The sequence below is a fragment of the Tribolium castaneum genome, chromosome 7, assembly GCF_031307605.1.
Source record: "Tribolium castaneum strain GA2 chromosome 7, icTriCast1.1, whole genome shotgun sequence".
NCBI lineage: Eukaryota > Metazoa > Arthropoda > Insecta > Coleoptera > Tenebrionidae > Tribolium > Tribolium castaneum.
The window spans coordinates 9,606,899-10,183,614 of record NC_087400.1 but is presented as its reverse complement, the minus strand read 5'-3'; the positions used below and the strand labels follow the sequence as shown (position 1 = coordinate 10,183,614).

Genomic DNA, 576,716 nt, shown 5'->3' with positions numbered 1-576,716 from the left:
TGATAACATTAAGTTTCACGAAATTTTTTTACTTTCTTGTTTAGTTTATTAAAAAAGCGAATTCAAATTCGGAAAGTAATTGTTACCTACCTGATCCAACACTTGCAACAAGAACTCCGCATTACTACATGCATCATCTAACGAATCCATTTTCGCCGGATTTAATTCCGCACTTTGCTTACTATCCAACAGCCTCAAAACGGTTTCGAGAACAGCAGCGTGCAGAAAACCTCTACATTCCGCCCTCATATACAAGTCCATCAAAGTAGTACTGAGCGAAGCGGCACGGAATAGCGTCGATGTTTCAGTTTCACGTTCGATCTAAAAATGATAAATTCTAAAAACAGTTTCACAGTAATTGTTAATACATTACTTCAGCCGAATTCAACTCGATCAAAAGTTCAGTCTCACGACCCTCTGCCCTAAAAACCCTTAAAAGGGCTGTAGCTAGAGGCGCCCTATCTGCGTGAGATATCTCAGCAAGGGTCTTGACCGACGCCAGGCCCCCTTGTAGGAGTAACTGCTGCAAGGGGCTGTATTCTTCAGCCGGCATCACCAAGTCGTGTAAATATCTAGCGAAATAAAAAATATTTTTTATTATACGGGGTGACCCTGGGATGCGTGCAAACTCCATAATTTTTTTTCTATGTAAGCTATCAATTTGATTTTTTTTAAAACGATAATTCTGACAATAAGACGCATTTTAAAAATGTTTCAATTTGTATACTGGGTGTTTCAAAATAAAATACCGAACTAAGTTCTGTTTTTTTAAGAAATCGCGACCAAGTTGTGGATTTAACGCACCCGGGTTGCTATCACAGTTTTTAACTTATGTCAATTTATGTGTGAAAATAGAGAAGAATTATAACTTCACAACTATTCAAAATAATTTAACAAATTTTTTAGTTGATTCGTTACGCTTTAACGCATCTTTTACAATGAAGGCAAACTTGGAATTGATATTGCATCGCCTACTACGATTTTTTGAAAATGACAAATTACAAATTGCAATAAGTTGATTATCTCAAATGCAACACCAAATATTTTATTGTATCATTGCATGACATTTTTATGAGCGTTTTATCGATGTATGCTTTGTGAGGTCTACTTTGTAAAATTTGTGATTTTTACAAACTAAAAAAATGGTGGTTTTTTTGGAAAAAACGATCGAGTAGGCCGTACAATTTAACACTGCCATACCATGCTGAAAAGAATATCTTTCAATTTTTTTTTCAGTTTAACAGAAACAGGAATTTTTTATAAAGACTATTAAAATTGTTTCCTTTATGACACTCCTGTTTTTATTACAATTTACATTCTTTTCAGAATGATATGTAAATTTAAATAAACGGCCTACTCGATTATGTATTTTTTTATTTTACAGAAATCTTACAAATTCTACAGAGTAAATACCACAATGACAAAAGTTCATAAAAATGCCATGGAATGATGCACTTAATAAATATAGGATGTCTCATTAAAAAAATCGAGTAATGACAGATAAGTCTAAGAAACGCGAGTGCATTATATTGACAATTTAGTTGCGATTTCAAAAATTTGGGCTTTTCAAAAAACAGAACTAAGTTGCTTTTTTTTGAACCTCTGTATACAAATCAAAATATTTTTAGAATATGCCTTATTGTAAAACCTATCGTTTAAAGAAAAATCAAACCTACAGCTTGCATAGAAAAAAGTTATGGAGCTTGCACGCACCTCTGGCTTACTCTGTATGTGAGATTATGATTTTGTAATAATTGTAACCTTAGACACATTTTTGTACGAGCGCCCTCTACTGGGCAACACATCAAAATAGCGTAAAAATGCGTCCAGAAATTTGTTTAAATCAATTTTTTTCCTTTACCTTGTCCTTAACCTAAGCGACCCCCATTCCCCCATTGGCGTCAACCCTGATAAAGTATACCATTCCTCCTTCTCCTCGCCGTTCCCTAACGTGGCCAAATCTACATGAAGTTCAGCCACTTCCGTGTCCTTCCCCCGCTTCCCTTTATTATGTACAGTCAAAGTAAACGAAACTACATCACATGGCACATCACTGAAAAACACAATCACAAAAAATCCACTAAATTTTTTTAAACATACTCAAAAACAAACTCCTCGTCCCATACTGGGTCAGGCCCGGACTTGGCCCTCGTCCGAGCGATTCTCACTTGATTATTGAATTGTATGGTAACGTATGGTTGTGGCACTAGTTTATATGGCAGCCTGTGAGCGTCCAAAATGTGTAAAGTCAAACATCGTAATTCACGAAGTCGTGGGACTTTACATGTGGCCCGACTTAATTGGGGAACACAGAGAGGCTTTAAGGCGTTCACCCAGCCTTGGCACTCCTCGGTAGAGGGCGCTGCGAGATGGGTGACCGTCGCTAGACAGGGAAGAGCGCGTTCCACAATTTGTAAGCAATGGGGGCGCTCCCAGAGGCTATCATGGACCTAAAGAAAATATACAATTTGGAGATTTATCGTTTACAATTTATTTTTGTCGATAAAGTAAATTTCTTTGGGGTCGTTTTCACCAAACCCAGTTAAATAATTATTATAATTAATGTGTAACAAGAATATTTTAAATTAATTTATTCTATTAAGCATAGATAAAATATTAACTTTATTTTTGCTAAAAAAACACTTGTTTAATTGTATATTATTATACGAGTTTTATAAGACATTCTATGTAGCATGAATGGTTTTGGAGCACGACGAAAGAGTGCTCCAATAGAATGAGTGCCACAATTAAGTCTTGTAAAACGAGTATAATATACTATTTTACCTACTTTTTATTTTTGATGTTTGTTTTTGTTTAGTTCAACTTATTAAAATCTGTTCAAACTATTTCCTCTTAATTTTGTTAATTATTCGGGCTTTATCAATAAACAACTCGACGCTGTTGGCAGATCTCACACTAAATTACAGTGATGACTGATGATACATAGCCCAGCACTGCCAATACAACTCCTTAAAATTTATTAAAAAGAGTTGCACAAAAGTTCTCTCTGCGAAACTACTTTCAGTCAAATTTCATAATAGCTGTTTCAAAACTATAAAACGCTAACATCGCATTTTACCGAATTATTTTTTTAAATAATATCAAATAAAAATTATTAAATGAAATACAAACATTGTTAAATAGTTATTAATGATTAGATTTCTCATTGAAAACAACAGCTAATTTTGAAAGAAAATGCGACGTTGGCGTTTTTATAGTTTAGAAACAGAAATCGTCAATTAGTGACATGATAACTAAGGCCAAAAAATTTATAAAATTAAAAAATTGCGTTATTTTTGGGCATTGAAACCTCAGTTTTCTTAACGAGATGGTAAACCGTACTAAAAGTCACTAAATAAGTTCGAAAATAATGTAATAAAATTTGCATTTTTCGAGCTTACATATAGGTTTTGCCCAGAAACTATTATTTCAAAAGTTTCCTCTAAAATAAGTGAAACTAAGCAAAATTTTTAAATAATATGTAAATGTTTTGTTACGAGATTTCACTAAACCTCGACTATACCAGACCAAAAAAGCATTAAATTGGGACAATAATGACACTTTTGTGTTTTGGCTCCTTGGTCAGCTAGAAATACCATTATTCAACAAAAACAAGTCGAAAATTGAGCAAATTAGTTCGAAAATTTTGTTACTTCTGCATTTTTCGAAGCTTCGAATCTAAGTACGTTTTTAAGATAAAAAATTATCAAATTAGATAAAAATGAATGTTATTTTAGCTTGTTTCATTCGTTCTATTTCATTTTTGAAGCAGGAACTCATTTATTTTACAAGATTTTGTCAAAATATGCAAAAAAGAGCATAAAAACTAAGGGAAATCGCCTGTTTCACTCGAATTCGTAGAAAATTGTATTTTTTTTTACAAGTTTTTGCTAAATAGCCATTCCATTCTAACGGACTTTGCACAAATTTTTAGATTTTATTTTCAGTTTTTAGGAACAGTATCAGCAGAAGTAAATGATTTTTTCTTAATAGCAACTTAGTACCACATTTGTAAAATTTCAATACGAGCAGGAAAAAGAAATACAAATTGATGATGGACGGGACACAAAAAAGACCATTTTTATTGTTGGACAATCGCTATAAAATTCTTTTAATTTAAAAGGAACTAATTTCAACAATTATTTTTGAAGTAAAAGGGGGAACCTGTTTGAACTTTTGAAACCACGAAACCAAGGCAATAACGACTTCTGATTAATTTGCTTCTTGTTTATACATGACGTATGGGACATAAAAATCTTATGTCTGATAATAACTCCAAAAATTTTATTCAAACAGGTTTTAATTATTAAAAACTTTAACAATATCAAAATTAGATAGTGGAAGTTGGATTTTATTGGTCATGTTTAACGACGTAAGAAATGAGAACAGCAAAATTTACAAAGATAAAAAAGTAATATAACTAATCAACATACTTACCGATTTCCATTTTCTAAATTAATAGAAACTAGAAAAACACTTTTCAAAAATTGTTCAACAATTGTAGTACGACAGCTGTCAACAGTATATTATATATTTTATCGTCCACAAAGCAATGTATATAAATTTTAGATCTCAATGAATTACTTCAATTTAAATAATTATCCTCTCCCACAATAAAAAAATATCTTTTGTCGAAAGTACATTAAATACAGGGTTATACTTTTAGGGCCTACATTAGGAACTGTTTAACTTCTAATATAGCTAGAGCTTCAAAATTTTGTATAAGATTCATATTGACCATTCTGAGTTCAACAAAATTATTTTCAAAAATTGGCGCCAACTTTGAAATTTTAATTGCATTTGAATTCGCTGCTTGAAACTGAGTAAAATGTAACTAAGTTATTGGTACTTATCTGTCATAGTTTTTGACTTATGTCAATTTTTTTAAACAATTAATTTCTCAATTGTAGGGTTTCATTTAAAATATCACAGCCCATAAATTCTTTAAAATAAGTGAATAATTCTTTTTGCATTTGATAACCAAAGGTTCTAAAGGTCTCTTTAAATCTTCAAGATTGTCAACTGTCAAATTGCAAGGCTACTATGTTTTTTCAAATGAATTGGCCCTATTTTTTTAATGGCAATCAAAAGAACATCAATTTTTATGCAGACTTTTATTAACATCTTCTACATCTATCTCTTACAGTTTTTGAAATAATCCCACAAAAACAGAATTTTAGCTCATTATTTTCAATTTTAATCAAGTAAACTTTCAAAAACTACGATAAAATTGCGCTATTAATTAATTTATTATTTATTCACCATTTTTATTCAAGAAGTTCAAAATTCGATGGCAGACTGACGAGTTATTTACATAATTCACAAGCTATAATAAATCATAATTAATTATTGCTATTTTACTGCTTATTCGATAATGAAGCAGTTAAAAACTAAATAAAATATTGAAGTTTGACAATTGCTGACAATTTTGCAATCAAGTAGACCTTCTTGATTAACTATGAAAATTACGAAGTAAAATCCGTTTTTCGTGATTTTTTTCAAAAACTGTAAGAGATCGGTATAGGACATATTGATATAAGTCATCATAATTATCGATCGAATGCAATAAAATTATTCACTTACTGCAACGGGTTCAAGGGCTGTGATATCTTAAATAAACCCTTGCAAATGAAAATTTTATCAGAAAAATTAACATGTTAAAAACTATAACAAACAAGTACCAACAACTTAGGTAAATTTTACTCAGCTTGAGAAAGTGAATTCAAATTTGCAATAAAAATGTGTGGTTACTCTTTAATATTTCAAACTTGGCTCCAATTTTTTGTAGTTCCGGAAGCTCAGCCATTTTGAAAATAATGTAGTTAAGCTCAGAATGATCGACTTGGAAAATATACAAAATATTAAAACTCTAACTATATTAGAAGTTAAAAAGTTTCTAATGTAGGCCCTAAAAGAATCATCCTGTATAATATAAACCGAATCGTTTTACACACTAGAATTATTTTGAAAATTTCAGTGCCAGGTTGCATTATTCCTGGAATGGCTGTAAAACAGAAAAATCACCGAATGGAATCGATTCATTCAGACAAGCAGGATCTGTGTTAAAAGTTTATTTTCATTGTATTTTAAGAAATAATAAGAATCACACAGCATTCAGCGTTTGATCTTAAATATTTTTATATTTTTCTCGATTCATGTGAATTTTTTCAGAACTTTCTTACAATTACATTATAATTAAAATTAAACTGAAAATATTAAAAGATTATTTAATATATTTTTTTATTTGCAAAACTTTTTTTCTTAACATGTGTAAATTTCTGGAACAAATTTATATTTTTATATTATATTTTTGTCTTTTTTTTAACTTTTAAACGTAAAATAGTCTTGCTAACTTATGAGTAAAATCACAGTGATTAAAATTGGATTTTTCTCTTCTCACCTGGTAGAGATACGCACAGGACAGGTCGATGAGCCCCTTCGGCTTCGTCCTTTTGGGATTTTCGTACAAATACAGATGCGTATCGGTCCCATCGACAACCAACGCAAAGTACAAAAGTTTCCATTTTTTGGCAGCTTTGTCCGATTTTCGATGTAGAAAACCCTGATGTTTGATCCCTCGCATTTTTTTCAAGCCCGCTTGATCGCGACATTCACGCAAAGTGGCGTAGATTTTCTCAGCTTCGGATTTAACTTTTGGATTATCTGGCACCCAATCGACTTGTTTGCTTCCGTCAACGACCAACTAATCGCAAAAATTGACTCATTTTCTTTATTTTTTTTAAACTACTTACGGGATGTTGTAAAGTATATCCTTCAACGATTTGCTCCTTGCGATAACGGTTGATAACAGCATCGAGACATTCGAAAATACGGCCCCCCATAAGATAACGCACTCCTTTTTTCTCGATTCGAAATCGTTGGATTTGATTATTTATGTGGAAAAATAACGAATAATCGCCGGGAGAATTGTCGCTGGGACGCACGAGGAAACTTCCAGGGCCGGCTGTAAAAATAAGTGTTCCCAACTCAGAGGAGAGAAAATGAATGATAATTGAACCAGCATCCAGTTCATAACATGGCCCAAAAGTTTTTTTTTAGTATAGAAATATAAATTAATGTTAAGTAAGCAGGTGTCAGCTAGGTCGTAATTTGCTGATTAACATTTTAAAAATAGAATTTTGTGAACACTACAGGTGGTTGCTCTGTCACATTTTGCAAAAAAAGAAACGACGAAAAATGTAAAACAGAAAAAACAATACAAAATACATTATTCACAAATAACATACAAATACATAATAAATTATCAACAAAAAAACACCTAAAATAATTTATATTGCGATTTCGTCATTATTTTTTACCTGGAAATAGTTTATTTTTTTCCCTTTTTGGTCTCATTTTGATACTTGACTTAGTTCTTTGTTCTTCAGCAATTTAAGCAATTTCGTCGGCATTTGTTTCCCATGCTCGACTGTGTCATGTTTTTTGTTACGAAATTATCGTCCTCTGATATACATCTGAATTGTGGGAACTAGGGTAAAATGTAAAATGTTCGCAATTACAACAACCCGAAACAAATTAATTGAATGGTAATTAAGTTTGAGAAATTTTCATAATTGTTAGTGTTGTACAACCGAAAAACTAATTTTCTATGCTCTATTTTGAATCAATTAGAATCAGCATTAATAAATTAACACAAAAAGTCGTCATAAGGAATTGCCATGAAACTGTTTTTTGAAAAAGAAGAATCAAAAGTTCTAACTTCTAACTTTTCCATTTTTTAACTAAATTTATGTAACTTATGCATAATTTCTTTAGAACGTTTGGAACTTCTGGAAAGTAAAAGATGTCGTAAAAGGTAGACAAAATCTGCTTTCTGCAACTTAAAATTTTTTAAACCTGCAATTGTAGGTATTTGTATTTAACACTCAACAAATTTTAGAAGCAGATTTATAAGATAAACTCCATCTGTAGACAACTGCTCTTTTAATTTGGGTTGAATTTTAGAGGACTGTCGTCAAAAGTGAACCAAAATCTGTTTTCTGAATAACTTCCCTAAAAATAGTACTTTCCGCTACTTGAAAAAAAGTTTTTTTAACCGAAGTCTTAAAAGAGGATTTAGAAAAGTAGTAGAAGGCATACGGAGGATTTTTTTTTAGAAGTACTTCTAAATATTTAAAGCTTTTTTGATATTCCCGTAAATCTCGCCCTCATGTATTTGTGGTCAATACCTAATTAATTTTCTATTATGAAATCAGATTCTGGTCGCAAACAATTTAAAAAAGGTTTATTTTAACTCAGAACCTGGATTAACGTTAACATTAGATCACGAGCTTTCCAAATCTACATTTCAGTGGAAGAACCTGTCCTATATTTTGACGAGTTTCAAATCCAGAACTTACGTCTGTGGACAATTTTTTTTTTCAAATTTTTGATTAAATTTTCTTGTTTTTCAGGTAAAAACAGTTATAATAGATAATTTATGCCAAAAATTAATTTTCGTGTTCTATTCTAAAGGAATTTGAATTATCATTATTAAAATTAACCTATAAAGTCACCGAATTTACGAGATCTGGAACTTACTCTTGCATAAAGCTTCTGATATTCCTTATCTTTTAATTATAAAGTTTTTGAATTAAACTATGGAACAAAATATGTATAGCTTCTACACAATTTAAGTAGAAGTAAATTAAAATTTTCTAAACCTGCAAGATATTTCTTATTTTCGTCTCTATTCAACAAATATTCAGTTTAAAAAAAACATTTGAAGTAGATTGACTTTCTCCTATATTGTCTGTCTGTACATAACTGACGTTATAATTTTCGTTAAAATTTAGAGAATTAATCACAATTTATGACGTCATAAAAGGTGAAGTAAAGTATGCTTTTTGAACAACTTTCCTTAGTTATTACTAAGTATAAGTATATACTAGAACTTCCAAATCACTCGAATTTTTCTTACTTTCCGCTGCATTAAACATTAAACGTTCTCAAAAAGTGAAACAAAAAAATCCAAAGATATAGTTTAGACCTTCCAGAAGTCGTAGACCTCGTTAAAGGTGGAACAAAATCTGCTGTTTGCAACTTAAAATTTCTTTCTGCAAGTTTTTTCTAGTTTGTAGGTATTTGTACTAATTCTGTATTTAACATTGTAACAAATTTTAGAAGCATATTTATAAGACAAACTCCCATATTCCATGTGTATAGATAACTGCTCTTCTAAATTGGGTTGAAGTTTAAGGGTATTACAATGGAGTGTTATACTCGAAAGTAAAAGTTTTTGGAAATTGCAGATTCTGAAAGTAGACAGAAAATGATGTCTAGTAATATCGGTCTGAGCTTTTTTAAATCGGTACTTTTTTAGTAATAATAGAAAATTTGCGCTGTGACGTAAGCAATGTCTCGACTAATGATTGGTCAGTCTTTCGCTGCATACAATTAACGCTACGACCTACGTTTGGGCTGGTAAACGTTAAATACAAATGTCAAAACTGTGAATTGTCGATTGTGACTGTGTTGTGTGCTAATATTTTGCAGGAGCTTGTGTTTTGGTAAAATGACTGCTCCTGCAGCACATCTGAAGTCGCATGTAAAACAGCAGAGGCAAAAATTAAGAAAAAACGTACGTCTTTCAAGCTATCTTTGTTGGCAAGTTTTCTATCTCAAGTTCTGTGACTGGCTGATTCAAAAAGGAACATTGCTGACGTCAGGCCAGGAATTTTCACCTTTTCAATAATTTTTCTCAAAAACGGTAGAGCTTTGGTTAAGATAAAAAAATATGGGTCGCCTATTTTGTTGTTGGCTATCCATATAAAAAAATTTCATTTTTTAGTGTAACACTCCATTATTGTAAAATGTCGTAAAAAGTGTTTTCTGAATAACTTCCTTAGAAATAGTATTAGAAACTTTTCAACTCTTCTTACTTTTGCTACATTGGAAAAAGTTCTTTTATTCGAAGTCTTAAAAGAGGATTTAGAAAAGTAGCAGAAGGCATAAGGAGGATTTTTTTAGAAGTACTTCTAAATATCCAAAACCTCTTTTTGATTTTTTTTAAATTTCTGCCCTCCCATTTGTGGGCAATACATAATTATTTTTCTGTTTTGTAATCAGATTTTGGTGCTTACAATTTAAAAAATGTTTAACTCAGAACCTGAGCTAACATTAGGTCAACAGCTTTCCAAATCTACATTTCAGTGGTAGAATTTATAAAATTCCCTATATTTTGATAAATGATGAGTTTCAAATCCAGAACTTACATCTGTAGGTGTTTTTTTCGCATTGTTGATTAAATTTTTTTGTTTTTCAAGTAAACAATTAAAATGGATAACTTATGCAATGGAAAAACTAATATTCGTGTTCTACGTTATTGTAAAGATATTTGAATTATCATTAACAAAATTGACGTATAAAATAAACATAGAATATTTCCTTTAGTATTCTTTTTTAATTTTTAAATTTTTGAACTAAAATACAGAACAAAATTTAGCTTTCCCAAACGTATAACATATTTCTAAATTTAATCAATCTAATTAATGATCGTAAATCAATTTCGTGATTTTCGACTATAAATCGCTCAAAATAACAAAACAAAACGACATGGTTGCATAGACAACCAAAATGATGGGTCACTAGACCCCTCTTGCCATTTAAATTTTTTTAAGAGGTAGCTCTGGGCTCAAGAGGGATGCACAAATAACTTTAAAACTAAGATAAAATTTGGTCACCCTGTAAACTAAAATTGACCTGTTTCCGCATTTTTTCAAAACTTGTACAAGATTGGAGATTTCAGGGAGTGCAAATTTTAGTTAGGACATCCTGTATAGAAGTCATCGAAGTTGTAACAAAATAATTTGAAAAATCTGTAGTAGAACTTTTTTAATTTTCTCCAAAATGAAACACAAAATAAATTTATAAGTCTCAAAAATTGTTTTTCTACTTTTTGATCAATTTTTGTGCCACACAAATCAAAAACGGTTCAATTTATTTCAGAATGAAATCAATCAATTCCAGAAAATAGGTAAATTACGTATTGATTTGTTGTTTCTAAAGTCGACACAGGTAAAATGTATAACTTACACTCATGCAAACATTAAAAAAATAGTGTATTAAAACTCGTTCAAATGTGTTATTTATCGATGTGGGAGTTCTATTATCCCTCTAAACGCTCAAAAATCGTTTATTGTAAAATGGATAAAGCCACGTAGGTGTATAAAAATTTTCATGCACTAATTCTACGCTTCCACGTAATGTAATTATTATTTATCAATTAATCGTGCACAAAATAGGAACAGATTCGCTGTTTACAAAACATTCCGTGGGTTGTAGAATTTTCCATACAACGTAATACAAAAAAAATTAATCGTTCAGGAACGATGAAGAGTGAACTGTAATTGACTTATACGAGTCGCGCTGCTGGAAGGTTTTACCGGAAAAAAAAGACGGAATGTTGGCAGGATAAAAAAAATAATATGCAGCAGGAGAAACGAGAAAATGATTTTTATGTTTTTTGTCCGCCGGATATGCATATTTTTCGCTGTAACTGGGATGAAAGAACGAGTGTTTGCATTCTACAGGGGGTTCCGCCTAAACCCCACATTAGTAATATTGGTAATAATGATGGTCATCTGAAAATTTGTATGCAATCATAATATCTTAGGTCCTGCTCAAAATATTTTAAAGATGGTGACACTTTCGGCTATACCGGAAGTCGCTACAACTTCCTTATTTTAAAGGGAAAGCTATATTTTTTAATACGTTTTTGGATTACTAGAGTTATTTTAAGGTAGTTTTCATAAGCTCTCCCTATACCTAAATTTAGCCGTTTACGAAATATTTGAAATATTTAGGGTTTTTAATTTTTTTTTAATTTGCACCTACCAGTTCAAAAATCGATAACTATGCCATTTTTAAAAATTTGGAAATATTTGTTAGCTCATTTAAAAGGGGAAGTCTAGATCTTTCCTTTGGTGTTTTCAAATTTCTAAAAAATTATAACAAACCCCAAATGTTTAAAGTTAAATTTTCAGAACGTTAAGCACCGATAACTCAATTTTTTCAAATGAAATGCAACAAGTTATATTTCATTAAATCCTAGAGAACTTAATTCTGTATCGATCTGTATTAGCATTCCCTATACTTATGTTTAATAGTATTCAAGTTACAATAACTTTTTGTTGGGATTGAGAAATTCATTGTCCATAGGCTTTTTCCTATAGCTGGAAACAAGAGAAAAAATATGAGAAATTAAAAAATTTTAAACCAACATTTAATGAATTTATTTTCTTTTCAAAAAGCGGACAACACAATTTTGAACAGAGTTTGTCGTTTGTTTAATCAAAAATATTTTATGGTAAACTATGCAAAAATAGCTGTGGTTAGTAAGAAATTTTCTGCAATGTCAAAAAACCAACATAACTTGAAAATTATCACAAATATATATAGGGAATGCTAATACAGATCGATGCAGAAAAAATTCTCCTCCATCCAGTAAAACAAAAACTGGGACATCCTATTTGAAAAAATTAAGTTATGGGTACATCAAGTTGTTCAAAATTAACCTTAAAATTTTTTGGTTTATTAACTTCTTTTCCAATTGTGAACACGCTGGAGAACAGAGATAGGCTTTCTCTTTTAATTCTCTAAATATGATTTCGAAATCTCTAAAACTAAGAGAGTTACCGTTTTTTAAAGTGACAGGTACAAATCCAAAAATTTTCAAAAAAAATTAAATATCTCGAAAACCGTTAAACTTAGGCATGGTCAACTTACATCAAATGTCGTTGCGCTCCATTAAGGCCGTAACAAAAAAAACATTTCCATTGTTGTATATTTGATTCTACTAACCAAAAAAATTCTCCTTACGTAGCGCCATCTTTTTGTACATTGACGGACCAATCACTAGATTGATTTCAGAAATCGTTCCGCTATTTTCTTTAAACAAGCAATTTTTCGCATTGTTTTAACTAAATCGTTAATAGTTATATTCTTATTCAAAATATCGTCATAAGACGATTAGTAATATGTTCAATAATGCTCAAAAACCATCGCAAGTTATACCAATAGTCTAAGGACAGATTGCAAGAATAGTTTTAACTCAGAAAAAATCTAATATAAACTGATTTCTGTTACAAAATACAAGAACAATTCAAAAGTAGGCTAAACCATAGTTAAACTTTGTTGAAAATAACTTTCGTGTAAATGCAATTGTCTTTTTACAATAATAAAACGCAAATCAACATTCCACCACATGCAAGTACTTCGATTTGTATCAACAGGACCACCGAGAAGACAACTCGTGTTCCATTTTCTTGAATACGCTAGTGAGTTTTCTGGTAGCTTCAAATTAGGTCAGATTTCTACAAAAGCCTAAAAATGGCCTAAAATTTGATCTTAATATTAAAAAAATCTCTTACTATTTATACAGTTTTTCTAAGCTTCCATAACTTCTTCATTGTTGTAATTTATACACTTTTGCCTTAATGTAAGAAAACACAAACATTCAACCAATGAGTATTTATTGTTGGTCCATTTTTACCATTTTCTGCAAACCATTGATAGTTTTGGAATAATTTTCCCAAAATTATTGTTCAAATCGTTTTGTTTATCTAAGGGTTTAGAAATTGTTGTTTTTGATAGTGTTTCATTACTAAAAACCACGTTCCAAGTTTCCAGCCAAGTGCTCAATTAATTCGAAAATTATATTAAAATAACGTTCCACATAGGTGCAAATTTTCAAAATCCATTTTTGAGAGAATGAAAACTAGGCCAAAATAATTTCATTCTGATAATTAACGATCAAAATCCATTTAAGTTATTATCTAGAAGCAATGTGCATCTAAAAATACCAAATAATTATTGTTTGCCCTCCTTACGTTTTTCGATTTTTGTGTTCCTACCACGCTTTCTACTTTAAATGCTTCTTCCCTTTTATAGTTCAGATAGGTATTCACTTTAATAAATTATCAAATTATACTGCCTTTTCACTTCTGTTCGTAATTTTTCTGACAAAGTTTGATTGTCAGAATAAAATGTCAATTAAAAATTAAATTTGTTACGGATTGTGATTGGTCACATATTTTTTAAATTTTGTTTTCCTTTGCATTTTCCCCAGCAGATAGAGCTAGCTAAGTAGAAATTTTTTAGGTTAGGAGAATCAGTCAAGGGAGACTTTGGTTACGGCCTTAATGGAGCGCTGCGACATTTGATGTAAATTGGCGATGAGTTAGGTATAGGGAAAGCTGATAAATACGGCCTTAAAAGTACTCAATTAATCCAAAAATGCAGTGAAAAACATAGCTTTCCATTTAAAATAAAAAAGTTGATAGCGATATCCGGTATAACCGGAAGTGCCGCCATCTTGAAATTATTTTCATTGAGTAGAACCAACGTATTATGGCTGAGTACCAACTTTCAAATAATTTTTTTTTTATTAGAAATTTCAATACTTCTTTAGACGGAACAGCTGTATGGCATGATATTGATTCATCATTTTTTATCAATGAAATTATTAACTGATTGAACCAACCGTTACGTTATTCAATTTTACATAATAGCAAAACCGCTATTACTCGCTACGTCACGATATTACCATTCATAAAACCCGACCCTAACTTCCGTAATTAATTTCCAATCGAGTTGATTTTTAATAATTCTGAAAATAAAATATTGCGAGAAATTCCGTTGTCCGGGTCAACTATTTAATGAATACAGTTACAAGAAGCTAATTAGTGAATCAGTTATATTTTATTAGTCAGCGAAAAAATTCGGTTACCTTTGACGAGTAAATCCACCGCTTCGTTTTTCGTACAATTTGGATGAAACCATGGAAAAACCGTATTGGGATCAATGCTATCATCCAGATCTTCCACCAATTCCCGGAAAATCATCCCTTGTTCGCCCGTTCGATGGGCCGTGACCCATAACCACCCATTGCCCATGTCGTTGTGGACAAAGAAAATGTCGCCTTTTTTGAATGTTAGTTCGTCGGTGTCCGGCATTTTCGTGTATGGCAAAATTGCCACCACCCTCTATAATAAAAAAATGGTTCAAAAGAAATTATTCTAAATCATTATTCTAAAGACAAACAGTATCAAGTTGAGTTGACTCAAAACAAATAGACTTATTGCTGTAATATGTATCTAACCATCATAAAAAAAACAATCAAAATGTGTGCACTTTGTCAGTTATCAGCACTTACCGCAATTGCAAAATAAACACAATAAATTTAAAAAAATTCGTGGTTTCTACATAGTTTTTGGTTCGTATTTGATTTGATTTCATAAAAATTAATGATTCTGATTCCGGACACATCTCCACTTTTCGATCGCTTATTGATTCATTGTCTGTACAGTTGGATTACGTGTACAGTTTGTAAAGTTAGATATAATTGGAATCTAGATGGAGTATTATATTTTAACACAAATCAATCCAATACTAGATTCCGTTTCATTAAATTATAGCGTTTCAAGCAAACACGATACAATAATAATAGAAAATGGTTGACTAGAATGCAATATTTGTTACACGTCAAGAAAATTTCATGAAATATCTAAATCACATCAAAGTCTGGACGTGTGTGTGCCAGAGCATGTAGCTGTCCTGACGTTCCATTTTGAAAAATGGGCACCCATAATTAATCAGAAGCAAAGCGGTAATTCAGGGTAACAAATTAATAAAAAAAAACATAAAAACAAAAATGTTATTTTTTTTCAACAAAAACGAGTTTTGTTTTCAATCACGGAATAAAAAACTGCATCGTATCGTCACAACTTTTATTTACAACACCGACACAGCATTACTTCATCGTGTCTGCAAACACAAATAAGAAGATAACAATTTCAGAGTGTATAACATTAAATCCATGTTTTCTGTAAAATAAATTTAAAAAAAGTTGACAATCAACAATCACACTTATTTCAATACAAATTTACTTTGTTTTTAGAACATCTTTCTTTGTAAACAACCGTACTATATTGAAAATAAATTACTAAAATCTCTCTTGCTATGATCAAATTTGGTAAATGTACCTAATGTGGCTTTTCGGCTTATTATCTTCTTATACATAGACCCTAATACTGTAAAGGCTATACTTATAAAAGTATAAGTATAAAAAAAGTATAATAAAAGACAGTTACATAATTCTATTTAATTGCAATCAAATTTTTATTTTTATTTAATTTGACGTTTAAGCAAATATACTATCTAAGAAAATATAAAAAAATTAACATAATTTTAATTGTTGAAAAAGAAAAATGAAAAACACTTATTGACATTAATCAACTACGATATGGAGTAAAAAAGATTTTTTATTTCTCAATGTTTTATTATTAGAGAGGTTTATCATTATCATCCATGAGGTGAAATAATAAATACAACATTTTATTCTTCGAGTTAGAATTAACAAGTCTTAAAATTGCTTAAAATCTGTTAAAATTAATTCGACGTAGCGTATTGAGAAATAGCAAAAGGTTGTCAAAACTTCCGTATACAGGAAAAAAAACATAATTTTTACAGTGTCGAAGAATAAAGTATATAAAGTGTATTCGACACTGTCAAAATTTACGCTTTTTTTTCTATGTAAGGAAGTTTGACAACTGTTTGGCGTTTCTCATACGAAACGTCAAATTATTTTTAACACATATTAGCTACTTCAAAACTATAAAAACGCCAACGACGCATTTTACCAAATTATTTTTTTTAAGTACGGTTGATTAGATCTCTTATTGAAAGTATAAACTACATTAGGTATTATTTATTTGAAGTGCATGAATAATTTATAACAGCTAATTTTGAGAGAAAATGTGACGTTGGAGCTTTTATACTTTTGAAACAGCTAATAAATACTTTTTGTAATTTGCCGTCATTTTGATGCTTTAATAGGAATCTTAAAACAGTCAACGTCATCAAGTGCGATGTCATAATAGTCATTATTTTGACGGATCATTTTAGGAAAATTTTTTAGTATATTTGCGAATTTCACAAAATTCGTTCGGCGTTCATGCAAGATTACCTCCATTGTAATCCAATGGATTTTGGACAAAACTTTGATAAAACAAAAATTTTAAATCTATTTTTCACTTTCAAAATTGAGATATTACCAACTGTCACAAAAATCTCTAGATTGACAAAAATAACAATTTTTGTTTAAAAACGGCAAAAAGGGGGCAACTACAAAAAATAGTATAAAAAACTCAATTCATAAGACTTTGAAGCAATCATTCTTTCAAAAAACTCATGACTGAGGCCACTGGTTGAATTCGTGCTTTAAGACTGCTCTTATGAAATTTGTTTATTAATATACTATTACTTCCCAAAAGTGGTATTCACTATAATATCCAAAATTTTCTTAATTCTCTAAAGCATTTTTAACCAATGAACTGTCGTCTATGGTGCAGTTAGTGCATTTAATATCGTCTTCGGTTTTCCATGAGTCCTTAACTTTCTTTTTTTTAATTTAAAAATAACATTTTATTTTTAAATTAAATTAAAAAACATACTCAGTTGGTCATAATCATAACACGAAATAATATATTTAATGTCTTTCTCTATTAAAAAATTATGATAACAACAATGAATTATGAAAATGACAAGTCTCATCTAAGTATTCAATGTTGCCAAATTAATTTCAAAATCACAGTCCAACGTGTAAAGCTTAAAAACTTTGGGTAAAGCTCAAATACTCGTACATTTTTGTCCTAATAACATCGCTATTCTCTCTTATCGTCGCAGTTTGTCTTGCACCCAAGATAAACTATACAGGGTGTCTCAACATTGGCGAATTCCAAGTTCAGAGCATTGTAGAGAATCATTTCAGTAGTCCAAATATAGAAAAAAAAGATTCAGGGCTTCCCACAAAGATACATTGGTGTGAAGATCACTTTTGTATCGCTTTTTCTTCAAATGCAAGCTAAAAGTTTCAGAGTTTATTATTATTTAAGAATATGATTTCAATTTATTATTTATGTTGATTGTGGAGAATAATAATGTAAAACAACTCAAAAAATTTGCTTTTTTCAAAGTAAAAAAATTTTAAATTTTTGTAATCTGCGGTTTCACTTTTAAGAAAAATTACAAAATTTTTTACTTCATTTTTACTTTTTACTTCAAAATAAAGCTAATTTTTCAAGAAATTGTTTTACATTATTATTTTTCACAATCATCTACACCATAAATAAGAATAAACACTGAAATTTTTAGCCTGCTGTAGAAGAAAACGCTATTTAAAGGGCACTTGAAGTGAAACTTTAAATAATTGTATCCTTGTAGGGAAACCCCGAATCTGTATTTTGTAATTTATACTTTCAATGAGAGATCTAATTATTAATAACTATTTTACAACTTTATCAATCTTTTTTCAAAAAATAATTTGGTAAAATGCGATGTTGGCGTTTTTATAGTTTTGAAACAGCTGATATATTTGGACTACTAAAGTGATTCTCTACAACACTGAAGTTGAATTCTCTTAACTTAACTTAACAAAAGAAAGATAAAAAAAAGCTTAATTAAAGTGTAAGTAAAACACAGTGTTTAAAGTTGAATAACTTGAAAAAATTACATTGAATAAAGAAACATTTTTGTTTATTAGTTGAAGACAATGGAAAAATGGTTCAAAATATTTTCTCAAAAAATGAATCTTCAATGTTAGAGCTGAGCCACCCTGTACAGGGTGATGCATTTTGGATATCCAAATAGGAGATCTCCGAAACTGAAAGGTTTTGGAGAAAAACGAGTGACACATTCTCAGATCCGTTGTTTGACAAAATAATTTTTGTCAAACCCGCATCCCGCTACCGTCTTTTGTTTGCAACAAAAGTTGACATTTTAGCGAAATCTTAAAAAATTCATATCTTCCTTATTATAAAAAATACACATTTGAAACAAAGATATAATAATTATAATAATCATAAATAATTAATCATTAATAATAAATAATTATTAATAATAAATACTAATTAATTCAAAAACAGCAAAATAAATTATTATTTGAATTTTTGCGATGAATAAAAATTATTTGTTTTTAGATTTAAAATGGCAACCTTACATTGTCATTCTATTTTCTAATTAAACATGAAATGTCGGAAAAAGAAAAATCTTATTAATTGTATGATTGCTTGACAATAAAATTTTATTTTACAAAAAATGTCAATCCAAACACCAAAATCAAATCCTATCTGCGTCACCTCCATTGCACTTCACTAAATTATAATCAAGTGTCATCAAATGGTAGTGACACATCGTTTTAAATTTTCTGCACATTTTTTATGTAATTAAAATCTGCGACGATATTTGTTCAATTGAAAATAATTTTAACATAGCTTATTTTGATAATTTTACATTTATTACTTTAATAACCGTTCACAAAATTTCTAGATTATTCACACCTTTTCTGTGAAATAACTTTTCCATGGCCAACTACGTTCAAATATTTTGATTACATTTTTTAGCAAAAGTATATAAAAATATAAAACTGTATTTATATTGTTCAGAAAAAATAAGCTTTTCGAAAATGTCATAGCCAACTATGATTCCTATTTAAAAAAAATACAACTTTATGTAATTATAGCTAAACGAATGAAAAAAATCTACTGATAACATTATTATATTATCTGTAAAAAATGCTTGTATAATGTCTTTGTTTCAAATATGTATCTTTTGTAATAAGGAATTCGTTTATAAGTAGAAAACAAAAGACGATAGGAGAATGCGGTTTTGACCAAAATTATTTTCTCAAAAAAATGGACCCAAGGACGTATCACTCGTTTTTCTCTAAACCTTTTAGTTTTGGACATCCCCTATTTGGACATCCAAAATGCAGCACCCTGTATAATAATGATTAATGAATCAATTACTTCCAGGTCACCTATTGTCTCAAATGTCAACACAATAATAACCAGCAATTAAAAATAATTGTTCGTTTGCGATTTCGCCAAATTGCTCAATTTCCATCCATCTATTATCATTTTCCACACACTCTTATCACAACCAACTGACCTTTTTATCATTGACTGGCTCCGGAGGTGGCACCGGATGCACCAACCGTTCCCTCTTCAACAAATCACTCCTCTCCGTATAATACCCAACCAGATCATTCAAAGACACAAACTGTCTTCCCCCAATGTAAAAATCGCCACAAACGGCCGTAATCCGAAAATGGTTCATTCCCGTGCGCCCCAAAAACGACAACACATACGAGCCCGGCTTCCGGTCACTCTCCCGCACCAGATAGCTCCCCAATTTGTTCGAAATCCAGAGGCGCTCCTCGGCCTGGTACCGGTCCAGCCGTCCGTGGTACCACAGCGTCTCCGAGGGGGCGAACGGCGCCGAGTCCCCCAGGTCGGTCTCGTCGGGCTCTGCCTTGGGGGCCCCCTGCGTGTCCTGCTCGTTGCCATCCTCGCTTCCGGTGCTCGGCGAACCCAGCTTATCTTTCATCACAGCCCCATGTCCGCTTCCTGCACGTATCAAATCGGCCATTTCGACACTTTAAACCATAACCACGCTCGGAAATGACGCGCTGCACCACCTAACCTGTGGCCGATCTCATGAATGGTTTATTGATGTCTCGCGAACCGTTTATTTGATTCTGTGAGGGGAACGAACACACGAAATTATTTTGACAAATTCCGATGAGTGACTCAGGAAGGCGGCGCTGCCAAGTGGGGACACAACCTGACAATGGATGGAAATTGGCCATTGAAGTAACAAATATAGAGCTTTCCAATCATAGAATAAGAGAGAGGAAGAAGCGAATTTCTCTGTCTATCCCTCGTTTTTACCGAAAGCGCTACCTAACATGTAGTAAACGAACTAACTCGACAATAGCAGAAAATTCAGGACATTTTATTCATGTTCCATATTTAAGAGAATATTAATGTTAAATTAATGTTTTTGTACCCATGGACTGTTATGAGACATTTTAATAATAATAATAATAATAATAATAATAATAATAATAATAATAATAATAATAATAATAATAATAATAATAATAATAATAATAATAATAATAATAATAATAATAATAATAATAATAATAATAATAATAATAATAATAATAATAATAATAATAATAATAATAATAATAATAATAATAATAATAATAATAATAATAATAATAATAATAATAATAATAATAATAATAATAATAATAATAATAATAATAATAATAATAATAATAATAATAATAATAATAATAATAATAATAATAATAATAATAATAATAATAATAATAATAATAATAATAATAATAATAATAATAATAATAATAATAATAATAATAATAATAATAATAATAATAATAATAATAATAATAATAATAATAATAATAATAATAATAATAATAATAATAATAATAATAATAATAATAATAATAATAATAATAATAATAATAATAATAATAATAATAATAATAATAATAATAATAATAATAATAATAATAATAATAATAATAATAATAATAATAATAATAATAATAATAATAATAATAATAATAATAATAATAATAATAATAATAATAATAATAATAATAATAATAATAATAATAATAATAATAATAATAATAATAATAATAATAATAATAATAATAATAATAATAATAATAATAATAATAATAATAATAATAATAATAATAATAATAATAATAATAATAATAATAATAATAATAATAATAATAATAATAATAATAATAATAATAATAATAATAATAATAATAATAATAATAATAATAATAATAATAATAATAATAATAATAATAATAATAATAATAATAATAATAATAATAATAATAATAATAATAATAATAATAATAATAATAATAATAATAATAATAATAATAATAATAATAATAATAATAATAATAATAATAATAATAATAATAATAATAATAATAATAATAATAATAATAATAATAATAATAATATAATAATAATAATAATAATAATAATAATAATAATAATAATAATAATAATAATAATAATAATAATAATAATAATAATAATAATAATAATAATAATAATAATAATAATAATAATAATAATAATAATAATAATAATAATAATAATAATAATAATAATAATAATAATAATAATAATAATAATAATAATAATAAATAATAATAATAATAATAATAATAATAATAATAATAATAATAATAATAATAATAATAATAATAATAATAATAATAATATCTGCAACAGTTACAATAGCACAAAAACATTTAATATCGCTTAATAAAATGTAACAGTCATTCCCATCAAAAATAACGGCCTGGAATGTATAGGCAAAGTTAATTCAATTCGAATGGTTCTTAACATATTCATACAGCCTGTTCCGTCTAAACTCCATATTAGAATTTTCAAAAGTCTAATAAAGATATTTATTTGAAAGTTGCAACTCAGCCATAGTCCGTTGTGTTACGCTTAATGAAAATATTTTCAAGATGGCGGCACTTCCGGCTATACTGGAAAACGCTATTAACTTTCTTATTTCAAATGGAAAGCTATGTTTTTCATTGCGTTTTTGGATTAGTTGAGTTATTTTAAGGGGGTTTTTATCAAATTTCCCTATACCTAAGGTTAACCGTTTTCGAGATATTTAAGATTTTTTGAAAGATTTTGCATTTGCACCTGTCACTTAAAAAAATCGGTGACTGTCCATAGAGATTTTGACTCATATTTGGAGAATTAAAAGAGAAAGCCTGTATCTGTTCTCCAGTGTGCGCAAAATTGGAAAAAGCGCTAACAAACACAAACATTTGAATGTTCAGTTTGGACAATTTGAAGTATCCATAACCTAATTTTTTCAAATGGGATGTCCAAATTTTTATTTTACTAGATGGAGGAGAATTTTTTTCTGCATCGATCTGTGTTAGCATTCCTTATAACTATCAGTGATAATTTTCAAGTTATGTTGTTTTCTTTTTGTGACTGTAAAATATTTCTTACTAACCACAACTATTTTTGCATAATTTGCCATAAAACATTTCTAATTAAACAAACGACAAACTCTGTTCAAAACTGTGTTCTCCGTGCTGTGAAAACAAAATAAATTCGTTGAATGTTGGTTTAAAAATCATTAATTTTTTACATTTTTCCCTCGTTTCTATGGCAGCCTATGAGGAAAGGCCTATGACTAATGAACTTTTCAATTCCAACAAAAACTATTAAGCATAAGTGTAGGGAATGCAGATACAGATCGATGCAGAATTAAATTCTCAACGATTTAATGAAATAAAACTTGTGACATTTTATTTAAAAAAAAGAAATTTAAAAACAGTGAAAAAAGATCTTGGTTTCCTTTTTAAAGTGATTTAAAAATTATTTTCAAATTTTTAGGCTTTCAAAACTTTCACAATTTTTCTACAATTTCTTATAAGCAATAAATATTAATAACAAGAAATATCTACTATATTAATAAAATAGAATTTTATTTTAAAAAATTAAAAATATTAGGTTATGGAAATTTTTATGATTTCTAGTATCATTCTAAAACAAGCGATGCTACAAAAATATTTTGTGCAAAAAATATGTAAAAAAATAAGTGTTTTACAAACGACTTCTTATTAAAGATCTCGACACTTGCATAAACAGAAATACAATGAGGAAATTTCCAATTTTTCAAATTGAATACATTTTTTCGCTCAATTTCTAATAGTTTAGCAATCACAAAGAAGAAAAACCTCCTACTCTAATTATTATATTTATTTATTTCAAGTTTTAAAAAATATACAATAATTTGACAATTGACACAATTGTCGCTAAATTACATTAGTGGGCATATTTTTGGTCACCACTACATTGATTGCTAAATATTTATTATAATTGAGATTAAAATAGGGAAGTAATTGTAGAAGTCCGGACTTCTAAATAAATTTTTATTATTTTAATTAGACGTTTCGAGTTTATCTTAACTCTTAATCATGACTAGAAAGGTATTAAACTAGTTACTAAAAACAATTGTTATATAAGCTTTACCTCAAAAATTTTTTACTAAATTAAAATTGGTAGACATGAATGTGATTATGAAATTTTTATACAGAATGTCTCGCGAGGTAGTGCACATATTTTAACTATAGATTAACCATTAAAAAATAAGGACCCGTTTATAGAACGTCACTAATTTAATTCGCAATTAATTACGTGATTCAGCCACGCGACTAAACTGAACAAACATGATTGGTTCATTCGCGTTGTTAACTTTTAACAACGAATTAAATTTTAACAAAGCTTTCTGTAAACCGGCCCTAAGTGACCCATATTATTCATTTTGTTCTAAACACGTTTTATTATGGAATTATTGGTCTCAAAAAATTACCTAAAAGTACAGATTATATTTTTTATCTTTTAAACTACTTATCTAATTTTTATGAAATTTGGTATGCAGTTGTTGTCATAGGTTGTCCATGACAGCATCCAATACCTTAGTTTTTATACTTCTGTGGTAAGAACCAATTTCTATTACTAGCGTCTGGCCCGTGCCGGTCTACAAATGTTCGATCAGTCGAAATGTTGCGAGCGAGGTCGGAACAGTACGAACGGAGACCATAACGGACTTCTCATTTCAGCTGGGCATATTGGAATAGTGGTTTTTATGGAAATATGTTGCGCGTGGCTGGGGCTTCGCCCCAGTTAACTAAAAGGAAACAAACCCCACGACCAATTAAACTCGAAAACGTGGAACTCGAAACGTGGAATAGTGTTTTTTTATGGAGCTAGGGTGGCGTACAGTTCATAAACATAAACACTATTCCACGTTTCGAGTTCCACGTTTTCGAGTTTAATTGGTCGTGGGGTTTGTTTCCTTTTAGTTAACTGGGGCGAAGCCCCAGCCACGCGCAACATATTTCCATAAAAACCACTATTCCAATATGCCCATCAATGCCGATTGTTAATGTAATTATTTTTAAAATACTCAGAAAACTCTTTAGACTTAACCAGCCCAGCTGAAATGAGAAGTCCGTTATGGTCTCCGTTCGTACTGTTCCGACCTCGCTCGCAACATTTCGACTGATCGAACATTTGTAGACCGGCACGGGCCAGACGCTAGTTTTCTATTTGGCAACGCCGGCCCGCCATCACTTCTGATTTTGACAGGTGACATTCAAATGACGTTTCACTAACCTCTCAAAAGTCCAATCTTATTTTTTTTATTTTCCAAAATATGGGCAATGACCACTCACATTTAAGCGGCGTTGAAATAGAAGAAAAATCAGTCGAAGTTTCAGACTTCTGGTCACACCATTCCGCTACTATTATCAATTCAGAAAACACAACAAACCTCTCAGTACTTACAGGCGAGTTATTCGTCGATGGCCCATTATGGAAAACGCAGACACCTTTAGAGAAAAATAGCAAGGTTTGCTCAAGCGTTTTCTACACGCTGACACCACAAAATTGGTGTTTTATTTCAGCATTTAATGATCTATCGTCACCCCTGCATTTTACGATACATATCATCGTGGCAAAAAAGTTCCAAGTATTATTTAGCCGTGGAGGAGGTTGTGCCCTTAAGCCATGTCCTGGCGACGCAAAATGCGCTGCAGATTTGTATTGGGTTACATTCCATACTGAAAGCTTTGTGTTTTTTGCATGAGAAGGCTTCAATCTCGCATAATAATATCTGTACTGCGGCGATTTACGCAAGTAAGGAGGGTAGCTGGAAGCTGGGAGGCATGGAATACGTGTGTAAATTTAACGAGTTAAGTTCCGATTTTCTCAAAAAAACGAGAAACAGTCGGTATAACAAAGCCATCGATCCCAATGAAGACAAACACATACAGGGCCCTAGACGGGACTTTATTGATATTTTTGCATTCGGAGTTTTAGTTTGTGAAGTTTTAAAGTCAAAAGATGGTAATTGACCGAATTTTCAATTCCAGCAGTGCGCCCTCTAGTGGCAACGCCAGAACTGTCAAATTGACAATTGAAATGTCACTTTAACAAATTTTATTCAGAATTGGTCACTAGAGGGCGCAATCTTTGCTTGAATTGTATAGAAATTTTCTAACAAAAGATTATTTTAGAGGAGATTCCTGGCCTCACAAGTTTTAAAGAATTGTGCAAGAACGATTTGCAAAATATTGACGTGGCGTTGAGGCCAAAGCTGAGTTCTCTGCTCGACCACGAATTTTTTAATCATGAGTTTATTGTTATACATTCGTTCCTCGCTGAGCTACCGTTGAAATCAGATGAGGAAAAAATGCAATTTTTCCATAGTTTAGCTGAGAGGCTTAAAGCCTTCCCTGAAGTTATCGTAGCCAAACAATTGGGTAACTTGTTACTCTCTAGGTTAGTTCTTTTGAATAAAACGGCACAAGAGGAGTTGTTACCATTTATTTTACGCCTCAGAGTTGGTAATATCTGTAACGCTGTGACATTATTTTTTGTTTTCATTTACGATTTTTCAGAAAGTGAAGATAATACCGGAAATATTTTCACAGAAGATGTATTTAGGAAATTTTTGACCCCAAAATTGTTGGAAATTTTTGGCGTTCGAGACGCCCAAATTCGTCTCTTGTTATTAAACAATTTCAAGCATTTTGTTCACACTTTTACAAAGGAAGAACTCCAATCTTGTATTTTACCAGAGGTATGTAGAGATTTTTTTTAAACAATCTGTATAAAAATTGTGAATAATTGATTTTGTAAAATCTACTAATTTCATGTTTTTAAAGTTGTTTAATACAAGGATGAGTTATGGACTTAAAAGTTTGTACAGAATGTAATTGCTTTGACTGTATTATTTAAACAGAAGTTTAAATTTTCTTTTTTAACTATTGCAACACTGCATGTGGATTCGGTTTAAATAAAATTAAAATTCAGTTGTCAACTGCTAATTATTCGGAATCATTCAACTTTTTGTGATAAAAAGACCAACTTTTGAGAGAAGTTTACTTTGAATATTATTCGACAGATTTGCAACCGAAAAACTTAGAATACTTTGTATTTAGTTTTAGCAATTAGCCGATTTTTAGTTGAATCACGCGGATGATATACAGAGTGTGTCAAAACGCATAAAGTTGAATAACCCATTTTTTTCAAATCTAACAAAATGTGTTATATTACACGGTGGTGGTAATAGGATGGTGCATTAACTCCCATGATTTTGATTTAGTCAACTGGAATGAGTTGACATAGTGGCCGTTAGATGGATCAGTGTTTGGAGTTTTGAACTTTGAAATTTGTCATCAAAACTTTTGACTTTAAAAATGTTGGGTTATCAACAGTTAAATGACAGTAGTCATAATGTCATAAACATCGACTAATAAAAAGTAATCGTTTTCTTAAAATTTAAAATATTTTTTAAAGTTAAAAGTTTATTTATTTATTTATTATTATTTATTTATTTATTTTATTATTAAATTTTGATGAGTGAAATTCATTTATGTGTCAAGTAACAATTTGATTTCTAGTGTAATTAGTGTAATTAGATAGTACATGTCAAAAAATATGTAACTTATTAAATTCTAAGCTAACAAATATTCTTGTAATAAAATACATTTTTTGGAAAACCTCGAAAATACTTGAAATACTCCATACTATTAGAAAGCTTGTCAAAAATGCTTTCGATATGTAAAAACAAATATATGGTGTTTCATTAAAAACATTAGTTATTCAACTTTTTGCGTTTTAACACATTTTCTATATTATCTGCGTGCTTTTTCTAAAAGGCGATTAATTGTTAAAACTACAAGGTATTCTAAGTTTTTCTGTTGCAAGGTTTAAATAATTCCGAAACGGAAAAAGATAGACCTATAATAATTTATACAAGGTTCTATTGTTTTTTCACACAGAATCTAATTAGTTATGCAAGAATATATAGGGTGTTCCATTAATACAACACCCTATGTATAATAAAAATATTTTTAGTTGTGGAGTTTAAAGATTTATGGGATTATGAAAACGGCATGGCAATATTTTAGATATCAAAAAAGTTATAGAACAATTGCATACCTCTGGGTCCTCCTGTATATTTTTTATTGACATGTTTTTGCGTTGGTGTCTGTTTTTATAATAAAATTTGTATTTAAATACCAAAGCTTAACAAAAATTAAAGATCAGTCAATTTTTTACGAGTTTTCACAGTTTTAAAATCGTTTGTTTCACACTTCATACCAATATTTTTAATTTTTTAAGTTGTTTTAAAAAAATTACAGCTAATGGATACCTAAATGTAGTGTGCATTAATTACATTCAACTGTTGTTTAAATTAGGTGGGCAATATTGAAACATATTTATGCAGTGTCGCCAACATAATTTTGGGGGCTAATGTAAAATTGTAAATTTCAGCTTTTGGTGGGCGTTAAGGACACCAACGACCACTTGGTCTCAGTAACCCTGCGCACGCTCGCCGACTTGGTCCCCATTTTGGGGGCCGCGACCGTGATAGGGGGCCGCAGGGGCAAACTTTTTACCGATGGCCGCCCCGTATCGCACCCAAATCGGCGCACCTCTCGCCGCAATTCGAAAAAAATCGAACCGGTGATTCCCCCAGACACCAATCCGATAATTCAAACCAATCAAGTGATTATGGACCTCCCTGAACGGCCAAGGCCTGACGGGGAAGAAGGGGAGACCTCCACAGAGGAGGCGGAACAATCCGTGGAGGAGGATTTGGATAACTGGGAGGACTGGGGGGAGTCAAACCCTCAGGAAATTGTCGAATCAGTTGAATCGAATTCTAGTGAGTCTGTGACGTCGGTTTTTGAACGCGAAAATGTGGCACAGAAAAAATTGCCCGATATTTTGGAACTGGATATTAAGAATCAGACGAGTTCGGGGGGCAACGACGATTTTGATTTCTTCCAAGACATGGAACCTGTGATTGAGACTTCGGCGAAGTTTGTGATTGAGGAGGAGAGTGCGAGTAAATTAAAGTTGGGGGTGAAGGAGGATGGGAATGAGGACGGTTGGGTCGATGAAGACTGGTAGTGGGGTTGATTTATTGCAATTATATCTATGTTATGTAAATATACGTACTTTTAATTTGTTTTCGCGTGTTTTATTCTGTTTGAATCAAATCTGGCGCTCCTTGGTCAGTCAAAATGGTGGCGTTTCCGCACATGCGCAGCCTTCTTTCTTACGCGGACCGCGGTGGCTGACGAGCGCCTCGTAGTGTCCTTTGTGCTTAATTTTTCAATTAATTACCCAAAATGGTAAGTAAATCGGCCAAAATATCCATCTGGAGTGCCTCTAGAGATGGTATCCCAACCCCCAGTCAAGTTTTTTCCCAAAAAAATCCAACCTGTTTTTCGATGATCGCAGATTTGTTTCGTTGTAACCTCACTTGTGGATATAATACGGCTTTTACCCCAGTTTTTGTAACTTACAATGCTAAACTAACTAATTTATCACTTATTCTGCAAGTTTTTTAATCCCCTGTGAGAAATTTTGACCAAATCCGCGAAAAGTGAGGTTATGTTTGTGTTAACTTGCGACACGTTTTGGTGTTTTTGTGGCCGGTTTTATTGTAAGCGATCCGAACCTAATAAATTGTGTAAGTGTGGGGGCTATTTTCTAATTTTGTGGTCAAATACGCTCATAAGTGAGGTGTATGTTGTGGTTCACATGTCACTTGAATTTCAGGGTTTCGTGAAAGTGGTGAAAAACAAGCAATACTTCAAGCGTTTCCAAGTTAAGTTTAAGAGGCGCAGGCAGGGAAAGACCGATTACTATGCGCGTAAGCGTCTCATTGTTCAAGATAAGAACAAGTACAACACCCCCAAGTACCGCCTGATTGTCCGTTTGTCCAACCGCGATATTACTTGTCAGGTGGCTTATTCGCGTATCGAGGGCGATAAAATTGTGTGCGCTGCGTACTCTCATGAGTTGCCCAAGTACGGGATTAAGGCTGGACTTACCAATTATGCTGCTGCTTATTGCACTGGATTGCTTTTGGCCAGGCGTTTGCTGAAGCAATTGGGGTTGGATAAGTTGTATGCTGGCACCACCGAAGTCACTGGGGATGAGTACAATGTGGAAGGTGTTGAGAACGGACCTGGCGCTTTCAGGTATTTACCTATCTTTCTATTATCACTTTAATTGTAGAGCGATTTTACGAGCACTTTAATAAACCGATTGCCAGCTTATTTTATGATTTAACGTAAATTTAAGTAATCGTATTTGTTTTTTAATTTTCTGTTCCGTGAATCGGCTTGGATGAGATAACTTCGTATATTCAAATACAAACACTTCAAATGTTACAACTTAATAATATGTATTAAATAAATGCCCAGTTTTATTCCCCTATTTATTTGAGCTGTGATTTGAAAATATTTTACTTTTTTTGTAAGTTTTCCGAATTCACTACTAGGATGCCTCAACCATTTTGAATCTGCTACCAATTGTGATTGTACTTAGAACCCTATTACGCTAGTATCACTTTTCAATTAATATCAATTGGAAACTTCACAGACCTCAAACATAAGTAAATTGTAGTCTAATTGTAGACAATGTTAGTTTTTTTAATTGTATTAACTGTTTCAAAACTATAAAAACGCCAACGTCGCAAGATCTGGAAATTTGTAAAAAAGTTATTATTTATTAATGATCTCATTGAAAGTACAATGTGATTCTCATATAGTCACCTGTGAATTTTCCCTGTAAAATCAAAAAGTTAATTAATTGACAATTTGTGAATTTCACAACTGACAGTTTTGACGACAACTTATTGACAAGGAATTCAATTGAGCGCTATGCACAAATTTTTGGTGGATTAAACTTTTTTGAAATTTGTTTTTTTTTTTTTTTGTATTCAATCCTGTTACATATTGTCCTCATTTGATAATGATAATTGGGTTACAGAGTATTTTTTTTTAGCATTTCAATTAATTTCAAAACATTTGCAATAAATTTTTACAACTTGTAATTAAAGATGTGTTATAGTCGCGAGTATCTGAAGAATTGAATAATATGTAAAATATAAAGTCTGTTCAGTAATTTGAAACTCAATTTTTAAGAAAAATAATAAACATTTTTTTTTACATTTGGATGTTGTTTCTAGGTTAACTTATTACCTCACAGACCAGTTTTTACCTCAATTTAAATATTTATAACCAAGTTATAACAGGGTAAACGGGTAAACAGCGTAATAAATAATAATTTTAATGCTTTATAGAAAAAAAGATCAAATGGCATGAAAAAAATACACAATTACAAGTCATATACAAGACCCATAAATAATTATCAAAAGACAAAAGTACCATTTTTTAATAAAAACACTAATTGACTAGTAACATTAATAACGGAGTTTTTATTTTATTTTTAAATGACACTCACAAGCTAATGCAGATACTCACTCGTATGTGTTTCTACAATAAAAATAAAATAGATAACCGTAATTTTGAAAGATTCATTCTTATTGTGATTTGTTGTTAATTTTTTAATCGATACATACGTTTTAATAGAAAAAAAATTATTCGTTGGTTCGGAGAATTCATGGCAATTATTAGTTATTAGTAGACCTAGGATGTTTGTGTCCCGAAGCACAGTCAAGCAGTGCAACTGTGCACTAATTACCGCAACGTATCTCGTACCTATTGAGTCATCAAACAAATATTCAAAACGTGGATTTGTCGCGAAAACTGAACGATAAAAGGTTTAATGAGTTTTATACTTTAGGTACAGCTATAGAGCAATCAAGATCGTAAACATTTGAGACTTTTAGGTGCTCAATCGCCATTTCTATTTTCACGTTTATGCACTGCACTGGTACGGGAACTAAACATCCTAAGTCTAGTTATTAGTTTATTACGTTTGGATTTATTGATGTCTACAAGTTGAAAAAAAAATACGCAGACTTTTTTTTTGTCCTTATGCTGTTTACGTTCCATAGTTTTTGGTTTGAATGAATGAAACTATATCAAAACTAGGCGGAGACGGGTTTTCAGCCTCAACTTATTTTTAATTTTAATTCAGAAATGACATGTTTTCGGCAAAAATTAGAGAGAGAAAAGTTGTTTCTTTTGAGGAGGTTTAGTAGTGGTTCAAATTTGTGAGCTCAATTCACAAACAGCCTGTATAACTATGTTATTTTTTGTCGCAGTTGGAGATTGTTTTCTAAATTGCCAGTGGATAGTGGTTACGTTTGATCAATTTTTGGAATTTTAAGTGATGAATTTTAGACACATGCGCGTCATCTGACCGGTGTTTTGTGACTCACTGAAGACCTGTCGGTGTGTTCTATACCGTCAGTGTTCCAAGGTTTGTTAACGAACATCGGGTTGTGATTATAACGTGTCTCTGATATTTTTTTCTTGTTTTAATTTTTAATTATTGTTCTTTATAAATTATGTATATTTTTTTTATTTAATTTAGGTGCTACTTGGATGTGGGTCTCCAGCGTACCACAACCGGTGCTCGTGTTTTCGCTGCAATGAAAGGTGCAGTCGATGGAGGTCTAAACATTCCTCACTCTACGAAACGATTCCCTGGTTATGACGCTGAATCTAAATCATTCAATGCTGACGTACACCGTTCTCATATTTTCGGCCAACATGTAGCTGATTACATGCGTTCGTTGGAGGAGGAAGACCCTGAGGCCTTCAAGAGACAGTTTAGTCAATACATCAAGTTGGGCATTAACGCTGACCAGGTAAAAATCTCAATAATCGAACTCTACGTCCAACATAAATTACGACAATGTGCTTTTCATACATTGTCGTGTCGCATTTGGACAACATTAAATCATAATTAGGTGTTTCTTGCTGATAATCTCGGTCAAGACGAAATAATTATGATACACATATTGTTTTTTTTTTTGTAATTTGACTTATTTGTATTTTCCCTTGCTAGATTGAAGGAATTTACAAGAACGCCCACGCCGCTATTCGAGCCAATCCAACAGCTGAAAAGAAACCAGAAAAGGCTCCATCAGCTACCAAGAAGAGGTGGAACCGCAAGAAGCTCACTCTGGCCGAACGCAAGAACCGTGTCGCCCAAAAGAAAAAATCTTTCATTGCAAAGATCCAAGAAGGACAGGCTGAGCCTTAGATTTTTATTTCTTTGTATTATATAAAAGATTGAGTGTGATCAATAAATGTTGGTGCACGGAGGGAGTGTTTTTATTACACCATCCAAAGTATTTTAAGCCACAGTAAAATAGTCCAACGTGAAATAACATCCGTAAAATTGTCCAGCGCATAAACGTCCAATATTGTAGCAACTTTGACGGGCGGAATGGATATCGTAAGTATTTTTTTAGAAAAAATATATAGTCCATTTATGCTTTTTTACTTTAGATAATATTTACATATTGCAACATAAAAAATGGTATATAGGATGATTCTCTTAAGGCCTTCATTAGAAACTTCTAATATAACTAGAGCTTTAAAATTTTGTATACGATCCAAATCGACCATTTTGAATTTAACTAAATTATTTTCAAAGTGGCTGACCTTCCGGAACTACAAAAAATTGGCGCCAAGTTTGAAATTTTAAATAGTAACCACACATTTTTATTGCATATTTCAATTCACTTTCTCAAGCTGAGTAAAATTTACCCAAGATGTTAATTATCTGTCATAAAAAGGAAGCTGTGAGTTTAAATATGATAGTTCAAAATCGTTCACTACAGGGCACTTTCCATTATAAAAGTCAACCGCATCCTTGAGATGTTTTAAAAGTTGAAATGGAGTTTAAGTGCAAAGTTTTTGTTAATTCAAATCCGGGTACACTATCACATCTTACGACCGAAAACAGTTTTTATATTGTCCATAACATTCAAAAATAATTATTGTGGCCTGAGATAGCCATTAAACTGCTGATTTTAATTAAAATCAAATTTTTTAAAGGGTTGAAATATCATTTATACAATTAGTAACCAACCATGAGTGAACAAAATCACCAAAAACACGTGTGTTAGTCAACATAACCTCAACTTTAAATAACCACAAAACCGTAATTTTTTAAAATATTTAGCCATGGCCACGGTCCCCGGGTTCGCAAACCCGGACCAAACCGTCGAAATCAATGACTCGACTGAAGAAAAAGTAAAAAAGAAGGGCTCGAAAAAAGGGGGTGGTTTCCAATGCATGGGGCTCAGTTACAACGTCCTGAAGGGCATAACGAAGCGAGGCTACCAACAGCCGACCCCAATCCAACGCAAAGTAACCCCCTTAACAGTTTAAACGTAAGTTAATTTTGTCTTCTAGACAATTCCTCTCGTGCTAGAAGGGCGAGACGTGGTGGCAATGGCACGCACCGGCAGTGGCAAAACTGCCTGTTTCCTGATCCCAATGTTTGAGAAACTGAAAATACGGAGCGCTAAGGCGGGGGCCAGAGCTTTGATTTTGTCCCCAACGCGCGAGTTGGCCTTACAAACTTTAAAGTTTATTAAAGAGCTGGGGCGCTTTACTGGCTTGAAATCGGCGGTGATTTTGGGTGGGGACTCTATGGATGACCAATTTTCGGCTATTCACGGTAATCCTGATATAATTGTGGCGACACCAGGCAGGTTTTTGCACGTCTGTATTGAGATGGAGCTCAAGTTGAACAGTGTTGAATACGTTGTTTTTGACGAAGCTGATCGGTTGTTTGAGATGGGGCTTGGGGAACAGTTGACTGAGATTGTAAACCGGCTGCCGGACGCAAGACAAACCGTTTTGTTTTCGGCAACTTTGCCCAAAGTTTTGGTCGAGTTTGCCAAAGCTGGATTGAATGATCCCGTTTTGTTGCGTTTGGATGTTGAGTCGAAAATTCCGGAAGAGTTGCAATTGTGGTACATTATTGTGAGACCTGAGGAACGTCTCGCAGCTTTGCTCGTGCTTTTAAAGACACATATTGATAATAAACAACAAACTGTGGTTTTTGCGGCCACGAGACACCACGTCGAGTACATTCATATGGTAATTATTTTTTTATTAAATGCATTTGGGAAATAGCATATTAAAGTATAAGTGAATCTTGAGGTATTTAAAACACGCGTGATTTTTTGAGCACGACGGCATAGCCGGAGTGCTCGAAACAGACCAAGTGTTTTAAAGACCAGTTATCTACGAATACTTTATTATTTTTTATTATTATTTTATCTTTATTTATCACATTAACATTAATATACCATTGGTTGACATGGAATTGATTGTCATTTATTTTCACGTTTCTTGTGTTATTGATGTTATCATGGACAAAAAAACGCGCGTTTTTGAATAAGCAAAATAGATCACCAATAGAAAAATGTTTAAACATTTCAGATTTTGGATCGTGTCGGTGTTAGTAACACTTATATTTACTCAAATTTGGATCCTTCAGCTCGTAAAATAAATGCGGCGAAATTTTCCACTGGGAAAGTTAAGGTTTTAGTGGTAACTGATGTGGCAGCTCGTGGTATTGATATTCCGCAGTTGGATAATGTGATAAACTACAATTTTCCGGCCAAGTCAAAATTGTTTGTCCATAGGGTTGGTAAGTATTGTAAATTAATTGTTTGATTCGATTGAAATTAGGTGTATACCGTCTCTTCAATTAATCGATCAAAGTTAGCCGTGATTGAATAGAAGATATGAAAACTGACAAGTCTCTCTCTGTTTTCGAATGTTGCCAACTTAATTTCAAAATTACAAGTCATTTGCATAGGAAATTTAATTCAAAATATCCTCTTATGTTTGTTTTTGTATTTTGAGGTCTGCAAAGCTTGCGTATAAATAAAATTACAAAATTATTTCTAACGCTGAGATAATAATTAACTAATAATAATAATAATTAACTGAAAGTTCAAATCCATTACTTACACTTTATCGTAAAAGACTTTATGGTAAGTCTGCTAAAAGTATTTAGTATTTTTTATTGTATCTCAAAAATTAATAGTCACACAGAACTCAGCGTTTCTTATATTTATTTTTTCTCTACTTATGTAACTTTTTTTAGATTTTTTCTGTAATTCTTTATAATAAATGTTAATTAAATTTATTTATTACCTAATAGTATTAAAAATTAAAAATATTAATAAATTAATAAGTCGAAGTTTTATCATTTTTATTGTCATTCTAAAATAAACTACGATGTTGTGTTTGTGTAAACAAATAGTTCGTAGCCCCAAAATTTCGTCAATTTGAATTTTTAATTTTTGTTTAATTAATTAACATTTTAAGTATTGCTTGTTTTAGAATGATATAAGAAATATTTTTTGCAGAAACTTAATAATAATTAACGTGTTGATTAATTAATTTTAATTATAAGGGTTTGTTGAAAAAATCACAAGCATAAAGAAAAATATAAATTACTTAATAACAAATTTTTTGTAGCCTTCTATAAAAAAATGTACTTAAATATGCCATTTGTTTCAGCTACTATTTTCGTTCTATCTTCATACAAGAACAAATCTACTGAAAATAAAAAAACATAGTTTGTGCAATGTGTCATTAATAGTTAAAGTTTAAGGGCTGTGATTTAAAAAAAAATCAAAATCATTTGATTTGATCCGGATTCTTGAAACACAATTATTTTTTCTATTTATATCCAACATAAATGGCCAAAAATTAAAACTTTATGTTTTTAATAAGTGATAGACTGAAAAACCTAACTCATTTTTTATAGTCATATATTAGCTGTTTCAAAACTATAAAAACGCCAACGTCGCATTTTCTCTCAAAATTAGCTGTTATAAATTATTCACGCACTTCAAAAAAATAATAGCTATGGGAATTTAAACTTTCAATGAAAGATCTAATCATTAATAACTATTTGATAATTTTATCAATCTTATTTAAAAAAATTATTCGGTAAAATGCGACGTTGGCGTTTTTGTAGTTTTGAAACAGCTAATAATTCTATTGTCGATAAAATGAAAAAAATAATAAAATAAAAAAAGTATTGAAGACAATTTTTTCATACGCCCTTTTGTAGCAAAGTTAATCTTTTCTATTTCTCCCCATAGGTACAAAAAATAAAAAATACAGGGTGCGTTGATCTGTACTTTTTATTTTTTATTAGCCTCCAAAAATTATCCCAAAAGTTCAGATTATATATTTTTATATTTATATACAGGGTGTCACTGCACATCAACTGGCACTGCAAATGGGAAGTCAAAGTGCACACATACAGAGTGTTCCATTTTTACAGTGCAGTCTTTAACATAGTTTTTTTAAATGGCACCCTCTGTATATTTGTCAATATTTAAATGTGCACTTTTTTTAGGCTTTATAAATCAGTTTAGTTTTTGTAATTTGCTTTAACCGTTCAGAAGTTCTTTAATTTTTTTACAATTTTGTGCGTCTGCAGGCAAATTATTAAAAAACCGCAGTGCGCTTGGTTTTCGAAATATTGAGTTGGAATTTGTGTGTGTGTAAACAACTGTCGAGGGTATCTTTCAATTGTTTGAATCTCAACAATTATTTATTTTACTTTACATATATTAGAAAAAAATACAGTAGATAGTTATAATATTTATGTAATCAGTTATGAAGAGAGCGATTTTCTTTAACAAGCATAATGTTTGCCAAAACGATTGAGCGAAAAAATTACAAAACTGCTAATTATTTATTTTAGGTCGATGTGCACGTGCCGGTCGCTCAGGCACAGCCTACTCCCTGGTCACCCCTGACGAATACCCCTACCTACTCGATTTGCATTTATTTTTGGGGCGCCCTCTATCCATCAAAACTCGAACCGAAAACGAGGGTTCGGTTGGAAAAATCCCACAAGCGTTACTTGAAGAACAACATAGTGCCCTTTTAACACTACACGAAAACAACATAGATTTGGTACCTTTTTCAAACACTTTTTGTCACAAATAATGAATGTATGATCCAGGTAAGCATGAAAAAAGTGACCGAAAATGCGTATTTGCAATACGTGCGGTCACGGCCAGCTGCGTCCTCAGACAGTAACCGAAGAGTCAAAGAATTGGCGTTTGCGAGTTGTGGAATTCATCCGATTTTTGGCGATTATAAGGAATATGTGGAGGAAGAACGGGAGAATTTACTGGAAAAAATGAAAAGTTATAGGCCACAAGGGGTACACAATTTGTTTTTTTTTTCATGGCCAATTTGGGAAATAAATTTTTTAGACAATATTCGAGATCTGTGGGAAAAACAAGTCGCAGGAATATCAAATTATGAAGCAGAAAAGGTCGTTTCATAAAGAAAAAATCACAAGTTTTCACCAAAATCAGGAACAGAAGGAAAATGAAAAACAATTATTGAACCACAAGGACGAAACAACTTTGGCTAAAAGTAGTTCAGAAGATATTGACGATGCATTTGACCGAGTCATAACACCTAAGAAGCGCAAATTGGAGAATTTGTACAAAAGGAATAAAAAACAGAAAACGAAAGATGAAAATTTTATTCCCTATTTACCTGCCGATCGACACACTGAGGAAGGGTGAGTGTTACAATTCGGTGGTCGCGTTGGCAATGAAAAATTTCAGCTTGGCTATTAATAATTTCCACAATGAGGCAAGTAAAGTCGCGTTAGATTTAACCGGAGATTCGGCAGAAACGATGCGGAAAAGTGTACAAGCGAAGAAGTGGGACCGGAAAAAGAAGAAAATGGTGGCAGTTCCGGTAAGTAAATTAAATTTTTGTGTTTTTTTTTTTGGTATTGAGGCCTGTTTTAGGACAAACGGAGTGGTAAAATTAAGACAGAGTCAGGTGTTTGGATACCAGCAACTTACAAAAGCAATCGCTACGCGCAATGGAAGGAAAAATCAAAGATTGGCCAAAGCAACAGTGATGATGAAAATGACGAAACAGGTCCTTCAGGTAATATATAGTAGTGTAGTTACGTGTTTACAAGGTACTTGAATGTTTTTCAACTTAAATGAGCGAAAAAAATTTGATTAATGCATTCATTTTCCGGTTTGTTTTTATGAAAATTTTGAAACTAACTAAAAGAGTCTAAACAAGCAAAAATTTTGAATTTTCGACAAAATTTAGTGATTTTTCGGTAGAAAAACTGAATTTAATTTAAGACAAAACTTGCTTACATGTATGGAAAAGAACACTTTCATCCAAATTTTGTTGTTTTTTTTTGTTTAATTTGACGAAATTTCACTTAAAAACACACCAGATTGAGGAAAACGTGAATTTGAATTTCCATAATTTTTTGGTTTTTAGACGTAGTTTGAGAACATCTTGCAAAGTAAATAATGACTTTAGTTTTAAGTGAGATTTTTTGTAAAAATATAATTTTTAGTCTAATTGTATGAATTTTCGGATTGTTTTTGACATTTTAACTTTAAACAAAAGTTAATAACGTTTTTAACTAAATATATTAAACTACTATGTACTTGTGAAAGAAATTTAGCGGTAATTTTTAGTTTTATCTCAAAAACTTGCTTGACCTTTGCAAAAAAGATAAAAGTAATGCCATTTTCGACTTAATATATTGATATTCACCGTGATACTTTAGTAAAATGGCACAAAAACAGAATCTATTGTTCTGATTCTTTGAACTGAATTGCGCGAAATAATGTAAAATAAAACATCCAGTTTTCGTTCAAAAACATGATTAAACGGCTTAATTTTTGTTTTTATTTTGGTCTTATTTGATGAATTTTTGTATGGTTTGTAACAAAATTTTGTAAGTAAAAATGTGAAAGTATTATGTACTTGTGAAAAAAATTTAGTAGTAATTTTTAATTTTAGCACAAAAACAAGCTCTAACTTCGCAAAAAAAGACAAATTAATGTAATATTATTTTCATCTTAATTTGGTGATATCCTGCCGTGATTCCTTGTGAAATAGCACCAAGAACAGACTGTTTTCATCTTTTAAGTTTAAAAATGTGCTTAAGAACGGATAAAGTTTAATCTAATTTTGTGATTCACCTAAGCTTAGTCTTTGCTTAAAAAACTTTATTAAACGGCCGAAAAAAGCAAAATTGACACAATTTTCAGCTTAATTTGTGTAATGGTTCGGCTTAAACAAATTTTCCGAATTACTCAAAATTTTTATATTTGCTTGGGTAATTTTTTCAGTTTGCTTTAATACAGGATGTCCCGTCTAAACCCCACATTAGAAGTATTGGTATATTTTCAAGATGGCGACACTTCTGGTTATACCGGAAGTCGTTATCAGCAATTTTTTTTTGGATTGCACCTCCCAGTAAAAAACTTCGTCATTTTTAAATATTTAGAAATATTTTTTAGCTCATTTGAAAGATGAAGTCTAGATCTTTCCTTTGGTGTTTTCAAATTTCAAAAAAAGAATAACAAACCCCAAATGTTTAAAGTTAAGTTTTTAAAACTTTAAGCAACCATAACTCATTTTTTTCAAACGAGATGCCACAAGTTTTATTTCATTAGTTCGTAGAGAATTTAATTCTGCATCGATCTGTATTAATATTCCCTATACTTATGTTTAATAGTTTTCAAGTTACAATAACTTTTTGTTGAGATTGAGAAATTCATTAGTTGTAGGCCTTTTCTCATAGGTTGCTATGGAAACGAGATAAAAAATGTGGGAAATTAAAGTTTTTTAAACCAACATTCAATGAATTTATTTTGTTTTCACAGGACAGACAACACAATTTTGAACAGTGTTTGTTGTTTGTTTAAGCAGAAATGTTTTTTATAGCAAACTATGCAAAAATAGCTGTGGTTAGTAAGAAATTTTCTACAATGTCCAAAAACCAACATAACTTGAAAATTGTCACAGATAGGTAGGTATAGGGAATGCTTATGCAGATCGATGATCGATGCTGAAAAAAATTCTGCTCCATCTAGTAAAATAAAAATTGGGACATCCCATTTGAAAAAAATAAGTTACGGGTACTTGAAGTTGTCCAAACTTAACCTTAAAATTTTTGGGTTTATTAACAACTTTTCCAATTTTGAACACACTAGAGAACAGATATAGGCTTTCTTTTTTAATTCCCCAAATATGATTTCGAAATCTCTAAAACTAAGAGAGTTACCGATTTTTTAAGTGACAGATGCATATCCAAAAATTTTCAAAAAATCTTAAATACCTCGAAAACCGTAAAAATTAGGTATAGCGAAAGCTGATAAAAACGGACTTAAAATAACCCAACTAATCCAAAAACGCAGTGAAAATCATAGCTTTTTATTTATAATAAGAAAGTAACGTGTTGAAACTTTCGAAAAATGCAAAAATCGAAGCAAAAATAAATGCCATGAGGTACCATTTTCTTACTAACGTTGGTGATTATGGCCTGTTTCCTGAAATTTTGCGAAAAAAATTAGTTTCTGGTTGAAGAACGTGACTATTTCCAAAAAAATAATTTTTATCGGCCAAATTTTTTAGGTCCCAAATTGCACACCGAAGCCAAGACGCATTGGGCCCGCCACAACAAAAAACTACAACAGAAGCAAAGAAAATCCGAATTGAAAACAACCGATCAAATCCTGAAGGCGCGAAAAATCGCCGAAAAGAAAAAGAACCGACAGAAGAAAAAAGGCAAGAAAGTGAAACGAAACAAATAAATTTATTTTTTCGCTCTGAGCTTCAACATATTAATCCAAGAAGCACTCCGTACTTCCACTTTTCCTCCACATTCCACTTTGACCTCCTTGTAATTATCGACAGCCGGTGTCAGGTACAAAGCATCCTCGTTCTTGCTAGGTATTAGGCGAACACTTGGATCCAAATTGTGACTTTTTGAAACAATTTCGAAAAAAGTGCCGTTTTGGCATTCGTCTGATAATAGCAGTTTCAAGTCGCCTTTTTCCCGCATCACAATTTGCGAGTTGTTGAGAATTCGTGAAATTTGGATTTCGGCCTCGCTGTTGTGAAGCTCCGCCTCCAAGTCACCGTCCAAGCCGCCTTGAATTTTTTTTTTTAAATTAGTTTTTAACATGGCCAACTGTGACTTACTCAAGTTGAGTTTTCCGTCTTTGAGCACAATGTGGGCACTCTTATGCACATTTTGCAAGTCAAGAGTGCCATAATCCGATTGGAAGTTGCTTTTGTCACAATAGGCGCAGTCGACTTGGATGTTGCCTTGCTTGGTTTGGAGCTGGGCGTTTAAGCCTTGTAAACGCTTGGTTTTAATCGACTTAAAAATGATTGAGTCATATTTAGTGCGGATATGTAAAGGTTAGGACACGAAACGACGTACAAATAGAACGTTCCCATTAGAGAGCACTCTTATTCCATTACTGTCTAAGTTTTCAGAGCAATATTTAAAAAAATTGTATTAGTATAATGGTTAGCACGAGGCAAACAAAAAATACAGGCAGATAAAGCATTAAATTCTCAGTAGTATGAGATAAACATAATGCAAAAATTTTATTGTCAACTAAATTTAAAAAAATTTCAAACTTTTATCAAAACTCTGGGAATACGGTTAAAGATACAAAAAAAAATGTAAAGAACAAAGTTGTAGAGAATTAAATTTGATATAAAAAAGTCCACACGCATATTCCTATCTTCAACAGATTAGATAAAAATTAATAATAATAATCCGCCTTTATTCGAACTTAACCCAGCTAAGAAGTAAATACACAGAAAAATAAATACAGGGTGTTTCACACAACTTCACGAAGCTTGCGCCTAATGTACGCTCCCAAATATACAAAAGTTACAAAACAACAGATACAAAAAATCCACATTTAATTTTTGGCAACACCCATGACAGTAGTTGTCAAACTAATCATTGTCTCATTAATAGTCATGAATTCCTATATTTCAAAAAAAATAGTTATGTGTTCTATCAAGAGGCAGAATGAATATGATTCTAATATACCTATCTTACTTAACAATTAACTGTCCAAAAACGTTGTAAATCTTTGAAGGGGTGATCAGACTAGAAAAGATTCTAATTTTGTAAAATTTGTGATCAAGTTTGTTTAGGAATATATGTATTCTTGGTGGCATTTTATAGGCACAGACCTCGTAAATTAAGTGAAACACCCTTAGATAAATAAATAAATAAACGCGATGCAATTTACAAAAATTTACATTACTAAAACTAAAAAACCTGAAGTAGAATAATAGAAAATAAAGCCAGAAGAAAATAACAAAAGGAATCCTGGAAAAAAGAGATAGGAAAATATGCGAAAATTGTTCACCGAGAGTTTTTCTTTATGCAAATGATAGGAACTGTATAACTTTATCGTATTGTAAGAAAGTGATCTTTGAAATATTGCTGTTTTAAACTTGGGTAATGAAATGACAGATCACCATGACCATGGCATATAAAATTTACTGTTAATAATCTTTGTACGCCTAATCGAGTTCGAAGGTCAAATATTTTTTTTCTTTTGATTGCCATTGAAAAAACAGGGTCATTCCATTTGAAAAAACTGTTTTACATCCCATTTCAGTTCATAGTAGAATTTTGCAACAGCGCACTTGCATTTTTTTGAGTGAAATGGGGCACAAATTCACAGTTTCTGGTGGGTTTTCTTAGTCAAAACGTGGCGCTGGAATTTAGTTTTACACAGAATTTTTTTCTTTTGCAGAAACTCTCAATTTGTGCTTTATTTTTCACTCCGAAAAATTCAAATGCGCTGTTGTAATTCACTATGAACTGAAATGAGATTTCAAATACATTTTACTTAATGCAATAAAAATATGTGGTTACTATTTAAAATTTCAAAGTTTTGAAAATTTCTCCATTTTCAAATAATTTAGTTGAATTCAGAAGGTCGATTTAGATCGTATACAAAATTTTAAAGCTTTAGGTATATTAGAAGTTAAAAAGTTTCTAATGTAGGCCCTAACTGAATCAGCCTGTATACTTAACTATAAAGTACTTTGAAAGTAACAATAGGTGTAATAAATTTTGTCAATATGGATGAACATAATTTCAACATCTTTGATGAAATACTAACAACAACAAAAACATTTTAAATTTCAAATTATCAATTATTTGTTGAAATAAACTTTCCGTTACTTAACAACTTGACCACCGGTAAAATGAAACGAATCCGTTCCTTCAGGGTCTTTGGTGCCTAAACCGTTGATAAGAGATACGGTTTCGAGAACCTTTTTAAAGAAACTTTAATTCTCTACAAATTTCTTCCAAACATTTTTCTTGTATCTTCTTTAACCGTATTCGCAGCATTTTGAAATATTTTTTTTCTCATGTTTCTCGCAAAAATTTTAGGCGTACGTTTTTCTCAATCTGTTTAGAACGCAAAGCTCAACATTTCTGCAATTTTTCGAAGTAATTAATGAATTGGTTGAATTTAGATTAATTTAATACGATTTGGCGCCGAGACGGTATAACCACAGATGAGGGTAATCTGTGGTATAACGCTCGAAGCGCCCTCATTTTTATTCTGCCGTACTATTTCTTTGGTCATAACATCCTGCGATTTTGTATCTCGTTTCGTCTCCTATGTCATAGTAATATTTAAACAAACAAATTCAATAACACGTACTCCATTTTCACTTATTGTGGCTTTGATTTGGGCCGCGACCACAGCCCCCTTTAAAATAATGTCTCCAATGTGGGTACTCAACTCGATTTTCTCGCCTTGATATTTCTCAACAAAAATGCTTCCTTTTGTTGATTTTAAAATTAATTTCGAACCGCCGAAAACACCAGTACTTATATTCCCTTGCGCTTCAATATGCAAGTCTGGCACAATTTAATTAAGTAAAAAAAAAAGAATTAAAAATGATAAACAGACTTGCTTTAACAGGTGCGAAAATATTGCAGACCGTATCCCCATCGTACGACTCAGTCGTGGCGAATATTTTTATATTATTTCCATCTTTCAAGTGTCTGAGTGTTTTGCGAGCATTTGGGAGGTCTTGCAGTTCGATTTGTAGACGGTCGCAATTTTGGTACTTGTGTACGTCCAAAGGTTTGATATTGACGGTGTAAGGAACGTTAATGTGGATGTCTGAGAACGTTTCAACCTTTATTTCGTCGCGAATTACATTGCAGAAGGTGCGAACCAGTTTGGGGACAGTTGAAGTTTTCAACACTTGGGCTAGTAACCTCCTGGAATGGAATTAGCATAAAAACAAAAAACTTGTCTTTTCTTACATTTCGGAGTCCAAAAGTTAGGTAAAACAACTGCAAAATGCGATTTTTGAGCACCGGTAACCTTAGAATTCAAATTTGGTTGACAGGTAAGTGACATTCAGGGTTTTAGTAACTACATCTAAAACTAAAATCCCTGCTGCGTTTTGAATGCTTTTATCAAGAATTCATTTTTTTTAATTAAAAATTTAAAAATTTTGTAAAATTTTGATTTTTGATAATTATGGTTGAGATATTCTTTCGTCCATTTCCACGGGTGATTTGTGAAATTTATCCAAACTTGGAAGTGAGAGTAGTTTGACTCCGTACTCCTAGAGGGACCTCAAAGCGTTTGTTTTTTTCTAGGATTCTTAGCTTCTTAGTAATGTTTATATTAAACTCATTTCAAAACAATTTTTTAGTGTTTTAAACAATTCTACTAAGTTAAGAAGAAATTTAATCGTTTAGTGTATTTTCTTTTCATAATCACTTCGTATTTTAGGTGTGAAACATTCTCAAACTTGTACGGAATGATCCAGAGCGGATATTTTGGTTGGTGACAGGTTTGAATATTTTTTCTTACAATTTGTATGTACATATTTTTATTAGACATTTAACTAAGCAAAATATTTTTGGACTATTCTGTAACATGTTAAAAACAAGCGTCTAGCGGCAGCAAGGTGCATTTATCCCCGCATGTGCATTGACTTGCATTTTAAAATTCAGTCATGTAGGGAAAGGAGTCGTATGAATTTTGAATTTTTATATTTTATTCCTCACTACAGTGGTAGTAGTAATGAGACTGGATTTTTTAAATTATTTGTTGGGACACCCTGTACAGGGTGCATTTTGGATGTTAAAATACGGGATCTCCGAAATTAATAGGATTAGAGAAAAACGAATCACAAATCGCTGATAACATTATTAAATTTTCTGTAAAAAAGGGCCTGTATAATGTCTTTGTTTTAAATGTGTATCTTTTATAATAAGGAAGGTACGAATTTTTTAAGATTACACTAAAATGTCAACTTTTGTTTATAAGTCGAAAACAAAAGACGATAGCAAGATGCGGTTTTGACCAAAATTATTCTCCCAAAAAACGGACCCGAGAATATGTCACTTATTTTTCTCTAAACCTCTTAGTTTTGGAGATCGCCTATTCGAACATCCAAAATGCAGCACCTTGTAGTCTGTTCACTAGTTTTATAAAATATTTTCCATAATTTCCTCTGAATTCCTCTGATTTTCCATGATTTTCTCTAGATTTCCCCAGATTTCCTCAAGATTTACCTTAATTTTTGAAAATTATTTCCTGTGTTCACCACAGATTTTTCTTCATTCTTACACAATTTAATTATCATAATATGTATTTTTTAATTTGTAACAAATATTAAATCATTGGAGACGAAATTAAATCTTTTTCACTTTTTATCCATAACAAAAAACACTTTATAATTACGAAAAACCGCATAACCAACGGCAAAGCTAGAATTTACTAGCACATACTGTTAAACTAATGTAAGAAATTAACAGTATACACGCAAAATTGCTAAATAATTCATTAAATGCGGAATTACGAAAATTTCGTTACTGCTTTTGCATAGTACGAAATGTCGTCACCAGAGGACGGCTAGTTAGTTTTGCTTCCGAATAGTATGTCAGGCAACCAGCAATACATATTACATACAGATTGCTTTAATTAGTCAAATTAATAACTAAATAAAAAATTATTGATTTGTGAAATAAACTTCAACACTTGGCGATAAATAAGAAATCTTTACATAAGACCCTTTTGACATCTTCTGCTACAATTTCTTGTCACTTCCATCGCATCATCTTCCTAATTGAATAATAATAGACACCAATGCAGTTGGTGCCATTAAATTAGTTGAAAATATTACAGATTTAATGTATTTTTTTCTGAAAAGAAAGTATTTCACACTAACCTTTTAATCCGGTATCACTCCCCTTTTTATCGGTGAAAATTTAATCCACCAGCATGTAGGACCAGCATACACTACTTTTGAATTTTGATTAACCTTTAAAACTTTCAAAGCGCAAAATTTTATTTTATTTTTGTGGCGGCACTAATATGATGGAAAACGTCACCAAAAAAATATATAATCTGTGAAGTATTTAATTGTTATAAGGTGGGAAACAAAGAGGTTTGTCTGATTCATAGATTTTTCTTATGACTTGGTTACTACCTGGAAAATAAACAGGTCACTTATGCGAAAACGCTTAAAGTTCTCTGGTGTCTAGGTATGCCACTCGCATACGCTCGTTGCATAACGACAGCCCTCGAGCTTTAAGCTTGTGTTTTCGCACTCATATATTAATAACTATAATTATTTTTGCTATGAGTATTATTGAATTTACGTCGTTTTTACACATATTTGTCTCATACGATTTAATTTATTAAAAAATATTGATTGTTACAATTTCCACCTTAATACATTATACCTACTTAAATTATGTAATTAGTTTAAAACTTGTGGGCCCCTCGACAATAGGCTTGCCTTCAAGCACAAATAACTAATCAAAAATTTCACACAACAGTTTGATAAAGCCAACAAGATGGTTGTTCTAAATATACCGGAAGTCCCAAAAAGTGAGCATACCGAAAACTACTTTTCGGAATTTTCCAACAATACGACAATTCACGGTTTCAAATATTTCGTCGACCGTGGCATTTCCGTGTTTGAAAAGTAATTAAAACAATAATTGAACAATAAAACAATTAATAATTTCAGGATTTGGTGGGTTTTGGCCTTTTGTTTGTGTGCTTATGTTTGCACTTCTATGGTCATGTCGAATTGGGTGAAATGGGACGAAAATCCAGTTTTTTTGAGCGTGAGTACCAAACCGATGAAGCATTGGGAAGTTCCATTTCCTGCCATTACCATTTGTCCCGAAAATAAAATCTGGAAAACGAAATATAATTACACATACTATAAAGAAAAATTCAAAAACAGAACTTTGACACTTGCCGAGTAATTAAATATGATAAGTAGGATCAGAGAATTTATAATTGAAAACGTTTTTTGCAGAAAGCAACAGTTTGCAGATGTTAAAATGTTTTGTCATGATAATCCCAAACAATATGTAACACGTCGATATAACATAAGTATTGAAGCGTTAAAAGTTCTAATTTATGTAAAACGAAATTTCAGTGTGAAAATTGAATCATGAAATTATTTTCAGGATTTTTATCAAATTCCCTTGCTGATATCTTACTGTATGTGGCGTGGACGCATTGTCGAAATGTGTAAATTTTTATTTTCGCCAACTCTCACAAATGAGGGGCTCTGTATCTCGTTCAATATGGTAAACAAATATAATTTGTTTACGAACAAAACGTATTAGCAACAATATTTCGAAAACTAGGTCAAAGCTTTGTTTTCAGTTACACGTTCAATGGTCATTTCAGCCATAAAAACGTCCTGAACTGGGATTATGACAATAATTATGCCAAAGTTAACAAAATCGGGTACCCATTTCGAACCACAAAAATCACCGACTCTCTCACAGTTCAACTGAACTTGGACTTAAACAATATTGATAAAAATTGCGACTCTTCTCAGGGTTACAAAGTTTATGCCCACCATCCGGCGGAAATGCCCTCAAAATACGTCAAAATCAACAACGAGAAAAAATACAGATTTGAGATCAAACCTGAGGCCATAATAAGCGATTCCAGTTTAATTGATTACAATCCACAGAGACGCAAGTGTTTCTATTCCTACGAACGGCCTTTGAAATTTTACAAAATTTACACGCGTCGGAATTGCGAGACCGAATGTCTTGCCAATTTCACGCTGAAGTCTTGCGGGTGTATTCCTTATTACATGCCATGTGAGTTAATTTTCTAAAAAGTGTAAAAATAATTCGAAATTATAGTCTAAAATTCGACCCCAATTTGCGGGCCTTCAATGTTCGTTTGCATTGAAAGGTCTCAAGGTGAGTTTAATGTACAGGGTGCTACATTTTGGTTGTCTGAATGGGGCTCTCCAAAACTAAAAGGTTTAGAGAAAAACGAGTGATACATTTTTGGGTCCGTTTTTTGGGAAAATAATTTTGGTCAGAGTCACATCCCGCTATCGTCTTTTGTTTTCAACTTATAAACAAAAATTGACATTTTAGCGAAATTTAAAAAATTCATATCATATAAAAGATAAACATTTGAAACAAAGACATTATAAGACACATTTTACAGCAAATTTAATAATGTTATCAGCGGTTTTGATAACATAAAGATGTATTTTTTAAATAGGAATATCATAGTTGGCTATGACATTTTCGAAAAGCTTATTTTTTCTGAACTGAAAACAATATAAATACAGTTTGTTTTTTTATATATTTGATAAAAATACTGCGTTCTCAAAAACTGGCGCACCAATTCAATGGTGTGTGGTAAAAATAATAAAAAAAAACTTTGTATTAAAGTTATTGATAAATAACAAATTTTATATAAATGATATGTGGCAACGTTGTCTAACAGACGTGATCGCAATAGAATTTGATCAACAATAAAAATAAATTATTTTTGAAACGATTTCCTAGGAAATAATTCCCAGTGTTGGCACATCTACACATTGTGATTTTGTGATGAATTTTATTTTTTTTTAAATTAAAAAAAACTGCTAAAGCCTAATAGAAAAATTTAAAAATAATTATTCATTGTTTTGTTGATTAGATTTTGTTAGATTTTGTTAGACATTAAAAAATAATGAAAACCAAAGAAGTTAACACAATAAGTTTGTAGCTCCAGATTTTTTAAAATATGACTTAGGGAATTTTTTCAACATTTTTACCGTAATCTGCACTTGCTTCTCAATAACATACCACTAGTTGGTGTGCCAGTTTTTGAGCACTCTGTATATTTAAAATATTTGAAAGTAGTTGGCCATGGAAAAAATATTTCACGTAAAAGGTGTGAATAATCTAGAAATTCTGTGAAATGTTATTAAAGTAAAACTATGTTAAACTATGTTAAAGTAATGTTTAATTGAATACGATCATCGGAGATTTTAATTACATAAAAAATGTGCAGAAAATTGAAAACGATGTGTCACTACCATTTAATGCCACTTTTTTATGATTTAGTGAAGTGCAGTGAAGGTGACGTTGATAATGTTATGTATTTTTTTACCGCAGATGGGGTTTGATTTTGGTGTTAAAATTGGCATTTTTTTGTAAAATAAAATTTTATTGACAGACAATCATACAATTAATAGGATTTTTTTCCGACATTTTATACTTAATTAGAAAATAAAATGACAATATAAGCTTGCCATTTTAAATCTAAAAACAAATAATTTTTTTAATCGCAAAAATTTGATCTAATAATATAATTAGATATAATAATTATATTATTTATTAAATAGTATATAATAATTTGTTTTGCTGTTTTTAAATTAATTAGTATTTAAAAAATTATTAAATTATAAATACTTGTTGGATAATATATTTTTCATAGTTTTAATTAAAAATCCAAAAATTTTTCATGGCCTACTATAAAGAAAAAGCGAAATGTTATGTTTTTTTTAATATTTAAAAATAATGAATTACACAAATCGACATATCAAATCAGAAAAAATAAGCTTTTCAAACATATCACAGCCGCCTATGATTCCTATTTAAAAAGTAAAACTTATTGTTATTATTATATCTAAACGAATGGTTAAAAAATTGCTGATAACATTATTAAATTCTCTGTAAAAAAGTGCATGTAAAATGTCTGTTTCAAATGTATGTCTTTTATAATAAGGAAGATATGAATTTTTTTTAATTCCGCTTAAATGTCAATATTTGTTCATAAGTCCATAACAAAAGACGATAGCGGGATGCGATTTTGACCAAAATTATTTTCTCAAAAAACGGACCCAAGAATGTGTCACACGTTTTTCTTAAAACCTCTTAGTTTCGGAGATCCCTTATTCGGACATGCAAAATGCAGCACACTGTACATTACAATTTCAGAAAATTTGTTGAATTTGGCGATGTTGTCGGAAGTTAAAGAAAAGTCGGACTTGTCTGAATGTAACTGCCTGCCGTCTTGCACCTCGATTAAGTACGATATGGACGTAAGTACTGAAGAGTCTGGGACTGAAATTCGGCAAATGAGTAATGTTATGACCGACTTAACGTTCGTATTTAACGATGTAGAGTTTATTCCAATGACTAGGAATGAATTATTTGGAAATGCGGACTTTTTGGCCAATTTGGGCGGACTTTTAGGGCTTTTTTGTGGATTTTCTGCTCTGTCGTTTTTTGAAATTGTTTATTACTTGACGCTGCGTTGGATATGTCGCATTTGCGGTCTCTGGACGCGAATACTTGCAAGTTTGGGAAATATTTCTTATTAAATAATACCGTGTTTGGAGTGGTTTTGGAATTCAGTTGGGAACACTTAATAATCAAATTAAGAAGCCTCTCTGATTGGGTATAGTACTACATATTTTAGTGTTAGTTTTCGTCTTTTTATTGTACAGGGTGTCCGTTTTTCGAGCTCCGCCATGGGGATCTCAGTTATTATAAGAGATACGAGGTCGGTTAAATCAGGGCAAAGTTGCACATTTTTATGCTGAAAGAAAGAAATTTTGATGTGTCATTTTTAGTTTTAGAATTATCGGGAAAAAAGTTTTTTTTATTTTTTAAGCAAAAACCAAAAGAATTAGACGTTTACAACTAGGACGTTTTTCAGGCACTTTTATACAAGGAATCTAAATCTGTCATCGTATTTCCAAAGCGTTCTTGATGTCAGAGTTACAACACTCAACTTTGTTTTTTCTTACGGAAGCCATATTCGCTTTTTGCATTTTTGTAAAGTGTTTTTATTCCTAATTACAACGATGTATCATATGATGTGATCGAATCTTACATGCTGATTAAAATGGAGAAAAAAGCATTTTTGTGAAGAGTGCTTTGTAAAAACGCCAACAATTTTGTTTTTAAACAAACTAGATTTTGGAGGTTTAATTGAATTAAGAACATGATAAGGTAGAAGTTTATTCTTCGCAAAACAAAACAAGACACAGTTATAAAAATTCTGATCGCATATCTAATAGAACTGTCAAAATTTTTGGCGGTTTTTTCCAAAGGGCTCTTCGCAAAAACAGTTTTGTGTTAATTTTATTCAGCATGAAAGATTTGATCATAGCATCGTTGTAATCTAGTACAAAAAGACTTTTTAAAAATACAAGTATCAAATATGTCCATAAGAAAAACCAAAGATGAGTGTTGTAACTCTGAGATCAAGAACGCCTTGGAAAATACGATGACAAATTTAGATTTCGTGTAAAAAAGTGCCTGAAGAATGTCGTACTTGCAAACGTTTAGTTATTTTGGTTTTTACGTAAAAAAATAAAAACAAAAATTACTTTTATTTTTCTCAATAATTCAATAACTAAAGCTTCCCATGATGAAAGTTGAAAAATGGACACCCTGTATTTGATGTATAAGTAATAATAATAATTGCGTCCGCGCGAGCAAAGAATAGACCAATATTGTACAATTATTCATATTTTTTCTATTCACTTTTTGTAAACTTAATGATAATGATAGTTTTCAATAAATAATGTGGCAACAATGTCTAACAACTAATGTTTGATCAATAAAAATTAATTGTTTCTGTCTTTTAAAAACAATTGTTACAGAGAAATTGTCAAATTTTAGGCACTAAATTTTTGATCGTCTTATCGTTGTTACGAAAGATTATATTTAGGTTTTATTCTCGTTATAATAATTAGTAAAAAACTGAATTAAATAATTTTAAGTAGAAATACTCGTAATTTACTTCCCCTACCTTAGATGCGTTCAAATTGGTTCAATCGTTTTTAAGTAAAGGTAAGAAAAAAAGATATTTAAACGAAATTTAATCACCTAAGCACTTCTCCTCTATTTAGCTTTTTTGTTTCTAGAATTTACCGATGAACACAATATGATTTAAAAAAATATTGATTTTTAGAGGTTCCAGCTTTTAATAACGTTAAAACTAATTCTTTTGCGTGTAATTTAAATTTGAAAAGTCCCTGGATAATAGGCTTGACTGTACAAGTAATAAAAATTTTCACAGAGCAATGTGTTTTCTACACCCAACAAGATATTAATTATAAGTAAATTAGAAGTTAGAAAAAAAGAAAAAAAAAACGGAAACAACATACCTTCTGGAATTTTGAAAAAAATACAATACGGGGTGAATTTGATAGTTTGTAATATATTTTTTGTAATTTTAGCTTTTAGATAGCTAAACGGACTTTCCCGCACTTCAGTGTCCCTAACAATGGTTAGGGACATTTAATGCTACCACTGAGATGAAAATGATTATTTTTTTACGATACATGACAGTTCATGTCACTTTTTTGATTGTTTGACCTGCTACCAAACCATTAGCAAAAAAAACTGAATTATAAAAAATATTAATTTTAATTTTTTTTTTGAGAGATTCGTTTCAAAAAATATTGTACGTAACTTGTTTGGAAAGCAATTTTCCACATTTGCACTTCATGCGACTCTCGCTACGCCCGTGCCCCAAACAAAGTGTTTATGTGGGAAATTGCTCTTTCCACACTCGTTAGGTAAATAACTATTAAGAGATGATAGTAGAATTCAAAAGAAGTCAAAATAACTAAACTTGCTTTATCTGAATGTTTATAGTTTCCAAGATATAGAGCGTTTTAGTCAGCGCATAAATTTCAATTTACGGGGCAGCCTTTTAAACATTATCAACAAAAATTTAAAAAAATATGATCTTTGAGGTTAGTTCTTTAACACCTATTGCTTTCCTTTAATGAAATTTTGTTCAAATTTGCAAAAAAAGCCACAGAAAAAACTGTTTTCTCGCTAAAAAAAAAATCAAAAAATGTAGAAATTTTGCATCTTTTGTCGAAGATACCACCTTTCTCAGAAAAGCACATTCCCGCAAAATTAAAAAATGCTTATCAACAAAAATTGAATATTTTTCTAAGTTTTGTAAGTTCTGCTCAACGAAAATATTTTGAAGATGGCGGCACTTTTGGTTTAGTTAGTTAGTTAGTTAATTCGGTTTTCAATGTTTCGGTTGAAGTCGAAAATGCAGCATATAAGGACGAGTCTGAAGACTTCATTGCCTCTCCTCTTCTCCTCTAATGAAAGGTTAGACCCAATAATTCAATTTTTGTCAGATTTTCAAATCACAAAACATTCTGTTTTAAAGCACATTTTTTAAATGATTATTTCTTTCCAGCAGACCTTTAACCGCTTAAGGTTGGTTAGTCAACAGAAATGTAAAGACTATTTTGTAGGAAATTTTATCAGCTTTAACTTTGGTAAATAGACAAAAATTGATAGGAGTGACCGTTTCCGAGATATAAGCAAAAAACCAAAAAAAGACAGTTTTAACCCCATCCTCCTGCTCGAGCTCGCCCCCCACCCTCGGGGACTTTGGATATGTACTCAAGTGTATAGGAAGCGTTTAAAAAAATTGCAACTTTCTACGAATTTTTTCCACCGATTTGTCTAATTTGACTGGGCTAGTAAGTTAATTTGCGAAACTTTTATTTAAAAATTACATATACAGGGTACAGGCTGCTCAAAAACTGGCGCACCAACTCAGTGGTACGTTGTTGAGAAAGAAGCATGTGTAGATCACGGGAAAAATCTTGAAAAAATTCCTAAAATCATATTTTAAAAAATCTGGAGCTACAAACTTATTTTGTTAACTTCTTCAGTTTTCATTATTTTTTAATGTTTTTATGTTTCAGACTGACTAATCGTTTCCTTACACAACGATGATTAACTATTTTTAAATTTCTCATCAGACTTTAGCAGTTCTTTTAATTAAAAAAAAATAAAATTCATCAAAAAAATCACAGTTTGTAGATGTGCCAACGCTGGGAATTATTGCCTAGGAAACCGTTTCAAAAATGATTTATTTTTATTGTTGGGCAAATTCTATTGCAATCACGACTGTTAGACAACGTTGCCACATATCATTTATTTAAAATTCGTTATTTATCAATAACTTTAATACAAAGAATTTTTTTACTATTTTTACCATTATATATAAGCAATTCTTTACCACACTCCATTGAGTTGGTGCGCCGGTTTTTGAGCACCCGGTATAAAAAATGTTTTATTTGTTCTGCTTAGCTTTGTTACTTGTAAACATTAACACGTATTGCTGATACTCCCTGTATAATTACTGTTTCTTTAATTTTCGTAAAAGCTTACTCTCTCCCAGTTTTCCTTCACATGTATATTTTGTTATGCAGGGCCCAAATATATTAGGTCGGCCCTGGGGAATGCTAATACAGATCGATGCAGAAATACATTTTCTACGATCTAATGATATAAACTTGTAGCACTTCAATTAAAAAAAATTTAGTTATGGGTGCTTAAAGTTCTGGAAACTTAACTTTAAACATTTGGGGTTTGTTATTCTTTTTTAGAAATATGAAAACACTAAAGGAAAAATTTCGGCTTCCTCTTTTTAATGAGCTAAAAAATATTTCCAAATTTTGAAAAATGGCAGAGTTATCGATTTTTGAACTGGAAGGTGCAAATTAAAAAAATATAAAAACCCTAAATATTGCGTAAACGGCTAAATTTAGGTATAGGGAAAACTTATAAAAGCTACCTTAAAATAACTCTTGTAATCCAAAAACGTATTAAAAAATATAATAGCTTTTCATTTAAAATAAGGAAGTTGTTTGCGATTTCTGGTACAACCAGAAGTGTTACCATCTTGAAAATATTTTCATTGAGCAGAACCTAAGAGATTATGGTTGTATACAAATTTCCAGGATTGACTGTCATTATTAGAACTACCAATACTTCTAATGTGGGGTTTAGACGGAACACCCTGGATAATCATTCGGATAATTTATTAAAATATATTCGAAACTATCAAATTCAGCCTGTAATTCGCGATTTGAAAATATTTTTATTATTTAGAAATTGGTGGTTTCTGTTTGTGTGTTTACATTATAGTTCTGTGTTTTTCTAAAATTGAAAAACGTGGAACGAAATCCGACTTTTCTTAATGTGAAAAACATGGTTTAACCGTGTTTATATTTTTAACTCATAAAATAAGACACGAAAATAAAAATGTAAAATACAGTGAGCGACAAAGTTATTGGATAAGTTTGTTTAAACTTAAGGTATTTTGTTTGGAGAAAAATGCTGGGACTGAGAAGCCAAATAATTTTAAAATGTTTCACTTTTTGGTTTTTAGGTTATGATTATGACTTTTAATTTTTCTTAGCCTTTGGCATATTTCACCAAACAATCATGGAAGTAAATTTTGGACATTTTTTAAAAACAATATTGACCTGGTCGAGCATTTTTGCCGATACAAAATGTTTCTGGTTTTAATATCAGATTCACTGTATAATAAGAAGTTAAGAGAATCAAATATTTTGTTTGAATTTATTACATTTATTAGTCAATTTAACAGTTTTAAACAGTGGCGGAACTAGCTCCTAATTTTTTCGTGGGCACATAGGTAGGCCAACAAAATTTTTGTTGGACACATAACACCTAATATCAGTAATAAATAATTTAATATTTTTCTATTAACGACACTGTCCAGATTTCAGTTAATTTTGCATGTTGCCAAACTAATAAACTGATCAAAAAATGATATACTAAATTTAAAAAAAATCTGCAGCCGCATGAAAAGTAATATCAAATGCGTTTTCCATGAAAGTTTTTATTTTGTCGTTTATGGTTGTACCAGTTTTGTATATTCCAGCAAAAATTTTCTCGCTTAGAAACGTTTAATCTCAAAATGCGTACTTACATCCCTAAATTTTTTTGAGCAGTTTAGTTTTTGACTCAACATTTTATTATACTTGTACATATGGATTGAATCCTCATTCGCTTATAATACTGTTAATTTGTATCTGTTTGTAGTAGATGTATTTAAAACTAGTAAACTGTGAATAAATATAAAATAATAAAATAGATTAGATTATAATTACTCACAATGTAACAAAATTCCTCTATTTTGATTAGATGAATTAAATTAAACGTTCTCAGCGTTTATAAAAACTTCCCTATTTTTGATTCGATTCTATACTCTAGTTAGAGCCAAACCAAAAATTAAGTTTTTTGTATGTCACTGAGTTACAAAAAAATGTAGATGGTCTTCGTAATTTAATTCGAATCTAAATCTGATTCAAAATCCTTTTTATTGGTTTCAATAGACACCAATAAGTTTTCTGAATCAGAGGGCTTTTTTTCAAAAATCAAAGAAAACGAAAACGTTTTTTTAACATAATTTTTTTACCTTTTTTTACAAAAAAAAACATGAACCAATCTTTTAACGGTTACTTATTTTTATAAATGTAATTTATGTTTATACAAAGTTACAAAGGTTCAAAATATCGTAGGTATTGCTCGTGACGTCCAAAATAAAACTGAAAAAAAAATTACTCTGCAATAAGTGTAAGGATATTTATTTTTTAAACATGTACCTGCAGACAAAGAATACCAGAGTTATAGTGTAGACGATAATAGTGCTTATATATACAATCAACCTAAAATTCCAGCATCCTCAACTTATTAACGACAAATTAAGATTATTTTGAATAATATATCCTATATCATTTCGTGTCTTGGTACTGATTATGTTGTCGCGAGCTGAATAAGCTTTTGGTGTCAATAATAAAGAACTTGATTTACTAATTAGTAAAAAAAGGGTGGGTCAGAAATTTTTTTAGGTGGGCATTGGGCCACCCTAGTTCCGCCACTGGTTTTAAAATTTTGAGGAAACAAAAAATCAAATTTTGCTATGTACGGTATTATTGTTGTATCCAAACCTGAAGGCAATGATACAGAATCGTATGAAGCTTGTTTGAAGAGAAAACAACAACAAAAAAGCATTGTTTAGTATTATTTGCTTTGCTTGCAGGAGGGAGGACAGTAAAAAATGACGCAATTGCGTTTGTTGGCTGATATTTATTTTCCAACTACACTTTCCAATTACAGTATAAAAATATAAAATATAAATATATACATTTACAACAGGTCGTTAGCATTACATGCGATTCGTAACTCGAAAGCTCAGATTTAAATGAGATCATTGCAAAAATACAACTTTTAGTTTTACGTCTATGATACTGTATAACTTTTAGTTACACTTAAAAATCCTACACTATTTACAATCTTCCATTCTGTCCAATCATTTAGTCCTAAATCAGTCTTTTCCTTACATCTCATTTTACTTCTTTTAGAATAAGGCAACGAAAGCAATTATTTAATAAATAAGGAACTTTGAATTTTGTGCTTTTAAATTACTAATAAATTATATACTAAGTGATGGTCTTTTCTTGCGGTCGCCTTTCGAATTTTTCCCAAATATGTTGCCTAAGACTTTGGAGACGCTGTTCACGCCTAGTTTTCGCCTGATTGGGAGCGCTTTGAGGAGCTGGACTGATCTCGCCTCCCGAAGGAGCGACTGGAATGCGAGGGAAACTCCGGCGAAGTTTTCGGCGGCACTGACTTCATAAAACTGGCAGCCGTATTGGAGGGAGAGCTCCTGCCCATCGTCCACACATATTTGCCTGAAAAAATAAAAAATAATAATTAATTGCACCCTTATTATTAAGTTAGTTGGTCTAAACATTTCCAAGATATGTAAAAATAAATAAGTAAAAAAATACACAGATATTTTTATTAAGTATACGGGTCCCGCGCCTAACATACGTATGCACCCAAATATACAAAAGTCACAACACACTAGATACAAAAAATTCACGTTTGGTATTTAATTTTTGAAAACCCATGATAGTAGGTAGTTGTAAAATTAATTACTATAGTCATAAACTGCTGTTTTTCAAAAACAATATCATGCGTTCAATTAAGAGACGGAATGAACATGATTCTAACCTATTAACTTAATCATTAACTAACTAAAAACCATGCAATTTTTGAAGGGGTGAACAAACTAGAGAAAACTATCCAATTTTTGAAATTTGTAATCGAGTTCGTATATAATATAATATAATAATTTGGTTCTTTTTGTTACTACGATTATTTTGTACTATTGCATTAATGTTATTAATTAATGGTTATTTAAGTTTGTCATCTCTTTTTTATTTTCTTTTGATTCAACTCATCCCAGTTATTTTGTTCACATTGTTTGACTTGTTACTTTTTTCCCTTTTTTTAGTTTGTTAATTTATATTTTATTGTAGGTTTTTTCTTTTTTTACCACTGATTTCGTTAAATTTTTCATTCGTGCTGGCGTATAGGTTTTTGTATCTGTTTCTTATTTGTGCTTATGTTTTCTTTTTCATTTGTATGTTAAGTTGTGTTAATCTAAATTTACATCTTTTCATCAGTTTTGTTGTTTTCCTTAAACTTTTGTTGTTTTTGTTTGTCCTAATTCTTATTCTGGATCTCATATCTTTTACTACGTACTTATTTCAGTCCTTTCTATTTTTACCAAGTTCCTGTTCCTTCTTCCTTCTCTCTTTTTGTCACCAACGACCTTTTTCTTCTGTTCATTTTTTCTTTTCTTTATTTAAATTTAGTTCTTTTGCCATTTTTGTTTTTTATGTTTTTTTTCTCATTAAAATTTTTCTTTCATTTACTTTATTCTTATTCTTGATATCGTTCTAAATTTGGGTTTTATTTGGTCTTAGCCTCCGTCTTAACCATCATCTTTTGGACTGGGTACTTGAAGTTGTTTAAACTTAACCTTAAAAATTTTGGGTTTATTAACTTCTTTTCCAATTTTGAACACACAACAGATATAGGCTTTCTTTTTTAATTCTCCAAATATAATTTCAAAAGCTTTAAAGCTAAGAAAATTACCGGTTTTTTAAGTGACAGGTACAAATTAAAAAATTTTCAAAAAATCTTAAATATCTCAAAAATGGTTAAACTTAGATATAGGGAAAGCTAGCTGATAAAAACTCCCTTAAAATAACTCAGCTCATCCAAAAACGCAGTCAGAAACATAGCTTTACATTTAAAATAAGAAAGTTGATAGCGACTTTCGGGTATAACCGAAAGTGTAGCCATCTTGAAAATATTTTCCTTGAGCAAAACTCAACGGATTATGGCTGAGTACCAACTTTCAAATAAATATCTTTCAATAGTTCAAATGTGGGATTTGGACGGAACAGCCTGTACATGGGATTATGGCTGTGGACAAATTTTCAGATTACTTAATAACTCTATCGGAACTTTTGGAATATTAATTAAGTTTATTAAAACTGAAAATATGTAGTTTTAAAAAAACGCTGGACCCGGTTCTTGCTGTACACTATTCTCAATTAAATTTAAATTTCTTTATCTTTGGGTTTTGAGTAATGACATAATTGACGTATTTTTTAAATGAGACCCTTATTTTTGCCAATGCCAATACCTAAGTAATTAATTAATTAATTATTATTAAAAGTTATTTTCCAATAACCAAACCTTACTTCAAACTAAAATTTTCGAGACAATATCACAAGATAGGGAGAATAAATCGAAAATTATTTGATAAAACTGTTCCCTGAAAATTGCGTGTTAAAAAAATCTGCCCCTTGATAATAGGCCCGGCTTTACGCACAAACAAATAAAATAAATTCACACACAGTTTCGGGTGTCAGTTCGGTAAAAATGGTTAATGAAACGCCACCAGAAGTGAAAAAAAGTGAAAAAGCCGAAAACTACTTTTCGGAGTTTTCACAAAATACAACAATTCACGGGTTCAGATATTTCGGAGGTCCTAACTTTTCCATATTTGACAAGTAATTGAAACATTTATTGAATAGTTAAATACTTAATAAAAAATTGTAGAATTTGGTGGTTTGTGGCGTTCTGTTTGTGTGCTTACATTTGTGCTTCTTTGATTTTGTCAAATTGGAAAAAATGGGACGAAAATCCCGTTTTCCTCAGCGTGAGTCCAAAACCAATGAAACAGTGGGAAATTCCATTTCCTGCCATAACAATTTGTCCCGAAAATAAAATTTGGAAAACGAAATATAATTACACACACTATAAAGAAAAATTTGAAACTGGGAATATGACAGCTGAAGAGTAAGTCTTTGAAACTTGAACAACAACATTTTGAATATTGTTTTTTGTGTTAGATTGCAACATTATGCAGATGTTACAATGTTTTGTCTAGCGACACCAGAAAGTTACATGTTTGATGGTCACAATATGAGTATTGATTCTTTAAACGTGTTAATTAATGTAAAAATCATGCATAGATACAGAGTGACCCAAAAGTGCGTATTTGGTCTATAATTTTTTTTTGTTACATCAAGTATTGCCATGCCGTTTTTATTATCCGATAGATCGACTTAAAGTCCACAAACTGAAAATATTTTTAATATACACAGGGTGTTGTATACACGGTGGTGAACCAATGTTATATTATTTTAAATTGAACATCCTATATATTTTTGCGTAATTAGATTCTACGCAAAAAATAATGTAACTCTATATAAACTTTTAAGGGTCTTTCTGTTTTAGTTTAGGAATTATTCAGCTTTTTGTTATAAAAAAGACCAATCTTTGAAAAATCACTGCAAAGTCGCCTATGAATATTTTCCGATAAATTTGCAACAGAAAAACTCAAAATATCTTGTAGTTTTAACAATAGTCGACTTTTACTTGACACACGCAGTTAATGTACAGATTCTAGCAGAACAAATTTTCTTGTAATAATTTTTTTTTAATCTCAAAAAATGTTTAAAATTCGTTATACAAAACCCCTTTAGAAAGACTATGAAAAATGGTATCGATAATGTAAAAAATAGATGGTGTTTCATTTGAAAAAAATGAGTTATTCAACTTTTCGCATTTTGGCACACCCTGTACATTATGTGCGTGTTTCGAGTAAAAGTCGAGAATTTTCCAAAACTGCAAGGTATTCAGAGTTTTCGGTGGCAAAGTTGTCGAAAAATGTTAATTGGCAACTTTATAGTGATTTTTCAAAAATTGGTCTGTTCTATAACAAAAAAAATAATAATAATTTCAAATCGAAAAGACATAGACTTATAATAATTTATACAAAGTTTATACATTTTATAAATTTTTTTAAATCTAATTATGCAAATATATAGGGTGTTCCATTTAAAAAATATATAACTTTGGTTCACCACGCAGTTATACAACACCCTGTGTATAATAAAAATATTTTTAGTTTGTGTACTTTAAGTCGATCTATCGTATAATGAAAATGGAATGGGAATATTTTAAATAGAAATAAGTTATAGACCGATTACACACCCTTGGGTCACCCCGTATAAAAACTTCAATAATGAAATGTCTTTCAGGAATTTTATGAAACTCGATCGTTGATCGTTTTATGTATGTGGCTTGGACGCACTGTACAAATGTGTAATTTTAAATTTTCGCCCATTCTTACAAAAAATGGACTCTGTATATCGTTCAATATGTTAAATAGGCATGATTTATTTACGGATAAAACGTACATTTTTGAGGGCCATTTCCAGCATGACAATGTTTCAAACTGGGATTTTGACAATAATTATGCCAAAGTTAACGAAATTGGTTTCCCGCTCCGATCTTCAAAAATCACCGATTCTCTCACAGTTCGACTGAACTTGGACACAAAAAATATTGATAAAAATTGCGACTCTTACCAAGGCTACAAGATTTATGCCCACCATCCGACAGAATTACCCTCAAAATACGTCAAAATCGACAATGAGAAAATATACAAATTTGAGATCAAACCAGAGGCCACAATAACCGATTCCAGTTTGAAAAATTACGAGCCACATCGACGCAAGTGCTTTTATTCCGACGAAAGACGTTTGAAGTTTTTCAAAATTTATACGAAGCAAAATTGCGATATCGAATGCCTGGCAAATTTTACTTTGAAGTCTTGTGGGTGTGTTCCTTATTACATGCCATGTGAGTTGATTTCCCTATAAGTGTAAAAATAATCTGAAATTTTAGTCGAAAAATCGACCCCAATTTGCGGATATTCGAGGTTCGTGTGCCAGAGCAGGGCTCGAGGTGAGATTTTTTGATGGCTCACAATAAATAATTATAATTATTTAATTATTATTATATGATTGTATTTTTATTACTAAAATGAACTTCGATGTTACTCAGACATTTTATAATATTACTGGTTTTTAAAAGGAGTATTTTTTTAATTTTAGCAATTAATTTTTTTAACGCCATTCCTGGTAGTACGATTTTTTCAAAATTGTAATATCAATTATAAATGCACGTTTTTTTGCTCTGAATTAAACCCGAATTAAAAGCTAACACAGAATATGTTATTTTGACCACATTATCATGTCTATCTAATAAGTTGCAGTGATACAGGTTTTTAAAAATATCATATCATTACAGTAAAGCCTCTCAACAACGGACACCGAAAGAGAATTTTTAATTGTCCGTTGTGGAGAGGTGTCCCCTAATGGGAGGTGGAAATTTTAATATAGGTTTTGTTACGTTCCTACAAAAATGTCCCTTGTGAAGAGGTGTCCGTTATTCGGAAGATTCACTGTAGATACATTTGGATGACGTTTTCTAAAATGAATAAATATTCGCAGTGTTCCAGTTTTAATACTAATATTATTTTATATCAGTTTTGTTCATCTAATAATCCCAAATGAATAAACTAAAACTGGAGGACCAAAAGTTGGCTTCAAGACAATCTTTGAAGTAAATTTTGTTTTATTTTATCATAAAACTCTCAGCTAGTCTCTCTCTAATAAACATGTAAACATATTTCCTTTGATTGTTTAAATTAAATATTAAATATTTATACAAATTGCCTTATCAAGGCTTTCAATGTTTTCTTCATGTTTTGTTACAAATTTTAAATTTAATTTGATGATGCTATTTATTTACATTCAATAAATTCGAAGATTTTTTATTTACATTGACTTTGATGGTAAATTAAATATTTTTATGGAAAAATTGAAAATAGTTAAGCGCCCTACAGTTCTGAATTTACAATGTCATAAAAAACCATTTTGAAATCTGCTCATTTAGATCGAAAATAAAGTCTAAAACTAAATCTAAAACCAGTGTTTTTTAATGACTTCGTAATACATTTCTCTTTTTTAATGAAAACTGATTCAAAATTCGAGGAACATCTCTTGAATAGTGAAAGCTGACATAAAACTGAGTTAAAAGTACCTGTGACAAAAAATTGTTTGAGCTTTTTTCACGTGATATAGCTTGTCAAAGTTGGATCTTTATGTTAAGATATTAGCTTTTCAGGTTATATTTTCCTGCATTTAGTTATCGAAAATGGCAGACCTTGCAACCTTAAAAAGATACCTAGTGAAAGAAATGTATAAAACATTTACCAAATCAGCAAAGGCAATGATAAATGAAATCTGACAACATTAGAAGAAAAGAGCAAAACATATATACTGTTGCTAAGAAAAAAATTTTTTTTTTAAATTTGCGTGACACAAAAATCTCATTTCATTTTTATGCTTAGCTGAACTCTTTTATTAACATGCGACACTTTTGAATCACACTGTATAACACATAAACGAAAAAAATGTTTAAGGCAAAAAAGTTTACAAAACCGCTTTTTAACAGCCTGCTAGAATTTTGCATTAGTCTACTCCAAGGACATACCACTATCTGAACAAAATTCTTTGTTAATTTAAGCCATAAAATAAATTAGTTGACATTCAGTTGCAACCTACGGGATAAGTTTGTTAAGTGTCTTTCACTATGTCTCAAAAACTAATAGTTGCTACGAATTCAGACTTTGCTATTGAATACTTATTGTTTTTCTCTCTGTATGTGAATTTTTTCAAAAATTTTCTACCCTTTCTTATTATTAAGTAATTTATAGTATTAAATAAAAATAATAATATCAATAAAATTAAACATATGGAAATTTGTATTAACTAATCGAAATTTTATCATTTCTAGTATTATTCTAAAACAACGATGATGTTTTCGAGCTTTAAATTCTTATAAAAATTACGTTTACTTGAATTCCTATTTTTGTACTTGATTATTTTCTTTTTTTAATGATTTTTATCAGCAAACAACATATAAGACATTTAAGACACATGAAATAGGTAACAATTTTTTGCATCTACTTAACAGTAATAAATTAATTAAGTTCTGAAATTCGCAGACATAGAGAAAAATACATTTTAAGATAAATTAAACATATATTTAGTAGACTCACCCTGTTTAATTTAAAATCCATAAGATTGAAGTTATAGTTATAATTTATATTAACTGTTTTACTGTTTTTTATAATTCAGAATATCAGAAAGTGGATTTACAACGAAATAAAATCACAAGGGGTTTAATGAATCCCATGAAAAATGCCCTTTTTATTTGAATTAATTTTGTCTTTGGAGTTAACTTTAAATTTGTTTTCCAAAAGTTCATAATACATGTAGTATTTCAAAAAGAGATTAATTTTGGATGTAGGTGCATATTTTATATTTAATTATATTCATAAGATCAATTAACCGAGATAATGAGAAAAAAAGTATACGCTGATAACGACTTTTGGATTTTTAGATCTAAATCTCATATTATAAACGATATTAAAATTTATTAAAATGTTATGATTCCAGGAGCAATTATGTGATTTATTTTGTATTTTAATTAAAGCATTATGGTTTAGATAGTATCTTTTTTTCTAAAAATTTGAATTGTGATTTTTTTGTATTATTTATTGGTCAATTTTGTGCCTTTTAGAACAGCTTCTAGACATGGAGATGTTATCCGAAGTTGAAAAAAACTCAGATTTGGCTGTTTGTGATTGCTTGCCTTCTTGCACAACAATCAAATACAATCTAGATGTGAATACTGAAGAATCTGGCACCGAAATTGGCATCATGGGCAATATTTTCACATCCTTAAAGTTCGCATTTAATGACATAGAATTTGTTCCACTGACTCGCAACGAACTGTTTGGAAGTGTGGACTTTTGGGCCAATTTGGGAGGACTTTTAGGGCTTTTTTGCGGATTTTCCGCAATGTCCTTCTGTGAAATTATTTACTACTTAACGCTGCGTTGGATGGGCCCTTGTTGTTCTTTTTGCAAGCGAAAAATAAGGGGCTCAAAGTAGAAAAAACATTTTTTTCAAATAAAGTTTATTGTTCTTCACTTTGTCACTTTTAATTTATTAAAATTGATCTAAATCTTTGCATCCAATTAATTGAGACAACTGTTTGTAAACTTTGTAAAATGAATTAACCTTTACTGCACTTTGATACAAAAATAAATTAAAAACCAGTTTTCATGGTAATTCTATTTATAGTAACAAAACATGATAACCATTCTAACAGCACTTGCACATCAGTGACAACTCAACTTTACACAATTTAAGTGTTTTATTAAAATGGACTTACTTCGAGTGACGCCAGACGAAAGGGCCCAAATTTTGGACGTCTACAAAATTGGTGAATCACAAATTAAGCAAGACATTGAAATTATCCAAACATGGAAGTCTAAACGGCCACATTTAGTGGCACCGTTAAGTGGTAAGTATTCAATGTGAAATTTTGTTGTCACAACCTGTTTTTCAGACGATTTTATTGAAAAACTGTTAATAAAAAATAAATTCAGTGTTGAGCGGTGTAAAGAAAAGATTGAAAATTACTACACACTGCGTGGCGCAAATTTAGATTTGGTCGCAGATTGGGAAAAAATTGTTCCATCCAAACTGGCGTTGTAAGTAAAAAAGTGGAAAAAATTGTATATTAAAGTATCTTTAAAACACGCGCGATCAAGAGCAAGTTGTTTTAGAGACCATTTCTCCACGAATACTTAGATATACTGATCTCACATTACATTATTTCAATTTAACGCTTTTTGGGTTATTGATGTTGCCATGGGCATTTGAAAAAACGCGCGTTTTTCAAAGTTGGATTTATATACAGCGTTTTTTAAATAAGCAAAATATACTAGGTTACCAATAAAAAAAAACAGTTTTAATCTCTTTTAGGACATGTTTGCCGCTTCCCCATGTAACCAAAGACTGTGAACGTATTGTCATAATGCAGTTAATAAACCCTGACCCTAAAGCCTATGATGCAGTAAAAACTTTGAAACTAACACTGGCCATAAGCGAATTAATGTTACGATATGATGGTAGTTTGGGAATTCGATTTTTGATCGACTTCAAAGGCTTCACGTTAGCTCACTTGGCCACATTGAATCCGATGGTTATGTTACGGTACAATAACATGGTTGAGGTAATTTTCCACGAGAAAATAATTTTGAAATTTTTTTTGCAATTAATTTAGAAAGGGTACTCGCTCCGAATTTTGGGCTTGGAATTTGTCAACTGTCCCTCGTATGTGAATAAAATTTCGGCACTGTTTAAAATGTTTCTACGCCCGAAAATATACCAAAGGGTATTGGTTTCAGTTCTGGGTGTTTTTAACTAACTAAAATAATTCTAGATCAAATTGCATGAAAATTTGGATTCGCTTCATGAATCAATCCCGAAAGAGTATTTGCCGATTGAATATGAGGGTACCAGGGGAAATATTTCTGATTTGTTGGGTAAAACTACATACTTATTTGTGTTTTTTTTTTTTAGTTTGATTGGAAATATTTTTAGGCAAATGGGATTCCGAGATGGAAAAACAACGAGACTTTTTATCTCAGTGTTTAAAAATTGTGTCAAATGAAGAACTGCGACCACCTGAAATGCAGGAAAATGACATGTTTGGGATGGGAGGAACTTTCAAGACACTTTCGGTTGATTAGTTGTTTTATTTATTTGTTTTGCACAAAAAATAAACATTTGTTTTCTATCCAGTTTATTTTTTCACAGATCACATATGGAATGTACATTAAAATATTCATACAAATACATTTTTTGAATGATTTTGTGTTTTATTTTTGAAAAAGCAAAGAATTTTACTTGTAGGAGCCAATCAGTTTATTTTAATATACCGGTGTTCCGTCTAAACCTCACATTTAGAAGTAATGAAAGTTCTAATAAAGATTTTTATCTGAAAGTTGGTACTCAGCCATAATACGTTAGTTTTTCTTAATGAAAATATTTTCAAGACGGCGGCACTTCCGTTTATACCGGAAGTCGTCATCAACTTTCTTATTTTAAATGAAAAGCTATGATTTCATTGCGTTTGTAGATTAGCCGCGTTATTTTAAGGCCGTTTTTATCAGCTTTCCCTATACCTAAGTTTAACCGTTTTGGAGATATTTAAGACTTTTTGAAAATTTTTGGATTTGCACCTGTCACTTAAAAAATCGGTAACTCTCATAGTTTTAGAGATTTCAAAATCATATTTGGCGAATTAAAAGAGAAAGACTATATCCGTTCTTCAGTGTGTTCAAAATTGAAAAAGAAGTTAATAAACCCAGAAATTTTAAGTTTGAACAACTTCAAGTACCCATAACTTAATTTTTTCAAATGGGATGTCCAAATTTTTATTTTACTAGATGGAGGAGAATTTTTTTATACAGCGATCTGTGTTAGCATTTCCTATACCTATCTGCGATAATTTTTAAGTTATGTTGGTTTCTTGACATTGTAGAAAATTTCTTACTAACCACAGCTATTTTTACATATTTGCCATAAAAAAATCTGATTAAACAAAGGACAAACTCTGTTCAAAATTGTGTTATCCGTCCTGTAAAAACAAAATAAATTCATTGAATGTTGGTTTAAAAAAGTTTAATTTCTCACATTTTTTCTGTCGTTTCCATGGCAACGTATGTACTTCTCAATTACAACAAAGAGTAACTTGAAAACTATTAAACAAAAGTATAGAGAATGTTAATACAGATAAATGCAGAATTAAATTCTCTACCACTTAGTCAAATAAAAATTGTGGCAATTGTTTTGAAGAAATTGAGTTATGGGTGCTTAAAGTTCTGAAAACTTAACTTTAAACATTTGGAGTTTGTTATTCTTTTTTAGAAATTGTAAACACCAGAGGAAATATCTAGGCTTCTTTTAAATGAGCAGAAAAATATTTCCAAATTTTAAAAAATAGCAGAGTTATCGATTTTTGAACTGGAAGGTGCAAAAATTAAAAACCCAAAATATTTCGTAAACGGCTGAATTTCGGTAAAGGAAAAGCTTATAAAAACTACCTTAAAATAACTCAAGTAATCCAAAAACCATTAAAAATATAGCTTTCTATTTAAAACAAGGAAGTAAATAGCGACTTCCGGTATAACCGAAAGTGTCGCCATCTTGAAAATATTTTTATTTGGCAAGACCTAAGAGATTATGGTTGAATACAAATTTTCAGATGACTAGCATTTTTAGAAGTTCTAATACTTCTAATGTGGGGTTTAGACGATTTTAAATAATTAATATTTTTTTCAAAACTTCGTTTTTTCATCGAAATTCGATTTTTTTAAGGCAAGCTATCCTAAAGGCATTTTTGAAGAAAATCTGCCGTTTTGCAATGACAAATGTTTAAACAAAACTGTTGTAAACCAAACTCAAAAAATTAACTAAAATAGTGGCCTCAACTCGCAACGAAGGTTGTTCCGAAAAAAAGACAAAGATCCAAAAAGAAATATTCATTTAATTTAGAAATTATTTAGTTATACAAATTTTAATGTTTTTTTGTTATTTATTTTAATTATTTTGTGTACTTATTAGCTGTTTCAAAATTAGTTGTTATAAAGTATTTATGCACATCAAAAAAATAATAGCTAATGTAATTTTTGTAATAACTATTTTACATTTTTATCAACCTTATTTAAATAATAATTTAGTAAAATGCTAAAATGTTGGCGTTTACATAGTTTTGAAACAGAAAATATTCACTTATTAATATTACAAATAAAGATGATAAAACATTAGAGCAAAACGAACAACAAGGAATAATAATAATAATAGAGCTAAATTAAAATCGGCTAATAAAAGATAAAAATTGATTTGACATTCTTTTGAAACTTGAAAAATAAATAAAAAAAAACACTTCCAGTGTTTGGGAAATAGTTTTTTGAAAAAACTGAAAATTTTGACAGTGTTGAAAAATAAAAAATTGTAAGTTAATTTTTATAGACGAAAAAACGCTAGGATCCGTACAACTATTTTTTTATTTGCTATAGGTAACTTTATTTCTTCAAATTACACGAAAACTTCGCTTCATGTCTTGCACAATAAGCCACGATGACATTCCTCTGCGTACAAGAGACCGCCCCTTGGAAGCATTTCGTCCAAAAGTAATTATCTAATGAAGCGCGAAGCATTCCGCCCAGTTTTCAGGCTTGGAAAGTGAAATTCATTGGATTTTGTCGGGCCGATACATCATGACATTTTAAATTTTCAGACAGATAATTAACGATTAAGTGAAAAATCGGAACCGAAGGAATTGTCACGATTAAAAAGACGGGAGAGATAGTAGCGATTCGAGCCGGGTAATTAATTGCATTTTAATTCACTCATTTATCAGATGGAGGTTTCAATACGGGAAAAATATTGCACAACTGTCAGCGGCACATGGACAGTTTAGATAAACTTTACAGCGGACAAAGATGGATTTTTATTTAAATTTGTACAGGTGCCGGAGCGTGATTGTATAGATTAACAAGATACCTCTTTGAAAATTAAATTTTAATTGATTTAATAAGTGAATAGTGAAATAAGTGTGTCTTATGCCCTTGACAAAAACTGTTTTACACTTATTATTCCTCTAAGCTACGTTTTTGACAATTTGATGAATCTCCTCATAATTATTTTAAAACTGTCTCTATTTGTTAATATTTTCCAGTCAACGTTATTTAACCTAACGTAAAGATTTTTTCCTAAACATAAATATTTAACTGGAACACAGAATTTACAGGTATTTGCTGCATGATATTTATTTATCGAAATTTTGTTTTGGGTTTTTGTTTTTCTTAAAAAATAATAATTGTACAGAAATCATCGTTTTGTGATTTATATCCCTTGTATTTTTCCTTTTGCGTATAATTATTTTCAAAATTTTTGTACAATACTTTTAGTCAAATTGAATTAATTAATTGATAGATAAAAAATTATTATTACTTATGTAATTTTCTAACAAAAGTGCTTAAATGTTGTCTTGCGCAAAAGTGGGTAAAAAAATTGGTACAACTCCTTTAAAAAACACATTTAAGAAATATTGAAAATTCAAGAATTTTGAGCAAAATTACTATTATGAAAAATAATATTATTTAGACTTGATTGTTTTGAGTGACACTAGAACTCATGAAATTTCGATTAATGAGTATTTTTAATAATAGTAATAATAATACAAGATGTTCCGTCTAAACCCCACATTAGAAGTATTGAAAGTTCTAATAAAAAAATTAACGTTAAGTTTGCACAATTTCAAGTACTCATAACTTCATTTTCGGAAAAGGAATGTCCCAATTTATATTTTACTAGTTGGAGAAGAATTTTGTTCTGCATTGATTTGTATTAGTATTCCCTATACCTATCTGTGACAATTTTCAAGTTATATTGTTTTTTTTTGTCATTGTAGGAAATTTCTTACTAACCATAGCTATTTTTGCATAGTTTGCCATAAAACTATTTCTGATTAAACTGACGACAAACTCTGTTCAAAATTGTGTTGTCTGTCCTATGATAATAAAATAAATTCATTGAATGTTGGTTTAAAAAACTTTAATTTCTCACATTTTTTCATTCGTTTCTATTGCAACCTATGAGAAAAGCCCTATTGCTAATGAATTTCTCAATCCAAACAGAAAGTTATTGTAACTTGAAAACTATTACATAAGTATAGGGAAAATTAATACAGATCGATGAAGAATTAAATTCTCTACCATTTAATGAAATAAAAATTTGAAAATACTAAAGGAAAGATTTAGGCTTCCTCTTTTAAATGAGCTGAAAAATATTTACAAATTTTTAAAAATGGCAGAGTTACCGATTTTTGAACTGGAAGGTGCAAATCCAAAAAAAAATTATAGACCGTAAATATTTCGTAAACGGCTAAATTTAGGTATAGGGAAAGCTTATGAAAACTACCTTAAAATAACTCTAGTATTTAAAAAACGCATTAAAAATATAGCACCGGAAGTGCTGCCATCTTGAAAATATTTTCATTGAACAGAACTTATAAGATTATTGTTGTACACAAATTTTCAGATGACTATCGTCTAACTCCCAATACTTCTAATGTGGGCTTTAGACGGAACAACCTGTATAATAACCTTTATTAACGGTACAAAACCTTTACATTTACATTTACAACAAAAGAATTAACGATCTAGGTAATAGTAATTAATATTTTTAATTTTAGAAGGAACTGCAGAAAAAATGTGAAAAGTTTTTGAGATGCAGTAAAAAATATTGAAAAAGATTTTGCCAAATAAAAGTTTTGTTTTGTTTTGCCAGGTTGGCAGCGGGGTCATTGACCGCCAAACGTCAAAATCACCGAACTTAACCTCACTAAATGACCTGTCCAGGGCAATTTCCAATTTGCTTTGCTCCAAATGCTATACAAAGCGATTGTTATCGATCCGATCGATCGCAGTTCCTTGACTCATTTCATTACAAAATATTCTGGCGGAATTTTAGATTGTAAAAAATGATAGGTATTGTGGTTGACAACCGGAGTGAACGTGATATCGTGTTGAGAATATCAATATACGATACTTTGTCTGCCTACGCAAAAGTAATGAAGCCATGGCGTTATTGGTAAAACATAATTCTTTAAAAACCAGTTGGAGCTTTTCGTTTTTTTGACGATTTATTAAAGGTTGAGTTGGTGTCCGAGAAAGGCGCAACGAGCTGGAATTTTACAAAAAATTGGATTAGAGTACGATTATTATCGATTGCATAAAATCAAACGCTTAATAAGGATTGCAAGTAGTTGTAAATACCTCAACTCAACCTATCACGAAAAGATAACAAGTGACTGGTACACGTATTTTTTGAAAAAATTCTATTCTCTTTTTTGACATTCAAAATAAAATGAAAAATAAACTTTCGACCTGATTAATAATAACAGTTCGTTTTACAAACTCATTGTTAACCTGCTAACCCATTTTCAATTCGAACAAAATACTTTTGTCTGCAATTATATTAAAATATCCTCCACAATAGCGTCAATAAACTGTTGGAAAACACGCAAATGACATCAACACGCTGCTAATTGTCCCAAAATGAGTACACGTTTGGTGTAAACAATTAGTTTAATGGATTCAACATTACTCCAGGCCGTGTCGGCTTTTTTAAAATAAATTTTAACTTTATTTAATCGGTTGTAATACTTTTGTCCCCAAAATATTCGGCCAAGGTACAAAAAAGAAATTATGTATAATGTATACTATACAGATTGAGACAATTTAAATACAAGCATTCTTGAAAAGATTGTATTTTTAAAGTAATGAATTAAAATAAAAAAAATATGATAGAGTGATTTCAATGGAAATAAATACGAATTGTAAAGAAAGAATTTGAGGATCGTCATTAAAAGAAAATTTAATGGAACGTAAAATAAACGATCGAAGAATTAAAATATAGTAGATAATATGAACAAAGAGTAAGAAACCAGATTTATAAAGAAAATGTGATGAAAAATAATGATAACGACAAAAACAAAAACTCACAGACAACAAAAATAGGAAATAATAACAATTGGAAAATAATGTAAAAAGAATAAGATAAATTAATCAAAAAAAATCTTATGTAAAATGATATAAAAAATAAGAATGAGGTAAGCGAAAGTAAAATTAAATAAAAAAAGTGTATAGGCCCAAAAACGGCAAAATTAAAAAAAAAACTAAATAAACAGTGAAAAAATAACGATGTAAAAACAGTAATACAGCAATACCGACGAAAGAACTAATATAAGAAACAAAACAGAAAAAACTCATTGAAAACCAATGTTTTGAAGAAACACTAATTTATTAAGAATAAAAAGGAATAGATACAGCGAAAACACGATGTAAAATAAGCAAATCTGCCAACAACAAAAAATCAACAAAACAGAAGAAAAAAATGTAAATTTAAATAAACACTAAAATGAAAACAGAATTAAATGAAACACAAACAGAAATGTAAACAACAGCACGAATGTAAAATACAACTAAAATAGTGCTAAAAGAAAAGTAAAACCATAGCAAAAGACAAGAAATTTAAACAAATATAAGCACGAAAAAAATGACAAGAAAAAGAATTAAACGAAAACAAAAAAGAAGGAATAGAAAATAACAAATAATATAAAGAAACTCATTTAAAACTAATGTTTTAAAGAAACAGGAAATGCATGAGAAAAAAAGGGACTTAAACAGAAAAGTAATAACTTAAAAAAATAGAAACACCAAAAACACGATCCAGAATAAGATAAACTGACGACGAAAAAATCAAAAGAACGGAAGAAAAAACGTAAATTAAGATAAACACAATAATAAAAACAAAATAAGATGAAACATAAACACAATTCAGAGATAGAAACAAAAATTATACGATTGTATGAATGTAAAACACAACGAAAACAATGCTAAAAAAGGGAGTATAACCATAGCAAGAAGAAGGAAATTCAAATTAAAAGACTGAAAATTAAGTAAGAAGAGACGTTTAAACAGGTCAAAACAAGTGAATTTTAAAAATAACTGGAACAAAACAAAATAAAAAACAGCGATTATTATGCACAAAAAATGATAGGAAAGAGAATTAAACGAAAACAAAAAAAGCAAACAAGTGAGATGATACTGTTGATGATTGCAAAGGTTTTATTCAGGTGGATTTCTTTTAATTTTAAATAAACCTTTTTTATGTTAAATTTTTCTAGTTCGAATTTTTTGTGTTTAATTTTTTTGCATTTGTTTATTTGGTTACGGTTAGGTTACGAAATGTAAAATAAATGAACGCAAGAGTTAAAATATAGGTAAAACAATACAAGTAATAGAATCAATCAAAAAATTGAATTCAATAAATGCGACGAAAAAATATTGGAAACGATAAAAGCAGGAATCAATAACTAAATGGTAAAACAAAACAGCAAAAGTTAAAATTACAAAAAACAACGAAGATGAATAGTAAAAGGATTACAAACCCAAAAACTACAAAATAAACAAGAAATTCAGTAATAAGTCGAAGATGGCCAAAGAAATAGAAGATAACAAACAGAAAAACGCCAACACAAATGTAAAATACAACAAAATATTTAAAGCCCTTTTTAATTGTAAATAAAAGTTTTTTTCATAAATAATCTAAAAATTGGGCTAATTTATTCGAATCTTGTAGGTTTGAGCTCATTTTTACCTATCTTATTTTCAGAAAAGAAAAACCTGATTTTGTTCTATAAAATGTCAAAAATTTAATGATATATATTTTTTTGTGCAATTCATAAATTGTTTAAAAACGTTGGAATACTCTAATTTGTATTATAACTTGGTAGAAAATTTAATTATTTTATTTAAATTTTTTATGAATACAAACCTCGAATGGTCCAAATCCCTCTTGTTGCCCAACAACAGACTGGTGTAATACGAGGGCAGTTTCAACTTGGCCAACTGACTCAAAATTTCCTGAGCTTCATGAAAACTGTGCCGATCACTGACCGAATAGACTATAACGAAGGCCTCACCCCATCGAATATGTTCGTACAAACAGCCATTCTTCTGAAACAAAACCAAAACGAAAATTAGGTTCAACTCAAGCATTCACTTTCGTCCACAACATAATAAATTACCAATGACAAGTGACAAGAGTATTCGGACTTTCATCCAGACAACAACTCCGGAAGAGGATTCTTCGAATATGTTTGTTGGGATGTGTGTGGGTGGGGTTTAACAAATTTAATTGGTGTTATCCGAACGGTAAAAGTTTTATGGACTTTCGTTAAGTGAACATGGATCCCGATTATTGGGTTTTGAATGGGGGCGCGACCCACTCGGCCCATTATTGCAAGGAACAATTGGGATAAGGCGCTGTGAAGTGTGCCAGGACGGAAATAAATCATTATTTTATGGGAGGTTTCTGACAGCGGTGAAAACAGTCACAAAAAGTGCATTGTCTGCACAAAAAACAATTTTGGGGCAGTCGGCTTGGCTCCTATAAATTGACAATCTACATTTACTGTAATCTTCGGAGCTAAAGTTACCGTTGGGGGCGCTACTGAGCTAGGTCGAAAACAGTAACCATAAATGGCGGGAAATTGTTTATTCGGATATTTTGAGCGTTGTACGAATTTTGAGCCTTCATAATTATTGTATTGCCTATGCGGAATGACTATTGTATCTTTGATGGAAGAAACGAATGTTGACAAATTAGAGATGACGAGGAAAACACGAATAACGAATGACTGTTTGGTTCACTTTCTTTATTGGAAAATTATTACAAAGACATTGAAAAGCCTACCTTTTGGCATAATTTACGTTTAAGTGTATTAGGAGTTGTTAATCTTAATTGTAGTTTTGTTGATTTATCGAAGTATTTCATGATTTTATCAGTGGAAAAATTCTAACCTAAAATCCACAAACTTCACTAATTTATTGGTTTCTTGAGCCCAAGTTTATGTTCGCTGTGATCCATTACTTATAGTCTTTAATCAGACAACTGTTTGATAACACTTTGTAATGAAAATTTAAATCTTTTTCACTTTTTATCCACTTTCAAATTCCAACAATAAACACTTTATACCACTTAAAACCACAGAACCAAAGTCAACGCTAGTATTTACCACCACGTACCTTTAAAGTAATTCTTTCTATTGTAAGTAATTAACACTATACACGCAAAATTGTTGAACAATTCATTAAATGTCAGTTAAATGTGGCATTACGAAAATTTCTTTACTGTTTTCGACATAGTTCAAAAGTCATCACCAGAGGGCGTCTAGTTAATTTTATTTCCGACTTAAAGAATAGAAAATATTAACTCAAATTTATAAAAACTGCAAAAAACAATAACATGGAAGAGTACAAGTTGAAGGAGTAAGAAATATGGACTTACGATAAAAGATTAAGATGAATGAAACAACGATAAATACAAAAGTTGAATTAAAAAAACATCGAAAAAGAAGAAAAAAATAAAAATGCGTAGGTTGAAACTGATCAAAATGAATAAAAGAATAAAAATAAAGCAAAAAAAATATTGATGAATATAACAAAGAAAAAGTAAAAATGTAGTTAACAAAATAAAGAACAAAAAACTGAAACGTATATTCGAAAGGAAAAGAACAATAAAAAATTTCCAAAATCAATTAAATAATAAAGAGATTAACAAAAGTAAGAAATAAATTAATTAAAAATAGAGTGAGAATAGAAAAAAATTAAAATGTAAGTAAAGTAATAATAACATGGTAACAAATTATAAATAAATTTGAACTTTAAATAATAAAAAACAATGAAAACAGGTCTGCAGAAAAAAAAACGAAAAAGCGAATTAAAATAAAAAAATAATAAAAAGGTGAACAAAAAACAATGAGAATAAGAAAAGAAGAACCTATCAAAAACTAAGAAAGAAAGATATTAAAACAAAAATAAATTAAATGGGCAAAATGAAAACCAAAGCACAAAACAAGAAATGATGACTGCTAAAAGTATCTTTAATAAAAGGAATCTTCTTTCTAAATTTGATAATCGCGTAAAAACGAGCATATATCAAGCATATGATTTTTTTTGGAATTGTGCAACAGTTCGTAGTAATAAATATTAATTAATAATAATATGGATAGCAATACAATAATTAATAATATTTAAATAATAATTACCCAAAATCTGATGTGAAACAAGAAATTATTATAAAGTAAGCAAAATTAAAAAAAAGAGAAGACAGAGTAAAACAGAAATAAATAAACACCAGAAAATTTAAATCGAAACAACGATAGATACAAAAGTTGAATTTAAGAGAAAAAGGAAAATATAAATAAATTGAAAAAGCGTAGGTTGAAAATAAGAAAAGTAAGAGACCAAAGTTCAAAATCGAGAAAGAAAATAAAGCAACGAAAAATTATTGAAGAATATAACAAAAAAGAAGTATAAATGTAGTTAATAAAATTAAGTCAAGCGAGAAAAAACACAATAAAAATAAAAAAAAACTGAAACAAATATTCGAAAGAAAAGGAACAATAAAAAATGACCAAAATTAATTAACTAATAAAAGGATTAACAAAAGTAAGAATCAAATGAATTAAAAATAGAGACAGAATAGAGAAAAATTAAAATGTAAGTAAAGTAACAATAACATATGGTGACAAAATTATAAACAAAGTTGAACTCCAAAGGAAATGGCGCTAAATAATAAAAAAAAACAATGAAAACAGGTCTAAAAAAAGCGAAAAACTAAATGAAACAGAAGACCAATTTTGAAATATAAAAATAAGAAAGATCTTAAAAATTAAAAATTAAAAGTAGTATTTGAATACAAAAAACGGAATTGGAATAAAAAATAATAAAAAGAACAAAGTAAAAAGAACAGAATCAAATACTAAAAAATGAAAGAAGTTAAAACAAAAATAAACCAAATGGGGAAAATGAAAACCAAAGCACAAAACAAGAAATGATGACTAAAAATTATACAACGTGAGTCTGCTGAAAGTATTTTTGATAAAAGATAACAATACAATAACTAATAACATTAATTATCAATAAATATTATTATTTTTATTATTAAACAGTAATAATTAAACACTAGAAAATTTAAATGGAAACAACGATATATACAAATGTTGAATTTAAGAGAAAAAAGAAAACATAAAAATAGACAAAATAAATTGGAAAAGCGTACGTTGAAACAGGGAATAGTAAGAGACAAAAGATCAAAATCGTGAAAGAAAATAATGCAACGAAATATTATTGGAGAATATAATAGAGAAAATATTGTTAATAAAATTAAGTTAATTAAAATTAATTAAAATAAAACGGAAATTAATATAGTGACTAAAACGAATATTTGAAACAAAAGGAACAACAAAAAATCCCCAAAATAAATTAAAATAATAAAGGCATGAAGAAAGGGAAGAAATAAATCAATTAAAAATAGAGAGAGAATAGAGAAATACAAAAATGTAAGTAAAGTAATAATAACATGGTAACAAAATTACAAATAAAGTTTGAGTTCAAGAAAAAGGCGCTAAATAATAATAAAAAACAATTAAAAGTGGTCTAAAGAAAAGACGAGATTAGGATGAACAGAACTGAAGCAAAACATAAAATTTATAAAAAAAAAATTTAAAAGGAAAAACACAAAATGAATCAGAAGACGGATTTCGAAATATAAAAATAAGAAAGAGTTTAAGAATCTAAAATTAAAAGAAGTAATTCAATAGGTAATTAAAATCAGAATAAAAAAGAATAATAAATAATAAAAAGGGGAACAAAAAGGACAATGTGGGCAACAATGAGAACAAGAAATTAACCAAAAGAAAACTAAACCAAATAGAAAAAATAAAAACCAAAACAAAAACAAGAAATGATGACTAAAAATTATAGATACAAAGTGAGTCTGTTAAAAGTATTTTTAATAAAAAACTAGTATATCAAAAATTGATAATCACGCAGAGAGGAATTTTGCAATATTCATTGGGAGAAATATTAATTAATTATTACTATGAATAAGAAGACAATTATTAAAAACATATTAAAATATAAATTACTTAAAATTTGATGATTTGTAGTAATTGTTTAAAATAAACGATGCTTAATCGTGTTAAAATGCTGTTGTCTGCAAACAAATAATTAAAAAGTTTGTTGCTTGCCCCATATATTTTTATTTGTATTTTCATATTTATTTAACTAATTATTTCTTGAGTATTGCAACAGTTATGTAATTAATTAATTTTAATAAGGAGTTGTAGAAAAATTTAAAATAGAATTCACATGAATAAAATTTTTAATAGCAAATGCTTATTATTGTACGATTATTAGTTTTTAGCACTCACTTCGAACAAGCTAACAACAGGTAAAAATATGAAAGAAGAAATTATAAAGTAAATGAAAATTAAAAAGACAAAAAGTGAAAGCAAAACAATAAAAACAAAAAGAAGAAAAACAAAAATAAAACATGAAATAAAAGAGAGATTTGGAACACTACTGATAATTTAAAAAAATTAAATAAATGGTACTGGAAATTCGATAGAACATTTTTTACTTATTTTTAGTTTCAAAAAGCTGTTGTGTAGCGCAAACTACAAAAACTTAGATTAGAAGCTTCACAAAGTGAATAGGGTAGGAATTGAAGGTTGCATAATCCGCATATCCGGATTAAATCAAATTTTTTGCCACCAGACGAACATCTAGATAAACGTCGGTAATTCCCATAGAACACGATCTCAAACAACGCTTTTATTATGTTACTGCAAGTACCTGCTATTAAACCATGACAAATAAATAATGACTGCATTAAAGTTCACACAGTGATCACATTTACTGCCATTATTAAACATTCTTAGCACTAAATCAATCCAAACCCTTTTCATAATCTCAAATCCTTACACTCCTTAACTTTCTCGACCAATTCTTGCCAGGATTACGATCGAAGCCAATGACTTTATTTGCGATTGAAAACGCGTAAAATTGATCCAATTTTACGTCGTAATCCCATTTGCATTTATTTGTTCCTTTCTCTTGACCATTGTTGGTTTTTGGACGAAGAGATTTCACTGAACGATTAGGTTCCTGCAGGTGTCCAATTCTTTCCGCAGGAAACCCGGATCGTTTAAGGGTAATTACAGCACGCACATCCCAATTAAACGTTATCGCTTATTAATGTTGGATTTTTCTCGGGGCAATCGAGGAAACTTAATTACATCCCGAGATTTCCAATTCCAATGATGGCAACTATGTATTATTCAAAGAATGAATCAAAGCTCACGTTTTAATGAAACTGTAACGTTTCTTGAATCAAAGGACGCGGTAATATGAACTTCAATTAGCTAATTGCTAGGTGGAAATGTACTATCTGACATCGTGTGCACTTGGAATCAAGTAATGGAAACAGATGAAGGTACTTACTTCTCGTGCAATTAATAATTCGACGATTGCTGAATTTATTACCACGATAATAACTTTTCTGGAGTTTTTCGGTTTTGATTAGCTTGTCTATTGGCTTCAAGGACGAGGAGCTAATGTGCACTGGGGCTATAAAGTGCAGATTCCTCATTTTGCAACGAACACAGCAATATAGACAAAAGTGTTTACTTTCTTCTTTAAGGTAAAGAAAATTTTATTTCTGCTTTTTACAAAATAATTTTCTCAAAACAGTTCATTGCCAGCAAACTCAAAATGTTTCAATAATTATACAAAATATAAAGTGGTCAAATTTCGTTGAAAACTCGCAGACCCCTTGATTTTTTTTAATAATGTTTTTCGGGACTTTCCAAATTTAGAGGTTGTACGTGCAATGATTGTCAAGTTGGTTATTTTATTTATATTAGGAAAGTGCTTAAGGGCTCTGACATATCCCGTGACACTCACTTCGTATAGTTTTACAGTTATTAAATCACTCCTTGGAGACTGAGCATAACAAACACTATTCCAAAATGTAAAAAATATTAGTGTATGTCCACAAGAAGAAATAAAAATGAAGACAGACTTAGAGAATAAATTACTTAAAAATCGAAATAAATTAATTAAAATTAAGATAATAGTTTGTATAAAATAAATGCGAGCAAAATTGAGAAGGCAAAAATGGTAGAAAAAAAATGAATTATAGAAGAAAAATCAGAAATCAAAAAAAGTAATAAAAATTAACTGAAAAAAAAATTATAAAGACTAAACCAAAAGTAACGCACAAAATTCATATCTTTCTTATTTTTCAAAAAAATCCTTGAACAGATCCATTTTATGTTTTTAAATGCTACATTTTGACACCATTATGACATTTTTAACGTCATTCTTTTTTGAGTTGTAACATCATCCTTAATTTTTTTAACAACCTGTTTAAAATAGTATTATCTGTTTCAAAACTATAATTTTATTTTTTTAAATAAGATTAACAAAATTGTAGAAGAGTTATTAATGATTAGAATGCAACGTAGGCGTTTTTATAATTTTGAAACAGCTAATACATGTCTTTATCCTTTTGGTAATAATAGAAAATAAATAAAAAAATTATAAAGTAGAAACAATATTTACAATCATTAAACATAATGTTTTTGTTCTTGTTCTTTATTAGCATAAGAACACTTAATGTAATACCTAATCACAATAAAATAAACAAAAAACAATCACGTCTAATAAAATAAAGCAAAAACGAAAAGATGAAGCTCTTTGTATAACTTTTAAATTTTGTTATTTTATTTTCCTCTTGTTTTCATTTTTTGAGCATTACTTTTGGTCAAATTTGTATAATAAGAAAAAAGCAGATAATATTATACAATAATGACACCGGTAATAATAACGTTCGTAAGTACAGAATAAATAAGAACAAAAAACGAAAACAAAAATGTATACAAGACGAACTAGATGATAATCTAGAATAAAAGGATGAAGCAGGTCGCAAATACAATAAAAAAAGAAGAAGAAAATTGGGAATAACGCAAAATACCAGTAACTGTAAAAGGACTTTGGAAATATCAACAAATTATTACAAAGTTGAACTATAAAGAAAAATAAATTAAGAACTAACTTACGTAAAATAGTAAAATTTATTGTGAGAGAAAAATTAAATATAATAAGGACAAGCAATACCGGGTGCTTAAAAACTGGCGCACCAACCCAATGGTGTGTGTTGGAAATGATGAAAAAGTCAACAAAATAAGTTTGGAACTTCATATTTTTAAAAATATCAATTTTGGAATATTTACAAGATTCTCGTAATCTACATAAAGTTCTCAATATCGTGCCACTGAGTTGGTGCGACAGTTTTTGAGCAGCCTGTATTAGCGAAAAACACCTAGCGTGACAAACTCAGAAGAATGAATAAAAAAATAATAAGGACACATATAAAGAGAACAGATTAAAAAAAAACAATAAAGAGCAAAATAAAAATAGTAAATAAAATGGGAAGCAAATATTATTAGAATTAAATACTTTTTAAAATTAAAAGTGATTATCTTAAGTTTATGTTGGTTCCAATCTATGTACAGGCTGAGTCCATAGTGGGTTATTTTTGTTTTTTTTTTAATATGCAATCAATAATCGGTAACCATTAAAAAAATTGAAAATTAATCAACGATTACATTGTTTTAGCTGTTCCCAAATTTGTCTTTACAGTTTTGCTAAAATTTCATTATGGACTATTATTATTTAAAAGATAAAAAAACAATGTTGATTGAATTAATGTTTTTAAGAATTAAACAAAGTTACAAGTGATAAGTGCAATTAGTCTTTTTGGTTGTATATTAGGTGATGTCAGAAATAACCCACTATTGACTCACCCTGTATTAAAACAAATGCCGTGATCTAAAATAAATTTTGCATCTCCTGATTCTTGATTTTTAAGAAACACAATTTTAATGGTACGTTTTGTCGGTGATATTAAATTATTCAAGAAACTAAACAAATTTGCTAAAACATTTTACGTACTCTCAACTTCTAAAATATTAGGCAATTGTCCACAAATCTGCACAACAGATATTTGAATTTGATCGTTTATTTCGCAAGTGAATTGCTGGTTGCCTGTCACCGTCCATAGACAGTGTGTATTTTCAAAGTAATTTGCTACTCCAGTCGTGATAAATATCAACTTGTCGATTTCTATTAGCTCGATGACATTTCTCGATTTCTTTATTTGCAAATAAACCGTGTGATTTAGGTGCGCTATTATCTAAACGATCTGGAATTCCTTAATTAATTTGAAGTTAATCCTCTCAATTAGAATAATTTTTCAAGCGTTTGAAGAATGTTGCTGAAGTCGAATCGATCCTGTTATTAGAAGTAATTAATTCAATACGAACTGAAAACAATTCCATCCTGCAAAAATAATAGGATAGTAAAACTCCGGGATAACTTTAAACGAAGCTTACTTTCATCGTTTATAGTCCTATTTGCGTTTAAAAATAAATATAATTTTATTAACCGTCGTTAATAAATAATTCACGTTGTAATCCTGCTGGTGCAATGATCTTGACAAGTTTCATTAGAACGATGTGTTTTGTAAAAGACGTCGTTTTATTATTCAAAGTTATGGCCTGAAAGGCCTTTTAATGGTTAATGGCACTGAAATCAAACGATGGGAATGTGTCATTTAAATGAAATAAAACCTATGAAAAAATCAAACTGATAAAAATTATTTTGGGCCAACTTTCGTTAGGTTTTCCTCGAGTGAAATTTGTTTTCGGATGTTGGCGAATGTTATTATTGCTAATTATCTCAAAAAGTAGGTGACACGATACAAATTGAAACTAGTGAACACATTTTGACTCCAATGAGCCAAAAATGCAGTTTAAAAAAACGTTCCTCAAATATTTTAACAAGGCTCATAAACCTATCAATTTTTTCTTCACCTAGTAATTAAGCAAATTCTTCGACGACTCGGAGAGATTTGCCAGTGTGTACTAGTAATAATTATTATTATTATTATCGTAAAAGTATTCCGTGAAGGCCAAAGTAGGTTGTTCAAACGCTAGTCTTTTGTAAATAAAAGAAACGTGATTTATACCGGTCTAATTCGAGGGCCAGACTGGGAAAATTTATGTTAGCTCTTGTATAATTTAAAAACAATCACTTGCATAAATTAGTCCAGACACCGGAGTTATTTCTTCGGATTCAGCGATGCATATCTAGGTTTTATTAGAGAAATGATTTATTGTGGAAAAATCGATGATTAAAGATAGGAGATGAAAAGTGCCACTTGACCAGACAGGATATTCATCAGGCTTTGTTCAAGATTTTAGTTTTGTCAAGTTGAAAGTGAAATTGTTTCGGTGAAATTTATGTAAAAAAATAGCTACAAGTAGGTTTTCCATAAAAGGGAGTAGAAAAATATAATATCTTTCCTATGATATTAACATGCTTTCATTCCAGTTTAATCGTTTTGTAGTCATTAACAAATTTAATGATAGTCATAAAATACAGATTAATAAATAAAAATTAGTGGAGTGTTGCCAAAAGGGGATAAATTAATTGCACAATAAATCTTCCAATTTTCAGCACCTCATAACGAAAAATGAAAGTGCAAGTGGGAATAATAAATTACGGAAGTGATTTATTATAATAATTAAAGCAATCCAAATGTAGCTTTGGAACATCAAAAAAATAATATAATGTAAAGATGCAAAATAAAAGCGTCATCGAAATAAATTAGAAAAAATAACCTATCAATATAATATATTTATTTATTAAACTAACTAGACAATAACACTTTATTTTATCTTCGAGATGTTGGGAAGCTAATGGTGAATTTTATAGTTGTATTTAATACAAAATTTTATTCCATCTTCCAATATTTTGATTGAATTAGTAAGTTAAAAAATTTAGCAATGAAAAACATCGTCAAAAACAGAAAAACAACAATGGTTGTGAATACGGATATCTAAAGGTTAGGATATGAAAGATCGTACAAATAAAACGTCCCCGTTCTCAATAGTTCCGTTAATGTCGCCAGAGAGCGCAGTTGTTCCATTACCATCTGAACTTTCAGAGCAATAAATTAAAAAAAAAGGACAGGCAGATAGAGCATTAAATTCTCAATAGTAAGACTTGAACATAATGCAAAAATTTAATCAAAAACTACAGAAAAAACCCAGTGTCTTAAACTTTTTTATTACTTGAAATATTGCCATGCCGTTTTCATTATCCGATAGATCAACTTAAAGTCTACAAACTAAAAATATTGTTATTATAGACAGGGTGTTGTATACAGAATGGTAAATCAAGGTTATATTTTATTAAATAGAACAATTAGATTCTACGCAAAAAATAATTTAACTTTAAATAAATTAATATGGGTCTCTCACTTTTCGTTTCGGAATCATTCAACTTTTCGTTAAAAAAGATCAATTTTTGAAAAATCACTGCGAAGTCGGCTATGAATATTTTCCGATAAATTTGCAACAGAAAGACTCACAATACCTTGCAGTTTTAGCAAATAGTCGACTTTTCTTGAAACACACAGATAATGTACAGGGTGTGCCAAAACGCAAAAAATTGAATAAATAATTTTTTTCAAATGGAACACGTTGTATTTCTTTACACATATCGATAACATGTTTCATAAGCTTTCTAATAATATGCGGTTTGTTTAGCAATTTAGAAATATCTCTTAAAGTGTTCTAAAGTTTTTTTATTTATTTTATTATTAATTCTTGAGTAAAATTCATTTATGTATCAAGTAATAATTAAATTACTATTACTATTACTAATAATAAATTACTAAGTAAGTAAATAAATTACTATTTGACTTATCAGATTCTAGGATAATAAATTTTCTTGTAATAAAATGCTTTTTTTAAATCTCGAAAAATGTTTTAAATTTACTATGCAAATTCTATACCATTAAAAAGGTTATGCAAAATGTTATCGAAACGTATAAAAAATACATGAGGTTCCATTTGAAAAAAATTACTAATTCAACTTTTTGCGTTTTGGCGCACCCTATACATCTGTGTGTCTTAAGTAAAAGTAAAAATTTCGTAAGACTGTAAGGTATTCTGGGTTTTTCGTTGGCAAATTTGTCAAAAAATATTCATTGGCGACTTCGTATTAATTTTAAAAAATTTGTCTTTTTATAACGAAAAGTTAAATAATTCCGATACAAAAAAGACAGTCCTATAATAATTTATACAAAGTTACATTATTTTTTTGTGTAAAATCTAATTATGCAAAAATATATATGATGTTCCATTTAAAAAAATATAACTTTGATTCACCACCCTGTATACAACACCTTGTGTATAATAAAAATATTTTTAGTTTGTAGACTTTAAGTCGATCTATCGGATAATCAAAACAACATCGCAATATTTCAAATAGCAACAAATTTATAGATCGATTACATACCCCTGGGTCACCCTGTATATTTAAAAAAAAATCAAGTTTTTACCCACATTTTTCAAAACGCTGTAAATACGGTTACAAATGCAAAAAAATATTAGAAAGGAAGTTGTAGAGAATTAAATTTCCGTATTCGCAGCGTACGCAAATAAGAGATAATTCTTCGCGTATCGGCGCATATTTACCAAAACGCTGGAAATACGGTGAAAGATACAAAAAAGTGTAAGGAACAAAGTTGTAGCAAATTAAATTTTCTACAAAAAAGTCTGTGACACCAAATTTCTATCTTCTACAGTTTAGTTATAAATTAACTTTCAGCGGTAAAATCCATCGCTTCAGCGTCTTTTAACGTCTTTAGGGCCTAAACCTTTGATGACATGGTCTCACGGACTTTATTAATGAAAATTTGATTCTGTGCAAATTTCTTCTCAACATTTTTCTTTTATTTCTAACCGTATTAGAAGCATTTTGAAAAATAGGAGACAAAGCGTAAATTTTAAATTTTAAAAAGCTTTTTCACATGTTTCTTATGAAAATTCTAGTCGTCAGTTTGTTCTTAGTGTATTAAGAATGCAAAGTTCTACATTTCTGCATTTCTTCCATAGTAATTAGTGGATTGGATGGATTTAAATTAATTTAAAACGATTTGGCGCTGAGACGGTATAACGCCCAAAGCGGCACTATTTTTTGTGGTTCAGTGAATACTGCAATTTTGTGTCTCCTAACTTGTAGTCCTCCGTAGTTGTGAACCATATTTCTCATATAAACAGTAAACAGTGGATAAAATATAATTTTGCACATTAATAGATACAGGTTGTTAAATAAAGCTTTAACATGTGAACATATAGTCCGGGACATTTCTATATGAGTTACGTCACAGCGCATACCTTGACGCGAGACTATATAGAGCACAAAAAGTAGATAAGAGCTCAAATTTAGGGAACTTGGTTGTTTGATGTGTTTGACAGATGACAAATGTAAACAATAATAAAAATTTAAATATTTCTTTATTGTAGTAAAGTACAGCAAAATGTACCAATTGGAACACTTAAAAACAAATGGAGAAACTTTCAAATGCTTTGAAGTACCGTTGCTGGATTACTGTTGAGGTTATGTTTGACCTTGGTTTAAAGTTGAAATTTGCATTAAAAAGGCCATGAAAGCCTCGAAGTGCCTTTTAGGGTAGTCATCGTCATGTTCCAATTGCATGCCCCCTCTCTGCCACATCAGTAAAATTTGCCACAAAAGTTTAAAAAAACGACTTTAAACAACAAAAAAGGCCCTATTTTCATTAACAATGAGACATATCTCGCTGCATGCGGCACGACATAGGCCTCATAGACCAATCTCATTGTGAATGGTTTTTGCTGAGGTCACTTTGAGAGGGTTTCACTGAGACTGACGTTGGCGGAAGGCTGAAACCTGCCTCGCAACAAGTCTTTGCACCAACATTCGAAAACGCTGTCAATGGCTTAAAATGATAAACTGTGTCAGTTTTTTTGTGTCTTTTGGGATTAGTCTTTGAGTCCTGTCGCGCCGCATGTAGAGAAGCAGATCTCATTGTGAATGGGTTCTTTAAGAAACAGTTTCAATGTACACCACAAGACATACACTGAGACGGCCTCATGTCTCATATCATGGCTTGTAATTGACAGTGTTTTATAGAATGATTTGGAATCATAATGCAGAGATTGTTGCGAGACAGGCAGGCAGGTCTCAAGCCTACTGCAGAAGTAGCTCTCAGTGAGTCCATGTCTTAGAGATGCAAGACCAATTTAGACCATTTACAGTGAGATTGGTGTCCGAGACCTATGTCATGCAGGAACCCAAACTTCATCGTGAATGGACCCTTTTCAATGGGGATGTGCTTTTTGAATAAATGTGAAATGGCCTTTTTGAAAAAAGCAGTTGTCTCCCTTTTATTCATCTATTCAACATGTTTGTATTCGATGGACTTACACCAATTTCATTATCAGTTTCTTGATTATCAGGCAAGGGCAAAGTGGAATTGGGGGCAACCCAGAAATAAAAACACTTTAATTTCCTTTATTAGTAGGCTATATTTTTTATACAAGACGACTATTCTCAGATGGAGACGTACACAAATGTAAACAAGAGTAAAAGTTGGTTTTTCGCAATATTTCACACTATTCTTCCACACGTCCACAGAAAAATCAGAAAGCGCTTCTTGTTATAAAGCCCTTATTATGTTTTTCAACGATGGCTGTTTTCAAATACCCCATGCCAGTGCAAAGGAGTTATATGAACAATTTTATGGGATTATTTTTAACTTTACACCCATTCTGCTTGAAACAAGAGTGGCTACCAGGAAATAACAACAAAGAAAGTGGACCCAAAAGGCTTCAGCTGCAAATTATAAATATTATAAAATAAATTTTTTAATAATTAATAAAAAACATGACAATATTAAGCTTTTCGATTTCGTTTGGTTTGAATTTTATATGAAAATAGAAAGGTTAACCCTCTACACCAGAAAAGACAAAAACATAAAGAAAGTATCTGTAAATGTCATGAACTTACTTTGAAGTAAACATTGGGCTCCATCTATAACTCATAATTACTTGAACCGCAATTCCCATCATCAAAATGTGCAAAACTGCGATAAGTGAGGTTATGCAGTTATGCACTTTGTTTTCCAGTTTTTCACACAAAATATATCACAAATTGCGCAAATCATACAACCAGCGACAGTCAGTACTGTCAGTACGTCACAGCAGCTTTCTCCAGCACAATCACTGACTGCAATTCTGTGTTGTGCCATTCCCGTCTCATCATATAATCTATAATTGTTATATGACAAGTAATGTTTCTACCTTCAAAAATACTTGCGTAAATATTTTATTATCCCGTTAGTACACACTTTTAAAGCAGCCACTGGTTATATAGATTAAAATTATAACATTTCCTTTGTTATTGTGTTATTGTTTACATCAGTCAGCTGTTTACTGTCATTTTCTAATGCTACCAATTTAAAAAATGTCCCTGTTATTAAAACTCAAGGACCATAGAATGAGAGAGAGAACATTTTTTGTTCACATAAACGCTGAATACACGTATAAATGTCAGAAAATTCAAATTTTTTATGTCCAAATAGAAATGTCCCGGACTGTATGAAGGTTTACTAATAGACATGTGGTTATTTTTTTTACGTTAAATAAAACAAGAAAAAATAAAAATGTTTGTTGCAACTTTAATTTATTCGAAATATGAGCTATTTGAGTCGCTTTTTCAGGCCAAATAGTTTCGCAACTTGACCACAGGTTGTACATGGTATGTTGTTATTGAATAACAATGGTACCACGGGTGGTATAATCAGCATGGTGGGTGCAAATGGTAACAATACCAACAGAAAGATCTATTAGTGAAAGTAAAGCATAATTTTCATTATGTTCGAAATTTAATTAACTCGTGTTGAGGAATATTTCAAGCACTATTATTTACAAAGAATTTGCAGTCACACCTTTCTTATTTATTTATGTTAGTCTTCCCGTTTGTCTCGTTCCCGTGCAAACCGAGGAAATAAATAAGAATATCCGCTTTAAGACAATGGATTTCGCGTTGGTTTTTTTAATTGGTTTGAGCGTCCAGCATGCGCTTAACTGCCCACACTCGAACACAATTTTACATTTTTCCGATTTAATAGCGTCGAGTGTTTTTTGTTAGCGATCTTATCTGGCGCACATCCGAGTCAATTAAGCTTTAACAAGATAATGCTGTTTACACATGTGAAAAAGACAATATCGCTTACACGAACACATTCGAACTTTTGTGCGCACTCAAAATAGAACAACGGAAAAGTGGAACTGGCGGACGTGGTTTTTTACAAAAGCTCCGCTTAATGAGCTTTATTCATGGCAGAGAGTAGGCTTCTATGGTAAATGGGCATGCAGGAAGGCGGCAAGGTGATTTTATTCAATAAACAGGAAATGAACACGAGGAAAAAATGTTTAAAAAATTCTTGGGGCTTTACTAAAAAAGTTGTTTTTTTACTTTATCACTTGATGCAACTTTTACTCGCTTCTGCCAAACAAAATTTTTTATACAGGGTGACCCAGGGGTGTGTAATCGATCTATAATTTTTCTGTTATTTAAAATGTTGCTATGCCATTTCCATTATACGATAGATCGACCCTGTATTAGATAAAGGCTGATTCTTTTAAAGCCTACATTAAACACCTTTTAATTTCGAATAAAACATAGCTTTAAAACTTTGTATACAATCCAAATCGACCATTTCGAGTTCAACTAAATTCTTTTCAAAATGGCTGAGCTTCCGGAACAGAGAAATTGGCGCCAAGTTTGAAATTTTAAATAGTAACCACACATTTTTATTGCATATTTGATTTCACTTTCTTAAGCTGAGTAATATTTTCTCAAGTTGTTAGTACTTATCTGTTATAGTTTTTGAGGAAATTATGTCAATTTTTTTGTTAAAATTTTTATTTGCAAGGCTTTATTTAAAATATCACAGCTCCTGAACCGTTTGCGATAAGTGATTATTTTTTCTTGCATTCGATAACCGAAGTTTCGGAAAGCCTTCTAGATCTTTACAAAATTTTCAACTATCAAAATTCAAGGCTAGTATGATTTTTTTTAAATGGTTAACAAAAATCGGCTATAACTCAGTTTTTTCAAATAGATCCACCCTATTTTCTTAACGGCAATCGAAAGAATAATAATATTTATGTTGATTTTTATCAAAAAGTCCTATACCTATCTCTCACAGTTTTTGAAAAAAAATCACAAAAAAACGGATTTTACTTCGTAATTTTTATAGTTAATCAAGTAGACCTTGCAAAATTGTCAACAATTGTCAAACTTCAACATTTTATTTAGTTTTTAGCTAGTTCATTATCAAATAAGCAGCAAAACAATAATATGTAATTATGGTAATTGCTAACTTAGTGAATTATGTAAAGTAAATCAGTTTGTCTGCCATCGAATTTTGAACTTCTTGAGTAAAAATGGTGGACAATTCTAACACTTTTTTTAATTAATGGCACAATATTATCGTATTTTTCGAAAGTTTACTCGACTAAAAATAAAAATAATGTTTTTGTGTTTATTTCAAAAACTGTAAGAGATAGATATAGAGGTTGTTAATAAAGGTCTGCATAAAAAGTGATTGCCATTGAAAAAACAGGGTCATTCCATTTGAAAAGACTGTGATATAATAATTTTTTAATCATCATTTTCAAAATATCATAGTAGCCTTGCAATTTGACAGGTGACACTCCAAAGATTTCAGAAGACCCTTTCAGCCTTTTGTTATCAAACGTAAAAAGAATTATTCACTTATCTTAAAGAGTTCAAGGGCTATGATATTTTAAATAAAACCCAGCAAATGAAAACTGTAACAAAAAAATTGACATTCTTCAAAAACTGTGACAAAGTTTAGAATGGTCGTTTTGGATTGCATACAAAAACGTAAAGTTCTAGCTGCATTAGAAGTTCAAATGTTTGTAATGTAGGCCTTAAAAAAAGATAATGCTCTTTGTGAAGATAAAACTGAATTTGTTCGTTCTTTCTTTTGGTTCAAGTTATTGTTTCCATTTTTTGCAAAACTGCCGTCACGATCTTCAGTCACTCCTTCCTCCTTGTCCATAAATCTCTTTGGAAATCAGCAATCCAGCCCTCTGTTAAAAATCTAAACAGTAAATAAAGAATCGCGAAAAGAGGGAGGTGCCAGCTCGAGGCGCCTCGTGATGATTTTTCTGCGAAATCCGATGGACTCTTTATTTAACGCTAAAGAGAGGCAGTCGGGGATTTAACTGATCCACGCACTCGCAAATTATCTTGGCAGCCTTGAGGGATCGAAATTCTTGGGCTTGTAGCAGCCGTAACGAACTGTGACACCTCCCAAAACACCTCACAAAGGTGGAAACTTTAAAATTACTTCATCAACAAATCCAATCGTTGGCAGTTTCAGTTTTTGAAGTCATTATGTCATTAAACAAAACAGGGACCGCTAACAGTTTTTGTAAATTCTAAGGGTAAAAAGGAATTCATAAAAAAGCCACCGTTCTTAAATCTTATCAAGAAAGCGAGCAAGAAGGACAATTTTAACCAAAAACTGAACTACTTCAGTTAAAAATATGTATTAACTTTAAGCTACTTTCAAATTTTTGGAGCGACAAGCTTATTTTGCCTATGACATTATAAATGCTTCCCCATTCCTGGTTTTTCTCAATGTATAATAACAAATCTCAAAAATATTTCAAACACACTGAATCTAATATAATTATAATAAAGTATAAATTATACCTAAAAATCTATAAAGCCGAAAAAAAACAATTTAAAAGGATGAACAACCAAAACAAAATTAATTTTTAAAAAATTCGAAGTATATCCGAAAATTGTAAAAAAATATTCTAGAAAACACTTAACATTAACAATATGCCTACTCAAAAACTTAAAACCCGAACATTATAATTCTAAAAACTCAAAAAAGTAATCGATGCCAAGCTAAAACCTACAAAAAATTTCAGTTTTAAATACGGATTTATCTAGAACTTCTATTTCATTAGAAATTTTTATAATGTATTTGTAATTTGTGGTTAAAGTACGATTTTAAGATTTTTAATTAGAAAGATTGCCGGTCAAAATACAGGTTACTTTGAGATTTTAATGTGCTTACGTTTTTCCATGGTTCGTTAATAAAAATAATAATATTTATTAACGGTACACAACTTTAACATTGAGATTAAAAAAAAATACAAACAAAACTAAAACAAGACAATGAAGAAAATTTACAAGGAGTCTGGTTATGATACATTTTTATTTAATTTCAAACAATTTAATAACAATAATAATAACAAATTGTCTTTATTTAAACAGTAAATACGAGTACAACTCGAGAGGCGAAGTCTAGCAGTGGCTATTCGAGCTTAACCCCCTTAACAACTAAGAAAAAAAAATGAACAGAAAAATAAAGAAATAAATAAATGAATTCGAATTCAAAAAAATATACTGAATCTAAAAAAATGAAAACCTAAAGAAAAATAATAGACAACAAGAAAACAAAAATAAAATAAAAAAGCAAATGAAATTTTGGAAAAAACTAGAGATTGGAAAATATGCTTTTATTTTAATTGCGAAAATTTGTCTTAAAAAATATGACATTTTTCCTTAAAAATATGACAGGAATTGTATAACTTTATTGTATCGTAAAAAAGTGATCTTTCAAATATTGTTGTTTTAAACTTGAGATCAGCAACATTTCGCACAGAGACCTAATGGCAATTTTTTCTTGAATGAATAGTTCACGGTAGAGAAGCAGTAACACTTCGAAAAAATAATTATATATTTGGTCTACCGGCAATCAACCAAGTTTTTTTGTTTTTTGGGACACATGGTTAGGTCAGGTCAGGTCAAAAGTTTTTTTTTCAAGTTAAATATGAGATAAAAATTTGCATGAATTTTTCAGAATTTTCACTTTCATTCAAGCTCAAGCTGATTTAACATAAATTGGCAGAAGGGTAGTGTACAGACCTTAAAATATATAAATTGACCTTAAATAAAATCACTCTAGATTTAATCTTTATGTAGTAATGAATGTTTTTCTATCTTCTTTCTGTTTATTAAACGTAAACTACGAGTATTTTGTGAATTTGTCACCGTCCATAGATTTGAGCTTCGCAAAAAGGAGCGTCGTTTATTTATTCAAGGATTTAATAAAAAAACTTTAAACTCAAAGTTCCCAACAAAAATTTACATATCCTGAGCCTGAGCCATCAATTATGCCAATTGCTTGATTTTTTATTTTTTCTTCAAAATTTTTGTCCTGCTATTGTAAGATCCAAAATTTAACGAGCTTGTTTATAAATAAATTTAAAGTAGCTAATATTATGAAAAACACTTGGATTCAAATAAAAAACTTGAGAAGACTTAGTCAAACCGTAAAACCTTAACAGATACCTAACTAAAACTCAGAAAAACTTCAATAAATCTGAACCTACAAAATTTGAACAAATGAACAACTGCAAAAACAATAAAAAAGGCGAAATTTGAAAAAAAAATATTGCCGCTAAAAACTAAGATGTTGGTAATTTTGACATTTATTAATGCTAGAGAAATGTCATCAAATTTTGATTTACATTTTTTGATTTTGGTAGAAATACTGTCATTACAGGTACGATCTTCGAATAATTCACAATTTTGAAGTAAAGGGTTCACACTTTTTCAGTGTGTACAGATTTCTTAATTTTATTTTATTACTTTTTTCATTTTAATTTTATTATTCGTTTCGCATTTCAATTTAACACAAATACATTGTACTTTCGTCTTTAACAAAACAGAATAAAAAAAATCAATGCAATTTCCACGTCAGACAAATCAGGAAAAGGTATTTAAAATTCTAAAAACTGAAAAAGAATTCGATCTGAAAAACTTATTACAGTCAACTACTATTTAATTGGAAATCCGAAAGATTCGACCTTGAATTTAAAGTTCTACACATACGAATTTCAAGAAAAACTTCTCTCTACTTTTTCTATCAAATCAAACAAATGCAAAATAAGATAAATTTTGTTAAATATTGTAGGCACCATAAACAATTTCCATGGTGTTCATCCCAAGTAACATGGTTGGTCTTTGAACTTAAAAATTTGAATTTAAATTCGTTGTAAAATGTTTTCTTAATCGTTCTTAATCTGAATAGTAACTAATTGTAATACTACACTGGGTAGAAAGGGCAAAGCCTTTTTCGGTGGAAGGCCTGGCGACTTCGTAATACCATCTGGTGGTGAAAACCACTTGTGAAAAAATCAGCAACCTGCAGCTCTCTCTAATAAAGCATTAGTGTTGCATAAGTGCAGGTATGTCAAGATCTGAAGGCAACACAGTCCTTAATAATTCCTTTGAGCTAGTTACATAATATCAGCGTCCATAAAGCACCCAACAATGATAATAGGAAAGCCACCTTCGATGTAATTCTATCATTGTGATTTTTCTCGGTTTACCACCTGTCACTCCGTTAGGAAGGCTTTTACACTGGCGCCTATATTATCGCATAGGTAATTGTACGTTAAGTTATGAATATTTACAGAGCTCAAGTTTCATCCGGATCTAGTGGTACAGCTGGTGTCGGATTTCTAATTAACATACCGCTTCTACAGAGTTACATGCCGGTGTCTTGGTACATTTTATCGTGACTAATAAATTTTGAACGCAAAATAACCACAGGCCAATAAATCGAAGCTCAACTCAAAAATGCAACTTGCTCTGTTGTTTGTCTGTCTGTTTCATATTTTTGGAGCCAAATTTGAAAGGATTCCCGTTGTCCCAATGAATTGAAATTTTGCATACTTACTTAATCTGCGTGACAATGTAATCCTATGTGGTTAAATACTCCCTAATGGGGTTAAATGGGGTTTTGAAGTTTTAGGTTATGTTTACAAATGGGTTTTCGATGCGTACATACCGTAACTTATACCATCATTAACGGTATGTTGGTTATTGGGAAATATATTAATACCTAATCATTGTCATTACGTTTCGTTACAAACAAATGTCTCTATTTTTTTTAATTTATTTGTCTTGGAAGATAGAGTATAGACACAGAACAGAGGTTAGGATGTGCTTTCACATACCACTAGACAAGTTTGCACAAATCAGCAAAATAATGGTGTTACAATAATACGGCGAAGCTTAATCTCAGAGAAAATGACGTTTAGAATACGTAAAGACTAAAAAGCAATAAATAAAAAAGTTAAAAAAAATGTTTTTTTTTGGAAAAAGCTTTTATTTAAAAGATGCACTAAAAAGTAAAAAATAGTGTTTTTCTATCAGTGGAGAATATTTTTGCTTATAAATTAAGATTTTAAAATTTATAAAAGCTTTGGAAACGGTCATAATCATAACAATACGGCATTCCAGAATTACTTTCTTAAATTGAGCACTGTTCTCAAAGCTTTTATAAATTTAAAAATCCTAATTTGTAAGCAAAAATATTCTCCTCTGATAGAAAAACATTATTTTTTACTTTTTATTTATATAAATTTGAAACTCCTAATTTGTAAGCAAAAATACTCTCTTCTGATAGAAAAACATTGTTTTTTACTTTTTAGTGCATCTTTTAAATAAAAAAGTTTTTCTAAAAAATTTTTTTTTATTTTTTTTATTCCCACAAATATCTCAAACGCTGTGCTTTATCGTGTCAAATTAATTAAGCAACATCTCGTTGCGAGCTTTCTTCCATCAATCTTCTTCTGGTCGAAGTGAAAGAAACAAAAGGAGTGACATAATCTTTAATCACCTCATCAATTATTAATCTCGCTGTTTCAAATATGTAAATGTATCTGCTGCTACCGTGTTAGTTCATTTATTAAAGTGGCCGTTTGGTCTTTGTGTAGTGTCAGTACGTGACCGCACTTCTTGTTCTTTGTGTCCAACTATTTATGGTAATGATATATAAGTACGAATGTTTGCCTTATCACCAAATGCAAAATTACTAACAACTTATAACGTATTGAATTGCTAATATTAATACTTACTATGCGGCTCGAAAGTGCGAAGATCACGACGCGATTTTATCGCCTTGCGGTCGCGCATGCATTTAAATGTTAAACTTTGTCATTCAACATTGCGCTAATCCCTATTCCGTGATATTAGTTATTTACTGGCCTGGATTGTACGAATGATGAAGGAGGCATCGAGCGACGATATTCTAATACATGGAAATGCACACAAATCTAACGCAATTTTTCAACATTCCACAAACATCTTCCCGTATATACAGGCTGTCCCACCGATCCGAAAAGGCCCCAGAACTTGTTCCTTATTAGAGAAATTCACTTTTCTTTTTTTAGAATATAGCTGCGTATTTGCTGCATGTTTTTAAAATATTGCGGTATATCCAGCCTGTTCCGTCTAAACCCTATATTAGTTTTTCACTGCGTTTTTAGATTAGTTGAGTTATATTAAGGCCGTTTTTATTAGCTTTCCCTGTACCTAAGTTTAACTTTTTTCGAGATATTTAAGATTTTTTTAAAATTATTGGATTTGCACCTGTCAAAAAAACTCGGTGAAAAAAAATCGGTAACTCTTCGTTTTAAAGATTTCGAAATTATATTTGGAGAGTTAAAAGAGGAAGCCTATCTCTATTCTTTGGTTTGTTCAAAATTGGAAAAGAAATTAATAAACCCAAAAATTTTAAGGTTAAATTTGGACAATTTCAAATATCCATAACTTAATTTTTTCAAATGAGATGTCCCAAGTTTTATTTTACCAGATGAAGGAGATTTTTTTTCTGCATCGATCTGGATTAGTGTTCCCTGTACCTATCTGTGATAATTTTCAAGTTATGTTAGTTTTTTTGACATTGTAGAAAATTTCTTACTAACCACAGCTATTTTTGCATAGTTTGCCATAAAAACATTTTTGATAAAACAAACGACAAACTCTGTTCAAAATTGTCTTGTGAAAACAAAATGAATTCATTGAATGTTGGTTTAAAAAACTTTAATTAATCACATTTTGTCTCTAGTTTCCATGGCAATCTATGAGAAAAGGCCTATGACTAATGAATTTCCCAATCGCAACAAAAAGTTATTGTAACATGAAAACTTTAAACATAAGTATAGGGAATGCTATAACTAGGACAGAACATGTGATGAAAAATAATGATAACAACATAAACGAAAACACACAGACAACAAAAATAGGAAAAATAACCTATTAAAAAGTAAAGTAAAAAGAATGAGAAAAATTAAATAAAAAAAAGTGTGATTTAAAATTAAATAAAAAATGTAAATGAGGTAGGTGAAAGTAAAATTAAAATAAAAAAGGAGTATGGCAAAATAATCAAGAAACTAAATAAACAGTGGAAAAATAACGAAATAAAAACCGCTGTAATACAGCAACAATGACGAAAGAACTAAAATAAGACAGATATGAATTTATTAAGAATACAAAGGAATAGATACAGCGAAAACATGATTTAGAATAAGCAAAATAGAATATAATGAAACACAAACAGAATTAAGAGATAGAAACAGAAATGTATACGACAGCACGAGTGTAAAATACAGCAAAAATACTGCTAAAAGAGGGAGTAAAACCATAGCAAGAAACAAGAAATATGTAAATGAAAATATTGAAAACTAATAAATAAGAAAAACAGAAACAAGTAAATTTAAACAATAACTGGAGCAAAAGCAATACAAAAAGATGAATTTTAACAACACTATTGTAAAAACAGCAATTATGCACAAAAAATAACAGGAAAGAGAATTAAACGAAAACAAAAAAAGCAAGCGAGACAATCCTGTTGATGGAAAAGATTTTTTTCAGGTGAATTTCTTTTAATTGTAAACAAACATTCTTCCATATTAAATAATATTAAATTTTTTCTAATTAATTCATATTTTCTGTGTTGAAAATACAGGGTGTCTGTTTTTCTAGCTTCACCATGGGGATCTAAGTTATTATAAGAGATACAAGGTCAGTTAATTTAGACCAAAGTTGCACATTTCTATGCTGAACAATTATCTGAATGTGATGTTATTTTTAGTATTTCAATTACTAGAAAAAAAAAGGAATTTTATAATTTTCGTTTTTATTTTGTCAAGCGAAAACCTAAAGAACTAGACATTTTTAACTAAGACATTGTTCAGACAGTATTTTAAAAGAAATCTGAATCTGTCATTATATTTTCCAAGGCTTTCTTGATGTCATAATTACAACACTGAATTTTGGTTTTCCTTATGCAAGCCATATTCGCTTTTTGTATTTTTGAAAAGTATTTTTATTCCTGATTACAACGATGTATCACATGATACGATCGAATCTTACATGCTGATCATCAAAATGGAGAAAAAAGCATTTTTGCGAAGAGTGCTTTGGAAAATTCGCCAAGAATTTTGTTTTTAAACAAACTAGGTTTTGGAGGTTTAATTGAATTTGGATCTAGAATGTTCACATTTCCGCCAAGCTTCCTTATTTAAAAACTAAACGACATGGCAAGCTAGAAGTTTGTTTTTCGCAAAACAAAACAAGACAAAGTAAAAAAATTCTACTCGCATATTCGATAGAACTGACAAAATCTAGTTTGTTAAGCAAAATTTTTGGCGACTTTTTCTAAAGCACTCTTTGCAAAAACGCTTTCTTCTTAAAGTTGTGTGTTGTAACTCTGCCATCAAGAACGCCTTGGAAAAGGCGATGACACTGATGACAGAGCAAAATTTCTTGTAAAAAAGTGCCAGAAATGTCCTTCTTAAAAATGTCTACTTCTTTAGGTTTTCGCTTAAAAAATATAAGCAAAAAATACAAATTTTTGATTTTTTTCCATAATTAAAACTAAAAATGACACCAAATTTCCTGTCAGATATTTTAACCGACCTCGTCCCCATGGTAGAGCCTAAAAAAATGGACACGCTGTATTATCCAGTCGCAATATTAAAAAAACACTGTAAAAAATAAATAAAATAATATTGAAATTTCAAAATTAAATTTTAAATTAAATTTAAAAATTAAATAAAAAAAACACTTTAAAAAACTATGATTTTTGAAATGGAACGCCTTAAATTTTATTGCATTTTTGGACGTAGGTTTTAATTCTCATGGTTTTAATCTAAACTTGTATTGGTCGATTTTGTTTATTTTATGAAATAATTTGATTTTTTTTAAACAAGTTTTATTTAAAAATTTATTACACAAAAACGAAGAACCATACGGTGTTGAATGTCCTACCTTTTTACGTAAAAAGGTAGGACATTCACCACTTTAAAAGGAAAAGTTCAAACTTAAATTTGTTCCAATTGTTTAGCGTATTACAATTATAAACATAGAAAAATTAAAAAGTGTGTTCAAAGGTTGAATAACTTGAAATATAAGTTGTTCTATTTTAAAAAACTTAACTTTGTGTTGCAGCAATTTTTGGAAACACCCTGTATACTTGGGTTAGTGTGTACGGCTTTCGGAAAAAAAGATTAATTTCCTAACATTTAAAGGTCAATAATAGAACACTGTACTTCAAATAAATTCAGTCAATTTTTCAATTGGCTAGCCTTGCTCATAAACTAAAAATGGTCCGTAACATGATTTCACACTGTGTAACCCCACAACTATGTTAATTTTCCTTAAACAGAGGCAAAATAAATCATCATCTAAAAACGCTGCACTATTGCCAAGTGGATCCGAAGTTGAAATCAATCTTGGAGAAAAACCCCAAGATGGGTGATTTATGGTTATTGTCTTTTCCTCAGACAATACTTTACGTAATCAAACTATCACTACGGTCTATTCTTTATTGCCCAGACCCCTGCGGAGCACCGAACATTGATAGATTCAAATTGAAATTACTTTTAAGTTGTGGAATAACTTAACTTTTAACACTCGGAAGGTAGGTATTTAACCTAGATAGAAGCCGATGCTGGTTAATTAGCATGCGAATTGACGTTAATTACATGAAGAAGAAGAATAACGTCAACGGGAACCTCTAGAAATAAAGAAGTTAGACGCTACTGGTATTTTTTCGCGATAAACAAGCAATTGCTTCTTATTCAAACAAATATCATCTGTAATTTCATATAATAGATGATTGAGTGGAGTGTAGTGATTGCGCCGTTTGAGTAATGGTATCCATTGTTTAACCAATCAAGCTACAATAAAATACAAAGAGATAAGGAGAAAGTTTATAATAAGGCGGTTGTCTATTCACATGCCTGATGGTCCTTGCCTCAGAATTCCGCGCGTTTCATGCTAAATTTATCCACTTTGGAATTCGAAAAATTCCAACTTGGACTAAACACCTGACAAAGCTAGAATTTTTACATCAAAAAAATTTGAAACATTATTTTTCAATTTGACATTTGAAAAGACCAAAATTTGACCTTTGTTACTCTCTTGTCTGTTTCTAACGTTTGGCAAAAACTGTAAATATTTTGATGTAACTTTGAAAAATTTGCTGTACGAGTATAAAACAGATTTTTTTTCATTCAAACATGTTCCTGTTTTAAGTGAAAAAAATGCTAAAAGAGAATAGAAAAAAATTCCATTGTATTAGAGATATCAAAGGGGAACAGACACAATTAGAAAATGTAAGAAAAGTTACTTATGTTTTGTGATTTATAAAAAATAATTAAACAAATACAAAATTTGCAAAAATCAATGTATAAGATAAAGCAAGAAAGCAAGTTTACGTGTTAAGAAGAATATTGTTTTAGATTATGCAACTTAATATGTAATACCATCAATAGTTTTTTTGGTATGTTTCATCCTTCAAAAAATTGTATACAAATTTTTTTATTTAGCTAGGTACATTTTCCGGTAACGTAAAAAAAATATTTCTGTTAATACAAGTTTTTTCTATTTTATTTTCAAAATGAAGGAAATAAGCTCAGAGATTCCTTCTAATGTTTATAAATTAAAGTAAAAATCCAAAAGGTAAACAAAATATTTTTAGGATTAATTGTTTTTTATAAGGGATGTGAGTGAGTGTTTTATTTATTATTTCAATAGAGGTTATACAACTCATTTTTAAGGTTTTAATTATTACTGTTTAACTAATTGTTTTCAAGCCCAAAATATTTTCTCTTTATTCATTCTATCTTATAGATTTTCAATATTCTATCGAGTTTGTATACTCCATTCTTTGCAGTTTTTTTTTGTTTTTTTTATTAATTTTATTTATTTATTCTCCTTGATTGCTCTTCTCGCTTTCACTCTCTATTTCACACCCAATTCTGGTTATTTTGGTAAATTTTTTGTTATGATATTTTTTCTCGATTCTGTCCTTCTTTCTACTTTTTCTTCTATTATCTAATCTATCTTCTGTGCTATTTCTCAATGCATCCTCAATTTTATCTATTCGATTTTCAGGTTTCCACCTTGTTATTCGCCCCCTTTTGCATCCTTGACTCCGTTATGTCTTTTCTTTATTTATATGCTATTTTTCTGATTTTTATTCCATTTCCTTTATATTTTCTCAGTTTTTTCCTTCATATAGAGTACGTTTAACTGATCTTGTGATCGAAATCGAGAGCAAACGAAAAATTTGAAAACATTCTATAAGCTGTTTCAAAACTATAAAAACGTCGCATTTTCTTTCAAAGTTAGCAGTTATAAATTATTCATACGCATTAAAAAAATAATTGCTAATGTAGTTTATACTTTATTTTATTCAATTAGAGATCTAATCTTTAATAGTTATTTTACAATTTTATCAATTCTATTAAAAAAATAATTCGGTAAAATGCGACGCTGGCGTTTTTGTAGTTTTGAAACAGGTAACACAATGATCAAAAAGTCAAAAATAATGTAATATTCGATTTTTGGTTTATAATAAGCAAAATTTCGCAAGGAAAGTGAGTTTCCTGATAATTGGCAAAATTTCGCTCAAAATACATAGTTTCTAACAAGCTAAAAAAAATCTACCAAAAATAAATAAATAAATAAATATAGCTTTATTTTTTAGGAACTCACAACAGTTGTAGAAACATCAGTACGCAAAAAAACAAATAAAAATACAATTAATAAATTTTAATATCTCCAATATTAGAAAAACTAAAAGAGAAATAGTCCTGTATTATGTAAAAAGAATTTTAATAATAATATTTTTTAAGACTTGTTTCAAAACGTTTGCACAGGCAGATTACTGAAGGTTTTAATAAACTTTTTAAACATAAAAATTCAAAATAAAAAAAAAGAAGAGCAAAAAATGGCTAATTATTCGTGTGTAAGAATCGCATTAAAAACTAATCCAAAAAATCATATTGAATTTCATATCAAATATTAAGAAACTAAGATGCACAAAAAAGTAAAAAATAATGTTTTTCTATCAGAGGAGAACATTTTTGCTTACAAATTATGATTTTACAATTTATAAAAGGTTTGGGAATAGTGCACAATTTATATGACCTAATTTAAATCTCCTCTAATAAAAAAACATTATTTTTTACTTTTTAGTGCATCTTTACCATAAAAGCTTTTTTCTAAAAACATTTTTTTTAATTTCATTATTTATTGCGTTTTAGTCTTTACTTATTGTAAACGTCTTTTTCTCTGAGATTTAGTTTCGCCATATTATTGTAACACCATTATTTTCCTGATTTGCGCAAACTTATTTAATGGTATGTAATAGAAATCAGATGTTTGCAATAAAAGAACATCCTAACCTCTGTTCTGTGTCTGTACTCTGTCGTCCAAGATAAATGAATTTAAAAAAAATCGCGACATTTGTTTGTAACGAAATGAAATGACAATGATTTCCCAAAGACCAACATAGCGTTAATGTTGGTATAAGTTACGGTATGTACGCATCGAAAACCCATTTGTAAACATAACCTAAAACTTCAAAACCCCCTTTAATCCCTTTAGAGGGTATTTAACCACATAGGATTGCATTGTCACGCAGATTAAGTAAGTATGCAAAATTTCAATTCGTTGGGACAACGGGAACCCTTTCAAATTTGGCTCCAAAAATGTGAAACAGACAGACAGACAACAAAGCAAGTTAAATAAAAGTTTTTAATAAAAAACAAAATCTATTGTAGTTTTTTTATATTGATAAGAAATTCTTTAGTTCAAATCCTCAAAACAGTAATGATTTCAGACTATTTTTCATCACTGTGTCGTGAACATAGACTGACTAGTCTAGACAAATCTGGTGCATCTAAAATGTCTTTAACTGAAAATAATGCTGCACAACTGCATTTCTCGCACAAACTCGTATTTGAAAATCGGCGTCATTAGTAAAGTTTTTCTCGTTTCTATAAATCACAGACATGCAACACAATTTACCATTTCTTCTCCATTTACTTGTTTTGTGGTATTATTTATTTAGTTTACATACTATTATCCTTATTGCTGTTTTTTCCACATAGAGATTTAGATATTGCAAGTCGGCACATCTCTCACAAAGAATCACCGTGATTCATTTTAGGAGAGACCTCAGATACCAAGACGTTCAAGTTTACTTATAAGTCCTTGCTGCTGTTCTTGACTGAATGCCTTCGAAATATGCGACAGTGGACTGTGGCGTCTGGAATACACATTTCGAGCCTCTTTTCACAATTTTTATTCGAATTTACTAAATTTACAGTTAGTGCACAGTAGTAGGTGCCTGTCAAACGACTCGAATTGGAATATTTATGTTCCCGAACACCACACAATGCTTTATTATTTCACGTTTTCCCATAAGTGTACCAAGAAACTATAAATAAGCCATTTGATTATGTTAAGACCGACTTCAAAGAAGCGCAGCGACTGCAGCAGTTGACTTGCAAATATTTTCTTTGAGGCTCTTGTCGAGGCTTTATTACTAAATAAATTCATAAATGTTTTATCTTCCTGCACGCGGTAGAAAAGCAAATACTCTAGTTTTCACTGTTGGGGAGTCGGTAATTTTTTTATATACTTATAAGTATACAGACTGATTTTAAAAACGATAGGCTCGGTTGAATTTTTATTTATAGCCTGATTTCGAAAATTAAAAACTTAAATAAAATCTGTTTTGACGTAGTATAAGTTAATGGTTTTAATTTTTTTCTGAATAACATAGCTTTTTTAGCCTAAATTCATTTAACTTTTATTTTAAATTGGAACACAAATTTTTCTCTTCATAGTCTGAAATGTTTTAGTTTTTTAAGTGCAAACATGTGCAATTTGTTATTTTACTAGAAAATTTAGTTTAAAAGAATTAAGTTGGAAAAAATTTAATAAAGGTCAATAAAGTCTTGTCAATTAGTATAAGTACACACCTGGGCAAAGCCTAATTGCGCATGAGGGAACGCGGAGCAGTAGCGTGCATTTTTTTTTCAAATTTCTTAATTTTTTAAACAATATTTTTGTTAAAAATAAAATATCTTGCACATGTTTGTGTCAAAAAAATTAATATCTTTTAAATTATAGAATAAAAAACATACTTTCGAACAGTTAAATATAGCCCAAAATATACTATGACATTTAAAAAAATTTCAAAAGCCTCGGCTTATATTAAGAGTCATTTGATTATTTTTTTTATTTTTTGAAATCGTGCCATAAACAAAAATTCTATAGCACTATCTGTTTTTAAAATCACTCTGTATGAGATGTACATTAGCGAGTAAAACATTTCGGACATCTTTGACAATACTCTGACATAAACTTGTGTAATTTCCTATCCTTTTTGACAATAAAATGGCAAAATGCTCGAAATTTTTGGCTCGTACTATTATTAAACCTAAATTTCACACATTATACAGACTGAACCAAAAGTGACGCACAAAATTCTTATCTTTGTTAATGACCATTGATCACTTTTTAAACAAATGGAGTGTTATACTCGAAAGTAAAAGTTTTTGGAAATTGCAGATTCTGAAAGTAGACACAAAATGATGTCTAGTAATAGCGGTCTGAGTTTTTTTAAATCGGTACTTTTTTAGTAATAATAGAAAATTCGCGCTGTGACGTAAGCAATGTCTCGACTAATGATTTGTCAGTCTTTTCGCTGCACACAGTTAACGCTACGACCTACGTTTGGTCTGGTAAACGTCAAATACAAACGTCAAAACCGTGCGTTGTCGATTGTGACTGTGTTGTGTGCTAATATTTTGCAGGAGTTTGTGTTTTGGTAAAATGACTGCTCCTGCAGCACATCTGAAGTCGTATGTAAAACAACAGAGGCAGAAATTAAGAAAAAACGTACGTTTTTCAAGCTATCTTTGTTGGCCCAGTTTTCTATTTCAAGTTCTGTGACTGGCTGATTCAAAAAGGAACATTGCTGACGTCAGGCCAGGAATTTTTACCGTTTCAATTATTTTTCTCAAAAACGGTAGAGCTTTGGTTAAGATAAAAAAATATGGGTCGCCTATTTTGTTGTTGGCTATCCGTATAAAAATTTTCATTTTTTAATATAACACTCCATTCAATTCAACAGGTCAATTTTTATTTTTGAAATGATTTTACATCATAGTGACATTTGTAATGTTGTGAGTTTTTGAGTAGTAACATCATGACAACCGATATTTTTGTTTACTGTTTTAAATACTTTATGTTCATCAAAAAAAAAAATTTCAAATAAAATTTAAAACAAAAAAATTAATAAAATAAAAACAATTTTGACAATTAAACAGAGAAGGTTGTATCCTTTAGTTTTTACTTTATTTTATAAAAAACAATTGTTTTGTATATGTTTTTTAATAATTAAAAACACTTAATACGAAACCTAAACACAAAAAAATATACCAAGAATTATCACTCCCAATAAAATAAAGCAAGAATAAAGAGATAAGGATCTTATTAGTATAAAACTTTCAATAATTTTTTAAATGTATTTATTATTTTCTTTTTTTTTTGTGATTTTCGCTCTATTTTTAGATATTTTTTATACTTACCAGAAAGGTAACGATGTGTACTCTCCAAAACAGTAATCAGAAATGTCGGTTGACATTTCAAAAATTAAAAATGACGTCATAAGTCAGAAACAAATGGCGTCATAAATATCAATATGGTGTTAAAATGTAGCAATAAAAAAATAAAATCGACCTGTTCAAGGATTTTTTTGAAAAATGATTAATAACAATGATATGAATTTTGTGCGTTACTTTTGGTTCAGTCTGTATTTAGTTTATAATTGACTGACATTAATACGTTTTTATGCAACATTTATCTCAGTTAAACACAAAAATAAGTTAGATTGTATCACTGTACTGATTATACCAAGTTATACGTAGATGTGCATTTTATTTTAGACTAAAATGTTTAGAAGAAAAAAAGTCTTAAAGTCCTGAGTTTATTTCTTGAGAAAATTTAGTAGGTAATGAATAATGATTATACAATTATACAATTGATTACGAAAAAATTGTTTCATAAAAGCTGTACCTATTCAAAAAAAAAATGAAAATAAGCTGAAGGTGGCGTTGATATTGTTAATTTTTTATGTCATAGATATTTGGTGAAAGGCAATGACAATTTTGCCAACACTTCATGTTTACTAGAAATTAATTGCAAAAAAGTTCAACTAATATTTATTTCAGTGTTATTGGTACTAAATTAGAAATTCAGACGTGTTTCATGCCTAACTACAAAAATAAAAATCCTAAAGATTAAAGTAAATGAAAATGCATCACTCAAAAATTATTTCATTTCATTTCACTTCATTTTTTCATTATAAGAAATAATCAACTTAAATTAAAAACAAGATAATTTTTTTTAATATATCTGTAATTGATCAAAAAACAAAAAGCGATAACGGGTCTTGGATTTGATCAATAGATAGAAAAAATCTAATTTTTCGAAAGGTATTATCTTATTATGCAGAATGTTCCGTCTAAACTCCACAATGAAAGTATTGGTAGTTCTAGTAATGATACTCATCTGAAAATTTGTATACAACCATAATCTCTTAGGTCCTGCTTAATGAAAATATTTTCACGATGGTGACACTTCCGGTTATACTGGAAGTCGCGATGTACTTCCATATTTTAAATAGAAAGCTATATTTTTTAATGCGTTTTTGGTTTACTTGAGTTATTTTAAAGAAGTTTTCAAAAGCTTCTCCTATATCTAAATTCTGCTGTTTACGAAATATTTTGTGTTTGTATTTTTTTTTGGATTTGCACCTTCCAGTTTAAAAATATTTTTTAGTTCACTTGAAAGAGGAAGCCTAGATCTTTTTGGTGCTTTCAAATTTTTAAAATAGAATAACAAACCCCAAAGGTTTATAGTTAAGTTAAAATAGCTGTGGTTAGTACGAAAATTATCACAGCTGGGTGTAAGAAATGCTAATACAGATTGATGTGGAATAGTAAAATAACAGTTGAGACATCCCATTTGAAAAACTTAAGTTATGGGTACTTGAAGTTGTCCAAATTGAATCTTAAAAGTTTGAGTGTATTTAACTTTCTCTCCAATTTTGAACGCAGTAGAGAACAGATATTGGCACTCTCTTTTAATTCTTCAAACATTGTTTCGATATTTCTAAAACTAAGGGTTACCAATTTTTTAAGTGACAGATACAAATCCAAAAATTTTCAAAAAATCTTAAATATCTCGAAAACGGTTAAACTTAGGTATAGGAAAAAATCTGATAAAAACGGCTTTTAAATAACTCAACTATACAAAAACGCAATAAAAAACATAAATTTGATAGCGACTTCCGGTATAACCGGATGTGCCGCCATCTTGAAAATATTAAAACTATCACTACTTCTAATATGAGGTTTAGAAGGAACATCCTGTATAACAAAATAACGTCACCATAACTTCTCTCTTCATTAGCCTAGAGTTGGTTTAATGTTCCAGGAAGATTTACTATTTCGTACCATCATAAAGCATGTATCTGCACCTAATAGAGCCATTAATGTGCTGCAATTACTCTTCCAAGAACATTGTTCTCTTTCTTGCAATACAAAATAGCCGTCTTTTGATAAACTAGGGGCGGACATGTCCATTACGAAATGACAATGATCAAATGTCTCGTTTATTAGGCCCTAATGGAGCAAGAAACGCAATAATATTAGGATTTTTCGCTCAAATGTTTACTGTTGCACCTGTAATTTAAAAAATGACAGTGTTCATGCCAAGACTTGTCATTATCTTATTCAAACAAGGCCAACAACTGGCACGATAATGACAACGATTACCACCTGTGCGGCTTCATTTTCCCAAATAAAAAAAGCGTGATCTAATAGATTCGATCAAGTGATGATCATTTCAATCGAAGAAGAAGTCGGAAATTGGTGCAATTCCAGCAGAGCTTTCACTTTCAGGTCAAGCGGAATAAGAACCAGTAGCAAAGTCTGGTGTCACATTTATTTTTCGAAAAATGAATGGTAAGAGGAAATTAACTGGGATTTTTGCCCACATTTTGCCAAACACCAAGCCGTAAGCGGTTTCCTACAAATTATCACCGAGGATTTTTCCAGAGATGTGGCAAAAACAAATTGCCTATGTAATAGGATATTCAGACGGTTGTTGCTTTGAAGAATTTATTAGATGGGACAGTCGGAGAAATAAAACGGCTGTGCGATTTATTTTATGTGCCATGTGTGTGAAATGTACAAATACTAAAATTGGAATTCTAAAATAATGACAAAAAGTACAAAAGTTTTCAACTTGGTCCTTATCAAACAACGCAATTGTAAATGATAATTTATGTTCATTTTAAGTGAGAGTTGTCACGTTATCTGCAATTAATTAACACAATTGATCACTTTCAAAGATTTATGGCTGTTTTCTTTGTTGCTTTATTATTTTTTATTGTGGCCGGACATTTATTTAATTAGCTGCCACTGGAAAAAAGAGATTGGAGATGTTATCACATCAGCCTGGTTTTCAATTTTAAATTTAAATCACAAAGCCGTTGTGAAAATATCACCACTCTTTGAATTTTGTCTTTGATAGCAATTTTTTCTATATTTTAATAGGAATAGAGTGAAAATAGATAAATAAAAATAAAGTTAAAAAAAACAAATCCTACATTCCTGAAGTTCTAGAAGATTTTCTTTGAAAGCAAACGGGCGATTTCGTCATAAAATGTGTGATACAATTTTTTTTTATTTTAAAATTTTTAAATACGTAGTATCTTTTATCGTATCTTTTATAGTATCATTTCATTAGCTGATAATTGAGTTATTTTCCTCTTTGTTTCACTTTCCTCAGTTAAGAGAAATGTTATATTTTCATCCAACATTCTAATAATCACAATAGTAAGAGCTTTAAATCGGATTTAAATTAAAAAAAAAGAAAAAAACAGTTAGGTATTTGTTAAAAAAACAAAAAAATTCAAAATCTTTTTCCTGATATTTGACTCACTTTCAATTATCCGTTTCAAGTTGTTTTAGAATTAGCATTATTTGTTTCACATATTTTATGTTTATTATTTTATTAATTATTTTAACTACTTTTTTCTTTGCTTTTTCTCATTTCTTCTAATTCTCCCATTTGCAGGCTCTAATTTATTGACACAAGGTGAGACAAAAAAAGTAGTTTTAGCAATCTTCGAAAACTAGAATTCATTGAAAATATCTGTCATAAATTAAACAGTTTCTATAACAATAGTTCGGAATCTACTTTCATAAAACAAAACGATAAACAATGAAACTTTTATCTTTCGAAAATCTACATAAATTAAGTCATAAATAAAGATTAAATTTAAATTAGACAGACAGCAAAAACAAACGTTATCGAAATAAAATATTAAGGTACCTAATTTGTTATTGAGTTTGCCCATAAAGGGAACGGATAATCGAGGTTCCACTGTATGATTTTTTGTACAAATACAAATCTAGTTTTTCTAATATTCATTTTATTAATTGTTTAACTTTATTTTTTTCTTCTATTCTTCTCTTGTCTTCTAATTCTCCCACCTGCAGGTTGTAATTTATTGACATAAAGTGACATAAAAAAGGTTGTTTTAACAAGTTTAGAAAATTAAAATTTATTAAAAACAAATTCTGAATCTGCATTCACACAAAAAAACGATATACAATTAAACCTTTTTCTCGAAAAACCGTAGAAATTAAGTCATGAAGATTGAATTTAAATTAGATAGACAGTAAAGACAAAATTTTTCAAAACAAAATCCTAATATTTTTTTGCGTTTTAAACATTCTTTCAATAAGTAAGTATATCAATGTCATACACGTACCTATAAACAATTCAGAGCTAAAATAGTTCATTAATCATTCATTATAATTATTCGACTTGGGTTTGCCAATGGAGGGTCCCGATAATCGAAGTTCCACTGTATGATTTTTTGTACAAATACAAATCTACTTTTTCTAATATTTTTTTATTATATTTATTTTAACTTCATTTCTTCGTCTGTTTTTCTGTTATTTTCTAATTCTCCCACTTGCAGGTTTTAGTTTATTGACACAAAATGACACAAAAAGGTAGTTTAACAGTCTTAGAAAACTAAAATTTATTAAATACAAATTCAGTATCTGCATCCACAAAAAAAACAATAAACAATTAAACCTTTATCTTTCGAAAAACCGCAGACATTAAGTCATAAATAAAGATTGAATTTAAATTAGATAAAGAGTAAAAACAAAATTTATAAAAATAAAATCCTAACAATTTTTTTGCGATTTTAACTTACTTTTAATAAGTATATCAAATATATCAATGTTATACACGTTTACCTATAAACAATTCAGAGCTAAAATAGTTCACTTATCATTCACGAAAAGACCGGATAATAAAGGTTCCACTGTATGATTGTTTGTACAAATCTTGTTTATTTTAATACCTATATTTTTAGTAATTTTTTTAACCTCATTTTTTCTTCTGTTCTCTTTTCTTCTAGTCTCGCATTTGCAGGCTCTGATTTATTGACACAAAATAACACAAAAAAGCTAGTTTAAACAATCTTAGAACACTAGAACTCATTGAGAAAACCTGTAATTAAATTAAACAGTTTCTATAACAAAATTCAGAATCTACTTTCACACAGAAAAACGAGAAACAATGAAACATTTATCTTTCGAAAACACCACATAAATTAAGTCATAAATAAAGATTGCATTTAAATTAGATAGACAGTAAAAACAAACTTTATCAAAATAAAATACTAACGTACCCTTTTTTAAGTTTTTGCATTTTAATTTTTTTTCCAATAAATATATCAAGTATATCAATGTCATATATGCACCTATAATCAATTCTGAGCTAAAATAGTTCATTTACTATTCATTTCAATTATGCGGTTTGGCTTTGCCCATGAAGGATAATGACCGGATAATTGAATTTCCACTGTATGGTTGTATAAATATAATTTTTCTAATATACTTTTTCTCTTTCTCTAATATGATCTCTTCTAATTCTCCCATTTGCAGGCTCTAATTTAAAATTGACACAAAATGACAAAAAAAATCTTGAACACTAATAACACTCATTGAAAAAATCTCTAATTAAATCAAACGGTTTCTACAACAAAAATTAGAAATCTACTACTAAAAAAAATAATAAATAATGTAACTTTTATTCATTGAAAAACTACAAAAGTTAAGTTATAAATAAAGATTGCATTTAAATTAGCAAAATTTTGCAAAATAAATTACAAACATACCTAATTTTTGTTTAAATATTTTTGCCTTTTTAACTTTCTTCTAAAAAGTATACCTATCAAGTATAGGTCATTTTAATTATCGGACTTGGCTTTGTCCATAAAGGGGCTGGATAATTGAGGTTTTACTGTATGATTATCTACATTTAGTTTTTGTATATTCGTGTGTTTCTTTTTATAACTTTTTTTAATTATGTATTTTTTAATCTAAGTATTATTAACCATTTTGTAAGTTCCTAATTATTTAAGAAAATACTTCTGCATAGACCATTCAGGACGAAAGGGTTAGATACAAAATTAAAAAATTAAAAATATCAAGATATTTGTAGCTGACAACATTAGAAACACAACAGCAACGATTATTAAGACGATTGTTAAAAAGATGTTTGAAAAAATCTAAACTCATTTTTATTGTTGCCTGAACTATTTTTATCAGTTTATGAGCATGAGTCCGCTATTGGTTCAGCACTTGTGAACAAACCTGCATGTTTGCATTTACTTTCTAAATACTATTACTGCAATTATGTAAAAAATATACCACGTGCTAAATATTTATACGTAAACGTGTAAAAATAAAAAACGATTAATTACTTGTAATTACGCACAAAAAAACTGGAAGTCCGGTATAGCAATTTTTAAAATAATTAAAAATGATTTAATAAACAATTTTTGAATGATATGCGTTTGAAATAGCAGTGCACAGTAAAAATTAAATACGCTAAATTTGTTGCTCAGTCAGTTAATTACTTTTACAAAAAAATTAGAGGTTACATTTACCGTTGAAGTTAATTCTCGTAAGATGATTACCTGCTTTAAGACGGCTGCGTGCAAATTGTTAATTTTTCTCCCATAAAAAATATTCACTACATACTTTAGAGTTCTGCTGAAATAGTGATTAAGATTTTAAACAGATGTTGACTAAGTAGAGACTATACAGGGTGATTCTTTTAGGGTCTACATTAGAAACTTTTTAACTTCAAAAATAGCTAGAGCTTTAAAATTTTGTATACGATCCAAATCTACCATTCTTACCTTGAACCCTTTGCGATAGGTAAATAATTTTTTCGGCATTCGATAACTGAAGATTTGAAAAGATTTCTAGAATTTTTGAAATTGTCAACTGTCAAAATTCATGGCTAGTATGATTTTTTCAAAATGGTTTTCAAAAACTGGCATTTCAGATAGAACGACCTCATTTTCTTAACGGTAATCAAAAGAACAATAATATTTATGGTGACTTTTATCAACACATCCTATCTTTTATAGTTTTTGAAAAAAATTACAAAAAACGGATTTTACTTTGTAATTTTCATAGTTAGTCAACTAGACCTTGCAAATAGTCAACAATTGTTAAACTTCAAAATTTTACTCAGTTTTTAGCTGGTTCATTATCGAATAAGCAATAAAACAATAATATTTAATTATTGTTTATTATAACTTAATGAATTAGAACAAATAAGACATTTCTTATAATTTATAGCCCAATTTTATTGTATTTTCCAAAATTTTACGTGATTAAATATAAAAATAATGAGCTAAAATTCAGTTTTTTGCGATTATTTCAAATATTGTCAAATCAAACATAGAAAATGTTAAAAAAAGTCTGCATAAAAATGTTCTTTTTCTTTTTTGCATTTGAAAAAACTGTATTATAATAATCATCATTTTCAAAAAATTATTGTAGCCTTGCAATTTGACATTTGTAATCCTAAAAACTTGAGAAGACTCTTTAAACCTTTGGCTATCAAATGCAAAAAAAATAATTTAATTATTGTAAAGGGTTTACAAGCTGTAATATTTTAAATAAACCCCTGCAAATGAAAATTAGTATAAAAAATTAACATACGTCAAAAACTATAATAGATAAGTACTAACAACTACGGTATATTTTACTCAGTTTCAAGAGGCAAATTCAAAAATACAATAAAAATAGATGGTTACTACTTAATATTTCAAAGTTACCGCCAATTTCTCGTAGTTCGGGAAATTCAGCCATTTTGGAAAAAAAAATTTCTTGGTAACAATATAAGCCTTCTTTTTAATATCTAATCCTAGATTATAAACACTGTTTTAAAACATGTTTCCGATAGCAACGTGTTTTCACTATTTTAAAACACGCTTCCCATAGCAACGTGTTTTAAATTAATGTTTTCGCGATTTTGAAACCGGCTTCCTATAGCAATGAGTTTTAAATTAAAATTTTCTAACAAAAAAATTTGGAATAATACTTATGCGAAAACGCTTAAAGTTCTCTGGTGTCTAGGTATGCAACTCGCATACGCTCGTTGTATAATGACAGCCCTCGAACTTTGCGCTTGTTTTTTCGCAATCGTATTATTAATAACTATAGGTGACCTCAGAATGGTTACAAGTTCAAAAATTTCTAATGTGGGTCCTAAAAGAATCAGCCTGTAGTCGTAATTGAGTGATTTTTCGAATCAGTTTGTGTAAAAAGCGCCATAAATAATGATTCCCGGGATTATAGAAATAATTAGTTGCGCGGCTCGTGCTCGTAATTAATTACCTCGAATTTCATTACATCGAAATTAATTACAGCCGATCCATTCTCTTCTCTCAAGTTGTCTAGCATTTCGCCACAAATGGAAGCCCGTGCCTTGAAGGTGCAATAAGTCCTTTTGGTATAAAATTACGGAAATAAATCCGTTTCGTTTGAAAGCAGCATAAATCCGGAGCAATCTTTATCGTGACAGTGAGAATTCTTAATGGCAACGGTCGTCCCTTCCGAAGTGCCTCATTAATTTCCTCCGGTGATTCACAGCAACAAATCTCAACTTCTGCCACTGTCTTAGTTACCTGATCATTAACCCTTGCACTCGGAATTTCATCTGTGACAAGCAGCAAAGACCGGAGGATTATTAATTCGCTGTGTCGACGATGACGACGAGGAAAGAGGAAGTTATTTGTAAGAAAGAACAAATTCTCTACAAGGGTTTAGCGTTTATTAATAAATGCCGGAGTTGGACAATTTAATAGCTGCGGGTAAGTGATAAACTCCGGTGATATCGTTAGTAATTACTGACGGCTTGACGTTTTAATACGCTGTACTGATAAGTTAATTATAATTACGAATTCGTAAAGATTGCGAGGTGTTTTCCAACATTTCCAAGCTAAAACGGGATAAATATTATTAATTGTAAGGATAAAATTCGATTTGTATTGGACTTAAGCCGTGGGACTGACGACTTTGTAGGAAATTAAAGAGGTTTATGTTGTAAATTACTGATAAACCTCTTTGCTTAATTGGAGACGTCGGGAATTATTCATATTTACTAACAAGTGCACAGTCTCGCTCAAACAACAGTAATTTGAATTTATTAAGGCGGCAATAAATAATCAATACCGACACAAAAAATGCAACTTTTAGAGCAGAAACTCATTTACAACTGTTTTTATCAGCTTCGGCTTCTACTTTTGGAATTATTTTTCTACAATTCTCACGCAAACCTTCCTATTTCATTTTTATTCAAAATATCAAAGTTAACAGTTTTTTCTGCTATCGAAGAAATTCAAAGAAAATACTAGTATTCCTTAGAATAGCATTTTTCACTTTCCACATTATTTGGTCCCGATAATGGCAGATCTAAATCCTATTGATTTATTGTAGAGTCAATACGATCTATATTTCCATAAAGAGCTCGTAGAGATATTTTTGTAGATTTTTTGAAAAATTAACTCTTTTGTAGTTTTTGTAGACTTTTGTATGTAGTTGTTGTAATAAAGTAGTACTAATACATGCTGGTCCAGCTCAGCTCCCGTCTTCTATTGCTTAGTTATGATTAAAGTTAAACTTTTGATATTTTGTAGATGATATTTCAGAAAATTCGGCGCAGAAATTACTGTTAAAAAAAATAAAAACAAAAAAAAAACGGTTTTACACCTTTAGATTTAAAAATTAAAATAAAATAGAAACAGTGCTTGTTTGAAGACATTTTTACTACGTAAGTGTTAAACAAGGTCTAACAGACTTATTAATTATTAAGTGAGTTTGATTTGAATTACTACAGGGTGATTACAATTTATTTCCAAACTATTTAATTTTTAGAGCCTTTTGTTTTGCTTATTTTTAATGACAACCCTTATTTGTTTTTATATTATTCGATGCTGAATTAAAAAACGATAAATGTTAATTACAACCATAACCTAAATCCTAATACATTCGGAGTTATTTGATAAATAGTTGTTAACTTTGTTAATTGGTCAACTGTGAGTCTAAATTTGTAAATAAAACACTATCTTTTTCTTCAAATATTTACTGATCTGCGTCCTGCATGAAAATAAATAGCACATTTGTTACAAACTTTAGTATTTTGGGCACTTTTGGGACCGCTTTCGTTAATGCTGAGTATAAATCATCAATAATAAGGAAAAGGTCCAATAATTTTCTTCACTATTTTCTCGTCCAATTACTTTGCAATTTGCTTACTTTTATATTACTTGTGTCAAACATTTCGTTTATTATTTTTTTGGTAAAAAATTGCGTTACAAAATGAAATGGCAGCTTTGGACGATTTTATTAATTTCTATTTCGAAAATAATATCGTTTTTACTTTAACGTTTAGGGACAATTTCAACAAAACACTTTTTTACTATACGGGGTAAGTCTACTAAAAGTATTTTTAACTATGTATATTTAAAAAACCTAATAGTCACACCGAATTCAGCGTTTTTTATTTTTTTTTTCAATTTCTTTATAATTTTTCTACCTTCACATATACAACATGCTTCTAATCCCATTAATGTGTAACTAAAATTGATTAATCAAGAAAATATTATTACTTATCAACAAAATGAAAAATAAAAAAAAAATATTAATCGAATTATTATTCTTATTTATTAATTATTATTCTAAAACAACGAAGCTTAAAACTTGATTTCAAGCAAAAAGTTGCTATAAAAATCTTGCTAGCATCAGAGTTACGCATGCGTATTTAAATTTTTAATTTTAACTTAAGTAGTTATTTTTTAGAACTAGCGATACTTTTGTACAAATTTTATCACAAAACAATATTTAAACGTCGCTTGTTCTCAGATGACACATCAAATAACAATTTTTTGTAGCAATTAAGTAGTAATTAATTAATTAAATGATTTTAATTAGAGGGTCTTGCAGAAAAATAAACAAATCACATCAGGCATAGAGAAAAATGAAAAGTATTTAATAGCAAACGCTGAATTCTGTGTGATTATTAGTTTTTCATTTATTGACTTATTACAGTAAAAATATACTTTTAGTAAACTCATCCTGTATTCGTTAAAAGACATTCATAAAAAAAACTAATTTTTTATTAAAACTGCGTTTTAGTAACATATTATAGTATTTTTTTATTTAACATATTATTACCTGCACAGTTATCTGTACCGGGTGCTCAAAAATTGGCGCACCAACCCAATGGAGTGTGGAAGAGAATTGCTTACATATAAAGGTAAAAATAGTAAAAAAATTCTTTGTATTAAAGTTATTGATAAATAAAGAATTTTAAATAAATAATATGTGGCAACGTTGTCTAACAGTCGTAATCGCAATAGAACTTGATCAACAATAAAAAATAATAATTTTGATACGGTTTCCTAGGAAATAATTTCCAGTGTTGGCACATCTACAAACTGTGATTTTTTTATGAATTTCATTTTTTTTAATTCAAAAAACTGACAAAGTCTGATAGGAAATTAAAAAATAACTATTCATCGTTTTGTTAGGAAACTATTACTTAGTGCGAAACATAAAAACAATAAAAAAATCATGAAAACTGAAGAAGTTACCAAAATAAGTTTGTAGCTCCAGATTTTTTAAAATATGACTTTAGGAATTTTTTCAAGAATTTTCCCGCGACCTACACATGCTTCTCAACAATGTACCACTGAGTTGGTGCGCCAGTTTTTGAGCAGCCTGTATAATAAATTGTATAAAAAATTGTACTTTTAAATACTATTTGAATACTGGACACTAGACACGCTATACATTAAAAAAATAAAAAAATACATTATAAAAGTTATTGAGAGTATTATAATCAAGAGCATAATCTTTTCTGTCTTCCTTTTTTTATAAGAGGTGTTTTTTGTTTATTTTTTTGTTTCGGTGTCATATTTTCATGTTGATTATACAAAAAAATACAAAAAACAATTGCCGCTTCCACAATAAGTCAAAAATAAAAAAGATAAAGCTCAGTGTGTTTAATTGCGAATATTTTTTATTTTAACAAATTATTTTTTTTTATTTTTAATTTTACTTTTTTATTAATATTTTCTCATTTCCAGAAAGATAAAGAAGTGTATCTAAAATTGTAAACAAAAATATCGGTTGCCATAAAAAATTAAGAATAACGTTACAAGGTGGAATTTAAAAAAATTAAATCTACCTGTTCGAGAATTTTTTTGAAAAATTATAAGTAACAGTTACTTTTAATTACTGACTTGGCAATTGAGCGAAACTTTCGTCTGTACATTTCCAGAATATGAACAATACTAAAAAATAATTTTTGAATTAATTTATTACAAAAATTCAGTATACAAAAGTGGGTCGCAGTAAATCAGGATCGAGTAAATTTATTGCAATTTTTCATGCTCACTCTGCATACAATCAGCGAATAAATCAGTTATAAAAATCGACCAAAACTCGTTTTGTGCAAATATTTTCGGTAAACAAGGAAGTCATTTACCGTTCATGATAACTTAATTACCAAACTGCCAAAAGTGCAATATCAAAATTAGCAACGCTTACAGAACCTTGATGAAACTTTCACGCTTTCAGACGTTTCAGTAATGAACACATCTGTTTTGTTAGTCGTTTCATTATTTCATTGTCGTCGGCTTATTTATGCACATCAAAAAAACATTTCTCATGTGGGTACACTGCTTTATGTACACACATCAAAAGATATGAAATATTTTTCTCCACTTGCTGAATAACGGGACTCGAAACAAATAAAATAAATCAGGATTTAACACACGCTAGGAAATTTCAAAAACCAAAATGTAATTGACTAAACGATGTCGAACGCTTTAATTATACAGGCTGATTCTTTTAGGACCTACATTAGAAACTTTTCAACTTCTAATACAGCTAAAGCTTTAAGATTTTGTATACAAACTAAATCGACTATTCTGAGTTCAACTAAATTATTTTCAAAATGGCTGATTTTCCGAAACAACGAGAAATTGGCGCCAACTTTGAAATTTTAAATAGTAACCACCTACATTTATTGAATTTTTAAACTCGCCTCCTGAAACTGAGTAAAGTGTATTCTAGTTGTTACTGTTGTTAGTACTTATCTGTCATAGTTTTAAAATTATGTCTATTTTTTATACAAACTTTCATTAGTAGGGGTTCATTTAAAATATCACAGCATGTGAACCCTTTATAATATGTGAATAATTCCTTTTGCATTTGATGCCAAACATTCGAAGGGTCTTCTCAAATCTTCAGGACTGTCAACTGTCAAATTGCAAGGTTACTATGATTTTTTGAAAATGACGATTAAAAAATAAAAAAAACAGTTTTTTGAAATAGAGTGGCAATTTTTTTTCAACGACAATCAAAAGAACATCAATTTTTATGCAGACTTTTGTTAACATCCTCTATATCTATCTCCTACAGTTTTTGAAATAATCGCAAAAAAACAAAATTTTAGCTCATTATTTTCATTTTTAATCAAGTAAACTTTCGAAAAATAAAATAAAATTGTGTTATCAATTAAAATGAATTTTCGGTTTGTGCACCATTTTCATTCAAGAACTTCAAAATTCAATGAGTTACTTTACTGACTGAGTTACTTTACATAATTCACTAAGTTATACTAAACCATAACTAAATATTATTGTTTTACTGTTTATTCGATAATGACCCAGCTAAAAACTTAATAACATATTGAAGTTTGACAATTGTTGACCATTTTGCAAGGTCGACTTGATTAACTTTGAAAATTACGAAGTAAAATCCGATTTTTGTGATTTTTTTCAAAAACTGTAAGAGATAGGTAAATGACATATTGATAAAAGTCACCATAAATATCGATGTTCTTTCGATTGCCGTTAAGAAAATAGAGTCGTTTTATTTGTAAAAACTGAGTTATAACAGTTTTTTGATAACCATTTTGAAAAAATCACACTAGCCATGAATTTTGACAGTTGACAGTTCTAAAAGACTCTTTAAACCTTCGGTTATCGAATGCAAAAAAAAAATATTCATATATCGCAAAGGGTTTAAGGGCTGTGATGTCTTAGATAAACTCTTGCAAATGAAAATTTTAACAAAAAATTGACATATGTCAAAAACTATGACAGATAAGTACCAATAACTTGGGTAAATTTTACTCAGTTTGAGATGGTGAATTCAAATATGCAACAAAAATTTGTGGTTATTATTTAAAATTTCAAACTTGGCGCAAATTTTTTGTACCGAAAGCTTAGACATTTTGAAAATAATTTAATTGAACTCAACTCAAAATGATTGATTTGGATCGTATACAAAATTTTAAAGCTATAGCTGTATTAGATGTTAAAAAGTTTCTCATGTAGGCCCTAAAATAATCACCCTGTAGTTTTGTGTTTCCAATGTGTTCAAACTGTGCTACTTCGATAGTAAACACGTGTAAAATTTCTCCTAACAAAAATCGAGTACAATGTATCTTAAATCAAACACGAGTATCAGGGAGGTAAGTCAGCTTTACGTTACCTCTGCTCTAAATATGCAGATTCGGTCGTTCCTCTATTGTCTAGAGACTTATTACACGTCGGTTCTGCTCGTAGCTGTGCACAGGCATCGTTAATTAAATCGGAACTTTATCAAATTAGGGCAGAATGCAATATTTACATTGAATGAAAAACCTTTCCTGTAACGGCACATCCCTACAAAGATATAGTTTTTTGCGACATAAATGTCACCTTTGAGAATATTGGAGCAGGTCAGAGGAAAATATATGTATGTAAGGCGAGCGTCGTGATTTTTCGAAATTTTACGACGATTTTAACGATTCGATGTTTAATTGTTGCCTAATTAGGGCAATAAAGATTTTTTAACCTCGCCGATTGCGTATCCAGTTTTATGTAGGTAGGCGTAGTAAATAGTAAACGCTTGAGTTGTAATGGGTAGAAAAATGCAATAAAGTAGGTTATCAAATTGTCGAAAGAAGGAAAACGGATGATATAAGTGAAGAAGTGGCTACAAATTGCTGGGATTGCCTTTTTCTTGATATTAATGGACCGCAGAGGGAATTCATTATCTAAAACAAGTTATTGTATAATAAATTACGGTAACTGGTCGTTATTTTCTTGATAAATTGTGATTTGCCATAGGTTTTTTTCCTAATAATGTTATTGGCAAATAAATTATAGAGGACTTGTTTGTAACTTACCGCACACTTTGATGTGTCGAGGATCTCGACTTCCGTTGTCACGTTGTCGAAAGTCACGTTGTGGCGGTACAGAAAATCTGAAACGAAACAGAAAATAATGCACTTTGATTAAAAGTAACGAAAAATTATTCCAAATATATTTTATAAATAAAGTAACGTGTTTTATTTAAATAGTGGAAGTTAATAGCACTATTATAGAATAGTTGTCCTTGTTTCTAGTAACAAAAAAATTTTTCAATCATTCGCAATAAAAACTTGACAGACCGATAAAGTCATGATTGCTGAAATGTATTATAGAAGTTGATATGCAACGTTGTAAGAAAAAATTAGGTACATACTAGAAACCTACTTTAGATATATTTTTGTCCATATTAGATTAGTTTTTCTCTAGTTGACAAATTATTATATTATTAATTTGACTGTATAATATACCTCCTATTAAAACAATTATATTATAATTTTCACTACATACCTACTAGACACTAGACACGCTACATTAAAGACAGAAATACCAACTATCAAAAATAAAAACTATATCTTTTTAGTTTTATTTTATATTAAGCGACAAGAAAGTTTTATAAAAAAAATACATTCGAAATTCTTCATAAAAACTTTCCTGTATGATGATTGATAAAATATTTTATGTCAACTTTATTACGATTTTTTTGAAACCTGTCATCACCTAGTTTTTTAAATTTTTATGTGTTAATTACTTTTTTATTAGTTATTTAACTTGAGGAAAATTTTTATTTGGACAGTTTCAGGGAGAAAATCTAGCGGGGCGATCGTTTCAAAAGTTGATTGAAAACTTATTTTGTTAAAAAAAATATCATGGCTTCGAAATTAATTTAAAAAACTGCACTTAGCTAATGAAATAAGATGTATAGAGCTGTTCTTATGACAGAAATAAGTTTTCAAATACTATTTTACCTAGTATTAATTGTTTATTTCAAAACTTAAAAAATGAAATAATAAGAATCCTATCAATTTTATAATCTTTTTTTGGTGTTAGACTATTTTTTTGGCCAGATGTCGGGTCAAATGTGAATAACCCTGTATGAATGGTATATTTTATATCAAGATTAATGTTACTTCCGACATAACATAAAAGTTGTACATAACGGAAACTTATTTTAGATGTATTTTTGTATTGTTTAACTTAAACTTGCTTGATTTTTTTGTTTTTGTCTATCCACAGTCTGCACAGAGTACCTAACTGTGGAGTCGTTTAGTGTATTTTTATAATTTATAAAATAATTTATAATTTATAAAATATAATTTATAATTTATTTTATAATTGCGAAACATTAAAGAATTTCACTGTTTTTTATTTTTTATTTTTTAATTTGAATTTCACAAAAAAGTTGTATCTTTTCGTGCTTGCTTTATTGTATAAGGGGTAATGCTTTTGGTTCATTTTCTGGGGTTTAGGTGTCGCATTAAGTGTGTTTATCCTAATTATACAAAAAAATATAAAAAATTATTGCCGCTTATAAAATAAGTCAAGAACAAAAAAGATAAAACCTATTATGTTTTATTGTCAATACATTTTTTGTATTTATATTATTTTATTACTTTAATTTATTTTATTTTATTATTTTTTGCATTTATTTTTTTTATTCATTTTCGTTTTTATATTCGTTTTTATTAATTATGTTTTTATATTTCTTTCTAATTTTTATCAGGAAGATAATAATGTGCAAAAATGTAGGTTGTCATTTATAAAAACTCAGAATGACGTCATAATTGTCAAAATATGTTTTGTTATTTATTGTTTTTTATTTTCAATTATTTTAATATTCTTTTCCAATTTTTATCGAAAGATGTGTGTTATTTAAAACAGTTAACAGTTGACAGTTGACGTTATAATTCAAAAACAAAGGACAACATAAATGTCACTATAATGTCAAAATGTAGAAAAATGACTTATAACAAAGATATGAATTTTGTGCTTTACTTTTAGTTCAGTCTGAATACATACACATTATTTCTTTTTACGACAGAAATGCGTCGTTTTATTGAAAACTTACAAAGTAAATAATGAATTAATAAATGTGGCAAACTATTTTCTCTCCGACAGTACATTAATTTAAATGTGAATATTAGGTATGTTTCTAGTTTCTATTCGAAATCAATAAACTTACATATAATTTAATGGCTATTTTGAACAGTTAGCTGAATACTATATTTTTTCTTTTTAACTTTATTGACTAAAATAAGTATATTTTTTGCTATTTTTGAAAAAGATAATCTTAAATAAGTATCATTTATAATTCATAAACAATACAATCTTATTATAAAAGTAAATATCTATTATAAACAGCATATTCTTTCGTTTTAATCAAAGGAGATAAAAATTTAAATTTTTTTAATGAGTGTTTGATAAAAAGTCAAAAGATTATAAAAATTTTCACTGACAATCGAAACTTATGAAGAGTTTCAAATTAAAATTTAAGTGTGCTCTGTTTCTTATTAAAGCAAAATTCAGAAATAATAATAAGCCTTTATTTACTACAGGCATCCCATTTACAGTAAATATATACAAAAACTTAGAACTACACTAATACTATACTAATGATAAAGACGAAACAATCTTCCGCCACGAATCATAGTTGATATCACCGTCTTTACATACATTATTAAATAGGGTAGTCATTAATACGATAGGAGACTTATCAGCTACATTGGTCCTTCTCGCTATAGGATAAAATGTCATGGCTTGTCTGGAGTTTAAACGTGGAACAGCAAAATTTAACATATTTAATAGCCAAGAACAGTCGATGTTATTATTAATTAAATTATACAGAAATTTAATTATAATACAAATACGGCGAAACTGTAAAGATTGGAGACCGAATCTATTCAAAAGCAAGTTCTGGTCATAGCCCCTTATAGGATAATTTCCATCTATTATAAAAACTAGGAATTTTAGGAATCGTCGCTGTATGTTTTCGAGTTGATCTATATGGATTTTATAAATCGGGTGCCAAATAAGTGCGCCGTATTCCAGTTTGCTTCTAACTAACGAGAAGAATAGGGTCTTCATAACTGATAAGTTCTTAAAATCTCGACAATTTCTATAGATGAATCCATATGACTTAATCGCTCTAGCCGTAACATCCCTAATATGCTCACTGAATGCGAGTTCAGTATCGAAAATAACTCCCAAATCTTTAATAATAAAGGTACGATGCAGTGTTACGGACGAAATATCATATACAAATTCAAGGAATTCGCGCTTTTTAGTGTAAGACATAACGTTACATTTGGATGGGTTTAGATAAAGGCGATTTTCATTACACCATTTCACTACTGCGTTAATATTGTTCTGTAAAGTGAGGCAGTCCTCTATAGATTTTATTTCTGTGTAAATTTTAAGATCATCGGCAAAGAGAAGTTTAGCGCATGTTGATAAAGAACCACATATATCATTAATGAAAAGCAAAAATAATAAGGGTCCAAGATTGGAACCTTGCGGCACACCCGAAGTTGCAACGTAACTATCCGAAATGTAGTTACGATATTTAACCCTTTGCTCTCGATTAGCAAGATAAGATTTTATTAGAGATAGCAAAGAACCGGAGAAACCATACTGATCAAGTTTTAACAATAACAGTTGATGATCAATTTGATCAAATGCTTTTTTGAAGTCCATATAAATGACATCAACCTGACCTTTTCTGTCCAAAGCGTCAGATATGAACTGAGTAAAACAGGCTAGATTTGTAACAGTTGATCTTTTTTCAACAAATCCATGCTGCGAAGGTGATATAAATCTTTTTACAGAAGAGTAGATGCGGTCGTAAATAATTGACTCAAAAACTTTCGAGAAATTACACAAGATTGAAATTGGCCTGTAGTTTTGAATTTGTGTTATATCACCCGTTTTGAAGACAGGACAAACGTGTGCTATTTTCCATATGTTAGGAAACGTCGAAGTTTGCAATATTAAATTAAAAATGTATACGAGTGGTTTAGAAAAAATATGTGCACAATCCCTTAATAAAAAGCTGGGGATACCATCACAACCAGCAGTAAGTGTGTCTTTAGATCGCTTTAATACCCGGATTATTTCATGCTCATTAATCTCGTTTACAGTAATAAAACTATTTAGATTCGTCATCATCGAGGGACTATCTGAAGTCAATGTCATGTCAGAAAAAACACTTTTGAAGAATTTAGCGAAACTATTTACTATATCATTAGGATTTGATATTGCATTACCATTATGATACAACACACCCGGAATTCTAGAGTTACGCTTTTTAGCTTGAACAAAAGACCAGAATTTCTTTGGATCTTTGGAGATAGTGTTTTCCATGTGGCCGATGTATTGAGAATAGGCAGTAGTTATTAGGGATTTTGAAAGAGATCGAAGTTTCTTAAACTCCTCATAGAAATGCATATTTTTAGTTCGACGATATTTCTTTAAAATGTTAGATTTACGACGTAGACAATTGATAATGTCAGTGTTGAACCAAGTAGGAAATGTGCGGTAGTTTTTACGACAACATAGTTTTGGAACAGATAACTCAAAACAATTGTAGAGGGTTTCATAAAAAACTCGACATGCCTCATTCACATCGCTAAACTTCTCCAGTTCGGACCAATCAACTACCTGTAAAGTAGTGTATAGACAATCAAAATTTGCTTTTTTAAAAAATGATAGCTTATTTGCTGATTAACTTAACTTAGTGATTAACGTGATAGTTTATCGACATTTTTGCTTGTACACTACGTTGAAAATCGCTGAGGACAAAAATACGTAATAGTAAATTTGAATTAAAAAATTATAAAATAAACGAAAGTTTAATTAAATGTCTAATAAACTGTTTCAGTATAAATGGACGTATTCTAGAATCCTAAAACCATGTCCCAATAATAAATTGATTACTAAATCATTTTTAAAAACTAGGAAGCAAAAAGTGAAAACGTAAAAATTACGACCCACCATTGCGCAGAAAGCCATTTTTCCGGGTTAATAAAAATAAATTGTTAATAAATTTGTCTCATTGCAAGTGATACTTTTGCAAATGACTAAAAACCATTCCGTACTCAGTCATCCTTGACCAAATTCTCCGGTTTGTTTACTTAACTAATTAGGCAGTTTAAAATAAATCGGAATTTAGTTAAAAGCGTGCCTAGCTATGCTTGGTTACCCATCAGTGATTTTCCCACTGTGTTTAAGTTTCAAGAAAATTCGTCATCCAAAATATTGCACATCTGCCGATTGAATCCAAAAATAACTCCAGTGGTTGTAAATTAATTAATTCTGCCTAATAGGCACAGAGGTCAAAATACCATCTGTGGTGCTTTTTGTTACTATATTTAAACTTGTCTGGCTGTACCATGACCTACACATAAAATATCCTTTATAATGGTCAGACTGTGCAATCATACATTAGTAAGCAATTTCTGATAAATGCACCATTATTTATTAACACACCATTTAGATATAAATTAATAAAGTGGCGTCTATTACCGATACACCTAAGAAGGCTAGAATAAATCACTCCAAGAACAACAATTTATATTACAAAATATTATTAAATGGTCGCTATTATTTACAACACGGACGTGTAAGAATGGCAGTATTGTCACTTTGTCAGCCGATAGTGAAAATAAATAACAATTTTGACCCAGTTATTATTAATGCAATGTCTCACAGATAATGAATGGTGAGGTACTCAACACTTACCCAACTTCTGACTAATAACACAACGGAAAAAATTAACATATTTGATAGAAGGGTTTTATTGACCCCGTCCTGCTATTAAAATAAAAGCTTTCGAACCCTAAAATGATAAAAAACTATCTTAATTGTCGGATTCCTGGAGGCTATAGGAAAGTCGCTTTTTACGCATTTTGAGATGATTGACTCGAAATGGGGTCGGATTTATGTGAATTTTTCCCGAGATATTAAGAGTCACTTTAAAATTCATTGCTACAGGGAGATTAATTGGATCGTAAAGATAACGAAAGTCGGATAAAGCCGGCGATTAACATTTTGGAAGAATTTTCCCTGATAAAAAATTGGGAACAAGACCGAGGAATTCGACTTTAACGAGCAAATTTGAATCACAATTTGCTGATTAGGCAGAATTAGTCACCGCATTGACTTAATTTTTTATTTGAAATTATAAAAATAGAGATAAAAATGTACAGAAATTTTTAGAATCGATTGCTTTGTTGAATATTAAATTTTCATAAATATTACAAAATAATGTTTTATTTGTTAAAATATAGATAATACAAAGTTATTCAGTGGCCGCAGTATAAAAGCAATTTTTACATGTTATCTGTTCATTTTGTTGTTCACAATGGCCCAAGTCGTAAAAGTGAGTATTTTCCAGCGTTTCCTTAATTTTCAGTTACAGAAAAAATATATGTATAGGTTGTAATTCTTCTTGTCTTGCTGATGACAGTCATCGACACCAGCGAAGGTATAAATAACTTTTCCCTGATTTTGCGAAAACTTTGTTGTCTTTTCTTGTAGGAGCTCCATTTTTCATTGGAAAACTAATTGTTAAGAAAGCGCTAAAAAAGATGGGTTTAACAAAAAAAGCAAAACATGGCAAATTTGGACTGTTGAAAAGTTCATACTTTGGTAGACGTCTTGTTTTATTATTTTATTTATATTAATGATTGTTTTGTAGGTGAGGATGGACAGTTTCAATCGCTGCAGCATTGAAACTCCAGCTTAAAGTCTTAGTTTACGTTTTGAGGGCTCTGTGTATGTAGGTTTATTAGGTGTTTGCAAAATAACTGTTTAAAAAACCTTTAAAATAAATCGATATCACAAAAATTTTGTTTACTTTTTATGAGAAGTTAAATTTTGAAAAATAAATTAAGTATTTACTAAAAAATAAAAATGATGTTTATACATTGTACTGGGTGCTGCATTTTGGATGTCCTAATAGAGAATTTCCGAAACTAAGAGGTTTAGAGAAAGACGAGAGACACATTCTCGGGTCAATTTTTTGAGAAAATAATTTTGGTCAAAACCAAATTATCGTCTTTTGTTTTCGACTTATAAACAAAAGTTGACATTTTAGCAAAATTAAAAAAAAATCATGTCTTCCTTATTATAATATTATATAATAATATATACAGGCACTTGTTTACAGAGAATTTAATAATGTTATCAACGTTTTTTAATTATTCGTTTAGCTGTAATAACATAAAGTTGTAATTTTTTAAATAGGAAGCATAGTTGGCTATGACAATTTCAAAAAACATTTGTTTTTGTTGATTGATGTTTTTATATAATTTTGATAAAAAATATATCTAAAATATTTAAAAGGAGTTGGCCATGGAAAAATTATTTCACATAAAAGGTGCGAATACTCTATACATTTTGTGAACGGTTATTGAAGTAAAAAATGTGAAATTATAAAAATAAGCTAAGTTAAAGTTATTTTCAGTTGAACAAATATACGATGGTCGCAAATTTTATTTACATAAAAAATGTGCAGAAAATTGAAAACGATGTGTCACTACCATTTGATGACACTTTTGTATGATTTAGTGAAGTGCAATTGAGTTGACATTGATAATGTATTGTTTTGATAATATATTGTTTTTTCGCAGATGGTATTTGATTTTGGTGTTTGAATCGATATTTTTTTGTAAAATAAACAGGCACTCATACAGTTAATAAGATTTTTCTTTTTCCGAGGTCTCATGTTTAATTTGCAAATAAAATGAGAATGTAAATTAAATGTAATAATTTATAATTTTTATTAAGCGCCAAAATTTGACCAAATAATAATAATTTACTATGCTGTTTTTGAATTAATTAGTGTTTATAAAAATCATTAAATTATAAATATTTGTTGGATAATACAATGTGTTTTTAAATGATTTAACTAGTTAACTTTGAAATTGGTTTACATGTCAAAAAATTTGTGCCGCTCTAATTAATTCAATCCTCTGTCAATAAATGTCAAATCTGTCAGTTGTTAAATTCACTTATATTTTTTAAAAAAATTCGTTAAGATCCAACTAAATTGTGCAAGAAAACATTGTTATTGTCAAAGCGTATTTTTGAATTGGAGGCTTAATAAATAGAGAATGGTAGTATTCGATGTCTAAATGCCTTTCATTAGTTATATGAAGCGGCATTTTCTAATTTTGCATGAGATATTGTATATTTTTCATAGTTTTAATTGAAAATACAAAATGTTGCGAAATGTTTTTTTAATATTTAAAAATAATGTATTACACAAATAGACATATCAAATGAAAAAAATAGGTTTTCAAAAATATCACAACCGCCTATAATTCCTGTTAAAAAAATTAAACTTTATTAATATAAAGTTAATTAACTTTATTAATATAAAGTAATAATTACAGCTAAACAAATGGTTAAAAAACCGCTGATAAAATTATTAAATTCTCAGCAAAAAAAGTGCCTTATAATGTCTTTTTTCAAATATGAACCTTTTTTAATAAGAAATAAATAATTTTTTTTAATTTCGCTAAAATTTCAACCTTTGTTTATAAATCAAAAACTATAAAGATGATGGTGGAATGCAGTATTATTTTCTCAAAAAACAGACCTAAGTTTTTCTAAACCTCTTAGTTTCAGAGATCCAAAATGCAACACCCTGTACATAATAAAAGGTATATTATAGAACAGAGAATATGTTGACTAAATCACCTTGTACAATTTAAAAAAAAATTTCATCTTGCAGGACAGTTCTTAAAGTTCTTAATATTACATCAAAGTTATTAAAGTTATATAACATATAACAATTCTGAAATTGTATGTTGTTAATATATAAATATTTAACATATATTTAATAAATAAAAACTCTGTACAAAATTTAGTTTTGTTATTTTTACAATACATTGTTTTAAAAAATTGTGTTTGCCATTAAAAATTATAAAAATGAAAGAAAAAAAATTGAAGCACAATAAAATTATAACTTTTGCAATGACTATTATACTTTGATGCAAAAAATAGTCAGATATAATAAGTAAATCCAGAGCGAGTCATTTGTTGTGGTGTATTTTTGGAATTTTCTTAGATGTGACCAAGTGATAATTTCAGCTATGGACCTATAATAATTTGTAAAAAATTAAATTTGTAAATGAATGAATTTTAATTTAAATATAACAGTATCACGTGGCAATTCTAATTAGTATTTTTACTTGCATCTTAAAATTTCAGGTACACCACACTTTGTGAAACCTATTAAATAAAAAAAATCGACAGGGTGATATTTATTACTAAGTTCAAGTTTAAAAGTCATATAAAAAAGATAAAAACGCAAAAATGCATGCCATGAATAACCATTTGTGCTTTAAACAGATAATAAAACGTATCGTCACGTAAGACTGTTTTATAGCTAAATTTTGGAAATTTTTGCGAATAGATAACACAAAATTATTCAAACCAACTTGTATATAAGTTCCTCTCCATAGTGAAACAGCAGCTTATTTCTAACAAAACCACAATGGCTCACATTGTAAAAGTAAGTAGTTTTTCAAAACCCGAAAATTCGTAGTGATAAAAAACCCTCTTACAGGCTGTCGTATTAGTTGCTTTGTTGATGACAGTCATCGACACAAGTGAAGGTAATATCAAACAATTTTTTACGAATTAAGTTTTACACACTTTTTTGTACAAATAGGTGCTCCGTTTTTACTCACCAAACTACTTATTAAGAAAGCTTTAAAAAAGTTAGATTTTCTTAACCCAGAGAAATTAATGGAAATGATGCAAGGCGGTGGACAAATGGGTGGTGCAGGTTTGGGTCTTATTGTAACATTTTCTTTTTATAATTTTTTTCGTAGCAGGAGGTGGTGGCAGCGGTAGCGCTCAAATGTCAGGCCAAAAACCCCCACAATCAGGAGGAGGACAAAAGCACTGAATCAGCTTCGAATTTTAGGAATAACAAAATTTTGTTACAATTTTGGGGGTTATTGGTTTTTAGTTGTTTATAACTTCAAAGTTAAAACCTGGAAATTTCAAATATGTTATAAATAAATAATTTATTTGCAAATTCAGTAGTTTGTTTTTTACCTACTCTAATCACTTTTTTATTATAATTTTTGTCAATGGTCGTAAATTTTATTATACCGGGTGACCCAGGGGTGTGCAATAGGTCTATAACTTTTTTTTACTAGAAATATTACCATGTCGTTTTTATTATCCGATAGGTCGACTTCAAGTTTAAAAACTAAAAACACTTTTACTATACACAGGGAATTGTATACAGGGTGGTGAAACAAAGTTACATTTTTTTAATGGAACACCCTATATATTTTTGCATAATTAGATTCTACGCAAAAAAAATATGTAACTTTATGTAAATTATTATGGGTCTATCACTTTTCATTGCATTTCATTTCGACTTTTCGTTATAAAAAAAAAACAATTTTTGAAAAATCACTGCAAAGTCGCCTATAAATATTTTCCGGTAAATTTGTGAAAGAAAAACATTTTTATACATTGTGTAGCAAATTTGAAGTATTTCTTAGTGGTCAGAGATTTTGTTTCTTTTTTATTTATTTTATTATTAATTCTTGATAATTAAATTCCTTTTATGTATCAAGTAATAATTAAATTAGTAATGGAATTAGTCGCATTAGTACATATCAAAAAATAAATTACCATTTAATTACCACCAGATTCTATGATAAAAAATTTCATTGTAATAAAATATTTTTTTTATATCTCGAAAAATACTTTAAATTTGGTGTGCAAACCCTATACCATTAGAAAGCTTATGCAAAATGCTTTCGACACGTGTAAAAAATACATGGTGTTCCACTTGAAAAAAATTAGTTATTCAACTTTTTGTGTTTTGGCATACCCTGTATATTATCTGCGTGACTATTTGCTAAAACTGCAAGGTATTCTAAATTTTTCTGTGGCAAATTTGTCGGAATATATTCATTGCCGACTTCGTAATAATTTTTCAAAAATTAGTCTTTTTTATAACGAAAAGTTGAATAATTTCGAAACGAAAAGTGATAGACCTATAATAATTTATACAAAGTTACATTATTTTTTGTGTAAAATCAAATTATGTAAAAATCTATAAGCTGTTCCACTTAAAAAACATAACTTTGGTTCACCACCCTGTACCTTATACAACACCCTGTGTATAATAAAAATATTTTTAGTTTGTAAACTTTAAGTCGATTTATCGTATAATGACAACAACGTGGTAATATTTTAAATAGCAAAAAAGTTATAGACCGATTACACACCCCTAAGACACCCTGTATTTCCCTTTGTTAATAAAATTGGAAAAAGATTATTCTAGTTTTCTTTATTTTGACGGTGTATGAGCGTGAAAGAGAGCTCGGTTTTATCCGTGATGTGTCATTCCGTTGCCATTTTGCCCATTATCTTGTGAAAGAAGCTTTTACTCAGGCGCACAGTAGGTGGTCCAATCTTTATCGGACGTTTAGCGACATCCAGCAAGCTCGCGACAACTTCTTGACTCATAGATTTTTAAGACTGACACCAATTAACGAATAAATGGAAAGCAGAATTTATTAATGAGCGAAACAAATCACTGTGGATTCTTTTGTGGTGCAGCCATTTATTTCTGGTTCCCGTGTAAAGAAATGACACAATTTTATGTGTTTCCATTATTCCAGCCACTCACTAATTTTTTATTTTTCATTTTTAATAGAATTTTTTTTCAAAATTATTATTATAACTAGAAAAAATAACAATATAACAATATATCCCTTTCTAACGTTTTTACATTTATGCTAGTTGTATACGAGTCAAATTAGGTGAGGTGAGCGAGGCACCAATTTACTAAACTAAAATAAAACTAATAAAAAGAAAAAAGTAAAGGTAAAACACCATTTTGAAAATACTCATTTCTCATTTGGAGCCACTTCTTAAAAACAACACCATTTAGAAGTGAATTTTAGGTTTGTTTTTTACAAAATGTTTCAAAAAATTGACTTTTTAACTTGGAATTAACAAGTTGAGGTTTGGTTGAAAAAAGTGCTTAAACCTTCCAAAAAGCACGATTTTAGCAACATTTGAACCCAGACTGTTCATATTGTGTTTATTTGAGACCAAATTTTGCCAAAAAATTGTCTTTCATGTTGTTAATCCCTTTCTTCGTGGATGTAATTAATATTTTGTATATAACTTAACTTGTGTTTCTTGCTGAAAAAATGTGTTAAAACGTTTAAAAGGCAACATAATGTAAAAGTTGCGACACAATTTTGTGATTGTTTGGTCCGATTTACCAAAACCAGACGAAGAAATAAAGTTTTAGGCTTAAAAACGAGTTAAAATTATCAGAAAATACACCGCTGTTGAGATGATTTAGTGATTCTTGTAAATTTCTGAAAAATTTTGTCTCTGCTAAAAAATGTGTTAAAACTCATCACAATGCATTAAATAAACAAAGCAGAAAATCCTTAGGAAATGCCTTTTACATTTCATTGAAATTTGTGTTAAGTTTATGTCTGGGTAAAGAAATAGGTCGAAAAAAGAAGTTTTTGTTACGCTCTACTGAAATCGAAATTAGATTTATTTACTAGTAGACAGTCAACGCAAACTTTTGTTGCAATCTAAATATTGCTTAGTACATATTTCGTATTGCAGAAGCTACTTTTTATCTACCTTTGAGACATGGCATAATAATATAAGATAAAAATAAAAAATACTTTTACTCCCCCTTTTTCATATAAGCCCATGAAAGTACAGTCACGATCAAAAGAAATGACACCTCTCAAACCGCAGCCACTAATTATGTCGGTATGTTACAGTTAATGGTTATTATGTTAAATTAATACAAATTTACGCACTTTTATGCTGAATAATTATCTCAAAAAAATTTGATAAGTTATTTTCAGTTCTTGAATTATTGAGAAAAATCAAAATTTCGTAATTTTCGTTTTTATTATTTTAAGCGATAATTAAAAGAACTAGACGTTTTTTAAGTCGGATATTCTTAAAGCACTTTTTACAACAAATCTAAATCTGTCATTACCTTTTCAAAAGGGTTCTTGATGTCAGGGTTACAACACTCAACTTTAGTTTTTCTTATGGACGCCATATTCGATACTTTTATCTTTGAAAAGTCTTTTTGATCCTGATTACAATGATGTATCATCACATGATATGATGGAATCTTACATGCTAATTAAAGTTAAGAAAAGAGCATTTCTGCTTTGGAAAAAACGTCAAAAATGTTGTTTAACAACTAAGTTTTGACATTTCAAATAAATATGCGAACAGAATTTTTATAACTTTGTCTTGTTTTGTTTTGCGAGGAATAAAATTCTAACTTATAAGGTAGTTTAGTTTTTAAATAACTAAGTTTGGAGGAACCAAGAACCAAATTCAATTAAATCTCTAAAATCTAGTTTGTTTAAAAACACAACTGTTAACGTTTTTTCCAAATCAATCTTCGCAAAAATGCTTTTTTCTCCATTTTGATCAGCATGTCAAATTCGATCATATCATATGATACATCACTGTAATCAGAAAGAAAAACACTTTTCAAAAATACAAGTATCAAATATGGCGTCCATAAGAAAAGTCAAAGTTAAGTATCTCTGACATCAAGAACGCCTTGGAAAATTTGATGACAGATATAGATGCCTTGTAGAAAAGTGCCTGAAAAACGTCTTAGTTAAAAACTTCTAGTTCTTTTGGTTGTTGCTTAAAAAAATAAAAACGAAAATTACAAACTTCCGTTTTTTTCCAATAATTCAAAAACTAAACATGACACATCAAATTTTCTTTTAGATAATTGTTCAGCAAAAAATGCGTAACTTTGCCCTAATCTAACCGACCTCCTATCTCGGATAATTACTGAGATCCCCATGGTGGAGCTCGAAAAACGGAATCCTATATTTGGGTACTTTATAAACTAGCTCAATATTTTGTAAGCTAACTGGACAGTTTGTAAGCTTTGTTGAAATTTTGACCCAAAACATTTTAGTCATGCATATCCGGCCCAGTTGAAAGGCGTGTCATTCTTGTTGATCATGACTGTACATAAGTTATTGCTTTCCTAATTTTCCACCATCAGGAAAAAATGACGTACTTTCCACTCTCATTTTTCGCTCTAGTAGGTAAATAAAATTCTTTTTAAGGAATATTTGGAAGGAGAAATTTTTTATTTTTCTACCGTCATAAATAGCTATAGACACAATTTTGCAACAATCTCGAAAAAAACTTATGTTTTACCTATTTTAAAAATCTGTAGTTCTTGTTTATCAAAATTTCTCAAAAAACTAAGTTTTTAAACCAAAAGAAGGCTTTGGAAACCCAATTCGGTGTTTTTTAGTACTTTTTGAAAAAACTGTGCCAAGTTAAAACGGGGCAAAACATAAAACTATCAACATTTTTTGGTTGATTTTAAACGAAATATCGCCCAAAAATTGCGTTTCATGTGTGTCATGTGACAAATGTGCGAATGTTCAAAAAAGCGAAAAAACTGTTTCAAACATAAAAACTTGTATACAGACTAAAAAACTAAAATTTTGGTAATAATCCTTGAAATATTTTGCGAAATAAAAACGTGGGAAGAAGAAAAAAATTCGTGCACCAGTTCCTTGCTATAAAATTGTACGTCCATTTCAAAACCCCACTCCAGTTTCTAATTATTCTTATGCAAGCACCGCTTTATTTATTAGAATCACAAATTAAAAACCAGGCATTTCTGTGTTAAACAAGAGCTCTATTTAGTCTTAATTGCTGTTAAGGAAAAAAACTCACCACTGGTAGAACTGTATTCTCCAATATAACGCTTGGTTAGGTAGCGAACGGTGACAGCTGAAACAAGCAAAGAAAGGAATAATTAATACGATTAGGAAGCTGTAACACAGTAAATTTTTTCTCCTCCCGTTGTTTATATACTCGTTTCGAAAAGATGGGATTGCGAACACGATTTTCCTGCAAGTAGTGAGTGATGTAACGACGTTAAAAGAGCTTCGATATTGAGTTGTCACTCAGTTCGTTGGCAAAAACTGGTTCTATCGTGCTGCCACAGATTCCTGAAGGACATCAATATTCACTCTCGTGTACCATCATTTTGCTTTTTTTACAATCCAATCAATTCTGATCATTTCTCACGGACCGAAATCAATGTCTAACATGCTGCATGGTGACAGGACAAGACGTGCAAGATGTCACCGCTGGATAACTAATGGGGGCTTTTGCCACGCCGCTGACAAATAATTAGACATTTGCCACGAAAAATTACGACATAGTCCGCGGAATGGAGACGTTAATGTCAAAGTTATTGCACTTCTAACCCCGTCTGAGAGCTCTTTATTATTTAAGATATTGGCTGTCCCAGCAAGCTGAAAAAGTCCACTATTATTTATCCTGTTAGCCAGCTCTTGTCTGCAGAAAAGCAGATTATTTTTATAGAAGGGCCATGTGAATTTGTAGTTATTAATAATACGAGAGCGAAAACAGAAGCTTAAAATCCGAGGGCTGTCGGATACGTATACGCTCGTTGCATACCTAGACACCTGAGAACTTTAAACGTTTTCGCATAAATTCAAATTTTTAAACATATTAATTTAAAACACGTTGCTATGGGAAGCGTGTTTTAAAATAGTGAAAACACTTGGCTATGGGAAACGTGTTTTAAAATAGTGTTTATAATTTAGGATTCAGATATTAAAAAGAAGGCTTAAAATGTTATCAACAAAAAAAAGTTTATAATGAACAACAACATATACAGACTAAACCAAAAGTTACGCACAAAATCCATGTCTGTTATGTCATTTTTCAAAAAAATCCTCGAACACGTTAATTTTATTTTTTTAATTGTTACATTTTAACACCATACTGACATTTATGACATCATTTGTTTTTGAGTAATGACGTCATTTTTTTTTAATGTCAACTGACATTTTTGATTACATCGTTATTTTTCTGGCAAGAATTAAAAAGTTTCAAAAAATTAAGCAGACAATTCTAAAAAGAAGAATATAAAATAAATATATTAAAAAAAAATATTGAAAGTTTTATACAAAATGCCATTTCTTTTTATTCTTGCTTTATTTTATAAGGGGTAATTGCATTTTGTTCATTTTTTTTTGTATTTAGGTTTTCAAGTGTTTTCGTTCTAATTATTAAAAGAAAAACAGACGAAAAAACAAATGCCTTTTGTGTTTATTCTTTATTTTATTAATTTTTTTACTTTAAATTTAATTTATATTTTAATTTTTCTTATTATTAGATAGTACCTATTAAAACAGAAAACAAAAATGTCGCTTGTCATTTAAAAACATTTAAAATCACGTTACAACTCAAAATCGCATGAGATTACAAATGTCAAAATGTGCCATTCAAAAAGATGTTTAAGAATTTTATTGAAAAAAGAACACTTTTTGGCGCAGTCTGTATACACCAGACATATTTTAACCAATGAAAAAAAAAACATAAGTATAAATGAAAAACAAAAAAGTATAAGTAACAAAAAAGCTGAAATTTCTCTCTCGTTTGTTATTCAGTTCTGATAAAAATAAGTCAAAATCAATTTCCTGTATGCCTTTTTATTTCTCGACAGCCAAGTGTAATAATGATAATGCCGAATTTATATTCCGTGAAAAAAAGTGCTCTCATTAAAAACAGGCTAAAGACAAATGCCTTTTATACAATAAAACAAGAAAGAAAATGAAAAGCCTTTTGTGTCTAATTGTCAATATTATTCTTTATTATACAACATTTTTTATGTTAAATTTCATTTTTCTTATTATCAGAAAGATAGTATTTAAAACAGTAAACAAAAATGTGGGATGTCATTCAAAAAATAATTAAAATTTATTAAGAATAAACCAGAAACAAAAAAGTATAAGTAACCAACAAAGCTGGAATTTCTTTCTCGTTTGTTATTTAATTCTGATAAAAATTATGTCAAAATCAATTTCCGGTGAGTTTTAGTAATAATAATTGCCAAATTTATTTTTCGTAGAAAAAAGTGTTCTTATTAAAATCTTAAACGTTCCATGGCACTTTGCCGCATTGACTTAGCCCGAAAAATAAAAATGCATACATGTTTATGGTGCTTTTGAAATATTTAAGATTGTTGTTTATTAATTAATAAATAATACCTAACTTTGATGACAACAAAAAAATGCAGACAACGCGGATTCACAATTTTATAATACATAGGTAATTAGTATAAATTGTCCCGTTCATATTTTGCATTTTTAGATATACTACAGCGTGTCTCTCCTAAGATTTTCGAGTTTAATATCTCACTTATTTGTTAACAAATTGTTATGAAATTTAAATATGGTAAATATAAAAAAATATTTTTTACGCCCCTTTCAAATATGTCGATGAAAGTACAGTCACGATCAAAATAAATGACAAACCGCAGCCAAACATTATGTCGATATGTTACAGTTAATGTATATATTTGGGTACTCTATAAACCAGCTCGATATTTTGTAAGCTAACTGGACAGTTTGTAAACCAATCGGTTTGTTGAAATTTTCATCTAAAAGTTATTGCACATCGAACTCTGGATGTTTTAAATTAATGTTTTCACTATTTTAAAATACGCCTCCCATAGCAACGTGTTTTAAATTAAAATATTCCAACAAAAAAATTTTGAATTACACTTATGCAAAAGCGCTTAAAGTTCTCGGTTCGACAGCCCTCGAACTTTAAGCTTGTGTTTTCGCACTCGTATTATTAATAACTATAGTTGAATTCAGAATGGTCGATTTAGATTCTAAACAAAATCTTAAAACTTAGATTGTTATGGCATTTAGAAAGCACATATTTTAAGTTAAAAAATGTAATTTTAGAAAGTTTCTTTTATTTAAAATTAAGCCAAATTACCATTGAATCATTAATTTATTAAACACCGCAAAATAGATGGCCACACAAAAAATTAACCAAATCGCTTGGTTAATCCAAGGAAAAAAAATATTTTGTTGTTAAAAATTTGATCCAAATTTTGAAAGTATTCGAGCAGTCACCTTTTGAAACAGTTGCTAAGCAGCATTTTGCGCACCACTGAAAAAGCTGTCTTAAATGATTTCACATTTTAAAAAGACATGTAAAATTACGTTCTGAAGACTTGAGTTTTGCATTAATTAGATTTTAATCTCTACCTTCTAAAATATCTGCATTTTAAATTTCATAAAAATTCGTTGACGAATATTTGAGATATCAGACCCGGAAGTTTTAGGTGAGACACCCTGTATAAAAAAAAACGTAAGTTTGCATTGTAATAATTTGTAATCAATTTTTATAATCGTTTTTTTTGTAGAGCTTTTGAGCTTGTGGATCTTAAAAAAAAATGATATAATTTTTGCCGGCGCCAGACGCTATTAATTAGCCATATCCTGTGGCAATAGTTCAGACAAGAAGTTGCATATTTCGTAACTGTAGGTGAAGTCGGTCGTACTATGCAGCAGCGGCAGCAGGAAACGAACCAGAATCAGAACAAATACAAATAAATCTTTAATATTATCTCGGTATCCGCCTCGACTACAATAATGTTGCCTTTTGTCCTAAAATAAAAGTGTGATGTGAATGGAAAAAATGGGCGAGTTGTGTGCAATTGCACGAGCTTCTACTTTTATTTTCTTCATATGTACTTATACCAGTATATAGCCCTGAGGAATTTTAATGAAGCTAAAGTGCATCGTAATAAAACAACTAATGTATAGGTTAAAAATGATACCTGTTAAGTAGTAGAGAGTGGAGGGGCTTACGTAATTTTAACCGACAGATGCCTTAAACACTGGATATTTGAAATTACTTCCAGATCGTGGGTGTAAACGCTTGGGAGGAAATTATAGGAAGATAAGGTTAAGATTGATTAAAAATTGCAGACTGACCGATTTTTTATTTTAGTAAAAATTTTGCCATTGGTAATGCCACATAAGAATCTGAACAAATTATCATCAATGTCTGAAAATAAGGAAACATCTAAATTTCGAATTAAAAATTATACTAGAAAAAATAATTACTCTAGATGGTTTTTTATGATTAATCTTCCTTATTTGTTTTCAGTCTCTTCTCCGATTTAGTCCAGTTTGTTGTCTCAAGACATATTAGAAAAACCAGATGATAGGAGGTTAAATATAAACTTTCTTTATTTTTATACTTATATTAATGAGAATTTTTATTTTGACTATAGATTAAAAATAAAAAAACGCGTGTTGAAGATTTCTTAGAAATTCCATCTTCAAGGGGGTTAAATGTAAAAATCTTTCATTGAAGTAACGTATCGTTCCGGGTTTTTAGAACTTCCACTCCCATGTGGGTTAAATACAAAAATCCGACTTTTCTGAAGTTATAGTCATGAGAAATGGTATTTGGGCTTTATTTAAAAAATAAAAAAATATTTGTTTTTCGAATTTTTGGTTAAATGAGGTGTCAAAATTTTTATTACAAATGTGTTAGAATTTACGTTAGGGTTGTAATAAAAAATATTGTTTTTTAATTTTTCATAAGACGATATAAAAAAACATAGGGATTGCCATTTTAAATGAGCAAAATGAAAAGTTTTAAGTTTTAAAAAGTTTGGAAACAAATTGTAAACAACCTGTTCTAATTCAAATCAATCAAACTCACTTAATAAACACTTCAACACTTACGTAGTACTAAAGCCGTCAAAAAAGCACTGTTTCTATTTTTTAATGATTCTTAAAACTAAAGGTGTAAAATCGATTTTTTTTGTTTTTATTTTTTTTAACAGTAATCCCTGAACCGATCTAAAAAGGTACAATGAGCACAAAAAATAAATAATAGCACACCATTCAAAAAATTGATTATTACGGCGTTATACCTTACGGCGTTTTGAGCCTGTCTGTTTAATCAAAAATATTTTGCTAAAATGTGTCCTAGAGTATAAACAACATCTTCAAAATATCAAAACTCCTACTTTAATAATAACTGAACTACAGAAGACGGGAGCTGGGCTAGACCAGCATGTATAAGAAGTATAGATTATTTAACTTGATGGGTTACATTACTAATTCGAGCGTTTTACTCAAAAATAGAGTAAATTAAGTGATTACAGTAAACAAAAAATAAAATAACATTTTAAGAGAAGTTCTTGGTTTCAATCAAAACTACGATTTCGAAGTCCTAACAAACTTAGAGTATAGGAGACGGAGATGCGCAAGACCTGAAACAAAAATGAAATGAAAAATCATAAGTTTTTGTGTAATACTCACAGACACAGCCAGTGTATAATCTACATAAATCCCGGTCAAAACTATACTCTCGTTTTTGGTACAATTCATTATAAACATCAAAAGAATTTTCATATTATTAAGATTCCAAAAGTAAAACGGAGCTCCGACTAGGGTGAAAAAAATACTATTTGTCTAGAACAAAACGAAATTATGGAAGGTAACTAAACAATAAATGTTACAAACCACATTTATCACTTGTTGGCCATACCAACACATCAGTAAAGTCATGCTAAGGATAGCTCCAACATAAAAAAGTAATCGTATTTTTAAAATGATGGTCATGGTGTCCCCAAACTATTTTTTTTTTCATTTCATTTAAGTATTTCTAGTTACACACTTACATTTATGAAGAATAGGAAGCAACTAACGAAAAGAAGAATCACAAAAGGCAGAAAAAACGGAATTGCAGTGAGCGTAACATTCATAATCGAGTGGATTAATCTACAAATATTTTATTTAATGATATTGCTTCCATCAACTTGAGCAATCGACTTTTTCAAAGCAGTGTGGTGTTCAATACAAAGTTGCAACGACTTCCCGATTTCTTGTTGATATCGAGGGTCTTGTAAGTACTTCCAATTCAAGTCATCCATCTGATATACTTCAAACAAATATTCTTCAATGAGGGAGAATTGTAACTGTGTCTCTAAAATGGCGTAAACAAACGAGAAAACGATTCTAAAGTAAGAGTAACATAAAATTGGAAATAGTGTGAAGTAAATGTAGTTAGGAATGGATGACCATTGACCAAAGTATTCCTCAAAAATTTTTATGCAAAGGAAAAAGTCATCCTGCTTTCCAAAACACGGAAAATTGCTAAACACTGCAACGGAAAGAAGCAGCAAAATGCAGGATATACTAATATTTGTGGCTCGACATTTTCGCTCGAGCTTTATTCGAGCTTCTTTTCTTATCGTATCAAGAGACCAACAAGTCTTATCAATAAATGTGGCTATTCTGAGAAGTTTGGTTTCCGAAACCACAGAAAAAACTGGTATGATATTTAGCTCAAAAAAGTCATTAATTATTAGTATGACACTTGAAGACAACAATTTTGTATTACTTACAAATAGGGTACCTGTTGTCATTGGGGCGTATCTAATTAAAAGGTTTACATCGAAATTTTTGTACAGATAACGAGAGAATGAAATGCGAATATAGGAAGAAAAACTTGAGAAAATTTTGTCATTTCTTTGACATTAAGGAGAAATATAGTTTTCAACATGATAAAAGGGTCTGAAAATTGAGAGTTAGTTAATTGTTAATAATTTTATTAGACTTGTTACCCTTGAATTCGACCATAATGCTGTTGAAGAAGAAGAAGAAGAATTTATTAATTAAATAGGAAACCTAGTTACAATAGTTAAAAAAAATAAAAATTACATTAGTGGATAAAAGTCACACTTATTGCACATTTATCTTCACATAATCTTTGATTTTTGATTTAAATATAGATAGAGTACCTGCATTTCTAATATTGCTTGGTAACTTATTATATTCATTAATACCCTTAAAAAATAAAGATAACATTGTTTGTCGGTAATTTACACTTTGAACATTAATTTTGGAAGAATCCCTAGTCTGGTAATTGTGTACACTATTTCTGCAAATTAGATATTCACTGAAATACTCTGGTACTCCAAGCTTAATTATTTTATATACAAAAATCATGGTAGAATAATACAGTCGTTGCGTCACATCTTAAAATTATACGCATTCCTCTATTCTGAAGCTTTTGCAGTTGTACAACATGACAAGGCCGTAGCAGGTATATAAGTGTGGCACAATAATCAAAATGTGGTTGGACAATACAATTGTAAATTAAAATTCTTGTTTGCATTGACACATGCGTAGATATTCTTAAGAAAAAAAACAATTTCGTCCTAATTTTTTTACAAACATAATCGAGATGACTCTCAAAATCGAGCAAGCTATCTAGATAAAATCCTAAATACTTACATTTATTAACAAACTCTACAGTTATGTTATATATGCTTAAATTAATGTTGGCAAAATCAATTTGGTTGTATTTATATTTAGTTGTAAAAATTATAGCTTTAGTTTTGGACACGTTTACTTTAAGTTTATTTTTGTTAAAATATTTTTCAAGTATTTCGAGAGCCTTGTTCATTTTTTGAATACATTTATCAAGATCAGTGTCATAGCATGCTACCAATGTGTCATCGGCAAACAAATTAACAAAATCACAATCACAATAGTTTACAATGTCATTAAGATAAATTAAAAATAAAAGAGGGCCAAGAACGCTACCTTGTGGTACACCAAATTCACTAGACACTTCATCAGACAAAACGTTATTATATTTAACTTTTTGTTTCCTGTCTGTTAGAAAACTTTCAAACCATTTAATGACATTACCCCCAATACCATAGCACCGCAATTTAGTTAATAAAATATTTCTATCGATAGTTTCGAATGTTCTTTTAAGATCTAAAAAAACTGCTACTACATATCTACCACCGTCAATTTCTCTTTTTGGTTGAAAACCACCACTATTGTACAACTTACGCAAAATAGAATAGTCATTAAATAACGCTTAATGAATAAAATATTGGATTTCAAATGACGCGCATTATAACATAAATATTCAGAAGAACTGAATAATCTTGTTTTGGAATTTCTATGTAATTAACGAATTAAATATTATGTTTATAAAATTTATTTCTGTACAAGTTTTACCCCAGTGTATAGAAATACAATGAAATTATTTAATTTTTTTCATTAAACTAAATGGAAAAAGTGGCGCATGGGCGTTTTTTTTTCAAAATCGTGACCAACATGTTCATTTGTCTGGAAGATTCGAATCCCGGTCCTGGCAAAAAAATGTTTTTTTTTGTAAAATTTATTAAAAAAACACAAATTGAAATAGAAGAATAACGTAGTGGGCGATTACCTCTGCTGTTTTGTCAATAATATTTAAATTTACGCTAATTTTTATACTTCTAGGTCAGCTGTTCTCAAAACTTGGGACTTTAATTGCAAAATGTTTTTTTGGAAAAACTATGCATTTTTGATTTACTTAAATTTTGCTTAATCGATTTGTCTTGCCATTCTTTACCTAGCTTTAAATTTTTGCTAAACCATTCCCTAACACGCTGTATATGTACGTTGTGTTACCATTTGTTACATTAAAACTGTTAGTTTTCATTACTAAACTAAGACCAGACATAAACAAAAATCAAAATACTTTTCCTTCTATAATTGCAGCATAGAAAAATTGAACTTGTTAAGTTTTTGTAATTACAGTTTCAATGCATATTTTAAAACTTTTTTACCTATTCTAAATAATTGTAAACAACGATTTTTACATATAACCACTAAAAAGAGCAATTTTTTACCTAGAGATAACTTTATCAATATATCAAAACGTTTTCAATAAACCGTTTAATCGGATATTAATACAATTTTTGATTTTACAATTAAAGATTTTTTTCACCTTGCAAATTAACATTCCACCATTACAAAATGCAAAGTCAAATTGAAAAGTAAAAAATGAAAAGTTTTTTCATTTTTTTACGTTTTCGTTTTACCAATTCTCATCTTTGAAAAATAAAATGCATTCTTTTAATTGTCAGACGTTTTATAAAGCATAATAAGCATAGTGACTCAACAAATTATACACCCTCATGATGAAAAAATTTAAGCAAACAAGCCGCAAGAAACATTAATGAACAAGAAACAAATTTTGCTATTACTAGGCTAATAATTTTGAAAGTCGCTATGGAGACAAAAATAAAGTACAAATTTAAGTTATTCCTTAAGGTTGAACTGTACTGAATGAAAAAAATATTCGTAGTGCAAAAATTATGAAAAAAATACAGTAACCTTATGATGGCCTTAGCAACAACATATATAAATTTTGAAACAATTGATAGCGTCGTTTAAAAATAAAATTAAAGTTCTAAAACACTTCCATCTACATATTTTTAAAACGATTTATTAGGGGGTGGAAATTCTAAAATCCATAAAACACTTGTTTCTTACTTTTTCATCAAAAGCTCAAATTCAAATCCTCATACATACTCATATATGCTCGTAAGTTAAAAATGATAGATTTTTTATATTTAATTTTTTATATTTATATTTATATGAAACACGCGTTTTTATTTTTAGTCTATAGCCCAAATAAAAATTCTAATATATATAAGTTCAAAAATAAATAAAGTTTATATTACCCTTAGGGGTGGAATCGCCAAGACTTTTTAACATGCGTTTTTCATCTTCAAGCGAAATAGGTACCAATTTGCACGGATATAATTTTTAAAATTACGGATTTTCAAATAAAGTTTAACACCCCATTTAGAGGTTGATTTTTTCAAAAATTCTGAAACAAGTGTTTCTTCGTTTTCAACGTATGGCCTAAATACCAATTGTCATAAATACAACTTTAATATTTCTTTTAAAATTACGGATTTTTTTTCAAATTTTAACACCCCATTTCACCCATTTCGAAAAGCATTTTCGAAAAATCCCTTCTTAACGGAACTCTACACCCTCTAAGGAACGTATCTTCCAAATTTCATGATTCTAGGGTCAGTGGTTTAGGCTGTGCGTTGCCTATCGGTCAATCACGGTACTGTTTTATATACAGAGTTTTCCGACTATACCTCACATTAGAAGTATTAGTAGTTCTAATAATGACAGTCATCTGAAAATTTGTATACAACCGTAGTCTTTTTACATCCTGCTCAATGAAAGTATTTTCAAGATGGCGACACTTCCGATTATACCGAAAGTCGCTATCAACTTCCTTATTTTAAATGGAAAGCTATATTCTTTATTACGTTTTTGGATTACTAAAGATTTTTAAAGTAGTTCTCAAAAGTTTACGAAATATTTAGGGTTTTTAAATTTTTTTGAATTTGCATCTTCCTGTTCAAAAATCGGTGTCTGACATTTTTACAAATTGGAAATATTTTTTAGCTTCTAAATAAGAATAACAAACTCCAAATGTTTAAAGTTAAGTTTTCAGAACTTTAAACACCCATAACTCCATTCAGCATCGATCTACATTATATGTATATTATATGTACATATACATATGTACATTATATGTATATTATACATTATTATATATTCTCTATACTTATGTTTAAAAGTTTTCAAATTACAATAACTTTTTGTTGGAATTGAGAAATTCATTAGCCATAGGCCTTTTCTCATGGGTTGCTATGAAAACGAAAAAAAAATGTGGAAAATCAAAGTTTTTCAAACCAACATTCAGTGAATTTATTTTGTTTTCACAGGACGGACAACACAATTTTGAACAGAGTTTGTCGTCTGTTTAATCAGAAATGTTTTTATGGTAAACTATGCAAAAACAGCTGTGGTTAGTAAGAAATTTGAAACACATTTGAAAGTATTTGTACTTATAATTTGTAACATTGCAACCGAATTCAATTTTTCTTGACAATTATTTGACGTACAACCCCACAAGAATGTTAAATTGTTGTTAACTGGAAGCGTATTCTATTAGTATCCTTAAAAATTTAAGTCCAGTGTTGCCAACAGACTCAGTATTTCTGGATCAGTCTGTATCTCGAAAACTGCTAAACCTAGGAGTATGTAAAAATGATAAAAACCGCCTTAAATGTGCCGCTGTCTTGAAAATATTTTCATAGAGCAGAACTCAACGAATTATGACTGAGTACCAACTTTCAGGTAAATATTTATATTAGAACTTTCAATACTTCTAATGTCGGGATTAGGCGGAACAGTAACGCAGGATATCCCTTGGTGTCAGTTGGAAAAACTCCAGCATATCAACAGTTTAATACTTTTTAGCATTTTTTAACACACGTGGAAATATTCCACTTGAGTGGCTAAAAAATATTAACCAATCCTTTGTCATATGAGAGGCCTCATTTGTGCAGCTTTCATTCGCCATTTAAGAGACTTATCAGACGAATACTTCAGTTTCTTATTTGACTATTATTACACATAACTTCTATAAATTGGTGTAAAGCTTCCACAAATGATAATGTTTCGCTTTTTTATTTAACAAAGAAAGATGCCAGTTCAATTATTTTAAATAATTATGTCATAATGCGCGTCACTTAAAATCCAATATTTAATTCATTAAGCGTTATTTAATGACTGTTCTATTTTGCGTAAGTTGTACAATAGTGGTGGTTTTCAACCAACAGCATTATGGTCGAATTCAAGGGTAACAAGTCCAATTAAATTATTAACAATTAACTAACTCTCAATTTTCAGACCCTGTTATCATGTTGAAAACTATATTTCTCGTTAATGTCAAAGAAATGACAAAGTTTTCTCAAGTTTTTCTTGCAATATTCACATTTTATTCTCTCGTTCACTGTGTACAGATGTACTATCTGTACAAAAACTTCGATGTAAACCTTTTAATTAAATACGCCCCAGCAACAACAGCTACCCTATTTGTAAGTAATACAAAACTGTTGTCTTCAAGTGTCATACCAATAATTAATGACTTTTTTGAGCTGAATATCATGCCAATTTTTTCTGTGGTTTCGGAAACCAAACTTCTCAGAATAACCACATTTATTGATAAGACTTTTTGGCCTCTTGATTCGATAAGAAAAGAGGCTCGAATAAAGCTCGAGCGAAAATGTCGAGCCATAAATATCAGTATATATTGCATTTTGCTGCTTCTTTCCGTTGCAGTGTTTAGCAATTTTCCGTGTTTTGGAAGGCAGGATGACTTTTTCCTTTGCATAAAAATTTTTAAGGAATACTTTGGTCAATGGTCATCCATTCCTAACTACATTTACTTCACACTATTTCCGATTTTTTGTTACCCTTACTTTAGAATCGCTTTCTCGTTTGTTTACGCTATTTTAGAGACACAGTTACAATTCTCCCTCATTGAAGAATATTTGTTTGAAGTATATCAGATGGTTGACTTGAATTGGAAGTATTTACAAGACCCTCGATATCAGCAAGAAATCGGGAAGTCGTTGCAACTTTGTATTGAACACCACACTGCTTTGAAAAAGTCGATTGCTCAAGTTGGTGGAAGCGAATTAATTAAATAAATTATTTGTAGATTGATCCACTCGATTGTGAATATTACGCTCACTGGAATGCCGATTTTTCTGCTTTTTGGAATTGGTCTTTTCGTTAGTTGCTTCGTGTTTATCATAAATGTAAGTGTGTAACTAGAAATACTTAAGTAATTTGAAAAAAAATAGTTTGGAGATACCATGACCATGATTTTAAAATTAAAAACACCATTACTTTTGTATGTTGCAACTATGCTTAGCATGACTTTACTGATGTGCTGGAATGGCCAACAAGTGATTGACGTGGTTCGTACCAATTATTATTTGCATTACTTTCAGTGACTTCGTTTTGTTATAGACAAGTAGAATTTTTTATACTTTAGTTCGAGCTCCGTTTTACTTTTGGAATCTTTATAATATGAAAGTTCTTCTGATGTTTATAACAAATTGTACCAGAAACGAGAACATTGTTTTGGCCGGAATTTGTTTAGATTACACATTGTCTGTTTCTGTGAGTAGGCATATCATGAAAACTTGGGATTTGTTAATTTAATTTTTATTTCAGATCTTACGAATTTCCGTCTTTTATACTCTGGGTTTGTTAGAACTTCGAAATCATAGTTTCGATTGAAACAATCAACTTCTCTTATACTACAAGAATTATCTTAATTTTTGTTTGTTATAATCTATCAGTTTATCTATGAGTGAAAAGGTTTAAGAATGAAGAAATCATTCGAGTAGGTAAACAATACTTAGCGTCGTGTATATTTTTTTTTCTGTGGCCAGACATCAAGTTTAAGAGAAAAAGATATTGTTAATCTGTTAATCCTACAAATTTATATGTTGGAAGTTGGAATTTTGATTGAATAAAATAAATTTAACATATTTTGCCTACTCCTATGGTTAAGTGCTACTTTATCTACTCATTCAAGAGAGTTGATAAAGAATTAGTTTAACATCAGCTATTGTAATTTTATTTGCGAGCATTTTGCCGTCTTTTAGCACTCGTAATCAGTTAGAAAACAAATAGTTTAAAATAAAAGTAAACCTTCTCATTATGAATAGATCCAGTAAGCACAGTAATGTAAAAATAACGTAAAGAAAGAAACATTACTTATGTTGCAAAAACGTTGCTTGTAAGATGTAACGTTAAATCAACGCAAAAATGTCCATGAAAATAACGTTATTTGTAACGTGAAATATTAACGTTTTTTTTACCAAGAATTTAACCGATTTTGTGACAAAAGAATATGACATAAAATTATAGAAAATATAGAACCTGTAATCAACGTCAACAAGCAACGTTCTAAAAAGCGTGATTCTAGTCAAATAATTTTATTCTTTTATAAAATATGCAGTGAAACACTATTGGTAACTAAGCGCCACGTAAGCGAAATATGAATGGAATTAATTTACGTAATTGTTTTATACACTTTAAAAAAATCTAACTTTTTTTATTTATCGTGAAACCTTACCATGAAACGAGACATTATTTCTGGGTCTAATTTTATTTAAATAATAATCTTACACCCAAGATTCCAAATACAATTTTAAATAACTTGTTTTTCTCACAATTATTAAATATTTAAAAACACGTTACCTTTTAAATAAGACTTCAAATGTGGTATTGTATAATAACCAGCACTGCACTTTTTTATTTTCCTCAAAGTCGACATTATTTTTAAAAAGCTCTTTTTCACTGCTCTTTTCTGTTTTTTTTTTATCTTTTTTTTATACCAGTTGTATAACATGTTCATTATGACTGTCAAAAAAATGCAAGAAAATGCAATGAACCGATTAACATAAAAACGAGTTGAATAAAACATTTTATTTTTCGAAGACTCAACAAGGCTTAAAATTGCTTTAAATCTGTTAATGACAATTATTTTGACAGTATTTAATTACCCTTTAAAAAAATGTAAGAGTCGTGCAAAAAACGTCATAAGCATCACAAAGATTACCGATCTTAAACAATTATCTTTCATCGGTAAAATCTCCTTACTGGTCTTGATACTTAATATACTATTATTTTATTTTTTGCCTTATTATAAAAACCAAGTAAATGTAATGAAAAGTAGGATCAAGTTTAAATTTTTTCTCAATTTTCTTGCGGATTTGCGCCGTCCAAGGCATCGGTAAGTAATTTTTTCAACGCCTTGGACGTAGCAACCGGTAAACATAACCTGCTGTCTTAACAATTATATAGACATTATATGCCTAATTAATCTTAAAAAATGTAAGTATCGTGCAAAAAACGCCGTAAGCATCACAAACGTTAAAGATTACCAATTGTCCTAGGTCGGTAAAATCTCCTTACCGTTCTTGGTACTTAATATACTATTATTTTATTTTTGGCCTTGTTATTAAAACCAAGTAAATGTAATGAAAAGTAGGATCAAGTTTAAAATTTTCTCTCTATTTTCTTGTAGATTTTTTAGACTCGTTTCATGATTGATGATCGAGCTATTTCGAAGATTTACGTGATTGTAGATTAGATAAGCTCCTTTTATTGCACTTTCCTTTCTATTTAACTCTAGAGAACACAGTTGCAATATAGACAATTTTGTAAAAAAATAAAAATTTGCGCATCCACCAATTCGTTTCGCTCCAGCAAAGTCAGTAATGACTTTTGGTCCCTTAAACCGGTAAGTGTTTCAGTGTGGGCGAGAACAATGCACTTCATTCAACAAAACAGTAAAAGTTTTTCAACGGGACGATAACCACGTATTGTTTCACGTGGACCGTTAGTTTGCTTGTTTATGCAAACACCCTGTAAATAATTTTTCTCAAACAATCAGACATAAAAGCGCTACTAGAATGCCTCAAGTGTCAGCACTAAATTGGACTGCATTTCTTAAACTCATTATGCTTGCCATAAATTAGGTTTAATAACTGGCATTACCGATAAATTGCATTCTAGTGGCTCATAATGCCGTCATTTATTAAATTATTTTGTCTTAGAGTCGGGAAAAAATCCAGGAGTGACAGTGCGTTTAGATCAAATTGTCAGATTGTGGGGAAATCGGATGATCTTAATCCAGAGGAGAAAAGCAGATCGGTTTTAATTGAACGATAAACTGATTTTGATATTTTTGCAAACGCTTCACTCTCTCCGCCATTCTAATTAAGCCGAAAACAAATCGACTCAAGCGATTAAAATTCGGTTATCAATTTCTCCTTTGTTGCGGAGTTCGTGACCTGGCGTTTCACCTGCTGACAAGACCACAATTGATTATTGATTGATGGGAAAATTCGGAAACGCTCATCGGAAAAATGGAATTTCACTCGAAAGCGTGAAATTCCGTAATGGAACATTTCCTTTTGCAAACAAGCTAATAAATTGGACGTTATCTGCGCTACACCATTTTTGCCCATTTACAATTATGTCCGACCATCGCAGTGTATCAATATCAGGGAGATAAGCCTCAGAGCCGTAAAGATCGCTTGTACCATCTGGTCTCTTATCGTGTCTTACACAATGGCAAAGATGAAATTGGTAGGCGGCTGTTTTGATCTTCTAATCAGTCAATTTAATTTGAAACGTGACACACGCTTACAGTTCGCTATTTAATCTCATGAACAAGTTGAAGAATGCGAAAGATGGGAGAATTTGTGAGATTAGGCGAGCTTTCCGTTAATTTTGACGAGATAAGGCCTGGTTAAAATAAGAGGATTAGAGTGGTAATAGTGTCAAGTGTTTGTCAAGACCACTGTATGGATTAGGATCAATTAGCTTGACGGAAGTGGAATGAATACAAAATTTGATGCTCGTCTTGTTTTATGTACTTTGCAAAAAATATAAATGAAAATGTGCTGAATTAAATTGCATCAATTTGAATATTTCGGCAGATTTATGCGGTCGTAAAAAATAATAAGTTGTAAAATTCGAGTAATTTTGCCTAAACTTTCATTTTTAAATGAAATCAAAATTCGCATTTTTTGGCTGACGAAATTAAATTTTACGAATTTTAAAATTTAAGATATTGATATCTGCTTAAAATATCCGTAATATAGTCTTTAGTTTCTTAGTTTCCTAAAAGTATTAAAAGTAACCAATTTTTTTTCTTCTGTCTTGTACATTTACCATACCTGGGTTTTATAGTTTTTTAATTTGGCTAAAATTATTTAAAAAATCATTTAACAAAATTTCAATTCACTAATTATTTCAATTCTTGCAGACACTGTTTGTTGATAGAATAAACAATCTTGCACACTAAGTATTTAATTATAAATTGATTCATTTTTCCTTCAGAATCGCAATTTTACTGTCCACAGTTGTTTTTTTTTTATTTTAACTTTCCAGTAATGAGATTTCGTAAACTTGTTAAATAAATAAGAATGATAATAATAAAAAGCGCTTCCGAAAAAGTGCTTTAAATGAAATTTTCTTTTTACAAATAAGAAGTGAGTCAATATTAGGTTCGAGGGCTGTCGTTATGCAACGAGCGTATGCGAGTTGCATACCTAGACACTCGAGAACTTGTTGCTCAATTTTTTTTGTTAGAACATTTCAATTTAAAACATGTTGCTCTAGGAAGTGTGTTTTAAAATAGTGGAAGCATTAATTAAAACACGTTGCTATAGGAAGCGTGTTTTAAAATAGTGTTTATAATCTAGGATTCAGATATGAAGAAGAAAACTTAAAATGTTACCAACAAAAAAAGATATTATTTTATTTAAATAAATTTAAAAATATATAAATCTTCATTAACCGAAATTTTATGATTCCTAATGTTGAGCAAAAAATTCTTAAAATAATTATTGTAACTTGCACAATTACGTTTATTTGAATTTTTAATTTTTACTTATTTTTTGGAACTACCGACATTTTTGCACAAAAATACAGAATTCTGAAAAAATACGTAAACATAGAGAAAAGACGAAATTATTTTTGCAATGCTTTTATGCTTTTTTATATTGCTGTTAGTAGTTTTTAAAATATACACTGTTTGAGTCTACTAAAACTAGTTTTACTTTATCTCAAAAACTAATTATATAATGGCATAGAATTTACCGTTTGCTCTTAAATACAGTTTATTTTCCTCTAGGCCTGTAAATTTAAAAAAAAATTCTTATAATTAATGAATAAATAAATTAATTAATTATTACAATTAAGTAGGTGCAAAAAATTGTTCTTTCAAATATCATCTGAAAATAAGCGATGCTTAACTGTTGTTTTGTGGTAAAAAGTTGTGAAAAATGTCCCTAGTCCCAAAAAATAATTAAGTAAAGATTAAAAATTCAAGTTAACGTAATTTGGTGCTAGCAAAATTTTATTCAGAATTTTTTCTCGAAAATTAGATAAACATCATTGTTTTAGAATAATAGTAGAAATCATAAACTTTTGATTAATTTTTATATCTTTAGTTATATTGATATTAATATTTTGAATTATTAATTAATTTTAATTACAAGAAAAAGTAGAAAAATTCTGAAAAATTACATACTACATAGAGAATTTAGCACTCGGTATTAAGTATTTAGTAACAAAGGGTGTACTCGGTGCGACTAACATTTTGTGAATATAGTGAAAGATACATTTATTAGACTCGCTCTGTATAACTAATACGAAAAAATGTGCTTATATTGTTTTTATAATACTACACAGTCATTTAAAAAAAAATCCTTAATAAACAATAAGTCTATTTTATTTCATTAAATGCTACATTTTGACACTATATAATAAAATTTCTGACATCATTTGTTATTGAGCTGTGACGTCATTCTCAATTTTTTAAACGACAAGCGACATTTTGATTTTATTGTTTCAGATTATTGTACACATTTTTAACTTTACGACAAGTCTAAAAAAATAAAAAATAGACGAAAAAAATTTTTAAAAAGAAGAGAAAATAAAACTGTAAAAGTTATTGCTAGTATTTCCCAAAAAGCTTTGTCATTTCATTGTTACTTAATTTTAAATTGTTATTTTTGTTTTTTTATGTTTAGGTATCATATTGTGTTCATGTGAATTATACAAAAAAATATAAAAAACAATTACCGCTTTCAAAATAAGTCAAGAACAAAAAGATAAAGCAGCCCATTATAGTTAAACATAATTTTTTTGTAATGAATTTCATAATACAGTAAAACCTCTCAACAACGGGCACCCATGGAAAATTTTTAATTGTCCGTTGTGGAGAGATGTCCACTAATGGGAGGTGAGAAATTTTAATAGAGGTTCTAATACGTTCCTACAAAAATGTTGTAAAGAGGTGTCCGTTATTAGGAGATGTCCATTAAGGAAGGTTTCGCTGTATTTATTTTTTAATCTTTAATTTCATTTTATATTTCTTTTATCCTTATTTTATATGTATTCCAAAAAAAAGTGAACTATCTAAAACAGTAAACAAAAATGTACGTTTTGTCGGTTGTTATTTAAAAGAATTAAGACTGACGTCTCAGCTCAATAACAAGTGAGGTCATAAATATTACTATGTCAAAATATAGCATTTAAAAAACAAATTTTTTTTGAGAAATGAACAATAACAAAAATATAAATTTTGTGCGTTACTTTTGGTTGAGTCTGTTTTGTACCAACTTTTATTTTGAAGACGATGTGTTTCCAAAATGTTATCAATAAATTAGCATACTATACAGGATGATTCACATACCTTACGACTCTGCCAAACTTTAAAATGCAACCAGATATAAAATATTGCATTGCATTGATGGCCTTTATTTGACAATGACAATGAAATTGCATTGAAAAATGTCATACCTTCGGTCTTATTTTATTGAGTCTTGAAAATCTAATTTAAAAATCATTAGCTATTTTGTTGAGAAATTAAATTGAAGGCATGATAGTAACAAGTGTTGAAAAATAAAAAACCTAAATAAAATTGTCACTGGATATTTGTTTACTTCTCCGATTTATATCTTTTATGTCTGGTCCGTTCCTCGTGATTTCTTTTATTGTTACACACCAAACAATATAAAAATCTCGTCCACAGCAGGATGATTCACATACCTTACGACTCTGCCAAACTTTAAAATGCAACCAGATATAAAATATTGCATTGCATTGATGGCCTTTATTTGACAATGACAATGAAATTGCATTGAAAAATGTCATACCTTCGGTCTTATTTTATTGAGTCTTGAAAATCTAATTTAAAAATCATTAGCTATTTTGTTGAGAAATTAAATTGAAGGCATGATAGTAACAAGTGTTGAAAAATAAAAAACCTAAATAAAATTGTCACTGGATATTTGTTTACTTCTCCGATTTATATCTTTTATGTCTGGTCCGTTCCTCGTGATTTCTTTTATTGTTACACACCAAACAATATAAAAATCTCGTCCACAGCAGTTTTAAAACCCACATGCAGCCCCAAAATTGCCTTCAGTGCCCGTTTCACCCACATCCCAGCCTTCGCAGCCGTCAAAAAATCCCCCGTCTCACCAATTCCAAATAAACGACGGCGTTTATGAACCGTTTCCGGATACAAGCACGGCTACAAGCTGAAGCTAATTTATCTCAGCGGTGAGCTTTGTTCTACAAATGTCTTCGCGCTCAAAAATGAAAGATAAGTAATGCGATATCCGACCGTAAAAATCACTGAATGAAGAAAACTACAATGAGTAAATTTGTAACACTGACCTACTCCCTTGTTTTAATCTGGTATACGACCTTCGAAATGCCGGTCTATAAAAGCAATCGGAGAAGGTCGCGGTCGGAATGTGTAGTTTGCGTTCACTTAAATACAGAAAGGTCAATGTTTTGCGGAATGGATTAACGCATCCGAGGGAATTAATGCTTTAATAAGGCAATAATTAAAAGGTATCGGAGATCGGACGTCGTGCAAGCCAAACATGCACAACGGGATTTCTGCTTGTTTTGTTTTCTTGAATCTTCACTTTCTTTGAGGAGGCGGTCAACACTAAAAATAGCACGCGTTGGAGGAGGACTAAGGTGATAAATTTTTGACAAAAACCTGAAACCAATTCTCGATTCTTTAAACATTACCAATTTTAAAAACCAATTCTGGATATGGCATGTAGGTGCAACACCCTGTACATACCGTACACAAGGTCGCTAATAAGTATGGATACAGCCATTTTTATTAAAATGTATTCTTTTTTTTAATTAATAGTATTATTTTAACAATTATTATTAACTTTTATGTACTTACTTTTTAATCAAAGTTCAGGTGACAAAGAGGTAACATTAGGTAATGACAACATTTCTAATAAGGGCCGGTTTATAGAAAGCTCAATTAAAGTTAAATGCTCTATTAAAAGTTAACAACGCTAATAGACTAATCAAATTGGTTCAGTTTTGTCACGTGATCAGTTAGTCACGCATTTAATTTCGAATTAAACTAATGACGCTTCTATAAACCGATCTTTAGTTAACGGAATGCGTGATTAACAGATCACGTGACCAAATTAAACAAATTTAATTGATCCATTTGCGTCGTTAACTTTTAACAGCACAATTAACTTTAATGGAACTTAACAAATTAACAGATCGCGCAACCAAATTGAACAAATTTAATTCGCGTTAGTAACTATTAACAGCGCAATTAGCTTTAATTGAGCTTTCTATAAACCAGACCATAAGCTAACAAAATTTTGTTAGTTTGATAATTTTGTTTAATAAGATATGCATGCGTCCATCACAAAGCACAAAAAAATCCTTTTCAAAAAAAAAAAAATTAAATTTGACCCTTCTTGCCATTAAAAAAAATCAAACATATTCTAAGACAACAGAATTTAAATACTTTTGAATACTTTAAAAAGTTAAAAACGGAAATAGATCAATCAAATTGATTCAGTTTGGTCACGTGATCAGTTAATCACGCCATTAATTGAGGATTAACTTAATGACACTTCTATAAACCGATCCTTAAACATATTCTAAGATAATAGAATTTAAATACTTTAAGGACCGGTTTATAGAAGTGTCATTAAGTTAATCCTCAATTAACGGCGTGATTAACTGATCACGTGACCAAACTGAATCAATTTGATTGATCTATTTCCGTTGTTAACTTTTTACTGTTTAAAATTTGATGAAGCTTTCTGTAAACTGAACCTAAGGGTCGGTTTATAAAAGCGGTAAAATGCGATGTTGGCGTTTTTTATACTTTTGAAACAGTTAATTCATATACATTTCAATAAGTTTTGATGAATAGTTTTTATAACATTTAACTTATCTATACTTTGTAGCGACCCTGTGTATCGTATGTACAGTTTCACTTTCACTTAATTGCGATCTCCAGAATTAGTTTTTAAATTTGATATCGTATAAAAAATTGTATAATCCAAAAATTAAACTAAATTCAATTTTGATCTTTTCGTAAATATCGAATATAGGGTTAGTCTGCTGAAAGTATATCAAAACGAATCGCATAAAATTTTGCTATTAGCTTCTTTATTCTCTTTTCTGTGTATGTAAATTAAATAATAAAAATATTATGTCTCAGAAAAAATTTATGTCATTGACACTATTAGAAACAATACCTAAATTTTATTTCATTCAAAAAACGCTTGGAGAAAATTGTCGCTAGACCCAAAAACTAATTTATTCGTCTCATTTTGTAGCTCCCGTAATTGTAAAATGTCACATTCTAATTCGACCTTTTCCAAGTAAATTGTAACTTAATTTGAATTAGTAATTAATTAATTCTTATTGTTTAAGTAGATTTAGTAATCATTTACTTTGCAATAAACATTAGTTTTTTATTTCCTTTGAGTTATACAAATATTTATTAAAACAGTTTTAGAACAAAACATCATTTCTTTTTAGAATATTATTAAAAAAAATATTTAACAAAATATTAATTAATTAATTAAGAAATAAGAAATTGTAAAAAAAAATCTAAAGTTACATTAATTTTTGGAAAACAGTAAAAATATACTTTTAACAGACTCGCCCTGTATATTGTAGTTTGTAATTTGTTAAAAACATCCTAAAAAAATATGTTAATATATGCAATTTTAAGCATAAAGAATAAATTTAAATAAAAAATAAGTCGTAAAGAATTACATTACGGTAGATATGTAAAATTTCAGTCATAAAAGAAAATAAGGAAAAAATGGCTTTGTTGTATTCAATTCCTGTTTAAAAATACATAAAAAACAAATTTAAGTCAGGATTTTAATAACCTTACCCTAAAAAATTCCCACAACAAACTTTGGCAGTAGTTGACAAGTTGTTTGTAAATGTTCTATATTTTTTTCTGAAGTAATTCGTAATTCGAGTACTGAAAGAGTTCAAAAGCTTTTTGCAGATAGTTATATCTAATAAACAAGGCAAGGTCTGATATATTATTGATTAATATTGATGATATACACATTGTAACCTTAACAGATACTAAATATTGTAGCAACGTTTTCTTTGTACACCATAAAGTTTTACAACAAATAATGTTGTTTAAGATAAGCAACCCTCACAGTAAGATGTTTTGACAAGGGTGCAATAAAGCACACAATAAGCTTACCTGAATGATTAGCTTTAAAGGTACCGGCGGTTTGGGGTAATCGTAATAAAAATTTAATGGTGTACAAAGAAAACGTTGCTAGAATAGATACCTAAGTAGGTACCAGATAAAAATTTACATTTTAAAAGTCAAAATGTTAAAGACTGTAGGTGTAATAGTGCACAGTGCATTTAATTAAAAAATAAAATAAAAAACACAATGGCCTGTGTTTTTGAAATTATGTTGATAACATCAAAAATTCGTGTCATATAAACACTACAAGAAATACAATGTGATTGAATTTACGACATTAGTCCACATAATGTAGTGTACGATGCAGATATTTGTTTACTGTAAGAGAAAGATAGACAAAGAGAAAAGTATACTTGATAGACAAGAACAGAAAATAACAGACCAATCCAACAGTTGAATTTTTTCTTTCATTCCATTCATTTATTGTTTAATCTTTAATTTCCCGTCACTAGAGCTTAAGCTTAGGTTAAGTAATCAAAATTCCAATTAATTTGGGCAACTTGTATTAACTTTAAATCATCTTTTATTGTATAGAAAGCAAGTCCAAGTTATCTTTCTTTATTTTTTTTTTTTTTAGTTATCTTTATCCAAGTGATTAATAGCGTGTTTGAAGGCTCAGAACTTGAAGAATGACTTTTCGAAGCAATTGTCCAATCCCTGCACCTAACATATTTATCAGCGCCCCCTGTGGGCGTCACGTGTGGATTTTTCGCGTGGGTCCATCATTATTAATTTCATTAAGTGCCTACGCACTACTTTTACTGCAACTTTTCAGGAAGAAAATATAAATCTTCCCTCGATCAGTCCCACAACGATTTTTATCTTCATATTTTCAAGTCATAATATATTTTACGCAAATCCCCGCTAAGAATCGTAAAAATCACATAAATTTGGCCCCAAATGACACGTCATATAAATTAATGGTGGAAATTCAATTTAAACCGAAGGCAAAAAAATAAATGTAAGCTTATTACGTAGCTTAATTTTCTCGATCCCAAATAAATACAAAACTGTACACTTACTAAATAACGCGCGAAATTTATGGCCGCATTTAAGTCTAGACATCCGCTGTTGTGCCAATTTTGTTTCTTATTTCGTGAGTTGTAGGCCATTTGGCACCGCGTATATTTATGATAATGCGTTTTATGACCGCATGCATCTTCGGATATAACACTATAGAGCAGTGCTACGAGTAATGGATACGATTATATTGCCCAATATGTATCACAACCCAGATGGTAATACCCTGGGGAGAATGCGTTTTGGCACATGGTGCGGCTTTTTTGCACAAAGAGGCCGTTCAAACGTGCACAATTTGATTTGGTGCCGTAATCGCTTTATTCAGACAACGTCGGACTCCATCTGCCTCTTCATTTGCACTTTTTGACTTTTTGGTTCGAAAAATAAAAAACATCCGATTTCATTCACAAATTTATTATTATTCCAACCTTACAACTTTTTTTCTTGTACCATCTCAGAAGAGGCAGAAATTTGCACTTCCACTATTTGGGTCACTTCAGAGTGTCTTCTAACAAAAACAAAAATTAGGGAAATTTTGGTAATTTGAAGACTACCGTTTTTTAAGTTGTAGCAAGAAAGCAATTAAATAAGGGTGTCAAGTTGAAGTGCAATTGGAAAAAAAGGCTTAACAACTTCAAACATATTAATTGTGAGCTCAATTCAAACCTCGTTTCAAACTAATAATGAACAAAAAAAATAAGAAATAAAAGAAATAATTTTTTGGTGTTAGTAGGTATACAAGGTGTTCCATCTAAATCCGACATTAAAGGTAGTGGGAGTTCTATAAATGATAGTCATGTAAAAATTTGTGTACAATCATAATCTCTTAGGTCCAGCTCAATGAAAATATTTTCAAGATGGCAGCACGTCCGGTTATACCAGAAGTCGCTATCAACTTTCTTATTTAAAAAAAAAAATATATTTTTAATACGTTATTGAATTACTAGAGTTTTTTTAAAGTAGTTTTCGTAAGCTTTCCCTATACCTAAATTTAGCCGATTGCAAAATATTTGGCTTTAATTTTTTTTGTATTTGCATATTCTAGTTCAAAAATCGATAACTCTGCCATTTTTTAAAATTCAGAAATATTTTTCAGCTCATTTGAAAGAGAAAGCCCACATCTTTCCTTTGGTGTTTTCAAATCTCAAAAAAAATGAATAACAAACTATTTTTTTTAAGTTAAGTTTGCAGAACTCATAACCTCATAACTCACTTTTTTCAAATAAAATGCCAAAAGTTTTATTTAACTAAATGGTAGAGAATTTAATTCTACATCGATCTGTATTAACATTCTCTATACTAATGTTTAATAGTTTTCAAGATACAATAACCTTTTGTTGAGATTAAGAAATTCATTAGCCATAAAAAAATGTGAGAATTAAAGTTTTTTAAACCAACTGAATTCAATTAATTTATTTTGTTTTTAGGGGATAGATAACACAACTTTGAACTGAGTTTATCGTTTAAGTTTAATCAGAAATATTTTTATGACAAACTATGTAAAAATAGCTATGGTAAGAAATTTCCTACAACGTGAAAAAAACAACATTATTTGTAAATTATCACAGATAGGTATAGGGAATACTAATATAAATCGATACTATCCATTTAAAAACATTAAGTTATGGGTACTTGAGATTGTCCAAATTTAACCTTAAAATTTTTGGGTTTATTAATTTAATTTTCAATTTTGAACACATAAGTTTTTTTTTTAATTCTCCAAATATGATTTAGAAATCTCTAAAACTAAGAGAGTTGCCGATTTTTTAAGTGACAGGTGCAAATCCAAAAATTTTCAAAAAGCCTAAATATATCCAAAACGGTTAAACTTAGGTATAGGAAAAACTGATGAAAACTCCCTTAAAATAAATGAACTAATCCAAAAAACGCAGTAAAAAACCTTTTCATTTAAAATAAGAAAGTTAATAGCGACTTCCAGTATAACCGAAAGTGCTGTAATCTTGAAAATATTTTCATTAAGCTGAACTCAAGATTCAAAATTTAACGAGAATTAAAGTGGAGCTTTTATTTACAAATAAAGTTGAAATATCGACTGAAAACATTAAACCAAAAACCAATGGAATAAAAAATATCAAATACTTAGAACAGATTAAAAGCCCGTTGGATATAAATTAAAAACTTTAAAAAAACTTGGTTAAACTGATAAGCCATTCAAAATCTAGCGTACTCAAATAAAACTGAACCAAAAAACTTGAATAACCGAACAACTTCATAAATAAATAAAAAAAAAACAAATTCTGACAAAACCTCAATGATAAAAACGAAAAATTCGTAGATATCAGAATTCCAACTGAAACTTGGTGAGATATTAGGAGTTTAAAACGATACGACGAGTATTTTAAAAATAAATCCTAAGTATATTGAAAAACCAGAGCTCTTTAATAAAATTCTTTCAATATACTCGAAATTTTAACAAGTTTTGTTTTTAGCTTTGCTTCGTGCAATCTGCATTTTGTATAAGACCCAGAATTTAACAAGCGCGAAGTAAACATGAAATACCTAAAACACTAAAACCTAAATGAAACTTAAAACCTAAACAATTCAACGAAATAAATCAAATACAAATCATATTGAAAATGTAGTGAATTCGAACTTAAAACCCTACAAAATTTGCTTAAATCAAAAAACCTGAAATTTTAAAAACTCAAATAAACGTAAACCAAAAAACGTTAAAAATCTTCTCTAAAAATCGAAAACACACTACAAATTTCAAAAAAGCTAAAAACTAAAAATTCGTAACAATCATGACATTTAACGAAAAGTTTAAAGTCTAACATTAAATAAAAATAGAAAAATAAAAAACTTTAAAACTTAAAAAACTAGAACTGTATATTTTTTTTATTTTTCGAGTGATGGTCAAAACAATTTTTTTTATTTTGGTTAATAATACCAGTCATTACAGGCAAACGATTTTTAGATTTGTTGATTTTAAGATGAATGATTTCCTCAGTTTTTCAAAGATTTGTATATAGTTTTCATATTACAGATTTGTTGGTTTCAATTTTATATTTTCTCTCTTTTCAGTTTTATTATTAAAAACACATTTCATTTTAACAAACACACAACAAAGCTACTGTAATTTTATCTTTAACAGAACTCCACGTCATTTTAGAAAGAGCACTGCAAATAACAAATATAGGTATTTAAAACTCTGAAAAACTATAATAAACTCAAATCGAAAAAATTAAAACCATAAGCACAATTAAAAATTCCAGAAATTCACAAATAATAATTAGAATTATTTAGAAATAAATCTAGTGATTCTATAATTTCCAAATAGATTTAAGTAATTCTAAGCAATTTAAATCGAATTCTAAAAATGTGCACATCTTATTCCTATTGTAATAAAAATTCAATATATTTTTTGCAGATTTAAAATGCTTTATCGTTCTTAATAATGCAAATGTATATCTGACTGAAATTACTATCTTACTGCGCTTAAATATAATACCAGAAAGAGTTCAGTAGTTCTTTTTTCTATTTATTATTATCCTTTCATCTACATGTTCATTTTAGCTTAAACACTAAAACAAAATGAATAATTCAGAGGGTTTACAAAGAAAAAATATTTTGGTGGTTTGTATTTTCTTATCTTATTTATTAAGAAAAGTTAATGCTCTCTTTTTATTTGTTGATCCCACCTATTTGGGACAAAAAAACATTAGTAAACACTAACTTAAAAGAAACTGCTTCATATAATTAACAAATACTTGCATCATATGTGCGATAGAAATATTTCGCCAATTTTAAAGACCTCGCTTACTTAATTTATTAATCACGTACACGGAAACCGTGTAAGGTGAGCAGAGAGATGCTAAATATTAACATAATTATTGCCAACCACATAAATCACAAGTTCCAGGAATCCAAAAAGTGGTTTTGTCACGAACATACTCTACATGTTTCAATAAATACATAATAAATTTTAAGAGGTAATTTTATATTTAGAATTAACGGTAAATTTTTGACAGAAGATCGATAATGTTAAATAGCTGCATTTTTTGCGAGCCAATTATAAATTAGTTCTCGTTTTGACCCGATAAAAATCGGCAATCATTCATTACGTTTACAAAGGCAAAAATTAAGAATAGCAACTAATTTAAATAAGATAAGATTCAAAATCAATCAGGGCTTATCTTGACCGAATCAGAACTGGTTAAATGGTCCAAATTAAGATTGTTGCTAATACTGTTATTAAGATAGAGGCGTATAATTATCGCAAGTTTGACAAACAAGCTTTCGATTATACAGGGCGTTCTGTCTACATTCTTTCTACATTAGAAGTATAGATGGTCATCTGAAAATTTGTATGCAACTATAATCTCTTAGTTCCTGGTCAGTGAAAATATTTTCAAGATGGTGACACTTCCGGTTATACCGGAAGTCGCTATCAACTTACTTATTTTAAATGGAAATCTGTATTTTTTAATGCGTTTTTGGATTAATTGATTTATTTTAAGGTAGTTTTCATAAGCTCTCCCTATACCTAAATTTAACCGTTTACTAAATATTTAGGGTTTTTAATTTTCCTATAAATTGCTCCTTCCATTTAAAAAATCGGTAACTGTGCAATTTTTAAAAATCTGGAAATATTTTTTATTACTTTTGAAAGAAAAATCTTTTCCTTGGTGTTTTCAAATTTTTCAAAAAGAATAACAAACCTCAAATGATTAAAGTTAGGTTTTCAGAACTTTAAGCACCCTTAACTCTTTTTTTTTTAATGAAATGTTTTATTTTATTAAATCGTGGAGAATTTAATTCTGCATCGGTCTGTATTAGCATTTCCTATACTTATGTTTAATAGTTTTTAGGTTACAATAACTTTTTGTTGGGATTGAGAAATTCATTAGCAATAGGCATTTTTTCATAGGTTTCCATGAAAAAAATGTGAGAAATTAAAGATTTTAAATCAACATTCAATGAATTTATTTTGTTTTCAGAGGAAGGCTAACACAATTGTGAACTGAATTTGTCGTTTGTTTTATCTGAAATGTTTGCATGGCAAACTACGCAAAAATAGCTGTGGTTGGTAAGAAATTTTCTACAATGTCAAAAAACCAACATACGTTGAAAATTATCACAGATAGGTATAGGGAATGCTAATACAGATCGATGCAGAAAAAAATTCTTCTTTATCTAGTAAAATAAAAAGTAAGACCACCCATTTGAAAAAATTAAATATTGCGTCCTTGAAATTGTTCAAACTTAACCGTAAAATTTTTGGGTTTGTTAACTTTTTTTTCCAATTTTGAACACACTGGAGAACAAATATAGGCTTTTTCTTTTAATTCCCAAAATATGATTTCGAAATCTCTAAAACTAAGAGAGTTACCGATTTTTTAAGTGACAGGTGCAAATCCAAAAAATTTTAAACAATCTTAAATATGTCGAAAACGGTTAAACTTAAGTATAGGGAAAACTGATAGAAACGGCCTTAAAATAACTCAACTAATCCAAAAACGTAGTGAAAAACATATCATTCCATTTAAAATAAGAAAGTTGCTTGCGACTTTCGGTACAGTCCGGGACATTTCTATTTGGACATAAAAAATTTGAATTTTCTGACATTTATACGTATATTCAGCGTCTATGTGAACAAAAAATGTTCTCTCTCTCATTCTATGGTCCTTGAGCTTTAATAACAGGGACATTTTTTAAATTGGTAGCATTAGAAAATGACAGTAAACAGCTGACTGATGTAAACAATAACACAATAACAAAGGAAATAGGAAGGAAATGTTATAATTTTAATCTATATAACCAGTGGCTGCTTTAAAAGTGTGTACTAACGGGATAATAAAATATTTACGCAAGTATTTTTGAAGGTAGAAACATTACTTGTCATATAACAATTATAGATTGTATGATGAGACGGGAATGGCACAACACAGAATTGCAGTCAGTGATTGTGCTGGAGAAAGCTGCTGTGACGTACTGACAGTACTGACTGTCGCTGGTTGTATGATTTGCGTAATTTGTGATATATTTTGTGTGAAAAACTGGAAAACAAAGTGCATACCTGCATAACCTCACTTATCGCAGTTTTGCACATTTTGATGATGGGAATTGCGGTTCAAGTAATTATGAGTTATAGATGGAGCTCACTGTTTACTTCAAAGTAAGTTCACGACATTTATTAATTAATTATTAAAAAAAATATTAAAAAAATCACAGATAGTGTTTATAATTTGTAGCTGAAGCCTTTTGGGTCCACTTTTTTCGTTGTTATTTCCTGGTAGCGACTCTTGTTTCAAGCAGAATGGGTGTAAAGTTAAAAATAATCCCATAAAATTGTTAATATAACTCCGTTGCACTGGCATGGGGTATTTGAAAACTTACGTTTAACAAATACATCACAGCCATCGTCAAAAAACATAATAAGGGCTTTATAACAACAAGCGCTTTCTGATTTTACTGTGGACGTGTGGAAGAATAGTGTGAAATATTGCGAAAAACCAACTTTTACTCTTGTTTACATTTTTGTACGTCTCTATCTGAGAGTAGTCGAGTAGTCGTCTTTTATAAAAAATATAGCTTACTAATAAAGGAAATTAAAGTGTTTTTATTTCTGGGTTGCCTCCAATTCCACTTTGCCCTTGCCTGATAATCAAGACACTGATAATGAAATTGGTGTAAGTGCATCGAATACAAACGTGTTGAATAGATGAATAAAAGAGAGACAACTGCTTTTTTCAAAAAGGCCATTTCATATTTATTCAAAAAGCACACCCCCATTGAAAAGGGTCCATTCACGATGAAGTTTGGCTTCCTGCATGACATAGGTCTCGGGCACCAATCTCACTGTAAATGGTCTAAATTGGTCTTGCATCTCTAAGACATGGACTCACTGAGAGCGACTTCTGCAGAAGGCTTGAGACCTGCCTGACTGTCTCGCAACAATCTCTGCATTATGATTCCAAATCATTTTATAAAATGCTGTCAATTACAAGTCATGATATGAGGCATGAGGCCGTCTCAGTGTATGTCTTGTGGTGTACATTGAAACTGTTTCTTAAAGAACCCATTTACAATGAGATCTGCTTCGCTACATGCGGCGCGACAGGACTCAAAGACTAATCCTCAAAGACACAAAAAAACTGACACAGTTTATCATTTTAAGCCATTGACAGCGTTTTCGAATGTTGGTGCAAAGACTTGTCGCGACGCAGGTTTCAGCCTTCCGCCAACGTCAGTCTCAGTGAAACCCTCTCAAAGTGATCTCAGCGAAAACCATTCACAATGAGATTGGTCTATGAGGCCTATGTCGTGCCGCATGCAGCGAGATATGTCTCATTGTTAATGAAAATAGGGCCTTTTTTGTTGTTTAAAGTCGTTTTTTTAAACTTTTGTGGCAAATTTTACTGATGTGGCAGAGAGGGGGCATGCAATTGGAACATGACGATGACTACCCTAAAAGGCACTTCGAGGCTTTTATGGCCTTTTTAATGCAAATTTCAACTTTAAACCTGACAGTCATACCAAGGTCAAACATAACCTCAACAGTACTCCAGCAACGGTACTTCAAAGCATTTGAAAGTTTCTCCATTTGTTTTTAAGTGTTCTAGTTGGTACATTTTGCTGTACTTTACTACAATAAAGAAATATTTAAATTTTTATTATTGTTTACATTTGTCATCTGTCAAACACATCAAACAGCCAAGTTCCCTAAATTTGAGCTCTTATCTAGTTTTTGTGCTCTATATAGTCTCGCGTCAAGGTATGCGGTATGACGTATCTCATATAGAAATGTCCCGGACTATATAACCGAAAGTGCCGCCATCTTGAAAATAATTTCATTGAGCAGAACTTAATGGATTATGGCTGAGTACCGACGTTCAAATAAATATCTTTATTAGAACATTCAATACTTCTAATGTGGAGTTTAGACGGAACAGGTTTGTAGATTTTTTGGGTATGTTGCCCTTTGCCAAAGTGAGTTAAAATCAGGCCGCTTTACAGTTCAACCCCCAGGCGGCCGTCAAGGTGTTAATCAGCATGTAACAGTTCGTCAGAATTGTTAATTTGACGAAAACCATTTCACAGAATGGGCTTTATGTCTGGATTTGCTGGTGGCACAAGAAGCTTTGTACGTACAAATTGAGGCGGCTTTGGATGACTGTCGTTGTATAGCCTCAACGTCAATTATGAACCGCATGGATACCAACCTTAAGGCTTTCAACACTTGATGGCATCGTAATTAACCGTATCGTCTGCAGCGAGAATACCACAATTGCGGCGCCGACTGAACGTGAACTCCCAAATGAACGGCGGAATAATAAGCGCTCTGTCAAAATCAACACGAAACGAGCAATTTTCTGGGAAAAAATTTAAATAAGCCCCTGAATCATATCGTACTAAATGTTATATTGCTGCTAAATGAAGAGTATTATGCTGTCGCTTCTCTCGAGTCACATTTTCTATCCGAAGCTGGAGGGATTAGATTGATCAAAGAAGAAAGCCTTAAAAAATCATTTGAAATATTTCGTTCTTTTTCCTTGTCCTTAAAAAAAACTAGAAAAGGTTATATTACATAAGACGGTCACCGCGTTTAAGTAAAACTCTTGGTTAATTTGAGTACTCAAACAAATGGTTCTCCGAGCCGGATAAACCAGCGACCTATGAAACTTAAACACTGAGTTTTAGGTTTTGCTTGCATTCATATTAGACTAGCGACTGGAGGGCAGTATATTACGGTAATTATTTAATTAATTATGTTCGTAATAATAGAAAAAATCAGATTTTTGGCAAAATATTTTTGAATATTTAACTTCAAATCGACCATAAAATTTTAAAATTTAGCAAAATTTATTTTGTCTTTGATTTGACAAATTAAGGTTTAATTTAAGAATTACTGAAATTTGTTTAAAATTTTTCCAAAATTATTTGAAATGGAAACTACGTAAATTTTTTTAGAACTAACAAAATTAATTTGGCATTACGATACAAACTACTATTTTGGAATCAAGAAAATTTAGTTTATTTACGGATTTACGGAAATTCAGCTGGAATTACAAATAAATAATTTGGAATATTCGGAATTAATCCCGAATTACAATAGATTATTGAAATTACTCTGAATTACAGGGATTTGTGTGGATTTATTTGGAATTTGCAGAACTACTACATTTATTTGTAAATCATTCCAATTATTTGTAAATTGCTGTAATTTTTTAGAATTACTAAATTTCGTTTTGGAATATTCTGAAATTATTTGGAATGGAAATTACTAGAATTTTTTAGAACTATCAAATTTAATTTGGCATTACGATACAAACTACTATTCTGGAATTACGAAAATTAAGTTGGATTTACGAAAATTCAGCTGGAATTGCAGAAACTAATTTGGAATTTCTGAAATTAATCTGGAATTACGACAGATTATTGAAATTAATCGGATTTTCTAAAATTTATCTTTTATTTTTAATTGGAACAATTTAACTTTTTTAAAGTGAAAAGCAGAATGATGCTCCAGTGAGAAATAAATTCATCAAATAATGTCAAGACTTTTATTAATACAATGTGTTTTTAAATGATTCTCATCTAGTCATCTGTGACTTTCTCATGCAAAATCAGAAAATACCGCTTCATAGAACTAATGATAGGCATTTAGACATCGAATATTACGATTCTCCATTTATTAAGTCTCGAATTCGTAAATAAACTTCGACAATAAAAATGTTTTCCTGCACAGTGTAGCATTTTAACAAATTTTTTTAAAGAATTTTATTGAATTTAACAACTGACAGATTTGACATTTATTGACAGAGGATTCAATTGAGTAGAGCGGCGCAATTTTTTAAACATGTGAACCAATTTCAAAGTTAACTGGTTGAGAATCATTTAAAAACACATTGTAAGAAATAGAATCTAATACATATAACATTGAAGAAAATATTACTTAATTAGGTAAAGGTTTTATTACAACTTCATACCAAAACGCTATTTTTTAGTACCTAAAGTTTAGTCAAAAAACAGTCAAAAACCGAAAACTTATAAAAATCGAGAAATATTTCCATTTTTAGAGCGTTTAGCAGAAAAATTTGCAAACTAAAGAAAAGCTCACAAAATTGAATCGAAAAATAACCATTTTGACCGTTTTTTGTTTTATTGGTAAATTTTTTACTCATATTTTTTTTAGAAGTCCCTCAATCGCACAATTCGAAGTGGTTGTATTTTCGAGCAAATTTAACATCATGTTATTTTTTATTTATTTATATTTCGTTCCAGTTGTCGCCCTTTTCCACAATACTATAAAAGCCAAAAAAATTTAAAAACAAAAAAACAGGAAAAATTGTAGTATTGCAGTGAATAGATTAAAAACTTAACTTAACTTAATTAAAAACTGACGAATAACGAAAAAAAAACGTTACTCTAAAAATATTAGATATTATATGCGACGATGTAGCATTTGAGTCACCCTGTATGATGATTTCTGTTCCTGAAGTTAGATGATACACACGATACAAAACAAAAAAGCATAGAAAAAAAAAGAAAAAACAAACCGATGGTATATATGTATTGTTGTATTGTATGTCAAGATTAAAAACTTTGAAAAATAACAAAAAAACATTATTCTAAAAATATTAGATATTATATGCGACGATGTAGCATTTGAGTTCCTGGTATTATGATTTTTGATCCTGAAGTTGGATGATGCATACGACACAAAACAAAAAATCAAAAAAAAGAAAGAAAAAAAAGCCAAACCTTCGCAAATATTTTTTCTTGGGTCACCCCGTACGCTTTGTTCGATTGTCCGAGCTAAATAAATGATGTTCAGGGCGCGTAATAATGTAAGTTAGTCGCTCCATTAATCGTTTTAGCATAATGTTAATGAATTGTGTCTAGTTGGGTGTATTTGCAATATTCAAGGTAGAGTTTCGGTAAAAATGGCAACCTACATGGTCTTATTTTTATGTCAATTGCATATTAAATGCAGTCTTAAGTGATGCAAACAATGATTAATTGCTCAATGCTCATATCTAGTAAAGTTATGATTTACGATGTAGCCTAAGACAATTTGTTACACTTACACACATAGTTACCATGAAAAAGTATTGCTTACAAACAGGTAACATATTTTACCAGTGTCAGTCGCACACGAGTGTTGGTTTACAAAGAAATCCAATAAAAAAATGTTTTTGGTGCAAAAATCGGAAAATATTCTGTACAATGTATGTGCAGTAAAGTCGCTTTTACCGCCCCGTTCGAGCGTGATTTATAACAGTATAAATCTCGCGTTTTAAATATGCGAACAATAATAATAACAAAACGGAGTACGAAAGCCAACGGCACATTAAAACTTTATCGCAAACTAGATTGAAACAATGGATTTCTATTATTAAGTTATTATTTATTATGTAATTTATATCTGTTAGATCTAATCTCGAAGCGGAACCATCTTTTAAAATCTCCGTCCTATTTGTCACTATTTTTCCCTTTGCAGCCATTGTTTGAAACAAGAACAAATTGTTCCGACATTTTTAATCGCTGGAACATCTATCGGTTGTTAAAAGGTGCGACAGCAACCCATTAAAATAATTTACCTGTTCTTTAATGAGCTCACTTTTTCTTCAGAAAGATAAAGCCGCAAATTTCGAACTAATTGAGCGATTAAATTGCCGAAATAACTCCAACTTTCTATTAGTTTTCCCCAGAAAAACTCAAGCAGACGTGATATGCATATTCACTTTAATTTAAACCCATTCAGAAATGACATTATTTAAGAAATGCAACAAGGGTCAAAAGTAAAAGTTCACAATACGGCATAATGAGATGTGTGGAAAAAATTGCTCAAGAGTGCGTTTCTCTAACTGAAGTGACATTTAATCTTGCACTTTTCACCAGCTGAAACAAATACTAATTAAATTTTTCAGTGGGCAATATTTCATCAAGATTAGATCTTGTTGAAATTTGGAGGCTAAAAGAACTGCTTCATAAAAATCGCTTTTTTCTCAGATAATTATCTTCGCTCAAATAATTTGTTGCTTCACATCTTCTCTACAGGGTGTCCGTTTTTTTGAGCTTATTAAAAGTGATGCGAGGTTGGTTCAATTTTTATGCTAAACAATTATCTCAACGAAAATTTGGTGATGTCATTTTTAGTTTTTGATTTATTGGGAAAAATCTAAATTTTGTAATTTTTGTCTTTATTTTTTTTAAGAGAAAATTAAAAGCACCAGACGTTTTTAAGTAGGACATTCTTTAGGCACTTTTTCCAACAAATCTAAATCATTACCTTTTCCAAGGCGTTCTTGATGTCAAAATTACAACACTCAACTTTAGTTTTCCTTATAGACGCCATATTTGATACTTGTATCTTTGAAAAGTCTTTTTGATCCTGATTACAATGATATATCACATGATATGATCGAATCTTACATGCTAATTCAAATTAAGTAAAGAGCATTTCTGCAAAGAGTGCTTTGGAAAAATCGTCAAAAATGTTTTTTGTTTTGCGAGGAATAAAATTCTAGCTTATGAGGTAGTTTAGTTTTTAAATAACTAAGCTTGGAACAAATGTGGACCTTCCAGAACCAAATTCAATTAAATCTCTAAAATCTAGTTTTTTCAAAAACAAAATAGTTAACGTTTTTTCCCAAGCACTCTTCGCAAAAATGCTTTTTTCTCCATTTTGATCAGCATGTAAGATTTGATATTATCATGTGATATATCGTTGTAATCAGCAATAAAAACACTTTTCAAAAATACAAAAAGCAAATATAGCTTCCATAAAAAAAACAAAGTTAAGAGTTAAAACAAAACTGGAATGTAGATTCCATAAATGTTTGCTACCAATCTATTTCAACACTTTAAAACTTAAAAAAAATGCAATTTTTGTTAATAAGCATTTCTGAATTTTACGGGAATGTGCCTTTCTGAGGAAGAGTGAATTATTTATTTACATTTAAAAAAGGGATTTCGCGTTGGTTTGAGTTAACGATCATAAAAGTCATAAAGAGCATAAATTCAATATCTCCAATAAAATCAAAGTTTGTACACTGTTCAGAAATATTTCTCTGTTGAAGCCGTTGGTGAATTCTAATAAGGCGCAAGTGACAATTTCATCCAAATAACGATAAAAAGCTTTAAATTAATAAACATCAACAAAAAAAAATTACAAATAATAGCAACAATGATTTGTCAAAACGAAAAATAATTGTATGATAATTTCAAATACTTTCTTTGCATAAAAATATTTAGATGTTTATGAATTCTGTAATTCTAATGCGCTGTGCCCCTTTGCTCAAGTGACTCGATTGATTAGTGTCCCTGTAGTTCAAAAAAAATTAAAACAACTTTACCCATTTATACAAAAAAGAGAAAAAGAATTGCAACATTCAGAAACTACAGTAAGCTTTGGAACAAACAGTTCCATCATCAACTAGATAAAAAAACATTTATAATCAGTCTGAATTAAATTTACGCGGACGAAGTCGTGGGTAACTGCTAGTATCCAATAAATTCGAATTTTTCCTCTCAGCTGTGCAATTACGTTAATTATTTCATCGTTACTCGGCGCTCGGTGCGATTTTTCCACCTTGGTATCCGAGCAAATAGCATTATATTAATAATAATTGTTAGTTATTGGAGGGCACCTGCAGTGGGGTCAGGTGGTGTGTCTTGGCGCCGCGTTCTCCTCCGTGTAATTTCACATTTATCACAAAGTCTCTAAGCAATCGCAGCTTGCAATCTCTAAAGGCGGCTGCACAGGAAGTGGACAGGAATCAATGAACATTTATATAGATTTGGTTTCGGATACGAGGTTGTAGACGCGGCTTTAGATTGGATTTGATTTAAAAATCGCCATTTTTGCCTGATACAGCAAATAACCAGTTTAATAACCGAAGGAAATTAAATGATGACTCCCAAAGGGGATAAAAGATTGGTAGCCTGGCCATTAATATGTCAAAGACGAGCTTTTTCCATTTCATAACTTCATAATAATTGTTATTGAGCTGGTCCTAGACGAAACAAGATAAATAAATCTGGCAGACGATTAAAAAGTGAATTTGAAGGTTGTTTCAATAAAATCAATTTAGGAATCCGCCAAGATTTCCTTCTAATTCCGTGGCAGCCCAAAACAGATCAATTGACTTTATTTGAACTTTGGGTGATGTTTTCGTCATTGTGCGGTAATGAACGTTTAATTAAATAAATAAAGTAAGAATAAAGCGATTCGAAGTAACGGTTCATAATGTGGGGAATCATGTAGTTGGCCGTTTTGTTCCCGATTATTACCGAATTTAAAGCACCTTTTTACACGAATTTTACATCGAGGCCCGTAATTGATATTAACAAGACACGTTTTGCTTGTTGATCTTGGATATGTGATAATACGGCGAGGCAATGTGGAGAAAATTGTTTTGTAACGGTCTGCTTTTGTCTGGAGAAAAAAATTAAACACTTAAGTGAAAGAGGAACAAATAAATTATAATGATAACAGAAACACAGGATATTTTTGATTTTTGATGATTTTATTTTGAACTTTTTGTTCTAGTGCTTTTCTAGTTTCCCCGTAATCGGCGTTCGAAAAATAAAAATTAGATAGATGCCGATTACGAACGCGTGCAGTCAAAAATTCAACCCTTATAACCGTTATGGTTACACACTTTTAAGTACAGAAGTGAATAAATCATGAGAATATGATTTTAAATTATCTCGTCATCTATCGCTTCTATTAAAATAAACAAAATCCTAAATCAACAACAACGGTCTGGTCCCGAGTACGAAGGTGTTGGACTTTTTTTCTTAGACTTTCAAGATTCGACGTAATCGGCTAGATTATTAGATTGCTAATGGAGTGCTCATAAAAATTTCAATTTTAGACGCATTTTTTTTCCTACCTTACAACGATTTGGTGTTGATTACGATGGAGTCGAACATTTTGGCATTGCTCATTTGTCTTAAAGCTTCTAGTTTCTCCGTAATCGGCATTTGAAAAGCGAAATCTTTTTTGTAAGTTATTAGATTGAAATAGACGTCAATGTGTAAACTTTTTAAACCTGATTACGATGGAGTGCAGTCAAAAACTCAAATATAATACGATCTTATTTTAAAATAGTTTAGCATTGATTACGAAAATGTCAGATATTGTTCCTAACTGCTGATTGGTCCTAAAGCTTCTAGTTTCGGTGTAATCGGTATTTGAAAAACACAATGTTTTTGTAAAATATCAGACTGAAATAAGCGCCACTGTGTACACTTTTGGACGCAGATTACGATGGAGTGCAGTCAAAAATTCAAATGTTAAACGTGGTTACTAGTTCCAAATAGTTTGGCCTTTAGATATTATAAAAGTCGCGGATTTTTAGGTCCTAAAGTGCGATTCTAGCTTCACCGTAATCGGCATTTAGAAAGTGAAATTTTTGTTAGATAACTGCTTGGAAATTGGCGTCGTTGAATAGATGTCATGACGCCGGCCGATTACAATGGAATAATTCAATATTAATAATTTCAAAGTTAAACGCACTGTTTTTTCTTAGCTTACAACGATTTGATGCTGATTACGATGGAATCAGACTTTTTTGACACTAGCTCATTTTAGAGATTCTAGCATCGCCGTAATCGGCATTTGAAAAGCAAAATGTTTTTGTGCAATATTAAATTGAAATAAGCGTCAGTATGTTACACTTTTTGACGTCGATTACAATGGAGTGCAGTCAAAAGTTCAAATATTAGAATTCGTTCCTAGTTGAAAATAGTTTGGCATTGTTTACGAATGTGTTGGATTTATGTTTCTAACGTCTAGCGCTTCTAGTTTCGTCGTAATCGACATTTCGACAATCATATTTTTGCTAGATAATTGCTTGCAAATTGGCGTCGTTGTGTAGATGTGTTGACGCCAATTACAACGAAGTGCTGTAAAAAATTTAAAATTTGGACGCGTTTTCTCCCTACCTTAATATGATTTAGTGCTGATTACGATGGTATCGGACTTTTTGGCATTTGATCATTTGTCCTAACGCTTCTAGTTTCTCCGTAATAGGTATTTAAAAAGCGAAACCTTTTTTGTAAGTTATTAGATTGAAATACGCGTCAATGTGTAGACTTTTTAAACCCGATTACGATGGAGTGGAGAATTTTGGGTCCTATAGTGTAATCCTTCTAGCTTCGCCGTAATCGGCATTTGGAAAGTGAAATTTTTGTTAGATAACTGCTTGGAAATTGGCGTCGTTGTATAGATGTCATGACGCCGGCCGATTACAATGGAATGCTGTCAATGATTTCAAATTTAAACGCACTGTTTTTTCTTAGCTTACAACGATTTGGTGCTGATTACGATGGAATCAGACTTTTTTGGCACTAGCTCATTTTAGAGATTCTAGTATCACCGTAATCGGCATTTGAAAAAGCGAAATGCTTTTTGTGCGATATCAAATTGAAATAAGCGTCAGTATGTTACACTTTTTGACGTCGATTACAGTGGAGTGCAGTCAAAAGTTCAAATATTATAAGCCGTTCCTAAATGAAAATAGTTTGGCATTGTTTACGAAAGTGTTGGATTTTTGTTTCTAACGTCTAGCGCTTCTGGTTTCGCCATAATCGGCATTTGGACAATAAAATTTTTGCTTGCAAATTGGCGTCACTGTGTAGATGTCTTGACGCCGATTACAACGGAGTGCTGTAAAAAAATTCGTAATTGGCATTTAAACAGCGTAATTTGTTTTTGAGTTATCAGATTTTTACCGCTAATTACGATAAAGTGCGGTCAAAAATTAAAATATTATACGCCGTTCTTTGTTCAAAATAGTTTGACATGGGTTACTAAAGTTTCGGATTTTTGTTTCTAACGTCTAACGCTTATAGTTTCACCGTAATCGGCGATTGAAAAGTCAAATTTTTGCAAGATGATTGCTTGGAAATTGGCGTCGTTGTGTACATGTTTTGACGCCGATTACAACGGAGTGCTGTCAAAATTTTCAATTTTGGACGCGTTTTTTTTTCTACATTAAAACGAGTTGGTTCTCATTAATATTGTGTCGGTTCTTTTGGCACTAGCTCATTTGTCTTAAAGCTGCTAGTTTCGCCGTAATCGGCATTTGAAAAACGAAATGTTTTTTGTGAGAATTTTTTGACGCCGATTACGAGTTTCGCCGTAATCGGAGTTTGAAATGTATATTTAACGAAGAAATTCGATGTTTTATGTGATTTTTTGGATTTTGGACGATTTTTAATTCGTTAGTTCTTGCCTTAAAATTTTTCAGTGTGTCTTTTGACCTTTCATTCCTGGCTCATAATTGCACAAAGTGCGGCAAATTAAAGCAATGCAAAAATACCTTTCAACAACCATCATCCGTTTCTTCGGGCTGATTACGCTTTCACGAAGATCGGCCTAACACTGACCCAAATATCCTCCTAATCGAAACACCCCGCTAATTATTGTATTTACTCGAAAACTATAATTCTATTATCGTGCCGACGAAAGCTCGATCGATAATCTAAAATAAAACGTGCAAAAGCTTGCGGCTAATAGAAACACATTGCTTGGGTAGATTTCGTTAAAAAATTTTGAATTGCATTCATTTGTCTTTAACTCGAGAAACAAAAAATTACAAATAAAAAAATCCTGTATCGCTAGGAGAACACTAATGTGCTCATTCGGTGTTTCTGGCGAGAACACGTCATTATTCATATTGTTCGCGTAAAAGAATGGGACCTAATATTGTGACCTGGGGCGCACCACGAACTGGAGATAAACAACTTGTGATTTTATCTTAATACGTGACTTTCTACTAATGATTTGTTAAGTGAGATTTAGCCACGCGAATATTTTTCTTGTCGAAAATAATTACACTTTCAGCGGTTCTTCTGTAGTCTTGTCGAAATGAATTGTTTCAGGAATAAATCGCCGCATTTTGTTTTTCCTGAAGTGGTATAAAGACGTAAAAAGCACAATTTTCAAACAGTTGTAGAATTTTCGTCAAATTTTGGCTTTCCAATGGAAAGAAAAATGAAAAAATAAACGATTATTTTGTAAAACACTCTTTCATTTGTAGTGATCAAGGATTTTTTATGGTAGCCAAATTTTTCGCTGCTTGTTTTCTTTGACTTACAATTATAGTTACTTCGACAATAGTTATTTAATATGTATGTATAATTGACGTTTAATAGCTTATCGATTTTATTATGAAGCTTAAATTGACCATTCTTCACGAGTTCTGCTAATCTCTTTCAAGTTAAAAAGTCGTAAAATTAAAAAATTCAAAAATAAATAAACGAAAAAGCATAGCAGTTCTCATGAGCATAATTCTATTCGATAATTCAATTTTTACAAATTCCAAAAAAATAAGTGAGATTGAAATACCACTGAAGAGTAATAAACAAGTTTTTTAGGTGAGCTATTTTCAGCTGTAATATGTGAATTCCTATATTTATGGACGAATCACTTATGCCCAATAGAAAAAACAGAAAAAATATTTGATTGAGCCATTGACCTTTTCTCTAACCGACAGTATTCTAGATTATAAATTCGCCCTCAAAAAATTGTTTTGCCACCAGAAATGCCAATCAGTAGATTTTGAGGTATATTTTTGTATTTTTTAAGAATTTCGAAAAAAAAACTGAACGACACTTTGTATCAGACCTTTTCTTTCTGTTTTTTGTGCGATTTTTTTATAAACAAGTCACATTTTTGATTCCCTAATGTTGTGCTCATGATATATTTAGAATGTTAAAAACAGAAGAGTCTTGTTAATCTTTTTAGCAAATTCACTAAAGTCAATGACCTACTCTCTAGCCCGTATTACTATAAATTGTAGATTTGCACTTGGTGTAAATCATGGAACAAAACATTTTTAGATTAAACATTCATAATTATATTTCAGTTTATGAGAACCTGTCTCTCCTATGCTATAATAATTTATAATTTTAATAATGAAGCACAAATTACTCGGTGTTCAAGTGAACTATTTTTATTGAAGATTAATGTCTCCTCAAAAATGGGAAATCAAAATTCCCATTACCTCAAAAAAGACCATCATTCATCCAGTGTACCTAAACTATATGTGTAAGCCAGGCAAGGTATTCAAACCGTTTTAAGAATTTTACGAGTTAACGATTGACAATTTCAAGTTAAAACAAAAGTCATTTTATTCCCAAGAGTCCAATACAACGCCAAAAGTATTTTTAACACTCATTGTTGAAAAGAAATAATGTTCAAAAAGCATCGATTTTTTTTTCTCAGTTTTCAGTATTTTTTTTCTGAATTAAATAAAGAAATAATAACAATTTAAAATACTTTCTTCCCAACAGCCTGAGTAGAAAAATGTATCCTGTAAAGAACTTTCAAATACGTTGCTTACAACGGCTGTAAAACATTTTTTTATGTTCAAACAATAAAATAGTTTATATTCTGTTGCAATAATAGGTAAATTGCTTAGACTAGATTGAACCATTCAACTATCGTAATCTCAAATAATTTTTAATTTTGAAAATCGCTCGCCATATGAATAAGAAGCGGGTATTGCTGCTGTATTTGAGAAAATAGAAATTAAATTATTTATATAAAAATATTCTAAAATATTATTAGTCTTTACTTATTCGAAACGTCTTTTTCTCTGGGATTCAGTTTCGCTGTATTATTGTAACACCATTATTTTGCTGATTTGTGCAAACTCGTTTAGTGGTATGTGATAGAAAACAGCTGTTAGCATTTAAAGCACATCCTAACCTCTGTTCCGTGTCTATATTCTATCGTCTAAGATAAATGAATTTAAAAAAAATAGCGACATTTGTATGTAACGAAACGTAATAAAAATAGTTAGGTATTAATTTATTCCACACTGACCAACATACCGTTAATGTTAGTATACGTTACGGTATGTACAAATCGAAAACCCATTTGTAAACATAACCTAAAATTTCAAAACCCCATTTAACCCCTTTAGGGGGTATTTAACCACATAGGATTACATTGTCACGCATATTAAGTAAGTATGCAAAATTTCAATTCATTGAGATAACGGGAACCCTTTCAAATTTAGCTCCAAAAATATGAAACAGACAGACAGACAACAAAGCAAGTCATAAAAAAACTTTTAATTAATCTTCTTTAAAAAAATGAAAGTATTTACGAATCCAAATGCATCGTTTTTAAAGAAGATAAAACTTGATCCAAACTTTTATAAAAAAAAGTGAATTTTGTAATTATTTTTGGCATCTAGCGTGCGTAGCCAAAAAGTTTTGGCGAACATTTAGCATCCTTTGAAAATTTGGTTCTACATTAACTTTACGGTCAATACGACATTTCTCAGAGTCTGCTTCGATTACACATTTATATAATGATGCTGCCTTTAAATATCATTGTCTTTAATGTTTAATTATTCATTTAATCGTTTAATCATTTCAACGTGGTTTAATATTCGTATTTATGTAACTGTCTGAAATGGTTTATCGATGTTTCTATTGACTTTAGCTTGTCTTTTTATTACTGTTAACCTTAAGCGCATCAGAAAATAATAGTCTAAGACCAGACCCAGAATGACGAACTTCTTTAGCAACTTTTGCTCACCTTTGAAGAACCATTGGGCGAAAACGAAACACCTATTTTCCAAATTTAGCCTATCATCCGATCAACCTTTCATAATGATCAAATTGGTCTGTGTGGATATCGGCTACCACCCAGTAGCAAAAACCATAAACTACATCTGCCTGGCAATCCACATAAGCAGTTTTTTGCTTGAAATGAATTATTTGAGACTGAATTTTTCAACGGACCTATTAATAAAATACGGATGTGGTATTTCGGCAGTAGTATATGTAAGTTTTTACTTTCGGAATTTGGAAACAGAAACATTCTTCAATAGGACATAAGCACGTTGATTGTTGCGCCCATGATTGAACGCCCCACCATTGGCCTCTCTGAAGGCATAACGACCTCATTTTGGCCGATTGATTTCTGTGGTCCGAAAGTAAAGCAACTCATTTTGGAAGACACCAAGAAAACCAGTAAGATCTATTATAGGACGTTAGTAACAATTTTTGGTTTTGCGGCAGTGATCATGCTTCCCATATGGGGTGATCAAAAGGAGTGGTTTTTGTGTGTTCAAGTGTATGAACATTATTTTGGAAAATGGGCACAAATTCCGTACCATATTTATTTCCTTTCTTTCATGTGGTTCGCTTTTACGTCAGTTCGTCTGCCTTTGATGATGAGCTATGCCATCAAAAATATCCGAGTGCAAGTATTCTTGGTAAATCAGAAGATCGCCAAAATGTCGAAAGAGTACGAAGAGGCAAAAATTGAAGATGTAAATTACCAGAACAGAGTTTATAAAAATTTGCGTTTGTGCATTTCCCATCATGTGTTGCTTAAATGGTGGGTATTATACTAGGTGGCAACCGTATTGCGCACCACAGAAAATCGTGTTTTTCTATTAAATTAATTATTTTTTTCATTTTACACGCCTGGCTATACGTTCGAAGACATCTCCCCTAATTGTTTAGCAATTTTTTACTTCACTTCACGACCTCTTTTTCGACCAAAAAGTTGAATTCTAAATTTTATACTAAACTACACGTATTCACTTCAATTAATTGTTTACGAAATTAGCAATTATTTAACAAACCAAGTAAAAATTTATAATTCTGATACCAGGGTTCGATGGGCTAGCAGGTAAGGATTCACTTAATTATTGGTCTAAAAACTTTTTAGTGAAATTAACAGTTAGTGTCCAAAAACTCACAAAACTGCTACGACTATATTTATTAACAAAAAAATTGAACAAAAATCGAAAAGGGCTGGTATGTAAAATTTCAGGATTTCCATTTCATTAGAACTCAGTTTTTTTTAGGTGCGCGATAAGGTTGCCTCACCTGGTACAAGCTGATTCTTTGAGGGCCTTCATCACAAACTTTTTAACTTTTAATAAAGATTGAGCTTTAATATCTAGTACACGATCCAAATCGACCATTGTGAGATCAACTAAATTATTTTCAAGATGGCTGAACTTATTATTGCATTTTTGAATTCGTCTTTAAGAACTAAGTACAATGTACTCAAATGTTAGTACTTATCTGCCATAGTTTTTGAAGTATGTCAATTTTTTTATAACAATTTTTATTTGCAGACATCACAGCCCTTGAACACGTTACAATAAGTGAATAATTATTTTTGCATTTAATAACCAAAGGATCGGAGGGTCTTCTGAAATTTTTAGGATTGTCAACTGTCAAATTACAAGGCAACTACAATATCTTGAAAATGATGATTAAAAAATTATTATACCACAGTTTTTACAAATGGAATGACACCGTTTTTTCAGTGGCAATCAAAAGACTTTTTATTAACATCCTCTACATACATCTCAGACAGTTTTTGAAATAATCTCAAAAAACAGAATTTTCGGCTCATAATTTTCATTTTTAATCATGTAAACTTTCGAAACATAAGATAAAATTGTGCCATTGATTAAAAGAAATGTCAGGTTTGTCCACCATTTTCACTCAAAAAGTTCAAAATTCCATGGCAAACTAACTCAGTTAGCCATTCACTAAGTTATAATAAACCATAAATAAATATTATTGTTTTGCTGCTTATTCGATAATGAAGTTTGACAATTGTTGACCATTTTGCAAGGCCTACTTGATTTAACTATAAAAATTAATAAATAAAATCCGTATTTGTGATTTTTTTCAAAAACTGTAAGACATAGGTGTGTATAGGACGTATATTATTGTTCTTTCGATTGCCGTTAAGTAAACAAGGTCGTTCCATTTGAAAAAACTGAGATATAGCCGATTTTTGATAACCATTTTGAAAAAATCATACTAGCCTTGAATTTTGACAGTTTACAATTTTAAAATTCTTAGAAGGCTCTTCAAACCTTCAGTTATCGAATACAAGAAAAAGTATTCACTTACCGCAAACGGTTCTAGGAGAGTGATATTTTAAATTAACCCGTCAAATAAAAATTTTTACAAAAAAATTGACATAATGTCAAAAACCGTGACAGATAAGTAACAACAACTTGAGTAAATATTACTCAGTGTAAAAAAGTAAATTCAAAAATGCAATAAAAATGTTTGATTACCATTTAAAATTTTAAAGATGGCGCCAATTTCTCGTAGTTCCGGAAGCTCAGCCATCGTGATAATAAACTAGTTGAACTGGGAATGGTCAATTTGGATCGTATACAAAATTTTAAAGCTCTAGTTTTATTGTATGTTAAAAAGTTTCTAATGTATAGTCCGGGACATTTCAATATGAGATACGTCATAGGGCATACGTTGACGCGAGACTATATAGAGCACAAAAACTAGATAAGAGCTCAAATTTAGGGAACTTGGTTGTTTGATGTGTTTGACAGATGACAAATGTAAACAATAATAAAAATTTAAATATTTCTTTATTGTAGTAAAGTACAGCAAAATGTACCAACTAGAACACTTAAAAACAAATGGAGAAACTTTCAAATGCTTTGAAGTACCGTTGCTGGATTACTGTTGAGGTTATGTTTGACCTTGGTATGACTGTCAGGTTTAAAGTTGAAATTTGCATTAAAAAGGCCATAAAAGCCTCGAAGTGCCTTTTAGGGTAGTCATCGTCATGTTCCAATTGCATGCCCCCTCTCTGCCACATCAGTAAAATTTGCCACAAAAGTTTAAAAAAACGACTTTAAACAACAAAAAAGGCCCTATTTTCATTAACAATGAGACATATCTCGCTGCATGCGGCACGACATAGGCCTCATAGATCAATCTCATTGTGAATGGTTTTCGCTGAGATCACTTTGAGAGGGCTTGGGGGAATTGGGGGCAACCCAGAAATAAAAACACTTTAATTTCCTTTATTAGTAGGCTATATTTTTTATACAAGAGACTACTCTCAGATAGAGACGTACAAAAATGTAAACAAGAGTAAAAGTTGGTTTTTCGCAATATTTCACACTATTCTTCCACACGTCCACAGTAAAATCAGAAAGCGCTTCTTGTTATAAAGCCCTTATTATGTTTTTCAACGATGGCTGAGACTTTGTGACGTATTTGTTAAACGTAAGTTTTCAAATACCCCATGCCAGTGCAAAGGAGTTATATTAACAATTTTACGGGATTATTTTTAACTTTACACCCACTCTGCTTGAAACAAGAGTGGCTGCCAGGAAATAACGAACAAAGTGGACCCAAAAGGCTTCAGCTGCAAATTATAAACACTATCTGTGATTTTTTAAATAATTTTTTTAATAATTAATAAAAAACATGACAATATTAAGCTTTTCGATTTCGTTTGGTTTGAATTTTATATGAAAATAGAAAAGTTAACCCTCTACACCAGAAAAGACAAAAAACATAAAGAAAGTATCTGTAAATGTCGTGAACTTACTTTGAAGTAAACAGGGCTCTCCATCTATAACTCATAATTACTTGAACCGCAATTCCCATCATCAAAAAGTGCAAAACTGCGATAAGTGAGGTTATGCAGTGATGCACTTTCTTTTCCAGTTTTTCACACAAAATATATCACAAATTGCACAAATCGTACAACCAGCGATAGTCAGTACTGTCAGTACTTCACAGCAGCTTTCTCCATCACAATCACTGACTGCAATTCTGTATTGTGCCATTCCCGTCTCATCATATAATCTGAGTAGTTGTTATATGACAAGTAATGTTTCTGCCTTCAAAAATACTTGCGTAAATATGTTATTATCCCGTTAGTACACACTTTTAAAGCAGCCACTGGTTATATAGATTAAAATTATAACATTTCCTTTGTTATTGTGTTATTGTTTACATCAGTCAGCTGTTTACTGTCATTTTCTAATGCTACCAATTTAAAAAATGTCCCTGTTATTAAAGCTCAAGAACCATAGAATGAGAGAGAGAACATTTTTTGTTCACACAGACGCTGAATACACGTATAAATGTCAGAAAATTCAAATTTTTTATGTCCAAATAGAAATGTCCCGGACTGTACATGTAAATGTTACGCGGTATAACCTAAAATTTTTATTTTGCTTGGTTTGTTTCAGGTGGTTGCGCAAACTTCAAAAAATTGTAAGGTTCTGTTTGCCGGTCTTTGTGGTTATTGGAATATTGACAGAAAGTTCTGTTGTCTTTTATTTAATTTATGTGAGACAATATTTTGTATTTAGTTCACTGACTATCATATTTTTTCAGAATTTTAAAAAAGTCAATCTGCTGCTGAAAATACGGTTCCTTTTATTAGCTTGTACCACAGGGGTTATTATTTATTTTTTTTCCGAAGCTGGACAATCATTATACATTGAGGTATATTCAAATTTTGAAGAATATAAGTAGACTAAAATTTAAGTTCCTTTATTGTCAGACCAGTCAGGTTTTTGATTCCCTAATATCCTGCCCCTGGTACAGTTGGAACGTCAAAAACAGAAAAGTCTTGCTAATTTTTTTAACAAATTCACTGCAGCCAATGTTTTTCTCTCTAGTCGGTTTCACGATAGATTACAGATTTGCACTTACTGTAAGTCACGGAACAAAAAAATACACTAAACATCAATACAATATTTTTTCAGATGATAAGAACCAGTTTTTCCTATGCCATAATACTTTACAATCTCAGTAGTGGATCCCAGATAGCATCGATTTAGCGTACACACAAACACATGTATTAACACTTTACCCAAATTTGAGCAATCAGAAATTATATAAAAAGCACTTAAAACAAAGATAATTTTTGTAACACACTTGCATTTGATCAGTTTTTAAGAATTATAATATCATAGATGTTGTGACACCCTAGGTTTTAAGTAAAGTGCATTTCATGTTGTACTTTATATTACTTTTTACAACGTTTCTAGCACACGAAAGATCAATGTAATAAAAATCAAAATAATAATTTATAATTATTTTTTCTTTAGAGCAAAGTTAATAATAAAAATGAAATTTGTAAGATACGTTCCTTAGAGGGTTTAGAGTTCCGCTGAGAAAGGATTTTTCAAAAATCAATTTTTAAAGAGGTGAAATGGGGTGTTAACGTTTCATTGAAAATCCGTAAATATAAAAATCATATCCATGCAAATTGGTACCTGAAATTTCGGTTAAATATGAAAAACGCATGTTTTAAGACTTGGCAATTTCATCCCTAATGCTCGGTGTTTCAGTGTTTGGGTAAAATGTTTGGAAACTAACCAATGGTAACTCTTACCCAAAATTTTAACTTTGAATGCGTATTTCAGTGCTTTAGTGGAAATTGGGGTTAAATTCCCAGCTTTTTGCCAACACCGGGTGCTAGGATTTTAAATGCCCATGCGTTGTTGACGTTGAAAAGTAGGAATCTGTATTTGATTTATTGATGATTTTTTTTATTGTTCCTTAAAATGCAATAAACATCGCTAGCAACCATGTTTCATATAAAATAATTACAACGCCACCGAAATACAGGCAAAAACGAGTCGCAGAAAGTGGCAAAACGGCGTGAAATATCGGAAAGAATAGGTTAGAAAAACAAAGACACTGCGCATGACTATGACTAATCCTGAAAAAAGTTGGTAACCCAACACATTTTAACCATCGGTAAATCATAACCATAACCAAGCATTGAAATTCGCCAAACCAAGAAATAAATTAGTAACCAGAATATTTTTAGGTTAACATTTCAGTGTCCATCAACTGAAATACCGGGCGTAAGAGGGTTAAATATAAACTTTCTTCATTTTTGAACATATATTCATAAGAATTTTTATTTAGACTATAGACTACAAATAAAAGACCCGTGTTCTACTATAATATTTAAAAACTCCATCCTCAAAAGATAAAATACAAAAATATTGTGGCGGTCAGCTGGATTTGCGTGTGCGTCATCGATTTCATTTTTTCATTACCAACACAAAGCTATAAAAAATTATCAAAAACAATGCAAATTTAAACAGCTAAGGGCTATCTAAGGGTGGTATCCTTGAAAAAGGTTTGTTGTAAATTCCACACTCAAGGGAGTTAAATGTAAAAATCCTTCATTGAAAAAACGTGTAGGATTTTTAGAACTTCCACTTCCATGTGGGTTAAATACAAAAATCTGTCATTTTTGAAGTTATATTCATAAGAACTGATATTTGGGCTTTTAGTTAAAAATGAAAAAACATTTGTTTTCAGGATTTTTGTATAAATGAGGTGTCAAAATTTGTATAAAAATCCATTATTTGTAAAGATAATATCCATGAAAAAATTGTGTTGGTATATTAAGGCTTTCGGTTGAAAAAAAAAACACGTGTTTTAAGTTTTTTGGACATATCCCCAAGAGTGTTAAATAAGAAAATATTTTTATAGTTATAATTGTGTAAATTGATATTTTCAATATTTTTGGAAACTTGATGTCAAAGGGGGTAAGTAGGGGATAAAAGTGTGTATATATTTTTTTAATTTTTAAGTTATACAGAGTGCTCGCCAAATTGAGACGTTACTTTTAACATGTGATGTTATGCATTGTTCTTAGAACTTTTAACCTCAAACACCTTAATAAAATGTTACTTGACCACCGGTAAAATGAATCGAATCCATCGCTTCAGCGACTTTGAATGTCTTTTGTGCCTAAACCGTTAAAGATAAAAATATGGTCTCGCCGACTTTTCTAAAGGAAATTTAATTCTCTATAACTCTCTTCTAAAACATTTTCCTTGTATGTAAAAAATATGGGAGCGCAAATTTTAAATTTTAAATAATATTTTTCTCATGTTTCTTATGAAAATTTTAATCGCCAGTTTTTCTCAGTCTGTTAAAAGTTCAAAGCTCAATTTTTTTCCAAGTAATTAGTGAATTGGTTAAGTTTAAATTAATTTAAAACGATCTGACGCCGAGAACGTATAACACTCGAAACGCCCTCATTTTTACTCTACGGAACTATTTCTTTGGGTTCAGAAAATCCTGCGATTTGGTATCTCCTAAGTTATAGTCCTCCGTGTATCTGGTCTAGAATCACTTATTATTCTTTATTAATGTTATACGACGTACGTTACGAGTTACGACCTACACGTGGATGAATTCAAGTGATATTACCATTAATGAAGAGTCTGAAAAGTAAATTTAAACTCAATAATAAGATCGATAAGTAAGTTGCGGCAATTATATAAATGTAACATCATTTTAAAAATCATAAAATGAAAACGAGGTCAACTTTAACCAAAGGAATCAGCATAAAGAATCTGACAACACAAATCATCAAATTGTTTTATGACTTCACTGGTCCTAGTAGTCCTACTAGTGCAAGAGTTAAAACAAACTGCTCTGCTATGAGAAAAATATTTATTAATCAGAATCACCTATAATTTAAGATACTTTGCGGGACTTAAAAGTATAAAACATATCATTTAAAAGTTTGTGCAAAATTGTGCTTTTTAATACATGAACATTGTGAGTTTCATTTATTCTATTATTTTTTATTAACAAATAAAAACCTTTTTTTTGCCAAGATTTACAATAAGAAATACCTGTTAATATAAGTTAGGTATTTCTAAATCGTATTTAAGGGTAGGCAACTAGAAGGATTTCGATGTTGATTTATTTAGAATTTTGAATTCATAATTTCTGATGATTTTTGCGTATAATGAGCAACTCTTGTATTAGAATGAGCTAGTTTTTACAAGCGTCTGCATAAAATTAAAATTCATAAATCCTGGATTAAATTTTAATTCGCCTTAGTTTGCAGAAAGCAAAATTAAAATTTAATTCAAGATTAGTCTAATTGAAATTAATTGCCATTTATTTTGCATTGTATCAGTTAAGAAAATAACTATTTTTTTTATTTACATTTTACAATCCTACGAGGCATGTTTTATTTTAATCCATAATCTGTGAATCACAATTAAGTTTGTAAAGTATTAGAGCATATGAGCAACTAGTTTTCATCATCTGAAAAATTGTCATTGTTTAGTGTAAAATGATTTTTAGTTCAATCACTTACATTAAGTGCAAACCTGTAATTTAAAGTAATACCGGCTAGAGAGAAGGTCATGGGTTCCAGCGAATTAGCTAAGAAAACTAACAAAATTCTTCTATTTTTAACATTCCAAATGTACCACCGGCAGGATATTAGGGAATGAAAGATCTGACTTGTCTACAAATAAAAGAATTCACATATCTACTACTTCAATCTTCGAAAAATGAAAAATCGAGTTTGGATTTACAAATACCTCAGTATACTCGTATAATGATTGTCCTGCTTCGGAGAATAAGTAAATAACAAACCAACAACAACAAGCTATGGAAAGGAAGCGTATTTTAAGCACAAGGTTTACCTGTTGAAAACTCTGCAAAAATATTATAATCATTGACTGAACATGAAATTTGTCTCACATAAATTAAATAAAAAACAATAGAAATAGAAGTCGCTATTCCAACAATCACAAAGATCGGTATACAGAATTTGACATGGTTAACAAATTTGCGCAACCACCTAGAGAACACATAACTCTGGAAAAGGAAATTTTGCAGAAATACCAACCATTTAATCAGAATATGATGCGAAATGCACAACCGCAAATTTTTGAAAATTCTTTTCTGCGAGTTTACATCTTCAATTGTTGTTTGGTCGTAAGCGTTCGACATTTTGGCGATTTTCTGATTTATTAAAAATACTTGCATTCGGAGATTCAGTATTGCATAGTTCATCATAAAAGGGAGACGAAGTGACGAAAAAGCCACCCACGGAAAAGTGAAAAAGTAAATATAATATGGAATTTTTGACCATTCGCCAAAATTATATTCATACACTTGAACACACAAAAACCACTCCTTTTGATCACCCCAAATGGGTAGCATTGCCAATCCTGTAATACTAAAAACTAACAAAACCACATAATGCATCCTTTTATCAGCCCTGGATTGTTTCAAAATAAGTTGTTTCACTTGCGGACCACAAAAATCAATCGGCCAAAACGAAGATAATATGCCTTCAGAGAGGTCAACAGCTAGGAGTTCAGTCATTGCGGCAACAGTCATCGATGAAATGAACTACACCAACGAGTTTTTTCGTTTTCTATCATTTCCAAAAGCAACAACAAACTTACATAAACACTTAATGAACTTCCACAACCGTATTTTATTAAAAGGTGGGTCGAAAAACGGAGTCTCAGAAAATTCATTTCAAGCAAAAAACTGCTCATGTAGATTGCAAGGCAGATGTAGTTTATGATTTTTGATACTGGGTGGTAGCCAATATCCACAAAAACTAGCTTGATCATCATAAATGGAACGTTGGATGAGGGTAAAGTTTTGGAAAAACGTTGTTTCGTTTTCGTCCATGTATTCTTGAAATATAGGGAAAAATTGCTAAAGATGTTCGTCATTCTGGATCTGGTGTAGGATTACTTAATATCTTTTAATCTTACGACCTACACGTGGCTGCCCTCTCAAGTGAGATTAACAGTAATGAAGAGTTAAGCTAAACTCAATAGTAATTTGTGACAGTTACATAAATACGAGTATTATGCCATTTTAAAAGAATTAAATTAAAAGCAATGATATTTAAAGTCAGACTTAATATAAACGTTGCGTTATTAAATAAATGTATAATCGAAGCCGACTCTAAGAAATAGAAACGGTTTTATTAAAAAATATGTTTTTTTAACATTGCTTAATATTTCTAAATGTTAACCTACACTTACTTAAGTAGAACCAAGTTATACAGGGTGAGTTTAAAGTAACGCATAAAATTCGTAATTCTTTTATTTTTCAAAAATAAGAAAAATGCAAAAACAGGAAACTTAGAATTTTAAATGAGCTTAAATTTTACCCAACTGGATCAGTCATGGCGGTCAATATGGCGTCATCATAATTTTTTTTAAATGGAATAGTACCATTTTTTGTATAATTAGAAACTCTACTAATAGACCTTTACAAATGTGCTACTTATTTTGAATCTGGGTGAACCGAGCGCAAAATTTTTTTTTTTAAATTTTTACAATATACATGTTTTTGTTATTTTTCTAAAATAAAATAAAATGCACAAACAAGTAACTTAATACTTTAATAAAGTTCAATGATGATCTAACTGGATCATTCATAGCGGCTAATTCATATGAATGTTATATGTTATACCTTACTTTAAACTAATGGAAATTTTAATTTTTTTTGTTCGCCTCATCCACATTCAAAATAAGTAGTACAGTTGTAAAGGCCTATTAGTAAAGCTTCTAATTAAAAAAAAATTATATCGTTCCATTTAAAAAATTCTGACGACGTGGTGACTAGTTACTTTAAACGTGAGGACAATTTAAATGAACAGTTACCTGTTTTTGGATTATTTAATTATTAAAAAATAAAAGAAATATAAATTTTATACGTTACTTATAAAATAATGTTTTCAAAAAAAAAATTGGGTGTTTGGTTCGTTCGTATCCAAAATAAATAGCACAGTTGTAAAGGCCAATTAGTAGGGCTTCTAATTATAAAAGAAAAATGATATCGTTCGATTTAAAAAATTCTGTAATGACGTCATGGCGCCGCCATATTGGCCGCTATGACTAATCCAGTTACGTCAAATTTGAGTTAGATTAAAATGCTAAGTTAACTGTTTTTGTATTTTTTGTATTTTTAAAAAATAAAAGAATAACGAATTTTATGTTTTACTTTAAACTCACTCTGTATATAACAGTAAAGTGAATAACGATGACATAAATATTGCAAAACATTTATAAAATTTATAAATCAATATAGTAAACCCAAACATTATTCATGAAAATACAGGGTCTTCCGTCTAAACCCCACATTATAAGTATTGAAAGTTTTGTTAACAATAGAGCTCTTGTTTTGTTGAATAAAAATATTTTCAACATGGCGGCACTTCCGGAAATCGTTGATTACTTCCTTATTTTAAATTAATAAAAAAATTTACTGCGTTTTTAGATAACTCGAGTTGTTTTAAAAGGATTTTTATCAACTTTTTTTTACACATAAATTTAGCTGTTTTTTCAAAAATTTTTAGATTTGCACGTTTCTCTTCAAAAATCGCTAATTTTGTCATTTTTAAAGTTTTAAAAAGCGTGTTTAGACAATAAAAAAAGCCTACATATTTTTTTCAGAATGTTCAGAATTTGGAGTTTACAATCTCCAAAATTTTAAAATTATTTTTGAATAACAAGCTAAAAGTCAATTTTTTCAAATGGAATGCCCAAATTTTTATTTTACTAGATCTAAAAAAATTTAGCAACGACTTTAATTAGCATTCCCTATACTTAACTGTGATAATTTTTAAGTTATGTTGTTTTTTTGACATTGCGGCGAATTCCTCCCAGACAAATATTTTTACAAAGTTTGACAAAAAACATTTCTCAATGAATAAACAGTAAGTTCTGCTCAAAATTTTATTTTCCTTTTCGTTAAAACAAAATAAATTCATTGAATTTAGATTTGAAAAACTTTGATTTCTTATATTTCTTACGTTTCCATGGCCACTTATGTAAAAATAGCTATGGATTCTTTCTCAATGCCAACAAAAAGCCGTAACGACTGTGTTATCCATTTTTGAATTTAAAAATACAAATCAAAAATTTTCAAAAAACCCTAAATATTTCAAAAACCTAATGTAGGTATAGAGAATGCTCATAAAAACTCCCTTAAAATAACTCGAGTAATCGAAAAATGCAGTAAAAACATTGCTATCTATTTAAAATAGAAAAGTTGATAACGGCTCCCGATAAACTGGAAGTGCCATCATGTTGAAAATATTTTCATTGATCAGGACCTAACGGATTATGGTTGTATACAAATTTTCAGGTGACCATCATTATTAGAGCTACCAATACTACTACTAATGTGGGGTGTAGAGGGAACAGCATGTATACAGGGTGACTCGTTGATATGGGCATGCTCAATTACATCTACACAGTCAATGATATCAAAATGAATAATTATTAAAATAAATGTGCAGATTCTAAAATTATTTCGTCTTATACAGAGTGTTCCATTTTTACAGTGTTTTTAAATGACACCGCCTGTATACTTACACATATTTAAATTTACACTCTTTTAGGATTTACAAATCCATTTGGTTTTTGCTATTTGTTTCAACCATGTAGGAGTTACTTAATTTTTTTTATAATTTGGTGCGACTGCTGGCACATTATTAAAAAATTGCAGTATACTTGGTTTCCGAGATACTAGGTTAGGACTTTGCCTGTATGTAAACCAACGTCTAAAGTATTTTTCGACGGTAAGACCATACTTTTGCATTGTAGCATCACCGTGTTGTAACACATTCATTTTATGAGTGTATTTTATGACTAAGTATTGTTCAGCGCTTCATTTTACATTTTTTTATCTTTTAAGTTTATTCTTAAAAGTTGATGGTTTAAAGATTTACAACAGACAAGAGTAGTAAATTGTTTTAATATTTCCCAAATATTTCGAAAAAAAACTGTGTTACTGGATTTTGGATTTGGTTAGGACCACTTATTATTTTTATTATTACGACTTTGATCAGTTCGAATGCGATGACCAGTTAATATCGATTAGCATTTATAATGCGCCAGTTACGGTAATTTTACATGACTTTAAAGATGGGTCAAATTAAACAAAACATTAAGATCAATAACCAACTAGACAATGATTATCATTACATAAACTATGCATTTTCGATGTACAAAAATTTTACTTAATCGATACATTTTGCCATTCTCTATCTACCTTCAAATTTTTATTAAACCGTTCCCTAAGAGGCTGTATGTAATGCCTCACGTAAAAAGAAGCCACAATTCTGTTCAAAATTACAAAACCATTGTAAAGCTAATCAAAGTGATTTTAGAAGTGAAAACCGTAAAGTCGTTAACAGTAGCTCAATTTTAGTAAACTCATGAAAATATCTTAGTTGCCTTTTGTAAACTAAAATGACTGTTGTGTGTACTTCGTATTTATGTAAATACGTAGTGTCTGACAGTCTGAACGTAGTGAGAGTTTTTTGACGTGAGCTTTTTTTTCGAGAAAATTACTCCGTGTAAGCTTTTCCTGTATGAGTTTTTTCTTGTTGTATATTTCAAATATCTCGAGTTGACCCACGTCCGATGCTGCCCCACCCTACCCTACTAATTGCATAACATCCACATTCGTTCCGAATTTGACGTGTTACTTTTAAAAAATGATGCTCGTACTGACTAGCATTAACAATTTTGAACTAAACGCTCAATAAAAATTTACATTTACATTTACTTTGTTTTTTTCATATATTTTAGAGCATTTACTTGCAAAATTGGAAGTAAGACCATTTGCGCAATTTTATCATACCACCCTGAGACGTATGATTAAAAAAAGTATTTGGTCTTATTTTAGTTACTCTGTGGTATTTACTATAGTATAAACTTTTACATAAAGAAAAAACTTCTCACGTTTTTCTAATGTCAACTAATTGATATTTATTTTTTATTTTTGTTAAGTGAAAATAGTTAATAGTTAACAAATGCGGACGATTGGTACTTTTGTTAAAGCATTTTAATTATTTCTTATGAAGTATTTTTTTACTAAGTAGTCACTTCAGTATAACTTCATGTATACTGTGGAGTAAGTACTACGCTAGGTACGTAGTATTTTTAGTACCTGTAAAAGCTAATATTTTTTTATGATACCACTTACTGTTTTAAACCACTTCAAGAACTGTTATAGCAAAAGGTCATAATCCCCATGCTCGATTCTGCCCCACCGTACCCTACTAATAAGTGCTTTAACACTTAGTAACCTAACTATCTCTCCGATTTTTGCTCATGCTGTACACACATCTTTAGAAAAAGCTCGCGTCCGTTCCTCGTTTAATTAACGATGGCCCGATGAGGCAGAAGATATGCACGCCGTTAAGGCCCCTATCTACCGAATCGCGTGTGCTACTAACCTGCAATTTGCAAAGGTATTAGCGCTTGCATTTCGAAGAGGATACACACAAGTTCCAGCGCCACGCGGTATTTTTAGCACGTCCGGTCACGATGACCGTCCATCTTCACAAAAAAAACACAAACTACAAATCGACTCGAACCCAATCAGATTCAACGATAACCATAAGTAATCCACGCCAAATCCAACACTTCTTCGCTTGTTTGCTAGACTCTTCCTTTTTCCCTGCTTGCAATTGCAAGGACAATATTAGCTCACGATTACAAACGTTGACCCGGCCAAGACGGCGAACTTCTGAGGAACCGGATTTGGTGCAGAAAATTACGGCCACAACTCGTCAAAAGGTGCTCGATTTAAGCCAAATCGAGAAAAATTAATCATTTTTTAATATTGGAAATAAAAAAGTTGGTAACTCCCCTCTTATGTCACCTCAAATGAATTACTAAGCATATGAACTGCTCGAAAAATGTTAGGAATATTGGTGTTTTAATATACACTGCTTCACAGCATTAAAGAATTCTAATTATTATTTTAGCATTAAGCAAATTCTAGCAATTTTCGATAAATACAAATCAATAAATATGTATCTTTCCCCAAATTCAGTAAATCCTTAACTGTTTTTCATCCTGGCCCATATGTCCATACAGAAAAATCCTACTGTAAATAGAGGACAATACTAAGGTAACAACTAACTGTCTGTAGTATTTGCTTCATCGTGAAGTATTTAGTGAAGATTTTAATCAAAATACTGTTTAAAATATAAAGCATAAGCATAAGCAAATACGTAGAAAATTGTTATTTAAATAAAGCAGAATTTTTCTCGAACGTTCATTGGATGAGGATGGCTAACGAGTTCTTACATAACAAAAATGAAAATATTTAAAAATGTTTTGGTTAAATCTATATTAACATTCCCTATATTTATGTTTAACAGTTTTCAAGTGACAATAACTATTTGTTGGGATTGAGAAATTCATTAGTCATAGGCCGAGAGAGAAAATGTAAGAAATTAAAGTTTTTTAAACCAACATTTAATGAATTTATTTTGTTTTCACAGGACGGACAATACAATTTTGAACAAAGTTTGTCGTTTAAGTTTAATCAGAAATATTTTTATGACAGACTATGCAAAAATAGCTGTGGTTACTACGAAATTTCCTGCAATGACAAAAAACCAACATAACTTGAAAATTATCACAAAATTGTCCTCCATCTAGTAAAATAAAAATTGGGACCATTTGAAAAAAATTAAGTTATGCGTACTTAAAATTGTCCAAATGAACCTTAAAATTTTTGGGTTTATTAACTTTATTTTCATTGAAGAACACTGAAGCACAGACATAGACCTTCTCTTTTTGCTTCTCCAAATATGATTGTGAAATCTCCAAAACTAAGCGAGTTCCGATTTTTTAAGTGACAGGTGCAAATCCAAAAATTAAAAAAAAATCCTAAATATCTCAAAAACGGTTAAACTTAGGTTAAAGCTAATAAAACTCCCTTAAAATAACGCAACTAATCCAAAAACGCAGTGAACAACATAGCTTACAATTTAAAATAAGAAGGTTGATACCGGCCTCCGGTATAACCGGAAGTGCCGCCATCTTAAAAATATTTTCATTGAGCAGAACTCGAGGGATTATGGCTGAACACTTACGTTCAGATAAATATCTTTATTAAAAGTTTCAATACTTCTAATGTGGGGTTTAGACAGAACAGCCTGTATACATCGAAATTTTTAATTCTGGAAATTCAGTGCTCACATTCAGGAATAAAATTAAGGGTTTGCTTTTTAACACTAATTAACTTTGCTCACCTGAATTAATAATAAATGATTAATAATAAATAATAATGAATAAAAAGTATAAATACGGTTAAATATTATGAAAACTATTCGTCAAAAATTCTATAATTTCATATGTTTATAAAAATGTTATCTCTATTTATTCTTAGGATGCAAGGCTAACTTGATTTTTTAAATGGCAACAAGGATCAAATTTAATGTTTTCAAAGTCTTATGGTTTAATTTTATGTTTTCTAATTTTAAAAATTGTAAAATTCTGTTAAAATAACTAACCAAAAATAAGTAAAAGTTAAAAATAATTGTTGAAATTACACTTTTAACTAAAAAACAACATGTTTTAATAAAAAATAAAAAAACTTTTAACACGAAATAATTTTATGGAGCAAAAGATTTTAAAAATGATTTCCACTAACATCTTGGCTTTCTGTCGCCATGACCAACCAACAAGAGATTTTTTTCGCTCAGTTTTATTTACATAGACTTTTGTTAAACTAATTATTGCACACAAGTTTAATTTTTGGTAATATACAAGTGGCAGAACTAACTTAGTTTTACTTTTCTAGATATCTAGAACAAAATTTTTGAATTTGAATTTTTTTACCTTTTAATTTTAAATAAAGGTGGGCATTATGTTACATCAGCGAACTTAGAAAAAATACTTTTTAAAAAATTACTAAACTTGGCCCTTTGTGCCATTAAAAAAAACAAGTTAGCTTTGTATTTTGAAAATAAATCACAATAGAAATTTGAAAAAGCTCTCAGATGATAGAATTTAAACACTTTTCATAACTATTTCCAAAATTTCAAGATTCTCTGTAAAACCGTTCTGAAAATATTTAACTGTATCCATACTTTTCAGCCACTCTGTATTATTATACAAAGTGTCTATAAATAAATGTGGGATCGTATTAGGTATTAAAAGTTTGCCGCTTCCTTCAAGAAACCACGAACAATGTTGGTATACGAAAAAATTGGTTTTACTGGTGGTCTAGGTAGATCAATTGACATTAGGAAAGCATTTATTTGCAAAAGTTTAACAATAATCAAAAAAATAAAAATAAATAAAAACACACTTAAAGTAAAAGTTATAGATTATTGAAATTACAGCAAAAATATACCTCAAAATCATACCAACAATTCACAGTTAAAGACTCTTTAAGCCTTGAAAAATACATACAGGTAAATTACAAAACTAAATTTGTGGAGAGAGTCTGCGTTTCCCTCCCATGAGAGATTAATCAAAAATTTTTCAAGCAAGCGTCGAAAAAACAACTTACACAATGCAGCACACATTAACATATTACTCCAAGTATTGCAATTATCAAATGAAACAGGAAATAAATTTATTATTGAAGTAATAATTCTGCGATTGTAGGTAGATTTCCCCGCTTAGAGCCTCAAAACAATCGAAGAGCGTGTGAACAAAAAGGACATTGGCACACATTATTGGCCACTGGCAACACATACAGGGTGTATCAACGATCTCAGTAGCGCCAATAACACGTGGTTCGGGTTGTATCATCATTCTGTGATAAGAATCGGCGGTACTTTCACTGTTCCATGTCATTGGCTCTGTGTATAGCCGGCCCTCGGGGCCTTTACATGCTTGCCAACCGTACAAATAACAATGTCTTATTACACATGTGTGCGATTGTAATATAAATATCAGCGATCGATAATTATATACTTTGATTATTTTAACAGTTTCAATGGTTTGCTTGGTTCGTGGTATGCGAATCTAGGGTGCGTCGTCTTTATCTTGTGGCGAAAAGGCCATCACGGCTGTTATTCTGTTATTTTATTTTTGGTTAAACTTGGATATATCCTCATTCTTGCGTTTCATTTGAAGATTCCGAGTATTACTAATAACGCTACTGGCCTGGATGTGTCATTAATTTATCTCTAAGACAAGATGATTGCTCAAAAAACTTGCCACCATATCGACAATTAAGAGAGTTTAGTGATGCTGTTTGACACCATAATCGTAAATATCTTTCTAAACGTATGGAATTACTAAATGAAGAAAAAGTGCAAAAAATTAATTAAAAAACAACAGTTATGGATTGCTTGACCAAAAAATTTGTCAAAAGGTCACTTTTTTCAAAAGGTTATAATTTTTTGATTAGCCATGGTACGTGCAGTCACGATCAAAAAGAATGACACCACTTCCAACCAGGTCGGATAGCAAAAGTCCGACTAGAATCTTTTAGGTTACAAATTTCAACAAACGAGTTCGTTACCAAGCTGTCCAGCTAATTTCTACAATATCCAGCTAGTTTATAAACGTGCCAAACATATGCATTAACTGTATCGAATAAAAAAATGTGGCTACAGGTTTAGAGGTGTCATTTTTTATCGTGACTGTACAAAAACTTACTTTTTGTCTAAGAAATGCCTTTCCTACAATGTTTAGCACTTTGTCCATATTTTCATTTATACTGACTTTCAAATGCAAAGTTAGTGAAAACACGTAGTATAATATCTATTAAAAAAATGATCTTCGTTTTTTATGAAGAAAAAATTATTTTTCTTCTTTTTATGACAACCTATGTGCAAATAGATAATGACTTTTGTCATCATAAATTTAGGGCCGGTTTATAGAAAGCTCAAATAAAGTTAACTATTAAAAGTTAACAACGTGAATAGATCAATCAAATTAGTTCAATTTGGTCACGTGAACTGTTAATCACGCATTTTATTGCAAGTTAAATTAAAACGCCAAAAGAGACACCCAAGTCTTAAAACACCATAATTAATATAAAATTTTCAGTAAAAATATAAAATACTTAAGAAAAAATGCAAATTAGTACAGGGAGAGTCAACTAAAAGTATACATTTATTGTATCTCAAAAAACAATCGCACAGAATATGGTGCTTTCTGTTAAAGACTTTATATGTATTTTTTTCTACGACTGTAATTTGTTTCAGAAATTTTCTGTTATGCCTTATAATTAAAATTCTTTAATTATTAATTACTTATTAATTAATTAGGTAATTAATTAATTACTACTAGGTAGCTGCAAAAAAATGTTATTTCTTGGGTCATCTGATAACTAGGAAAAAAGTCAGTAAAAATGTCGCTAGCCCAAAAAAATATTAAAAAAAATATTAAAATTAAATACAAGGTGAGTCTAACGCACAAAATTCATGTTTCCATTGTAAGTTATTTAAAGAAACTACTAAAACAAGTCAATTTTATTTGATTGTTTTAAATGGCAAACGACATTTTTGATTACTGTACTGTGATAGTACTGTGATAGTACACTTCTTTATCTGAATATAAAATAATTAAAAACATTAAATAAAAAATATTAAAAAAGAAAAATATAAATAAAAAGTTAAAAAACACATAAAATGCTGTATCTTTTTATAAGAGGCGATTTTTTATTTGCTTTTTTGAAAAAAAATAAAAAGTATGAATTTTATGTGTTACTTTAACGCACTGTATAAAAATAAACGTAACTGTTATCTTAGTGATAGCAAGAATTTTATTACATCTTTAAGCATCGCTGTTTTAGAATAACACTGTAAATTTTAAAATTTTGATTAATGAATATCTCAATTAATTAATTTTAATTATACGGAAAAGTACCAAATTTTTGAATAAAAATCTCAAGTTTCAAAGAAAATATAAAGTACTTAATAACAAACTGTGCGATTATGAATTGTTGAAATATGGCCAAAAATATTTTTAGGTGACCCACCCCGTATATGACCAAAGTTATGCTACTCCTAACCAAATGTGTAATATTTTTTACTTGGTATTCACTAGATATTTGAGGTATCCACAAAAGTCGCAAGATCTAATAAATACTAAAAGTGTTGGTTCAAAAATAATTGATCAGAATTCAAATTTCAGAACTTGCATAAACAGAGATTAAACAATAAGTACTTAAAGCAACATCAGTTTAAAGAATTATTTGAAAATGCTTTGCAATGATTGCACGCTTAAAAAGTTAAGCTAAGGACCACAAATTTTTAGTGATTCCAAAACATGTTGGTTAAAAAATAATTTTCAACCGTTTTGCAATTACAAACGTTACCAACAATCCACAAAGTGTTTATTGGAAAGTCTTTATTTTTTGTTCCGAGCCTCATTGTTACTTCACTAAAGCTTCACAAACAGACGAAAAAGACATTTCTATTAGACAGTAGAGAAAACGGAACTTGCTACTGTAAAAAGAACTAACTGTCTTCTCAAACCAAGTATCTGGTTACAATCGTTTAACGCTTTCCAAAGATTAAATAGTAGAGTAAATAACACCGGCTTCAGGTGTGTTGGCTTATTTAAAAAACAATAAAACCGTAACCATCCACTGAATACATAATAAATTTAGAGTACACGAACGGTTTTTCGCATTTTGCATCCACTTCGTTTCAAAATTTTACTACGTTATTAACGAGCCTATCCAGGTACCTCCTTAACTACCATATTAAAATTCCAGCTTCCCTTCGCGTCTAATAGACTATGCTTAATTCGCTCATTCTTCATGCAAAACAACTAGTTCCATAATAATTATTACCGCTTTTGTGGAATGTAAGTAACGTCTCGATTATGCACCGTAAAACAACAAGAGTAAAGAGGATGAGTCAGTAATTCACATAGTGGAGGTGCTAGTTTTGGGACAGGTGAATGAGACGTCGACAATAAACAACAATTTTCCTTTGTGTATTGTGTCAACTAATGGCTGCTAAAAGAATGGAAGTCTATAAGTCAGCTCCTGTATGATACGAACTACCAGATACGTCACTTGTTCCGAGCTCCGCTCTGACATTTACATTTACAAGAGGCATTTTTGCACTAAATCAAATGCTCGTCCTACATACCACAAATTAATTATGGAACGATTAGAGTTAGACCGTCAAAATTATTTACTTATGCAAATTTATTCGTTTCAGTAAGTTCATTAAATGCTCATTTATTTTTTTCGTCTGTGAGAGATGACTGATTAATCAAATTGTAAAAAATAATTAGGTCCCAAGGAAAAAATTCATTCCATTGTGTGGGTTCAATTTGCATATGGGAGAAAAAGTTAATTGTAGCTTTTGCGTGCTATCTTCTAACCAGTAATTATGGATTTTTGGTGCACTGTAACTATCGCCATAGGTTGTTTACAAATTGCACGCCTCTTTTTATTTTTACTGTTTTTCAAATGCCATATGTTGGCTGACTTGGTCTACGAAACGGTGTCTTGTTTACCTAGACAAAAAATGATAAAAAACGTTGTTTTCGAGATTTAAACAGTCTTCATTTTAAGAACTGCTATTTGCTCTTGATTTGGGAGCTGTGTTATTGAAATTTTTAATATAATCGAAAAAACTGCTCCTCAAATAACCCTGAAAAAAACTAACCAGAATTATTCCAAATTTTAAAATCCTATAAATTTTGGTTTTTGGAAATGACTCACAAAACGTCTACGGCCCTTATTATAATGCTTTATGGTCCAAAATGCAACAGTACCTAAATTCTTTAAATAGTTATAACTTATAAAAAACTGTCAATCAAAACAGATGGCCCCAAATATGACATCAAAGGCCCCTAAACGAATTTGAAAACCGTAAAGTTCTTATTCCTCATTTTTGAACAAAATATAGATTTCTATGGCCCTTAAAGTCAATTTAAAAAACATGGCCGTAAATGTAAGACCAAATATACCAATTTGGAAACCGAGAGTTTTAATACCTACTTTTTTAAACAAAAAATATTGTTTATTATGGCCCTTAGAATCAATTCGGTGTTGACGTATTAGAATTTGATTGCAATTAAAATGTTCTGTAATCCAGCTCTAAGATGTCCTTTAAATTTATATCCTCTAGTTAATTAAATTTATTGTGAATAAAAATAAGTTAATACCTCTAATTATCTTTTTATAAAAATGACCATCAAAATCCCACTTTAATAAACAAAGTCTTTTAAAACTAAATTTTCGTGGCCCTTTTATGTATGGTCTACCAGCGGTTAAATAATCGTTGAGGGTGGTTTTTACAATCGTCAGATAAACCCGGATAAGTTATTCCTAGTATAACAATTGTAACAACAATGTACTTTTCAAAATTTATACCTACGATAAAATTTTCCGACGATTCTAAAAAGTTTGGTCATCGAAAAAACAAAAATGTTACAAACCACCACGGCCCTTAATTTTGGCACCAGGACCCTTATTTTGACTTAAAATGCTGTCATTTAAAACTACTAGTTTAAGCCTGGAAACTGCAAATTCCTACACACTCCAAAATTATAAAATTTGAACTCCAAAAGCAGAACTTTTTGAACATTTATTTCTCGAAACTTAACCATGTCTGAGCAGGAAACATAATTTAGAGTAATGAGGTAATACAGAATTATCTTTGATATTTTTTTCAAAAAAAATTGAAGACTATCTACAAATTAATTTTTTTATCATCCTGTCAATAAAAAATCTAAATTGTGCCATTATTAATAGACGATAAGAAAAAAATATTTTAACTTAATGTTTACTTAATAAAGTCTTTTAAAACAACAATGGCCCTCAAAAACCTACTTTAAACAAAGTCTTCTAAAACTAAATTTTCATAGCCCTTATATTTATGGTGTACGAGCGGTTAAATAATCGTTAAATCGTTGGTTGGTTAACTGAAACGACAAATTGTCACAAACCACCACGACCCTCATTTTGACTTAAAATTCTATCATTTAAAACTATTAGTTCGAGTCTGAAAATTAAAAATTCCTACAAATTCCAAATTTATAAAATTCAAAGCTGATCTTTTAAACATTTATTTTTCGAACTTAGACCTGTCTGAGCTGCGAACAAAATTTAAGAAAATCAAGAATTCTTTCATTATTAACAGACAGTAAGCAAAACATGGTAGATTAATTTAATTCTTAATGAATGAAGTCTTTTAAAACAACAACGGCCCTTATATTAAGTTTAGTGTCTGTAAGTTCTTTACACTGTATTCTCTATTAATATCTAATTTGAACCAAAATATGTTAGTACCTCTAATAATATTTTTATTAAAAAAGCCCTAAAAATCCTACTATAAACAAAGCCTTTTAAAATTAAAATGTCTACGGACCTTATGTTTGTAGTCTAGCAGCGGTTAAATACGTAAGTCTTTATAAAAAGTTTGTTCACTAAAAAAACAAAATGTAAACAAACCATCACGGCCCTTAATTTTGGCACCACGGCCCTTATTTTGACTTAAAATTCTATCATTCGAAACAATTAGTTCGAGCCTAGAAACTGTAAATTCCTATAAACTACAAAACTATACAGTTCTTCAAACTGTATACTTTAATTAATTGTACAGATTTAATTTGAATTAAAATATGTTAGTTCCTTTAATCGTTGTTTTATAAAAAATGGCCCTTAAAAACCTGCTTTAAACAAGGCATTTTAAAACTAAAGCATGTACAGCCCTTATAATGGTCTACAATCGGTTAAATTATCGTTAAATGCTTATAAAAAGTTTGCCAAGTGAAAAGACAAAATGTCACAATACAAAACGGCCCCTAATTGTGACACCAGGACCCTTATTTTGTCATGAAATTCTATCATTTGGAACAACTAGTTCGATCCTGAAAGCTGCAAATTCCTATAAATTCCGAAATTATAAAATAGACCATAAAAAAATATATTTTAATTTAATTTTTAATTAATAAAGGCTTTTAAAACAACAACGACCCTTATATTAAGATTATTGTCAAAAAGTGTGTCCTCGAGTTGACTGTATTTGAATCAGAATATGTTAGTGTCATAAGAGTCGCTTTACAGAAAGCGAAATTAAAATTTAATTCTGAATTAAACTAATTCGAATTAAGTTGCCATTAAAATGCATTGACAAATGTCAAATTAATAGAGACTTAAATTTTAATTGCCATTAAAACGTTCTGTAAATCGCTCCTTAATCATCTTTTTATAAAAAAATGTCCCTCAAAAACCTACGATAAACAAGGCCTTTTAAAAATAAAATATGTACGGCCTTTATATTTTTGATGTTAAATCGTTAAATCGTTTTAAGAAGTTTGTTCGCTGAAAAGACAAAATGTAACAAACCACAACAAATTAAAGACTTATCTACAATTTAATTTTTTACCATCCTGTTATTAGAAAATCTGATGAATTGTGCCATTATTAACAGACAATAAGAAAAAAATTGCAAATTATGTCAAAATAAATTACTAATGAAAACACATTCCCGGAATCGTTTACAAATGTTTACTGTCCATCTGACAAAATAATTGCGCGTGTAATTACTCCCAACTATGCGAGAAAACGCATTCCGAACTTGTCAGTGTGAGTAAAAATTTCCGGAAAAATTCTTGAATAAATTTTTCTTGGTGCTAATCCGTGATTAGCTTAAGTAGGAACTAGTGCAGTTATCAAAATGAATATTCACTCCTTTGCGTTTTTTCCCCCTCAAATAGCATCCTACTTTGCCATTTTTGATTGATTTTATCTCGACAGCTGTAGTCATTAAGCGAGCTCGATAACACTCTGATTATGTTTCTTCTTTGGCTTGTTAATCCCGTCGTAAAATTTGATGGCTCAGGAGAGAATCCTGGCCGAGCAAATGAGGTCGTTTGTTTCCGTGGCCATTTCTGATTCACACTTTGAGCTTTAGAAAAAAAAATTGTTTGCTTTTCGGAATTGCTAACGCAAAGAGTTACAGTTACAGGATTCGAGAGAAATTGCCGTGAAATTACAATTTTATTTTTATACATTGTGATCGCTTCCAGACATTTCATTTTTTCGAGCTTTGATTAATCCAAGTCTGCGCGAAACAAAGCTTTCCGTACTTGGACATAATCCAATAAATTACATAATTAAAGTTGGAGAATGTGTGTGGCGTACGCATTGTTGCAATTGAAAATTAATGTCCAGTAATAAATTGTTACGTTTCCTCAACGCTTCGGTATTCTCTCATTTTCCAAGCTCCATAAACTTATTATAGATATGTTGGTTTTGACTTTAACCATTCCATGCATACAAAAGGATGAAAGTTACAAGTGTGAATGATGGGCAATTAATGTTGCGACAAAGTGCAGCGGTCTTAATAAATGCTACTAAATATGGGAAATGAGAAAAATTCAAACACTCTGTTAGGAACTCTTGTTCGTCTCGTCTGTGTTAAGTCATGACATGACGGGTCATAACTTTATGTTTATCTAACACCTGTCCCATTTTGCTACAATTCACAATTATTTCAAGGAAATACCAGGTCACACACAGAAACAAATTCATTTTTTGCTGTTACTTTTGTAGATCTCCATTCTCTAATAATAAAGATTTAAATGCAAATTTTCTCGAAAGTGAAACCGAACTTTAAACTAATTTTCAATCAGAGAAATTTTGTGGTATGGAAAGGCACCATGTATTATGGTGATTAAGGTACTAAAAAATCCTTACGGTTCTCATACTTGAAATAATTTTTAAATGCGAGCTTTTTAAATCGAAACGTGCAAAACAATCCATACTACGGATATCTAAAGGTTAGGCTTTGAAACGACATACAAATAAAACGGTCCCGCTCTCGATAGTTCCGTTAATGTCGCCAAAGAGCGCAGTTCGATTACTGTCAAGTTTTTTGAGCAATTAATTTGAAAAAATGATTGTAATTGTATAACAGTTATCACATAGCAAACAAAAAAATACAGGCAAATAGAGCATTAAATTCTCAATAGTGAAACATGAACATAATGCAAAAAAATATCGTAAACTCTATTTAACAAAATTTCAAATTTCTACCCATTTGCCCCATATTTTTCAAAACACTGCGAAAACGGTTACAGATGCAAAAAAATCTTACAAAAAAGTTGTCAAAAATTAAATTTCCTACAAAAAATACCGCGAGATTATATTCCAATCTCCAACCATTTAAGCCCCAAAGTCGTCCAAAGATGCTCAGGCGACGGATTTGTTTCATTTTACCGGTGGTCAAGTATTGGAAAGTTAAATTCTAGCCAAACTGTTGAAGATAATAATATGGTGTGCCGGACTTTTTTAAAGAAAATTTAATTCTCTACAACTTTCTTTCTTACATTTTTCTTGTATCATTAACCGTATTCGCAGAGTTTTAAAAAATACGGAACAAAGTGCAAATTTTAAATATTTTTTTTCCAGGTTTCTTATGAAAATTTTAGTCGTCAGTTTTTCTCACTCTGTTATTAAGGCAAAGCTGCAATTTTGTTTCTCGTTTGGTCTCCTAAGTTATAGTGTACCGTAGAACATACAAACATTTTTTGCAAAAAAGAAACCAAGAAACTATACAGGGATGAACCAAAAGTGCGTAATCGGTTTTAACTTTTTTGCTCTATGAAATATTGCCCTGTTCTTTTTATTATACAACAGACCTACTTAAAATCTAGAAACTAAAATTATTTTTATTATACACAGGGTGGTGAACGAAAGCATATATTTTTTTAAATAGAATAACCTATATATTTTTGCATAATAAGATTTTACGCAAAAATCATGTAACTTTACATAAACTGTTATGGGTCATTTCTTTTCGTTTCGAAATTATTCAACTTTTGCTAATAAGAAAAAACAATTTTTAAAAAATCACTGCGAAATCATTTATGAATATTTTCGGCAAATTTGCAACAAAAAAACTTAGAATACCTTTTAGTTTTAGCAAATAGTAAAATTTTAGTAGAAACACGCAAATAATGCACACGGTGTACCAAAAAGCAAAAAATTCAATAATTCATTTTTTTCAATGCAATACCATGTATTTTTTTACACGTATCGATGACATGTGTCATAAGCTTTCTAATGATATGCGGATTGTATAGCAAATTTAAAATATTTCTTACAGTAGAGTTCAAAAAATTTTTTTTTAATTTTATTAATAATTCTTGATGAGTGGAATTCATTTATGTATCAAGTAATAATTACATTACTAATGTAATTTGTGACATTAATGCATATTAAAAATTAATTACCGTTTGACTTATTACATTCTAGGGTAACAAATTTTATTGTAATAAATTATTTTTTTTGGAAAGCTTGAATTTTTTTTTAAATTTCTATGCGAACCCTATTAAAAAGTTTATCAAAAATGCTATTGATACATAAAAAATACATGCTGTTCCATTTGAAAAAACGAGTTATTCAAGTTTTTGCGTTTTGGCACACCCTGTATATTATCTGCGTGTTTCAAGAAAAAGTCGATTATTTGCTAAAACTACAAAGTATTCTCGGTTTTCCTGTGGCAAATTTGTCGAAAAATATTCATTGGCGACTTTGCAGTGATTTTTCAAAAATTGAAACAATTATAAATCTTTTTATAACAATAAGTTTAATAATTCTGAAACAAAAAACAAAAACATAAGCCCATAATATATTATACAAAGTTACTTTATTTTTTTATGTAAAATCTAATTATACAAAAATATATAGAATATTCCATTTAAAAATATATAACTTTGATTCACCACCCTGTATACAACACCCTGTGTATAATAAAAATATTTTTAGTTTGTGAACTTTAAGTCGATCAAGCGGATAATAAAAACAACATAGCAATATTTTAAATAGAAAAAAGTTATAGACTGATTACACATACCAGAGTCACCCTGTACATTTAAAAGTCTTTTTGTACTGCATTTAAGGACAGTGTTTTGTCAAATTTGGATTTTCCGGTTATTAGCAATTAAATCAAAAATTTTTTTTCAGAAAAAATTATACGTGAGCATTAGTGTATATAGGGTGAATCAACACTGACGGACAAAAGACGGTGAAGAAAAACCTTTAGTTAAGCACAAAGACAGAGTCAGGTTTTTTTTCAAACAACTTAATTTTGACATATTTTTTAATTTGTTTTCTTTAGCAACGACAATGATTTTTGCTCTTATGTTTTCTCTGATGTCGAATTTAATTTATAGTAGAATTTGCAATTTTTTAAATTATTTTGTACATCATATGACATTAATTATTTATTTTTTCCAACAGACATTTGTTTAATGTTGCAAGAGCTGTCGTTTCCGCTAAATAAAATTTTCAGTGATGCTTTACCAAAAACTTGACTAAAAAATTTAACTTTGAAAATCTCGTGGAAAAAGGTTTAAATAATTTTTTGTCATAGGAACTTTTAATTCAGTTTGATGATCTTTATCAGCACCCGAGAGATTGTACGATACTTTTGAGTCAGCCTGTATAAATTACAATGGATTTGTATTTCTTTTTGAATCTTTAGTTACTGCCTTACTATTGCTCGTAATCAATATATCATCAATATTTATAACAAAATAGTTTTTTAAAGTCTGTGATAAAATTGTACTTTTTTTATAGTCGCTATGAATGGACACAATTTTCAAAATGATATTAAAAAGTTTAATTTATTTCGTCTTTAAAAGCCAACTACACTCAAACCTTACTTGGTTCTTGAGTGGAAATTCCTACCATTTGCGTTTTTTGAAAATAGTAAAACATTCTGTAAATTTTTAAACATCATGGTTATTCTGATTAAAAGAAAACAGAACTAGAGATAGACTGGTTGACCTTAAATTTCTTAAAACGTATGTGAACATTTAGATACACCGCCAGGTCACGTTTATTTAACGACTTCATTAATAACACCATTTTTGCCCATTGTTTATGACTACTGTTAATTCTAATGCCAATATTTAAGGAAGGTCATACCTTTATGACATTTGCAATTATCATGCCATATAGCTCCTTCCTGTTTATTATTAGGGCGTGAGAAATGCATTTTGCTAATTGCTCCAAGTAGTCTCAAGGCACGTTTTTACACCTTTTTTTAAAACCAACATTTGCAATAAAATTTGACTTGAGTGTAAAAATGAAAGGTCTCAGGTTACAATTCACGACGACAATAAAAATTTTAAATGGGCAAATACGAGCCACGACTGTGTGATTGATGATAGAACTAGTCCCATATCTCACTTTTACTTGGTGATGACAGAAAAACTTTCTTCGATCAAATTTTGTAATTTTAACATTAAGCTGTCGTTGGAGTGAGTTATGAGCGAGCAAATCATCTGGGTTAACTCTTTCGCAACTCATCCACCGTTTATCATTTTTCTAAGTCATCAATATTGGGCGATGTGACGGCTGTTTGGGATTATTTGGATACCCCCTATTGACAGCGTTCTTCTTTCAAGAACTACCGGTCAACACCCAAATCATATTGACGTTTTGTCTAAGGATGCGATCGACAGGAGTACCTTTCATCATGAGTTATGGAGATGTTGGTCCGGATGAATTATTCATGAGAGTTGGCTGACTTGGCCCTTTTTTCTTCTTAATTAATGAAGACAAAAAGGCTGCGACGTGAGAGATACACTAGTCGAGTCGCATTCGATCGTGTAAATGAGGACAGTGATTTGGGCGATTTCGTGATTAAGACACTAACATTACAATAAAAAAAAAGTCTAACTTAAACAAACATCTTTGAAAAAACACGAAAGTGTGACCCTTAAACCATGCTTTAGGCTGATTATACTACAGACCGGATTTTTTAGAAGTTAAAAACCTTATTTAGGTGTCAAAAAAAGTTGTACACAATCAGAAATAATTTCTTTATTAATTCCTTCTACAAGAAAAATGAAAACGTAATTATCTATTACACAACAAACCTATAAATACGTTAATTTTAACTGTTAAAGCTATAAAGATTGTTCTAAATTTGCTGTTGTAAAATTAGTTTTTTTTCTGTAAAAATTCATCTCCCTTAATGGACACCTTCAAATAACGGACACCACTTCACAACGGACAATTATGTAGGAACGGAACAAGACCTATATTAAAATTTCCCACCTGCCATTAGTGGACAACTCACCACAACGGATAATTAAAGTTTCCCCATCGGTGTCCGTTGTTCATAGGTTTTACTGTAATACTAAAATCAAGGACCTCTGCATTACTAATATTTTTTCATTCAATTAACATTTTTCTTTTCAGTACATTTTTATATTATTTTTTTTAATTTTGTTACTAATTAATTTTCTTCTACAACTCCTGGAGTACTGTTTAAAAAAATGTACACTTTATTCTCGATTTTAATTGCTTCAACAAGTGACATGTCTACTGTTTATAATTTTGTTATGCTATTAATACTAAAATTTAAGAATGAGAAAGTCATTTTTCAAAGTGGCTTGGCTAAGATGTGTTTTTGCAAAGGCTCGTGAAGCCTCAAAAGAAGAAAACCACTAATAAATTTAAATATAACATTCTGGATAAAAAACCAATACACTAAGAAACTCAAATGAAAAATTAAAATTTAAAAATTAAAATTAAAATGAAAAATTTGTATACAAAAAAAAATAAAAAAACAGTATTACAGATTAAAATTCTATAGGTCCAAGTAAGTGAAAGGTGATAAATTAAAAACTATAGAACTGCAAATTAAAATTATTAACAAACAGAAAACCTGAAATTATAAAACAGTGAAACAACGAGTAAATGAAAAATTTTGCAAATGAATAAGAAATATGGAAAACTAAGAAAATAAAAAGGCTGAAATACTGAAAATAAACTTAAAAACTGTGTGATTAAAACAGTAGGAAAGTATGAGCCCTGAAAACATAAAAAATAAAAAATTTGTTAAAAGTTGAATAACTTCAAAAAGTTAAATAAAACACCCAATGTTTTGTTTTTGCTTCTTAAATGTCATTAAATTATCTAAGTAAAAACATAACTCATAAAGTTAAAACCTAAAAAGGTTTAAAAATTTTTTACCAAATTTGGTACATTTTTGACAATTGAATAATTGAGTTTTTGCTGAAAACAATTTTTTGTGCACTAAATAAACAAGGGGTGTTTTTTATATTTTTATTAGTTAATTACTTATTCCTAGGACAAACGAGACACCAGTGAACCGTTTTTAGGGCCGGTATTTCTCACAGAACGAGATTTCGCTTTAGGTGCGAATAAAATGGTCGATTCTGCTTAGTTTTTAAAATAATCTGATTTTTCTGTCAAAAACACATTTTTTTTAATCTACACAAAAACTAAGAATCCTAGAAAAGTAGAACATTCACACAACTAATTAAAATCTATACTGTCGTTTAGAAAAAAGTATTAATTACAATTGTAATAATTCAACAAATTATATAATTATTATATAATTATATAAATATAATTATATATTTAAAACATAAACTAATAATAGGCGAACACTGAAATCTTGACAGATTTATCTAAATAATTTTTTTAATAAAAAATTTAGACTCTTACAAAAATTTCGTAAGATACAATACTTGTTTAAAACTGACAAATAATTTAATACAGAACTAGAGTATATATACAGGTTGGTTCAAAAGTACGAGACAATTTTTCGGGTACTAATGAAGAACATTAAACTAAATTAAAAGTTCCTATGACAAAAAATTGTTTTAGCCTTTTTTCACGAGATAGAGCTCTTCAAACTAAAATTTTTCAGTTAAGTTTTTAGTGCTTCAGATAATATTTTTTTAACTTTGCGGAAACGACAGCTACTGTAACTTTAAACAAATACCTGTTGAAAAAAGTCGACAATTAATGTCTTATGATGTATAAAACAATTAAAAAACTTGCAAATTTGACAATAAATAAAATTCGACATCATAGAAAATAAAAGAGCAAAAATCAATATCATTACTTAGAAAAACAAATTAAAAAATATGTCAAAAGTAAGTTACTTTTTGTTTTTTTAATTTGTTTTTAACTTTGTCTTTTTATAATTCTATAACATTGAACGTATTTTATCACCATATCCGTCACTTTTAAATCACCCTGTAAGTATTTTCAAAAATTTAAAGTTCAAAATCTGACAAAACGACTTTAACGCTAAGAAACTATAAAAAAAAAAATTTTGAGAAATTCTAAAGAATCAAGCGACTGAAATACTCAGAAACTAAAAAAACTATAGAACTGGAAAAGAAAAAACATTAATAAATTGATAAATATTAAATTATGAATAAAAAACCAATACATTCAGAGACCAAAAAACTAAAAAATTTAAAAATTGTAATACACAAAAACACAAATTAAAATTCTGTAGATTTAAGTGACTGAAAGAGTGATAATACTGATAACTAAAAAACTATGAAACTGCAAAGTAAGAACATTATGTAACAGTAAAATCACGAAAAACTGAAAAATGGAGAAAATAAATAATATTGAAAATAAGGAAAGTAAGAAACTAGAAAACTGAAATACTGGAAGCCTGATGAACAAGAAATCGTTAGATTTAAAATAAAATAAATATAAAATTGAAAAATTTGATGTGATGATTTAATAAAGTGCTAATAAAAAAATGAAAAAATATCTTATTAACTGGGAAGGTTAAACACAAATGTTGAATGTTTAAAAATAGGATAAAATAATTTAATTTATGGATTAGCAAAAATAAAAAAATTATTTCGAGTTTTAAGAAAAGCCCTTAAAAATTACGTGTTAGGAAAATTTCCTAAAATCCGGTCTGTACTAATTATTGACATTATAGTCATGACAAAAAAAAAATTTAGTAAAACTTTATCTTACCTTAGATTTTGTTAAAAATTCATACCAATTTCGATTAAAATTTCACACAAAAATTCGATAGTAGCAGTAAACTGTAATTGAAGAAGCCATGTTGTTCAAAAAATTCAAAAATGGGTTTTCAATAATTATGTTAATAGTGTTTGAACGACTGAACAAATAATAACAGTGTCTTCGGTATGAGAATAATTCAATCAGAGCGGTATCTTGGTCCTTTTAATTACCTTATCCTGCCACAAAAACCACCACTCGGATCGGTGGTAGTCACTCACAAAGACCTAATCTAATGAAGATTTTTCTTCAGTATCATCTTGCGGCATCTTGAAACTCGCTGACTCACTATATCGATGTTTCAGGTTCTGGCCCTTCTGACAATTAATTATTTTAGAGAGAACCGGCTTTTAAAAAAGGCAGCGACTAAAGTCTTGTCAATTTAAATTTGAACACTGGTGAGTGCAATAAATAAGTTATTAAAATTACAATAAGCATTGCTAATTAAAAATGACTCCAACTCTTGGCATGTGACCACTATTTTAACCAAATGAAGCCATTACTTGTCCCTTTTTGACCAACAACGTAACCGATGTTCCTCGACCAGCTTTCTTCTCTTAACAATATCTCAAAGTGTCGAAATGGCCTCACAATCCACAATAAAGTTCTTTTACAACACTCTGGCATGTAATGTTTCTTCATTTTCCACGTGTAACGTGATATTCACACTTTTAGTGTCGGTGTTAATAATGCTTTTGGCACTTTTCACGGCGATTCGTGAAAAATTGTGATTTTGAAACACGTAACGGTGGATGTTGTTTACTTTCGAGACGAGTTGAATTATTATTTAAAAGTTGTGTTGATAGTGAAGAATTGGTTCATTCATAACACTGGTTCAGGGTCATTTATTAACTTTCATTGGAAATAATTAATCGGTGGAAAATTGGGCCTGAGAAGCGACTTTCATTAAACATGATTCGAAATTCGATTCTTCGGTGGTGAAGAGTGTGACGAATTTTTTATTGGTTGTGACGGTGAACAAACAGAATTAGACTTTTCCAAAAATGGACATGAGATAACCGTGACATTGCTTAGGAACCTTAACCTGAATTAATCATATTTTATTTACGAAAATTTCTGTCTGATTAAAAGGGGAAAATCTTTTTATTTTTTGTTATTTTATTATTTGTATATTAATAGTTGGTGTCTTAAATCAACAAAAAATTGATAATCTATCTCCGCGTGTGTTAAATTTTAAATTATTTTTTACATGAAAAAAGTTTTGAAAAAAAATAGATGTTAGTTTTAAGAGAATGTTAAATTTCCAAATTTTGGTTCTCACATAACTATAAGTTTTTGGTTTTATTAAAGTTTGACTGTTTCTTATGTAATTTTTTTAAAGAAAATATGCACCAAAATTGATAATTTTTTGACTTTTTCTACTTTAAAATGGTTCAGATTCTTTAACAACTAGAAAGTCATAAAAAATGTAAAATCTATGGCATTTGGGGCAACAGTAGAGTAAATTTTTTTATAATAATTATATACAGAGTGTATCAGAAATACGTATGATAATTTTATCACGTAATAAAATTCATCAAGTATAACTTTCCTATATAACATTTTGCAAAATTCATATTTATTTTTCAAATTTTTTATGTCCTGTAAAAATTTTTGACATATTGACAGATAAAACCATGCTGAAGTTATTTACGCAATACTTTTCACTGCTAGCGTTACTGTCATGGATAACTATATCAAAATTAAAAAAAAATTAGAAACGTGAACAATTGTGAAAAAATATTCTTCATTGAATTTTGGTGTAAGTAAATGATAGGCAGAAGTTATAAACAGATTGAAATTAGAAGAAATTAAAATTAGAAATTCACGTGTGTTAAATGTTAAATTATTTTTTACATCAAAAAAGTTTTGACAACAAGTAGAAAGTCATAAAAAATGTAAAATCTATTATGGCATTTATGGCAAAAATAAGATAGATTACAATTCGTAGAAAATGTTTGAATTGAAAATATTAAAATTTATACACGTATTTGATAGCTAAAATTTTAAACAAATTGTAAACAAAATTTGCAAAAAAGTATCAATTTCTAATGTACAGAGTGTTAACGTTTAAATTTTTTTTAACCAAAAAAATATGAGGCTTTTAAAAGTGAACAATCGTAAAAAAAACATTCTGTAATGATTTTTGGTGAATTTTTGACTGGCAACCAGAAGTTATAAACAGATTGAAATTAGAGAACATTTTTCACCTTTATATTATTTTGGACAAATTAAATAGATCGGACTATCGGAAACTCGTTATACTGCTCTACCGATTATTTGTGCAATAAGTTAGTTACTTTCCTTCAAATCTCCTTTAAAGGACATCTAGGATTATGTGTATAAAAAATTATTAATAAATTGAACTATAAAGCATCTTTAAAGTTTCGAGAGGTCACTGCTTCCTGAAACTTATACTTTAATAGATTTCTTTGCAATAAAATGTTTAAAATAGTAGTTTCTTGGTAAATTACTAAAGTATTTAAAGGAATAAATCGAAAACAAAATAAAGAAAACACAACTTGAACCTGAAGGGGAGACTGGTGTATTTATTTAAATATTACCTACTTTCTTTGCAAAGAGTTTAAACACTAAAAAATTTACAAAGACCCAGATTTGCATATTCTAATCTAAAAAAATCCGATAATTGTAAGTCACTTTAAATTTAGTTTAAAAAGTGGCAGAAAAACAAACAGTTAGTTGATTGAAAAATGGAAAAACTAAAAAATTATAGCACGAAAAGTGGGAAAATTATTCAGATCTAAAAGTGGGACGGTAAATAGTTAAGGCATTAATAAGAAAGCAAAAAGTTGAGATTCTTAGGAACTGAAAGGCTAAAATACTGAAACATCTTTTAGAAAAAATTGAGGGCAAAAAATCTGAATAATTCAAGGACTGAAAATTGAGAAACTTCAAAACCAAGAAGTCTTAAGTAAAAAATTAATAAATCAATAACTGGTATTCAAAGGAAGTAAAAAGCTGAGAACCTAAGAAAATTAAAAAAATACTAAAAATTCTAAAAATGAAAAACTGGCACGATTTATTAATTTTGTTAAAAAAGCAGAAAAACACGCAGTAGGTTTAAAAAATTGCATTGTAGTGACTCGGTAAACTCATTTAAAGAAGTGTCTAAAAATAAAAAAAAATTATAATTTATACACGTATTTGTTAGCTAAAATTTTACATAGCTTACAAGACTGCAAACAAAACTTGTAAAAAACTGACAATTTCTAGTGTTAAAGTTTAAATTATTTTTTAACCCAAAAAACTATGAGGTTTTTAAAAGGGAACAATTGTAAAAAAACACACTAAAATTAGTGGAATGTTTTATCTTTAAATTATTTTGAACAAATTTAACAGATCGTACTCCAGAAACACGTTCTACTGTTCTACCGACTGTTTGTGCAACAAATTAGTTACTTTCCTTCAAATCTTTTACGATGATTTGTATACAAAAATTATTAATAAATTGTACTATAAAGCATTTTTAAAAAATTTCAGGTCATTTCTTGAAACTTGGAATTTAAAGTAGGTACTATTACAGATTTTTTTGCAATAAAATGTTTGAAATAATAGTTTCTTGGTAAATTAGCAAAATGTCTAAGGAAAAAAATATAAAAAAACTTGAACTTGAAGGGGAAACTAGTGTTTTTATTTAAAAAAATAATTATTTTCTTGACAAAGTTTTTAAACATTAAAAATTTTACAAAAACCCAGACTTGCATTTTCTAATTTAAAAAATCCGGTAGCTGTAAAGCACTCTAAATTTTGTTTAAAAAATTGCAGAAAAACAAACTAATCAAATATAACAAATTAAGGTATGAAAAGTGAAAAGATTATTTAGTTCTAAAACTGACACTGTAAATACTTAAATTAGAACCTAAGAATTTGAGGTTCTTTGAAACTTAAAGACTGAAATACTGAAACATCTAAAAGAAAAAGAAATTATAGACGAAAAATCTGAATTATTATAGAACTGGAAATTGAAAAATTTCAAAACATTCAAAGGAAACTAAAAGGGTGGGAAACTCAGAAACTAAAAATAATAAATATTTTAATATGAAAAATTAAAAGCTGTCACAATTTTGTTGAAAAAACAGAAAAACACACAGTAGGTTAAAAAATGTACTGGTGTCTGAAAATATATTTTTTTTTAAAAATCCAGACTAATCCGAAAAAATCCGGACAATATCATTAACGAGACTAAATATCGTTTCAAAAAGCTTAAATATTTATGAAAACCGTGCCAATAACTCGCGTTATTAATTACGATCCGATGCCAAGTTCAAGATCTTTAACACAGATCGACCAGATTACATAAACACGCAGCATTTATTTTCGTAAGGTGCTAACCGCCATAAAATGATAACCTTCTATAAAATTTTTATTTGTTTTAGGATCTTTACGACATTTATATTGCTTATTAAATATACGGAAGCGGATATACCCCAAAATAGACTTCGAATCAATTTCTTCAGATGGTGACAATAAGTAAATAAGTGAATTTCCTTTCGTCGAGTTTCTCTCGTTTTTGCGCCAATCAGCACCCACTCATTTGACAAAATGCGTAATTAGTCCATCGCAATAGATCAAACTGCAGCGCGTCTTTGCAAAAATAAAAGATTTATCGCTTGTAATTACTCGAAAGCGTGCAATTAAATAAGCGTTCCCTCACCTGATTTACCGACCCGGGGACTCCCTAAAACCACAACCCTGATTCTGTTAACATTCGTCATGTCTTGTCCGACCATAAAGAACATCTCACTCGCGAAAAACTGACATAATCACTGTGGAGGGTCAATGGCAAGGTCGCTGAACCACTTAATAATTAACCGAGGGAGTTTTTCTTAAGGTCAGAGATGGAGACCGTAATTAGTAATCGCACGTGCTTGATGCACCTTCGATAAGAAGTGTCTATTGTTGGAAGAGAAGTGCTCTCGCTTTCGCGCACGACCGCAGACTGAACGCTCAGGCTCAAGACACGGTGATGCTGTTGCGACTCCGGAGAGAGAACTAACTGATGCTGGATGTCATATCGGCTGCACCCCACTTTTTTCACCTGGTGTCTGCACGACAATGAATGATTGCCTCGAGGTGCTTAATGATGATACACGCGGGAGAATTATCGGAGTGATTATCGGATGAGGCGGGTGTCGGATGGCAAAGGATCGGGTGGCGACGAGGGCCGCCCGCAGGCTGTTTGGACAGGACATGGTTTGTGTGAAAATTTTGAAACACTGAGAACTGGGAGATACAAGTTCAAGAACTTATTCAACTTCCAGCAGGAATTTCTCACCCGGAGTTCAGGAAACTTCATTTGATCATCAAATCGTTTTCAACAAAACTTGTGCTAAATTTTCGAGTAGGAATAACATTATAAACTTCGAAAAACATTTCAAGTTCGCTTGTACAGGGTGCTACTTTTTGGATGTCCAAAAGAAAAAAAACTAGTGACACATTCACGGGTCCGTTTTTTGAGAAAATAATTGTGGTCAAAACCGCATCCCGCTATCGTCTTTTATAAACAAAAGTTGACATTTTGGCGGAATTAAAAAAATAAATTCTTTCTTATTATAAAAAAATACATAACATTTTACAGGCACTTTTTTATAGAAAATTTAATAAAGTTATCAGCGATTTTTTTAATGATTCGTTTAGCTGTAATAGCCTAAAGTTCTATTTTTTTATATAGGAATCATAGTCGGCTGTGATATTTTTGAAAATCTTATTTTTTTCTGATATGGTTTGTCTATTTTGTGTAATACATTATTTTTAAATATTAAAAAAAATAACATTTCGCTTTTTCTTTATAGTAGGCCATGAAAAAATTTTGGATTTTTAATTAAAACTATGGAAAATGTATTACCTAACAATTTAGGTATTTAGGTATAATTTAATGATTTTTTAAACACTAATTAATTCAAAAGCAACACTAAACTATTAATTTTTTATCAAAAGTATAGAAAAATTTCAAACTGTATTTATATTGTTTTTAGTCTAGAAAAACATAAGCTTTTCGAAAATGTCACAGCCAACTATGATTCCTATTTAAAAAAATACAACCATAGGTTATTACAGCTAAACGAATCATTAAAAAAATCGCTGATAACGTTATTAAATTCTCTGTTGTAAAAAAGTGGGATGTTTTTGTTTCAAATGTGTATCTTTTATAATTAGGAAGATATGAATTTTTTAAGATTTTCGCTAATATGGCAACTATTGTGTATAAGTTGAAAACAAACGATTATAGCGGCATGCGGTTTTGACCAAAATTATTTTCTCAAAAAAACGGACCCGAAAATGTGTCACTCGGAGATCCCTTATTTGGACATGTAAAATGCAGCACCCTGTAAATTTTGGAAAAAATTTATTATTAAAAAAAATCCATTAATTCTTGTTATTAACTAACAAAATATTAGAGTAGTATAATAATTAATTATTCTAGAAATAATTAAAAAGGGTCTTTTTAAAAGATTTATTTAACTTGCTTTGTTGTCTGACTGTCTGTTTCATATTTATGGAGCCAAATTTGAAAGGGTTCCTGTTGTCCCAATGACAATGCGTGACAATGCAATCTTATGTTGTTAAATACCCAAGGGTTAAATGGAGTTTTGACATTTTCTGGAATACATGTTTCTAATCTGAATTTCAGTTGACGTTATCTGAAATACAATTAAAAAAGTTGTAGACGTAATTGGGCTAAAAAGACACAAAAAGTGTTTTCCACCATTTCAAATTATTTTTTTGTGCTCATACCGCACTGCGGTGTTTTTTACTTTGCAACAATGGGACATTTAATAGGCTGGTATCGCTATCATTGAGATAGAAACGGTTATTGTTTTTACGATAAGTGACATTTCTTGTCAAATGTTTGGTTGTTTTGTTCTGTTACCCAATAGCAAATAACACTTAATTATAAAAAATATATTTTTTCAGAAATTAGTTATAAAAAATATTGTGCCTAACTTGTTTAGAAAGCAATTTTCCAAATTCGCACTTCATGCAGCACTCGCTGCGCTCGTGCAGCAAACAAAGTGCTCATGTAAGAAATTGCACTTTCTAAACTCGTTAAATAACTATTACAATGCAAGTGTAATATTTCTACAAATGTAATTGTCGCAATCAGTAGGATTTTCATATTTATTTTTATTAGAGTTTTGTCGTTTTTAAGAAGAAAAACTGTTGTTTCAGTTCAAAATCAACAAAAATTGATTACGTTTCTAAAGCAGTTATACTTTTGTACACCAAGTTTTGCTGCTTGTATGAAAGAAATTGTTTAAAATCAACTGATGTTAACAAAACTGATGCTTTGCTGCAGTCGATCATATCAAGCATGAAAAGAAGTTATTTGTTTTGTAAAGCTATGAGTTATGAACTTTGTATAGTTTCACAAAAAGTAAATTTTTATTTTCTCTGTATATGTTCGAATTTGTTCAAAATACGAATACAAAGAGATTGATGTAGATGTCTTCAGAAGTAAGAAACCAAAAGTTGGTTGTTGTCTTAAACAAAAAACAAGTACTACAGTGAATCCTCCCTGAATTTACTCCTGTCTACAACGGACAATTAAAGGTTCCTTATCGGTGTCCGTTGTTGAGAGGTTTTACTGTATACAATGTGTCTCAGCGATTGGGTAAAGTCTATTAGTCACCTCTAAATGTTAGAAAAATAGTAACTTTTTTATCCTAAGTCATAGATACTACTCCCCTGCCTCATCTAAAATTATCTTCTAATATACAGGGTGTTTCAGAATCGAGCAAATACAAACTTACTATTTTTTAAGTAAAACTCCTTCAATTTTTTTGCATTTTTAAATGTAGCTTTTAAAAGTAAAGATTTTAACCTAAACGGTTATTGGTTGATTTTGTTTAGTTTCTGAAAGATTTTATTTTTTTTAACAAAAACAAGTTCTTCCTAAAAATGTGTAACTCAGAAACTAAGACATCTAGAGAAGTCGGACGACTTTCTTTCACCACTTTAAAGAGGAAAGTTCAAACTTAAATCATGTGTCAATTGATGGGCGCATTGCAATGAGAAACGTAAATAATTTAGGAAATTTGTGAAAACTTAAATAACTTGATAAACTTCAATAGAACACCCTATTTTTTGTTCTTGCTTCTCTTAAAGATTATAAAATTGTATATCTAAAAACACATGCCTAAAGTTTGTAACTCAAAAGATAAAGTGAAAATTTCAGATTTCAACTACTGAATCAATACTTAATCAACAAGAGACACTTAACTATTGTTGTTTTAAGATAGATAATTTAAAGGTCTTTTAAATGAAAAAATTAAAAAGGTGTTCCATTTAAAAGCTTTAAGTTATTTATCTTTTAACAAACCTCTTATTTTTTTTATAGAAGTGAGTTAAGAAAAAAATACATTCCTAAAGCTTGAACATTCTACTTTAAAGTGGTGAAAGTCCCACTTTTCTGGAAGTCTTAGGACCGGTTTATAGAAGCGTCATTAATTTAATTCGCATTTAAATGCGTGATTAACTGATCACGTGACCAAATTGAGCCAATTTGATTGGTCTAATCGCGTTGTTAACTTTTAACAACGAATTAAAATTTGATGCAACTTTCTATAAACCGGCCCTTAGTTTTTGAGTAATGAATTTTTAAAATGAGCGTGTTTTTGATAAAAAAATTAAAGCACTTCAAAAACTAAGCAAAATCAATCAAAAAAAAGTTTAAGCCAAAATTTTAGTTTTAGAAGCTACATCAAAAAATGCAACAAATATAAGATGTTTTAAAATATTTTTTGTTTTTTTTTATTTTTTTTATTTAAATATTTGTACTATAGCTCATTTCAGAAACACCATATACAATTGAAAATAATTTTAGGTGAGGTAAAGGGTTAGTATCTACGGCTTAGAGAAATAAAATTATTACTTTTCTAATATTTAGAAGTGAATAATAGACTTTACCTACTCCCTGAAACACCCTGTATTACCTTCTATGAAGATTTTTTTTTTATTTTTTTGGGTGAATTTATATTACTCTTGAGTAGGAAAATAATTTGATTTAAAATGGTATAACACAAATTGTAACTTTTTAAGTTACTAGACGGTTGACCCATTTCTCTAAAGAAACAAAGCCTAAGACATGTTCCATTTGAAATTTTTTTAAATGTTCGAAACAAAAAATATTGTATCTATTCTTGTGTGACGTTTTTAATTTCAGGCCACAATTTTCTTCGACATATGCGTGTTTGGAGATTTCAATGCGAGTAGTATATTTATTAAATGTTGGTGCATTGTTCTGCAGCAAGCCAATTAGCGATTTTTGCCATCCGCTTCATTACCGTTGGTAAAAATTCCGCCTTCGCGTTTCCGCAGCAGCGCTAATCAGCGCCGAACCGTAAACACCGTCAATGTGCTAAACAATTCGCAAGATCATCTAAAAGCTCGTCTTCTTCCGTTTAAAAAGCCGCAGACTCACTCACTCGATAAACAAATTGTCTGCGTTCACATTACGCTGGGAATGCAACGACGGCGCCTCTTGCAAATAGCCGGCGCCAACATATGCGTTCACACGGACGCTCTTTCATACACCAGGTGGAATATTTTTCTTCGTTTTTTTCTTCTTCGTTCTTCAGCGAGCCACGATCGTGAAGGGAAGTCACGTGTGCGTCGTCGTGATACGCCAACGACGAAACTAATACCGACATGTTTGGCCTTAGAACGCTCAATCAAAATATGGTTTTGTTACGTTAATTTTCATTTAGATTTAATTAACCGTGTTAAGAAGGAGGTCAACGATTTAATAACGTATCATTAACTTCAGGGCTTGAAGAGGGATTAGGAAAGGTGCTGCTGCCAGTGCCACTTGATCAACCTGAGACGTGAAAGACTTTGATTTTGGTTTTCTTCCATTTTTGGGCAACATATTTCGCGACAAAAAACATTTAATTAAATATGTTAATTGAGAAATGAATAATGGCATTAAAGTTATCAATAACTCGAGTTAATGTTTTACTTTCTTTTTGTAATTTATTTTGAAGAACACATGCCGTGATAATACAACTGGAATTAATTGGACCCCTCTGGACACAATTGGCCGGCTTAAAAATTGCAAAAGCTAATTTTCGGACGGACGAAAAAATATAAAACAGGCATGCTGTGTTAAACAATTAGCGTAATTAAAAATACAATTGAGTGCCCAAAGAATGGCGATATAAACAATTTTAAAATCACTTAAAAAACAAACTGCACAGAAATAAAAAAAAGGAACAGTATCTCACCTTTTTGGACAATCTAGTTTTACAATGTATTAATTTTCAAGAAAACGTAGGTCTTCTTTAAAGTATCGAGTTTAGATCAAACTTTTGAGTTGAAAACCTCGTTGATTTTTTTAGGGTTTGAGGTTTTTGAAACGGAATTCTCAGGAAAATAGGTTTTTTTAGCCAAAAGTGACCAGTTTTAGTGACATCTTTAAAAGAAAATGTAAAATTTTAAATAAATAATGCTCCATTTAATTGTGTAAAACAACAACAAAATTTAATTCTACAAATATTAAAAAATTTTGGACGACTGTGTAATGAAAAATATGTACTTAAAATAAAACAGGGCTGAAAGTTTTCTTTCTTTAGTTTTGAATTATACAACTAAAGGTATTTATTACACTTTAAAAACTATAAGGGCCGGTTTATAGAAAGCATTGTTAAAATTTAATTCGTTGTTAAAAAATTTGTTCAATTTGGTCACGTGATTTGTTAATCACGCATTTAATTGCAGATTAACATAGGATCGGCTTATAGAAGCGTCATTAATTTAATTCGCAATTAAATGTATTTTCAACTGATCACTTGACTCAATTGAACAAATGTGATTAGTTCATTCGCGTTGTTAACTTTTAACAATAAATTAAGTTTTAACAAACAACACTTAATGACGCTTTGTTGAAATTTAAACCGTTGTTAAAAGTTAACAACGCGAGTACACTAATCAAATTTGTACAATTTGATCACGTGATCAATTAATCACCCATTTAATTGCAGATTACACTAATGACGCTTCTCTAAACCGGTCCTTAGTCACTGTTTTTTTTAGAATTTTTTTGCATTTTATTAGAATAGTAATTAATCAAAATGTAATAAATGTAATCATTTTGAGCAAAAAATTCATTGTTATCCTCTGAAATAAAGAACGGTTGACTTTTGTTCGATCATATTTGGTTAAAATTACTCGTTCAATTATTCTTTATTTCTTATCAATGTTTATTTTTTTTCATACGTTATTTTTTTCGTTTTATGTTTGTTTCTAATTGTATTATTATTATTATTTTCATTCCTATTATTATTATTATTATTATTATTATTATATTTTGTTTGTTTATTTATCGTCTTTTTTTATTTTGAAATTGCCTCTTGACGTATCTACTTCAGTGACTAATTTTGTTTTGGACAAACTAATCTTAAAAAAATTGTTACTTGACTTGCCCAAAAATTACATTTATTCTTTGGCACCGTCAAAATTTCCAGTCTTTCTCCTGTGTAAGACAGTTTTGCCAACTGTTTGGCATTTCTCATACGAATCGTCAGATTATTTTTAACAGATTTAAGGCAATTTTAAGCCATGTTGTGTTTAATTCGAAGAATAAAATGTTGTTTTAAAATGAAATTTTAACTGCGATTAAAATGTTGTGTAAACAGGCCCTTAGTATTTGGATATTTAATTCTTACTTGATTAATTATTTTTTGGGACATTTATTAAGATTTTTTGTACAAGATAACAATTAAGCTTAGCTTAGTTACTAAAAGTAATTTATTATTTATTATTAATAAATAAATAAATTAATTAATTAATCAACTTCTTCTACCCCTTATTCCTTTGTAAAATTTTTCAATGTATATATTTTTTTATTTTAACTTCTAATTGTTGTATTCCTTTTTTAATTTTGTCCCAGATTATTTTTGATACGTTTGTTTCCTTTCACATCCTTTTACCCTGTGTCTAGTTGTAATTAAATGCTTCGTTATTTTTGACGTTTTTCCTCTAAACATGCTGTGCTATTTTATCAAAATTATGAAATTCACTTTTTCAGATTTTATCCTGCTTCTTAGAACCAGTTTAAGAGTTGCAATTAAGCAAGAAATTACAAAATTTATTTTTCAAACATTTGTCTATCCACCTACTTTGTAGAATTTGTTTGTACGACTTTATTTGCAAAACCTTCATAAAAGCACAAAACAAGAAACTCTTAATTTGCTACAAGCACTTGTAAAAAGTCTCCCCAGCCACAGCGGCGTCGTTAAAAACCATTTAAACTAGTGTCTGGTGACGTATTTACCTTTTTCATTTACAGTAAATTGTAAAACTAAAATTATTATATGGTAATGAAATTTAATGACAGAGCGTTGCGTTCTTTTTGTCCCGTTTTCACTGCAACGGAACGTCGTAATTACAAAGCCAACGATTGATCCGATTAGAAAAATGAAAAATCCCACAATTAATGAGTTTTGATAACTGAATACCTGTAATTATGGCCATGTTGCTAATCTACTAATTAAACTTTTATAGTTGCAGGTGACTAGCGACCTTCTGTGCGATATTTGTTGTGTACACTTGTTCAAGAACGTTCAGTGGCTCCATGCTAGTGTCTGGTAGTCGAAAAAATATGACTTAATTGCGTTTTACTCGAACGGAATGCTCGGTGATAACAAATCTACAAATATATTAAAAATTATTTAATTAAAAATGGGAGATAAAACGCTCCGTGTCAACATCCAGCCTAAACGTAAAAAGCAACTTATTGGCCAATTATCGAGTCAAAGCAAAATAAATTGCCCACATTTAAATTGTTAATAGGCTAATTATCATTTAGCTTTATTATGCATCTGCATGTTGTGAATAAATTGTCGATGAGTTACATTAAATATTTGAAACGTCTCAATCGGATTCGCTGAAGGGTTACACAAGATATTTTTTTTATCTATTGCAGACGAAATGTTAGTGAACTCTCTGTGTAGAAATGCAAAGGAAATCTGCTGGCTATTTAGCCACATGACTCGGCAATATGCACTGTTCTGGTTAACGATGGACATTATTTTGCCGGAGAAATACATTTTTGCTGATGGGACAGAACATTCCGAGAAATGAAGGCATCATTGGTCAGTGAAGCAGGTCAAGAGGCAATTTTTAAATAAAATAAAATAACAGAATAAAGAAACTAAATAAACAACATAAAACGGAAAAAATAAAGAATAAACGAAAAAATTTATAAGAAAAGAATAATTGAAACGAGAAATTTTAACCAAATATGAACAAGCAAGGGTAGGGTTGTTAACCGTTTAATTTAACGCAGTTTTATGTTTTAATACAACAATATAAAAAATAACAAAATTATCGCTCGAGACTATTAATTTACATGCCCCTTATTTAATTCAAATAGTTTTTCCATGTCTAAGTTAATGTTCAAAAATTTTATATTAAGTGCGAGTAAGTGGTTTTATTGTTTCTGAAACTACTTAATTAATAATTTACAATTAATTATTAATTATTTTTGAAAATTAATTACTAAATGTACAAATTAAAAAAACATGTACAACGAGAAACTATGATACAAACGAGAAAACAGTATAATACAAAAAGCACTGAAATGAAATCAAACAAAAAATTATCTGTAAAAATAAAAATTCAAACAAATAAAATAATGACATAAATAGCAATAACCATCAGAGATGGGCGTCGACACGTCGACTTTGATTGTCTTCACGACGTGTCAACAACTGCGTCGACAATGTCAACAATATGTCAACCTGGTCAATAATGAGAATTTGAGCTTAAATTGTATTTTATGTTACATTTTCTTTTGAAAAAAGTGTTCTTTTGAGAATAAAGACGAAGAGGACAAGGGATGAAGAGTAAAAAAATAAAAAAGAGAATAATTTGTTTTTCTAGTGTATTTTTGGGAATCTTATTTTTGTTTATTTGTTTTTATGCTTGTTTTTATATCACATATTTTATATTTTCTAGAAGTTTTCTTCTACTCTTAAGTTTTATTTTCAACAAATACACGAATTTTAAAGTCCAATACCGTCTATAATGTCAAAATTTATTATTTCTATATTGTTGACATCACTTCAAATGATGACGTCGACGTAATTGTTGACAGGTCAACAATTGAATTTTCTACCTTGTATTGCTGGTACGGCCATCCCTAGTTATCATAAAAATTACTACCTAAAAACAAAAATGGGAACAAAAAACAGGTATTAAAACAAATAAATTAAAAATAAGAAAAATGAAGAAAGAATTAGAAAAAAAACAAGTACTACACAAATTATACTAGAACTAAACAAAGGAGAAAAGAACACAGGAATCAAAACATACCAAAAAACGAAAGATACCAAAAAAATGAGAATGAAGAAAACAAAAATAACAGTAAGAGTTGTACCACATTCATTTTTTTAGTAATAAAATGTTTGCGATCTATCCATCTCAAATAATGTAGTTACGACGTTGCCATTGTGGCAACAGAAATGCCTCGAAATGTAGATTATACTAGACCAAAGGTTAAAATATGAAAAAGTAAACATATAAAAGACACATAAACATAAGGACGAACAAAGATACTAAAAGTAAAAATTTAAAAATGTGCACAACAAGAATTCGAAAAAGAAAACAATATAATACAAAAAGCACTAAATTAATTTATACAAAAACAGTAGTTTATTATACAGTAAAGAAAAATTGTTCATTATCTGTGAGTGATGATGCTAACTTTTCCTTACGTGTATAATACACCGTTTTCTCTTATAGGTACACTGAGAATTTTTAAAAAATTTTTTTACTGTTAGAATAAAAAAATTACCAAATCAAATAATGTACCACAGTAACTACTTGTAGAATAAATGTGTATTATTTCTACTTGTATCTATGGGATAAGCAACAACATTATTAATACCTATAAGAAAAAATATATTCAAAAAAATCAACAACGAAAACACAAATATGTAAGATACAAAAGCAAGCAGAAGGAATTTGGTTAAAATTAATATCGTTTGGTCAACTACTTTGATGTAAAAAAGAAAATGTTTGTAGAAATTAGAATTCCAACTACAAAATTAAGATTTTAGGATATAAATAGGAATACCTATAAAAATATGTTACATAATGAAGATTAATGAAGAATAAAGAGAATATCTGAAAAAAATAAGACAACTTGGAACAAGCAGAAAAATTGTGACACTAATACTTTTTTGAGGTAGATTGTAATGAGATGTTTACGATCTAATTCACCTCAAATAATGCTGTTATAACGTCATTTTATTATGTCATTTCGGCAGCAGAAATAACTCGGAATGTAAATTATACTAGACAATAGATTAAAATATGAATCAGTAAACATACAAAAGAAATAAAAGCGAAAAAAATACTAAAAGTACAAATTAAAAAAAATACAACGAGAACATATGTAAAAACAGTATAAGACAAAAACCACTAAAATAAAATCATACAAAAAATTATTTGCAAAAATTCAATAACGAAAATAAAAATATAAAATAATCAAGAGGAAATTAACATTATTCTGTTAATCACTTTGACGTAAAAAAAAGAAAATATCATGAGGATGTAAATAGCAGTAAAAATTACTACTCAAAAACAAAAATTGGGAATAAAAAAACAAGTTTTAAAACAAATAAATTAAGAATAAGGAAAATGAAGAAAGAATTAGAAATAAACAATCACTACACAAAATTACACTAGACAAAGAAGAAAAGAGTACAGAAAACAAAAAATACAAAAAAAATATTTTTAAATAACACAGAAAAATGTAGATATACAAAAAAAAATTAAGAATAAAAACACCAAAATAAGAGTAAAAGCAACAAAAACAAATTAGAACAATAAAACCTGAAAGAAATCATAATTTAAATGGAACTAAACAAAAAAACAAATTTAAAGAAACTGAAAAAAAGACAAAATGCAAAAAAATTAATTATCGTAATTACATCAGTGAATGAAAGATGTAAAATTAGGAAGTAGATATAACCAACATAAAAATAAATAAATAAATAAATTACAAGTAAATAAACAAATCATTTTAATTAAAACAATAAGTTTAATTGAAATAAATAAAATATTTTGTAATCATTTTTGAGTATAAACATCGAGAAGCTTCTTGCAACCGTTCTTCGAACTGTCACTTTTTTATCTTGTTCGGTATTTCTTGTCTGTCTGTATCAGTTGTCTGGCTAAAGAAATGGATGTCAAATTAGGCGGCAATAGATTCAAATTAATCTCAATCTTATCCATCTAACGTTCATATTGAAGCCTTATACCTACGTATAACATACATTTACATCTCTTCATCGATGCTATCTATTATCCATTACATTCCGGATTCCGGTTTCCTGAAGATGCGCATATGCTTGCCCACGAGATGACTGGAAGCCTTCCACCAACACATTTGCCCATCAAAAAAAATTGTCGACGAGCTAGCAATTTATGTATGTAGTTTAGCAAATAGCAAATTAATTTTGGATCGTAAACTCTTCTAGACTTTGCTACATCTATAAAATATGTTACGAGCCGGTCGAGTTCCTTCTAGGTCAATAAAATAGTCGTCTGCGTGCCAATAAGTCCATGCCTCCTTGATGGTGTAGTAGTTTAGTTCTGGGGGGCTCGATTGATAGACGTTCTATTCGAGTCGTGGGGTCACAATTACCGGAAAACCCCCGCAGAGCAGGAGGCGCTGGTGCGTTGCACACTTTAAAAGTTGTCCTTACAGTCGGCTGCGCTTCGCCTCTTCCCTGCCAGACCTGTAATTAAATACATCAACACGACATAAGATCTATGGCAACGGTGCACTACAAGATTGCACTTTGATATTCAGTAATGGCGTGCAAGCTGCAAGCCTACACACGCAACCAAAGGACGAGACAACGAGGCCAATTTAAATATTTCGGAAGGCAACGAATGCAAAAACGCAAAATGAATGGGTAGGAACTAGCAACTTAGACTCGTATACAGGGCTCTCATTTCAAAAGGAGTCTCAAGAAATTTTGACATTGAGCGAATCTATTTTCATGCAAAAACAGGTCGATTAGGATCGCAAGTGGGAAGTTCAAAACCAACATTAGTTACATTTTAGGTTTCATCCCTTAATCGCTAGCCACCCTTACTTTAAAATTTTAAATAGTACCTTCTACTTTTTTAAACCTCTTCGGAATGGAAAAAAATTGCGTATCTAACTTTAAAAAAAAATATTGTTGATTCGTTTTTTAGTTAAGGTAGGTTATATTTTTGAATGTTTTAATCGTAGTAGGCCATGTTTTGAAGTCGGTTTAATTTTAATAAAAAATTGTCGATTAGGTATGCAATGAGAAAGTTTATAACCAACATTAGTAACATTTTAACTTTCATCCCTTAGTCGCTAACCGCCCTTTAAACTTACTAATATCACCCTCAACTTTTTAAAACATTTTATGTTGGTTTTGAACTCAAAAGCGAATCGACAAGAATGTCTGCTTTTACGGTTAGATAAGCTTTTTATCACTTTTCTAAAAATATTTCAAAAAGTTGATGGTGTTATTTACATTTTTATTCTTCGACACTGTCAAAATTTAGGGTTTTTCTCCTGTGTAAGGAAGTTTTGACAACTGTTTGGCATTTCTCAGTACGAAACGTCAAATTATTTTTAACAAATTTAAATCAATTTTAAGCCTTGCTGAGTCTATTTCGAAGAATAAAATGTTGTATTCAACTCGTTTTTGTGTAAATCGGTTCATTTATTTCGCCTCGTGGATGATAAACCACTCGTTTTCACTCGTGGTTTAAAAATCCACTCGTGAAATAAAGCGTCCGATTTACACTCAAACTCATTAAATAAATAACTATTAAACTAAGGGTCGTTAGAGACTAGGAGATGAAATCTAAAACGTACTTTATCTTTATCAAATTATCTCTTCGCATCTCTAATTGACAAATTTCTTATTTAAATTAAATTGGCTTCAAATCAAGGGATACTAGAACTAAATTTCAAAAAATAAAACCACCCTTAACTAAAAAACGAATCAATAAATTTCTTTTCTTTGACAGATAGATTCGTTAATTTTTTTCCTTTCCGAAAATATTTCAGAAAGTAGGAGGTGACATTTAAAATTTTAATGTAGGTATGTATGGCTAGCGACTAGAGGATGAAAACTAAAATGTAACTAATGATGGTCCATTCTTATTTTATTTCCAGTATTTTTCCTCTAACTTCTTTTTTCTTTTTGTATTATTTTTTTTGTGTTTTGTCATGTATGAAAATTTTCCTAATACCAATTACCCAATCATGATTAGTTGAACACTCCACCAATCTGTAAACTCTTATTAGGTCCTTACATCTTATGTCATCATAGTGTTTTTTTGTATACACTAATTAAACTTTGTTTTCTGTAAAAATCAGGAAAATTCTACCTATGACACGCATCAAAAAATTCGATTAATGCCAAGAGCTTTTAACGAAACTGAAAAATTTATTAGAGTTCTAAAATGTGATAATAACCTTTAATTTCTGCCAAAAATCAAGAAAATTATAAAGCTGCGTCAAGATTATGCCAAAAGTTACATGTAAAAAAATCTGATTATACCGATTAAGCTTGCCAATATGGCTTGCCGATTGGCATAGTGTGGACGCAGCTTAACGATCTCAAGTTTAAAAATAATTCATCTACAAAGAGAAAATATCAAAATATTTTAAAATTAAAACTAAAAATGTATTGAAGCTATTTTTGTAGACAAAGGCCTATTTTATAAGCTTCATTGTCTGCAAAAAAAATAAACAGATAATAAAACATACAACAAAAGAAGAATGAGATCATCTGTAGCAAACAAAAAAATTTATAAAAAATAGGAAAAAAGTAGGAACTACCAAAAAAGCATACAAGCAAGAGAAGAAACTTCAAAACTAAGAAAAAAGGAAAGAGTATAATTTAAGCAAAAAACAAAAACTCGAGGTGAGATTTTTAACTAAAACATTTTACTTACGAAAAACATTAATTCATTCCCTAAGGAATCCTTCAGACAACGCTAAATGAAAAAAGGGAAAAAACAAATGGACCTGATTACGTATAAAAATAAAGTGGAGAAACAGACTAAAGCTGTGAATAAAGTCAAGACAAACAAAAACAATAATTAAATAAAAAAAAACGAAAAAACTGAAAATAAAGAAGCAGTGAAAACAAGAGAAGCAAATACAAAAATAAGAAAAAACACAAGCACAATGACTTAAGCAAAAACAAGCACTTAAGCTAAAGAATTATACCTACTTAAAACGTTTAGTTTTCTCTGATTTATTTTTTTACATATTTTGCTGGAAGACCCCCACGAAACATTTATTCAACGCTAGATGAATAAGAATCTCACCCGAAATACTACTTAAATCAGTTTTACTTTGAACATTTGTGTTTTTTTTTAAATTGTCGGATCACAATTTTTTTGAAAACAAAGATCTATATGATAAGTTTTATTTTCTGAAATAATAAAAACAAACAAAAAGTTAGAACAAAAATAGAACGATAATCTGAAGCAAGAGAAAATAATTAGCAAGAAAAAGCTAAAAAGTAGCAACTAGTAATAATTTATTACGAGTTATGAAAATATTAATTTAAATAAAGAAAAAATGAAAGAAAACAAATGTAATTAAATTTACATGAAAAATAAAATAAAGAAATAGACTAAAATTGTAAATAAAAGACGAACAAGAATTGAATATAAATTATTCAATGAAAAAAAAATACACACAAGAAAAGCAAATACAGAAATAAACAAAAGCAAGCAAAAACCTGCAAAACATAGCTACTACCCAAAAAAACTTTACTTTGAATATTTGTGTTATTTAAGAATTTAAGAACGATGGCAAGTCTATAAACGAATTAATGTCAAAATATAAAAAAATGTTTATTACAGCTCTGAAAAAAAATCATCGGTCCATTTGATAAACTTTATTTTCTGCAAAAAAATAAAAAAGAACAGATAAAAGTTAGAACACAAATAAAATGTGATAATCTGAAGCAAGCATAAAAAAAATTTAATAAAAGGTAAAAATTAGGAACCACTAATAATTATGATTTATGAGATTAACAGTTTAAATAAAAAAATTATTAAAAAAAAATATTTTAACATATTAAAGTAAATTGGAGAAATAGGCTAAAACTGTGAATAACTACAACAAGACAAACACAAACAAAAATTAAATTAAAAATACGAAAGAACCTAAAAAAGAAATAGTTAATTCATTAGATTTATTTTTTCACAAATTTGGTTTAAGGGCTCTAACAGAATCTTTCAGACAACGCTAAATAATTACATTAAAAAAAGTTTACTATTAAAAAAAATAGTAGAAAAAACAAACAAATGCAAAAAAAAATAAAAAAGGTTTTATGTACCTACAAACACATATTTGTGTCCTGTTTGTTTTATCCTGTAAAAATTGCAAAAATGATTAAAGAAACTAGGCAAAATTGAGATAAATATAAAACGATCAGAAAGTACTTCTATTAAGTAGGCGTATCACTTGAAAACGTGTGTTCGGTATCGTGTATTAGTACAGCCTGCTGTCAAAATTTAAACTGAAATTACCTCAAACGTAAATTGTTAGATGCCGTGAATTTGTGACACAAATAATACCGGAACGCTAGACGATCCGTAAATGGTGTCTATGGGGCAAAATTTGATTCCATTAATAATTTAATTTGCTTATTTTTTTGACATTCTTCCTTTGACATTTGGCTTGAATTCCGCAGACAAACATCATTTAATTTGTAAGCTTACTTGATAGAAGGACTTTTCGATCGCTTTGTATTTAAAAACAAAAGAATGAAGAAAGAATAAAGTGGTAGACTAAAAGTTGCAAGAATAATTGAAAAAAGCAGTAAAATTAAGATAAAAATAAAAAGATACAAAAATAAATGACATGGATATGTATTAGCTGTTTCAAAACTATAGAAATGACAACGTTGCATTTTTTCTAAAAGTTAGTTGTTCTAATTATTCATGCACTTCAAAGAATTAATAGCTAATGTAATTTAGTGTTTCAATAAGATATCTAATAATAACTATTTTACATTTTTATCAATCTTATATAAAGAAAAATCGTTAAAATGCAATGTTGGTAATTCCATAGTTTTGAAACACCTAATAGGTTTAAACGAGTATGAATTATGATCTAAACCCAGACTTGTAGAGAATTTCACAACTAATAAAAAATAGTAAAGATAAAATCAAAAGTAACGAATAAAAGCTTCAAATAAAATAAAAATATTATTAGGTTTTTTCACTCATTCTTATTAGTTGTATACTATTTATTACGTAATGAAAAAAATCAGCTATTGCGTGAAATAAATCACCTTTATGTCTCATAAACCCTAGCAGTTGGAATCAGTTAGATAATAAACTCGGTTTTTACAACACAGTCGTTTGTACCACTCACCTCATTTAATTTCCCCGTCGGTTTTTAATTAGAGGGTGTTTCATGACAAGCCACCACTCCCTAATTGTTTTTTCCTCATCCAAAAATTTTGACAGTAAAGCAACCGGTTCAAGTAATAACCAAATGCCCCTCTAGTCAGACTCTGCATCTCATATTTACGACATTAATATTTCAGAAGTGTTATTTATTGAAAACAATTCGTTCAATAGCCTGCGGCCGAGACTCATTACAATATTCAAATATTTAATTTGGTAGCCAAACCGTTGTCATTTTTTGCGATAGAAAAAGTCAAGTATGTTAGCTTTGCGAAAAGCAAATTCTCTAATAATAACGGTTGAATTTTTTCTGTTTCTCTGACATGTTGTTACTACTAGTCTCGCCAGTTGCATGATGTCTAGTCCATAATAAGAAGACTTCCTGTAGCGAAAAGCAATTCGGGTGGATGCTGAAAGCACGACTCGGCAACAAAAACCTCAAACACTTCCTGTAAAAAATGGCGTGACCTATGGGCAAGGCGGCTATCGTGTGCATTTTTGCGTTCACGGTTTGTTCCTCGACGAAAGATCTATTGAAAGATGTTTGCCGGAGGTATTTAACCGACAAAACAAATTGATGGACAAGAACTAATTGGTGAGAAATAACTCTACCATGATCATCACCCTGGCCTTTATTTTTGCATTGATGGCCAAGTCTGCGTGATCACATACGAACGTGCCCGCCGCATGGAACAGCATTAGCATTGACCTACGCGTTACTTTATTACAGAGGTCAAGAGTCGCATCATTAACCCCACAGAGTACAACCCTTTTTATTACGGCCGCATTATAGATATTATTTCAATGCGCTCTTTTATTGGACACGACACGACCAATGCTTTGGAGGACGAGCTTATGACTTCATTTCAGAGAGAAAGGGGATTTAATTGACGTACGGAACGTCTGGGACCATTTTTATACTCGCAGGATTTGCTAGAATGAGTACCTAGTCACAAACAACACTCAAAATTCCAAGCAAAAAATTAACACTTTTTAAAACACAGTTTTAATCCAACACATCAAGCTTTTATTTTGAAAAACTATTGTAGCTAGTGAAAAATGTCAAGTAGGGGAGATGGGGGATAGTTGGCGCATGGCACATACTATACCTTTAGAACCAAATTGATGGAAATAATCACGATTCATAACATACAAAGAGTTTGTTGCATACAAGCCTTCATAAAACAATTAGTATCGAAGTGCTGTTAGCTGGCGGAAAATAAATTAAAAACTTTTTGTAAAATTTGTAAGTATCTACAAAAACAGTAAACCAAGTGAGAAATGGATTAGGTGTGACTTGTGTAAAATGTGAGCACATGTAGAATGTGCCAACACGGAGCTAACAAATAGTTTATTTCATTTTATTTGACAGAAATCTATACCATAAAAAAGGAAAAGTGTTTAAGTTTTTGTTAATTTTGTTTAAAATTTGAAAAAAATGATTAAGTTTTGTATTATTAATTTTATTATATTCTGTTTTTTTGTTTAACAATAAAAAGTATTATTTTTCTACTGTTATAGCTTATGCTATGTTCTGTTATATTCGCCAAGTGATCTCTTACCAAGGGGTAAACTGGCGTATTAAAGTGTTAGCCTTACATAAAAATTACACATAATCTGGTATAAAATTACAGAATGAGTATGTCGATATTGAAAGATAAATAGGTACTGAATAGTTTAAATAATATATAATTTTATTGTATAATTAAATAAATAATAATAACTAAATCATTTACTTTAAATAAATAAATTATTGATGCAATTTGTAGATCATAAGTTAATATAAAATATTTTTTAAATGCGCCCGGTCTCCCCTACTACTTATTAGAACCTGCTTGAAACATGCACATGTTTCAAGGCGACATCTCAAAAAAAAACAATTTTTAAACATTGTAGTTGATTCCGACGAAATTAAAAAAGCTTAGAGGAAATGTCTTATAACTATTCGAAAAAGTGGAACGGTTTAAGGAAAACCTATGTAACATGATCCAGGGATTCGATTGGCGTCGAAAAAATTATCACATTCCCAATAGTTCTTATGTTACATTTATTTATTTATTTATTTATTATATTTATTGCCGAGTAAATGTTTTCGTTCCTGAAAATCGATCAAGACCTTGACGAACATCAGAAAAATGAAATAAAGTGAAATAAAATAAATTTTGTTGAAAAAAAATGTAAATGACGTAAGATAAGCTGTAAAGTTTATAAATAAACCGGTTTTTTCTCTAGGACTCTTAATTTTACAGTTAAATTTTTTTTAGAGAAGAATTAAGTATACTTATATTTCTCTATAGAATAGATAGGAATCCTAGTTATAGACAAAAAATTTCACAAATTCTAAATTTTGTCAAAAACTTTTATAAAAATACGTGAAATACGTAAAATGAACCGCAGAATTTTTTAGAATAGACCGTTGTTGCTTTAGGGCTTTTAATTTTTTTAGTGAAAAACTAAAAATACCTCTGTAACCGATACCGTTGCTCAAAGCGCTTCAAGTTTTTAGCAAAAAAGAGATTATTTTAAGCCCATTGTGATGATTTTTAAGTTTTGCTCTTATCGCAAATACCATTAATATTACCGGCTTAAAAAGATTTACAAAATGGCATAGATTCTAAGGAGACTCTCAAAATAATCAATTTTCAAACGCCGATTACAGCGAAACTAAAAGAGTTAAGAGAAAACGGTTTTTGAGCAGAACGCCAAAAACATGTTGCAATTTTTACTTTTTTCTCACTTTTCAAGCGCTGATTACGGCGAAACTATTAGCAAAAAATGTCTGCCACTAGGACCGGCTTGAAAAGCTCTATAAAATGAACTAGCTTCAAAGTGATATTTCTAAAAAAATTCAATTTGCAAATGTCGATTACGGTGAAACTAATTAAAGAGCTAGAAAAAACAGTTCTCGAGTAAAAGGTCAAAAAAGAGGTGCAATTTCTACTTTTTGTTACTTTTTAAACGCCGATTACAACAAAACTATTAGTAGTTAGCAAAAGATCCCAAGTGCCATTTTAAAACCGACTTGGAATGCTCTACAAAATGATAGTTTTTAAGGCAATATCTCGACAAAAATTCAATTTTCAAACGCCGATTACGGTTAAATTACAAGAGCTTTGAAAAAACGGTTTTTAGGAAAGAATTAAGTATTTCTCTATAGTTATGCTAATTTTAGACAAAAAAATTCACATTTCCTAAATTTTGTGAAAAACTAGTACAACACATTAAATGAGCCCTAAAATTTACTTAGACAAACCGTTTTCCTCTAAGGCTTCTAGTTTTAGAATTATTAATTGTTTGTTATTAATTGAAAAATTAAGTAGGCATTTCTCTATGAGATGGCCACTTCAATTTTAGAAAAAAAAATTTAAAATTTTAAATGATTGTAAAAAACGAATACACATAGAATGCGTAGAATAAACTGTAGAATTTACTAGAGTAGACCGTGTTGCTTTAGAACTTTTAGAGCCGGTTTACAGAACATTTTAATTGCAATTAAATTTTAATCGCGATTAACTTGACATTTGTCAATGCATTTTAAATGGCAACTTAATTCGAACTAGTTTAATTCGAAATTAAATCTTAATTTCGCTTTCTGTAAACCGACATTTAGTTTTTGATTATGACTTTTTTTGAAGAAAACCTAAAAATACCTTTATAGCAGAACCGTTGGCCAAAGTGGTCTGGATTTTTATCAAAAAATAGATTATTTTAAGCCTATTGTGATACTTTCCATTTTTTATTCCAAATCCTATAGTTTTCGAGCAAAACGCCAATGACCTAATACTATTTAACCAGCTTGAACAATTCTACAAAGTAATGTAGTTTTCAAGACAATATCTCGAAAATTTTCAATTTTCAAGCGCTGTTTATGGCGAAACTAAAATAGCTAGGAGAAAGCGGTTTCCGAGCAAAACTCCAAAAACATGTTGGAATTTTCACTTTTTGTCAATTTTTAAAGGCTGATTACAGCATAACTATAAGAGTTGTAATGCTCTTTCCGGGTAGACGGTCGACTATAGGGTTCGTCGGGGACTTGAGTCAGCAAAAAATCTCAAATTCCATTAGAACAGACTTGAATAATTTTACAAAATGACATAGCTCAAGCATGGGTTTCAAGACAATACCTCAAAAAATCAGATTTTAATTGCTGATTATGGCGAAACGAAAAGAGCTAGGAAAAAAGAGCTTATTTCATTCTAAAGGTCACAATAAAATGTATCACATAGCATGGATTTTAATCAGTTTTAAGATACTTTTTTCAAAATCATTTTGTAGTTCACAAATACAGTTTTATTTTAGTTTTTCAATTACGGCAAAACTATTCGAAAAAGTGGAACTATTTTAATGCAAACCTATATAAAATAATTCGGAGAATCAATTCCCGTCTACAAAATTGCCAAATTTCCAATAACTTTTAAGTTATTTTTTTTTCATTTCACTTATTTTTGCTTTTTTTTTGCAATTTCTTTCAAAATAGAGCTTTCTAAAGATAAACTAAATAAACTAAACTATATAAAATAAACTAAAGACACAGAAAGGTGCAAAAAACATTGCTAGAACAAGTTTTTGGAAAATTATTATATTATTTTTTCATTTATTGAAAGAGGGTTATAACTGTTTATAACGATTTAGTAACGTTTCAAGGACGTTACACGTTCTTAGGACTATTTCACACAAAAAATTAAATCATTCCCAATCAACATTTATTTCTTAAGGATACCAACATTGTAGAAAAAATCTACTAAATTTCAACTAAATTTCAAATTTTGAAAAACTGCATTATACGAAACAAATTCACATTTTAAAGACCAAACTTGAAATTTACTTTTGCGTGCTTTCCTTTTTAGTTAGGTGTGTTTGCGTAGTCATAGCCCAGATGGTGCTAAATCCTGACATAACTTGTCAATTAATCTTCGAATGTGTGCCGTGTTAAGTACAATATCACGTCTATTGTCTCTATATTTGTCTCTCAGCCCATGTAAAGCAACGTCTCCTCTCAAATAAGTAAATAAATAAAGCAATTAACAAAGTTGAAGAAACATCGCTTCCTGTTCGAAACACGTTTTCCAGTTGCTCTCTTGCACGACAGTTGTCAGAAGGTGTTTGTTGTTGGGGCGCAGCTTGGCGTGTCGCACTTTGTAATTTTGACGTTTGACTAATGAAGAAAAAGAAACTCGCGCGCGACGAGCTATCTAATCTTGTAAGGAAGTGTGTTTGTGGATGCCGAACCCGAACAACACCACGAGATAGATGAAGTTGTTCTCTAATCCGGGATGCGTAGGCGGATGGAGATACAATACTTAATAACAAACTGTTCAAGCACCGAGAAAATTACTCAATTTTTTGAAAATTTGACACACTTTATGGAAAGTATCAAGGGAAAACCGCAGAGGAAATCGGTGTACAAAATAGAGGAAATCGTAAGAAATCAGGAAAAATCAGAGGAAATCAAGAGATATCAGAAGATATCTTCAAATACTGCGCATGTTGAAATTTTGTGTGCTCTGTAGAGAGAGGCGACATTAAGATTTAAATATCGATATATCGATACATATCAAAAATCGATATATCGATAAAAATACAGGGCTGACCCAAAGGTGCGTAATCGGTCTATAACTTTTTTATTATTTGAAATATTGCCATGCCGTTTCCACTATCCGATAGATCGACTTAAAGTTCACAAAATTAAAATATTTTTATTATTATATTATTAATATTTTATACTTTATACTATTTTATAATTATTAATATTTTATACGAGGTGGTGAACCAAAATTACATTTTTTTAATGAAACTTTTTATTATGGGTCTATCTCTTTTCGTTTCGGAATTATTTAGCTTTTCGTTATAAAAAAAAACAATTTTTGAAAAATCACTGCAAAGTCGCCTATGAATATTTTCCAAAAACTTTGCCACAGAAAAAGTTAGAATACTTCCTAGTTTTAGGAAGGAACACCATGTATTTCTTTAGACGTATAGCATTTTTCATAAACTTTTCTAATGATATGCTGTTTGTATAGGAAATTTGTAATATTTCTTAAAGTGTTCGAAAAATTTTTTTTCTTTTTTATTTATTTTGTTATTAATTCTTGATGAGCAAAATTCATTTATGTGTCAAGTAATAATAAAATTACTAATATAATTAGTCACATTAGTACATATCAAAAAATAAATTAACATATGACATTTGATTTTAGGATTACAAATTTTCTTGTAATAAAATCATTTTTTTGAAAAATCTCGAAAAATATTTTAAATTTGCTATGCAGAACCCATACCGTTAGAAACCTTATCAAAAATGCTATCGATACATGAAAAAAATACAGGCTGTTCCTCTAGAAAAAAATGAGTTCGGCAAATTTTTACGTTTTTGCTTACTCTGTATATTATATTATATTATATTATATTATATTATATTATATTATATTATATTATATTATATTATATTATATTATATTATATTATATTATCTGCGTGCTTTAACGAAAAGTCTATTTGCTAAAACTACAAAGCATTCTAAATTTTTGTGTTGCAAATTTGCTGGAAAATATTTATAGGCGACTTTGTAGTGATTTATCAAAAATTAATCTTTTTATAACGAAAAGTTTATTAATTCTAAAACGATAAAAGATTGACCCATAATAGTTTATATAAAGTTACATTATTTTTTGCCTAGATTACAATTATAGAAAAATATATAGGATTGTTCAAAAATTAAAAAATATAAATTTAGTTCAGCACCCTGTATAAAACACCCTGTGCATAATAAAATTATTTTTAGTTTGTGGACTTTAAGTCGATCTATCGGATAATAAAAACAGCATAGCAATATTTCAAGTAACAAAAAAGTTAAAAAGCGATTACACACCTCTGGGTCAGCCTGTATGTCTAAATTATAAAAGATCATAAAGTTTTGTACTTATTGTTATGTAGCTAATGTTATTGCAAAAAACGCTCGAACCTGTCGAGTTTTTATTTTAAATTGCCATCTTTATACATACAAATTTTGTTAGTGACGTCATTTGTCACTAGTGTCGGATTGTGGTCTAGAGGGGCCACCGGAAAATCCCTGGAATGGTCCTACAATAAAAGTTTTTTTTTATAAGTATACAAGCTGAGTTTAATAACGTTAAGAGCTGTAGAAGTTTTATTTATGGTCTGATTTCAAAAATTAAATAAACTAAAATAAAATTGTTTTTCAATGTCATAGTGTGTCGTTTTTCTGAATGTCATAGTATTTTTTTAGAATAAATTCATTCAACTTTTTTATGTTAAATTGAGACCCATATTTTTCTCTTCATAATCTGAAGGGTTAATGTTTTTTTTATTTAGTGCCAACATGTGCAATTTGTTTTTTTAGAAACTAAAATTTCAAGTAAAATTCTCTAAAAATTAACATAAATTGAATTGAAAAAAATAATATAATTCAAAAGAGTCTTGTCAGCTGGTATCAGCACACACCTGGGCGAAGCCTAATAGCGCACAAATGTAGGAAGGGACTGCTTGAAGCAGAGGCGTATTTTTATTTTATTATTTTATTTTTATTTATTTATTTTATTTTTATTAACTTTTAGTATTATTTTTTCAAATTAATTAATTTCTTAAACAATATTTTAATTAAAAATAGAATATATTGCACTTGTTTGTGTGAAAAAAATTAATATCTTTTAAATTATGAAAAATAAAATGTAAAGAAAAATGTACTTTCAAACTGTTAAATATAGTCCAAAATATACTATGACATTTAGAAATATCTTAACAGCCTCAGCTTATACTAAGAGCCATTTGATTATTTTTTTTATTTTTTGAAATCGGGCCATAAACAAAAATTCTACAGCACCATCAGTTTTTTAAAATCACCCTGTATGAGATGTATAATAGCGAATAAAAAATTTCGAGCACTTTTGACATTTTGCTGACATAAACGTGTGTAAGTTCCGATTCTTTTTGACAATGACATGTCAAAAGTGCTCAAAATTTTTAGCTTGTAAACCAAAAGTCATGCACAAAATTCATATCTTTGTTAAGATCATGAACCACGTTTCAAACAAATCAAGCAGGTCGATTTTATTCTTTTAAATGGTACATTTTGACATCATAGTGACATTGTATTGTCATGCGTATTTAAGTTGTAACGTTATTGTACTTTCTTTTAATGACAACCGAAATTTTTGTTTACTGTTTTAAATACTACATACCCTTATCTTCCTGATAATCAGAAAAAAACATTAAAATAAAATTTAAAATAAAAAAACAATTTAGTAAAGCAAAAATAATATTGACAATGAAACACAGAAGGATTTATTATAAATAAAGCTCTTCTTATAAAACTTTTAATAACTTTTTTAATTTTTTTTATTGTTTTTGCTTTATTTTTTGAATTTTCTTTATACTTACTTTATACTTGTATTTAATTTATAACAGACTGACATTAACATCTTTTTTGCAACATTTATCTAAGTTAAACGCAAAAATACGTTAGTTTTCATCATTTTATTAGTTATACCAAGTTTTTCGACGTTAAGTCTAACCTCGATTTTAGCTATACAGAGAGGTGCATTTGTTTTGCCGAATGTGAAATAATTGAAACTAAAATGTTTAAAAGAAAATACGCCATACACTCCTAATTTTAATTCTTGCAAAAATTTATTAGGTAATATAGATACCTACAACTTATTACGTGAAAATTATGTTACAAAAAAGCTGTAACTAGCCAAAAAAAATTATGACAATAAGCTGAAGGTGGCGTTGATATTGTTATTTTTTATGCCACTGATAATTTAGGTGTTTGGTCAATGTTTTTTTCTTAAATACAACTTTTTTAACGGGCAATGACAATTTTTACAACACTTCATGTTTACTAGAAATTAATTGCAAAAAAGTTCAACTAATATTTATTTCATTGTTACATGTACTTAATTAAAAATAAAAATTCAGTATAGTTTCATGCTTAACTACAAAAATAAAAATTGTTAAGATTAAAGTAAATAAAAATGCATTACTCAAAAAATTATTTTATATAAGAAATCAAGTGGGCTACTTAAAATACTACAGCCATCTTTATAATTTAATAATGTAACTTTTCAACTAATCAACTCAGTGGAAGAAGTGAGAAACTAGAATATTAAATTTAAAATAAAAACAAGATAAGAATTTTTAATATATCTTTAAAATATCAATGTTTATAAATCGAAAAACAAAAAGCAATAACAAGTTTTGTTTTTTTTTTTTCGAAAATTCGACAAACTGTATGGAAAGTACGCATGAAATGAATAAGTAATGCTTTCTATCTGCCTGCGAATAATTGTAAGAATTAGTCGGTTTTTACAATCGTTTGAGTGAGTAGGTACTCTGGAGAGATGGTCTACATCTCACAAATTGGCACTTTGTGCAGCTTTGGTGAATGCGCGACTTGAGGCGAAGCGAAATCAAAGAACTTGTCGCCGATAATGCTGACCTTATTTTCATAACAGAATGATAGTAATTGTAGTAAATAATAATCTGTGCAGTAGGATTAAAAATTAAGTTATAAATTAGCAATGTTCTCGGTTTCTAGCCGCCAAAAGCTTCGATGATGCTACAACGTAGATAAATTGCATTAAGTAAGTATAAAAATGTTTAATAATTGCACGGATGGCGCGTTTGTGAGAATCGTGTGGTTCTATGAGTGTAAGCTCTGTTCTCTGTAGGAGGTCCACATCCGACGGGGTGTCGTTGCAAAGACGAAGCACTGTATGACCGCAGCGGTCACATCGTTCTCATCATCAAGAACTATGCATTATCTTAGACTTGACAACAGCAAATCATGCTCGACACAACAAAAATTACAACTTTTTTCAAATCACACAAATACGTTTAACCGATGTCGAGCTATTTTGCGAAAAAGTCATGTATTACAATTACTCGCTTTGGCGTAATGGGGGTTTCCAATGAGTGGTAGAATAAAGATTTGTAAATAAATATTCAAAGTGCGTACCCCATAACCTGTGGATCTAAAAAAATATCAATTGTTGGTACAAAGAATTATGAAAAAGCAAATCTCCAACCAAGCCATTTTAAACTTGACTGTTTCGGGGCTGAAACCGACTAACCAATAAAATTAAAGTAACATGCCACGTTGTTAAATCTCCAGTTGTTATGAACGAATATTTGCCCAAGAAAATGAATTTAAAAATAAAATACTATATTCAATGCAGAGTATTTGGTGTAAAACATAAATTTTAAGCTGATTTTACGTCGTTTTTTTAATTTTTCAAGCGTTTAAAAAATAATTTAATTGAGAGATTTGGCAACAAGCCTTTGTACCGCGCAAACTTAACCATGTCTTAAATCGTCATCATAAGACATCGCTTTGAATTCGCCACTTTCCCGCCTTGTACTTCACAATTTTTTAGAGCATTAGAAAACGTTTTCACCGCTAAAATTTCACAGTTCTGATAAAATTGCATTAAACTTTAATTAAAAAAAAAAATAAAAAAATCTTTGGATCATTGGACCGATAACTATGGATCAATAAATTATTAATTCGATAAATATGGGTTTAATAGATAGCGTCTGGAGCACGGAAACCTAAAGGTTAGGATATGAAACGACGTACAAATAAAACGTTTCCGTCCTCAGTAGTTCTGTTAATGTCGCCAGAGAGCGCTGTTGTTTAATTTTCGTCTAATAAATTTGTATACAAGAGGATTCATTTAAGGCCTACATTAGAAACTTTTAACTTCTAATATAGCTAGAGCTTAACCATTTTGAGTTTAACTAAATTATTTTCAAAATGGCTGAGCTTCTGGAACTACAAAAAATTGGCGCAAAGTTTGTAATTTTTAATGGTAACTACACATCTTTATTGCATATTTGAATTCAGCTTCTCAAGCTGAGTAAAATTTACCAAAGTTGTACTAATGTGTCATAGTTTTTGACATATGTTAATTGTTTAGTTAAAGTCTTTATTTGCAAAGGTTTATCTAAGATATCACAGCCTTTAAATCCTTTGCGCTAAGTGAATGATTTTTTTTGCATTTGATAACCGAAGGTTTGAATAGTTTTCTAAAATTTTTGGAAATGTCAACTGTCAAAATTCATAACTAATATGATTTTTTAAAAATGGTTTTAAAAAATCTGTTATAACTCAGTTTTTTCAATAAAACGACCTTATTTTCTTAACGACAAATGAGAGAATATTGATATTTATGGTAACTTTTATCAATACGTCCTATACCCATCTCTAACATTTTTGAAAAAATCACAAAAAACAGATTTTATTTTGTACTTTTCATAGTTTATCAAGTAGATCTTGCAAAATAGTCAACAACTGTCAAACTTTAATATTTTATTTAGTTTTAAGTTAGTCAATTATCAAATGAGCAGTAAAACAATACTATTTAATTATAGTTTATTATAACCTAGTAAAGTAGCTCAATCAGTCTGCCATTGAATTATGAACTTCATTCAATTCTTGAATGAAAATGGTAAAAAAATAAGACAATTTTTTTAATGAATAGCACAATTTTATCAAATTTTTCAAAAGTTTACTTTACTAAAAATAAGAATAATGAGCTAAAATTCTATTTTTTGCGCTTATTTCAAAAACTGTAAGAGATAAATATAGAAGATGTTAATAAAAGTCTGAATTAAATTTGATTGTTATTGAAAAGACAGAGTTATTTTATTTGAAAAAACTGTAATCATTTTTTTAACATCATTTTCAAAAAATCATAGTAGCCTTGCAGTTTGACAGTTGAGAATCTTGAAGACTTGAGAAGACCTTTTGAACTAAAGACTATCAAATGCAAAAAGAATTATTTACTTGTAAAGCGTTCACGAGCTGTAATATTTTAAATAAACTCCTGCAAAGAAAAATTTGTAGAAAAAAAATTGATATAAGTCAAAAACTATGACAGAGAACTACTAACAACTAAGGTACATTTGATGTAAGTTGGCCATGATTTTACTTAGTTTCAAGAGGCGAATTCAATAATTCAATAAAAATACAAGTTACTAATAAAAATTTTAAAGTTGGCGCCAATTTCTCGTAGTTCCGGAAATTCAGCCATTTTGCAAATAATCTACTTGATTTCAGAATGATCAATGTAGATTATCTACAAAATCTTAAAGCTTTAGGTGTATCAGGAGTAAAAAAAATTCTGATAAAAGCCCTAAAAGAATCAGCCTGTATTTGATAAGAATTTCAAATTTTTACCAATTCGTGCTCTGTTCCATATTTTTCAAAACCCTGCGAATGCGGTTAAAGATACAAGAAAAATTTTAGCAAAACAGTTATAGATAATTAAATTTTCTACAAAAAAGTCTGCGAGTCGATATCCCTATCTTCAACCCTTTAGGCCCCAAAGTCATCTAGAGACGCTCAAGTCATAGATTTATTTCACTTTGCCGGTGGTCAAGTATTAGAAAATTAATTTATACCTAAACCATTAAAAATAAAAGTATGGTGTTGCAAACTTTTTTGTAGAAAATTTCAGTTTAATTTCATTTTCTACTAGTTTGTTTCTTACACTTTTTTTGTATCTTCAACCGTATTTGTAGCGTTCGCAAAAATATAAGATGAAACGCAAACTGATAATTCTTTGCGCACCGTCTCTTATTTATCAAAACGCTGAGAATACGGTTGAAGATAAATAAAAGTGTAAGTAACAAAGTTGCAGAAAACTGAATTTTCTATAAAAAAAAAGTCCGCGACACCATATTTCTATCTTTTACAGAGGTATACAGGGTGGTACAGTTTAGCTCCCGTCTTGTGTAGCCCAGTTATTATTAACATTGGAAATTTGATATCTTGTAGATGTGATTTATACCCTAGGACACATTTCAGAAAATTATTTTTAATTATACAGAGTGTCTGAAAAATGGTATGACGTTATAAAAATGAATATTTTGAATGGCATGCTATTATGTTTTTGTGCTCATTATGAAACCTTTTTGGCTCCTTACAAGTCTCTAAAGTTTTTTTTTAAATCGGTTCAGGAATTACTGTAAAAAATAAAAACCAAAAAAAACGGCTTTACACCTTTTGTTTTAAAAATTAATAAAAAATAAAAACAGTGCTTTTTTGAAGACTTTATTACTACGTAAGCGTTGAACAAGGTCTAACAGACATATTAAGAAACTTTGATTGATTTAAATTACTACAGAGTGTTTACATTTATTTTCAGTTTTTTTATTTTTTAAGCCTTTTATTTTGCTTATTTTTGTTTATTAATAATTTACTGCTCAACTTTCTTTTCCTTTTTTTCCATTAATTTTTTTGAGTCAGTTTGTATCTCGTTCCGTACTCAATTTTATCTGCAGCCGTATTTTTGTTACAGTGTTACAATTACACAAAGCAGCAAACCTGAACGATATTTAAATAAATATCCCTCCGTGGCAATATGTAGCTGTTCTTGAAATTGTACAGCTACATCACCGTAAACTTCAATAATAATTATTAGTACGGTTTAAGGCAATCTTGAAAATAAGTCAACAACAGTTGATTCCAAAGCTCCTTTATAACAACTTCCTGATTTCGCCGATTTTTCCAACGACTCATTGTAATAATAATAGTAATACTATCTATAAATAGAATAAAATGGTTTGGAATACTCGCTAACTCAATTTTAACAACCATGCAAATTTGTATCGTCGGGTAAAAACAACTCGGATTTTTCTAAAATCAACTTGGGTTTGCTTTTTCTTATTATTGACTTTCTAAATATAATTTGTGAAAAATATTTTATTGGCGCCGATCGGTCGTCCCACTTGTCCACCTTACCATATAGGTAAAATTTGTTCGGAAATTGTCATTGCGGTGACAAACAATATTTACTTTCACGCTACTTAATTAATGCCAGTATTTTTACGAGCTTTTGCAATAAATCTAAACCACCCACTAGCAAAATTTCTTCTTTTTCTTCTCCAACAGGTGAATGAATGAGTTTCTGCTTTGGTGATCATATTTAATACTACGAGTACTACAGTGTTATTTTATCTTAAATAATGAATACCATATAGACAGCTTGTTAATTGATATAAATCAGGATTAATGACAGTCCAGGTTTGCTTTGTGGACGAAGCTGAAGATCTTCAACATACAACTTTACTTCGTGATTTATGTCCGTGAAAATTACTTGCTCACATACACTTACACTGTAAATACCTACCTAGGCACCGGGTTCGACCAAACTTGCTATTATAGTAGCAGGGATTTACTGCTCACCGTGACTTCGACTCACTACATTTAAAAAAAAAATTAAACACAGATTGGAACTCTTTGAGTGTGGTAAGCAATTAATTGAAACAATAATCGAACTGCTTTCATACTAATAAATGCAGTAATAAATTCATTGTTTCTTGCTCATTATATGCAACAATTTTTTTATATGAATGAATTGGTAAATTGCTCAATTTTTTATGGAATTGCTCATTTTTTTTTGAATTACTAAACCCGTAATAGAATTCTTAAAACCTTTACTAGCATTACTGGATTTTTTTTAAATTGAGAGACTAGTTTTTGAGTGTATTTTTATGAAAAATTAAAAATGATGTCAGTCTCATTTTTAACGCAAAATTCAGAAAAAAAATTTGGATGTTTTTTTATAACAGAAAGTCGCAAATGGAAACTCTTAATTTACTATAACTAGTGCAAAATATTCAATCTCTAATAGTAGTATTAAATACAGAGACATATTTGATTGGTACATTCCAGTAAGCAAACTAACATAAAAATAACGTAAAGAAAGAAACAAGAATTAGGTTGCAAAAACGCTACTTTTATCGTTGAATCAATGAAAAAAAGTTCACGGAAACACCGTTATTTGTAAGGTTTTTTTGAAAGTCGATATAATTTAAAAAGGCTGTTTTTGACTACTTCTTTCTTATTAAAAAATTGTCAGTTTTTTAATTTATAATAATTGTCAAAAATAGATGCAAGCTTACTTATTAATATAGTAGTTATTCACACCGGACATTTTTGTAGGAACGTAACAAAGCATTGAAAAATAACGTAAGAAAACTTCTCTACAACAAACCCTCTGTTTAGCGAATGCGAACAAAGAAAAATATTTCAATTACCATAACGTCATATAAATTTAGCTCTTGCAACGTTTTTTAATAAACATTTGTTTCAAGAAATTTGTAGAAATGGATGAAAAATTCTATATCGAAAATCCAGTATTAAATACTGATTAAATGTATGAATTTTTTTTTAAGAAAAACGTGATAAAAAAAAACTTGCTTTAGGATCACGGTAAACTCATGCTCTCTGAATATTTTGAATTAGTTAGAAAATAGATATAGCTGAAATTGTGTGTCATCTTCATCTTAAAAATTATTATAAAAACACGACTGCTTAAAACAACCATACAAAAATTGAGGATTTTAAGTAAAAAATCTAATTATTTCCTTTTTTAATAATTTTAATTTTATTTGGAAAAAATTATTAGTTATAACATGAGATCGAAAATAAACTCAATTAGAGCAAGCCTTGAAAGTGAAGTTTAACTTTAGCCACACTGTATGCTGTGTATTAGTCTATTTTCGATCTCATGTTATAATATATCTAAAAATAAAAGGTTTAGTAACAAGGTTCTGCATAGGAGTAAAACATTTTTTTGTAAAATATATTTTTGCTGCTGTTTTAAATTTGAATTTGTTTGATGGGCAGTTTATGAAATGATGCTTAAAATTATTTATTTAAAATAGCCCACCTTTCATTAGTGACCACCTCTTCACAACGGACAGTTAAAGATTTTTCACCGCTGTCCGTTGTTGGGTTACACTAACGTTAGACAGTGCCATAAAAATCAAATTAAGTTTTGCTGAAACGTTAATTATACCTTTAAAACAAACGTTATTAAATACAAATATTAATAACGTTAAAACTCTTGTACATTTTTTACATAAATAGAACATTTTTAAATAGTAAAAATTGGTGAAAAAATAGAGGGTTTTTAAACTACGTAATATAAACGTTAAAAGGAAACGTAATCATACAAGCAAATAACAACAAATTTCAATTTATTTTATTTTATTTATTTGATTAATTTTATTCCCAATGTATACACGTAATGTCATACCAACCGTTGTAACAAAAAAAAACCTTAGGTCTACGTCTATGCGCTTATCAAGATAATCAGTGACGTAACTTTTTTTATAAAACTTTTTTTGTTAAAGCTGTTTCAGAGAGCTATAATAAACACAGTTATATTTCCCTTCTTTTTTCCTAAATTTTCTAAACAGTGCAATCTCAATTTTGTGTATATTTTGGGATTATGAAAAATAATCTAGAATTAAGTGGATTTAGTTGTACAGAGCGCTGCATTTTGGATGTCCGAATAGGAGATCTTTGAAACTAAGAGGTTTAGAAGAAAAACGAGTGACACATTCTCGGGTCCGTTTTTTGAGAAAATAATTTTAGTCAAAACCACATTCCGCTATTGTCTTTTGTATTCGACTTATAAACTAAAGTTAACATTTTAGCGATATCTTAAAAAATTCTTATCTTCTTTATTATAAAAGATACATGTCTAAAACAAAAACAATATAGAGGCACTTTTTTACAAAGAATTTAATAATATTATCAGCGGTTTTCACTTTTTCTTTATAGTAGGCCAAAAAAATTCAGAATTTTTAATTAAAACTATGAAAAATTTATTACCCAACAAGTATTTATAAATTAATGATTTTTTTAAACACTAATTAATTCTTAATAACAGCATAGTAAATTATTATTAAATCAAATTTTTACGATTGATAAAAATTATTTGTTTAAGATTTAAAATGGCAAGCTTACATTGTCATTCTATTTTCTAATTAAACATGAAATGCCGGAAAAAGAAATTATATGATTGCCTGTCAATACAATAAAATTTCAATCTAAACACCAAAATCAAATACCATCTGCGGTAAAAAAATTCATAACATCATCACTGTCACCTCCACTAAATCATAAAAAATGGTAGTGACACATCATTTTCAATTTTCTGCCCATTTTTTTGTATTAAATCTGCGACGATCATATATCTTTTCAATTGAAAATAACTATAACATAGCTTATTTTTATAATTTCAAATTTTTTACTTTAATAACAGTTCACGAAATTTCTACATTATTCACACCTTTAATGTGAAATAATGTTTCCATGGCCAACTACTTTCAAATATTTTGAATATATTTTTTATCAAAAGTATATAAAAATATCAAACTGTATTTATATTGTTTTCAGTTCAGAAAAAATAAGCTTTTCGAAAATGTCATAGCCAACTATGATTCCTATTTAAAAAAATATAACTTTATGTAATTACTGCTAAAAGAGTGACTAAAAAAACCTTTGATAACATTATTAAATTATTTGTAAAAAAGTGTTTGTATAATGTCTTTGTTTCAAATGTGTATGTTTTATAATGAGAAAAATATGAACTTTTTATAAGATTCCTCTAAAATGTCAGGTTTTGTTTATAGGTCGAAAAGAAAAAAGTATAACGAGATGCAGTTTTGATCAAAATTATTTTCTCAAAAAACGGATCTGAAAAAGTGTCACTCGCTTTTTTCTAAACCTCTTAGATTCGGAGATTCTAATGCTCTTAAAAAGTTTATCACTTTATGCTCTAACATTTTGGATTACTTTTATTGCTGGTTAGAAAAGTTTGTTTAAAAGAATCAAGAAGTTCGACTTATCGAAGTTTAATTGATCATGATGTTATCAAAGGTCAGATTTAAAAAAATTTATGTTAAATAAAATAAAATACATAATACAAGGGCCCCACATTTTTTATCCTAATTTTTATTTTTTTTTATTTTTAGTGTCGTAAAACCCGGATTTTGTCCATCAGCCTCCCAGCTCGTCTATTGTGAAACTTCCTCCGGTGTTTCTTTTACGCTTCATAGTTCCGCACGACTCCTATGTGCCTTGCCGGTGCATGTTGCATTCCATGTGTCCACCGTTTCCTCGCCGACTGGATCCACGATTCTGCTCTAAGTCGATAAAAATTGACATACTGGAACATAACGGAACCACTGGCACTGGTTAATGTATGCACACGTTAAATTTTATAGTAGTCGCAAAAAAAAAAGGAACCAAACTGCCTTGACCCAAGTAGCAGCGCACGAACTTCATCATTAATTTTTTCTCCTTTTTTTCTTGTGCTACTGAAAAAGAATTCAAACGGTACAGTTTGGCGACAATTGCCGGAAAACGTGGGTGTTCTTGGAAAGTAGAAAGTGAAACTGTTTCTTTGAGATAGAGTTACAGATGGGTACAAGAGGAACGTCAACGATTGTATAGCTACACCGGGAGGGCTCTAGCTTCATTTAAATTAATTAGCAACATAATCCATCTGTCAGTGTTTGCTTCCTCTTCATTTTTCTGAAATGAAGGGAAAATGTCAGGTAAATGAGCAAAAATAGACAAAAAACGATGATTTAAGGCTTAATTCACATGCCAGCGTGATTGATTTACACCAACACCGAATTTTATTTTACTAAACAATTAACAATCTGATTAAAATAACAGATAAATGGTTCCTAAACAAATTGGTTTTAATATTCGTAAATAAATGTAAACATTAAATAAAAAAACAGTTTATTTTTTGAAAAATAAACAATCAAGGATAGGCAATAATATACATTTTAAGATTTTGGTAGATTTCTCTTTAAATAGCATTTTTTTGATTTGATAAAAATCGTAAGTAAAGAAGGTAAATACAGGCACACAAATGACACTTTTTTCATCCAGAAATCTTTAAAAAACCTACTTCTTATTTCTAAAACTGAAATCTGTTAAAATTGTCCTAGCTTTTGTTATTTGTTAGTTTTTTCTGTTTTAAATGTAAAAATCTATGATTCTTACAATAGAATGTAAAATTATTTAATTTATGAAGAAAAAAAAATACGAGTAAGAAGCGCTTTAATTAAGTTGAAAGATTTTTCGAGTGCATCGTAAAGTATAAATACTCTTAAAAATACCTAAAAACGTGTTTTTTTATTTATCATTATTATCGGACATATTTTAAATTTTTCAAATTTTAATTTTAATTTTTCAAGTTTAATTTTAAAACAATTTGCCTAGCGCCACCTACACGAAGAAAAGCGTATTGCAGTTGCTTGGGCTGCGAAACGTAAAGTTTCCTTTAAAGGTCATCGTTTAAATACATTATTAAGTGGAGTACAAATTTCTAACAACAAGAATAATGGAGTAACAACATCACATGCGTCCAATTAGTTAAATAAGTATATAAAATTTGACTGTAGTGTACTGTACTGACTGAAACAGCGGTCCCTTAAGAGAACTTTATTCTTCCTGACCATTGCTGTACGCTTATTCTGGACTAGATGGCGTCAGCCACTTTCTTGGTTAAATTATTATTTTCAAATTATAAAATATTCTTTTCTTTATTCTGGACGGGCGTTTTTTCCTACTTAAATAAATACTAAAATGTTAGTGAAACATTGTAAAAATTTTAAAATAAATACTTTTGAGCGGTGGCAAGCTGATCATCAGAATAACAATATTTGTTTGTATGACTAAAAGAAGAAAATAATTAATATTTGTAATTAACGTTAATTATAAAAAAGAATTTAAAAAATAATACACGTTGATAGTTGTAGAAGTATCTTATAGAATTTTCTATCTCATATCGACAAGAGAGAAATAATAAAATAAATTATTGTGTACAAAAGACGCAACTCAGTCGTAAAATTCGAGTTATACAATTATTAGGCATATACAATTTAGCCTCAAAAATAAATTTTTTTGTTAAACAAGCAATTGTTCCAGTTTTGTCTAAAGTACGTAATAATCAATTAGAATATTTGAAAAATCTATCATAGAGTTCCTTAAACAAAAGGCGATGTAGGCGACTATTTAAACAAACCAATTTCCAGAAAAATTGCATAAAGAAAATTATTATTCTACCAGATGCAAAAAGTACTAAAGTGTTATACCATAATTCATTAAAAAAATACAGGGTGTATCAGAAATACGTGTCTCAATTTTAACAGGTAATAAAACTCAACAAATAAAACAACTTCTCTATTTAAAATTTTTCAATAAGAAATCCGCAAATTTACTTAAAATTTGGAAAAAGATAACATACTGAAACGTGTACCCGCCTATGAGTGCACAAATAAAAGAGTCTAACAATTTCAATGTGGTAGAAACGGACAATTTAAACAATTTAAAACAACATTGAAAGTTGTTGCTATAAATACAAACTAATTATTAAACACTGACCGGCTTGTTTGCACGACAAATGAAAGGACAAAAACAGTGAAAATTATAAATAAAAATTTTGCAAAACGTTGTATAGAGAAGTTGTTTAATCTGATTTTTATTACGTTTTATTTAGTTTTATTACGTGGTAAAATTATCACACGTATTTCTGACACACCCTGTATTTGTAACGGGTTGGAAAATTAAATATTTTCAATTTTTTGATTAACAAACATAACGTTCAAATTACGTGAATAAAATACAGTGTTATCTACTGCATATTCGCCAAAAATACAGGGTACTAACGTATGCACCCAAATATACAAAGGTCACAAAACAAAATGCAAAAATAAATTATTTAATGATTTAATAAATTATTAATTTAATTTAATTATTTAATCATGACAGTAGTTTCAGACTAAGGACTGTTTTATTAATAGTAATAAATTTCTGTTTATCACAAACAATTATCATGTGTTCTATCAAGAGACGACATAAATATGATTCTAATCCATTTATTTTAGTCACTTACTAACTCAAAATGTAAATTTTTGAAACAGTGAACAAAAAAATTTTTCTAAATTTGTAATCGAGTTAGTATTGAACATGCCTCGTAAAATTATGTAAAACATTTTGTATAATATAAAAAATTAAATGACAAAAAATAAAGGTTTTATATATTTTATTTTTACAAAATTCGAAGATTTTTTTAAAATTTATATGTGTTGTTGCTAAATCATAACACTGTGGTATTTTTATAATTATTGAACGCAACAACTATTTTTTTTCATTTACGTTATAGTTACATGTAAACAACAACAATAAAGGTTAAAATACGCAGTTCAAAAAATTGTTAGATAAATAAGTTCCAGAATAATGGGATATCTAAATTATAAAACGTCTTGTCACGTTGTCGCCAAATGTTCAAAATTAATACTTCGTTTAAATAAATTTTCATAAATGATTTGTAAAAAACTAGGTCTTTTCGAAATTTTAGAGTTATTCGTAAATGTCAGACTATACTGTTCGCTGTTAAATGCTCAAACCGATCTAACAGGTATTACTGTCATGTTACATTCCCATTGGGTACAAGTTGTCGCTTGTTTGTCATAACGCATTCTGATTGGTCACAAATTTGTATCATAATAAACATTATTAAAGCACAATTTGTTTATGTATGAGAGTAGAAAAAATACTATTAGACGTTAATTATCTATATATCTATTTTAAAAAAATCTGTATTATCTGTCATTTAACAATTAAAATAATAATAAAATTACCCAAGAAGACTTATAACAAATCGAAACAAATGAAAACTTTTATAGTTTAGTAACAGTGAAAGGTTAACCAGCGAAATTTTAGTCTACTAATAAAATGTGATTTTGCTGAACATTGATGTGTTTCTACACTGAGGTTTTTATTTATTTTGCTGAAAACAGGCGTTTCTATGGAACTGTTTGCAATAGATTAACATGTACTTATTAAAACTAACAGAAGATAATACAATTAAAACTGTTATGTATGTTATGAAATGTTCAGCAAAATAAATTCTTCTTCATATAATACAGAAGATCCAAGAATTCTAATAATGCAGTCTTTTAGAATTTTAAATTTTTAAATTGAACATAGGATTGATAGTGTTATGTGCGTTATGCTATGTTCAGTAAAATAAAAACCACAGTGTATGAAACTGTTTGCACTGCATTGACAAGGACTTTTTAAAACTGAACACAGGATATAATTAATTTTCTCGCAAATTACACATAAAAGCAAAAACTGGTAAAATTTAAAAAACTACATTTAAAAAACTAATGAGAATTTGGCAATTTTTTTAGAGCCAATCGATTTCCCGGATCATCTTACATAAGATAAAATTAAACTATTTTAACTTTTTGGAATAGTTTAAAAAAATAAAAAAATAAAAAAATGTTAATATGAACTTTTTCCGCAAAATTTAAAATTTTGAAAAAAAAAATGTAAAAACTCATTCTGTTTTATAGATTTTGATCTGTTGTTTACGCTGAAACAAACTGTTTTGCTCTAGATCTTATAGTTTGGCTAAGTATAATTGTTCTATTTTTCGTTAAGATTTTAGTTATTTTGAGGTACATTTATCATGCAACAACTCCCAAACTATTAGAGATTAGTGGTGGTGGTAATAGGATGGTGCAGGCACTCTACTCATTTGTTTTAAACTGAAGTCAAATGGCATCGACGCGTTGTCTTGCCACTATTTGCCGGAAGATAGCGCCACGTTTGCACTTTGTGTGTTTTATGAGTTGCATACATTACAAATAACAAATACATCAACAAAATTACAAATAGCGAAACTTTGTGATCATAATTCAGTCGGTTTCAACTGAGTTACTGATGTGTTTCTTAGAAGTACAATTTTTAAGATTTTTACTAATTCTAAATTGAATAACATTTCCTATAGCTGTTTTGCTACAAGTGTGTAGTAAATTATTTAGCATGTCCAGACCACGCATTGTGTAACAATAAAAGTGAAATAAAAGGTAAAATTATTTAAAAAGAACTAACATCTTCCGACATTTCTAATTATCCATATCCATCTGATTAAGGCATTTATGATGATTGATCCTAAAGCGACCATACTCTCCACAAAGCTTGCAGGAATCTCTGCCAAATATTGTTAGTTTTGGGCATGGTTTTGGGTGTATTTATATAGGCAATGGGTTTGTCTAATATTTCTGTCATACTTTTCTTTCTTTCCCAAGCATTTTCTTGTATTTTTTGTTAAGCAGTACAACATTATTGCTTAAAGAAAACGATTACTTTTTATTATTTGACGTTTGTGAGATTAATCAAACTGTTCATAACCCAACATTTTTAAAATCAATAATTTTAATAACAAATTTCAAAGGTTAAAAGCTTCATCTAAGGGCCGCTGTTGAGAAAAGAACGCATCCGTGTCATTTCATTCAAGATGACAATTTTCCCGTCAAAATCATGGGAATGAACGCACCATCCTATTACCACCACCAGATAACCATATAAAACTTCCTATTTTTGGAAAGCCCTTTTAATTATCTATCGTTTTTAAAAAGATCATTGTTCTCTGAATAATAGTTTTCTCGCAAATCGCTCCTAATGGCGAAAATAGGTAAATGTAAAAAAATATAATTAAAAATTTGGCGATTTTACTACAGCCAATTGCTATCCGGATCACATTACATAGGAGAAAAATAACAATAGTTCCATTTTTTCGAATAGTTTTGCCGTAATTGGGAAACTAAAAAATTTGTTAATTCTCCGTAAAATTCAGAATTTTGGAAAAAACATTGCTAAAACTCATTATGTTTTAAAGATTTTGATTTGCTCCTTCCAATGGAGCAAACCATTTTGCTCTAATTGTTCTTGTTCCATTGTTCGTCAAGATTTTTGTCCATTTGCGGTACCCGGAACATTTATTATGCAATAACTCCCGAACTATTAGTGATAACCATATGAAACTTACTAAATTTGGAAAGCCTTTCTAATTATCTATTTTTTTTAATCATTGTTCTTTGACTAATAGTCTAATAATTTAATAATCTCGCAAATTTTTCATAAAAGCAAAAGTAAATAAATGTAAAAAATATAATTAAAAAACTATTGGCGATTATCTTAAACTAATTGATTTCTCGGATTATTTTAAATAAGATAAAATGAAAATAGTTATACTTTTTTAAATTATTTTGCCGTAATTGGAAAAATATAACAAGAAAAAATTATTTAATACTTTCTCCAAAAAATTTAAAATTTTGAGAAAAAACTTGCTAAAACCCATGCTGTTTCATAAATTTTCATCTTCTCCCTACGATGGAATAAACAGCTTAGCTCCAAGTCTAATAGTTTCGCTGTAATTGTTCCATTTTTCGTCGAGATTTTTGTCGATTTGTGGTACCCGGAACATTTATTATGCAATAACTCCCAAACTATCAGAGATAATTCTATGAGCTTATCTTTGGAAAGCTCTTTTAGTTATCTATCTTTTTTAAAAAATAATCATTGTTTTCCGACTATTAGTTTTCTTGCAAATTGCCTATAAAGCAAAAATATGTAAAATTACTAAAAATTTATAACTAGAAAATTATTGGGAATTTGGCAATTTTTACAGATCATTTTACTTAAAATAAAATAAAAATTGTTCCACTTTTTCGAATAGTTTTTCCGTAATTGAGAGAAATAATAAAAAAAACTTGTTAATAATTTCTTCAAAAATTCAAAATTTCGCCGTAATTCTTTCCTTCTTCGTCGAGATTTTTGTCGATTTGCGGTACCCGGAACATTTGTCATGTAATAATACCCGAACTATTAGAGTTAATTCCATGAAGCTTTATTATCTTTGGAAAGCTCTTTTAATTATCTATTTTTTTTAAATCATAGTTCTCCGACTTACAGTGTCATGTGTGTTATTTAATCTTCAACGAAATAAACTCTTTACCATATAATACAGATCTCTGAACTCTAGTAAAATTGAACAGAGAATACTTGTGTTATATGGTGTTCAGTAAAATAAAATTTTCAATATATAATAATTTAGAAAAAATTGCAAACCTCGTTATTATTGAACACTGACAAAATTTTGTTGTTCAATTGAAACGCCTTTTGTCGTAACTCGTAATACATCATTTTATGTAGATTTTCGTCACTCGAAGATGTACGACGTAAACGTTTGTTTGTGCTCCTAAGAGGTCGAGCGTGCGCGGGTTATGGGTTAGATGGATTTCGACCACAAGGAAGAGCGTCGCGACGCCGATATCAGTTTGCCGGTGCACGCGGATAACGCCGCCGCCAAAAGTTACGCTTTACAAACACGTTACGAGTGTTGAAAACGATAACAAAATAGTTTAGTGTTTGTGAATTGTGAGTGACACAGGAATTAACCATTTGGATTCTCATAATGTAAGAGGTTTTTTACTTACTACGGCTCAATTAAAACATTTAAATTAATTTACTATTAATAACAACTCTTCAGAATTTAACCTAACTGAGTTGTTAACCAATAGTAATGACTAAAATTGGCTTTATTATGGCTAAAATTAAAACAAAACTCTTTAAGTAGTAACTTGAACTAGTTTCATTTTTAATCTTTAATCAATAAGTTGTGGCCAATAATTAATTGTTAGTTGGTACGATATTCGTTTCTAGACAACGGAAACAGAATTACATACAAATCAGTTCAATATGTTCTTAAATTGTATAGTCCTAGAGACACTTCTTTATAATTTTTTTCAAATTGAAAGTAAAAACCAAATTGCTATTTAACATCAATTAGTTAAGTGGTACAAACATTTTCCATCTCTAGAAAAATTTGGCACAGAAACTGGGGCAAAAAAATTGTCTTTCACACGAGTTTTATACAATTATTTTTTATGTTTGATTAATAACTAATGGTAATTAAATTTGCAATTTCCAAAGTATAAATTAACGTGTGAATAAATGAAGATTAAATACTAATGTGCTTAAAGAAATGGATTCATTAACAGAAAAGTTAATTAAGAAAACGTCTTCGAAAGTTTCAAAATAACTATCAATACTACATTTATACAATTATTTGATGGATTATAATCACTTTTTTTAATGTTTTTTTCATTATATGGGAAACTGTCGGTTCAGGTGAAAATGATTTTTAAGATTATTTTTTAGATTGAACGATTTTTCGTTAAATTAAGAAAAAATGTTTTTCCAAAAGTTTTGGTTCTTATGTTGGTATCGATGAAGAGTACTTTTAAACTTCTATCTGACAGAAAAAGGTCATTGTTCTGCGACGTATAATTTGCAGGAAAATCGCTGATGCCATAATTATGTAAATCTATATTCTTTAACGTCTTCTAAACAACTCGGAATTTTTCGATTTTCTTGACTCTGATCGACTTCCTGAAACGCTTAGCACAGGTGGAAAGATCTCAATTATAAAATATCTTAAGATCGCAATTGACAAAATAAAAAAATTTTACTTTTAAAATTTAATTTAGAAGATAACCTTAAATATTTCGAAAAAGATTAAATTTTGCTATAAGAAAAGCTAATAAAAACTTTTAACTAAAAACAATTCGAGGAATACAAAAATGCAGTAAAAAACATAGTTTTCTTTTTAAGATAAAAAGTTGATAACGACTTCCAGTATAATCAGAAGTGCCGCTAATATTCTTTTTCAGAACAGAATTTGCTTTTTAGCATACATACAGGGTGACTCAGGGGTGCGTGCATGCTCCATAACTTTTTTCTATGCAAGCTAATAATTTGAAATCTTTTTAAATGATGAGTTTTAGAAAGTTTTTCTAAAAATATTTTAATCTATTTTTAATCTATATACGGGGTGTTCCAAAATAAAATACCCAACTAAGTTCTGTTTTTTTTTAAAGAAACCCCAAGTTTTTGTTACATTTTTTAAATCGTGACAAAATTGACGATATAATGCACCCGGCTTTCTAGACTTATGTGTCATAGTTTTTGACTTATGTCAGTTTATGTGTGAAAATAGCATCGTGCATAGACACACACACAAAAATTTAAAACTTTAGAACTATTCAAGGTAACTTAACCAAATTTTTTCCATTCGATTCTCTAACCTTTACCACAATTTTAATAGTCTTTATAAAAACAGGAAAGTACGATTAACAGGAAACAATGTAAAACGGTAAAGCTTTCGAGAAAAGGCTACTTATACAGATGAAACCTAAAATGTTACTAATGCTAGATTTAAACTCTCTCATTGTATCGCTAATCGACAACTTTTTATTAAAATTAATTTGGCTTCCAATCATGGCCTACTACAATTAAAAATTTCAAAAATATAACTACCCTTGTCTAAAAATTTTTTTTTTCTTTGACAGTTTGATATGTAAATTTTTTTCTTTCCAAAAATGTTTAAATAAGTATAAGGGGCGCGATTTAAAATTTTAAAGTAGCGATTAAGGAAAGAAATCGAAAATGTTACTAATGTTGGTTTTAAACTTCCCCCTCGCAATTCTAATCGATCTGTTTTTGCTTAAAAATAGATTTGCTCATTGTCAAAAGTTATTGAGTTAATTGTCCGTTGTAAAGAGGTGTCCGCCAATGGGAGGTGTAAATTTTAATATAGGTTTTGTTACGTTCCTACAAAAATGTCCGTTGTAAAGAAGTGTCCGTTATTCAAAGGTGTCCGTTATAGGAAGTTTCACTGTAAATGAATTCCGAACTCTAGCAAGGATTCAATTGAATGGAAGGCCGTATTTCTGTTGCTTACTTGCTAGAGGTCGGAGTTCATTTTTGGAAACTTTTAGATTGTTTTCTGTCTGTCTTATTTTCTTGATTTTATAAAGACTACTAAAATTGTTTTACATTCTTTTCAGAATGGGATAGGAATGTTAAATTTTACAATAGCCTACTCGATTCTTTCTTTTTCCGAAAAAATCATCAATATTTTTTATTTCGCAAAAATCTTACAAATTTTACAAATTAGACTCCACAAACCACAAAATTAGTTAAGTTACCTTGAATGGTTCTGAAGTTGTACATTTTTCTGTGGGTGTATGCGATTTTCAAACATAAAATGACATAAGTCAAAAACTATGACAGATAAGTTTAAATAACGGGTGTTATACCGACAATTTTGTCAAGAGTTCAAAAATGTAACAAAAAATTTGAGTTTTTATTAAAAAAAAAAGTAGTTGGGTATTTTATTTTGGAACACTTTATATATAAATTAAAATATTTTTATAATGTTTCTTATTGTCAGACCCATTGTTTAAAAAAAATCAAATTGATAGATTGCAAAGAAAAAAAGTTATAAAGCATGCACACACCTCTGGGTCACTCTGTATGTCCCTGAAATTGCTTCAAAGTTTGTTTAAGAAAAAAACTATTCTGTTTTGAAACTAATTTGCTCAATTGATAGAATAATGTCTAGAGAATAGAATAGAACCTACAGAAAATCAGTATAACATAAACTGCTTCATAATAAATATAATAAATCAACATGAATGCGCAGTATGGTGTGAGAAGCCGTTGGTATTCGTGTAATATATCATGAGTTCCTCGTCATACGCAGAGTAGAGTCGCTGAATGCAAAAATTTAAGGAAACACCACTTCTCATTTATATTAAAGTTGTAAATTTAAACCGTAAGTTTTGAAATAACGTTTGGATACCAATAAAACATGAGACTTTTTAAAACGAGCACGCAATAAATTGTACGATTTTGGCCAAAAAATAAAAAAACGAAGGACAAAACTAATTTTTTTATTAAAAACGTAATAAAAAGTGTTTAAAAAATCACAATTATTTATGACCTTCAATAAATAAATAACACACATTCACTTTAGTCTTCCACTTTCACCTCACCATTAACATAACACACTGAATTCATCTCCTGCGATCGTGCAGTTGGCTAATAAGTTTGTATATTTGCGATCTCGGAATTTTCTCAGCTTCACGATGATGAACCGGAAACTCCTTGTTAGTGAACCAGGATTCCTTTGCCAATCCAGCTGCAATTGCTGGATTTTTATAAAATGGATTTAATAAGTCTTGAGGTAATTGGGATTCGGCTATGGCATTTTCCACAACAGCTCCATGAGCTACACTTTCGGTTGGCTGAGGCGCTGCAATTATCGTTGGGTTAGCTCCGGAATGAAAAACAGGCGCGGATAATCCAGGGGACACTAAATTGTAGGCGGGGAGAATCGGGCTCGAGTTGGCCAAAGATACGAGGACTCCACATAGTGTCATGAGCAAGATCATCTTTGCCTGAAAAGCATAAAACGAAATTTAAACAATTTAACAAACTAACAAAAAAGGTGAAAATTTGGCGGACAGTGTTATTATTGTAACATATTAGGACCTTAACCTTGTAGACATGCTCTTAGTCAGAAATACCAGGAACTGGAAGTTAATTCAAAACACCCAACCTTGTGAAAGGAGAAACAAGGTAAACCGCTGTACTTGAGTACCATTCCAAAATAAAAACAAATGTCTGGACTCTTTTCTGGGTTACTTAACAAGTCATAGTTTTAAACTTAAAAAATGTGGGTGGTTGCGCCATAATAATGTTTTCAAAAAATCAACATAAAAATTAACATAACTAATTTTGAATAATTCGCTGAAAGTAAGAAAGAGGGTTCAAACAGTTGCAGTTAAGAAAAAAATTGCTGTTAAGTGATGTTTCGTTTGAACAAATAAGCATGAGTTCAAAAAAAAACAAAATAGAAAATTAGGTAAAATCTTTCTGTAAAAGTTATTGATAAATAACGAATTTTAAATAAATGATATGTGGCAACGCTGTTTATCGGTCGTGATCAAAATAGAATTTGATCAGAAAAAAAATAATAAAAATGTTTATTTATTAAAAAACTTTTATTTAAAAGTTGCATGAAAAAGTCAAAAATAATGTTTTTCTATCAAAAGGGAATATTTTTGCTCACAAATTAAGAATTTAAAATTTATAAAAGCTTTGAGAACAGCACTCAATTTAAGAAAGTAATTCTGTAATGCTGTATTGTTATGACTTTTGACCATTCCCAAAGTTTATATAAATTTTAAAATCTTAATTTTGAAGCAAAAATATTCTCCTTTGATAGAAAAACATAATTTTTACTTTTTAGTGCATTTTTTTAATAAAAGCTTTTTTCTAAAAAATATTTTTTTATTTTTTTTATTTATTGTTTTTTAGACTTTACTTAATCTAAACGTCTTTTTCTCTGAGATTTAGTTTCGCCCTATTATTGTAACACCATTATTTTGCTGATTTGTGCAAACTTGTTTAGTGGTATGTGATAGAAAACAGCTGTAAGCATTGAAAGCACATCCCAACCTCTGTTCTGTGTCTATATTTTATCGTCCAAGATAAATGAGTTAAAAAAAATAGGGACATTTGTTTGTAACGAAACATAATGAAAATGATTAGGAATTAATATATTTTCCAGTGACCAACAAACCGTTGATGTTGGTATAAGTTACGGTATGTACACATCGACAACCCATCTGTAAAAATAACCTAAAACTTCAAAACCTCATTTAACTCCTTTAGGGGGTATTTAACCTCATAGCATTGCATTGTCACGTAGATTATGTAAGTATGCAAAATTTCAGTTCATTAGGATAACGAGAACCCTTTCAAATTTGGCTCCAAAAATATGAAACAGACAGACAGACAACAAAGCAAGTTTAATACTCGTAAAAGCTTTTAAAAATATTTTTTTGGGCAACGTTTCGGTTTTAATTTAATTTTCTTCATGCCGTCAATTGTTGTTTATCAACGGAATAAGGAAGATTAAATTAAAATCAAAACGTTGCTAGAAAATTGTATTTTTTTTAAGTGATAGCCTAAGAAACACCAAAAAGGTACTGTTCCTTATTTTTAAACTAAAATAATCGAGACAAATACATAAGGAATTAATCATTTGTGAATGAATGCATTAAAAAGTCTGTGTTAAGACGCGGTGGTGTGTGTATGTGTTGTTGTTATTAAATCATTGTCATTTCCATCATTCAATGCCGCTTCCAAGAATCTGAACGAGTTAAAAGCCTGATGAAGTTTATTAAATAAACAAAACGTTACAACTCGTCGTTTTATTTAAAACATTTTAAGGAAGCAGTCCTAACGCCGTTAAATTTTAATCCAATTAAAAAGTAATTTGTTCATTAGACTTTTATATTATTTATAGAAAATTAAAATTGATGGATCAGTCCTTGGCCCCATGCGCCTTCAATAAATTATTTCCTATTAAATGTTTACTTAAAAACACGAAAAGTTGTTACTCATAGAGTGCAATATTTGTTTAAAAAAATAATTTAATTTTGTGTTTCTCATAATCCGTAACATATAAAAGTTTGCTTGAAGTATTTTCTAACTAACAAGTGTTCAATAAGTGTTCTGGTCAGATCGCCTATGTGTGGCAGTTGTCACAAAAAACGTATGTCTCGGTTAACATTACAAACCAATGACAGATGACAGCTGTCAGTGCTGTCAGTGTCAGGCCAAAAATTTACACGTTCAACTGAGCTTGCAGTGTAAATTCTTGAACGCCTGCGTACAATTATCATGATTTTAAATGTGATTTTTATCAAAAACTCCTAAATGCAAAAACAAGACAACATTTAAACAGTTGACCAAATCATATGAACTTATCACGCAACCTACGTTCATGCTAGAAAGAGAAAACCACAGCAAACCACAACCAGAACAATTATTGAACACTTGTTACTATATTTGAACAACTTATAGACGCACAGAAATCAGCATTTTCTAAATATTTCACATTTACGCACACAAAGAAAAAATATAAAATATTTAACAGCAAACATAGTTAAAATATATTTCTAGCAGACTTTTTAGCGGTATTATGTTATTTCTTGTCGTAACTTCAACTGTTGGAAGTTTTAACGCATTTTTTGTATATTTCTGTACAGAATATTACAAATAGAATAAAGTTTTTTTATTTATTTTACCACGTCAATTGCCTAACTTTAACTGTAATTAAAAAACGGGTGTCGAATTAAGTGATTCATTTTAATTGTTGTTAAAATTCGAGCTTTGAGAATTTTTAAAGTATTCTGCGAACTTAACTAATAGTTTATTAGAGTCTGGCATTACAACGCACATTTGTCATGAAATGGATAAAACATTCATCGGTCAATTTTAAATAAATAATAGCTTTCAACGAAGTCAATATTAAAGAAATTTGTCATTTGTTTCTATAAAATTTCTACAAATCGGTGATAACTTCAGTTCAGTTTTCTAAACGATATAATTCTATAGAAATTGTTGCGTGACCACATTTCGAAAATCTGTATCCAGACTTTGTACACTTTGTTATTTTAATTTTGTAATTTTCTGCTACAACACGTTACACATGCACTAAGAAAACTCGTCAGTTGATCCAGTTCTTACAACTTACTTTGCGGATATAAAGCGAGGGCGATGCACACAATCAACCACGCTATGGACACATTCACTGTTATCGAACTGGACGCAAACGTTTGGTTTTATAGGAAGGTGCAGAGACGAGAAGAAAACCTTGTCCATTACGATATGGTGAGCTTCACCTTACCTTGATAAATTGAGTCAAGGGCTCGCCTCATAACTCCAAGCTAAATGACTGCTGACTCCGGAAGTGCAAAGCACGTATTTTACAAATTTCCGATTTAGACAAACAGGATTTGCAAAATTTAGCATTTTCGGACACTTTTAAGAATTGGACAAGGTTCTGATAATTTCAAGTTTATGGCTCTGTACCAGGAAATTAATAGTCCTTGTTGGTAATAATAAATGGATCCCAACGATGGTCATCGACATTGAGTATTTGGGACAGCGAATTAGACCAAGGTGGGAAATTAGATCATTATGTCACGGGTGGTTATTTACAGTCTTGTACATACATTGTAATTGCAACAAACTTTAATTACCTTGCTGCTCCCACACTTGACGTTTAATCTTAGTGACTGCAATTCAATACAGAGTGTTCCGTCTAAACTTGACTTAGAAGTATTGGTAGTAATCGGAAAATTTGTGTACAAACATAACCTCTTAGGTCCGGCCCAGTGAAAATATTTTCAAGATGGTGACACTTCCGGTTATACCGGAAGTCGCTATCAGCTTACTTATTTTAAATGAAAAGCTATATTTTAATGCGTTTTTGGATTACCAGAGTTATTTTAAGGTAGTTTTTATAAGCTTTTCCTATATCTAAATTTAGCCGTTTATGAAATATTTAGGATTTTGTTTTTGGATTTGCATCTTCCAGTTCAAAAATCGATCACTCTGTCATTTTTAAAAATTTGGAAATATTTTTTAGCTCATTTGAAAAGGAAAGTTTTCGAAACTTTAAGCACTCATAACACAATTTTTTCAAATGAAATGTCCCAAGTTTTATTTTATTAAATCGTAGAGAATTTAATTTTGCAACGATCTGTAGTAGCATTCCCTATACTTATGTTTGATATTATTCAAGTTACAATAACTTTTTGTTGGATTGAAAAATTCATTAGCCATAAACCTTTTCTTATAAGTTGACATGAAAACAAGAGATAAAAAATATGAGAAATTAAGGTTTTTAAGCCAAAATTTATTTTGTTTTTATAAGACGTATAACATAAGTTTGAACAGAGTTTGTCGTTTGTTTAATCAGAAATGATTTTATGGCAAACTATACAAAAATAACTATGCTTAGTAAGAAATTTTTTACGATGACAAAAAAAATCAACATAACGTGAAAATTATCACAAATAGTTATAGCGAATGCTAGTACAGTTCGATGCAGAAAAAAATTTCCTCCACTTAGTAAAGTAATAATGGGGATATCCTATGTTATGTTATGGGTACTTGAAGTTGTTCAAACCTAACCTTAAAATTTTTGAGTTTAGTAACTTCTTTCAAATTTGAACACACTGGAGAACAAATATAGGCATTCTCTTTTAATTCTTTAAATTAATATGAATTTGAAATATCTAAAACTGTGTGAGTTACAGTTTTTTTAAGTGACAGGTGTAAATCCAAAAATTTTCGAAAAATTTTCAAAATATCGAAAACGGTTAAACTTAGGTATAGGGCAAGCTGATAAAAACGGCCTTAAAATAATTCAACTAATGCAAAAACGCAGCGAAAAACATAGCTTTCTATTTAAAATAAGAAAGTTGATAGCGACTTCAAGATAGAAAGACTTCCGGTATAACCGGAAGTGCCGCCACCTTGAAAATATTTTCATTGAGTAGAACTCAACGGATTTTGACTGAGTACCTGCCTTCAAAGAAAAATCTTTATTAGAGCTTTTAATATTTCTGTATATCTTGAAATAATTTGCTACATTTATTTGTTACTTTGAGTTAAAACCAGTATCGTTGTAGAATATAATGATTAAGAATTAGGAGGGCTAGTAACACTTATGACAAGGGTCGGATATAAACTCAGTGGATAAATAGAATGTTATTATTGCAGCTTCTCTGGAGGTTATTACAGTATTAACATGCCTTCTTGTTGGTTCTTCACGCCTATTATAAAATTAGACAAGCTGGACAAATACCCGGGTAATGCTTAACTTAACGTATAAACTAAGAATATAACAATGAGCAGTGAAAATATTTAGTGGATAAAATTCAATAAAACAATACTAAACTTTTAAATTTTAAATTATAGCAAATGGATGTTTATAATCCAACAAATTGAAAAAAGTTAAAACACCACTTTTCCACAAATAAAAAAAGTGTTCAACGTTATTATACACGTTTCAGGGCTTATTCAAACAACTTTGGTTGAACAGTCTGTAATTTTTTCGATATTTTGTGTTTTTTCGGATAAGTTTTTTTATATTTTTTAAAATGTCATGTTTTGTATAATCTTGCACCTTTTGTTTTGATCCAGCTCTGGAATGCTTTTTAGCCACAATTGTCACAAAATACCCGAAAAATATCTAAATGATGTCACAGTAGTAATACTTTTTTGCTAAAACTGAAAAAAAACTTCATTTCAATTAATCTTTATTATACTATTTGCCAGTCCAGAACGCAATTATTCATTAAGAAAAAATCATTCAAAATTATTCAAAAAATTGCAAAATTAAGACAAAATTAGTGTTTTTCTTGCTTTTTTCAAGCGTTGAAACACCATTAATTATTCACTAAAGTTTACCAGACTGATACAACCACTAGTTATGATCTGAAACATGTTCTTTCAGATAATCCGTTTTAACTAACTTTTAGACAAAATTGTAATTATTTTGCAATATTTTCCGAAAAATAAAAAAGAAAATAGTCGAACTAGATCGAAATGAAAGATGTGTTTTTCCAAATACACTAATTTAGCAATTCAATGAACAAAAGAATATGACTGCTAAATTAGTCAAAAGCACATTATTTTTGCCTCAGTTTTTAGCCAGAAATACAAAATTATTTCACGAGATTTTGGCACAATAACAAAAAAAAATCTCAAATTATGTCGGAATCGGTATTATGTTCGTTTAAAACACCCTAGTTTTGGTAGATTTTTAACCACAATGTAATTATTTTAAGAAATGTATCGTAAAAAACAAACAACAGAATGTCGATCAGAGGTCGAATTTTATTATTTCATAAAAAGTCAAAAAATTGTCGAATTAAGTCGAAAACGGTTTTTGAAAGCTTTTTTTTACCAAAACTGTAATTATTTTGCAACATTTCGCAAAAGTATTCAAGAAAATCTTCGAATTAGACTGAAGATAATATAATTGTTGTTTTTTTTAAGTTTAACCACATTTCTTCAGTCCGAAATAAAAACTACCAAAAATTTTTCGGAAATGATTAATAAACTTTGTTAAAATACTCTAATTTTGCATGTTTTGAGGTTTTAATAAGCACGTTTTTGAGCTTTTTTAAGCCAAAACGCAATTACTTAAAAAAAATAAGCCGTAAGATTGAAAATTAAGTCGGAAACGGTGTTATTCGTGCTCTTTTTAAACGTTGAATCACTTTTACAAGGTTAAGGTTAGTTTTATCGCAAAATTTTGTTTTTTTTTCCAATCACCTTTAAAATGTCTATTTTTGGATTCAGTTATCTTTTAAGCAGTAATATGCAGTATTGATTTTATAAAGCAGAATGTAATTAAAAACTTAAGATTTTTTTAGAAATTTAATCTTCGTTGCAGTTACTCTTTATTTAGATAACACGTTTTAACAAGCTTTTAGCCAAAATTGCAATCATTTTGCAACAATTCCTGAAAAACATATAAAAAAATAGTCTGATTAAATCGAAACAAAAAATGTGTTTTTCCAAAAATACTTTACACTAATTAGACAAATTAGACAGGACTACACAATTTTTGTCTTTTTTTTTGAGACAGGAATAGAATTATTATTTCGGAAATTTTAGCAAAAAGCCAAAAAATTGCCAAATTGTGTAATGCTTGTTTATTTAAGGAGTCTTAATAAATTTTTAGCCAAAAATTAACAACAATTCAACTTTTAGATTTTTAGATAAAATGTTCTTATTTTAAGAAATATCATAGAAAATGGACGAAACAGTTGTCGAATCAAATTTCAAAATTTCGTAAAAATAAGTAACAAAATTGCCGAACTAAGTTGAAAATTGTTTTTCACAACTTTTTTATTAAAACCCTAATTGTATTGCAACATTTTTTAAAAATAAACAAAAAAAATCCTCGAATTAGATCAAAAATCATATATGTAAAATTTTACCACATTTTTTCGTTCCAAAACAAAATTTAACAAAAATTATTCGCAAAATGTTTAACTTCTGTTAAAACAATCTAAACATTATTTCAAAAAATAAGCCAAAAAATGACAAATTAAATCGAAAACGGTGTTATTCTTGCCTTTTTCAAACTTTGAACTACTTTTTTAAACTTGAGGTTTAGTTTTTTACGCGAAAAGTAGTTTTTTTGTACACATTTCTAAGAATATCTATTTTTGCACCTTCTTTTGGGCAGTAACATAGGCTGTAATATGCGAACATTTCACTCATAAGAATTTGTTAAATGAATCCTTACATAGGGTGATTTAAATTTTGTTGTAATTTTATTTTATTCAAAGCCAGCTCTTTTCAAAATATGTAAGTGTTGGCAACACTGATTCTTGAAACCGGAAATAATTATAAACTTAAAGTATTTGTAGAAATGGGCGAAATTCCACATGGTTCGGTAGTTATCACTTATCATTCTTATCAACCGATATCCACAAAATAATGTAAAATAATAATTTTACTGTCTTTTACAACGCCTTGTAATTGGTTGGTTTTATAATTGGGAGTTCATTATGCCATCAATATTCAATGACAAACCTTTGGTAATTTTTTGTGCAGTTCATAAGCAAGGAGAAGGTCATTGTCAATTTTTGTTGGGCAAATTACACTTTCGAGAAACAAATGAGACACTAGTAAACTTATTCAAGGGCCGGTTTTTCCCACAAAACTAGATTTGGTCTTCATTGCGAATAAATGATGAATATTTATTAATTTCAATTTGTTTTATTCGATAAAAAGTGCGAAAAAATAGCTACTAAATGATTAGTAAATACAAGAATTTTGAATTTTTAGTACTATTCAAATAACGAATTACTTCTGCTGTGTCAGTAATAAAGGTTTTGTGTTTTACGGACAGTACAACATAGATAAATAATTTGTTGAGTAAAAACAATAAAAAAACAGAGAAAGAAATGTTATTTGGGGTTTAGAATGCTGAGCTATTAACACACATTCTAATATTGAAATTGTTGGAGGATTTTTGGTAGAAGGGTAACATTTGGTGCGGTCCGTAACAACTGGTATAAAAGCACAATACATATAATAAAACATTAATACCGCCATTATTTGGAAACAAATTGTGGCTTTGATATAAATCTTACCCGATCCAACGCCTCTTCCATCACAAAAAACTACCACAATTCCCAACGATTGCATGTTTAACCATTAATTATGAACGTCAGCTGGTTCGGTAAATGCTGCTGTCTGACCCCGAAATTCTCTTGTTTTTCTACGTTCGGACCATTTCTCTCGCCACAAATTAAAGTAAATAACATCAAACAATATTAATGGAGTTTCACTTTATTAATAACTGCTTTAACAATAATTTCTGCAACGGTTAAATCTGTTTTTATTTGAGCACACAGTATAAGAAATAAGTTAAAATTAATAGACGCCTTAATTAATAGAACTTCACTTTCCTGGAAGTTTCTCGCAGTTTGGTTTGAAGTCGCGTAATTTATATACTTTAGTTCTTAATTGCCGCCAGATGACAAATAACAATGTTGAAGCGTTGAAGTTCGTCTAGGAATTCAAGAGAAAGAGGAAACTAATCAAGGTGACGCGCCTGTTGGAGGCATAAAACGAAACCATTTCTTGGATTGTAACATAATTTGTAAAAAACAACCTTGTGTTAAAAATAGAAAAACTGTTTTTTTTGGTTAACATAACATTTCATGTGGGAGTATGTATTTCTGTTTTACAATATTAATTTAACCTTGTTTATTGTCTAAAGTGTAAAAATTTCGTAAATGATTAATATAACCAAGTCAAGTTAGGTAAAAATAAGGCGATATGTGGAAAGAATTCCTAAAGTTGGAATTTTTTTAACCGCTTTCGTTAGACTTGGGTAAACAAATATCAAAAGTGCCCGAGAGTAGGGGTGAGCTCCCTTAGCTTAGTTGGAGATGTTCTACACACACTATTTTCATATGAATAAATAAATGTTTAATAAATGCAGTGTTATGTAAACCGCAAATTTCAGAAGCCAGTAGCTCGCTCACGGTTATAGTCTTATGAAAGAAACGACATGACCACTTTGTAGGAAATTTTATCGGCTTTAATTTTAATGAGATGATAAAAAAAATTGATAAGAGTGATCGTTTCAGAAATAAAAGCAAAAAACCAAAAAATTGCACCTTTAGCCCCCTCTCCCTTCTTGAGCTCGCCCCCCACCATCAGGGACTTTTGATATACAGGCAGTCCCAATGATATAAAAAAGCTCTATAACTTGTTTATTATTAAAGATATTGACATTTCCTTTTTTTTTAATTATAGCTGCATTCCTGCTGTATGTTTCTAACCTATTACGGTAATACAGGGTGTATCAGAGATACGTCTGTTAATTTTACCACGTAATAAAACTCATCAAAAAAAACAACTTATTTATTTAATGAAAAAGTTTCTAAATAAAAAGAGTCTATATAGAAATATTCTTTAATGAAATTTCAAGGGTATAATTTCCCATTTCTTCAGATTAAACAAGTCTACAAACAATAATGTTAGTAACAAATATAATAAACTGATAAGAATACAAAGACTTACACAATTGAGTGGTGGACGGAAGAGTGAAAGGTGAAGGTTAAATGATCAAATATGAAAAGAAAAAGGGGGCAGCGAAAAATATAACAAGATTTTTTTTTATAAATATTGAATAATCGCCAATGAAATATAAATTCTAACTAGAATACATAACAAATTGTATAAGTAAAAGAAATAATGTTATCTTAAAAATATTAAAATAATAATATCGTCAATAAAGAGTATGACAAATTAAAATGTAAAAAATAACACTAAATTAATAAAATAGTACTAAAGACAAATTAACATAATATAAATCAATTGTAACAAGTCTATTAACAATCTATTTTTTGAATGTTGACATTGTCAAAACATTTGATCTACAAATATTCTAAAATTAACCTTCTAACGTTATTAAGTTCACCATGTAAAAAATTGATGTTATAATTAAAAGAATATTCAGTTTCTACGGTAATTTTAACGAGACCTAAGTGTCCTATATTAGCAATGGATATGTGATATTTGTTTTTTTATTTTATTTTTAATATGTTGACAGGTTTCACCTATATAGCAATTTTTACAATCATTACAATCAATTTTGTATACTATATTTGACATTAAATTTATTTCATTTCTTTATAATAAATCATATATAGCAATAATAGGTTTCCAAGCTGATGTAATGTTTAAGTTTTTAGTTAATGATTCAATTTTAGATTAAGATTGGCATCTAAAGAAGAATTGATATATACCCTTTCAAATTAAATAACATTTCAGTATGCTGTCAAAATTTGAATTTAAGCTGGTTGTACTGCTATTTTTAGTATCTTCACATATTATTAGTTGACTGTCAAAAAATTTGTCACTTTTGTGTTATGTGTCATTGTAATGAATTATTCAATTTGAACATCAAAGCCTTTTATTAAGTTTTACTGTTCTTCAAGCACTGTGACACTGCTTTTTCTCGAGTAACGTCAAATTTTGTTTGACGTTTTAAGTTTTGACAATCAAACGTAAACCTAACTTTATCACTTTTAGTTACAACACGTAAAGGTGGTTTTACATAGTCATGGCCTACCCCGATATCTTTTATTGCGAGTTTAGATATTTTTATTTTTATTATTAGATTATTAATTAGATTAATTAGAAGTTTATTTCTTTTTTTAATTTTATTAATATTATTGTTAGATTTTTGAAAAATTACATTGTTTATTAAATGAACAGCGTTATTTAATAATATTTCTTTATAGTTACTTAGGTTTTTAACTTTGAAATAAGGATGAAAAATTGTAACAACTCGATGGACAAGATTTTTTATAATAGACATTTTTTGATGATGAGGATAAGACATAAAATTTAAATATTTTTAGACGCTATTTCTTTTTTATAAAAAACAAACATTATACAGTTATTGTTGAAAATTAAAGTAGTGTCGAGAAAATTAATAAGATTATTATTATAAACTTCAACTGTAAATTTAAGTCTTGGATGAAATTTATTTATTTATTTAGTTCATTTATTCATTTATTTATTTATTTTTTTATTTAATTTTTTTATTCAAACATTTTCATTTTTTAACTTCTTAATTGCAGTTAGCTAATAAAAATAATACATCCCTGAAGTTTGAACTTTTTTCTTTAAAGTAATGAAAGTTCTACTTTTCTGTGATTCTTAGTTTTGATGGAATAAGTTTAAAAAAACGTGTTTTTGTCAAGAAAATCAAGTTATTTCAAAAACAAAGTAAAATCGAGCAATAACAATTTAAAAACATCTGTGTTAAAAGCTACATCCAAAAATGCAAAAAAAATATTGGTTGCTCCATTAAAAAAAAAATATAAGTTTGTGTTGTAGCTAATTTTAGAAACTTCCTGTATTCTTGAAAATAATTTTAAATGAGTCAGGGGGTTAGTATGTACGGCTTTCGTAAAAAAAGATTTTCTAACATTGAAAGGTCAATAATGGAGTTTTGTACATCGCTGAGAGATCCTATAGTATATCCACCTAAGTGTAATGAAAGCGTTTAAAAAATTCCAATTCTCTAGGAATTTTTAACCGATTTATCAAATTTGATTTGGCTAATAATGTTTTCGAGGATTTCGTCAGTGCTGACATTTCCTATGTTTCGGGAAAATTTGTTTCAGTCAATATTCCAGCTAGAACAGTTGTCAAAAATTGGTAAATATGGCAGAATACTGACACGTATTGACGTTACTATTCAGACACTTTTGCTTTGTTAACTTCGTTTGGCAAACGCTGTTATTCTACATAATGTGAAGAAAACCATTCATTGCCACAGTAAAAAAATAGCACCTAATGAATTCTTAGATTGTAAGCATCGTAAGCAGAAACGAATGCTTTCGCGAGAGGTAGCTTGTCACCCTCTCTCTGTACGTGCTCTGTTATTATGCAAATCCCAGTAATGTGCTTCCTGTGCGCGGTTTCCGGGAAACCCCATCCCTTTAGCTGGCACCGGATCATTGGTGTAGTCTTTGCATCAGGTGCTCAACATGAACACCGCACTGCCTGTCTGTGTCCACACGTTTATAGATTGCTAAGTACACCTGGGCAGCCTCTGTGTATAATATTCCACGATAAACACTGCGCTGTGCTGCTTCATCCATTAAGTACATACATATAAACCGGGAGGCTCTCCAACTATTGGATTAGAGCGCACTTATCCACCAAACACATGTTGCGTTTATATCATCTTTACTGCTCATTAAATTTTTGTGTGCTAATATCGCGAATTTTTCAATAGCTCAGCGAGTTGGAAAAGACAATTATTATTGACCTCTAAATGTTAGAAAATCTGTTTTTTTTCGTAAAAAGGCGCTTGATGCTTACACTCTGATACACCTAAAATTACTTTTAAGTATACACCACAGTGTTTCCGAAATTGCTACAATAATATAAACTTATGTTTTTTTCTTATAGGTGCTAATAATGTTGTTGCTTGTTTCATATATACGAGTAGAAGTAGTACACCTTTATTCTACAAGTGGTTACTATGGCACATTATTTGATTTAGTTATTTTTTTTATTTTTCTCATAGAGTTAAGTGGCCATTTGGTGACTTTTTTTTCTATTTGGTATTTTATTTATTCTATTAGTTATTTTTTTATTTTATCGGTGAAACAATTTAACAAACATTTCTCAATGTATAAGAGAAAACATTGTATTATACACGTAAAGAAAAGTTGGCATTATCTGCTCGTGATTCCTTTCTGAATCTCGTGCTCTGCACTCGTTTGAGAAACACATCACTTACAGATAATGAACAACTTTTCTTTACTTGAATAATAAAGTACTATTTTTTGAATAAAACATCCAATAATTTTTGCATTTTTGGATGTACAGTCACGATTAAAAAGAATGACACTCTTGAAATCACAGCTACAAAACTTTTAGATGTGATACGGTTAATGTGTAGGTTTGGTGTGCTGGATAGTTTGTAAACTAATTTGTTGTTGAAATTCATGACCTAAAAGATTTTTTGCAATTGTTATTTATATCATTGTTGCACCATGAAACTAACATAATTGATAGATTTATAGGTTAGAATTTCAAATTTCTGTAAGAAACGTCAAAATTCATTATCAAATTTTTGGAATTTTGGGCATTATTGCAAAAAATGTTGTATGTAATGCTTACTTACTTACTAATTACGTAAAATACTACATATTGTCGGACTTTTGCTATCTAATCTGGTTCGTATGGGTGTCAATCTTTTTGATAGTGACTGTAGCTTTTAATTGATATTGGGCGTTTTTGCTTATTTTTATAAAAACTTTCATTCTATTGACTACGAAGTGCTATAATCTAGAAGACGAAACGACTTCTTGTTGGATTTTCTTGACGTGGAAATTAATTAAAACAAAGTTTTGGAAACCGACACACCAAAACCAAACGTTTATTTGAAACACTACGCGTTCCAATCACAAAGCGGTCATCCTCAGGTAAAAATAAAAAATAAACTAATTTTTTTAATGTTATGCCTTATATATCAATTTTGACGACTTTCACTTTTCCTACCTCCAACTAAAGAGAAGAGGGAAAAAAAGGGATGAGGCCGTTGTCTGAATTCATAAGTTTATTCCTATTTTTGAATATTTCAAGACTCTCAGAAATGTCAAGAAATCTACTATTATTAACTATTCTAATAATTTTTAAGTTAATGTTATTAATTCTATGGTGTATTTCAAAAATGTGTTGGACAACACTTGATTTTTCAGATCTGTTAAGTCTTAAATGCGCTAAATGTTCTTTAAATCAAGTGTTAATTGATCGACGTGTCTGTCCAATATACAGGTCGCTTAAAAGTATGGATACAGTTAAATATTATAAAAATTATTCTTCAAAACATTGAAATTTGGTGTATGCTTAAGAGTATATAAATTCTATTGTTTCTGATGTTTATTAAATTTCTATCTCCATTTGTTCTTCGGATACAAGGCTAATTTGATTTTTTTAAATAGCAATAAGAGAATAACTTTTTTTATGGAATTTGTTTTCGTGAGTGTGTTTGTAAAAGTCGTGGATTGTTTGACCATAAATCTATATTTAACTTTTCGAACAATTTTGTCAGTAAAGAAAGAAAAGTATGGGGTTGAGTACAAATTGGTTAAAGTTCGAATTTTTTTCAAATATAATTTACGATAAAATTTTTGCATCATATTTATGTCTTAATATTGAGAATTTAATGCTCTATCTGCTTGTATTTTTTTTGATTGCTGTGTATTAACCGTTATACAAATACAACCAAGGCTTTTAAAAAATATTACAAAAAAATAATAAAACATCTACAATTAAATCTTTCCTCTGACTGTTAGCTTTAAACATTAAAAAAATTATTAATTAAGTTGCAAGCTAATAATGACCTTACGCTATTATTCGTCAATTAATACAATAAAATAACTCAAATTTTGATGTATGTATGTAAAATCATTTAGGTTATAAATTCCAACAAACCCTTTACTTTTTCAAACATTCCAGCTAGTTTAGATAATATTTAGCTAATTTATAAACTAGCCAAACGTACACGTTTACCGTATAATTTTGAAAAGATTTGTGGCTGCGGTTTTAGTGGTGTCATTCTATTTGATCGTGACTGTATTTTGTGCCAAAAGGTTTTTTTTGGGAGAGAATAATCATTAAAATTGAAGTAATTTATTGGAATCTAAAATTTACATACAGTGCTTTTTAGGCGATAATATAAAATACTGACGTACTACAACTGTAGACATTTTTTTAAGAGTGTTTTTCTAGTTTCTGGATGTCTGAAAATTGGAAATCTGTATGTAAATTGATATGTAATTTGCTTTTTTATTTTTAGAACTTTCGCTGTCCTGTCTGTTATGGCAAACATAAAATGTTGTTCTTATTTTTTACCTTTTTAAACAAAACTAAAAACATTCAAATTCCACTGACTAATTTTAATATTGTTAAAGTTTTTAATAATTTAAACCTGTCTCAGTAACTTTTTTAGAATTATTTTCACGAAGAAATTTTGTTTTGTCCCGTCCGTCATGTGTAAACAAAAATAAACGAAAAAAAATTAATCAGAAGTCGTTACACATAGCGATATTTTTACAGGTTTCACTTTTTACTTCAAAAATTGTTGTAGGAATTAGTGCCTTTTAAATTAATAGAATTTTACGATTGTTGAACGATAAAAATGTGAAGTATTTTTTGTGTCCCGCCCCTCATCAGTTTGTATTTCTTTTTCCTGCTCGTATTTCAAATTTAAAAAAATATGGTTCTAATTGTAGGTTGTAAACAATTTGACTGGTACTAAGTTCCTATAAAGAACATTTAACTTCTACTCATATTGTTGTTATAAACTGAAAATAAATTTAAAAATTTGTGCAGCGTCCCGTCCGTTAAAATGGAATGACTGTATTAACTTGAGTTATACAAAACTTATGTCTTTAAATAGACAATTTAATAGTATTTAAAAAGCAAAATCAAAAATTGGGTGTTTTATTTAACTTTTTCAAGTTATTCAAATCTTAACAAACTTTTCATTTTTTTTACATTCCTAATTGCAACGCGCTAAACAATAATTGATAAAGATTTAATAAGTTTCGACTTTTTTCTTAAAACGTAAAACGTCCTTTTCTAAAATTAAAAACCTGTTTTCGACGAAAAATCTAAGCAGAATTAGATCGAAATCATCAGTATTAAACATCTTGTATATTTATCCATTATATTCTCATGAGCGTTTGAGTTAAGATGCTATCAGCTGTTACTTTAATTATTTGCAAAGTAATTAATGCTCCAACTTTGAGCCTATGTTGGTTAATTTTATAACGTTATCCCGGCGCCTCCACCAAATTTTACTTTAAACCTTTTTTGTTTTAATACATTTAGTTTTAGTAAAGATCTTTGTTAAATTAATGTAAGAAATTATAACTCAAATATCTGTATAATGGAAAATGCGAGTCATTAACATTCACACAACAACAGAATTGAATTAAACAGAACAGAAGCGTAAAACTCGTCGAATCAGTAATTCGAAGGGTTTGGAGTTTGGACGTGATCTGCACAAGTGAAGGAGACACTTGAGCCAATTTACAAACCACCTTAAAGAAACCTTTAGCTCTTTCCCAAGATTGATAGATTTGAAACTAATCCAGTCCAGTATGCATACCCCCGTATTTCACTCAGCCTTTGTGTGGTCGAACCGAAATTATTCGTCAAGGGTGTGGAAGCAGCCTTATAACAAACTTAGTTGCCTTAACTATTATCGGTAATTCCCCTAACTATGTGTATTATGTAGCACACAAACGTATAGTAATTTAAATACCACTGCCAAACAAAGGTCTACTACAGAAACAATTTAATAACAGCACTCCGTCAGTAACAAGTTACCACAAAACTAGACATTTCGCATAATCTAACTCAAAAATAAACGTCATTTAACACTAAAGCTCTGTTATGGAATTATTGAAGGTGGGCTAACCCGAGGCCGAAAACTGTCAGGAACACTCGTATGCTCGTATGCTTTGTTGATTCACCATTAGGCATTTCAAGATTTGCGACATGCGAACAATTTACTGAATATTTGCCGCTTGTAAAATCGAACCCAGTAAGAAACGTTTATTAAAATTAAAACAGTTACGTTCTTTAGTAACTATTTAAATGATTTTGTAACGCAAAAATACAGGGTGTAACGGAAAGATAAGGATTAAAAGAAACCAAAGTTTCTACAAGTCAAAACGAAATGATTCAACCTAACTTGCCTCTACACCAAGTTGCACCGTTTAAAAGTTAGAAGACGCCAAAGTTCAAGAATTATTTGCGTTTTTTATTTGTAACCTTTAAATGGAATAGTCGATTTTGAAAAAAATTGGTACAAGTAAGTTGTCATTAAAACTACACGTTCTGGTCACATAGTTCTGGTCCTATTTTTTATTTTTCTATTATTGTAAAGTACTTACTTATCAACTATTGAACACATTTCAGGATACGTTTTTGTTATACGTTATCTTAGTGCCGTAATTTTTTTTATTCGAAAGATACATTATTTCTGAACAATTTTTGTCCGTTATAAAATTTTTGTATTGGTCTTGGTTTTGGAATAAAAAAATAATATGTGTAAAAGTGTCAACATTTTGGACGTTCGTTAAATATTATTACTGGTTTTAAAAACGTACTTTATTATTTAATTGGTACTTTACTTTTAATAATTGTTGTTAATAATTTTTTCATAACGACAGTGTAAATTTTAATTTGGTTGTCTTCAATAGAAATCGAATGATATTTAGAAATTCACAATTTTGTGAAAAAATGCTGTTTTTCGTTTAAATTAATAACAAGTTACTTTGTTGTTGTCTAACATACACGTACATAAAAAACTAAAGCTGAAATAAAAACCATTAATTTAAACCCCAATAATAATAAGTGGGCGAACGTCTGAAATTATGGTACACCGACTTAAATTATTTTTTTAACTTAAAACCGAAACCGAAACAAAAATTTTATAACTTACAAAAATTGATATAAAAAATGGGCCTTTTCGACTAAAAAAGTTTTACACCACTCGGATAATGTATAACAAAAATATGTCTTGAAATTGACTGGTGATTAATTTACAAACAAGAAAAAACCAAACCAACTGTATTAGAATATGTGGTTTTGATAGTAAATTAAGTTTACTAAATTTCATTAAAATCGATTGTTTCACTAAAAAGTTATTAAAGAAAATTCAAAATTATTTTTAAACTTTGGCGCCTTCTAACTTTTAGACGGTGCAACTTGCTATAGAGATACAGTCACCCAAAAAAATGACGCGTCTACTATTTAGGATTTATAAACAAAATTGACGATCAATTAAATTTTTCGTCAATTTTTGCAAAATAATTACTCAAAAATGGAATACGAAGCTTGAAAAATAATGAATAACTTTTTTGACAAGTATTGTCGTTTTTCAGTTTATTTTTGATAAAATTTTGTTTAAAAACAAACGAAATTAAGTAAAACAGGCAAATTATAACATCAATGTTATTTAATTTCTGTGGTTTTGAAACATTTTTACAAGAACTTACAAAATAAATGAGTTTTAAATTCAAAAGTGAAGTAAGAAAAAAGAAGAGAAAATAAACATGATTTTCAAACCGCTTATTTCGACAAACTTTTGTTAAAAAATAAGCAAAATCGATAGAAACTAACAAATTTCGATCTATAGTAAAACAATTTTCTATTTAAATTCTTGAATTTCAGGGAAATTTTGTTCTAACACGTTCTTAAACGCCCAAGAAAAGCAGAAATAGCTAACATTACATTTGACCAGACTTTAATTGTTTTAGAAAATTATAATCAATAAATCTCTACTTAAAAGCTGGTTAAAATAATTTAATTTTTAGCAACTTTTAGTGAAGCTTTCACAAAAAACTTAGTTATTATCTCAAAAACGTGCTTAAAAATAAAAAAAACCGCAATTTTCGATTTTTTTTTAAATTACTAGAGATAATTGTTTTATCCCAAATCATTTAAAAAAAAATAATAAACAATATACCAGACTTCTATTAAAACTAGTTTACGATTTCTGATCGATTATGACAGCGGCTATGGATGTGGGCGTCATTTTCATTTTGGGTGACTGTAAATTGGATTAAGTCGCTCTATTTTGAACTTTTGTTCTCTCCATCTTTTCGTTACATCCTGTACCGGGTGCACCAACTCAATGGAGTGTGGTAAAGAATTGCTTACATATAAAAGTACAAATAGTAAAAAAAATCTTTGCATTAAAGTTATTATAACGAATTTTAAATAAATGATATGTGGCAACGTTGTCTAACAGTCGTGATCACAATAGAATTTGATCAACAATAAAAATAACTTTTTTTTTAAACGGTTTCCTAGGAAATAATTCCCAGCGTTGGCACATCTACAAGCTGTAATATTTTTGATGAATTTTAATTTTTTTAAATTAAAAAAACTGCTAAAGTCTGATGGGAAATTTAAAAATAGTTATTCACCGTTGTATTAGGCAACGATTACTTAGTGTAAAACATTAAAACAGTAAAAAATAATGAAAACTGAAGAAGTTAACAAAAAAGTTTGTAGCTTCAGATTTTTTAAAATATGACTTTAGGAATTTTTTCAAGATTTTTTCCGTGATCTACACATGCTTCTCAACAACGTACCACTGAGTTGGTGCACCAGTTTTTGAGGACCCCGTAAAACGTAAAATTATGGAAAATATAAAACTAGAAATCAACAGCAAAAGACAAAGTTTTACAAAGGTTTTTTTATTTAGTTAATTTTAATGTACAGTAAAACTTCTCAACAACGGACACCGATGGGGAATCTTTAATTGTCTGTGGTAGAGAGGTGTCCATTAAGAGGAGGTAGACAATTTTAACGTAAAAAATTGCTATTTTTTTTAATAAACAAATGGGTGTAACTAACTTTGACATAAGATGTTAAATAAATATTTGGTATAGCTTTTATTTACTTTTTTCAAATTTTTGACAATAATGATATCTGTAAGATTCGTGACAGTAATTTGTTATTTTTGTTATTAAACTTTATCATTATAATTAAAAATCTATTCAAATTAAAATTAAAAACATTAGAGAAAGAAAGTTTAAACTTTTTTTATTTAAAAAAATCTTCAAATTTTTGTTTGATTATGTTTAGGAGCCGTGTTTTTTCGAATATTTTTTTCATGGCACACTATCGACTCACCCTGTATTCTATGTATATTTCTATTTCGTTTCAAGATATTAATATAACGTTCAATTAAATGGTTTCATTACCGTTAGAGAGTGCCATAAATACGTTAATTTTTTTACGTTTTTTACGTAGATACAACGTTCAGTCAAGATGTACTTTAAACGTTAAAAATTGCCAAAAAGAATGAAGATGGTCTTCAAACTACGTAACATAAACGCTAAAAGAAAACGTAATCATAAATAGCAACCTTGTAAATTTCAACGTATAACCATTGTAATGTTAAAAAATCATTATATCTACGTCTGTGTGCTTGCTGGGAAGCTCCAGGACAAACCGGACTTTCATAAAGTTTGTAACTGTTGTAATTAAATGTAGTAGTTTTATCTGATTAACTCTACATTGCGACATCAAAGAAAGACTTCGCTTCAATAATCTGTCTAGCTTGAGAGGAGTTAAATCATATTGCTCGAACCTTCAGCATAAAAATTTCATTTATTGATTATTAGTCCAGATTCTTTTTTAATTTTTGATGACTCGTGTTTGATCAAACGCCTGAAACGACAGCGTTCGCAAAAACTTTTCCAACTTATAAAAGCAGTATTTCATTGTGTAGTAAGTGCAAAATCCCAAAGTAAACACTATTTATCACAGAAGCCGTGCCTACACCTTTTAATATTGCATCATTGGGATGGTAGTCGGTTATTAATCATTATAAGCTTAATTAAAAGGTAATCGAGCGGTTTTCGAAATATATTCATTGTTTCATTGTAAGTAACCGAGTTGAGAAACGATCCCTCAATGAAGAAGCAACAAACTTGGGTATTGAAATTTTTGCGGGAGGGTTACGCTGCCCTGCTAAGCAAAAACGTCGTGTCAACATTTTTTTGGCAAATTTGCAGTTAGTTTTGCATAAGCAGTTATTACATACTACTTTTGTAGATGTTATTTAAATTTTAACAAGGAAAAACGCATAGTGAAATTTGACGTATGTGAGATTTCTACTAAATTATTTCGTATCTCAAAAAATTGTATTAATCAGTCGTTATAATTCAGAAACCCAATAAAGAACTCAAATTTTGTTATACAGGCTGTTCCGTTTAAACCCCTTATTAAAAGTAGTAAAAGTTCCAATAAAAATATTTATTATCTAAATTAATTTTCTAAAAAAATATCTTTAAGATGGCGGCACTTCCGGTTACACCGGAAGTCGCTATAAACTTTTTTATTTTAAATGGAAAGCTATGTTTTTCAATGCGTTTTTGCATTAGTTACGTTGTTTTAAGGCCGTATTTATTAGCATTTTCTATAACTAAGTTTAACCGCTTTCGAGATATTTAAGAAGTTTTGAAAATTTTTGAATTTGCACCTGTCACTTAAAAAATCAGTAACTCTCTTACTTTTAGAGATTTCAAAATTATATTTGGAGAATTAAAATGAAAGCCTATATTTGCTCCACAGTGTGTCAAAAACTGGAAAAAAGTTAATATATTCAAATATTTTTAAAGTTATGTTTGAACAATTACCCATAACTTAATTTTTTCAAATGGGAGGTCTCAGTTTTTATTTTACTAGATAGAGGAAAATTTTTTTCTGCATCAATCTGTATTAACATTCCCTATACCTACCTGTAATAATTTTCAAGTTATTTTAGTTTTTTGATATTGTAGAAAATTTCTTACTAACCACAGCTATTTCTGCATAGTTTGCCATAATAGCTATTTGTTTATTAAGAGCGCAAAGTAGTACAATGCTGATTGAGTCAATGTTGACATTTTCACGAAATTGACAATGTACATTTTTTTCAATCGCAAGTATTAAGAGTATACCATAATATTCAAGACAAAGCCATGAAATAATTTATTAAAATCAGAAATTATTAATTTTTTGTTGTTACTACACTAATATAGTTACAATAGCTAGTTACATAAATCACGGGACATTTGATTTCAATAAAGAATAGGAGAGCGAGCGTTTTTTCCATTTTGTCGCTTTAAGTCTTGAGAACATGTCAACTTTGCGTTGATAGCTCAAAGCGCAAATATTTATTTTGGATAACGACTGTAAAAAAAATATTTCTGATTAAACAAACGACAAACTCTGTTCAAAACTGTGTTGCCCGTCCTGTGAAAGTAAAATAAATTTACTGAATGTTGGTTAAGAAAACTTTAATTTCTCACATATTTGCATTCGTTTCCATGGCAAAGTATGGGAATAAACTATGAAGGACTATAACTAGGAGACGAAACGAGATACAAAATTGCACGATATTCTGTACCCAAAAAAAAAAAAAAAATAGTAAAATAGCAAAGTAAAATGAGGGCGCTTCGAACGTTATAACGTCTCGGTGGCAAATAGTTTTAAATTAATTTAAATTCAACCAATGCACTAATTACTTGGAAAAAATGCAGAAATATTGAGCTTTGCATTCTCAACAAACTGAGGAACACTGACGACTACAATTTTCATGAGAAACATGAGAAAAAAATTATTTAAAATTTAAAATTTGCGTTTCGTCCTGTATTTTTTAAAACGCTGCGAATACGGTTAAAGATACAAGAAAAATGTTCAAAAGAAAGTTGTAGAGAATTAAATTTCCTTCAAAAAAGTCAGAAAACCAAATTTTTATTGTTAACGGTTTAGGCCCTAAAGACGCTCAAAAACGCTCAAGCGTGGGATTTCCTTCAATTTGCCGGTGGTTAAGTATTGGGAAGTGAATTTATACCTAAATCGTTGAAGATAGAAATATTCTCTACAACCTTATTCCTTACGCTTTTTTTATATTTTCAGTCGTCTTCGTAGCGTTTTGATAAAAAGGCGATAGTGCGCAAAATCACAAATTTGTGTTCCACCTGATATTTTTGCAAACGCAGCGAATGCGGTTGAAAATACAAAAATGTGTAAGGAACAAGGTTGTAGAGAATGGAGTGTTATACTCGAAAGTAAAAGTTTTTGGAAATTGCAGATTCTGAAAGTAGACACAAAATGATGTCTAGTAATATCGGTCTGAGTTTTTTTAAATTTAAATCGTACTTTTGTAGTAATAATAGAAAATTTGCGCTGTGACGTAAGCAATGTCTCGACTAATGATTGGTCAGTCTTTCGCTGCATACAATTAACGCTACGACCTACGTTTGGGCTGGTAAACGTCAAATACAAATGTCAAAACCGTGCGTTTTCGATTGTGACTGTGTTGTGTGCTAATGTTTTGCAGGAGTTTGTGTTTTGGTAAAATGACTGCTCCTGCAGCACATCTGAAGTCGTATGTAAAACAACAGAGGCAGAAATTAAGAAAAAACGTACGTCTTTCAAGCTATCTTTGTTGGCCCAGTTTTCTATCTCAAGTTCTGTGACTGGCTGATTCAAAAAGGAACATTGCTGACGTCAGGCCAGGAATTTTCACCTTTTCATTTATTTTTCTCCAAAACGGTTGAGCTTTGGTTAAAATAAAAAAATATGGGTCGCCTATTTTGTTGTTGGCTATCCGTATAAAAATTTTCATTTTTTAGTATAACACTCCATTAAATTTTCTACAAAAAAATCCGGGAGACCATACTTCTATCTTCAACAGTTTAGATGTAAATTCACTTTCACTACCGGCAAAATGAAGGAAATCCGTCGCTCGAGCGTCTTTGAATGACTTTGGGGCCTTAATAGTTGAATATAGAAATATGTTTTTTTTAAAGACAACTTAATTCACAACAACTTTCTTCTTGCCATTTTTTTTTATCTGTAACCGTATTCGCAGCGTTTTGAAAAATATGGGGCAGAGTGCAAATTGGTAAAACCTCGAAATTCTTTTAAATATAGTTTAAGATATAATATTTGCATTATTTTTATCTCCGATTTATTGAGAATTTAATGCTCTATCTGTCTGTATTTTTTATTCGCCTTGTGCCAACCATTATTTAATTACAACTATTTTTATAAATTCATTGCTCTGAAAATTTGAATGGTAATGGAACAACTGCGCCTCTAGTGACATTAACCGAACTATCGCGGACGGGAACGTTTTATTTGTACGTCGTTTCATATCTTTAGTTTTAGATATCTGTAGAATAGACCAATGGCGAAGGAATTTCTCAATCCCAACAAAAAATTATTGTAACCTGAAAACTATTAAACATAAGCATAGGGTATGTTAACACAGATCCATGCAGAATTGAATTCTCTACCATTTAGTGAAATAAAACTTGCGGCATTTCATTAGAAACTACTAAGTTATGGGTGCTTAAAGTTTTGAAAACTTAACTTTAAAAATTTGGAGTTTGTTATTCTTCCTCTTCCAAATGAACTAAAAAAAATTCCGAATTTTAAAAATTAGCACAGTTATCGATTTTTGAACTGGAGGCTGCGAATTCAAAAAAAAAAAAGCCCTAAATATCCTGTAAACGGCTAAATTTAGGTAAAGGGAAAGTTTATAAAAGTTTATAACCGGAAGTAACACCATCTTGAAAATAATGTCATTGAGCAGGATTTTGGTTGTGTACAAATTTTCAGCTAACTGTCATTATTAGAACTAGCAATACTTCTAATGTGGGCTTTAGACGGAACAGCCTGTATAATAAATGCTTTTTGTAGTTACGACTATTTTGCTTAGTAACTTTAAGAATTTTTTTGTTTCAATTGTCGTATACCGAAAAACAGTACTCTGAAAATATATCCATAAAATTAGGTGTCGATATCATATTTACAAATAAATCGTTCATTAAAGTAAAAAATTTCATACTCCAAGCATATAAAATAAAAATGTCATAAAATACTTAAAAGTACAAAGCGATCAGAAAGTCCTTCCATCAAGTAGGCGTATCACTTGAGAACGTGTGTCCGGTGTCGTGTATTAGTTCAGCCTGCTGTCAAAATTGAAATTGAAATTACCTGAAACGTAAACTGTTAGATGCCGTGAATCCATGGCACAAATAAGATCTGAACTCTACACGACCCGTAAATGGTGTCTAAGGGGCAAAACTGGAAATTTAATTTCCTTAATTTTTTTGACATTTTTCCTTTGACATTAGGCTTGAGTTCCGTAGACATACGTCGTTTAATTTCTAAGCTAACTAAGCTTTCTAATGGAAGGACTTTTTGATCGCTTTGTATTTACATCGTTTTTGATTAGCAGGGCAGTACAGGTCCATTGTCGTGCAATTTGACCTGAGGCAATTCTAAATAATAGTTTAATATGTAATTTGATTAATATTAGTTAGCAGACAAAGACACAGCACACCTATTCAATGGTATATTGTTCGCATTGTTTCAGATCGCACAATGGCCGGCTACCATTTGGGTGCATCATGACCGAACAACCAACGAATAATGACGCAAAATAATGCGAGGAGATAATGTAATGGAGGTAAGGAAATTACGTTTCTCTCCACCTTCTCTGGGTATGCCATGCAGGCGCACGATAGCCCACCAAAGCTTTCATTTCACGTGGACGTTATCTCGCCGTTTTCATTTAGTTTAGACAATATGTTTTCACATGCAATCCGGGCCAGAAATCATTATTGTGCGGTTTGCCGATTATTTGATACAATTCGATTCGATAAAATAATGATGCTCTCTGCTTGTGATTATGTTCCGTTTGCATCAGCAGCCAAACAAATATTACAAAAAACACACATTACATACCGGGTTTAATTAGCAAATATACGTCGAATTTTGTGTAATCATAATAATTTGAAAATTTTCTGTGCTCCAAAGTTTTATTTTTCGTAAAACCTTAACAGTTTTTTTCTCCTTTGGTTTCACAAATTGTTCATTGTGAAACTGACAGTAGTTTCACAAAGAGAACTTCTTTTAGTAAACTTTTAGGATTTGTATTGGCAGTGCTGAGCTGGGTGTTATTAGTTATCACTGTAATTTATGTGTGTGGTCTGTCAACAGCGTCAAGTCAAGCCTGAATAATTAACACAATTAAGAGGAAATAGTTTGAAAAAATTTTGATAAATTAAACTTAACAAGAAGAAACAACAAAAATAAAAACTAGAAAAAATAGTATATTACACTCGTTTTATAAGACTTAATTGTGGCACTTCTTCGACGTGCTCCAAGACCATTCATCCCATAATAGAATGTCTTACAAATGTTTTATAAAACTGGTATAACAATACAGGCTGTTCCGTCTAAACCTTACATTAGAAGTATGGGTAGTTCTAATTATGACAGTCATTTGAAAATTTATATTCAATTATAATCTCTTAGGTCTTGCTTTTAAATTACTAGAGTTATTTTAAGGTAGTTCTAAGCTCTCCTTATATAGCGTGCTCAAAAACTGGCGCACCAACGCAATGGTATGTGGTAGAGAACTGGTTACATATAAAGGTAAAAATAGTAAAAAAATTCTTTGTATTAAAGTTATTGATAAATAACTAATTTTAGGTAAATGATATGTGGCAACGTTGTCTAACAGTCATGATCGCAATAGAATTTGAGCAACAATAAAAATAAATTATTTTTGAAACGGTTTCCTAGGAAATAATGCCCAGTGTTGGCACACCTACACATTGTGATTTTTTGGATGAATTTAAATTTTTTTAAATTAAAAACACTGTTAAAATCTGCTCGTAAATTTTAAAATAATTATTCATCGTTTTGTTACGGAATGATTACCTGGTATGAGACATAGAAACATAAAAAAATAATAAAAACTAAAGAAGTTAACACAATAAGTTTGTAGCTTCAGATTTTTTAAAATATAACTTTAGGAATTTTTTCAACATTTTTCCCGTAATCTGCACTTGCCTCTCAATAACGTACCACTGAGTTGGTGCGCCAGGTTTTGAGCACCCTGTATAGTAATATTTTTTAAATTTTGGTCGACTGTCGTAAAACGCTGATGTCTTTCTCACTCTTCGAAAAGGTAGCTAGGAGCAAGTAAGGTAAACGATGGGCCGCCCTCGGCTCGAGCCAGGGATATGTTGTCTTTCTCACACTTAGGCCATTTAAAAGAGACAGAAAACTTTCGCAAGCCCAAAATACGTCACCTACCCAAAATATATCAGTGATTCTCAACATGTTCAAATAATGCAACAAACGCAGACACCAAGTAAATTTTATTTACAAAAAATATTTACAAATCTATTTACAATTTAATTTATATTTCAATCTCACTTTCGCTAGCTGCACGTCAAATTCGCCGAAGTCACTATCAATATCATCATCTGAATTTACGTTAATTAATTGTTTTTTTTTGAACCTGGTCAAGACATATTAGTTTTTTTATGTCTACCTCTATTAGTTTGTCGCAATGGTTGACTGTGTTGCTCCGAACTTCTGGTGTAACTTGATTTAAGGCATTTTGCCACATTTGTAAAATAGATTCATCAATTCATCATTCATCGTAAAAAAATAACCATTTTCATCTCAACGATATTAAATATTATTATTATTATTATTATTATACAGGATGCTCAAAAACTGGCGCACCAAATCAGTGGTACGTTATTGAGAAGCGAGTGCAGATTACGGCAAAAATGTTGTAAAAATTCCTAAAGTCATATTTTAAAAAATCTGGAGCTACAAACTTATTGTGTTAACTTCTTTAGTTTTCATTATTTTTTATGTTTTTATGTTTCATACCAGGTAATCGTTCCGTAACAAAACGATGAATAATTATTTTTAAATTTACTAGCAGATTTTATCAGTTTTTTGAATTTTAAAAAATTAAAATTCATCCAAAAAATCACAATGTGTAGATGTGCCAACACTGGGAATTATTTCCTTGGAAACCGTTTCAAAAAAAAATTATTTTTATTGTTGCTAAAATTCTATTGCGATCATGACTGTTAGACAACGTTGCCACATATCATTTAACTAAAATTAGTTTTAATACAAAGAATTTTTTTACTATTTTTACCTTTATATGTAACCAGTTCTCTATCACACACCATTGAGTTGGTGCGCCAGTTTTTGAGCACGCTGTATTATATTATTAAATTGTTGCAAAGTAAAAAACACTGCAGTGCGGAAAAGTCCGTCTGCAAATAGCTACCTAAACGCTATGATAATTCTGATAAAGACCAGACTATATCACCCTAAAAGTTCATGTCCAACCACTTTTAAAACTAGCTGTATTCTGTATTTGACATTTTGAACACCAGATTTGACATTTTTGAAAAATGGACGTTAGTGTTAATCGTTAATTCGTTAGTCTAAAGGTGCTCTAAAATAACTAAATGTGTTGTTGTACGTGTTTTTAATAGGAGACAACTTGAAAAATTTGTAAATCGAATTTGCCAAGTAAAAAATTACACCAACCTAATTTAAAAAATACTATTTATGATAATGCCAACCTAACGACTCTTAAAGACAGTTGATTGTAAAAAAAGTCGACTATATATTTATACAACATTCTGCCAAAATGAAAAAAATTATACTATACCTAAATTTAGAGCCGTATAAAAAATATTTTGTGTTTTTAATGATTTGTGAGTTTGCACCTTCTAGTTAAAAAATCGATAACTCTGCCATTTGGATAAAATTGGAAATATTTTTTAGCTTATTTGAAAGAGGAAACCTAGATCTTTCCTTTCGTGTGTTCATATTTCTAAAAAAGAATTACAAACCCAAAATGTTAATGTTAAGTTTTCAGAACTTTTAACATCCAGAACACAATGTTTTCAAATAACATGCCACAAGTTTTATTTCATTAAATCGTAGAGAATTTAATTTTGCATCGATCTGTCCTAATATTTCCTATACTTATGTTTAAAAGTTTTAAAAGTTACAACAATTATTTATTAGGATTGAGAAATTCATTAGCCATAGGCCTTTTCTCATAGCTTGCCATGGAAACGAGAGAAAAAATGTGAAAAATTAAAGTCTTTTAAACCAACATTCAATGAATTTATTTTGTTTTTACAGGACGGACAACACAATTTTGAACAGAGTTTGTCGTTTAAGTTTAACCAGAAATGTTTTTATGGCAAACAATCTAAAAAGAGCTGTGGTTAATAAGAAATTTTCTACAAAGTAAAAAGAAAACAACATAACTTGAAAACTATCACAGACAGGTGAAAGGAATTAATTTATGGGTATTTGAAATTGTTCAAACTTAACCTTAAAATTTTTGGGTTTCTTAACACCTTATCTAATTTTGAACATACTGGAAAACAGATATAAGTTTTCTCTTTTAATTCTCCAAATATGATTTCGAAATCTCTAAAACTAAGAGAGTTACCGATTTTTTAAGTGACAGGTGCAAATTCAAAAATTTACAAAAAAATCTGAAATATCTCGAAAACAGTGAAACTTAGGTATAGAAAAAGCTGTTGAAGGCGGCCTTAAAACAACTTAACTAATCGAAAATTGCAGTAAAAAACATAGCTTTTCACTTAAAATTAGAAAGTTGGTAGCGACTTCCGGTATAACCGGAAGTGCCGACATTTTGAAAATAAATTCGTTGGACAGAATTTAACGGATTATGACTAAGCACCAACTTTCAAATAAATATCTTTATTAGAACTTTCAATACTTCTAATGTGAGATTTAGACGGAATATCCTGCAGGTATACCATTAATGCACTTCACCATTACGTTTGAAACTTTAGCAAGTAACGTAAAACTGTTCTCGGTGGCTTTTATAATATTTTGTAACAGTTTATATAAAATTGTTACCCAATACTTACTTTGAACTGTTGGTGGCTCTCAAAACTTTGCCAATACTAGAAGTAGGTAAAATGATATTACAGTGGGGATCTGTTTCAGTTCGACCCAATAATAATAATGTCTTGTATCTACTCCAGTTGAGTCAGTCCGAGTGGAGTAAAACCGCAGTTGCAATCGGTGTTCGTTGGTCTGACCGCAGCTGCTAATTTAGCTCTACGCTATTGAACCGTATTTGGCGATAGCGAGTTAATTTTATACAGCAGAAGCTTGGTATGTTCATTGAAACCAAAGCGGTCAACTTGGTACGTGACAGATGTCGACTCCCGCTTTGTTCCTGTTTCCAACACACAGTAAAACTAACGAATGCGTTCGTCAGCGCTGCATCCTTGCATTAGAAACAAGTTTTCGGGTGAATGAATTATGTATTTGTAATAAAATAACAAGTTTTTACTATTAATATGTTGCAAATCGTTTGAAACCGATTCAAAAGAATATTTTTGCTTAAAGTTTATTTATCTGTTGTAATTGTAGCTAATAAAGAACTAGAATTTTATGATAAAAGTAACGTTAATATGCCTTTGTAAATTTGTAGAAACGTTGTTTACTGTGCGAACATAGCACATAAAAAATTTACATTTTCTAGTTATCAGAGTAAAACTCCTGATAAATGTCGTATTTACACTATAACTATCCTAATTGGAACGAGTATATGAAAGAATAAAATACAGACTGAACCGAAAGTAATGTAGAAAAAAAATCGTTTTTCTAAAAAATTCTTGATTAGATCGATTTTACTCTTTAAACATTTCTGACGTCATTCGTTTTTGAGTAATGAGTTAATGACGTTATTTTTATATTTTTTAAATGACCACTGACATTTTTGATTAGTGTTTTAGATAGTACACATTTATATCTTTCTGGAAAGTAAAAAAAGCCAAATAATTAAGATAAAAATACAAAAAGATTATGAAACCAAATAAAAAAGTTATAAAAGTTATTGAGAGTATTATAAAAAGCTTTGCCTTTTCGTTCTTGCTTTATTTTATGAGAAGTGATTGTTTTTTTATATTTATTGTGTTTAAGTGTCATATTAAGTGTTTTCATGTTTTAAGGAACAAAAAAATGAAATCAAAACAATAAAATGGGGCTTATAAAATAAGTCAAAAACAAAAAATTAAGTCAATACGTTTTTTATTTTATTACTGACATTTTTGATTAGTGTTTTAGATAGTACATTTTTATATCTTTCTGGAAACCATAAAAAAGTTAAATAATAAAGAAAAAATAAAAAAGATTATAAAACTAAATGAAAGAGTTATAAAAGTTATTAGAGTATTACAGAGAGCTTTACCTTTTTGTTCTTGCTTTATTTTATGAGAAGTGATAATTTTTTTGTATACTTGAAGTGTTTAGATGTCATATTAAGTGTGTTCATGCTATAACAAAACAAAAAAAATGACTCTAATTAAATCAAATCAATGAAAGGAGTTTATAAAATAAGTAAAAAAGAAAAATATCAAGCCCATTATGTTTAATAGTCAATAGGTTTTTTATTTTATAAAATCAATTTTTTTATTTTTAATTTAATTTTTTGTATTTTTTTTATTACCAGAAAGACAAAGATGTGTTGGCTATCATTAAAAAAATAAGAATAATGTCACTACTTAAAAAAATGACATCATAAATGTCACAATGATATCAAAATGTATCATTTAAAAAAATGAAATCGACCTGTTCGATAATTTTTTGTATAAGTATAATAAAGATATGAATTTTGTGCGTTGCTTTTGCTTTAGTCTGTATAATCATAAAAATTATTATGTAAAAGTTTTTAAATACATAAATTCTTTTTATCATTATCATTAAGAGTCTATTGGCTGTTTCAAAACTATAAAAACTCCAACGTCGCATTTTACCGAATTATTTTTTTTTAATAAGATTGACAATAGGTATTAATGATTAGATCTGTCATTAAAACTTAATTAATTACTTTTAATACTTTTTGAAACGCGTAATTTATAACAGCTAATTTTAAAAAAGCTTCAATTTTAAATATTTGTCAACACCCGAAAGTCGAAATTATTGCTCTATGGGAGAAATTGAGATAAACAGTTTTTGTCTTATTTTTTCTGAAAGTTAATGCAGTTACCTGCATGAGAGCGATTTGTTCTTTAAAATCGTCACAAAAATCACAAAAATTAAATATTATCAGATATAAAAAAACAACAACAAAGCTTTCATTACTGTACAGTTTGGTGTGTTGTGGTGCGTAAATTAATAACAGTATTGTCAAATTATTGTTTTAATCCAAACATGAAAATGCTTTGTTGTTTCTTTAGCGCAAAATGAATACTTAATGCAATAGTGTTTAAAGATCAAATATAACGTTATTGTCTTACCACTCAATCTAGAGTCACACGTGTGAATTAAATTGATGTTCTCAACACAAAAGCTCATATTCCATATCGAACGCGAGGTTATCCTTGAAGAACATAAATATTTTTTTGTGAATTGCAAAAGGCACATTAGTATCTGCTGTTAATACCGACCGTACGAGTACCAGAGCTAACAAAACAAAAAAAAATTAAAAAAATTAGTAGGAACGGTAGCAAAATTTTCAACCAGAAATATAAATAAATTATCAAGTCAAAAGTAGCATTATTCTTTCGTTACTAATTCGTCGTCTCGATCTGGTTATGAACGAACATTTGCATACAAACATCAGTAGGTCAAGTACATACATATTCAAAGTTATTGTCTTGCTTTATTTTTTAGAAAATTTTGAAAAGGTTTTTTTAATTTTTTTAAACTCATAGAGATAATTATTCACATACTCTTAATAAAAATACAATATTAACAACATTACGATTTAGTGAATTAGTTATTTTACTACATTTTTTTTACCAGTTGGACAATTTAGTACGTAATTATTGCTCATCGTATTCATAAATTATATGCATAATAGTAGTTAAGTTAGAATTATTCATTGTATAAAGATTTTAAAATGTAATTTATGTTCGCAAAGGTTTAATTAAGGAGGTAAAATGTGTATAAGACTTGTATATAATACAATCATTTATCCACAGTCAGACAATAAAGACAAAATAAATATTTTGGAAAATTTTTATTTGACGTTTTGAAGTGACATTTGTCGAATTAAGTTTTATTCGGCCAATCACGAGACGATTTTTCCATAAGACCCGTGTGTTTTATAGATATGATAAGACGTCTCCTAGTAGTGGTATTATGTCCTAATAATAGACTGGCTGTGGATAAATAAATAGTTATTAATAATACGAGAGCGAAAACACAATCTTAAAGTTCGAAGGCTGTCGTTATGCAACGAGCCTATGCGAGTTGCATACTTAGATACCCGAGAACTTTAAGTGTTTTTGAATGAGTGTTATTCAATTTTTTTTGTTGGAATATTTTAATTTAAAACACGTTGCTATGAGAAGCGTGTTTTAAAATTGTGAACACGTTGCTATCGGAAACGTGTTTTAAAATAGTGTTTTTTTATAATCTAGGATTCAGATATTAAAAAGAAGGCTTAAAATGTTACCAACAAAAAATAAAATATAAATATAAAAACGTCCAAAATGGATTGGATATAAAATTTACTGTAAGAAATCTTGTTTATGCAAACATTTATTTAAAACAAAACGAAAAATACTCGTAGGCCAAAAGTAAAAACTACTATTTACTGAAATCTTTCGATTTGACTTGTTGATGAAGATAAAGAATTATATCCATTTAAAAAAATGTTATCACCGTATTTTTAATTAATTACGAGTTGGTGTATTTTTAAAACATAAATTTCCACTTTCGCACTTTACATTAACTAATCCACTCCTCTGTAATAACATTAAAATCTCAACAAGGTTTTTATGCTTTCACATATGACATTGGTGTACATTTTATAAAACATAACGTAGCATAGGATTAAAAATCAGTCACTGTGTGGCTAAAATATTAGCAACACTGTGATAATTACATACAAGATACTGAAAAAAAAACCGTTGTTTTATTGTACTAATAGGTTTAGTGCCTCTTTATCAAAGCGGTTTAGGTTTTGTTGGTAATGGTCAAATGATCCATTAGTGTTTTTTATGGTTGACTTTCAGCACTTTGATGTTTGAAGCTGCTGAATTATAATATATAAGGCCTTGTTACGGTTATAAAGAGCAAGAGATTACATTTTAAACACTTTACCAACCCTATCTACTTCTTTGTGAATGGAAACGAACTGCTTAGTTTTTTTGCTACATTATTTAGTGCACAAACCATAAATTTACGTAAATCCGTGTACATATGGAATTAAAAATGTATCTTAAAATCAGTGGCAATAAATTTGCAACGCAATAAACAAAAAAAGCATCAATAAATTTTTCTGGAGCGTTTTAGTCCATTTACGAAATCTTTAGCGCGAGTATTGATCCCCAAACAGCGCACGTAGCTGTAAGAAAATATCAGACTCTTATCTATCCTTAATCTGTCACGACACGTTTTCTACATGTAAATTGCATGGTAATAGTGAAGTCAACGTTGGTGTGCCAATTAAATTTACATAGTTTACCCTCCAGTGTATTTGACATATTGACTATATGACCCTCGCAATTAGAGAATTCGGCCAGACCCACATTTATTAAGTCTTTTAGCTTGTTTGAAAATATAGCTACTTAGGTGTATTTAAGTAAAAAAGTGTTAATTATTTTTAGAATTTTAATTCCGCTTAAGCTTAAAAATCTCCATAAATTAAAATTTAAAATGCGTTCATGAATACAAACTTAATAAAATAGCTTCCCACGAGAGGGTTTACTTTTAAAGGAGGATTTTCTGTGAACATTTATTTTTAATTTGTTTAATTATTTTAACACATTTTCCTGGAAACATTCTATTGTACCAACCTATTCAAATTTTTTATTTTAATTATACAGTCGTAATATTAGAATATGAATAGCTAATATGTTGTAATCTCCATACAGCGTGTTCGGTAATTAGACCACGGTGCCATCGCTTTAGAAGTGGTAAATGTAATCACCAGGATTCAAAAGCTAGTGTTAAATTTTTCCCATGTTGCTTCTTGTTCGAACAATAGTGTTTCAAATTTACTCAATCAAACCTGACTTTGATTAATTGACATCAGTGGTGTTCGTTTGTTGTTTTTATTTTAGACTTTAAAGTTAGAAAATCAAAAAGAATTTGAATTTTCAACAAGCTAGAGCTGTAGTTCGTTTGTACAAAGCAAGATATCCAGATCGCCACATTCCTTGTGGCTCATCATGTTCGTTGCATCCGAAAATTTGAAAATTGTAGAATTTAGAGCAATTTAGACCAATATGACTGTAGACAGAGGTAGATTTGTAGCAGTTAATTCTATCTGGTCTCACTCTGCGCCGACGAAATACGAAATAATTGTGATCTGTTTGAAAATTTTGCTAGGACGAGTCCGTTTGTGAATATACAGCAAGATGGTCACCTGTTTAAGCAATTGAACATTTCCTAAACAAATTTAAGTAGGTATTAGTTGTTTCAAAACTATAAAAACGCCAACGTTGCATCTTCCCTCAAAATTAGCTGTTATAAATTATTCATGCACTTCAAAAAATAATAGGTGACGTAATTTATACTTTCGATGGGAGATCTAATCATTAATAACTATTTTATAAATTGATTTAAATAAATAATTCGGTAAAATGCGACGTTAGCGTTTTTATTGTTTTGAAACAGGTAATAGTACTTGCAGTTTATTTATAACAAATTCTTTTTGACATCAAAATTTTTATATAATGTGGAAGTAAAATTGCCGTTGGGGGCGCCACTGAATTAGGTCGAAAACAGTAAATATAAATGGCGGGAAAAGTTTATTCGGTTATTTTGAACCTTGTACGAATTTTGAGACTTCACAATTATTGCATTTCCTATACGGGATGACTATTGTATCTTTAGTGCAAGAAACGAATGTTGACAAATAAGAGATGACGAGGACTGGTTCACTTTCTTTATTGGAAAATTTTTATAAAAGCCTACCTTTTGAAACAATCTATGTTTAAATGTATCAGCAGTTGTTAATCTTAATTGTAGTTTCGTAGATTTACCGAAGTATTTCATAATTTTTTTAGTGGAAAAGTTCTAACCTAAAATTCACACACTTAACTAATTTATAGGTTTCTTGGGCCTTACTATGTGTTTTCTGTAATCCATTACTTAAAGTCTTTAATTAAAAAACTGTATAATAACACTTTGTTATCAAAATTTATTTATTTTTCATTTTTTATCCACTTTCGAATATTAACAATCAACACATTATACCAGGAAAAACCGCAGAACCATAGTCAAAGCTAGTATTTATTACCACATATTTTTTTAAAGTGATTCTCTCTAATATAAGTAATTAACACTATACACGCAAAATTATTAAACAATTCATTAAATGCCAGTTAAATGTGGAATTACGAAAATTGTGTTACTCTTTTCGACATAGCTCAAAAGTCATCACCAGGGGGCGTCTAGTTAATTTTATTTCCATAGATCCAGTCATGTAGCTACATATAGTTCAGCAAGACGTACCATCTACTGCTGTCTCTCTCACTACATTAAATACGTATTAGCTCTATCCTCTAGAGAGGTACCAAGATTTGATTGATGTACATTTCGTTGAAACATTTCATTTTTGACGTTATTATAGTTTGATGTTTCTTGATTAACCTTCAATTTGGCTAGATTTTCTAAAAAGACTTTATAATACATACTTTTCGTTATTGAAAGGTTTAAAACTGTGGTTAAGAAAGTTACCGACTCATTTCAATCTAAGTATTTATTAAATAGAGTTGTGCATTTTCAAAAATTTTAACGTCAACTTTTTATATAGCTTTTTGCTTTTCAAATTTATATTGTTACTAATTTCTAGATTTGGTACAAATTTACAGACAAGTTTTGTGTGAGATTACAACGAACGATTCTTCCTGGAAATTCTAGATTGATAAAACGAGACAAACCGAACGAGATTCTCAAAAAAGTCTCTGGAATGCAAATACTTACCCAAATCGGTTTTTAATAAGGTGTAATAACAACAAAAACAAGACATAATAATAAAGACAAAAAAAAACTTATCCATTTCTTTCTTATTATTTAATCCACAGGAAAACTGAAGAAAGTTACATACTGACGAAACAAAATTCTTTCCGCAGTGGAGGGATTGTAGGGAGGGGAACAAATAATACAGGATCTCATTTTGTTAATTTATCTATTTTAAGCAATTATTCAAAAATTTATAAATTTGTTTTTGAATGTTGGACAACTGCGCTGACGTGTTGCAAGTATGGAGACGTTCAACCATACCAATAAAAGCAGATAGAAAATTTGTTTTGTCAAAGATAGAATGAAATGGAGAGATGTATGTACAGATCGTCTAGATATGATTTTTAAGAAACGACGAACGTTTCCACGACATGACTAGTTCTTTTTATTTCCGAATTGTACGCCACTGAATATTAATTGAAAGTTGTTGTCAAATGTGACAGTTATTCTTTATTTTTTCGTAAAAAGAAAGAAACACGTGTTTTGGGATTTTTGAAAATTATATCTTCAAGAGTGTTAAATAAAAAAATATATTTTTATAGTTATATTTGTGTAACTTAATATTTCTAATGTTTTTGGAAATTTTAATTCAATGGAACTAAATAGGGGATAAAAGCGTCTATAAAAATTTCTAAATGTTTAAGTTATACAGAGTGTTCGCCAAGTTAAGACATTATTTTTAACATGTGATGTCATACATTGTTCTTAAAACATTTAACCCCAAATACATTAATAAAATGTTGATGATAAAGAAGATTTGACGATAATTACTTTTTTTTAATTACTAAAGCCGACCTTAATTAAATTTGCAATTTTACAGAAAAATATATAGGTGTTGATCAAAAAACCTGCCACAGTTGCCATTTAATTAGTCTCATGGATTTACTCTTGAGGTAATAACAAGCTTACAGATATGTTGCTATATTCTATATAAGAATAAAAGTAAGATGATTGAAAATCTGATGTCCTCCAATCGATTTCAACACTTATAAAACTTACAAAATATAAAACTTTTGTAAATAAGCACTTCTGAATTTTGCGGAAATGTGTCTTTCTGAGAAAAAGTGTATTATTGATTTACATTTAAAAAAGGTTCTGGATTGGTGTGATTTAACGAAATCATAAAAGTCTATAAAAAGTATAAAAGTCTATAAAAGTATATAAAGAGCATAAATACACTATTTCCAATTAAAATCAAAGTTTGTGCACTGTTCAGAAATATTTCTCGTTGGTGAATTTTAGTATCAGTGACAATTCCATCCAAATAACGCTAAAAAACTTTCACTTTAAAACAATAACAAAAAATGATTAAAAATAACATAAAAAATGATTTGTCAAAATGAAAAATTATTGTATCATAATTTCAAATACACTCTTTGCTCAAAAATATTTAGATGTTCATAATCCTTATGCGCTGAGCTGCGTTGCCCAAATAACTCTGTTGTTTAGTGTTCCTGTAGTTTAAAAAAAAATAAAACGACTTTACCAATTTATACGAAAAAGAGAAAATAGTTTCATTATTAATTACAATATACCTAAACTACAGTAGGCTTTGAAACAAGGAATTCCATCATCAACTAGATAAAAAAACATATAATCAGACAGAATTAAAATTTATGCGGACAAAGTCGCGACTGTTAGATGAAAAATTTAAAGTTTGCGCCAACTAAAATCGCTTCAGGCAGGATATTGAAGAATTTGTTTGCTTCCTATGCCCTGGTTTCATTATTTATTTCTAGTGCAGTGGTATTGTTGCGTGCGCAGATTTAATCGCTTGTCTAAACAACGTTCCAAGAAGTTTACGAATATCTCAAATAATACCTACCTTTCATTCAGCAAATTTAAATACTGGATGAATTTTAAGTACAAATAAAATACTATTGAGTGACTTGTACCATTATTATAAATTTTTCATTTTGAAGGCAAATGTAAAACCATTTGCCTCTTTATTAGATTTTGTAGCATGTTTTAATTCTGGAGAATTCTTGAAATCGCTAAACCACGTTATGAAGCTATGATGGCGTTTTACGATCGCATTTGTGCTCTTTTTATTATAAAATCACAAAACTCAGCCAAGACAATGTCTAATAAAAAGTGTTTTACCTCCTTATTTGAGGTGTAAACGTGGACTTAATTTACATTTTAGACACAAACGGGCAAAAATCCAGCTCATTACTGCTTTAGTAAGATTTCCAGACTTACCCTGCTTTTATTTTAACGATTAGTGGAATACTTTAAAAGATATTAACTCAAGTGTTGTATGAAATTGTTTTTACTTGTAATTCCTTCATTTAACGCAAGTTACACTCTAACGAATAGAAAAAGTCCAGGTTGTTAAAAATGGCTTTTTAAACCTTTATCATCAGTCAATGTCACATTGTTGGCGATGAAATTAAGACAAAACATTGGAAGGAAATGCTTCAGACACGCTAGGGTGAAACCACACTAATATTAATTTTGTTGCAGGTGCCCTTTTTTCTACTGGTGCTAGAGTTAACCTTCACCATTGTAAGCGAAGCCGTACATCCAGGTAATAAAACTTTTCAAGCCAATCGATATCTGTAGTGACACGTCTGTATCTCTCGATATTTTTTCGTGACGTATTCCTAATGGAAGAGGTAATTTATATTTTACAAAGGGACCATCAGTTATGATTGGGTTGACAGGCCTTTCGATGCCTAAAGGCCTCTTAACAGCAGTGTCGATTAAAAGCCCCAACATGGATACTGACTTGGATACATGATAACTAGACAAGCAAAACTATTCCGAGAAATAAAATACATTAATTAGGAAAGTTTTAAAAATGTTATGTCAGTGTACGAGTATTTATAATTTAATTAGTGTTAAAGCTCTGAACTCGTCAAAGAAATAAATGCAAAACTTTTATTTTAATAATTATTGTTTTAATCATGGTGTAAAAATGGTGGAGGCGCCGGGATAACTATACTTCAGGTATAATTTAAATTGCTTATGTGTTTAATCAGTTTAACTAACTGATTAATTTAGTTAGTGGATAATGGATATTAAAAAAATGTTTTAATTAAAACATATAATTTTTTTTATGTTTGATGTTATTTTATCACTGAAAAAGATACAATTTTTCGCCAGCTTTTTGATTTTAATTGAAAATAAAATTTTTCAACCCTTCCATAAATTGACGGCCTAAAGAAGTTTAAATTAAAATCGAAATGTTGCTAGAAAATTGTATTCTTTTGAAGAAAACACGAAATACTTTTCCTTATATTGAAAATAAATTATTGTCTTGAAAAGATCTTGAATACTAAAGGAAGAAAGTTGTTTAGAAGTTCTTTTTAGGTTCAGAAATTTTTATTAATTATTAACTGTATGTAAATTAACCGGTTGTGTTTAATGTTGTGTTTTTTTATTATTAAAAAGAGGTGTAGTTTTAGTCAATAAGAACTAATTATTTCAAAAACTTAGCAAAGTCTATTAGCTGTTTCAAAACCATAAAAACGCCTACATCCTATTTTCCCTAAAAATTAGCTGTTATAAATTATTCATGCACTTTAAAAAAATAATAGCTAATATAATTTAAGCTTTAATTAATAAATAAATATTTTACAATTTTATCAACATTATTTAAAAACATAATTTCGTAAAATGCAATGTTGGCTTTTTTATAGTTTTGAAACAGCTAATACTAGTATAAAACATCATAATTTATGATTAACAACTACGTATATAAAAAAATGCACAAAATGTAATATCTTTTATCGAAAAAAATATAAACTTTGATTATAACACTTTTTGGATAAAGTTTTTTGGGCTTTTTTTGTACAAATTTGTTTAAATATTTTGACTTACAAACATACGTGTTGATATTTCGGTTTGGTTTAGCTCTAATTGCTTAAAAAATGGCACTATAACACTAATTGGGGCTTATTTTTAACTGAAGAAAAGTTTTTAGGACAAAATAGACAGAAAAAATTTAGTTTTCGATTTAATTGGGTAATTTTTAGGTTTGTTTTAGCGAAATTTTACAAAAAGCCCAAAGGTTTTAATTAAAAAATTTCTTTAAAAAGCTTTGCAAAATAATGTCATTTTTTACTTTACTTGGTCATATTTCAGTCTGGTATAGAACTAGTTGTTTAAAAATGTCAACAATAAAAATATTTTAGGCTTGTTTTTAATGTAAAAATTACGTTTTTGGGTTAAACTGGTCATAAATAATCTAATTATCGTTTTATTTTGGTGATTTGGTTGACCGAAATCTTACAAAAAACCTGAGATTTTAGGTATAAAAAGTGCTTAAGAAGCTACAAACAACATAATTTTTTATTAAATTTTGTGGTTTTTGGCTTATTTTTTACGAAATTTTGATCAAAAACAAGTAAATAAAGCAAAATACTGCGAATTATCTATATAAATATTATGATTTTATGAAACAAAGCATAGTCAGCTTTCATCTGTAAAACTGGTTTAGAGGAATAATTTTTTGGCAAATCATTTCTTTAATTTTTCTGGTTTTAGCAGAAAACAAATGTTATGCAACCCACAAGAACTTTTTAGAGCTTTAATTAATTGACTCATTAAGGTTATATATAGGGTCTTAAAATTTATTAAGTAAAAACTACTTTAAATTATTTTAAATTGTGAAAACTAGGCTCAATGTGCTTTTTCAAAATTTAGTCTTGTTAAAAAAAATATATGTACCAATTAAATAAAGACACTCTTATTATTATCATTTATTTATGAGCAATAAAAATTGGTGATACTAATGAGGCTATTAAAAGTCTAGTAATGTACCTAAACAACACACTGGTTAAAGACAATGAAGAAACCATCATTCTTTCGTGAAAGCCCATTCCAAACAATATCTGTCATAATTAAATATCGCAATGAACGAGGAAGACTGACGTTAACACGCAGAAAAACGGCCGTTTTGTTTACACAACTGATAAGACCAAAAACAAGCAATCTGGCGTCTAACCTGAAAACGAAAATTGTTTTCTTAGCTTGAAAGCGTCAGCTGTGCCCAAAACGTATTTTGATTGTTGAATCATTCAATCTTAGTCTCGAATAATCCATTACGATAACCGCAAATTTACTACAGTAAAACCTCAATAATTCCATAAACGATATTTAATTTTTTTGTTGGTAAAATTTTAAGCCTTCTTTTTTATACCTGAATCCTAGATTATAAACACAATTTTAAAACACGCTTCCGATAGCAACGTGTTTTCACTATTTTGAAACACTCTTTCCATAGCAACGTGTTTTAAATTTGTGTTTTTACTATTTTAAAACACGTCTCCCCTAGCAACGTGCTTTAAATGTTTAAATGTTCCAACAACAAAATTGAATAACACTTATGCGAAAAGCAAAAAGTTCTCGGGTGCTTAAGTATGCAACTCGCATACGATTGCCCTTGAACTTTAGGCTTATGTTTTCGCACTAGTATTATTAATAACTTCATTCACCAGCAAATCATCTGGTTACAGAGGTTGTACCGTATGTATTGATCGAACCAGAGCCTTGTCTTTTGTATTAATTTAAGAGGTAGAGACAGAAAATCACCTTGCGAATTATTCCAATTAAAGGAACCCATTTTTGGCGTAAATAACAAAAGAAAAACTTTCGAATAGCTTTTGTAGTTTAGCAAAGATCGTAGCGAATGCTACCGTCAGGTAGTTTGTGTGTCTCTGATAACGTCACTATAAATTAAGTGGAATGTCTGATACAGAAGCAACGTCTAAAAGCATGAGTGCCTCACAAATATAATTTTAAAACACTTATTTAATTTAAAACTGTCATTCGTGTAATAAATTTGCATGTATTTTACACTCATGAGACCGGAACTTTGACTTAGAATTAAGATAGATGATGCATCAATTAACGGAGAGAATCGCTAAAGTTAATTAATTACGTCCTACATCATTTTGTTGTGTGGTTGTTGTTGAAGAGTTCGAAATAAACTACCAAATTATACTTGAAAAGAGTAAAAAATATTAAATCAATGTTTCTTATTTTTTTAGTTGGACCTCTATGTCCTCTGATCCATGTTTTCTGAAAGTGCATAATAAATTATTGTGACGGTAATATTCGGAATATGCAAAGAGTTATTAGTGTGTCTAAGTAAACTAGTTTGTTACAGAACATAAACAACAAGCAGGGATTATAATTCTAGAAATATAAATGGATGTTTAAAGAATCTCGAAAAACTATACAGAGTGATAGTCATCTGAAATTTTGCACATAATCACAATTTCTTAGGTCTTGCTCAATGAAAATATTTTCAAGATGGTGGCACTTCCGGTTATATTTTTATTTTAAATAGAAAGCTATATTTTTAATGCGTTTTTTGATTACTAGAGTTATTTCAAGGTAGTTTTGATAAGCATTTCCTATACCTAAATTTAGCCGTTTACGAAATATTTTGAGTTTCAATTTTTTTTAATTTGAACCTTCCAGTTCAAAAATTAACTCTGCAATTTTTTTAAAATTCTGAAATATTTTTAGCTCACTTGAAAGAAGAAGCTTAGATCTTTCCTTTGGTGTTTTCAAATTCCTAAAAAAGAATAACAAACTTAAAATGTTCAAAGTTAAGTTTTCAGAACTTTAAGCAACCATAACTGAATTTTTTCAAATGAAAATGCCACATGTTTTATTTTACTAAATAGTAGAGAATTTAATCCTACATCGATCTGTATTAGCATTTCTTATATTTATGTTTAATAGTTTCCAATAACTTTTTGTTGGGATTGAAAAATTTATTAGTCATAGGCTATTTCTCAAAGATTGCCATGGAAACGAGAGAAAAAATGTGAGAAGTTAAAGATTTTTATTTTGTTTTCTCAAGACGGATAACACAATTTGAAACAGAGTTTGTCGTTTGTTTAATTAGAAATGGCAAATTATGCAAAAATAATTGTGGTTAGTAGGAAATTTTCTGCAATGTCAAAAAAACAACATAACTTGAAAATTTTCACAAATAGGTTTAGGGAATGCTAATACAGATTAGTGCAGAAAAAATTTTTACTCCATCTAGTATAACAATAATAACAATAAATAACTTGACTTTAAAATTTTTGGGTTTATTAACTTCTTTTTCAATTTTAAACACACTGCGGAACAGATATAGACTTTTTCTTTTAATTCCTCAAATATGATTTTGAAATCTCTAAAACCAAGAAAATTACCGATTTTTCAAGTAACAGGTGTAAGTCCAAAAATTTTTAAATATCTTGAAAACGGTTAAACTTAGGTATAGAAAAAGTGATAAAAACGGCCTTAAAATAACTCATCTAATCCAAAACGCAATGAAAAACATAGTTTTTCATTTCAAATAAGAAAGTTGATAGTGCCTTCATCTTGAAAATATTTTCATTGAGCAGAACTCAATGAGTTATAGCTGAGTACCATCTTTCAAATAAATATCTTTATTAAAACTTTGAATACTTACTGTGGGGTTTAGACAGAACAGGATGTATAGCTTGGTATGTTGACGTATACTAGCCTAAAAATGCAAATTTAAACAAAAATTTAAAACTAACAAGAGCGATACATTCTTCACACGTACTACGAAACAAATTAACGTTTTTAACTCCATGATATCGATCACTATACAGGATCATTCAAAAGTGACGGACAAACTCCCAAATGGTGATAAAAGACGTTCACTTAAGTCCAAAAATAAAGTCAGATTTTTTTTCGACAACTTAATATTAATATATTTTTTAATTTGTTTTTTAGCAACGGTATCGATTGTTGCTCTTTTGTATTTTACTCAATACTCATACATTTTAGAGCACTTAGTTGCAAAACTTGATGTAAAAGCATTTACTCAATTTTATTCATACGGCCCATTGTCTGACACTTTCTAATCACCCTGTATTATCCTTGAAGAGTTTGACTTATGGGCTTAAGATGTAAATAAAATTATCAATTAGTTACAACTTTGTAAGTAGAGTAAGTTGTTCATTTATATTAATAAAAAATTGAAAACAAAAGGTAATGTTATACTAGGTAATCCCTAGGGAATAAATGATCCTCTTTAGTCTCTGTAGATAGAAACTAAAGTACCTATTTTAGTCTCAAAAGTGCAAAAAATAAATACTTTGAAGTGCAAAAAATACCGTATATACCTCGAGAACAAAGTGCCTAAATCCCTTGAGTGGTTGTTGGTCTCGGGCTTTGCTCTCGAGGCAAAAAACTGTACTCACAGGATTAAATGCTTTATATTAAACTCTCTAGATACAGGGTGATTCTTTTAGAGCCTATATTAAAAACTTTTTAACTGCTAATATTAATAGACCTTTAAAATTTAATATACTATTTAAATCGATTATTCTGTGTCTAACTAAATTATTTTCAAAATGGCTGAGTTTTTGAAACTACAAAACTAATTTGAATTCCCCTTCTCAAGCTGAGTAAAATTTACTCAGTTGTTGGTACTTATCTGTCATAGCTTTTAACATATATCAATTTTTTGTTAAAATTTTTATTTCATCAAAAGTATGACAAATGCGTACATTTTGCTTAGTTTCAAAAAACGAAATCAAAAATGCGTTGAAAATAGGGACTTATTATTTAAAATTTCAAAGTTGGTGCCAATTTCTCGAACGTAGTTACGGAAATTTAACCAATTTGAAAATAATTTATTTGAACTCAGAATGATCGATTTAGATTGTATACAAAATCTCAAAGCACTAGCTATTTTAGAAGTTAAAAAGTTTTTAACGTAGGCCCTAAAAAATCAGCCTGTATAATATACTATTACAGCAGAATAACCGTTTTGGAATATTCTTTCACTGTTTCCCTGTGTTTTTAGAACAGAAGCTGTACAAACAATGTTGCATTTGAAAAACTACATTTTTAGAAGCAATGAAAAATTAATGTTGTTTTATGAGATTTTACATAAACTAAAAGTTCCCTTTTACGTCGAACTTCACTTTGCTTAAAAAAGCTGGACTTTATTTAGAATTCATGCAAAACCCTTCAAAACTCATTAAAGACATATCGAATTCTAGCATTTGGCGAATTATTTAAATTCACGGTATAAGGCACAATAATCAAGTTTTACACAAATGCCTCTTAGAATTTGCTTGATTTATTCTTAAATTAAAAACTTTGCCAAACATACTTCAAACTCTGTGGTTAAACTTGATCTTCAAGCATTTGAAGCAAAACTTGCAACGCATTTAATTATGCCGTTTTTCGCTTAAATGGTCACGTGACAGGTGTATTTTTGCACGAGTCGTGATCACAGAAGCACATCAGACGGTTGCAACAATTCAGTGCACTTGCAGCAAGCTTATTACTGCACAAAGCGGAAATGCAGTCATTGGCAAATTCAAGCGGATATTTCTTTCAGAGAAACGCGAAAATTCAATTCAGATTCACATTTTCTGTTAGGACGATTTTTCTGTGGGTTTTAAAATTGGCTCTGCTCATATATATCCAGCGAAAAGACGAATCTGTCAGTTGCTTTCCGATGGATGTATGAATATCAACAAAATTGTATAATTGGATTTTATTCTCTGGCGAGCATATCTACCGATTTGATTGGGAGTTTTTGAATCCATATCTAACAACTTTTGTGTGACACTTTTACACGGTTTTTGTCCTTACTCATTCAAACGAACCGATTTACAGACTAGAGATTTAGAAACAAAGAAAAAATGATATTGAGTTTTTGCAATTGCTCCAAATAATACAGAGTGGCCCAGCTCAGCTCCCGTCTTCTGTAGCTCAGTTATTAGTAAAGTTGGAGTTTTGATATTTTGTAGACGTTGTTTCTACTCTAGGACGTATTTCAGAAAATTGATTATACAAAGTGTCCCAAAAAGTATGACGTCATAATAATATTTTTTTAATGGCATTATATTTAGAGCTCATTAATATGCCTTTCTAGCTTCTTACATGTCCCAAAAATTTTTTTTTAATTTAGGTGTTAGTTCAGGGATTACTGTTAAAAAAAGAAAATCGAAAAAAATCGGTTTTACATTTTTAGTTTTAAAAATCAATAAGAAATAGAAACGGTGCTTTTTTTATAACATTATTAGTATGTTCGTCTTGAACAAGAGCTAACAGACTTATTAATTAAATGTGATTGGTCTGAGTTACTACAGGGTATTAACAATTTAATCTCAAACTTTTTAAATTTTAGAGCCTTTTATTTTGCTTTTTTCAAATGCCTAGTAGCACAATTTTACTGAGTTATCTTTCAGTTATATAACGCTCTATAACCGCAATACACAAATCTAACCATTGGTTATTTTAGACTCAGTTTTTATAACGGTTATCTAACCATGGTTATATTAGGGTTAGATAACCGTTATGTTTCTTTAGCAATATGACTCATGTTAGATTCAGTTTATATATCGGTAATTTAAGCATATTTGATTTTTACCGGCATTTTATAATAATAATAACAAAACAAAATAAGTGATCTAAGAAGTTTTTGGTTATATGGTTGAAAATTCTGTATTTTGTTAGTGATAAAGTGCATTCAACAGCGGTTTTTGCTTTTCCTTTACTTCTACGTGTTACAACAACGTAAATTGTCATCCTCATTTTATTGTATATCATGTAAGGAGAGTACTTATTTAATTTATACTTAATTGAAAACTGAAAAAGCTTGCCTAAATGTATTTTAATTTTGACTACAAAGATAATGAATTTGTCAAAACCAAAACAAATTATTCTAAGAATAAATGCTTTCTCACTTTCTAACTGCCGACCCTTTAATCCTACAATGTTAAACTGGGTTCAGAAAATTTATTTAAAGCTAAGAAAACAATGAAGAAAACACTGAACAATACGTATTTGAAAAAAAGAATACTTTAGTAACTGTTATTTGTTTACAGTTTGACCAACTCTTTTTCTTTGGAGCAGAAAGTTAACACAAAAACACTGACGAAATATCCGGCTAATTTTCTACATGTCGATAAACAAAAGTTATACAAGAAAAAAATAAGAATTGTTATATAAGCACAATATAAAAGTTAGATCACGAAACATAACCGGAATATAAACGAGATGTAAAAGCAGTTATTTAACCACAATATAACCATGCGTATATAATGGTTATCTAGCGAAACATAACCACGCGTAGATAAAGGTTAGATAAAGACACATATCTGCATTATATCCGAGATACAAGAGGAGTTATATAACCGCAACGTAACCGCGCGTTAACTGACAGTTAGCTTATAAAAGCGTCACATTTGGGAGCTTGCAGTTATATTGAAAGGTTAACGTTTTTGGCAAATATCTTCGAATTGGTTAGGATTTACGATAGGGTTATGACGAAAAAAATGTTACCTTTTTAATTCTGCATCGAATAATATAACAATAAACAGGGGTTGCCATTTAAAACAAGCAAAATAAACAGCTCTAAAATTTAAGAAGTTTGAAACTAAACTGTAAACACCCTGTAGTAATTCAAATCAATCAAACTTAATTGATAAGTCTGTTAGACCTTGTTCAAGACGGTACGTACTAATAATGTCATCAGGAAAACTCCGTTTCTATTTTTTATTAATTTTTAAAACTTAAGGGGTAAAACCGATTTTTTTTGGTTTTTATTTCTTTTAACAGTAATCTATGAAGCTATTAAAAACCTTTAGAGGCATATAAAAAACTAAAAAGGTATCCTAATGAGCACTAAAAAATAATAGCATGTCACTAAAATAGTATTTTATGATACGAGTTTTATGAGATGCATTTTGTCGCATGCACGGATTTAGCGCACGACGAGCGCAGCGAGGAGTGCCATAATTGAGTAAGTGCGACAAAATGCCTTGTAAACGAGATATCATACAGTATTTTTTCTACTTTGCACTTTTTGTATCAAAAAAAAAAAAAAAATTCGAAATTTGGGGAATTTTGTGGCAGTTGACAATTTTTACAAGGGGGCCGTGAAATGAAATTAATAATTTGGATCGTCATTAGTTCAGTCGTACAAATGTATTCTGAAGGTAATCAAGATGTTTTGCAATGTATCTCTTAACAAATACTGGCTTTTGTGGCGAATACGTGAAATTTAAAAATTGGCCTGAGGATAATGAGATCTTAAATTACTTGCTCGCACTAGCTGTTTAAGTTATGTTTGTACATTACTCGAAAGGTGTCCGAAGGGGCTACATATCAGGGCTGGTACAAAAGCCTCACTTGAAACAGGTGCCGATTGACACAGACAGTTCTTTCAGATAATTGTCAAAAAACTGCGTTGTCAACATTATCCAACTAAATTACCCTGGTTTTTAGTGTAATTATTATAGCATTCCGTTGAATGTTAGGATATGCAAATTGCGTAATGACCTCAGTACGAAACTGAAGTAGAAAAAAAATATTATTATGACGTCATACTTTCTTGGAACACTTTGTATAATCAAAAATATTTTCTTAAAATACGTCCTAGAGTATAAATAACGTCTACAAAATATCCAAAGTCCAACTTTACTAATAACTGAGCTACGGAAGACGGGAGCGGAGCTGGTCCATCCTGTAGATTTAAACGTATTGTTGCAAAACAAAAACTGTAAGCAAATTGCATCGCATTGATTTTTGACGTAAATGCAAAACAGGATGCGTCCTATCTTTATTGCGAAATATCAGTCACACACATTCATTAATAATCAGTTGTACGCCTGCTCAGCAAATATGAATAAACAGGACGGAAATTCGAATGAAAGCCTGTAGCTTTGACAAAAGCAATGACTGATTTATCACCTCACCATTGAACGGCTTTTCTTTTGTTGCAACATAAAGGATTAAGCAAATACGAACCGAAGTTCTAATCATTGTAACAATACGATTTCGGAATTTTAAAATCCAAATAGGGAAATATTTTTCTTACTTACTGGCAACAATAAAAATTTATCAAGGTAATGTCGACACTTTTCCATATATACTCATATCTGGGTTGCAGCAGTAAGCACAAAACGGAGATTTATTCGCATTTGCACACATTTGCCTAGATTCTTGATTCAAAAAAAAAACAGACAATAAAATTAATTATACCTTCTCAAAGTTGTTATCGGAAAAAATATGAAATTAAAGTAATTGTCAATTCAGGCTCCTGGAAGTATGAATGAAATATGGAATGAGCTGTATGGGGAAAGTAAATGAACGGAAGGAAAATTGAAAGGATTCTTGATGAAAATTTAAGCAGAATTTCTTTCTCACCCCTGTGTTGCGGTTGAAAATGTGTTATCATTATTTTACATTTCTCCAACATGTCCTTCAACGAAACGAGAACGTATTACGAGTATATTAGGCTGCTCTTTAATAAAACGATATTAAAAACAGGCAGCATAACTTATTACTTAGGATTCAACAAACTTACGTACGGGTTAAATAAATAAAATATCACACTATCTTACATACAGGATGTCCCAGGAGTGCGTAATCCGTCTATAACTTATTTGTTACTTGAAATATTGCCACGCTATTTTTATTAACCGATAGATTGACTTAAAGTTTACAAAATAAAAATATTTTTATTATACACAGGGTGTTTTATACTGGGTGGTGAACCAAAGTTATATTTTTTAAATGGGACACCCTATATATTTTTGCATAATTAGATTCTACGTAAAAAAAGTAACTTTATATAAACTGTTATGGATCAAACTTTTATCGTTTCGGAATCATTCAACTTTTCGTTGTAAAAAATACCAATTTTTTAAAAATCGCTACAAAACCACTTACGATTATTTTCCGATAAATTTGTAACAGAAAAACTCAGAATATCTTGTAGTTTTAGCAATAGTCGTCTTTTACTTAAAACACATGTAATGTACAGGGTGTGTTAAATAGCAAATTTTCTTCAAATGGAACACCATGTATTTCTTTACACGTATCGATAGCATTTTTATAATTTTCATAACGAAATGAGGTTTGTATAGTAAATTAAAAATATTTTTTAAAGTGCTTAAAAAATTTTTTTACTTTTTTATTTATCTTATTATTAATTCTTGGTGAGTAAAATTCCTTTATGTATCAAGTTATAATTAAATTAGAAATGTAATTAGTCACATTAGTACATATCAAAAAATAAATTATCATTTATCACTTTCTAGGATAACAAATTTCCTTGTAATAAAATATTTTTTTTAAAAATCTCGAAAAATGTCTTAACTTTTTTTATGCAGACCCTATACCATTACAAAGCTTATGCAAAATGCTCTCGATACGTGTAAAAAATACATGGTGTTCCTCCATTTGAAAGAATGAGTTATTCACCTTTTTCCGTTTTGGAACAGCCTGTATATTACTTGCCTGTTTCAAGTAAAAGTCGAGTATTTGCTAAAACTGCAAGATATTCTGAGTTTTTCTGTAACAAACTTGTCGAAAAATATTCATTAGTGACTTTGTAGTAATTTTTCAAAAATTGTTTTTTTTTTATAACAAAAACTTGAATAGTTTCAAAACGAAAATAAAAAGACTTATAATAATGTAAACAAAGTTACATAATTTTTTTGTGTAGAATCTAACTATGCAACGATATATAGGAGTTCCATAAAAAAATATAACTTTGGTTCACCACCCTGTATACAACACCCTGTATCATAAAATATTTTTATTTTGTGTACTTTTAATCAAACTACCTGACAATAAAAACGGCATACCAGTATTTTAAATAGCAAAAAAGTTATAAACACAACCTTGGGTCACCCTGTATTAAATACTTAATTGAGACGGGACAAAGTTTTGTGTATTTGTATCTAATCTCGTAAAAAAGATTTAAACTTAGCAAAGGATCCTCATATCAGACAGCCGAGAAGTTGGAGAACTTAACAGACAAAAATTCCTACGGACGAGTTCCTAATAAATTTGGGTAAATACTTGGCAAGACAGACGACACATTTAATCTCTCTTTGTCATATGTGGGACAGCGTACGCATCTGACAACTGAAACTCGAATTATAGAACTTGATAATAATAGTTAATGCAATTTGAGTCGCTTAACATGCAAGCGTCATTAACTCAACACCATTCCTACAATTATCTTCATTATATTAAATGTTAAGTTCCCGCATGCTTTGCTTTAATACCGAAGCTTACAACTTTACTTAGTTTCAATTTAAAGGAACAGTTTTCCCAGCAGCCGAACCAAATGGAATGAGTGAGAGAATTTAATTACACGTAAAACAAATTCTTATTAAGGTGTTTGCACACGTCTAAATTATGCCGTACTTTATGCAAAAAAAAGAACAAATTGTTAATAAACAACATTAGTCCAGCACTTATTTTTATCAAATTTATCTACTTAATTGCTAGCAAAACGAAAACTAGAAGAATTTCTCGAGCTATTCTGTTTGTGGAAACTGAGATTAAACTGAATGTCCCCAAGATAAAAAGTAAATTGTTGCCTTTCAGATAGCAAGTCGTGAATAAGTTGAATAAAGCTAGATAGACGATTTATCTAATTCAATAATTTTTGTTTGTTAATTTTATTTTATGGATTAATTACAAAGGTATACAGGCTGATTCTTTTAGGGCTAACATTACAAACTTTTTAACTTCTAATACAGTAAGTAGAGCTTTAAAATTTTGTATACGATCTAAATTGACCATTTTGAATCTAAAGTTAAATTATTTTCAAGATGGCTGAACTTCCGGAACCCCGAGAAATTTTCAGGACTCTCAACTGTCAAATTTCTAGGCTACTATGATTTTTTTGAAAATGATGATTAAAAAATGATTATAGCACACTTTTTTCAAATGGAATAACCCTGTTTTTGCAATTGCGATCAAAAGAACATCTTTGTTTTGCAAACTTTTATTAACCTCATCTATTCCCATCTCTTACAGTTTTGAAAATAATCGCAAAAAACAGAATTCTGGCTCATTATTTTCATTTTTTAAGGATTAAACTTTCAAATAATACCATAAAAGTGTGCCATTGATTAAATGAAATGTTAGATTTGTCCACCATTTTCACTCAAAAAGTTCAAAATTCAATGGCAAACGGACTGAGTCACTTAACATAATTCTCTAACTTAGCATAAATCATAATTAAATGTTATTGTTTTGCTGCTTATTCGATAACGAACCAACTAAAAACTAGATATAATGTTGAAGTTTGACAATTGTTGACTTATTTTGCAAGGTCTACCTGATTAACAATGATAACTATGTAATAAAATTTGTTTTTTGTGATTTTTTCCAAAAACAGAAAGAGATAGGTATAGGACGCATTGATAAAAGTCACCATAAATATTGATATTCTTTCCGTTATCGTTAAGAAAATAAGGTCGTTTTATCTAAAAAAAACTAAGTTATAGTAGTTTTTTGGAAACCATTTAAAAAAAATCATGATAGTCATAAATTTTGACACTTGACAATTTCGAAAATTTTAGAAGGTTTCTCAAATCTTCGGTAATCGAATGTAAAAAAATTATCAATTTATCGCAAAGGGTTGAAGGGCTGTGATAACTTAGATGAATCCTTGCAAATAAAAATTTTAACAAAAAAATTGACATATGTCAATAACTAGACAGATAAGTACCAACAACTTGGGTAAATTTAAATAATTTTCAAACTTGGTGCCAATTTTTTGTAGTTGTGAAAGTTTAGCCATTTTGAAAATAATTTAGTTAAACACAGAATACTCGATTTTGACAGTATAAAAAAATTTAAAAAGTTTTATTAGGAGTTGAAAAGTTTCTAATGTAGAACCTAAAAGATTCACCCTGTATAATTAAATACAGGCTGTTCCGACTAAACTCCATCAAGGAAAAGCCCAAGCTTTTACTTTTAAATGCTTAAAAACGACATTAAAAAATGACAAAGTTACCGACTTTTGAAGTTGAAGGTAAAGAATAAACGTTCTGTTCATCATATACAGGTGGCCCACCTTAGCTCCCGTCTTCTGTTGCTCAGTTATTAATAAAGCTGGACTTTTGATATTTTGTAGTCGTTATTCATACTCTAGGACATATTTAAGGAAAATATTTTTGATTATACAAAGTGTCCCAAAAAAGTATGACGTCATAATAGTGATTTTTTTAATAGCGAGCTATTATTTTTTAGATCTCATTTAGGATGCCTTTCTAGCTTTCTACGTATCCCTAAAGTTTTTTTTTAATTGGTTTAGGGATTACTGCTAAAAATTAAAAACCAAAGTCTGACAGACTTATTATACCCTTAAAGGTACAATGGTAGATAGATGTAATACAAAAAAAAAGTTTTTGTCTTGCCGAAGTATACGTGAAGACAGTAGTTTTCAGGCCATTGCCGCGAATAATAGCAAACTTTCAGTGGGAACAAAGCAGCGCTTCTAAAGACTGCCGCTAGAGAACTATTAATTTAAGTAGGTAGGAGACGCTAAAGTCTAACAGTTGCTTTATCGTTCAGAATAAGATTAAGTGATTAAGCGAGAATAATAATAAATTTTATCGTAAATAAACAAGTCATCAGTTAGTAGCGAAAGATATAAAACTTGCAAGTGATGGAGTTCATGGTCTATAGATAGCACCTGTGTCTAAAATTGATTGCTGAAACTAATTCTGAGCTCTATGAAAGTTTGGCTATAAAACTCAAGTTCATAAAGTTTGATGTGGCTTTAAGAGTTTATTTTACGAACTATAGAGATAATCACTTCAAAGCTTACATGTGTACGTCAAGAGCCAAACATTGTCGCTGGAATTTAAACAGTTTAATCCGTGTAACTTCACTGGCATGTAAGAAAGAGTCAAAACTTTTTACAAAAATAACTTTGTGCTAGATATCGCGAGATTCGATTTTAGAACGGGATCAATATTTTATGAATGAAGTGTGGAAAGTGGAGCGATTGCGTTTAAAGCGAGATTGGTTTTGTATAAGAAGGGGCTGAGTAACGACTGGAAAATATGAACGAATGCAGGATTTGTCCATAATTACGAACAATTATTCTAACTCAAAAAATACCGGATCCCAGCGATGTAGAAAAATCTATTAGTAATATTTAAATGTTTTTTAACGAAAGCTGTACTCTCTAACTTATCTGAAATTACTTTCAGATATACAGGCTGTTTCCAAAATTAGCTACAATACAAACAACCTATATAGGCTGATTCTTTTAGGGACCACATTAAATACTTTTTAACTCCCTATATAGCTAGAGCTTTAAAATTTTGTATACAATTTAAAACGACCATTCTGAGTTTAACTAAATTATTTTCAAAATGGTTCAATTTTCGGAACTGTGAGAAAATGGCGCCAACATTGAAATTTTAAATAGTAATTTTTTATACAAAATTTCTTTTGCAGGAGTTTATTTAAAATATTACAGCTTGTGTACTCCTTACAATAAGTAAATAATATTTTTTCATTTTATAGCCAAAGGCTCAAAGAGTCTTCTCAAGTCTTTAGGATTGTTAACTGTCTGTCAAATTGCAAGGCTACTATGACTTTTTGAAAAGGATTAAAAAAAGATAATGAAACAGTTTTTTTCAAATAGAATGACTCTGTTTTTTAGAAATTTAAAAAAAATCAAACTAGCCATGAATTTTGACAGTTGGCAATTTCGGAAATTCTAGAAAACTTCTGAAACCTTCGGTTATCGAATGCAAAAAAATATTCTTTTATCGCAAAGGGTTCAAGGGCTGTGATATCTTAGATAAATCCTTGCAATTAAAAATTTTATCATAGCTTTACATATATGTGTATATGTGTTAGTTGCCAATTTTTGTTTATAATGTAGACCTTAAAAAAATCACCCTGTATTTAGTTGCCGTTTTGGATGTACTTTTAACATTGATGTTTCTAGACTAATTTGTTATCGGTCGATTTAAAATATCTTTTTCGTTGTTAACCTGAAGCGTTTGAAACTTTATGTTTTTAGATTTACAATTTTATAATCTCTGAGAAGCAAAAAGAAAAATAGGGTGTTCCATTTAATTTTTTCAAGTTATTTAACTTTTAACAGACTTCTTAATTTTTCTATGTTTCTAACTCCAATGCGCTAAACAATTGGAATAGATTTAAGTTTGAACTTTTTTCTTTAAAGTGGTAAATGTTCTACTTTTCTACGATTCTTCGATTTTATGTAATACATTTTTAAAAAAGCGTGTTTTTGTCAAAAAATCATCAAATTCTTTCAAAAACTAAGAAAATTGACCAATACAAATTTAGATTAAAATCAGTATTAAAAGGTACGTCCAAAAATACAACAAAATTTAGGATGTTCTATTTGAAAAATCATAACTTTAGTGTTTTTTAATATTGGGACACCTTGTATATATACCGCAATAATTAAAAAGAAAATGTCAAGATTTCTAATAATAAATTAGTTATGGAGCTTTTTTGGATCGTTGGGACAGCCTGAATGTATCAATAAATAAATAGAAAATTTACCCATTCGGAATCATTTAACAGAAATAAGTCCTCAAATGTGTTTTTAAATAGTAAATTACTTGAATTAAAATTCTATAAAAATAGATTGTTTCATTAAGAAGATATTAAAGAAAAACAAAATTAATTTTTGAACTTTGGCGCCCTCTAACTTTTGAACAGTGCAACTTGTTATAGAGGTAAGTTAGGTTAAACAGCTTTATTTTGAGCCGAAAAAGTAGATTTTTTAAGTTTCTGTTAATTTTTTATACTTTGCTTCGTTGGTGCAAAAATGGTGGATGCGCCAGGACAACTTATACTTTTGCTTGAACAAATCTGTTACGGCTACTGTGTAAACTTGGCTGGTTTGTAAACTAGCCAAACTATTGGTTATTTTAATAGAAAACGCAGTTTCAACTAAAAGTGCGGCTAGTTTACAAACTAGCCAAAAAACTTGGCTAATTTACTTGACAGATAAAATAGTTGGATAGTTTAAATTTTCCAAGACTTTCTCTGGTTAATATTAAAACCATACTATCTAGTAACACAAAATATACAAGTTTTTAGCTAGTTGACTAACTAACAAAATCACAAGCTAACTTATATAAATAAATTGAGGTTATAAAATGTTTTGATTTTTGTTTAAAATAATTGAAACATTGGGTGTTTTATATTGTTTATAAACCAACCAACTTACCAACCTTTTGACCACTTAGACTTACAATTATTAAAATGCGAATATAAATTTCTATTCTATCTTTTAAGTAAATTAGCCTAGAACTTTAGCTAGTTTACATACTAGCCGTTTTCTATCAAAATAGCCAACGGCTTGGCTAGTTTACAAACTAGCCAAGTTTACACATTAGCCGTAACAAATCAAATTCGTAAATCGTCAGACGTTTCCTCATTTCTGCAGTCATTTACGATAGCATTTGAACCAAGTACTTAATTTCTCGAATAAGGCAAGAGCCGTTCAGTCATTAGTTTTGCTTATACGGAAACCGAAATCGATAAATCACGAAAGCTCCGATACCATAAAATATAATGTCGTCTGCTACGATAATGTCGGTTCGAGTGTTTCATAAGCATTAAACAGCAGCGAGTGTGAAGAACCGATATTGGTAAAGTTTAGTGTGAGTGTTTTAAGCTGAACTAAATCCGAGGATTAACAGCATCGACACAGCTGCATCCACTTGGAGCCCAGGTGCTGGGGTCACCTCCGGTAAAATGTTGGACACTATTTACAGCTTCAATTAGTCCAAATGAGCGTTTAGGTGAACTTTGCCACTGCTTAGACTAAGTGGACAGACATTACGTGATCGGAATGCGGATTTGACACAAACTTCTAATACAGTGTAAAAATAGTTTTTTATTCGGACGATTTACTTCACCAGTGGATTATCATTCACGAGGTGAAATAAATGAACCGATTTACACGAAAACGAGTTGAATACACAACATTTTATTCTTCGAATTAGATTCAACAAGGCTTAAAATTCCCTTAAATCTTTTAAGAATAATCTGACGTACGTTTCGTATTGAGAAATGCCAAACAGTTGTCAAAACTATCTTAGACAGGAAAAAAACCGGAAACTTTGACAGTGTCGAAGAATAAAACAGATTTATTGATGAAGTCTATTAGACGAGTTTTTGACGAAAATCCCAATTTTGCTGATATTTTACAAATGTATTTTATGTTGGACTGTCATGATATTTAGATAATGACTAAAAGACACCATAAACTATACAACAACATATTAAGAACAATGTAATATTTTGTTTGGAAAATAAATAAAATGATAAATAAACAAAAGTTACGACAAAATGCAAATTGAAGAAATTCAGTATAGATTTTAGTTCTTTGATTGTGCTAAAATTAAGACATAAGTTTTTTTCAAATTAAAAGCTCTTTAATTTTTCACCCGCTAAAGTTTACTATTACATTTTTTCCCTAATTTTTTTTAATTGGAAGGGTTTTCTCTAAGCTCAAAATTTGAAAGTAGATTGTTTGAAATTAGATTATTTTCAAATTATGTAAATAGGTATACTTACTAAAGTAAGCTTTCTAGCGGACAAAACACTCGGTATAGCAGTCCTTAATTTAATTTAATTTTTTTAAACTTCCTATATCAGGAAGTGCTAATAAATTAATGAAATTTTTACAGTAGTCCTTAAGTGTGACGTAAAAATTATACAAAGTGTTTCATCTAAACCCCACTTTAAAGTATTGAAAGGTGTGATAATGATAATTATCTGAAAATTGGTATACAGCCACAACCCGTTGAGCTTTGTTAAATAAAAATATTTGCAACATGGCGGCACTTCCCGTTATACCGGATGTCGGTATTAAGTTTCTTATTTTAAATGGAAAGATACGTACTTTACTGTGTTTCTAGATACCTCGAGTTATTTTAAAGGGAGTTTTATTACCTTTACCCATAACTAAATTAAGCCGTTTTCAAAATTTTTAAAGTTTTTTTAAAATTTTTCGATTAGCACCTATCTTAGTTTTAGAGATTTCAATATCATATTTGGAGAATTAAAAGAGAAAGCCTATATCTGTTTTCCAGTGTGTTTAAAATTGGAAAAAAAATTAATGAATCCAAAAATTTTAAGGTTAAGTTAAGCACAGATGTATCTACCCATAAGTTAATTTTTTCAAATGGGGTGTCCCAATTTTTATTTTACTAGACGGAGGAGAATTTTTTTCTGCATCGATGTGTATTAGCATTCCCTATACTTATCTGTGATAATTTTCAAGTTATGTTGTTTTTTTTTGACATTATTAAAAATTTCTTAATAATCACAGCTATTTTTGCATAGTTTGCCCTAAAATCATTTCTGATTAAACAAACAACAAACTCTGGTCACGATTGTGTGGTCTGGTTCGTCTTGTGAAAACAAAATAAATTCCTTGAATGTTGGTTTAAAAAACTTTAATTTCTCAGATTTTTTCTCTTGTTTCCATAGCAATCTATGAGAAAACGCCTATGGCTAATAAATTTGTCAATCCCAACAAAAAGTTATTGTAACTTAAAAACTATCACACATAAGTATAAGAAATGCTGATACAGATCGATGCAGAATTAAATTCTCTACGATTTAATGAAATGAAACTTGTGGCAATTTATTTGAAAAAATTGAGTTATCGGTACTTAAAGTTCTGAAAACTTTACACATTTGTGGTGTGTTATTTTTTTTAGAAACTTGAAAACACCAAAAAGAAAGATCTTGGCTTCCTCTTTCAAATGAGCTGAAAAACATTTCAAAATTTTTAGAAATGGCAGAGTTATCGATTTTTGAACTGGAAGATGCAAATCCAAACGAAAAATCAAAAACCCTAAATATTTCGAAAACGGCTAAATTTAGGTAGAGGAAAAGCTTATAAAAACTACCTTAAAATAACTGTGGTAATCCAAAAACGCATTAAAAATACAGCTTTTCACTTAAATAAGAAAGTTGATAGCGACTTCCGGTATAACTGAAACTGCCATAATTTTGAAGATATTTTTATTAAGCAGGACCTACGAGATTATGGTCGTATACAAATTTTCAGATGACTATCGTTAATAGAACTACCAATACTTCTAATGTGGAGTTTAAACGAAACATCCTGAATTGCTATATCGTAAAAATAGAAGCGAAACGAGTAAAAGAGTGTCAAAAATAATTTAAGACAAAAATAAAAATAACAAAAGATAACAATAGATTTTCAATAATACTCGTATGTCAATTTTGATTTGATTTTATAATTTGCTTTACTTACCAAACCCAATCACGAACGTTTGATAATGCTAAAGATTTTTGAACTTCAGATTGGGAAAGGCTCACGTAATTCGTCAAATGAAATGTAAAACCAATAATAAATTGCCAAAAAATGCAAAAAAATTAAATATAGTGTAAATATGACATGTTCTTAAAGTTCAAAGGGGCATTGTTTGTATTGTTTATTAATTGTTCAAAGTAAAAATATAAAACCGATTTCTTTTGTTTTAATTGATTTTTATAATAACCATTTCAAATTTTTGTCGGGATATGTAAATAACAAAAAAATACTACTAAAAAAATAAGGTGAACTTCGACAAAGTTGTTTTAATCGAGTGATTCGGACTATTTGTGTAGGCACTGTGGCATTCTAGAGGCATTCCCTTATTTTTTTTTTGATTTCTAAGGATTATTAAGGAGGTAAAAATTATTATTTTTTATTAAATTTGATTTTAGGTAATGTTAGGAATGGGTAAAGATAAAAATCAAGGATAATCATATTTTTGACTGATAACACGAAAAATACTATGGTAAAAAACGTAAAAACAAATAATAAAAACAAACTACAAATTAACGGAAAGTTTCAAAATAAAATTGTTAGGTACTAAAAAAATTAGAAGAGGTGTATAGAGAAAATAAAAATAATGTTTCCATCATTTGATTTTACAAAACTTTATTATCAAAAATTATTGTGTGTGCATATGTATTTGTTAATTGTTCATAATAAATTATTATAATGTGATATTCAGAGAATCAATAAAAATTTCATTTTTCAAGTCCTTGTGTATTGTATTCTTTAGTCATTAGAGCTTTCAGCTCTCGACTATCAATTTCAGGTTTGTTGTCTTTCTTCACAAAACGACGAACTACAGGACTAATTAATTCTTTATCAACTGGGGGATCATTTTTGTTTGTTAAATAACTGATAATTAATCCCACGATTACCGTAACAATAAGCCCTAACATGCAGTTGTAATAATGTGATAACCTGAATATAAAAAATGGTTTGAACCTAAAACCAAAATTATCATTAAGAGTTTTGTAAACAATTTACAATAATCAGTTAATCACACACTCCGAATTTATTGTAACGTTGTTGGGCGAACTGAAACCATTAGAAAGTGTACTGTTACTCGCCAGAGAACCATTGGTCCAACATCCGCTTACAGAAAATGGTAAAGTAACATCCACAATGATTTTTTTGTACCGATACATTTTTGAGACAATGAGTACGAAGGTTTGGAATACAAATGAAACAATAGCTCCGTAAAAGGCACCCTAAAGTTATTATTTAAAATAATTTATATCTTGTGACGTTTTACCTTGGCGTTAGCTTGTGGGAAAAGAAAACCTAGAAAAAATACTCCTAATATTGGTCCGGAGCCTATGGAAGCACCACTGACTGCGACAGGAAGAATATCACCCAAGTGTTGCAAAACAAATATTAAAAGCATGCTCAGGATACCAGTAATTACAACGATCACTCTCAAAATTCTGCCAGACGCTTTTTCTGTAATATCCTTTTTCAAAAATCGCGAAAGGCAATCTTTGTAAACGACACCAGAGATGGCGTTCAGACTTGAAGATATCGTACTAAAACAGTAGATACTTACACAATGTTTTTTATTTCTAGATTTTTATTCATGTTTTTATGAGTGAAATTATATAATAACAAGAACTTTTTTTAGGTACAGTATGTTTGCTTCATTGTATTTACCTCATTGTTGCACAGAACAATCCAACTAAAGTAAATCCGGTAACTCCTGGAATATGTCCAGCAATTTCCGTAACGTAATAAGGCAGTAACTGCTCATGGCGTTGTATTTTTCCAGTAGTGAAAGGATCACAATTTGCATAATGTCCGTACGCCAGCAAACCCAGAAAAACGCAAAATAGTTCCACTATTTCCATTGTTATCACATAAAATACCACTGCCCTTAATAAAAAATACATAAAAAAGTAACACAATAAGTTTAGATTTTTCTTATCGATTTTTGTTTGATTTTATAAAGTTTGCTTTGCTTACCAAATACAGTCACGAAAAGTCGCTAGTGCCAAGTACTTTTGAACTCCAGATTGTGAAAGACTTACATAATATGTACAATGAAACGTAAAACCAATCACAAATGTCCAAAAACTATCACGAAGTGTTGGATCTACATCAAAACTGGAAACCAGAATTTTAAACAATTTCCAAAAGAAATTTACTTCAAGATATCGAGTCTTCCACCGTCGAGTGCTGTTTTCCACAGCGTTGAAAAATTTCCAGTGGTATTTAGACCGATTACACAAATTATAAACATAGATAAGAGAATAACTCCACTTTGGAAAATATCAGTCCAAACGACGGTTTTTAGGCCTCCGATTGTAGTATAGAAAATACAAATGCCAAACACACAAATAATTATGTAATAAACATGAATCCCAGTAACTAGAATAAAAAAAGATTTTTAGTGAAAATTTTTCAAATAAATAATTACCTGCTGAAAGTGCCAAAGACGGTGCATAAATGCTAACCGAAACGATAACAACCTCCCCCACAATAAACAAAAATGACGCGAAAACTTTGGTTTTGTGATCGAAGCGTTTTTCCAAATATTCATAAATGGTGGTAACTTGCAGTTTGAAAAAAACGGGGAAAAAGACAAAAATTGAAATCAGTCCCAGCAGTGCCATACCGATCGTACTGTAGGTGTAATATGCCCCAAATTTGTAAATATCGGACGGTGCCCCCATTATGGTAATTGCAGAAAAGTGGCTAAAATTTCGAAAATTCGATTCTGAACTGAGACTAGAAATTTTTGACTACCTTACAGCTACCGAAATTCCGATCGGCCAAGTAGCCATGTTTTTGCCTCCCAAAAGGTACTCTTTGATTGTTTTTTGCTTGGTTCCGAAGCAGCCATAATAAATTCCGGTGCAGGAACTGATAGCTAGTACTATGAAGAAAATTAGATAGTCGTACCAGAAGAAGGCAGACATGATTCGTTTTCACTAAATAGGTTGGTGTTTTCTATTTATTTTGCGTAAATGGTGTGGTTATTCCTGTTGTTTGGTTCTTTGGTACGTACTTATTAGTGGTTATCTATTGATAATAATTCATTGATAATTTAAAACCATCAAACCATCTAGACCAATATGTAAGCTAGTTATGTTCACGAATACTACCTGTATTATACTTAAAATGTTTTTTTAATTGCAATGTTATGGGCTTTAGTGAAATAAAAAATAAATTGCTAACGATTGCGAATAAACCGTTTCACCATTTAATTGTCTTGCCCTTACTTTTATCGGAAATTATTCAGTGATACGGACTGTATTTGTAATCGAACCAAGGCAATAAATTTTTTAGGCCTAACCCTAACTACAATTCCTCAGTCCATCAATATTTCTTTCAACTCAGATGGTTGGTTTGGCAACAATAGCATTAGAAACAACTATCCTCATTAACAGCCGGTGTTTCAGTTGATGGTTAAACTAAACTTAAATTAAACTGGTTATTTCTTGGTTTGGCGTATTTCAGTGCTTGGTTATGATTTACCCAAGGTTAAAATCTTTACCGAAGGAAATGTGTCTGGTTACTAACTTTTTTCAGGGTTACGGCCGGTATTTCAGTTGATGGTCAAGCTAAAAATATTCTGTTTACCAATTTAATTCTTGGTTTGGCGTATCTCTGCTTGGTTATGATTTACCCAAGGTTAAAGTCTTTACCGAAGGAAATGTGTCTGGTTACCAACATTTTTTAGGGTTACGCCCGGTATTTCAGTTGATGGTTAAACTAAAAATATTCTGGTTACCAATTTATTTCTTGGTTTGGCGTATTTCAGTGCTTGGTTATGATTTACCCAAGGTTAAAGTCTTTACCCAAAGAAAAGTGTCTGGTTACCAACTGTTTTCAGGCTTACGCCCGGTATTTCAGTTAACGGTTAAACCAAAAATAATTTGGTTACCAATTTGTTTCCTAGTTTCACGTATTTTAGTGCTTGGCTATGATTCAACCAAGTTTAAAATCTTTAACGAAGGAAATCTGTGAGGTTACCAACCTTTTTTCAGGGTTAGGCCCGGTATTTCAGTTGATGGTTAAACTAAAAATATTCTGGTTACCAATTTACTTTTTGGTTTGGCGTATTTCAGTGCTTGGTTATAATTTACCCAAAGTTAAAATCTTTAGCGAAGGAAATGTGTCTGGTTACCAACATTTTTCAGGGTTACGGCCGGTATTTCAGTTGATGGTTAAGCTAAAAATATTCCGCTTACCAATTTATTTCTTGGTTTGGCGTATTTCAGTGCTTGGTTATGATTTACCCAAGGTTAAAATCTTTACCCAAAGATAAGTGTCTGGTTACCAACTTTTTTTAGGGTTACGCCCGGTATTTCAGTTAACGGTTAAACCAAAAATATTTTGGTTACCAATTTGTTTCCTAGTTTCACGTATTTCAGTGCTTGGCTATCATTCAACCAAGTTTAAAAACTTTAACGAAGGAAATCTGTGAGGTTACTAACTTTTTTTCAGGGCTAGGCTCGGCATTTCAGTTGATGGTTAAACTAAAAATATTCTGCTTGCCAATTTATTTGTTGGTTTGGCGTATTTCAGTGCTTAGTTATGATTTACCCAAAGTTAAAATCTTTAACGAAGGAAATGTGTCTGGTTACCAACTGTTTTCAAGGTTAGTCATACTCATACGCTGTGTCTTTGTTTTTCTAACATAATATTTTTCCGAGATTTCACGTCGTTTTGCCATTTTCTGCGACTCGTTCTTGCGGGTGTTTTAATGGCACGGTAATTAATTTATACGAAGCATGAATGCTGTAGATGCCTATTGCATTTTAAGGAACAATAAAAAAAATCACCAAGAATTCAAAAACAAATTCCTACTTTTCAACGCTAACAACGCTTGCGCATTTAAAATCCTAGCGCGCGGTGTTGCCAAAAGCTAGGAATTTAACCCAATTTTCATTAAAGCACTGAGATACGCATTCAAAGTTAAAATCTTGGCTAAGATTTACCATCGGTTAGTTACCAAAGATTTTAACCAACCACTGAAATACCGGGCGATAAAGTAGTTCGGTGAGTAAAAATTATGAAATTCGAAAAAATATTGACGGATTTTAAAGTTAAAGAACTGTTACTCTCATTTTTTAAATTTAATTTGAAAAATATTAATTATATTTAAGGACATATATCAGGAAAATATTTTTGATTCGTGCCACAATAGGACGTCTTAAAAAACTCCTATAATAATATACTAGTAATTATTATTCTATAACGTAGTTGTAGTAGTAGTTCTAATGTGAGGTTCAGACAGAATAGACTGTATATTAGCTGTTTCAAAACTATAAAAACGGCAACGTCGTAATTTCTCTCAAAATCAACTCTTATAAATTATTCAAGCATGTCGAGAAAATAATAGCTAATGTAATTTATACTTTCGATGAGAGTTCATTAATAACTATCTTACATTTTAATCAAAGTTATTAAAAAAAATCATTTGGTAAAATTCGAACTTGGCGTTTTTATAGTTTTGAAACAGCTAATATATCATAAAACTTTATATTTAGTATTAATTTGTTGACTTGGTTAATGGTTAATGGTTAATGTTTTATTGATGTTATAAATACAAAGTATCTTACATACGTCACCAAGAAAAGAAGAGAAAACAAGAAAATACACTTTAACAAAAGCAGATAATAATAATTATATAAGAAAACTTAGTTAAGATGACATTTTACAAAAATAATTACTGAATTCATCAACAGAGTAAAATACCTCTTGTAGCAGGAAAGATTTAACACAGTTTTTAAAAGCCTTGAACTCGAGGTTTTTATAGGTGTCAGGTAACATGTTAAATAATTTAATACAGTAATAACTTGTGCTGTTTCTAGTACGTGATAATCGCAGAAAATTTGGTCTGAGTAAATGCCGGAATCTGGTGGAGTATGTATGATCAAACGAATCATATTTGTTTAAGTTTTGATGAGTATATAGAAGACATTGCAAAATATAAGTGCAGGGAACCGTTAAAATTTTGAAGTTTCTGAAATATTGACGACAGTCACTCTGATAGTGACAGCCAGCAATAATTCTGATACATTTTCTTTGTATTTTGAATAATTTAGCTGTATGTGGCGAATGACCCCAAGCAAGGATGGCATATGAAAGAACACTGTGAAATATGGCATGATAAACTGATAATAAAGTTTTAGTCGATAAGGTAGATACCAACTGCCTAAACAAGAACAATTTTTTAGAAAGTTTAGTAACTAAGTAGTCGCAATGAGTTTCCCAAGTCAATCCACAATCCAGAAAAACACCTAACAGCTTAATATAAGAAGGGGTAATAAATGATTTGTTTAAGGAAAAAATAATTTCTTGAGTTTTGGCACAATTAACGGTAAGTTTGTTACCAATAAACCAGTCTTTAATTTTGGTTTCAACACAAGTTTTTATGTGATCCAGAGCCTCTTTTAAATCAAAAGCGCCATAGATAGTGGTGTCGTCAGCAAACAGTAAGAAATTAGTATCTTTAATAGAAAGTGGCAGGTCATTTATAAAGATGAGAAATAGAGTCGGTCCTAGGACCGATCCTTGCGGTACACCAAATTTAATTTCCATTTTATTGGAATTAATATTGTGAGCAGAAACGAACTGACATCTATTTATTAAGTATGAATTCATCAAACTAATACTTCTGACACAGAATCCATATGATTTTAATTTTTGTAACAATATACCATGCTCAACACAATCAAATGCTTTTGTTAAGTCCAAACAGCAAACATAGGTATTTTCCTTATTTTCAAAACTAGACAAAATTTTTTCACTAAGGTAGTTAATAGCTAGGGATGTTGAGTGATTGCATCTAAAACCAAATTGGAACTGCGAGTAGAGACTATTATTCTCAAAATACGAGTTGATTTGCTTTTTTAAAATAAACTCAAAAACCTTTGCTAAGATAGGCACTAGAGAAATAGGTCTATAATTACTGATGTCATTCGGATCTCCTTTCTTAAAAACCGGTACAACTTTGGAAGTTTTTAGAACTGCTGGAAATATACTTTCTCTAATACACCTATTAATGATTTTAGTCAAAGGAATAACTATAAGATTTACTAACGATTTTAGAATTTTTGAACTAATATTGTAGGCATCACAACTATTAGATTTCTTCAAATGATTAATGGCATCCCTAACTTCATTATAAGTAACTTCATAGAAAGAAAATCGAGAGTTAGTTTCAAACGATGTTAAAATATTTGATGTTTTGGGTAACGCGTTAATTGTATTGGCAGCAATGTTAGTGAAATAGTTATTGATAGTGTCAGGCGACAGATTCGTAGGCAATTTAACAGAATTTTTTCTCTTTGTGTTGACAATATCCCACAATGCTTTTTGTTTGTTAGGGACGTTGTTGATCATGTTATCATGAAATTTAACTATAGCTTTTGCAATTTCACTGCGATAGAATTTTCTGAAATCAGTGTAAACCTCTTTATCAATAATCTGTTTGTTTTGAAGTTGAAAAAGCAGAGTTTGCATGTTACGTAAAGATCGCAAATTGTCATTAAACCAATTTTTTGATGCTCGAGTGGATAAAATTTTTTCAGGAAAACAAATAGATACATAATGTACTAGAATACTGTTAAATTGAGTAAATAAGTCTTCAACATCATTGTTAGTATTGTTGATAAAATCCCAGTTGATATTTTCAATAAAGTTATATAGGTGGAATAATCCTAAAGCAGTTATAGGTCTATATTTGGTATTAGAACTTTCATTTGCCACTAGAGACAAAGTAGGAACAAAGACACTCATACATACACCACAATGATCAGATAATCCTGGATCATGAGTTGTTACTTGATAATCATTGATTTGAAAGTTAGTGAAAATGTTATCTAGGCAGGAATTTCCTCGAGTTGGAGTAAAAACAGTTGAGTATAAACCATATGAAAGAAAAGTATTAACCAAAGCAACAGCAAGCTTATCCGAAGTGCCAAATTTCACATTGAAATCGCCTGTTACAATAATTTTATTATTGGTTTTGGTTAAAGACGAAAGCATTAAATTTAATTTTTTCAGAAAAACATCAAAATTCCCCGAAGGTGAACGATACAATGTAACTACATTTAAGTTGTCATTTAATAAACATCCAGAAACTTCAAAATCAAACTCAATACTATCAAAACTCAAAGATTTGCAATGAGTCATGGAATTATGAACAAAAATACTTACTCCACCATGATAGCGCAAAGTTCTGCAAAAGCTAGAAACTGTACAATAATTTCCTAATTTAAGAACCTCGATTTCATTAGCCGTCATCCAATGCTCATTGATACATAGTACTTCAAAAGGGCCATCGGACAGCAAAAAGGCTTCTAGATCTAAAATTTTGTTTTTTAAGCTTTGAATATTAAGGTGATATAAATTTAACACAGTTACGCCACTACACTCTGGTTTGGTGGATTGTTGTTTTGGGGGCGCCTGAAGAAAAAACGATTTATAGTAACTCCACAGGGCCAGATGGAAGAATTCATGACTTGCTCAAGTTCTCCTAGTGGCACAGATAGCTTGAATGACGAGTATAGGGTTGGATTTTTCGATTGTAGTCTTTCGCAGTTTGCTTTGGACACATGGGGCTTGATATAGTCCAGGATATTCTCGACCTTGGTGTCCGGATCTAATCTAGACAAGTGAAGATGAGCTGATTTAGGAACGCTTTTTAAAACAGTACTGGCTGATGAGCCAATCATTGGTTTTTTTCTAGAAGCTCCCGAGATCGGTTTAGTTGCTTGTAAGCTCTGTGGGGCCACTTTGGTAGACGCGGATGCCTTCTTTTTTTTTTTTTGGACCAGAATGAAGCCGTCCTCTTTATCACTCTGCGGCGTTTTTGTGTTGGTATTAGCGGTAGAGACTCCGGAAGTTGAAGGAACTGTTACTTGTAATGTGGGAGGAAATGTTCTGTCCCTATTTTTTGTCAGGTTTATGGAATTTGGCAAACCCTTATCCATCATCGTCGCAGGACGTTGCAAGTTGAAAGGTACTTTCGGAGGTTCATCGCTGTTGATAAGCCAGGCTTGTTTACCTGCATTCACTTTTTCGCGAACTTCTCTTCCATTATCGCGATCGTTTTTAAGTTGGCCTTCGATTACCTCTCTGAGCGCTGCATTGACTTTAAGAAGGTGGATTTTTTCATCTAATTCCTTGATGATTACATCTTTGTGATCGATAATTGTCTTGAGGTACTTGATTTCGTTCCTGAGGGAGCTAAACGTATCTTCACTTTGAGCAAGAGATTCGCAATCACTAATTTCGCCGGTATCACACACAGCACAACAGTTAACTTCGTTATCGTTTATAAACTTGGCTTTTTTTATAAGCTTAGCACAACTTGTATGATAATTGGCTCCACATGTAATACATTTGGGGCCACTGTTAGTTTGCTTTTTACATTTCTTGCAGAGAGCCTGCCCGGATGCGTCTGCACCGTCAGACATCGCGCTTGCTTTGGAAAGAAAAAACGATTAATGAACTTATTGCACTGAATAATTGTTCACACATTTTCACTGTTATGACAAAATTGTTTAATAACATATAAACAAACCAATCTATTACAAGTTTTTTCGTTTTAGGTTGCGAGTGTATCGTCTTCTCGGGTACATACGGCAAAGAAAAGGGTACCTTCAAAAGTCCCGACTTTCCAAAACCCTATCCTGCCAACATTGACTGTCTGCTCTACACCTTTATTGGCAGTACTGACGAAATAATTGAGCTAAACTTTCTGGATTTTGACGTCCGTAAAACAAATCTCGAGTAAGTACAATCGTCTTTTAATACTTTCCAATACAATTTATGTCGTTCAAACGGATTGGTCCCAATTTTAGAAAGTAAAATTGTCAAAGTTAAAATCACTTTTGAGCAGTTCAACTAAAGCTGCACTAATAAAAGTTAATAGCTGGAATGATGTTCAACTTTGTCTCTCACTTAGATGATTACAAACGTGAACAAAAACACTCGTTTTATGTTCACGTTAAGTAATTGATATTAAGTTGGGAATGCACCTTCGGGTCATCTTATACTTCCAACAACTGTGCAGTCTTAATTAAAATGCTCAAATTGAAAGCAAGTATTTCAAGAATTGTGTTTGCGCTAATGTTTTAATTATATGACAATAGTAAACTTCCTATATCCTTAGATGAAACAATAACTTTAATCCGATTACTTCCGCTGTGGAAAATCAGTGGCTTGGAACGGAGGTAACCTGTATTTTCTGTATATTAAGATCTCGTAGCAGGCATTGAAGATATTATTTTACGGTATGGTCCTAAAGTTTTAAATTTATGTTCTATGCCGTTCAGATAAAGTCGCAATCAAGAAACTCAATTTAAATTTTTATCGAGTTTTTTTCATGGTGTTTGCCCTTCCTGTTTATAACGATAAAAACTATAAAAATCGGGAAACATCCTATGTAAATGATTGTTTTTCGGTTAGTGAATACAACTGCGGTTTGAAGAATTACGTTGCACAAGAGCGAGAAAATAATGGCTCCTTTAGAGGGTGAATAAACACTCAACGAACATGTAACTCTTCAAAAAGAGGCGCAAAAAGTAAACAAACGATTCATTCTATTTCTAAAGAAATGAAATTATCCGGCAAAAAGGAACAATAAAGGGTATTTTATTTATTTTCAGTAAATTTTTACAATGCATACAAAGTTAAAATTTTAATTATTATTAATAACAAATAACAGCTTAAAACAAACCAAGAACTTTGCGATAAAAATAACGACAGAAAGTTTTTAAATTGTTAAATCAAAGGTTCTTTCAAAATATTTCAGAGTTTTTATATACAGGGTGACTCAAACACGCGTGCATGCTCCATACCTTTTTTTCTATGCAAGCTATCAATTTGAGTGTTTTTTAAATGATAGGGCAGACAATAAGGTAGATTCTAAAAATATTTTGATTTGTATACAGAGTGTTCCAAAATAAAATACCCAACAAAGTTTTGTTTTTTTAAATGAATACCCAAATTTTTTGTTACATTTTTGAAATCGTGACAAAACTGTCGATATAACGCACCCACCCACTTTCTCAGAAAAGAGCGTCGTGCATACACCCACAAAAAATGTACCTAACAGCTAATATATTTAAGAAACAACCTAATAATCGTACAAAAGTCTATAAAAATTCTATAATTCTAAATAAAAAAATGTACGTGTATGCAGAGCAGTGCCATGTACTATTTCTAAAGAAATGAAATTATCCGGGAAAAAGGAACAATAAAGGCTATTTTATTTATTTTTAGTAAATTTTTACAATACAAACAAAGGCAATATTTTAATTATTATTAATAACAAATAACAGCCTAAAATAAAATGCGGAACTTTGCGATAAAAATAACAAATTTTAAATTTTTAAATAAAAGGCTCCTGCAAAATATTTCAGAGTTTTTAGGTACAGGCTGTCCCAAAGGTGTGTGCATGCTCCATAACGTATTTTCTATGCAAGCTATCAATTTGAATTTTTTTTAAACGATAGGGCTGACAATAAGGCACATTCTAAAATTATTTTGATTTGTATACAAAGTGTTCCAAAATAAAATACCCAACAAAGTTTTGCTTTTTTAAATAAAAACTCAAATTTTTTGTTACATTTTTGAAATTGTGGCAAAATTGTCGATATAACGTACTCAGTTTCTTAGAAAATAGCGTCGTGCATACACTCACAGAAAAATGTACAGCAAATATATTTAAGAAACAATCTAATAATCGTACAAAAGTCTATAAAAATTCTATAATTCTAAAAAAATTCACGTGTATGCAGAAAAGTGCAAAGTATTTATAGCAAACGTTGACTTCTGTATACACGGTGATTCTTTTAGGACCTACTTTAGAAACTCTTTAACTTTTAATATAGGTAGAGCTTTAAAATTTTGTATACGATACAAGTCGACCATTCCAAGTTTAACAAAATTATTTTGAAAATGGCTGAGCCTCCAGAACTACAAAAAATTGGCGCCAAGTTTAAAACTTTAAATAGTAACCACATATTTTTATTGCATTTTTAGCATTTTTAGTACAGTTTTTACGACTTATCTGTGATAGTTTTTGACGTATGTCAATTTTTTTATACCAATTTTCATTTGCAGATGTTCATTTAAAATATCACATCATCTGAATTCTTTACCGTAAGTGAATAATTCTTTTTGCATTTGATAGCCAAAAGTTTAAAGAGTCTTTTCAAGTCTTTAGGATTAACTGTCAAAATGCAAGGCACTTTGATTATTTGAAAATGATTAAAAAATGTTTATAAAGTAGTTTTTTCGAATGGAATGACCCTGTTATTTCTTACAGTTTTTGAAATAATCGCAGAAATCAGATTTTTAGCACAATATTTTCATTTTTAATCAAGTAAATTTTTGAAAAATACGATAAAATTGTGCTATTACTTAAAAGAAATGTCCTATTTGTTCACCATTTGCATTCAAGAAGTTCAAAATTCAATGGCAGACTGAGTTAATTTACATAATTCACTGAGCTATAATAAACTATAATTAAATATTATTGATTTACTGCTTTTTCGATAACGAACCAGCTAAAAACTAAATAAAATATTGAAGCTTGACAATTGTAGACCATATACAAGGTTTACTTGATTAACTATGAAAATTACAAAGTAAAATCCGATTTTTGCGATTTTTTTCAAAAACTGTAAGAGATAGGTATAGGACGTATTGATAAAAATTACCATAAATATCAATATTCTTTCTATTGCCCATAAGAAAACAGGATCGTTTCATTTAAAAATAAACTGAGTTATAGCAGTTTTTTTGATAACGATTTTGAAAAAATCATACTAGCCATGAATTTTGAATTTAGAAAATTCAAAGAATCTTTTCAAACCTTCGGTTATCGAATGCAATAAAAAAATATTCACTTATCGATGAAAAAAGTATGTTAAATTATCTTAAATGTTTCTGAAGTTGTACATTTTTTGTGGGTGTATGAACGACGCTATATTCGCACATCAATTGACATAAGTCAAAACTATAACAGATAAGTCTACAAAACCGAGTATGTGATATTGACAATAAAAAATTTGATTAAAAAAAGCTGAACAGAACAAAAAATATTTTTAAAATGTGCCTTATTGTCAGTCCTATCGTTAAAAAAAAACAAATTAATATCTTGCATAGAAAAAAAGTTATGCACCCTTGGGTCACCCTGTATATTAGTTTTATGATATGCGATCGTGAACATAAAATGCACTTTATGCTGGTTAAGCTGCTTATGAACCATTTTATTCTTAGAATTTTGTTGTGCAAGTAGTTTTTTCTCTTTTTAAAGTATAATAGGATTTTGTAAAAGCGCGGTAATGGTACTAACGAGAACACACTGCACTTTATTTTTACTGGTAACGAAATAAGCATAATTCAATGTTTACCTGCTTTGACATTTTTTAATTAAAAACGTTAAGTACAATTAAATATTTTTTGTTTATAACTTCATATCAGTTGGTAACGGCAGATAAATACAAAATAGCAGGTTTTAATATTGTGATAAATTTCCGCGCTTTAGCTGACCTAAAACATGAATAGTGATTAATCATTGTCTGCTGTCTGGACGAGAATCTTGGCTATTTGAAGTTCAAATCGAATTATACGTTCTGTAGCGAATTTGCAAGTAATTAATATAAATGGAGAGACCTTTTAAATTAGCACCTTTATGGCTTTTTAAGTGAGGCTGCGACTTTAAAAAGATTTAGCGCTGAGCTAATGACAATACTTTATCGCATATTTGTTTTGGGTTTGATAAGTCAGTAAATTAATTACGGAACCGGTTTAAGTAAATTCTTTGTTATGTAAACGAAGCCTGGAGCTAGTACATCCCCTGCATTCATCATCGAAACTAATTGCAAAGTCGGTGCATTTAGGTTGTTGTGCGACAAACTGAATTACCTACCACATGCTGTTGTGGTTTTGTAAGGGCAAACATCGACTCAATCCCGAAACCCGTGCACTGCACACACCGTATACAAATAAAGAGGCTAAACTCCTATCTTTACCCGACAGACTCTTAATATGAGCTTAGTGGAGTAAATCACACTTAAAGCCGTTGTAGGTCGAGATAGTGACTTTCTCTCTTAGACAACGTTAAGGGCTTTGCAGTCAGTAATGTTGAACTTACACGGCAGGCTTTTGTTGGTGCGAATCCGAACCAAGGATCTCACACTCGTTTAGATACATAGTGGGAGTGCCCCTAATGCCTTAACACGTTTAGGTCTACTCGGAAACGACTCATCTAGCGTACAGGAAATTGAATACGCTTCTAGGTAAAAGCCGCAGTTTTAGTGGAGCTATAGTGCAAAAGACCTGGACTGATGCTAATCCTAAACATTGCCAGCGTTATAAAACGTTTTCTTTATCACAAGAAATCTCATGAGCTATCTATCTACCGATACCATTTTTTTAATTTAACAAAAATCGATGTTTGCTTCAATTATTTTAAACTAGCAGTCACTCGCAAGTCAGACTCATAAATGTTTTTTCATCCCGTTGATGATAAAATTCTTTGTCCCAATGCTTATTCTACAATGTGTTCAAAAATGGTCGTGAAATTTGAACGTAATGTGTCGTTTAATTTAAATTGCAAATGCCGTCAAAGTGACAGTTCAGTCAAAATAATGTAAAAAGGCTTCGAATCTAAAAACAAGAGTCTACACAACAACAATAATCACGGAAATATAAAACACAAATAAAAACAAACCTTGCATTTGAAACAACTTTGCCTAAAAATACAAAAAATGAGTGAAAAGGTAATTCAATGAATTGATAGAGATGACAGTACTGCAACTACAATAATAATTTGAACAAAGCGGTTTACTGAATTTAAATTCCACAGTCGACTTGATGAGCAACCATTTTGGAACACACTGTAGTTTCTAAATATTGTAACCTTCATCAAATAAAAATTTGATTAATAATGAAACTTTTTCCTTTTTTTAAATAACTTAGTAAAGTGTTTACTTTTTTTTAACAACAAGAACAGGAACAGAAAATGCTTATACAGGCTGTTTCACCGTAGACACCAAAGTTTAAAATGTAGATATTTTAGAGATCAAAGAATAAAATCCATTTAATGCACCAACCCAAGTCGTAAAAACGTCATTTTTGGGTGCCTTTTTAAAATGTTAAATTATTCAGAACTTATATTAAAAAATTTATCGACAATACAAAATGCTGTGGGAACACTCAGCCTTAAAAGACTTTGTTTTGCATGCCAAAAAAAACTTAAACGCTGATACAGATGCAAAAGCGTAAAATGAGCACTACCACTGAATTTTGGTCACCCCTACTCGCACAAATGTAAGTATCCCGCAAGTGACATTTCACATTTAGCTCTCACCCTTACAAAGTTAAAAAACAATATTTTTGTTTTCACTTGTCGTACTTGATGCTTTAATTCTTTGAAAAAGGACCAAAAGACTGAACAACAACTGAAAAATTTTAGACACTTGAACGTACAGGAGTAGTTTGGAAATATTTTCACGCTAATGATTGGATTTCACTTTTCTAACAGCAGGCACACTTTTGACAGTATTTTTTTGAGGTGCACAAAATGCTGCTTAGCAACGCTTTATCAATTGTTTCAAAAGATGACTGCTCAAAGTCTTTCAAAATTTGAATCAAATTTTTAACAAAAAATCTATTTTTTTCTTGGATCAGCCGAGCCATTTGGTTAATTTTTTGTGTTTGATGATCCAATGGTAATTTGGTTTAATTTGAAATAGAAAAAACGTGTTTTAAAACTACATTTTTTAACTTATAGTCATTTTTGCCCCTGAATTTCATAACAATCCATTAACAAATAACACAATTATTAAGCTCGAAATCCTTAGGTGAGACACGTTGTATAGGGGGTGTCCCAGCCAGCAGGAAAATTCTGTTATTGATCTTTAAACGTTAGGAAATTAATTATTTTTGTTTCAAAAGCCGTTCATACTAATCCACTGTTTTGGAAATGAGCTACAATACGAACTTATATTTTTTTAATAAGACAATTTTTTTGCATTTTTGAGTGTACCTTTTAAAATTAATGATTTTGACTTAAACTTTTATTGGTCAATTTAGCAATTTTTTTATTAATCTTAATTTTTTAGCGAAAACATGCTCTATTTAAAAATATATTGCTCATAAACTAAAACTCCTTTCACCACATTATTAAAGAAAAAAGGCAAGTTAATTTCAGCAACAATGCAGACTATTTATGAGCACTGTCGTTACCATAGTGAGCCATAGCAACTCCACCTCTTAGTTTTTTTATTTTCTTGATTACAGTGAGCTAAAAAATATATCCTTAAAGTTTGAACATTCTTCTTTCAAGTGCTGAAAATACTCTTTTTATAGAAATCTTAGTTTATGAGCAATACAGTTTTAAAAGAGCGTGTTTTTCTTAAAAAAATTAAAATATTTCAAAAACCACGCAAAATGATCAATAAAAGTTTCGATCAGAATTATTTTTTTACAAACTTCATCTAAAAATGTAAAAAAATATAGGGCTGTTCTATTAAAAAAAACATAAGTTTGTATTACCGTACCTCATTTACAAAACCACCTGTATATTTAAAAATAATTTTAGGTGTGACAGGGGGTTAGTATATAGCTTTTGGAAAAAATATTTTCTAACATTTAAGGGTCAATAATAAACTTACACCCTGTAGGCCTGTGTAAAGATAAAAATAGTGAAACAATTCGTGTATTAAAATTATAAATACAGATGACCGTATTTCGAGCTCTAGCATGAGGATTTCAATTATTATAAGAGAGATATTATAAGAGGTCGATTAAATTAAGGCAATGTTATGCTGAATAATTATTACTGAGAAAAAAACTTGTAATTTTTCTTTTTTTAAGCGAAAACCAAAAGAACTAAACGTTTTTAAAAAGTACATTTTTCATGCACTTTTTTATAAGAAATCTAAATCTCTCGTCTCTTTTTCTAAGACGTTCTTGATATCAGAGCAACAAAACTCAACTTTGGTTTTTCTTATGGACGCCATATTTGACACTTGTATTTATGAAAAGTCATTTTGTTCCTGATTAGAATGATGTATCACATGATATGATCAAAACTAACATGCTGATTCAAATTAAGAAAAAGGCATTTGCAAAGAGTGCTTTGGAGAAAACGCCAGAAATTTTGTTTAACAAACTAAATTTTGACAATGCTATTAAATATACGAGCAAAATTCTTATAACTTTGTTTTATTTTTTTTTGTGAAAATTTCTAGCTTATCATGTCATGGAATTTTTAAATAAGAAAACTTGGCGGAAAAGTCCAAATATACAAATTAAATTAAACCTCCAAAATCTAGTTTGTTTAAAAACAAAATTGTTGGCGTTTTTTTCAAAGCCCTTTTCACAAAAATTATTTTGATCAGCCTGTAAGATTCAATCATATCATGTGATACATTATTGTAATCAGGAATAAAATCAATTTTCAAAAATGCAAAAAGCAAATATGGCTCCCATAAGAAAAACCAAAGTTAAGTGTCGTAACTCTGACGTCAAGAACGCTTTGAAAGACGGTGACAAATTTAGATACCTTGTAGAAAACTGACTGAAAAAGATGCTAGTTTAAAACGTCTAGTGCTACTGGTTTTCGTTTGAAAAAATAAAAACAAAAATTACAAATTTCAGTATTTTTCCAATAATTCAAAAACTAAAAATGACACAATAAATTTTTTGCAGATAATTGTTCATCATAAAAATGTGCAACTTTACGCTAACTTAACCAACCTCCTATCTCTTATAATAACTGAGATCTTCATGGTAGAGTTTAAAAAACGGACACCGTGTATTTATATACAGTTATTATAAGTGGTTATAAAAGATATTATAAGTTATTATAAGAGATACTAGGTTGGTTATTAATTAATAACAAACTATATGGGGAGACGTTGTGTAACGAGCGTGATAGCAACAGAATTAACAATAAATATAAACTATTTTTAAAATGGTTAGGGATGCAATTTCCAAGTCTTAAAACATACGTTTTTGATTATTAATCGAAAACCCAAGTACCAGACTAACACCCCGGTTTCCTCCCTTAGGGGCTAATTTTTCCATTATCCAGAAACACGTTTTTCTTCATTTTTAGAGCCGGAATTCAAATTTTCATGGATATAACTTTAATATTTTGGGTTTTTATTCAAATTTTAACACTCTATTTTATCCCTTTATTAGAGGCCGATTTTCGAATTTTTTTTCTTAGAAAGAAGGAACATATCTTACAAATTTTATGTTTCTTAGTTCATTCGAAATTCATTGAGAAATTGTTTTCACAAAAATGAAGTTTTGTGCTTGAATAAATTTGACAGGATGTAAACACAATAATTGCATGATATATACAACCACATTTTTAACTAAACAATATCAAACGGAGTTCTACATTTTGTTTGACTGTTCGCAGAGAATTAACTTGAGTTTGCTAGGAGCAGCGCTCACAGGCCTTCAATTAATATTGTTAGTAACATAATCTACAATTAAAAGTTGTTATAAAACTGCGGTCTAAAGAGGATCTAGTAATTAACAGTGCGGCGTCTCTGATAAGTGATAGCATAGTTCCCCTGGCAATAATTCTCGCAACACTTAGCAGCCTCATCATCTTACACCTATGTGATCGTATCAGAAATGAATTTTGAAACGTCTTATACCCACTCAAGTAGTAATCTGATTAAAGTTTGACGCTAACCAAACAGTTCGAACTAATATTGCAAGTTTAACAGCTGCAGGCTAGAAGACTAGATAATCGAACTAAAGTCGTAAGCAACTGGGAGACAATTACAACTGTGCAAGTTCGCACTAACATTCAAGATAATTATTTCGCTGTTTCTACAACACGCAGTTATTGCATGTGAATTTCGATTCAGTGCAACGAAATGAATAAAACACAGTTTTAATTTGTTAATTATCTGACAGCTGTCGTAAACAGAAACCAACGTTTAGCCCTAACGAATTTATATGGTGATGTAGCAGCCACATTATGACGTTCTGATTTAGTAATTTTAACTAATCATTCTGTTTTATAAACGCTATTTAATATACCTATCTCTGGAACGTTAATGTCAGAAGTTTCATGGAGTAATTTTATTAGCATGAAAGAGCAAAGTCATACGGTTTGCAAAATAATTCATAGAGTTTCTCTTTGAAAACGATTTTAGTGTAAATTAGTAAGCCTATACTCCCGTATGAATACCGAAGATAACAAGCATTTGTTGGTAAATACATGACTTATTCACGGTATTTTTAAGTCATTTGAAAAAAATGGGAAAAAAAACTATTTTAACATTCTTGGAAGGTAGAGCAATGTCGCTAGTAATACAGGGTGACCTAAAAATATTTTTATTATACACAGGGAATTGTTTTTGGTGAACAAAAGTTATATTTTTTTAAATAGAACAACCTGTATATTTTTGCATAATTAGATTTTACGCAAAAAATAATGTAACTTTGTATAAATTATTATGGGTCTATCTCTTTTCATTTCAGACTTATTCATCTTTTCGTTATAAAAAAACAATTTTTGAAGAATTACTGCGAAGTCGCCTATGAATATTTTTCGTCAAATTTGCAACAGAAAAATTCAAAATACCTTGTAGTTTTAGAAAATACTCGATTTTTACTTGAAACGGGGAAATAATGTACAGGGTGTGCCAAAACGCAAAAACTTGAATAACTCATTTTCTTCAAATGGAACGCCATGTATTTTTTTGGACGTACCAATAGCATTTTGTATAAGCTTTCTAACAATATGCAGTTTGTACAGCAAATTATAAATATTTCTTAAAATATTCAAAAAAATTTTTGTTATTTATTTTATTCTTAATCCTTGACGAGTAAAATTCATTTGAAAAAAAATAGATATTCAACATTTTGCGTTTAGGCACAGCCTGTATATTATATGCGAGTTTCAAGTAAAACTCGACTATGTGCTAAAATTGCAAGGTATTTTGAGTTTTTTTGAGACAAATTTGTCGGAAACTATTCATTGGCGACTTCGTAGTGATTTTCCAAAAATTGGTCTTTTTTATAACCAAAAGTTGATAAATTCCAAAACGAAAAGAAATAGATCGATAATAGTTTATACAAAGTTACATTATTTTTTTTATGTAAAATCTAATTATGTAGAAATATACAAGATCTCTAAAAAGAATGGATACAGTTAAATATTATAAAAACTATTCATCAAAACTGATTGAAATTTGGTGTGTGTTTAAGAGTGAATAAATTCTATCGTTTAAGATGTTTATTCAATTTGTGTCAGCATTTGTTCTTTGGATACAAGGCTAACTTGTTTTTTTTAATAGGCGCAAGGGTAAAGTTTAATATTTTTGAGAAGAGCATTTTTTTCGGAGTTCTATGTTATAACACATGCCTTAATTAAATCTAAACTTAAAAAAAATCGAAAATTTTGAAAACGGTAAAATTTTGTTAACCCTGGAACTTGTTGTCTTTATCTATCGTTAGCTCTTTGCTATTTAAACGTTGACCAAAAATAAGTAAAAGTTGAAAATAATTATTAAAATAACGCATTTAACTGAAAAAGAACACGTTTTAATTAAAAAAATTAAACACAAAATACTTGATTTTTATGTTACAAAAGATGTTCAAAATGATTTCCACTAACTTTCTGTCTCCATGATAAACCAACCTGAGAATTTTTTTCGATCAGTTTTACTTAAATGTACCATTATGAAACTATTTATTGCACCCAAGTTTAATTTTTGGCTAATATAAGAGTGACAGATGTCGCTGATAACAGTATTTTCAAAGTTAACTTAGTTTTACTATTCCAGAAAATTTTTGAATTTTATTTTTTTTTACTTTTTAATAAAAGTAAAGGTGGGTATTATGTTACATCATTGAACTCAGAAAAAAATTCTCTTTTAAAAATGATTAAATTTAATCCTTCGTGCCATTTGAAAACATCAAGTTAGCCTTGTATTTTCAAAATAAATGACAATAAAAATTTGAAAAATCTTCCCGATGATAGAATTGATGATGATAGAGACACTTTTAACTGTTCCCCAAATTTCAAGGTTCTCTGTTAAACCGTTCTGAAAATATTTAACTGTATCCATACTTTTAGCGACCCTGTATATAGTGTTTTATTTAAAAAAATTAAATTTTGGTTCAACACCCTGTATAGAACACTCTGTGTAGAATGAAAATATTTTTAGTTTGTGTAGGTTAAGTCGATCTATCGTATAATAAAAACGACATGGCAATATTTTAAATAGCAAAAAAGTTATAGACCGATTACACACCCCAGGTTACCCTGTATGTTATTGCACCCCTTGGTCACTAATTTTTTTCGTGTGCTTGACCTACATCAACATCACAAAAATCACAATGTGACGAGAAAATCAGAATTAATTTTTTAATGTATTTACTAACTTTGTTGTATACACAGATATTTTGGTTAGTACATATAAGTATGTTTTTTGTTGTGTTTGATATTGTACCAAAGAATTTATAAAAGTATCACACAAAATCCATTTTCCGCTTTTATAATTGGAATCACAAATGCGTCATTCTCGTTTAAGTTAATTTCAGAAAATTGAAAACTAATTTATTTGAAATTGCGCTAATGGCAGTTGGCAATCAGGCCTTATTTAGTAAAAATAAAAGAAAATCACTGTTAAAAATACGTCTCGTCACGTCCAACACACTCTCCTCATTCGATCGAGTTTATCTCAATGCCTTGGCTAACTTTTCTCCTTTATTGGCTTAAGAAACAAAGTTATATGAAGGCAAGGCTGCAATAGGGGTCTTACTTTGCGCCCACGGGGGCGGTTTAGGCGTTCCGGAAATACACCTCGTGACTTTGCGTGCACTACTAGGACCAATTAGGAGTTTCCGGTAGACGGCAGTTACATTCAATCGATTCCACACGTACTGCTTTATGGCATAAAGTTCAAATGATTCACACATATTGAGCTAGAAACTTGAAACAGCTGCTTGACTATTTGTAACGGTTTCGAAAATCTACAGTATGTTTTTTAATTGAGTTTTTGTTAATATACAATGAAACCAAAATACATAACAAGGATCAATTACGTTTGTCAGAATCATTAACGCATTTTTGGAGCTAAATAAAAAGTACTCAGCTCTCGGAATCATTTTTTATTAATTTTTTGACGGAACATTTTTTTAAAATAGTTATAACTCGATTAGAAAATATACACATCGAGAAAGTTTATTAGAGCCAAAAAACGAAAGCTGCAAGTAAGAAAAAAGAAAAATATATGAAAAAATAAAGAAAGTAACAGAACGGAGGATTTTAGGTAAAAAGGATAAAGATCAAAGCTCAAAAAAGACATTTTCTTTTAAATATATGTTTGTGAAACTATGTGGATTTTTTAATACAAATTAAAAGTCTAATAATTCAGCTTTCCTTTTTTGCATCCTCTCGTCATATTCATCTTTTAGTTCTTTAACAAAGAAATTGTATCTTTGTTCTTCAGTTTTATATTTCTAAGCTCAGTTTTTCTTTGAACTACTATTTCTGAAAAATCTGTTTTCTTTTGTAACTAGTCTTGATTTTTATCAAAAGTTTTTTTTATAGTAATAATAATAAAATATTTGTTACTAGGACAAACAATAATGTGAAGTTCAGGTGAAAATCTGTTCTTCTTTGTTCTTTAACTCAAATTCTAAATAAATAAAGCAATACATAAAATAAATAATAAGAAGAAAAATAAATAGATAAAACAAAATACAAAAACACCATAAAATTACACTGAGTTTTGCAACCACTTATTTTAGAACAGTGTTAGGCAGAGCAATCTCCCTTTTTTTCCAACCTATAAACAAAAGCAGCAGAAATAGAAACAGAATTTGTGGTACATATCCAAGTTTAAAGTGTTTCTAATGACACCGTACCAACAATATTGTAAAATTTTCAACAATGTTTTACCCAATCCAATATAACATTTAAAAAAATAGATGTATTATTGTAGTTTGTAAAACTTATATATTGTGCAAAGATTATCTTCAGTACATTCTGCCAAGTTCAGTGTACCTTTAAAATGGTTTTTGTTGTATTTTTTTATGTCTGGTTAGTTAAACAAATATTTGCTTTAGTCAGAAATGAGAATTATTGTTTATGATCTATGTCTAAAAAAGACAGGTATTCGAGTATAATTTATTAAATGTCACATTGTTGTTCTAACCCGGCGCATCCACCATTTATGATTTACTTTCCCGTTTATTTCTTGAAATAAATGAATGAGAAGTGACCTTAAAATAATCAATTTTTTAATGTTTTTACATTTTAATTTTAGTAACAAAACAATACCAACATTGTTTCTAATACTGAAACCTGTGGAAAAACAAAAATCTTTTGAAAAGTAAATTATTTCTAAGCACCTGTGGGCTACAAAGAAAGTGCAAACATTTCTTTTCTGTACCAACTCCTAGTTCATCGTATGTAATAACAACATTGTCATATCTTAAAAGAATATTTTACCCAATTAATCGTAAGTTTAAATCTATTATTGTGGTTAGAAAAACTTTTATTTTATGTAAAGATTAAGTATGTTCAGGTTATTCTGCCAGAGTTTTAACTTTTAAAATGTTGTTGTGGTATTTTTTATATGACTGATAAGTTAAACAAATATTTGCAATCGCCAGAAATGAGAAATATTGTTTTAAATTTTTGGTTTATGTCTAAAAAAAAAAATCTATTCGAGTACTTATCAACTATTGCTGTATTTTTCGAGAACTGAAACTTAAACGACAAATAATTGAATCAAAAATCAAATGTCACGTTGTTCTCCTAACCCGGCGCATCCACCATTTACTTTCCAGCTTATTTCTTGAAATAAGTGAATGAGAGGTGACCTTACAATAACCAATTTTTTAATATTTTCAAATTTTAATTTTAGTTACAAAACAAAACGTTGTTACTGATACTCAAATTTGGGGGAAAACAAAAATAGTACTTAGAAAAACTTATATCTCATGTAAACAATATGTATGTTCAGTTAATTCTGCCAAATTAATATCTCCAGAAATAAGAAATATTGTTTTAAATTTTGGCTCTATGTCTGAAAAAGTCAGCTATTCACTTTACAACTTCTGTTCTATTTTTTAAGAACTGGAATTTTAACGACAAATATTTGAATCATAGTTAAAATTTTACGTTGTTGTCCTAACCCGGCGCATCCACCATTATAATTTACTTTTGCATTTATTTCCTGATAAAGGAATGAGAGGTGACCTTAAAATAATTAATTTTTTTAATGTTTTTAAATTTTTATTTTAAAAACAAAACAAAGCCAACCTTGTTACTGATACTAAAATCTAGAGAAAAAATAAATGTACTTTTTCTATGACTGATTAATTAAACAAATATTTGCAAACGCCACAAATGGGAAATATTGTTTCAAATTTTTGGTCTATGTCTGAAAAAGACAGCTATTAAAGTATTTAATTCTAGTTCAATAATAATTTAATCACAATTCAACCCGGCGCATCCACCATATAATCCACTTTCCTGTTTATTTCTTGAATTAGCTGAATGAGAGATGACCTCAAAATAATGAATTTTGAATGTTCTTAAATTTTAATTTTAGTAACAAAGCATTACCAATGACGTAACTGATACTGAAATCTGGGGAATAATAAAAATCTTTTAAAAAGTAAATTATTTCTAAGCACCTGTAGGCTACAGAAACGATGTAAATATTTCTTTTCTATACAACTCCTGATCATTCTATGTATTAACAACATTATCATATGTTAAACAATATTTTACACAATTAAAAGTAAGTTTGGATCTATTATCGTGGTTAGAAAAACATATCTTATGTAAAGATTAGGTATGATTAGTTTATTTTACCAAATTTTGTGTAACTTTTAAAATGTCTTTATTTTTTTTCCTTGACTGATTAATTAAACAAATATTTGCAATTGCCAAAAATAGGAAATATTGTTTTAAATTTTCGGTCTATGTCTGAAAAAGACAGCTATTAGAGTACTTTCCAACTAGTATCGTATTTTTCGGGAACTCAAATTTGAACGAGAAATAATTGAATTACAATTCAAATATCACATTGTTGTTATAACCCGACGGATCCACCATTTATTATTTGCTTTATCGTTTATTTCTTAAAATAAATTAATGAGTGATGAGCTTAAAATAAAATAAAATTGTTTTGTTATGTTTTTTTAAAATCATTTGAAAAAAATTATTATTTCTAGAGACTTCGTAGGCTATTGAGAGGCTCTAGATACTTTTGTAGATAAGAGTATTTGCTTAATTACATGTCTCTAATAGATTAATATTTCTTTTCTATACCAACTCCTTATTCATTGTATTAACAACATTATCAAATTTTAAACAATATTTTACTCAACAATTTTGAAAAAAAGTTTAGATTTATTATTGTAGTTATTGATTCATTAGTTAAACAAATATATGCTATCTCCAGAAAAGAGAAACATTGTTTTAAATTATTTGTCCAGGTCTGAAAAAAACAGCAATTCAAGTACTTAACTGCTCCTGTCTTAACTTTTCAGAAATGGAATTTAATTCTTCAGTCTTCCGTATTACAACATTCACTGACTAATTCTAGTTTAGCACCTTAGCTCACTTTTACTTATATTTTGCAAAGTAAATGTTTTTTAAGCATTTTATCATAATAAGCTTAATTTTTTACTACCACAAACGGAGTTCAGGTAAAGAACTGTAGAACTGTTCTTTGTTCTTCAACATAAAATTAATAAAGCAATATACCTTATAAGAATAGAAAAGTAAATAAAATTAAAAAAATAAAATAAAGTGGGAAATAATCAAAAAATTACTTTGAGATTTGAATTCATTTATTTTGAATTATGCAAAGTAAACTCAATTTATCAACGAAAGCAGATGAAACATGAACAGAAACAATTTTTCAGGCAAAGCTTTATTGTAATTATGTACTTTCTAATTTGTGGTAAATATCCAAGTTTTAAGTATTTCTAATAACACTGTACTAACAGTATTGTAAAAGTCTAAACAAAATTTTACCCATTTTAATTTAACGTTTTAGAAAATAACTTGATGTATTACTGAAGTTAGAAAAATGTATATCATATGTAAAGATTACGTTCAGTTTATTCTGCCAATTTCAGTATGACTTACAAACGCTTTTTGTTGTATTTTTTCTATGACTAATTAGTTGTCCTTTCATTGTGTTTTAAACTTTTGGCCTATATCTAAAAAAGACATGTAGACATAGGGCATGTCGTCCTAACCTGGCGAATCCACCATTTATTATTTACGTTTTTGTTTAGTTCTTGAATAAATAAAATAAATGAATGGTGACTTTATAATAACTAATATTTTAATAATTTTTAATTTTAAAATTTAGTAGTAAAACATTTTCTGTACAAACTCCTAATTCATTGTATTAACAACTTTAAAACTTAAATTTGAAAGCACAGCATGAGAGAATTAAGGCGGTCAAAGCAGAATTAATTGTAAATCTAAGAAAGAAATGTTGGTAATTTTTGGCTTTGACAAAGATTTTGAATATACCTGTTAATATCGAGACGACGGAGATAAAATGTAATTGCATTACATCCCTGAATAATTAGAATTTAAGATGATACAGTTGAAAACAAAACTTTCCATTTAGCCAAACTCTTTTAATTGCCAAGATCTGAAGGAGATAATGAAAGAAAACAAACTGTAAAACGAGAGGGCTTTCTTTGAACTCGGTCTTGTTAATTAAACACTCGTTTATTTTTCTGCTAACACGTCTCGTTTCAACAAGCCATTGAAAATATTGCATTTATTTGCGACAAGACATCGTCATAAAATATATGTTTCACTTGAAAAATGATATTCCATTCGGAAAGTGCTTAAAATTGTAATAAAACTCGCACCACAGGAAGCGTTTACAATGTGTCGTGTTTGTTGCGACGAAACGGAAATTGGCCTACAAGTCATAATAGAAAGTAATATTTTTATCTGCATTGTACAAGGTGTTTCGTCTAAACCCCACATTAGAAGTATTGAGAGTTCTAATAATGATAGTCATCTGAAAATTTGTATACAACCACAATCTCTAAAGTCCTGCTCAATAAAAATAGTTTCAAGATGGTGACATTTCCGGTTATACCGGAAGTCGCTATCAACTTTCTTATTTTAAATAGGAAGCTATATTTTTAATACGTTTGTGGATTACTAGAGTTATTTTAACGTACTTGTCATAAGATTTCCCTATACCTAAATTTAGTTGTTTACGAAATATTTAAGGTTTTTATTTTTTTTGGTTTTGCACCTTCCAGTTCAAAAAAATATATATATTAAAAACCAAGCTTCATAAGATCAGTTTTAAAGCACGGTTTCAGTTTCAATGAAGAATTTAAAAAATTTATTTTTTAGAAAAAAGCTTTTATTTAAAAGATGCACTAAAAAGTAAAAAATAAAAAAATTCTATCAGAGGAGAATATTTTTGCTTAGAAATTAGGATTTATATTTTATAAAAGCTTTGGAAATAGTGCACAATTTAAGAAAGTAATTCTGTAATGCCGTAATGTTATGAATTATGACCGTTCCCAAAGTTTTTATAAATTTTAAAATCTTAATTTGTAAGCAAAAATATTCTTCTCTGGTAGACAATAGTTATTTATTTAATGAGTTTGAGTGTAAATCGGACGCTTTATTTCACGAGTGGATTTTTAAACCACGAGTGAAAACGAGTGGTTTATCATCCACGAGGCGAAATAAATGAACCGATTTACACAAAAACGAGTTGAATACAACATTTTATTCTTCGAAATAAACTCAGCAAGGCTTAAAATTGCTTTAAATTTGTTAAAAATAATCTGACGTTTCGTACTGAGAAATGCCAAACAGTTGTCAAAACTTCCTTACACAGGAGAAAAACCGCAAATTTTGACAGTGTCGAAGAATAAAAACATTTTTTACTTTTCTTACGCATCTTTTAAATAAAAGTTTTTTTCTAAAAAAAACATCTTTTTTATAGCTTCTTATTCTTTACTTGACCTAATGGTCTTTTTTTCTAAGGTTTAGTCTCGCCGTATTATCGTAACACCATTATTTTGGTGATTTGTGCAAACTTGTTTAGTGATAATAGATAGAAAACAGCTGTTAGCATTAAAAGCACATCCTAACTTCTGTTCTGTATGTATACTCTATCGTCTAAGATAAATTGATTTAAAAAAATAGCGACATATGTTTGTAACAAAACGTAATGAAAATTATTAGGTATTAATGTATTTCCCAGTGACCAACATACCGTTATTGTTGGTATAAGTTACGGTATGTACACATTGAAAACTCATTTGTAAACATAACCTAAAACTTCAAAACCCCATTTAATCCCTTTAAAGGGTATTTAACCACATAGGATTGCATTGTCACGCAGATTAAGTAAGTATGCGAAATTTTAGTTCATTGGGACAACGGGAACCCTTTCAAATTTGGCTCCAAAAATATGAAACAGACAAACAGACAACAAAGCAAGTTAAATAAAAGCATTTAAAAACGAGTGGCGTTAGCCAGAAGTTTTTTGAAAGAATGAGTGCTTTAAAGTTTCATAAAACGGGTTTTTTATACTATTTTTTGAAACTTGTCCCCTTTTTGCTGTTTTTAAACAAAAATTGATATTTTAGTCAATTTAGGGATTTTTGTGACGGTTGGTAATGTCTCAATTTTGAAAGTAAAAAATTTATTTAAAATTTTTGTTTTATCCAAATTGTGTCAAAAAACAAGAGTATGGATGATAATGGAGGTAATCTTGCATGACCGCCTCCTAAAATTTAGTCGATTTAGGGATTTTTGTGACGGTTGGTAATGTCTCAATTTTGAAAGTAAAAAATTTATTTAAAATTATTGTTTTATTCAAATTGTGTCAAAAAACAAGAGTATGGATGATAATGGAGGTAATCTTGCATGACCGCCTCTTGAAATTTGTGAAATTCGCAAAAATACGGTCCCGAATTTGTTTCTTGCCAAACGTAAAATTTTCGTAAAATATTCCGTCACATAATGACTATTATGACGTCGCACTTGATGATATTGCGACTTTTAAGATGCTCATTAAAGCCTCAAAATGGCGGCAAATTACAAAAATAACTATAAATTTGATGTTTTAAATTAGGAAATACCAAACAGTTGTCAAAACTTTCTTACACAGGAGAAAAACGGTATATTTTGACAGTGTTATATTTTTTACAGAGTTGTTAGAACGTATGGATTCAGCCATGCATCAAATTTCAATACAATTTAATAAACTGTTTTTAGCATAAAAACTGAGGGTCTTACAGAACCTAGCTAAAGCTATTTCAATATCCAGGGCTTTGTAATCGTTAAGTGGCTTTTAGTAATAAATTAATGCATTAAGAGCTTCGAAACTCATTTAACATTTAACATCGGATAGGATTATGCAATTCACGTCATTATTTGAAGAGATTGCTTTAAATGAAAAATCTAGAATAATAATACAGAACCAACATTTACTTTTCCTTGTAATAAAAATACGAGCGTGTTATAAACATAATATTATGCTTATTGATTGGCGGAGTGAAAGCGAACTCGTGGCACCTTATCGTAAGCGTAGCTATCTTTCCAGCATCGTGTCAGCAAAAATTTCCAGGACTCGAAATATATTTCAATATTATTAGGTCGTTGGTTCGTTTGACTTTCTGTTGAAACCTCCCCGATTGGTGTAATAATTGTCACAAATGGGTCTGGCGGAAGAAACGAAGACGAATTATATAAAAAGCGTAGGCAAGTAAGAAGTTGATGGCGTGGAAGACAAAGACTGATTATCTGTGTTCGGAAAGAGGAAAAGAAACAAATTGACTAGTCCTAGGTGAACACCATTCGTTCACAAACCGGAAATAAAGCACATCCAATGTATACACGAACATAATGATGCCATATGTTCGTGCTTTTAGACAGATGTAAACGAATTTTCATTTTTTACTTCTATTGCATTAAAGAACGTGTTTTGCCGTCGAAAGTGTAAAAGACACCGTTTTGATGTTGCATTAAAATAAAACTTTCAGGATCTTTCGCCTGCGTCGAGCCGTTATATCTAAATGAGATCGAGCTTTTTTCATTATTTTGCACTAGGTGGCTCACACTTGTGTTAAAGTGGCAAAAACTCGTCTCATCTCTGTTTGTTTGAAACTAATTTTTACATGTTTGCATTTAAACTTGCTTTTCAAGGTGTTTCATCCCACAAATTATTTTTTATTAAAAACTTTATACTGCTCTTAACAAAACACTTTGAGCGACTGTAGGAAATTAAGCCGTTTTTCCAACCTGCTTCATGAAGTTAATCAAATGCAAGTCAACTTATTTCCATATTTTACCATACTTTTAGCACGCCAAAAATTCATTATTTTTCATGAAGCGAATCGGCCCCTTTTCGTGCGTTTACAAGAAACGTCCTCAAAAACATAAATTTTTAAAATGCCATTAAATATCGATGGCGGTTATACAAGCTGTTCCGTCTAAATTCTATATAGAACTATTGAAGGTTATAATCAAGATATTTATTTGAAAGTTGTATTTAAGATGGCGGCACTTCTGGTTATACCGGAAGTCGCTATCAACTTTCTTATTTTAAAAAGAAAACAATGTTTTTCACTGCGTTATTGGAATTGTTGAGTTATTTTAAAAAAGTTTTTATAAGCTTTTCCTATACCTAACTTTAATCGTTTTTGAGATATTTAAGATTTTTTGAAAATTTTTGGATTTGCACATGTCACTTCAAAAATCGGTAACTCTCTTAGTTTTAGAGATTTGAAAATTATATTTGGAGAATTAAAAGAGAAAAGCTACATCTGTTCTCCAATTGTTTAAAATTAGAAAAGGAGTTAATAAACCCAAAAATTTTAAGGTTAAGTTTGGACCACTTCAAGTATCCATTACTTAATTTTTTCATTTTAAATTTATTTATAATAGATAGATGTAGGAGAATTTTTTCTTCATCGGTTTGTATTAGAATTCCCAATAACTATCTGTGATAATTTTCAAGTTATATTGTTTTTTTTTGACAATCTGGAAAATTTCTTACTAACCACAGCTATTTTTGCATAGTTTGCCAAAAAAACATTTCTGATTAAACAAACGACAAACTCTGTTCAAAATTGTGTTGTACGTCCTGTGAAAATAAAATAAATTCGTTGAATGTTTATTTAAAAAACTTTAATTTTTCACATTTTTTCTCTAGTTTTCGTGGCAACTATTAAGAAAAGGCCTATGGCACAAAAAATTATTGTAAGTTGAAAACTATTAAAAGTAAATATAAATATAAAATAAATAAAATATATAAAACACATAAAATACATAAAATATATAAAATATATAAAATATAAAAATGTATAAAATAAATATAAATGCTAATACAGATAGATGTAAAATTAAATTCTCTACGTCTCACTCAAACGAGTTGAATAGCACATTTTATTCTTCTGATTAGACTCAACAAGGCTTAAAATTGCTTTCAATTTGTTGAAAATAATATGACAAAGCTTAAAATTGTTTAAAATCTGTAGAAAATATTCTGACGTTTGGTATTGAGAAACAACAGAAAAAGCAAACATTTTTACAGTGGCGAAGAATGAAAGCAATTTTAAACCTTGTTGAGTCTAATTCGAAGAATGAAATGTTGTATTTAACTCGTTTTTGTGTAAATCGGTTTATTTATTTCACCTCGTGGGTGATAAAACATTTGTTTTCACTCGTGGTTTGAAATTCCACTCCGAAATAAGGCGTCCGATTACACTCGTTAATTAATAGCATATTATAGATATTATAAGTGATTGAAATGCACGAGTGCGCTTGCGCACAAGTGGAACAATTCTCACGAGCTTTATAATGGCATTTCAGTCACGTGTGATATACGACGTTTTATCTTACAGGTGCATTGTAAAAAAATCCAAGAAATTCAAGTAAATAATCGCCTGTAACATAGAAAAGTTTTACGTATACGTTTTCATAGTGACCTGTGTTGTTATGGATATGAAATAAACACTCTCATTGTTTTCCCCAATTTTCCCCAGATTTATTCACTTGTGAGTAGAACTGACAGCTTTATCTCTTTTGTGAAAGAAATGTGGGTATAATGTACCTAAAAAACTGCAGCTTTAAGATAAATAACTATTATTTTAGATATATTTAATATTTATTATCTAACTTCAAAATTTACAATTGAACTTGAAAATGACAATGTAATGCCATATTTTGATGATTAAATTATTAGGATTCCTGAAAATAATATTAATAAAACTAAATGGCACATTAAACCAAAATTTTTCATACGTATTTTAAATCTCACCCCTTTCAGCAAAAAATAAGTCTTTTAAAAATTTCTCATAATTGAAGTCTATAAATTAAATAACCCAGAATTTTTCAAGTCTTTAATTAAATTAAATTATTAAAATCAAATTAAAATCAAAAACTTCAAAATAAAAAAAAGTTGTAAAACGTATGAGATCAAATTTACATTAGAAAAACTAAAAAAAAAAAAAATAGAATGAACTTCATCAATATGATCGTAAAAAGTATTACTTACAATGTAAAACAAACTAATCTAAGAACTTATCATGTTAAAGAAACAAAGCACGTATTTGACTTTGATGGTGTGGAAATTCTTATGAAGAAACATATTACAAAACAGACTTACTATTGAATTGATTTATATTCGGAAAAATAAAGATATTGATATCAATTACAAATCAGATACTAATAAACTTAATAAAATTTACCAATTCCTTACAATGAAAATCTAATAACACTAGATATTTTTGTTGTTGGTAACGTTTGAAGCCTTCTTTTTAATATCTGGATCTTAGATTACTGGAACGTGTTTTAAATGTTAAAACAAAAAAAATAATAACACTTCTGCAAAAACATTTCAAGTTCTCGGGTGTCTAGGTATATCACTCTGTGATATCTCTATACTTATGACCTCTTTTTGAAATGGGTTTCAGGCACATTTTGATCCCACTTACACCTTTTCAAATTTTGCACTTAAAATTTTCACCGAAGTGGGTTTTTTGGAAAACAATTTGTTTTAAAAATCACTTTTTTCCGAATTTGTGCATCTAACTGCAGCACATCTAAATATATTGATAAACTTTAAAATGACAGATTTGAAATTTTATAGGCAAATGTCAATATTTGGCTCTTAATGGCTGCACCAATGAAAATCGAGACCAACATTGTCGCCACTGTTCTAAAATAAAGTCACTGTAGTATTATCGATACGATAACTATATAGTCATCATATTTTTAACATGTATTGTTTAATTTTTTTAAAGTTTTGTGACTAGAATGTTAATTATAAGCTTTTTAATTTTAATCAAATTTAATTGGAACGTCAGTCTTGATTATCTAGTAATAATCGTAAGTAAGTATCAATTTATGATATTTTAGACACTATTTTGAAATTTATTGTTGAAAATGTAATGGTTCAAATTCTTATAATTCTATTACAAAACTAATTAAAATAACAGTTTCAGAAATTTTAATTATTGTTTTTTAAATTTTTAACTCTGTAAAATGATTAATAATAACATAAATATATGCATATTTAATCCAATTGTAATTACAAAGTAACACACTAAATTTCCCGGCGCATCCACCATTTTTAAGCTGCTAAAAGCCACAAATTTTAATAACGGTTTATTAGTTGTATTGATATCTGGTGAATAACATACGTTCTATCAACTCTGCAAAATCAAACAATAAAGTAAATATTTATACAGGGTGTATCAGAAATACCTGTATTTAATTTTACCACGTAATAAAACTCATCAAGTACAACAAGAACTTTTGTGCAACTCCTTTTTGTAAATTTTTAGTAGTTTTATTGGCAGTGCTGGGCTGGGTGTCATCAGTCATCACTGTAATCTAGAGTGTGATCAACAGCGTCAAATCGTTTATTAATAAAGCCCGAATAATTAACAAAATTAAGAGGGAATAGTTTGAACAGATTTTGATAATTTTAACTAAACAAAAACAAACAACAAAAATAGAAAGCTGTTTTATAAGACTTAATTGTGGCACTCATTCTATTGGAGCACTCCTTCGTCGTGCTCCAAAACCATTCGTGCCACACTAGAACGTTTTATAAAACTCATATAATATTATACTATTTTGTACCCATAGGCGTTTCAATATTTTCTTTTCCAAATTTTAGGTGAATTGTTGAATCTTTTACTGAGATATTACAAATAAAAATTGTTTTATTTATTGAGCTCTATTACCTCTTAAAATAAACACACGTACTTTTTATATACCCTATATATTTAATCAACTGCGATTTCACAATAATTAACTGAGTTTCCCGGCGCATCCACCATTTTTAGATTAACATTTAAATCTTACATAAAGCGGTTTTGTTGATATATTTACACTATCTCGTGCATATTTCTTCCTCTTGTCGTTTGATTTTAGAGTTTTTCCCGGAATTAGTGTTACGTGCTCGTATTTCGCGAAATCGAATACGTAATTACGAATAATAAAGAAAAGGGAATGGAAGAATAGGTGATGTCAACTGATAAAAGCTCGTGCAATAAGTCGGCGAAAGAACAAGTCATAAGTACTATCGAAAACAATTTTCCAGGTCTGAGAGTGGCAGAACGTGTTCGACACAAAACATCAAGACTAGTCTTGTTTTTATATCCTGATGAGCGTGAGGTTAATACGAACAAGCGGCTTCAATGATATCTCACGTATCCTCCCTGAAAAAGGTTTCATTCGCATTGATGTACGTTCAGAATTTAATTCTGTCCGAGTGGCTATAGTCACGCCTCATATTAAAATACTAATTTTATCTCCAGCTACGAAGAATTCGTGTTCGATCGTATATTTCCAAACTGTGTTTTCCTTAACAGAACGGGGAAACAATAAATGAAAACGCCCGTCGCGAATTTTCTTCTTTCAATTCCATAACTCAAATATAACTCGCTTTATTTGAAAACTAATTTGTGTCTCATGAAAATGCCATAAAAATTTATTCTCGTAGATATGTCGAAATTATAATCTCGTTACTTTGTTTAATATAATAAAAATCTTTGTTTTTTTCTTAAATTGTTTCCATTACACTTTGGAACAAAGCATGATTTAATTTTCGTTGTTTTGCATTTTACATTTCGGCTCGTATTTTGCACACAGACGATCAGATTTAGGACTTTCGCTTTCATCGTCGCTTCAAAGCGTTTTACAAAATTTAAATTAAAAAATGAAATGATATAATGTATCTGTTTAATTCTTTAGCTACAAATGAAAAGCAATTCCACTATTTAAGAAAAACGCTTTAGTGACAGTGGCGATTTATTTTTAAAAAAGATAAACGTTTGAAACGTAGGCGATCTGTCTTTCTCAGCATAGCTTATCCACATGTGTTTACTCAACCGTTTCAACTATCTTCCGCCTAATCTAGCACCGTAAATTTGAGAACATAATGCCAGTGCGATCGGAAACCCTAAGTAATTTTCTATTTCTTTTCAATGCAGACATAAAGTATTCAGATTTTGCAAAAGTAAATCGCATTTAAGTAGTTGGATCACGTCTCGGAGCCGTTTCCAGCAAGCGTGCATTTATAGTCGGCTATCAAACCACTTTATGCTGGGCTCATTTTGCCGTGAATGCGATATGACACGTAACGGAACCTGAAAATAAGCAACGATGGTCCGGTCTTTGAGACCTAGTCCCTTTTACTAGGCCACAATTTTATTACCTAGTCACATCACAATTTTCATTACGACAGTTAGGTCTTGGACGCGAATTTTGGCCCAATTATGACCATTTAGTCTCAAATTACCATGTTTTTTAACCAACTTTTAATTAACACGAGCAAAATCCAACCGACAGCAAAAATAAATTTATTTGAGCGTAGGATCCTGAGCTATAAATTGTGAAAAAACTAATTTGAAAAATACACAGAAAAATACTATAAAAAGTTATTAATAAGATTTTGTAATTTTGTAATTTTTTCACCTGGTTGTTACATTTACAAGGTGAGACATATCGTTTGATTTAAATTAGAAACAATGCTATAAATTATTAACTATTACTTAGTCACATCACAATTTTCATTACGACAATCAGATCTTTATGCTTAATTATAACGATTTAGACCCAAATTACCGTGCATTTGTTAACCAAACCTTAATTGAATCGAGCAGAATCCAACCAACAGTAAAAAAAATATTTGAGCGCAGGATCTTTAACTATAAATTAAACCAATTAGAAAAAAATTGCAATGATAAAAAAATACTTCAAGAGAAGTTAAAAAAAGAACGCATTTTCTGAAATATCCTCACGTGGTTGTTACATGTTTACAAAACAAAACATAGTTTGATTTAAATCAGTGACATGCTGTAAATTATTATCTATTACTTACAGGTCTTGGACGCGAATTTTGGCTGAATTATGACCATTTAGGATCAAATTACCGTGTGTTTTTTAACCAACATTTAATTAAAACGAGCAAGGCCCAAACAAGAACAAAAAAATATTTGAGCGTAGAATCCTTAGCTATAAATTGTAAGAAAAACCAATTTGAAACGATTTACAGTGTTAAAAAATAATACAAGAAAAGTTGTTAAAAAGAATATATTTTTTGAAATCTCTTCACGTGATTGTTACATGTATACCGGGTGCTCAAAAACTGGGGCACCAACTCAATGGAGTGTGCCAGAGAATTGCTTAAATATAAAGGTAAAAATAGTAAAACAAATTTTTGAAATAAAGTTATTGGTAGATAAACAATATGTTATTAAACGTTGTTTAACGTCGTGATTGCAATAGAGTTTGATCAAGAATAAAAAAAAAATATATTTGAAACGGTTTCCTAGGAAATAATCCCCAGTGTTGGCACATTTACAAATTGTGATATTTTTGCTGAATTTTAATTTTTTTTATTCAAAAAACTGCTAAAGTCTGATAGTAAATTTGAATAATAAAAAATAATTATTCATTGTTTTATTAGAAAACGATTACGTAGCGTGAAACATAAAAACATTAAAAAATAATGAAAACTGAAGAAGTTAACAAAATAAGTTTGTAGTTCCAGATTTTTTGAAATATTAGTGTAGGAATTTTTGAAGATTTTTTCCGTAATCTACTCGTGCTTCTCAACAACGTATCACTGAGTTGGTGCGCCAGTTTTTGAACACTCTGTACAAAGCAAGACATATCGTTTAATTTAAATCAGTCATGATGCTGTAAATTATTACATATAACCTAGTCACATCACAACTTTCATTACGATAATCAGGTCTAGGGTGCGAATTTTGGCTAAGTTATGACCAATTAGACTCAAATTACAGTGTATTTTTTAACCAACCTTTAATTGAAACGAGCAGACTTTAACCAACAGCAAAAATAAATTTATTTGAGCCTAGGATCCAAAGCTTTAAATTGTGAGAACAACCATTTTGAAAAGATTTGCAATGATAAAAAAATACTTCAAGAGAAGTTATTAAAAAAAATGCATTTTTTTGTAATTTCTTCACATTGTCGCTAGATTTACAAAGTGAGACATATTGTTTAATTTAAATCAGTAACGATGCTATGAATTATTACCTATTACTTAGTCACATCATAACTTTAATTACGACAATCAGGTCTTGGACGCACATTTTTGCTAAATTATGACCATTTAGACCCAAATTACCGTGTTTTTGTTAACCAAACGTTAATTGAAACGAGCAGAATACAACCAATAGCAAAAATAAATTTATTTGAGCATAGGATCCAAAGCTATAAATTATGAGAACCAATTTGAAAAGATTTTGCAATGATATACTACTGCAAAAAAAGTTATTAAAAAAATGCATTTTTTGAAATTTCTTCACGTGGTTGTTACATTTACAAAGTGAGACAAATCGTTTGATTTAAATCAGTAACGATGCTATAAATTATTACCTATTACCTAGTCACATCACAACTTTTATTACGACTATCAGGTCAATTATAACAATTTAGGCCCAAATTGCTATTTATTTTTTTACCAACCTTTCATTGAAACGAGCAGGATTCAACCAACAGCAAAAAATAATTATTTGAGCGTAGGATCCTAATTTCTAAATTGTAAAAACAACCAATTTAAAAAGATTTGCAATGATAAAAAAAATGAAAGAAAAGTTAGTGAAAATTATGCATTTTTTGGAATTTCTTCACGTGGTTGTTAAATGTATATAAAGTAAGACATATCGTTTGATTTAAATCAGTGACGATGCTGTAAATTATTACCTATAACCTAGTCACATCACAACTTTCATTACGATAATCAGGTCTCGGACGCGAATTTTGGCTCAATTGTGACCATTTAGACCAAAATAAGAGTGTATTTTTAACCAACCTTTAATTGAAACAAGTAAGATCTAACCAACAGCAAAAAAAAATTTGAGCGTAGGAGCCTCACCTCTAAATTGTAAGAACAACCAATTAGAAAAAATTTGCAATGATTAAAAATACTACAAGAAAAGTTACTAAAAAGAAAGCATTTTTTGGAATTTCTTCAGTTGGTTGTTACATTTACAAAGTGACACATATCATTTAATTTACGATGCTATAAATTATCACCTAATTCCTAGTCACATTACAACTTTCATTGCGACAATCAGGGTTTGGACGCAAATTTTGGCTCAATTATGACGATTTAGGTTCAAATTACCGTGTATTTTTTAACCAACCTTTAATTGAAACGAGCAGGATTCAACCAACAGCAAAAATAAATTTTTTTGAGCGTAAGATTTTCAGCGATAAATTATGAGAAGAACCAATTTGAAAAGATTTTGCAATGATGAAAAATACTGCAAGAAAAAAAATGCATTTTTTGGAATTTCTTGACGTGGTTGTTACAATTACAAACTAAAACATACCGTTTGATTTAAATCAGAAACGATGCTATAAATTACTATCTATTAACTTGTCACATCACAACTCACATACAACAGTCAGGTCTTGGACGCGAATTTTGGCTCAATTATGACCATTTAGGCTCAAATTACCATTTATTTTTTCACCAACTTTTCATTGAAAGGAGCAGGATTCAACCAATAGCAAAAAACAATTATTTGGGCGTAGGATCTTAATCTCTAAATTGTAAAAACAACCAATTTGAAAAGATTTGCAATGATAAAGAAAACTGCAATGTAACTGGTTGTTACATTTACATAGTGAGACATATCATTTGATTTAAATCAGTAACGATGCTATAAATTATTATCTATTTAACTAGTCAATCACAACTTTCATTACGACATTCAGTCTTGGACGCGAATTTCGGCTCAATTATGACCATTTAGACCCAAATTACGGTGTATTTTTTAACCAACGTTTAATTGAAACGAGCAGAACCCAACCAACAACAAAATTAAATTTATTTGAGCGTAGGATCTTCAGCTATAAATTGTAAGGACAACCAATTTGAAAAGATTTCCATTGATACAAAAAAAAAACTACAAGACAGGTTATTAAGAAGAATGCATTTTTTGGTATTTCTTTACGTTTTACGTGGTTGTTATATTTACAAAGTGAGACATATCGTTTGATTTAAATCAGTAACGATGCTATAAATTCTCACATTACCCGAAAATCTTTTATAGAAGCACATGCGGCAGTGACCGTGTCAGCTGAACGTTCAATAACCGCCGTAATATCCAAGCCATTGTTTACCCACTGACGGTAATATGTCAATAAAGGGAATATCTTCCTTATCCTATCGGTTCATAACGCAAGCAAATTTACAAGTTTAATATCCTCTATTAATAACACTTGATTAAAATAACCAAAGCTTAATCCAGGGATTACTAAAATTAAACCAATATCGCTTTGATTTTTTATCTATTATGTAAACGTAGTTAAAGGAAAAATAAAGTTATAAGAGAGAAGAGAATATTTTAAATTTAAGTTGATTTGTTTGTAACTGATGTTTCTTCAATTATCCCGTTTGATTGTTTTTAATATTACTATTGTAAAAATAAACTGACAACTTCTAATTAAACACAATAATATTTTACAAATCAAATTTGACATTGTGTATTGATTCATCGGTAACTCTCAAAAATAGTAGAATATTCAAGGAGTCTGAGTGTAAATCAGGCGCTTTATTGCCGAGTGGATTTTTAATTAATTTTTAACGAAAGCTTTATGGTCACGAAGTAAAATAAATGAAACGATTTATACAAAAACGAGTTCAATACAACATTTTATTTTTCGAATTAGACTCAACAAGTCTTAAAATTGTTTTAAATTTGTTATGACGTTTCGTATTGAGAAATGCAAAACAGTTGTCAAAACTTTCTTACACAGGAAAAAACCGTAAATTTTGACAGCGTTGAAGAATAAAACCACTTTTTCCGAAATATTTTAGAAAGAGCTAGAAAATAAAAACTGAACAATGTCGTAAAGAAAAAACGATTGGCGTAACAATGAGCAAATGAGGAAGAGTAACAACATTGAGAAGAAAGAAGAAGAAAAACGGCGCCGTAAGAAAAACAAAGACCAAGAGAAAAAAAGGAAACTTTTTTGAAACTAAAGAAAATGCAAAACATAGTTGAAGGCATAAAAGAAGAAATTAAAAAAAAAATAAGAAACAAAAATACAAAAAACGATTTATTAACCAATAAGTCAAATTCTGATAAAAATACAAAAAATAATCTACAATTTTTTGGATCAAAAAATGCAACTAATATCAATTTATTTAGAAAAGATAATTTATTTAATATTAATTTATTTCTCCTATTTCTACTATTAATTTTCGACTTGCAGTTTTACAAGTTTATCAAGACGCCACATATTTGTTTCTCTTCTTTCCTTTTTCATTTTCATTGTTTTTTAATTAATTGATTGTATTTTCATTTATTCTTTACTTTGGAGCCAAATCATTTTTTTATATGCAATTTTTAAATGTTTATTTCAGCTTTCAACAGATTCTTTCCAAAAAAAAAACATTAATTAAGTAGAAATTAAATCTTGCTATTTAATTTTGTGCTTAATTTTGCCTAATTTATGCAATACATTATAGAAACGTTGTAACTGTCATTTCCCGATAGTATTTTTCTGTTAATTGCATTCAAAAACCTCTAAATCTATCTTTTCGTTCGTGCATTATTTTTTGTTAAAACACTTTTTCTTTATTTATTCATAAGTTTATAACAAGCAAATAGTCGGTTCCTATACTAAACTTTAGCTCAAGAAATAATAAATTTTTGGGATATGTGTTTTAAACAAAACAATTTATGTCATCAATTTTACATTTACCAAAATTTGAAAACCAACCATGTTTTATTGGTAACGTTTTAGCAATAAATATTCAATATATTAGCAGCACAGCTAATGATTAACGTTTATTTGTTGGAAATTAAAATTAATCGCTTCATGTAATGTCAATTGATTATTATTACTAATGAGAACAAAATATTTGTCACAGTAATTTTATTATTGCCTCTCTGATTTACGCTGACACTACCAACGTTGAATAAATAATTTTTTTAACAACACTATAAGTACATTTCATGTTTACTAGGTACACCTAATGCATAACAATAAACCTTAAAACTTTTATTAGTACATCTTCATTTACTCTTATAGCCTAGTGTAAAATTTTATTTCGATGCATGACGTGGCAACAATTAAAGTCTTGTGTAAACTCTTTGTACAGGGTGTTGCCCGAATAGGAGATCTCCGAAACTAACAGGTTTAGAGAAAAACGAATATTCTCGGGTCCGTTTTTTGAGAAAATAGTTTTAGTCAAAACCACAACCCGCTATCGAGTTACCATTTTAGCAAAATCTTAAAAAAATCATATCTTCCTATTATCAAAGATACACATTTGAAATAAAGACATTATACAGCCACTTTTTTACAGAGAATGTAAAAATGTTATCAGTGATTTTTTTCAACCATTCGTTTAACTGTACTCACATAAAGTTGTATTTTTTCAATAGAAATCATGGTTGGCTATGACATTTTCGAAAAACTTATTTTTTTCTAAACTGAAAACAATACACATACAGTGTGATATTTTTATATAATTTTTATAAAAAAATATTTTTAAAATATTTGAAAGTAGTTGGCCATAGAAAAATTATTTCACATAAAAGATGTGAATAATCTAGATATTTTGTGAGCGGTTAATAAAGTAAAAAATATGAAATTATCAAAATAAGCTATGTTAAAGATATTTTCGACTGAAAAATTATACGATCGTCGCGCAACTTTTAATTGCACACAAAATGTGCAGAAAATAGAAAACTATGTGTCACTACCATTTGATAACACTTTTTTATGATTTAGTAAAAGTACAGTGGAGGTGACGTTGATTATGTTATGTTATTTTTACCGCAGGTGGGATTTGATTTTGGTGTTTGGATTGACATTATTTTGCAAAATAAAATTTTATTGTCAAGCAATCATACAATTAATAAGATTTTTTTCCGACATTTCATGTTTAAATTTAAAATAGAATGGAATAGAATGGTAATGTAAATTACCGTTTCAAATTTAAAAACAAATATTTTTTATTAATCGCAAAAATTTAATCTAATAATTATTTATTATGCTGTTTTTGAATTAACTAGTATTTAAAAAATTATTAAATAATAAATACTTGTTAGATAATATATTTTTCATAGTTTTAATTGAAAATCCAAAATATTTTTTATGGCCTACAATAAAGAAAAAGCGAAATGTTATGTTTTTTTTTAATATTTTAAAATAATGTATTATACAAATAGACATATCAAATCAGAAAAAATAAGCTATTCAAAAATATCACAGCCGCCTATGATTCCAATTTAAATGTGTCACCCGTTTTTCTCTAAACCTGTTAGCCTTAGAGATCCCCTATTCGCACATTTTTAAAATGCAACACCCTGTACAATAACTCCTGCTAGACCTACACATCTGGAATCATCCATAATTAAGAATCATCTTGCTCTAACACGTTTCAGCATATGATCGATTCCCTGTAGGTGACATTATCACCAGTCATGTCTTACATTGCAATATCATTGATGATGTAAAACATGATTTTACGTGAATTGCCAAGTCTAGACATGCATTGAAAAAGATGAAACTCTCATCCAGTATGCAGAGAATGATTTTGCACCAAGCAACATAATAAAGTGATGTTCACCCTTTCACGTGACTAGCACAGTCCTCGATTTGTCCCTCTTGCTATGTTAAAATCTTGTAAAACATATTATAGCTTGACCACACTGAAAGTTGAGGAAGTTTAACAATCGTATTCAAAACGAGCAAAAGTCTGTTACAAAATGATCAATTTAAAATTACCTTCCGTTTTATTGTGTTTTGGTAATAAAACAGCAGTATGTATTTTGTTGTATTTCAGTTGCTTATGAGGGTTTTAGTCGACGTAACCCTTGTTTGCAATTCTCCGCTGTGTACAAATTGCTTTCAGGGAAATAACAAGAAGTTTTCTTTCATGCATGAACATGCTCAAACAGAGTAGTGACAACTGACAACAGTATTGTTGAATGTATAATAGATTCTATCTCTTCATTATCATTTGTTTGCTAATGAATGTATTACTGTTGCGCAAAATTTATTTGCAAATGTTGGACTGAAACGGCCAATTTAGGGCAGACCCAACTCATTACAGCGCAACTTTGACGACAGTTCTGCAAAGATTTTGATCAGTTTAATTATTTATTAGATAAACTAGCATTTACCCGCGACTTCGTCCGCGTAAATTTTTAATCAGACTGATTATAAATGTTTTTTTTTCATTTAGTTGATGATGAAATTCCTTGTTCCAAAGTTTATTGTAGTTTTATAGTAGATTTAATAAAAACATTTTTTAACTTGCTTTGTTGTCTGTCTGTCTGTTTCATATTTTTGGAGCTAAATTTGAAAGGGTTCCAGTTGTCCCACTGAATTGAAATTTTGCATAGTTTCTTAATCTGCGTGACAATGTAATCCTATGTGGTTTAATACCCCCTAAATGGGTTAAATGGTGTTTTGCAGTTTTAGGTTATGTTTACAAATGGGTTTTCGATGTGTACATACCGTAACTTATACCAACATTAACGGTATGTTGGTCACTGGAAAATATATTAATACCTATTCAGATTCCTTACGTTTCGTTACAAACAAATGTCGCTATTTTTTTAAATTCGTTTATTTTGGACGATAGAGTATAGACACAGAACAGAGGTTAGGATGTGCTTTCAATGCTAACAGCTGTTTTCTATCACATACCACTGAACAAGTTTGCACAAATTAGCAAAATAATACGGTTACAATAATACGGCGAAACTAAATCTCAGAGAAAAAGACGTTTAGAATAAGTAGACTAAAAAGCAATAAATACAAAAATTAAAAAATTGTTTTTTTAGAAAAGAGTTTTTATTTGAAAGATGCACTAAAAAGTAAAAAATACTGTTTTTCTATCAGAGGAGAATATTTTTGCTTACAAATTAGGATTTTAAAATTTATAAAAGCGTTGTGAACGGTCATAAGTCATAACAATACAGCATTACAGAATTACTTTATTACATTGACCACTGTTCCCAAAGCTTTTATAAACTTTAAAATCCTAATTTGTAAGCAAAAATATTCTCCTTTGATAAAAAAACATTATTTTTTACTTTTTAGTGCATCTTTTAAATAAAAGCTTTCATCTAAAATATTTTTATTATCTATAGAGATAATACCGTAGGGAAAATTGAGATGTTATTAAAAAAGTTTTATTGAAGGTTAGTGTTCAAAGAATGTGTTTTAATTAAAGGATGGCGCGGCAAAAAGAAGCGTCATCGATTCGAATTTATCACCTGCCCTTTTTAATCAACAAAAAATTACTTTCAAGGAAAAAATATGAGAACTTAGGCCGTAATAAGAGAAGTTGATGTTCATTCATCTTACTTTCTCACTATGAGTCACGACGTCTTTGACGAATACCTTTCTCATAATTCGTGCACGGCGAGCTTAAGAAAAAACAAGATTTCGATCCTATTTCACAACATTAGCCGAACAAATTGAATTTTTGCGTCAACACCGCACTCAGCACTAAAAGCCACAAACCGAGTTACTATTACAAGCTGAAAGACACTGCTTTCTTTGATTGCCTTCGTTCGGCCATTTTTCTCGTCTGAATCGAGTGTATGCCCGAAGAAAACGAATTTCAGTGTATTTATCATGATATATTTCCATATAAGCGACATTTGTCTGAAAGATTGAATACGGAAAGAGCTCAGGGACTCGGGATTGGAGCTTCATTTCCTCAGGGGATGATCGATTTCACACCTGACGTTGAAAAGCTCCTATTCCAGATAAAAAACCTCATACCTCCTCCTAAAGCGATACTTTGACCACACAACACGCGTTTAAAACCACGTCAATATTCCAGTAAACATATAGACGTAGATCTAACGTTTTTTTTAACGTTTCAATAGTTGATGTAACGTTATACATTGAAATTTGCAACGTTTTTGTTCGCCTGTATGATTCCGTTTTCTTGTAATAGGTAATAGGTAATAATAATAATAATAATAATAATAATAATAATAATAATAATAATAATAATAATAATAATAATAATAATAAATAATAATAATAATAATAATAATAATAATAAACAAAAACAAAAGCAATTTATAAAAAAATCAATACTAATGCAGTAAAGATTCCAGTTTCCAAGTTTGCGTTTAACTGTGAGAATAATTGTTTATAACTTTGGACGGAAAATTACATTTTATAAAATTAAAAAATTAATGCTGTACAACTTCAATTTTCTCGATGTATGTTTTTTAGAAAGGTGACCATAGAACGCAACCGTTTTCCGAATAAGTGTAACAAAGTTTTTAGAATTGAAATATTTCTAAAATCTTTCCCATATCTCTTAATATTGCAATAATTAAATGATAGTTTGTTATAAAAAAAAAACAAGACCTTTTACTAATACAATTGTTGGTTATACAAAGTGATTTTAAATGATTTTCATCTAGTTAACTTTGAAATTGGTTACAGGTAAAAAAAATTGTGCCGCTCTGCTTAATTGTATCTTCTGTCAATAAAGGTCATATCTGTCAGTTGCGACATTTTATTAATTTTTTTAGGCAACTTTTTCTTAAAAGGCAACTAAATTGTTACACTGTGCAAGAATATACACAAGAAAGTCACAGACGACTAGATGAGGATCATTGAAAAACTCATTGTACTTTTGAATTAAATTTATAACTAGGAGTTGAGGGTACACTATCTTTCTACTGAAGTTAATCATTTGGCATTTATCTGTATTTAGAAGCATTTTGTTTTTAGAGCACATACTACTGTGACTGAGATCTTCTTCTAAAAGTTGGATGCTCTTGCTAGATGGATGAAATTGATCTATAAATTCTTAAATTATCCGCAAACATAACATAATGATTATGTTACGTAGTTTGTTCTTTTTACCAATTTTTTTTAACGTTTTAAGTACTACGTCTTAATTTAAGTTGCATTTACGCAAAAAAATAGAAGAACTTTAACGATATCAATAATCGTTTTTACTAACGTTTGTTTTAAACGTATAATTAACGTTTCAAAAAAAACAAATTTGGTTTTTATAACACTGTCTAACGTTAATGTAACGATATAGTTGAAGATTATTTTAATGTTGCGAAACAAAATATAAATAAACGTAAATAATTTTCTATATAATTATAGAAAGCACGAAGTATTTTTCGATACATATTTATAGAAAACTTTTATCTTAAAATTGAATAGACTTTTTTGCATTATTCGTTCGACATTTCTTAATAACGAAATATTGTTGGTTTCTCGTAATATAGCCTATAAAACTGTGTCAAAAACGATTCCTAACTCGTTTATTGCATTACTTTTCTCAAGTGTATTTATACAATAATTAAACTAACATTAATTTAAACGTTTGGTATAACTTACTAGTTTACACATCGTGACATTTAATCCAAGTTAATTTAGTTCACACTATTTTGAGAAATTTTGAAAGTCATCTTGACGCAAGATTTTATCATTTTGACTTAAAATTTATTAAATAATTTTAAGTCGTCGGCGTATAAAAGAACATTTAAATTATTGAACATTTGTACTACAATGTATTCAAAAATGGTTGTTTATCAAGTCGACTATGGAATTCAAATTTATTGTGCCGCTTCGTTCAAATAACTATTGTAATTTCTCTGCCAAATTTTTAAATTAGCATTTTACTCACTTTTTCGCATTTTTTGGCAAAGTTGTTTCAAGTATAGCTTTATCTTGATTTGTGTTTTACATTTTCAGCATTTTTGTTGTTGCGCACTTTTTAATTTTTGTATTCGAAACTTTTTTGCATTATTTTGACGAATCTATCACTTTGACGGCATTCACAATTTAAATTAAGCAGCACTTTACCATTTTTGAACATATTGTACTTCATTAATAAAAGTTAGAAATAACAATGGCCCAAGGTTCGCACCTTGTGGGACCCCTAAAGGTAAAGTAAAAAGGAAAAAGTAAAATCATTAAGTGTCATAAGTTGTTTTTGATCACTAAGATAGCTGCAAAACAATTTACTAAATTATTAGATGAACATTTTTTTTTAATTTCTATACAATAAAATACTAACTTTCAACTTGTCAAATGCTTTCGCAAGATCTGTGTATATTACATCTAACTGTCCACCCTTTTCAAGAGACTTTGAGATAACGGCACATAAACAACAGAAATTTGTAGCTGTAAAAGGACCACTCATAAAGGTATATTGTCTTTTTGTAAACAAGTGCTTTAGGATATCTTGAGTGTTGTGAACTAAAGTATGGAAAATTTTGATTGAATTTGTTTGCCATTGACGAACGACCAAAACTATTTTGGATATTTTATAATGTCATTTTCTACAAGTTTAATACTATAGTTAGGAGAATCCACTTTGATCTGAGTGCTGTGCAGTGCTGGTATATTTAAAGTTTGAAGTTAATTTAATAAGTTTGATAAAAGCAAGTTATTTAAAACCATGTTTTCGATGTTCATTGTAGGAATATTATTTAAATGAAATTAAACTCACACAAAAATGTTTTATGGTAAGCTTTCATGATAAGTGAATAAGACCAGCCTTTTTAAAACGTAGTTTGTTGACGTTGATTACTGGTTTTATATTTTATATAATTTTACGTTATATTTTTGCGTTACAAAAATGTTTAAATAGTTACAAAAAAATTAATGTTTTACGTTACAAATAACGTTATTTCCGTGTACATTTTTACAATGACTCAATGATAAAATTAAGGTTTTTGCAACCTAATTAACGTTTCTTTCTTTACGTTATTTATACGTTATTGTGCTTGCTGGGTTTTTGATGTACTGCTCAAAATGATTACAATTTCAAATTCAAGCTGTTCGCAATTTTCTGATCGAAATAACCGAATCAATTTTTGCGAACAATTTCCATTTTAATTTCGTAATGAAACACAATTTTGCCGTAATTTAAAGTGTCTCTGGCAGACGAAGCCGAGGAAATAAGAGAACGAAGATCAGATTCAGCCCTGAACAAATAATAAGAACTCTTCAATCATTCATCAGGGCGCTAGAAAGACTAATCAACATCTGTCAATACTGACGGTTACCAACTGAAATTAGAATCACTCCATTTGCTTGAATCGATCCGAATCGCAGGTCTTTATCATAGCTTTTAACGTTGAATTTTAAGCACTAAGATAAATTATTCCTCACATTCAGGAAACGGTGTAATTAATTTTACAAATCGGGCACTTTTTGTTCGAACCAATTTTAACAAACGTGTTTTTTCTTGTTTCGAAGAGCTGTGAGAAGTTTTCACGGGAAACTAGCAGTAATTCTACCTGGGAAAGTTCGTGTTTGACTTTTACCAACGAATCCCAAAAATAACTTAATCTAGAATTAAACGTAGTTCGAAGTTAGTTTTTAGCTCTTCGGTCAACAAAACCAAGTTAATTAATTGGTCAATAAAATATGAAAAAGAGGAATGAAAAAAATATAAATTAGTTCTGATATTTGGTGTATGTGGTGTCATTATTTTCCTTGCAAACACCTGGATGCCCATAAAACAACAATGTATTGTGGCATGTAGGATAAAGTAGGCGTTCAAAAAAGCAAATATTAACCCCAGCGTCACAAAATCACAATTAGTGGAAAGCATTTGGGTGGAAATATGCAATGAATGGGAATGAAGAGATTTTTGTTGAAGCCAGAGGCCAATAACGTGTTGAGGAAATTAGTATTCCACGCATGTCTATCAAAGATTTTTATCAATTCACGAAGAGTTGCAACTGTAATACTACGAAGCCGGGGATTTTTTCGGGAGTAAAAGTGAGATCAAGGGTATAACTAAGAGAGAGATTTAGAATGTGAAAGCTCTGCCAGAAATATTCGAATATTTCATCTTGACAATTCTATTAAAATTGTGGCCAAAAAGATAACCAACTTATTGCTAATTCAGGTTGTAGAACAATATTTAAAATAAAACAAAAAACACGATTATTTTTTTTAATAATGAGTTCCTAAGGAAAATATGGGAGGTTACTTATTTTCACATATTCATAAGTATTGTCCTTTGTTTGGCAAGTAAAGGTCAAAGTAATAAATAATTCTTGACCAAAAAACTGGTACCGTAATTTTCTACTAAAAAATGTGTTTAAATTACATTCAGTCGAATAATTGGTTCACAAATCTTTGTTTCATTAAAAGTAATACATTTTTTTATATAGGGCAATTAAACACAGAACAGTTAAATATTGAAACAATTAAACAATTCCGTATTATCTTTCCTCTACAAAAAACGCTTGAATTTTTGAACTTGAAGTTCATTTATTTTTAAATTATTATTATTAATTATGGTAATAACTGAAATTGTGTTCCTGCGTTTCAACCCTCTCAATTTCTCCCTGACTAAGCATAGATTTTAAGCCTTATTTAATCATTGTTAGTCAGAGTATTAAAATGTTGAATTTCCTGCAGTACGTCCAAGATTTGCTAGAAATAGTTGTAACAGCTTTGAGATTGTCTTGAAATAATCACCGAGAATTATCTGTTATTTTAATAATATGGAAATAGTTATCACAAAAGTCTCTTTTATAAACATGCTATAACATGATACAAATTGTAAATGTATTCAAATTCTTCTTTGTTCTTAGATTTTATGTTCAATATATTCATATTTGAAACTGTGTGTTATTTTATTATATTAAAAATTAGTTTAGAACTTATATGTACTTAATAAATTCAAATCCGTTCCTAAAATTGTTTGTTTTCACAAATCATGGCCAAGGGTCCTACGCTCAAATAAATTTCCTTTCTCTGTTGATTGGGCTTCGCACAGATATATTAAAAAAAGTGTTATAAACTATTCTGAATCCAAAAAAAAATAAAAATTATATTTTTTTGAAAGAAATGTTTACAATTTTAAAGCAGTGTCTAAAAGGTTATTTTATATTTCTTCTACTCATAGTTATTCTTCTACGTTTGGCAAATGAAGGTGCATTAAATGTAATAAAACTTTACTACGAAAAATGGCATCATAAGTTACTATTAAAAAGGTGTGTATGCATAACTGGTTTACAAATCCTTGTTTTATTAAAAGTAATACATTTTTTATAAAGGACGTATCGGTTCCAAGTACGCCATAATAAGCTATAATAATAAACACAAAATAGTTAAATAATGTTATTTTAATAATTTAGAAATTGTTATCAACAAATGTCTCTTTCAAGAGCGTGTTATAACGGGTAATATTTTAAAAACTTTATGAAATTATAAATGTATTTTAATTTGTTTCTGTTTAAAAATCTATCTATTCATATTTGTAACTTTATGTTACGATATTATAAATTAATTTAGAAATTATAAGTACTTAATAACTTTAAATCCTCTCTTTCCTCACAAATTATGAATAAGGGTCCTCCGCTCAAATAAATTTTCGTTCTCTGATAGTTGAGCTCTTTTCGGATATACAGCGCTGGGCAAAAGTACGGAACCATACGTTTTGTGCCTGAACTATGTACCTTAAGAAAAAACTAATTAGTACATTGTCAACTAATTTAAAAATGTGATAATTTTTTAAAAATAACTTATTTTTATTTTTTTTTAGTTTTCGAGTTATTGAAAAAAATTTTTTTGTTGCATCCTTCTACGGTGACTTTTTTTTTGGAAAAAGATTATGCTCTGAAAATAACTTCTAATTTAATAATATTAATTAATGGTCAGTGGTTTTTCTTAAATAAATTATTAAAATTACAGTCCGAACTTATTACGACGATTTTTCGAATTTCGAAATTTGATTCGTCAAATTTTTAGCAAATATAAACATCCATGGATACAATCACTTCGGCCAAGTTCGAAAAATCTTCGAACGAGCACGGAATGCAATTTTAATAATTTATTTAAGAAAAACCACTGGCTCAAAATCAACTTTATTAAAGTAGAAGTTATTTTTAGAGCATAATTTTTTGCCATTTGAAAAAAATATTTTGAATAACTTAAAAACTTAAAAAAGTTATTCTTGAAAAATGATCACATTTTTAAGTAGTTGATGACGTACTAATTAGTTTTTTTGTAAAGTACATGGTTTTGGCACAAAATGTTTGGCTCTATACTTCTGTCCAACGCTGTATATTAAAGGAAAGTTTACAAAAACCCCAAAAACTCAAAAACCCGCCACAGAGATGTATGAAAAACGAGCTTGCAGAACAATAATAAACTATTTTGAAGCAAAAAAGAATAATTTTAAATTTTTTTGAGAAAAAACTTTAAAGGCGGTGTCTGAGAAGTTATTTTATGTTTTTTTTTAATTATAAGTATTTATTTACGTCGGTCAAGTATAAGTGGATTAGATGTAAAAATAATAATTTACCAAAAAATTGACATCGTAGGATGATATTATAAAAATATGTTGTTACAACCTTCAGTTGAATAATTGGCTTACAGATCCAAGTTTTACTAAAAGTAATACATTTTTTTACAAAGGGCGTTTCAATTCCAAACATAGCCATAATCAGCGATGATAACTATATAGAAAATAGTTAAATATTGAAGCAAAAAATTTTGTATAAAGTTCGGACTTAATGATTTATTTTATTTAATTTTTTTAGTGTCGGTTTTACCAACCAACGTTGGCTAAATTTAATAAACAGTTAAACAATCGTTACTATGGTCATAACTCATAACAATAGTTTCTGTGGATTTATTCTACTAATAAACTTAACCGAAGTTAATGTTAAGAGTTAAGATAAACATCAAGCGTTGACTTAAAATAAAAAAAAAGTCCGGGCTTCTCCAATTAACTGCCCATTTTAACCTCAATAATTATCACGGACGATTAATCAATCAATATGTCGAATTTCCGTAGTGTGTCTAAAATTTACTTAAAATAGTTACTTCTAGGATTGTTTCAGAATAATTACTGTAAACACTCTATTATTTTAATAACATGGAAGTTTGTATCACTAATGATAACTTTAAGAACGAGCTATAATAGTTAAAATTTTAAAAACTTGATGCAAATTGTAAATGTATTCAAATTTGTATTTGTTTTTGTTGGATTTTATAATTCAATATATTCATATTTGTAATTATAAGTAATTTTTTTTCGAGTCAAGACAACTAGGTTTCCTTGACAAGGCAAGAAAACACTTTCGTGCCATGTCAAGAAAATACTTTACCTGACTCATATGTAAAAAATAGAAATTTAAATAACAATTTATTTATTGAACAGTTTTATTTACTTTTTAATATTGAAATTAAATGTACAATTACTAATATTAGAGAAATAAACATTTGGAAAATGTTGTTCAAACGTTGTTTAAAATTTCTTCAAAGTTCCACTTTCTTGACTTGTTACGTAATATACTATTATAATATTAAAAGTTAGTTTAGAAATTGTTAGTACCTACTTAATAACTTTAAATCATTTTTTTAAAACTGTTTGTTTTCACAAATCATGGAAAAGGATCCTACGCTCAGATAATTTTTTTCTTTGTTTTTTGGCCCAGTTTCGATTTATTAAAAAAAAGTTTAAAAAAACTAACAAACTCGCCACAGATAAGTATGTCACCAAGCGTTTTTGGTCTAAATTAATAACAGTAATATTACTAAAAAAATTATTACCTATTTAATTAATAAACGATTAGTGTGATCATTTCGGACGAATAAAACTTTTCAAAATTTGGTTTAATTTTTCGAACCGTATTTAAAATATCTTCTGAAGGGTGGATTTTACTAGAGTTCCTATATTGGGAATAAAGGAATAAATAAATAAAGGAACTCTAGATTTTACAATCGTCAGATAAACCCCGGATAGTATAATTACTATGGTTACAATTGCTACAACAATGTATTTTTCTAAATTTATTCCCTGCATAAATTTATCCGACGAGTATGACATTTTTAACGGACTTTAATGGTGTAAATTATATCTTCGGCGTAAATTATAGAATCAGTGACCTGGATGTTAAAATTATTAAATGTTTGCTACAGGAACATGAACTTAATAAGACACCTCTTATTTGTAAGAATTAAATATTTTTACTAAATGGATCGGGTCATAGTGTTAGTTTTCCGAAGTCATTAGTTTAGCATAAACGCGACAAGCAGTGACACGAAAAGCCCTCAAGCCCTACACGAACACTGGGTGAACACCCGTTTGTTGTAATTGAGAGGTAAATGCGATGAAACCCCGCCGAATACCAAACATCAATCAACTTGCCTGACAATCGGTTGGCTAAGTTGAGTACGCACCTTTCATCAATATGTAATCGATGCTGCTAACAATGCTTTCGAGCTTTTCCACGGTTTTAATAAAAGCCAAAAAGCTTTATTTCCGGTCTCTACAGTGCCGGTGAGCCAGCAAGAAATATTACATTTTATGTGGCATTCCACCCTTTTAGCGAAAAGTCGAAGTATTTCTTTCTCCCCAAACACGCAAACTTCGTGTTGATCGGAAGTGGACTAACAATTTTTAGAGTTGAAAAAATTGGAAAAATACAAATTTTTAATTTGAAACTCACAGTTTTGCATATTTTTTGCAAAACTTGGGCGTGGAATTGAAAGTTGTGTTTTTTTTCAGGTGCATCCGCAGCGACTATTTGAAAGTTTTTTTACACTTAGAACGAGGAGAAGTGAATGAATACACGCCGTGGGAAACATTACTTTGTGGAGGTCTTGCAGACATTCCCACTGTACTTTACTCATCCGGTTCGGGACTTGTTCTGGAATTTCATTCTGGACCTCATACAGTTAATTCCACTGGATTTTCAGGAACCTTCAAGTTTATTGATAAGAGTAAGTCAGTTCGAATTATTTTCTGTTCTGAAGACATGACGTTTGTTATGAAATCGCCAAACCATAATTACGATTATATACAGGATGCTCCGTCTAAAGCCCACATTAGATGTAATGATATTTCTAAAAATGATTATTTATTAAACTAGTGAAGGCGAAACTGCTTAAATCACAAACGAGCGATAGCGAGTGAGTGCTTTTAATAATTGAGTTTATTCATTGCCCATTAAGAAACGAGTTTATTACAATACCGGGTGCTCAAACACCGGCGCACCAACTCAATGGTGTGTGATAGAGAATAGCTTACATGTAAAGGTCAAAATAGTAAAAAATCTTTCTGTTAAAGTTATTGATATATAATTAATTTTAAATAAGTGATATGTGGCAACGTTGTCTACCGGTCGTGATAGCAATTGAATTTGATCAACAATATAAATAAATTATTTTTGAAACGGTTTTCTAGGAAATAACTCCCAGTGTTGACACATCTACAAATTGTGATTTTTTGATAAATCTTAATTTTTTTTAATTAAAAAAACTGCAAAAGTTTAATAGTAAATTTAAAAATAATTATTCATATTAGGGAATGATTACTTAGTGTGAAACATAAAAACATTAAAAAATAATGAAACCTGAAGAAATTTACAAATTAAGTTTGCAGCTCCAGATTTTTTAAAATATGATTTTATGAATTTTTTCAAGACTTTTCCCGTAATTTACAAACTGCGTACCACTGAGTTGGTGCGACAGTTTTTGAGCAGCCCTGTATATTTTCGTTGACCGTAAACGAAAAAGATATTTATTTGAAAGTTGGCACCAATCATAACCTGTTGAGTTCTGCTCAGCGAAAGTATTTTCAAGATAGCGGCACTTCCTATTATATCTATTATAACTATTATAAGTCACTATCAACTTTTTTATTTTGAATAAAAACTTATAATTTTCACTACGGTTTTGGATTAGTTGAGTTATTTTAAGGCCTTTTTTTAACAGCTTTCTCTAAATCAAAGTTTAACAGTTTTCGAGATATTTAAGATTTTTTGAAAATTTTTGGATTTGTACCTGTTACTTAAAAAATCGGTAACTCTCATAGTTTTAGAGATTTCGAAATCATATTTGGAGAATTTAAAGAGAAAGCCCATATCTGGTCTTCAGTGTATTCAAAATTGGAAAAGAAGTTAATAAACCACAAATTTTATGGTTAAATTTAAACCTTTTTTAATAAATGATGTCAGAGATTCTTTTAACGAACTTAGAGAAGTAACAGTAATGATGCATATAGTACTAATTCCATTATCATTCTTACTATTAAAAACCTTATAATCTATCCTTTAACTAAGCTATTGAATCTGTGTCTAATGAACAATGCTTACCCCCGATGTTTGAAACTGTCAAAGAAAATACCTATTTTCAAAAAAAGAATCGTCAATAATCCTGCAAACTACCAACCAATTTCTTTAACACCTGCACTCTCAAAAAATTTCGAGAAACTGTTAAAAAATCAAATTAATTCTCATTTTGAAAACAACAATTTATTCTCTAAAAGTCAATTTGGCTTTAGATGTAATAGATCGACTACTTCTGCTTTACAACTCCTGTCACAGCTGGTCATTGATGAATTTGAAAATAAAAATCACGCTTTTGATGCTTGCTATGATTTAACTAAGGATTTTACATAGCATTCTTTTAGATAAACTGCAATACTATGGCTTTTCCTCTAATAGTATTGGTCTAATATCATCTTATCTTCAAAATCGTATACAATTTATTCAATATAAAGACTACGTTTCCAGCTGCTTATACAATAGATTTGGTGTTCCTCAAGGATCTGTATTGGGACCTTTACTGTTTAAAATTATATTAATCATCTTCCCAAAGCGACACGTTCTAATGTAATATTATTTGCAGACGATACCACAATTGTAGATAGTCATTATGATGTCTCCATTACATAATATTGCTTTATCCTCAAACAAAGATATCAAAATATGGTTTGAATCAAATAAACTATCTCTTAATGAAGACAAAACACAATTAATTGCATTTTCGTTACGAAACATTGATGAAACATCAAAAGCTATTAAATTCTTAGGTCTTTAAGTTGATAATAAACTTACTTGGAAAAATTATATAACTTACATTGCCAATAACATATCACAAAAAATTTACTTATTAAGGCAACTTCAAAAAGTTTCTTCCAAAAAATCAATTATCACGGCGTATCACTCCTTCATACAAAGCCATTTAATGTACGATATACTAGTGTGGGGGTATTCTTGTCATGCGAAAATGCTATTTCCCCTCCAACGTAAAAGTATCTGCATTATTAATAATTTAAATTATAGAGTGGATTGCCGCAAGAGTTTCGCAAATTTGGAAGTCATAACACTGCCGTTTTTGCACATTTATTGTTGTTTACTAAAACTAAACTATCTGACGACTTTACAAAACAACTATTTATTTACGAATAGAAATGCTATAGTCGTAAGTAGAAAGCTGCAGTGCCATCTCACGGAGTACTGAAGAACCGCCACAACATTATACTCGTCATAAAGACTTACTTTATCATGAATTCTTAAGAGTAAATCGATCACGAAACGCTGTTAATTATTATTGTTTAAAGTTCTTCAATATTTTATCTTTTCATATTAAAATTTTATCTTGTTAAATATTTAAAAACGTGGTCAAAAATTTTTTAATAAAAAACCCATTTTATACGTTTACAGAATTTCTTAATTATGATCTTGCCGTAATATAAATTTTCACTTAGAATATTTATATAATATGTTTATGTTATGTTTATGTTATATAATATGTTTGTAATATATATTCTGTCATTATACTTATTTATGACTTGTGTAAATGTTGTTTATTAACACCAATGAAAATTATGATTATGAAAGATTATGATTACAATTTAAGTAGCCATAACTTATTTTTATTTTTTTTTCTTAGTTTCTAGTTTACTAAATAGAGCTAGGAGAACTTTTTTCTAAATCGATCTGTGATAATTTTCAAGTTATGTTGTTTTTTTTTAATTGTAAAAAATTTCTAACTAACCGCAGCTATTTTTGCATAGTTTGCCATAAAACCATTCCTGATTAAACAAACAAAACACCATGTTCAAAATTGTGTTGTCCGTCCTGTGAAAACAAAATAAATTCTCTGAATGCTGATTTAAAAAACTTTAATTTCTCACATTTTTTCTCTCGTTTCCATGGAAACCTATGAGAAAAGGCCTATGGCTAATGAATCTTTTAATCCCAACAAAAAGTTATAGTAACTTTAAAACTATTAAACATAAGTATAGGGAATGCTAATACAGATCGATGCAGAATTAAATTCTCTACGATTTAATAAAATAAAACTTGTGACACTCCATTTGAAAAAATAGAATTATGGGTGCCTGAAGTTCTGAAAACTTAACTTTAAACATTTGGGGTTTGCTATTCTTTTTTAGAAATTTGAAAACACCAGAAAGAAAGATCTTGGCTTCCTCTTTCAAATGAGCTGAAAAAAATTTCCAAATTTTTAAAAATTGTAGAGTTATCGATTTTTGAATTGAAAGTTGCAAATTTAAAAAAACTTAAATACCTTAATTATTTCGTAAACGGCTAAATTTTAGGTATAGAGTAAACTTAAGAAGACTACCTTAAAATAACTATAGTAATCAAAAAATGCATCAAAAATATAGCTATTCATTTAAAATAAAGAAGTTGATTGCGACTTCCGGTATAACTGGAAGTGCCACTATCTGGAAATTATCTCCAATGTGCAAGATCTAAGAGATTATGGTTATATACAAATTTTCAGATGATTGTCATTATTAAAACTACTTTTAATGTGGGGTTTACACGGAACAGCCTGTAATATAGGTATTATTATACGAGTTTTATAAGAGGTTCTATTGTGGCACGAATGGTTTTGGAGCACGATGAAGGAGTGTAATAAAACGAGTGTAATATACTATTTTTTCTACTTCCAATTTTTGTTGTTTGTTTTTATTTAGTTTTGTTAATTCTTCGGGCTTTATCTATGAACGACTTGACACACTAGATTACAGCGATGACACTCAGCCCAGCACTGCCAATACAACTTCTAAAAATTTACTAAAACGAGTTGAACAAAAGTTCTCTTTGTGAAACTACTTTCGGTTTCACAATAAACACGGTATAAAAAAATCGGTGTGTATCTACGTCGGATAAATTTAGTTGTGGTGGTGGTGCAGACAAGGCGAAAATAATGAAACCGAATTTGTAAAATTCTTTGAATTTCAAGCTTTCACGACCCTCGCAAAAATATTTGGAAAAAGTTGCGAATAATTTCCTAGTTTTCCGAGCTTCTCTTTGGTCGATTTTTAAACATGTTTTGTACGTCAAATTTATAAAATTACAATAATTTATTTATACGATCACCAGTGAAGTTTTTATTGATTTATATGTTCAAACATCAAATTTAAACATTTATTATTTACAGTAATTGTTTGCATGCAGAACTCATTTCTGCCCAGTTTATAGCTTTTTAAACGAAGAAACACGCTTGCGTCAAAATATTGTTGCTCTTTTGTTGGCATTTGCTTACATAGTAATAATTAATAACCATGCGTTAAGCTTTAATAGATTGACACAGCTGTACGATTACATTAGTGTCTTTGTATCACAGGTAAGTGGATCAAAGTAAATTAAATTTCAAATGTGTCAAGCGGAGTTTAATGGAATGAAATTTTATCGATTTCCTTCTAAAAAGTGAAATAAACTAATCAGCAGAATCTACTCTTATTTCCTGTTATATCATGCGGAAGACTTTGATGCTTCAATTAAAATAACACTATATTCCTCCAAAAACTCCTAAAAATAAATTAACAGTGGGTACTTAATTAACTTTTTCAAGTATCAAGCTTTCATAAAGCGATACTTTCCAAAACCAACCGACGATGACATTTCAAAACCTCGGACTTTGAGTAACTAATTAGGAAACTTAATTCGTGTTTCAACTTTTTAATCTGTTGTCAATACATTGTGAGCGAAGTAATTAATGAATATTTTTAAGAATCTTACAAAATTTGAATTAATTATTTGTGAACCAAATTTTCGCGGCAATACAAAAAGTGCAAAGAAGAAAAAATACTGTATGATATCTCGTGTAAAAGACATTTTATCGCACTTACTCTATTATGGCACTCCTCGCTGCGCTCGTCGTGCCCTAAATCCGTGCGTGTGACAAAATGCGTCTTATAAAACTCGTATCATAATACAGGGTGTCTCAGCTAAGACGAGCCTGACATCTCAGACATTTGTTAACGGATTTTTATGAAATTTAAAATGCAGGTATTTTAGAAGACAAAGATTAAACGTAATTTTTACATGCCTTTTTAAAATGTTAAGCCTTTTAAGACTTATATTACAAAATTGATCGTCAGTGAAAACTGCTGTGAGAAAAAACTCATTCGTGGAAGACGTCTGTTTTGCGAGAAAAATGAGAAACAAACTGTTAAACGTGGGTACAGATGCAAAAGCGTAGATCTCTATGAGACAAATGAGCACTACAATTGAATTTTGGTCAATCCTACTCGCAAAAACCTAACTGTCACGCAAGGGACATTTCACAATTACCTTTCACCCATACAAAGTTAAAAAACAATATTTTTGACTTACTTTTGGTACTGGATGCTTTAGTTCTTTGAAAAAGGACTAAAAGACTGAACAACAACTGAAAAATTCCAGACACTTGAACATTCAGTGCACTGCTGATTGGATTCTCTTCAAAATCTTGAATTACAGCCCCAACTATTGCTTCGTTTTTAGTGACGATTTTTGTCCTCACTCGATTTAGATCACGCTTCCTGTGTTTTCAAATTTTTGACGTTTCTTTGAACTTTCACAAAAAGTCCAACAACACTTTCCATAGGCGAATGTTGATTCCTTTTTCAACAACACAGAAATTTCAGCCACTGTTGTTGGTTGTTTAAAGTAATTTCATCAAATTAAAACAATTTTACTTTTCTGAAAGTAAAGTGACAGTTTTTTTTTCAGTGATACACAAAATGCCGCATAGAAATGCTTCATCAATTGTTTTAAAAGGTGACTGCCCAAATTACTATCAAAATTTGGATTAAGTTTTTAACAACAAAATTTAATTTTTTTCTTGGATCAGCCGAGCGATTTGGTTAATTTTTCGTATGGTCATTTATGTTTCGGGGTTTAATGATCCAACAGTAATTTGGCTTAATTTTAAATAAAAGAAATTTGTTTCAAAATTTCATTTTTTAACTTGAGGTCATTTTTTGCCCCTAACTGAAAGACCACCTCCTACCTTCTAAAATATGTGCATTCTAAATTTCATAACAATCCGTTGACAAATAACTGAGATATTAAGCTCGAAAGTCTTGGTTGAAACACCCTAATTGGAATATATACAAAAAAATTATGTAATTTTGTATAAATTATTATAGATCTATCTCTTTTCGTTTCGGAGTTATTCAACTTTTCGTTATGAAAAAGACCAGTGTTTGAAAACTTACTACGAAGTCGCCAATAAATGTTTTCGCACAAATTTGCTACGGAAAAACTCAGAATACCTTGGAGTTTTAACAAATAGTCGACCTTTATTGAAACACGCAAATAATCTACAGGGTGTGCCAAGACACAGAAAGTTTGAAATGTTATTTTTTTCAAATGAAACACCATGTATTTTTTTAGACATATCGATAACATTTTGCATAAGCTTTCTAATGGTATAAGATTTGCATAACAAATTTAAAACATATAACTTTAGTTCACAACCCCTGTATATAACACTCTGTGTATAATAAAAATATTTTTAGGTGGTACACTTTCAGTCGATCTATCGTATAATGAGAACGGCATGGTATTATTTCAAGTAAGAAAAAAGTTACAATTACGCATCCCTGGGTCACCCTGTATGTAAATATTCTTTATAAAGTAATATTTTATTTTAGAAAACTACGCAAACCATTGCGTTTTAGCACTCATGTGTGTTTATTTGTTCTCCTGGTTCATTATTGTAGGCGTTGTCTTACTGTTCGTGACTGTGATAGGCTTTGCGGTGACATGTAAAAGCTCCAGTTGTCGTGACACTTCGTGATTTATAAATCGCCGTAATCTTTATACTCAAGAGACCATTTCCAAAGGCGTTTGGAACATCAATTGTCAGCTCTGTCCATAAAAAGGATAGCGCTAATCTGGTTTTCAATTACCCTTCGATTAGTTTACCTTCTGTGATTTTATAGATTTTTTTATGCGACTTTTTTATATACAGATAACACATGAAAGATAAGGATTGTTTAATTTAAATATACTATTTTCTTTTTAAGAAAATTAATTTTACAAAATTAGGTATGTGTTTAACAAAATGTAAAATATGAAATAAAACTATCCTTAAAAGACTTTTGCATTTAAAAATAATTGCAAAAAATACACAATAATGTTTCTCTATGAGAGAAAAATATTCAGGCAGTATAAACTCTTCAAAAAACCTCCATAACTTGTTTATTACTAGACGTAGTATTTAAATGTCCCGGCGCATCCACCATTTCTGCACTACCAAAACAAATTATAAAGAATCGACAGAAACTAAAAAAAAATAAATTTTTCGGATCAAAAGAAAGCGATTTAACCTAACTTACCTTTATATAAGTTGCACTTTCAAAAGTTAGAAGGCGCCAAAGTTTAAAATTTATTTTTGTTTTTCTTTAACTTCTTGACAGAACAAATGATTTTTGTAAAATTTAATACAAGTAATTACTATTAGAACACATTTAAGGACATATTTCTGTTAAATGATGTCCGAGTTTTTTTGAAGGATACATTTTGTATTTATTTATTGACACATACAGGCTGTCCCAACTATCCGAAAAAGCTCCATAACTTGTTTATTATTAGAGAACTTAACTTTTTTTTCAAAATTATAGGTACGTTTCTGCTTAGTATTTCTAAGATATTGAGGTGTATATACAGGCTGTTCCAATATTGAAAAATTACTGAAGTTATGTTTTTTCAATCAGCACACACTAAATTTTATCACATTTTAGGACGTAGTAAGCTACGTATGATAAGTCATACTGGTAATTTTAATTTGAATATACAATTTGATTCAAAAGTACCGGACAATCTCTCGGATGCTAAAAAGAACATCAAACTGAATTAAAAGTTCCTATGACAAAAAATTGATTGAGCCTTTTTTCAGAACATATAGTTCTTCCACGTTAAATTTTTAAGTTTTTGGTACTTCTGATTATTCTTTGACTGTAGTTACCGGAAACAGCAGCTCTTGAAACATTAAATAAATACCTATTAAAAAAATCAACAATTAATGTCTTATGAAGTTGAAAACTTGCAAATTTGACAAACATTAAATTAAATTCGACGTCATAGAAAACAAAAGAGTAAAAATCGATACCGTTGCTAAGGAAAACAAATCTAAAAAAATGTCAAAATTTAATTGCCTGAAAAAAATCTAACTTCAAAAAACTGAACGTTTTTTATCATCATAAGAGAGTTTGTTCGTCACTTTTCAATCGCCCTATACCGGGTGCTCAAAAACCGGCGAACCAACTCAATGGTGTGTGGTAGAGAATTGCTTACATATAAAGGTAAAAATAGTAAAAAATTCTTTGTGTTAAAGTTATTGATAAATAACGAATTTCAAATAAATGATATGTGGCAACGTTGTCTAACAGTCGTGATCGCAACAGAATTTGATCAACAATAAAAATAAATTATTTTTGAAACGGTTTCCTAGGAAATAGTTCTCAGCGTTGCCACATCTACAAACTGTGATTTTTTTGTATATTTTAATTTTTTCAAATTAAAAAACTGCTAAAGTCTGATTTACAATAATTTAAAAATAATTATTCATCGTTGTATTCGGGAACGATTACTTAGTGTGAAACATAAAAACATTAAAAAATAATGAAAACTGAAGAAGTTAACAAAATAAGTTTGTAGCTCCAGATTTTTTTAAATATGGCTTTAGGAATTTTTTCAAGATTTTTCCCGTGATCTACACATGCTTCTCAACAATGTACCACTGAGTTGGTGCGCCAGTTTTTGAGCAGCCTGTATATTGCTCGATTCGGCTTGGTTTTTGCCATAACTTAATTTTTTTGACAAAAACACGTATTAATAAAGTTTATTACACAAAAACAAAGAATTGAAAAAAGTAGAACTGTGACCACTTTAAATAAAGAAGTTCAAACTTAAATCTGTTCCAATTGTTTAGCGCATTGCAATTAGAAACATACAAAAAGGTTTTTAAAAGTTGAATACCTTAATAAGGTTAAATGGAAAAACAACAACAAACAACAAAACAAGAAACAAGAAAACAAACAAACAGCAAAAACAACAAACCTCTTCATTTTTAATTGTCTTGATTGGGTTATTTTTTATGTAATATGATTTGTTTTAAAAAAGCGTGTTGTCATCATAAAAATCAAATTGTTTCAAAAACTAATCCAAAAATCGAAAGAAATATTGTTTCTTTTCTTAAAAAATATAAGTTTGTGTTGTAGTTAATTTCGAAAACACCCTGTGAACTTGAAATAAATTTTAGTTGAGTCAGGAGGTTAGTATGTACGCCCGTTCTAAAAAAAAAAGATTAATTTTCTAACATTTAAAGGTCAATAATGGACTTTTTTTGTTGGAAACATTTTAAGCCGTCTTTTCAATATTTAAATCCTAGATTATAAGCACTACTTTAAAACACGTTTTCTAAAGCAACGTGTTTTAAATTAAAAAAATTGATTAACACTTATGCGAAAACGTTTAAAATCTTGGGTATCTAGGTATGCAACTCGCATACGCTCGTTGCATAACAACAGCACTCGAACTTTAAGCTTGTGTTTTCGCACTAGTATTATTAATAACTTTTTCCCATCGCTTTACATACAGGGTGTTTCACATAATTTTACGAGGCCTGCGCCAGTAAAATGCAATAAACAAATACGGATTTGATTACAAATTTTGAAAAATTGGATGGTCTTCTTAAGTTTGTTCGCCCCTTCAAGAATTTGCTATCGTTTTTAGTTAGTTACCGATTGAGTTAGATAGATTAAAATCATTCTGTCTCTTGATAGAACACATGAAAATTCTTTCTGAAAAACAGCAATTTATGACCATTAATGAAACAATAATTAGTTTGACAACTACTGCCATGGGTTTCCAAAAATTAAATTAGTATTTTTTTATTTAGTGTTTTGTGACTTTTGTATATATGAGTGCGTACATTAGGCGCATTAGACTCGTAAAATTATGTAAAATAACCTGTATTTACAAATTTATCAATCAAGTGTGCATGCAAAATTTCAGCTAAAAAGCAAGACAAATCAAAGCTTTGAAAAATCATTTCATTATCAAGAGAATTTGTTTAAATATGAAGCTAAAGCTAATCAAAATTTGATCATTTTTTTGTAGTTTCATAAATTGCATTACTTTTATTAAATTTTGTTTTAAAGATGGCCAAACTAAAATCAATTTTAAGTTTAAATTTTGTGATTTTCGAATGTGGCAAAACTTTAAGCGTCATATAATTTGTCGAAACCACATTTTGTCCTGTGCTTTTGTCTGTATATATATCCTTATTTTGCAAACCAGTGAAGTCATCTCACGCTTGAGCGAATAATTTCTGAAATATGAGGTTCATCTGCAACGCGACGCTTAACTGTTCGTTAACACAACTCAAAGAGGCAATATCAATTAACACAAACTTAGCATACGTAAAGAGCAGACGTTGTGAACAATCTCAAGAGCTGAGAGGAGATGTAGGGCGTTTGTACACGAGACGATTTAATAAATGGTGCGCGGTAAGTATCTGTTTTCGTGTTCTTCTTCTCTCGACAAAGAGAGGATGTTCATACATTAAGCACAATTGCCGGAAGCTTGGTACAATTGTACAGCGGATGCGAGTACAGAACAGAGGTTACGCTGCATCTCATACATTATAAGGAATTTGCACCTTGTTTGTCCCCAAACACCAATTAAACGTGGACAAGAAAAGCCCTTGTATGGCGCAATGTCGCTAAATGAAATGGTCGGAGATCGGTCAAAGGGAATTTTAATTACGACGGCTTAGCTTTGACAATCGCAAAAACGGGACTAAACCTTTACATCGATAACATATTCAATATTCAGTAGACATGTCCGCCCTTTACAAACTTTTGCGGAACCGTATTCATATTCAATAAGTTTCATATATACAGAAGACAATGCTTAAAAAGTTTCTATGCGCTTGTTCCAAAGTTTGTTTGTGTTTCAATTATTAGGATATTCGGTTAGGAAACTTGAATGCGTCGAATGCAACATTTACATATTGACTAGCCAAGAAAACTTAACATTACTACTATACACGGTGGCTCAGTTCAGCTCCCGTCCTCTCCAGCTCAGTTATTAGTACAGTTGGACTTTTGATATTTTGAAGACGTTATTTATACTCTTGTTTTTAATTATAGAGTGTCTCAAAAAAAGGATGACGTCATAATAATATTTTTAATGCCATGCTATTATTTTTTATTGCCTTTCTTGGTTCTTCCGTGTCTCTAATGTTTTTTTTTTAAATGGTTCAGAAACTTTAGTTTTAAAAATTAATAAAAACTTGGAACCATGTTTTTTTGATGACATTATTAATAGGCACGTCTTGGACAAAGACTAACAGACTTACTAATTAAGTGTAAAGATCTGAATTACTACAGGGTGTTTATATTTATTATCAAACTTTTTAAACTTTAGAGCTTTTTATTTAGCTTATTTCAAATGGCAACCCCTGTATATTTTTATACCATTAGAAAATGAACGTTTTTTTTTCTAAAACGTAAATCCTAATCTAAGTCCTAACAAAAATCTTAGCACATTTCGAGTTATATGATAAAAACTTGTTTTGTCAAGTATTTAAATGATAAATTTATTAAATAAAAGTCGAGGATGGTTCCAACCCTGTTTATCTTTATATCACGCGATGCGGAATTAAATAACGAATATTTTTTGTTCTCACAACTCTAACGTAAATCCTAACACATTTGAGTTATTTGCTGAAAACTCATTTTGTCAAGTTTTTGAATGACAAATTTAATTAATACATATCGAAAATGGTTTCAACACCGTTTCGTTTTATGTCAATTGATGCAGAATTAAAAAACAAAAATGTTTAGTTACTACAACCTTATTGCAAATCCTAACACATTTGAAGTCATTTGCCAAAAACTTGTTCTATCAATGACTTTTTCAATGATTTTTTCAATGATTCTTTAATGAGTTTTGGCAAATAACTCCGAATGTATTAGGATTTACGTTAGGTTCGTAATAAGAAAAAAATGTTCCTTTTTTAATTCTGCATCGAATGATTTAAAAATCAACAAAGGTTGCCATTTCAAATAAGCAACATAAAATGCACTAAAATTTAAGAAGTTTGAAAATAAATTATAAATAAATAAACACTCTTGTAATTCAGATTAATCAAACTTAATGATTAAAAGCCGATTTAATAGCAATTAAATTGTAATCGCAATTAACTTGACATTTATCAATACATTTTAAATTGCAACTTAATTCGAATTAGCTTAATTTTAAATTAAATCTTAATTTCACTTTCTCTAAACCGGCCCTAAATCTGTTAAACCTTGATCAACTTGATAATAGTGTAATCAACAAATATTGCTTCTATGTTTTATTAATTTTTAAAACTAAAGGTGTAAATCGATTCTTTTGGTTTTTATTTTGTTAACAGTTATCACTAAACCACTTTAAAAAAAATAGTAAAATGTAAGAAGCTAGAAAAGCATCCTAATGAGCACAAAAAAATACTAGCACGTCACACTTTTTTGAGACACTCTGGATAATCAAAAAATATTTTCTTGAAATACGCCCTTGAGTATAAATAACATCTACAAAATATCAAAAGTCCAACTTCACTTATACAGGAGCTGAGCTCGACCACCTTGTATAATTTGTACAATTCCGAATTTTGAAATAAACTTTAACACCCCATTTAACCCCCTTAGGTTTAACTGCACCGGTTCGGCTTATAAATAATGCCAAACAAAACTAGGCTTACAGAACAGTTTAAAAAAGTCGAGCTGCACCGTGACATTTTATCTGTTAGTTAATTGTTTTTTGTTTTGCTACCAAGAGCAAAATAATCCAACAAAATTGAAGTTAGTGAGTACCTATTTAAGTCTTTAACTGTGAGTAAATTTTATTAAAAAAAGTTTTGCTGTAGAGATGAACGAAGCCAGATGTAGAGCCAAATGTGTAAGCTTTCCTGTTTAGATATGATAACATACTCGTATCAACAAAAAGAAAGATGCAAACGTAATAATTTTTTAGAGCAAAAAGAAAAATGCTTATTCTACCATACCAACCCATAATTTCAATAAGCAAAGCAAATAATTTTTGAATTCGAAGACGAAAAAGCATTGCTCAAAAATTTTCATCTTGAGCAACTATCTACGTCACAACAAATTCAAAATTCAAAGTTGAATTTTGACAAAGTACGAGTATACACCAACAAATTTGAATCAGTCGTCTGCTAATCCAAAATTATTTGGGGAAAAAGTATGTTATTCTGAAGTTACAAGTTTAAAAAAGCAATAATTTAAAATTTGAGAAGAAAAAAATTTTAGCTAATATTGAATGAACTCAAATTGATGAAAAAGTCTGTAGAATTAGATATTCAGTTAAAAGAATTAAAGTTTTAATAAAATGAGTTCAGTAATGCTATAGACGTTTTTTTCTATATTAAAAACAACTAAAAAAATTTGATAATTTAGCGCGATAATTATCATTTTGAAAAGCAATAACTTTATTGTTATGTGGCTAAAATTTCACCATTTTCTGTCATGCCATCATTCAATCCAGGTTTTCTGGCAATATTGTACAGAATAGCTGCTGCAACAATTAGTATTTTCACTTTTTAAGCGACAGTAAGAACAAGAAATCTTTTTTCTGTCATAGATATTAATAATGTTGTTGCTTATTCCATAGATACGAGTAGAGGCAGTATACCTTTATTCTACAAGTGGTTACTATGGTACATTATTTCATTTAGTTATGGTCTGTTTTTGTATAAACAATTGTCAGTGTCAAAATCGGATATAAAAATAGTTCATATCTCCTTAAAATGCAAAACTGAGAAATTAGATTTAAACTACGTACCCGAATTTGGAGTGATATTGAAGAAATTTATATAACTAGGTGAAAACACAATACACAATTAAAGCCATACAACAAAAATTCGATAGAATAAAGTAGCCATTTGGTGATTTTTTTATTCTATTTGGTGATTCTTTTGTTCTATTCGTGATTTTTTTATTCTATCGGTGAAAAAATTTAACAAAAATTTCTCGATATATAAGAGAAAACGTTGTATTATACACGGAAGGAAAAGTTGGCATTACCTGCTCGTGATTCCTTCCTAAAACTCGTGCTCGCCACTCGTTTCAGAAACCCATTACTCACAGATAATGAACAACTTTTCTTTACTTCTATAAAAAACTACTATACTATACCGAAGATGTGTACTAAATTTTACTTCGCTGAAAATGTATTTTGAAGCATTAGAACTTATATTTTTATCATACAAGTCACGAATAACACAAGAACGATTCGTTTACAAACAGTACTTTCAATTTGCTTTTTTAGCGTTAAGCGCTATTCAAGCGGTACCCAAGGTACGGTTTAGTTTAAACAAAGTTTTATACAAGTTGTACATTCACAGTGCAGTTCACTTGATACGCTTAAGCAGAGCTTACGTTTTAAGCCATATCGGTGCAGTTAGGCCTTAGAGGTTAATTTTTCGAAAATCCTGAAACACGTGTTTCTTCATTCGAAAAATTTATTATTATGACGTGATACTTTTTTGAGACAACCTGTATAATCAAAAATATTTTCCTAGAGTATAAATAACGTCCACAAAGTATCAAAACTCCAACTTTACTCATAACCGAGCTTATAACTGTATAATTTTTAATATTCAGAATTTTCAAAAAACGCCCCATTTAACCTCATTCAGAGTTGATTACTCAAAAATTCTAAAACACGTCTTTTTATTTTTAACGTAAGACCTAAATAGCAATGGAGTGTTATACTAAAAAATGAAAATTTTTATACGGATAGCCAACAACAAAATAGGCGACCCATGTTTTTTTATTTTAACCAAAGCTCAACCGTTTTGGGGAAAAATAATTGAAAAGGTGAGAATTCCTGGCCTGACGTCAGCAATGTTCCTTTTTGAATCAGCCAGTCACAGAACTTGAGATAGAAAACTGGGTCAACAAAGATAGCTTGAAAGACGTACGTTTTTTCTTAATTTCTGCCTCTGTTGTTTTACATACGACTTCAGATGTGCTGCAGGAGCAGTCATTTTACCAAAACACAAACTCCTGCAAAATATTAGCACACAACACAGTCACAATCGACAACGCACGGTTTTGACATTTGTGTTTGACGTTTACCAACCCAAACGTAGGTCGTAGTGTTAATTGTATGCAGCGAAAGACTGACGAATCATTAGTCGAGACATTGCTTACGTCACAGCGCGAATTTTCTATTATTACTAAAAAAGTAGCGATTTAAAAAAACTCAGACCGATAGTACTAGACATCATTTTGTGTCTACTTTCAGAATCTGCAATTTCCAAAAACTTTTACTTTCGAGTATAACACTCCATTTTCATAATTATTTCTTTTAAAATTACGTTTTTTTTTTCAAAGTTTTAACACCTCATTTCATCCCTTTTAAAATTTTTTTTCGTAAAATCCCTTCTTAGCGGAATTCTACACCCTCCAAGGAACGTACCTTCCAAATTTCATGTTTCTAGGTTCATTGTTCGTATATTATTGAAAAAAGCGGCAAACTTTTAATACGTACTACGATCCCACATTCATTTATAAACACTTTGTGTATAGAGTTTGTGAGGTTTAATAATAAGTTGAAGATGCCATTTACAATCTAATAAGTGTTGCGGTACGTGCCGCATATTTGGAGTTGTTGAGATGATTTAATAAAAGAATCATGAGGCAAAGAAATAGCTTTGGGCCTAAAAGGAGTCGTATTACAAATTTATAGTTTTATTATGGCGCGCATTCGTATCCATTCTTCATGCATTGTTGTTTCATCTGAGCAAGAAAAGAAGTGAAGTTCTTACAGCAGTTGCTGGGAATTGATACCCTCTAGAGTGGTCCATTGTCCCAAAGCAATTTAATGAATCCTTCCGACCATCAAGTTGCGCTAAATACAGCAACTGATTGATCTAGTTTGCGCGCAAAGCTAATTATATTCTAAAATAAGTTTATGGAATGGCAAGTCCTCTTTCAATCAAAGCGAATTCTTTCAGGATAAATGTGTTTCGACAGCGCTTCTGTGTCGAAACGAGTGCACAATAAATTGGGATGTCCGTGATGTGCATATTATAGCAAACATGTTGCCATATTTGCTACATGCCCTCAGAGAACGTTTTTATTACTGCAAAGGGTGTGAAGTGAAAATTTATTAGTTTCAGTGCACGACGTGATAGGGTTCGTAATTTCATTCGAAAAATGTGAACCAAAAACCTTTACCATGCATCAGATCAAGATTTATCTTTTTACTGATATTTATCTACAAATGCTTAAAATTCGTTTTATTTTTCCCTCTGACCTGCTACTTCCGATGAATTCTAAACGACTGCCAGTGTGGAAACCCTAATTTTAACCTCTACACAAAAATTCAACTTTCTGGAAAAAATTTAATTTATTGTTGCCCATTTAAACGTTCTTATCTCTGCACGTAATCTCTGACCATAAAATTCACTTCGTTTGTGTGCGGGAATTTAATATAGTTTGCGAACGGAGGAGGGAGGGAGACGGAAACTCACAACATTTTGCTATTACTCTCAATGAGTTTAGACTTAATTAAAAAATGTCCTGGGAGCAACTTATGTGGGGTTTCTACCTGAATTTTATTAAAAAAGATCAGCACTGAGCAAAAAATTAAAACAAGTAGACAAAAGTTGCAAACTTTCGTTTTTCCTATTTTCCGCTAGTGTTACCGCCGCATTTCGGAAGAAAACCTCAACGTTGAATAATTCTCATGTTTTAATTTCCTAACAAGGTACAAGTTCACGCTTTTAGTCGAATACTTTTTAGAAAGCTCTCCAAGGCGACAAAAATATTCAGCGCTTTTACAAGTTTTCTTTTATTGGAAGGAAACAAAGTGATTCACCCACCAGTCGTTCCGAGGTATTTTTATTAATGTAATGACCACGCAAAGCTGAAAAATATATTGAACACTAGCAGTTGCCTGTGCCTTTGTCTGCGTAAACCAGACTGATTTAGCGATAATAAATGTTTTTGTATTCATGTTATGTTATTGTAGTTTCTGAATGTTTTAATTAATAACAAAACCTTTATCTCTTTTTTGTATAAATGGGTAAAGTTGTTTTAATTTTTTTTTAACTACAGGAACACCAAACAACCGAATCATTTGGGCAAAGCGGCATAGCCCATTAAAATTAGAGAGTTCGTGAACACCTAAATATTTTTGAACAAAGAGAGTGTTTGAAATTGTTAAACAATCATTTTTCGTTTTGACAAATCATTTTTACTATTATTTTTAATCATTTTTTGTTGTGGTTATTAAATTTAAAGCTTTTTAGCGTTATTTGCTTGGAATTGTCACTTGTACACCTAATAGAATTCACCAACGTCTTTACAGAGAAATATTTCTGAACAATGTACAAACTTTGATTTTAATTGGAGATGGTAAATTTATGCTTTTTATCTATGACTTTTATGATTTCGTTAACTCAAATCAATGCGAAACCTTTTTTTAAATGTAAATAATACATAATGCACTTTTTCTCAGAGAGGCACATTCGCGCAAAATTCAGAAATTCTTATTAACAAAAAATTAATATTTTGTAAGTTTTATAAGTGTTGTAATAATAATAATAATAATAATTTATTTCTATCAATTTATACAGATGTAGTAACAAAATTGATACGAAAAACGTCAGTATTATACACAGAAATAACAATAACATAAAAATAATTTTAAGACATAAGTCAAAAAACCTGTCTATTATAGAATTCATTTAAAGTATATGGTTTGAGATCCAAAATGTAGTCAAATATTTTCTTTTTAAATAAATTTAAATTGCAAGGTGTGCGTAGATGCACAGGTAAACTATTGTATAGTTTTATTCCTGCATAATGAGAATTTTTTTCCGTCAGCGTGAGTTTGTGTCTTGGATACTCTAAGTTTACTTTGCGAGTGTTGTACTTATGGCCGTTAGTGACAATAAATAGTAGATTCAGTTTAAAGAAAAATAAAAGTAATCTATATATGTATAAACCAGTTACTGTCAAAAACTTATTGCTTTTAAAGATGTTACTACAAGTTTCATTATATTTTAAGTTAAACATAGTTCTCATGACTTGTTTTTGAGCAACAAATACTTTTGACATCTTTCCACTTTGCCCCCAAAATATTATACCGTAGCTTAGTAATGATTGAAAATTTGCGAAGTATATTATTCTTAGTTGTTCAATGTTAATGTATTTTTTTAAAACACTTATTGTAAAATGTAATAAGTTTAATTTTTTTAATAAATTATCTATATGATTAGTCCAGCTTAACTTACGGTGCATATTGCCCGAAAATTAGTTTTCTCTATTAAATCAATTTCTTTAGATGATATTACAATTTTATTCGGTTTCTCTGTATTCTTGTGATTACATATTGCAAAATGAATGCCGTTGGTTTTTTCAAAATTTAACACTAATAATATTTTCTTTAGTCCAGTTCATTACCTTATTCATGCATATCTTTGCTTCTTTCATTGTATCTGTCATATTTTCACCCCAAATTAATATGTTTGTGTCGTCAGCAAAGTTAACTGCACTATTGTTGTCTAAGGCTGTTAAAATGTTTAATAGGTCGTTTTTATATATTACGAAAAATAAAGACCCTAGTATACTACCTTGAGGTACACCTTGTTTAATTAGAAGTTTATTTGATGTATATACAGTACTGTTTTTTGTTATTGTGACCTGCTGATACCTATTATTAAGATAAGATGTGATCAACTTTAACATAATTCCTCTTATGCCGTATTTCTTTAATTTACTTATTAGGATATTAGGAAAATTCCAAAAACCACCTTTTTTTCTTCTAATTTATCTAACAGAACATTAGTGAAGCTAAAGCTAAAGCTAATAGATTGTTACCAAACAATTATGGAATCTACAGTCCACTTCTGTTCATCTGCCTCTTTAAGATGGGCGCTTTAAAAAAGGTATTTTCTTATTACTAAGGACATCAGATTTTCAATCATGTTATTCTTATATAGAATATAGCAACATATCTGTGAGCTCGTTATTACTGCAAGTGTAAATCGATGTGACTAATTAAATGGCAACTGTGGCAGGTTTTTTGAACAACACCTATGATTTTTTTCTGTAAATATGTAAATTTAATTAAGATCGGTTATAATAATGAAAAAAAAATTATCGTCATATTTTCTTTATCATCAACATTTTATTGATGTGATTGAGGTTAAAAGTTCTAAGAACAATGCATAACATCACATGTTAAAAGTAATGTCTCAACTTGGCGACCAAGTTTAGAAATTTTCATACACACTTTTATCCCCTCCTTATCCTCATTGGGATCAAATTTCCAAAAACATTAGTAATATCAAATTACACAAATATATATAACTATAAAAATATTTTTTTTGTTGACCGTTTATTAATTTCGATATTAAGGAAAAAATTCCTCTGTTTCGCATCTAAACGGCAAAAAGTCATTTGTCAGGTCAGGTCAAGTCATTAATAACTTATTAATTATATTGCGCGCCACTGACTTGACTTGGCCTGACCTGACCTGACCAAATTGAACAAATTGTTCATCTGGGTTGGAGGGCACACGTTTTTTTAAACTGATTCGTATGCACAATTTTCTGCAGACTTTGAATCCAAACTTAGTTTTTCGATTTGGAATTGATTTCATTATGAAAAAGACGTTTCTGTGGAAATTTAAAAAAAAAACTCAAAATTGGTCAAATTTTATGTTTGCATCAACATATTTTCCTTCTGGATAAAGCTAAAAAGTTTCTTTCTTTTGCAAAAGATTGCTCAGTGAATGTGGATTCTAACGATTAGACAAAAGATTTACTTTGGAGAAACGAAAACTGAGAAAATTGCATTTTTCTTATAACGCTTCATATTTGTGTAGTGAAATTTTCGAGATGCGATAAATTTTTTTATCTTAAAAGATAGACCTATACATAGTTAAATTGAAATGAAACCAATAGATTAGGTATGTTTTTGGTGCAAGAATCCTTTTGATAGCTTTAACACTCAGCAAGTTATTTCAATTTAAAGTTACTGCGATATGCGCTTGAAGTGGCATTGCTGCGTATTTCGCTTTGTACTCGTAGTATTGCCCATTTTTTTGAGTTTTCTTTACTAAAAATTAAAAGTTGTGTATTTACGTTAGAAACTACATTCAGTAAACATTTTTTTTGCAAAAAAAACTAAGTTTCTAGCTTTATCCACATGGAAGATATGATGATCTAAATGAAATATTTGACCAATTTTAAGTTTTTCAAGAGTTTCTACAAAAACGTCTTTTTCATGATAAAGGCAACTCCAAAAATCCTAAAATCGGATTCAAACTCAGCAGAAAATTTTGCATAACAATAAGTGATTAGTAATAGATTCCGTTTTTAAGGAAAGAGCTCCCCGGCCATAAAAAATGAATGTACAACACTGATTTGAAGCGAGCGCATAAAAGAAGGATTGCGGATATTATACACCAGTACCGCAAGTTCGTTTTAAGATTTTTACTAGTTAACAATTAACAATTTCAGGTTAAAATAAAAGGCACTTTATTCTTTATTATTTGCACTACAGGTGCAAAAGTAATTTATTTTCTCTTTAACTCACAATGTTGATGGGAAATAAAGATCAAAGAACCAATTTTTTTTCAGTTTTCACTTACAGCATTTTAAACACTTTTGCACCTACAGCCCGAGTAAAAGAATGTATTCTGTAAATAACTTGTTGGCTGTAAAACACCGAGGAAAATGGCTGAAATTCGACGCTTTTTAGCGTAGGTATTCTCCCCTTTAATAAATTATTTTATTTAAAAAAAGATGTATTAATAGACATAATTAATACACCCTTTTTCATTAAGTAACTGATTTTGGGAATTTGACGTTTTGATGATATTTTGATATAAACAACCAGTTATTCGGAAGTAAAGTTACCGTTGAGGGCGCCACTGAGCTAGGTGGAAAATAGTACCCATAAATGGCGGGAAAATGTTTATTCGGATATTTTGAGCGTTGTACGAATTTTGAGGCTTCACAATTATTACATTTCCTATGCGGAATGATTATTGTATCTTTGGTAGAAGAAACGAATGTTGATAAATTGGAGATGTCGAGGAAAACACGAATAATGAATGACTTTTTGGTTTACTTTCTTTATTGGAAAATTATTACAAAGACATTGAGAAGCCTACCTTTTGGCATAATTTACGTTTAAGTGTATTAGCAGTTGTTAATCTTAATTGTAGTTTTGTTGATTTATCGAAGTATTTCATGATTTTATCAGTGGAAAAATTCTAAGCTAAAATTCACAAACTTCACTAATTTATTGGTTTCTTGAGCCCAACTTTGTGTTCGCTGTGATCCATTACTATAGTCTTTAATTAAACTGTTTGATAACACTTTGTAATGAAAATTTAAATCTTTTTCACTTTTTATCCACTTTCAAATTCCAACAATAAACACTTTATACCGCAAAAAACCGCAGAACCAAAGTCAAAGCTAGTATTTACCACCACGTACTTTTAAAGTGATTCTCTCCAATGTAAGCAATTAACACTATACACGCAAAATTGTTAAACAATTTACTAGATGTCAATTAAATGTGGAATTACGAAAATTTCGTTACTGTTTTCGACATGGTTCAAAAGTCATCACCAGAGGGCGTCTAGTTAATTTTATTTTCGAATACTCATACAAATAAAAGAACAATGACGACTAACGTATATTCCAATGGTAACTATGTTTTTGTAGCAAACGTGATTTTTACGTGAAACTGAAAATACAGGATGTTCGCGAAGTTGAGGCGTTCCTTTTAACATGAGATATTATGCATTATTCTTAATAGTTTTAGCCTAAATCGTTTCAATAAAACGTTTTTATTACCGGAGATAAATTTAAGTTTTTCTAAAATTTTGAGTCCGGTCTTGTCTAACTGCTGTTTTGAGATGAGCACTTCAAAAAAATCCAACTCATTATTGTGGATACTAGATTTTCGAAAATGATCCTTTTATTATTATTTTTCATACTCCAAGTACACTTTAAATGCCGCAGCTGAAATCGGATAGCGTTGCCCAAGCAATTTCATGACATCTGTTAAATTGTTATTACAGTGAGCCTTTTCCGACTAATTAGATGATAGTTGTAATAGTTGATTACGCCAATGATCCTTTGATTTTTTATGTTCTGAACAGAACCGACTTCCAAAATTAAAAAAAAAAGTTATTGTATCTTCGTTATCATCAACATTTTACTAAGGTGTTTTAGGCTAAAACTCTTAAGAACAAGCATGCTAGCACCTCTTAAAAGAAACTCCTTAACTTCGCGAACAGCCTGTATATGAAGTTGACGTTATTTTCTTCTAATAGTCTTTGTAGAAAAGTGAATGGAAAGTGTGGAAAAATTTAAAAATGATCTACCTCGAGGATAAACAAAAAATTAAAGTGTTTTATAAGGTCTCATCATTATTTTTCAATTTTGTCAGAAAAAAAGAGTTTACGGTCAATATAAAGATATTGTAAAAAACTTGTTTTTTAATGGGTGCTTAATAAACTCAACTATTAAAAACACTCAGTCGCTCACTCGTTCGTGCATTAAACAGTTTTGTTTTTTAATCGCCTTCATTAACCAATTACTAGTTTAAATAAAACAAAGTTTAAAAAACCCTACACACCAAACTTGTATTTGGATGAGGATGACCACTTTGTGGTTGAAACGCGTAGTGTTTTTAAATAAAGGTTTGGTGTGTCGGGTTTTTTAAACTTTGTTTTATTTATGTTCCACCCCAAGGAAATCCAACAAGAAGTTGGATTAAATAACTGTTTTTTATTTGTAATTTTTCAGTAAAAGTTTTGACAATTTACTTAAAATTTTGAAAAAATAAGATACGAAAACGTGTATCCGCCTATGGACACAAAAACAAAAGTACGGAATTCTATTCGTTGTGATAAAAACAAACAATTTGAATAGTTTAAAACACCAGTAAATTTTTTTGTTACTGCGAGTGTTACTTTTAGGAAGGAAGCAGTGAAAATAATAAGTAAGAATTTTGCAAAATATAATTTAGAAAAGTTGTCGTCTTTAAGAGTTTTATTACTGGTAAAATTAACACACTTATGTCTAATATCGGATATAGAGATGACCACACAAAGCTGAAAAATATATTGAAAATAAATCTGTGCTAACATGCCGCTCCAATCTATTTAAAACAATAAAATTTAAATAAAAAATAATCAGATAATGTGGTTTCAGTCAATAAATTTTGCATATTTTACTTTATGAGACACATATTGATGATTTATGCAAACCAATGATATCAGTTTTTATTATGGTGCACAGTTTCTGTGAAATATTGCTGTTCATCGCTCTTTAGAATTGATTTTGCGGTAGTTGTTTTTACTAAATTAATTAAATTTTTCTGCTGTTGTTTTTATTTTTTATTGACCACCCACCACAACATGATGCAATTATTAAATGCTAGCAAAAGTAAGGTCGTAATTTAAATGCAAGCTTCTTTATGAGGGCCAAGCTTTTGTTGTATATTCTGAGAGTATTCAGGAGAATAAATGGTGACATGACAACAAGGGACGTTTACTAATTTGAGTAACGAAGAGCAACTACCTGTGTAGTGTAAAGTACTGGCCTTAAATTATAACTCATAATTGAATTTCCAATTATCCTGGCCATGCATGAATATGCAGCGGTATGATTTATTAAAGTAAATAACTGTAGTTTACATTCAGAGTAGTGTGTCAGTATTCACTCTGATTTATGTAAATCTGGCTTCTGTTAAAACTGCAATTTGTTTAAGTGTTTAGAAGCTTTTGTGTACACTTCACAATCGATACGTGTAAACACACTCGTGATATTCGAGATGCACTTCCTTTGATGGAATATTTCTTTGTAGTTTTGTGTAGTGGATGTCAATTGTGGACAATGTGATATGTTTTATTTTGGAATAAATTGGGATAAATGAGAAAAGTTGTGGAGCATTATTTATTCTTACTTGCAGACAAATTTGTAAATCTCTGTCGCAATTTTATTCCGCCGTTGAAACGTTACAAACCATTTATCTTTTCCTATACGGAAGGATGTTACAATCATTTTAGGTGATTCACGGCAGGGTTTGATTGCTGGCAGTAAGAGCAACTGGAGAATAATGTGGAGGGCATTAATAACTGCTTGCTGGAAAATTAATATGCTTCTAATTGTGGTAATTAGGTAATGTATCTCAGTACCAGATATTCAGATAGCGCAAAATAATTAACTGAATTACAATTTACACCAAGTTTGTGTATACAGTGTGTATGTAGTTGGGCGATGATTATTCAGCTTCAACGGTTTATACTTCTCCACACTATTTTCAAAAAAATATTAAGGATATAAAAAATAACTTCTTTCCTTATTCACATTATTATGCGTGATTATTACAAATTAAAGTTAATATAATTAAAAAAAACATGTATCACAGAGGATAAACCTACGGAGAACTATAACTTAGGAGACGAATCACGATTTTCTTAACCCAGGAAACATTACGGCAGAGTAAAAATGAGGGCGCTTCGAGCGTTAAATCGTCTCGGCACCAAATTGTTTTCAATTAACTTAAATCCAACCAATTCACTAGTTACTTGGAAAAAAATGCAGAAATGGTGTGAAAAAAAACGACAATTAAAATTTTCATAAGAAATATGAGAAAAAAAATATCTCAAATTTAAAATATGCTCTTTGCCATTAAAAATAAGACGTTTTTATAAGAAATTTAATTCTTCGCAACTTTGTATTTACAAAAAATTTTCTACAAAAAAGTTTGTAACACCATTTCAACGGTTTAGGTGTAGATTAACTTTCCAATACTTGAACAAAAAAATTAAGCAAATCTGTCGCTTGAACGTCTTTGGATGAGAGATAGAGATATGGTCTCGCAGACTTTTTTGTAGAAAATTTAATTCTCTACAACTTTTTTCCTAACATTTTTCTTGCATCTGTAACCGTATTCACAGCGTTTTGCAAAATATGTGAGAGAGTGCAAATTGACTGAAGTTTGGAATTTTTTGTTTTTTTTTTTAAATATAGTTTTGCAGCTTTCTACTTACGACTATAGCATTTCTATTTGTAAATAATTAGTCGTATTGTAAAGCTGTCAGACAATTCGCTTTCAGAAGTCATAGACAGTTCAGTTATAGCACTTATAGTTCCTGAATTGTAGTGTGGTGAATAAAGTGTACTTCATTGGACAGCGACAGTTTGCTTTCAGAACTGTCTGACAGCTTTACAATACGACTATTTATTTACAAATAGAAATGCTATAGTCGTAAGTAGAAAGCTGCAATGCCATCTCTCGGAGAACTGAAGAACCGCCACAGTTTACAATAAAATTTTTGCATTATGTTTATGAATTACTATTGAGAATTTAATGCTCTATCTGATTTTTTTGTTTTTTTTTGCTTGCTATGTGTTAACATTTAGACAATGTGTTTTTAAATGATTCTTATCTAGTCGTCTGTGAATTTACCATGTAAAATCAAAAATGCGGCTTTATAGAATTAATGACAGGCATTTAGACACCTAATATTACCATTTTCCATTTATTAAGTCTCCAATTCGGAAAAAAACTTCGACAATAAAAGTGTTTTCTTGCACAGTGTAACAATTTAGTTGCATTTTGATGCAATTTTTAAAATTATTTATTTGACAATTTGTGTATTTCACAACTGACAGTGTTGACATTTATTGACAGAGAATTCAGTTGAGCAGATTAGCACAAGTTTTTCTACATGTAAAATGATTTCAAACTTAACTAGATGAGAATACAACTATTTTTTCAAATTAATTGCTCTGAAAACTTAGAGGGTAATGGAATAACTGCGCTCTCTGGCAACAGTAACTGAACTATCGAATTTTTATTTGTGTGTGTCGTTTCATGTCCTAACCTATAGATAACCGTAGTTTGGACTGATAAAATTACAGTGTGTCATATCTGCCTTGCAAAATTTTTGAGCTGCAGTAACACATCACAGTTTACACTTTATTTTTTCTACTACAAACTACAAACGTTTCTAGGGCCAAAAATTGGTAGATAATCAAAAATCACTTAATAGTACATTACGTATGTACCATAAACTATAAATGTAATTTTTTTGGTCGAGAATGCAAAATTGGGAAACCGAGGGTATCGACATTTCCTAAGCGGTCGAAAACAAAAAAAGAGCTTACAGTTTAAGATATAAGAAATACAAGAAAAGGTAAAACATTTTTTGAATATATTTTTATGAAAAATCTATAAACGTCAGATTGTTGTCAAATTCAAAATTTGTGTGGCGTTTGTTACGTGTTAGGGATACAAAACAATATTGTTCTGAAGGTATTTCAATGGCATACCTTGATATATAATATTTATTTACAGCCCACGGACTGTAAAATATTATTGCAGGGTTACCATGGAACTTGCACCTGACTAAAATGATCTAAGATATAAGTTTTTTCTTTTGGGCAACTAGAAGTATTTAATTTTTCACTGACACTAAAACTTGAAACACCCTGTACATTGAAAGACATTTGTGAGTGAATGATGACTTACAGAACAGGTAGTGTTAAAATTTTGTGCGAACTAATTGGTTCAAATTAGACAATTTAGTCTTAATTCTCGTTTTTTTTTTTTGGCATTTTTGTCGATTTTCTTTTAAATAGGCTTATACTATATTCGTACACAAGATTTACCTCGTGAACTTATTAAGAAAGAAAATGTAAGATAAAGATCGATCACTCAACTAAAATTCAAACTTAGATAGACCGCCTAAAATAATTTATAAGTAGAGAAGTTGGTTTCAAGAAAAAGTATTGGTGAACTCGAAGATGATGAAGGTATTTTCCGGCAGACAACAGCAAGCCAGCTTGTCCTAATCTATTAATTAAGGCGACAAAACCGGGTGTCATGACAAGCCAGAGGACAAAACCGAAACCGAACCTTCAGTATCGAGGAAAGCTTTTATCGAACTCACTGAGACAGAAGTGTTTCGCTTGCTCGTTTCAGCTTTTTCAACAGAGAAAATTGAGACCTTACAACCTTTGCATCGAGTTATAATTTTTATTATTATAATTTGGCTAACAAAGTGTACATTTTTACAATTCTACAATTTTATCCGCAAAGATAATTCAATTTTTGTCCGAGTTGCCATTTGAAATAAGCAAAATAAAAGGCCCTAAAGTTTTAAAAAGTTTGAAACAAAATTGTAAACACCCTGTATAATTCAGATCAATCAAACTTAATTAATAAGTCTGTTAAACCTTGCCCAAGTATGTATAAAGTATCTAAGAAGCTAAAAAGGCTAAAAAGCTAAAACGAGCACTAAAAAATAGGTTGCAGTTAAAAAAAATATTATGACGTCATACTTTTTTGAGACACTCTGTTTAATCAAACATATTTTCCAGAAATACGTTCTAGAGTATAAAGAACGTGTACAAAATATTAAAGGTCCAACTTTACTAATAACTGAGCTACAGAAGATGGGAGCTGAGCAGTGGACACCCTGTATACATGCAAATTAGTACTTGGGATTTCGGTTAAAGATGAAACGCATATTTTAAGTCTTGGCAACTCCATCCCTAAGAAAAGGGGTTAATTAATTTCTTCATTTTTAAAAGCTTTTATTTAACTTGCTTTATTGTCTGTCTGTCTGTTTCATATTTTTGGAGCCAAATTTGAAAGGGTTCCTGTTGTTCCAATAAATCCAAATTTTGCATACTTACTTAATCTGCGTGACAATGCAATCCTATGTGGTTAAACACCCCCTAAAGAGGTTAAATGGGGTTTTGAAGTTTTAGGTTATGTTTACAAATGGGTTTTCAATGTGTACATACCGTAACTTATACCAACATTAATGGTATGTTTGCTATTGGGAAATATATTAATACCTAATCATTTTCACTACGTTTCACTACAAACAAATGTCGCCAATTTTTTATAATTTCCTATAACTTGGACGATAAAGTATAGCCACAGAACAAAGGTTAATATGTGAAAAATAATGGAGTTACAATAATACGGCGAAACTAAATCTCAGAGAAAAAGACGTTTGGAATAAGTAAAGACTAAAAAGCAATAAATAAAGATTTAAAAAAATTTTTTTTAGAAAAAAGCTTCAATTTACAACATGCACTAAAAAGTAAAATGTTTTTCTTTCAAAAGAGAATATTTTTGCTTACAAATTAGGATTTTCAAATTTATAAAAGCTTTGGGAACGGTCATAAGTCATAACAATACGGCATTACAGAATTACCTTCTTAAATTTTAAAATCCTAATTTGTAATCAACAATATTCTCCTCTGATAGAAAAACATAATTTTTTACTTTTTAGTGCATCTTTTCAATAAGAGCTATTTTCTAAAAAACATTTTTTTATTGATCTCATATTATGAGAATTTTAATGCCTTAAAATCATTCAAGAATTAATTAACACTTCTCTCCTGTAATTAAAGATAAGACAAAACATTCAGAACAAATACACTTTTTCCACTAGAAAGCTAGCAATAGAAACGTTAAAACGAACACTGCTCTTCTAAGAAAAATGTCTATACCTATACATAACGTTAAATTGAAATATCTGCTATGACAGTTTTCCGGTGCCCGCTGAAAAGGCGTACAGCCAACGAATTTATTTCAAACGAGAGTTAAATTTGTCACTAGTCGTGTCATCGCCGATTTAGATTTTATCTATCGAAGGTAATTACATTGAAACTTTTTTATCAAATGATCAATTTCTTTAACAGATGTAACTTTCAAAAATGTCGTCGCTACTAAGATTGATTCGACCAATATGTGCAACACGGAAAGAGCCTGAAATGCGATCGCTGGGAGAACGCTGCTTGCTACACATTATCACATCTGATTTTTCTACAACACTAAGACAAAATTATATAAATTACGACAGGGGATGATTGTTTATATTTTTTATTGGCCAATAAGCAATAATTTTATAATCATAGTTTGGATGTATGTGACTATCCTGAAAATTAGGTACAACGCATGCAAAGTTTCCATCTCGGCACCAATCATTAGAGATTCAATTTTTTTGTCATTCATCAAGGATCTGGTTCCTGGTCCAATAAAAATTCTTTTGTTTTTGCATCAGGTAATGTAGAAAATTTTTGACACAGATATTCAAAACAGTCACTTTCATTATTTAATACCGGTTTATAGAAGCCTTATTAATTTAATCCCCAATTAAATGCCTGATTAACTCATCACGTGACCAAATTGAATCAATTTGATTGGTGCATTCGTGTTGTTAACTTTTAACAACGAATTAAAATTTAATGAAGCTTTCTATAAACCGGCTCTTAGAGTTTTAAGGAACTGATTCATTATTGAACGCAATGTACCATGAAGTTAAGGTAACAAAACATTGTCCTAATATATTTTCGGTTTCACGTTTACGTTTATTCTAAGATCTGTTTTGTTTTTTGTAGTAGAAGTACTTTAAAACCTTGTTTCGACAAATCGTTCGCAATTACAAAGTTAATTTCATGAATGTTATTCTTCTTCTTTTTCATAAAAAAAATTCCTTCTGCACATTCTCTATATCAACTGTGCTGCTTGTGTCACGATATTTAGTTCTTCGGATGTGTAATTCGTTTCTGGTTGATTATTACCATTATGTTTTTATGCAGTTGTTTTTCATCGGCTGTTTGATTGATTTATAACTTATAACTAATTGGATATTCGGTAATGCAGACACATTTAATTTTGGTAAATTATTTATTGTCTACGTTTTGCCACCTTTTTGGGGCTTCAGGGAACCATTCGTAAAGCGTGACGCGGAACCATTTTGTAGATTTTTTTTTTACATTGCACCACCAAAAATAACACTGAACAACATAAGTCTACCAAAGGACAACGATTGATTTTTTCACGTTTTTTCCACCGTATTATCCAAGTCAATGATTTAAATTCAAAATAAACGTTAGTATTATAGTTTTAAAGAAGTCTTCTTTATTTCACAACATCTCTACGCTGTCTTAAAGAAATTGTTTAATAAATTTTGTTGAAACACAAACTTTTCATAACCAAATAACTTAATACACTAATGTTCTTGAAAGATTGTACTCAGCCATAATCCGTTAATGCTCAATGAAATTCAAGATGGCGACACTTCCGGTTATATCGGAAGTCGCTTTCAACTTTTTTATTTTAAATGAGAAGCTATGTTTATCACTGCGTTTTTGGACTAGTTAAGTTATTTCAAGACCGTTTTTGTCAATTTTTTCGAGTTTTCGAGATAATTAAAAATTTTTGAAAATTTTTGGATTTGCACTTAAAAATTGTTAACTTTCTTAGGTTTAGAGATTTCAAAATCATGTCTGGACAGTTACAAGGCAAAGCCTATATCTGTTCTTCAGTGTGTTAAAAATTGGACAAGGAGTTAATAAACCCAAAAATTTAAAGTTAGTTTTATGTAATTTTTTTATGTGATAATTTTCAAGCTATTATCTTGGTTTTTTGACATTGTAGAAAATTTCTTACTAACCACAGATATTTTTGCGTAGATTGCCATAAAAACGTTTCTAATTAAAACGACAAACTTTGTTCAAAATTATGATATCTGTCCTGTGAAAATTAAATAAATTCATTGAATGTTAGTTTAAAAGAACTTTAATTTCTCACTTTTTTTCTTTCTTTTCCATGACAGTTTATGATAAAAGGCTTATTACTAATGAATTTCTCAATCCCAACAAAAAGTTATTGTAACTTAAAAACTATTAAAAATAAGTATAGGAAATGTTAATACAGATCGAAGCAGAATCAAATTCTTTACGATTTAATAAAATAAAACTTGTAGCATTTCGTTTGAAAAAATTGAGTTATTCGTGCTTAAAGTCCTAAAAACTTTACTTTAAACATTTGTGGTTTGTTATTCTTTTTTAGATATTTGAAAACAAAGGAAAACAATGGAAAGATCTAGGCTTTCTCTCAAATAAGCTAAAAGATATTTCCAAACTATTAGAAGGTGCAAATTCCAAAAACAATTACAAATCCTAAATATTTTGTAAACGGCTAAATTTAGATATAGAGAAAGTTTCTGAAAAATACCTTAAAATAACTCTAGTAATTATATAATAGTAAACGCATTAAAAAAATATAGCTTTCCGTTTAAAATAAGGAAGTTGATTGTGACTTCCGGTATAACCGAAAGTGTCATCATCTTGAAAATATTTTCACTAAGCAGGACCTAAGAGATTTTGGTTGTATACAAATTTTCAGGTAACTATCCTTATTAGAACTACCAATACTTCTAATGTAGGATTTAGACGGAACATTCTGTATTTTCGTTTTATTCTAGGGAGTGCTTTGTTTTTTTTTGTAGAAGTACTTCTGAACCTTGTTTCGACAAATTGTTCACAATTAGAACGTTAGAGCGTGAATATTATTACAACTGATAATACTTCTTCAAAAAAAAAGTTAAATTGTTTTATAAATTTCTTCTCCACATTCTCTATATACTATGTTGTTCATGTCAAGATATTTAGATCTTCTCATGTGTACAACCGTAATTTGTATCTGGTTGATTACTCCCATTATGTCTTTTTTACATTGCAACTTCAAAAAGAAAACACTGAACAACTAAGCCTACCAAAAGGCAACGATTTTTTCACGGGTTGTACACTGTATTAGCCAAATCAACGATTTAAGTTTAAAATAAACGTTAATATTGCACTTTTAACCAACTCTTCTTCATTTCACACCATTTCTGTAGTTTTAAAGAAGATTTTGTTGAATCACAAACTATTCATAACCTAACAACTTAGTACACTGGTGCTACGCATGCGTGTTATCTAAACTAACATGCTCTCTCACGAGAGGTCGCTAACTCGCAAAAAGAGCGCCAAAACTGAATAATTTGATTTAATTTAATAAAACAAGTAAAAAGAACTGACGTATATTATAAATCTAGTAGTGGCTTTAATAATAAGCGTCACTAAATTAATAAAACAAGATTCTAGAAACAACATTTTAAACAACAAAAATTCGCTCGCACACAATTTAGTAGTTCGTCTGTCGCCAGATATGAAGTTGTGTAAGAAAATTGCGTACAAATGTGGGCTAGAACCTCAACCCGGCTTTATAGAATCCCAAAACTATAAGGTGAGCGTGCCGGGACATTTAGCTGGCGCCTTTTGGTATAAGACGGCGCCACAAACTGACCTTATATATTGCTCTACTTATCCCGAAATCTGTAAGCAATTCCATCCTCTTCGAGCACATATGTGAAAAGTCACGAACTGGCGCGAAGCAGTCATCACTTATCTAAATGACAAATCAATAGTCGGACAAAAAATCTTACTAAAAAATTAGCAATTGCTTTAGATGAATATGTTTTGATTACAAATAGCTGTTCATTTGTAATTCCCAGGAAAATCTCAAATGTCCACTTAAATTTATGATGGTGCGTGTCAGAACAAATTCAGGTGGCGGAACTGTAACGCGGGATTTAAAGGTGTCAGGACAAGTGATTTCGTTATGAATTTTACACCTATGACCGCATTTTTTTTGCTGCTAAAACATAAATTTGTTTTAAACAAATATCTAAAGAGTTCAATATAAATGACGCTACACTTTTACTGTAGTAATTTAATGTACCTCTAATATACTCACATTTTATGCAGGGTTATTCACATGAGACTCCGAGCTTGACCATGTGAAAGTGAAATAAATTTTACAAACTAAACCAGCAGATTTTAAATTTTATCAAAATCAAATTATAACTTAATGTAAGTAGATACTAATTAACTATAAGATCAACACAGGAATTCAGTTAGTTTTATAATCTGTATTTTGTTTCATTATGTCTTATGTACTTAAGTTTTAGTGCCAGTAATAAAACAAAAATTTCATTTTCGGGTCAATCAATGTAAATATTGGACTTTTTTATTTCCGAGAATTTCAAAGAAAGTAACCCACAAAATTTTCGTTATAATAAATATAAATTATAATTATAAATAAATGCTTCATTTTTAATATCACGATAGATATTGATTTTTGAGTAATGATTTTATGAAAACAAACATTTTTAATTGCTTTTTGTAAGTATATTCCTTTATAATAATTAGAGTTTGACTTTTCAGCACAAAAAATGACGAAAATAAGCACTAAAATAAGTTTAAAATTTAAGCAAAATATGCATAAAAATGCTCAAAAACTGAAAATTTGCTCAGAAATTTACTCAAAACGTTTTTCCAGAAAACCTTAACGTTTTTCAAAATACAATAAACATTAAATGTTTAACGAAAACAAATTTTTACAACTAATTAGTACATCAACAAGTAATTAAGAAAAAATCAAAAATATTTTTTTTCAAAGTTTATTTTTTGAGTTAATTAGTAAAATATTTTTTGGCATCTTACTACGGCTAAGTTTTTGTAACCATAAGACAATATTAAAGCTAAAACACTTTTTGAAAACTTAACGAATATTCATTAATACATGTTTTAATACGTTATTTTGTCGTTATTGTACTGTTTTTGGTTATCTTTGTGTTGTTTTTCTATCTCATTTTTTGAGCGATTTTTTTAAAACCATAACAATGGCGAAGTTAGTTAAAATCGATGTTTTTGTCAGTTCTCAGAAATTTACCTTTTTTTTAATAAATTAAAAAAATACATAGTCAGTATTTATGTCAAAAATTACGTTATTTTGACGTTTTTTTTTGCGTTTTCTCGTTTTGTTTGTTTCGTTTTTGAGCGAAAAACTTACTTATTGTACAAAATTCTATTAAAAATTACCAAAATATATCAAAACTGATGTTTTTAATTTATTTAAAGGGATTTAGTTGTTTTTTTGGGCGAACATTCACTTGAAACATGTCGAAACATTAACAAAATTTAGTCGTTATCCACATTTTTTGTTTTTTGGCGAACAACTTACTTATTTTGAAAAATTCCGTCAAAACATTGACTATATTAGAACAAAATAGACGTTTTTTTAATATATTAGAAGAGATTCAGCTCTTGTATGAGCGAAATTTTATTTAAAAAATGTTGAAGAATTTTGTTATTTTCAAGATTTTTGCTTTTTTTCATATCTCTCTTATTTAGTTTGCAAAATCCAAAAATGACTAAATCAAATGAAAATAGACATTTTTGAACGACTAACTTATTTCGCAATATATCGTTAAAAACTTTTGAAAAACTTGTAAATTTTCAAAATTGCCGTAAAAATAGCACAAAAAACGTTTTGTAAAAAACGCCAAATTTAATGCAATAAGCATTAAAAATTGGTTTAACTAAAACAGAAACATTTCTCTATAAAGATAAAAAATGTACGCTGCGTATTAAACAACGGATTAGCGAAATTCTAGAAATTTGAACTGTAATTATATTAATAAAAAAAATTAATATTGAATAACAAATAATAAAATTAAATAATTACAAAACAATCAAGAAATAAAAAAAGGCAGAAAGCAGATAGATAAAGCTTTTTGTATAAAACTCAATAATTTTTGTAGCTGCAGAATGTGAGCTACACAACAAATAAACCTAAACTTGGGACAATTTTTTAACATTATTTCTGCAAAGAAAATTTCAGAAAAAAATTTACCGACATACTTAATTAATTAACTATAAGGAATTGTAGAAAAATTGTAAAAACATTTCTTATATTTGTATCACTATTAATTTCTTTATTGATTTGCAAATACACGTTTACGTAGGTAAAACCCCGTAAATTCCATCTCTGGTTGCACCACTGTCATAACATGTAAAAAACTCTGTAGTTTATATTGTTAGAAACAAATAAAACACAACTTTAACTCCAACATTTTATTAATAAAACTGCTTCAAATACATAATTAAAGTATACGTTATATCAGCAAAAAATCCATAAACTGGATAATTGGTAACATTTGCAATTATGAACTTATTTTTTTCTCTTACATTGATTTTTTTTCTAATTTTTATACAATCCTCAAATAGTGGTACAACTTTCATCACTTTACCTCCTAAAAAAGTTTATACTTAATACTTTTCACTTTTCTTTAGCTCTATTGGATTTTATGGGATATAAATGGTAATTATATTTTCCTCTCTCGTATCAAATATTTCCTGCGTCTAGACATTTAAATTATTACGAGTATTTCCGTCACGACAGTAAAACAGCAATTGAGTTTTTTCAAGTATCAATAAAATCAAAGTTTTATTCTCAATAGAATTGAAATCTTGATACGCTCATTGACAAATACTTGAATGTAACGTTTGTTGTCTTTTCTTTCTCGTATTTCAATTTAAAATTTGGAACTGTAAGAGAAATGCGATTCCACGAAAAGATTAAAAAAACTGCGTTTGAAATGTATATAAAGGTAGGAAGTGGTTTGTCTTTGAAAAACGAAGTCATTAATAAACCGGAATCAATACCATCTAGTACAAGAAGAAAGGCTAATAGAATCGATACGTTTTGTAACGATGAACCATTACCGCCCCGATCTTTTTATTCCAGCTCTAAAGTAATTGAAGCAATGTTTTCGAAACTGGCACATTTGTTGGTTTTGTTTAGGCGAGAAAATTATTCATCGATTTAATAAAATCCACGATCCGGCGTATCATTCAATTAGCGCATGATGGAAATATGAAATACAGGGTGACCCAGAGGTGTGTAATCAGTTTATAACTTTTTTGCTATTCGAAATATTGCTATGCTGTGTTTATTTTCCAGTAGATCGACCTAGAGTCCATAAACTACTTTTATTATACACAGGGTGTTGTATACAGGGTGGCGAACATACGTTATAATTTTTTTAATGAAACACCCTATATATTTTTGCATAATTTGATTTTTAGCTTAAAAATAATGTACTTTTGTATAAGTTATTATAGGTCTATCTTTTTTCGTTTCGGAATTATTCAACTGTAGGTTATAAAAAAGACCAATTTTTGAAAAATCACTGCAAAGTCGCCTATGAATATTTTCCGGTAAGTTTGTAATAGAAAAATTCAGAATATCTTGTAATTTTAGCAAATAGACGACTTTTAGTTAAAACACGCAGAGTGTGCATAAACTCAATAATATGGAATTTGCATAGCAAATTTGTTATCCTAGAAAGAGATAAATGATAATTTATTTTTTCATATGTACTAATGTTACTAATTACATTAGTAATTTATTTCGCACTTGATACATAAATAAATTTTATTCATCAAAAATTAATAATAAAAAAAATAAAAAAAGAAAAAATATTTGAACAACTTAAGATATACTCCAATTTTGTTATACAAACTGCATATCGTTAGAAAGCGTATGAAAAATGCTATCAACACGTGTAAAAAATACATTGTGTTTCATGCAAAAACATGAGTTAAATAACTTTTTGCATTTTGGCACACCCTGTACATTATCTGTATGTTTCAAGTAAAAGTCAACTATTTGCTAAAACTACAAGATATTCTGCGATTCCCTTTGCAAATTTGTTGAAAAATAGTCATAGGCCACTTCGCAGTACTTTTTCAAAAATTAATTTTTTTATAACAAAAAGTTGAATAATTTCGAAACGAAAAGAGATAGACCCATAATAGTTTATACAAAGTTACATTATTTTTTAGCGTAGAATCGAACTATACAAAAATATATAGAACGTTGTATTTAAAAAAATTTAACTTTGATTCACCACCCTGTATACAACGCCTTGTGTATAATACAAATATTTGTAGTTTGTGGACTTTAAGTCGATCTATCCGACAATAAAAACAGCATGGCATTATTTCAAATAGCAAAAAAGTTATAGACCGATTACTCACCCCTGGGGTCACCCTGTATATTTCATTGCTATTCCATTATCTCGTCGAAATGAAACTCGCTTGCCGGTGTCTTCGGTAAACCTCATTAAGAGGGATGTAATATTGAAGTGGTCGTGTAGGGAAAGTACTGGAATAATTCACGCAGACCCCCGACATCTTGCATTCCACCTGAAAATTTACCACAAATCCGTCTCGCAGCAGGAAACACAGATTGCGTTCTACAAATGACCGATAAGATCAAAACCATTTATCATTGTCTGAAGCCCGGACAAGTTCAAAATGTCAACAAACAATCAGATCCAATAACAAATCTACTTGTGTCGGACGCGCCAAATTTACATGTTTGAATTTCAATCGGCAAGAGCCTGAAATTGATGATAATGTTCGACAACACGAAAAAATTCATTTCAATATTTGCCGGTGCTTGTTACGGGTTACCTGTAATGCTACATTTTAATAAAGGCACATGAAAAGCACACCGAATCAAAAACAACAACAAAATATGTACGTTTGCCGATTTGTTCGATGAAGCGAAAACTGAGCCATAAAATTCCAAATTGATATTTGCACTTACATCGACATTGGAAAGCTGATATATTACGGAAAATAATAACGTAAAATGTAATGGAATATTCTATATATTTTGCTCCAGTACTTTTAGTTTTTGAGTACGGATATCTAATGGTTAGGATGTGAACCGACGAATAAATCCATGAATTTGATAAAATAGTTGTATTTGTATAACGGTTAACACATAACAAACAAAACAATATAGGCAGATACAGCATTAAATTCTCAATATAAGACATAAACATAATGCCAAAAAATTATGATAAACCATATTAAAAAAAAATAAACTTTGACCAATTTGCATTTGCCCTTTATTTTTCAAAACGCCGCAAATACAGTTACATATGTAAGAAAAATGTTAGAAAAAAAATTGTAGAGAATTAATTTTCCTTCAAAAGAGTCCGAGACCATATCCCTGTCTTTAACCACTGAGGCCTCAAAGTCCTTTAAAAATGCTTAAGCAACAGATATGCTTCTTTTGCCGGTGGTCTAGTTTTGGAAAGTTAACATACAGGATGAGTCAATAGTGGGTTATTTATAAATTTTTATAAATATGCAACCAATAATTCCAATTCCAGTTGACCAGATCGGTAATCGTTAACAAAATTAAATTTTATCCAAGATTACATTGTTTTAGGTAGAGTCAAAATATGTCTTGACAGTTTTGCTAAAATTTAATTATGGATTATTATTATTTAAAAGAAAAAAACAGTGCTGATTTAATTAATGTTTTTAAAAATCAAACTATGTATCCAAGTGGTTATTGCAGTTAGTATTTTTGGTTGCATCTTAGGATAAGTCAGATGTAACCCACTATTGACTCACCCTGTATGCTTAACTCTCAACTGGAAGTGTTGGGTTAAATATGACCCAAAGCATTTTTAAATCGCTGAATTGAGGTGCCTAGACCTGATAAATTTAACTTCCACCAAATCAAATAAACGCAGTGATAATCGAGAACATACCTAGTTTAGATTTTCTGTGGTATTTTGTAATTTTAAATCCAGAATATTTAAAAAAATATTTTTGAATTTCAATCTGCGAAGTCCGAATGACAATTCACGATTTCTTAAATACAATTTACAAATCTGAATTACAATTAGCAATTTCTGATATAACTTTTTTGTAGGAAATTAATTTTTTAAAAAATTTTTCCTTACATATTTTTTGTATCTTCATCCGTATTCGCAACGTTTGCAGAAATATAAAGTGGAACTCAAATTCTTTGCACACCGTCGCATATTTATTAAGACGCTGGGAATACAGTTGAAGATACAAAAAATGTTAGGAATAAAGTTGTAGAGAGTATTTTCCTCAGTTTATCTATAAATTAACTTGAGCACCGGTATAACGAAACGAATCCGTCACTTGAGCGTCTTTAAACATATTTGGGGCCTAATACTTTAGCCACAAAAATATGGTTTTGCAAACTATTTTAACGGAAATTTAGTTCCCTTAACATTTCTCTTGTATTTTTAACCATATTCGCAGTGTCTTGAAAAATACAGAACGAAGAGCAAATTTTAAATTTTTAATAATTTGTTTCTCATGTTCCTCATGAAAATTTTAGTCGGCAGTTTTTCTCAGTCTGTTAATAATGCAAAGCTCAACATTTCTGTATTTTTTTCAAATAATTAGAAAATTGGTTGTATTTAAATTAATTTAAAATGATTTGGCGCCGAAACAGTATAGAGGATGGCCTAGCTAATGTTTTACTCGTACGCAGAGTTCTTAAATAAGTGAAGAATTTATGTTACATGGATTAAATATGTTTTGTATAACTTTAGTTGTATAGAATGTCTTCAATTTTTAACCATGTTGATATGTGTAAGATTCGTGACAGTATAAACATTTTGTTATTATGTTATATAACTTATTGTTCTTAGCTAGGTATAATATAACTACAAATTTTTCAAAATTAAATTACAATCATAAAAAAAGGAAATAAAGAGATTTTTTTATTTAAAATCTTCAAATTTTGTTTGGTTGTTTTTAGGAGCAATGCTTTTTGTAACAATTTTTTACATGACACATAATTTCAGCTATTTTTAAAAGGTTCAATATATTTAAACATCATGAGTTTACTGTGGTTCCAAGGCAAGTTTTCTCTTTTAATCTTTTTATCACATTTTTCTAAAAACGAAAAAATTCACAAACTTATCAATATTTAATTCTGGATTTTCGGTGTAAAATTTTTTGTTTATTTTTATAAGATTCTTAAAACAAATGTTTGTTTTTTGCACCACCCCTCTTTCGGTCTGTCTGTTGTAAGAGGTAAATTTACATGATATTATGGTAATTGAGGTATTTCTTCTCCGTGTTCGTTACACAGAGTGTCCGTTGTGAAGAGATGTCCGTTATTCGGAAGTGCCCTTTAAGGGAGGCTTTACTGCATTAGTAGAGTTTGACTTTTGATATTTGATATTTGATAAGGGTTGTAAAGAAAAAATGTTGCTTTTCTAATTCTGCATCGAATGATATAAAAATGAACAGCGGTTGTCATTTAAAAGAAGCAAAATAAAAGGCTCTAAAATTAAAAAAAAAGAAAATAAATTGTAAACACCTTGTAGTAATTTAAATCAATCAAACTTAATTAGTAAATCTGTTAGATCTTGTTCAGGACGTACGTTTTAATAACGTCATCAAGAAAGCTGTTTCTATTTTTAAAAGCTTTTATTTAACTTGCTTTGTTGTCTGTCTGTTTCATATTTTTGGAGCCTAATGTGAGAGAGTTCCCGTTGTCCCAATAAATTGAAATTTTGCATACTTATTTAATCTGCAAGACAATGCAATTTTAGGTGGTTAAATACCCCATTAAGAGGTCAAATGGGGTTTTAAAGTTTTAGGTTATGTTTACAAATGGGTTTTCGATGTGTATATACCGTAACGTATACCAACATTAAAGGTATGTTGGTCATTGGGAAATATATTAATACCTAATTATTATCATTACGTTTTGTTATAAACAAATGTCGCTATTTTTTTTTTAATTCATTTATCTTGGACGATAAAGTATAGACACAGAACAGAGGTTAGGATGTGTTTTCAATGTTAACAGCTGTTTTCTATCACATACCACTAAACAAGTTTACACAAATCAGCAAAATAATAGGGTCACAATAATACGGCGAAACTAAATATCTGAGAAAAAGACGTTTAGAATAAGTAAAAACTAAAAAGCAATAAATAAAAAAATTAAAAAAATGTTTGCACAAAACAGCAAAATAATAATAATACGGCGAAACTAAAAAGAAAAAGACGTTTAGAATAAGTAAAAATTAAAAAGCAATAAATAAAAAAACTTTTATAAAACTTAAAATTTTAATTTGTAAGCAAAAATATTCTCCTCTGATAGGAAAACATTATTTTTACTTTTTAGTGTATCTTTTAAATAAAAGCATTAAAAAAATTTTGTAATTGTTTTATTTATTAATAAATTTCTCTTGGTTTTTATTTTTTTAACAGTAATCCCTACACCGACTAAAAAAACTTTAGAGACATGTGTGAAGCTAGAAAAGCATTCTAATGAGAACTAAAAAATATTGGCATGCCATTTAAAGGAAATATTATAGTATAGTCTTTTAACAACAGACACCGATGGACAATCTTAAATTGTCGGTTGTGGAGAGATATCCACTAATGGGAGGTGGAAAGTTTAATGTAGGTATTGTCACGTTGCTACAAAAATCTCTGTTGTGAACAGGTGTCCGTTATTCAGAGGTGTCCATTAAGGGAGGTTTCACTGTATTCTGACGTCAGACTTTTTTTTAGGACACGATATTATAATCACAAATATTTTCGTGAAAAGTGTTCTAAAGTACATATAAATAAAATCTAGAAAATATTAAAATTCTGATATAAATAATAACTGAGCCACAAATGAGGCTCAAAGCGGCCATATTTTTCTCTATCGTACTATTTTTTAGGTTTCAAAAATTTTGCTATTTTGTATCTTGTTTCGTCTCCTAACTTATAGTCTTCCGTATTTTCGACTTGTGAATTTTTTATTACTTTTAAAACATGCTAAAAAATTTGGCATGATGATATTGCAAAATAATGCACAAAATGTTGTGTTCTTTGTTTGTTTTTGACAACTTGAGCATTGCAGAGCGAACCTTCTTAAATAAAACAACAAGTCAAGAATGTGTAAACCCCGTAAAAGCCAAATAAAGGAAACACTTGTTGTAATTTATCTTCCATTAGGTTGTCTTCCATTGAAATTTAGTATGTGAATGCCTGACCAGGGTTTGTTCTGGAAATCCAATCCTGGGGTAAAGGCAAGTTCCACCTTGTGATTGAGGCGTTGTCGTGCATTCTTGAGCAGAACACGCGTTTACACGCCAAGATTTGCTCCTTTCATCACACACCTCCAACTAATTTCACAGCTTTATTACTCAATTGAAAGTTTATTGTGTCACAGCTTATGACTCAAGCAGTGCAAGCAACCTGAACATGACCTCTCATAATAATTTCACTTCACATCGAAATCTCACTTCCATAAAGGAAAATTTTACGATCACTTTTTAGCACCAATAATAACCGTAAAACTTCATTACGGCGCCTACTATTCAATGAAAATATATCATTGCCTTTTACTTTTTAAATTTCAGCACAAAGTTGAGCTTTTTCAGAATCGCGTGTAAAAATACATCTGCAGTCATCAATTTCGAATGGTTTAGAGTTTGATCGTTCTAATGTGCATTTGCAGTTTAAAGTAGGTCTCTCGACTGCCGTCTTGAATGCGGAACTTGGTGCGACAAGAACTGTTAGTTGCTTGAGTTTGGAAACATATGGCCAGGTCAGTTTTTCACCCAAAAAGTTAAGCTTCTTGAAAACCACAAAAACCAAATTAAAACAAGAACAAGCAAAATAATTTTGTATTATCTCGTAGTTTGCCTAGCTCTCCGTAAGACACTTTACAACAAATTTGCATACAGAATAAACAAAAAGTCAGAAATTAAGTGTTTCGGTTTAAACTGCTTGAAGTGTAGCCTTTCAAGAAAAATGATCTTTATTAAGTTGAATATTTAACACTTACCTTCGTTTTTGAGTTTTGCAATACAGTGGAACTCCATTATAACGAACCCAGAAGAGACGTCCGAATTTATTTATTATTAACGATCGTCGTCTTTATGTAATAATTTTTAGGTTAAATGAGCTCTAAAGTTTAAAATGGATATAGGAAGTAAAGTATTAATCTATTTTATTAAGAAAGATACATGAATGATAATATGTACACATTATTATACAGGATGTTCCGTTTTTATTGTTAGAAATTTAAACAGATGGTAGAACATTCAATTTTAAGCCAAAAGTTTTCTATAAACATGTATTGAAAAATTTAAGCCAAAATAGTTAGGGCAGTTTTAACCTTACTATCCCCCCAGTTTGGGACGCTCCTGATTAAAATTTTATACATTTGATCCTCGAATTCGATTAGGCGTGTAAAGCTAGATAACTGTACCAAATTTTGTAATTTTGTCTATAATGGTCTCGGAAATATTGAGAAAAACCCACTAAAAAAGAAACCTTTTCAGGAGGTGTAGCTCCCTTACCAAATCTTTTTCGATGCATCTTTATATGAAACTTTTGGCTTAAAATTGAATGTTCTACCACCTGTTTAATTTTGTCGCAATAATAACAAAACAGCCTGTATATGAAAAAATTGCAGAAAAGAAGCAACCATTTGCTATTTTAAATGGAATTACATCAATGAACATTAAACCTAAATATTTAAATGACCTCAAACAGGATAAAAGTACTTAACACTAAAATACAAATTTTGCAACTATAGTCGATTTTTTTTATAATCAACTGTCAAAGAGCCGTCAGGTTGGCATTATCATAAGTAGTATTTTTTTTAATTAAGGTTGGTTAATTTTTTACCTAGCAAATACAATTTTTAAATTGTTCAAGTAGTCTCCAATTTAAAATACGTACAACCACACATTTAGTTATATTAGACCACCTTTAGACTAACGAATTAACGATTAACACTAATTTTCAAAATTGTCAAATCTGGTATTCAAACTGTCAAACACAGAATACAGCCAGTTTCAAAAGTGGTTGGACATGAATTTTTAGGGTGATATAGTCTGGTCTTTATGAGAGTTTTGACACTGACAGATGATTACATAAAAAAATGAACTATGCATTACAAGACCTGTCTAAAAAATGCTTTATTTACTACAGTAAAAGCTCTCTTAGTGGACACCTCTGAATAGCGGACACCTTTTCACAACAGATATTTTTATAGAAACGTAACAAAGCATTGGAAAAAAATGTATAAAAACCTCTACAACGGACTCTCTGTATAGCGGACACTGACAAAAAAATCCCGAATTACCATAATATATAAATTTACCTCAAACAACGGACAGACCAAAAGAGTAAGTGAGTGCAAAGAACGGACATTTATTTTAAGTACCTTGAGAAATGGATGAAAAATTTTGCTCCAAAAATCCAGAATTAAATATCGATGAGAGTATAAAAATTAAAAAAAAACGTGATAAAAAGATTGATGACGATTGTGGTAATGGGAAAACTTGCCTTAGAACCACAGTATACATCCTGCCTGAATATTTTGAGTCAGTTAAAAAATGCTTAAATCATGTGTCATGTAAAAATTAAAAAAACGGCACCTGAAATTATAACCAAACATAAATTGAAGTTTTTAAGTAAAAAATTTGTATATTTCTTTTCTTAATAATATTAATTTTATTTTAGATCCATTTTTAGTTACATACATATACCTTCCTAAGAATAAAAAATTTAATAACAAAATGCTTAAATAGTCACAAATCTTACAGAAATTAACATGGTGAAAAAATTGAAAGAATTAAACGCTAAATCTAAAGCTATACAAAACATAACTTATCAAGAATTATAAATATGTTTTTGTAAAAATTGCTGTTTTCAATATGAATATATTTGGAAGGTAGTTTATGGAATGATGCTTAAAATTATTTATTTAAAATTATTACTCTTTCATTACCTCTCTACAACGGACAATTAAAGATTCAGCAGTGGGATTCAGCATTGGTGTCCGTAGTTGAGAGGTTTTACTGTAATACATAACTTATACTTAAAAATTAATACTATGAGTTCTAAGACAAAAGTATTTTTCCTCTACTTGAAAAGAAAAAAAATAGAAAATATTTAATAATTCTTAATTTTTAATTTAATAATGCCTTAATAATTTTTACCATAATCAAAGGTGCTTAATAACTGGAAGGCGATCCAATGGTCCAACACTCCCGGCCTTACCCTATTATCTACTTTTTTATGTTTCAGCAATAAATTTAATGTTACTTATTTTGCATTTATTGCTGGTAAACTCCTATTTTATAAAATAAGTTTCTTTAGAATCGTTCGAAAACTATTACTTTTTTATACCCATAAATCGTCCATAACGTACTACTTTTCAGTATGTATTCATCAAACTTGCAAACAAGTTTTTTTATTTTTTTTAGTTCATTTGTATAATCCAAATAAATGACCAACTGATTAATTTCTGAGGTAAAGCTGTTTGGGCCTATGTATGTGATGTCAATGTTAAAATCGTCTCTAAATTGACCTAAACAATTCACAAAGTATGAAAGGTGAGTGGTGTTTCTTGTATAATTTTTTTCACATTTTTACCAGAAATTTTAGATATGATTATTTCAGAAAAAAATACGTTTTACATTCACCATAAAAAACAACTTCAGGGCGTTTGTATACAAATAATTGAAATCATAAAAGAGCAATTTGGTTTTCAAGTTTTTTTGAAAAGCTAATTTTGAAAATAGCTCACGTACATATTTTTGCACTCACGTCTGATGTAAAAATAATGAGTGTCCATTAGAACAATTTTACAGAGTTATGTTCAACTGTCATGTGTTTAAATCGAGTTTTGGTTTAATTATTTTTTTATAGACGCTATTTGAAACCAAACCTTTGAAAATAAAAATCAACGTGAGTTTCTTTCTAACTAGAATTACCTACAGGCTGTCCGTTTTGTGAGCTCCACCATAGGGATCTCGGTTATTGTAAGAGATACAAAGTCGGCTAAATTAGAACAAAGTTGCGCATTTTTATGTAGAATTATTTGAAAGAAAATTTGATTTTTAGTTTTTAAATTGTTGAGAAAAATTAAAAAATTGTCATTTTTGTTTTTATTTTTTCAAACGAAAACCAAAAGAACTAGACGTTTTTAAGTAAAACACTTTTCAAGCACCTTTTTATAGGAAATCTAAATCTGTCATCGCTTCTTCCAAGGCGTTCTTGATCTCAGAGTTACATATGATCTAACCTTAGGTGCTGATTAAAATTAAGAAGAAAGCATTTTTGCAAAGAGTGCTTTGAAAAAAAATAAGAAGTTTTGTTTAATAACAAACTAAATTGTGACTGTTTAGTGTTTTGACTTTGTCTTGTTTTGTTTTACAAAGAATAAAATTGCAGCTTATCATGTGGTTTATTTTTTAAATAAGTAGGCTTGGAGGAAATGTAGACTTTCCCGATCCAAATCGAATTAAACCTCTAAAATCTAGTTTGTTTAAAAACAAAATTGTTGACGTTTCTTCCAAAGCACTCTTCTAAAAAAATGCTTTTTTTCATTTTGATCAGCACCTAAGATTCGATCATGTCATGTGATACATCGTTGTAATCAGGAATAAAAACACTTTTTAAAGATACAAAAAGTAAATATGGCTTTCATAAGAAAAACCCAAATTGAGTGTTATAACTCTAACATCACAAGAATACCCTGAAAAATACGATGACAGATTTAGATTCCTTGTAAAAAAAATGCCTGAAAAACGTCCTAGTTAAAAACTTCTAGCTCTTTAGGTTTTCGCTTAAAAAAATAGAAACTGAAATTACAAATTTCTGTCAATCAATCCGTTTTATAAACATATGAAAAAAAACGTAAACGTATTGATACCGGGAAGAAGTGTAGAGTAACATTTCCAGTTAAAGAAAATTCGTAGCAATTCTCCTGTCAACCGTATAACACCGATCCTAATTTCAGTTAGTCTCGGTTGGTAATATACGATAGAACACACGTGTTTCACTCATGTTCCGAGTCTCAAGGGACACTCGGTCCTCGACTAAACTATTTTCTTTCTCAACGTAACCCGACTACGATAAAAGCCCAACCGGAATTTTATTTCGAAAAATCCCCTGGTTTCCGGTCCTCTGCACATCGACTTACGTTCTGCAAAATCTACTTAAACACCAATTTTTCCGGTTTCAAATTGTAATTCCGAAAATCGAAAAATCGAACCATAATTTCACGGCTGTTGTTCTTTATAAAGCGCTTCCAGATTGGCCATCTAAATACGGCAAATGCAAATTTCGGGTCGACCCGGAATCAGCGATTTAGGAATTCATTGTCCAATCAGTATTCAAGCATTCATGTTCACTAGAATTCCGTGAAACTAACAGCGGAAAATTGTGTATTATTGCGATTTTTCCATCTTCTGTGTATCGACGCATTGGAAAATTAAAATTTTTCTGCGCGTAATTTTTCATCAGTTAGTCCATTTTTCCATGCATGAACCGGGGAGGAAATCCGGCGAGAGGAGGAGGCACATGGGGGTGATCAAAATGAGACATAAAACACCGATGGACGTTCGAATGGACAGTTTTATTATACCGCAGCTTCTAGGAAAATAAATCAGTGATATATACTAGTGCATGGATTTAGCAGAGTTGAGTTGTTCGTAATTCTTATATGACACTGAGCCGGTGCTACAAAGATAAATATACTTTAACTAATCCCACCACATAATTTATGTAGGACACTGACATTAACATTCCTCTCACATAGGCTTCCAAGGACAATTACGGCGACTCACTCCTTCCGCTCAATAACACAAACACTCAGTTTTTATTCGCAAAAAAGAGTTACATTTTAAATAAAACACCAAACCCGCAACGAACAGCGATTAAGCTTTGTAATAGATCTTAATCTGTCGAGAGTGTAGACGAGGGTTGTGCTCCATACCCACCTTTTTACGCCGATTTAAACCATTGCAATAATTGCTTTCTATAAAGGCAAATGAAATACGGAAATTAACGCGAAAAAATAACGGTATTCATTTACATGTGCTGACACCGCTGACCAATAATAAGATTAGGTGGGAAAAGATGTATCTTTTTTTACATTCCCAGCATATACTCGAATAATGCATAAAAAAAAACATTAAATAGAATCTGTGTAAATAGTGAGTGTTATTTAATGGAGATAAGTTACGAGTTGTTTAAAACAAATAAATAAATGCATACCTGAATCTGGCCATCAAAATTCAACGAGTATACAAGATTTATAAGAAATAAAAATTATACGATCCGTAGAAATGCAGTTTCCTGCAGTGACATTTCGCATCGATAAACTACAAATTTCATACCTTGCTTCAATAAAATACAGGATGATTCAAGTGTCAAAAGTGTCTCGAAAAGTGATTTATTTTTTGTTTAAAGTTTTGTTCACTTAAGACACAAGCTGGTGTTTTTTTTAAATAATAAGATTTGTACTTATCCAAAAATCTAACCTTTGAAGAGGTAATACTTCGTGAAAATAAGCTCAAATATTTTTTTGTCATAGAAACGTAATCACTACTCAAAAATGGTCAGAAACTTTTAAATCATCCTAAATAAAAAGTTTTAACAAAAAACCTTTTAGAAAGGAGTTTTTTAAATACCGAGCTGTACAAGGTTGGGAAACTAAAAAAACTATGAGAAATACTACTCTAAACCTAACTGACTTTATTTATTTGTGTAGTAAATACATAAATTCGAATCAAAATAAAAAACATCTCCACACTTGTAAAAGAGAGAATAGTTGAAAAAAATTCTGAAGTTTGAACAGGAAAAGTGGCGTATAATGATCCCTACAAGAAGAAAAAAAATTTTGGATGGTTTGTAAAATAATAAAGTATATGGTATATGGGGGTGGTATATGAGTATTTTTGTAATATGAATATCAGTATTTATGATCTTCAAGTGTACTAATAAAAAACTAGATTGACTAACTAGATTTTGAAAACTTGCTTTATTTCGAGCACTCCGGCTACGCCGTCGTGCTCGAAAATTTGCGCATGTTTTTAAGACATCAATATCCACTTGTATGTACTTTAATATACTATTTTTAAACGTGTGCTTAAAAAATATTAACCAAAAATTTAAAATTGTGTTTTTAACTTACATTATATAACTCATTTTAAGTTGTTTTCTTTTTGTCAGTAAGCTTATAAAAACAACATGATGAAAGAATAATATTTAATATTTATGTAGAAATAACTTCTTGAAGTTATACTTACACTTATACTAATACTTATAATTATACTTAGACTTTGACTTTACTTATACTTGTACTTATACTTTTATGGACTGCTGCATCTGAAATCAGAAGAATTTTTTTTATAATTTCTTTAGTGGTCAGTCATGTCCTTAGTAGCCATACTCAAGAACGTGTCCGCAACTTTTGACACAGACTATACAGGATATATTAGAAATACCTGTGTTAATTTTACCACGTAATAAAACCTACAAATACAACAACTTTTCTTTACCCTTATTTATTATTTTTTTGTGTTCCTTCTTCCTTTTATGCAAACGAGCCGGTCAGTGTTTTTTTTCGATTAATTTTTTTTGTAATTTGCGAGATCTTCTCTATTTTTCTTCTTCCTTTTTTCCTACTTTTTATAAAAAGTTGGTTTTGTAAAGAATTATTGCTCTTTGGAACTACACCACTATTTGATTTACGTTTATTACTGCACCTTATATCGATAATTTTTTGAAGAATATGGCAAATAATGGAATAACAAAGAATAAAGAGTAAATTATTGTTGCTTTTTAAATGTTAAACGATTTTCCGAACAAAGTGTTTCAGGAAATACTAATAACATATTTTTAAATTTAAAAATTAATCTATTTAACATAATAGGTTCTACAAGTCAGTTATGGAAAACTATGTAGAAATACAGCTTTGAAAATAGCAACATTTTTACTATAACACAAAAAGGTATTAATAAAATTATAAAATATATAAACGTATTTCTTATAAATATCAGAAGTCCATATACTGAGTGAGTTTAAAGTAACGGATAAAATTTGTAATTCTTTTATTTTTCAAAAATAGAAAAAATGCAAAAAGAGGTAACTTAGCATTTTATCTAGCTCTAATTTGATGTAAATGGGATCAGTTATGGCGGCCAATATGACGGCGCCATGACGATATCGCAGAATTTTTTAAATGGAACGATATCCTTTTCCTTTTATAATTAATTAAAAACCCCATTAATAGGCCTTTGCAACTGTGCTATTTATTTTGATTATGAACGAACCAAACACGTGAAAAAATTTTTGAAATCATCATTACAAAGTGATGATATCATTTCAATTGACCTTAAATTTGATGTAGCTAAATTAGTCATGGCGCCATTTTTAAATAGAATTTAAATTTTTTGAAATGGAACGATTTGATTTGTCTTTTTTAATTAGAAGAGGCTTGACTAATAGACCTCTACAACTGTACTATTTCTTTAAATGTGGATGAGGTAAACACGAAAAAAAAATTAATAATTAGTCTAAAGTAAATTAGCCGCTATGACTGATCCAGTTAGATCAGAATATTGAGCTTCCTTAAAATACTAAGTTATCTATTTGTGCATTTTTATTTTATTTGAGAAAAATAACAATAACATGTATTTTATTATAAAAATTTTAAATATTTTTTTGCGTTCGGTTCACCCACATTCAAAATAGGTAGCACAGTTGTAAAAGCCTATTAGTAGTATTTCTAATTATACAAAAAAATGGTACTGTTCCATTTATAAAATTCTATAGGAAACATTAGAAAACTATTAAAACAAATATAAGTGTAAAAACTTTTTCACGATTTTTCAGGTTTGCAAAAAAGCGTAAAAGATTCTTAAAACAAAATTTTTGAAGAACTATTATTAGATACTTTTTATATCAGACTACAAAAGCAGGAAAGAGCAAAAATCCATTATAAAATATTACATTATAGGACGGTCTACACCATTTCCAAGTGTATTACAGAAAGTATCAAATGTATTTTAAAAATTTATTTATAATACAATTTATTTTTTCTGAAATACAAATGACTAATCTGTAACATATTTGAAACTTTCTGAAATTAATCTGAAACATTTTGTACCATAAATGGAAAAGATGTAGACCTAGAATAAAATATAAAATTATCTACACACATTAATGGTTAATAATTTGCAAAAAAATTAAAAGAATATTTTCAAATTTATAAAAAATAAAAAAAGTTTCAAGAACACTAAAACATATTCCAAAAAATTAACAAATATCTTTTACTCTTCAGATACGCAATATATTCTCATTTAGAAAACGTTCCAGGAACTTCTGGCATGGAGCAGCAAAACACTTTTATGCAGTAGAAATAATTTTGTAAAAATGTATAAAAAAGTAAACAACAAAAATGTGCCATAGAAAATTCAAAACATCAAGATATATAAAGAAGATGAAAAATAAACAAAAAACAGCTTAGAAAAGTTTTAATTAAAAAAAGTGACAGTTGGGAAGACTAAATAAATATCCACGACTACACTTTCTCTGTAGCCTCCAATTAAAGAAATCACTAGATTGAATTGGAAAAAAGTCGGAAAGCCCGAAAAACTTTTCAATAATAGCGGCTTCATGTTGAACAAAAGTTCCCCCAACCGGCAAAAACCAGGCTTAATTCATGAAATTAGTCTTGTTTGCGCAATTGCAATAAATCTTAATAAAATACGCAGAATCCAGCGTAGAAGAATGCAGTCGGAAAACAGTTTTTTTGCGATCGTTAATCAAAGTTCCAACGAGAAAAACCGGACCCTATTCAGAACATTCATCCATTGATGAAAATCCCGCTTTTTCGTATATTTTACTTCGGTGCAACGGCATAACGATTTTGTGCAGCTGGAATGGTATCTCGCGAGAAATCGGATCGGCCAAGAGCTGACAGTTTTCAGCAGGACATGAATTTACACTCCGGCGGTCCGACTCGCGATCAATCTCGCGTAAACGGGACCCGGAGGCTGTGAGCAGAACATAGCTCTATCTGCGTCAAGCATCAAATCTGGACCTTGTAGCTCCGGAATCCGGTCCAATATTGTCGGCAAAGAATTTGCCAAACGCTTAATTGCCACCTCGCTTGACCGACTAATTTATCGGCTTTAAATGCATCGGCCATTTAGATTACATTATGATTACATATGTAATTTAAATTTCAGTATGTTTGGCTAGATTTTAACACGTAATTATTTAACGGGGCATAATGCTTGCATTTAATTTAAACAGCATATACTGGGCTCAAATGTTTCTGCTTTCAACATTGAGTAATGAGTTGCGATCCGTTTTGTGGTTTTTTATTCTTTCTGGTTAAAGGTGGAAAAAACTTACCAACTCATTACGTGTTATTAAAGCTCGGTTTGTGGCTTAAAATTTTTCACATAATAAAGCTCTTTGTTCTTCTCATAAGCTTACTTCTGCCCTATGGGCAATAACATCAAAAGTTTCTGTTACTTCAATTAAACATTTATCTCTAGAAGTTATTAACTCTTTCCATCACCTTTTGCTCAAACTCTAGTACAGGCTCTAATTCTTACACTCAAAGCTTCTCTTAACTTTTTTGGAATGCTTTTCAACATAGTTGAAGACATTTTTATTTTTCTCTTTTTCTTTATTTTCTTGGTGAGAAGATGCTTCTTTATCTTAAAAAAATATTTTTTGATAGTCACATTTTAAGTCTTTTTTTAATATATAAATCCTTGATTAAAAATACTATTTTTAAACATGCTTCCTAAGGCAACTTGTTTTAAATGAAATTTTCCAACAAAAAAAATGAATAACACATGCAAAAACGATTAAAATTCTCGGGTGTCTAGGTATGTAACTCGCATACGCTTGTTGCATAACGACAGCTTTTGAACTTTAAGCTTGTAATTTTGCACTCGTATTATTAATAACTATTTTAAATCTACTAGTATTCATATTTTTAAATAAATGTTTTTTAGAAATCTTTTGTTATTAATCAAAGAAATTTTTACGTACTTCTTTTTCTTCGTTCTTTTGGTGTTCTTGTTTTTCTTTGTCTTTTGTCTTTTCTTCCTGGCCTTATGTCTGTTCATTTTATCATCGCCTTTTGGTTTTTATTCTTCTCTTCTTGTTTTTCTTATTGCTTGTATATTTCATTTTTTTGCAATAATGCTTCTATTTTCTTTCGCTTTTTTTTGATTTCACTTCTTTTCTTATTTTTTATTTTTAATTTAGATTTTCTTCTTCTTGTTGCCGTCATTGTTGTTTTCCATTTTTATAATCATTGTAATAGTAGCATTACTCGTATTACGGCGTTTCTATTTCTTCTTGAAAATGTTCTTAGTCTTCTCTGATAACTACTTCTCTTTAGTTTTTTTAGGACAATTTCTTTTCGTTGCCTTGTCTTTCTTCTGTCTTCGCGTTTCTATATTTTCTTTTTCCTTCTGGCATTGTTTCTATTCTACGTATTATTTTTTCCTGTTCTTGTTATAATGTCATCAGTTTTTGTAAAATTTTTATTTCTTCTCAAGGAGGTGTTCCTTCGTCTCTTTTACAACTCTCTCTTTTTCTTTTCGGCAAACTTTTATTTTTCAGATTTTTTTAAATATTTCTTTCGGAAACTTTCTTTCGTTCTTCAAGGCAAAGTAAAGTATAAATATAATTTCTTCTTTATCTTCTTCTTCCACAACTACTTTTTTTTCGTTTCTTTTCATTCAATTTTGTCATTTTCTTTATCTTTGAGGGCATTTAATTCTCGATTATTCCACAAAACCCCTTGCAAATTAACATTTACATTTTTAAAAGTATTTCGGAAATTTTATTCCGCTTTAGCTTCCGTTAATTCCATGTAACTTGTAACAACAATATAACATTTTGTAATTGCACAAAACGGTTAAAGAAAACTTGTCAATTGTTCAACAAGACTTTGTATCTCTCTTTTCTCTCAAAGCTTATCTTAATTTTTTTAGCCAGGACCATAGTTTTACTACTGTAACTCTAAGACTAGCTCTAATTTTTCTTCTTAAAACTTCTAATATTTTTTGGACAAAAGCATTGACCTGTTCTAAGTTTTTTCGTTTTTTGTTTTCTTTTTTTTCTACTTGTTACCGCTTTTCTTTTTTGTTTACGCTTTTTTTGTTTTCTTTATTATTTGCTTTTTTCTTTTTTGTATTTATGAATTTTTATTTCGTTTTTTGTCTCGCCTCATTCTTTAACTTTCTTGGTTTCGGTTTTCTTTCTCTTGTTGTCGTCTCTCTTGTTCTCTTTTTTTTCTCTCCTTATCTTTTCTCCTTTGTTTTTTCTGAGAACTACTTCTCTTTCGTCTTTTTTACGACCATCTTCTTCCTTTATCTTGTTTTACTTCCGTTTTCGCTTTTCTTTATTTTCTTTTTATTTGTGGCCTTGTTTCTGTTCTCCTTACTATCGTTTCTCCTTTTTTTTATAGTTTATGTTATAATAATAGCAGCATCAATTTTTAGAAAATTTCTATTTCTTCTCAAGATTCTTATTCACTACTTATCCACCAACAACTTTTCCGTCGTCTATTTCACAACGATGTCTTTTTCTTTTCGGATAACTTTCACTTTTTTAGTGTTCCCAAAATATTCCTCTCGAAATCTATCTTCCGTTCCAAATTCTTCAAGCAAAAGTAAGGTGGAATAATAAAGTTGTTTATCAATAAATATAAATTATATTTTATTTTCTCCTTCCACAACTTCTTTTTCTTCATTTCTTTTCAACCAATTTTGTCTTCTTCTTCTTTGAGGGTTTTTATTTCTCGATTATTCTACAAAACCCCTTAAATATTAACATTTACATTTTTTTGTATTTTGGAAATTTCATTCCGCTTCAAATTCCTTTAATTACCAAGAATATAACATTTTGTAATCACACAAAACGGTTAAAAAAAACTTGTCAATCATTTTCAAAGCATCTCTTAACTCGTTTTATTCAAGACCACCAGTTTTTACTAGTGTAACTTTAAGAATGGCTCTAATTTTTGGTCTCAAAAATTCTATTTTTTTAAGCATAGACTTGTTCTAATAATTGAACAACTTTTCAAGTTTTTTTCTTCTTTCTTTTTTTGTTATCATCTCTTTTTTTCTTGTTTAAGCTTCTTTTTTGTTTTTCTTATTGTTTTTGCTTTCTTAATTTTTTTGTATTAATGTTTCTTTCTCTTCTTATTTTTTTTCTTATTTTGCTAATCCTTGTAATGTAGCAGCATCATTTAAGACATTGCAATTTCTTCTTGAAAATATCATTAGTCTTCTCTGCGAACAATTTCTCTGTTGTCTTTTTTGTGACAATTTATCTCCTTTCTGTTTCTTGAATTTCTCCTGCCTTTGCTTTTCTTTATTTTTTTTTCTTACTGGTCTTGTTTCTGTTTCTTCTTATTTCTTTTTTTTCCTGTTCTTTTATAATGATGGCAGCATCAGTTTTTGGAAAATTTCTATTTATTCCCTGTTTTTTTACTACAAATTATCACTTTTAGACATTTCATATCCTTTTAGATATCTGATAATTTGCTATCTCATATAATTTTAACAAAAGACCCAATTTTATAAAAGCTTTTTGTTTAGAATCAACTTGAGTGTTCCTTAAATTAATTTAATTAAATTCTCCTCCATTTAACAATGAAAAGAAATTGAAGCGTTTCATTCGAAAAATTGATTTACAAAAAACTTAAAACCAAACTAGAGAAAATATCTAGCCTTTCTTTTCTAATACTCAAATACGATTTGGTATTCCTTTTTAAGATTATAAGAGCCTGTTTATAGAAAGCTATGTTAAAATTTAATTCGTTGTTAAAAGTTAACAACGTGAATGGATCAATCAAATTACTTCAATGTGGTCACCTGATGAGTTAATCACGCATTTAGTTGCGAATTAAACTAATGACGCTTCTACAAACCGATCCTTAATAAGAGTTTTCGCGATACTTAAGCAGATTTTCTGAACTGATTTTAACTTGTTAGTTATTTATACTTTTGTGAAACACTAATTAGATTACGGCTTTAGAGACAAAAATGCACACAAACTTTCCGATTTTTAGTATTTTCCAATGGAAAATCCTGTAATAGTTTAAACTTTGAAATGTAGTAAGACGATAACATTTTGCTACCATTATGCAATGTTGCCAACTTAATTTCAAACTTTGTACAGTGTAGATGCCAAACAAAAATTTAACAAAAATAAACACCATTCGAAGTTAATGATAATATCCATTAATTAAGAAAACGAGCCTTTGCGAATTAAAGAAGTTAAGATGTCAACAACTCCAAGTTTAGTATTCGCTCCACGCTCGCATAATTTTCGATCCAGGGAATGCGACCCAGATGTTTTGTGATCGAATTCATTATTATGCTTTTTTACACACGCCAAGAAACTTTAATAATAAAAGTTAAAAATATAACTTAGGAATATTAATCATATTTTATAGCTTGCGGTGACATTTGCAATAAACAACATATCTGTTCTGCTTCATAAAATTTCAACTGAAAGCTTTAAACATATGGATGGAGCTTCCAAGCTGATTGTTGCTCAATTTTTTGATAAATCTTCGGTTGTGTGTATACTTGTACAGAACCATTACTCCTTTATTATAAATTATGGATACATTTTAGCAAGGATTTATGGAGGTGTGGGCCTTTAAGTTATAGTCTGGTAAGACACACTGCAATAAATCTTGAACTAGGTTTCCATAAATAACTACTTTTGTTAATACAATCAACACCTGTACTAAATCTAAGCATATAACAATCATTTCGCGATGTTGTTCAATTTCATTCTTGTAAAAGTTATTCAATACAAATACATTTATTTGAAGACCAGTTCATTCAGAACTTTTCTAGAAAGATTGTTTCCAACTGTATACATGTTTCGCTTTGGCCACATAAAAGTTAAAACTTTGTTTTTTGGCAAAGAGATTATACAGGCTGTCCGCTTTTCGAGCTCCACCATGGGGATCTCATTTATTGTAAGAAATATGAAATCGTCTAAATTAGAGCAAAGTTGTGCATTTTTATGCTAAACAACTATCTGACTGAAAATTTGATGTCATTTCTTGTTTTTGAATGATTGAGAAAAGTTAAAAAAATTTAATTTTTGATGTTTAAAGAAAACATATTAAACATTCAACGAAAATTTTAGGGTACCAGATCTTACTACTTACTCTAAGACTAGAAAATTTTTTTCTTTTTTCTTTTTTTTATCATCGCCTTTTGTCTTGTTTTTTGTTCTTTCTGTTTCTTTTATAAAAATCCGTTTATTTTATTTTTTGGATTGTTCTTATGTTCTTATTTATTTATCTTCTTCCTCTACAACTACTTTCCCTTTCTTTATTTTCAACCAACTCTGTCTTCTCTTTCTCCGAGGGTATTTATTTTACGAATATTCTGCAAAATCTCTTGAATCTTAACATGTCTTTAAAGTGTTCCGGAATTTTTTCGCTCCAAACTTATTTAATTCCCAACCTATGACGACAATATAACATTTTGTAAACGCACAAAACGGTGTTTGATGTTTAAAGAAAATTTGTTAAACGTTTAACGAAAACTTTGTTTCTCTCTTTTTTCTTTTCTTTTTGGTCTGGACTACCAGTTCTTACTACTCTAACTCCAAGACTAGCTCTAATTTTTTCTCTTAGGACTAATTTTTTTTTTTTGAAAAGCATAAAACTGTTTTAATAATTAAACATTTCTCTACGTTCTTTTTTTTCTTCTTTCTTTTCTTGTTATCGCCTCTTTTCTACTTGTTTTTGCTTTCCTTCTTGTTATCCATATTGTTAGTGTTTTTAATTTTTTTGCGGTAAGGTTTCTTTTTTTTCTTTTTTCTTGATTTCACCTCTTTTATTATTTTTTCTATTTAATTTCGATTTTCTTCTTCTTGTTGCCGTCTTTATTGTTCTTCTTTTTTTATCATTGTAATAGCAACATTGCTAAAGCGTTTCCATTTCTTTTTAAAAATATTCTTAGTCTTCTCTAATAACTACTTCTCTTTTATTATTTTTTACGACAATTTCCTTTCTTTGTCTTGCCTTTCTTTATTTTCTGTTTCTTTCTGGCCTTGTTTCTATTCTCCTTATTATTGGTTCTCCTTCCTATACGTATCTCTCTTTGACCACAAAAAAGGTAAAGCTTTGTTTTTTTTTTGGCAAAGAGATTATACAGGGTGTCCGATTTTCGAGCTCCACCATGGAGATCTCAGTTATTATAAGAGATACGAGATCAATTAACTTACGGCAAAGTTGTGCATTTTTATGCTGAACAATTATCTGACTAAAAATTTGATGTCATTACTAGTTTTTGAATTATTGAAAAAAATCAAAAGTTTGTAATTTTGGTTTTGATTTTTTAAGCAAAAAACAAAAAAAAACTAGACATTTTTAAGAACATTCTTTAGCCACTTTTTTTAAGAAATCTAAATCTGTCATATTTACTATATTTAATACTTATATTTTTGAAAAGTTTTTTTGTTCCTGATTACAACCATGTATCAAAAAAAGTGTGCTTATGAAAAAAATGCCAGAATTGTATTTAACGAACTAGATTTTGACAGTTCTATTAAATATGCAAGCAGAATTTTTATAACTTTGTCTTGTTTTGTTTTCTGAAGAATAAATTTCTAGCTTAACATGTCATTTAGTTTTTCAATAAGTAAGCTTGGCGTAAAAGTGAACCTTTCAGATCTGAATTCAATTAAATCTGCAAAATCTAGTTTGTTTAAAAACAACATTGTAGGCGTTTTTTCCAAAGCACTCTTCGCAAAAATGATTTTTTCTCCATTTTGGCATGTAAAATTCCGCCATATCATGTGATACATCATTGTAATCAGGAATAAAAACATTTTTCAAAAATATAAAAATCGAATATGGCTTCTATAAGAACAACAAAAATTGAGTGTTGTATGTCTAACATCAAGAACGCCTTGGAAAATACGATGAAAGTTTTAGATTCCTTATAAAAAAGTGCCTGAAGAAGGTTTTAGTTAAAAACGTTTAGTTCTTTTAGTTTTCACTTGAGATAATAAAAACGAAAATTACAAACAAAAAATTACAAATTTTCGTTTTTTTTCAATAATTTTTTTACATAGTTGTTCAACTTAAAAATGCGCAACTTTGCCCTAATTTAACCAACCTCGTATCTTTTATAATAACTGAGATCGCTTGGTAGAGTTTGAAAAACGGACACCCTGTATTTTAATGAATACTGAAGCTTTTGGAGCCATAAACTAAGTTGGCGAACCTAATTTTAGAAAAAGAATTATGAGAAGTCGGCTTAAATATTACCAAGCCGATAAACCTTGTCAACTAACGCATTTTAAGGCGAATTTATTGTTCTGAAATTCATAGCTTCTTGATGCAGATTGTGTTACCAAGACATGCAAATATTGAATGTTTATTTATAAACTCAAAGCTCTGCCATTAAGTTCAGGAATATATTACACGGCATAAACGTCTTAGTATTTAGATTTTTGGGCGATTTTTTCCCGAAACAACCTCGTTCTAAACGCTAATGCTAAAACATCGAAGTCAAGTTTAAACAGAAACAATTTATCAACATATTGTAGAGAAGCTTTTGTGGATGAAGAATAAAACTCATTGAAGTAGCACTTGTAGCTTTAAAGGGGGCTCTTTCACAAAGAGTTTCCGTCGTCAGTAACTCACCTTATAGCACAAAATGTGGCATACTTTACTCAACTTATAATTTGTCTCGCACTAATTTCACTTTCGTTCATAAAGAGAGCGAGACGGTAATTCGAGTCACAGTTATTTTAATAAAACGCTTTATGCACTGTACTTATCTGTTTGTTAAATTACAGGTTCGGCTTGGGATGTAAATGTTAGAGTTGTAATAAGGTTTTTTACGTTTGTAATTTCAGCGCGACTAGATAATTTTTAAATTAAAGTAGAGTGAACCCAGAATTCAAGAGGTACGAAAAATTCTGCGCGTTTATTCAAATAATTTCTTCCCTTTTGTTGAATATTTGAAGCTGCACATTGCCAGGACACTGTTGTAGCTTTAAATTACTCGCTATTTCAATAACATTTTCCTATAAAACCAGTCTAACGTGAACAAGGAATGAATAGAACGCTCGAATCCTTATAAAATATTCGGTTATGGAACTATAAAAGTTGGAATAAAAGTGCACTTGTAAGTTGTTAGTTACAAATTCGTAAGTTATGTCTTCATTTAAATGAATTTTAAATGTATCCAACAATTTGACGTCGGAATACGATCGGAAAAAGCTTGTTAGTCTTCTCTATTAGCTGTTTCAAAACTATAAAAACACCAACGTCGCATTTTACCAAATATTTTATTAATTAATTATTAGATCTCTCATTGAAACTATAAATTATATTAACTACTAATATTTTGAAGTGAATAAATAATTTATAACAACAAATTTTGAGAGAAAATGCGATGTTGCCATTTTTACTGTTTTGAAACAGTATCTATTCTGTACCGTGATTGACTGACAGCCTAAACCACTGAAACTAGCAACATGACATTTGGAAGATACGTTCCTTAGAGGGTGTAGAGTTCCGCTAAAAAGGGATTTTTTGGAATGGGGTGAAATAAAGTATTAAAATTTAAATAAAAATCTGTCATTAAAAAAAATTACAATTCGAAAGTAAAGTTACCGTTGGGGGCGCCACTGAGCTAGATCGAAAACAGTAACCATAAATGGCGGGAAAATGTTTATTCGGATATTTTGAGCGTTGTACGAATTTTGAGGCTTCACAATTATTACATTGCCTATGCCGAATGACTATTGGATCTTTGGTGGAAAAAACGAATGTTGACAAATTAGAGATGAAGAGGAAAACACGAATAACGATGACTTTTTGGTTCACTTTCTTTATTGGAAAATTATTACAAAGACATTGAAAAGGCTACCTTTTGGCATAATTTACGTTTAAGAGTATTAGCAGTTGTTAATCTTAATTGTAGTTTTGTTGATTTATCGAAGTATTTCATGATTTTATCAGTGGAAAAATTCTAACCTAAAATTCACAAACTTCACTAATTTGTTGGTTTCTTGAGCCCAACTTTGTGTTCGCTGTGATCCATTACTATAGTCTTTAATTAGACAGACAACTGTTTGATAACAATTTGTAATGAAAATTTAAATCTTTTTCACTTTTTATCCACTTTCAAATTCCAACAATAAACACTTTATACCACGAAAAACCGCAGAACCAAAGTCAAGTCAAAGCTAGTATTTACCACCACGTACTTTTAAAGTGATTCTCTCTAATGTAAGCAATTAACACTATACACGCAAAATTGTTAGTTAAACAATTTGTTCTTAATTAAATTAAATTAAATTAAATGTGGAATTACCGAAAATTTCATTACTGTTTTCGACATAGTTCCAAAGTCATCACCAGAGGGCGTCTAGTTAATTTTATTTCCGAATTATATCCATGAAAATTGGTATTTAGGCCTTAAGTTAAAAAAAAAGAAATACGTGTTTCAGGAGTTTTAAATAATAACCCCTAATGACCGGTTGCTCAGTTCGAGCTTAAACCGAGTTTAACTTTAAATTAAGTTTAAGCCGGCACCGAATGTTGCTCAGTTACAAAATATCGATTAAGCCAATGCATATAATTAGTTTAACCAAGCGGTCGATTTTGGCCGCTTAAGCATTGGCTGATCGCTTAACATTTTTAATATGAACTTTAATTAATATACATAACTTAATACTTTCGTTGAAATGAATGAACAGATGAATAAAAGAAACCGAAGTAGCAATTTTAAGCGAAAAAAAATTGGTCAATTTTGTTCAAAATTATAAACTAACACTGGATTGTAAAAAAGATTCTTGATTACGTTCGATGAAAAAAAATGGAGCATGGGCCCAAATTGCACTAAGATTTAATGCAACAGAAAACACCTGTAGAGAGGCTGCTACATTGCAAAAGATATGCGACAAATAAAAAAATCATAAAAGATGCAGACCAACAATGTTAGAAAAAAGCAGACTGCTGAAGGGCCATTTAGCCCATATACTACTTACTTTCACAAATGTGGAAAAAATTGCTTTTAATCATAATTAGTGATAAAGAACTAATAAATTACCGAATTCAATAGTGAATTTGCTATGCACAGGAACAGCTTTTTTAAATAAATTTCAGTTTAGTTTGGGTTAAACTTGTAAATTTTAAAATTAATTTAAAAAAAACCTAAAAAAAGTATAATGATAACAATTTGCTTATTCTTATTTCAGTATATTAAACATTATTTTTTAAATTTCTGCGGCAAAATCCGACAGTCAGGGAAAGAATGATATTAGAATTATTGACACTATGTAAATATTATGTGATTTTAATTATAGCATAAATTTTTAAACAGTTTAATTATTTATATAAAATTGTTATGCTTCAAAAGTGAGGACGCCCGAGTCTTCAAATGCACAAAAGGAACAAATAAACTGTGCAAATCAGTTTATTGCTGTGTTTTGAAAAAAAAGCCAGAAAACGATAAATTTCACTTTGTCAGAAGAAAGCATAATTTGAAAATGCCGCGCATGAAAGAGTTCCAAGTAATAAAGAAAAGCCATTTTAGTAATTAACAATTATATTGAGATACATTTTTAACCTTAAGATTCTTATTATAACGATATTAATATTACAATGTAACTAAATATTGATAAATGATGATGTTATTCCATCTTAATCTAACTTTTCAAAATCGGAACTGCCAAGACAAAATCTCACTAAGCAACTTCATACTTAAAATGCGTAAGCGTACAGTACCACCAACCGCATAAAAGACAAGTTCAGCGCGGTTTAGCTAAACTTTTCACTGAGCAACACAACTAGGTTTAAACTTAGTTTAAATTTAAACCGAGTTTACGTAGGCAAAGACTTAAGCCCGAACTGAGCAACCGGGCCTAAGAAAGTTAAAAGGAGTGTTTAAATTTATTTAAAAAGCCGTAATTTTAAAATCATATCATGCAAATTGGTACTTGGGGTTTCGGTTAAAGATAAAAAACGCATGTTTTAAGTCTTGGCAATTGCACCGCTAAAGGGGTTAATATAAACTTTGTTTATTTTTGAACTTATATTTGTGAGAATTTTTATTTAGGCTATAGACTAAAGATAAAAATCGCGCGTTTTATAATTGTAAAATTCCATTTTCAAAAGGGGTTAAATAGATATAAAAATTCATCATTTTTTAACATATATCTATGAGAATTTTTATTTAGACTTTTGATGAAAAATTAAGAAATATGTGTTTTATGATTTTTAGAAATTCCACCCCCTAAGGGAGGATTTTACAATGGTCAGATATATCCCGGGTAAATTATTCGTATTTTAATTACTATGGTTACAATTATTTCAACAATGTATTTTTTTAAATAAATCTCCCGGAAAAAGTTTTCCGACGATTGTAAACTCCAATCTTAGGGGGCTAAATTTTAAAATCCACAATTTTTGAAATGATGTTTATGCAAATTGTATGAAGACGGGAGACCTTCATAGAAAAAACTTCAAAAGAATACCAAAGAAAATTCTTGAATCAAATATTGGAAGAAAAAGACCAAGAGGCAGACCCTGCCTAAGGTGAAAGAGAGAACTGGAGGAAGATTTGAGACAAATGAAGATAACAAATTGGAAAAGAAAGTCGTAAGACAAAGAAGAGTGGAAAAGAATCGTTCGAAAAACTATGGGCCAACTAGGCCTAGATTGCTAATAATACAATGTATTCATGAGAATATTCTGCGGTCTCGGTTAAAAATGATGAAAGACGTGTTTCTGGATTTTACAAAGTTCCATGTGGGTCACATACAAAAATCCGTCATTTTTGAGATTATAATCATGAGAACTGGTATTTGGGCTTTAAGTTAAAAATGAAGAAACATTTATTTTCACAATTTTTGCTTAAATGAGGTGTCAAAATTTGTATGGAAATTCATTATTTGTAAAGTTAATATCCATGAAAAAAATGTTGTTGTATAGATATATTGGGGGATTCGAGCCAAAAGAAAGAAACACGTGTTTTAGGATTTTTGGAAATTCTATCTTCAAGAGTGTTAAATAAAAAAATATTTTTATAGTTACATTTGTGTTAATTGATATTTATAATGTTTTTGGAAATTTGATCCCACTGAGGCTAAGTAAGGTATGAAAGTGTGTATCAAAATTTCTAAATTTTTAAGTTATACAGGCTGTTCGCCAAGTTGAGACATTACTTTTTACATGTGATGTTATGCATGTTCTTAGAACTTTTAACCTCAAACACATTAATAAAATGTTGATGATAAAGAAGATACGACGATAATTATTTTGTTTTTAATTATTGAAGCCGACCTGAATTAAATTTGCAAATTTACAGAAAAAAATCATAAGTGTTGATCAAAAAACTCTTGCAGTAATTATAACAAGCTTACAGAATGTTGCTATATTCTATATAAGAATAAAAGTAAGATGATTGAAAATCTATTGTCTTTAGTAATAAAGCAGATAGTTTTTTTAAATAGCTCATCTTAAAGGGGCAGATCAGTGGACTGCAGATTCCATAATTGTTTGGTAGCATTCTATTTTAAAACTTACAGAATATTTACAATTTTTTGTTAATAAGCATTTCTGAATTTTGTGGAAATGTACCTTTGTAAAAAAAAAGTGGATTATTTATTTACGTTTTAAAAAAAGTTCCGCATTGGTTTGAGTTAACGAACTCACGAAAGTTATAGATAAGGAGCATAAATTCACGATGCTCTCCAATTAAAATCAAAGTTTGTACACTGTTCAGAAATATTTCTCTGTAAACGCCGTTGGTGAATTCTATTAGGTATAAATGGCAATTCCATCCAAATAACGCTAAAAGCTTTAAATTTAAAAACTACAACAAAAATATTATCAAAATAATAGCAAAAACGATTTGTTAAAACAAAAGATCATTGTATGATAATTTCAAATACTTTCTCTGCTTAAAATTATTTAGAACGACTCGGTTTTTTGGTGTTCCTGTAGTGTAAAAAAAATTAAAATACCTTTACCGCTTTATAAAAAAATGGTTTCATTATTAATTACAACATTTAGAAAGTACAATAAGCTATATGAAAAAAAAATTATAATCAGTCTAAATTAAAATTTACACAGACGAAGTCTCGGATAACTGCTAGTTTTAAACATAAGATAGAAAACAAAACTTCATCACTAAACTCGAGATCAATACATAATGTTCTCTTGGTTGCTCCTCACTGTCAACACTTTAAAGCGCGAGTTAATTAATCTTAATAACAACAGCGCAAATCCTGATGTTTCTTCAAATTGAATTTCATCTTCTTTGGCACCATGTCACTTAATGAAATTCTGGATATTTAATAATAATCTGACGAAACCAATATTTTAAAAAGGTCAAATAAGCTCCTTTACTTTTATTATGAATTTCTAAAGCATTGCGTCTGTTTAATATTTCGGTACAGATATTTCCGTTAGCTTCAAGAAAAATTACATTCCGAGGACTAAATTGCTCAACAAATATTTACAAATTATTTTCGTACACATTCATTGCTGTTTACTGACGAGCATTGAAATGCGAATCAACATCAAAATTGTAATTTTTGGAAATCCTGGACCAAAATTATTATTAATCGTTTTGTTTGTATTTAATAAGTTGAAAAAACCATTTGTTGGTTTTATGCGTGCGTTGTTTGCCATAGTTTAGCGATAAATAACTAGCCTTTGGCGCATTTTATTAGCGTAATAAAAATTGGAATTAAATTTTTTACCAAAAGTCGGGCCCAATTATAAATAACATGCTCAACGAACTAGCAAAATTCCTCTTATTTTTGGCTGCTAGCCGAAGATAATTAAAAAGACTCTTCTCTAAATTATTTGCAGAGAATGAATTTGCTGATGTCGACTATACGATTGCAAAAGCTTTGAAGTTCTTTTCATTAGTAGATTGATGCCGTGGAAATAAATTAAGAGATGGCTTTTGAGCAAAATTCATATAATCTCTATTTTGTGCTGTGTTATACAAAATCGAACGCAGAGCGCATTCTCTAGTCAATTATGTGTATTTTGCCATCCAGCTGATGAGCGGAAAATGAATAAATATTTCAGCAATCTTCTTGTCAGTTTAAGGCGCCTATAAAGTGTCAGAATGATATAATGCTATTTTGATAATAATCTGAGCAAATAAGGCATCTTTTTAATAATTAATTTCTCAGACAGGCTGGATATCTGACACAAAAATTTCCATGTAGATTATGGGGCTGTTAACAGGTTGACGGACACATGGCAGACAGATTCATTATAAAATTCGATAAAGAAAAATTCAATTTCACACAACGTTTGAAACAATAGCTAAATATAAATTAAGAGGGCTCTTTTACATTTCACTTTGCTAGAAAGCGTTTCCCAACAGTTAAACGTTATTAATGATCGTGGAGATTGATGCTACTAGCATGAAATCAAGCTGATTCATCTGCGAACTCCGACACAACAAATATACTTACTATCTTATATAATTTGTATTAATTATCCCGGCACAATTAATGCAAAAGTATAAGATGCCGGGCTTTGAGCTTCGAGCTTTATTAATGATTTGTTCAAACGACTCAACGTCGAACCAAAACTTTACAACTTACACGTTTGTTAAAAATAAGCACATACGACACGGCCTTAACTTTAACTTTGTTATTTCATTGAATTAGAAATGAATTAGAAATTGCACAAAGGATATCACCAGTATGATGAACACAATTAATTACAACATAATTAGTAATTCAAAAAGATGGTTTACATACAGGGTGTCTCAGAGGGTGCATAATCGGTCTATCACTGTTTTGTTACTTGAAAAATTGTCATGCTGTCTTTATTATCTGATAGATCGACTTAAAGTCCACAAACTAAAATATTTTTATTATACACAAGGTGTTGTATACAGGGTGGTGAACCAAAGGTATATTTTTTTAAATAAAACACCCTATATGTTTTTGCATGATTAGAGTCTATGCAAAAAAATAATGTAACTTTGTTTTTAAATTATTCAGCCACAGAATAACTCAGAATACTTTGAAGTTTTAGCAAATAATCGACTTTTACTTGAAACATTTTTTTTTAATATCGATAGCATTTTTTATAAGCTTTCTAACGATATGGATTTGTACAACAAATATGAAATATTTCTTAAAAAGTTCAAATAATTTTTTTTCGTATTTTATTTATTTTATTATTAATTATTGATGAGTTTAATTCATTTATGTATCAAGTAATAATTAAATTACTAATGTAATTAGTTACATTAGTACGTATCGAAAAATAAGTTACCATTTAACTTATCAGATTCTAGCATAATAACATTTACTAAAATACTTTTTTTTAATCTTGAAAAATCTTTTAAATTAGCTATGCAAACCTTATACCATTAGAAAGCCTATGTAAAACGCTATCGATACGTGTAAGAAATACATGGTGTTACATTAAAAAAATAAGTTATTAAACTTTTTGCGTTTTGGCACACCCTGTACATTATCTGTGTGTTTCAAATAATAGTCGACTATTTGCTAAAACTGCAAGGTATTCGAGTTTTTTTGTGACAAATTTATCGGAAAGTGTTTATTGGTGACTTTGTAGTGATTTTTCAAAAAAATTTTTTTATAACTTTTATGACGAAAAGTTGAATAATTTCGAAACGAAAAGAGATAAATCTATAATAATTTATACAAGGTTATATTGTTTTTTGTGTAGAATCTAAATATATAAAAATATATAAAGTGTTTTATTTAATAGTATATTAAGTATCAAGGACGGTAAGGACAGTTTACCGATCGAAGACAATTGTTTATTGTCTGACAATTATTGTCTGAGATCGGCAATCCTTAACGTTCGTGATGCTTATGGCGTTTTTTGCACGATCCTTAATTTTTTTTTAAAGATTTATTCAATAATGTTAAATAGTTGTCAAAACAGCTGGTCATGGTTACGGGTTGCTACGTCCAAGGCGTCGACAAAATTACTTACCGACGCCTAATTTACTTACTGACGCCTTTGGACCTAACAACTAGTAAACACTACATACTGTCTAGGAAACAGGCGTAGTAACAATCAAACAGAGCTCAATCGTGCAAAAAAAATATAACTTTGGTTTACCAACCCTGTATACAACACCCTGTGTATAACAAAAAAAAATTATTTTGTAGGCTTTAAATAGATCTGTCTGATAATGAAAATGGCATAGCAATATTTCAAGTAACAAAAAAGTTATAGACTGATTACGCACCCCTGGGTCACCCTGTATGTCTCGAGACAAATCAAATAAGTTTAGGCTTTGGTCACAACTCCTTTAATGAAATAACATTGTACTTATTTGTGCACCAAATCAAAAAGTGAGTTTTTTTTTGTCTGATTTTAAAATAATTTTTTGGCGACAGTACAGCATAATTTTTCAGTTACTATCATTAAGAAAGGTGGAAAAAATCTAATTTGTGCATCTTGTAAATTCAGTTTTCATTTTATATTAATATTTTATATTTTATATTTCAGGACTGTTTAAAACAGACGGACTAAAAATACCGAGCACCATGTGTGATTACCAGTTTTCAAGCTCAGACCAAACTCAAGCTTATGGAAAATTCTACTCGCCTAGATATCCTTCAACGTATCCTAAAAATATACGGTGCTCCTACCGTTTTAGAGCCAGGTATGCCATATTTCATAGAAAATTATTAGATTTTCTTTTTAATTTGTAAATTATTTTATGTCATTTCGTAACTTACACCAGTTATTTTTTTTGTTTTGCATTTAAAACTGCTTAGGGCTTTTCCATAATTTTATAATGAATTTCAAATAAGTTTTAGAATCGAATTAAATTAATTTAAGTCATTAATTAATTACAAATTCTAATTGTAATTTTTACAAGTCTAGCTTTACAAAAGTAAAATGCTATTCAATACACATTCTCTATACAATTATTTTAATCAAATTACTGCTTTAGTAAGTCGCTGTAAATAGATATCATTAAAGACCAACTAAGAACTTTAATTGATTTTCTTTTATTTAATTAGGGGTTGGTTTATAGAAAGCTTTATTAAAATTTAACACGTTTTAAAAAGTTAACAGAGCGAATAGACCAATCAAATTGGTTTATTTTGGATACGTGACCAGTTAATCACGCGATTATAAATCACGATTATAAATTACTGACGCTGCTATAAACCGACCCTATGTAAAGTAGGTAAAAGGCTTATTGCACTTTTGCGAAGCTTTATATTTTATGTAAATTACCTTGTGTGTAAAAAAATATAAAAAAAATTGCTAAATCTTTACTAATAGATCTCAGAATTTACAAAAAGTAAATTAAAACTATAGTTTTAAAAATGAGTTGTGTTTTGTTGACTGACATACTTGTAAATTACAGTAAAATTAAATTTATGTGTATCCAATGTGAATACATTATTTTAGCCCGGCGCCTCCACCAAAATTGTAATTATTAAAAAGGACATAATAAATTAAAAGAATAATAGTGAACAAAACACATACAGTCAGATCGAGCATTAATTTCTTAATAATAAGAAATTTAGAGAATGCAAATAAAAAGTGTACAATGGTAAAGAATTGACACATTCGCTGCAAAGGCTAATTTTGCAACATTGTTTCTCACGTCAATGCACATTTTACTTTTGTATAACTATTTTTCGCATGCGAATATAAGTTTAAGTATAATTTAGAGCATTTTAAATTTTTTATAGCCAAATAACTCGAGCGGTCACCAGCGTGGCGTGGCACTATTTTTTTTAATATACTACGCAATTGCAGTCACTCACAGGGGTCACTTTTTCTTTACTAAAGACGCCATGTCGGACACATTGGCAGACACATCTTATGCAGCGGACACATGCGTTTTTTATTTGTTTTGTTTATTATATCAATAATGTCTTAAAACAATTTAACACAGTATGCCACAGCAGACATTAGTGTGTAATATTAGGAAAGATTATGTGTCTGCTTGTTGTTAAGAGCAAAGTATCTGGCGCACACCAGTGTCCGCTGTGGCAACAAATGTGTTAGGTTATTTTACAAACAGGTTGGACTACGGATATCTGAAAGTTAGGAGATGAAACGGCGTACAAATAAAACGTTCTCGTCCTCGATAGTTCCGTTAAAGGCGCCAGAGGGCGCAGTTGTTTCATTACCGTCTATGTTTTCAGAGCAATAAATTGGGAAAAATGCTTGTATTTGTATAACGGTTAACACACAGCGAACAAACAAATACAGGCAGATAGAGCATTAAATTTTCAATAGTAACAAATAAACGTAATGCAAAAATTTTTTTAAAAATTAAATTTGAAAAAGTTTCAAACTTTTCAAAATTTTTCAAAACGCTGCTAATACAGTTACAGATGCAAGAAAAATTATACAAAAAAAAATTGAAGAGAATTAAATTAATAAAACTAGTTAATAATAGTTATTTATTTAATGAGTTTGAGTGTAAATCGGATGCTTTATTTCACGAGTGGATTTTTAAACCACGATTGAAAACGAGTGGTTTATCATCCACGAGGCGAAATAAATGAACCGATTTACACAAAAACGAGTTAAATACAACATTTTATTCTTCGAAATAGACTCAGCAAGGCTTAAAATTGCTTTAAATTTGCTAAAAATTATCTGACGTTTCGTACTGAGAAATGCCAAACAGTTGTCAAAACTTTCTTACACAGGAGAAAAACCGTAAATTTTGACAGTGTCGAAGAATAAAATTAATTTAAACGTTGTCTAACTGACTATAAACAGCATGAAAATCAGAGACGAACTGAGACTTTCGCGGTCAGAACTTGTCCTGAAGATGCTCCTTACAAGAACTGGCAAAACGTCGATATTTTCTTAAATGGATGCAGTCTAAGCCCAAAAGACCCAGATTTCAGTTTGGTTCTGTTCATCCTTCCTGATTTTTATGAAGTATGAAAATCGATTTTACTCAAAAACGGTGAGTTGTAAATTTACTATCTTGTTGCCGAAAGTGTCAAAAAACTGAAGCCAAAATTGTTAGGGTATTTTTTACCTTACTCCCCTCCAGTTTCGGACGCACCTGATTAAAAATTTCTACATTTAATCCTCGAATTCGATTAGGCGTATAAAGATTTCTAAAAATACCAAATTTTGTAGTTTTATCTAATGGTTTCGGAAATATTGAGAAAAACTCACTAAAAGAAGCACCACTTTCAAGAGGTGTAGCTCCCTTACGAAGTATTTTTCGATATATGTTAATAAGAAACTTTTGTCTTAAAATTGAATTTTCTATAACCTGTTTAAATTTGTAACAATAAAAACAGAACACTCTGTATATCCCTCTCCTCAACCATTTAGGCACCAAAGTCGTTCAAGACAAATATTGGAAAGTTTATTTTTACCTAAACCGTTAAAAATAGAAATATGGTGTCCTGGATTTTTTTGTAGGAAATTTAATTCTCTACAACTTTTTTCTTAACACTTTTTTGTATCTTTAACCGTATTCGAAGCGTTTTCAAAAAAAAGCTGGAACGCAAATTAATAATTCTAAATAATTTTTATCATAACACTGGGAATACGGTTGAAGATACAAAAAAAATGTTAAGAACAAAGTTGTAGAGAATTAACTTTTCTATTATTCTATTATTATTTTCTATTTTTCTTGTATCTTTTACCGTATTCGCAACGTCTTGAAAAATATGAGACGAAGCGCCAAAGTTTTATTTTAAATATTTTTTCCCACGTTTCTCATGAAAATTTTAGTCGTCCGTTTTTCTCAGTCTACTAAAAGTACAAAGCTCAACATTTCTACATTTTTTCTAGTAATTAGTGAATTTTTACTCTGTCGTACTATTTTTTGGCAGCGACTTTGTATCTCGTTTCGTCTCCTAGGTTCTAAAGCTCTACAACTTTCTCTGCTACATTTTGCTGTATCCTCAAAATTCTCAACAATTAAATAGCGAAAAGACAAGAATTATTAACTGCAGAGGAAATTAAAATAAAGAAACACGCTTGAATAAAATTTTATGCTGGTATTTGCATGTACAGCTAAAATTATTATTACCCTAGAAAACTTCCCATATGTAGGCAAAGAAAGTTTTCCAATAGTAACTCAAAAGAAAACGTAAATAGAAATTTCCAATTTTTACAGCGCATTGCATAGATTTGCATTTAAATAAAAGTTTATTTTTACTCTAGTGTGGAAATAGTTGTTTAATGTTACATGTTGGCTTATTTTTTATTTACCGCAACGAATGATTTGATTAGTGAGATAAAAGTCCGTTACTTCCTTTTGTAAAATATGTCGTTAAGTTTATTTCCCTGAAGATGCTGCGTTGTTCATTTTGTTCCATTTTATTAAATTAGTCTCCCCATCCCCGTGTGCACATACTTATAGAGTGGAACTTTACGAAGAAGAACGTTAAGTATAGGAAATTATTAATCCGAGATTACACTTAAGTGTATGATTTATCATTATCCTGGGTGTATTATAAAGTTCATAACGCACCTTAATGGACTCTAAAATTGATTTATATTGTTTGCAGATATAAGGAGCGGATACGTATCGTGTTTGAAGAAGTTACCTTACAAAAAGGCGACTTAAGGTAAGAACATTTTTAAGTATTCGTTCATTAATCATTTGATTCTTATGCCGTTGGATAAATTGGCAAAACGGGTGCAGGTCAATGGTGCGGAGATACAGCGTTCATAAATTATTTCGCAGTAATATAAAAATTATTTCCCTCAGGAACTTGAATGACAACCAAAAATTTCGTTTTGAATTCACACTGCGTCGAGATCAAACGACTCACAAGGATGAAATTTAATAATCTATGATAAGCAGCACCACTTCTATTTAAAATTCTACAAGAAATGCAAATTGATCCCTCAAACGATTCTTAAATATTAATGTTTGGAAATATACCCACAAACAATAATAATTAACAATTAATTTAAAAGTAGGAATTTTCTATTTTGTGAAACTTTATTCGGTTTAAATTGGAAGCACTAGATAGTTTTCATAAGGATTACGCAATTAATCCTTTAAGCAGTTAATTATTCAGACGTTAATTATTCACAATAATAGGAAATGCTGCAAGGAAATAATGCAGGAATTAGTGATCACGTTTCATGTCAATTCAGGTTTCATTTAGTTTATATTGACATCTAAAATTTCATTTATTATTTCTTTCATTCCCAAACATGTCATTTTGTTCCCAAATTTATAAATTACGCATAATATTTTACTATTAAACATTGAAAACTACTATACAGGCTGATTGTTTTAGGGCTTATTATTAGAAACTTTCTAAGTTGTAATGTTACATACCTAGACACTCGAGAACTTTAAGCGTTTTCGCATAAATGTTATTCCAATTTTTGTTTATTAGAACATTTTAACATTAGAACATTAGAATCGAAAACGTGTTTTAAAATAGTGATTGTAATCTAGGATTCAGTTTTCGGATATTAAAAGAAGGCTTGAAATATTAAAACAATATATATTTTCAAAGTGGCGGAATTAGGAACTACGAGAAATTGGCGCCAACTTTGAAATTTTAGATAGTAATTATTTAATTTTATTACATTTTTTAATTCACCTCTTGAAACTGAGTAAAATGTACTCTAGTTGTCAGTACTTATCTGTCATAGTGTTTGACATACAGGGTGCTCAAAAACTGGCGCACCAACTCAGTGGTACGTTATTGAGAAGCAAGTGCAGATTACGGGAAAAATGTTGAAAAAATTCCTAAAGTTATATTTTAAAAAATCTGGAGCCACAAACTTATTGTGTTAACTTCTTTAGTTTTCATTATTTTTTTATGTTTTTATGTTTCATACCAGGTAATCGTTCCGTAACAAAACGATGAATAATTATTTTTAAATTTACTATCAGATTTTAGCAGTTTTTTTAATTTAAAAAAATTAAAATTCATCCAAAAAATCACAGTATGTAGATGTGCCAACACTGGGAATTATTTCCTAGGAAACCGTTTCAAAAATAATTTATTTTTATTGTTGCTCAAATTCCATTGCGATCACGTCTGTTAGACAACGTTGCCACATATCATTTATCTAAAAATACAAAGAATTTTTTTACTATTTTTACCTTTATATGTAACCACTTCTCTACCACACACCATTGAGTTGGTGCGCCATTTTTTGAGCACGCTGTATATCAGTTTTTATATACAAATTTATTTTGCAGGGGTTTATTTAAAACATCACAGCTCTTGAACTCTTTATTATAAGTGAATAATTCTTTTTGCATTTGGTAGCCAAAGGTTCAAAAAGCCTTTTAAAGTCTTCAGGATTGTCAACTGTCAAATTACAAGGCTACTGTGATATTTCGAAAATGTTTAAAAAATGATTATAAAACAGATTTTTTAACTGTTATGACCCTGTTTTTTCAATGGCAATCAAAAAACATAAATTTTAATGCAGATTTTTATTAACATCTTCTTTATTTATTTCTTACAGTTTTTGATATAATCACCAAAAACAGAATTTTAGATAATTACTTTCAATTTAAATCAAGTAAACTTTCAAAAAATATGATAAAATTGTGCTATTAGTTAAAAAAAAACTTATATTTGTTCACCATTTTCATTCAAGACGCTCAGAATTCGATGGCAGACTGACTGAGTTACTTTACATAATTCACTAAATTATAATAAACTATAATTAAATATTATTGTTTAACTGCTTATTCGATAATGAACCACCTAAAAAATAATTAAAATATTGAAGCTTGACGATTGTTAAGGTTTACTTGATTCACTATGAAAATTATAAAGTAAGATTTGTTTTTTGTGATTTTTTTCAAAAACTGTAAGATAAAAGTATCGAACGTACTGATAAAAGTCACTATAAATATCAATATTCTTTCGATTGCCGTTAAGAAAATAAGGTTTTTGAAAAAACTGATATATAGCAGTGTTTTGAAAACCATTTTGAAAAAATCATACTAGCCATGATTTTCACAGTTGGTTCCCTTTGGTTATCGAATGCAAAAAAAATATTTACTTATCGCAAAGGGTTCAAGGGCTGTGCTATCTTAGATAAACCCTTGCAAATAAAAATTTTAACAAAAAAATGACATAATTATGTCAAAAACTATGACAGATAAGTACCAACTTTTTTGGTAAATATTACTCAGCTTGAAAAGTTGAATTCAAATTTGTAATAAAAATATGTGGTTACTCTTTAAAATTTCAAACTTGGCGCCAAAATTTGGTAGCTCAGCCATTTTGAAAATAATTTAGTTGAAGAATAGTCGATTTAAATCGTATACACAATTTTAAAACTCTATCTATATTAGAAGTTAATAAGTTTCTAATGTAAACCTCAAAAGAATTACCCTGTATAATGCCCTTGTTACAAAACAACAAAGGTAAAGTTAAAATAGGTAAAAAGATAAATTACCACCCACTTGTTGAATTGAAATAATACCAAATTGTAGTTTTCTAGATGGGTTGCATCTCATTTATCATAAATATTTGAGCTAAAAGAAACAAAAACAATCAAATTTCGTTTTATCTTAACATTCTGAAATGGAGTTTTTGTAAAAACATAAATTTGTCTCGCGTTTTTCGCCAAAAAAATCAACTCTCAAGTGTGTTTCTCCTATTAGGGATTCACATCAAGTAAATAATACTATAATCCCGTTCTGTTTCATTTCTCCGCATTACAAGGTAAAATCCACTTTGCCTTAATGTTGACTTGCCTATGAGTTCGACTCCAGGGAGTTATAAAGACTATTATTGCATTTTCTTGCAAAGATTGCTAGCTGGCTAAGGAAAGTAGCTATCATCCCAACGTTTTTTAAAATGAAATGTCTCCACTGTTCTGTACAAGTGCTTGATAAATCTCATATACTATTATACACCGATTTCAAATTTGTTTCTTGAAATTATGTAAATGGAATGAGTCAATAGTGGGTTATTTCTGACATGTCTTCAGATGCAACCAAAAATACTAGTTGCACTAACTACTTGGAAACTGATTAAAAAAAATTGAATCAACATTGATTTTTTATCTTTTAAATATTAATAGTCCATAATGAAATTTTAGCAAAACTTTTAAAACAAACGTGACTGTACTCTGAACAATGTAATCCTGAATTATTTTTTTAATGTTTTAATGATTATCGATCTGGTCTGCTGCAAACAGTATTACTGGTTGCATATCAACAAAAATTTAGAAATAATCTACTATTGACTCACCCTGTATTTTATAATTAAGTCAGTCAATTTCAAGGCCCTCCATTTGTCGCGAAATCAAAAGCTAGCGTTTTAATACCACCAAGTGTGGTATTTAAGGGCGGTCATAAACATTTTGCTGTTTATTTTGCTAAGTCGTGGAAAGCCCCCAGTCAATAGCTGAGGATCTCAAGCGAGGATGAAGTCACGAAGTGTTGAATTGAATGTCTGCAAGCTAACAATGTGTGAATTTACCCACGATACGTGTCGATTCAGTTACTCGTCCGATATATTTCATATAACGATAACAAATCTCCTTGTACTCACTAAATTAATTTGGCTGTTAGTTATGATTCATATATCACTACAAAAAGCGGCTTATTTTGATTGCCAATCAAATTTGATTCAAAATCAATACTGCAAAATAATTAAGTTTGCTCGAAAATAAAAATAATGGCACAGTTGGGCGTGAAAAAGGATAATGTAAAACAATTCGCGCAGGCTGCTAGCAGTTTTATTAATCGTGGCAGACACAATCCTCGATAGACCCAAAAGGCCAATCCCGGTCGTGTCATATATTTGTTTGCCTCTGTCGCTGTTAATTCGGCTGAAAAAGGAAAACAGAAACGAGGAACGTTAGAAAAACAGCGATTGATTTAAAGTTCCAAAAATATGAAAGCACTGACCGTTTCCCACCGAGAATTCAATTTGTAAATTAACCATTTATTTATAACGTATAACTAAATTTTTCAAATAAGACAGAAAGATTTAGGACGGTCCTAACAATTTTGGACTCCAGATTTGACAAAAGTGACATTTATTAGTATTTTATTTATGCGATTATTTTTTATTGTTTTTTTAAATTCCAATTTTCACTTATTTGTAATAGAATTCAACAACGCCGTTTACAGAAAAATATTTTTGAACAGTGTACAAACTTAGATTTCAAACGGAGAGGGTGACTTTATGCTTTTTACCTACAGGGTGGCTCAGCTCAGCTCCCGTTTTCTGTAACTCATTTATTAGTAAAGTTGGACTTTTGATATTTTGTAGACGCTATTTATTTTCTAGGTTATTTTACTAAGATTAGTATGTTATTATTATGTATGTTATGTAATTAGTATGTTATTAAAAAATATTATTATGACGTCATACTTTTTGTATTTTTAAATTCGTATTTTGCGGAAACAGCGCGAACCGACAGTAGATTAATAAATCTACTAAAAAAATTGTTCTAAATTTTAAATGGAGGAAATAAATAGATTAAGATTTAAAAAAATTAGACAAAATTTGAAGATATTCTTAGTAAATTAAAATAAAAAAAATTAAAAGTTAGTTGAATAAAAAATTAATTCTATTACTACATAATGAAATAAAAACAAAAGACATAAATTTAAATTTAAATTTTAAATTTTAAAGACAATATTTAAAATTTTGAAACATTTAAAAATACATAATTATGTAAAGGGCAGATTATAAGCATTTTAACATTTTAACTACGTCACTAATGTCTGTTGTCAGTACTAACATCACTATTTTTTAATAATTTTTAATCTATTAAGTAAAAAATGCATGTAGATATTGTGTAAAAACATTTGAAATGGAAACTGAAGAAGAGAAATTACCAGAAACTAGTTTTCCAAAAATAAATATATACAAATCTGAGAGAGAAAATGTGTTTTGATTACATAAAGTACAATGTGTTCAAAAATGATTGTTCATCAAGCTGACCTATTGTAGAAGAGAAATTACCAGAAACTAGTTTTCCAAAAATAAATATATACAAATCTGAGAGAGAAAATGTGTTTTGATTACATAAAGTACAATGTGTTCAAAAATGATTGTTCATCAAGCTGACCTATTGTAGTTTCCCTGCCAGACTCACTTTTTTACATTTGTCTGCAAAGTTGTTTTAGGGTTTGTTTTAATTTGTGTTTTATATTTACGGAATTTTTGTTGTTGTTTTTTTTTGTTTTTGGATTTAAAGTCTTTTTGGCATTTTTTTAATGTATCTGTCACAATTTCAATTAAGCGGCGGATTACGTTAAAATTTCATAGGTGACTTGATGAACAACCATTTTTGAACACATTGTATAAACCCCAGAAAAGGTACACAAAACAAGAACTTCCTCTCAATAGTTATTAAGTTGCATTTTTTTAATTTTTGAATTTGTTTGCAATTTACTCAAAAAATATTAATTGAAGAACAATAATTAGGAGAAAAACACAAATTATTAAAATAGTTTCCAACTATGATAAATTTAATACGGTTATATTATATCTAATGGTTTAGGAGTTATTGAACGATAAGTATCAAAAACATATTAAAATATTTACACACTCACATTCAAACGTCAGTTTTGTCAATACTATCCAAAAAAGTGAAACTATTTTTATGTAAACTAATGTAAAATATTTTGGAAAATCAACTATAAATTGTTTTTTAATTTCAGTGTTTGTTTGCAATTTTATGGTTAAATTCATTCAGGTAGAGGTTATCAGGCCAACCACGTGATAATGTTACGTCAGATTTTAATTGTTAATAATTCTAGAGTAAGTAATGAATTTTCTGTAGGTCTGATGATGGCGTAATGGCCGAAATAGCTGTAACATAATTAACTATACATAAGAGTTAAAAGGAACATTGGCATTTTATTATGTTATATAATATCTCTTAATTTTGTTTTTGTTTAATTTTTTTAACTGTTAGTAATAATAATAATAACAATGATTATTACCCAACCGAATAGGCTCGTCCCGCAAATTTGTAAGTTTTGTTAATTTCTACGAGATTTATGCCCCAAAATTTGCAAAAATACCAATAAAAAATTTTAAGTCATCATGACGCAACTCAAAAGTTGATAGAAATCATGAAAACCAGCTTCCAGACCTTTTTTAATCATTCTATCGTTGAGGAAGGTCGAAATTCCTGGAAATAGTCATATGCGTTTACAGTGAATGCGCATGCGCGCTTTGAAATGGGATTAGCTCGGCCTACTACGTCACGCCCTCAAAAATTGTTTTTTTTTGGCTTTGATATTGAAAATCTATTAAAATGAAAAAACAAGGGTAACTTAACTTTTTTTTTCAAAAATGAAGTTAAATAAATTGCGAGACGGGCACATTCTCTAATTACAGGACAATGTAAGAAAATAACTTAACAAATACATTAATAAAATAGCTCATTCCAACCACAGTTGGACGTCACATAAAAGTTTATACGATTAATTAATCGACTAAAAAAAATTTCATTTTAAATGGTGGTAATAAATTAATCAAAAATTAAAAAAATTAGCCAACATTTTGTAATTGTTTTTAGTAGGTTAACATTTCAAACGAATAAAAAATTTGTTGAATGAATGTTTAATCCTATTAGATAATTATATAAAAACGAAAATTTATTTATGCTTTTGATAATGACGCTTAATAACAAATATTGTTCTTATTCACTGACAAAGTTTGAAAAGATTAAAACATTTAAAAAATTATAATTATTTAAAAAATTGAAAGTTTTGATTTTTATTAAAAGTTTAATTCAAATGACTAACAAAAGACTATCAATATAAGGCAGATTACAAGCATTTTAATATTTTATACATACATGTTTTTACAGGCGGCTGTAAACATTAATTGCAGTGTTTTTATTATTATTTTTTACCTTGTTAAGTACTTTGTAAACATTTATTATTTTATTTTCACATTTATTTGTTTATTTTAGTCCATACTACCTATTACTTCCATAAATATTTTATATTCCTTTTTAATATCCTGTATTTCAGTGGGAGCCTATTTTGTCCTAGTAAACAAACAATAAAATAATCGCACTTACCACCTTCGTTTTACAGAAGCTTAGGTAATAAAATACAATTCAGCGAAGAGCATTAAAGACTAAAACATTGGAACCTTTATTTCATCAACTGCAAAGGGTCGTCCCTATCATCTAACTCTTAGTAAACTGTAGAGCGGTGTTTTATCCCAAACGTTGCTGCATAAGCAGAATTGTCTTCAAATCGTTTCAAAGCAATTTAAGTATTAGAGACTAGTACGAAACAAAACGTAATTTCAAGCTGAAAAATGCTTTCATTTTTCGTCCCCAAAAAGTCAAACAAAAAGCCTAATTACACTCGGCTCGTTATAAAAGTGCTTCTGGCATCAGAACTGGTCACGGCATGTAGTAGAACCAAATGACAAAAAAGCCAAGTCTGTAGGACAAGGGTGCATTTAGTTATGCTATCTTCTGTTTGTTCAGAAGTGCTTTATCGCAATTTGCACGTAGCGTCGAAGACCGGGTGTTCCGGAGGCTTGTGCATGTTTTCCGGGACACTTCAGCTGTAGACAAACAGTCGCCTACGCTTTTAACTTTAACACCCTTAACCTCCCTACTCTGCTGACACAGCTAATCAATTATTTTGATGAAGTAACTGGAGTGGTCCTAAAAGGACAATGCGACTCTGGCTCTCATGCTCGAGGACAATAAGTTCAACGCGTTCTATGAGCGTGTTTCCTTAATCGCGCCAACTTTTCACTAAATGACACCATTTCTGGCGCTAATGCAAGAAGTGAATTATTCACGGTCAAGAAGTTGAGCATAATGAAGGATTTTATACGCTGTTGATGCGGCTTCAAGGCAATGACTTATAGCCACAGTGCAAGATGTAGTACAAAAAGGAGTTAAAGCATAATGAAAATGAATAAATAACAAACTGTCTTTTATTTTTATTTCCAGTATTTATTTTTGTTTTTGTTTTTTGGTTTTGGTTTTGTTTTTTTAAATCAATTTTTACAAAAAAAGCTTAAAACACCAAAAAATATATGTAAATTGTTGTGTATTTACGAGTAATAAATTATTCTACGATTTATTAGAAGTAAATATACAGGGTGTATGAGGGTATGTTAATTTTAACAGAGCACAACAAACAAATCATTTTTTTTTGAACAGTGAAAATAATAAAAAATTAGCAAAATTTTATATACAGGGTGACCCAGGGGTGCGTAATCGGTCTATAACTTTTTTGTTACATGCCGTTTTTATTATCCGATAGATTGACTTAGAGTCCACAAAAAAAATATTTTTTTCATCTATAAATATTTTCCAATAAAATAGCCACAAAAAAACTCAGAATATTTTGTAGTTTTAACAATAGTCGACTTTTACTTGAAACACGTAGATAATGTACAGGGTGTGCCAAAACACAGAAAGTTGAATAACTCATTATTTTCAAATGAAACAACATGTAGTTTTTATATGTATCGATAGCATTTTTAAAGCTTTTTAACAATATGCGGTTTATACAGCGTGCTCAAAAACTGGCGCACCAACTCAATGGTGTGTGGTAGAGAAGTGGTTACATATAATGGTAAAAATAGTAAAAAAATTCTTTGTATTAAAGTTATTGATAAATAACTAATTTTAGGTAAATGATATGTGGCAACGTTGTCAACAGTCATGATCAGAATTTGAGCAACAATAGAAATAAATTATTTTTGAAACGGTTTCCTAGGAAATAATTCCCAGTGTTGGCACATCTACACATTGTGATTTTTTGGATGAATTTTATTGTTTTAAATTAAAAAAACTGCTAAAATCTGATAGTAAATTTTAAAATAATTATTCATCGTTTTGTTACGGAACGATTACCTGGTATGAAACATAAAAATATAAAAAAATAATGAAAACTAAAGAAGTTAACACAATAAGTTTGTAGCTCCACATTTTTTAAAATATAACATTAGGAATTTTTTTCAACATTTTTCCCGTAATCTGCACTTGCTTCTCAATAACGTACCACTGAGTTGGTGCGCCAGTTTTTGAGCAGCCTGTATAGCAAATTAGAAATATTTCTTAAAATGTTTAAAAAAGTTTTCTTTATTTATTTATTTTATTATTTCTTGATGAGTAAACTTTATTTATGTCTAAAGTAATAATTAAATAATTAATGTAATTAGTCACGTTAGTACATATTAAAAAATGAATTACCATTTGACTTATCAGATTCTTGAATAACAAATTTTCTCGTAATAAAATATTTTTTTTTAAATCTCGAAAAATGTTTTAAAATTGCTATGCGAACCTTATACCATTAAAAAGCTTATGCAAAATGCTATCAATACGTGTAAAAAATACATGGTGTCCAAAAAAAAATAGTTATTTAACTTTTTGCATTGTCACACCATGTACGTTATCTGCGTGTTTTAAATAAAAGTTGACTATTTGCAAAAATTTCAATATATACTAATTTTTGTTGTAAGCGACTTCGTAGGTATTTTTCAAAAATTGTTTTTTTTGACGAAAAATTTAATAACTAGACCTATAATGATTTATACAAAGTTATATTATTTTTTGTGTAGAATCTAATTATGCAAAAATATTTGTGTTCGATTTAAAAAAATATAATTTAGTTTTATCGCCCTGTATACATTACCTTGTGTATAATAGAAATATTTTTAGTTTCTCTACTTTAAGTCAATCTATTGTATAATAAAAACAATATTTTAAATAGCAAAAAAGCTATACATATCCTTGTGTCACCCTGTATAGAAAAGTTTTTGTACTCGAGTTTTTTTACGTGGTAAAATTAACACACGTATTTCTAATACACCCTGTATAGTTGAGGGTTAACTCAAAAATTTCCACATTATTTTATAGGTATTTGCGAGGGAATTGTTAAGTTTAACAAAATGTTAGCAGTAATTATTAAATTTTTATATGCTATATTACATTATTTGTACATGTTTATACCAAGTTTCTGTAGTTTATAATCCACTCTGCACAATTCATTTTTAAACATATTATAAAAAACACACCTTGTATAAATTTCCACTCAAACTGGCATTGTACCTACATATTGATACTAATAATAAAACTCACTAATATTATTGCATTTTTTCGTTTGTTTACTTTTTATTACATCACCAACAAAATATATCTGAACATATGGAAAAACATTGTTGCACAAAAAATTAAAAAAATTAATTTAATGTAAACAGTTTCTCCATATTCATTTTTCAAATACGTCCTTACGAACGCATTTATATTTGGTTCTAATAACGCTTAGCAGACATAAAATTGTTTTTTCTAAATTTTTTTTCATTTCACAACAAAAAATTAATTTAGATCGATCCAAACTGCTCTTGTACTACACGTATATATTTTAACCGACTATTTTTAAATCAGTACGAAGACGCAGTAAAAATACGGAATTTTTTTTACAATAACCTTTTGGGAACATTAAAAAGTTACGAAATGGTTTTTATTTTTGAAAAAAAGTCATTTATAAAATTTAATTGTAACCAATTGCCATTGACGAAAACCAGATTAGTCGCGAAGGTTCTATAGACCTATAGATAAAAAATGGCATTATCGCGTGAAGTGAGTAACGAATAATATGTATCTTTCTAACGAAAATATAATTTTAATTTTTTATTACCTAAATATTGCGGGTATTTCAAACTAAGAGAGATGATGATTTATTCAAGTGCATTACTTTCTAGGTGACTATAATAAAATAAATAAAATACACATCATTAAAGCTATTCTAACGTTTTGAGGTGTGTTTTTTTGTAAACAAAATAGAAATAACGCCAATTAATTGTAGACGCCGTCATTGATGGGACTTTTCTTTTTGTCACTCTTTATCAATTATCACTAAAGAGTTGAAAAATGGGATGGACCAATATTTTCATAAAAATTTTAATTAAGAATGCTCATTTTTTCCATATACCGGTTAAACAAGCTTTGCACTGTTGTTGAATGAGTAGTGGTAAAAAGGATCATCTTTTTTTGTGTTGCTAAAGTTACTTATGTTTTAATTATATTATTAATTGCAATAAATAGTGTTATAATTTATTTTGCATTGACAAACGTCAAGTTAATTGCGAATTAACCTTTAATTTCAATTAAAACCTGCTTATAATGAGTTATTTGCCTTTGTTTTGTATTATTATTAAATTACCTTAAAATTTGAATAAAACTCATAGCATATGTATTTACATAACATTTGATTATACTCAAATTTTAGTTTCTGATTAATTTAATAACTTGACGACTAAATTCGAATTGGTCTAATTCTGCAATAAAGTTTAATAATTCGTCTTCAGTAAATCAACTGTTTTAAACACCTAAACAAATAATTACGTTGGTTAGTTGCAAATCATAATAAAAAATATTATTCTTCTGGTAACATTAAACTTCAGTTAAATTTTATCTCTTTCAGCTGCTAAGTTAGTGCGTATCTAATTGGTCATGTTTTAACTGAGGTTTAATTTTATTATCCCTCCGTTAAATATGTTTACACAAACTAGGTCTTAAAAACTTAACACATTAACTAATTTCGCATCCGATTTACGTAATACAGTTTAAACCATTTTGAGGAAATGAATTACATTTAGAAAGTAAAAACACTAAATTGACATTTTTTATGATCGTGACTGTGCATCACAATTTGTAAGAAAATTTAATTATTATTTATTTTCAAAATACTAGAAACAGATGTGAACATCAAAACACACCATAGTTGTGCAAACGTGAGACATCTTATGTTCATAAAACAATTAGGTTTTTTATCAGAAAATATTAGGTATGATAGCCAACTAAAACATGAACATGAAATAACTAAATATACAGCAGCAAAAAAAGTTCTTTTGTTTCTAGGAAGAATGTTTTCTTGTCTTATGAAAAACAAATGAAATATTTAGAAAATTATTTAAACAGTGCGATTTTCTGGAATAACAATTACGTTGACAATTGCAGAAATAGGATTCCAGCATTATTTTTTTTATGTTCTTCAGTGATCATTTTGGACATATTGACAGATAAAGCGATTCTGAAGCTAGTTACGAAATACGATTCACTGTTGACGGAACTGTCATGGATAACTAGATTAAAATTTTAAAAAATCGCTTGGTCTGTATTTTAACCAAACCTTTCTTAAAGTTCATGTTCTATGTGAAAACACAAAAATCGAATCAAAATTAGTAACTTAAACACAGCTCACTACAGAAATATTTGTGTTTTTTTTTCAATATAGTAGTAAAATATGTTTTTCTACAGCCGTCAAAAAATCGTGACATTTATGCATGGTTACCTATGCGCGAAGTTTGACGTTTTTTCACTGTGAAAAAATATTATTTTTTCACGGTTTCACAGTGAAAAAATAATATTTTTTAACTGTGCAGGCAACTCGATTTTTCAGATCATTTTGTTCCAACTTATTTCTGTTACAATTTTAGTAACACGAAAAGACATCAACAGCAACCGAAATGAAGAGACGGATCGATAATGAGAGGTAGTTTTAAAGGTTTTATAATTATACAGAACAATATTACAAAACAATAATAATAGATATTTACTTTGACATATGAAAATTAAATGTGCATGACGAAAACGTGCCCCCGTTTATCCCCAGAGGCCTGAGTGAAGACGCTTGTAAATGAAAGTTATTTTCGCCATTAAAAGAAGCCGATGTAGAAGGTTGAGTGATTTTGTTTTCTTCTGTGGAGGAAGAAGGTTGAATTTTATTGGCAATTTCAATTTTATTATTCAAAGAGTCCTCGATGTAACTTTCTGCCACTGTGCTGCTTCTCCAGCCCCCATGACGTTTAATTGAAATTAGATCACCTCCAGCATTCGCCAAAAGAGTGGCAGAGCTTCTTCTGAAGCAGTGACCAGTATATTTTTTAGGTTCGTCTTTGTTAAGCCACTTTGCAATCAAACTTGGTATCTCTCCGATTTTGTTAATTCCAACATTTTGATTCACACATTTTCCGTTGGTATACTTTAAAAATAAACGGTCACTAGTCGCCCGTGGAGGCCGCAAAGCTCTATATTTTCTGACAATTTCTATATTTTCTAAATTTGAAACAGTAAATATTCGTTCGCAGTGGGTTTTTGTATCAGGCACCTTCACAATTAAGACAGACTGTTTATCTTCTATGTCAGTTAGCTTCATTTTAACTAATTCTTCACGTCGAAGGGCTCCCGATATACCCAAAATTAGCACAGTCTATAAATAAAACGAGTTGTTTTGATTTGTATTACACTAATATGATAAGTTTACCTTCATCAGTAAATATATCTTGTCATCTGCTTCATTAATAAACTTGCTAATGTCTTCTTTGTCTAAAATTTGCGACTTCTTGCTTCTGTAACCTACGCTTTTGCTTTTCAGGTAGGGCACTAACTTCGGAAACTTACGTGTATCGATATTCTCTTTAACGTTTAAGGTGGCTTTCAACATCGCATAAAGGGCCCAGAGTGTTGGTGGCTTTAAGGTGGTAGACTTTTCTTCCAAATACGCCAACAAAACATTTTCCGTTACTTGATCAATCTTTTTCATAGAACACCACTGCCGAAACTGAAGATACGTTTTTTCGTACTGCGGTCTTGATTTAGCAGGCAAAAGATTCGACACTGCCGCGCTTGCAATTGCATCTATTTCGTTTTCGCTGCTAAAATCCATCACACTTCTTCAACAAAAATACCTATTGTGACAAATTTTTCGCAACTATCACTTTTATTTATCATCGTAACCATGCAAGCAACTCGATTTATCAGACCATTTTGTTCCAACTAATTTCTGTTACTTTTTTCTTCATCTGGAGGCTGTAGAAAAAACGTTGTTTGTATTTCGTGGCGAAATTCATGTTTTAATGGCGCCTTCGAATGTCTTTTAGGTCTCGACCTGGCGGTCTCGACTAAAATAACATTCTCAGGCGCCATTAAAAAAACACTCATTTCGCGCACTTAATACAAAAATTACTATTTTAAATGATTCTCATCTTTGAAATAGGTTTGCATGTAAAATGAATTGTGCCGCTCTGCTCAATTGAATCTTCTGTCAAAAAATGTCAAATCTGTCAGTTGAGAAATTTAATATATATTTTTTAATTTTGTTAAAATGCAACTAAATTGTTACACTGTACAAGAAAACACTCTTATTATTGAAGTTTATTTTCGAATTGAAGACTTAATAAGTGGAGAATGGAAATATTCTATTATGTCTAAATGCCTATCATTAGTTATATGAAGCCGCATTTTCTGATTTTACATGAAAAATTCACAGACGAGTGACGACTAGAGAGAATCATTTAAAAACACATTGTATTAGGTTATTAGGTTTGCAATAACAAATATGAGCAATAACCTTTAAATTAGTAAATAAATAATTATCCTCGTTTTTCTCAAGAACATAAAGATTTTATTGTTCTTTTCGGAAAGAAATGATTCATTTCTAAGTATATTTTTGAAGAGTTATGTGTTATGCATCATAAAAGCTTTGATTGGATTTCTTGAAAAATGGTTGTAGATTGTTTGAAGAACGAGGACAAAGTGCATCAATGTAAAAAAATCACAATTTAATTAGACATTTACCTCGTTATAACTCAACGTGCAAAATGTTAAGTTTTTGTCAACATTTTGTCAACAGTATTAACTTTAAGAGCGCACTTATAAAATCATTTACGCTTTTTTAGAGTTTAAAGTAAATTAAAAATACATAATTTAATAATCCTTTTTAGAGCGTTTATTGACTAAACCATTATCTTAATTTGTCTCAGCTTTGTACCTTTTAAAAATTTAAAGCACTCCGCTCTTCTATCAGTGATTTCCCACTGCATGTTATCATCGATAAAACGATAAAATCCTCGGCCTTTGTGCATGCCTACACGCTATCCAAAATTCTTTTCAGCTTGAGAGATTGCATCTTGCAGTGCACGTACAATATGTGAATGTAGATGTAAAAGTCTACACCGCAAGCAAAATATCTACGACCGAATATAATCGTTCCACACTCTGAATTCTTCTTGCCGAGATATAACAATTTTTCCCACGCTTTATATCTTCTACGATACAATTTACAACCTCCAATACTATCCGAGAATGTGGAAAACATATTCGATTTTGTATTATGCTCCAAAGAGTTCGCGTGACCTCTTTTTTAGGTACTCGTATTTTTAGCAAATGCACATTTTCCTCGTCGTAGTTTTAGTTGCTTCAGACCATCGCATATTTAAAAAATATTTTTCTCTTTGGCATAATGAGCGCAAAGTCACGTTCGCCATCCTGCGAGAATTCCTTCATCTCTTAAATTGAAGAGAGTTTATTGAAAATTTTTCGAAGGGTGTTTTTGCTTATCAAAGTTTCATATTGAAGCTAATACTGCGATGAAGTCTATTGTACGATGCAGTGCTTTCTTTCCGGCGTCTTTAATCACCGTCGAGCCCATTAAAATGTCAAGTGTTATTTCCTCATTAGCCGATTAAGACGAATTTCCCGTAATTTTCTGTAAAAATGCCGATTTGGTTAAGTACTAAAGTTAGTTCGTTTAACCACACCGGCTTTTATTCAGTGAAACTGTCGTCTTGGCTTTTTTTCGGGCAAATTTATAAACCCTTTGAGTTTGGTTTTCACTCCGCTTTGACACAAAAGATGTCCGAAGGTTTTTTATTCGGTCGTTTGTCCGTTCTGTGGTGTTTCCCCTCTTAAGGTATCGCGTAAATGTCATGCGATATCCCCTAAAGGAAGGGTAAGGGAACAAGAGGTCATTTATATCCTTGTGGCTTTATGCAAAATTCAAATTCGCATCTGTGTACTTTAACCCTATTAAATTAGACAAAAATAAGGCGATCGATGGAAAAAAATCCCACAAAGTTGAACTTTTTTAACGTTTTTTTTAGACTTGGAGTAATCATAAAAAGACGACATTTTTTGGTTTTTTACTTGTATCTCGGAAACGATCACTCCTGTCAGTTTACACCTGATAATATTTCCTATAAAAAATTGCTAGCATTTTTTTGTAGGACTAACCATAATCGGATAGGGCTGGAAAGAAATAATCATTTAAAAAATGTGTTTTAAAAGAGAATCTGACAATAAATTGAATTTATTGGGTGTTACACTTCATTAGAGGAGAAAGGAGGAGACATGAGGGTCATTGAAGTCTTCAGAGTCGTCTTTAGATGCTGCATTTTTGTCTTCATCTCAAACATTGAAAACTGAATTACTGTCTTGTTTAGTAAAATATTAATAAATAGATGATTTAGTATAGATGTTTTGAATAAAACTTATAATAAACTGAATGCATTGAGCCCAACAGTTCATTCTATAATATTTTCTAAATCATCTTCAGATGCTGAGTTGTGGTCTTCAACTGGAAAGCACTAGGGAAGAAAGTATTTTTCTCCCTTACTTCGCACTCTAAGCTTAGTTGAGAGACGCTTTACACACACTATTTTCATATAAATACTTATGATATACTAATATTTAGTTACACAGTCTGTAACAAAAGCTAGTAGCTCGCTTACGGTTAGTTCTACAACAATAAGACTAGGACCATTTTGTAGATTTTTTTTGTAAATTTCATTAACTTTAATTTTGGTAAGATGACAAAAATTGATACGCGTGATCGTAAAATATAAGTAAAAAACCAAAAAATGTTACCTTTAACCCCTTTCTCCTTCTCGAGCTCGCCCAACACTCGGAGACTTTTTATATACAGGCTGTTCCGTCTAAACCCCATATTAGAAGTATTAAAAGTTTTAATAAGGATATTTATCTGAGAGTTGGTACTCAATTATAATCCGTTGAATTCTTCTCAATAATAATATTCTTAACATGGCGGTACTTCCGGCTATACCGGAAGTCGCTATCAACTTCCTTTTCTTAAGTGGGAGACTATGTATTTCACTGCGTTATTGGATTAGCTGAGTTACTTTAATAGAGTTTTGATTAGTTTTTTACATACTTAAGCTTAACCGTTTTTTGAAATAAATATTTAGGGTTTTTTTAAAATTTTTGGATTTGCACCTGCCATTTAAAAAATTGGTAACGCGCTTAGTTTTAGTAGATTCCAAAGTCATATGTATTTGGAGAATTAAAAGAGAAGAGAAGACTTTTTCAGTGTTTCAAAACTGACAATGAAGTTAAAAACACAAAAATTTTAAGGTTAAGGTGGGACCACTCCAAGTATCCATAACAACATTCATTGAATGTTGATTTAAAAAACTTTAATTTGTTGTTAATTTGTTTAATTTGTTTTGTTGTTTTTAGAAATTTTAAAACATCAAAGGAAAAATCTAGGCTTCCTCTTCCAAATGAGCTAAAAAATATTTTCAAATATTTAAAAATGGCAGACTTATCGATTTTTGAACTGGAAGTGCAAGTCCAAAAAAAAATTCAAAAACTCTAAATATTTCGTAAACGGCTAAATGTAGGTATAGTAAAAGCTTATGAAAATATCTTAAAATAACTCTAGTAATCTAAAAACTTATTAAAAAATAGCTTTTCATTTAAAAGAAGAAAGTTGATAGCGACTTTTGTTATAACCGGAAGAGTCGCCATGTTGAAATATTTTCATTAAGCAGAACCTAAGAGATTATAAGGTATATACAAATTTTCAGATGACTATCTTTACTAGAACTCTCAATAGTATTTAGACGGAACAGTCTGTATACAGGATGACCCAGGGGTGTGTAATTAATCGTTCTACAACTGTTTGGCTATTTAAAATATTGATATGCCCTTTTTATTATACGATAGATCGACTTAACGTACACAAATTAAAAATGTTTTATTATACACAGTGTGCTGTATACAGGCTGGTGAACCAAAGTTATATTTTTTTATATGCAACACATATATTTTTGCATAATTAAATTTTACATAAAAAAATAATGTAACTTTTATAAATTATCTCTTTTTCAGAATTATTCGACTTTTCGTTATAAAAAAGACCAATTTTTGAAAAATCACTACGAAGTCGCTAAGAAATATTTTCCGACATATTTTCCACAGAAAAACTTAGAATACCTTGCAGTTTTAGCAAATAGTTGACTTTTACTTGAAACACGCAGATTATGTACAGGGTGTGCCAAAACGCAAAAAGTTGAATAACTAATTTTTTCAAATGGAACAGCCTGTATTTTTTACACATTTTGCTTTCTAATAGTGTAGGGTTTGCAAAGCAAATTTAAAACATTTTTCGAGATTTTTCAAACAAAAATTTTATTACAAGAAAATTTGTTATTCTAAAATCTAATCAATGGTAATATATTTTTTGCATGTATTAATGTAACTAATCACATTAGTAATTTAATTATTACATGATACATAAATGAGTTTTACTCATCAAGAATTAATAATAAAATAAATTAAAAAAGAAGAAACAAAAAATATTTCTAATTCGCTATACAAACCACACAACGTCAGAAACCTTATAAAAAGTGCTATCGATACATATAATAAAATACATAGTGTTTCATTAAAAAAAAATGAGTTATTCAATTTTTTGCGTTTTGGCACACCTGTACATTACCTCCGCGTCTCAAGTAAAAGTCGATATTGCTAAAACTACAGGATATTCTGAGTTTTTCTGTTGCAACATTATCGCTGAAAATGAATATAGGCGACTTCGCTGTGATTTTGCTAAAATTGGTCTTTTTTAGAGCTACAGCTGAATAATTTCGAAACGAAAAGAGATAGACCCATAATAGTTTATACAAAGTTGCATTATTTGTTTTTGTAGAATCTAATTATGCAAAAATATATTGGCTATTTCATTTTAAAAACATAACTTTGGTGCACCACTCCGTGTATAATAAAAATATTTATGGTTTGTGTGCTTTAAGTCGATCTAACGCATAATAAAAACGGCATAGCAATATTTCAAGTAACAAAAAAGTTATAGTCCGAATATACACCCCTGGGTCACCCTGTATCTACCCAAGTGTAAAGGAAGCGTTAAAAAAATTCAATTCTATAGGAATTTTTTCCACCGATTTATGTAATTTGGCTGGGCTACCTTTTAATAAATCAACAAGATCGATAAAATCGTCATTATCAAAATTTTGCTCTTCAGACTGACTTTGCGCTAAAACTTTCGGAGATTGAGACGATCCTAGTTTCAGCGAAATTTACGTTAAGAGGAGCGGTTGGAGCAGTTTGTACAAATTTCCGCTTCGTGGCTTCTTTTCGATTTATTTGTGAATTTCGAGCGAACTATAAAGCTCCCGAGAGCCACTATTTTACCTAACGCACACGATTAAATTCCCTTATTATTTATTGTTATTAAAACTATACCAAATGCTAAACCGATGCTACAAATATTGCACTGTCTAGAGGGAAATCTCGATTTGCAGTTAACACATACCGTGAGGCGTGATGTTGAAACAAATTTAATCCTCCATAGACGATTTCAATGATTGGACTTCACAATAGTGGCGCTTGTTTATTCAATTGCTATAATACAACAGACTATGCCCATATTTAAACGATAGTAGTGTATCATTTTGCAAAATCAGCTACAATAGTTGATGCGATTTCATCACATTATCACATTTCCATACAAAAATCTATTTCGGTTCATATCTGCATGTGAAATACGACAGCCCAAATAATAATGACCTTTCGTTTATTATTTAATATAAAAGATTATTTTAATAGTTTCGCAGAAGAGCTTAATTACACTTATTTTACCAGAATGTTGATAAATTTATTTATAAGAAAATTACGTATGTATGCAAAATTTCAACTTATCTGTAAACAGGAACTATCTTAAATAGTAGTAATAAAACTTTCAGACTTATTTTGTTTCATATTTTGTTCCTGTGAGAGATAAATGGTTAGTTTTGCCTTTATTAACTAAATGAGCCAGTAGAATGTTTCTTGCTCTGTCGACTGGCCTTGGTTTTACCTTTGCATTTCAGTTAAGAGTCTGGAGATTGATAATAGTCGTAATTTTTTTAAATTATTATTTAAATATGTGTATGCAAAATTCTACTTTGTTCCGAAAACAGGCTCGTATAATATGAAAGAAATATACAATAAAGTAACATAAACAAAAAATAAAATAGTAAAAAAACAAAACATTTTAAGCATAACATTACGAGGGTATGTAGAAATAAGGTCGCTTAATTTAATAAATAACCAAAAGGTTAAAAAAATCTATTTTTCTATGTTTATTTCATTTTTGGTTATAAATTTCTTTTTTTTTCCTTTACAAGTATAATTATCATTTTGCTTTTCTTCGATTTTATTTTTGTTTTAGTTTAAGTTGAGTATTCCCGACTAAATTTTGGTCAAATAATAATTAGGAAAATCGAGAAATAAATACTAAATAAATAAGTAGGGATGGAAATTATGATTCAGAATAGAATTAGCATTTTTTTTAATTTTGAATATGAGTATAATTTCTGCCCTTATATCCTCTAACAGAGGCATTTTTATTCTTGTTAACTGTTTTAGGTCAGAACAATGCAATTTTCGATTAATTTTTCGTATTAGCGGAATAACGAAATTTTGTAATGTTTTAATTTTTTTTTACTTTTTGGTCTAGTACTAGTGCGTTCACTTTTCAACTATTTTAAACGATTGTGTCTCAAAATTCTGTCTTCTTCCGATAAGAACAAGCTTGCAAAATATGAAACGTAAAGTAAGATAAATATAAAATAAAATAATAAAAAAATATCGGAACATTTTAGGCATAGTGTAGAACAAAGAACGTAGTATAGATCAATTTTATGGATAACCGATAGGTTAAAAATTTCTTTTTTTTGTCTCTTTTTGGTTTCAACTTTGTTTATAGATTTCTTCTTTTTCTATTTTATAAGTATTATTATAATTATTTTACTTTTATTATATTTTGTTTTTGTACTGGATTATGTTGAATAACCTTGGCTAAACTTAAAAATATAAAATAAATATATGTGGAAATTAAGATTTAGAACTGATGTTCATGAAAACACGTTTCATATCAGTTTTTTTTTATTTTCTATATGGGTATAGTCTTCTTATATCCCGTAACAGAATCGTTTCAATTTTTTTTAACTATTCCAGGTCAACCGTCAACGCATTTTCTGGTTAATTTTTCAAATATGGTATATCATGTTTTTAAAATATTTTATTTTTTTACTTTTTGGTCTAATTCCAGTGCGTTCAATGTCACGTCATAATCTTTCAACTATTTTAAACAATTTTGTTTCAATGTTCCATCTTGTTGTTTTTACATTTTCGATATGGAGATAATCTACCTTTTATACCGTAACAGAATTGTTTTTCTTCTTTTAAGTGTTTTAAGTCAGAACAACGCATTTTCCGGTTAATTTTTTTTTAGATAGAGAATGACTCAGGGGAGCGTGCATGCTCCATAACTTTTTTTTTATGCAAACTATCAATTTGATTTTTTTTAAACGATAGAGCATACATAATGCACATTCTAATAATATTTTAATTTGTATACAGGCTGTTCAAAATAAAAAATATTATAATATTTTCATATAATTTTTACTTTTTGGTCTGATACCAGCGGTCAATGTTACTATCATAGCTCTTCAACTATTTTAATAAATCTTGTTTCAACATTCTATCTTTTTACGAGAACAAGCTCGCAAAACAAGAAACAGATGGACAACAATGAAAGTAACAAAAATAAAATAAAATAATAAAAAATAACGAAACATTTTATGTATAATATTGCGAAGAGGGTATGTAAAAAAAATTTTGATTAATTTTATAAATAGATAGCTTAATAGTAAATTAAAAAATACGTTTCATTAGACCAACCTTGAAGCACAAATTTAGTGAGTGCTTCAAAGATCTTATGAAACAAGTGTTTTATATAATTTTTTGTTGTTTTGAAACAAAAATTGTTACTTTAGTAGATTTAGGATTTTTGTGACCGTTGATGTCTAAAAAATTTATTTAAAATGTTTGTTTTATTTAAATTTTGTCTAAATTTTGAAAAAAAATTATTTAAAATTTTTGTTTTATTCAAATTTTGTCAAAAAATGGATGATAATAAAGATAATCTTGCATGAACGCCTCCTAAAATTTGTAAAATTGCAAAAATACGGTCCCGAATTTGCTTCTTGCCAACCTAAAAATTTTCATAAAATGTTTTGACAAATAGTGACTATTATGACACCGCACTTGATGACGGTGCGTATTTTACGATGCAAGATTAAGATTCAAGATTTTGAAATCTAGTTCTGAAAGATCTTGAGTTTACTCTTATACAATGTGTTCTAAAATGATTGTTCATCAAGTTGACTATGGACTGTGCTATGGAATTCAAATTCAATGTGCCGCTTCATCCAAATGACTATTCGGAAATAAAATTAACTAGACGCCCTCTGGTGATGACTTTTGAACTATGTCGAAAACAGTAACGAAATTTTCGTAATTCCACATTTAGTTGACATTTAATAACTTGTTTAACAAATTTGCGTGTATAGTGTTAATTACTTATATTAGAAAGAATCACATTAAAAGTACGTGGTGGTAAATACTAGCTTTGATCTTGGGTCTGTGGTATAAAGTGTTTATTGTTGAAATTTGAAAGTGGATAAAATGTGAAAAAGATTTAAATTTTGATTACAAAGGGTTATTAAACACTTGTCTAATTAAACACAACTAATGGATCACAGCGAACTTTAAGTTGGGCTCAAGAAACCAATAAACTAGTGAAGTGTGTGAATTTTAGTTTAGAATTTTTCCACTGACAAAATTATGAAATACTTCGGTAAATCTACAAAACTACAATTAAGATTAACAACTGCTGATACATTTAAACGTTAAATTATGCCAAAAGGTAGGCTTTATAATGTCTTTATAATAATTTTCCAATAAAGAAAGTGAACTAAACATTCGTTATTCGTATTTTCCTCGTCATCTCTACTTTGTCAACATTTGTTTCTTGCACCAAAGACAAAATAGTCATTCCGCATAGGCAATACAATAATTGTGAAGCCTCAAAATCCGTACAACGCTCAAGATATCCGAATAAACAGTTTTCCGCCATTTATGGTTACTGTTTTCGACCTAGCTCAGTGGCGCCCCCAACGGTAATTTTACTTCCGAATTGTAGTTTCTCTGTCAAACTATTGAATTAGCCTTTCACTCATTTTTTTGCATTTTTAGGTAAAGTTATTTCAAGTATAGGGTTTGTCCTGATTTGAGCCTTATTTTTCTATGATTTTTGTTGTTGTGTATTGTTTTGTTTTTGGATTCGAAGCCCTTGCTGTCACCATTTTTGAATACATTGTAGTATTTCTAGTGTCAAATTATCAGGCATGCAACTCTAGTTTTTTGCTGGTTGTTCAAATAATTTATGTGAATTATCGTGTATAAAGCACAAATTCCAACTAGATTTGCTTAGAAAAAAGCAGTTGTGTACTGCGCTTCCAAACCACCGGTCATAAAGAGTCAGAATACCAAAACTAAGCGAATGAGCTAAAGAAAGTTGGTGTGTTCGTTCCACTCTATTACTCCATTTAAAATTGTAATGTCCGCTGTAAATTTGAACCCGGACCGAAGCTTTGTGAAACTTGCCCTCGTCATGTTTTTATTAGAAAAAGAGCAAAGGCCAAGCTAACAGGTACGTTGCTTTAACAGAACGTCTCGTTTTCGATGTTAATGTAAAAAAATTCCGACGATAAATTATTGTACTTGAAGTTTGCCATCCGATATAATCGTTCTAAGCTTTGTAGGAGGTCTGAGAGTAATAGATCGCTTCGATTGAATTTACACAGCACTCTTTCAAGTCCAGCGACTATTATAATATTTCTTTATGGACTCGGCTCAGCGATATGGATTTTTATAAAGAGGAAAGTTCAGCGATTCCACGACTTTCAATTTTGTTACGAACTTTATAGACTATCCATGAAAACAGAAATTGATTTGTTGTGTACTGTGTGTTTTGCTTTTCTCTCAAATATCAACTTAATGATGTTTACTCGACAATTACAACAGAAAAACACAAGGCACAAACTTTGCCTTATACAAGTTCTTTCATTAATTTGAACAACACAAACAAAAACGATTTTTTTATTGGCAAACACTAGAAATAAACAAGTTTGGAAGCAAAGATATGAAAACAATTAAACAACGTGTAACAACATTTTAGCATTTCGCAGCAAGCGTAAATATTTTGCAACAAATCAAAAATTTATAAATTTACTTCACTACTGAAACTTTAACGAAGTGCATTTCAATACTTTCAAACTGTAATCTACCTAGAAATATACAGGCTGATTCTTTTAAGGTTTACATTAGAAACTTTTTATCTTCTATAAAACTAGTTTAAAATTTTGTATACAGTCTAACTCGACCATTCTGAGTTCAATTAAATTATTTTCAAAATGGCTGAATTTTTGGAACTACAAGAAATTGGCACCAATTTGGAATTTAAAATAGTAATCATCTACTTATATTGCATTTTTGAATTTGCCTCTTGAAACTGCTTAAAATGTACTCTAGTTAATGGTTTTATCTGTCATAGTTTTTGACGTATGTCAATTTTTTATACAAATTTTCATTTGTAAGGGTTAATTTAAAATATTACAGCTCGTGAACCCTTTACAATAAGTAAATATTTTTTGATAGTCAAAACTAGATTACCCTTATATTTTTATTTAAACAGATTTTTAGTATTAAGGCCAAAAAAGCAATATTTGATCGCATGACGTAGTAGGCCGAGCTACTCCTATTTCAAAGCGCGCATGCGTAACCACTGTAAACGCCTACTACTATTTCAAGTATTTCGACGAATTAAAACCTTCCTCAACGATAGAATGATTAAAGAAGGCCTGGGCAATCGTTTTCATGAGTTGTATCAACTGATTTAGGGTAATTTTTGTATTTCTTATGTTGTTTATGCTGTATTTGCTTATTGCCATCTCATAATTGCTTACACACACCACTAAAAACACGCTTAACGTTATATGAACATGAACATAACCTAAATTTTGATTTGCGCTTGTTTTTGCGCTTGCATCTAGGATACGCGTTATTTTGTTACGTCAGGTTAGTGAACCAATCAAAAAGCTAGTGGGCGGTACTCGGCCTGTGACGTCATGATGAGTTAAAATTCATTTTTTAGGCATTCTTGCAAATTTTTGGGCTTAGATCTCTGAAGTTTCATTAAGTATAAAAATTAACAAAATCTACGATTTGCGGGACGAGCCCATTAAAAAAGTTCAAAATTTGATGCCAGACTGACTGAGTTACTTTACATAATTCACAAGTTATAATAAACTATAATTAAATACTATTGTTTTACTGCTTTGACAATAGTTGACTTACAAGGTCTACTTGATTATCTACGAAAATTATAAAGTAAAATTTGTTTTTTGTGTTTTTTTAATCTGTAAGAAATAGATATAGGACGTATTGATAAGTCACCATAAATAGCGATATTTCTTCGTTTGCTGTTAAAAAAATAAAGTCGTTTTATTAGAAAAAACTTAGTTATAGCAGTTTTTTGAAAACCATTGTAAAAAATCATTCTAGCCATGATTTTGACAGTTGTATAATTTCGAAAAATCTAGAAAATTTTTCAAACCTTAGGTTATCAAATGAAAAAAGATTATTATCTTATCACAAAGGATTCAAGGACTGTGATGTCTTAGATAAATCTTTACAAATGAAAATTTTATCTAAAAAATTGACATATGTCAAAAACAATGACATACATGTACCAACAACTTAAGTAAATTTTACTCAGCTTGAGAAGGTGAATTGAAATATGCAATAAAAATGTATGGTTACTGTTTAAAATTACAAACTTGGCGCTAATTTTTTGTAGTTCCGAAAGCTTAGCCATTTTGAAAATAATTTAGTTGAACTCAGAATGGTCGATTTGTAAACGATCGAATAAAAATTTTAAAGCTCTATCTGTATTAGAAGTTAAAAAGTTTCTAATGAAGGCTTTAAAAGAATCACCCTGTACACATCAGACACACCTAATTTAACAAACTTTATATGAAAAAATATTTACAATGTTTAAGGCTTTCAAAGCAACCCGCTAAAAGTCCCGAAATCTTGGTCCACAGTGTGAAGTTTATTTTTCTTCCAAGTGGGCAAAAGTTTTTTAATTAAACGCTCCCCTGCAGTTGCGATTAATTAATTACGACAAAAATAATAAGCGGATGTTAGCGTGCAAATGTGTACTACTTAATATTACACCTCGTTCCTTAAGTTATAAATAAACAGGTGAAATGGTCGTTTCATCAAACTAGACAAAAGCATTTATTGCCGTTGTTGTAAATAAGTTTAGTTCGTTATTACTGCAGTAAACATATCTGTTTGAGCTCAAAGTTTAATTGAGCTGACTTTCTTAATTAATCTAATTAAATCAATCCGTCTAATACATCACCCCAGAAGGCAATTTTGTTAACGTTACCTTATCATAAATTCTGCCGAACCTAATTATAATTTCATTTCAGAGCGTTACGTAATTTTGAACAAATAAATCCGACAACGACCACAAAAGATATATTGTAGGTTTAAAAAAATAAATAAGATTAGAAGTAAAACGATTAAATTAAGAATTTTATGAAACAACCAATTTCATAATTAATTTTAAATGGGCTTTTATAAATACAAAGTGGTTGTTAAAAGCTTCTTAAAATTAGGCTTTCCGATGTAAAAGATGTTTTAGCCTTTCTCAAATTTTACTGAAACATAATTTTCACATAAATAAATAAATAAACAGTTGACTGGCTGTTAAGAGTAAAAGCAATAACATTTCTGTAAATTTGAATACAGGCTCAAAAAAGTCACAGCTATCTATAGTTCACTAATTTTTTAATTTATGTCGTTTTTGAAATTGAATTCGTGCTTTAAGACTGCTCTTATGAAACTTGTTTTTTAATAGTATATTAACTTTAAGTTTAAATAACAATTTTCTAATTTTTTATTTGCATTTTTATTTCTAAATTTTTTTAGTACCAGGTAAAGTTTTGTCTCCTAGACCGTAAACACCCTTATATTTTTTTTAATTATATGAAAGGTGAGTCTGCTAAAAGTATTTATTATTGTATCTCAAAACTTAATAGTCACTTAAAAATGAGTGTCTTCCTGTCGGTGTGCGTATTTTCTCAGAATTTCATTTCTACAATTTCTTTTGTTTTATTAAGCAAACTTTAATAATTTTTTGTGTCATTTTAAACCAAGCAATGCTTAAATAATGTCTTGAGAATAAATTTTTGAATATAATTGTTGCTATCACCACAACTACGTTTATTTTTACGTTTATGTTTAATGTTTATTTAATTAATTATTTTGTAAAGCTAGCACCAATTTTCTAATTATCTTTTTGCTCAAATTAGTTAAGAATTGTTTGAGTTAGAATTACTTAAAATTTGCCACTTGTTACTTGTACCAAAAAAGTAAGACATTTTTTCAAGATAAGTTAATCAATTATTATCCCGGCGCATCCACCATTTATCCACCCAACAGACATCACACAAGAAATGTTATTAAATTTTAATAAGCAAAAAATTGTTAACTAAAAAGCAATTTACATTAAGCATAAGTTAATCATAATTAGTTGAGTAAAATATAAATATTTTTTCCAAACCCGATTAACAAAATATTCATTAGTTTAATCGATAGAATGAATGAAATATTTATAGTAACACTTCACTGTTATTGATAACACGAATAATCTAGAAAATAATAAACCTTTTATTCATCTTTTTTGATGAAATTATTGTTTTCATAATAAGATTTAAAATGGATATAGAGAAAGCAATTTAAACTAAACTAAATTAAAACTATTCAATATAGTAGGTAATTTGTTATTTAGTTTGCTTTGACAATGGTTTAATCAATTGCAAATAAATTTTAGTTATTACCAGAGGCCTGTTTCGTAATCAAAATAAGAGAACTTTAAAGTTAATGTTATTTAGAATATGAAATTTTTAGGAACAAATTCAACGTAATCATTTAACATATAATTTAACGAAACTGTCGCTAAACGTTATTTTATATAGAAAATTTATAGTCAATACTGTCAATAAAAATTTATTCACCTAAAAATTCAATTAAATTGTTGTCATCTTTTTTCAGGAAACAAAACAATAAAAAATTTATTCTACTTTGGGAAAATAAAAGTCTTGTAGACCTAAAAAATCAATAGTCCGTACTTAATTTAACATAGCTACGAGTATGATGAAAAGTTTTAGAACTGTTCTCTTAAATACCACTAATGCGCTTGGTTTGCAGTAATTTGTCCTTTTGTAAAAAAAACTTTATTTTAAAGTTGCATCGAAAAATCCTTCTTGAGAAGCGGGTTCAGATAAATTGTCACATTTGACCTACGAATATTTAGGCACAAATAAAATAAAAATAAAATAAATGCAAAATTGTAACAATAAATTTGTTTTCCACCATATTTTAAAATTTGCATTGCAATAAAACAATTACATTAAAAAGCAATTTTTCTGTATTTAATATCATAATTTTCATCTTTATACTTTGTAATTTTAAATCTTCTTACAGCTTACTCGGGATTACCACTTGACAATAGCTCGGGTTTACAGCAAAAGATCATGATCCGCAAAAAGTGTCTTTATTATATTAGCTGTTTCAAAACTATAAAAACGCCAACGTCGCATTTTCTCTCATAATAAATTATTCTTGCACTTCAAACAAATAATTGGTAATGTAATTTATACTTTCAATGAATGGTCTAATAATAAATATTTTACAATTTTATTAATCTTATTTAAAAAAATAATCTGTAAAATACAACGTTTTCGTTTTATAATTTTGAAATAACTAATATGTTTTCTTAATCATAATCAATAAATGTCAGAGTATAATAAAATGCTACTAGAGGACAATTATAACAAAAATAATTTTCTTTATGTTATAATTAAGACATGATTTAATTAGCGAATTAATAATAAAGCAAACCTTCATTCTTTGTATTAACTCACTGAATTATTAATTACGTTTATGAAGTATAAATGTAAGACAAGTAGGAATTTAATTTAAAAAACTTTAAGATATAAATAAACGTCGTTTTATATCTTTGAGTCTCTAAAAGCAGTGAATACCATATTTCACTGCATATTTTTCAATTTGAATAACTATGCAATACACACGCATTTTCCAGCAGCTACTTTTTGTGTGCTTATTTTATTTGAAGCAAGTTTATAGACCGAAAGAAATTTTTCGCATTCACACAGGCATAAAATCTCGATTACGTACTTCAATAAAACTAGATTTTATTGGAACATGAACTCCAAACTTGGCTTTTCGTGGTCACACGTCCAATGTTTACTAGAATTTGTTATTTTTACTATATCTTTTCCGTATACATGGTGTGCCAACTAAAATTTGCACCTCCTAAAATCTCCGATTCCGTCCAAGTTTCAAAAAAATATTGGATTATGTATTTTTAGTTTAAAGGAGGACCAAATTTTATCTTAGTTTCAAAGTTCTTTCTGCATCCCTCTGGCGCCTAGAACTACCCCTTCAAAAAATTTAAATGGGAAAATATCTAGTGACCCATCATTTTGAAGCTGCTTTCATTGTCTATGCAACCATGTACTTTGTTTTTTTTTCAATTTTAAACGATTTTTATTAGAGAACATTGACTAAATTGCTGTGAGAGAAAGTAAATGAAGTTATGAGAAAACAAATCATTTTAACTAATGTTTTGATAAAATGTCCACTCCCAATTTCCAAAAAATGGTACAATCGATTTTTAAAACCAGTAATCCAGATAATATAGCATTTCTGAGTCTATTCATAACAAAAAAAAATCCAAAATCTAAGCGACTGCATTTGAGACTGACAATTTTGAAAATTTTAACACTCAAACTTCAAAATTATTAACTAATCGTTCAAAATTTAAAAAAAGTTTGATTGCATAGACAATGAAAGCAAACTTGTACGAGATTGGAGATTTTAGGGGGTGAAATTCTAGTTGGGACACCCTGTATAAAACAGTACAGTGATTGACTGACAGACAACGCACAGCCTAAATCACTGAACCTAGAAACATGACATTTGGAAGATACGTTTCTTACAGGATGTAGAGTCCCGCTAAGAAAAACCTTTTTGAAAATCTTTTTCAGAAGGGGTGAATTAGGTTTTAAAATGCGAATAAAAATCACTCATTTTAAAAGAAATATTAAAATTATAATCACGAAAATTCATATTTAGGCCTTACGACGATGAAAATGAAGAAACATGTCTTTCAGGATTTTCGAAAAATCTACCCTTAAGGAGGTTAAGTGGTATTAAAGTTTATTTAAAAACCCGAAATTTAAAACATTATATCCATGCAAATTGGTACTTGGTATTTCGGTTAAAGATGAATAAGGCATGTTTTAAGTTTTGGTAATTCCACTCCTAAGGGGTTTAAACATAAACTTTTTTCATTTTTGAACTTAAATCTATGAGAATTTGTATTTGGGCTTTTGATGAAAAATTAAGAAACCAATGTTTTATGATTTTTAGAAATTTCACCCTCTTAGAAAGTTAACTATACAAATTCGTCATTTTTGAACTTATATTCATCACAATTGGTATTTTATTATAATTTATGTTTACTTTAATAATGTTGCTGAGATTTAAATAAATGTCATTCGCTATGCAGATATGTTATTTCCTGAAATAGCAACGGTTATTTTCAAAATAAATTCATGTTTTGCATAACAATTCAACTCTGCCGAAATTGATAACCTTCTCAGCTTTGCTGAGGTCACTACGTTCAAATAATATTTCTATTTATTTTTCAAAAAATTATCACATAATGTTTTAGTATTCAACGTTTTAGATAAAAATATCTAAATTAAAACTGCTCTATGTAATTTGCTGAAATAGTTAAGGTTCCTGCTTTCAAATATTTTTTCACATTTATTTTAGTAATAATTTTCAAAATAAGTTTATAATTTGCACAACAATTCAACTCTTTTAAAATTGACAATCTTCTCAACATTACTAAGGTCTCTATGCTCAAATAAATATATTTCTATTTAATCTCCAAAAAAATTATCAAATGCTTTATTTTTTAACGACTTGATTAAAAGTGTATAAACTATGACTGGAGACATGTAATTGCTTGAAATCGCAAGGGTTCCTAAGTTCAAACAAATTTTGTTCGTCCTAACTGGCTTTTCACATTTATTTCAGAAATCATTAATTAACTTTTGCATAACAATTCAACTCTTTTGAAATTGATAACCTCGAGGTCCATAAGTTCAAATAAATATGTTTCGATTTAATTTTAAAAAAATATCAAATAACGTCTTTAATAAAAGTGTCTAAATTAAGACTGCAAATACACAATCTTCTGAAATTGCTAGGGTTCCTACGTTCCAATATTTTTTTCCTCGGACTGGCTTTTCACATTTACTCGAGAAATTATTTTCTAAATAAAGTCATGTTTTGCATAACAATTCAACTTTCTTAAAACCGATAATCTTTTCAACATTGCTGAGGTCCCTACATTTATATAAATATATTTCTATTTAATCTCCAAAAAATTATCAAATAATGATATATTGTTTTAACGACTTGAATAAAAGTGTGTAAACTAAGACTGCAGTTATGTAATTTCTAAAAATAGCTGAGGTTCCTACGTTCAAACATTTTTTTTGCCCTAACTGGCTTACACAGTTATTTGAAAAATCATTTTAAAATATAAAATTCAACTTTTGCATAACAATTTAACTCTTCTGAAAACGATAACCTCTTCAAGATTGCTGAGATCTTCACGTTTAAGTAATAGTATATTATTATACGAGCTTTATAAGACGTTCTATTGTGGCACAAAACCACTAGTCTTATAAGTCTTATAAAACGAGTGTAATATTATATTTTTTCTATTTGCTAGTTTTGTTGTTTGTTTTCATATAGTTTAAATTGTCAAAATCTGTTCAAACTATTTTCTCTTAATTTTGATAATTATTCGGGCTTTATCAATAAAAGTCTTGGCGCTGTTGACAGATCACACACTAAATTACAGTGATGACATCCAGTACTGCCAATACAACTCTTAAAAATTTACTAAAAGGAGTTGCACAAAAGTTCTCTTTGTGAAACTACTTTCAGTTTCACAATAAACAATATGTGAAACCAAAGTAGATAAATATATTTTTATTTAATCTTTAAAAAATTAACAAATAATGTTTTATTTTTTAACGTTTTGAGTAAAAGTGTATAAATTAAGACTGCTGATACGTAATTTCCTGAAATAACTAGGGTTCATACGTTCAAATATCTTTTTTTGCTTTGGTTAACTTTTCACATTAATTTGAAAAATCATTTTCTAATTAAATTCAGGTTTTGCATTACAATACAACTTTTTTGAAATCAATACGTTGCTGAGGTCCATATGTTCAAATAAAAATATTTCAATCCAATATGCAAAAATGTATCAAATTTTTGTCAGTTTTTTAATAATCAGCAACCATTTCATTTCGAATTTACATTTTTGTCATTTTCTACGAAAGTTCTACTTTTTAATTTCTTATTTACATTCGTTATTTTATTGTTTTCGAAAGCGTTGTCATTTTTAAGTAAATTATCTTTGATTGAACATGCGAGATTGACTCGACATTTTTTATTTACTTTGGTCATTCAGTTTTTAATTTTTTTTCACTTTGTTTTTGAATCGAAACGATGAATTTAAACGCAAACCTTACATGCAGTAAATATAAAACTAACTAATCTCTTTGCCATTCAAATCATCTTGCGAAATTATACAGGGTGTCCCAGCGAGTTCGTAAAATCCATTATTCACCTTTAAATGTTAGAAAAGTAAAAAAAATCCCTCAGTCGTAGATACTACGTCAACACACTGTTAATAGCATACCATGCCCTAGTCCACTCTCAAATAGCATACGAAGTAACTTTGTGGGGAAACTGTGGACATTCCATAAAAAAATTTATAATGCAGAAAAAAAATATGCGCATCATTGCAGGCTGTCCTTACAATGCTCACTGTCGGCCAATATTCAAGATGTACCGAGTTCTGCCTCTTTCATGTTTATTTATATTGTACACAGTTGTAGAAATACATAAACTCAGAAATAAATTTACAGTCGGATACACATGATTATAATATATTAATACTAGATCAGCCAATCTAATGAAACTTCCGTATTGTCGTTTGGAAAGTAGTGAAAAAAATACACTTGACGTGAAAATTGATAATAAACATTCCAACTGCAATGAAATTTAAGTATATTATTAAAAAATGTCTGTTACACTTTTGTTTTTATTCACTAGAAGAATATATGAATACGTCTTTAGAAAATTTTTTCTTACACTGATATTTCCTGTCTTGTATTATGTATTTAAATGTAAATTATTGTTTTATACTCTTTCTTTCCTTTTTTTAACGAGCTACACAGTACGTTTATATTTTTGTACTTAAGTAGCAAATAAAGATTATTATTATTATTATTATTATTACGAACCCTCTGCCTTAAAATTATTTTTAAATATACAGGGCTGTTTCTGAAATAAGTTACAATACAAACTTATGTTTATTTAAATGGATATAGCTTTTAAATGATTTTGATTTAAACTTTTATTGATTGATTTTGCTTAGTTTTTGAAATATTTTAATTTTTCTAACAAAAACACGCTTTTTTTAAAAATTTATTACTCACGAACTAAGATTCCTAGAAAAGTGGGAAAAAATAAAAAGAAGCTTACAAACTAGAATAGCCAAGCATGATTGTTATATTGAAATAATTTGCATCAACATGAAATGGTTGTTAACTGAACTAAGCATTTATCTAAGAAATGATGATCTCTATTGTTTGTTTTTGTTTAAACTGGGAGAGTGGGAGGTCTAGTCTACATTTCTAAAATAAATCCTAGAACTTCTCTTAGTTTATAAACCTGTGAATTATTTACTCTGTGAGGGTAATTGGGAGCGGTTAAGTGTGAAGTAAATAAATTAATAGAAATTTATTAAATTTTTGGAAAAGTAGTTGGGATGAGATGATTTCGCCTATGCGTCTAAAGCAAGCGATTTTTCGTCAAAGGTAACCAGTGGTTCAAACTACTTGCTTCTAACTACTTGGGTTAAAACATAAATGATTTGTCAAAACGGAAAATTTGTATCATTTCAAATTTTAAATACTCTCTTTATTTTTTCATGAACTTTGTAAAATTTTAATACAGAAATACAAAAAAAAGAAAATGGTTTCATTATTAATTACAACATTCAGAAACTTCAATAAGCTTTCTTTGGGACAAGACGTTCCATCATAAAAATAGATGAAAAAAGACATTTATAATCAGTCTGCATTAAAATTTACGAGAAGTCGCTCGTTATGCTAGTTATTGTAATAAATGTTTACATAAAAAAACATGTTCAAACTAGTTTCTAATTAATGTTAAACTGTTTCCAAAAACAACACCTCTGCAAATTGACTTGTTAATTTGCTGGAGCTTTCGAAACTGCATCTCGAGCTTAAAAGCATGTTTGAAGTGAGTTTAATGTGGCGCTTGTTTGCAGCTGTCTAAATAGAGCCGACTTAATACGAGTATACGATGGAAAAACGTCAGCCGATCCCGCTATTAGAGTCCTGTGTAATGAAGGTACCGAATTAGAAGTCTTATCAACAGGATCAGACCTCCTCATAGAATTCGTAGCAAATTCCGATTGGCCTGGGCAAGGGTTTAAAGCGAGCTTCCAATTTCAACCAACGGAAGATAACTCGATAGGCAAGTATCTACTAAATTCTATTAAAATTAATCTCGAACCTAAAACAATTTACTTCAAAGTCCCGTTCATTGAAACGATACTAGCGACATCTATCACACAGAAGCGCAGCGAACGCGCGCAGTTTTCAATATTTATATTTACATTTCACTTTCATTAAATTTTGCATTTTAATACAAGGCGCTAATCCATTTTGGCCCAATTATGTAAAATTTTCACGAAAATTGCAAATAAAAAATGTACAGTTTCATTATTACGCCTCAACGACAAAGGCTTGTTTGAAACTTATTACAAAACTTATTAAAACTCCTTGCACCACTTTATTGCTTCGTTAAAGAACTATTATCTCTGTAATTATTGTATCCATTCAGTTTAATGGAAGGGTTCTGACATTTTCTTGATTTCACGTTCGTATTGATTGAGCGATTGCAGCGCCTAGTCTAGACTCGAACCATAAAACAGTTTTCTGTTTTAAACATATGGTCTGTATCCCTGTAAGTATGGAGCTTTTACAGATTCCAGTCGACACAATCGTCCCGGGAGCTTGTCTCTACCGCCAGACATTGAACCGAACGTTAGCGAAACTAGTAAGTTTTTTTTCGCTCATCATTCTCCAACTTTATTGCTTTTCCACAAAAGCTTATTTTGAGGCAAACTTTCCAAGATCTGGACAATAACAAAGAGAAAAACACTATTATTTGCGGTATCTGTTCCAAACTTTATTGGTAGATCTTGGAAAGTTGCGAATAAACATTCAAAGGAAACTACTTTTCAGCTATAATTTCTTCGATCAGAACGCGCAAAAAACGTGCTAGGTTGTGCCCTCCAGGCAAGTTTATTATTGTTCACCCATAATTATTAGTTTAGATAAAACCTTGTAGAATATCTAAAATCAAGCTCGTTTCACATGCAATCATGTTTGCATAAATTATTTTGTAGTTGACTTCGGATTGTCGTGAAATGAAAGCCAAATGTGATTATCCAGCAAAAGGAACACAACAACGCTACCAGAAAATTAGATTAGAGATTATATCTATTAAGTTGAAATCTACGGAATCATTCCGGCTTTAGAAAGTCTCAGAATTGAAACTTTCAGAGCCCGAAGTCGCTCGCTTCGATTTAATCAATTAACTAACTATTTTAACAATGATTAAGATCAATAGCGTGATACTTTGAGGAAGCTTTTTACAGAGCACTTTAACAATTTGGGCCAAAGACTTAAAGTAATGAAATTATGTTTTCTAATGTTCCCTACTTATTCAAGTAATGCATTTTGTTATGACAGCTTTTCGAAATTATTTATAACGCACGACAAGATTACTCAACTGATTGTGGCCAATTTGTTTTGCTAGTGTCTGAAGACTTAATACACTATTTTGACTTTGGACGAAAATAAGTTGTTATGGTCAGTGTTTTTGCATTAAATCAAAAGTTTATTTCATTTTCTGTAAGTGGGTCACAAATGGTGGATGCGCCGGGATAATAATTAAATTAAACATTACAGGTCATTTTTTACCGGGAACAGTTACCTGGTTTTTCAATATTAATGTAAATATAAAATTTAATTTTAAGATTTCAGTTGACTTATTTTATTTCTAAGTAAAAACAAAAATTTAAATTTATTTTTAGGAAATTGTGGGTATTCTGATATACAGCCTGTTTCATTTAAACGTCACATTAGAAGTGTTGAAAGTTATAATAAAGATGTTTATTTGAAAGTTGGTACACAGCCATAACCAGTTGAATTCTGCTCAATAAAAATATTTTCAAGATGGCGGTACTTCCGGTTCTACCGGAAGTCGCTATCAACTTTTTTTATTTAAACGGAAAGTTATGTTTTTTAATGCGTTTTAGAACTAGTTGAGTTATTTTAAGGCCATTTTTATCAGCTTTTCCTATACCTAAATTTAATCGTTTTCGAGATAATTAAGATTTCTTGAAAATTTTTGCATTTGTACCTGTCGATTAAAAAATTGGTAAAACTCTTAGCTTTAGAAATTTTGAAGTCATATTAGAAGATTGAAAAAAAATAAACCCAAAAATTTTAAGATTAATTTTGAACAATTTCAAGCAACCATAACTTATTTTTTCAAATAAGATGTCCCAATTTTTATTTTACTAGATGGAGAAGAATTTTTACCTATCTGTGATAATATTCAAGTTATGTTGGACTTTTTTGACATTGTTGAAAATTTCTTACTAATCACAGTTATTTTTGTATAGTATGATCTAAAACCATTTCTCATTAAACAAATGACAATCTCTGTTCAAAATTGTGTTGTCCGTTCTGTAAAAACAAAATAAATTTGTTGAATGTTGGTTTCTCTCATTTCTATGGCAACCTATGAGAAAAGGCCTATGGCTAATGAATTTCTTAATCCCAACAAAAAGTTATTGTAAGTTGAAAACATAAGTATCAGCAATGCTAATACAGATCGATGAAGATTTAAATTCTCTACGATTTAATAAAATAAAACTTGTGGCAATTCAGTTGAAAAAGTTTAGTTATGGGTGCTTAAAGTTTGAAAACTTAACTTTAAACATTTGGAGTTCAAACCTGCAACAGATTTTTTGCTACTGCTTTCTACAATATTCTACTAATGATTTCCAAGATCTACCTCTGGACATCTTTAAAAATAAGCTAAAATCGTTTCTCATTAAAAAATGTTTCTTCAATTTTGATAATTTTTAGCTTGTAATTTAGGTGAATTATGAATTGTGACTTGTGTAAAAACTATCTGTTTTATTGCACAAAACTATTTATATTATTACTATTATTATTATTATTATTATTATTATTATTATTATTATTATTATTATTATTATTGTTATTATTTTTATTATTATTAAATTCAAACAAAAAACTAAAAATTTTAAATATTTTGTAAACGGCATAATTTAGGTATAGGGAAAGCTTATGAAAATTACCTTAATATAACTCTAGTAATCCAAAAACGCATTAAAAAATATAACTTTTTATCTAACATAAGAAAGTTGATAGCGACCTCTGGTATAAACGGAAGTTTCATCATCTTGAAAATATTTTCATGGAGCAGGACCTAAGATATTATGGTTGTATACAAATTTTTAGATGAATATTATTATTAGAACTACCAATACTTCTAATGTGGGGTTTGGCTGAAATACTCTGTATAACAAAATTCTTTATATAAAACAGAAAGAAAATTTAAAAAAATATCTTTCTTATTATAAAAGATATACACTTGAAACAAGGACATTATAAAGGCACTTTTTAAATTTAATTTTTTGTTACTAGGAATCTTAGGAGGCTGTAATATTTTTGAAATGCCTATTCTTTTCTGATTTGATATGTCTATTTGGGTAATACATTATGTTTAAATATTAAACAATCATAACATTTCACTTTTTTTACAGTTGGCCATGAAAAAATTTTGGATTTTCAATTAACACTGTGAAAAATATATTACAAAACAAATATTTATAATTTAATGTTTTTTTTAAACACTAATTAATTTAAAAACAGCATAATAAATTATTTTTAGACCAAATTTTTGCGATTAATAAAAATTAAACATGAAATGTCGGAAAAAGAAAAATGTAATGAATTGTATGACTCCTTGTCAATATAATTTTATTTTACAAAAAACCGTCAATACAAATCTCAAAATCAAATCATCTTCGGTAAAAAAATACATAACATTATTAACCTCCATTCTACTTTACTGAATCATAAAAAAGTATCCTCAAATGATAGTGACATATCGTTTAAATTTTCTGCACATTTTTTATGTAATTAAAAACTTTAACAAAGCTTATTTTGATAATTTCACATTTTTTACTTTAATAACCGTTCACAAAATTTCTAGCTTACCTTACCTTTTGTGTTAAATAATTTTTCCATGGCCAACTACTTTCACATATTTTAAATACGTTTTTTATTAAAAGTATATAAAAATATTAAACTTTATTGATATTATTTTAGTTCAGAAAATATAAGCTTTTCGAAAATGTCATAGTCAACTATAATTTCTAATTTATGTTACTACAGCTAAACAAATAATTAAAAACAACCGCTGATGACATTATCAAATTCTCTGTAAAAAAGTGCCTGCATAATGTCCGTGTTTCAAATGTGTATCTTCTATAACAAAGAATAGAAATTTTTTTAAAAACTTTTGTTTATAAGTCGAAAACAAAAGACGATTTTGGGATGTGGTTTTGACCAAAATAAATTTCCCAAAGAACGGACTCGAGAATGTATCACTCATTTTTCTCTAAACCTTTAGTTTCGGAGATTTCTTATTAGGTCATTTAAAATGCGTCACTCTGTACACTGGACGAAGATAGTTTTCTGCATTAGATACATTCACAAATAGTAGATGCGCCGGGCTAATAATTAATCTAAATTTAATAGCTAAATGTTTTTAATTACACTGGCTTTATTACACAAAGACAACTCTTGTTTTACCTAAATTATGCATTCGATGACATGTTTGGGTTTGAAACTTTAACAAAACGAGAAAATCGGATACAATTTTCAGTCGGAACTAAGATTCCACACAGCCACTTCATTCATTACACCTTTAATTATTGACAGGTGTGTCTTTTATTATTTCTCGTTCTATTGCAACAGCGTATCGTAAATTACTCTTGTGTACCGTGGTTGTGTAAATCAAGTTTGCATATTTAATGTCATTCGTGCCGCTCCAATGTGCATAATTCAAATACACGAGCCGTTCAGAACGAAGCACAGACTGCTTCATCCGTTTCCTTCTAAAGGATTGGTCCCAAAGAAATTTCCACAATCTTGAAATTGATACTGGCGGAATTTCACTTAATTTCATGATTTGTTTTTGTTTTGAAATGCTTAGCTTTTAAAGGGGCGATAATTCAAGTTATACCAATTTCTACAGAAACACAAAAAAATTGTTACCAAAGGAACTTTTTATCACTTTTTTCTTAAAAAAATCCTAGAACTGCAAACATTTAATTAAAATATTTTACGTTATTTGGTTAAAGAATTACAAAGAATCGGTTTTGCGGTTTAAAGATTTTTGACGTTAAATACAATGAAAAAAAAATTATAATTGATGAGCTCGTAAGATTGGGAAATTACTTTCTAGTCAAGGAATGGAATGAAGTATATTTCGATATCTAAAGGGTTATTAGGAATGAGCTTATTACGGAATCGAGTGATTGTAATTTACAAATACATTTAATTTTGTGCTATGAATTTTAAGCCAGTTTGGCCAACTAAATTTGTCGACATTAATTGCACTAATACTATTATAGTTTTATATCGATAAATCTGATTATGGTTTCGTGTTTTGAAAATAAAACATAGACGTAGACCATTTTACCGGTGCTTTATTTTACGACAAAAAAGCAAATTTAGATAGTCGTTGTAATTTAAAATTGTTTATCCACCATCTTTGAAAAATTTACCTCCAGTTTTTTTTTTAAATAATTACGGTTCTATGGGATTTGATGTTTAATATTTTTTACAGCTTTACGGAAGCAATTGCCAAGAAATTTTTTTGAAAAAAATTAGGGAAAAATATTTTGAAAAAACAAAAGGCCATTACAACCTAAGAAGTGGTGGGCTGTATCTTCACAATTTTTTTTTCCAGTTGAAGGCGCTTTTAATATTTTAGGAATAAACAGCCAAGTTTTACACACCATTCCAAATACAGGGTGTATACAAAATAGCGCATAAGCTCTTTGATAATTTATAGGAGACGTTTTAGGGAACCTCTAAAAAATTCATCGACATTTTTTACGAATTTATCAACACAAAATAGTATGCTAAAATTTTCAGTATACTTGACTGTTTTTGCCGTTCCTCTACTTTAAATGTGGTGGAGTAGTTACAATTGTAGTTATAGAATTTTTTTACTGTTGCTAGATCATTTTTTTAGCTTTCCAGATAAAAACATGTAAATTTTGAAAATTTAATGTTGTATATTATAAACAGCTTCTAATTTCGTTGACGTGAAAGAGTAGTGAAACTTGGTCTCTTTCTTGGTTATGTCACTCTAGTAGAAGACAGTCAAACTTTTGTTGCAATCTAAACATTACTTAGCACATATTTCATGTAATAAAGTGTATTTTTTTCATCTGCGTTTGAGACATTGCATTATATAATAAAATAAAAACTTACGTCTTTTTTAAATATGGCCATGAAAGTACAGTCACAATCAAAAGCAATGAGACCCCTCAAACCACAGCCACACATTATGTCAATATATTACAGTTAATGTATATACTTGGGATCGATATTTTGTAAGCTTACTAGACAGTTTGTAAACCAAACAATTTATTGAAAATTTCACCTAAAAGTTATTGCAGTTCTAACCCCGTCTGAGAGCTATTTATTATATTTTTTGCTGCTAACACTTTAAGCCTTCTTTTTAATATATAAATTCTAGATTATAAAAACTATTTTAAAACGCGTTTCCGATAGCAATGTGTTTTAAATTAAAATGTTTCAACAAAAAAAATTGAAATACACACTCGCATACGCTCGTTGCATAACGACAGCCCTCGAACTTTAAGCTTGTGTTTTCGCACTCGTATTATTACTAACTATAAAATATTTGATTTTTTAACTTGGTCCAAGATCGATCCACGCATTTTTCAAATTGCTAGAGCATTTAAAAAAAACGAAAATTTTCCATGTGTATGTGTAGTAACAAAAATTTTAGGTACTCTTGTATTTAGCGTGTTCACACTTAAATTTAATCCTTTTCACATGCTGATGTTATTAGCCCATGTGTATAGAATTTTAGATGAGAATGATCAATAATCGCAACTCTGAGCGTGTATACTAGGTATTGTGTTGTCGTTAAACAAAGTGCTTGAAATTTTGCATTGTTATCAGCAATGGGGAACATATCTATCAGATAAACTATCGTCCTTTTTTGGATATTTTACGATTTTGTTTGTTGCAACCACACTTTTTACTGAAAGCGGTTTTCTAAACACTTTCTTATACAATGTAATGATTATAAAGCAATTTGTTGTTAAATTGTTTTTTTATTAATCAATTTGTGGCTTATGTGAAACATAGAGAACGCTTTCTATTTCTTTGATGAATATTTATATTTTTTTGGTTTATTATAATTCAGACGAATGTAAAAATTTTGTAAAATTTGTATGCAGGGTACTACATTTTGGAATTTTCGAATAGGGGATCTCGGAAACTAAGAGGTTTAGAGAAAAACAAGTGACACATTTTCAGTTTCGTTTTTTGAGAAAATAATTTTGGTCAAAATCGCATCCTGCTATCGTCTTTTGTTTGCGACTTATAAACAAAAGTTGATATTTTAGGGAAATGTTAAACGATACTCATTTGAAACAAAGACATTACAGAGAACTTAGTAATGTTATCTGCGATTTTTTTTAACCATTCGTTTAGCTGTAATAACATAAAGTTTTATTTTTTTAAATAGGAATCATAGGAGTCTGATACTTTTTAAAAGCTTATTTTTTTCTGATTTAATATATTTATTTATGTAATACATTATTTTTAAATATTTAAATAAAAACATAACATTTCGCTTTTTCTTTATAGTGGGTTATGAAAAAATTTTGGATTTTCAATTAAAACTATGTAAAATATATTACCCAACATATATTAATAATTTAGTGATCTTTTAAAACTTAAATAATTCAAAAACAGCACTTATTATTAGATCAAATTTTTAGGATTAATAAAAATTATTTGTTTTTAAATTTGAAATGACAAATTTACATTGTCATTCTATTTTCTAATTAAACATGAAATGTCGGAAAAAGAAAAATCTTATTTACTGTATGGTTGTCTGTCAATAAACTTTATTTTACAGAAAAATGTCAGTCCAAACACCAACATCAAATCCCATGTGCGGTTTTCTGCACATTTGTTATGTAATTAAAATCTGCGACGATAGTACAATGTGCTTTTAAATGATTCTCATCTAGTTAACTTTGAAATTGGTTTACATGTAAAAAATGTGTACCACTCTGTGCAATTCAATCCTCTGTTAATAAATGTCACATCTGTCAGTTGAGAAATTTAATTAATTTCTTTTGAAAATTTTGTTCAAATGCAGCTAAATTGCAAGAACACACTTTTATTATGGAAGCTTATTTCCAAATTGGAGACTTAATAAATGGAGAATGGTAATATTCGATGTCTAAATACTTTTTATTAGTTACATGAAGCGGCATTTTCTGATTTTAGATGAGAAATTCACAGACGACTAAATAAGAATCATTAAAAAACACATTGTATTATTATTTCAATTGAAAATAACGTTAACGTAGCTTCTTTTTATAATTTCATATTTTTTACTTTCACAACCGTTCACAAAATTTCTAGGTTTTTCCATGGCCAACTACTTTCCAAAATTTAAATTTATTTTTTATTTAAAGTATATAAAAATATGAAACTGTATTTATATTGTTTTCAGTTCAGAAAAAATAAGCTTTTTGAAAATATCATAACCATCTATGACATCCATTAAAAAATACAACTTTATGTTATTACAACTAAACGAATGATTAAAAAAACCGCTGATAACATTATTCAATTCTCTGTAAAAAAATCTTTATAATGTCTTTGTTTCGAATGTGTTTCTTTTATAATAAGAAAGATATGATTTTTTTAAGATTTCGTTAAAATGTCAACAAGCATCCAAGCTTGCAAACATCGTCAAAAGTTACCCGTGTGTAATGGCATTAACATCTATGTGTAATAGTGTAATAAACTTTTAGTGAAAATAAAAAAACAAGGAACGTAAAAGGTGAAAAAATAGGTTTTAAGGCGGCTATATGACAACATTTTATATTTTGTAGATGAATTTTTATGTACACTACCTTGATTTAAAAAAATTTGAGGATGCGAATTTATTGTTCGTTTTTCTTTGTTAAAGACCTTGCCTTATACGCATTACGTTTGTGTCTTTAGATAAGAAAATTATTATTGTAATAATAAGTTTTTTAATAATAATTAAAAAATACAAATAGATAATGGAAATAAAACTTTAAATTGATGCCTGAAGATGGCCACTTAATAAATGGTCAAAACATGTAGCGAATAAAAATAAAACTTGAGAAGAAATACCAAAATGTTAGTGTTCTTTTTCATACCTTTACATAAAATCTCTCACAATGATCAAGGATCAATATTTTACAAAAAAAAAACATTTCACAAATTATCAAGTCCGACAAAATTAAAAACATACCGGGTGCTCAAAAACCGGCGCACCAACTCAATGGTGTGTGGTAGAGAATTGCTTCTATATGAACGTAAGAACAGTAAAAAAATTTATTGTATTAAAGTTATTGATAAATAACGAATTTTAAATAAATGATATGTGGCAACGTTGTCTAACAGTTATGATCGCAACAGAATTTGATCAACAATAAAAATAAATTATTATTGAAACGGTTTTCTAGGAAATAATTCTCAGTGTTGACACATCTACAAACTGTGATTTTTTGATCAATTATATTTTTTTTATTCAAAAAACTGCTAAAGTCTGATAGTAAATTTAAAAATCACTATTCATCATTGTGTTAGGGATCGATTACTTAGTGTGGAACATGAAAACATAAAAAAAATGAGATCTGAAGAAGTTAACAAAATAAGTTTGTAGCTCCATGTTTTTTTAAATATGACTTAAGGAATTTTTTCCAATGACCAACATACCGTTAATGTATGGACAACGGTATGGACACATCGAAAACCCATTTGTAAACATAACCTAAAATTTCAGAACCCCATTTAACCCCTTTAAGGAGTATTTAGCTACATAGGATTGCATTATCACGCGGATTAAGTAAGTATACAAAATTTCAAATCATTGGGGCAACTGAACTTTTTCAAATTTGGGTCCGAAAATATGAAAACAGACAGACAGACAACAGAGTGAGTTAAATAAAAGCTTTAAATAAATAGTTCACTAATTTTTTTCAAAAACATTTTTATTAGTTATTTATGGGTTACTTTGATCTATTAGTCCTTTTTCAAAATATTGACCATATTCTGTTAGTAATCTTTTAACAAAAATATCACTTATTTCTATGTATATACAGGGTGCTCAAAAACTGGCGCACCAACTCAGTGGTACGTTGTTGAGAAGCATGTGTAGATCACGGGAAAAATCTTGAAAAAAGTCATATTTTAAAAAATCTGGAGCTACAAACTTATTTTGTTAACTTCTTCAGTTTTGATTATTTTTTAATGTTTTTATGTTTCACACTAAGTAATCGTTCCCTAACACAACGATGAATAACTATTTTTAAATTTCCCATCAGACTTTAGCAGTTTTTTAATTTAAAAAAATTAAAATTCATCAAAAAAATCACAGTTTGTAGATGTGCCAACGCTGGGAATTATTTCCTAGGAAACCGTTTGAAAAATAATTTATTTTTATTGTTGATCAAATTCTATTGCGATCACGACTGTTAGACAACGTTGCCACATGTCATTTATTTAAAATTCGTTATTTATTAATAAATTTAATGCAAAGATTTTTTTTACTATTTTTACCTTTATATATAAGCAATTCTTTACCGCACTCCACTGAGTTGGTGCGCCGGTTTTTGAGCACCCGGTATGTATTATTTTTTTTAGCTTATTTTCTACGAACCTCTTATTTTTTCCCCACATGCATTCCGCTCTTTGCTGATAAACTTGAATGTGCATGCAACATCCTGAGACGGCAAAATGGGAAAACTCCCCACGTGACATGTACTGTATGTGTATGTGCCCGTTATGCATACTCAAACGCGTTCTGTCAGCAGATAATGGGGTGGAACCGCCACGTTATATCAGCTCCCTTATAAATTAATCGCAGCTTTTGCACCGTTCTCTGTAATGTTTCCTTGAAATATACATGACGTGGTCCAGTGTACTGGACTCGTTTACAGTTCGCAAACTCAACGACTCTACATCCACTTTCATTAGATGTATAATGACTTTCATTGTCCGTGACCAAAATGATGTTGTACTCGGGACACGACTCTAATCATTTTTTTCATTTAAATTAAATTACATTCCATTTCGGTTAATCAACGTTCACACTCGAAAAAAACAAATCAAAGCAATATTCACACCAATTGAATGAATTGTTCGTATTTTTAAAAGAACATAAAATTGAAGCTGCATCCACTTCTCCTGTTTCCTCAAAGTTTTTATGCTTTATATCTCATTTGGGTAAATGTCAGCTGTCGGAAGGTGGAAACTTTTAAATGAATCTTGTTGTAAGTCATGCTATTTATCATTTAAAACACATTTAGTGCACTCCACGTAATATCAACTGTGCTTATGACCTAAAAGCTTCCACATACCCTTGCCATATTCTAAAATAGCTCGTGTCAAAAACTATTTGTACAATTGTGGAAAGAGCAAGAATTATGGTAATTATCTTTCTTCACGTTTAAATCAAAATATTCGATTAATTGGAATAATCCTGCTTGTCATGAATAATATTAAAAAAAAATCCAATAATAAAATAATAATAGCAATAATAATAATAAAATATACTCAGTGTCATAAAAATTGCTACACCAAGAAGGAATAGGAATTTTTAATGAACCTTGGCACAAATGTTAGGTTATTAGCAGGTATTGAATGATTAAAATTTGAATGTTTTTAATCAAGTGGTAAAGAAGTTTTTAACACTTAAACTCTTTTACCAGCATGTGTTGTTCTTCCAATTTTTTTTAACTTCGTTTAGCTTTAAGTGTTATAAAAACAAAAATATGTCTAGAGTTCGACAAAAAATAAATTACCAGCAATTAAACAAACTGTAAAGAAGCACATTTTTTGGGAAATGAATAGGTGTTTTTTTATTTAGAGAAATCGCTATTTGTTTGCAGAGTAATCCAAGTACCATTATGCGATGTTATCAGTCATTGATCAGAGAAGGTTCAGGACAAAGGAGAAGAAAAAGCAGACTTAAAAAAACAAATGAAGTCCAAAGTGGTCACCTTCGGATTATGGCAATAATTCAAGTACAAGAAAAAGTTCTGACTAAATTTTGAGTTTAAAGGTCGTCGTACTTCACTTCTGACTGTTTACCACCGAATTACGTGATTTGGACTGATTTTGTTGGATTTCCTAGGTATGGGAGGAATGAGCAAAAACTCAGCTTAAACCTGACACACCAAAACTTTTATTTATAAAGACAACGTGTTTCAACCATAAAATGGTCATCCTCTGATGAGAATATACACTGTATACATTGACCACATTGTGGTCGAAACGCGTTGTGTTTAGGAGTAAAGGTTTAATGGGTAAGGTTTAGATATGCGTTTTTGTCCATTTCTCTCATACCAAGAAAAACCAAAAGGAAACAGTCTAAATGATCAATTTCGATGGTAAACAATTCAAAGTAATAAAAAACGACCTTTAAACCTACCCATTGGGCAAAAATCATTGCTTAATGATACTTTGATTTCTATTCAAACGATTAGCAATTTCTCTAATTGAAAAACCTCTATTTGTAGTTCAAAAATCATGCCTCTTTCAAAGTTGCTTAAATTGTTAGTAATTTTGGTTTTGCCGTTTCCAGGCCAAACTGTGCTTTTCGAACACTTAAACCTAAAGGAATTTAAAAAAAACATATGAAAAATAGTCAAAAAAGCAAAAAATTGAAAGACTAACACTTGCTGGTAAAAGGACTTAAATGTTACCACTTGATTAAAATTCTTCAAATTTTAATCATTTATTACTCGCTAATAGTCGACCTTCTTGGTGGTCAGTTTTTATGACATTGAGTATAACAATAATAATAAAAGTAATAATAATAATTTTCTTATAAGCCAGAGCTTATAGTATCATGCGATTTTCCAACATTTTGATCTAGTTACCTATGACAGTCACATAAACCCGATGTCCATTATGGAAATAAGATTCCAACATAATTTTTATGATTTTCAGTGAACATTTTAAACATATTGACAGATAAAGCGATGGATGCCGAAGTTATTTACGCAATTCGGTTCACTGCTGGTGAAACTGTCATGGATAACTAGATCAAAATTTAAATAAATCGCTTGATATTAGTTCGACTGAGATAGAATAAAGCTTTTTTGTTTGTTCTGTGAGTATTTTCTCATTTTTATGCAAAATATCATCTATAAACGGTATTTCCGGTCAGAGTAAGCTGATTTTTCTGATTTTTTTAGAAATTGTCTAAAATTAACTACTTTTAACTGGTATATAAACATTTATCATACAAAAGTTATAATACGTTTTTAATGATAATAATAATGAAATAATAATAATAATAATAATAATAATAATAATAATAATAATAATAATAATAATAATAATAATAATAATAATAATAATAATAATCATTTCCAAGCAATAAAGGATTCTTTTGTAAACTGTATTTCCGGCCAGAGTAATCTATTTTCCGGTTTTTAGACGTGAAATGGTCTAAAATTAACAATTTTTTGCTTAACTGGTACATAACAATTTACTGGACCAAAGTTATAATCGTTTTTTAACAATAGTAATAAAAAATAATAGTAATAGTAATAGTAATAGTAAAAAATAATAGTAATAATACATAAGTAATATAGTAATATAATCTACAGGCTATTCCATCTAAACCCCACATTAAAAGTAAATTTGTATTAAACTATAATCTCTTAGGGTCTCTCAGTGAAAATAATTTCAAAATGGTCACATTTTCGGTTATACCGGAAGTCGTTATCAACTTCCTTATTTTAAATGGAAAGCTATATTTTTAAATAAGTTTTTCAATTACTAGAGGTATTTTAAGGTAATTTTCATATGCTCTTCCTATACCTAAATTTAGCCGTTTACGAAATATTTTGGTTTTTTTTTTGGATTTACACCTTCTAGTTCAAAAATCGAGAACACTGCCATTTTAAAAAATTTGGAAATACTTTTTAGCTTATTTGAAAGACGAAGCTTAGATCTTTCCTTTCTAAACCCTAAATGTTTAGAGTTAAGTTTTCAGAACTGTAAGCATTCATAACTCAATTTTTTCAAATGAAATACCATAAATTTTATTTCTTTAAATCGTAGAGAATTTAATTCTGATCTGTGTTAACATTTCTTATACTTATGTTTAATAACTTTTTGTTGGGATTGAGAAATTCAATAACCATAGGCGTTTTCTCATAGATTGCCATAGAAACGAAAGAAAAAATGTGAAAAATTAAAGTTATTTAAACCAAGATTTAATGAATTTGTTTTGTTTTCACAGGACGGACAACACAATTTTTAACAGAGTTTGTCGTTTGTTTATCACAAATTGCAAATTATGAAAAAATAGCTGTGGTTAGTAAGAATTTTTTTACAATGTCAAAAAAAAACAACTTAACTTGAAAATTATCACTGATAAGTATAGGGAATGCTATGCAGATGCAGAAAAAAAAAACTCTTATTTGAAAAAAATAACTTATGGGTAGTTAAAGTTTTCCAAACTTAACATTAAAATTTTTGTTTTTTTTTAAGTGACAAGTAAAAATCCAAAAATTTTCTAAAGATTTAGTGTTTTAGTTTTAGACTGATCCAAAATCGCAGTGAAAAACAGCCTTTCTTTTAGAATAAGACAGTTGATAGCGACTTCCGTTATAACCGGAAGTGCTGCCATTTTGCAAGCATTTTAATTGAGCAGAACTCAACGGATTATAGCTGAGTACCAACTTTCAAATAAATATCTTTATTAGAACCTTCAATACTTCTAATGTAGGGTTTAGACGGAACACTTGTATAATATATAATAATATAATAATAAGCCAGAGCGAAAATTTGTGAGCGAAGTAAATTGCTATTTCAGTTTTATCAAATAATTTGAAAAAATATCATTCACATTTATCGTAACGATATCGCAACACGCTTAGAAATCGAAAAGAGATGAACTTAATTGGATAGCTGAATTAGTCATTAAAACTTGAACACATTTTTTCAAATTATTTGATTCTGCATTTTTTCACATAAATTGGATGGTATTGACATTTCGTTAAATTTTTTGCTGACACAATCACTTTTATCACCAAATTATGGAATTAGAAGGTTATCGTTTACGAAAACTGCAACAAACGCAACACTGTTGTTTTAGTAACACACATATCACCAAACTATGTGTACATCAGGAATAATTATTATCCTCATTATTGGAAAATGTAGCCGTATTTTCGAATGATTTAAAACGAAAGTATATTCGTTATTAACCCCAATGGGGTCATTAGTTTTCATTACATATTTATGCCATGAAACATAACACTTCCAGTTATTGGAAAATATAGCATCGTGAGTTGAAAATATGTTTTCAATTTTTGCACCTGTGGAGGATGTGAAATAAAAGATTCGCATTACACTTCGTAATGGCCAACATTAATCACATCTCGTCCAAATTTAATTTATTCTTTGTGACAATAGTTCGATCGTTTTGAGATATTGCCGAAATAAATCAGGTCTTACTTTTAATTTGAATGGATTGAAGCAACTCATTTAAACCCATTTTGCATAGTTGCTTCCAAATCGATTTATGTGTAATTTTGTTCCGTTCAAATGGATCATTTTCATTGGTTGCCCTTAATACAATTTTATGGAAATTCGATTTGTAACTAAATTGCAAATACCACAATTTTCACTGTCATCGGTTAATTAAAATTTGCTGTAAAACATTGCTAAATATCAAAGTTGGACGTTTTGCAAACTTTGCAAAGTTTGCAGCAGGTGTTTGGCACACCTGAGCGTCAGTTGTTTACTTATTATAAGTAAAGTTACAATTTATTGATTCGGTTCTAAATCAAACTGTAAGTACATTTAAGAGATGGATTGCCACTATAATTCACTTTTTGAGATGCAATTATTTTAAGTTGTAGCAACTAGTTGAACAAAGTTTTGTTCAGAAGGTACCAGATATTAGGTAAAGTTACAAGTGGTGAGTAAATAATAGGTATTGTCATAGACATTGTAGAAGCTAGGATGGTTCTCGAAAGGAACAGTAAAGGAAAGACAAATTGCAGTTGCAAGATGTTGACAAGAACTTCACTGTGTACATATATATTCAGAACTTAGTCATTGTTAAACTTGATGAAACTTGTCTAAAGCAATTTAATTGGAAATAAAATGACGTGTTTCTTTAATGTGTCCTTCGACCAAATTTAACAATAGAAAAGTGCAATATTGAAGAAAAAATGAATAGGTCACAAATTCGGCTAACATTCCCCAAAAAAAAAAATAAGAAATAATAAGTGAATTAAGTCAAGAAGATCAATTGTCACATTTGAATTAATTTATTCGTTATTTAAGCTTTTCATCACTATACAGGCTGTCCGTTTTTTGAGCTCTACCATAGGCATCTAAGTTTATTATAAGAGAAACGAGGTCAGTTAAATTAGGGCAAAGTTGCGCATTTTTATTGGAAAAAACGTAAGTTTATAAATCTCGTTTTTATTTTTTCAACCGAAAATTAAAGAACTAGAAATTTTTAACTAGAACGTTTTTCAGGCACTGTTTTACAAAGAATCTGAATCTGCCATCGTATTTTCCAAGGGGTTCTTGATGTCAGAGTTACAATACTCAACTTTGGTTTTTCTTATGGACGCCATATTTGATACTTGTATTTTTGAAAACTGTTTTTTTTTCTGAATACAACGATGTATCACATGATATGATTGAATCTTATATACGGATCAAAATGGAGAAAAAAGCATTTTCGTGAAGAGTGCTTTAAAAAAAACACTAACAATTTTATTTTTATACATATTAGATTTTGGAGGTTTAATTGAATTTGAATGTGGGGGGTTCACTTTTTCATCAAGCTTAGTTATTTAAATTTTAAATGCCAAGATAAGCAAGGAGTTTATTCTTTGCCAAAGAAAGCAAGACCAAGTAATAAAAATTTTGCTTGAATATTTAAAAGAACCATCAAAATTTAGTTTGTTTAACAACATTTTTGACGTTTTTTCCAAAGCACTTTTTGCAAAAACGCTTTTTTTTAATTTTAATCAGCATGTAAGTTTCGATCATATCGACTTCATTGTAATCAGGAATAAAAACATTTTTCAAAAATACAAAAACAGAATGTGGCATCTATAAGAATAATCATAGTTGAATGTTGTAATTTTGACATCAAGAATATTTCGAAAAAGTCAATGACAGATTTCGATTTCTTTTAAAAAATCACCTGAAAAACGTCCTAATAAAAAATCTAGTCCTTATGGTTTTCGCTTGAAAAAATAAAAACAAAAATTCTAAACTTCCGTTTTTTTTCAATAATTCAAGAATAAAAATAAAAATTAACAACTTTCTCCTAATTTAATCGACGTCGTATCTATTACAATAACTAAGATCTCCATGGTGAAGCTCAAAAGACGGACACTTGTATACAACGTGTTCAAAAATGTCGACATCAAGTCGACTATGGAATTCAAATTCACTGTACCGCTTCGTTCAAATGACTATTGCAGTTTGGTTATTGTCATCTCTGTCAAATCTTGAATTAGCATTTTACTTACTTTTTGGCACTTTTCGGCAAAGTTATATCAAGTGTAAGATTTGTCTTCATTTGTGTCTTATAGTATTTCCGTAATTTTTGTTCTTGTGTACTCTTTCGTTATTACAGTATTATGACGGATCTGTCACTCTGACGTCATTCAGGCATTCACAATTTTAATTAAACGGCACATTACGTTCAAATTTCGTAGCTGACATAATGAACAACCATTTTTGAACATATTGTACATTGAAGTTTTTATTTTACTAAACATAGCACAACACACGTAACACTATTAATCCTAGGTTCAGTTTTAAAAAACTCATATCAATGCATTACTAGAGTTTATAGATCTTCTGTAAAATATGATAAAGACTTTATTTCGCTGAACATTACGTAACACACGTAACATTATTAATTGTATTAGTCTAGTATTAGGGTGCTTAAAAACTGGCGCACCAACTCAGTGGTACGTTATTGAGAAGCAAGTGCAGATTACGGGAAAAATGTTGAAAAAATTCCTAAAGTCATATTTTAAAAAATCTGGAGCTACAAACTTATTGTGTTAACTTCTTTAGTTTTCATTATTTTTTTATGTTTTTATGTTTCACACTAAGTAATCGTTCCCTAACAAAACGATAAATAATTATTTTTAAATTTACTATCAGATTTTAGCAGTTTTTTTAATTTAAAAAAATTAAAATTTATCAAAAAAATCACAATGTGTGTACAACGTTGCCACATATCACTTATCTAAAATCCGTTATTTATCGATATCATTAATACAAAGAATTTTTTTACTTTTTTTACCTTTATACGTAACCAGTTCTCTACCACACACCATTGAGTTGGTGCGCCAGTTTTTGAGCACGCTGTATATACAGTTTTAGAAAATCCATGTCAATGCATTGCAAACAGTAGAAATGGCTATGTTCAGCAAAATAAAATTTTCACTGTATTTATAGTACCATTATTACAATTTTTCTTTAATAGTAAATTAAATTAATCTACAGATTGTTGAAACCTGTAAAGAATAACGCACAGTTTAATGTTTATTTACATTTTTGAAAATTAGCAATTTTTGAAAAGTTGTAATTTTACAATTTTTTGAGGTGGGTCAGTAAATACTACCGGGTGCTCAAAAACCGGCGCACCAACTCAATGGAGTGTGGTAAAGAATTGCTTACATATAAAGGTAAAAATTGTAAAAAAATTCTTTGCATTAAAGTTATTGATAAATAACGAATTTTAAATAAATGATATGTGGGAAGGTTGTCTAACAGTCGTAATCGCAATAGAATTTGATCAACAATAAAAATATATTTTTTTAGAAACGGTTTCTTAGGAAATAATTCCCAGCGTTGGCGCACGTCAACAATTTTTTTTGGTGATTTTTAATTTTAATTTTTTTAAATTAAAAAAACTGCTAAAGTCTGATGGGAAACTTAAAAATAGTTATTCATCGTTGTGTTAGGGAACGATTACTTAGTGTGAAACATGAAAACATTAAAAAATAATGAAAACTGAAGAAGTTAATAAAATAAGTTTGTAGCTACAGATTTTTTAAAATATGACTTTAGGAATTTTTTCAAGATTTTTCCCGTAATCTACACATGCTTCTCAACAACGTACCACTGAGTTGGTGTGTCAGTTTTTGAGCACCCTGTATACTATCTATTCTCATTCGTGGAGAGGTATTTGTGGTTAAAATTATGCCACACATTTTTCGGCTTTTTCGGAAATTAGTCTTTAAGAGGGTGAAATGGGGTGTTAAAATTTGAATGAACATCAGTGATATCCATATCTATAAAAACTAGTATTTTCGGTTCACTTTCATAAAAACCATTGTGGTGGAATTGACTAACCTATTACCATGACAACTCATAAAAGTTAATGGAAAGAGTACCAAATTTCTACCACAATGGTTTTTACGAAAATGAACCGAATGTATTTTGATTTTAGATTATATTTTTTTATTATACAGGATGCTCCAGCCGCCTAACTTTCGTCTTCTGGAGCTTATTTATTATTAAAGTTGGAGTTTTGTTATTTTGTAGTTGTTATTTATTACTCTTACTTATTTATTATATACTTTTTTATTATTTACTCTAGAACACATTTCAAGAAATTATTTTTGATTATACAGAGTATCCCAAAAATGGTATGACGTCATAATAATAAATTTTTTGAATGGCATGCTATTATTTTTTTGTGCTTATTATGAAATTTTTTTAGCTTCTTACATGTCCTTGACGATTTTTCAAATCGGTTTAGGGGTTACTGCTTATAAAATAAAAACCAAAAAATCACTTTTAAATCTTTAGTTTTAAAAATTAATAAAACATAGAATCAGTGCTATTATTACAATGTAATTGTTAAACAAGGTTGAGGGCCGATTTACAGAAAGCGGAATTAAGATTTAATTCAAAATTAAATTAATTTGAATTAAGTTGCCATTTAAAATGCAATGACAAATGTCAAGTTACTCGCGATTAAAATTTAATTGCAATTAAAATGTTCCATAAACCGGCTCCTAAGATATCAAGTGACTTTGAATGATTTGAATCCCTACAGGCTGTTTACAATTTATTTCCAATTTTTTTTAATTTTTAAAGCCTTTTATTTTGCTTATTTTAAATGGCTTGTTTATTTTTATACCATTCGATGGGAAATTAGAAAATGGACATTTTTTGTTACCACAACTCTATTGCAAACCGTAACACATTCGGAGTAATTTGCCAAAAATCTTAACCATGTTCCACTTTCAATCATCAAAGTCATTTATCATTGTTAGAATGAATTTTTAGCAAATAACTCCGAATGTGTTAAATTTGCAATAGGGTTGTGATAACAAAAAATTTTGTTTTTTTTAATCCTGTACCATAAAAAGGAACGGCGTTAAAACCATCTTCGATATGTTTTTATTAAAATACTTGACAAAAAAAGTTTTCAGCAAATAATTCTAAATTTGTTAGAATTTACGTTAGAGTTGTAGTAACAAAACATGTTCGCTATTTAATTAAATAAAATAACTTCGAATGTGTTATGGTATGGTTGTAAATTGATCGTTTTTCAATTCTGCGTCAAATGATATAAAAATAAATGGGGGTTTCCATTTAAAATAAACAAAATAAAAGGCTCTAAAGATTAAAAACTTAATTATTATGTCTGTTAGACCTTGTTCAACATGTACCTAGTAATAATGGCATCAAAAAAAAACTGTTTATATTTTTTATTAATTTTTAAATCTAAAGGTGTTAAACCGATTTTTTTTGTTTTTTTTTAACAGTACTCCTTGAACGGATTTGAAAAAACTTTAGGAACGTATAAGAAGCTAAAAAAAGTATCATAATGAGCACAAAAAAATAATAGCTTGTCATATAGTCAAAAATATTTTCCTGAAATGTGTCCGAGTAAAAATACCATCTGCAAAGTATCAAAACTCCTACTTTAATATTAACTCATCTATAGAAGACGGGAGCTAAGCTAGACCACCCTGTATATATTAGATTTTATTATATTTTAGATTATAAATGTTCTTTAAACCAGTATATGTTTTAGGAGAAGCCTTACACTTTTATTTTTTCTATATTTGGACTACCGAAGTATGAACTCTGAATTCGCCAATTTTGAGACACTTGTATAGATACAAATATTTTCATCAATGTGAAAGAGACACAAAAGTTTGGGAAACCAAATGTCAGACGTGTTTTTATCTTTAATTAACTGCTGAAAAACTTTTGGGGTTCTATTGAAAAAATAAACAAACAAACAAAAATTTAGATTTAAATTTTATACCTTCATCTTCACTGTCCGAGAAATAACAGAATTTTTTGAAAGCGCAAATATTTTAAACATTTTTTCTTTTTTTTAGAAACAAAACATTTTTAAATGACTTTAATAAAACATCATTTTACACTTAAGTGTATTTTTATGTTTTATTTTAATTTTGTATATCATTAAACTCAAACACCAATTAATTAATTCTGAAAGTTTAGCCACTGTTGGCTGACAAAACTTTGAGTTTGATTTTTATTTAAAAGGTTGCACCAATCGATCCAGGAAATTTGCAAGCAGTGTGTTAATTAAATTCTGCATCATAAATTGAAGTAATCAAGCTTATAAAATACGACCAAACCTGCATTGCTGTAATATAATCACTTGGTTGCTTCCCTGTCCCATCATTTCCAGCACTCGTTTCGTCTTTTTTCGCACCCTCACCCCCTCTAATTACCACTCAATATTTAGTGGCGAAACGGCAAATAGAGTAAAAATCGCGCTCTAACGAGCTTCCACATTGACATATCCGGTCGAGCGTTCAAAGTTGGTGATACAGAAAAGCTTTGTCAAAGATTAATGCGCATGCCTCGCAGCTTGTGAAACCATGGCACTCTTTGAGTATCCCGCTGTTCTTATCCTGCGAAGGATGCGTGTCGTCCTGTAAAAAATAAATCGCAACGAGTTTGAAACAACGCGCCGATTTTTCGTGAACTAACTGTGACCATGTTCAAAATCATCAACACGGTTTTGGTCGGACTTTTTCTCACTTTCTATTGCCCCCAGGAAGATGCTTACGAGTTAAGAGACCGTGGGAAAGGTTAACAGCATGCCTATTTTTTTGCATGGTTCGATATGTTGTAAGTCGTTTCGGAACTTATGGTTAATTCAGAATTAATTTTTGCTCGCTTTCAAGTCCCCGACTGTTTAAAATTTCATTGCATGGACTCTTTACAAGAGTTTTTTCTCTTTGAATTTGAAAAATTCAAATCGAAATAAAACTAGGCCGCAAACCGGTGGAGGTAATAAAACTGTAATCTCATTGAGCAATATTTCATTTCCGTGCTTTTTGATTTCCTAAACTAATTTTTGTGCGGCAAATTGTGGTAGCAATTCAAAGCTAATTTTTCTACATTTGGTTTAATTAAAATATTAACGTTTCCAACCAAATGGTTTTTATTTACTTGGATTTTTTTCTTATTTTATTAAGTTCACACTAAAGTGCTTTCAGCATTTTATAAAGTTTTTCTTTTATGTTTAGCTGTGAAAAGTTTGTTTGAAGTAAACTTGAGAATAGGAATTTCAGCACAGCTTATGCAATACTACGAGTATTAAAAAATCTACAAAAGCAACTGTTCCACAACTCCACAAGTTATTGCAAATATTTTTGTTTCAAACAGTTTTTAAAGCAACAAACTGCATTTTCAATTCATATCCGGGCTGGTTCAGCACAGCTTCCGTCTTCTGGAGCTCAGTTATTAGTAAAGTAGGACCTTTAATATTTTTTAGATATTATTTATACTCCAGAAAAATATTTTTGATCATACGGAGTGTTCTAAAAAATATGACGTCATAATAATAATTTTTAATTTTAAAAATTAATACAAAATGCAGGATGAGTCAATGGTAGGTTATTTCTGACTTTCTATAATTATGCAACCAATAATACCAATTCCACCTGACCAGATCAGTACATTGTTCTTGGTAGTGTCAAATTTGTCTTGACAGTCTTGCTAAAATTTCAACATGGATTATTATTTAAAAGATTAAAAAACAAGTGCTCAATTAATGTTTTAGAAATCTAACGAAGTATCAAGTGGTGAGTGCAATTAGTATTTTTGGTTGCATCTTAGGACATGTCAGAAGTAACCCACTATTGACTCACCCTGAAGAAAAGGTGCTTTCTTGATGACATTATTAGTTTGCACTGCACGTCTTGAACAAGGTCTATCAGACTTAATAATTAAGTTTGATTTATTGAATTACTACAGGGTGTTTACGATTTATTTTCAAATTTTTTTTTGGCTCTTTCCTTATTTTACATCATTCGATGGGGAATTTGAAAATGAACGTTTTTTTATTACAACAATTACAAAAGTTGTTTTGTCAAGTCTTTTAATGAGAAATTTAATGAATAAAAGTCGAGAATGGTTCTAACCCTGTTAATTTTTAATAAATCAAAATATAAAAATAAACAGTGGTTGCAACTTAAAATAAGCAAAAGAAAAGGCTCAAAAATGTAAGAAATTTGAAAATAAATTATAAACGTCCTGTAGTAATTCAGATTAATAAAACTTAATTAATAAGTTTGTTAGACCTTACTTAAGACCTAACTAATGTCATCAAGAAAGCACTGTTTTTATTTATTATTAATTTTTAAACCTAAAGGTGTAAAACCGATTTTTTTGGTTTGTATTTGTTAACAGTAATCCCTACATCGATTAAAAAAAAGTTATGCTATTAAAAAAATTATTATTATGACGTCATTTTTTGGGACACTTTGTATAATCAAAAATATTATCTTTGAAATACGTCCTGAGAATAAATAACGTCTACAAAATATTAAAAGTCCAACTTTACTAATCACTGAGCTACAGAAGATGGAAGCTAATATGGACCACCCTGTATAATAGAAACATTTTTACTCGTGTGTACATATTTCTCTCTAAGATAAATAAATCTCGTCTTGTATAAACCGCCAATGTAATTTCCTTAGCACACAAAACATTAATCTCGTCATCTGAACTTGTAAATTATTCACCGATAAGTACTCGTAAAAATTCAGTACGCAATTGTGTCGTTAAATTAGTGCCTTGCACTAAATGAAACTTTAATAATTAATGTGCGTTTTTTTTGCCAAATTGTCTACACAAATATGGATTTTTGTTTTAAAAATAAACCCTACAAAATAAATGCAAAATACAACTTCAAACATTTGCATTTATGAAAAAAAGTTGGCTGGTGAAAAATTGATACAAACATTTTGTTGGCAGATAAATTAGGGCAAAAAATTGAAATTCAAGGGATGTTATAGCACATAACAAATTGATACAGACGCCTTAATGGCTGTTTTAAGAAGTGACTTAGTGATTGAGGAAAGCATCTAACGTTCCATGTTTCCTCTTGTTATTTTGCTAGAAATGCTTTCTTTCAACATTATCATTTTTTTTTCAATAATTGTTAAAGAATAAATAAAAATAAGCCTATGCTCTAAAGTTAAGTAGTGCAATACTAAATAATTATATTTTGTTGTTATTTTTAAATAATAATGTTAGCTTCGAAAACAAATAATGAAAGACAAATTAATTTGTATTGGTTGAATGCAATGTTTATTAAACAATGTATTTGTATTAAATGTTTTATATTTATTTAATATAAATTTAATATAAAACTAGGAAAATTTTCGTGAAACACTAAGAGACAAGTCCTTGAATGAGTTTCTAAAACTAAAGCAAAATTTTAGTGTTATAATTTTTGATCAACTGAAAACTTTTGGGTTAAATTCTCTTTGCACTAATATACAGGGTGAATCAATAAATAAAATAAAATAAATATGTAATAAAAAAGTTAAAAAAATGTTTATTCGAAAAAAGCTTTCATTTAAAAGATGCATCAAAAAGTAAAAAACAATATTTTTCTATCAGAGGAGAATATTTTTGCTTACAAATTAGGATTTAAAAATTCACAAAAGCTTTGGGAACAGTTTTCAATTTAAGAAAGTAATTCTGTAATGCTGCATTGTTATGACTTATGACCGTTCCCAAAGCTTTTATAAATTTTAAAATCTCAATTTGTAAGCAAAAATATTCTCCTCTGATAAAAAAACATCATTATTTACTTTTTAGTAGTTTTTTTAAATAAAAGCTTTTTTCTTAAAAAACATTTTTTTAATTTTTTTATTTATTGCTTGTAGTTTTTACTTATTCTAAATGTCTTTTTCTTTGAGATTTAGTTTCGCCGTAATATTGTAGCACCATTATTTTGCTGATTTGTGCAAACTTGTTTAGTGGTATGTGATAGAAAACAGGTGTTAGTATTGAAAGCACATCCTAACCTGTGTTCTTTGTCTATACTCTATCGTCCAAGGTAAATGAATTTAAAACAATAGCGACATTTGTTTTTAACGAAACGTAATGAAAATGATAAGGTATTAATATATTTCCCAATGACCAACATACCGTTAATGTTGGTATAGGTTACGGTATGTACACATCGAAAACCCATTTGTAAACATAACCTAAAACTTCAAAACTCCATTTAAACCTTTTAGGAGGTATTTAAACCACATAGGATTGCATTGTCACGCAGATTAAGTAAATATGCAAAATTTCAATTAATTGGGGCAACAGGAACGCTTTTAAATTTGGCTCCAAAAATATAAAACAGACAGACAGAGAACAAAGCTAGTTAAATAAAAGCTTTTAAAAACAAATAACAGCCACTTGTTACCAAAACTATTTTTTTAAGTACGATATGAATTTCCACCAGAAAAGCTTCACCGTATTTCACGTAGAAAATATAGCTCATAGAAATTTAATGGTCACTGTCTAGCTGGACACGTTGTATAAAAGAAGTTTTCCAGTGGCGATAATTTACACAAAGACGCCACGATACGCATTTACTACAACTCTGCAGAGCCCATTTCCCTCTGGAACTAAATTAGGTTTCCACATACCTTCAGAGATTTAAACTCACAGAGAATCTAGGACAGAATTTAACAAACTAATAAATAATTTGATGCAATTTCTCGGTTCATGAAAATTTTTGATATTCTAGTGCCTCTAGTCGAAACAGAATAAAATAGTGCTCATTAAACTCCTGAGAGAATTTTCAAGCACACTACCCATAACATAATGTCGCAATGCAGTACAAAGAGAAACTAAGAAGCATCTCAAAGGATTTCGTTTCGAATAAAAGCGTCTTCTTCAGGCGGATTTAAAGCGTTTCAAATATGCAACGGTTTGCAAACGAGCAATCTACTGTTGATCATTTTGTTAATTAAACTACCAATTGCTAAAGAATATTTGCAATAAATAATTGAACCATTTAAATCAAACGAAAACAATTTTTCAGAGTTCGACTCTTTTGTAATGTTTCTTTGGGGATTGTTTGGCAGTTGTGAAAAAACTTTACCTATTTTGCCCCACATGTGATATAAGTCAAGCGAAAAATTCTGACACCAGATATTACTTCCTTTCACTATTTCGTCCGCGTAAATTTTAATTCACTGATCACGAATCTTTTTTTCATCTAGTTGTTAATGGAATTCCTTGTTCCAAAGCTTATTTTAGTTTCTGAATGTTGTAATTAATGTTTTTTCTCTTTTTTTGTATAAATTGGTAAAGTATTTTTTTAAAAATACAGAAACATCAAACAACCGAGTCATTTGGGCAAAGCGGCACAGCGCATTTGAATTACAGAGTTCATTAACATCTACATATTTTTGAGCGAAGAGTACAATTATTTTTCGTTTTGACAAATCATTTTCACTATTGTTTTTAATAATTTTTTTTTGTTGTTTTTAAATTTAAAGTTTTTTAGCGTTTTTTGGATGGAATTGTCACTTATACCTAATCGAATTCACCAACAGCGTTTACAGAGAAATATTTCTGAACAGTGTACAAACTTTGATTTTAATTAAAAATGGTGAATTTAAGCTTTTTATCTATGATTTTTATGATTTCGCTAACTCAAACCAATGCAGAATCTTTTTTTAATGTAAATAATAATTAACTTTTTCTTAGAAAGGTACATTCGTGCAAAATTTAGAAATGCTTATTAACAAAAAGTTAATATATAAGTCTTAAAATAAATTGTTACCAAACAATTATGGAATCTGCAGTCCACTTCTGTTTATCTGCTCCTTTAAGATGGGCGCTTTAAAATAGCTATCTTTTTATTACTAAGGACCTCAGATTTTCAATCATGTTATTTTGTTCTAAACTAAAACTTAGCAACATATCTGTAAGCTTGTTGTTACTGTAAGCGTAAATACATGCCACTAATTAAATGGCAACTACGGCAGGCTTTTTAATTAACACCTATGATTTTTTTCTGTAAATTTGCAAATTTAATTAAGCTCAGCTTCGATAATTAAAAAAAAGTAATTATGGTAGTATCTTCTTTATCATTAACATTTTATGGTGTTTGAGGTTAAAACTTCTAAGAATAATGCATAACAACATATTTAATGTAATGGCTCAATTTGGCGAACACTCTGTACAACTTAAAATTTATATATTTTCATACACACTTTTATCCTCTATTTAGTCCCATTGGGACCAAATTACCAAAAACATTGGAAATATCAATTTACACAAATATAACTATATTTTTTTTATTTTACACTCTTGAGGATAGAATTTCCAAAAATCCTAAAATACGTGTTTTTTTCTTTTGAACCGAAAGCCCCAATATATCAATACAATAACAACTTTTCCATGGATAATATCTTTACAAATAATGGATTTTCATAAAAATTTTGACATCTCATTTAACCAAAAATTCTAAAAACAAATGTTTTTTCATTTTTAACTAACAGCCCAAATACCAGTTTTCATGAATACAACTTTGAAAATAAACTTCACGTTTTTTCAGTGAGGGATTTTAAGTTCTTTTTTTAACCTTCTTGGGGGTGAAATTTCTAACAAATTTAATGGTTTGTAAGAATGGTTAAAATTTTACGTATTTTTATATTTAACCCCCATGGGAAGTGGAAATTTTGAAACTCCGTTCTTCAACCTTAACCAAAAACTTAATATCAATTTTCATCAATATAACTTCAACAATAACTGATTTTAAAATTTAACTCCCTTTGGGGGTAGAATTTCTTAAATTGATAAAACACGGGTTTTTTAATTTTTTATTAAAAGTCCAAATACAAATTCTCATAGGTTTTTATATTTAACCCTCTTCGAAAGTATAAAACACGCGTTTTTTTTAATTTTTTGCATATTACCCAAAATAAAAATTCTCATGAATATAAGTTCAAAAATGAAGAAAGTTTTTATTTAACTCTTTTAGGGGTGGAATTGCCAAGACTTAAAACATGCGTTTTTCATCTTTAACCGAAATTCCAAATACCAATTTGCATGGATGTAATTTTTAAAATTACGGATTTAAAAAAAAATTAACTTTCTATTTAACCCCTTTAGGGGTTGATTTTTTGAAAATTCTGAAACAAGTGTTTTTCATTTTTAACCCAAAGGCTACATACCAATTTTCATAAATATAACTTTAATTTTTTTTTAAAATGACGCATTTGTATTCAAATTTTAACACCCAAATTCACTTCTTTAGTAAAAGATTTTCAAAATATCTATTTTTTAACTAAACTCTACATACTCTAAGGAACGTATCTGTGAAATTTCGTGTTTCTAGGTTTACTGGTTTAGGTGTGCCTTGTCTGTCAGTCAATCACGGTGCTGTTTTATATACAGACAAACACCCAAATTCACTTCTTTAGTAAATGATTTTCAAAATATCTATTTTTTAACTAAACTCTACATACTCTAAGGAACGTATCTGTGAAATTTCGTGTTTCTAGGTTTACTGGTTTAGGTGTGCCTTGTCTGTCAGTCAATCACGGTGCTGTTTTATATACAGACAAACACCCAAATTCACTTCTTTAGTAAATGATTTTCAAAATATCTATTTTTTAACTAAACTCTACATACTCTAAGGAACGTATCTGTGAAATTTCGTGTTTCTAGGTTTACTGGTTTAGGCTGTGCCTTGTCTGTCAGTCAATCACGGTGCTGTTTTATATACAGACTGTTTCGTTTAAACTCTAAATTAGAAATATTAAAATTTTTTACTAAAGCCGGAATCCGTTGAGTTTTGCTCAATGAAAATATTTTTAAGATGGCGGCACTTGCGGTTACACCGGAAGTCGCTATCAACTTTCTTATTTTAAATGGAAATCTAGGTTTTTCACTGCGTTTTTGGAATAGTTAAGTTATGTTAAGAAAGTTTTTAGCAGCTTTTCCTATACCTATAATATATAATATATAATATATAATATATAATATATAATATATAATATATAATATATAATATATAATATATAATATATAATATATAATATATAAATTTAACCATTTAATTTAAGATTAAGATATTTAAGATCTTTTGAAAGTTTTTGGATTTGCACCTGTCACTTAAAAATCGATAACTCTCTTAGTTTAGAACTTTCGAAATATTTGGAGAATTGAAAGACAGCCTAAGTCTGTTCCTCAGTGTGCTTAAAACTGGAAAAAATGTTAATATACCCAAAAATTTTAAGGTTAAGTTTGAACAACTTTTAGTACCCGTAACTTAATTTTTTCAAATGAGATGTTCCAATTTTTCATTTACTAGATGGAGGATTCTTTTTCTGCATCGATCTGTATTAACATTCCCTATACCTATCTGTGATATTTTTCAAGTTATGTTGTGTTTTTTGACATTGTAGAAAATTTCTTACTAACCACAGTTAAATTTGCATAGTTAAAATAACAAAAAGTTATTGTAACTGAAAAACTATTAAACATAATTATAGGGAATGCTAATACAAATCGATGCAGAATTAAATTCTTTACGATTTATTGAAATAAAACTTGTGGCATTTCATATGAAAAAATTTAATTAGGGTTGCTTAAACTTCTAAAAACTTAACTTAAAACATTTGGGGTTTGTTATTGTTTTTTTTTTGAAATTTGGAAACTCCAAAGAAAAAATAATTTCAAATTTTTTAAAATGTAACTGTTATCGATTTAAAACCGTAAATATTTTGTAAACGGCTAAATTTAGGTATAGGAAAAGCTTATGAACACTGCCTTAAAATAACACTAGTAATCTGAAAACGCATTAAAAAATATTGTTTATCATTTATAATAAGGAAGTTGGTAACGACTTTCGGTATAACCGGAAATGTCACCATCTTGAAAATATTTTTATTGTACAGGACGTAAGAGATTATGGTTACATACAAATTTTTAGATGACTATCATTTTTGGAACTACTAATACTTCTAATGTGGGGTTCAGACGGAACATTATAGAGAATTATATTATATTAGAGAAGATTATTGCCTTAATTAAGCATCAGATATATTTTATTTTTTTTAAATAAAAAAATGTTTGTCAATAACTTAGCCATTCAAATCAAACGAAAGCACTTTCTCTGAGTTCGACTCTTTTGTAATGTTTCTTCTGGGGATTGTTTGGCAGTTGTGAAAACTTTAACCATTTTGCCTCACGTGTGATATAAGTCAAACGAAAATTCTGACACCAAATATTACTCCCTTTCACTGCTTCTTAACAAATTGTAAAACTTTTCAATAGTGCTAATTAATTAATTACTGGCAGGAAGTGTTAAAACTTGTTGCTTGAAGTTTGAAAGAGTTTTCGATCATTTTCGTGTCTCACACTGAATGAGCATTCCCAAAGGTGGATCCAACTTGGATTAAAATTTAATTGGGAACTTAAATATTGAACATTTGATTGACAATTCAGTTGTGGTAAAACCTGGAGCGTCAAAGTTAATTAGTTTAACGTTTGCTGAATCAGTGTTGATCAATTAAACAGAGTGATCTCCATTAAACGAGTCAAATTTGCCTAAACAGAGTTCAAAGCAGTAATCTGTAGCAGCTCTTAAGTGACTATTAACACCAAGTTCTGGGACGTTCTAATAATGATTGGCCACCTTAACCTTTGACATCGCCTCGAGAGGGAAAACGTTGCCAAGAGACGATAATCAAATTGTAGAATCGCCAGAGTGATATTCGACTGTGATTACACCTGGGGCTTCCACTTTCCAAGCCTCTCTTTGGTAATCTCATAGAGTAGAACTGGACACGGAACCAAGACACGATATCTCCCGGCTAAGTTTTGTTTTATTAGCCTTTTATCACCTGAAAGCTGATTTATTTTTATCATGTCAGATTTTCTGATATCGCCTAACAAAATTAATTAACGCTGTCTGTTGGTTAGAGCTGGTCAGGAGTTGCGGTTTTCCTCGGACAACAGTTGCGCTGCATAATTGGGTTTTATGGCATGGATAAGACCGAACTTTACCAATTTGCGTTAAGATACTACTGCTAAACACAAACTTAATCACCTTATTGCAATTTTGGCAATTCATCAAGCCACTAAAACATTTCTCATTGATTTGCTCTATCTCTGCACAGACTGCTGCGCAAATCGTTTATCAGGGAATCAGAGACTTATTTCATTATCTCGAAGAATGTTCTAAGACAGAAATGGCTAGTTAGTGTCTTGGGAATCATAATTGCATTATACGATCGAAAAAATGGAAAAACAAAAACTTAGTCGTTGTGAAAATACGCTCATTTAAGTTTATTTGATCTACGACAAACCAGTACGTGAAAAATTCTATTTTTTTTTGTTATTTAAGAAAACTAAATACGAAAATTAAATTTTACAAGGAATATGCAAATGATAAATTTATTTGGTTATAAGCCACAGCTTAAGTTTGTAAATCTGTGTTTTCTGTAATTTGATATTTATTCCGTGTATGTTTTTCAATTAAAACACATTTCTAGGAGATTATTTGTAGAACTAGAAATAATTTTTTGTGAGAAATATAGAAAAAAACACTATATTTTTTATATTACACTCATAAACTTAGGGAGTTATAGTTTTTGCTACTTTTGAAAGCATAAAACCGAAGAACAAGGCAATGATTAATTTACTTCAATGCACTTTTTGTTTACGCATGACGGACAGGACAAAAATATTATGAATGAAAATAACTCTAAAAAATAATTTATTCAGGCTGGTTTTACTTATTGAAGACTTTAACAATATTAAAATTAAGTAGTGGAAATTAAAAATTCTTGGTGTTATTTCAGGACATTAACATGATCGCAAAAACGGACGGGACAGTAAAATTTATGGTGGTAAAAAACAGTAATGCTACTAACCAATTTGCTTACCGATTTCTGTTTTCTAAACTACTAGCAACTAGAAAAAAATGTTGGAATGATTACTCAACAGATATAGGACGTCAACTGTCAACAGTATTTTATGTTATCTTATATTAGATTTCAATGACTTACTTCAATTCAAATGATTATCCTCTTTCATTTTATTTTCATCTAAAATCTTTGGTCGCAAAATAAATTAAATATAAAACGAATCATGTATTTTGAAATACATTTTAACTGCTAAAATTATTTTAAAAATTTTGGTGTTAGGTTATTTAACAAGACTGAACTGTTAAACTTTAAATAATATTAAAATTATGATTATTTTTACTTCCTCAGTTAGATGTTCAATACTTGACAGTAGGTACCTACAATAAAAAAAAAGTTTGATTTCTGTTATGATCAATGTAAAATAAATGAAATAAAAGTCTTTGCTTTACAAAAATAGATAAACCAATAAAGAAAAAAATCGAAAATGATAAAAAATGAAAGGAAATATTCAATTCAATTATTTGAATACGAACTAAAGCGTGTGTGAAAAGAGTGTAAATTACTTTATAAAGTTTGTTTTTGTTTTATTTGTTTTTTATGAAATCGAGTTATTATTTTTTTTTTCATATTTTTATTTCAGATTATGTATATACGTAAATATAGTATACTGAGCTTCGTCAGACTAATGATAATTTTAATACTAATTAAAATCAAGCAATATTTCGGTATCTAAAAGAAACCTTCACTAGAACTTTTTCCATTATTCATTATTTGTAATTTACTTTTATTTTTTTAAAAGAAAGCAAAAAGAGTTTTTAATTGTGAATCATCTATATGACTTTGATGACTATTTTTCCTGTGATTTCAGTAGCTTTTAAGTTTTTATTTTTAGTACATTTTCTTATTTCATTGATCTGTGCTAAGGCGCATTGTTATTAGACTAATTCTATTCCTTTTCTATTATTTAGCAAATACTATCATTCTTTAACATTATAAGTGTAAGATTCGTTTTGTATTAGAAATACCTTTTAACTAAATTATAAATTAATTAATATATAATTTAAAAGAAAAGAGCAATTTTGGCGGATGCGCCAGGATAGACACTTTCGGAGAAAGAGTAGAAGTGTAAAAATAATAACATTTTTATTAATAATATTTATAATATTAATAATAACATGTGATTTTAGTAGCTTGTAAGTTTTTAGTACATTTTCTTATTTTATTAATTTGTGCTATGGCGTATTGTTTTTAGATCATTTCTATTTCTATAGTATTATTTGTAATTTGTTTTGTAATAAAAATATCTTTTAATTAAGTTATAAATTATTTAAAATAATTTATTAAAAAAATGCTAGCAATTTTGGTACATGCGCCGGGATAGACATAAATATATAAAGTGTAGAAATATTAACATTTTTCTTGTAATTTTAGTAGTTTGAAATTTTTTATTTTTGGTACGTTTTCTTATTTTATTGATTTGTGTTATGGCGCATTGTTTTTAGACTTTCTATTTCTATTGTATTATTTGGCAAGTACTATCACTCTTTAACATTATAAGTGTAAGATTCGTTTTGTATTAAAAATATCTTTCAACTAAATTATAAATTATTTAAAATAATTAAAAATTGCGAGCAATTTTGGTGGATGCGTCGGTATGGACACTTTCAAGAAAATAAAGTGTAGAAATATAAAAATTTTCCTGTAATTTTAGTAGCTTGTTAAATTTTATTTTTGGTACATTTTTTATTTTATTAAGTTGTATTGAGGCGCCTTGTTTTTAGACTATTTCTATTTCTATTCTATTATTTGGCAATTACTATCACTCTAACATTATAAATGTAAGATTTGTTTTGTATTAAAAATACCTTTTAACTAAATTATAAATTATTTAATATAATTTAAAAAAAAAGCGAGCAATTTTGGTGGATGCGCCGGCATAGACAACTTTAGGGAAATAAACTGTAGAAATATTAACATTTTTTCTGTGATTTCAATGGCTTGTAAGTTTTTATTTTTGGTACATTTTCCTATTTTATTGATTTGTGCTATGGCGCATTATTTTTAGACTATTTCTATTTCTATTCTATTATTTGACAAATTGTATCATTTTTTAACATTATAAGTGTAAGATTTGTTTTATATGTAAAATACCTTTCAACTAAATTATAAATTAATTAAAATTTTAAAATAAATGCGAACAATTTTGGTGGATGCACCGGGATAGACACCTTCGAGGAAGTAAAGTGTAGAAATATTAATATTTGTAAATAATTATTGAAATATTTAGTTTAATTTATTGTTTGTACATTAATCTTGGAAAATTACAAACGTAATTTCTGAATAATATTATGTTTGTACAATAACCTCGAAATATTCGTGCAAAATATTACTGCAGAATATAGAACACACGCATCTCATTACAACATTATTGCAGAACTTGCAAGTTATTTAAATAAACCATTCGTGCAAGCAATGTCTTCATGTTAGTCGAAATTGGTAAACGAACAAATTTCTACTAATCAAACGTTATCATATTGCTGAGAAGCAGAACGGTTTTCTCCTACGTATCACGACAATAAATTATAGCTTTCACACTACCTGAAGCAGTGTGCAGACATTATATGGTGAGATATTAATCTAACTGTAAAATTTTCGCTGAATTGAATAGATTTTACTCGCAAGGGTAGGTTTGTTATCGCTTGCAGATAAATTTCACCAATAAAAGATGCAACACAGAGTGTTCCAAGTTTATATAAACTTTATCAAAATTATTTGAAGCTCAAATTTCAGTTCTAATACGATTAATTAATTTTAATGATGCTAAAAAAATACTGTAAATATTTATATATGTATATGTATATGATTTAATTTGACAAGCTACGTTAGGAATTGCTATGCGAATTATTATCGAGCATCTTTATATACAGGGTGATTCTTTTAAGACCTACATTAGAATTTTTTTAACTTCTAATATAAAGTAATTAGAGTCGATAAACTTACTATGCCAAACTGGCTTAAATTCATAGTTCAAAATTAAATGTATCCATAAATTACAATGACTCAATCCAGTAATAAGGTGATTCCTAATAAGTAATAATCTTTTAAATATCGAAATACAGGGTGAATCTCTTAGTGCTTACATTAGTAACTTTTTAACTTTTAATATAGCTAGAGTTCTAAAATTTTGTATACGATCCAAACGACCATTCTGAGTTTAACTAAATTATTTTGAAAATGGCTGAACTTCCAGAACTACAAAAAATTGGCGCCAAGTTTAAAATTTCAAATAGTAACCAAACATTTTTATTGCTTATTTGAATTCACCTTCTCAATCTGAGTAAAATTTACTCAAGTTGTTGGTACTTATCTGTTATAGTTTTTGACATATGGCACTTTTTTGTTAAAATTTTTATTTGTAAGGGTTTATGTAAGATATTACAGTTTTTGAACTTTTTATGATAAGTGAATGTTTTTTTGCATTTAATAACCGAAGCATTAAAGAATTTTCTAGAATTTTCAAAATTGTCAACTGTCAAAATTCATGGCTAGTATGATTTTTTCAAAATGATTTTCAAAAAACTATTATAACTTAGTGTTTTCAAATGACATAACCCTATTTTCTTAACGGCAATCGAAAGAATATTGGTATTTATGGTGACTTTTATCAATACGTCTTATACCTATCTCTGACAACTTTTGAAAAAATCACAAAAAATATATTTTACTTCGTAATTTTCATAGTTAATCAAGTAGACTTTACAAATTGATCAGCAATTGTCAAACTTCAATTTTTTATTTAGTTTTTGGCTGGTTTATTATCGAATAAGCAACAAAACAATAATATTTAATTATGGTTAATTATAACTTTGTAAACTATGTAAAGTAACTGAATCAGTGTGCCATCGCATTGTGAACTTTTTGAATAAAAATAGAAAACATAGAATAGAATAGAAGGACATTTTTTTGATTAATACCACAAATTTATTGTATTTTTTGAATGTTTACAGGATTAGAAATGAAAATATTTAGCTAAAATTCTGCTTTTTGTAAATATTTCAAAAACTGTACACGATGTCAATAAAAGCCTGCATAAAAATTGATGTTTTTTTGATTGCCAGTGAAAAAACATGAAAAAACTTAGAAATTTAGTAGTTAAAAAGTTTCTAATGTAGCCCCTAAAAGAATCACCCTGTATATTACAAGATAATGTACTACACAAATTGCTTTGTTACTAATGTATTATCAATTATCATCAAGAATTCCTTAAGTCCCGAGAGAATTAATCAGATCTATTCCCATTGGTTTAGTGCCAACAATTTGCGTGTTAAGCTTGTTAAACCTGTACTTGCTTCAAAACAAACTCGCTATTTTTATTCTATTGGACGAAAAAACTTTTGCTAGATGAAATTTTTGATCAAAGAACAGGTACAAAAATTTGTTAGCATTTTGACTTTTTTATATCTTAATCTGTTTCAAGATAAGAGAAACTTATTTTAAATTTTTGGAGAGTAGCTGGAACGTCAATTTGCATGATCGCGTAAATAGTTTAATTTCAATGTTGTTAATAATTGGCAGTTAATTTTGTACACACTGAATAGTGATGAAATTGATATATTGCATTTTTAATTGAAATCCAATAGGGAAACATTAGTTACATTACAATTATTGAAACATAATAAATATTTAATTAAAAAATTGTATTTAAATTTAATTCAATATCTATTTTACTCTAATGCAAAAACCCTAACGCATGGTTGTAGATTTAGAAGTTAAAAAAATTCATAACCAAAATTACTGATTTGATGAGACAGGAATTTTTTTAAATTTTAGTCTTAGTTCAGCATTGTTAATTGTTTAATGCAGTTCCGAATGTTGGATTTTCAGCCTAAACTTGTATTTTTTGTTATAATAAACACTGTCTAAGATTTATTATGACGTATGCACCGCAGAATTGCCTTTAATGAGTTACAGCATGTAATAGTTCCAGTTCTCTTTAGAAATCAGCGTAATTAGTAGCGAGCGTGATTTATGATCCTCTAACAACTGCATGTAATACTGCAAACTCTCAACCAAACAAAACTAATTTCCATTAAAACCTGCATTTCGAAAATATTTAATCAAGAAAATTAGCTAAATTAAGAAAAATTTGCACATTGGAGGACGTATAATACTTTATCCGCGTACAAAATCCACTCAACTTTTTCCATAACATGAAACGTCACGAAAATTTCCAGAAAAGATTATTTATAAACATGGACATCATGAATATTAAGCGGTTCTGTCTACATAAATTATTTCCCATACTTCGGCCTGAGTATAAAACATGACAATTTTATGCAAATAGTATAAACTTCACTCTGCCGAGATTTAGGATGAACAATTTATGCCGATGTGAGACCAAGATACAGGGTGACCCAGAGGTGCGTAATCGGTCTATAACTTTTTTGTTACTTAAAATATTGTCGTTTTTATTATCCGATAGATCGACTTAAAGTCCACACACTAAAAATATTTTTTTTATACACAGAATGTTGTATACAGGGTGGTGAACCAAAGTTATTTTTTTAATAGAACACTATATATTTTTGCATAGTTAGATTCTACGCAAAAAAATAATGTAACTTAAAATTACTAAAATCACTACGAAGTCGCCTATAAAAAATTTCTGACAAGTTTGCTACAGAAAAACTCAGAAGGTTTTAGCAAATAGTGGATCTTTACTTAAAACACTCAGATAAAGTACAGGGTGTACTAAAACTAAAAAGTTAAATAAGGATCTGTTTTCAAATGAAACACTATGTATTTTTTTACACGTGTCGATAGCATTTTGCATAAGCTTTTTAATGGTATAAGGTTTGCATAGCAAATTTAAAACATTTTTTGAGAATTTCCAAAAAAATGATTTTATTACAAGAAAATTTGTAATTCTAAAATCTGATAAATAAGTCAAATGGTAATTTATTTTTGATTTGTACTACATATGACCTGACCTGACCTGACCTGACGAATGACATTGGTAATTTAATTATTATTTGATACATAAATGAATTTTGGTCATCAATAATTAATAATAAAATAAAAAAAGATGTTTTTTAACTCTAAGAAATATTTCAAATTTTCTATACAAACCGCATACGTTAGAAAACTTATAAAAAATGCTATCGATACGTGTAAAGAAACACAGGATGTTCTATTTGAAAAAAAATAGTTATTTAACTTTTTGCGTTTTGGGACATCCTGTACAATACCTGCGTGTTTTAAGTAAAAGTCGACTACTGCTAAAACTACAGGATATTCAGAGTTTTTGTGTTGCAAATTTATCGGAAAATATGCATATGCGACTTTGTAGTGATTTTTCAAAAATTGTTTTTTTTATAACGAATAGTTGAATAATTCCGAAACAAAAACAGATAGGCCTATAATAGTTTATATAAAGTTAGATAATTTTTTGCGTAGAATCTAATTATGCAAAAATATATAGAATGTTCTATTAAAAAAATTAACTTTGGTTTACCACCCTGTATACAACACCCTATGTATAATAAAAATATTTTACTTTAACTTTAAGTCGATTTGTCGGATAATAAAAACAGCATAACAAAATTTTAAGTAACAAAAAACTTATAGACCGATTGCGCACCTTTAGGGTCACTCTGTATATTTCAGGAGAGTGGCAAAATTACGTCACGATATTTCGCTTTTCATGGGTCATTAAACAAACTTGGAAGATATAAATAGTTTCGATTAAAAGTGTCAAAGACAGAGATCAATTTTTAGTTAAAAAAAAACACGAACTTGCGTGCTGAAGTGTTAACTGATAAAATGAACAGATTTTTAGTTTTTTAGCCGAAAAAGGCTTATTACAGCATTCGGGACCCCTACCAATTTATTTAGTAGGCAGAGCGTCAACTGCATTGATTTATGACAAGCCGACAACCACGAAACAAGCAATCCCAAACAGGACCACTGATAAATGCTTCTTTATTTATATTTAACAAACGGAGAGAAGAATTTCCAGCGACAAATTTTCCAGTCCCTACTTGTAATAAACTGCTTAAAATTGTGTAATCACGTCATAATTTTCTCCCCGTCACAAACATAAGAAAGTAAGTGTTTTTAAAGACGGTCTCTTGAGAGGTTTAGTCAGTGTTTTAACAACTTTGAAACAAATTTTCATATCCTTGGAAACTTCCTTATTTAAGATTTTTTTACACGGTAATTCAGTTATATGACATCCGCGTTCATGAAAGAAACCATGTTTTATTTACGTGTTCTTGTTTTCCCTACCCTAATAAAGGTAAACGTAAGAAAGCTACGCAAAGTTGTTTAATATATTATTTTTTTCTACAGCCGTCAAAAAATCGTGACATTTATGCATGGTTACCTATGCGCGAAGTTTGACGTTTTTTCACTGTGAAAAAATATTATTTTTTCACGGTTTCACAGTGAAAAAATAATATTTTTTAACTGTGCAGGCAACTCGATTTTTCAGATCATTTTGTTCCAACTTATTTCTGTTACAATTTTAGTAACACGAAAAGACATCAACAGCAACCGAAATGAAGAGACGGATCGATAATGAGAGGTAGTTTTAAAGGTTTTATAATTATACAGAACAATATTACAAAACAATAATAATAGATATTTACTTTGACATATGAAAATTAAATGTGCATGACGAAAACGTGCCCCCGTTTATCCCCAGAGGCCTGAGTGAAGACGCTTGTAAATGAAAGTTATTTTCGCCATTAAAAGAAGCCGATGTAGAAGGTTGAGTGATTTTGTTTTCTTCTGTGGAGGAAGAAGGTTGAATTTTATTGGCAATTTCAATTTTATTATTCAAAGAGTCCTCGATGTAACTTTCTGCCACTGTGCTGCTTCTCCAGCCCCCATGACGTTTAATTGAAATTAGATCACCTCCAGCATTCGCCAAAAGAGTGGCAGAGCTTCTTCTGAAGCAGTGACCAGTATATTTTTTAGGTTCGTCTTTGTTAAGCCACTTTGCAATCAAACTTGGTATCTCTCCGATTTTGTTAATTCCAACATTTTGATTCACACATTTTCCGTTGGTATACTTTAAAAATAAACGGTCACTAGTCGCCCGTGGAGGCCGCAAAGCTCTATATTTTCTGACAATTTCTATATTTTCTAAATTTGAAACAGTAAATATTCGTTCGCAGTGGGTTTTTGTATCAGGCACCTTCACAATTAAGACAGACTGTTTATCTTCTATGTCAGTTAGCTTCATTTTAACTAATTCTTCACGTCGAAGGGCTCCCGATATACCCAAAATTAGCACAGTCTATAAATAAAACGAGTTGTTTTGATTTGTATTACACTAATATGATAAGTTTACCTTCATCAGTAAATATATCTTGTCATCTGCTTCATTAATAAACTTGCTAATGTCTTCTTTGTCTAAAATTTGCGACTTCTTGCTTCTGTAACCTACGCTTTTGCTTTTCAGGTAGGGCACTAACTTCGGAAACTTACGTGTATCGATATTCTCTTTAACGTTTAAGGTGGCTTTCAACATCGCATAAAGGGCCCAGAGTGTTGGTGGCTTTAAGGTGGTAGACTTTTCTTCCAAATACGCCAACAAAACATTTTCCGTTACTTGATCAATCTTTTTCATAGAACACCACTGCCGAAACTGAAGATACGTTTTTTCGTACTGCGGTCTTGATTTAGCAGGCAAAAGATTCGACACTGCCGCGCTTGCAATTGCATCTATTTCGTTTTCGCTGCTAAAATCCATCACACTTCTTCAACAAAAATACCTATTGTGACAAATTTTTCGCAACTATCACTTTTATTTATCATCGTAACCATGCAAGCAACTCGATTTATCAGACCATTTTGTTCCAACTAATTTCTGTTACTTTTTTCTTCATCTGGAGGCTGTAGAAAAAACGTTGTTTGTATTTCGTGGCGAAATTCATGTTTTAATGGCGCCTTCGAATGTCTTTTAGGTCTCGACCTGGCGGTCTCGACTAAAATAACATTCTCAGGCGCCATTAAAAAAACACTCATTTCGCGCACTTAATACAAAAATTACTATTTAAATTTCCGTGATGGAATCAATTTTTTATCGATTCGGGTGTATTGAAGCAAAGTCTTTGAAATCCCCAGTAACCCACATCACCGTCTAATGAATAAATAACTCTTATTTTAAATGAATAATTTGAAGCCTGCTACAAACATTGATGGACACTGGATTTACTCATACTATCATTGTTTGCAGTGAGAGTGACAAGGGATGTACCTTCAAATGATGACAGCTAATCGATTAATATTTAACACATCAGAAGCAAATACAATAAGAGAAATTTAGTTTTCTAAAAATGAATAGTTACTGACTGCAAATAGTTTCGTTATATCTATACTTTCATTTTGGTGGATGCGCCGGGAGAAAATCGCACTCTTAGAATTAAAGTATCTTAAAATTTATTGACCGGTTTTTGTTTGGGTAATTTCCTTTTTATTGAATTGGACGCGCTAGAAAATAGTAATTTCTAGCCAAGATAATAAAAGGACTCTGTTGCTTACTTTCTAAATATTTTATTGAATTATTAATTGATTTAATAGAAATGGGGAATCATAATTTTTTTCAGTTTTCCGCTGTTTAAGCATTTCATGTTTGAGCAAAATACTTAGCTTTTTCATGAGAATTTGTCAAATTGGGCCAAACAGTAATTTTTGACTGTTGAAAATTATATTTCAAATTAAAACCAAATAAAACTTTTGAAGTAACCAAGTAAATTTATTGGCGTCGATACACGTTTAAAATAAAAAATTTGTTTTTTTTTTGTCGAAACAGTTCAATCTCACTAACTTTTCCTTTTTACTTTGATTTATTTTTTATGGAGTTGTAGAAATAGCGTGTTAATTCTATTTCCGTTAATATTTTTAATTTGCAGTTTGCAAAACAACTAGACAGATGACTTAGATATCCTCTTTAAACCTTTAAATTATCGCCAAATCACTTTCGAGATAATAAAGCACATTTATCTATTACAACTTATTATACAGGGTGTCCTTTTTTTGAGCTCTACCATGGGGACCTCAGTCATTATAAGAGATACGAGGTTGATTAAATTAGGGCAAAGTTGCCCATTTTCATGTTTAACAATTATCTAAAAAAAATATGATATAATTTTTAGTTTTTAAATTTTTAAAAAAATGGAAATTTGCAATTTTCGTTTTTATTTTTTTAAGCGAAAACTAAAAGAACTAGGCGTCTTTAACTAGAAGGTTTTTCTGGCACTTTTTTACAAGGATTTACAAGTCATCGTACTTTCCAAGGTGTTCTTGATGTCAAAGTTACAACACCCAACTTTGATTTTTCTTATGGACACATTTGATACTTGTATTTTTGAAAAGTGTTTTTATTTCTGATTTCAACAATATATTACATAATATGATCGAGTTTTACATGCTGATCAAAGTGGTGAAAAAAAAGTCTTTTTGCGAAGAGTGCTTTGGAAAAAACACCAGCAATTTTGTTACTAAACAAACTAGATTTTGGAAGTTTAGTTAAATTTAGATCATAAGCTATAAGTTTATTTTTCGCAAAACAAAACAAGACAAAATTAAAAAAATTCTACTCGCATATTTAATAGAACTGTCACAATTTAGTTTGTTAAATAAAATTTTTGGCATTTTTTTCCTAAGCACTCTTTGCATTAACGCTTTTTTCTTAATTCTAAACAGTATATAAGATTCTATTATATCATGTGACTTACTGCACTAATCAGGAACAAAAAAACTTTTTAAAAATACAAGTATCACATGTGTCTATAAGAAAAACCAAGTTGAGTATTGTAACTCTTACATCAAGAACACCTCGGAAAAGGCAATGACAGATTAAAAACATCTAGTTCTTTTGGCTTTCGCTTAAAAAATAAAAAGGAATATTAAAAACTTTTTTATTTTTCCAATAATTCAAAAACTAATAATCATACATCAAATTTTTTTAGGTAATTGTTCAGCATAAAAATGCGCAACTTTGCCTTAATTTAACCGACGTCGTATCTCTTATAATAACTGAGATCTCCATGAGGGAGCTCGAAAAACAGACACTCTGTATTTCCGCAAGATTTTCTTTAATCTCAAAATTACTATTGAGTTAAATTTTTTTTCAGGTTTTAGCATGTTTTCTGAACAAACGCCTGTTTATCTAAATCTAAATTTACCAAAAATATTGTTAAGCTTTTTTTTTATTCTCAAATTTTCTTAACGGTTTTATATTATTAAGTTTTTTTTCTGTGAAATATTGCAAAACTTAATCGAAAACTTTCTAGGTGTGGTAAAAATATTTTCGTCGTTGTTTTTTTCGATCCTGCATTTTACTAAAGCACTTTTTTGAATAATTCAAATTATTGCAATTCGTAAAACTGACTTCAAAAAAAAAACAGTGAACAACGCATAAGGTTACAATTACACAAATTACAGATATTATTTTTGCTAGTTTTTAGTACATTTTTTTAATTCGAGACGCATTTATTTAGAGGAATTTTGGCAAAAATAAGTCACAAAATCACTAAATTGTGTTACAGATTAGTGTTTTTTATGTATTTTTAGAATTATTTACCTTCGAAATCCAGTCAAAGTTTGAAAAAGCTAGATTTTTATTCTTTAAGTATTCAAACGTTTAAGTAGTTATTTAAGCTTAGTTTTTTTGCGAAAGCTTATGCGAACCATGTAAAAAAATTTTTCTAAATACTAAATAACATAAGTTGCGCCTTATTTTTATTTATGACGATTTTTCAGAAACAAACAATTTTTGTGTAAATTTTACATTTTTCGACGATTTTTCAGAAACAAACAATTTTTGTGTAAATTTTACATTTTTCGAATTTCTATGCACATATTTTGTCGAAAACAAGTTGTTACTTTTGCCTTTTCTGAGTACTTTGACGTTTATTCCAAGCAATCACATTTAAAACTCACAAGCAATTTTCTTGAATGTCTTAGTTACGGATAGTTTTGGATTTAAAACTTGCCATTTGCTATAAAAGTTACATAGCATTCTATAGAATTTTCTCAAAAAAAGTCGAAAAAAATCTTTTTCGATCATTGAATATTGGTTTTTAAAAACTCATCTTATTGAAAACTGGTCCAAGAGCAACAAATTAATAAAAAATACATTTTTTTGTCACTTTTGGTTGTCTACGTTTTTCTTTAAGCTAGAAGCTATTTTTGTATAATGTGACAAAAATAATTTAAAAAATCGCCAAATAAGTGTATTAATATTATTATTTATTAACGATAACTTCAGCAAATGAAAAAACCTTAAAGGATCGAAAAGTCACTAAATTATGTCACAATAACTGATTTTATTTTTGCCAATTTGTCAAGCTTCTCTTACTTTTTCTAAATACTTTTACTAGTTAAGAAGAAACAATGTTGATATTAATTTTTAACATTCTTTAAGTCAATTTTGTAGAAACAGTAACGAAAAGTTTATTATATTTGTTATTATCGTGGTTTAAAAACCCTTTACTAAAAGTATTAACTAATAATACAAATTTACAAAGTCCTTCAAAGTTTAATTGCTGTGAAACTCATTCTACTTCCAACAAGCGAGTGGAAAACACTTTTATTTCCCGCCGTATAGACCCTCTCAACCCATAGTTGTTCGTTTACAAATCTCTTAACCAGATCTAATGCCAACTTTTAGATTTATAGTTTAGTCCAAAAACACACAAGCTTCCACAATCTGCACAACATTTCTAAAATCACAATTTGTCAAAAAAACTTGCATAGACAGTGATGTATAGCCACAAAGCAGAAAAATATAATAGACCTTGTTTGCTGAAACGCGCCAATTAAATAAGTAAAAGAAAATTGCTACAACGATCGGAAAATGTTGTGCAGATTCGTGGTTGTAGCACCATTAGCAATCTCTGAAAGGTCAATTTATTATTGTAGGATCCAGTTGTGATGTAGTGATAAATAGCGATACGAATAAAAACGGCACGATAGTAAGTCCTTCATATCCTGCGCCCTATCCATCACGGACGACGTGCAGATACGAGTTTCAAGGACGAGGAAAAGAAAGGGTCCAAATCGTCTTCCAAGATTTCAATTTGTACCGCTCCACGGACGACTCAACCGAGTGAGTATTTATTTCGCAAAAAATCATCGCAAGCTAAATGATTATTAATGTTCGAAAAGTGGGTTAATTGAAATAAACGAAATACAATTTAACTGAGCGGAAACTTTCAAATCAACTTAACTCGACTGCAGGGATGTACAGAATCTTATTAACGGTTAAATAATGCCTAAACTACTCGTCTTATTGCCCTGACTTTGAAATTTAGTTGACAACACTGAATTATTTACTGAATACCAGTCACTGTAGTAAATACCTCTGACCTACGTGACGACAAAGTACGGATTTTAGGCCTTTTATCTTTTATATTAAGCAAATTGACTTAACAATTATAACAAAAGTAAACAACAGATAATTAGATACAGGGTGTGTAATCAGTCTATAACTTTTTGCTATGTGAAATATTGCGATGCTGTTTTCATTATCTGATAGATCGACTTAAAGGCCACAAACTAAGAATATTTTTATTATACACAGGGTGTATACAGGGCGCTGAACCAAAGTTATATTTTTTTTAAATGGAACACTTTTATATTTTTATATTTTTCCATAATTAGATTCTACATAACAAAATTATTTTGTATAAACTATCTATGTCTTTTCGTTTGAGAATTATTCCACTTTCCGTTATAAAAAAGACCAATTTTTTCAAAATCACTGCAAAGTCGCTTATGAATATTTTCCGGCAAATTTGCAACAGAAAAATTTAGAATACCTTGTAGTTTTAGGAAATAGCCGACTTTTACTTGAAACACGGAAATAATGTACAGGGTGTGCCAAAACGCAAAAAAATGAAAACTAATTTTTTTAATTAAACACCATGTATTTTCTACACGTATCGATAACATTTTTCATAAGCTTTCTAATGATATGCAGTATATATAGCAAATTTACAATATTTAGTGTTTAAAAAAATAAAAAAAACATTTTTTATTTATATTATTGAAAATTCTTGATGAATGAAATTCTCTTATGTATCAGGTAATAATTAGATTACTAATGTAATTAGTCACATTAGTACATATTAAAAAATTAATTACCATTTGGCTAACAAATTTTCTTGTAATAAATTAAATTTTTTTGAAAAATCTCGAAAAACATATTCACCTGTATAACTGAGTTTTGACTTTTTTGGAAAATTGCAATCGAAAAATTAACAAATTAAAAAAAATTAAATAATTTAAAAGTATGCAGAGTGAACCAAAATTGATACACAAAACTCATGCTTTTGTTATTTGTCATTTTTTAAAGAAATCTTCGTACATTTTGACACCATTGTGACATTTATTTTGATTTTAGATAGTACACATCTTTTTCTTTCTGATAATAAGAACAAACAATTAAAGAATGAAAATTAAAATTAAAATAAATACTTTCGTTTCACTTTGATAAAAACCATTGTGGTGCAGATGACTAACCTGTTACCATGACAACACATATAAAAGTTAATGCCATGAGTACGCTGTTTGCACCACAATGGTTTTTATGAAAGTGAACCGAATATAAATTTAATATAATAAAATTTAATTGAGTAAAACATACAGGGCTTTATCTTCTTGTTTTTATCATTTTTTTTATAATTACATGAAAACATTTAATACGACACCTCAACACAAAAAACAGTAGACAAAAAATAATCATCCTTTAAAATATATGTGAAGAATTAAAAGATAAAGCTCTTTCTTTAATAATACTTTCAGGAAATTTTATAAGTTATTTTCTTTTCTTCTTTTTTATTTTTTGCATTATTATTTTTGACTTTCTATACTTACTAAAAAAATAAAAATGTCTACTATCTGCAAGCCTAATCAAAAGTATTAGTTGTCATTTAAAAAAATTGAAAATATCGTCATTACTCGAAAATCAATGACCCCATATGTGACTATGTAAGGATTTTTTTGAAAAATGTCACCCAACTAAGATATAAATTTTGTGTCTTATTTTTGATTCAGTTTGAATCATATACCTTACCAACACGATAAAACCTTCTGTATATTGTTATCGTAGATTCTTCAGATAAAAAATTCACGCATATAAATGGTAATCAACAGAAAATTCAATAACAGAATAGTGCACAACTAGAGACATTCATTAGCATAACTGCGGGGTCTTTAAACCATCATTTAAAGATGCATAAAAATCAGAATTACTCTAGAAAAAGTTAATATCAGAAACGTATTGCCATAAGTTGTGATTGTTTTGTTTCCAAAAAAAATGGTAATAAAACTAGGGCAATGTATAGACACTTTGTACATTTCCGTCTTTCAGCGTTATTTCTAGAAGTCTAAGGGCATTTTGGTAAAAAACTAAATTAATCTTTAGTATAGTACCTGTTAATTAATAAATTTATTTTTGAGGATTTTGATACATACAGCGTGCTCAAACATCGGCGCACCAACTCAATGGAGTGTGGTAGAGAATTGCTTACACATAATGGTAAAAATAGTAAAAAAATTCTTGGTATTCAAGTTATTGATAAATAACGAATTTTAAATAAATGATATGTGGCAACGTTGCCTAACAGTCGTGATCGCAATAGAATTTGATCAACAATAAAAATAAATTATTTTTGAAACGGTTTCCTAGGAAATAGTTCCCAGTCTTGGCACATCTACAAACTGTGATTTTTTTGATGATTTTAATTTTTTTTTAATTAAAAAACTGCTAAGATCTGATAGTAAATTTAAAAATAATTATTCATCGTTTTGTTACGGAACGATTACTTAGTGCGAAACATAAAAACATTAAAAAACAATAAAAATTGAGGAAGTTAACAAAATGAGTTGGTAGTTCCAGATTTTTTAAAATATAACATTAGGAATTTTTTCAAGATTTTTTCCGTGATCTACACATGCTTCTCAACAACGTACCACTGAGTTGGTGCGCCAGTTTTTGAGCACCCTGTATACTGTTACCTATGATAAGAAAATATTATAAACAACAATTTAATTTTATTAAAGTAAATCAAATGAATTCAGGCATAAAACAAACATTTTTTTACTTTCGATCAAAGGTAGGTAACTGTAATAAATATAAATTTATTTATCTATATTTAATCAAGTGTATTTTCAAATACAGTAACATACCAAATAATAATAATAATAATCATTAATAATGATCAAAATTATTTTTTTATAATTTAAAAACAATTATTGAAATCCTTAATCAAATCACTGTTAGTATCTCATATTATAACTATACTCTACCAGATTATTTTGTTGTTAATTTTAATTTATGGTTCTAGAACTTTTCTGATAATGACCACATCTGATTTGTACATTTCTGTCTATCGACAGTTCTGTTCGTGTACTTCTCTAGTCATGCGAGTAATAAATTCTCAGTAGTACTCCAATTTTTTTTCGTTGACCATTTCATTACTAATGAATAATTTTATTTGCAATTTACTTCATAGTAAATTTTAGTGATGACTGTAAAAGTTGAAATTGAAGACAAAAATAATGTGATGAAAAAAATGTAATTGGTCTTGATTTAGCATTAGTTCAAATTTTTTCACGAGAATAAAAGAATTTGTGGTTAACGAACAAATGTTGTACTTATAATCAACTTGTTTTTAATGGACGGTTAATAATGTCAGCTATTAAAGGCACTCTCATCATTTCTTCTCTTAGCGCCGGTTTATAGAAAGCTTTGTTAAAATTTAATTCGTTGTTAAAAGTTAATAACGCGAATGAACCAATCAAATTTGTTCAGTTTTAATGTTTATTATTTATTATTATTATTTATAATACAGAGTGACCCAGAAGTGTGTAATCGGTCTATAACTTTTATGCTATTTGCCGTTTTCATTGCCCTTCTTAAAATCCACAAACTAAAAATATTTTTATTACATACAGAGCGCTGAATACAGGGTGCTGAACCCAAGTTACATATTTTTTAATGGAACATCGTGGAACATGAACTCTATATATTTTTGAATAGTTAGATTCTACTAAAATGAGTTATTCAACTTTTTGCGTTTTGGCACATCCTGTATATTATTCGCATGTTTCAACTAAAAGTCGACAAAGTATTCTAAATTTGTCTGTTACACATTTATCGGAAAATATTCATAGGTGAGTTTGCAGTCATTTTTTAAATGTTGGGCTTTTTATAACGAAAAGTTTAATAATTCCGAAACGAAAAGAGACAGACCTGTAACAATTTGTACAAAGTTCTATTATTTTTTTGACGTAGAATTTAATTAGGCAAAAAAGCATAAGGTGTTTTATCTAAAAAATATAACTCTGGTTTACCAACCTGTATACAACACCCAGTGTGTAATAAAAATATTTTTAATTTGTGTAATTTAAGTATATCTATAGGATACTTAAAACCGCATAGCAATATTTCAAGAAGCAAAAAATATGGACTCCTTACACACTCCTGGGTCATCCTGTATATTTATAACATGAGATCGAAAATATACTGAATTAGAGCAAGCTAAGCCTGCAAAATTCAACCACATTTTAGCCGTTTATTGAAGGTTATGTTGTGTTATACTAATTTTACACAGCATAAGATGTGGCTAAAATTACACATCACTTTGAAGACTTGCTCTAATTGAGCATATTATCGAACTCATGTTATCTTTATATTGTTTGTTTTTTATGTTTTACATTGAAATATTGTTATTGTGGGTTCAGTGTCCACATTATCCAATGTTACCAACTTAATTTCGAGTTCGCAAGGTTACTTCTTTTAAAAATGTAGGTGCAAATAATTGTAATTCTCCACTTTGTCAGGTGCGACAGCCAGGACTCCCTCATGGCCTTCGTCCACATAGACGGTAGAATGGAAAAAATCGACAGCTTTTGTGGCAGCACATTGCCGAAACCTGTCATGTCCAATGGTCCTAGACTTAAGCTAGAATTTCAGAGTTTTTTCGCGTCGCGATACTCGAGAGGCTTTAAAGCGACGTACAGTTTTACAGAAAGTAAGTATCCACTCGAGATAGAATTTTTATCTCATGAATAATTTTATTGCAGATTTTGGTATTAAAACCGGCACTCAATTGTCGGATTACCCATGTGCCTTCGTATTTAATAGTAATGAATCTAAAAATGGATTTTTCTACAGTCCTAATTATCCCGGTTTGTACCCTAGAGATACAGAGTGTCACTACTTTTTTCACGGCAATATCAAGGAAAAAGTTCATTTGCATTTCAACTATTTCGACGTTGAGGGAGTGCTACCGTGAGTATTTTAATTAAAAAGATTTAATTAATTGCAAATAGAACTTTCTGTATGGAAATGGGCAAATACAAAAATTTGTCCCACCACCGCAATCGATTTCAATGCCAAATTGGGTCAGTTATTTAATCGCACGTTAAACACAAACAGTGTGAGCTCGAGAATCGGAATATATCTTTGTCGAGTTCCTGTTTGCTGAAATGTAACGATAACTTATACTAAAATAAAACCAATATCCAAGAGTGAACACATTTGCGTTAGTGAATTTGTTTATAACTTGAACAGTTAATAAATAGCCAACATAACCAATGGCTGTTGTTGAGGATATAATTAAACTGTCTATTTCAGATTAATGTCTCATTATATTCAATTGCGTTACGGCGTTGCAAAAGACAAGGGCTAGTGATGATGTAAACTAACTATTCGCAAGATTATAAATAGAGAACTGTGATATTTTAAAGGAAAGATTAAGTTTAAATTGAACAATTTTCTCATTTGGAGAACAACGATCAATGGTGTTTTTTTGGGAAAAAGTAGATAATTAAAAGAGCAATAATAAATTTGAAGGAGCTACTTCTAGTAGTTCTAATAGTCCGACAAATGATCTGTATACCGAAAATCGACAATAATCTTGACTAGAGATGTAAAGATTAAACATTAAAAAATTGAAACAATTGAAATTTTTGTTCTTTTAAGAGCCTCAATGAGATGTAAAGGCATAGAAAAGTCCATAAGATTTTGCTAAAATTTGGAATTAAAAATTTTGTGAAAAGCTGATAGGATACGTAAAAATGAGCGTTTTGATTTACAAATAAATAACTCGGCGAATCCACTAATTTTCAAGTTGAAATAAAATTTTAAATAAGTTTTTATGTGTGCTAGTATTGTAAAATAGTCGATAAAATATACTTGTAATGAGCCGCTGATTTACTAAAACAAATTGTTTTGCTCTACAATTTTTAGTTTTTAAATTATAAATGGTCAAGTAAATAACCCGGCGCATCCACCATTTTTACGCAAAATGAGTTACAGAATGCACTAACACTAATGGCTTTGCTCTACAACTTTTAATTTTTGAGTTATAACTGTTCTGAAAAATATACTTAACGGCGATAAAATTAAACCTTAGTTAAAACATAGTAATCCTAATTACACACGGACTACCTTAGCAATTAAATGAGTGAGAAAATTTAACTGCAATCGTACCAAAAACAAGGCCTCAAATAAATTTATATTGTGAAAAAGTTGATGGAATATGTGACATAAGCCGCAGAATTATTGCAAGAAATTGATTTGCTCTACGACTTTTTATTTTTAAGTTATGAATTTTTTGAGGAAATAACCCGGCGCATCCACCATGTTCCAAGTTAAGCTAAACGTTTACATGACTTTTTCAGTAAACTAGTATTGATACAGACTGATCCAGAAATACTGAGTCTGTTGGCAACACTGGACTTAAATTTTTAAGGATACCAAAGGAGTATTCTTCCAGTTAACAACAATTTAACATTCTTATGGGGATGTACGTCAAATAATTGTCAAGAGAAATCGCATTTTGTTACAGTGTTGCAAATTATGAGCACAAATACTTTCAAATGTGTTGTCAACAGATTCAGTATTTCTGGATCACTCTGTATTATACGTAACATGAGCAGCAGAATACATTACAGCAAATTGTTTTGCTCTACCATTTTTAATTTTTGAGTAACAACTCTTTATTTTTGAGCTATAGGGTCCAGTTTCTGGAAAATATATTTACCAGAGAAATACATTTTAACCCTAGTTTGAGCATAACAACGCCAATACATACGCATTACCTTAGCACCTAAATAAGTGAAAAAAATTAACTAAAGTTTAATCGTACTAAAAACCGGTCCGGTTTTAAATAAATAACTTTTTGAATAAGTTCGTATTGTAAAAACTTGATATAATGCGTGAAAGAAACCGCACAATTTACTGCAAGAAATTGGTTTGGTGTACGACTTTTAGTTTCTAAGTTATGAAGTTTTTAAATAAATAACACGGCGCATCCACCATGTTCCAAGTTAAAAATAAGTCTTTAAATAAGTTTTTATGTAAGCTAGTATTCCAAAAGAATCGGTAAAATACGTGCAATGAGCTCCAGATTTTATTGAAACAAATTATTTTGCTCTACGAATTTGAGTTTTCGAGATATACATGTTTTAAGTAAATAACCTGGCGCATCCACTATTTTCTAAATAAAGCTAATTTTTACATAACTTTTTAAATTAACGAGCATTATAAAATAGTTGATATGAAAAGTAAAATGAGCAGCGGAATTCACTAAAACAAATTTTTTGCTCTACAACTTTTAATTTTTGAGTCATAATTTTTTAAAAGTTAACCCGGCGCATCCACCAGCTCGTATTGTAAAATTGATATCAAAAGAAAATGAGCTGCAGAATTTACTAAAGCTAAGTATTTAGCTCTACAACTTTTAATATTTGAGTTATAAGGCCCAGTTTTTGTAAAACATATTTAACGAAGAGATAAATGAGCTGCAGAATTCTCTGGAAAAATTTGATTTGCTATACAACTTTTTAGTTTTTAAGTTAAGAATTTTTTTCAAATTAAAATAAAATTTTACATGATTTTTTAAGTAAGCTATTATTGTAAAATAGTTGATAGCAAACGTAATGTGAGCTGCGGAATTCACTAAAACAAATTCTTTTGCTCTACAACTTTTAATTCTTGAATTATAAGGCCCAGTTTCTAGAATACATATATAACGGAGAGATGAATTTAAACTTTAGTTAAAACATAGCAACGCCAATTACATAAGCACTACCCTAACAACTACTTGAGTGAAAAAAATTAACTAAAAAAACCGGATCTTAAATAACTTTTCAAATAAGTTCGTATTGTAAAAAAGTTGATATATTACGTGAAATGAGCCGCAAAATTCACTGGAAAAAATGGATTTGCTTTACGACTTTTATGTTATGGATTTTTCAAGTAAATAACCCGGCGCATCCACCATGTTCTAATTTAAGAATAATATTTTATGTTAGCTGGTATTGCAAAATAGTCGATAAAATACGTGCAATAAGCTGCAAATTTAACTGAAACAAATTAGTTTGTCTTACGAAGAATGAATTTTATAAGTAAATATTCCGGAGCTTTCAACATTTTTTAAGTTAAATAAGTTCTCAGATAAGCTAGTATTATAAAATAGTTAATATTAGAATTAAAATGTGCCGCAGAATTCTCTGAAACAAATGGTTTTGCTCTATAGCTTTTAGTTTGTGAGTTATGAATTTTTTAAGTAAATTAACTATACAAAAAAGTAGAACCTTCTTTTATTCTATCTTATGTAAAATGATCCAGAGAATCGACTGGCGTCAAGAGAATCGCCCGCCAAATTCCCAATAGTTTTTAGTTCAGTTTTTTTTTATTTTCACTTATTTATGCTTTTGGGAGCAATTTGCAAGAAAATTGTTATTCGGAAAACAATGATCTTTTTCTAAAATATTAGATAATTAAAAGAGCTTATCAAAGGTTATAAGTTTTATAGGATTATCTCTAATAGTTCCAGAGTTATTGCATGATAAATGTTCCGGAATCCGAAAATCGACAAAAAATTCTACGAAAAATGGAAAAAATACGGCGAAACTATAAGACTTACTGCAAAACGGTTTGTTTCATCGTAAAAAGCTGATGAAACTCTACAAAATGGAATGGCTGGTTTTAACAATTTTTTCTTCTTAAAATTTTGAATTTTCCGGAGTGTTAAAATTTTTCTTTATTTCTACAATTACGGCAAAACTTTTGATTTAATCTTATGTAAAATTATACTGAAATTAGATTGGCATTAAGAAGATCGCCAAATTTCCACTAGTTTTTTGAGTATAAACTAAAATGGGTTTTAGCATTTTTTTTCAAAATTTTAAATTTTGTAGAGAAAGTATTAACAAATTTTTAATTTTTAATATTTATCCAATTACGGTAAAACTGTCGAAAAAGTGGAACTATTTTGATTTTATCTTATGTAAAATGATCTTAAAATTCGATTGGCTGTAAGAAAATCGCCAATTCTTACCAGTTTTTTATTTACAATTTTTTTCATGACAAATATTCCGGGTAAAATCAACAAAAATTAAAAACTTAATTAAAAATCAAACATCAAAAAATGAAAGCAATTGACTTTTTACATTTTTAAGAACTCGCTGGGGTTCTAAGGGTATAGAAAATTGCGCAAAACTTTGTATCAGAGTGTCTAACTTAACAATGAATATTTGCTGAAATCTGGAAATACTTTGAGAAAATTCGTAATTTTCAGATGCGAGGCTATCTCAGCAAGTGATTACGTCGAGTTCTCCAACTTCATGACTCGTGATCGCAAATATTCTCGACACTGCGGCCAACTAAAAGAATTCAATATTGAATCCGATCGAAAATTCTTTCGAGTTACGTTTCGATCCAACGATCGTCTAGACGGCACTGGTTTTAATGCCACTTACCAGTTTCTGGACGAAGTAGAGACTTATACTGCCAAGACCGACAAAACCAACAGCAGCTGCGCTATTGGTAATTTAATTTTTCTACAGGCTGTTCCGTCTAAACCCCACATTAGTACTCAGCCATAATGCGTTAAGTTCTGCTCAATGAAAATATTTTTAAGATGACCGCATTTCCGATTATACCGGAAGTGGCTGTCCGCTTTTTTATTTTAAATGGAAAGCTGTTTTTCACTATGTTTTGGGATTAGTTGAGTTATTTTAAGGTCGTTTTTATCAACTTTCCCTATGATTGAGTTTAACCGTTTTCGAGATATTTAAGATTTTTTGAAAATTTTTGGATTTGCAAAAATCGGCAACTCTCTTAGTTTTAAAGGTTTTGCAATTATTTTTGAAGAATTAAAAGAGAAAGCCTATATCTGTTCTCCAGTGTGTTCAAAATTGGAAAAGAATTTAATAATCCCAAAAATTTTAAGGTTAAGTTTAAACAACTTCAAAAACAAATGGGATGTCTTAATTTTTATTTTACTAGATGGAGGAGATTTTTTTTCTGCAACTATCTGTATTAGCATTCCCAATACCTATCTATGAGAATTTTCAAGATATGTTGGTTTTTTGACATTGTAGAAAATTTCTTACTAACCACTGCTATTTTTGCATAGATTGCCATAAAAACATTTCTCATTAAACAAACGACAAACTTTGTTCAAAAATGTGTTGTCCGTCTTGTGAAAACAAAATGAATTCATAAAATGTTGGTTTAAAAAACTTTAATTTCTCACAGTTTTTTCTCTTGTTTTCATGGCAACCTAAGAGAAAAGGTTTTTGGCTAATAAATTTCTCAATCCCAACAAAAAGTTATTGTAACTTGAAAACTATTAAACATGAGTATAGGAAATACTAATACAGATCGATGCAGAATAAAATTCTTGAAAAAAAATAGTTATGGGTGCTCAAAGTTTTACAAACTTAACTTTAAAAATTTCGGGTTTGTTATCTTTCTTTAGAAATATAAAAGCACCAAAGGAAAGATCTAGGCTTCTTCTTTCAAACTGGCTAAAAAATATTTTCAATTTTGTAAAAGTGGCAGAGTTATCGATTTTTGAACTGGAAGATGCAAATCCAAAAAAAATTAAAAACCCTTATACTTTATAAAACGGCAAAATTTAGTTATATAGTAAGCTTATGAAAACTATCTTAAAATAACTCAAGTAATTCAAAAACGCATTAAAAACTATAGCTTCCTATTTAAAGTAAGGAAGTTAATAGGGACTTCCGGTATAACCGGATGTGTCGCCATAGTGAAAATATTTTTATTGAGCAGAATCTAAGAGATTATGGTTGCATAAACATTTTTAGATAGCTATCATTACTAGAACTCTCAGTACTTCTAATGTGAGGTTTAGACGTAACACCCTGTATATTCAATCCAATAACCCGGCGCATCCCCCAATAATCAAAATACTTTCTTTTCAGGTAAACCAGAGGAAGTGTTTATTATCATTTTTGTATCAGTGTTAATCAATATATCAACATAAGCAAAAATAAACAATAAACATTTCGAAAGCAATACGATTTTAGGACGAATTTACAAATGTGAAATACTCTTCTAAAACATTTGTACATTTAAGAAGGCTGTATTACCTGATATTTTAATTTTTTTAATTTATTACTACACTTCTTTCAACGTAAAAATTTAACTCATCGTCAGTTCAATGAAGCTGTTGATAATCGTTATAGTTTTACTCACATATCTGTAAAGCTCGTTTATTTATGAAATAAATGAGCTAATTGTTATGGTAGTAGTTCAATGTCTACTATCACTTGAGTCTTTTGATTTGTAAAATGTACAATACTTTGTGTTATTGGAAATAAACTGTCTCACCGATTCACTGTGCTAAGTTTACGAGAAAATGTTAAATTGTAGACTGTGAAGACAAGGACCCTTTGTATATAAAAATAGTGCACAATAAATATGATTTGTTATATATGCATATTTTTATTAAAAATTTAAAAAAGACAGTGACAAAATCTTGACTTGAAGTTGCAAAACTATTAATCCCTGATTGTTATAATCACTCTGTTCTCTGAACATGCGAAGGTGATAACATGTGGGCCGTTGAAGTGTTGAAAGCCCGGACACCCATCAAAGGGGAATTTCTGATGCATCCTGAATTTGTCCATAGTTCCATCACTAAAAATCAATGTCATTTCGAAAGGACAATGGGCGGCCGTTGTATTTAAGGTTGCGCTTCTTTCTTGTGAGGAATTAGAGGGAATGTATGGTCTGTCGAAAAGGGGGCCAGCCATAAACCAGTCAAACTTATCCATTGAAGACATGGTAGCGTCAATTATATCGCTGCGGGATCTGTTGACTAGTTGAAGAACTGTGGATTGTTGACATTCTGAACTAGCGGCTAGCCCCTGCCGGTCTACAAATGTTCGCTCAGTCGAAATGTTGCGAGCGAGGTCGGAACAGTACGAACGGAGACCATAACGGACTTCTCATTTCAGCTGGGCATATTGGAATAGTGGTTTTTATGGAAATATGTTGCGCGTGGCTGGGGCTTCGCCCCAGTTAACTAAAAGGAAACAAACCCCACGACCAATTAAACTCGAAAACGTGGAACTCGAAACGTGGAATAGTGTTTATGTTTATGAACTGTACGCCACCCTAGCTCCATAAAAAAACACTATTCCACGTTTCGAGTTCCACGTTTTCGAGTTTAATTGGTCGTGGGGTTTGTTTCCTTTTAGTTAACTGGGGCGAAGCCCCAGCCACGCGCAACATATTTCCATAAAAACCACTATTCCAATATGCCCAGCTGAAATGAGAAGTCAGTTATGGTCTCCGTTCGTACTGTTCCGACCTCGCTCGCAACATTTCGACTGAGCGAACATTTGTAGACCGGCAGGGGCTAGCCGCTAGTACATTCTGACGCCACTTTCTGTCCAACTTGAAAAATCGTACTAAACAAATCCATCGCCGTTAGCCAGTAGAGCAATCTACAAATTTATTGTAATAGAACAGTCTTCTAATAATGTTATTTTTTTCAAGAATAATATCGCACTCGAAATGGAATATGAATATTAATTAATGGTATAAAGCAATAACCTTGATTTGGCCTTTTTACACTCTAAAATTATGCAGGGTAGAGAGGGGCAGGTTCGGACATGGGGCATCTCCGGACATTTTGTATTTAACGCCTTCCGAATGTTTTAAAAATCGGGCGTCTCTTGATTTGCCATCAGTGGTAGGTAGTTAAAAATTTCTACAGAAAAATTTGCGCGCTTATTCAAGCCCACAAGTTTTTTTTTATTTTTAATAATAATAATAATAATAATCATAATAATAATTTATTTTATATCAGTGACGTATGTGCATTAATGTGTGATACAAGTCAAAGAGTATACAAATTTGAATTACAAAAATATATTGATACCAAAGTCCTTTAAGCAATATAGTTCCGCATTGACTAATTTTCGTTTAACTATTTTTTTGAAACAGTGCAAATTTGGTTGTTTAATATGACTGGGGATGCTATTATAAAATTTCAAACATTGGTAAGTACAGCTTCGCTCCAAAAACACAGTTTTGTGATAAGAATAATTAAAAACCTTATTTTGTCTAGTATCATATGGATGGTCTATTAAATGAGTATTAAAGTATAACTGGTATTTATGGATAAAACAAAGACATTCATATATATAAAGACTTGGTACAGTAAGAACACCCAGTTGTTTAAAAACATTTCGGCACGTTTCTCTTGATTTTTTACCTGTTTGCTTTTCCCCAATTTAGGTTTCTGTCAATTAATAATCCTAGGAAGGCGGTATCAGGTTTTAAGGCGACAGCTATATTTCGAATGAAATGGACTCAGGATAATTATTTTTATTGAGAGGATGTTGAAATAATATACAATTAGTTTTTTCCAAATTTAATTTTAGCGAGTTGTTTTGACTCCATGATTGAATGTCTGTAAAATTGCTCTCAGCTTCTGTAAGAATATCAGTAAGATTATTAGATTGATCTATCTAATATCAGTAAGATTATTGAGGTTGATATCTAGCAGCGTTAAAAGTAAGTATCCGATACATTATAGTCCTAGGATTATCCCTTATTTTGTGTCATATTTTTCTTTTTAACTAAGGTATGCCCAAGTACGGACATTTGTGCTTTACATAATCTGTATTTTAACTGACAGAAACATGTAAAAGTATGGGTTAAGCTGTTGAAAATTTGTTTAAGGCAAACGGGACAGATTTGGACCATTTGGAACTGCTTCAGGAACAATTCGGTAGCACACTGTTTAAACTCAACTTTTTCTTTTAATACATACAGGCATTTTGCATGTATTTTATTAATTGTCAAAAAAGATTAAATAAACCGTCACCTCTTCAGATTCAGACATCGATGTGGCATCAGATTGCGATGATCTCATCAAACTTTCAGGTGATCTTACAATTTTTTTTTATTGACCATGTTAGTATTTTTATTTTAGATAACGATAATAATAATAATAACAATAATAATAATGATAGGCCTTTATTAAGGCCTATCATTATTAAGGAAAATCAAAATATAAAATATAAATAAAAATCAAATATAAAAAATAAATAAATAAATATACAAACTCTGTAGGAGCGAAGTCTAGTCGAAGACTATTCAACTCAACCCCCAAAAAAGAAATATAAAAATATTAAATAAAAAGAAAGATAAAACAAATAATATAAATAACTTCAGAAAGGTACAAATAGAAAACTTAAAACTAAGGAAGAAGCAAAAGAGTAAATACGGAAATGGAAACATAGCATGCGATGATGAAAACGATAATTAATCATGTGAGAGCAAGAAATCTTTGTAGAAATTTATAGACAACGACCATATTTTTCCTGATGATTTACTAATAAGATTTCCGACAAAGAAATAAGTTATTTACTGTGTTGGGCAAGTGATAGATCTAACTGAAGATGGGGAATTTAAAAGTTAAATTTAATTTTTTATGGATTTAATTTTTTTTAACTATTTTTAATATATATTACTTATATATTAAATATATAATATTAAAAATTAAATTAAATAATTAATACAGGGTGCTCAAAAACTGGCGCACCAACTCGGTGGTACGTTATTGAGAAGCAAGTGCAGATTACGGGAAAAATGTTGAAGAAGTTCCTAAAGTCATATTTTAAAAAAACTGGAGCTACAAACTTATTGTGTTAACTTCTTTAGTTTTCATTATTTTTTTATGTTTTTATGTTTCAGACCAGGTAATCGTTCCGTAACAAAACGATGAATAATTATTTTTAAATTTACTATCAGATTTTAGCAGTTTTTTTAATTTAAAAAAATTAAAATTTATCAAAAAAATCACAATGTGTAGATGTGCCAACACTGGGAATTATTTCCTAGGAAACCGTTTCAAAAATAATTTATTTTTATTGTTGCTCAAATTCTATTGCGATCATGACTGTTAGACAACGTTGCCACATATCATTTATTTAAAATCCGTTATTTATCAATAACTTTAATACAAAGAATTTTTTTACTATTTTTACCTTTATATGTAACCAGTTCTCTACCACACACCATTGAGTTGGTGCGCCAGTTTTTGAGCACGCTGTATATATATATTTAATATATATTATTTTTAATATACATAACAATGACATTGACATTATTTTAGTTATTTAATTTTAACATCTGTATGTCTGAACCAACGGCAGACCAGTCCGTAACAACCCCATAGCGGGGTACATTCGAACAATTGGCAATTTTTTTTCAATATGTTTTAATTGTAGAGGATTATTATTTATTTATCAACTTAACTGACTAAAAAGTTTCACAAAATGTCAAAGTAAATGATGGAATCGTTAATATATGTATTAGCTGTCCCAAAACTATAAAAACGCCAACGTCACAATTTCTCTCAAAATTAGCTGTATTATTTTTCATGAATTTCAAAAACACAATAGCTAATGTAATTTATACTTCCATTGACAGATCTATTCATTCATAACTATTTTACAATTCTATCAATGTTATTTAAAAAATAATTTGGTAAAATGCGACGTTGACGTTTTTATAGTTTTGAGATAGCTAATATTTGTATTTTCCAAGTCTGGTTTAGATCTTCGCTTAACTAGAACTATCCCAACGTGCCCCCTCTACCCTATGTATTAATTTCATCATAATAATAAAAAAGTTTTACACCTGCAAACAAACAAAGATGCAATTTTCATATTTTTTTTTCTAATAAAGCTTACGAAAAAATTTATACCAATACGCAATTACATTTTGATTGATAAAAATGTAAAATAGTTATTTATGATAAGATCTCACATTAAGACTACAGCGTGCTCAAAAACTGGCGCACCAACTCAGTGGTGTATGGTAGAGAATTGGTTACATATAAAAGTAAAAATAGTAAAAAAATTCTTTGTATTAAAATTATTGATAAATAACGAATTTTAGATAAATGATATGTGGCAACGTTGTCTAACAGTCATGATCGCAATAGAATTTGAGCAACAATAGAAAGAAATTATTTTTGAAACGGTTTACTAGGAAATAATTCCCAGCGTTGGCACATCTACACATTGTGATTTTTTGGATGAATTTTAATATTTTTTAAATTAAAAAAACTGCTAAAATCTGATATCAAATTTCAAAATAATTATTCATCGTTTTGTTACGGAACGATTACCTGGTATGAAACATAAAAACATAAAAAAATAATGAAAACTAAAGAAGTTAACACAATAAGTTTGTAGCTCCAGATTTGTTAAAATATGACTTTAGGAATTTTTTCAACATTTACCACTGAGTTGGTGCGCCAGTTTTTTTTTTGGTGCATAATAGAGTATTATTATACGAATTTTATAAGACGTTCTATTAAGTCTTGTAAAACGAGTATTATATATTATTTTTTTATTTTCTGTTTTTGTTTGTTTTTGTTTCGTTTAACTTATCACAATCTTTTCAAACTATTTTAATTAATTAATTAATTAATTTTGTCAATTATTCTGGCTTTATCAATAAACGACTTGACGCTGTCGACAGATCACACAGTAAATTACAGTGATGACTGATAACACCCAGCCCAGCACTGCCAATACAACTCCTAAAAATTTACTAAAAGGGGTTGTACAAAAGTCATCTTTGTGAAACTATTAACTTTTAGATAAAATGCGACGTTGGCATTTACATAGTTTTGAAACAGCTAAAAGTAAAATAAAAAAAATAAAAAGTTTAACCCTGATGAAGGGTATTATTTTTAACTTACCAGTTAATTTTGTTAATTTTGATACAAAAACGCGACTTACACTTTTAATACCCAGATTCAGAATACTTATTTAACATCCTGGAAGAGAATTTTTATAGTGTCCAGACCAGTTCAAACTGCTTATCTATGTTTTGATAAAAAATGATTTTGTGGTGAGGACTGAGGAAAAACATACAAAATACGGAATGTTCACGGTCCCGATATAATTTGTTGTGTAATTGTTATTACATATTATACAGTGTGAAATAAATTAATGACGCATATCTTCGTAAGCTATTTAAGAAAATCCAAAAAAGAGATTTAAGTGCTCCATTTACATACAATTTTAACAAACACGACTTTATAAAATCTATCACTAAAAAAGTATAGAAAGTAAAGTAAAGAAACATACCGGTTTCCTGTCAAAGCCATTAGCGACGAAAAAGTAGCATTTTTTAGATTGATTTGTTAGAAAATGTTTTTAAAAATCTTTTAAAAAGTACATATATTTATTTATTTTATTCTATCGTAAAAGATAATATAACATTTTATCCACTGATTACTTCATGGTAAAACGAAATTTTATCGTCTAGAGAAATGTAAGGTATTTAATGATTCACAATAATTGTTGCTTTTCTGGTTTTGAACGTTTCTAATTATAACTCAGTAATTCAATTAAAATAATGGATGGAATAAAATTTGATATTGTACTGGACGGTAACAGTCGCCATTATTTTTTTCAAGCGTTTCGATGACAAAATCAAATTTTATCTTCTTATATAATAATTAATAAATAACTAACAACAAATACAAAAATACAAAAAAATACATTAAAAATAAAAATTATGATTGATAATAGTTGAAATTTGCACTCTCCTAAAGTGGGTAAAACACTGTATTTTTTTAAGTGAGTTTGTAACCATTTTTCCAGAAGCAAAACGGCTCTTTTATGACTAAGGGCTTATAAGCAAAAATTTTCAATCTCACTGACCACTATTCGGGAATAAAATTAACAGTAACAAAATTTTCGTAATTCTCATTATTTAGCAATAATATAGCAATTTTGCTTGTACTCTGTTGAGCTCTTACATTAGATACAGTCAGTTTAAAAAGATGTGGTGGTAAGTACTAGGTTTGCCTCCAGATATGGAGTTTTTCATGATTATAAAATGTTTTTTGTTGGAATTTTAATATGGATAAAAAGTGAAAAAGATTTAATTTTTGATTACAAAGTGTTATTAAAACAATTGCGTAATTAAAGACTATAAGAATTGCATCATAGCGAACACATGTTGGGCTTAAGAAAACTAATAAACTAGTGAAGTGTGTGAATTTTAGGTTAAAATTTTTCCACTGAAAAACCTACAAAACTGCAATCAAGATTAACAACTGTTGATACATTTAAGCATACCGTATACTTTTCAGTTGTTCTTTACTGCTTTATTGCTTTCCAATAATAATGTTTTTTAAAAATTTTACAATAAAGTAAGTGAACAAATAGTCATTCCTTAAAGGCAGTGCAATAATTGTAAAGCCTCGCAATTTGCAAAACGCTCTAAACACCTATCCGAATAAACATTTCCCGCTATTTGTGGTTACTGTTTTCAACCTAGCTCAGTGGCGCCCTCAACGGTAATTTTACTTTCGAATACCACTCCAACGTTTGTCATCGTTTTTTTGAACCACTCTGTATATTAAAATTAAATTAAGATAATTGCTTTATTTTTTTGATAAAAGATTACTAATTATATAGACTGGATGGCTCACTCTCTGAATAATCTATTATTAGTAAGGAAAATTAATAAAAAATTTAAACATCTTTATTTATAGCGAGCGTTATTGATATTATTATCAGTTTTTATATAAACAGGAAAATATATTTCACATAACATTACGAGGCCTGCGCTTAAAGTAGGCACCCAGACATACAAAAGTCTGAAATCACTACATACAAAAAAGACACATTTAATTATTTTTTGTTGGTAACATTTTTAGCCTTCTTTTTAATATCTGAGTTCTAGATAGATAGATAGTCTGATAACAACGTGTTTTCACTATTTCAAAATACGCTTTTCAGAGCAACGTGTATTAAGTTAATGTTTTCAATATTTTAAAACGCGCTTCCCATAGCAACGTGTTGTAAATTAAAATATTCCAACAAAAAAAATTTTGAATAACACTTATGCAAAAACGCTTAAAGTTCTTAGTTGCATACGCTTGTTGCATAACGAGTCCTTGAACTTTAAACTTTTGTTTTCGCACTCGTATTATTAATAACTATAATTTTTAGAAACCCATCACAGTAGTTGTCAAACTCATGACTGCTTCATTATTACTGTTTTTCATAAACAATTTTCGTGTTCTATCAAGAAATGACTTGAACATGATACAAATCTAGTTACTTAACTACTAATAAGTAAATATCCTGGCGCATCCACCATTTTTTAACTTAAAAAAAATTAAAATAAGTTAAAATTAAAATCAGTTAATTAATTAAAATAAGTCAGCTAATATTGTAAAATAATTGATATTATACGTAGTATGAGCCGCAGAATTCAATGAAATATTTTGTTTTGCTCTACGTGATTTAATTTTTGAGTTTTTAATTTTTTAGTGAAAAAAAACATTGCCTCTGTACCAAGAACTGTTACCCGAAGTAGGTCTGAGTTTTTACAAAACAACAGATAATTTTAAGCGTATATTGATGCTTTTTTTATTTTTGCTCCAACTTTAATAGTTTTACACGAAAAACGCTAGTACCTTGTTGAAATTGACCCTATTTTCACTTTTCAAGCGTCGATTGCGGCGAAACTATTGGAGTTAATAGTTATTTATTCGACGAGTTTGAGCGTAAATCGGACGTTTTATTTCACGAGTGGTTTTTTAAACCTCGAGTGATAACGAGAGGTTTACCATCCACGAGGTGAAATAAATGAACCGATTTAAACGAAAACAAGTTGAATACAACATTTTATTCTTCGAATTAGACTCAACAAGGCTTAAAATTGCTTAAAATCTGTTAAAAATAATCTGACGTTTCGTATTGAGAAATGCCAAACAGTTGTCAAAACTGTCTTACACAGGAGAAAAATCCGAAATTTTGACTGTGTCGAAGAATAAAGGTATTTTATACAAAACACCCACATGTCTTTTAATCCCACTCTGTGAGAATAGTTTTACTCTCGTATCTAACATAAAGCTTGTTTACTTATTATTGTTTATTTTATGGTAGTATGGTAGCGCTCAGCTCCGTTTGCGTGTGCGTCATCTGACATTTCTGTCACTACGTTTACATAGCAGGGGCATAGCGGTGACAAACTATCAAATATTTTTTGAGGTTACGAAGTGTTTAAATTATGAGTTGTTACAAAAAATACAGATTCACAAAACAAGAACTAATAAACGCAGAATCAAAAACCTAACGAAACGCAAATCACAAAACACAATAAACGAACAGAAAATACTTGCGATTAACACCGATAACACTTTCGACAACCATGCGATGACGTCTATAATTTACTGTCAATGTCAGTTTGACAAATTCGTGACACTTGATGGTGTTGTCGAAGTGCATATGTAAATTAATGTTCAAGGATACCACCCTTAGATACCCCTTAGTTGTTTAAATTTGCATTGTTTTTGATAATTTTTTTACAGCTTTGTGTTGGTAATGAAAAAATGAAATTGATGACGCACACGCAAACCGAGCTGACCGCCACTATAGTTCAATCACTTAAATCCTTTGATTTGTAAAATGAACAATACTTTGTGTTTTTGAAAATAAACTGTTTTACCAATTTACGTACATGTTACATGTACATTTACGAGAATATGTTAAATTCTAGACTGTGAAGACACTTTTTGTATATACAGGGTCTCCCAGAGGTGCGTGCATGCCCTATTGCTCCATAACTATTTCCTACGCAAACTATTAATATAATTTTTTTAAACGATAAAAATATTTTTATCTGTATACAAAGTGTATAAAAAAGGACTAAAAGACTGAACAACAACTAAAAAATTCTAGACACTTGAACATTCAGGTCTTTGAAAATTTTTCGTACACTGGTGATTGGATTCTCTTCAAAAGCTTGAATTACAGCCCCAACTATTGCTTCGTTTCCAGTGACGTGTTTTGTCTTCACTCGATTTAATTCAGGTACGCTTCCTGTGTCTTCAAATTACTGACGATTCTTTGAACTTTAAATTTCATAAATTACATCACAAAAAGTCCAACGACACTTTCCATAGGCGAATATTAATTCCTTTTTCAACGACACAGAAATTTCAGCCACTGTTGTTGGTTTTTAAAGTAAATTCACCAATTTAAAACAATTTTACTTTTCTGACAGCGCGCACACTTTTGACAGTTTTCTTCAAAATGCCGCATAGAAATGCTTCATCAATTGTTTCCAAAGGTGACTGTCCAAATTACTATCAAAATTTGGATTAAGTTTTTAACAACAAAATTGAATTTTTTTCTTGGATTAGCCGAGCGATTTGGTTAATTTTTTGTGTGGGCATTTATTTTTCGGGGTTTAATGATCCAGCTGTAATTTGGCTTTATTTTAAATAAAAAAAATGTGTTTTAAAAATTCATTTTTTAACTTGGGGTCATTTTTTGCTCTAATTGAAAGACCACCTCCTAAAATATGTGCATTCTAAATGTCATAACAATCCGTTGACAAATAACGGAGATATTAAGCTCGAAAGACTTAGCTGAGACACCCTATATATTTTGTTGCATCATTGAATAAAACTTTGTGGGCTTGTTGTCGATATAGAGTTTTTGGGGTCTAATTTGTAAAATTTGCAAGATTTCTGCAAAATAAGAAATATTGATGGTGTTTTCGGAAAAAAATCAAGTAGGCCGTTGTCGTAAAATAAAACATTCTCATATCATTACGAAACGAATATCTTTTAAGCAATTGTAAATTGTAATAGCATAGAGTTGTAGCCATTTGTAATTTGACATTTTAAGAAAATCGTAGTAGGCGATGGAATATCGATTCCGAGTTCAAATTGAAAAAAGTTGGTTAAGTTATCTTGAATTATTCTGAATTTTTTGTAGGTCTATGACTATGACACAAAAGTTTTAAAAGTATAACAAAACATTGAAGTTTTTATTTAAAAAAACCACACTTAGTTAGGTATTTTATTTTTTGGCCTCCAGTACTGTAAAACGTGAATGACAGTTGCCCATTCATAAAAGGTAACTTGACCTTTAAACACGATGCTGTAAACTGGTAGCAAACAATTAGGTAAAGTAACCACAAAACACTGGACGATTAGACATGTTTAAGATACAAACCGTGCTTACCATAATTAAGTTCGTATAACGAAATACTTGTTACCTATAATTATTTAATTCAATCGACCATGGTGTATATTTAATTAGTGAAAATATAAATCCCCCCGGAACAGCGCCACCTATACATACGTTTGGGAACCACAAATGTCATTGATTCAACCAAACCAATTCGAAATTTTACACAAGTTTATCATTCGGCGTATTATTAAAATATTTGGATAAAATGTCTGTAACATGGTATGTGAGCCTTGCTAGGATATTTAAGCTTCGTTCAGTCATAAAATTTATGAAATTTAATTCGTATGTTCGTGGGTAAGTCAACGTTAACCTCAATATAAATATCAATATAAAGCTTGTCGGCCAAAAAGTTTTATACAAATCTCATGCGTTAAGTCATTTTACAGCGCTTCAACTAATAAGGCACGAGCCTGAAAGGCTCGTGCCTCAAACAAAGTTGTCGCGCTGTAAAATGTGACTTACCGCATTCGAGTGTAAATAGCTATTGAAACACTCTATGTAAAAACTAAAACATTTTTAGAATGTGCCTTATTGTCAGCCCTATCGTTTAAAAAAATTCAAATTGATAGCTTACATAGAAAAAAAGTTGTGGAGTATGCACGCACCCCTGGGTCAGCCTGTATAAAAATAGTGCACAATAATATGATTTGTTATAAACGCTTATTTTTTATTAAAAATATAAACAAAACACTATTTATCCTCAACTGTTATAATCACTTTATTCTCTGAACTTGAGAAGGTGATAGTATGTGGGCCGATAAAGTGTTGAAAACCCGAACACCCATCAAAGGGAAATTTCTGATGCATCCTGAATTTATCCACAGTTCCATCACTAAAAATTAATGTCATTTCAAAAGGGCAATGGGTGGCCATTTTATTTAAAGATGCGTTTCTTTCTTGTGAGGAATTAGAAGAAATATGTTCTCTGTCGAAAAGGGGACCAGCCATTAACCAGTCAAACTTATCCATTGAAGACATGGTAGCGTCAATTATATCGCAGCGGGATTTGTTGACAAGTTGAAGAACTGTGGGTTGTTGACATTCAGACGCTACTTTTTGTCCAACTTGTAAAATCATATTAACGTATTCCATCGCATTCGGTCAGTAGAGAAACCTACAAATAATTTATTATAATAATAAAACGGCCTTTTGTTAATGTTTTTGTCAAGAATTGTTTTATTTTTATTTGGGTAAAGCGGGCTTTAGTTTTGCATTCTACTAGATTGATGATCCCATTATGACTCAAAATAATATCGCGCTCGATTATTAATTAATTAATTTTTTGTAGGTAAAATTTTGTCTTCTTTTTAATATCTGAATTCTAGATTATAAACGTGTTTTAAATTAATGTTTTCATTATTTTACAACACGCTTTCCAAAACAACGTGTTTTAAATTAAAATGTTCCAACAAAAAAAAAATGAATAACACAAGTGTCTAGGTCGTTGCATAACGACAACCCTCGAACTTTAAGTATGTGTTTTTGCACTCGTATTATTAATAACTTTTAGCTGTTTCAAAACGATAAAGACGCCAACGTCATATACTCTCTCAATATTAGCTGTTATAAAATATTCAGGCACTTCAAAAAAATATTAGTTAATGTAATTTTTACTTTCAATAAAAGATCTAATCACTAGTAACTAATTTACAACTTTATTAATCTTATTTAAAACAATAATTCAGTAAAAGGCGACGTTGGCGTTTTTTGTAGTTTTGAAACAGCTAATATATTGGTACAAAGCAATAACCTTAATTTGACTTCTTTACACCATTAAATTATGTAGGTATTAATTTCATACAAAATAATAACAAATGTTTTATAGCTGGACACAATTGTTTTTAAAAAAATGATGAAATTTTAATTCACTTATTTATTTTTTGATCAAAACATTTGCTTACAATAAATTTTTTGAGACGGCTTTCGAAAATGTGTTGAAGTAAGCTAATTTAATTACTAAAACTTGTCAAAAAAAATTCTCCCTAATTAATAATTAGATTTTTTAGACTATTACTTATATTATAGTATACCCATTAGCCAGCAAAAACTATAAGTTTAAATCTGATGTAGAGTACGTTATTTTAACATTTTTTAACATACCACTTAATTTTGTGAACTTTGTTTCATAAGCACGACTTACAAACACCCAGATCAAAAAAAAATATATTTATAATGTTAAGACCGGTTATGGTTAAAACTATTTATCTATATTATTGTGTCGATAAAAAATAATTTTGTGGTGAGAACTGAGGAAAAACATGCAAAATACGGGATGTTTACTATCTTAATATTATGTGTTGTAAAATTGTTATTATACAGTGTGAACTAAAGTAATAACCCATATTTTTGTAATTTATTTTTCAAAAAAATGTTCGGAGTGCTTCATTTATACACAATTCAACAAATATAAGTTTATTTAGTACTCATCAATGCTTTGAAGTAAATAGGTAAATTTTTCTCTAAAGAAAACTTATGTACTGTGTTTTTTGTACTCACCAGAAAGGAATGTAGTCACACTGAAAAAGTAAAGAAAAATGTAATAATTACTCAAAAAGCAGTAAAGACGTCATATTTTGCTGGTGCAATAAAGTCAAAAAGTAGCATTTTTGTAAATAGATTTCTAAGAGGATTCAAAAATCGAAAATAGGTACTTACGTATAATAAATACAAATTAACTCATAACAATAACGACTTCAAAAATAAAAATTGGAGAAAAGGTTTGAAATGCACCCTTCTATACGTTTTTAAGAGAACATTTTGTAACTAAATTTTATATTTTAAAATTAATAACTATAGTTGCTCTATTGTTTTGATAAAATATAACTAACTATTAAACTGTTTTTTATTTAAAAAACTATTATGGTGCAAATAACTAAGCTGTTATGCAATGACAACTCATATGCCAAAAGCATGCTATTGGCACCACAATAGACACAAAGAAACTGCACGTCTAATCTACAGAACTGATAGACTTACTGTCTGTAATCTAATAATCTTATTATCTATCTATTACAAGTTTATATACTAGGTGGGCAGCCTTATCGCGCACCTTAGGACGTTCAGGCTGGTGTGTAAAATTTTAGGATTTTTATTTCATTAGAAGTCGCGACTTTCTTGGGTGCGCGATAAGGTTGCCGCATCCAGTATAAATAAGGAAAACTGAAATAAAGCATGTTTTTTTAAAAATATTTACTTATAGCGAGCATTGATAAGATTATCAGATTTATTTAATACAGGATCATAATTTTATTTTTAGTACTTTGTTACACAAAGACTAACAAATTCTAGAAAAATAATAGTTTCATCTATCTATAAACATTAAACTCATATTTCAAGGCATTTCAGGCACAATATTATACAACCTGTTCCGTATAAACTCCACATTAGAAGTATTGAAAGTTGGTTCTCAGTCATAATCTGTCAAGTTCTGCCCAATGAAAATATTTTCAAGATGGCGGCACTTCCGATTATACCGGAAGTCGCTATCAACTTTTTTGTTTTAAGTAGAATGTTAAGTTTTTCACTACGTTATTACATATTATTACTTATTACTATACTTTCTATATACCTAAGTTTAACCGTTTTAGAGATATACTAAAAGTAGTTTAATTTTGGCCGATGTCGTATAAATGTATCAAATAACACTTTCCCATCTGCTACTAGTTTTGTCTTTGTTGTTACTATGCGAATGAGTGAAACAAAATACAAACCGTCAAGCGTAGCGAAAAATGGGAGGGTCTACCAATCGTCCCCAAACTATGGGATGCCACTTTGGTATTTGTTATGTTTATTGTTGTTAAATAAATTAATATGTCTTTTATTTGTTTGCCTGGTCAACCCTATAAACAAAATGTTTACTATTATCAACAAATATACATGTTAATTATGAATTTCAATTTGAAAGTGATTTTTAAATCCTAAAAACTTTTTAATGTGAACAATTTGTAAACAGCATTGTTTCTTACTCTCTTAAAAGATTATGTTATGTTTAATTTGTAATTACTTAATTTACTGCTACAGCAACTTTCTAACACATTATAATGGTATTAATTCCACTAAAGGTAAAAATAGGATTAGTTTCTTAGACACAAGTAATTGGTTGTAGATAAGGGTTTTCACGTTAGAAAGTTGGTTTTAAGGGTTTAAGGGTCACTTTACCCTTATCCTACTCTCACAAATTCAGTTGTTTCTACATCTGATAATAGATAGGAGGTATCAGTTACTTCGAAAAAATGTATGATAAACATAGTGGTGAATTAATAAAAAGTATTGTTAAGTTTTTGTTAAAAAACTTGGGGCCAGTAATTCCTGTTCAGTGCTACATAAGACGTGCTGCAGAAGCATTAAAAATTGCTGAGAACATTATAAAAAATATTATAAAAGAAAATTTGGGTGACAGTTAAGGGATTAAAAGAAGTATTGGAGAAAAAACACATCTACCAAGGCAGTTGGTCGAATTTGAGAAAGCTTTTGCTGTCTATTGGTATGTATTTTGTTAAATATCTTGTTAAGTACAACGAATGCATTTTTTTGTTTTAATAAAATTTAATTACAGTCGAACTTCTCTAACTCGAATCGTCAAGGGGAACGAATATTTGTTCGAATTAGAGAAATTTCGAGTTATAGAAACTGAAAATATTTTTTTATTAGAAATGAACATTATTACAGATTTGTATGAACATACATATATATTTTCTTTCTCAATGCATATAACTTGTGATCAGATTTTGACGTACAGTTTTTTTGATACAATTGGTTTCATAAAATCGCTCGATTTTATTTAGTGAATTATAAACAATATCAGTTGTCATATTGGCAGAATTTCCAATTTCCTGAGCAAACTGTACCGTTGACGCTCTGTTTTCATTAATTTTAGATAATGTACTCGACGGAATTTCATATTTTTTTTTCTTTTTCACCCCACTGTCCATTTCTTTTTCAATAGTTAGATGCCATTTTTCTAGAAAATGTGCCAATTTTTGCGAAACTAAAACTTGCATAACACTGCGCCGAATTGTGACGAATAATTTCGAGTTAAAGAAGTTCGCGCATGCTTTGTTCATTAAAATAATTTTGAGTTAGAGAAATTTTCGAGTTAGAGAAGTTCGAGTTAAAGAAAGCTAAACACATGTAAATAAGATTGGCAATGCAAGGGGAAACAAAAATTTTTGAGTAAGAGAGAAATTCGAGTAAAGGAAGTTCGACTTAAAGAAGTTTGACTGTAGTTAGTTAAATATAGTGAGGCCAATTTACAAAACACTTAATTGCAATCAAATTTTAATTCGCCTGATATAAACCGGCCCCTAGGTGTAATATGACTTATGAGTAAGCATATACGTATAATATAACATATTTTTGTTTTTACAGAGTTTCATTATAAAAGAGACTGCAATCGACGAGCTCTGTGTCAGAAGCCACAAATTGTTTCAAAAAGATTAATTTTTTTGAGAAAATACGAGGAGTATAAAACAGTGAATTTATACGACTTTCTCGACGAGACATAGATTTTTGCCAAAGGAGGAACTTGGAAAACTTGGAAAACGCTTCCCTAATATTTTCTTCAAAGACAAAATCAGACGATTACCACGACAACGTGTCTCCTTGAAAAGCTCTTACCGTCTTTAGAAGATCCGACAATAATTGTATTAGACAACGCATCTTATATTCTTAAATATTTAAGTTTTTTTGAAAATTATTGGATTTGCACCTGACACTTAAAAAATTCGGTAGCTTTTTTAGTTTGAGAAATTTCGAAATTATCTTTGAAGAATTAAAAGAGAAAGCCTATAAAATCTGTTTTCTAATGTGTTCAAAATTGGAAAAGAAGTGTAAAAAACCCAAAATTTTAAAGTTAAGTTTGTACAACTTCAAGTACCCATAACTTATATTAATATCCTAATTTTTATTTTACTAGATGGAGGAGAATATTTTTCTTTATCGATCTATATTAGCATTTCCTATAACCATCTATTATAAATACAGGCTAATCCAGAAATACTGAGACTGTTGGCAACATTGAATTTAAATTTTATAGAATACCATTGGAGTACGCTTCCAGTTAACAACAATTCAACAATCTTGTGGTATTGTATGTTAAATAATTGTCAAAAGTAATCGAATTCGGTTGCAGTCTTGCAAATTACGAGCCATTGTTGCCAACAAACTCAGTTTTTGTGGATCAGTGTGTAATATTCTCAGTGATAGTCCAAAACTAGCTGTATATTTGGTTGCCTATCCGGCAACAAATTTTGACCAAAATTGATTAATACAAAATGTAGACAATTCCCGAATAAGTCAGGAACATAAAATCAAATAAAGTGGAGGTTAATTTATCTTTTTATTATTAGGTAAACATTTAAACACAGTTATAAATAAATCATGTACAAAATTAAACTCAATTCTGTTGCTGTTGCAGCTTTAATTCCACAATTTCCACAATAGCATCTCTAATTTTGCTTTTTTCCAACCCCAAAATTTGAATTTTCTCCATCTGTTCTGTCACAAACTGAATTTTCCGCTTAAAGTAATCTTTAGCAGCATCAATATCCTAAAAAATTCAATCATTAACACACAATTTCAACATCAACATTGCTGCACCTTTTCTGCATAATATCTGGTTCCGATATCGATCAACACATTGTTGGTCTCGTGCAACTTTCCAGGCACGTACATCTTAAAAAAAAACTTTCATTAAAGTTCGTAAATATTACTCAAATTACCGATCCTGTTAACGGCACTAAAATCTCTTTTCCATCCGAATCGGGGCCAACTTTCTCCAGAGACTCTCCGGAGTTTTGAAATTTCGTCTGTGCCATTTTGAGGGACGCAAGAGATTCTTGAAAGAGCGACAATTCCTGGAAAAAGAGCAGTTTTTAGAATCATGTGCAAGGTTTGAGGTTAGGGCACATACCTGGTCTAACTGTTGCTTTAACGTTGATAACTGCTGGATATTTAGCGTCATCAGATCCACTTGCTTCATATTAGGCTGTTCTGTGGACGAAATTTGAGCCATTTTTCTAATAAATTAATAACTAATAAATGGACAAACAAGGTAGTGTCAAATAGCAATGGAGTAGAGACAAATTGCACTGTTTGAATGAACTACTCGTCGAAAGACAATGCTGTGTCTTTCATACAAGCACTGCTTTGCATTATTTTTTTAAAATTGTTTCCAGTTAAATAAATCTGTATACGTTTCGTATTTATTGGTACATATTAAAAAAATTAACAGCAAGTAGTTCCAATTTAGATACATTTAGTAGATAAATTGCATCTATTGGACTTTCTTGATTGGTGATTTTGTAATAACGTTTTTTGAACTTGATGTTTGTACACTTCAGTCAGTTTTATGATTTAATTGTGTTTTTAATAAGTTGAGAAGTCTTTTGAACAATGTACCGACGGTCAAACAGCAGCTCCCAACTTCCAGTCCCCAATAGGTCACGCTCAAAGTCTTCTGTCAGCAGGTAAAATAATGTAAACTTGTAGTACCTAATTTAGGTCCTGGTTTATTAAAAAAGTAAAAAATTACCAAAAGTACCCTTCTCCTAAATTCCTTCTTCAAGAAATTCAAATGAAATTATTGGCTCTAATTTGTTTTAAAGAGTTAGTGCAAAAGATGACAATGCAAAAAGGTTCAGGGCGAATTCCATGGACCGAACCTTAAATCCGCCCTTGAAAAGATCAACAAGTTCGTCAAATTTGAGAAGACCTTCGGTTACTCCATCAGTTAGGTTTTGTTTTGTTTCGAGAACTTTATCACTCTAATGCTGATTGTAGGTTTCTTATAAAAAATCAACGGTCATTACTCCGACTCTGGTAAAACAGTAAATACAATTGACATAACGTTAAACACCTATTTATTTCAGAATTCTGGGTTAAAACGATCAAATTCTGTAAGTGTTTTAAGTACGGATATCTAAAGATTAGGATACGAAACGATGTACATACAAATAAAACGTTCCCGTTTTTAATGGTTCCGCTAATGTCGCCAGAGGGCGCAGTTAAAAAAGTTTTCTCTCTTAATACGCAACAGAATTTCAAATACAGACTGATCCAGAAAAACTGAGTCTATTGGCAACACATTTGAAAGTATTTGTGCTCGTAATTTGTAACATTGCAACCGAATTCGATTTTTCTTGACAATTATTTGACGTCCAACTCCACAAGAATGTTAAATTCTTGTTAACTTGAAGCGTACTTCATTGGTATCCTTAAAAATTTAAGTCCAGTGTTGCCAACAGACTCAGTATTTCTGGATCAGTCTGTATTATGTGTACATCATATTAAAGGTTTTTTAATTCTACAGGCTAATGCGTTGAAAAAGTAAACTCCTTTAAGAAAAGGTTTAATTTATTTTTGAGATATTGCGATTGATGTAAAAGTCGCGTTATTTTATCAGTAAACTTCAAAATTTGTTTTAGGGTTTTGATATTTATTACAAAATATGAAATTTCAACTAATTTAACAAACGCCATGTAGTAGAACACTGTTGTTTTTAAATTATCAATGAATAGACTGATTTTGTCATATAATCCCCCATAGTTTATTGCTTTTGCCTATAGAGGCGTTGCTCGTGCCGTTTCTGTGGATGGTCTTTTGGTTGCTACCTGTTTTTGTCCCAACTAAAGCAAAGGACGGATTGTGGTCATTTTTAGTGTTGTGTAATTAGTGTAATTACCATAATATTTTTCGGTTATTTTAAAGAACCAGTGGCTGAAACATATGAGGGACAAAAGTTATTTTTCTGATAGGAGATTTTTTGAATTTGAAGTTTCCTTAACTATTTTTTTAAATAACTGCTTTGTAGGTTTATTTATTATGCATATCAATTTTGAACATTATGACAAAATGAGAAAATAATGTATTATTATTATTATTAAATCCATAATTTTTGCACATAAGCCATTATCTTGTTATTTAAGTTCGCCTTTTTCAGTGTAGTATATCACAGAATAAGTTTTTGTAATATTAGAGATCAATATTTGACACTGAAATTGGTATACAAGTGTGTAGTGCGTAATTTTTAAATTCTTTTTTTATATACAGTCTTCACTAAGTCAAAATTTTGAATTTTGATGAAGAAACAGCCACTTTTGTTTGTTTGGTTGAAAACTTGGGATTATGTTTTGTCCAAATTTAGATTTTTGTGTTTTTTGAATTCATTTAATTTTTTTCGAACATTGGGCTTTTCGGGTATTATTTCTTGATGTCGCTGGGCATTTGATTTACACAAGTGCAGATTCCTAATATCCAACCTGGAGGAGCTGCTAAAAATGGTTTTTTTTATATCAGGCCAACTTCTTGACTTTTTAATATTTTAATAGTCACTTTTTCTTACTTCACCCCTTACCTCATATTTATTAGCATTTCCGCGAAACATTACATATAATAAATTTTCCACCATAATTTGTGAACAAAAAAAAAAGTTTTACTGAGGTGATGGTGTGTATTTTAATAAATTATTTTACGTTGTTACTTATAACTAAACTCAAAAGCAATAGGTTTCACGTTAATATTTGTTGTTTTCGGTTTATAACTTTTATGTTACTTGAAATATTGCCATGTTTCATTATTCGATAGATCGACTTACAAGTACACAAACTAAAAATATTTTTACTGCACACAGGGTGTTGTATACAGGCTCGTGAACCAAAGTTATATTTTTTAAATCAAACCCCTTATATATTTTGCATAATTAGATTCTACGCAAAAAAAATAAAACTGTTATGGGTCTATCTCTTTTCGTTTCGGAATTATTTAAGTTTTTGTTATAAAAAAGACCAATTTTTGAAAAATCATTGCGAAGTCACCTATGAATATTTTCCGATAAATTTGCAACAGAAAAACTTGGAATATTCTGTAGTTTCAGCATTAGTCGACTTTTACTTGAAACACCCAGATAATGTACAGATGTGCCAAAACGTAAAAAAGTTGAATAACTCATATATTTTTCAAATGGAACACTATGTATTTCTTTACACGTGTCGATAGCATTTTTATAAGTTTTCTAACGATATGCGGTTTGTATAGTAAATTAGAAATATTTCCTAAAGTGTTTTTTTCTTTTTTCTTTTATATTTTATTATTAATTTTTGATGTGTAAAATTCATTGATGTATCAAGTAATAATTAAATTACTAATGTAATTAGTCACATTACATTAGTACATATCAAAAAATTAATTATCATTTGACAAATCAGATTCTAGGATAACAAATTTCTTGTAATAAAATACTTTTTTTTAATCTCGAAAAATGTTTTAAATTTGCTATGTAAACCCTATACCATTAGAAAGCTTATGCAAAATGCTATCGATACGTGTAAAAAATACATGGTGTTTTTTAAAAAAATTGACTCATTCAACTTTTTGCGTTTTAGCACACCCTGTACATTATCTGCGTGTTTCAAGTACAAGTCGACTATTTGCTAAAACTACAAAATATTCTGAGTTTTTCTAATGCATAAATAATCACTTCACAGTGATTTTTTAAAAATCTTTTTCATAACGAAAAGTTGAATAATTCCGAGTCGAAAAGAAATAGATCCAAATAGTCCACATAAAGTTATATTATTTTTTTGCGTAAAATTCAACTATGCAAAAATAATTTAAAATAAGTTATATTTAAAAAAATATAACTTTGGTACACCAGCCTATATACAACACCCTGTATACTGGGTGTGGCAACCTTATCGCGCACCCAAGATAATGGCGACTTTTGATGAAATAAAAATCCTGAAATTTTACTCACCAGCCTGTACATTGATAAGGACCATTCTCGATTTTTATTAAATTTTTTTGTTAATAAATGAAGTCGTAGCAGTTTTGTGAGTTTTTGGGCATTAACTGTTAATTTGACTACAAAGTTTTTAGACCAAATGAATCCTTACCTGCTAGCCCATCGAACGCTGGTATCAGAATTATAAATTTTTACTTGGTTGGTGAAATAATCGGTCTTTTTTATTTAGACGCAAACTAGACGCGTTATTTATTAGAAGATGATATAATTTGCCAACAAAGGGATCAGTTACCAGTAGCCGACCTTTTTGAAGCCCCTTATTTACAGTCTTGCAATAAAACTGATGCCTGCATTCAAATATCCTATCAAAATCTTTTACAATCTTACCCCAGTTACAGTTCACATTGTCACCACAAGTAGCCACTCAAATAAAAATAATTTTTAAAGTTAAAATGTAAAAGTGCGTTTAATTCAAAATCTCATTGGTGTTTTTCTTCGCTAATTTCGTAAACAATTATCTGAAGTGAATACGCGTGGTTTACTATAAAATTTAGAATTTGACTCTTTGGTCGAAAATTACTTTTTTTAAATTATTATTTTTATCTGCAAGTGAAAAATTACCAAAACATTAGGGGAGATACCTTTCGAACGTACAGTCAGGCGTGTAAAATGCAATTTTTTTTATTTAATTAGAAATCGCGATTTTCTTAGATGCGCGATAAAGTTGCCCCACCTGGTATAATAAAAATATTTGTAGTTTGTGTACTTTAGGTCGATTTATCGTATAATAAAAACGGCATAGCAATATTTTAAATAACAAAAAAGTTACCGATTACACACCCCTAGGTCACCCTGTATCTTTAACCGTATTCGCAGCGTCTTGAAAAATACGGAACGAAGCGCAATTTCAAATTTTATTAATTAACTTTTTTCTCATGTTTTTTACGAAAATGTTAGTTTTTCTCAGTCTGTCTGTAAAAAGTGCAAAGCTCAACATTTCTGCCTTTTTTCCAAGTAATTATTAAATTGATTGGATTTAAAACGATTTGGCGATTTTGTACCCGTTTCATCTCCTAATACCTTGTAATACTCCGTACTTTTAAGTTTTTTAACAAAATTATTGATAGAACCTCACAACACCTCGCTCGCGCAGCAAATCCCCCTACAAGATCGGTTCAGCAATAAATGACAAAAAGTGGGTTTCGGACCAATATGCCAAAGTGAGTTGCCCAAATTTGGCGATTGGATGAGAATGTTGGATGTTTTAGGTCTTGCGATTTCTCAGAGAACACCCCAATTGCCCTGAACACCTTCCCAACACCATTAAACCACCAACCATTAATTCATTTGTGGCCGTTTTCAACCTCCTATTCAAAGAAATCGATCCGCGCTTTGAAGTCAACACAACTAACTACAAAGATATTGTCTTGAACACACTCAAAATTTATCAATTTCCAGGGAACATTTCGCTTTCATTGCTAAAAACTGGTAATAGTTAATTTAAGCTTAGTTATTTCTATTTTAATAATTTTTTTCAGTTAATACAATGCATGCTTGGCCACAAGTGATGGGTATTCTTGGGTGGCTTGTTGATCTTGTTACTTACATAACACAGACAAATGTAAATTCAGCTCTAGAACAAGATCCCAAATATCAAAAAGTTGAGGTTGTTTTTATAACATAATAAAAAAAAATTGTAATAATTATCAATAATTTTAGTGTGTTACTAATTATGTTCTTGAACGATACCAGTTGTACAACAATAATGACGATCAGGAAATTGCAGATCAAGCAGTTAGTCAAGAACTTGGTTAGTTTATTATTATTACAGATTAGTTTTGTTTTTATTTTATTGTTTTTGTAGTAAAAGTTCTTGATATTGATGATGCGGAAACTAAAAGGCAGCAAGAAGAAGTAATCAAGTTAGAACAGTTGAAAGAGCTACGTTTGGAGCAAATAAATGAACAAAAAAACAAAAATGAGGTAAGTTTTTTTAGAGCAAATGTTAAACTATTTCTTTATCAACTCTTTTGAGTAGATAAAATAGCACTTTACCCGAAAGGGTACACAAAATGTTTTAAATTTATTCAAACAAATTTACAAATTACAACATACCGGGTATTTTAGTTTCGTATTCGCACCCTTGTACCTTTTTTTTATTAAAACAAGTACAACATAAACATAATATACAGGGTGATTTTTTAGGGCCTACATTAGAAACTTTTTGACTTCTAACGCAGCTAGAGCTTTGAAATTTTGTATATAATTCTAAATCGACCATCGAGTTCAACTAAATTATTTACAAAATTTCAAAACTATGAAAAATTGGCACCAACTTTGACCAAATTTTCATTTGTAGAGGTTCATTCAAAATATCACAGCTCTTGAACTCTTTAAAAAAGTGAATAGTTTTTTTGCATTTGATAACCAACGGTTTGAACGATCTAAAATTTTCAGGCTTTGTCAACTGTCAAATTACAAGGCTACTATGATTTTTTTGAAAATCATGATCAAATACCAGCTTTTTCAAATAGAATGATCTTTTTTTCTATGACAATAAAAAAATCTTTTAGGGTCTGCATTAGAAACTTTTTAACTTCTAAAATAGCTAGAGCTTTGAAATTTTGTATCGATACAAATTGACCATTCTGAGTTCAATCAATTAAATTGTTTTTAAAACTAGAGCTTCCGGAACTACAACTACTTGGCGCCAACTTTGAAATTTTAAACAGTAACCACACATTTTTATCGCATATTTGAATTAACCTTCTCAAGCTGAGTAAAATTTATTCAAGTAGTTGGTATTTATCTGTCATAGTTTATGATACATGTCAATTTTTTTATTAAAATTTTCATTTGTAAGATATCACAGCTCTTAAACCCCTTACAATAAGTGAATATTTTATTTGCATTCGATAACCGAAGTTTTGAAGAGTCGTCCAGAATTTTTAAAATTGTCATCTGTCAAAATTCATGGCTAGTATGATTTTTTTCAAAATCGTTACTAAAAAATTGTCATAACTCAGTTTTTTTAATGGAACGACCTTATTTCCTTAACAGCAGTCGAAAGAACATCAATATTTATGGTGATTTTTATCAACACGTCCTACACCTCTCTTATAGTTTTTAAAAAAAATCACAAAAAACGAATTTTACTTCGAAATTTATATAGTTAATCAAGTAGACCTTGCAAAATGGTCAACAATTGTCATACTTCAATATTTTATTTAGTTCTTAGCTCGTTGATTATCGTAAACAGTAAAACAATAATATTTAATTATGGTTTATTATAACTTAGTGAATTATGTAACGTAACTGAGTCAGTCTGCCATCGAATTTTGAACTTCTTTAATGAAAATGGTGAAGAAATCGAACAATTCTTTTAATTAATTGCACATATTTACCATCTTTTTTTAATAGTTTACTTGAATAAAATGAAAATAATGAGCTAAAATTCAGTTTTTGCAATTATTTCAAAAACTGTAAGAGATAGATATAGAAGATGTTCATAAGAGTCTGCATAAAAATTGATGTTCTTTTGATTGGCATTGAAAAACAGGGTCATTCTATTGAAAAATCTGTTTTGTAATCATTTTTTAGTCATCTTTTTAAAAAAATCATAGTAACCTTGAAATTTGACAGTTGACAATGCTGTAGTCAATTCTGGTGGTTCAGGAAACATATGTCAACTACACAAGCAGTTTTAAATCTTATTAACCATAATAATTATAAGTTGGTATTATAAAAAAAAAAAATTTGACCAGCTACAGTCACAGTCACATAAAATATTAATAAACAAATTAAGATATTACAATTTCACAAAATTTAACACTAATCAATTTTTATCTTCAAAATAGGTATCAAAAAGTATGCATTAATAATGGGACTGTTGTTTTAATTGGACCCTTGTTGTTTCTCTTATACATCAACATGTAATTCTTATCCAGATTTAAGTTAATTTTGTGACGTGTGTAAAATACTCTGGTAGTTTTATTAACACAAAGAATATTCTCTTCTATTCATTTTGAAAATAATTTAGTTGAGCTCAAAAAAATCGTCTTGGATGTAAACAAAATTTTAAAGCTCTAGCTATGTTAGAAGTTAAAACTTTTGTGCAAAACAAAGTTACCTGTGTGCGAATACCAAACTGAAACACCCTGTATTATTTGAGGGATTTGTTAGGTTAGTTGTAAATAGACCATTCAACCTTATAACTGTTTATTGACTAATATCCCGGAGCATTGAGGGTGCGTCCAGGCCCCTTCTGCGACATAACCTAACTAACTCACTCTGCCAAAAAACCCCCCTCCAACTCCCGTGTCGCCCACGTGAGAGTTGCCAACCTAACATCCCCCCTTTTAAATACAAAACTAAGCTAAATATGAAACTAACTACCTGAGGTATCAAAATATACATATTTCAATAACAATAATAATCTTGGTATCTTTTGGGTCTTCTGATTGGTCTTTTCTTTGGTTCCTCTGATTCGTCTGGTTGTTCTGGGTCATGTTCGGGTTCATTATTTCTGTCTGGTAAGGGCTGAAGATGTCTTCGATTTCGTCTGACGCAACCGCCGTCAGTCTCGATCAAATATGACCTTGGTTCTTCACATCTGCGTTGTACTTCTCCCTCCTTTTGCATATTTATGATCCATACGCGATCACCTTCTTTTAGATTTTTCTCTTCTTTTGTTACTCGGTGTCGTTTGTCGTAGTTGGACTTCTGTTCTGCTTGATTGTTGATTAACGTTTGTCTGACAGTGTCATGGTCGATAGTTGCAGGTTTTAACCCTGAAGGTAACCTTGGCAGTCTGTCTCGAAGGTTTCTGCCAAAGAGCAGTTGGGCAGGTGACAATCCACATTTAGTAGGTGTATTGCGGTAGGTAAGAAGTGCAAGATATGGATCTTCATTTTTCCTCAATATCGTTTTGAGCAGCTTCACAGCACTTTCGGCTTGTCCATTTGACTGTTGGTAATGGGGACTACTGGTAATTAACTTAAATCCATATTTTCTGCTGAAAGTTCTGTATTCGTGACAATCAAATTGTTTGCCATTGTCGGAGCGGACAACTTCGGGTATACCATGTCTAGCAAACATTTCTTTGAAGGTCTCGATAACAACTTTGGCTTTGGTGGTGCGAAGTTTTCTGATTTCAGGATACTTGGAATAATAGTCCTGTACCACTAAGTAAGTTGACTCATGATATTCTGCGAGGTCGGCACCAATTGTTTGCCACGGTCTAGATGGAACTTCGGATGGTAACATGGGATCTACCGTTGGTCTGCGTAGTTTGATGCAAATTTCACATTTCCCGACGACTTCTTTAAGCTCTCTTGTGATACCTGGCCACCACACAGTAGCTTTGGCCCGGTCCAAACATTTATTAATACCGAAGTGTCCGTCATGGAGCACATAGAGGCACTTCTTCTGAAGAGGACCAGGAATGACGACTCGGTCTTTGTAGCAAACAATGTCATGAGCGATGCTTAAGTCTTGTTGATGAGAGAAGAATTTACTGACTAACGGGTCGCTTTTGTGTTTCTGTGGCCAACCATTTTTGACGTATTCTTTGAGTTTGCTGTACGTTGGGTCCTTGTTTTGGTAAGACTTGATTTCTTCCGTTGAACAAATTTCTGTAACGACCTCACGCATCACGAAATTGATGTAGAGATTTTGAATGTCTTCTAGAAGTGGGTCTTGGTGTCGAATTCTGCCTTGGATTGGTGCTCTGGATAATGCATCGGGAACGAAAAACGTTTTACCTGGAACGTATTCTATAGTATAGTTAAATTTCAATAACCGCATGCGAAATCTTTGTAGCCTGTTGGATAGTTTGTTGAGCTCTTTGGTGGCCAAAATTACTGTTAACGGTTTATGGTCGGTATGAATTTCAAAATGAGCGCCCAGTAAGAAATTTTCGAGTCTTTCACACGCCCATGTAATGGCGAGAGCTTCCTTTTCAATTTGAGCATAGGCTTGCTCGCATGGTTCGAGGGTACGCGAACAAAAATAAGTAGGTTTCCAATTTCCGTCACTTTGTAACTGTTCTAAAACGGCACCTAAACCAAAAGACGATGCGTCTGCCGACACTCGCGATTTTTTGTCCGTGCTAAACTTGGCTAACACGCGCGATGATGCGATTTCACTTTTAAGTTTTTCAAAATCCGCTTGATGTTTATCTGTCCATACAAACTGTTTATCCTTGTGCAGTAGTTCACGTAATGATTGGGTTTTTTTCGAAGTATTAACGATAAATTTTGAGACATAGTTAACCATGCCGAGGAAAGTTCTAACTTCGGTTACCGACGATGGCGCGGGATAATTATTAATGGCTTCAACGCTTTTGGGATCGGCTTGAACACCATTTTCGGATATTAAGTATCCTAAATATAAGGTCTTGTTCGTTTTAAATTCACATTTGGATTTGTTTAAAGTCAAGCCGTGATCCGATAAGAGTGTTAACACTTTGTTCACGTTTGTGTCATGGTCAGCTTCGTTGCGGCCTGTGATGAGGATGTCATCAGCATGAACATGGACGTGTTCCATTTTTAATTTGCCGATTACGCCGCTGATGGTTTTTTGGAAAACTTCTGGTGCTGAGGTGATCCCAAATGGAATGCGTTTGTAGACATACCTGCCAAATGGTGTGAGAAAACAGGTATATTTGCGCGATTGCGGTGAAAGTTTAAGCTGCCAAAAGCCACTGGAAAAGTCTAACTTGGTAAACCACTTCGCGTCTTTCAGTTTCGAAATTGTCTCATCGACCGACGGTAATTGGTACAGTTCGCGATTAACGCACTTGTTTAGCTCGGTGTAGTCTGAACACACGCGAATTTTTCCGTTCTTTTTCGCTGCAATAACCATAGGTGCACACCACTCAGTAGGTTCATTAATGGCTTCTATAACGTCTTCGCGAATCATCTTGTCCAGCTCCTTTTTTACTACATCCATCATGGGGAGTGGAATTCTTCTAGGCGTGTTTAAGGTCCAAGGTTGTGCGTCTGATTTTACTTCAATTGTGTACTCAAAATTCTTAAGAGTTCCCAAGCCTTTGAACACCTCTGGATATTTCACCATCATCTTATGTTGGAATTTTTCATCAGCTTTTCTGCTAGTTACATGTCTAATAACACTGTCACTCGCAACGAGTTCTTTGCCAGTCCATTTGATCATGTCTAGTTTTTGTAAGGCTGGTCTTCCCAGTAAGTTATCTGGTGTATCAACGACGAAACATCTAACATTTTCTATCTTATTTTCCCATTTAAGAGGAACTACTATCTCTCCCTTTATTTCCAATTTTCTCTGGTTTCCTTTTCCGGGTCCCAACAGTGTTGTTTTTGTTCTTTGTAACTTTACTTTCCCCTGAAGTTTATCTTTGAATTCTTTGCTAGATATTATGGTTTCATCGGCTCCGGTATCTATTTTGAATACAATGTTTGTATTAAAAATTTCCGCTACCGCTTCCCAAGGTTTGTCCAACTTTACTCGATTAATATTGATAATCTCCCTACAATCATAGCTCGAATCATAGCTATCATCAGTATCATCTGATATTGAGGTTTCAGATTCCACTGCGTTTACGTTCTTTGTTTTACATCTGGATGCAAAATGGCCTTTAAAGTTACATTTATGGCACGTTTGTCCATTGGCTGGGCATTCCATCCTGTTGTGTGTGTTCGAATTTCCACACCTTATACAACCTTTAAATTTATGTTCACTTTGTTGCTTTCCATCTTTGCTCCTGCGCTGTTTTCCTTCATATTTCACGGATTTATGGTTAAATTTCTTGGCTTTGTCTCTAGCTACTCTGTTTACCGTTTCCTCTCTCACTCTTAGTTCTCTGTTTTCGGTTCTAATCCTCTCCACTTGAGTTATTTTGTCAATTGCTGTTTTAAGTGTCAATTTGTCATTCATTTGTAGATTTTCCGACAATTTTTCATCACGAATTCCAACAACTAATCGATCTCTTATGAGTTCCTCCTCCAAATCTCTGTAATTGCATGTTTTGGCCAAGCTTATGACGTCAGCGATGTACGTTTGGGCGTCCTCACCTTCCCTTTGGTCACGTCTGTTAAACTTAGCTCGTGCGTAGATTGTATTAGGAGTGTCTTTGAACTCGTTATCAAAGAATTCTTTCAGCGCTTTGTAACTAGGAAAATCGGTTTCCTGTTTCTGCTTAGCCTCCATAAACTTTGTAACTTTCGCCCCCATATGCAACAATAAACTATTAATTTGCTCTGCTTGTGTGCTTTTGTCTAGTTTTGTTGCTGTTCTAAAACGTTCATAATGTGTAATCCACACTTGCCAATCTTCTTTTTCGAATGAAAATTTCTCCGGAATCGGAATGGAGTTGCTGAAGACGATGCTACTCGTTGGAGCCTGCTTTGACGGTGTGTCACTCGCCTGAACCCGGGCCTGTGCTTGTGCCATGAGATCCGCATATTTTTGCTCCAACTCGGCCACTTGTGCCTGAAGTGCATCCATCGTGATAGTTGTGGTGGTTTTTACACTCACAATTTGTAACACGAGCGGGATTCGGATTTTAAAACACTGACACCATGTTAGGTTAGTTGTAAATAGACCATTCAACCTTATAACTGTTTATTGACTAATATCCCGGAGCATTGAGGGTGCGTCCAGGCCCCTTCTGCGACATAACCTAACTAACTCACTCTGCCAAAAAACCCCCCTCCAACTCCCGTGTCGCCCACGTGAGAGTTGCCAACCTAACAGGATTAAAACACATTATCACTTTTTTCTCTTAAACTTGAAGTCCTGTTACAGAAAAAAAATGTTTTATACACGACGATAAAGATTGTTTATTGTCTATAATTATTCAAAACAAAATTAATCGTTTTAAAAATTGAACTGCAATGGAATAAGTTTTAATTGTAATTGTAGATGCTTGACAAAGAGATTACACAACTACAAGAAGAAACTGAATCGTTCTATCAAGATAGAGAACAAAGGGAAGAAGCCAGTAGGGCTTCAATTGAATCATTAAGAGAACGAAAGGAGAAATTAGGTATTTCGTCCCTTACCTCATTTATTCAAAACAGTAAATTGTGTTTTAGTTACTTTAATAAAAATGAAATGCGAAAGCGTCGAGTCACTAAAAGTGGAGATTAAAAATCAACCGTGCGCAATCGAAGAAAGGAACAAAATTTTGGAACACATCGAAGCGATGAAGCGCAAAATTGACTTGAAGAAAGAGAAGATCAAAACCCAGAAAAACATTGAACTTACGTGTCATTCCAAATTGAAGGAAGCCAAAAATAAAGTATGTGCTTATTTTTTTTTATTTTATAAGACGTTCTATTGTGGCACGAATGTTTTTGCAGCACGTCGAAGGAGTGCTCCAATAGAATGGGTACCACAATTAAGTCTTATATACTATTTTTTCTACTTTCTATTTTTGTTGTTTGTTTTTGTTTAGTTTAACTTATCAAAATCTGTTTAAACCATTTCCTTTTAATTTAGTTAATTGTTTGGGCTTTATCAATAAACGACTTCACGTTGTTGACAGATCACACACTAAATTACACCTAGCCCAACATTGCCAATACAACTCCTAAAAATTTACTAAAAGGAGTTGCACAAAAGTTCTCTTTGTGAAACCAAAGTAGAAAAAAAAATGTTTTAGGTTGAAAATGAAGTTTACCGCTTGAATAACAGCTTAATGAAACTCACTGTGGTCAAACCGGAGCTTAAACTTCTACACTTGGATGAGAGTTGCGATTTTTCTTCGGCCGAATTTCGAAAGGTAAGAGTTTGTTTTGTGGTGATTTTGTATTAAAATATTTTGTCAGAAAGTGCAAAACCTCCCGGCTAAAATAAAGTCGTGTGAAACGATGATCAGCGACGAGATAACGTCCCAAAAAACTTCAATTGCGAAAATGAAAACCGAAATTTCTACATTGGAAGAACACATTTTATCGAACAAGCAATTGATTGAGACGTTGACTGAGAAGGAGATTTCGCTTAAGAACCAAATTCGGTCTCTGAACGAACATTTGGAAGAGGTGAGGTGTTAGTTTCTTGTCTAGTTTTGATTGTTTTTTGTCGTAGATGGTTAAGCAACGAAAGGAGGAGGAAGCACTTTTCAAAGAAAAAATGAAGAAGATGGAGCAAAGTGCTCCACCACTTGTCGAGATAAAACAGAATATTGAGCAACTCAAAAAAATGTATGGAACGTTGTTATGTAATAAAAAATTCTCAACTTTTGTTTAATTTTTTTTTCAGTAAACAAGAGAAAGAAGAGGAACATGAGAAGCATAAATATCAAGCGCTTGAGTTTTTTACTAAATTGGAGAGTGACGTTTCGAACTACGTTGAAAAAATGAATGTAACTATTTTGTGATTACTTAGGAAGAGAAGAATTTCATGTCTATTTTTTAGGCTAAACGAAATCAAGTTCTCGATCAGCTTGCAACATGTTTGCAGCAGACGGCAACAGTACAACAGAGCATAATTGATGATATGCTAACACTAGAAGAAATAAAAAAGTCATAAAGTAACACTAGGTGAAATATTTAATAGGTTTGTACTTTCCATTCAATTGTTCTTATATGTGTTAATAAAATGTTTTTGCTGCTAATTATTGCCAACAAATGTTTTTTTATTTTCATCCCTCAAATAATGTTTGAAACAATAGTACGAGTACGAAAGGAATTCGCAATATACAGCCTGTTCCATCTAAATCCTACATTAGCCATAATCCGCTAAGTTCTACTCAATGAGTATATTTTCAAAATGGCGGCACTTCCGGTTATACCATAAATCGCTTCAACTTTCTTATTTTAAATGAAAAACTATGTTTTTCACTGCGTTTTTGAATTAGTTGAGTTATTTTAAGAGCGTTTTTATCAGGTTTCCCTATACCCAAGTTTAACCGTTTTTGAGATATTTAAAATTTTTTGGATTTGCACCTGTCACTTTAAAATTCGGTAACTCTTAGTTTTAGAGATTTCGAAATCATATTAGGAGCATTAAAAGAGAAAGCTTATATCTGTTCCACAGCGTGTTCAAAAGTGAAAAAGTTTTAATAAACCCAAAATTTTTAAAGTTATGTTTGGACAATTTCAAGTACCCATAACTCAATGTTTTTAAATGGGATGTACCAATTTTTATTTTACTAGATGGGGGAGAATTGTTTTCTGCATCGATCTGTATTAGCATTCCCTATACCTACCTGTGATAATTTTCAAGTTATGTTGGTTTTTTGACATTGTAGAAAATTTCTTACTAACCACAGCTATTTTTGCATAGTTTTCGTTTCCATTGCAACCTATGAAAAAAAGGCCTATGGCTAATGAATTTTTGAATTCCAACAAAAAGTTATTGTAACTTGAAAATTTTTAAACACCAGTATAAGGAATGCTATCAGATGAATGCATAATCAAATTCTCTACAATTTAATGAAGTGGCATTTCATTTGAACTCATTAACTCGTGGCATTTCATTTGAAAAAAAAAATGAGTTATAGATGCTTAGTTCTAAAAACTTAACTTTAAATATTTGAAGTTTGTTGTTCTTTTCTAGAAGTTTGAAAACACCAAAAAAAATTAAGGGCCAGTTTATAGAAAGCTTCATTAAAATTTAATTCGTTGTTAAAAGTTAACAACGCAAATACACTAATGAAATTGGCTTAATTTGGTCACGTGATCAGTTAATGACGCATTTAATTGCAGTTTAAATTAATGACGCTTCTATAAACCGGTTCCTAGGCTTCCTCTTTCAAATGAACAAAAAAAATATTTCCAGATTTTTAAAAGTGGCACAAAGTTATCAATTTTTGAATTGGAAGGTGCAAATCCAAAAAAAAAATTAAAAACCTAAATATTTGGTAAACGACTAAATTTAGGTGTAGAAAAGGCTTATCAAAACTAATTAAAAATACCTCTAATAATCCAAAAACGCATTAAAAACACGGATTTAAAATAAGGAAGTTGATTGCGACTTCCGGTATAAGAGGAAGTGTCACCATCTTGAAAATATTTTCATTGAGCTGGACCTAAGAGATAATAGTTGTATGAAAATTTTCAGATGACTATCATAATTAGAACTACCCATACTTCTAATGTGGGGTTTAGACGGAATAGCCTGTATAATGCTTTTAAGAAAAATAAATAATTATAACAATAAATAAGATTTGAGTAATAATAATAATAATAATAATAATACCTATTTATTCGGTAATGCCTCATGTAACACCATGAAGCAATACAGTAAATAATAATTTTGTTCAGGTTTCTGTGTACTTTATTTTGGAGAATTTGATCTTAATTTTAACTGTTGTTTCTTCTTATTTTTCATTTCCTAAAAACTATATTATTAGTTCAAAAATTACTTAGAAAAAGTGTACAACTTACCTTATAATAGGGAAATATTGGAAAAAGAAATAAAATAACTAATTTTGTGGGGCGGAGTCAATGAAACCCCAAAAAATAAAGAGAAAGTAAATATATAAGCAAGTCAAGAACAAAAAGTGGAAAAACTTGATATAATGGAAAAACTTGAATAGGCTGCAAAAAGTTGACGAGAAATGTAGAAATAAACTATTGTCCTATATCTTACAAAAAGGTTGGAATATGGCTGGAAATACAAAAAAATCGAAAAAGAACTTGTAGAGAATTCGGTAAGTCCAATGTTACAAAGTTAATATGAACGATGTGAGTGTCTTTTGACTGCT

The 576,716-nt window shown here is 29.8% G+C and overlaps 15 protein-coding genes, 7 long non-coding RNA genes and 1 other non-coding gene across 43 annotated transcripts in view; 11 read left to right on the top strand and 12 right to left on the bottom strand.

Moving 5' to 3' along the window:
• Positions 1-20,626, bottom strand: part of vap (vacuolar peduncle) — a 27,694-nt gene extending 7,068 nt beyond the window's left edge. Inside the window, exons 1-8 of the mRNA XM_961934.5 lie at positions 19,948-20,626; positions 14,729-14,984; positions 6,753-6,964; positions 6,401-6,703; positions 2,101-2,450; positions 1,862-2,053; positions 374-572; positions 91-321 (exon numbers count right to left, since the gene is read on the bottom strand). Coding sequence (XP_967027.2) covers positions 91-321; positions 374-572; positions 1,862-2,053; positions 2,101-2,450; positions 6,401-6,703; positions 6,753-6,964; positions 14,729-14,984; positions 19,948-20,427 — 2,223 coding nt within the window. The 5' untranslated portion in view covers positions 20,428-20,626. The remainder of the gene's footprint in view (positions 1-90; positions 322-373; positions 573-1,861; positions 2,054-2,100; positions 2,451-6,400; positions 6,704-6,752; positions 6,965-14,728; positions 14,985-19,947) is intronic.
• Positions 12,883-14,173, bottom strand: LOC135266735 (uncharacterized). Its single transcript, XR_010334904.1, has 3 exons — positions 13,854-14,173; positions 13,371-13,792; positions 12,883-13,323 (listed from the first exon to the last, which is right to left on the bottom strand). It is a non-coding gene; the product is annotated as an uncharacterized LOC135266735 (long non-coding RNA).
• Positions 20,627-24,410: 3,784 nt separating the features above from the next.
• Positions 24,411-28,940, top strand: LOC660581 (uncharacterized protein). 2 transcript variants are annotated; one of them, XM_064357826.1, is made up of 6 exons: positions 24,411-25,043; positions 25,081-25,305; positions 25,361-25,802; positions 25,973-26,302; positions 26,357-26,538; positions 28,239-28,940. In XM_064357826.1, exons 2-6 carry the CDS (start codon positions 25,111-25,113, stop codon positions 28,878-28,880), a joined length of 1,791 nt encoding a protein of 596 aa, XP_064213896.1. In that variant the 5' UTR covers positions 24,411-25,043; positions 25,081-25,110; the 3' UTR covers positions 28,881-28,940. The 2 variants fall into 2 exon arrangements, with proteins under 2 accessions (XP_064213896.1, XP_971893.1); XM_966800.5 differs by having other exon boundaries at positions 24,412-25,305.
• Positions 28,941-28,967: 27 nt separating this feature from the next.
• RpL5 (Ribosomal protein L5) lies at positions 28,968-33,000 on the top strand. The gene is made up of 4 exons (XM_008200328.3): positions 28,968-29,104; positions 29,535-29,959; positions 32,265-32,541; positions 32,742-33,000. The coding sequence occupies exons 1-4, from the start codon at positions 29,102-29,104 to the stop codon at positions 32,937-32,939; spliced, it is 903 nt and encodes a 300-aa protein (XP_008198550.1). The 5' UTR covers positions 28,968-29,101; the 3' UTR covers positions 32,940-33,000.
• A 787-nt stretch (positions 33,001-33,787) lies between these two features.
• LOC660698 (uncharacterized protein) lies at positions 33,788-41,350 on the top strand. The gene is made up of 9 exons (XM_008200330.3): positions 33,788-34,054; positions 34,100-34,792; positions 35,138-35,348; positions 37,431-37,645; positions 37,695-37,898; positions 37,951-38,267; positions 38,314-38,449; positions 38,503-38,647; positions 41,153-41,350. The coding sequence occupies exons 1-9, from the start codon at positions 33,869-33,871 to the stop codon at positions 41,329-41,331; spliced, it is 2,286 nt and encodes a 761-aa protein (XP_008198552.1). The 5' UTR covers positions 33,788-33,868; the 3' UTR covers positions 41,332-41,350.
• On the bottom strand, positions 41,315-44,981 carry LOC660757 (uncharacterized protein). The gene is made up of 5 exons (XM_008200329.3): positions 44,850-44,981; positions 44,488-44,804; positions 44,236-44,435; positions 41,723-41,903; positions 41,315-41,671 (listed from the first exon to the last, which is right to left on the bottom strand). Coding segments are annotated over exons 1-5 (1,038 nt in total). The 5' UTR covers positions 44,852-44,981; the 3' UTR covers positions 41,315-41,333.
• A 111-nt stretch (positions 44,982-45,092) lies between these two features.
• LOC107397406 (pickpocket protein 28-like) lies at positions 45,093-50,878 on the top strand. Of its 2 annotated transcripts, XM_015983882.2 has the most exons (8): positions 45,093-45,388; positions 47,385-47,533; positions 47,579-47,818; positions 47,876-47,981; positions 48,030-48,184; positions 48,232-48,680; positions 48,726-48,785; positions 50,808-50,878. In XM_015983882.2, exons 2-7 carry the CDS (start codon positions 47,403-47,405, stop codon positions 48,728-48,730), a joined length of 1,086 nt encoding a protein of 361 aa, XP_015839368.1. In that variant the 5' UTR covers positions 45,093-45,388; positions 47,385-47,402; the 3' UTR covers positions 48,731-48,785; positions 50,808-50,878. The 2 variants fall into 2 exon arrangements, with proteins under 2 accessions (XP_015839368.1, XP_064213897.1); XM_064357827.1 differs by having other exon boundaries at positions 48,232-48,785; positions 50,808-50,855.
• Positions 50,879-57,747: 6,869 nt separating this feature from the next.
• On the bottom strand, positions 57,748-218,798 carry LOC660862 (ras-related and estrogen-regulated growth inhibitor). Of its 3 annotated transcripts, none has more exons than XM_008200332.3 (5): positions 218,451-218,798; positions 136,700-136,756; positions 121,984-122,060; positions 75,164-75,342; positions 57,748-58,372 (listed from the first exon to the last, which is right to left on the bottom strand). In XM_008200332.3, exons 1-5 carry the CDS (start codon positions 218,533-218,535, stop codon positions 58,114-58,116), a joined length of 657 nt encoding a protein of 218 aa, XP_008198554.1. In that variant the 5' UTR covers positions 218,536-218,798; the 3' UTR covers positions 57,748-58,113. The 3 variants fall into 3 exon arrangements, with proteins under 3 accessions (XP_008198554.1, XP_008198553.1, XP_008198555.1); XM_008200331.3 differs by having other exon boundaries at positions 75,164-75,345; positions 218,451-218,797; XM_008200333.3 differs by lacking the exon at positions 218,451-218,798 and adding an exon at positions 195,456-195,672 and having other exon boundaries at positions 75,164-75,345.
• On the top strand, positions 60,389-65,934 carry LOC103314390 (pickpocket protein 28-like). The gene is made up of 6 exons (XM_008200354.3): positions 60,389-60,553; positions 60,603-60,842; positions 60,896-61,001; positions 62,090-62,693; positions 62,739-62,798; positions 65,484-65,934. The coding sequence occupies exons 1-6, from the start codon at positions 60,423-60,425 to the stop codon at positions 65,855-65,857; spliced, it is 1,515 nt and encodes a 504-aa protein (XP_008198576.2). The 5' UTR covers positions 60,389-60,422; the 3' UTR covers positions 65,858-65,934.
• Positions 66,011-67,553, top strand: LOC655021 (alpha-tocopherol transfer protein-like). Its single transcript, XM_961216.4, has 6 exons — positions 66,011-66,272; positions 66,318-66,462; positions 66,737-66,986; positions 67,038-67,148; positions 67,197-67,299; positions 67,358-67,553. The coding sequence occupies exons 1-6, from the start codon at positions 66,131-66,133 to the stop codon at positions 67,504-67,506; spliced, it is 900 nt and encodes a 299-aa protein (XP_966309.1). The 5' UTR covers positions 66,011-66,130; the 3' UTR covers positions 67,507-67,553.
• Positions 128,225-128,788, top strand: LOC135266672 (uncharacterized). The gene is made up of 4 exons (XR_010334812.1): positions 128,225-128,321; positions 128,378-128,426; positions 128,480-128,590; positions 128,640-128,788. It is a non-coding gene; the product is annotated as an uncharacterized LOC135266672 (long non-coding RNA).
• Positions 141,506-143,256, bottom strand: LOC107398721 (uncharacterized). The gene is made up of 5 exons (XR_010334816.1): positions 142,654-143,256; positions 142,503-142,602; positions 142,345-142,455; positions 142,141-142,293; positions 141,506-142,091 (listed from the first exon to the last, which is right to left on the bottom strand). It is a non-coding gene; the product is annotated as an uncharacterized LOC107398721 (long non-coding RNA).
• Positions 148,408-150,016, top strand: LOC107398723 (uncharacterized). The gene is made up of 5 exons (XR_001575515.2): positions 148,408-149,161; positions 149,213-149,312; positions 149,358-149,474; positions 149,527-149,679; positions 149,734-150,016. It is a non-coding gene; the product is annotated as an uncharacterized LOC107398723 (long non-coding RNA).
• Positions 166,194-167,553, top strand: LOC135266674 (uncharacterized). Of its 2 annotated transcripts, none has more exons than XR_010334815.1 (3): positions 166,194-166,447; positions 166,528-166,787; positions 166,864-167,553. It is a non-coding gene; the product is annotated as an uncharacterized LOC135266674 (long non-coding RNA). The 2 variants fall into 2 exon arrangements; XR_010334814.1 differs by having other exon boundaries at positions 166,194-166,478; positions 166,864-167,552.
• Positions 184,444-185,568, bottom strand: LOC135266673 (uncharacterized). The gene is made up of 2 exons (XR_010334813.1): positions 184,992-185,568; positions 184,444-184,805 (listed from the first exon to the last, which is right to left on the bottom strand). It is a non-coding gene; the product is annotated as an uncharacterized LOC135266673 (long non-coding RNA).
• Positions 218,799-260,156: 41,358 nt separating the features above from the next.
• Sol1 lies at positions 260,157-542,681 on the top strand. Of its 6 annotated transcripts, XM_064357806.1 has the most exons (16): positions 327,543-327,623; positions 327,673-327,774; positions 327,824-327,927; positions 327,977-328,387; positions 328,437-328,744; positions 333,708-333,888; positions 378,177-378,391; positions 446,619-446,775; positions 450,629-450,688; positions 485,548-485,756; positions 486,270-486,341; positions 530,842-531,028; positions 535,768-535,958; positions 536,011-536,218; positions 540,516-540,763; positions 542,170-542,681. In XM_064357806.1, exons 5-16 carry the CDS (start codon positions 328,681-328,683, stop codon positions 542,229-542,231), a joined length of 1,854 nt encoding a protein of 617 aa, XP_064213876.1. In that variant the 5' UTR covers positions 327,543-327,623; positions 327,673-327,774; positions 327,824-327,927; positions 327,977-328,387; positions 328,437-328,680; the 3' UTR covers positions 542,232-542,681. The 6 variants fall into 6 exon arrangements, with proteins under 6 accessions (XP_008198558.1, XP_064213876.1, XP_064213874.1 ...); XM_064357804.1 differs by having other exon boundaries at positions 327,824-328,387; XM_008200336.3 differs by lacking the exons at positions 327,543-327,623; positions 327,673-327,774; positions 327,824-327,927; positions 327,977-328,387; positions 328,437-328,744 and adding exons at positions 260,157-260,339; positions 289,600-289,692; positions 303,495-303,558.
• LOC660919 (sodium-coupled monocarboxylate transporter 2) lies at positions 324,753-327,305 on the bottom strand. 2 transcript variants are annotated; one of them, XM_015983887.2, is made up of 8 exons: positions 326,887-327,305; positions 326,558-326,835; positions 326,286-326,508; positions 326,104-326,244; positions 325,795-326,013; positions 325,400-325,670; positions 325,153-325,355; positions 324,753-325,089 (listed from the first exon to the last, which is right to left on the bottom strand). In XM_015983887.2, the coding sequence occupies exons 1-8, from the start codon at positions 327,057-327,059 to the stop codon at positions 324,843-324,845; spliced, it is 1,755 nt and encodes a 584-aa protein (XP_015839373.1). In that variant the 5' UTR covers positions 327,060-327,305; the 3' UTR covers positions 324,753-324,842. The 2 variants fall into 2 exon arrangements, with proteins under 2 accessions (XP_015839373.1, XP_008198557.1); XM_008200335.3 differs by having other exon boundaries at positions 326,892-327,024.
• On the bottom strand, positions 463,571-465,046 carry LOC135265234 (uncharacterized). Of its 5 annotated transcripts, none has more exons than XR_010334789.1 (3): positions 464,341-465,046; positions 464,185-464,286; positions 463,571-464,132 (listed from the first exon to the last, which is right to left on the bottom strand). XR_010334789.1 is itself a non-coding variant. In XM_064357809.1 (3 exons), the coding sequence occupies exons 1-3, from the start codon at positions 464,740-464,742 to the stop codon at positions 463,630-463,632; spliced, it is 1,014 nt and encodes a 337-aa protein (XP_064213879.1). In that variant the 5' UTR covers positions 464,743-465,046; the 3' UTR covers positions 463,571-463,629. The 5 variants fall into 5 exon arrangements, 2 of the variants coding, with proteins under 2 accessions (XP_064213879.1, XP_064213877.1); XR_010334791.1 differs by having other exon boundaries at positions 463,571-464,286; positions 464,341-464,425; positions 464,478-465,046; XM_064357809.1 differs by having other exon boundaries at positions 463,571-464,286; positions 464,341-464,432; positions 464,478-465,046.
• Positions 525,495-527,426, bottom strand: LOC135266665 (uncharacterized). 5 transcript variants are annotated; one of them, XR_010334794.1, is made up of 3 exons: positions 526,402-527,411; positions 526,265-526,349; positions 525,495-526,210 (listed from the first exon to the last, which is right to left on the bottom strand). XR_010334794.1 is itself a non-coding variant. In XM_064357811.1 (3 exons), exons 1-3 carry the CDS (start codon positions 526,664-526,666, stop codon positions 525,554-525,556), a joined length of 1,014 nt encoding a protein of 337 aa, XP_064213881.1. In that variant the 5' UTR covers positions 526,667-527,370; the 3' UTR covers positions 525,495-525,553. The 5 variants fall into 5 exon arrangements, 2 of the variants coding, with proteins under 2 accessions (XP_064213881.1, XP_064213880.1); XR_010334792.1 differs by having other exon boundaries at positions 525,495-526,056; positions 526,109-526,210; positions 526,265-527,403; XM_064357811.1 differs by having other exon boundaries at positions 526,265-526,356; positions 526,402-527,370.
• LOC107398726 (uncharacterized) lies at positions 542,668-548,084 on the bottom strand. The gene is made up of 3 exons (XR_010334795.1): positions 547,980-548,084; positions 543,634-543,699; positions 542,668-543,103 (listed from the first exon to the last, which is right to left on the bottom strand). It is a non-coding gene; the product is annotated as an uncharacterized LOC107398726 (transcript).
• Positions 548,085-553,771: 5,687 nt separating this feature from the next.
• LOC103314386 (uncharacterized) lies at positions 553,772-556,254 on the bottom strand. 2 transcript variants are annotated; one of them, XR_010334827.1, is made up of 3 exons: positions 555,943-556,254; positions 555,784-555,803; positions 553,772-554,401 (listed from the first exon to the last, which is right to left on the bottom strand). It is a non-coding gene; the product is annotated as an uncharacterized LOC103314386 (long non-coding RNA). The 2 variants fall into 2 exon arrangements; XR_511665.3 differs by lacking the exon at positions 555,943-556,254 and having other exon boundaries at positions 555,784-555,936.
• Positions 556,255-559,605: 3,351 nt separating this feature from the next.
• Pfdn5 (Prefoldin 5) lies at positions 559,606-560,378 on the bottom strand. Its single transcript, XM_967220.4, has 4 exons — positions 560,198-560,378; positions 560,007-560,141; positions 559,885-559,959; positions 559,606-559,834 (listed from the first exon to the last, which is right to left on the bottom strand). Exons 1-4 carry the CDS (start codon positions 560,297-560,299, stop codon positions 559,682-559,684), a joined length of 465 nt encoding a protein of 154 aa, XP_972313.1. The 5' UTR covers positions 560,300-560,378; the 3' UTR covers positions 559,606-559,681.
• A 178-nt stretch (positions 560,379-560,556) lies between these two features.
• LOC103314387 (uncharacterized) lies at positions 560,557-574,622 on the top strand. The gene is made up of 16 exons (XM_008200337.3): positions 560,557-560,753; positions 560,892-561,015; positions 561,067-561,105; positions 561,156-561,182; positions 565,153-565,245; positions 565,294-565,513; positions 565,564-565,691; positions 565,745-565,835; positions 565,890-566,008; positions 572,927-573,050; positions 573,100-573,305; positions 573,669-573,788; positions 573,835-574,047; positions 574,094-574,209; positions 574,268-574,370; positions 574,424-574,622. The coding sequence occupies exons 1-16, from the start codon at positions 560,680-560,682 to the stop codon at positions 574,535-574,537; spliced, it is 1,911 nt and encodes a 636-aa protein (XP_008198559.1). The 5' UTR covers positions 560,557-560,679; the 3' UTR covers positions 574,538-574,622.
• Positions 574,623-576,716: the final 2,094 nt, after the last annotated feature.

Coding starts and splice junctions, on each gene's coding strand:
- Sol1 (XM_064357803.1), top strand. CDS start 332,932: ATGAAGCCGTCCTCTTTATCACTCTGCGGCGTTTTTGTGTTGGTATTA. Junction 378,392..446,618: donor CTTCAAGTTTATTGATAAGA/GTAAGTCAGTTC, acceptor TTTATATTTCAG/GACTGTTTAAAACAGACGGA. Junction 450,689..485,547: donor TTACAAAAAGGCGACTTAAG/GTAAGAACATTT, acceptor GCTTGTTTGCAG/CTGTCTAAATAGAGCCGACT.
- RpL5 (XM_008200328.3), top strand. Junction 29,960..32,264: donor AACGGACCTGGCGCTTTCAG/GTATTTACCTAT, acceptor TATTTAATTTAG/GTGCTACTTGGATGTGGGTC. Junction 32,542..32,741: donor TGGGCATTAACGCTGACCAG/GTAAAAATCTCA, acceptor TTCCCTTGCTAG/ATTGAAGGAATTTACAAGAA.
- LOC660698 (XM_008200330.3), top strand. CDS start 33,869: ATGGCCACGGTCCCCGGGTTCGCAAACCCGGACCAAACCGTCGAAATC. Junction 34,055..34,099: donor CGACCCCAATCCAACGCAAA/GTAACCCCCTTA, acceptor TTTGTCTTCTAG/ACAATTCCTCTCGTGCTAGA. Junction 34,793..35,137: donor ACGTCGAGTACATTCATATG/GTAATTATTTTT, acceptor TAAACATTTCAG/ATTTTGGATCGTGTCGGTGT.
- LOC107397406 (XM_064357827.1), top strand. CDS start 47,403: ATGGTTGTTCTAAATATACCGGAAGTCCCAAAAAGTGAGCATACCGAA. Junction 47,982..48,029: donor CGTTAAAAGTTCTAATTTAT/GTAAAACGAAAT, acceptor AATTATTTTCAG/GATTTTTATCAAATTCCCTT. Junction 48,185..48,231: donor AATTTGTTTACGAACAAAAC/GTATTAGCAACA, acceptor CTTTGTTTTCAG/TTACACGTTCAATGGTCATT.
- LOC660919 (XM_015983887.2), bottom strand. CDS start 327,059: ATGTCTGCCTTCTTCTGGTACGACTATCTAATTTTCTTCATAGTACTA. Junction 326,245..326,285: donor GGAAGACTCGATATCTTGAA/GTAAATTTCTTT, acceptor TCTGGTTTCCAG/TTTTGATGTAGATCCAACAC. Junction 325,671..325,794: donor TTGTTCTGTGCAACAATGAG/GTAAATACAATG, acceptor CTACTGTTTTAG/TACGATATCTTCAAGTCTGA.
- LOC135265234 (XM_064357807.1), bottom strand. CDS start 464,742: ATGGATTTTAGCAGCGAAAACGAAATAGATGCAATTGCAAGCGCGGCA. Junction 464,287..464,340: donor AGATATATTTACTGATGAAG/GTAAACTTATCA, acceptor TTTTATTTATAG/ACTGTGCTAATTTTGGGTAT.
- LOC103314390 (XM_008200354.3), top strand. CDS start 60,423: ATGGTTAATGAAACGCCACCAGAAGTGAAAAAAAGTGAAAAAGCCGAA. Junction 60,843..60,895: donor GGGAATATGACAGCTGAAGA/GTAAGTCTTTGA, acceptor TTTTTGTGTTAG/ATTGCAACATTATGCAGATG. Junction 62,799..65,483: donor GTGCCAGAGCAGGGCTCGAG/GTGAGATTTTTT, acceptor TGTGCCTTTTAG/AACAGCTTCTAGACATGGAG.
- LOC655021 (XM_961216.4), top strand. CDS start 66,131: ATGGACTTACTTCGAGTGACGCCAGACGAAAGGGCCCAAATTTTGGAC. Junction 66,463..66,736: donor GTTCCATCCAAACTGGCGTT/GTAAGTAAAAAA, acceptor AATCTCTTTTAG/GACATGTTTGCCGCTTCCCC. Junction 67,300..67,357: donor AAATATTTCTGATTTGTTGG/GTAAAACTACAT, acceptor AAATATTTTTAG/GCAAATGGGATTCCGAGATG.
- LOC660862 (XM_008200331.3), bottom strand. CDS start 218,535: ATGTTCTTTATGGTCGGACAAGACATGACGAATGTTAACAGAATCAGG. Junction 136,757..218,450: donor TCCCCGGGTCGGTAAATCAG/GTGAGGGAACGC, acceptor TGCTTGTTTCAG/CTGTCACCGTTCGCTACCTA. Junction 58,373..75,163: donor AGGGATTTGGACCATTCGAG/GTTTGTATTCAT, acceptor TTATTTTTTCAG/GCAAATATGTGTGGACGATG.
- LOC660757 (XM_008200329.3), bottom strand. Junction 41,904..44,235: donor CCACAATAAGTGAAAATGGA/GTACGTGTTATT, acceptor ATCATTTTTAAG/TCGATTAAAACCAAGCGTTT. Junction 41,672..41,722: donor AGACGGAAAACTCAACTTGA/GTAAGTCACAGT, acceptor AAAAAATTCAAG/GCGGCTTGGACGGTGACTTG.
- LOC103314387 (XM_008200337.3), top strand. CDS start 560,680: ATGTACCGACGGTCAAACAGCAGCTCCCAACTTCCAGTCCCCAATAGG. Junction 561,106..561,155: donor CGGTCATTACTCCGACTCTG/GTAAAACAGTAA, acceptor TATTTATTTCAG/AATTCTGGGTTAAAACGATC. Junction 566,009..572,926: donor AACAAAAAAACAAAAATGAG/GTAAGTTTTTTT, acceptor TTGTAATTGTAG/ATGCTTGACAAAGAGATTAC.
- LOC660581 (XM_064357826.1), top strand. CDS start 25,111: ATGGGCAATGACCACTCACATTTAAGCGGCGTTGAAATAGAAGAAAAA. Junction 25,306..25,360: donor CTTTAGAGAAAAATAGCAAG/GTTTGCTCAAGC, acceptor GTTTTATTTCAG/CATTTAATGATCTATCGTCA. Junction 25,803..25,972: donor AGTTTTAAAGTCAAAAGATG/GTAATTGACCGA, acceptor AGATTATTTTAG/AGGAGATTCCTGGCCTCACA.
- Pfdn5 (XM_967220.4), bottom strand. CDS start 560,299: ATGGCTCAAATTTCGTCCACAGAACAGCCTAATATGAAGCAAGTGGAT. Junction 559,960..560,006: donor TAGTGCCGTTAACAGGATCG/GTAATTTGAGTA, acceptor TTTTTTTTTAAG/ATGTACGTGCCTGGAAAGTT. Junction 559,835..559,884: donor CCAGATATTATGCAGAAAAG/GTGCAGCAATGT, acceptor TGAATTTTTTAG/GATATTGATGCTGCTAAAGA.
- LOC135266665 (XM_064357810.1), bottom strand. CDS start 526,666: ATGGATTTTAGCAGCGAAAACGAAATAGATGCAATTGCAAGCGCGGCA. Junction 526,211..526,264: donor AGATATATTTACTGATGAAG/GTAAACTTATCA, acceptor TTTTATTTATAG/ACTGTGCTAATTTTGGGTAT.